Source organism: Kogia breviceps, chromosome 15, assembly GCF_026419965.1.
Source record: "Kogia breviceps isolate mKogBre1 chromosome 15, mKogBre1 haplotype 1, whole genome shotgun sequence".
In the NCBI taxonomy this organism is placed as follows: Eukaryota; Metazoa; Chordata; class Mammalia; order Artiodactyla; family Physeteridae; genus Kogia; species Kogia breviceps.
In genome coordinates, this window is record NC_081324.1 from 26,189,127 (window position 1) to 26,692,266 (window position 503,140).

General features: G+C 47.4%; 5 protein-coding genes and 1 long non-coding RNA gene across 18 annotated transcripts; 4 read left to right on the top strand and 2 right to left on the bottom strand.

The window, feature by feature from the left end:
* Window positions 1-21,191: 21,191 nt before the first annotated feature.
* LOC131742783 (uncharacterized) lies at window positions 21,192-31,535 on the bottom strand. Of its 6 annotated transcripts, none has more exons than XR_010836945.1 (7): window positions 31,070-31,535; window positions 25,653-25,773; window positions 24,565-24,744; window positions 23,841-24,129; window positions 23,554-23,746; window positions 22,740-22,938; window positions 21,192-22,184 (listed from the first exon to the last, which is right to left on the bottom strand). It is a non-coding gene; the product is annotated as an uncharacterized lncRNA (long non-coding RNA). The 6 variants fall into 6 exon arrangements; XR_010836942.1 differs by having other exon boundaries at window positions 24,582-24,744; window positions 31,070-31,533; XR_010836943.1 differs by lacking the exon at window positions 31,070-31,535 and adding an exon at window positions 27,031-27,107 and having other exon boundaries at window positions 24,582-24,744.
* ST8SIA5 (ST8 alpha-N-acetyl-neuraminide alpha-2,8-sialyltransferase 5) lies at window positions 29,026-107,668 on the top strand. 3 transcript variants are annotated; one of them, XM_059041003.2, is made up of 8 exons: window positions 29,026-31,755; window positions 59,959-60,066; window positions 76,528-76,620; window positions 86,410-86,496; window positions 89,888-90,032; window positions 93,972-94,084; window positions 94,871-94,963; window positions 96,094-107,668. In XM_059041003.2, exons 1-8 carry the CDS (start codon window positions 31,625-31,627, stop codon window positions 96,560-96,562), a joined length of 1,239 nt encoding a protein of 412 aa, XP_058896986.1. In that variant the 5' UTR covers window positions 29,026-31,624; the 3' UTR covers window positions 96,563-107,668. The 3 variants fall into 3 exon arrangements, with proteins under 3 accessions (XP_058896986.1, XP_058896988.1, XP_058896990.1); XM_059041005.2 differs by lacking the exon at window positions 59,959-60,066; XM_059041007.2 differs by lacking the exons at window positions 59,959-60,066; window positions 76,528-76,620.
* Window positions 107,669-122,780: 15,112 nt separating this feature from the next.
* Window positions 122,781-249,264, top strand: LOC136791960 (lipoxygenase homology domain-containing protein 1-like). Its single transcript, XM_067014662.1, has 22 exons — window positions 122,781-122,907; window positions 125,031-125,101; window positions 125,259-125,400; window positions 129,089-129,203; window positions 136,003-136,083; window positions 145,605-145,789; window positions 166,825-166,923; window positions 173,092-173,240; window positions 182,203-182,326; window positions 184,703-184,953; window positions 196,501-196,636; window positions 197,161-197,321; window positions 198,336-198,422; window positions 198,852-198,987; window positions 228,480-228,689; window positions 232,491-232,669; window positions 234,990-235,455; window positions 235,908-236,062; window positions 238,190-238,323; window positions 247,880-248,043; window positions 248,793-248,897; window positions 249,236-249,264. The coding sequence occupies exons 1-22, from the start codon at window positions 122,781-122,783 to the stop codon at window positions 249,262-249,264; spliced, it is 3,306 nt and encodes a 1,101-aa protein (XP_066870763.1).
* On the top strand, window positions 199,192-226,630 carry LOC136792735 (lipoxygenase homology domain-containing protein 1-like). Its single transcript, XM_067015690.1, has 6 exons — window positions 199,192-199,195; window positions 210,781-210,935; window positions 212,353-212,513; window positions 223,587-223,663; window positions 225,876-226,072; window positions 226,607-226,630. The coding sequence occupies exons 1-6, from the start codon at window positions 199,192-199,194 to the stop codon at window positions 226,628-226,630; spliced, it is 618 nt and encodes a 205-aa protein (XP_066871791.1).
* Window positions 238,247-332,999, top strand: LOC131742774 (lipoxygenase homology domain-containing protein 1). Its single transcript, XM_067016124.1, has 19 exons — window positions 238,247-238,323; window positions 252,688-252,816; window positions 253,954-254,118; window positions 255,171-255,352; window positions 259,496-259,612; window positions 260,348-260,510; window positions 264,078-264,232; window positions 266,629-266,838; window positions 266,962-267,097; window positions 288,864-289,072; window positions 289,936-290,121; window positions 292,854-292,981; window positions 300,262-300,379; window positions 301,287-301,461; window positions 303,011-303,196; window positions 318,787-318,957; window positions 325,241-325,373; window positions 326,735-326,893; window positions 332,171-332,999. The coding sequence occupies exons 2-19, from the start codon at window positions 252,690-252,692 to the stop codon at window positions 332,649-332,651; spliced, it is 3,201 nt and encodes a 1,066-aa protein (XP_066872225.1). The 5' UTR covers window positions 238,247-238,323; window positions 252,688-252,689; the 3' UTR covers window positions 332,652-332,999.
* Window positions 333,000-342,154: 9,155 nt separating this feature from the next.
* Window positions 342,155-449,420, bottom strand: ARK2C (arkadia (RNF111) C-terminal like ring finger ubiquitin ligase 2C). Of its 6 annotated transcripts, none has more exons than XM_059041008.2 (8): window positions 449,294-449,420; window positions 360,246-360,561; window positions 358,476-358,586; window positions 353,789-353,918; window positions 351,813-351,917; window positions 351,409-351,504; window positions 346,748-346,854; window positions 342,155-346,266 (listed from the first exon to the last, which is right to left on the bottom strand). In XM_059041008.2, exons 1-8 carry the CDS (start codon window positions 449,352-449,354, stop codon window positions 346,149-346,151), a joined length of 1,044 nt encoding a protein of 347 aa, XP_058896991.1. In that variant the 5' UTR covers window positions 449,355-449,420; the 3' UTR covers window positions 342,155-346,148. The 6 variants fall into 6 exon arrangements, with proteins under 6 accessions (XP_058896991.1, XP_066871022.1, XP_066871019.1 ...); XM_067014921.1 differs by having other exon boundaries at window positions 353,789-354,027; window positions 449,294-449,408; XM_067014918.1 differs by having other exon boundaries at window positions 353,789-353,978; window positions 449,294-449,407.
* Between the last annotated feature and the right edge of the window lie 53,720 nt (window positions 449,421-503,140).

Here is a 503,140-nt window from a genome sequence, read left to right on the forward strand (position 1 = left end):
ACATCTGGCAAATAATCATATGTAAAGAAGCTTAATATCGTGTCATTATGAAATTGCAAATTAAAACAACTTATTAGAATGGCCAAAATCCAAAACATTGATACCACCAAATGCTGACAAGGATGTGGAGCAACACACTCATTGCTGGTACAGACACTTTGGAAGACAATCTGCTAGTTTCTCATAAAATTAAACATGCTCTTATTAGACCATTTAACAATCACATTTCTTGGTATTTACCCAAAGGAGTTGAAAACTAATGTCCACACAGAAACCTGCAGCTTTAGTAATAATTGCCAAAACTTGGAATTAACAAAGATATCCTTCAATAGAAGACAAGGAGAGTGGTACATCCAGACAATGGAATATTATTCAGTGCTGAACAGAAATGAGCCATCAAGCCATGAAGACATGGAGGAAACTTAGATGCATGTTGCTAAGTGAAAGAAGCCAATCTGAACAGGCTACATACTGTATGATTCCAACTCTATGACATTCTGGAAGAGGCAAAACTATGGAGACAGTAAAAACATCATCATTCGTCAAAGGACAGTGCAGAGGGAGGGATGAATAAGGCAGAGCACAGAGGATTTTTAGGGCAATAAAACTACTCTGTATGGTACTATAATCGTGGACACATGTCTTATACATTTGTCAAAACCTATAGAATGTATAACACCAGGAGTGAACCCTAATATGAACTATGGGCTTTGGGTGATAGTGACATGTCAATGTAAGTTCATCGGTCGTAGCACATGTACTGTTCTGGTGGAGAATGCTGAAGTGGGGGATGTTGTGCATGTGGGGAGAGGGTGGGCAGGGGGTATATGAGCACTCTGTACTTTCTGCTCAGTTTTGCTGTGATCCTAAAATTTCTTTGAAGAATAAAGCCTTTTTTTTTTTTTTGTAAAGGCAAGGTATACAAGCAAACAGTTTAAACGTTATTAGCTTAAAAAAATTGCATGGAAATACATCAACTGTCAATAGTTAGTTGCCTCTAAAACATGGAGAACATCTTTAAAATCTTGTGTTAGGCAAAGATTTCTTAAGCCAACACCATAAACATTCACTAAGAAATAAGATACATTGAGCTTCATCAGAATAAAGTTCTGGGTTTTTTTGCCTTTCTTTTGTTTAACTTTGTAATTGCATTTGTATCTCAATAATCCACGTAATTGTAGTGTTTAAGACTATTTACAAAAACAACATTCATGGGAGGTCTACGAATCAGTACTTCTCTGGATCTTTTCTGTCAGTTTGAAAACTAGGACAGACTTTGTTCTTTTTAAAAAAAAACAGCATGCATGTGTGATAAAAAATTCAAAGAGGACAATGTTAATGCCTAGTACACAGTGAGAGTGACAAGAAGTTAGTTGCTTTAAAACGAAGGAGATGCCCTTGCACCTTCAGGACAATTTGTTGCCCCATCCATAGAGAGGAATAAGCTTCCTGTTATGGCTGCAACTGCTAAGAAGCCGGCCTTGCTGTGATTTCTCCCAGACGTTTTTAGATACCGTGTGGCTGACAGGGTCTTGGTGCTCTGGCCGGGTGTCAGGCCTGAGCCTCTGAGGTGGGAGAGCTGAGTTCAGGACATTCATCCACCAGAGACCTCCCAGCTCCATGTAATATCCAACAGCAAAAGTTCTCCCAGAGATCTCCATCTCAATGCTAAGACCCAACTCCACTCAATGCCCAGCAAGCTACAGTGCTGGACAGCCTATGCCAAACAATTAGCAAGACAGGAATACACCCCACCCATTAGCAGAGAGGCTGCCAAAAATCATAATAAGGTCACAGACACCCCAAAACATACCACCAGGCACAGTTCTGCCCACCAGAAAGACAAGATCCAGCCTCATCCTCCAGAACACAGGCACCAGTCCCCTCCACCAGGAAGCCTACACTACCCACTGAACCAACTTTAGCCACTGGGGGCAGACACCAAAAACAATGGGAACAACGAACATGCAGCCTGCAAAAAGGAGACCCCAAACACAGTAAGTGAAGCAAAATGAGAAGACAGAGAAACACACAGCAGATGAAGGAGCAAGGTAAAAACCCACCAGACCTAACAAATGAAGAGGAACTAGGCAGTCTACCTGAAAAAGAATCCAGAGTAATGATAGGAAAGATGATCCACAATCTTGGAAATAGAATGGAGCAAATACAAGAAACATTTAACAAGGACCTAGAAGAACTAAAGAGCAAACAAACAATGATGAACAACACAATAAATGAAATTAAAAATTCTCTAGAAGGAATCAATAGCAGAATAACTGAGGCACAAGAATGAATAAGTGACCTGGAAGATAAAATAGTGGAAATAACAACTGCAGAGCAGAATAAAGAAAAAAGAATGAAAAGAATTGAGTACAGTCTTAGAGGCCTCTGGGACAACATTAAATGCACCAACATTCGAATTATAGGGGTCCCAGAAGAAGAGAAAAAGAAAGGGACTGAGAAAATATTTGAAGAGATTATAGTTGAAAACTTCCCTAGTATGGGAAAGGAAATAGTCAATCAAGTCCAGGAAGCACAGAGAGTCCCATACAGGATAAATCCAAGGAGAAATATGCCAAGACACATTAATCAAACTATCAAAAATTAAATACAAAGAAAAATTATTCAAAGCAGCAAGGGAAAAGCAACAAATAACATACAAGGGAATCCCCATAAGGTTAACAGCTTATCTTTCAGCAGAAACTCTGCAAGCCAGAAGGGAGTGGCAGGACATATTTAAAGTGATGAAAGGGAAAAACCTACAGCCAAGATTACTCTACCCAGCAAGGATCTCATTCAGATTCGATGGAGAAATTAAAACCTTTACAAACAAGCAAAAGCTAAGAGAATTCAGCACCACCAAACCAGCTTTACAACAAGTGCTAAGGAAACTTCTCTAGGCAGGAAACAAAAGAGAAGGAAAAGAACTACAATAACAAACCCAAAGCAATTAAGAAAATGGTAATAGGAACATACATATTAATAACTACCTTAAATGTAAATGGATTAAATGCTCCAACCAAAAGACACAGACTGGCTGAATGGATACAAAAGCAAGACCTGTATGTATGCTGTCTACAAGAGAACGACTTCAGACCTAGGGACACATACAGACTGAAAGTGAGGGGACGGAAAAACATATTTCATGCAAATGGAAATGAAAAGAAAGCTGGAGTAGCAATTCTCATATCAGACAAAATAGACTTGAAAATAAAGACTATTACAAGAGACAAAGAAGGACACTACATAATGATCAAGGGATGAATCCAAGAAGAAGATATAACAATTGTAAATATTTATGGACCCAACGTAGGAGTACCTCAATACATAAGGCAAATGTTAACAGGCATAAAAGGGGAAATCGACAGTGACACAATCATAGTAGGGACTTTAACACCCCACTTTCACCAATGGACAGATCATCCAAGATGAAAATAAATAAGGAAACACAAGCTTTGAATGATACATTAAACAAGATGGACTAAATTGATATTTATAAGACATTCCATCCCAAAACAACAGAATACACTTTCTTCTCAAGTGCTCATGGAACATTCTCCAGGAAAGATCATATCTTGGGTCACAAATCAAGCCTTGGTAAATTTAAGAAAATTGAAATCATATCAAGTATCTTTTCCGACCACCATGCTATGAGACTAGATATCAATTACAGGAAAAAAATCTGTAAGAAATACAAATACAAGGAGGCTAAAGAATATACTACTTAATAACCAAGAGATCACTGAAGAAATAGAAGAGGAAATCAAAAAATACCTAGAAACAAATGACAATGAAAACACGACGACCCAAAACCTACGGGATGCAGCAAAAGCAGTTCTAAGAGGGAAATTTATAGCAATATAATCGTACTTCAAGAAACATCTCAAATAAACAACCTAAACTGACACCTAAAGCAATTAGAGGAGAACAAAAAAACCCCAAAGTTAGCAGAAGGAAAGAAATCATAAAGATCTGATCAGAAATAAATGAAAAGGAAATGAAGAAAACGATAACAAAGATCAATAAAACTAAAAGCTGGTTCTTTGAGAAGATAAACAAAATTGAAACACCATTAGCCAGAATCATCAAGATGAAAAGGGAGAAGACTCAAATCAATAGAATTAGAAATGAAAAAGGAGAAGTAACAAGTGACACTGTAGAAATACAAAGGATCAGGAGAGATTATTACAAACAACTATATGCCAATAAAATGGACAACCTGGAAGAAATGGACACATTCTTAAAAAAGCACAACCTTCTGAGACTGAACCAGGAAGAAATAGAAAATATAAACAGACCAATCACAAGTACTGAAATTGAAACTGTGATTAAAAATCTTCCAACAAACAAAAGCCCAGGACCAGATGGCTTCACAGGTGAATTCTATCAAACATTTAGAGAAGAGCTAAAACCTATCCTTCTCAACCTCTTCCAAAATATTGCAGAGGGAGGAACACTCCAAAACTCATTCTACAAAGCCAAAATCACCCTGATACCAAAACCAGACAAAGATGTCACAAAGAAAGAAAACTACAGGCCAATATCACTGATGAACATAGATGCAAAAATCCTCAACAAAATACTAGCAAACAGAATCCAAAAGCACATTAAAAGGATCATACACCATGATCAAGTGGGGTTTATCTAAGGAATGCAAGGATGATTAAATATATGCAAATCAATCAATGTGATAAAACATTAACAAATTGAATGAGAAAAACCATATGATCATCTCAATAGACACAGAAAAAGCTTTCGACAAAATTCAACACCCATTTATGATAAATACTCTCCAGAAAGTAGGCATAGAGGGAACTTACCTCAACATAATAAAGGCCATATATGAAAACCCCACAGCCAACATTGTTCTCAATGGTAAAAACTGAAGCCATTTCCACAAGGCAAGACTCTCCACTCTCACCACTACTATTCAAAATAATTTTGGAAGTTTTAGCCACAGCAATCAGAGAAGAAAAAGAAATAAAAGGAATCCAAATCAAAAAAGAATAAGTAGGGCTTCCCTGGTGGTGCAGTGGTTGAGAGTCCGCCTGCCGATGCAGCGGAAATGGGTTCGTGCCCCGGTCCGGGAAGATCCCACATGCCGCAGAGCGGCTGGGCCCATGAGCCATGGCCGCTGGGCCTGCGCATCTGGAGCCTGTGCTCCGCAACGGGAGAAGCCACAACAGTGAGAGGCCCACGTACCGCAAAAAAAAAAAAAAAAAAAAAAAAAAAGAAGAAGAAGAAGTAAAGCTGTCACTGTTTGCAGATGACATGATACTATACATAGAGAGCCCTAAGGATGCTACCAGAAAACTACTAGAGCTAATCAATGAATTTGGTAAAGTAGCAGGATAAAAAATTAATGCACAGAAATATCTTGCATTCCTATACACTAATGATGAAAAACCTGAAAGAGAAATTAAGGAAACACTCTCATTTACCATTGCAACAAAAAGATTAAAATACCTAGGAATAAACCTACCTAAGGAGGCAAATGACCTGTACGTAGAAAACTATAAGACACTGATGAAAGAAATTAAAGATGATACCAACAGATGGAGAGATATACCATGTTCTTGGGTTGGAAGAATCAACATTGTGAAAGTGACTATAATACACAAAGCAATCTACGGATTCAATGCAATCCCTAACACTAGCATTTTTCACAGAACTAGAACAAAAAATTTCACAATTTGTATGGAAACACAAAAGACCCCTAATTCCAAAAGCAATCTTGAGAAAGAAAAATGTAGCTGGAGGAATCAGGCTCCTGGACTTCAGACTATACTACAAAGCTACAGTAATCAGGACAGTATGGTACTGACAGAAAAACAGAAATAGATCAATGGAACAGGATAGAAAGCCCAGAGATAAACCCATGCACATATGGTCACCTTGTTTTTTGATAAAGGAGGCAGGAATATACAATGGAGAAAAGACAACCTCTTCAATAAGTGGTGCTGGTATAACTGGACAGCTACATGTAAAAGAATGAAATTAGAACACTCCCTAACACCATACACAACAAAATGGATTAAAGACCTAAATGGAAGGCCAGACATTATCAAACTCTTAGAGGAAACCATAGGCAGAACACTCTATGACATAAATCACAGCAAGATCCTTTTTGACCCACCTCCTAGAGAAATGGAAATAAAACCAAAAATAAACAAATGGGACCTAATGAAACTTAAAAGCTTTTGCCCAGCAAAGGAAACCGTAAACAAGACGAAAAGACAACCCTCAGAATGGGAGAATATTCTTGCAAATGAAGCAACTGACAAATGTTTAATATCCAAAATTTACAAGCAGCTCATGCAGCTCAATATCATAAAAACAAACAACCCAATCCAAAAATGGGCTGAAAATCTAAATAGACATTTCTCCAAAGAAGACATACAGATTGCCAACAAACACATGAAAGAGTGCTCAACATCACTAATCATTAGATAATGCAAATCAAAAGTATAATGAGGTATCACATCACACCAGTCAGAATGGCCATCACCAAAAAATCTACAAACAGTATATTGTGGAGAGGGTGTGGAGAAAAGGGAAACCTCTTGCACTGTTGGTGGGAATGTAAATTGATACAGCCACTATGGAGAACAGTATGGAGGTTCCTTAAAAAACTAAAAATAGAACTACCATAGGACCCAGCAATCCCACTACTGGGCATATACCCTGCGAAAACCATAATTCAAAAAGAGTCAGGTACTACAATGTTCATTGCAGCTCTATTTAGAATAACCAAGACATGGAAGCAACCTAAGTGTCCATTGACAGATGAATAGGTAAAGAAGATGTGGCACATACATACAATGGAATATTACTCAGCCATAAAAGGAAACTAAACTGAGTTATTTGTAGTGAGGTGGATGGACCTAGAGTCTGTCATACAGAGTGAAGTAAGTCAGAAAGAGAAAAACAAATACCACATACTAACACATATATATGGAATCTAAAGAAAAAAATAATTGTTCTGAAGAACCTAGGGGCAGGACAGGAATAAAGACGCAGATGTAGAGAGTAGACTTGAGGACATGGGGAAGGGGAAGGGGAAGCTGGGACGAAGTGAGAGAGTGGCATGGACATATATAAAGTACCAAATGTAAAATACCTAGTGGGAAGCAGCCACATAGCACAGGGAGGTCAGCTTGGTGCTTTGTGACCACCTAGAGGGGTGGGATAGGGAGGGTGGGAGAGAGACGCAAGAGGGAGGAGACATGGGGATATATGTATATGTATAGCTGATTCACTTTGTTATAAAGCAGAAACTAACGCACCATTGTAAAGCAATTATACTGTAATAAAGATGTTAAAAAATTCAAAGAGAAAAGGTAGTTAGAAAAGAAAATGCATACAGGAAGATATTTCGTTCAAGATTTTTAAAAGCCGTCTAGCTGACATCAAAAGGCTGTAATCGATGAAAGAATGCCCTCTCTTCCCTAACACAAAATTTACAATAATACATTCAATATAAAGGTGACAATATAAAGGTGATTCCAACAACTGAATTTTCATCATGGGGTCTATAGCACTGTGAAATATCTGTCAAATGTAAGCAAGATAATTCCTGGGGACTAACTCAGGCTTTCTCCTGTTGGGTGTTAGCGTTGATCTCAGCAGCCCACCTGCTGATGACCAGTGTGACACGTTCCTGAGATGGGAAGTGCTAAAGTTCTGTGTTTTGAAACACACTGTTGAAAAGAGGAAAAGATGAGTTATAGACTGGGAGAAAATATTTGTGAAAAACATATCTATATCTCTCTATATAATATATATGTAAATCATCAAGAATAAGAAAACAACTCAATTATTAAGTGGGCAAAGTATTTGAACAGAAATTTCATCAAAGAACAGGTATAGATGGTAAGCAATCACATGAAAAGATGTTCAACATCATTAGTCAGTGGGCAAATGTAAATTAAAGCCATAGTGAGACATCATTATATACTTGTTAGCATAGAAAGAAAAAAAATGACGATACCAGTACTGGCAAGTTCAGCCCTCATACATTGCTGGGAGGAATGCAAAATGTTACAGCACTTTAGAAAACAGTTTGGAAGTTTCGTATGTTAAACATTCACTTACAGTATGACCCAGCAATTTCATTCCTAAGAGAAATGAATATTTATTCCCACCAAAACCACTATCTCCACTAAAACCTATACATAAATAGTTATAATATCATTTTTATTCATAATTGCTACAAACTGGAAACAACCCAAATGTCTTTCAACTGGGAAATGGATAGATATTAACTGTGGTACGTCTATACAATAGAATACTTAGCAATAAAAGGAAATACTGCTGATATACACAATAATATGGGTGACTCTCAAATGCATTGTTAAGTAAAAGAAGATAGACTCAGAAAATTACATAACAGGAGATGCCCTTTACGTGACATTCTGGAAAGGGCACGAAACAGATTAGTAGTTGCCCGCAGATGGGGGTGGCAGGGATATTGACTACAGAGAGTCATATGGAATTTGGAAGGGGGGATAGAACTGTTTTATTTATTTTAATTTTCATGGTGGTTACACAACTCTGCTTTTGTTAAATCTCCTAGAACTGCATAGTTTAAAGGGTGACTCTTAAGGTAGGTAAATGTGATGGTTAATTTTACGTGTCAACTTGACTGGGCTAAGGGATGCCCAGAGAGTGGTTTATGAGGAGGTTTCCAGAAGAGGTTAACATCTGTATTGATAGACTGAGTAAAGAAAGTTGCCCCCACCGGTGCACATGTGCATCATCCAGTCTGTTCTTGAGGGTGTAAATAGAACAAAAAGGCAGAGGAAGGGCGAATTTGCTTGCTTTTTTTTTTTTTTTCCTTGAGCTGGGACATCCATCTTCTCCTGCCCTCAGATATCTGCACTTCTGGTTCTTGGGCTTTTGGACTCAGACTGGGAATTATACCATTGGTCCTCCAGTTCACAGGTCTTTAGACTTGGACTTACATCATCTGCTCCCCTGGTTCTCAGGCCTTCAGACTCTGAATTACACCACCAGCTTTCCTGGTTCTCCAGCTCGCAGACAGAAGATCATGGGACTTCTTGGCCCCCATAATAACATGAGCCAATTCCTGTAATAAATGTCCTCTTATATCTATCTATCTATCTATCTATCTATCTATCTATCTATCTATCTATATCTATCTATCTATATCTATCTATCTATCTATCTATCTATCTATCTATCTATCTATCTATCTATCTACTATTGGTTCTGTTTCTCTGGAGAACGCTAATACACTAATTATATATCAATAAACCTGACCTTTGTAAATAAAAAATCCATATCAACAGAATAAAGAAGAATCATATAATCATCTCAATAGATGCAGAAAAATGTATTTGAAAAATTCATTAAAAACACTCATTCATGATAAACATTCTCAACAAACTAGGCATGAAAGGGAACTTCCTCAACTTAATAAAGGATATCAAAGAAAAACCTACAGATAATATAATTAATGGTGAGATACTGAACTATTTTCCTCTAAAATGGGAAAAAGGTAAGGATAGCCACTCTCTCATTTCTATTCAAAACTGTTCTGGGAGCCCTAACAAATACAGGAAGGCAAGAAAAAGAAATAATAGAGTTAAAAAGGAAAAAAATATTAACTTTGTGTGCACAGATATGATTGTATATATACAAAACCAAAGGAATCAATAAAGAAACTTCTAGAACTAATAAGTGCTTCGTACTATGGCGCACAAGATCAATGGTCAAAATTATTCCTATTTCTGTATACTAATGATAAACAATTGAAAAACAGGGTTTAAAAGATGCCATTTAAAAGCAACAACTCCTTAGTCAGACAGAGAAAAATACTGTATGATATTGCTTATACGTGGAATCTAAAAAATACAACAAACTAGTGAATATAACATAAAAGAAGCAGACTCAAAGATATAGAGAACAAACTAGTGGTTACCAGTGGTGAAGGGAGTGAGGGGGAGTGGGAGGTTCAAACTACTGGGTGTAGAATAGGCTCAAGGATGTATTGTATCATGTGGAGAATACAGCCAATGTTTTGTAATAACTGTAAATGGAAAGTGACCTTTAAAAATTGTATATATAAAAACAACAACAAGGGCTTCCCTGGTGGCGCAGTGGTTGAGAGTCCGCCTGCCGATGCAGGGGATACGGGTTCGTGCCCCGGTCCGGGAAGATCCCACATGCCGCGGAGCGGCTGGGCCCGTGAGCCATGGCCGCTGAGCCTGCGCGTCCGGAGCCTGCGCTCCGCAACGGGAGAGGCCACAGCAGTGAGAGGCCCACGTACAGAAAACAAACAAACAAAAACAACAACAACAACTCCTCAGTAGCGGTGAGCACATCTAGTGGCCAGATCTTTGTTTCTAAAACCATTCTCCAATGAACAGGAGCAGGGTCCTTGATGAAATGGCTGATTCTAGGACTGGGGCAGGAAATACACAGAATGAACCTGGAGCATCCTGCAGTGCCAGAGAGTAAGTGCTAAGAGTAAGTGCAAACAAACAAAATCAAAATCCACTTTGATAGGGATATGTCAAAGCAACACAGGAAACTGAAAGAGCTCCCAAAGGCTCAAAGCTGGCACAATTTGTACAACAAAATAAATAAAGTAGTAGTAGATTATAATCCAAAGTATGTAATAAATATCCATGAGTCGATACTCTTATAAGCAAATGACTGAATAAATAAATAAATGGGGAAGGAAAGATCACCCATGCAGAAGAATTCCAAATAATTTATGTTAGATATACTACTTCCACACTCCCAAAGTGTGACTGACCACATAGACTTCTTTCCAAAGAGTATGTATGGAGTATAGTATGGAGAGGGGGGAAAACGTAACTTTACAGGGGAGAAGCCTGACCAACACTGCCTCTCAGCCAGGTGATCAAGGAAGGTAAAATAAAGAGTGATTAGTCATGTTCCCTTGATTTGATATGATGAATGTGGCACTTTACCTCTGGTCCTCTTGCCAAAACCCCATACTCCAGTCTAGTCACAAGAAAAACGTCAGACAAACCCATCTGAGGGGCAGTCTACAAGATACCTGACCAGTACTCTTCAAAACTATCAAGGTGGGCTTCCCTGGTGGCGCAGGGAAGAGAATCTGACTGCCAATGCAGGGGACACGGGTTCTAGCCCTGGTCTGGGAGGATCCCACATGCTGTGGAGCAACTGGGCCCGTGAGCCACAACTACTGAGCCTGTGTGTCTGGAGCCTGTGCTCCGCAACAAGAGAGGCCGCGATACTGAGAGGCCCGCGCACCGCGATGAAGAGTGGCCACCGCTTGCCACAATTAGAGAAAGGCCTCGCACAGAAAAGAAGACCCAGCACAGCAAAAATAAATAAATTAATCAATAAACTCCTACCCCCAACATCTTCTTTAAAAAAAAAACACAACATAACTATCAAGGTCATCACAAATAAGGAACATCTGAGAAACTGTCACAGCCCAGAGGAGCCTAAGGAGACGATGACTAGATGTAATGTGGTGTCCTGGATGAGATCCTGGAAAAGAAAAAGGACTTTAGTTAAAGACTAAGGAAATCTGTAAAACTCAGACTTCACAGAAAGTGAGGGGAGATGAATCTGACTGTGGAATGTAGAATAGTGGTTACCAGGGACTGGGGGGAGGAGTGGGGAATGGGGAATTATTGCTCAATGGGAACAGAGTTTTAGTTTGACAAGATGAAAAAAGTTCCGTGGATGGATAGTGGTGATGGTTGCACAACAATGTGAATGTACCTAATGCCACTCATTAAACTGTACACTTAAAAATGAGTAAAATAGGGCTTCCCTGGTGGCGCAGTGGTTGGGAGTCCGCCTGCCGATGCAGGGGACGCGGGTTCGTGCCCCGGTCCGGGAGGATCCCACGTGCCGCGGAGCGGCTGGGCCCGTGAGCCATGGCCGCTGGGCCTGCGCGTCCGGAGCCTGTGCTTCGCAACGGGAGGGGCCACAACAGTGAGAGGCCCGCATATCACAAAAAAAAGAGTAAAATAGTAAATTTTATGTTGTATATATTTTATCAAAATAACAAAAATAAATTTTTAAAAATAAAAATAATTTTAAAAGGAGGCTCAATAGGATACTATTCCACAGAAGACTCAGATGAAGTGTGCAATGTTCACAGTCATCAAACCAAGTTGTAATAATGAGATGCCATGGCCAGTTTCGTATTTCTGATTTTTGACTCTCTATAAAAGGTTGCTTATAAAAGGTTGCTATCCCACCTAGAGCGGTGGGATAGGGAGGGTGGGAGGGAGGGAGACGCAAGAGGGAAGAGATATGGGGACATATGTATATGTATAACTGATTCACTTTGTTGTAAAGGAGAAACTAACACACCATTGTAAAACAGTTATACTCCAATAAAGATGTTAAAAAAAAAGTTGCATAGCAAAATGATGTTGTGTCCAATTTCAACTTAATAACTCTATTATTAATGAAATTTGTTTTCATATTGCAAAGACATGTCCTCATAAAAGAAATATAATTATCTAATGATACAATAAATATTTGTTTAAAAAATTGGGGGGCAAAACTAATAAAAGCAAACAAAACCTGTATCAATGTCTAACAAATTAAATATTCTTAGAAACCAAATTTTACAAATGTAAAACATTAAAAACTGAAGTCATTAAACCTTTTTTTTGTGTGTGTGGTACGCGGGCCTCTTACTGTTGTGGCCTCTCCTGTTGCGGAGCACAGGCTCCGGACGCGCAGGCTCAGCGGCCATGGCTCACGAGCCCAGCCGCTCCGCGGCATGTGGGATCCTCCCGGACCGGGGCACGAACCCGTGTACCCTGCATCGGCAGGCGGATTCTCAACCACTGCGCCACCAGGGAAGCCCTATTAAGCCTTCTTGATACAATCTATACAAAAAAGACTAAGGAAGTCTGAATAAACTCTGGACTCTACTTAATAACAGTGTATTAATATGGGTTGATTGATTGTTACAAATGCACCATACTAATAATGTAAGTTGTTGACAATAGGGGAAACTGAGTATGTGGGGTATATAAGAACTCTGAACTATTTCACAATTTTTCTTTAAAACTGTTCTAAAATTAGTTTATTTTAAAAATGCCACTCACGATAACATCACAAAACATAAAATACCTAGGAAGAAATTTAACAAAAGACATGGAAGCCCTCTATGCTAAAAACTACAAAATATTATTGAGAAAAACTCAATAAAATATGAACAAATGAAGATGTATTCTATGTTCAAAGATTGGAAGATAATATATTTCAGAAGTCATATTGTTAGGATGACATCCCATTTTTGTTTTGTTTTTTTTAAATTTGAATTTAAAAAATTAAAGTACAGTTGATTTACAATATAGTGTTATTTTCTGGTGTACAGCAATGATTCACATATATATGAATATATATATAATCATTTTCAGATTCTTTTCCATTATAGGTTATTACAAGATATTGAATATAGTTCCCCGTGCTACACAGTAAATCCTTGTTGTTTATCTAGTTTATATATAGTAATGTGTATCTGTTAATCCCATACTCCTAATTTATCTCTCCCAGCCCCTTTCCCCTTGGTAACCATAAGTTTGTTTTCTATGTCTGTGAGTCTGTTTCTGTTCTGTAAATAAGTTCATCTGCATTAGTTTCTTAGATTCTACATATAAGTATTATCATATATTCATCTTTGTCTGACTTACTTCACTTAGTATGATAATCTGTAGATCCATCCACATTGCTGCAAATGGCATTATTTCATTCTTTTTTGGGGCTGGGTGATAGTCCATTGTATATATAAACCACATCTTCTTCATGCATTCATCTGTTGATGGACACTTAGTTTGCTTCCATGTCTTGGCTACTGCAAATAATGCTGCTATGAACATTGGGGTGCATGTATCTTTTTTTTTTTTTTTTTTTTTTTTTTTTTTTTCTTTTTTTTTTTTTTTTTTTTTCGGTATGCGGGCCTCTCACCGTCGCGGCCTCTCCCGTTGCGGAGCACAGGCTCCGGACGCGCAGGCCCAGCGGCCATGGCTCACGGGCTTAGTCGCTCCGCGGCATGTGGGATCCTCCCGGACCAGGGCACGAACCCGTGTCCCCTGCATCGGCAGGCGGACTCTCAACCACTGCGCCACCAGGGAAGCCCAAGATAGAAAAAGTTGCTAATAAGCGTATGAAAAAGCTATCAATTTCTCTTCCTTTTCCTCCAACACCTTCTTTAGCCACAGGTGTCAGATAAGTGTGTGTGTGGGTGAGGGGAAAAGGAACCAATAGGGTGAGAGTGTGTGTGTGTGTGTGTGTGTGTGTGTGTGTGTGTGTGTGTGTGTGTGTGTGTGTTTAGAGAGAAAGAGAGAGAGATTAAGGAACTGGCTTTTGCGATTGTAGAGGTTGGGGAGTCTAAAATCTGCAGAGCAGGCTGGCAGACTGGAGACCCAGAGAAGAGCTGAAGTTGCAGCTCAATTCTGAAGGCCTACTGGAGACCGAATTCCCTTTTTCTCAGGGGAGGTCAGTCTTTTTTCTCTTAAAGCCTTTACTTGATTGGATGAGGCCCACCCACGCTATGAAGAATAATCCACTCTACTCAGAGTCTACTGATTTCAATGTTAATCTCAACTAAAACTTCTAGAATGGTGTTTGACCAAATATCTGGGTACTGTGGCCTAGCCCAGTTAACACGTAAAATTAACCATCACATTCAGCAAACACTGACTGGACGTAACATCCCTAGGTATGCCTATTGGTGATATAGTAATGAAGGAGAGAAAGGTTCCTGTCCTCAGCTCTCCACGGTCTGGCCAGGTAGGGCAGCTGCCCGCAGAGGAGGAAGCAAAGAGCTTAGCCGGCAGGTAGGCATGAAGGAGTGAAGGGAGGGAAGGTGACATTTGAACCAGCTCTTGAAGGTTTATTACTATATCCTGAGCTCCTAGAACAGTGCTTGGCACATAGCAGGTGCTCAACAAGTATTTGTGAATGATGCTGAAAGCCACAGACAGAGAGGTGGATTAAGATAGTGACAAGTCATCACATGCCTGGCTGAAGAGCTGAACACAATGGAGAGTGACGAATGGATTTTAAACAGCACATGAGATCAGCCTTGACAAGCAGTTGGTGGCCGTGAGGAGAACAGACTGTAGGGGCTGACAGGGGAGACTGGAAGAACCATCCAGAGTCTACTACACTAGACCAGGCATGACATAAATAGGAAGCTAGCTAGGGCATTGACAAGCCTAATTGGTAAGGGGTGAAGGGGAGACTTAGGAGGTGGGACTGAATGTTAGAGAGGCTCCAGGGATGCCCCCAGCACAGAAGGCCCTCATATACCCTTATCTTACAGATGGGGAATCTGAGACCCAGAGAGGGGAAGCAACTTGCATATGGCCACACAGCATGCTGACAGAGTATATTGGACGGCAACCCAGGTCCCATCTCTGGTCAGGTGTTCCTTCCATACCAGACAGTCTGTGTTCTGCTCTCTCTTGCTCTCTTAGCCAGCCTTGACCTCAGGAAAGTTTCCAAAGTCTTCCCAGCCTCTGAAGTGGGAGGGGAGTCCCCAGGCCTCCTTACTCAGCGCTGCCTCTGGCTGCTGAGAGGCCGGAGAGGCAGTGGGTACCGCGGTGGGCGAAGGTCACCTGAGGCTTCTCCCGGAGCAGCTGCCTGCTCTGCACAGCTATGAGGCTGACCCCCAGTGGCAGTTGTTATTTTAAGTAATTCATGCTGGAGGAGGAAGTGACTGAGGAAAATGTGAAAATGAGTAGCTATTGCAAGATGTGTGTGATAAATGAAGCAGGGAACATAAAGACAGACCAAGAGGTACATCTGTTATTTCTGTTCCTTTTTATAGCAACCTCTAAGTCAGACTTTTCACACCAAGTAGGAACCTTAGCTGCTGAGCGATTTCCTGACCCAAGTGCTCATGAGCCCGGATGAGAGGGGAGGAGGGAGGGTGCCGTCGGCGCCCTGGGAACAGTGTGTGAACCCTCAGCTCAGCACCCCAGGCCCAGGCGCCAGGCCCAGCCGGATCTGAGGCTCTGAGCAGGAGGGGCTGCAGGGCTTCGAAGGCCAGTGCCCCTCTCACTTCCCCTCCGTCTACTGAAGAGCAGGGCGGCGAGCTCAGTCAGGCCCTAAACCCAGGGATGTCTGCACCCACACTGCCCCTTACCAGCAGCCAAGAACGCAAGGGGGCCGTTTTCACAAGAATATGGACCCAGTACCCTGACCCTGGGGGAACCCTGGCTTTCTCTCTCGAGGCGCTTTCCCTCTGTTGAGAGGCAGAGGAAGTGTCCGGTGCCCACGTGCCAGTGGGGTCTGAGCCTGGGGATGGCGAGAGTGTCCGGGCGAAGGAAGCTGCAGGAGCCAGATTCCGAGCTTCCTGCAGGGGGACTCTCTCTATTCCGAGGCTCATCAGCGGCTCAGAGGAGGGGCTGAGGGGCTGCTGGGGGGAACCCTATCCCTGAGACGGCCCCGGTCAGGCTGCTCAGGGCCTCCTCTGGATGGAGCATCCCGGGAGCGTGTAGGGATTAAGCCCTTAGCCATGAGCGCCTTCGCTCTCATTGTCTGTTTCTGTTGACTGTGCGCTCGGCTCTGTGCTGCGCGCTACTGTGGGACTCAGGGAGAGAGGGCGTCTACCCTTGCCTGGGCACAGTCCCCTCCTGGTTGGAGCTGGAGCAGCTTCAGAGAAACAAGAGGGACAGATGAGCGGGAGGTCGGGAGGCAAGACCAAGGCTGGGAACAGGGGCGGGAAGAGGGTTTCAGGAAAATAATTGAATGCTTGGAAAAATTGCAACGAGGCATGCAAAAGAGAGGGACATGGCCTTGTTGAGGAGTGGGGCTGGAAGCCACACGTCCACAGACTTCCCTGTCAGCATGACTGGGTCGTTTTCTGCAGCAGTGGGGACAGCCTGGAAGCAGAAGTGGATGGTGAAGTCCTCACTGGCTGTGCATTGGCCGGGCAAGCACTGTACAGCAGGAGGACCATCCTCCCCGTCTCCCTTTTATTTGGAGCAGGAAGTAAGCAGCAACTAGGTGTGGCTATGTGATCGGGTTCTGGCCGATGAGAGGTAAGAGGAAGGCACTGGATGGGAAGGTTCCAGAGCAGGAGGGTAGACTGCTGGGGCTCTCCCTTTTGTTCTCCCCTCCTCTTCCTTCCTCCGTTATGCTGTCTGGAACATAGACACCATGGCTGGTGCTCACGCAGCCATCTTGGACTATGAGGCAACATGTGAACAGTAAGAGAAGAGCATGGGTCCCCCATCCACTTAGAGCCACCATCCCACCTCGGGGCTAACTACCTCTGGATTCCTTTCATGTGAGAGAAAAATAAACTCTGATGACCTTAAGAACTGCTATTTTGAGTTTTCTATTATACGCCACTGAACCTAATTCTAACAGACACAGATCAAGTATGAGGAAATTGTGGGTAATTATAAGGATGTCAGTAAAGTGATTGACCATGGGGTCTGAGCAAAGTAGGAAAGAAGCCAGGAGGTGGCTGGTACCCTGGGAATGGGGACTCCAGCACCCTTTGGGCACTAATGCAGCCAAGTAGCCTATTGGGGGCAGGAGATCTTTAAGAATGGAAAACAGGGCTTCCCTGGTGGCGCAGTGGTCGAGAATCCGCATGCCGATGCAGGGGACACGGGTTCATACCCCGGTCCGGGAAGATCCCACATGCCGCGGAGCGGCTGGGCCCGTGAGCCATGGTCGCTGAGCCTGCGCGTCCGGAGCCTGTGCTCCGCAACGGGAGGGGCCACACAGTGAGAGGCCCGTGTACCATTAAAAAAAAGGAATGGAAAACAGTAAGTTGTAGTTAGAAAGTGGAATTTCTGATTTTACGGTTTCAGAGTCTGCGTGACAAGGTTTCCTAAATACTTCCTGTGCAACCGGCTCCCTTTTAAGCAATTGGTATGCCTACTCTCACTCCTCACTATAATTCTGGAAGGTAGTTTCTTTTATTAGCCTATTTCATAAATAAAGAAACTGAGGCTCAGAGAGGTCAAGAATCTAATCTGAGGGGACAAAACTGGTGACTGGCTGGGTTGGCAGTAGAACCCAGGCGGTGTGACTCCAGCGCCCAAGCTCTCAGCCAGCCCTAGCTTCTGCCTTGCACGGCACTGGGGACCACCGGGCAGAGTGGGGAGAAGCGTGTGAGCCCAGCGGGGTGAAGGCCTGCGAGGCTGGCCAGAGGCTGGGTGTGCGAATCTTCCAGCACGGTGACAGGAGGTGAGGTGGAGGGGAGGCAGCGAGTCACAGCACCAAGCGCTGAGTCGACACACCCCTGCCCTGGGCCCTGGGGTTCTGAGGGCTTGGAAGACGACGCAGGGCTCTAGGGAGCCAGCACCCTGCAGCGTGAGTTAGATTTCGGCTGGAGCAGAAGAAAGGTAGGCTCTAGAACCAGATGGCCTAGGGTCAGATCCCATCTTCCTCACCGTGTCACCTTGGACAAGTCACTTAACCTTTTGTGCCTCCGTGCCCTCCTGTGTATGGGCATAATAATAGGTCCTACCTCATAAGACTATGCAGATAAAATGAGTTAACACCGGGGAAGCACTATGGACAGCGCTCACACACGGTGAGCACTCAGTACTCTTGCTGCTGCTGTTTCACAGAGCTTCGTGGAGAAGGGAAGGGGCAGGGACAGAGTGGATCAAGGTGAGGAGGGCAGACAGAGAGAGCATTCCGTGGAGGAACCACGGGGCCAAACCACCTCTCAGGGAAGCTTCTCCTCCTTGTCCTCTGCACGTCACTCTGGACGTGTCCCTGGGCCTCCTCTCCTGGGTTACTTGCTTGTCAGTCTCATGTTTATAATATGAGGAACGAGCTGACTCCTTCTAAATCAATGTCTGAGCATCTCAGGAAGGGTGAGGAGTTTTCCTCTGAAACTCCCATGGGTTTCTGAGCCCATGCCCGGGTATCACTAGGCACCTGTTTCATGTCCACATGGTGTTTGTTGGATGATGGCATGAGCTGCCCAGCTTTGCTCATGTGGCCAGTATCGGGCCTGACTTTGGTCCACTGCCCTCCTCATCCGGCCAGGTGACCGGTTTCCAGCCCCGCCCCTGCCCTGGCTGCAGACACTGCCTTGGCCCTGACTGTTTCACATTCCATCTGGTTCCAGAGGGTCCCACACACTATGCACGGCTAGTGATTTCCTCACTCATGTCTGCAGTTATTATTAGGCACTGTTGGAACGTAATCCTGCTGAGGGAACTGTTTTTATTAGCAAGTGTCATAAGGTTGGTATTTGTGCATCTGTTTAGGAAACATTCTGGTGAGGCTGAGACAAGTATTAGTGAGGAGGACAGCGAGTCTGGGAAAGAACCAGGCTTCCCCGGGGCCAAAAAAGCACCTGGTCGGCTACAGGACTGTGGGCAGTTCAGAATTCCCTCCCCGGTGTCACCATCCCCCCGCCAGGAGGGCTGCAGCTCCAGGCAGTGGCTGGCCCAGCCTCAGAGCCCAGGGTCTACGCCCGGGAAATGAGGAAAGCAGAAGAGAAGATGGGGCCAGGACAGAGCTGCAAAGAAAAAGGGAGAAAAGGGAAGGATTCCAGATGAGCAGATTGGATTGGGGGCAGCACAGGGAGGGCTCTGGGTGCTGGTGGTTTCTCTTTTTTTCTTAGTGGTAGTTACCTGGGTGTCTTCACTTTGTGATAATTTATGGAGCCGTACACCATGACTTTTACACTTTTCTGTACATATGTTACACTTTTTTAAAAGGTTAAAAAGAAAATAGGAACTCGGTAGCATACAGTTAGTACAAATGTATTTTGAAAGTTCATACTCATTATTACTTACGCAGATCTCATCTGAGTCTATTCTAATGACACTCAAAAATTCTGTTTAAGAATCTGAAGGTATCCAAGTAAAATTCCCAAGAGCCTGGGTCAGTGTTGAAATCCCAGAACTGAAATTCTGAGGATCATTGACCCTTCCCTGTGGCGGACCCACCAGCAGTCGTAGGTCATCCTTCCTTCTTCTCCCATCTAGAAGGTGATTTCCTCCAGCTTCCCTTTTATTTAGGTTGACTACAAAACTCAGGTTAGCTAATGAGATGTGAGCAGAAGTGTTATGTGAAACTTCAGAGAATGTCTTTTTTAAAAAATTTTTTACTGGAGTATAGATGATTTACAAAGTTATGTTAGTTTCAGGTGTAAAGCAAAGTGAATCTATTTACATATACATATATCCACTCTTTTTTGGATCCTTTTCCCATATAGGCCATTACAGATTATTGAGTAGAGTTCCCTGTGCTATACAGTAGGTCCTTATTGGTTATGTATTTTATATATTGTAGTGTCTATGTGTCAATCCCAATCTTCCCATTTATCCCTCCCTCCCTTACCCCCAGAGAATGTCTTTAAATGGAGAAAGACCTCCATTTCTTTATCCCTTTCCTCATCTTGTTAACTGGACCTTAGATCTGATGGCTGGAGCTCTGGTGTCTATTTTGGAAGATGAGGACCAGAGCTACTTCCTTGGAATATTAAAGTGATGAGCTAGAAGGAGCCTGGATCTTCAAAGACTTTTTTGAATGAAGCCATTCTCCTAGCCCTAGATTGCTGTTGGATGTCTGTTATATAATAGAAAAGAATGTATAACTTTATAGGATTTCTGTCCCTCAGTGCTGAACCTGATTCTAACTCATATTCCCCCCGTGAAAGACATGATGGCTTTTCCTTGTTCTCCTTGGGCCTCACCGTTAACCAAGGAGCTGTTGGGAAGCCAAATTGTCACTCACCAGCCTGAAAAATACCATTAACCACTTCAAAAGATTAGGCCCTACAGGAAAGCTGAATGGACGACCCACGTCGTATGATCACAGGGGATCCAGGGGGTCTCCCAACTAGCTCTTTCACACACATGGTGCCTGAAATTCTATCTTTATGTATTAATTCATAAGATTATACAGCTATGAGAATTCCTACTCAAATACAAATGATTCTAGTAGGGGTACTAATATATTATATTATATTATATCATACTATATTATATTATATTATATTACTTCTCACATTAGCATGAAGGCTTTTATCTTAGAAGTAGAGACTGAGTTAGAGAATTTTAAAGATGAATGGGACCTTGGGGAATCATTTAGCCCAGTGTTTTCAAACTATGCTTCAGTAAGCCCATGCCTTTCTATGAGGGTGCCTAGGGAATGCCATTTGGGCTGAGAAGGGGCGCAAGGGGATGGATGAAGAACACAGAACACCCTTTTGCTTTGAAGCCAGGATTTTAATGCTGGAAAAAGTTTTAAAAACCAGAGCTCTCTTTTCTTTTATAGGCACAAAGTCCAAGGTTGCCAACAGGCTAATCAAGCCTGAATTCAGACGGCCAGTTAATGGCAGAGCCAGACCTAGGATTCAGGTTTTTGATGCTTCGGATCATGCTCTTTCCATGATTCCATACTTCCTTGCGTCAGCTTCAGGTGTGTAGTGAGACACAAGACAGGTAATCTTTGGTGGGAGGAGAGTGAAGGGGGCAGATCGTGGTCTGGGGTCCAGTGGGGATGCTGGGGGGTGTGAGGGGTCAAGAGCTGATGGGGGAAGAGGAAAGCCTCCTGGGATTCCTGACCGCCTTCACAAATTCATTAAGACTCAACTCTCCCTCTATCTCCAGCCATAGTAAATACTGCTGTCTAGAGCTGTACAGATGTATAGTTTACAAAATGCTCTTACAGCTTTACATTTGATCTTCACAGACTCCTCCTTTGAGGGGTAGGTATTATATTTTCCGGTTTACATATGAGGATACCAGTGGGCTAGAGAAGGTAGCTGTCTCTCCTGAGCTCACAGAGCTGCGACCTAAAGCGTGTCACCTTCTGACTCCGCATCCCTAGATCTCTCCCACCATCCAACAGCACCCCCACACTCCAGGCCACTGTCAGCCACTCTCTCCCGCCTGGCAGGCTTTGCAGCCAAACACCAGAGCGTTCAGAAAACAAACATAATCTGCGTCCTCACTTGTAAGTTGGCCGACCTGTTGCCTGGCTTCTCTCTTTTCCTATGAGCTTGGTGACTGTAGTCATGGGTGTAGCACCAGTAAACCAGTAACATGTGTTGGGGGTTGGTGGGATGGACAGGAGACAGAGCCGTGGGTGATGCTATACATGGTTCTGAAATGGCATTTCTGGGATGTTGAAGGGGCACCGGTCCCTACTCTCTCATTTCTTTTTTCTCAGCACTACTTGGTCACAGCAACAGTGTCCTAGTAAAAAGAGGAAAAGGGAAACATAAGTGAAAAAAAAATGCTGCTCTTGGTGGACACGGGGATTGACTCTCCAACATTCATTCCATCTTCAACTCTGTAGCAGCAATGTGGTTTCTGGAATTGACCCCAGCTCTTGGGGAGGGTTCTTAGTAGACTAAGCCAACTATGATAACACCATTGCCTTGTCAGTGATTGGTTCAACGACCCAGATGTAAGCCAATCTTGTGCGTGGCACCCGTCCAGGGATTATTATGGGTCCCAGGTTGGAGGAGAGTGTCTTTCTCTTTCTTCCTCTCTCTCTCTTTCTCTCTCTGTCCTGCTAATGTCTCAATTATTGCTGACAGCCACTATATAACCATGAGGACAGCCATGCTTAGGAAGAAGCCTATACTTTACATGGCAGAGCTAAAGATAGAAAGAACCTGGGTTCTAGAAATACTGGTTAGCCAATTTTTGATCCCACCCCACCTCTAGTTTTTCTGTTATGTGGGAACATAAATTTCCCTATGGCTCCTGTTATTTTACTCAAAAGCTCTTAACTGGTGCACTGACCTTCAAGACACAAGATTTATTATCTCCAGAAGTGAGATGGAGTCTCATCAAGCAGCCCATATTCATGCTCAGTGGTTCCTGATGACCAGGGACATGTATTTATGGTACAGTTGGTCAAAGTTAGAGGGCATTCTATGCATGGGACTGTCATCCTGTGATCTCCAGGCTGCACTTCAAGGATAAATGAATCTGTGCTAACCTGTTGACAATGGATAATGGATTAACATGTTATAATCTATCAGGCCTTTGTAGACATAATGCCTGAACGCAGGGGAATGCCTTTTACAGTGACTCTTTATGTCAGTGGAGTAGGACTTTTACATAGGGCTCTGCCTATCACATGATATGGACCAGGGGCAGCCACCTACAGCCTGTGGGCCAACTCTGGTCATGCCTATTCATTTCTGTATTGGGCAACGGCAGAGCTGCCTGCAACAGCAGGGGTATGGCCCATGACGCCTACAGAATCTGGCCTTTCCAGTAAAAGCTTGCTGACCCCTCGTATACAGCACCATCTGCTTGGCCTGTAAGTAACAACGGTCTGGGCAAACCCACCACATAGCAAGGCCAGGCCATCCTACTGGTGACTATGCTTGTGGATGAGGCTCTGCTTTCAGGGTCTTCAGGCAGAATACATCAATCCTGTTGTTTTTCATATGAAAGTATTGACAAGAAAACATTACAAGAAGTTTCCTTTAAAGAATCCTGTTTCCACGAATTCCGATTATAACATCAGATCCATGTTCCTCCAGAAAACCACTCTCCATTAGACTGCATTGAAGACACAGGAGGATGTGGTCAAGGTGCTGCTCACCTGAAGGTTTCTTTCCAGTACTCCCTGTGCAGCTCTCCTGGGACTGGCCTTTGTTACAGGCACAGATGATACTTCACATTAAATTTCCTTCCATCAGGAGCACTGAAGGAAAGCTATCAGAGCCTTTCCCAAGAGCAGGGCTTTAAAAGGGAGGGAGAAGAGAGTGCTTTTGTACCAGGAACCGGAGGGAGCCCTGGAAAGTGAAAAAAAAAAAAAAAAAAAAAGTGTATCAGAGACAGGCTCTGAGCTGTCCCAGTGTACAGTGGACCTGCGCCGAGCATGCTTACCGATTTCCATGAATAGCAAACGAGCTGGATGGTGAAGCGCTGACTACCGTGACAGCTTTCATGAAGCAGTGAGCCTGTGCCTCTACTCCTTGCCTGCTCCCCTGGAAGGGGCAGAGAATGCCTTCTCAAGTTGGTACAGTAATGAGAGATCCATGGTGGGGCTGCCTGCCGATGGGGTGTGGGGCGCTGCAGCAGCGGGGAGGGGTCTGGTGTTGGCAGGGAGCAGGAAGGTAAGCTGTCACATCCGTGTCTGTGCAGGCATTTCTCCCTCAGACTGTTCTCCACCAACCTGCAGATGGATTTATCTAAAATGCAAATCTGAGCATATCATCCCCCTACTTAAAATCTTGCAATAGTTCCGTGGATGAAGTCCCAGCTCCCTGGGCTCCTGCCACCCCCCAGCCTCGTCTCCAGCCACACTGAGCCAGCTGTGCCACGTCGCTGCTGCCCACATGGCTCCTCTGCCCAGCACGCCTCGTCCCAGTGCTCTACCTGGCCAACCTCCTTAGCTGTCTCAATTCGTGTCAAACACCACCTCCTCTGGACATCTTCCTTGCCATTCGGCCCCTGCCCGCCTCCCCACCCCTGACACCCCGATTTGGGTTTACGGTCACACGTATCCTGCTCTAGGGTGCTCTGTGTCTGTCCTCACTGCGCTGTGAGCTCCTTTAAGGGCACAGACTATGACTTACTGATCTCGTTTCCCTGGCATGTCATACAATACCAAGAACGTGGGAGCACCTCCATCACGGCTACTGAACATCTGGAGCTTTTAGGACCCAGGACGGTGGGCAAATGACATGTGCTCTGCTGTGGCTGTGGCGTTAGGGCTGGGAACCTCCCCTGGTGCTTTAGAAATGGATGATCACAGGGCAGCAGTCATCCCTTTCCATTTCTCAGGTACCTAAGGAACATTAAACATTTCTAGGCAGCTACATTGATAGGCATGTTTTGAAATTCCAGCATTATACAGAACAGCAGCAAAATGTGACTCGGGGCCAGCCCTGGGTTGTAATGAAAAACATTCAGCTGAATTCGTCAGTGCTCTTCCTCAAAGGACAGGACCTGATCCCAATGTTTCTACCCCAGGACTCTGCCTTTAAGGTGAGCAAAGGAGATGCCAGGTCCCTTTTTGGCCACCATGTCATCTAAATGTGTCCGTTTTTTGGCTGCGCTGCAAGGCTTGTGGGATATTAGTTCCCCGAGCAGGGATTGAATCCGGGCCCTCGGCAGTGAAAGTGCAGAGTTCTAACCACTGGACCGCCAGGGAATTCCCTCTAAAAGTGTTCTGAGTGACCTTATTATAAACCGTGTAGCTGTTTCTATCTGTGGGAATATGACATGCCCGAGGTAGAAACGGATCTCTCTGCACTGCAATGCCCTGGATGCATAAACTATTATGGAATAATAATAACGTCTCTACCTTTTGAAGCAAACTGGATAAACTGGGACAAGTGCAGGAGAGGAGTACCTGTGTAAACAAAAAATGTTGCCCACCTTTCCAGTTCTACAAGGATAAAGCCATTAGCCACTGCAGTCACCCACCAACAGTGAGCCCTGAAGAAAATTCAAGATGGAAAAAACCAGGAAGCATTCTGTGCTTTGGATATACTGGCCCCTAGATAGTTAAGATGTGTATCTAAAGAAGATTTTCAAGTGATCCCAGATTCTTGCATCTTCCCAGACATAGAAAAGCACTAAAATCATTAACTTGAGATGTCTGTTCTTTGTGATTAGCAGTCATCTTTTGATGTTTGACTACATGTTTTTTCCAGCAAAAAAAAATTTCATGTATCCTGGCTCCTCCCTTACCTTTTTGGCGTAGTTCCTCAGCGCTGTCTGAGCTATAGTCCTCAGTAAGGTCCCCGAATAAAACTTAACTCACAACTTCATGTTGTGCATTTTTCTTTCAGTTGATACCTGGGAGGTGGTGCTGAGACAGAAGAAGGGTGTTTCTCAGGTTGGAGATGTGAAGGCCAAAAGGTGACTTCATATCCATGTTCAAGATTATTTCATAAATTATTTAGAACAAAATTCGTACTTCATGAGGGAACTGAACAAGGAGTTTAAGTTATAGTTACAGTCTATAATAATAATTTATTGAAAACAAGACTGATGGCACAGAGTCCAGCGTCTGAAGCTGCCCATGCAAGTGGCAAACCCTGGCTCTCTGGATTACGAGGCCATCCCTGGGCATTTCTAGTCAGTGGCCACAAGACACCCTCATCCCAGACACAGTGTGCCCAAACCACAAATCTGCCTTGTTCATACAAATATAAAGATGCACAAGAACGGCATGTTCTTATCACCAACTCCTTGAACACATGGGTGGAATGCCACTTACATAATCTGGCAGGCTGCAGTTGTGCCGTTTGTTATAAAACCCAGCTTTCTTTTTCATTTTTTTCATCAAAATTAAAAACCTTTTGTTTTAAAGGAAAAATAAATCAAGAGAGTAAAAAGACAACCCATACAACAGGAGGAAAGTTTTGCAAATTATATATCTGATAAGGGACTTTTTTTTTTATAGTGGATGTATTTTTTTAAATTTTTTATTGGAGTAGAGTTGCTTTACAATGCTGTGTTACTTTCTACTGTACAGAAAAGCGAATCAGCTATATGTATACATATGTCCCCCCCTTTTTGGATTCCCTTCCCATTTAGGTCACCGCAGAGCACGGAGTAGAGTTCCCTGAGCTATACAGTAGGTTCTCATTAGTATCTATCTTATACATAGTATCAATAGTCTGTATATGTCAATCCCAATCTCCCAATTCATCCCACGCCCCCCTTTCCCCCTTGGTAAACCCAGCTTTCCTAAACCAGTAGAAACCTCTAAGATCTTTTCAAAATAGGAATCTTTCCATTTTCTATTGGAGACAATGCTCACAGCATGAGTAATGCCCATCAGTTATCAGTTATTTAGCAGATTGTGCCAGTGTTGACATTTATTCTTGGCTTAATTGTGCATGAGTGTGTGTTTTAAACAATGATGCAGCTGTCCCCATTCCCGGCAATTAGGATATAAAAATGGTGTTCGCTGAATCTGGCAAAGGGACCCGTTCTCCATGTGTTTACTCTTTTGTTTGCAAGGCCTTCTGAGTACTTGCTGCAATTCTACAATCAGAATATCAATTTGGCTTAAAATAGAACCATGTTTCCATTAATAGAAACAACAGGGACTGCAGACCTCCATGTTTCAAGATCTTCAGCCTCTGACTCCATCACAGATGCTTGCGATTGTGTGTATGTGAAAGACACTTCTTTTTTTTTTTTTGTTTTTTTTTTTAAGTTTTCTACCTATTTTTTTTTTTTTTTTAACATCTTTATTGGAGTATAATTGTTTTACAATAGTGTGTTAGTTTTCCCTCTACAACAAACTAAATCAGTTATACATACACACATGCTCCCACATCTCCTCCCTCTTGCATCACCCTCTCTCCCACCCTCCCTATCCCACCCCCCCAGGCGGTCACACAGCACAGAGGTGATCTCCCTGAAAGACACTTCTTTGACTTCCTGTGGAGACAGGTTTAAAATGCCATTAGGATCAGAAAAGCAGTGTCAGCAGAGATCTGGACTATTGCTAATCGTCTGCAGAGTATCAAGCGATCCAAATACCTCCCATATATAAGTCCCAGGGCCCCAGTGGACAGCAAAATCCACCAGTGCTCAAGTCCCTTACATAAAATAGCATAGTATTTGCATAAAACCTATGCACATCTCTAGATTGCTTATATTACCTACTACAATGTAAATGCTATGTAAACAGTTGTAAATACAGTTTAAATGCTATGTAAATAATTGCCGGTACACAGCAAATTCAAAGTTTGCTTTTTGGAACTTTCTGAAGTTTGGATTTTTTTCCAAATATTTTCAATCCCTGGTGGGTTGAATCTGAGGATGTGGAACCTGTGGATATGGAGGGCCCACTCTACTGCCACGAGATTCTATCTATGGCTAATGCCAGCATCAATATTCTTCGCTGCTGATTCATGCAGGTGACCAGGCCATTGAGGAGAGACAGTATCCAGGGTTTAAAGCTGTTATTTTCTCTTGACTATTTTGGCTCTTGGCTTGGTGGGCTTTTTGCTATTAGATTAGCTAGTTAGTATCAGCTAGGATGGGACCAGGTCCTTACTAGGTCATGGCAAGTCTGAATAAATTGCCTATGAAAAAATAACTTATCCCTTTGGAAACTGTTTAGCAGTAGTCACTAAAGCTGAGCATAAGTACTCCATGCCCCAGCAATCTCACTTCTAAACCCTGATGGCCAACAGATACGCACGCATATATTCACGAAAAGACATGCACCGGAACGTTCATGGCTGCAGCTACGCGGACGTCTGTCAACAGGAGAATGGATAAACATGTTGCACTACAGTCCAACAATGGCATACTATAAACTAAACTCTAACACACAAGGCATTAGTTTGCTGTTGCTGTGAAACAAATTGCCGCAAACCTAGCAGCTGAAATCAACACACACTTACCAGCTCACAGCTGTGCTAGTCTGAAATCTGGGCCCGGTGTAGCTGCGTTTTCTGCTGAGGGCCTCACAGGCTGAAGTTAAGGTGCTGAAGCTCAGGATCCTCTTCCAAGTTCATTTGGGCTGTTGGCAGCATTCGGGCCCTTTTTTTGTGACTGGAGGACTGAGGTCCCTATTTCCTTGCTGCCTGTCACCAGGAGCCAATGTCAGCTCCTAGAGGCCGTCTGTATCCATGTGGACCCCTCGATCTTCAAACCCAACAATGAAGAATTTCCCTTGTGTCAATTCCTCTCATACTTCATTTCCCTTTCACCAGAAAAAGCCCCATCCTTTTTCAGGGCTTGATCAGGCCCACTGAGAACAATCTCCATACCTTAAAGCCAACTGATTTGGGTCTTAATTACATCTGCAAAATGCCTTTACAGCAGCACCTAGATTAATGTTCAGTTGAATAACTGGGAGAGGCTGCGAGTACAAGAGAGGATGAGGAATCTTGGGGGCCATCTTAGAATTCTGCCTACCACACAACAGGGATGAATCTCACAGTCAATGGTGGGCAAAGGCAGCCAGACATGAAAGAACATAAAATATATGATGCCGTTTCCATCTTCCATAAAATGCAAGAAAAGGAAACACTGATCTTTGGTGTTAGAAGTCAAATGGTGGTTATTCTTTTTTTTTTTTTTTTTTTTAAGCGGGGGCCACTCTTCATCGCGGTGCGCGGGCCTCTCACTATTGTGGCCTCTCCCGTTGCGGAGCGCAGGCTCCAGACGAGCAGGCTCAGTAGTTGTGGCTCACGGGCCCAGCCGCTCCGCGGCATGTGGGATCCTCCCAGACCAGGGCTCGAACCCATGTCTCCTGCATCGGCAGGCGGACCCTCAACCGCTGTGCCACCAGGGAAGCCCGGTGGTTATTCTTGAGTGTGTAGTAACTATAAAGCTGCAGGAGATTCTGGGGGACTGATAATGTTTTTGTTTCTGGATCTGTGTGCGCTGATTACATGGTGTATTTAACTTGTGAAAACTCAGCAAGCTGTACATTTTTAGAATAATTTGGATTTATTATTTTAAAATAGACTCGTTTGGTTTTTCCAGGGAAGCGTGCATCCAAAGACAGCTATAAGTGTTGGTACCTGATGTGAGTGGAGAATAAGCAGGAAAGGAAAGGAAACAAGAGAGTGCCTTGCCTGGCGTGATGGTGATATACCTTATGCACACTGCGGGCAAGGGCTAACTAAGTGAAGAGCTAGGACTCTGTTGACTTGAGCCTGTGTGCTGGACCTGCTACATAATTTATGTGGCCCATTGCAAAGTGAGGTACTGGGCCTCTTTGTTCAAAAATTGAGAATTTGGAGACAGTAAGAGTGAAACGTTAAGCCAAGGCTGAGGGTGTGGGTCACGGCACTGGTCCCACTCCCTGGAAGCCAACCCTGCCTGTGGGTGTGGGAGAAAGAGCTACCTCTTGGGTTCCATTCCAGTCTTTGAGCTTTGAACCTATTGACTGTAGACTGGGTTAGCCGGAGCCTAGGAGGTGCTAACTCATTAGTACATGTAAAAGCAAGCACTTTGATGTGCAAGACACCAATCAAATGTGGGGATTATAATAATAATGGACCATCTAAATGTTTATGTATTATTTCTTTCGTTGGCTAAAACGCCTACTGGCAACCTCATGGATAATATGCATTTGATACATAGATAGCACAGGGTCCACTTTAGCACGAATTCCAAGACATTGGTGGAACCCTAATCATGAGATTTAACCATGTGTTCTTTGGTCTTTTCAGTTCAAAGAGCAAACTATTAAATGCCGAGACCAGAATATTGGAGTCTGGGCACTTCACCGTCAAAGTTCTTTTTCTTGCTGAGAGATTCGCGTTCCAGTCAAGTTCCAAGCTGAAGCCCCGACCTGACTCTAGAACCTCCCCGACTGGCTGGAGGGCCCTGGGAAGGGGCGCCCTAGAATCATCCAGTGAGGGCTACGTGGTGACCGCCGGGGGCACGTGACTCCCAGGCGGTGGAGACTCGCAGGGCCAGGCTGCCAGGGCTGTGGCTGGGCGTGCGGGGTGGGGTGCGGGGGCAGGGGAGGAGCGGGGAGCACAGTTCGGGGTTAGGATCTCTGATGCGGTACGGCTTTGGCATTGCATTTTTGTTTATTTTTCCCTGGTGTGCACTCTTGAAGCACAGACCTTTCTAGACAGTGACTTACTAAAGCTTTGGGGGACAGTGGCTCCCGAAGGCGGCCAGCTGCCTGACCTAAGATTTACGAGTGGTTCCAAGGATGAGACAAGGTCCCAGTGTGTCGGTGACAATGAGGTCTTTGACGAACAGGCGGGAGCTGCGGCTGGGGAGTGGGTGGAGGCCTGTGGCCCTGGCGGAGAGCCCCTGAATCTCTTCCCTGCTGGAGTGGGGCGCCCGGGACGCGGGCGGGCGATCCCGCAGGCCATCAGCATGCAGGAGCCGCGCGCTCCGTCCTTGAAGGGCTACCCGGCTGACCTTGCTCCGCTTTCTCCGGAGAAATCTCCCCGAGAGCGCGAGGACGCGGCCGCGGCGGTGACTCGGTGCCTTGCGCGCCGCATGCAAATGCTCCCCTCCAGCCCGCTCAGCTCCGCAGCGGCGGTTTCCCTTCCTGCCTCCTTTTTAAATTCCACGATTCAAACCCGGCATTTTCCGCTCCACGCCTCCCCCTTTCCATCACCCGCCTGTCTTCACCCAGACTGTCCGGGTGTTTTGTCCCCTACCTCCCATCTGCAGAACTGAAGGCCGACCTTCGCGCTCCCTCGCTGCGGGCCCGGGGATTGGACGTGGCCCGTCAGGGCCGGGCACTGCGCTCGAAGACCGATCCGGAGCCCGCCCGGAGGGGGCGGTGTGCGGCGCTCTCGGGCGCACAGGCGGACCTTGCCCGTGTCCCGCTCCCCATTGGCCGCCACCTCGGCAGGAGGGGCCGCCCGCGCTCAGGGCACCTGGCGTCGCCCCTCCGCAGGGAAATCGGAGGCTGCCGGGCGCGGACGCCGGGAGGGAAAGGCATCCGGAGGGAAGGCCCGGGGCCGCTGTCGAGTTCCCAGAGGCCTGCCCTGTTCTGCCAGCCGCCCCGCCGCGGGCGATGCTCGCATGCCCCTGCTCCGTCTTCGCCAGCCGGAAACTTTGCCTGGAGAAGTCCCCCACCCTCCTGACCGCGCGGAGAGGCGCCTGGTGGGCCGCGCGCCCCCGGGGGCCCCGCAGCCCCGCGCGTGATTGCGGGGGCCCCCAGGCGCCTGGCGCACGCCGCGCCCCGCCGTGCGCGAGCGGCCGCCAGGATGCGCTACGCGGACCCCTCGGCGAGCCGGGATTTGTTGGGGAACCGAACTTTGCTCTTCATCTTCATCTGCGCCTTCGCCTTGGTGACCTTGCTGCAACAGATCTTGTATGGCAGGAACTACATCAAGAGGTAAGAAAGTCCGAGCGCGGGTCGGGGTGCGCGGAGCCCGCGGGAGAGTCCCCAGGTGGCGGCCGCAGCATCCGCCTCGGCGTCCCCGGGGTGAGCGACCGTGGGGTCTGTATTTAGCCTCGAGCACCGCCGCGTTAGGTTCGGGTCACCGCGCTCCGAAGCGCATCTCTCCTCCCAGCTAGAGGAGAACGCCTGCCCAACGCTGGCCGGAGGCACCCAACAACTTTGTTCTGTTGTGAAAAATGGGGGACAGGTTGGAGTTCGGAGCGGCGAAGCTGACGATTAATCCATGTGAATGCCCTGAGCGGCCGCAGGGGTCAGATCGGTGTCCCCAAATCTACAGCGCCATGGCCATTTAGTTGGAGGGGAGGCTGCCGGGTGTGGAGGGCCCCAAATCGGATAGGGTTACCACTCGAGTCCTGAACTTTTGTGGGGGCCCTTAGGGGAAAAAACATATTGTTCCCCGCAGGAGTGCCGGGTTAGGTTGGGGGGATAATGGGCTAGGACGATGCGAAAGAGATAGTGAATCCTTATAAACCAGTAACCACTGGATCTGTGAAACTCACAACCTGATCGCTCTGAAACAGATGGTTCTTTCTCTTCCTTACGCAGAAGGTCAGAACTGCAGCAGAAGTTAACCCTGCCCTCCTGGGCTCTCCTCCTACCCCACCTCATCCACGGGCAAACTCCATTAAGAGTTAGAGCAGTAGGGGGTTCACTCAGAAACTCGGGCCCTCAGTCCCTGTGTGCGCGGAAAATATACGGAAATGCCAACCGTTTTCTTCTGCCTGCCCTGCTGGCTGAGGGGAACAGCTTCGGGTTACTGTGCCTGGTTTCAGGGCTTGGGGAGAGGGCTGCCCCAGGATCCTCCCATTTCAGAGCCTCTTGGAAAGAACCCACCTCTCTTTTCTGCTGGAGGTTTTTCCTTTGCTGTCAGCTGTCTTCCTAATCTCGCTGCCCCTGCCCGGGGAGGCTGATAGAAAACAAAATGCCTGGCTAGCTATATAAACATACCGTCTTCTCTAAACTTCTAAATAATAAAACAGTTGTTCTCTTTTCATCCTTTGGATTCCACATCAGTCCCTTGTGCCCCTAGTCTGGGCGGCACTCAGGGATGGGGGAGTGACATTGCTGCTGGGCCCTGGCTCACAGTAGGAAAGCCAAGCAGTTAGGCTATTTTCCGCTCCATGTCCCAGAGCCGGGTAGGATGAGGCCCCTTGGCCAGGACATTTGTTTCCAACCAGCCACTGCTCCTGACCTTCCCAGAGAGCGTTTTTCTCTGGTTGAGGGCAGCTGATGAGCTCTGCCTGGTGCTGGTATCCATAAAGGACATTTTCAGAGAGTCTCCCGGCTTGCTGGAGCCCATTGGGCCTGCTGCCCCCCAGAGATGATCCTGCTTCTCCCCAAATGGCCTGCCTGCTGCATTTGCTCCTCAGCAGGATGGCTGTGGGTTCCTACCCCCTGCTGGCACCTACCCAGAGCTGCCGGGGCTGCCGGGATCGTTGCCGCCTCATCAACAGTGGGAGAATATCTGTGCCCACGGCAAATGGCAGCTCAGCTTCTAAGTGCTTGCCCCGGCAGGCCCTGCCTGATCTTGGGTGGATGCACCGGCCTCCCGGAGCTCAGCGGGCATACGGGTTGCACCCCATCCTCTCACACGGAGACCCTGAGCCCCTCAGTCTCAGAGGCCGCCTCACAGGCCTCACTCCAGGGACTGGATGAATCCAATCCAGCAAGCAAAAGTTGCATGCATTCAATCCTGGAAGGGCACCATGGGGCCTTTAAAGAAGATGATGTGGCCCTGGTGTTCAGGGGGCTTGATGTCTACTTGGGGAAACACAGTGGCCACAAATGAGATAGGAATGAGTGTCGAAATGTTTAAGGCGGGAGGCACCCCTGGGTGGAGCTGTTAGGGAAGGCTGCCCGGAGAAGGCTTGACCTGAGTGGGCCCGTGAAGGAAGGAGAAGCTTTGGGCAGGTGAGAGGAAGTACACATCAGGAACCGAAGAGGGCAGGAGCAAAGGTGCGGAGATGTGGCACCGCCTCCCCGCACCCCTCCCAGGCTGACCCTACCTGGGCTGTCGTACTCGGCTTAACCTTTGGTTATAGATGCTCCTGGAGGCTGTCCTGACCCTGAACCAGCTTGCGGCTGCCACATTGGAACAGGAATAGCGAGCGCCTGCTCCCCTATCTTGTTTCCTACACATCTCATCACTGTAATGAATCGACTTGATGGGATCATTGGTCTGTCCCCTGTGTAGAAACACTTGAGTGTTCCTCTAGCAGATGTCCTGGAACAGCCTGCATCAGAGTCACCTGCATGACCATTGAAATGCAGATTCCCAGGCCCCTCTCTGGGGGTGGGATCCAGTAACCTGCTTTTTTAACAAGCTCCTCAGATGATTTGTAACAAGTCCTCTCTGCTGCTCTAGGCCCGTGGTTCTCAATAGAGGGCAGTGTTGTTCCCCAGGCAACGCCTGGAGACACTTTTGGTTGTCACAGTGGGGAGAGGAGAGCATCTGGCATCTCGCAGGCTGAGGCCAGGGATAGGGCTAAAGATGCTGCAATGCATGGCCTGTCCACCACAAAAGACTTATCCAGCCCCAAATGTCAGCAGTGCTGAGGGGGAGAAACCCTACTCTAGATGAAAATTCCATGAAGTAGGGGTTCAGTCTGTTTTGTCCCCAGCTGTACCCTGAGCGCCAAATATATGGTGCCTGGCACATAGTAGGTTCTCAAAATATTGGGTAATGAAGAAACGATTGAAAGTGGTGTGTGCGTGCCCACGGGCAGGGGTAGTGATCGCAGGGACACAGTGAAGACGTGTCTCCCCCTGGCGTAAGGCGGAGTGTAGGGAAGGAGGGGACAGACGTCATATTGGGTCAGCTGCTTCAGTGAAGTGCTTTGAGGATTGGGAAGGACAGTTGGAACTTGGTTCATTAGGCCATAGGGAGCCACATGTTGTCCTTGAGTAGAGTAGGGATGTGATTGAAGCCTTCTAAGGAAGGGGTAGAGAAAGGGAGAGAAGGAGAGGCTGTTGTCGCAGCCTGGTCAGAAGTGAGGAGAACGTGGTGCTGGGGGCAGATCTACTTTGGAGCCAGGGATTCATTTGTCCATTCTTTGCTTCTGTGCTGAGCTGTGTGGATGCATTTGGCAGAGCCTGCATTGTTTGATGTGACACAAAGAGCTCAGGGGCACAAAGAGGGCCAGCTGTTCCAGTGAGAATCAGGGACAGGTTACACCCGAAGGAAGTGGGGGTGTGAGTCAGTCTGCATTCTTTCCTTGGGCCCCTCTGGCTTCTCCCTGCGCTGTACAGGGGACACTTCCGGGAAAGGGAGTGGAGGGGAGATGGAGGGAAGGAGGAGGGGGGAGGAGAGGAGGAAGGTGGGGCAGCGCAGGTGGTTTAGTGGGCTCAGGGTCTCTACAGGAGAAGGTGCACTGTATGTGGATTAGGAGGGAAAGGCAAGAAACAAGAGCTGTGAAATTTGCCCTTGTTGCTTCTTGGCTCCACATCTGTTCTTCATTGAACAAATCCTTAACGAAGATGTCCTACACGCTAAACACCACAGTGCTGTGCAAGACAGACACAGCCCAGGGTTCTCGGGAGCTCACAGTCTATGGGGAAGACAGAAGGACACGTAACACATACACAAGCCACACTGGAGGTGTGGACAAGGAACTCTAAGGATGTGGAGGGAGCCATAGTGAATCAGGGTGTCTTCAAGGTGCAGGGAGACATTTGAAGGAAGTCTTAAGGAAAGGGGAATGACCCATAAGAACATGGGAATGTGGAAGGATGGAGGAAGGTTCCCTGGTTGAACAACGGTAGAAAGGTGCAGGGGAGACTTGAGTAATTCTTCATACCTCCTATATAGCTGGGGGGCAGGGTGGGTCAGGGTGAGGCAGGCAGGGCCGGGTTATGGAGAACTAAGTGGGAAATATGTGAGAAGGAGCTTGTCTGGAGCAAAGAGGGTGACAAGTTCGAATCTAGATCTGCTCAGACCCTGCAAGGCAGTCCACTTGGAACTCTCCAGCAGCTCATTGGAAAGGAGCTCGGGAACTGTGGGTGGACAAGAGCTAGACTAACAATGGAGATTTGGGAGTCTCCAAGCATCAAAATCAGCATTTTTCCAACTTTTATGATTGTTATCCACAGTTAAGAAATATGTTATACCCAGGGATCCAGGACACATTCACATACACATCCATCTGAAACAAGCATTTTGTGAAAGACTCTTTGGCCTTATTATGAGAAATTCACTTTAATATTTTCTATTCTACTTGATTAAAAAATTCTGTTTCACTTCCTTTAAAACATAAATTCAGCCTTAAAAAGGAAATTCTTTTTTTTTTATTGTGGTATAGTTGTTTTACAAAGTGTGTTAGTTTCTACTGTACAAAAAGGAAATTCTGATGCATGCTACAGCATGGACGAACCTTGAAGATGTTATGCTAAGTGAAATAAGCCAGTCACAAAAGGATTAATATTGTATTGTTCCACTTATATGAGTAGTCAAATTTATAGAGACAGAAAGCAGAATGGTTGCCAAGGGCTGCAGGGTGGAGGAATAGGGAGTAAGTGTTTAAGGAGTACAGAGTTTCAGTTTGGGAAGATGAAAAAGTTTTGGAGATAGAAGATGATGACGGTTGCACAACAATGGGTTGTGCTTAATATCGCTGGACTGTACACTTAAAACAGTTAAAATGGTAAATTTTATGTTATGTATATTTTACTGCAATAATTTTTTTTTTAATTCTGGGGGCAAACCACTGAATTGATTTTATAATCTGTTGGTTGAAACCCTGAGTTAGAAAAACACTGGCCAGTGTGATGGAATTGGATGAAATCACCCAAGAGAGAGCAGAGTGAAAGGTGAAGATGGGCAGGGGCACAGAGGAGAGCCTCGAGGGGTACCTGCACCTAAGGGCTTGAGAGAGGAGAGCTGGCCGGAATGTGTTAATATGTGATATTATGTGTTAATGTGTGATATTTGTTTTTATGTGATATTTGTTAATATCACATAAATGGTTAATATGATATTTGTTTTTCTTTTTCTGACTTACTTCGCTCTGTATGACAGTCTCTAGGTCCATCTACCTCACTAGAAATAACTCAATTTCATTTCCTTTTATGGCTGAGTAATATTCCATTATATATATGTACCACATCTTCTTTATCCATTCCTCTGTTGATGGACATTTAGGTTGCTTCCATGTCCTGGCTATTGTAAATAGTGCTGCTATGAACATTAGGGTGCATGTGTCTTTTTGAATATGGTATATGTCCAGTAGTGGGACTGCTGGGTCATATGGTAGTTTTATTTTTAGTTTTTTAAGGAACCTCTGTACTGTTTTCCATAGTGGCTGCACCAATTTACATTCCCACCAACAGTATAACAGGGTTCCGTTTTCTCCACACCCTCTCCAGCATTTATTGTTTGTAGATTTTTTTTTTTTTTTTTTTTTTTCCTGTACGCAGGCCTCTCACTGTTGTGGCCTCTCCCGTTGCGGAGCACAGGCTCCGGATGAGCAGGCTCAGCGGCCATGGCTCATAGTCCCAGACGTTCTGAGGCATGTGGGATCTTTCCAGACCTGGGCACAAACCCGTATCCCCTGCATCGGCAGGCGGGCTCTCAACCACTGCGACCCCAGCGAAGCCCTGTTTGTAGATTTTTTGATGATGGCCGTGCTGACTGGTGTGAGGTGATACCTCATTGCAGTTTTGATTTGCATTTCTCTAATAATTAGTGATGTTGACCATCTTTTCATGTGTTTCTTGGCCATCTGTATGTCTTCTTTGGAGAAATGTCTATTTAGGTCTCCTGCCCGTTATTTGATTGGGTTTTTTGTGTTTTTTTTGATATTGAGCTGCATGAGCTATTTGTATATTTTGGAGATTAATCCTTTGTCCGTTGCTTCGTTTGCAAATACTTTTTCCCATTCTGAGTGTTGTCTTTTCATCTTGTTTATAGTTTCCTTTGCTGTGCAAAAACTTTTAAATTTAATTAGGTCCCATTTGTTAGCTTTTATTTTCATTACTCTAGGAAGTGGGTCAAAAAAGATCCTGCTGCGATTTACGTCAAAGAGTGTTCTGCCTATGTTTTCTCCTAAGAGGTTTTATAGTGTCTGACCTTACATTCAGGTCTTTTATCCATTTTGAGTTTATTTTTGTGTATGGTTTTAGGGAGTGAAGTAAAACTGTCACTGTTTGCAGATGACATGATACTATACATAGAAATCCTGAAGATGCCACCAGAAAACTCTTAGAGCTAATCAAGGAATTTAGTAAAGTCACAGAATACAAAATTAATACACAGAAGTCTCTTGCATTCCTATACACTAACAATGAAAGATCAAAAAGAGAAATTAAGGAAATAATCCCATTTACCACTGCAACAAAAAGAATAAAATACCTAGGAATAAACCTACCTAAGGAGGCAAAAGACCTGTACGCAGAAAACTATAAGACGCTGACAAAGGAAATCAAAGATGACACAAACACAAGGAGAGATATACCATGTTCTTGGATTGGAAGAATCAATATTGTGAAAATGGCTATACTACCCAAAGCAATCTACAGATTCAAAGCAATCCCTATGAAATTACCAATGACATTTTTCACAGAACTAGAACACAAAATTTTACAATTTGTATGGAAATACAAAAGACCCTGAATAGCCAAAGCAATCTTAAGAAAGAAAAATGGAGCTGGAGGAATCAGGATCCCTGACTTCAGACTATATTGCAAAGCTACAGTAATCAAGACAGTATGGTACTGGCAAAAAAACAGAAATATAGACCAATGGAGCAGGATAGAAAGCCCAGAGATAAACCCACGCACATATGGTCATCTAGTCTATGACAAAGGAGGCAAGAATGTACAGTGGAGAAAAGACAGCCTCTTCAATAAGTGTTGCTGGGAAAACTGGACAGCTACATGTAAAAGAATGAAATTACAACACTTATACCTTAATTTACTTTTCTTATCTTACTGTGCTGATTAGGACCTTTGATATCATGTTCAATAAAAATGTCATAGTGAATATCCTGGCCTTAATTCTGATTTTTTCCTTAAAATTTTTTTTAAAAAAGAATAGCTATATTGAAACATACTCATAAATCCACCCATCTATAAATTCATAAAATTCACCCATTTGAAGTATACAATTAAATGGCTCTTAGCATATTCACACAGTTATGCATCCCTCACCACAATCAATTTTAGAACATTTTCCTTACCCTGCAAAAGAAACCCTGTACCCCTTAGCCATCATCCCCTAGTACCCCTCTATCTCCCAGCTCTAGAAATGAATAAATACACTAATCTGTCTCTATGGATTTGTTTATTCTGGACATTTCATATAAGTGGAAACATACAATATGTGGTCCTGTGTGACTGGCATATTTCACTAAGCATATTTTCAAGGTTCATCCATGTTGTAGCATGTGTCAGTTCTTCATTTCTTCTTTTTTTAATTTTTATTTTACATTGGAGTATAGTTGATTAACAATGTTGTGTTAGTTTCAGGTGTACAGCAAAGTGATTCAATTATACATATACATGTATCTATTCTTTTTCAAGTTCTTTTGCCATTTAGGTTATTACAGAATATTGAGCAGAATTTTCCATGCTATACAGTAGGTCCCTGTTGGTTATCTATTTTAAATATAGCAGTGTGTATATGTCAGTCCCAAGTTAGTACTTCACTTCTGTTTATTGATGAGTAATATTCAATTTATGGATATACCATATTTTATTTATCCATTAATGATAGAATTTTTGGGTTCTTTCCACATTTTTGCTGTTATGAATAAGACTGCTATGAGCATTTTGTGTACAAGTTTTTCTGTGGACATGCGTTTTCATTTCTCTTAGGTATATACCTACAAGTGGAATTGTTGGGTCATATGGTAACTCTATGTTTTACCATTTGAGTAATTGCCAGGCTGTTTTCTGAAGTGGTTATACCATTTTACACTCCCTCCAGCAGTGTATGAGGATTCCAAGTTCACCACATCCTTGGAAACACTCATTATTTATCTGTTCTTTTAATCAGTTATCTTAGTGGTTTTGAAGTGGTATTTCATTGTGGGTTTGATTTTGTGTATCCCTGATGGCTGGGGATGTGGAGCATTCTTTCATGTGCTTATTATTGGCCATTTGTATATATTCTTTGGAGAAATGCCTATTCATATTCTTTGCCCATTTTTAAATTGGATGATTTGTCTTTTCATTATTGAGTTTTAAGTGTTCTTTATAGATTTCAAATTTAAGTCTTGTCAGATATATGATTTGAAAAACATTTCTCTCATTTTATGGGTTGCCTTTAACTTTCTTGATGATGTCCTTTACGGCATGAAAGTTTTAATTCTGATGAATTCCAATTCATCTACTGTTTTCATTAGTTGCTTGTGCTTTAGGTGTCATATCTAAGAAACCATTGCCTGTGTACAATATCCAGTGTCACAAAGATTTACACCTATGTTTTCTTCTAAGAGTTTTTATAGTTTTAGCTCTTATGTTGAGGCCTTTGATCCATTTTGAATTAATTTTTGTATATGGTGTCATTAATCCTGATTTTAAGGGAAATGGTGGTAAAGTGTCACCATTGAGTCTGTGTGCTTAGTTTTGTTTTGTTTGTCATTGGTTTGTAGATATCCTCTAGTAGGGTAAAGAAGGTTTCCTTGTGGAGTATGCTAAAAAGTTTTGTTGTTTTACTGTGTTTGGATACTAATTTTAATCAGATGCTTTTTCTACATCTACTGGACAATATGGACTTTTTCTCCTTTACTCTTTTGATGTGGTAAATTGTACTAATAGATGTTAAACTTATAATTTAAGAGATAAACCCATATTGTTCATGGTACATTATTTGTTTTATATGATGTGAGATTTTATTGACTAATATTTTTATTTAGGATATTGTATCTCGTGTTCTTGAATGATATTGGCATGTAATTTTTTAAATGCTATCTTTGTCTAGTTTTACAACCAGTCTTGTAAAATGAGTTGGGAATGTTTCCTCTCTATCTGGAATGATTTATGGAGGTTTGACATTTATTTTTTGAAAGCTTCGTAGAATTCACCTGTATAGCCACCAGCACCTAATGATTTCCTTGTTAAATTTACTAGAATTTTAGAATTAAATTACTAATTATTAAAATTAAATAATTAATTCTGTTTCTTTAATGGCTCAAGACTGTTCAGGTTTTTATATTTCTTCAATCATTTTTTGGCAAATTATATTTTTACAGAAAATTTTCAAAAGATTTCAGATTTATTCATACAAAGTTCATAATACTCTGTTACATCTGAGTTTTGACCACTATTTTTATACCTAACATTGTTTTTGTTTCTTTTTCTATTTTTTTACTGTTTATTTATTTATTTATTTATTTGCATTATGCGGGCCTTTTACTGTTGTGGGCTCTCCCATTGTGGAGCACAGGCTCCGGACGCGCGCGGGCTCAGCAGCCATGGCTCACGGATCCAGCCGCTCTGCGGCATGTGGGATCTTCCCAAACCAGGGCATGAACCCGTGTCCTCTGCATTGGCAGGCAGACTCTCAACCACTGCGCCACCAGGGAAAACCCTGATGTTTATTAAATGGCCAGCTTCGGGCTTCGTTGATTTCTCTTTTGTATCTTTACTTTCTGTTTCATTAATTGTTATGCTTTGGTTTTATTCTAGTATTATTTTTCTAACTTCTTAATTTGGATGGTTATCTCTTTAATTTTCAGTCTTTAGTATTTTCCATTGTAAACTTCTAAGGTTATAAAATTTCCTCTAAATAATTCTTTAGTTAAAGCCCGATGTTTTGGGATGATGATGATGATAACAGCAATTTGGTGTTATATTGCATTTACCATATGCCAGGTACCAGCCCAAGTGGTTTATATATTACCATACTGAATTCTAACAATAAGTAATAGATGCAATTACTATTCTCATTTTATAGGTGAGGAAACAGAGGCACAGTGAAGTTAAGTAATTTGTTCAAGGTCATACAGCTTGTAACTACCAGAAGTATTTTCATTGTCTTAAACTTTTTATTTATTTATATATTAAAAAGAATTTTGGCTGCATTTGGTCTTTGTTGCTGTGTACGGGCTTTCTCTAGTTTCGGTGAGTGGGGGCTACTCTTCATTGTGGTGTGTGGGCATCTCATTTTGGTAGCTTCTCTTGTTGTGGAGCAAGGGCTCTAGGCACGTGGGCTTCAGTAGTTGTGGTGCGTGGGCTCAGTAGTTGTGGCTCACAGGCTCAGTAGTTGTGGCACATGGGCCTAGTAGCTCCGCGGCATGTGGGATCTTCCCTGACCAGGTATCAAACCCCTGTCCCCTGCATTGGCAGGCGGATTCTTAACCACTGCGACACCAGGGAAGCCCCTTTCATTGTCTTGAATTCCAAATATTTTCTAATTTCTCTCATGATTTATTTATTTTTGCTCATAAATTTAGAAATGTTTAAAAATTTCTAACTACTTTATTTATCTTTTTGAATTTTTAACCCAAATTAATTGTGATAATAAGAAAATATGGTATATATATATATATATTTATTTATTATTGCGATACGTGGGCCTCTCACTGTTGTGGCCTCTCCCATTGTGGAGCACAGTCTCCAGACGCGCAGGCTCAACGGCCATGGCTCACAGGCCTAGCTGCTCCACAGCATGTGGGATCTTCCTGGACTGAGGCACGAACCCATGTCCCCTGCATTGGCAGGCGGACTCTCAACCACTGTGCCACCAGGGAAGCCGAGAATATGGTATTTATAATGCTGATTCTTTGAGATTTGTTGAGATTTTCTTTGTGATCTTGTATGTGGTTGATTTTCATAAACATTAGGTGTGTAGTTGAAAAAAATGTGATTCTCTCATTGTTAGGTGCAGTATTCTTACTTGTCTTTTCTATCAAGTTGTTTTTCAGTCTTCTGTATCCTTATTTTTTTTGTTTTTTGGCTCACTTGTTCTGTCAATTTCTAAAAGATGTGTATAGAAATCTTCCTCTGTGATAGTGAATTTATCAGTTTCTCCTTATCAACTTACCAACTTTTACCTTATACATATTGAAGTGATGTTATTGAATGCATACTAGTTTAGACAAATTGTCTTTCTAGTGAACTGAATCTTTTATTAAAGTGTAGTGAGTTTATTTTTAGTAATATTGATACATTGAATCTTAAAGTTGACATTGTCTAATATTAATATAGTGAAACAGCTCTCATTTGTCTAGTATTTGCTTGTCATGACTATCTCTATCCTTTTTTTCAACATTTCCATGTCTTTCATTCCATGTCTATGTAACCAGCATATAGTTACAGTTTTTATATCTAGTCTGACAATATTTATCTTTTACCTGGAAAGCTTAGTGTATCTACATTTATTGTGCTTACTGATGAATACCATATGATATTAGAATATTATTTCTACCATCATATTTTGTGTTTTTTATGTATTCTGCTTTGCTTTTTTTTCTGTCTTACCTTTGGATTATTTGTGTTTTCCTGGCTGTAGGAAGAGGTTTCTAATGAGAATCTTCATCTTGGGTAGGACTTGTTGCCATTGCAAGGGAAGCATGAATCATGGGGATTGAGCGATGCCCCTAGGACAGCCGTTGGCTTTAGAACTCATCTACTACTTCTTTCCTTGCCATATTATTCATCCATTTAAGAAGGAGTTTTACACATATTATGTGTATTTTAGTTGTATTTTAGTGTTTTGTAGTGGGAGATGTTACAGATCGGGTTCCCTGGAAAGCAGACTCTTTGCCAGAGACTAGAATGCAGAAGGTCGATTAAGATGTGCTCTTGGGGGCTTCCCTGGTGGCGCAGTGGTTGAGAATCCACCTGCCGATGCAGGAGACACGGGTTCGTGCCCTGGTCCGGGAAGATCCCACATGCCGTGGAGCGACTAAGCCCGTGAGCCATGGCCGCTGAGCCTGCGCGTCCGGAGCCTGTGCTCCGCAATGGGAGAGGCCACAACAGTGAGAGGCCCGCATACTGAAAAAAAAAAAAGAAAAAAGAAAAAAGATGTGCTCTTGGGATCAACACCTGAAGAAGGGAGAAGGAATAAGATTGAGCAGGGGGAGAAACTGAGCTGCAGTGTAGTCCCAGAGAAGGCCTTAGCCTCCCTGTAGGCTTCCCTAAGTTGAGACTTCCTCAGGGTGAGGAGGCTGGGCCTTTGTACCTCTGGGTTGAATTTTCAGTCATTGGATGCAGTTGCCTCTGGAAGAGGGTGGTCTTGACCAAGTTGGCTCTCCTTACATGAGGCAATTCCCAGAGGGAACTGAGAGCTGGGGGCTGTCAACTCTGGGCACCCCCAGAAGGTGGGGAAGAGATCCTTCATTCCTGAAGGGGCACCTGCCACAGAGGGTTTTTCAGTCTGCCATTTTTCCAGAAATAGAAGTCCTCAAATGTCTCCGTCCCCTATGCCCTCCCCAAACAAAAGTCTTACCCCCATGATCAGCCTGTGCCTGAAGCCCCACTATTTTTTTTGGAAGAACAGAGTTCTCAAAGCTTTATTAAAGTGACTTTTCCAAAAACTTGAAGAGCCCACTATACCTCAACCCTTTAGTGAAGATGGAACAACCCACCTTGCAAGCCCCAAAAGGATCACCTGAAGCCCTACTCCTAAAGGAGAACATCACTCCCGCCAGCCAAGTGTCTTTTATACATATCACATCTGTCCTGACTCTGTGCCTTCACCCACACTGTGTTCCCACCTGCTATGCACCCCCGACTGCCTCTCTGCCAGTCCAAATCCTGCTTCTCCTTTTGTTCTCAGCCCACAGTGCACTTCCCCTGCTCTGAATTCATAGCGCTTGTGCTGTGTGTACTTAGCACAGGCTGCCCAGCACTGCCCTGTTGCCTTCTGTGTGACCGCACAGCAGGCAGGAGCCCAGGCTGGGCCTGCCTTGTCCTGCCTGGTGTAGACAGAACTCCTCTATACTCTGTCTTCCCTCCAGCCTTCCTCTTTCCTGTGCCTCAAGGGGGCAGATCTGGGCTGCCTGCATGTGGCTGGTGCAGGCCTGAAGCTTGAGGATATGAAACTGGGTCAAGGAAAAGTACAGCCTGACTTCGTGCTGTATCTCAAGTGCACATTCGAAGGCTCTCACCGCTGATCCAACTCTCCCCCTACCGAGGGGCAAAGCCCTCTGTTTGACTGCCTGGAGAAACAGGCACGACCCCAGGAGGTGGGGATCACAGGGACTGGAGGATCTACTGGGGGGTGGCTCTGGAGGGGGACGGTGCCTAGCGGGGACAGGGTGGATGGAGGGCACCCTAGAGAGGAGGAAGGGACTGAGCTGACCACCTCCTGGGGTCTGTGCTTCACTGGCAGAACCGCTAGTTTTGCTGGTCAGAGCAAGTTTTGATGGGGCACCTGCTGTAGGGCTGGGACTGGGGGGAGGCAAGCAAGGCACCCAGGGGACAAAGTTTAAGGAGGCTCCCTCTCAGGTGTCGACCCTGTGCTTGCACAAGGTGGAGGGTGGGGCCGCCCTCGATTTTGTACCCTGGGTGCCTTGCTTGCCTCCCTCTAGTCCTGGCCCTGGGCTCTCTGTGCCCAGCTTGCACTAGGTGGTGGGTATTAATCAGCTTCCTGTCCCTTCCCCAGATGTCCCTCAGGGATGCAGAGCTAGCCTCTCACTCCTCGCCTTTGCCCACCTCTCTCTCTAGTTTTTTTCTTTTTGATATTTATACTTTCCAGGCAAATTTTACCTCTTAGAGGATCTGGTTTCTCCCCTTTGACTTATCCAGGCCTATTCACGTCTCATCTAATAGGCTCTCATCCAATAATTCTCAAATTTAGCTCTTAACCCTATGTGTAGGGACCCCCCCCTCCACATGCATACACCTACAGGTGATGGATTCATCAGGTAATTACATGAATTATTAATATTCATTAAGAGTTCATGAGCCAGACTCTAACCTAAGCAGATAATCCTAAATGAGGATTTTCTCATTTAATCTTCACCATAGTCCCGTTAAATAGATACAATCCTCCTCATTTTATACTCAGAGAGGATGAGTAACTTCTGTAAGTCCGCACAGCTTGTAAAACCCTTGTAAAAGATATTTGATTCATCTCTGAATTCCCAGGACCTAGCACAGAGCCAGACATTAATTGTTGAATGAATGGTGCGTACAAAGAGAATACCCCAAGTTTTTCCCTACAGTCAATGAATGTCCATTAAACACTCATTCAGCTTTGTGCTGGGTGAGAAGGGGTGTTACTCAAGAATTATTAAGTATGCTACATGACCTTAAGGAACTTACAGGACCCTGAAAGAGACAAACATGAAAAATAGGTAAGATGGTATATAAATACATTTGGAATTGTGCGACAAAGACTATAAATCTTGTAGGTTTCAGAGGAGACAGCAATCAGGATGGTGAGTAGGGAAGTGGGACTTGATGTGGGCTTTGGAGAACTAGCGGGTTGCAGAGACCGGGGTTGGAGATACTCTGGGGGACAGGCTGGGGTGCTGAGGCTGGAGGAGCAGGTGATGGAAGTCACTGAAGGTTTTTACATTTCTCTTTGTTCCCTGGCGCTCTGAGGCCAATGGCCTCTCTGGTCTCGGTTTAGTCTTAGGTAGTATGAGTGGGTGGCCTAGTTGCTTTTGTCACAGGTCAGGCTTTGCCAGACCTTTTGAGGGGGCCCACAGGTCCTGCCGAGGCCCTGGACTGTGGAGGGATGGAAGTGGAGCAGGTAAGCCAGGAGGTGTGTGTGTGATGCCATGCATAGAGGGGGCTGGGGTTATTGGGAGAAACGAATGCCCACATCCACAGACACTCAGCTTCCTTACCGTCAGCCCTCTGTATCTGCGGATTCCACATTCATGGCTTCAACCAGCCATGGACTTGGAACCTGCCAATGCGAAGGGCCGACTATACCACAGTCTGGGGGCTTAAACAACAGAATGTTATTGTCATACAGTTCTGGAAGCTGAAGTTTAAGATCAAGGTGTCTGCAGGGGAGTTCCTTCTGAGGGCTGAGAGGAGGAAGGAACCCCATGCCTCTCCCCTAGATTCTGGCGCTTTGCTGGTAATTTTGGTCATTTTTTGGCTTGTAGATCTCTGCCTGCATCTTAACACAGGTTTTCTCCCTGTGCACGTGTCTGTGTCCAAATTTCCCTTTCTTTATAAGAGCACCGGTCATATTGGATTAGGGGTCCACCGTACTCCAGTGCGACCTCATCTTAATTTAACTAATTACATCTGCAACAACCCTATTTCCAAATAAGGTCACCCTGGGCTTAGGACTTCAACATATGATTTTTTTTTGGCGAGGGCAGGGAGACATAATTCAACCCATAACAGCCAAAGGAGCTAAGAGGAGGCAAGGCTGGGGCAGGAATGAAATGATTGGAGAAGTTTAGCTGGACTGGGTTCCACAGGTCTGGACAACAGTGTGAGGTGTTAACCTCGGAGACACCTGCACATGTAGAATCTGGGGGCTGCCATAGGATGGAGAAAATAGAATTAGTGGGTGCTCTTGACAGAGAGAGTAGTTGGAATGAACGCTTAGATGAGTGTTTGAGGGAACCCCCTCCCCCATGTCCACATCACTCCACTGCTGTCCAAGGAGGGAGGGGGTCCCCCCTCTGCTCTCTGTGGTGTGCTGTTTGCGGCCTGAGTCCCCGAAGAAGATGGAGGGCTCCTGAACGTGGCCCCCTCCTTGAAATAAATGGTGAGCAAAGATTTGACAAAGAGTAGTTGGAAGGGCTGTAACAGTTTTGGATGGCCTAGGGTACCCACTCTTTGGGTCTGGCCCTGACAGTAGAGGTCTGGAATGCTAGGCAGGGGGGCAGGACTGTTTGGAGGTTGGCCGGGGGGAGCCCAGCTTCTCTGTGATGCAGAGGCTGGGGTGGGGCGAGGTTGCCCCAGAGCTGTGCCTGGAGCTCATCTGGTTTCTCTCTCTGGACCCCTCCTATGGCTGGTGCCCCCGTGTGCACCCTCCCCTCCCTGCACCTTGGCACTGGCTGTACTTGGACTCCCCGCGGGCCACTGCTTAGCCAGAGGCTTCCGCAGAACCATGGATGGCCTTGGCATCCGGGAGGCTCACCGGCACCAAGGGCCTTTCAAGGAGGTCAGCCCTTTGCCACCCGCCCACAGACCCCCACCCATGCCAGTGCCTACCATTGGCACCACAGCCTTCTTTCCCCTCTGGGGGTAGAGAGCATGGGGGGGGGGGTCAGCCTGGGGAGAGCCCTCCCATTCCTGTCCTCAGGATGCTTCACCTGCAGCATCTTTTCTGTTGCCCCCAATGAAAGGCTCCACAGGCAAACCGTGGGGAATGAACGCACTTCCCTTTCCCCCTGAGGTTCTTCTTGGGGGGAATGTTACCGTCAGGGAAATAAAGTGAGTCCCTAGTGAGTCAGGATGGAGACCAGGTGAGGGAGTATGTGGAACCTGCTAATTATGCCCATTAATCCCCCTGCAAAGGCTTCCCAGCTGGCAGGTGCTTCCTCTCTGAGCTGCGTGGGGAGGGCCTGCACCTTCTTCTGCGAGAGGGCCTTCCTGAGCACCCACCCCAGCTCCTTCTGTGGACCTGGGGACAGCAGAGGAGTGTGGGAGGGGAGGAGGGCAGTCTGCAAGCCCCGGGGGGAGGCCGAACCCCCAGACTCCTGGGGCCCCAGCTGAGTTCTTTGCTCAGAAGACGACATTGGTCACCTCCCTCCTAGATGGCTTTGGGGGGGGGCCGCAGAAAGGTGGCGCTGCTTCCCCTGCCACCTGCCCTGGACCCCTTGCCGGCCCCAGAACGAGCCACTGTATTCACGCCTCAGGCCACTGCAGGCGCCGGTCCCCTTCTGGACCATTCTTTTCCCGATCCACCCGTTTCCTCATCACCGACTTCATATCCTGCTCAGATGTCACCTTCTCAGGGAGAAGACCACCCTATGTGGAGTATCTCCTCACCCCAAACTCCTTCTCCCCCCTTGCCACCCTTTATTTTTTCCACAACACTTTTTACCATTTGACACATTATGTGTTATGTCTCCTATTAGTTTATCTGTCTCCCTCTGGTCAAAATTAAGTGTCACTGGGGCAGGGCCTTTGCTAGTTTGTTCACTGTTGAACCCCAGCCTGGCATGGCTATTCAACAAATATAGAATAATAAAATAATATATGTATATGTATGTATATATATATATACACATGCACACACACACACGTATACGTATATAATGAAATAAAAATAGCATGAATGGATAAAGGAAAGATATCACGTCAGCTGTGAGGTACAACATAAGTGCTTTGCTGATTAGTTATAGAAGAGTGGTTATACATTTTATTTGACAAGCTTGGTGTGAAAGAAATGGCTCATTTCCTAATTTTCTTTTAATTAAAAAAAAAAAGACGAAACTGTATCCACCAGCTGGTGGGAAACTTAGTCTATCATTATTGAGGTGCCTTCCCTCCACCCCCGACAGGGTAGTGTGAAGGTCCTGGAGGCTTGTGCAGAACAGAACAGCTGGGGGGCTCCCCGGGCCATCCCGGTCTCAGCCAGTCCACTTCTGCTCCCTGGAGGCTTCTGGAACCCTGGGTCAAGCCTCCCAAAGTGCCCCAAGCAGCAGTCCTTTTGAGGCCCTGCTGTCCATTTAGAAGGGGACAGTGGAGAGGAACTCCAGTCGACCATCGTGGGCTTTCTGGACTTGAGGAACCTCCTGCTGAGCCATGGTCCCACCCACCCATCCCCAGGCCTGAAGGGCCTCCTGCTGCCTTCCAGGTTGGCCTTGCACAGGTTCTCCGGTGAGCCGGGAAGCTTTCAGCCTCCACAACCCACATGGTCCTAAAGTAAGAGGGTGAAAAAGCCAAGCTACCTGCTTGCAATGGAGGAGGGGAAATACAGATGAATAATTCAATAGGTTAGCCTCCCACGAGAGTGAAGTACTGATGTTTTGTGAATGATTTTCTTCTTTTATTATTCTTTTCGAATAGAGCCGCCTCAAGGTTATCTTGTCATAACAGCAGCTCAGTAATTTGCATTCCTAATATATGCTTTGTCCAGTGGGAGGGAAAGGGCGGTTGCAGGCAGGGCTCGGGAGCTGCACAGCCCTGGGCTTCCTCGGTGGGTGCCTTCTGTGATGATGAGGTTGTGCAGGAGGCAAAGGCTGAGGGTCGCTGACCCGGCCCCCCAAGATTTCCACACCCCAGGGTGTGCTGACTCCTGGCATAAGATCCAGCACTTTGGTGGCTGAACTGGGAGGCCAGACTCCTGAATTCCAGGCCTAGCTTTGCCTCCAGCTGGCTGAGAGGTAACTCCCACTCTCTGCCTCAGTCGCCTCAATTGGAAAGGATGAGGCACACTCCGTCTCCCTCCTCGGACGAGAGGGCAGCATCGAATCAAAGGATATAAGTCAGGGGCTGTCAGCGGGGGTCCCCAGGCTGCGAGCAGCCCTCATCAGGGGGTATTTGGTCTGCACAGCATTTAAATTGGGAAATTAAAAATAAAAGTCTGGGTTTCCAGCATCTCTTGGAAGAATGAACAAAACGGCAACACAGGGCCTATCTTCTCATATGGCAGCAGCGGGTTGGGGCTCAGGACACACACCCGGGCAGGAGTAGCATAAGAATCCCAGCTCCTGCTGCCTTTGCTTCACTCATTCACTTCATTCACTGTCTGCCTCCCGGGAGACTTGACCGCTGCTCACTGGTGGAAGTGAAGCACTTTGTGGGAACGTAAAGTATTGATGTACAGTTGGATTTTTTTTTTTTTTTTTTTGCGGTACGCGGGCCTCTCACTGTTGTGGCCCCTCCCGTCGCGGAGCACAGGCTCCGGACGCGCAGGCTCAGCGGCCATGGCTCACGGGCCCAGCCGCTCCGCGGCACGTGGGATCCTCCCGGACCGGGGCACGAACCCGCGTCCCCTGCATCGGCAGGCGGACTCTCAACCACTGCGCCACCAGGGAAACCCTACAGTTGGATTTTTATTGGATGTTTTATCCAAGGTGTGATACAGGTGAAATGGCCCAAGGAGAGTGAAGATGATGATTGGTTAAGGGAGAGTAAGGGCATTATGGGACCATCCCCCACTTTAGAGATCAATGTCAGGGAATGAGAGTGGCCCTTCTGACCAGCACGGGGTCCCTCAGGGGGCTAAGGGCACCATGTTCTTGGTGGCCCACCAGCTTGAGACTAAGTTGACTCAAGGAAAAGAGGTGGATTTGGTTCTGTTCTTGGTCAAGACCTGAGTCAAGAAGGGCTTTTAGCTCAACCGCTGCAGCCACTTCCGGCTGCTGATCCCTAGGTCCCCATCCTCATAGGGACCTGGGCTCTCCTGATGGCGCAGGGGGAGGACAAGGGGCCACAGTCTGGGTGACCCACACAGCAAGTCACTGGCCCCTGAGGGGCTTGGGTGGCAGCAGTTACTCAGGAGAAAGGCATAAGACTCTCTGGAGCAGCTCCTCCTCTCAAATCTCAGCATGAAAAATCTTCCCCTGCTTGGCTTTCCCCATTTTTCTTTTCTGTGTGAACACCAGCTGTCCTCATCACCATCCCTCCTGTTTGTGCAACATGAAAGAGTTGCCAGAAGGCTTTTGCATCTGCTTTTTCTTACTTGAGAAAGTCCAAGCGTCATTTACTAAGGACCTACTAAGTGCCTCCAAAGGTCTATAAAGTTGTCTGCGATTATTGTTATTTATTATTATTATCATTATTATTGTATTGCTCTGAGTTTGCATTGTTTCTACCTTTTTTTTTTTTTTTTTTTTTTGCGGTATGCGGGCCTCTCACTGTTGTGGCCTCTCCCGTTGCGGAGCACAGGCTCCGGACGCGCTGGCTCAGCGGCCATGGCTCACGGGCTTAGTTGCTCCGCGGCATGTGGGATCTTCCCGGACCAGGGCACGAACCCGTGTCTCCTGCATCGGCAGGCGGATTCTCAACCACTGCGCCACCAGGGAAGCCCTCTACCTTTTTAATGTGATTATAAAAATAATACATGTTTGTTTTAGAGCTTACGGAAAGGACAGAAAAGTATAAATAAGCAGGGAAAAAATCCCTCATTATACCACATTCAGAGACATATTAGCTTTAGGGAATGTTTTCTCCTAGGCTTTCCTCTGAGCGTTTGTTTTAAAGAAAAGAGATCATAGTGAACTTACACATATATTCTATTTATTTATTTATTTTTTACTTAAAGTTAATGACTTCCCTGCGCTGTTTAAAATGACTTTATAGATATGATGTTTTGGGGGCCACATGGCCACCTGTCATTTAGCACCACAGTTCCTTACTTAGCCTTTCCCCAATGTTGGGTATTTAGGATGTTTCCTGATTAATGAAAGATTCCAGACAACTGTGTGTCTGGTTCAAAGCCCTCTGATCTGTCGACGAAAATTCAATTAACTATCAAGTTAAGAAGAAAAAAAGGGGAATTTTATTCGAGCCAAACTGAAGATGATAACCAGGGAAGCAGATTCTCAGAAAGCTCTGAGAACTGTTCCACCTGTTAGAAGTCGAAGGAACAGTCATATACGTTTTTGAGACAAAGGATTGTACATGAAAATGACACACTGATATTTTACATCAAATTCACCAAGGATACATAGTCCACGTAAACACATACAAAGCAAACAGCAAGTCACCATGACCCCCTACAGAAGTGGGAAAGAAAACGATTCTTTTAAGAAGTTACAATCCTAGCTTCAGCAGAGAGAAAAAATAAATGATCTTTATGGTTGAGCAGGCACTCCCATCTTTGAGGAGCTCTGCACATTAGGGAGGGAGAAGGCCCAAACAAACACAGAGAGCTAATTTTATGTTTAATTTTTCTTGTCCTGCCTTAAAATATAAATTTTATTTCATCAGATCAAAGTTCGATCATTTCCTGAGGATCCTGGAAGGGTTATCATTGGGACTGAAGGTATAAACATTCTAATACCCTCTGATACATGTTCCCCAATTCTCTTCCTGAAAGGCGCTTGACACCAATGACCAGCCCTAGGTATTAGCATTACATGTATTTTGTCAACTTGATAGGTTAAAAAAAAAAGAATTGCATAACTTTCATTTGCATGTCTTTGGTTACTAGTGAGATTAAACCCACACCACAATTTACCTTGATTTTGCATGTGTAAGATTCAAAGAGCACAAAAGAGTGTGGATGTGGAAAGTAAGACTCCTTCTCACCTGGTCCTCCAACAGCTTTCTTGACTTCTCTGGAAGGGAACACTGAGTTACATGCATTCAAGTTGTATGTTATTAGATTTAAGCTCTTACACGTTTGTTAGAATATATATATCTGCTTTTGTGGACTGTTTATATCCTTAGGTTGAGGATTATTTCTCCCCTTTGGCAGGCGAGGAAACGGAGGCTTCAAGAGGTGAAATGCCAGGAGTCACATAGTTAGCAAAAGGAGGTGAGCTCCGGGGGTATCTCTATCCGGGAATCGTTGGAGGCAGGAATGAGGCAGCTGCAGGCACGTGTGACTGGGAGGGAACGCCTTCTCACCCAGGAATGTCTCCCTTGTCAAACTGCTGCCGCTGCCCGATATCCCACCAAAGGCTGGCCCGCAGTTGGGCCATTCCAGTGTCTGAGAACTGGGAACTGGCGGTTTCTGAGGTGGGCACTGCACGTGGAACGTGGCTGAGCCCTGGCCCTGCCTCCTCTGCTCTGCTTTTCTGGTCCCCTCACACCCCACCCCAGGCCAGTTCAGGCCCCTAGCCGGTTGCCCTTCAAATCCAGCCTCTCCCTGCCTGGGAGGGTGAGAGTTTAGAAACACCTCTGTGTCTACAACCCCTCTACCCACCCCAGGAGGGCTGGACCCAGTGAGCCATGTGGAGTGTGTCCCCCCACCCCACCTTGTTTCTTCCTCTTTCCTGGGACGTGAAAACCTCCTGCTCTAATTTTCCTCAAGAGGGACCCTGGAGAGGGTGGGATTCAGGATCCTGGAGTTCTAGAACCTAAAGGTACCGAGTCGGCCCCTTTTCCCCACTCTGCTTGCTTAAGGGATCTTGGGTAAGACAATTTTACATCAGGTTTATATACACGTCTCTTCTCTAGAAAGGACTACAGGCATATGTAGGGACGACATACAGAGAGGCAGGCAGAGGGGACCAGTGACTCAGGGCCGAATGTGTGGTGCCGAAAGGCTTATGAGAGAGTGCTGACTGGGCCAGGGGGCTCAGGGAGGAGAAGACACTTCAGCTGGACTTTGAAGTTTGGGTGGGACTCAAGTAAGTGGGGGATGGGCTGAGGGTGAGTGGGAATGCCAAGGGCAAAGGCGTGAGAGTTGAAATGCCATATGGTGGATCACGAGGCTGCAGGCAAAGCTGCAGGCAGCTGCCGGAAGGGCCCCTGAGTTGAGGGTTTGGAACTTGTCCTTTGGCGATGGGGATTCTTGGAAGGTTCTGGAACAGAGGAGGAGTGCTGCTGGCATGGTTCTCAGGGAGCCAGCTCTGAGGGAGCGTAGGAGTGCATGAAGACTGGAGATGAGGCTCGGAGGTTGGTGCCTTCCCATCCTCTACTGGCCTGGGGAATGTAGAAATGACAGTGGCTTCAGTCTCCCCCTGCAGAGCCCGAGGAGGCACGGCCTTCCTTGGAGGTGGCTTGTGAGGACAGGATGCGGATGCTATTTCATCCGCAGGCACTCGGCCAGCCTTTGCGTGATCTGGGCTGCAGGCCCAGTGCCCCACTGGGTTGGGCACCCAGCGCCTGGAGTCCTGGGCTCTGGCATCAGGGGTGCGATTTCCCAAGGAAACCCAAGTGTCCACAATGCCCAGTGCCCTGCACCCCACGGATTCAGCCTGTTTTGGCTCAATGTTCCTGGTGATTCCGACATCTGAGGGGGCATTTCCTGACACTTGGCCCCAGGGCCTGCTGTATGCAAAGGCAGGTGGTGCAGTTACCCACACACTGTGAATGGAGCGCTATGGATGCAACACCCCCCCCCCCCATAAGCCATGTCCACTGGCCTCCTCCAGTGCTGAAGTCCCAGGTTAGAAGTCTGTGACGCTGGATCTCCCATCAAAATGGGGGAGGATCTCAGAGAATATTTAAGCAAGCTCCTTCAGTTTACTATAGTCTATGGTTTGTTTTACATAAAAATATTATCACTAAATGATGGACGGCAAAGGCAGCAGCTCTAATACTTAAAATAATAATAGTAATATAAATTTATAAATAGTTAAAAACATTGGATAATGACAGATACCGTATGATATCACTTATGTGTGGAAGCTAAAAAATAAAACAAACTGGTGAATATAACAAAACAAAAATAGACTCACAGATATAGAGGACAAACTAGTGGTTACCAGTGGGGAGGGGAGGAGAGGAGAGGCAAGATAGGGGTAGGGGATTAAGAGGTACAAACTATTATGTATAAAATAAGCTACAAGGGTATATTGTACAACACAGGGAACACAGCCAATATTTTATAATAATTGTAAATGGAATATAACCTTTAAAAATGGTGAATCACTATGTTGTACGCCTGAAACTTATATAACATTGTACATCAACTATACTTCAGTAAAATCTTTTTGTAGAATATTGGATATTAGAAAAGTCGTGTGTGTGTGTGTGTCTGTGTGTGTGTGTGTGTGTGTGTGTGTGTGTGTGTGTGTGTGTGTGTGTGTGTAAAGCATGGGGACAAAAGGGGAGGAGGAAGCAAGGGCCTTGGGATCAGACATGGACTTGAATACTTTCTCTGCTCCTTCTAGGTTCTGGGCAGATTATGTATCTAATCTATGAGCCTCAATTTCCTCATTTGTGAAATGGGGGGATAATAATACCTATCTCCAAGCTGTTGGGAGGATTCAAAATAAGAAAAACCTATCACGGTGCCTGGACCATATATATATATTTATTTTTTGCTGTGCTCTGCAGCTTGTGGGATCTTAGTTCCCCGACCAGGGATCGAACCCAGGGCCCCAGCCGTGAAAGCGCAAAGTCCTAACCACTCGACTGCCAGGAATTCCCTGGAACATAATATTTTTTAACTCACTGCCATACATCTTAGTAACCCTTCATAATTTTGGAGGATATTATCAATGGAGGTAATGCCACTCTCATGGGCACTTCTGTCTGTTTTTAAATTACTTCTCCAATGTATGATTTTGTCTTTTGCCCTGAAACTCCCCCTGGTAGTTGACTCTGGGAAGCCTGGGCTGCTTTTGCTACCCTCTGACGGCTGCAGGAATTACTGCCATGAGAGTCAGGGGTTAACAGACATGACTGTGGGTTACACAGCAGGAGACCTAGCTAAGCTGGGCTGTTGTCAGTGACAACAGAGTAAAGCTGAGCCTCAGTGAGCCTATCACAGATTTCATAATCAGAAAATCTAGACCGGAGCTATTTGAATTTTAACAGTCACAGAACTTTTAAGTAAGTACAAGGTGTGAAGTGGCACCCTAAGCTTTTCAGTGCTCAGGCCCTTAAAATACCTGAATCTAGTCTTGAATAACTCAGTTTAAATAATTCTTTACATGTCGCATTTCCCCAGGTTTAAGGCAACGTTTCATGGTAGTTTCACCAGCAAGGTGCAAAGATTTCTCGAGGCTGCCGCCGCCCAGGCGGTTCCCTGCACCGACTCCAAGTCCTGTTAGTAATTTCAGTTCTGCACTTTGCTTTTTTTTTTTTTTTTTTTTTTTTGCGGTACGCGGGCCTCTCACTATCGTGGCCTCTCCCGTGGCGGAGCACAGGCTCCGGACGCGCAGGCTCAGCGGCCATGGCTCACGGGCCCAGCCGCTCCGCAGCATGTGGGATCTTCCCGGACCGGGGCACGAACCCGTGTCTCCTGCATCGGCAGGCGGACTCTCAACCACTGCGCCACCAGGGAAGCCCCTGCACTTTGCTTTTAAAAAATTATTTTAACCCATTTTTATCATGAACGAATTGAGAAGAAGATGGAGAACAATGTGACAATCAACCACGTGGTCACCACTGTGACTTATCAATGTTAACACATGTTAACATTCTGCCCTACGTATTTCAAATCTTTTCCTCTCTTTTAAAATAAATTAGACATAAAAAACAGAGCACCCTTTGTAGCACTTGATTGCTAATATTTTTTATCTTGTTTGCTGATTATTTTCATGTGTGTTTGTGTAATCACCGGAGCTGTAGGGTAAGCATTGAGAAAACATGAGTTTGTTCACCTTGGGGTCCTGACCCAGGCCCCGGCACAGTTGCTGGCACAGAGTAGATGCTCAATAAATTTTTGTTGAATGAATGAGTGAATAAAGCTTCTTTTTCCTTTGTTATCCTCCTTCATATCTCCACGTACCTTTTCCTCACTGGTGTTTCGTTGGCTAATAATGGACAATTCTTACACTTAGCTCAGGAATAGAATTCAAGGTACTGTGTAAAATATATTGGGCTTGAAAATTACACAATCAGGTTTTTTGGAGATAAATTAGAAAATGTTGCTAAACTGAAAGAAGGAATAAACCTGAATCCTCTCTTTCAAAGATAACCAGCTTTATGGTTTAAAACCCTACAAAAATGGGATCATTAATGCCTATCCCCTTTTATAACTTGCATTTTTCACTGAATTTATTATGCACACCTTTCTGTGTCATAGTTCCTGCTAAATATTGTAATAATTGATATCTTCATAGTAGTCTGTCACTTCTACAAACCTGGGAGGACTGTCTTGTGAAGGGACACCCGGGTCTCACAGGGACCAGTTTGGGTGGGAGAGTGAGAGTGCTTCTGGCTGACCCCTCGTGCACTTGGTGGACACAAGTCTCGCTGGCCGTACTGTCTCTAAGGAGCCTGTGAGTTTCCTAGCTGAGAGCTAGGCTGGGAATTGCTTGAATATGCTTGTGAACCAGCTAATTTTCAAAATCGCAGGTGGAAATACTACTGTTTTCTTGGCCTATAGACAGTCTGGTACAAGCTTTTAGGAGTAAAGGTTTTTACAGTCAGAAAGCCAGAAAGTGCTGGGTTTAAACCTTAGGTTGGCCACTTGTTAGCCTTGTGGCCTTGGGCAAGTTACTAAACCTCTCTGAGCTGCACATGTCATCACCTATAAGTGCAAAAAATGGGACTCACCACATTAGCCTGTTGTTGGAATAGAGATGATGTATGTGAAGGGCCTGGTTCACTGTAGGGGCTCAGTAAATGTTTCCCTTCCTGGTAAACCAAACCCAATTTCTCTCTAAGAAATACCTTGCAATATTACCTCGAAATATCTCTTTGAAAGGAAACATAACAGATAAATAAATAAAGGTATTTATATTATAGATGTTTACAATATATTTATAAATGCATATAAGATAGATTTAGATATTAAACATATATACTATTTATATTATGAATAGATAAATATATAAAGAACTTGAGCCAGAACCAAGTGGAACGCTGCTGTTCCCTGAACACTAAGAACTGGACGGGCATTTTGCTGTGGCTTCGGGCTCTGTCCTGTGAGTTGTACCTATTCCTCTCCCAGGCCAGCTCCGCTCTGCTGAGGAGGCTGAAGAGTGTGAGAAGAGAATCGGAGTCACTTGGCAAAAGCATCGATTGAGCACCTCATGTGTGCAGCCGTCTGATTCCGGGACCCCAAGGGCGTCCTCCGCCCAACGTCTGGCTGGAAGTGGGGCAGCCTCGCAGGCGGGAGGTGACCTGGTCTTGCCATTGAGGTCACAGCTCAGCCCTGTAAAACTTTCGGTCAAGGACTTTGGAGACATCGGGACAGTTCTCCCAGCTTGAAAGATGGGAATAGAAGCCTAGAGAGATGTAGAGACTTCACTGAGGTCACTCAGCTCATTAGTGGCTGATCCGGGTGGACCAGAGCCCAGCTCCAACCACTGTCGCCGCCCCATTTCCCTTAGTGTAGAGACTTTATTAGAGGGCTTTATTTTTAGGGGGTTAACTGTTTTATTTTTGTTTGCTTTACTCTCTACTTAAAGGTTAAAGTTTACCCCACGTACCAGGGTCTTTAACGGGACTTTAAAATTCACATTTAAGGGCCAGCCAGTCTCTAGAAGGTGCACTGGAGCTCCGTGTTGTGGGCAGTGGTTCTTAATGGGGTCGATTGTCTCAGCAGGGGACACTTGGCGATGTCTGGAGACAGTTTTGGTCATCACAGCAGGAGGGTGGAGGATGAGGACCTGCTGGCCTCAGAGAGTAGAGACCAGGGGTGCTGCTCCCCAGAGGATCACAGGACAGCCCCACAGCAAGGACTGTGCAGCCCCAAAGGTCAGCAGTGTCAGACTGATGGGGCGGCAGCAGCCCTTTCCTCTGTAGCCTTCCTTCTCTTTTGACTTGGTCAGGTTCCCTCCGGGAAACCCACCCATGCCCAGACCTTTGGGTGCAGGGTGGCTGGGACGGGGTGTGCTCAGTAAGCTGACTTCCAGGTCAGCCCAGCTGTTTTTAGCCTAGTATCTCAGTATACGAAGAGTGCCGTCTGCAGGGTGGGCAGGCAGAAGGCCCGGACTGCTTGGGCTTAAGGCAGGGGACTTGGGTGTATGGAGGTGGGGATTGTTTAACGCTCCTTATAAACCTGAAGCAGCTCTACTGCCCGGGGCTCCGTTCCGCAAGCCCACCTTCAGTGGCCCCGGCGCGCCTGTGAATTCCCGAGCCTTCCTGCGTCCTGCGCGGAGAATAGATTTACTTCTTACAGGCGGTCAGGGCTCCACTGTCTCTGGCCTAAGAATTACTCATCTGCTTTGCATCTTCCAAAATGTCGTCACTGCCCCCCCACCCCCCCGCTACTCCTCTCCATCCATGCTCACGCCTTTGTTATGCCTTTGCTGTCTTTTCAATCAGGCTGGGGGAGGGAGCGAAGAGAACCATGTGTGTTGAGTCCATCATCTTCAACCGGGAGGCATGTCCTTATGAGTTGGAAAACTAGATTTCATTAAACGCTTTGCCGTGTGTGGGACCTCTGGGGAAGGCAAAGAGCTGGCGAGCTGGAGCTCTTCTGGTGTGAGTCTCTAGAGGTGGAATTGAAGGCTGCACCAGAAGGGGTAGGGGAGCTCTGCGACCTTGATCTCGCTAAGCCTCAGGTTCCCTGCGTGTACAATGTGTAACCCTACCCTGCCCGTAAAGGTGAAGTAAGGGCACGGATGTAGACGAGCAGAGAACACTGTAAAGGGCTGATTTATTACCGTCATCCTCCTGGGTGAACATCCCTCTCGTCTCCACAAGGCGCGGTCAAGGCGAGGTGTCGCGTGGCACACGCCAGAAGGTGACTCTCTGGTGATGGGCTTACCCAACACGTGAACATGACTGCCGACTGCCTCGTTCTCTTGCCAGAGGTCTCCAGTTTGGTTGGCAGAATGGTGACCAGCTGGCCAATTGGACGGGGCTCTTTAATGTCATGGATGACCCAGAAGTGCAGAGTGGCAGTGACTCCAGCTCCAGGTACAGACCCCGGCGAACGACCAGGGAAGGGGAAAGCTCATCCCGGGGTGACTCTGCACCCCCTGCCCCATGGCCTACCCCCCAGGGCTGCCCTCAGGCAAGAAGCAGTCTCAGCACAGTGGCTCAGAGCTCACTTTGAGATCCTGCCTTGTCTGCTTGGACAGGAGGGGTGAGGGCTAGGACCCAGCCAGAACAAAGCAGGGACTTCTGGGCCCCTCTCTTTTGGGGTGGGGGCTGGGATGGGGGCTGGAGAGGGAGTCTGGGTCTCCATCCTCCATTTGAGATGGGGGCAACGTTCCACCCCTGCTGCAAGGCTTCCGGATACCAGGCCACAGGTGTGTGTAGGTTTGTGGGGGGTGAAATCAGGGTGGGTGAGGGTCGTGGTCTCCTTGTTCCTCTGAAATCCCACTGCACAGGCCAACCCTACTTTGCCCACCTGTGAGGCTGACCTTGGCTGGGGAAGAACGTTTTTATCAAGATACGATGCTGAGGGCTTCCCTGGTGGAGGAATGGTTAAGAATTCGCCTGCCCATGCAGGGGACATGGGTTGGAGCCCTGGTCCGGGAAGATCCCACATGCCGCGGAGCAACTAAGCCCGCGCGCCACAACTACTGAGCCTGTGTGCTGCAACTACTGAAGCCCACGTGCCTAGAGCCCGTGCTCCGCAAAAAGAGAAGCCACCACAATGAGTAGCCCGTGCACTGCAACGAAGAGTAGCCCCGGCTCCCTGCAACTAGAGAAAGCCCGCACGCAACAACGAAAACCCAACTCAGCCAAAAATAAATACATAAATTAATTTTTTTAAAAAGATACGATGCTGAGAATTGACATTCATACCATCCCTTGGGTATTTCTTCTTGATCGGCTGTAGTGTTTGGAGTTAAATAAGTAATTAAGGGCACTCTGTATTCAGGAGTAGGAATTCAGGAACTATTTGTAGAATGAATGAAAATGGAATATTCTCAGGTGGGGCACACTCATTGCGGTGGGGGAGGGGTGCAGGGGGGAGCATTGTGGGGAATTTTTCTGATAAGACCGGATGCTCTCTCTGCGTGGAGCGGGGTGTGGCTGCAACTTCCCAGCTAAGGGTTTCCTGGGGCTAAGTTGTTCTTTTCCTTAATTTTTGCATTTATAAGTATGCGCTAACTTTCAGATCAATTTCCCCGGGAAAGAGGCCTGAGTTTTCATTGCTGTTAATTTTGACACCAAAACATCAAATCGACCCTGCAGAGGAGAAGTAGTATGTTTTTCAGGGACCTCAATACATATGATTTTGTTCGATGCTTTGAAAAAGAAAAGATGTGGCTCCAGTGTCAGAAGCTGTTTGGGGAGGTGTCCATAGACAGGCCTTGGGGTGTGGTGGGCGGCCTCGGGCCGTGGCCTGGGATCAGGGTCCTATTCTGGCCTTTTAGGAGCCCAGTTCTTTCCACATATGCGTGGTGGGAGCCCTGGCCAGCCGCTTGGCCCCTGGGATGTCACCCAGTGAGACTGACAAGTCCAGAGTTGTCCATTCCATATGTCGAGCCTCCAATGTTGGTCCTTCTGCTGTGTGACCCGCCCACACAGATGGGGGGTGGTCTAGATAAGTCTTCAGGTGTCTCCCTGGGAAGGACTCCTTGAAGGGCTCACCGCGAGGTTTTGGCTAGAAGGCGCTAACAAACTGAGCAAGACAGAGCAGGCCCCTGGGAGCCATTCTGGGCAGATGTCCTGGGCAGGGGCTGCACGAATTCTAACTTTTCCTCCTGCCTAACTTTTCCCCTAGTTCTTTCTGCCCTTTTCCTGCAATCTTGTCTCTAATTTCTCTGCCTATCTCACCCCACCTAGTCTCTCCTCTCCCTTTCTTCCTGTCGCCCTTTCTTTGTCCACTTTTCTTTCTCAGTCCCTGTGTTCTGCCTCTCTCCTCCTCCCTCTCATCTCCCGTCCCCTTTATCCTCTCTCCCTCTATCAGCAACTCAGGCCAGCCTTCCCTTCCCTGTCTCCTGGGGTCCCTCAGGGCCAGAGACACCTCTGGCATCTGTCAGGTGCCCTTTATTCAACATTGTTACCAATTGAGTTGATTTCCTTCCAGAGAGCCGCCATTTGACCAAGAGCTTCCTTAGCCACTGAATAAATGTGATGGCCACACATTTCAAGTTCTTCTGGGACACTCCCAACTCATATCCCAATTTCCAGTTGACCCTCAAACTCTCCACATATGTGAGAAAACACAGTAATGTATTTCACACGTGTAGAAAATACTGGTTAACGTAATTCGAACTGACCTGTACGTTGGTGATTCTTTGGTGTGGGAGCAGCTTCTGCCTTCTTTAAAATGGGCAGGACAGCTCCTGGCAGCAGACGTGCAGGGCTTGGGGGAGGACCTAATGACACTGTGAAAAGGGCTCTGCAGAGTGAAAGTGCATCATCCCAGCGGACAGCTCTCTGTGCCTGGAATATGGGATGAGCTTTGTGGTATTGTTCCCCTACTGAATAATTCAGCGTATGCCGTATTTTGCTATCCGTAGCTGTGTGGTATGTTGAAGAGTGGGACACCTGATGTCATTTTTTATTCACACTGTTGGAAGGGAAGTCAGGAGGTGCCATTTATAACAGAGGATAAAGAGGGGCAAAAAAAGCAATGACTCATAAATTGAATACTCAACCAGGAGCCAGAAGGAGAAGGAGCGGGTCCAAATGATCGGTCTGGAACACACCAAACAGGACCGCAAAGGAAATCCAGGCCAGATGGTGCTCATAAAGGCTGTGGCCGTGTCCTCACTTTGGACATGAGCTGGGGGAAGTCCAGACCCAACTGGAAAGTGTATGAGTTACAAAATATACATTGACATATAGCTTTATGGATTTCAAGTCTAGATCTGAAAGCGTCCAATAAGCATCCCTAGGAGAACTGCTTTAGTGAACAGATAGGAATAACTGTTAATCAGCCAAGGCTTCTATTTAAGTGGGTGCTTTGAACAAGCAGGAAGGTCTTTGAAGACAGTTCTCATCGTGTTCCAATTATGTGTTTATGTTTCTGTCTCCCCATCTAGACAGTGATTGTGCTTCTCCATCTTTGAATGTTTAGCACCCAGTATGGCAATGGCTCAATAAATGTTAATTGAATAAAAGAATGCATTAAGCAAGAACATAGTAAAGACTATTGTTAAGAACGCAAACTTCGATGTCTGTGTCCTGGAATTCTTCCTTAGAGATTTATTCCTTTGGATTAAACCTTGTCTTCTGGCACTGTCTTTGAAGATTAATCCCTGGGAAAGGGAAACACTTTGGAATCATAAACTCATTCACAGTTTGGAATGACCAGAGAACTTTTTCTCTTGAGAAAAGCAGGTAGTAAGGAAGTCTGAGAGTTCTGGGTGGCAGGGTGGGAAAGGGGAAACTGATCATGGGGGAGGGGTATGTAGAAAAATAGAAGGCAATGAAGGCAGATGATGTACTTTTGCAATAACTGACTGAGAACTACATCCCCCCCGAACCACCCCCACCACGGCGCATGGTGATTCTGGAAAGGGTAGATAGGGGAGGGGATGGGGAGGGAGGGCACTTTTCCTGTCAGCTCACTGCTTTGACCTCGCCAGCCTGGCCAGCTGCCTGAAAGACCAGTGACCGCCTGGAGGGCAGGGGAGGCACAGCACCCGTCTGTCCTGCAAAGTGGATAGGCAGCGTTGCCTCCGCTGCCTCAGGACATCCCAAGGAGAGGTCCCCCAGGCACAAGGGCCGAGGGCAGCTGAGGCAGGAGTCCCCTAGGTGCTGACTCTCAGCCTGGCTTGTAGCCACAGCTCAAAAGGCTTCACTCAACTTCTGCCAAATGGGTCCTGCTCCATATCCCAGTCCTTGTCCTCCTGCCAGGATCCACCTCCCACTAGGCCTCCTCCTTGAAGCCTTCCCTGATAGCCCCTTTCACTCTATGTTCACTCTAAGATGTGTCTGCACAGAGGGCTATTTCTATCATTACGCAGGCAGAGAACTCTCCAGCAAGTGCACACGAACCACTCTGTGTTTGCTCGGGCGTTCCCCAAACCTCGAGGAGCCTCCTACCCTGGGGAACGGGGCTGGACTGCCTGTGCATGCAACTTCAGGGCCCTCCCGACACGATAGCTTCAGACACAGCCCACAGGCGGCCTGGCTGGCTGGCTTCATCAGCCCCTCCCCCCAGGGTGCACGCAGCCTTGGCCCCCTGGTCCGAGACGGATGGCAGGAGAAGGCTTGCAAAGACAGCTCAAGGAACACTTCTCTCTGAGGTCTAGGGCAGAGCTGGCTCAGACTGCTGCCTACCCAAGCTGTCTGTTCCCGGGACAGCATTTTCCCTGTGCTGCTGGGCTTCTGACTGGGGTGCTGGGGACTTTCTACAGAGGAAGGTAGCACCAGCCACAGGAGTAAAGGGCAGTCCCCAAACTGGTGACACAAGAGCCTCTTTGCTCCGCAGAACAGCAGGCCAAGTAAGTGTCAAGGCTAGTGCTTTTCTCTCTGGGTCAAGGTCTGTGTTGTGCCTAATCGTCATATTTCAGAGCTGGAAGGAACTAGACTGAATTCAATTTAGCACTTTATGATGCTATATTGAATTGCTCCCTAATTGTTTCAAGACAGTGTATAATTAAGGAATAAATTGTGCGATACAAGTGCTCCAGGAGCCTAGTGTAGAAGTCAGAGGCGCTTCCATGGAGGGGCTAGACTTGGCTTGGATGTGGATGGGTGATGCCTGTGGCCGAGTGCTGCTGGGGGCTGGCTGTGTGCCAGGCATGGTGCTGGGCGCCTGATATGTATTATTGCAGTTAATCCTCACGCTCAGAGCTTTGAGGTGGGTACTGTCATTGCCCCCATGTTACAGAGGAGGAACTGAGTCCCCACTTCCAGGTGTGGTGGGTGGAGCAGCTGGAACACACCCCATGCAGTGTGACTCTGAGTCCTAGCACTAGTGGGCCATGCACGACGGAGGGATTCTTCTTTCTGGGCTGTGGACAGACATCCAAGGTTGGGTTGGGTTGGGTCCCCTCGTTTCTCCTTGCCGAGTCCTCTCAGACCGCCTGTTCCTACCCTCAGCTCCTGGCTGTTAGACCGGAGTAAAATGGCCATATTGATCTAAGTAGGTGATTACGCGCATATCTTCTTCGAGTATTGTCGTTAGCGCTAGAGGCAAGACCATCTTTAGGGTCTTTCATCCCTTCCTCTCCTGTTTCCCACTTTTTATATTCTGTGTCCACCCACCCTCCACCCCCAGCCTCTGTGCTTCACGTTTTCTTGATTGTTATCCCTGAAAAATGCTTCTTTCCATCTGCCCCTGGGGGTCCTGGATTTCAAAGAGGAGCCCTTGGTGGCAGGGTTAGCCCAAGGGAAAGACTTCTCCATGGTGGACTTACAGGTGTGGTGACAGCTGTGAGGGGTGGGGTCTGCACGCTTGCATTGTGGGTGCAGGCTGGGTTAGCATAAGCCTTTCTGGTCAATTTTCACTTCTGCAGAAAAGGACATAAATAAATAAATAGCCGGAACTCTTGGGCTCCATCCAAGATGGCGCTGCTTCCTCCTTTCCTCCCACACACCCAATGTGGGCCTCTGGCGGCACACAGACAGAAGAAGCTGACTGTGAAGGTGCCCTGAGACTCCTCGGGTGGTGCCGTTCCATGAGCTTTGAGGCCCTTAGTTTAGTCTGAATTGAGTGTCCTGGGCAAATAACCACTTACATGATCCTTCCTGTGCCTCAGTTTCCTCCTCTGTGAAACTACCACCTCGAAGTCACTGGTGGAGTCCCCTGGGTGGGCTCACAGCTGGCAGGAGGTGCTCCCTCTCGGGGCCTGGTTTCCACATCAGGTGATTGCGGCCTCACCCCTTCCTCACCCCACGCCAGCTCCTCAAACCCTCTGTTCCTCGCTTCTGTGGCCTGTTCTCCCTCCTCTCCTTCTTCACAGCTCCGTGCTTCCTGCCTCCTGGACCGTCATCAGGAATTTTATACCAGTCACTTAGCACAGACAGGAGGCCGCAGAAAGGAGTGAGAATGGAAAGGACAAGGGATCTGGGGTCTGGCCGAGAGGACCAGCATCCACCTGGTGATCAGTTTAGGGGATGCTCAGAAGGTAAGACACCAGGGTCGTCCAGCTGTCAACTCTGTGTAGCCATGCATAGCCCACACCACCTTCTTCAATGGCCATGAGGTCTGTGGGACAGTGGGCAATGGGGCTCCCAGAGCCTCGCAAAGAGGCTGTCTTCCACCGCAGGCTTCCCTGGGTGGACTGAAAACCTTCCCTCCCTCACGCTCAGCTGGAGCTCCTAGGTTTACCTTTTGAAGCCTCACAGAACACTTCAGTGTATTCTTCTTCATGCGGCTTTTCCTTCACACTTCAGGGAATCCCAGTCTCTCCACCTTACCCACGGCCATCTCTGCATATGCTCACTATCTTAGTCAGTGCAGGCTGCTATAATGAAATACCACAGGCCAGGAGGCTCATAAACAGAGATTTATTTTTCACAGTTCTGGAGGCTGGAAGTCTGAGCCTGCATGGGCACCAGCATGGTCCGGTTCTGGTGAGGCCCCTCTTCTGGGTGTCAGACTGTCATCTTCTTGTTCTGTCCTCACATGGTAGAAGGGGCTAGAGAGCTCTCTGGAGCCCCTTTTATAAGGGCACTAATCCCATTCATGGGGGCTCCACCCTCGTGACCTCATTACCTCCCAAAGGCCCCACCTCCTGATACCATCACCTTGGGCGTTAGGATTCAGCATATGAATTTTGGGGGGAGACACATTCAGCTCACTGCATACACTCACTCCTTCACGTTGAGCCTCCACAGTCTCCGCCTCCAGCTTCTCCTACTTCTGGCCTTGTATCAACCCACACCAGTGGGGCTTTTGCCTCCCTGCTCCCCCAAATCTGTTCTTCTCAAGGTCACTGATGACCTCCTAGTTGCTAGATCAGTGGGGCCTTCTCCATGCCCCTCTTCCTTAACCTCTGTTAGCGTTGGATGGAGCTGACCTGTTTGTCCTAGAAATGCTCTCTGCTCTGTGCGTCCACGTCATCGGGCTCTCCCGGTTTTCCTTCGTCCCACAGGACTTACTTTTCGGTCTCCTTTGCTGGCTCTTTCTCCCCTGCCACCAGCTGAATGTCAGAGCTGACCGCAGGCCCATCCTCTGCCTTCTTCTCTCTTATGTTTGCTCTCTGTCCTGGAGATCTTATTGAGTTCTTTGTCCCTTGACCCTGGGATGTGTATCTCCAGCCTGACCTCCTCACTGGGCAGCAGACGTGTGTATCTGACTGCCTACCCGATCTCCTCTTGGGTGTATGAGAGTCATTGCAAGCTTAACATGGCCCAGGAACCTTTGATTGACACCCAAACCTATTTGTCTCCATCATTCCCACCTTCTTCAATGGCTCTGTGATCCAACTAGCTGTCCAAGCTAAAATTCTGGGATTTACTGTTGATTTTTCTCTTTCTCTTTCCCTTTCTAAAAGTTGCCTTCAGAATGTCCTACTGGTTCTTCCCCTAACCTCTTTCCTGGTCTGTCTCCTCCCCACCTCCTCTGCAACCCACCATCTTCTCATGCTGCAATCATTTCCTGTCTCCATGTTACTTCTCTCTCTTTACAGGCCATTCTCTCTACAGCAGCTGGAGGGGAACTTTTAAATCAGACCATGATATTCCCCTGCTTGGATGCTCTGCTGTGCTGGGTGGCCCATGAGGCCAACTTGACCTGTCTTTGCTCACCTCTTTGACCTCGAGTCCTCTCACTTCCCACCAGCCCCTCTACCCCGGCCACACTGCTGCTGCTGTCCTGCAGCCTTCTTTGGCCTCCCATAACGCTTCCAGGCACCCTCCCATCCCCTGTCCTGCTTTACTTTTATAGAGCTCATCACTACTTGGCCCTATGCTGAATTAATATTTTGTCTTTTCTGACGGAAGTCCACGAGGGTGGGGCTTTTGTCTGGTTTGGTCATCGCTGTATCCTGGCCTCAAACAGTACCTGGCGCATGGTAGTGGATCGGTAAGTCTTTGGTGAGTGAAAGAGGGGAAAAGCTGTCCATGGAGGGGTACAGACAGGCAACAGAAGAGTTGCACGTAATCTGGTATAACAGGATTGGGCTGGAGGTGTGCCCAGGGGTTGTAGGCACAGGGGAGGGAGGGCAGGGAAGGCTGCCAAAGGAAGCTGACACCTGGGCTGACCTCTGATGGATGGGCAGGTTGTAACTAAGAACATGCAGCGAGGAAGAGTATTCCAGCCAGAGAGGAAAGACTGACTCACGTCCCTGTCCCTGGGAGAGAGAAGAGGACTCCTAAGGAAGGAGGAGTGGCGAGACTGGTGGGGAGATGAAGTGGGTGGGGGCTACCAGGGAGCAGCTCTTGGCTTGGGCACTTGGGGATGGTAGTCAAAGCCACCAAGAGCTGTGTGACAATATGTGCATAGAAGATTGACCAGAGCTACTTTAGACCCATGATGGCTCCAGGCTGCTGAGCCGAATTTTACAAAGAGGAGCTTTTTAGGGCTCCCTGGTCTGGCCCAGAAAATAAGGCTGCCATGTATGTACTCTTGCAGGGAATGTGCTAGATACTGGATCTGGGGCCCTGCAGAGCTGCTGGTTGGGGAGGAGGAGTGTCAGCATGAGGCTTTGCCCCTGACCCTCCCCCTAACCCGTGCCAGGAATAACACTCCACTGAGGTTCACAATGGAAGCAGATTAATCACAATACAATCCAGGGTTGCGCTCAGAGCTTCAGGCTATGTAGCTTTCAGTTCTGATTTCTCAAAATAGCTCTGGGGATTCCTGTGGACAAAGGAAGAGACACTGGTCCAGAGAGGGCCCTGGTCCACGCAGGGGTCTGAGTCAGGTCCCCCCACCACCCAGGAGGGGCAGTGTGTCCTGGCAGCTGTGACCTGCTATTGTTAACAGCCAAGCCCTTCTTGCCTCTCCCTGCACCCATCTGAGAAGACATTCCAGTCCTTTGTGTGTCAGGCTGTAATTTTCAGACTTTGATTGCTGTGTGTTTGCCCTCACGGTTAGTATGGTATCTCAAGATGGCAGCTGTTCTGCTCTAAAATAGCACTGAGCTCACTGAAGGGCTGTTGGCCTTGGGAAGGGGAGGGGGCTGCTTACTGAGAAGCTCTCAAATGACCGTGGCTTATACCAGTCAGGGAGACGGGCTGCACTGAGGTGACTAAGGACATGGGTTCTGGGCTCTTGAAAGTGTGAGGTTCCTTTTTTTAGTGCCTCCATCCACTGGCTGAAGAACCCTGGGCAAGTTACTTTACCTCTTGTAGCCTGAGTCTCTGGTGTAAACCGGGGCAGTGATGCCTGCCTTTTAGGGCTGTTGGGAGGACTAAGGGAGGCCAAGTTAAGGATCTAGTATCAGGCTACCACATACAGTTGTGCAAGGTGGGCACTGCACAAAAGTATCTAGCCAAGTGGAGTTGAAATCCAGCTCACTCTCATTTGACAAGCCATGTGCCTGGCATGTGGAGAAAAAGGTGCTTTTTCCTAATTCACACAGAGGTGCCATAGCCACACTGTTCCTACCCAGTGTGGAATAAATAAACCACTCTGTGGTTCTCTGAGACTCTGCACCAGGCTTGACAGGGGCCCAGGGTTTCAGATTGCTGAGCTGGGGCAGCTTCCCTACTCCTGGGGCTGGTGGAGGTCCAACAGGTGTGCTCTTGCATGACACAAGGACTGCCCTGGGTTCCTGTTTTCTTGAATAGCATTAGTATCTGGGGATGAAGCGGCATATTAGATAGAAAGCTGAATGCATGGGGTTCATCTTGTACCAGCCAGTGGCTTCTGGGTCTCAAAGTATTATGGCCCCTCAGGAAGATCCCACGGTCCCGAAGGAGCTCTGGAGGTGGGATCAGGTGAACAGAGGAGCCCTCTGTGGGGCAGGCTCATGTGGAGGGGCTGGGAGGAATGACAGAGCCAGACTCTGTACACGGGATCCTGGGCATGCTGAAACGCGGCCTCCTCAGCCTTCCAAGCGGGAGCCCAAGCCTGCGTGGGAGGAGGGGAACCAATATTCAGAACCGTTGCCGTCACGTCTTCATTTGTCTTCTCGCTTAGTAGGGGCTCTCGCCTGCTGATCAGGCAGCCAGCGCTGCCCAGCTATGCCCCCCACACTCCTGAGGGCACAGAGACGGGGGCAGGATGGATGCAGCCTGGCACCAGCATTGGACTTGGCTGCCCGAAGCCAAGTGGCATCTGAGATGAGCTGGGCTCCTCATCTGAGCGGCTGGGACTATTTATACCTGTGAGGTGCCCGAATGTGGTGTCAGTGTCCCCTCCCCTTTGAGGTGGGTAGAGATCAACTTTCCAGAATTGAAAGAAGAGACAGTGACAAACTCACCTTGAGAGGCTAATGGAGTTGAGGAAGTTGGAGAAACTGCTGCTCTCAGTCTTCTAGCAGCTCAAGGGAAAGCTTGAGCTATTTAGAGAGAGATCCATGACTTAAAGGAGCATTTGTTAGTGGTTTCCAATAGTAAGAGAAAACTTATAAAAATATAGAAAAGTGTTTTTTGAATCATTCATAATCCCATTACTCAGAGAAACCAACTATTTTTTAAAAAAAATCTTTATTGGAGTATAATTGCTTTACAATGATGTGTTAGTTTCTGCTTTATAACAAAGTGAATCAGTTATATGTATACATATATCCCCTATCTCCTCCCTCTTGCGTCTCCCTCCCACCCTCCCTGTCCCACCCCTCTAGGTGGTCACAGAGCACAGAGCTGATCTCCCTGTGCTATGCGGCTGCTTCCCACTAGCTATTTTACACTTGGTAGTATATATTAGTCCATGCCACTCTCTCACTTTGTCCCAGCTTACCCTTCCCCCTGCCTGTGTCCTCAAGTCCATTCTCTACATCTGTGTCTTTATTCCTGTCCTGCCCCTAGGTTCTTCATAACCATTTTTTTAAAGATTCCATATATATGCGTTAGCATACGGTATTTGTTTTTCTCCTTCTGACTTACTTCACTCTGTATGACAGACTCCAGGTCCATCCACCTCACTACAAATAACTCAGTTTCATTTCTTTTTATGGCTGAGTAATATTCCACTGTATATATGAGCCACAGCTTCTTTATCCATTCATCTGTTGATGGACACTTAGGTTGCTTCCATGTCCTGGCTATTGTAAACAGAGCTGCAATGAACATTGTGGTACATGATTCTTTTTGAATTATGGGAGAAACCTACTATTAATATCTTGTTACAGTCCTTCCCTTTTCCCATGTGTTCACATATGTATATATAGCTCTTTTTGGAGATCATACTTTTGTAACTTGCTTTTTGCACTCCACATTATCATGAGCATCTTCCCATTACACACAAAAATTTAAGCATCATTTTTGATGTCTGCATCATGGTCAGTATCCAGACCAAAAAGGGATTTCTATGGCTTCCTCCAGAATGCCGTCCTTGGGCCCCCTGTCAGAAGCAGAATCGAGGGGGGACCCGTGTGGCAATGCTTCTTGCAGTCTTATTTCCTCCAGTCGTTCGTCTTTAAAGACTGAGATGGAGTAGCACAGCCTCCCAAAAGCAAAGCCCAGACATGCTGGAGAAAGAAGCAAGGGCTATTAGCTCCATTTTTCAGATGGAGCGCTAGGCTTTAGACCCAGGCCTGGAGTGATTTTGATGGCGTGGCTGAGGTACCACATGGAGTGTTTTCAGAGTACCTGGGATTTGTTATCCTCACGTGTGGTAAGACACACAGACGTGGAACTGACTGTCACGAAGGAAGAGGTTTTTATATTTACAGGAAGCACACCATGCCATGTAGGACCACCCAGGAGGCACCAGAGTCAGTCAAGAAACAGGAGGAGTGAAGGGGAGACGTGGGCAAGAGCCATCTAGGCAAAGCCTAGACGGAAGGAATGGGTGCGGCAGGGTCAGCAGACTTAGGATTGGCTAGTGTGGATAATTTCAGTGAGCTCTGGGGCAGAGGGCTGTCTCTAGTTGTTTGGCAGCTGGCCTTGGGGTGATTAGGACAGGAGGATAAGTGGCCCTAAGTGTGAGAGAAGGAGGAGGCGGTGGTGGTGGTGGAGAATGAGCTCTGGATTGCTTGGTTTGCATATGAAAGGTGTGCTCGTGGGGTTTGCCATCTCTAGGAATTGACTAGTTCTAGGAGAGGCAGTCTCTCCAGGGCCAGCAAGGCCCCAGATGTCAAAGCATCAGAAACACGTAGTTAATCTATGGAGTCTGCAGCAGAAATGGGTGATGAGGGACATCCCCACATCCAAGCAGAATTCAACGTGGGCTTTGTCCTCAGGGTGGTAGGGGAGAGGTTTACTAATAGCAGCAAAAGGACGATGGCAGCCAATCCAGATGGTGGAGAACTTCCTGAGTTCTTCATCTCTGACTCAGCTCCGCCATCAACTAGCTGAGGGACTCTAAGCATGTCTCTGACTCCCTGGGCATCCACTGGCAGCTCTTGCCCTTTAAGGGCAGGAGAAAGGGAAAGAAGGGAAATGGACATGCCTTGGGCACTTCCTGTGTGCCCGGCACTGTACTAGTGCTTTCTCTGAAATTCTCATCAATATCTTCTCTCAGCCCTGTCACAAGTGTAGTGCATTTTTAATGCTGACTTTGCAAATGAAGAAACTAAGGCTCAGGAAAGTGATGGGCCTAAGGTGGCTAATAAGGGGCAAAGAAGGATGTGAACCTTATTCCGAAATCCTTTCCACCTAATAGCCACTAAACACACCACACAAGACCATTTGGAATCATTGAACTGCCTACTGATGTGATATGAGTGATGTTGGGGATTCAGGAAAAAGGAAGACTGAGTGGAGGCTGGCAGAGGTAAGGCCAGGACGGCCTTGTGAAGGCAATGGAGGGGCTGGCTGATCAAAGGGAGGTGCTGCTGCTTGGTTTTAACTTCCTTTGACGGTTTCTTTCTCCTGTTTGTGGATCATTAATTCATAGTATTGTTCTGGCTTGGTTAGTAAGTGGGAAAAACTGAGGGAACCTTAGGGATTGTATTTAAGTGCTGGGTGGGACTTTAGATACCACCTCGTTCAGATTATTTTTAGGAGGAGAAAAAAGAGGCCCAGAGAGGGGAAGTGATTTACCCAGAGCCACACAGCTGGTTTAGAGGCATATCCTAGATGTGTCTGCAAGTGTCCCTCCTGTCCCTGAGAACGCTAGGATAAGCCTCCTCTTAATAATCTTCAGCATCATTATAATCTGGAGCTTTTCTTAGTAGCATCCTGAGATCATGGCTTCAGATGACCCAGTGGATTCCAAAGGGCTTCGTGTCACTGGCTCTGGTTGCAAATGATGATCTTTGTGATAAGACACCAGACCTCACTTACTGTTATGTGACTGGAAAAACGACATGAGTTGGAGCCAAGGTCATGGGCTTTTTTGTAGCCCCAGGCTGACACCTTGTTCTTAGTTGCAGATAACAGAATCCATTTTAGCTAAAGCAGAAAGGGATTTATTAAGGGTAGAGATAGCACAGAATCATTGGGAAAGCTGAAGAAAGACTCTAGGCTAGCTTCCAGGAATGTCTCTGCAGACTGCCTTGTGAAATTGGGCCACCGTGGAAGCTGCTGCCTCTGATATAATCGCAAAGGTGCTGCCACCACTACAATTTCCAAGAGCCATGCCACCTCTGCCACATTCTGCACCAGCAAAACAATACCTTGAGCTTTGTCATTCTTCTAGAACATGACTCTGACTCAGTCTCATGCTACAGATTGTTGAACCTAAATTGCTTCAAGGACCCTAGCTACAAGGGAGGCTGAGAATTGTAGTTTTTAGCTTTCTTGTCTCTGTAGTACAAAAGATGCAGAGATACCAAAGACAAATTCCCTGTGTTTGAGATACTCCTCATTTGGAAGGGGAAATAGATAAATAAACAGACTATTATGATACAATGGTATCTGCTCTAATTAGGGGCAAATGTATAGAGGGACCCTGAGAGTGAGCATTAGAAAAGGCTTCCCAGAAGTGGGGGCATTTGAGCTGGGTTCTGAAGGATCAATATGAGTTTGCCAGGTGAGAAAGACAGAGAAAGGAGTTGTAAAACACAAGGGAAACAGAAAAAGGAGAGTGTGATATTTTGGGGATCCTCAGTGCCTAGTTCTTATGAAATCTGCTTAAATTCTTTTAAGACATGAGAGAAAGGAGAGGATTTATTTTGTATAAATAGGAGCCAATTTGTTGTATAAAATATTTTAATATTCTAAAATATTATTTAAAATTTCTTAAATATATAATTATAATATTTTAAAAATTAACTTAAATCACATTAAAATGATAAAGAACAAATATTTACAAATATAATAGTTTTAAAGTGTTAAATTATATTTTTAAATTATTTAAAATACCGATACTTTAAAAAGAAGCCAATTTATTGGATAAACGTCTCAATATTTCTAAAGCAGCACAGACATAAGTTTGTCTACATAAGTTAGTGTGAATATAAGTGAAATAGCTGCTGCCACATTTTCGGAGGTTTGTGGGAAATGCTCAAGGACTGACTTTATTTTAAATCCTTGGTTGTGGCTTGCAGTGCCCTGCAGCAGTCCTGGGGCTCCATCCCCACCTCCTGTTCTCCAGGGCTACCTGTTGAGAGGCCACTGCCCCAAGTTTAGAGAGGCTGACCCTGCAGGCTTCTTGATTCTGGGCTGTCACGGGATCCCACCCTCCCAGCTTAATCTGCCCAAGCATCTTCTGAAAGAGAGGCCGTGAGGAAAGGGTGCACCTGGCCTCTGCCCTGGAGGCCCCTTCTGCCTCTGTGGCCAAGTCCAGCAGTGAACTACTGTGTTTTACCTTGGTGGGAACCCTCCCCCTGACCCCCCCCCCCCCGCCTCCGACTCCCCCACCGCCCAGGCAGGCGGATGTTCCCTGGGCTGGTGCAAACTGTCAGGTGTGGCTATGGGAGGCCAGAGGGCACTTTCCAGGGGATACCAGCTGGCCTCGTAAGTGGGTGGACAAGAGCAGTCTTGACTGTACCCACTGGTTCACAACACAGCTTTGCCACCTGCCACCCACACGACTCTGGCAAGTGAGTTAACTCCCAGAGCCTGCTTGTGATGACCGCTTTCCTGGTGGGCTAGTAATAAAGATTGAAAGGGAATATGATGCTTAATGAAACAAGTCAGACAGAGAAAGACAAGTGCTCTATGGTATCACTTATATGTGGAATCTAAAAAATAATACAAATGATTGTACCTGCAAAACAGAAACAGACTCACAGACTTAGAAAACAAACTTGTGGTTGCCAAAGGGGAGAGGGAAGGGGGGAGGGATAAATTAAGAATATAAGATTAACAGATACTAAGTACTATATAGAAAATAGATAAGCAAGAAGGATATACTGTATAGCACAGGGGATTATACCCATTATCTTGTAATAACTTATAACAGAATATAATCTGTAGAATACTGAATCACCATGCCGTATACCTGAAATTAACATAATACTGTAAACAACTATACTTCAATTAAAAAGAAAGAAAAGTGAATGCTTCCACGTAGAGTGCCGCACCCTGAACGTGGCCCATGACAAGGGCTCAGCAGTATTGGCTGAAATTGCTGTTGTTATTCCGCGTGAAGCTGCAGAAGGTACTGCAAGGTGACTCTGACATGCCTGGAGCCAGCTGGTGTGGGAGTGGGCTCGGGCCCCACCTGGAGTGCCACCTGTTTAGCCTCAGTTTTCTCAGCTGCCAAATGGGGAGAAAGAGTCTCACCTAGTCACAGCGCGACCATGGGCATCAGTGAGCTAATGGAAACAAATGCTTTTATTTTTATTTTTTTTTGCGGCACGCGGGCCTCTCACTGTTGTGGCCTCTCCCGCTGCGGAACACAGGCTCCGGACGTGCAGGCTCAGCGGCCATGACTCGCGGGCCCAGCCGCTCCACAGCACGTGGGATCTTCCCGGACCAGGGCACAAACCCGCATCTCCAGCATCGGCAGGCGGACTCTCAACCGCTGCGCCACCAGGGAAGCCCAACAAATGCTTTTTATAGTAGAAAAAGCAGCTTGTGTTTTTTCAGCTATGCTTGTGGCTGTCGTGTGACACTTCTCCCAAGAGGAGGAGAAAGGAGAAAAGAACAGGAAAGGGCAGGACCAGCTGAAGGCCTGTAGCCTCACTGCCCCGGCTCCCAGGGCTGCCTCCATTAATGACTGGTCAGAGGAAGACCGCAAATGAGAACATGCCCAGAGCATCCTCTTTCTCCTTCGAAGCCACCACGTGGAACCAAACCTGCTTCTAAATGTCATGATTTACTGAAATGGGTTCACGCTTATACTTCCAGGTTGATGGGGGTGCTGAGAATAATCAGCCGCCAAGTGATCAGGCCAGAGGCCCCCAGCAGTCCTGGACACAGATCCTCATCAGGTCGTCTGCTGGGGTGGGCTGGTTTGCTCTATTAATATGGCCAGATACCCCCCTATGCCCCCCACCCCCCGACAACAAGAGCCCCGACAGGTCCCTGAAAGTCTGGCCGCTTCTCTGCGTGGTAACCTCTGTCCCTATTGGTCCCCAGGTACTTTGAATTTTACGAGGGCCCCTTTGAGTATAACTCCACGAGATGCCTGGAGCTGAGGCACGAGATCTTGGAAGTGAAGGTGCTTTCCATGTGAGTGTGGCCGGGTGGGTGGTGGGTGCAGGGCGGTGCACGTGGGGACGGGCAAGGCAGGGTGGGGTGGGGGGGTGAGGGATTGGCCCAAGGAAACTTGAAACTTGGTGCATCACTACTCAGAAAGAATTAGGGTGCTTCCCCGGGGCCTCTGGCGTTCGGAGAGCTCTGGAGGGCTCGACGCAGGGATGACTGTTCGTGTTTTATGAAAAATGCCAAGTTTGCAAGGTTACCTCTGGTGACTGGGCGTTCCAGTCCCCGGCTCAATTACCAGAGTCCATGGTTATCGTCACTGGGCTCCTCTTGGATAGAAATCGAAGAGGACACAGGAGCATCTTATCTGAAATTCAGTACTTTGTGGCTGAAGCATTGCCCTCTTGCTATTCATTAAATTTTTAAAAATTACTTAAAGGATACAACATTCAAGTGGTACAAAAAGATATACAGTGAGAAATCCCCTTCCCACAGCTACCCCCCTCCAGTCTGCTCCTCAGAGGCCACCCATGTATCCTCGTGCATCCTTCCAGAGAGTCTGCATAAACCAGCACCCATGGGTGGATGTCTTTTACCTTTTTTTTTTTTTTTAAATACAAATAGCTAGAGAACGGTGCTCCCCACTCCCCACCAACAGTGTATCACCTGTGGCTCTTTTGCAACCTGTGTGAGGGAAAACGCATCACATGCTGGACTCACTAGTGTATATGTGGCTCCCTCACGGCACTGCCACGAATTGAGAGGCATTCGTGTCATGTTAATCATGGTAGGATGTATGTTTATTTGAAAACAGTTAACACTGACCCTTGAACAACATGGATTTGAACTGCGCAGGTGCACTTGTATGCAGACATTTTTTGAGAGTAGATACTGCAGTGCTGCTTGGTCCGATGTTGGTTGGATCTGCGGATGCCAAGGAGCTGTGGTCAGGGAGGGCTGCCTACAAGCCCTGTGCTGTTCAAGGGACAACTGTGCATCCGATGTGGGAGAAGTACAGTTGATTTGGAGCCAGGCAGTGCTGGATGCTTATGTGGACTCATGGGCCCTGACACGATCCCAGGACTTCCATCCATGGCCCACAGGCAGGAGCCACTGCTCCTTTAGCCACTTGACATGATTTCCGGGTCATGTGGGTCATTGAAAGAGCTTGGAGCTTGGGGATCCAAAGCTCACTCTGGGCCTTAGAAGCTCTGCATCTTTATACAAATTACTTAACCTCTTTGAGTCTTTCCCTACCTATAAAAATGGGGACACAATTACCTACTTTTAAGGGTTGCTAGTAAAGACTAGCTGAAGTAACATGTGAAATAGATAGCCCAACAGTGCACATCTACAGCAGCACACGTAATAGGTGCTCAATAAATGTTAATGTGCCCTCTCTCTCTCTTCCCTCCCCTTTCTTTCCGTTTTGGAACCAGCAGCAGCTTTTCTGGGCTGACATTCACAGACTCCATCAGCTTAGTAGTGCAGGAAAGCTCCGGGGATAAGGCCAAACGTCCGGCTGGGATCAGCTGCGTTGTTCACGGTCCTTGTTCTGATTGAGGGTCTGTATAGCTTCTAGAGGGACCCCAGGAGGCAGCTCACCCTCTGTCCATCCCACCCAACCCTGAGCGGAGCACACCATGGAGGGCGCTAGGAGTTAACTGGGCCAAGAGGAGTCTAGACTGAGGGGACAGTTTGTGCCAAGGCCTGTGTCAGGAGGGGCCCACTGTGTCCCAGGCTCTGAGAGCTGGCCTGAGGGGGGGACAGGAGCTATGTCACTGGAGGAGCAGGCCGGGCTGGACCTTGTGGAGCCTTGCAATGTGGACTGGGATTTAGATTTTATCCTTTTCTTAGGTCCATGGGCACCCATGGGAAAGGTTTTAAATAAGTGGGGGCGGGGGAGGATAATGTGATTGGTGTTTGATACGCTCTGCCGAGGAGCTGTGACTTAGTGACGAAGACGTCTGTCCGGCCCGCAGTCAGGAACCAAAGGTATAAGCAGAGAGCCTTATCTTTTCTCAGAACTCAAAGATCTTGGCCCCTTAAATGTCTCACTGCGGAAAGCTGGAACACTCTCGCTGAGAGCATACCTTAGAGTTTTCAAAGGGTAAATAATTAATCTTTTAAATTATAAAATGCAGACAGTTTCTTCATGGTTACTTCAAGATCTAGATGGGAAGTCTGAGAGACCCTATAAATGTCACATCCCATCCCTTTACCCATATATTGTCTCTATATTAGTATAAGTCCTTGTTTTGGTTTGCTATGGCTCCCATAACAAAGTACCACAGACTGGGGGGCTTAAACAACAGAACCTTATCTTCTCACAGTCTGGAGGCTGGAGGTCTGAGATCAAGGTGTCGGCAGGCTTAGTTTCTCCCGAGGCCTCTCTCTTTGGCTGATACATCGCCATCTTCTCTTTCTGTCTTCCCTCCATACCTGTGTCCCAACTTCCTCTTCTTATAAGGACATCAGTCATATTGGATTAGGGCCCAGCCTGGTGATCTCATTTTAGCTTAACCACCTCTTAAAGACCTTACCTTCAGATAGAGTCACATTCTGAGATATTGGGGTTTAGGGCTCAACATACGAATTTTGAGGGAGATATTATTCAGCCCATAATAATCCTTATCACAGTTTCCATTTAGGGACCATATTAGAAGTTACAGGGACCTTTGTTTCAAGCCTAAGTCTTGAACATTGCGGGGTGTGATGGGAACCTCATTTCCCCCCACGATCTGTGGCCACCCTTTGTCCCTTGTCAGGGACTTGTGTTGGTGACAAAAGGTCCTCTGTGTGTTTGGCTCTACTTCTTGTCTCTGCCTTTGGGGCACCCTCTCTGGTCTCCTGAGCTGAGCGGCCACCCCAGCTGGTGACCTGTGAGCTTTTACCCCATCTGTCTCTCCCATGGCAACTGCCCTCCATGTGGTCCCCTGGCCCTGGAGTCTCGGCGCTGGTGGTACTGGGGGTCTGAGAGGAGAGAGGCCGGGCTGTTCACGGGGGCATGTGAGGCTGCTGGGTCATCAGGGAGCAGTGATACCAGTGACTCCTTTCCTGAGTCCTCAAGCTGAAGTCAGTGGGCTCCCCCAGGGCTGGAATCGGAGAAGCCAGAGGCTGGTCTCTAATCTGGGTGTTTCTGATGCTACCTGGGCCCCTGTGGGCTTCACTGTGCTCCAGCCCAGAGCCAGGAGTGCTGCTCACGGGGGAGACCCTGATTCATCCAGAAAAGGTTAAATCTCCATCTGTGAATGGAAGGGGCTGGACGGCTGTGCCCAGAGGCCCTTCCGGTATACGAACGTCAGCTGGCATTCCATCTGAGGAGACAGTGGGGTGTGTGATTCATCTGGGAATCATTCTGATCCAAAATTGCTCCAATCAATGGTAAAAACCAGTCAGCTGGAAAATTCCCATATGGCAAAGGCCTCGTTCCCAGACCATGTCCAATACAATGAGGATTTACTCTGTGATGACTTGTTATGAAATCACGTTGTCCCTAATACTTGTAAAAATTATTTATGCTGACTTTTAGTCATTCTAGGGCCTCTTTATTTTTAAATAAAGAGGTTGCTGCCTGCTCACACACTGTTGGGGGCCATGCCTGGGACCTCACCCTTGGTGTCTCCTGCCACCGCTTCCCCATCTCTCTGGGCTGGGGAACCCTGCACAGAGCCCTGTACTGAGACCAGGAGAAAGTCTGGGAGCAGGGCTGGCTGGGCAGAGCTTTCAGGGCTGGATGTCCCTTTGTGCCCACACTTTTCTGAGTCTCGTTGCCTGACCCCACCCAGGCTCAGGACGTGTCTGTTAACTGAATGAGAAAGTGGACGAAACCTAGGTGGGAACAGAAGAGGCCATGGCGGGAAAGGGGGAGAACGAAGAGGGAGAACGAGATGATGGTGATCATCTCCTGCACACGACTAGAAAAATCAGGGAGAATACAGAAGTTTACAATAATAAAAAGCAAAGGTCCCGTTCCCCACACCCTCTCCCCCAAGCCTGCTACTTGGCTGTTTCTTCTGGGAATTACCTTGTACCTCTCAGTCCTATGCGTGCTATGTATGGCGTCCTGCTTTGGTGGGTGAGGATTCAGCTCCCTTACCCAGCCCAAACCATCCCCCCACTTTTCCCAGTTGAGGGGTACTGCTCTTTTTAGTTCTTCTATCTATAGATTGCCTAAGTAACCTATTTCTTGTTCTACCAAATATTGGCAGTATCTCTTGATCCTGTACTTTGTAAGATGAGGCTATTAAAATTACCCCAACTTTTTAGTTCCAGCCTCTGGCTTCAGTCATCCGTGAGTTTACCTTTAGAATGTCAAGGCCGATAACATTTACATTCTATTTGTAACCATAGCAAGCCTCTTTTGGGGCTGCTATGGGCAGACTCTAAAATTTGAAGATCAGAAAACAGTGATTCTCATCTCTTTTTCTGTTCATTTTTTTCCCTTTTTTTTTCTGGAGCTTCTAGTCATCTTTTCCCTTTTGAACACTTTGTCTCTATCATGCCCCCCCCCCTTTTTCCTGCCTGTCCATCGACCAGGCACTTCCCCAGGGTTTCCCCTCATCCTCTTTCTCCATCCTGGACAGGCTGCTCTCTTGGTGGGTCACACACTGTTCTCACTTCCCTTCTCTGCCTCCGTAGGTTAGATTCACCTGGAGCTGATTCTTTCTTGGTTTACTCCTTCATTTTGCTTCCACCCATCTTCAAGTAAATTCCCCCCAAATGGTGGGTGGAAGGTAAGGGTTTGAGCCCTTCTGTGTCTCAATGACCTAATTCTTCTCTTAATTTTTGGTTTGGTGGGATTGATATTTTAGGTGAAAATCATTCACCCACAGAAGACCTTCTGAAGACCTTCTCCATCATCTTCTTGTATCCGGCGCTGTATGAGCACGGTACTAATTGTTCCTTTGGAGGTGACCTGTTTTCTTCTGTCCGGAGTCTTTACAGATCATGACAGTTCTGGAATATCCTGATGGTGGACCTCAGGATACATGCTCATGGAGACCTCTTAATCTGGAGTTCACTCCAAACCCTTGAACTTTCTCTTGGATTTCTTCATATTTCCTCCTCTCCAATTTTCTCCACTTCTTTCTGGTACCTCTAAGAATGGTATTCTTCTGGATTGCTCCTCGAATATCTTTTAATCTCATCTTTTCTATCTCTTTGCCCTTTGCTTCTATTTTCTGAGAAATTCCTTGACTTTACCTTCCAACTTTTCTAATGAATTTTTTTCCCCCAAGAGCCCTTTCTTTTTAGATTGTTCTCAGAGCAATCTAGTCTTTTTTTGTCCCTCTTCTGGAATATTAGTCATGTCTTGGGAGAAAGGAGGTAAGTGGCTGACTCAACCCTTCATCTTAAAGTAAAGGTGATCTCTGCATTTGTAAAGCAATTTATACAATTTTTTATACATACTGTCTCGTCTGATCTTTCTGACAACCTTTGAGATCAGCAGAGCAGAGGTTATTATATCTGTCTTACAGATAAAGGGGCTGAGTCTCAGAGAGATTAAATGACTTGTCTGAGGTCATATTGCCAGTTAGGGATCGAACCAGGATTCCAGGCTGGGTATCCAGGCCCCGACCTTGGTCCAGTGTGAGACAAGGACATTGGAGGCACAGAGGATGGGGCCTGGACACTGGTAACAGTAGAACTTGGCACCCTGGCCTTCAGTGTTGCCACGGTTGTGTTTCTGGAGGCATTAGAGGCATTGGCTGTGCAGGGTGCTGCCCTAGGTGCCTGTGGGTTGCAGGGAGTGAGGGAGGGCAGCAGTGGGTGAGCAAGGGTGCCGTTGTGTAATGGCACCTCTCCTCCAATGTCACGTGAGCTAAGGAAGCAACAGCTGCTGTGGGAGGTTTGGGAAAGCTGGAAGGAAGGCATCAGGATGAGAGGAGGGACTCCTTCTAGCTCTTTAAAGCTGTCAGGCAGATTCCTGCCCCAGGGCCTTTGCACTCACTCTTCTCTCTGCCTGTAATACTCTTTCCCCAGATATTTGTGTGGCTCACTCATGCATCATTTCAGTTCTTTGTGCAAGGTTCCCCTCTTCAGGGAAGGCTTCCCTGATCAACCCATCTGAAATAGTCACTTTTTGACCCTTGATTCATTTTTCTTTTTTTATTATTTCTTTTCTTAAAAATTGAAGTATAGCTGGTGTACTATATTATATAAGTTAGAGGTATACAATATAGTGATACACAGTTTTTAAAGGTTATACTCCATTTATAGTTATTATAAAATATTGACTACATTCCCTGTGCTGTACAATATATCCTTAGAGCTTCTTGCTTCATTTTTCTTTTTTTCTTTTTTAAAAATGGATTAACTTGATTTTTTGTTTGTTTTCTGGGCTGCACCGGGCGGCTTGTGGGATCTTAGTTCCCCAATGAGGGATTGAACCCAGGCCCTCGGTAATGAAAGCGTGGAGTCCTAACCAGTGGACCACCAGGGAAGTCCCTTGCTTCATTTTTCTTTGTAGCACTCACCACTCCCTAACATGGCATTAAATATCTGGGTTTGTTTTTTTTCTGGTTATGGTAAGAATACTTAACATGAGATCTACCCTCTTAAAATTTGTCAGTGTCCAATACAGTATTGTCAACTGTAGACATTAAGTTTTACAGCAAATCTCTAGAACTTATTGGTCTTACATAACTGAAAATTTATAGCAACTCTTCATTTCTCCTTCCCCAAACCCCTGGTATCTATCATTCTACTCTGTTTCTATAAGACTGACTATTTTAGATACCTCATATGAGTAGAATCATGCAGTATTTGTCCTTCGGTGACTAGCTTGTTTCACTTAAGATAATGTCCTCCAGATTCATCCAAGTTATCACATATGGAAAGATTTCCTTTTTTTTTCCCCTAAGGCTGCATAATATTCCATTGTATGTATATAATACATTTTCTTTATCCATTCATTCATCAGTGAACATGTAGGTTGTTTCCATATCCTGGTTATTGTGAATAATGCTGCAGTGCACGTGGGGGTGCAAGTATTTCTTCAAGATTCTGATTTCAATTCCTTTGGACATATACCCAGAAGTGGGATTGCTGGACCATATGATAGTTCTATGTTTAATTTTTTGAGGAATCTCCATACTGTGTTCCACTGTAGCCACACCATTTTGCATTCCCACCAACAGTGTATGAAGGTTCCCTTTTCTCTGTATCCTCGCCAGTACTTGTCATCTTTTGTTTTATTGATAATAGCCATTCTAACACGTATGATGTAGTATCTCATTGTGGTTTTGATTTGCATTTCCCTGATGATTAGTGGTGCTGAGCACTTTTCATGCACCCGTTGACCATTTGTATGTTTTCTTTGTAGAAATGTCTTTTCAAGTCTTTTGCCCATTTTAAAATCAGGTTCTTTCTTCTTTTGCTATTGCATTGTAGGAGTTCCTGTGTATTTTGCATGTTCACCCCTTATCAGATATATGGTTTGCAAATATTTTCTCCTGTTCGGTAGGGTTGTCTGTTTACTCTGCTGATTATTTCCTTTACTGTGCAGAAGGTTTTTAGTTGGATGGAGTCCCACTTGTCCATTTTTGCTTTTATTGCTTGTGCTTTTGGTGTCGTAGCCCTGTATATTTCCTTCCCATTTGTAAGGTCTGTGTGGGCAGGGCGTTTTTTTGTTCGCCACAGTGTCTCCAGTTCCTGCCATATCGAGGAATTCAATAAATAGTTATCGAAGTTATTGGAACTCAGACTTATTGATGCGTTCATTAATTATTGATATACTCAACAAATATTTACCACTCATCTGCTGTGTGCCTTAGCACTGGAGTCACAGTCAGGCACGATCCCTGCCCCAGGGTATTTCTATTTAGTGGGAAATATCAGGCATAGGTAATGACAGGTTATGAGTTTTACAGAAGGGGAAAGTACAGGGGGCTGTGAGTCAGCATTGTCAAGACAGCTTAGTTTAACAGTAATAATAACTTACACCTGTAGGGCACTTTCCGCATGCCAGACACCATTCTTAGTCATTTATTGCATCGTCTTATTTAGTAGTATTAACAAATCTGGGTGGGTGAGCAAATAATCTAGTATTATGCCCATTTTCTAGGCAAGAAAACTGAGGCTCAGAACAGTCACATAGCCTGCCTGAGGTCCCATAGTTAGGAAGTGCCTAAAGTGGGTCTGAGGCCCAACTCCCCTTCTGGTTCCAAAATCTATGTACTTAGTCACTATCTTGTACGACTTTTCCTGCAATCACCCCTCCCCGCACCAGTCACATACCCTCTCCGTAAGAGAGGCTTTTGCCTAGTTTGGGAACAACTGTTTCCCCCTCCAGTTAAACAGGGGGACACAGCTCTGCAGAATGAACCTGTTTTTCTACTTGACAGTTAAGTATTTGCCTTTTTTTGAAATCATGCACCCTTTTTGGAAGCTGATGAAAGCTTCAGATTTTCCCTAAGATGTGCACGTGGGTGGACAGACAGGGGATTTTGACTGTAATTCAGAGGGTTCATAGGTTTCCTTAAGACCTTTGGTGGACCTCAAAGTAAGAACCACAATTAACGGTGGTTTTTTGATAACACTCAGCTCCTGGGGGCTTGTCACTTTCCCATTCATGACCAAACCAGAATGACCTTTAAAGGGCTCCCCTTGCACCAGTGTCCAAGACCAGCCAGCATCTGAACCGGGCCACAGCCAGGTAACCCTGGACAACTGTATAATGCCTAACTGAGGGACGGGGAATGTGGGAGGTCAGGAGACAAAAGTCATGACTCTGCCTTTGGGGAACTTATGGTCTGTCCAGCATCTCCCAGCATTCCTGAGAACTCCAGTCAGAGGCACCGCTCAATGGGAAAAGGGTTCCATGATCCAATTCTTTTTGCTGGTTTCAGTCAAAGGAAGAATCCTACATGATTTAGACATTCCCTTTCCAGGGAGAGCTTTGGGATGTCACAATGCTGAGAGGTCTAAACCCAACTGGCATAAAGCCTTGCAGATGGTGGTTCAGACAAAAGGCTTCTCATCTCTTCCTCCCTGTCGCTGGAAATTGTGATCCGCCCTTGAGAAAAGAGAAAGAGAAGGGCATTGTGCCCTTGCGATGAGCCCTACTGTGTGCTGAGCACAGTGTGGGGTGATCTACAGACCTTAGGGAAGTGGTCTTACACCCTCTATAGACAGATGTTCCTGGGAGAACTGTGAAGGCCCTTGGGGGTGGGCCTGTGAGGAAGGTGTTTTAAAATGTGCCGGGATTTGTTTTGATCACATATGGTAAGACACACAGACACGCAAAAGGCTATTGTGAAGGAAGACGTTCTTATGCTCACAGATCCCTAGAGACAGGAGGCATGACACACCATGCAGGGACACATGGGGAAGCACCAGGGTTGGTGAGGAGGCAAAGGGATGAGGGGAAAGCAGAGGTGAGACCCTTTATTGTGGTTTTTGCGGAAAGGAATGGACAAGGCAGGATAAAAACGTTCACGATTGGCTAGTTTGAATAATTTCAGTGGGCTCTGGGGCATAAGGACTGCCCCTGGTTGTCTGATCTCTAGCTCTGGGCTGACGAGGGCAGGGACTAGTGGCTCTGTTCATAAAGGAGGTGGTTGAAGGTGTGGGCTCTGGACTAGCTGAGGTGTGTAGGGGAGGCATGCTTGCAGGAGAGTGGTTTGCTATCTCTAGCAATTCACAAGGCCCCAGATGCCTGAGAATCAAGAGTCTGGCAAATGAGAAAATACAGTTAATACAAAGGACCAGCCCAGGATTTGGCATAAGGGGGAACAGGAAAGGCACATGTTCGGGGATGATGGCATTGTCCAGCCTGGCCCTTTCATGCACTCTCTGTCCTCCACTCCCAAGGGTGAAGCAGTTGGAGCTGTTCGACAGGTGGAAGAGCCTCCAGATGTGCAAATGGGCGATGAACATCTCTGAAGCCAACCAGTTCAAGTATCTATGACTCGTCTGTGCTCCCCAGCCCATATGGTCCTCCTGGCCACCTCTTCAGATGTCCCTCGTCCTGCAAGGCCAGCCCCCAGGGACGTCTTCCCCAGAGCTGGCTCTGATTGGGCTTTGGAATCTGGGAGTGGGGAGGTTCTGACTCAGCACGCAGGCTGAGGCTGGCGTCTTGCTGGGTGTTGTCCGCCATGGTCCCTGCCCTTAGTCCTGGCAGCAGCCCTGTGTGGTCAGTGCTGTTGTCTCCAGTACAGCCCCTGACTGTGAGGTGAGGTGCTTGAGGTCTCCAGTAGGCCCGTGCGTTCAGGTACATTAAGCATCTTCCATGGCCTCACCCCGTTCCCCATCCCTGCTCCTCGGGCAGCTGCTCTAACTTAGCAGTCCTCTCCTTCTCAGAGCACTTGGGCTTCTATAGCCCAGACCAGCCATTTGAGCCCTGCTGTAGCTTATTCCCCACTGCTCTCTAACCGCAGCTGACAGGTTATAAGCTCCCAGGAGGCAAGAGCTGTATCTTAATGTTCTCCTGTCTTTGAGAGCCTAGCAGATGTCCAGACAGTCTCTGTGATTAGTGGTGAGCTATAGGGGCCTCTCCACTCTAACATTCTAGGAGTTAATGGTATGTTTTTAGTGCAGGGTAGACCTCATTGAATGGAATTGACAGAATCCTGGGGATGTGTGTATAAATTGGATTTTAGCAACTCAGGCTGTAGTTTGAATGTGCTGAAGAGCCATCTGCATGAAGGAATCCTACACGGGAAGCTGTGAAAAGCAAATAACACTAAGTATTTTGTATTTTCCGTATAAGTCATTTGTTCCAGTTTGTTGCAATTCTGGGCCAAGTTGAGAGGCAGTTTTAAGCGGCACGTTTTAGGAACGTGCTGCAGGTGCCAGCAGCCCCCAACCAGATGCCTCTAGGAGACTGCAGAAACCCAGCTAAGGCCCGGCAGTAGTTTGCAGAGACCCACGTATCATAGACTAGAATGTGGGCAACAGGTCCAAGGTCTGTGCTGTAAATGCAGTCCCAGTTCCGCCTTTAGAGCGAGGCGATACTGCGGGTGGTGCACGACGGGGAGGCCCAGGCACACTGAGGGCACACTGATAAGCACTCGGCGTGGACGAGGTCAGTGACATGCCAAAGGATGTTGCCCAGGCTGAGAGCTGGACAGAAGCCTCGCCAGTGGGATTCACACACCTAAGGAAATAACGTAGCAACGGGAAGATGATGTGGCAAGAGAAAAACCAGGATCCGCGGGGGAGCCTTTGGCAGGGATCAGCCAGCACGATCCGGGGAGAGGCTCTGGGGAAGCTGAGACCTTTCTGACCGTGGGGGAAAGAGAAGTGACATCCAGTCTTGCTATGCTCTAAATGGGACAAGCTTCGAGGCCAGTTGGTCGTCCCCCTTTGCTCTCATTACAAGCTCATTGAATGATGATGAGATTCTTAATTTAGGTGCAAGAACCTGGTGCAGTGAAGTGGGGTGGGATGGGGGGGGGCGCGTGCTAGAACACAGGCATGAGCATTCCAGTGACAGGAAAGGAATCCTGTAACAGAGGCCCTCCCCGCCCTACTGCTTACAAATGGACACACTGGCATTCTGGTTTATATATCAGTCACTCGTGAGTTTGGTTAGTTTGAGTCAGTCTCCCTCACTTGGGTACTCGCCAGTGGGCTGACAAGCTGGAGTTTCTGGACCAGCCAGATGCTGGTTTGTCATGCTGACCTACGGCTCCTGCCTGGTCAGGCCTCTGGCCTTGCCCCTGGGAAGACTCAGTCACATTTTAAAACCCAACCCTCCCCAGGAAAGACCTCTCTCCATGGCCAGCAGCCAACTGAACCCCCCAGTGAAGTCCCTGCAAGAGATAAAGTCACAAAAAATCATGGGTGCAGCCTTCCTGGCTTTGGCAATCTGGAGTCACAGGATTACAGAGGGTCAGAAGGGCAAGCCCTGCATTCTACAGTTGAGGAAACGGAGGCTCAGAGAGGGGAAGAGACCTGCCCGAAGCCCCACAGCTGGTGGGGGCAGAGCAGAAACTAGAAGCCAGGCCTCTTGACACCAGGTTGGCGGCTCAAGTTTCCATCCCACACCTCCGGTGTGGATTTTCCAGAAAGCTCGTCCTCAAGTTTAGTTAGTGGTCATCATCCAGACTCCATGGAGATGGTGTTCCATTCCTCCCAGGGCTGCCCAGAGGCTGGATGTAACTGTGCCCAGAGCCAGTGTTGGGGGACGGAGGCCAGTGTGTACTGGCCCCCTGCTGCTGTGTGTGGAGAAAGTGGGTCCTCGTGGGCTCACAGCCCCCTGGGAGAGGGTGGCATTTTGCATCCTTTGTCAAATCCAGCCCCTCTGCAGCCAGGGTGGGGCTTTGGGTCCCCAGGCTAGGGGAGCAGGATGTGCCTCAGATCTCACCCCATCACCAAGCCTTGCAGGCACCCTGGGATAATATACTGCCGGGCGGAACTCCAGCTGCAGAGAAGAGAAAATCAGGATTCTCTGGCCTGGCTAGCTCCCAGGCCTGCCTCACAGCCCCACTCTCCCTCAAGGGGCTGCTTTTTTTAAGCCTGCTTGCATCGTCTGAGCTTTAAACTTTCTGCAGCTCATGTTTGAGTGTTTTTGTCAGTGAAAACCACAGTGATTTTTTTTTTTTTTAATAATGAACTCCTTAAAATTTTTGGAAGCCAGGTTCCACTTTCTGCAGGCAGTCAGCCAGTATCAACCCACCATCCCAATTTCTGACCCTCCCCTCTTCCTAAGACAGTTTGTAAATCACCGAAATGGCACATTTCTGTTGACTGTGTATGTCTTGCTTTTTGACCCCATCAGACAGGGTTAGACTTGTCTAGAGTCAGCTATGGGGGCCAACAACCAAGGAAGAGCTCTCATGCCTGTGTTTTCCTTTAGAGCTGGATAAGGAAGCGTTTCTGGGAAGCAGTAAAAGGCTTAGCGGCTCTTGTGAAATCTCACGTGGGGAACGCTTCAGCCCGCAGTTGGCAGGACTTGGTGGTTGACCCCCACGTGTCTGACATCGTGCAGGATCCAGAGAGCCAGGGCCCCTGCCACGCAGGGGCTTTCATTCAAGCGGAGAGGGAGTTGACAGACGATGAAGCGAGCGATGCCCAGTCTGTGCTCTGGGCCTTTAGAGGCCAATGCGGCCAGTGGGGACAGGGCAGCTGGGAGCTCACAGAGGGAGACCAGGCTGGACCCTGAAAGGCTTGAGCATTGGGAGGAGTATTGAAGCAGAGGTGTGGGGGCAGGGGAAGGGGCGGGTGGGAAAGTATGGTGCTCCCTGGCCTCCCCAAGGGACCTCAGTTCCATGACCCCTCTGTTCTCTGAGAGGCTCTGCTCTGCCCTGTGTCACTGGTCTCTCTCCGTCTATCTCCTGCCCGGCAGGTCCACTCTGTCTAGGTGCTGCAATGCCCCCTCCTTCCTCTTCACCACCCAGAAGAACACGCCTCTGGGGACGAAACTCAAGTATGAGGTGGACACCAGCGGCATCTACCACATCAACCAGGAGATCTTCCACATGTTTCCCAAGGTGCTGCTTTGGGCAGGGCGGTCCGGGTGGGACAGTGGAGCTGACCCAGTAGGGCCCTCTGTGGCCATGCCCGTGTGGCGTGGCATCACTTAGCTGTGCCCCGCACCCAGCTGTCCTGGTCCTGGCTTGCCATTCTCTTAGGCTCAGTAGACCATCCCCCGGGACTCCTGGGGTTCCTGTCTGAGCACAAAGAATGCCAACTGGCTGTTATTTGAATGATTTTTGGCAAGAAAGTGGTTGTGAGGTTTTGGTTATTGCCTTGCTTGCAAAGAACATCCCGAAGCTATCTGGGAGCAGGATTAAGCATTTGTCCCCAACCCAAGGGAGGCACAAGAGCAAAAATGTACATGCAAAGGCTGTGTGCACAAGAAGCCACAAGCCATCTGAAGTAAAGCACTGAAAGATTGATCTCATATTGGCTGACCTTGGGCAGTCCTTTTTGTCTTTGAAGGCTTCAGTCTCACTGTCTGTAACACTGGGGTTTGGACTAGGAATAGGTTTGGCTGCTTAGAACCGAAGATCTAAAATATCAGAGACTGAAACAAGAGAGGTGTTTATTACTATTTTTTCCTTCACATATGAGAAGCCTGGAGGGAGGCTGTTCATTCAGGGCCAGCACGAGGCTCCTCGGCCAGGGGGACCACAGAATGAGTGGCCCACGTGAGCAAAGTGCTCAGATCACAGAACCCAGGCGCAGGCAGGCGCTTCTGGCCTGATCGTTGCACCAGACCCTTGGAGAAGGGACCCTGGAGCCTTTATGTTCAGCGGATGAGGATGGCTACCACCTGAAGAGGAAGGTTCCATGCAAAGTGTTTATAGGCACCCCCTGGAGAGTGCCAGCCCAGGGCAGGGTTTAGTGGGTCCAGTTTGTAGAACTGCTGGCGTTCTAGCAAACTAGGGGTCAGGGCGGGTTCAGTTCTTGCTCGATGGAATGTGAGGGGCTGGGCTGCCCTGCTCCGGGGAGTGCTAATGAAGCAAAGCCCAGGGGTTCCCTGCATTCTTGCTTGAGCACCAGAGTGCACCAGTATGACTGGGCCTGGTGGGGAGGGGAGCAATGGGGAGGAGCTGGAGGTGGACCGGCGTCAAACATACCCTCCCACAGCAGCGCTGGAGGATGATGGGGTGTGAGTCGTCTTTACGAGGTGGGTCTTTCAAGGCCTGGAACGTGAGACTGGTGACAGCGGGTGAACTTGTAGGTAATGCCAGTGGGTGACGCACAGCTCGGGTATAACATATGGATCCAAGGAGGGCCATGGGGATGGGCCACTGAGGACCAGAGAAGTGGAACAGGGGTTTCCAAATGCTCAGGCCATATGGTCTCTGTCACAGCTACTCACCTTTATCGTTCTAGCATGAAGCAGCCACAGACACGAGTAAGCAACAGAGTGTGGCTGGGTCCCAATAACGCTTTAGTTCCCATTAGACATTGAAATTTGAATTTTATATGTTTTACACATCACAAAGTATTCTTTTTTCCCACCCTTAGAAAAATTTAAAATCTATTCTTAGCTTCCTGGCTGTACAGAAATAGGTGGTGGGTCAGATGTGGCCCACAGGCCATAATTTACCACCCCCGAATTAGAGCATGTGATGTAGAAGTGTTTCCCAAACTTCCCTAAGGTGAGTTTTTTTTTTTTTGGGGGGGGGTGTTGAAAAATATGCAGCTTCTTGGGCTCCTACTCCAACCTTGAAGATTCTGATTCTGTGGTTCTGGGATGGAGCTAAGAATGTATGTTTTCAGAAAGTACCCAGGTAGTTTTTGATTTACAGAAGCGTGAGAAACACTGACATAGAACATAAAAAGCCCTTGATGATCTCTCCAAAAAGGACTTTGTTTTCATTCTTTCTCTGGTCAAAGTCAAACAGTACAGTTCCCCCCACTGGCCATGAGACGCCCTTGTTTTCCCCGTCCTGGTTCCCGGAGCCTGTCCCTCCAGGGAAAATGTGCCATGAAGAAGGACAGTCTCCCACAGACAGGTGCAGCATCTCTTTGGATTTAGCCTAATTGCTGATGATCCCATTGTAGTGGGATTTTCCGTGATGCTTGTCTGGCAGTTGGTTCCACCGTAAGCCCCAGGTGCTGACCAGGGCCACTGTCACGCAGGGCTGGCCAGCTGGTGTGAGATAGGAGGAAAGCTGCCCAGCAGCCTCTGGGTGACAGAGATGGAGGGTAACTTCAGGTCCATCCCATAATAACCACCTGGTCCCCTTGCAGAGACACCTCTGCACCAAGCACTGCAGTGGGTAGGCTTTTCGTCTACTCCAGTGGTTCTCAACGTGGGGGCCAGGGAGGTGGAGACATTTGGCAACGTCTGGAGATGCTTTTGCTTGTCATGACGGGGCTGGGTACTCCTGGCATCTAGTGGGAAGAGGCCAGAGATGCTGCTACACATTCTACAGTGCACAGCCAGCCCCCGCAACAAGGAATGATCTGCTCCGAAGTATCAGTAGTGCCAAGTTGAGAAGCTCTGCTTTACATCATCTCAAATTTAGAGTCACAGGAAATACACGTTACTATTCTTATTTTACAAATTACAAAGTTTAATTTGTAATAAATTTTACAAAATTTACAAAACCAAGTCACCGAGAGCTCAGAAAACTTGTCCGTGGTTTCCTCACCTCATTGTGGGGCAAAACCAGGATTGAACTGGGTCCGTTGACTAGGGTGCCCAATCCTGGTTTGACCAAATATAAGTCCTGCATCTCAAGCAAAGTGCCCTAGTCCTGGGCCAACTGGGCTGGTTGGTCACCCTACCCTAGACTCCGGGTCTACACTTGTGCCCTGAGCCTGCCTGGTCCCACCTGCCTCAGAATGCCCAAAAGGCCTAGAATGGGGACGTGGCCTAGAACCAGGTCTCCTAATCAGGCCAGTACTTGCTTTTTCCTGCCTACTTGCCTGTGGTCCCCTGGAAAGCATGCCCAGGGAGTCTTTGTGGGCAGCCAGTGCCCAGACCAAGGTAACACCACCAGCCAAGGCATGAGCAGGTTGGAGTGCTGGGCGATGCTCCCTCCCAGGGCCCCCGTGGGTGCCATCATTACTAGAGCGAGTCCTGGGCCCCCTGTGCTCAATGCTTTTTCCTGACAGAGATCTCAGTGTCCCTGCCTCTCACTGCTCCCCTGGTGTGGCCTAGCTTGCCCACCCCTTGTTGCTTGTCTCTGCTGCTACCCAGTCCTGGCATCTGTCCCAGTCTATATGACCTTTCTATCCCAGGCCTGTGCCCTCCCCATGCAGCACAGGGAAGGTCTGTACCTTACCCTGAGCTGAAAAGGGTGAGGGCTAGGTTTAGGGCCCTGGTCCCTGGTGGCTCTGCCACATCTCTGCTGCTCTCATCTCCCAGAAGGTCTGCATTAACCATTAAAATATGTGGACTAGAAGTAAAAGAAGCTGAGTTTCCACTGGGAAAACCAAAGGCAAGCAGGGTTAGCCATAACTTGTACTTTCGTCTTTTTGGAAACCAGAGGCATCCCAGGGCTTATTGAAAAAGGCTGTGGGGCTTCCCTGGTGGCGCAGTGGTTGAGAATCCGCCTGCCGATGCAGGGGACGCGGGTTCGTGCCCCGGTCCGGGAAGATCCCACGTGCCGCGGAGCGGCTGGGCCCGTGAGCCATGGCCGCTGCGCCTGCGCGTCCAGAGCCTGTGCTCCGCAACGGGAGAGGCCACAACAGTGAGAGGCCCACGTACCGAAAAAAAAAAAAAAAAAAAGGCTGTGGAGATCTGGCTTCCAGTTCTAGCTCATTCCTAATTGCCTGTGGAACTGAGAACGAAGCTTTTGACCTCTCTTTTCATCTGCAAAGTGGAATAACCACTTTTCTCCCACATTTACTACAAGGCTGTCTTGTGAGGCTACGAGGAGTGGAGGTGGACGTGGGCGCAGAGGGGAGAGCACCACATGAAGGCAGGGGTGGCACTGCCTCTGACAGCTGTGCCCCTGTCTCCCCAGGACATGCCCTACTACCGGTCCCAATTTAAGAAATGTGCCGTGGTGGGCAATGGGGGCATCCTAAAGAACAGCCGCTGCGGGAGGGAGATCAACAGCGCCGACTTTGTCTTCCGGTAAGAATTGCCCCGGGTCTGCACCTGCTGCTTCTACCCCCATGGCCCTCCCGCTCCATGCCTGCCCCCTTTCTGGTTCCCCAGCCTGCTAACGCTGCCATTTATGTGATTAATCCCCACTCCCCACCCCTGCAGACCTCATGCTCTGGGTTGTCCCTTCCCCCTTTAGCTCTGTCCCTTGCAAGGGGTTGAATCTCTCAGGTCCTCAGTCTCCACATCTGCAGAATGGGAGCAAATGGCATAATAGATGTGAAGACACTGAGGACTCCCAGGGGTCATGCAGATCTGTTGGTGAGGTCGTCTGGGCAGCCACCTCTCTGGCTGGGTTCCACCCTTCTGGAAGCACTGCTCGGAACCAGGGTAGTCTTGTGGCTGACACCAATATGAGCTTCACCCTGGCCTTACCTAAGCTAGACACTTGTTCTTGTATTTCTTCTTCCTTATGTAGAAGCCCTTCTTATCTCTTTGGGGAACCTCACTTCCCTCTTTAGCCTGGGTGAAGAAGATAGGTTGAAAATGAGAGCTTAAAGCAAAGAGACTTGGGTTGAGGCTGCAGTGGGATCTCATGGGTCGTGGATCTACAACCACTGGGTCACCCAGGGCTGGTGAGGGAAGGGGTTGAACTTGCGCTTCCATGCTCAGGCACGAAGATTCCACCCAGCTGCTTTCCTCTGTGTCCCCCTGACCACATGATCACCAGCCCTTTCTTCGCCACACACCCCAGCTCCCCAGCTCCAGCTAGAACGACATACCACATGCAGTCGGGCTGCCTCATCTCTTCTGCAGGTGCAACCTACCCCCCATCTCGGAGAAGTACACCATGGATGTAGGGGTGAAGACAGATGTGGTCACGGTGAACCCCAGCATCATCACAGAGAGGTCAGTGGCCCTCTTTCTAAACTTGTGCTGTCCAATATGATAGCCATTCATCATGTGCGGCCACTGGGCACCGTCCAGATTGAGATGTGCCATCTGTAAGTGCAAAACACACCCGTGATTTTAAAAAACTTAATATGAAAAAGGGGATGGGCCGTACCTCATTAAAGTTTTATATTGATTACATATTAAAATGATAGTATTGGGGGTATATATCAGGTTAAATAAAATCTATTGTAAAAATTAATTTCACCTACTTCTTTCTACTTCTCTAAATCTGCTTCCTAGAACATTTAAAATTACATTTGTGGCCTGCATTATATTTCTTTTGGACAGCACTGGTCTAGACTCTCTTCCCCTAGAGAGGGGCCAGAGAGCTTTCTAGTGTGTGACGGGGGCAGGCAGCTCCCTACACAGTGTGTCCGCCCGGGCAGTGGGGAGAAGCGTCATGCAAAGAGCTCAAGCCCCCTCCTGACTCCCCTCCTGGGGTCTGTCTGGGAGGCCTGGGGGAGGGGCTAATGGGGTTAAAACTCCAACTGGGGCATAGTCACACTTCCAGGTCAGATGAAGGGTAACAGGAGGGGGAGTTGTTAAATCCGGTCAGATGCCCGGGCACATTTACAAGGAGTCAGCCGAGTGAGGGAGCATTCAGAGAGGTGCGCAGTGAGCCAGCTGGGAGGGCTGGTCAGTGTAAAGAGAAGGGTGAGCGAGGGGCTGCGGTGGAGGAAGGGCTCAGAGGACAGGCGGCTGGTTTGGTGTTCTTCACTGGGGGGAGGCAGTGACAGGTGAGTCCCGAGGGCTCCAGGGAAAGCCTCCACTCCCTCGCCCCTTCCCCTCTGAGCCCGTCCCGGGCACTCTCCTCCATACGGGTTAAGTATTACCCCCCCCCCCCCTGCAACCACACACTAGATATTTGTCCCTTGGGGTCCAGATTGCCCTCTCCGGCACTCACTTACAAAAATATAACTGTCCCGGAGGAAGGCGGACATTCATCTGCTAAGTGACTGAGCCGAAAGAAGGCCGGGGTGGGGGGTGCTTTGAGATGCTCCTACGTCCTTTGAAAAGACCCCAGGGTGCAGGGGTGGGGCAAGCGGAGGGTCCTGGGCACCCGTCTCACCCTGCGCCCCCGCCAGGTTCCACAAGCTGGAGAAGTGGCGGCGGCCCTTCTACCGGGTGCTGCAGGTGTACGAGAACGCGTCCGTGCTGCTGCCTGCATTCTACAACACGCGCAACACCGATGTGTCCATCCGCGTCAAGTACGTGCTGGACGACTTCGAGTCGCCGCAGGCCGTGTACTACTTCCACCCGCAGTACCTGGTCAACGTGTCGCGCTACTGGCTCAGCCTCGGGGTGCGCGCCAAGCGCATCAGCACCGGCCTCATCCTGGCCACGGCGGCGCTGGAACTGTGCGAGGAGGTGCACCTGTTCGGCTTCTGGGCCTTCCCCATGAACCCCTCGGGCCTCTACATCACCCACCACTACTACGACAACGTCAAGCCCCGCCCGGGCTTCCACGCCATGCCCTCCGAGATCTTCAACTTCCTGCACCTGCACAGCCGCGGCATCCTGCGCGTGCACACGGGCACCTGCAACTGCTGCTGAGGGCGGCACAGGCTGCCCGCCAGCCCGGCACACGGAACCTCGCTCCTCCTCGCCCGCCCGCCCGCAGGGCACGGCGAAGGCCTGGCGCTGAGGCTGGCACGCCCTCGGACGCTCGGCTTCGGGCTTGGGTCCTGTGGGCTGGGAGGCTGGGCTGGGGGCTAGGCAGAGTCAGCTCCGTGCCGAGCGCCCCCCACCTGTGCACGGGTAGCGCGCTGCTGGGCCGCACCTCAAGGTTGTGGCCCTGGGGACAGCAAGTGAATCAAGCACATTTCCACTCACTTTTAGCAACCAGGAGAGCACAAACTGTATGACCTCTTTGCAGCTAAAGGAAGGCCCCAGCGGGAACGGAAAAGAGGGAGACAGGACATGTGAGCATGGTTAAGGTTTAACTCAGGATTTTGGGTTCCTGAGTCTTATACCCAGGTCTCAGCCCTGAATTTTTCTTATAGAGAACCTCAGAGCTTAGAGGCCAACCCAGCGGCCAGACCTTCCTGTGGGGACAATGGCTCAAAGAGGTCCAGGGATTACCAACCAAGGTTCCACCAACCGAGTCCATCAAGCGGCACTGTGAGATCTGATGCAAGGCCTGTGTTACGATCTTCGATCTTCGCCAAGACACCGTCAGCCAAGCAGAGCCACACCCTTCAAATGCATCCTCAGGCACACACATAAGTCTTGGTGCCTCCAAGTTCAATCCTGCGTTTTATCTTTTGATGAGAAGGAAATAAACCAGACCAGCCATTCGCACTAAGATTTCCAAGCCAATGTCATCGACTCAATAAGTGCTTAGCGACTTGCTTCCTCTTCCGTCTTCAGCTCTGTTTTAACCAGGAGTTATTTATAAGATCCGTCCCTCTATGTGTTCCTGAATACTGCAGAATCCTGCTGTATAATGTTCCTGAATTGGAACCGTAAGGCTCCAGACTGGAAAGCGCTGACATGTGACTGGTGAGCTTAGCGATGGAAGTGAGCCATGGTCTCTGACACCAGCGTCACTGAGGTTCTACTGTAAAGGCGGGACCTCCCACAGCACTCAGCCTGGTGACCTTCACACGCCTGGATCCACAGGTCCTCTGCTTTGGGAAGTCAGCTGTACCTAGGCTAAAAGGGGTTCACATGTCATTTCACATCCCTTTGCTTCCCCCGTGGTATTTTGCCTTAGAATTTTGCGTGGTATGAATTGCCTTAGAATTTAGCTTTGTGGAATCGTAGAATATTAGTCCTGAAAGACCTTCAGCTCCCTCCCCCATCCCTTCTTTGCTCTCACCCTTCTTCCCTTCCTCCTTTCTCCCCTCCTTCCCATAAATATTTCCAGAAGCCTATTCTGCTTTGGTTTGAGGCTGGGCTTGGGAAGACATGGTGACACATAAAAGCAGTATCTCTGTCTTCTAGGAGTGGAGGGCAGACCATAGACAAATTCTGGCCCCGCCCACTGGGTGTTCGGAGGGAACGGGACCTTTCATCTGATCACCTTGGTTTACAGGCAGAGCAATAGGCCCAGCTGGTGAGAGACAGGAGGGCACAGGCCTTGTCCCGGGACCCCAGCCTCCCCATCCAGGGCAGAACCCCTTCCTCTTGCCTGGATTTCATGTCGGTGGGCCAATATGGAGCAAGTGCTCTGTGCACGACACTGTTCTTCTAGATGCTGGCCTTGGTTCTGAGCTCTGGTCCTCACTGGGAAAACCTGGGGCTGCTCTGAGCCCGTCTGCTTGTCTGCAAAGCAAGGAAGTAGCCGATGAGGTAAATTAGGCCCAAGCACTTGGCCACCAGGAAACCCTCCTGAGGACAGTGGATGGTTATGCTTCCTGTGCTCTGCCTGTTTCTCCCAAGGAAGGAACATCTGGAAAGATTCCAGTGAACTGAGGTTTCCAGCCACTTGTTTGTGGTTAATTGAGCCCCTTTCTTGAAACTACAGAATGTCAGAACTCGAAGGCTCTTAAAGACCATTTTGTCCCACATAAGGAAACAGGCCCAGAACAGGGAGGTGACCTGGGTCAAGTCATGCCAGGGGCTCTGTTGAGTGCCTGCTGAGGATAGAACCCTCTGCCAGAAGCCCTCTGTGTATGTTCCAGATGGAGCAGTGTTTGGAGGCAAGAGCCTCGGTGAGTCAAATACCACGGTTCTCACAGCCAAAGGTGTCATGGGCTGGTATCTGCCCCAGCCAGGTCCCTTGTAGGGGCTGGGCTTCCCATCCTGTGAAGGAGCTGGACTCCTTGCTCTCGGTCCTATTTAAGTCTCTGGGTCTTAGGGCAAGTCCCTTCCCCTCCCTTAGGGTCTCCGTTTCCTCATCTCTACAACTAAAGGCTTAAAAAATATCCCTAGGGTCTCTGTAATCTTTAATTTTATTTAAGTTTTTGGAAGTACTCATGATGTATGGATCTAAGCCATAAATAATATTTATTACTATAATAGCTAAGATTTACTGCACGTTCATCCTGTGTCAGGCCCTACACTGGGCAATTTCTTTGCACTGTCTCCTGTGATCATCACAACACCCCCTTGGGTAAGAAGGCTCCAGTGGACAGGTGGGGAAACTGAGGCTCAGAGCCATTCAGTGTCTTGCTGATGGCCAAGCACCCGGTGGAGGAAACCGCACCCACGTCTGTAGAACCCCAAAGCCTGTGCTCCAAACCTGTCTTAGCTGCTTCCTAGCCAGCGTCACCAAGGCTGGAACAAGAGGGATCCTGACTGAGAGGCCACTTAGGGTGGTGCTGGGCCCCGCTCTAGGGACAGTGCTCTGGGAGGCTGTTATGGGTCCAGGAGGGAGGCTGCTTGTAGGTGTTCCCCCACTCACCCAGCCCTGGCCCTGGCAGCAGTACAGATGCACCCACAGTGCAATGCAAGCAGGGGAGCTGAGGCCATTGCCACATTTTGCAGAAGGGGTACATGTTAAAAGATAGATGTTGGGGGACTTGCCCAAGGCCACGTGGCCGGCTAGTGACTCAACTGGGACTCAGCCTCCTGACTTCAAGGCTACACTTTTCTCCTGCGGCCAGTGTTTGGAGGCAATGCACCTTTTCAAAGGCTCGAAGAGACCTGGGCATTGACTCAGGAAGCCCCACCCCACCACTTTCCTCTCAACTCCACCCCCATCCCACCATACAGACTACCAGTGACACTCTTGTATAAGGGAAATCAATTCCCCGAAACAAAACAACCATGTGTCTTCCTTTGTGCTTAAGCCCACTGCCCCAGGCTTGAAAGGCAGCAAAAACAAGTAAACGACTCAGGTGCTCAGCCAAGCAAAAAGGAAGGTGGCTCAAGGTCAGATGTGGCCTCTGAGACCGTTTCAGCAATGCTGCTGCAGCAACTCTGCCCACTAATCACCTGGTGCTGCAGAGAGCAGGGAGCCCATTGCCCTTGACTCTGCTGAGTATGGGGGGGGGGGAAGTAGTGGCAGCACCTCCTGACAACTGAAGGACAGCACAGAGCTGGCTTCAGCTGGGCATTCAACACATTGTTACTGAGCGCTCATTTTGTGCTGGGCACCGTGCGAGGGGCCGTTGAACTAGTGATGAGCAGAACGTAGCCTCAGCCCTCTTGGAGCTTATGGTCCGGTGCGCATGTCCAGATGCTGAACTGAGTCCCCCAGGCACACGTAGGAGCTGAGCTGAGCGCTAGCAAGTCTGGGCTCAGGGACAGTTAGCACGAGAGGAACACCAGGCCGTGCCGGGGTCAGTCCTGAATTCTGAATGTTGGCAGAATGATTGTAATTGTCAGAGCAGTGGATCCATGTCAGGCCTCATCCTCAACATCCATGTGACGTGTGACAGGGTGGCCACACTGGTCTTTTGAGTCCTCTCTTCCTTTTTATTTTTTTATAAGGAACCACTTTCCCCCGACTTTCCTCCTGCCTCTCTGAACGCTCCTGCTCAGGCTTCTTTGTTAACTCATCTTCTGTGAAGCTTCCTCAGGGTTCTTTTCTCTTTCTAGGAGCATTTCTGCAGAAATCACATCTGTTCACAGCCTCAAATCTCTCCTGTCCTTGCACCTTACACCCCTCTCCTGGAGGCCATTTCTCCCTTGGAGCATCAGGAACACGCTTGCCGTGGCCGTCTGAATGTCTGTACCTGCTCAGCATCTCAGACCTCAACATGTCCTCAGCTGGTACCGTTAAAAGGGCAATCTGGATTCAAAGTCATGTGCCCTTACTTACTAGTGACCTTGGGGGAGCTACCAAAGCCCCTGGAGGCTCTGATTCATCATCTGAGGTTGAGGCCAGGACACCAGCCTCACCAGCTGTGGAATAGAGTTGCATGATGCCTAGCACAGTGCCAGCACAAACTAGACACCCAGAGAACAGTTTCCCTCTTCCTCCTTTCTTCCCCTGCTGAAAGGCTCTACCACATCACTGGCCCTTCAACCCCAAACCTGGGTCACTCTTGGCTCTTCCTTCTCCTTCACTTTCTATGTCTATTTGTTCACCAAATTTTATCAATTCTGATTCATAAGTATCCCTTGAATTCATTCCCTACCTGCATTCCTTCAGCCACTGCCCTAACTCCCTAACTCAGACCCTTTTGACTGCCCATTCTGCTTCTAGAGAATTAACTTCCAGAAACACCTTTGGTGGAGCCCATTGCCATCTTATACCATATAGTCCAGATCCCTTACCCAGATGTGCAGAGCATGTCCCAAGCTGACTCACTCACCTTTCCAGAGACCTTCCTGCCAGCACCATCCCTCTAATACTCCTGTAGGTGCTGTGCCTCTGCACAAGCTATTGGAAATGCCTGGATTGGCCCCACATTCCAACCTCCTCCCTCCTCCCGTTTACTCCACCACTTTTGCAGATAATGTCAGGTGATGGTCCCCGCCTCTTCCCCTCTGTGAAGCTGGGCTGGGCACTCTCTGTGCTTCTGCAGCAACCATCACTGACTTCTGTTAGGATGTCCTCACAGCATACTACATGTGTCCTTGGCCGAGTGTCTGTCCTTTCCCTAGGAGAATGCATTGTATCTGGCTCATCTTGGTGCCTTCAGCACTGGCACAGAGCCATGTGTTAACTATAGCAGTGGGGTCTCTGATTAGCTGGTGGGTTCCAGTGGTTCAGGAGACCCCATTAATAAACCGAGTAACACCGTGGGGTAATAGTCAGCTTAAGAGAGTACTCTGCTGATTATTTTTTTGCCTGGTACCTTCTATGTGGGAAGCACTGAGCTATACAAAGACTTGCCCACCTGCCCTTGGGGAGTTTGGGACGCAAGAGGCTGAAATGTCCCTGTTGCAGTTGCTTGCCGGTTCCGTCACCCCGTCTCCGCTACCTTCTTTTTGCCTCCTCCCGTTATAATCTTGCTCATCTGCTTCTTGCCTGTTCTTCAACCCTCTTTCTCTAGTTTAAACAAAAGAGGGAAAGATTTTCTTTTTTCCTTTCCCTCCTTCAGAACCATAGAGATTTGTCAGGATCTGAAATCACTGTGCTGAGGTACAGGCTGGGTAACAGTATACGAGGGACTCATCAATGATGGCTCAAGAACAAGTGGAAAGTGCTTTATTTATTGGCTGGGAAACAGATGAGCTGAGCTTTGCAAAATGTCCACTCCAGTTGCCCAGTGGAAGGCAGGAGCTTGGGGGTCTCCCTGTGGGGAGGGGATGGTGCTGCTCTGAGTTCAACACACACCCTGGCCTCTCTCCCTGCAACCAGGGCACCCTTCTAGGAGGAGGCTGGCTGTGGCTTACAGCCAGGTGAGGCCAGGCTCAGGGTGTGCCGATACCCAGGATGTGCCCTGTTCTCTTGTTCTTTGTAGGACTGGTCAAGCCAGGCCAGTCTGAGGTTGATTACATCCTACAAGGCGTCCTGATAAAGCAGTGTGTTCTTCAGAGGGTAGACTGTAGATCACCTGTATCAGAATCCCGTGAGTGTTTGTTAAAACCCCTGCCTCTGGACTCAGAACCTGGGGGAGGGGTGGTGATGCTGAGCGATCAGCACTGTGACATCTCCCGGTGGGTGGTCTTGGAGCCCATGTCCTCTGGAGAACTGGGCTCTGCACCGCTTGTGGGTCAGTGGTTACTGCCAGGTGAGTGGTGATGTCTGGCTTGATATTCAGACTGGAGTCTTAAGTGATAAAAGAGCAAAACCAAGAATCTGGCACATAACTTCAGTGAGTTCTGGAAATATGAATATAAACTATAGTCCACTATTAAATTAGCAACAAAAATTAACTGCTCAGGAATCTATAACATTTATGAAATCTGTTTTGGCCTCGACACTATCAGAGATTTTTTTTTTTTTCTATTTTTCAACTGTGGTAAAATATACATGAGATTTACCATCCTAGCCGTTTTTAAGTGTACAGTTCAGTAGTGTTAAGTTGTGCAGCCAATCTCGAGTTCTTTTTTAGTTGCAAAACTCAAACTCTATACCCATGAAAGGACAATTCCCCATCTCCCCTCCTCCCAGCTCCTGGCAACCACCCCTCCGCTTTCTGTTTCTTTGAATTTGACCACTCTAGGGACCTCGTATAAATGGAATTGTACAGTATCTGACTTTTTGCGACTGGCTTATTTCATATAGAATCATTCAGATATAAGCTGTTCTCAAATGACCCGAACTGTTTTTAGTGTCCCTATAATAGGATTATGATTTTGATTTTTGCCTGGAGCAGTTGTCCTGGGCCCTTGGTTGGTCCCTAGCTTCTGGCAACCTCAGCATCCTTTGCTGAGGGTCAGAACAGACCTGGTCATGCTTTGCTAGCTTGGCTCAGCTGTGCTGGCCAGCCAGTGTCCTAAGAGTCAACAGCACAGCTTCTGTAAGTGTTTAGATATTTCCCCTGCATGATCTCTTCAGTGAACCTTCTTTTTTTTCACTAGAGAGAGAGAGAGAGAGAGAGAGAGAGACACATACATACATACATACATATATTACCGTGACTTAGCTCTTGGCACAAAAGCCAGAAATCAGTGACTGTCTCTCTTTCCAGTAGGGGGATGGTTCCCTTGGCAACCAAGTAACTCATTTTTTTCAACTAAATGACTTGCTCAGCTTTGAGGTAAAAGTTTTATTTCCTCTAGAATCATGGTTCTCAACCTTATATGCACATTGGATTCACCTGGGGATCTTCATAAAACCACCCCCATGCCAGATCCTCATCTTCCCAGAGAATCTGATTCACTTGGTCTGGGGATGGGACCCCATATTCTTATTTTTTAAAATCTCCTTGAGTGACTCTGTTGTGCAGTGGTTGAGGCTCATTGTCTTGAGGCAGAAGGTCTCTGCCTTGGCGGCACATCGGGGTCATCTGAAGAGCTTTAAGAACCACTCGTGCCTGAACTTTGCCCCCAGAAGTTCTGACCCAGTTGGTCTGAGGTGTGACCTGAGTATGAGGGCTTTTCTGACTCTCCAGATAATTCTACTATGCAGCCGAGGTTGAGAACTGTTGTTCTAGGTCAGCAGTTCCTGTGTCAGAATCACCTGGAGAGCTCATTGGTTCCTGGGCCCCTCCCTGGAGTCTGATTTGGCGAGCCTGATGTGGAGCTTCCTTGCTGGTTCCTGAGCGGTGCTGAGGCTGGTCCTGGGACTACGCGTTGAGGAGCCCTGCTCTATATGATATTGTCATAAGCTCAGCCCTGCTCTGCTGCATTTGTTTCCTGGTTAGGGGTTGGGAGCATCGATTCACGCTTGAGATTTCTGACAGGTACCAAACAGCTCTTTTTCTGAACATTTTCAACATTTAAATAAACATTATGAAATCTTTTTAAAGCAAAGTTACATAGATTTCTTCTCCCAGGTTTAGTAGGCTCAGGGTGTACCTGAATTAAGAATTCGTCTGTGCCCAGGATCAGGATGCATTTTGGGATCAGAGCTAAGGGGTAGGGTCTCTGGAGCTTGGAACCAGCCTGTGACCAGCTGAGGGTCACGCTGTAACTGATGTTGAGGTGAGATCAGCACACAAAAATGCTTTAACACAAAGCTGGACCAGGCCCTCTGCCTACCATGCCCATGGAAAACAGAAAAGGAAGGTGGTGATGAGGAAACATCTCAACAGAAATGGGCTGATGTGACCCAGGGTTCACACCTGCGTTACGTTCCTCCTTCCTTTCCCACCTTCTGCTGGAAAAGGCTCCAGTTGCAACCAGCGAGCTAGTGCCTGGATCCTGCCTCAATCTTTTCTGTCTCCAACTGGAGGCAAGTCCCCTGCCCCTTCCATCTGAAGATGCCCCCAGCAGTGTAGTACCAGCGAGCACTTTATCCCCATGGCAGCTCACAATTCCTCATTCAGCCGCAAAAATTTGTTAAGGGAGGAAATAGTTACTGTGTTATTGAAACAAGGTCAAAGCACACCTCACTTCCCAGGGCCACTTACCCAGAAAGTTCACTCAGCCCCAGGCAGCTGTGGACTCAGGTAAAGGAAAATTAATTTTAAGCCCCCAAAGTAGCTGCTATAAAGCTCTGTATCAAAGACCAAATATTTTGCTAACAGCAAATCCCTCATGGCATTCACTTTAATTTAATTTAATTTAATTTAATTTATTTTTTATTTTTTATTGTTTTATTTTTGCAGTACGCGGGCCTCTCACTGTTGTGGCCTCTCCCGCTGCGGAGCACAGGCTCCGGACACGCCGGCTCAGCGGCCATGGCTCACGGGCCCAGCCGCTCCGCGGCATGTGGGATCTTCCCGGACCGGGACACGAACCTGTGTCCGCTGCACCGGCAGGCAGACTCTCAACCACTGCGCCACCAGGGAAGCCCCACTTTAATTTTAAATTCAAATCTAGTGAACTTGATTCTGGTTTCTAATAATAAAGCAAATTAAGAGAATGATAACAGGTGCTAGATTTAGTTAGCAAGAAGTGGCAGCTAATAGACTAATAATAATGGCATTAAAAAGACCAAATCTATACATTTCAGAAAATACCAAGTGATCTGAGGCTATTTAGTGGAGGGGCAAGTAGTTTAGTGGAGGGCCCAATATGTAGTAATAACCCCAAGGGCAACAAATGACCCCTCAGAGCAGCCCATCCTGCGGAATCCACAACCACGTAGAGGTACGAAAACGCTCAATGTTCGGTAGACTGTGTTTAAGAAGGCAGAGAAGCGTTTTATCCACTTGGAATTATTTGCATCCCCAAACACTTAAAATGCATGCATAGATGTCTTGGTGCTTAAAGGATTAGCCCTTAGTTATCTTGAAGTTCAGGTAGGAGAACTAGTTCATTATCTGATAATATAGGATTCATGAGATGGATAAACTCACTGTTTAAGACTTAGTTTCCCTCTGACATTTGCTGCCCTCCCCCAAGGAGGAGGGAGAAGGGCATCCCCTTCTACCTCCCTTCTTAAAGGGGACGTGCAGCGGGGCTGGTTGTGGTGGTCGGGGTGTCTTCTTCCTGCACCTCTGCTTCTACCTGTGGTGTCTCTATTGCACGTGGGAGGGGGAGGGGGATCTCAGCCGGGGCCAGGGCAGGCTCTGCAGTTGACTCGGCCTGGATTTATTTGTGAATTTAAGAATATGACTATTTTTTTCACATTCTTATGAAAGTGAACACTTCTACTTTCTACCCATCTTCATCATCCAATTTCTCACCAGCCCTCGCTGTGTTCCTAGGAGGAGGGAGGGTAAGGCAGGTGGTGGCATCCCGACTGGACTGAGGCCCAGGAAGGTGACAGAGGCGTGCCCCGGGTCTCATGGAATGGTGGTGAGCTCCGGTTGGGTGCCCAAGCTCCCCAAGGGGCAGGGAGAGGCAGCCATGTCTTGCTCTCACCCCTGAAGCCCTTGTGTTTTCTTCCCTCTGGGTTGTCAGGCTGACTGCAGTGTGGTTCAGGCCTGGGCTTTACCCCTGGCCTCATGCCTTGACCAGCGTCGGTGACTAGGGGCCTTTTGGGGCTCCGTTCTCCTCCGGGCCCCAAGCATGGGGGCTGTAACTGGTGGGGGGAGGGTGGCAGCTGCCCTTGGAGGAGAGTCACCCAAGGCCGCGGCAAAGCAGGAGTGTGGAGGCTGTTGGCAGCAGACACAGTGATGCAGCCCCCTGGTGCTGTGGCCATTTGCGGGGAGGCTGCTGGGATCCCAAGTGACAGCTCCTGCCGGCCCTCCTGCACCTCCGGCAGGACCCTCGGCCCCCGCTGTGGCAGGCTTCTGAGCCAGACCCTCTTCCCAAGGTTTGGGGGGACAGCTGGCCCTCCCTGAGGCTTCCACTCTCTGCACACATGTTTTAGGGGTGCAGCAGGGTCTTGGTGGCCTGCAAATTCCCTTTCTGGACCCAACTGACCTCCCTTCAGAAAGCCATAACTCTTCTTCAAAGCCGTATTGTTTGAACTGTGAAATATATGTAAATGCGTATGTATTTTTTAAACTAACACTTGAACTCAACGAGCGTACAACTGTTCAGTGCTACAGTTTGGATTCACAAACCCCTGCCACCTTGCTCCCCAAATGAAGCCAGGACAGATGATAGCAGACCACAGGGGAGCTGCGGACACCTCGTCCCTGCGGCCGTGTGCTCCCCGCCCTGCGCCTGCACGTGCCGTCCGTCAGCCAGGCTTGATGGCAATTTCCAGGAGCGCATGTGAAGGCAGCCAGTGGAGTCCCTCCGAGGGGCTGGTGGCACGGACTCATCCCTAAGTGGCCCCCCGTGTGTGAAGACAAAGTGGCCATGCGGACGTGACATCCATTTGCTCTTCAGCCCCATCCCTCCCTTGCTTTCCTCTCTCAAGAGCCGCATCACATGGCACTGTGTTCTGTAGAGCCTTTCCCATTGGAGAAGAAAAGGGAGACTGAGATGTTGTTTGCTGGGATGTAGAGAAACTCGATCTGGGCGTGGAGCTGGAGCATTGCTTAAAAATAAAAATCCCTCCCTTCCTCTGGTTGATTTGCTCCCTCTATTTGCCCTGGAGAGAAACACTCTGTGCCATTCCAAAGCGTCGGGGGGATGGGGCTGCAGCCGTTATCTTATTTTCATGCAAATTTTGTTGAGGAGCGGGGGTTTATACCAACTCCTGCAGCATAATTCTAACTTGTATGTATGTGGCTGTCCTCGAGTGATCCTGAAGTGGTGACTGTGACTTATGCCTAAGAACATAATCAGGGATTAATTTGTATCTGTCACTGTGTTTGAAAAGCGCTCAATTTCCATCCAGTAAAACCAGTCAAATGGTTCATTTAGCAAAGACTCTCTGGCTGTGGCCATGTGTGTGTCTGTGTTTGGGGATGAGGCTGGACTAGGCTGATGCAGCACAGCCCAATGTGGGGAGGCTCCCAGCTCTTGTGAAGAAGGCATGGCCACTTGGGGCCCATCTTTGGGCAGCGTTGGCCTGTCTGTGTCTGGCAAGAGTTGCAATGTAAGCATAGGGGCTCACAGGAAGGGCTCAGAAACCAGATCTAGACTAATTTGGGTGGAGTGCTGAATTGACAGTATACAGGGAGCAGGAGGACATGGAGGACTACAGGCTTCCACTAAGGAAGGAGGGTCCCTGAGGGCTGGAGGGCTAGAGCAGATGGGATCTGAGATGTGCTCACACCCTGGAAACAGACCCATTAGCTACAAAGACTTGTCTCTCTCTAAGCAAACTAGCTCTATCAAGGTCCGGAGTCACAGCAAAGGAACCTGAACACTAATTACCCTCTTATTTAAAAAAAAAAAAAAAGTTCTTTCAATGCCAATATCCATGAGTGTGTTTAAAATAGGATTATATTAAATAAATTAAAAAAATATTCATCCACAAACTGCCTGGCTGGATCTGGCCTGCCCTATGAGATGTAGATAAAATTGCTTGGATTCCACAAATCTGCATTTGGGGAAGTCTGAAGCCTTTCCTATGATTTCTGCAAGCTCCCAGAGGCTAACATTTCCATGATCCTTCGGCCTTCAGACTTTTGAGCTTTTGAGCATGTTTCTGTTTTATAACCCTTAACCACCTAGATTAGATGCAGACATTTCCTTGACATCAGTGATCATATAATGCATTCCAGAGTGATGTGGGAAGAGATGGGAAAGGGATGGAAAACATTCCAAACGAGCAATCTCAAATGTAATGTTGGGTGTCCTCTGGCTAACCCACTGGCCAACCTCCCCATGGGGAGACTTCACGTGGCCCCAGCCTCAGTCCATCTATCTGGCTCCTCCTCTCCTCCCCTTTCTTTGTCTTCCTGTTCTTACTCCCAAACTCCCTCTCAATGGAGAACACATTTCTGCTATTTCTCTTTGGAGCTGTTTAAACATTCCCTGTGTGCTTGGTTTCCTGCAGAGCCTAGATCTCAGCTCCCCTTTTACCTTCCCCCTAACAAGAATTTCCATGCCAGCTGCAAGATTTTTAAACTTTCCTTATTACCATTGTAAAATGCCAAACACTCAAGCAAGCAACTGTGGAACCTAATGATACTGTTTGAAGGTTATCCCTGAGACCTGGGCACTGTCTATTATAGGAAGAAAAAGAGCTGAGGGTCAGGGAAATAGGACTTCAATGTATTTTTGAATAAATGAATGAATGAACCAATGAACTGGGGAAAGAAATTGAATGTAGTTCATTTATTTAATAAATAGATGCATACTATTTGTCACTTCATTCATTCATTCAACAAGCATTTCTTGAAACCTTACTTTGGGCCAGGCAACTTTAGGATTTGGGAATGCAAAGGTGAGCAAACACATGCCATCTCTGCATTTACAGGACATAGAGTCCGGCCAGAGCAATCAAAACATTCCACAGCTCAAAGTTTAATTATAGACAGTGCTTCAAACGAGCATGCGGTGCTGCAGGATGCTGGGCAAACCTCCCTGACCTGAGGTTGAGCACAAAGAGCACTCTGCTGGAGAAGGGACAATTGAGATGAGAGCTGGAGAGTGAGGAAGGGTTAACCAGGTGAAAGGTAAGGGTGGAGTTGTGTGGGAAGTAAGTCCAGCTAGAGGGCCCTGGATGGGAAGGGAGCTTGGGACCTTGGAAGAAGGATTTTGCAAGGGTAGGGAGGGGGTACATGGCAAGAGATAAGTCTGGAGGGCTGGATGGAGGCAAGACTCTGTGGGGAAGAGGTGGGTCATGTTAATGATTCTGATTTTGATTCTAAGAGAATCAAGTAGCCCTTGAAGGATTTTGAGGAAGAGGACATAGTCAGATTTACACTGAAAACATTCCTGACAGGTGTGGCCAAGGTCGCAAGTAGGAAGACCCTGAGCTCACCTCCTCCCATGGGCACACCGAAATTACAATTATTTACAGAGCAACTATCTATGAGTATGATCTAAAGACTGGCAGAAAAGATTTTCCAAAACTAAATATATAAAAAAGGAACAATGACATGGGTATGAGGGGCAGAGATGAGGTATAGTCAATACCTACATCCCTGGGTAGGTGACCCACAAATAGGGGGAAGATAATCACAGTTGCTGAGGTTCTCCTCAAGGAGTGAGGGGTCCAAGTCCCCAAATGGGCTCCCAGCCCAATCCTGCACTGGGAAAACAAACCCCCAGAATGGCTGACTTTGAGGGCCACCAGGGCTTGCATAGGGGAGAGCCAGAGAACTGTAGGAAACAGAGACTCCACTCTTAAAGAGTGCACACAAAATCTCACACAATCTGAGTCCCAGCACAGAGGCAGTAATTTGAAAGGAACCTGGGGAAGACCTACTAGCTGATCTTAGAGAGCCTCTTGGAGAGGCAGGAGGCAATTGGATTTCCCCTGGGGATGGGAATGATAGCAGCAGCCATTTTTGTGAGTTTGTCCTACTGCGAAAACACTGGCACTCACAAGCGCCATTTTGGAGTTCTCTACCTAGCCTATAAGTGCTGGGAGCTCACCCACCCACCAGCAGGACAAGGCCCCATCCACTAGGGGACTGGCAACAACCCCAAGATGCTCCTGGGTCATACAGCCAGCTGCCCCAGGACCTGGCCCTCCCCACCAGTGGGCTGGTAGCCACCATGCAAGGCAAGGCCTGGCAGCCAACTGGGCCAGAGTCCAGCCCAGCCTACCAGTATGCTCACAGTGGTCGACCCCACCACAAAGAAGCGCCCACACAACCCACATGGGGGTGTCCCTAGAGCATATAGCTCTGGTGACCAGAGGGGAGAATGCTGCTGGGCCTCATAGGACATCTCCTACATAAAGCTACTTCTCCAAGATTGGGAAACGAAAATTATGAAAGGAAAAATCTCATTGGTAAAAGCAAACATACAGTAAATGTAGTAAATCAATCACTTATAAAGCTAGTAGGAAGATTAAAAGACAAAAGTAGTAGAATAATCTATATCCATAATAAGTAGTTAAGGGAAACATAAAACAAAAAGAAGTAAAACATGACATCAAAATAATTAAACATGGAGGGGAGTAGTAAAAGTAAGGTTGTTAGAATGTGTTCAAACTTAAGAAGTCATTAACTGAAAATAATTATATATATATGATATATATTTATATCTATCTCTTTTATCTAGCTAACTAATTATGTTGTTATATATGAGCCACAAACTATGATAACCACAAACCAAAAACCTAAAATAGATGCACAAAAAAGAGAAAGGAATCCAAACATAACAATAAAGATAGTCATCAAATTACAAGGGAAGAGAACAAAATAAGAAGGAAAAAAAGAATTATAAAAACAACCCCCAAACAATTAACAAAATAAGTACATATCTATTAATAATTACTTTAAATGTAAATGGACCAAATGCTCCAATCAAAAGACATAGAGTGGCTGAACGGATACAAAACAATCTTACATATATATATATGCTGCTTACAGAAGACTCACTTCAGATCTAAAGACACACATAGATTGCAAGTGAGGGGATGGAAAAGGTATTTTATGCAAATGGAAATGTCAAGAAAGCTGGCTAACAATACTTATATCAGACAAAATATACTTTAAAACAAAGACTGTAGCAAGAGACAAAGAAGGATATTACATAATGATCAAGGGATCAATCAACTGTAAATGTATATGCACCCAACATAGGAGCACGTAAATACATGAAGTAAATATTAATAGACATAAAGGGAGAAACTGACAGTACTACAATAATATAGGGGACTTTAACACCCCACTTACATCAATGAACAGATCACCCAGACAGAAAACTGATAAGGAAACACTGGCCTTAAATAACACCTTAGACCAGATGGATGTGATAGATATATATAGACCATTCCATCCAAAAGCAATGGGATACATGTTCTTTTCAAGTGCACATGGAACATTCTCCAAGATAGGTTACATGCTAGGCCACAAAACAAATCTCAGTAAATGAAAGAATATTGAAATCATATCAGGCATCTTGTCCAACCACAACACTATGAGACTAGGAATCAATTACAAGGGGAAAAAAAAGGCAAAAGCCACAAAAACACGGAGGATAAAAATATGCTACTAAAGAACAAATGGGTCACTGAAGAAAGCAAATAAGAAATCAGAAAATACCTGGAGACAAATGAAAATGAAAATACAACGATCCAAAATTTATGGGATGCAGCAAAAGGGAAGTTCTAAGAGGGAAGTTTATAGGAATACAAGCCTACATCAGGAAACAAGAAAAATCTCAAAGAACCTAACCTTACACCTAATGGAATTAGAAATAGAACAAACAAAACCCAAACTTAGTAGAAGGAAAGAAGTCATAAACATCAGAGTAGAAATTAATGATATGGAGACCAAAAAAAAAAAGAAAGCAAAGAAAAGATCAATGAAACTAAGGGCTGGTTCTTTGAAAAGATAAGCCAAATGAATGACCATTTAGCCAGACTCATCAAGAAAAAAAGAGAGAGGGCATAAATCAATAAAATTAGAAATGAAAAAGGAGAAGTTACAACTGACACCACAGAAATACAAAGGATCATAAGAGGTAACTACAAATAATTATATGACAATAAACAACCTAGAAGAAATGGACAAATTCCTAGAAATGTACAATCTCCCAAGACTGAAACAGGAAGAAATAGAAATTATGAACAGACCAATTACAATGAATGAAATTGAATCAGTAAGAAACAAAACAAAGCAAAACTTCCAACAATCAAAAGTCCAGGACCAGATGGCTTCACAGATGCATTCTACCAAACATTTAGAAGAGAGTTAACACCTATCCTTCTCAAACTATTCCAAAAAGTTGCAGAGGAAGAAACACTTCTGAACTCATTCTGTGACGCCAGCATCACCTTGATCTCCAAACCAGACAAAGATACCACAAAAAATAGAAAATTACAGACCAATATCAGTGATGAACATAGATGTAAAAATTCTCAACAGAATATTAGCAAAACAATTCAACAGTATATGGAAAGGATCATACATCACAATCAAGTGGTATGCAAGGAGGGTTCAGTATCTGTAATTCAATCAATGTGATATACAATATTAACAAACTAAAGACTAAAAATCACATGATCATCTCAATAGTTGCAGAAAAAGCTTTGACAAAATTCAACATCCATTTATGATAAAAACCCTCAACAAAATGGATGTAGGGGGAGCATACTTCAACATAATAAAGGCCATAGATGACAAACCTATGGCCAACATCATGCTCAATGGTCAAAAGCTGAAAGCTTTTCTTCTAAGATCAGGAACCACTCTTGTCAGTTTTATTCAACTGACAATTTAGTATTGGAAGTCCTAGTCACAGCAGTCAGACAAGAAAAAGAAATAAAAGGAATCCAAATTAGAAAAGAAGTAAAACTGTCACAGTTTATGGATGACATGATACTATATATCAAAAGTCATAAAGACATCCCCAATAAACTATTAGAACTAGTAAATGAGTTCAATAACATTGCAGGATACAGATCTTTTACATTTTTATACACTAAAAATAAACTATCAAAAAGAGAAATTAAGAAGACAATCCCATCTACAATTGCATCAAAAAGAATAAAATACCTAGGAATAAATCTAACCAAAAAGGTAAAAGACATGTACTCAGAAAACTATAAGACATTGATGAGAGAAATTGAAGATGAGACAAACAAATGGAAAGATACACTGTGCTCATGGATTGGAAGAATTAATATTGTTAAAACGACCATACTATTCAAGGCAATCTACAGATTCAAGGCAATCTACAGATCAAAGCAATCCTTATCCAAGTAACTGTAGCATTTTTCACTGAACTAGAACAAATAACTCTAAAATTTGTATGGAACCACAAAAGACCATGAATAGCCAAAACAATTTTGAGAATGAAGGACAAAGCTGTAGGTATTAGGCTTATGTATACAAATTATAGTGATCAAAAAGTATAGTAATGACCCAAAACCAGACACATAGATAAATGGAGCAGAATAGAAATCCCAGAAATAAACCCACAGTTATATGATCAATTAATTTGACAAAGGAGGCAAGAATATGCAGTGGGGAAAAGACAGCCTCTTCAATAAATGGTGTTAGGAAATAGGACAGCTATATGCAAAAGAATCAAACTGGACTTCTTTCTCACACCATGAATAAAAATAAACTCAAAATGCATTAATGACTTATATGTAGGTACCTGAAACCATAATACTTCTAGAAGAAAACAGTCAGTATGCTCTTTGATAGCAATCTTAGCAAAATTTTTTGGATCTGTTTCCTCAGGCAAGGGAAACAAAAGCACAATTTTAAACAATTGTGCTTGATGGGACTACATCAAACTAAAAAGCTTTTGCACAACAAAGGAATCTATCAACAAAATGAAAAGGCAGCCTACTGAATAAAGGAAGATATCTGATAAGTGGTTAATACTCAAGGTATACAAAGAGCTCTTATAATTTAATAACAAAAAATGAACAACCCGATTAAAAAATGGCCTCAGGACCTGAATAGATATTTTCCCAAAGAAGAAATACAGATGGCCAAAAGACACATTAAAAGATGCTCAACATCACTAATCATCAGGTAAATGTAAATCAAAAACCACAATGAGATACCACTCATATCTGTCGGATAGCTATCATAAAGAAAAAAATAACAAATAACAAGTGTTGGCGAGGATGTGGAGAAAAGAGAATCCTTGTGTGCTGTTGGTAAGAATGGAATATGGGGCAGCCACTATGGAAAACAGTATGGGGTTTTCTCAAAAAAATGAAAACTAAAACTTCCATATGATCCAGCAGTTCTGAGTATTTACCAGAAGAAAAAAACCCACTAATTCAAAAATACATATGCACCCCCATATTTATTGCAGCATTATTTACAATAGCTTAGATATGGAAGCAATCTAAATGTCCATTGATAGATGAGTGGATAAAGAAGATTATAGATATAGATAAATAATGGAATACTACGCAGTCATAAAAAATAAAATCTTGCCATTTGTGACAACATGGATGGATCTAGAGGGTATTATGCTAAGTGAAATGTCAGTCAGAGAAAGATAAATACTGCATGATCTCAGTAACATGTGAAATCTAAAAAATAAAACAAACAAACAAAACAAAATGAAAACAGACTCACAGATATGGAGAACAAACAGGTGGTTGCCAGAAGGGAGGGGGTGGGGAGATGGGTAAAATAGGTGAAGGGGATTAATAGGGACAAACCTCCAGTTATATAACAAATAAGTTATGGGGATGTAATATACAGCATAAGAAATATGCTCAATAATATTATCATAACTTTGTATGGGGACAGATTGTTATTAGACTTATCACGGTGATCACTTCAAAATGTCTACAAATGTCAAATCACTATATAGTACACCTGAAACAAACATAATATGCACGACTATATTTCAATTAAAAAATATTGTTAAACAAAGGAAAAAAAGAAAAATTTCCCTTCTGTGATGTGGAGTGTGGAATTGCTGGGGACCAGTTAGGAGGCTACTGATGGTGATGAGGACTAGGGTAGAGCAAAGAGGCAGAGCTGAGAGCTCCTGAGGAGATAAACAGAGTAAGCAGACCATGAAACAGGTTCAGAGATGTATTGGATGGGGGTGGGGGAGGGGAAGTGAGGTGTCAAGGATGACACTTTCTCAGCAGAGACACAGAAGTCTGAGACACCAGCTCTGCCCTGAGTATGGGATTGCCCAGTGGAGGAGAGAGATCAGCAAGGGTGACAAAGTCACCAAACCGGAAGTTTCAACCGAGGCACCAACCAACAATGGATGCCACTTCCCTAGGAGGTGCTTGGACCATGTACACAATTTTTAGACAAAGTAGCTCAAAACTAGTTAAACTGTTCTTGGCCCCTTCATGCAGACTGAAGATTATAAAAGAGGTGGCAGAGTTGATAGAATAGTTGGTTTTTGAGAAGGATTTCCAATGTAGAGACTGGTGACACTCCTCTCAAGATAAAGTGGTGGGGTGGGGGTCAATGCTACCTCTTAACCCCAGGCTTAGCGAGAGGGGCTTCCATGGGACCACCAGGGTAGCATGTCATGGATTCCCTGCACCTGGAATGCAGGGCACTGGAGCCCCACTCTTGCCTGGGGAAGGTAAAGTGGCCCAGGGCAGCATGGTCCAGCGAGTGGGGAAAGTTCCGATAGAGTCCTGGAAGAGATGTGCAGCAGAGAGGTCAGCCAGAGGTCATTTGACAGGGAATTTCTGTGGAAGAGGGTAGCCTGCCAGGGCGAGGGACCCTTGGCACTGGGGGGTTGTGGGGGTGCACTGCTGGGGCAGAAGCTGAGGTGGGATTAGGAACTGTCCATCCAAAAGAGGGGCAGGGAGCTGAGTTGGAAGGAGTCCTGGAAGCAAACACACAAAGTTTCCCTAGGAAGAGTTGTCCTTAAATATCCAAGGGGCCCAACCCTGCAGTGGGGTGGGGGTGGGGTGGGGTGCAGGGGCCTGGGACTGGGCTGGAGTGGTAGACAGCACCAGATTTGGGGTCCTAGTCAGCGGAGCTAAGGAGTGGGTACTTTGTTTTCTAGGAGATGGGGCAACAAGGGAATAATGTGTCCGCATCAATTTTCTGGAAAAGCAACCTGGCAGGAGTGCAGTGAGGAGGAAGGAGATTTGCTGGGCATCCAGCTAGGGGACCTGGTCCCAGTGAGAGAGGAGGAAGGTGGGGACTAAGAAGGTGGCACAGGGGACAGAGAGGAGGGGTCGACTGCAAAGACGTGCTCTAAGGGTTTTTGCCCTTGACAATGGGTGAGTGTGTGTGCGTGCACTTTTTTTGATTGGGACAGGAAGAGGAGTGGGTGGAAACGGGGGTGGGGGGTTGGAGCCAGCATGGCCGGAGCATGGGGGGGTGGATAGGGAGGGATGAGGAGATGAGAGCCTACAGGCCTTGAGGAGGGATCAGGACTTTACTCTAAGGGCATGAGAAGCCTTTGGAACATATACGCTGGGGAGTGACATGATCTGATTTATTTTAAAGTAAAATCCCTCGGGCTGCTCTGAGCAGAGTGGATAGGAGGGAAGGGGGCAGAAGTGGTTGAACATGTGCTTTCCTGATACACCAGGTAGCAGGAACAGGGACAGGGTTTGCCTAAAATGTCTGTGAGAACAAACATTTCAGTGAAACAGGAAAACCACCAATCCCACATCACTGCATCACCTGTCCTACTCCCAGAATAAGAGGTGGTTCATTTTGAGATACCAGACCGGCTGGTACCTTGAATGAGAAATTAGGGACACGAGGTTGTTAGGGAGCCACGGGAGGGAGCCAGAGCTGCCAGGTCGAGCACTCCTGTTCTCTGCACTTGTATTTGCTCTGTAGGCACCCCCAACACACATACCTGTAATTCACTCATTCACTCATCATTGCTTGAGTCACACTCACACTCTGCTAGGCACTGGGGATACACAGGACTTCCTGGGAAGGAGCTGTGTCTGGTGGAAGAGAGAAGTCATTGGGGAAGATTGAGTTTTTGCCCTCGTTCTCACCCCTCACCGTGTCCACACCCTTTGCTATGTACATTTACAGCCCTTGACACTGGGCTCAGACATGTGCATTGCTTTGCTTGGTTGAGGATGTTAGCAGATGGATGAAAGTGCTTGCCTTGTCCGGATGGCCCTCCTTGCCCTTCGACCATGGCCATGAGAAGAGCTTTCTCTGGGTGGCTGAACCCATTAGCACAGGCCTGCCCTAGCCACAGCCAGCTGGTCCTGTAGCTGGATGCAGAGCAGTTGAGCCCAGTGTAGATGTCACCCCAGCTGAGCCCCAGACATGTGAGAAATAATGCTTATGCCACTGAGATTTCTGTGCTGGTTGTGTCACAAGAGCTGGCTGGTACGGAGATGCACACTCTAGCTCCAATGTCAGAGTGGACCAGGGCTCTCACAAGGAAAGCACCAGGTATGTTTAGAAAACAGAACTTCTTCAGTTTAATTGCAGTGTGGGTTTCCTAAGGGGGAGGCTGGGTCAGATTACAGGACCTCCAACGCCTAGGAATTCTATTAGTGCTGGGGATATTTGTTCTTTTTTTGGCAACCCAACATCTGAATGCCCTTCTAAAGTTTGAGGAGAGCACAGGTCCCAGGGTAAGAGCTGAAAATGCCAAATCCTCACTTTCCCAGCCTCCTTTCCAGCAAGGTGTGGGCACACCACTTAGACTCAACCAATCAGATGAACAAGCCCCAGAATCTGAATTGGCACAAGGCAGCAGAGTCCATTCTGGTGGCAATTCTGGTGGCCATTCTGGTGGCAATCGGTGGCAGCGGGGTCCTTACCCAACCACATGACCTCAGGAATCTTTCCAGGGTACAGCCCCTAAGCATGGTTCTTAGCCCTCTGGAAATCCTGAAACCCCTTTTCCTCCCATTAACTTTTAAATTAATAATTTTTCTACTTAAACTAGCCAGTGTTAATTTCTGTTGCTTGCAATCCAGAATCCTGGCTGATAAAATTTGTCTGTACTGAGGTGTAACTGAAGGTGTTTGAATTGGAGAGTGACATGACCATAGTCAAGCTTTAGGAGAATTTAGGAGATTTAACTACATCCCAGCAGGGGGATGTAGTTAAAGGGGAAGGAGACTGGGGCAATGAGATTGTTTTGTGTGTGTGAGAGAGCATCTGCGTGCAAGTATGCATTTGTGCACACGTGCCAGTGGTCAATGGGATAAACAGGCCCCTCTTTAAGCAGAAGTTTGGGGTCCCAATAATTATCCTGTCTGCTCTTTGTGTCAGCATTATCAGAGTGCAGACGTGTATGTCCATGTTCAGGGCCTCATGGTAAGCCTAGGTTGGACAACATGGCTGACACAGACCTCGCTCTGCCTGGGATGGAAGGTAGGTCTGCAAATCATGCCCTGAGCACCTTTTCCCAAGTCAAACATGTGCAGGGTCCTCACACCAAAGAGCCTGGGATGGGGATCGGGTCAGCAGCCAAGACTGCACCGGGGGCCTGGCCCAGATAAGCTTTCATAGTGGAAGACAGCAGATGAGGCAGGCCGGTGAGAGACAGGGCAGAGCCTGAGGCCCAGTACTGCCCTTGCACGCTCCCTTCCAGTCAATCCCCTCCCCACGTGCCCCTACAACCACCAGGCTAGTTTCGCCACTTCTAGAATGTCAAATACATGTGATCAGACAGCATGTGGTTTATTCTGACTGGTTTCTTTTGCTATGAATAATGCTTTCGAGACTCATCCGTGTTTTGGCATGTATCACCTCTTCTTCCCTTTTTTATGGCTGAATAGTCTTGGCCAGTCAATGGGCATCTGAGTTGTTTCTAGTGTGTGGCTATTATGAATAAAGCTTCTATGAACATTCAAATGCAGGTTTTGTGTGGACATATATTTTCACTTCTCTTAGGTAGATACCCAGGAGTGGAAATTATGGGTTGTGTGGGAAGGGTCTTTACAAGAAAGTGCCAAACTCTTTTGCAAAGTGGTGCTACCATTTTACACTGCCACCAGCGGTGTGAGAGTTCTAGTTGCTCCACGTCCCCGTCAACACTTGGTATTGTTTCAGACTCTGCTCTCTTAATCATTGTGTTCTAAGGCCATGGGATTCTCTAAAAATATTTTGATTTCAGTTTTTTGAAAAAATTCCAATAAAAAGTTAAATTATTTTTTTCTCTGAATGGGTCCTCATGTAAAATGAACACTTTATTTCATTTTTTTTCTCTGAATGGATCCTCATGAAAAATGATATTTCCCTAGTGATTTCCCAGTAATCTTTAAGGTCTCCATCCTGAAGAGCCGAATGCATAATTAACAACGGAGGTCAAACCATATGGTGCCAGCAGGGGGCGTGCGTCACCCACACTTAAACTCCACTCCTATTCCTCAGTCAGTCTCTGAGGGGACCCTACACCATCCCTCAGCAGAAGAGAGGCGGTGGTAAAGTTGATCTTTCCTGAGTGATGACGTTTAGGGCCAGAAATGCCTTCCCCTGGTAGGGACTTGGGTGGATCCAAAACACAAAGCTGCCCCAGACTCTGGGGAGGCATGTGAGTGCTGACTGCTGCTTGGACGTCCTGCATCACCCAGGAGCTTTGAAAACTGCCCCAGTTTTCACTGTTCAGGCTGCCCCAGACTGAGTAAATCAAGATCTCTGGGACAACTCAGGCATCAGCATTTAAAAACTCTCCAGGTGGCTCTGATGCGCAGTCGGGGCTGTGCACCCCGGGACGGAAGCTTGTTAATCCTCCCCCATGGTCCCGGTGAGCTGATCAAGTGAGTGAGTTCACCTGGGACATACAGGTCACCGTGGCTCCAAATTTCAGTACATAGGAAAAACCCCTGGGAGGAGAGGGGGGGTGTTGAAAATGTAGATTCCAAGTTTCCCTCTCAGAGATTTTGATTCAGTGGTTGGGGGTAAGGGATCCGAAATTGGCATTTTGATGAGCTCTTCCGCAGAGTCTAATCCAGAGTCCTGGAATCCCACCTTAGGAAAAATTGACCTTGACAGCATCTCAGAGGGTAGGAGACTTGAGCACAGAGAAGGGGAGGTGGTGCCAGGGGCTCCTGGGTGCTGCGGCTCGGGGCTAAGGGTACTGTGGGTGGGCTCAGCTCCGGGCAGAGAGGTTGTGAGCCACAGAGATGACAGAGAGGAGCCGTGAAGGTCTTGTGGCTGTTGCAGACCAGCTCCCTCCTTCTCTCTGCATCCCACCTCAGGCTGGGGGGCCAGGCATGGCGGGCAGAGGCCCTCCTTCCCTCCTCAGTCCCCGGTGGTCTTGGGACAGAGTCCCCTCTGTCTGATCTAGGTTCTGCAGCAGAGCCTGGAGCTGGCGCATCACGGTGGCCACTAGCTGGGTGACCTGTCATGGTTCCTCAATGTCCACCTGCACCTGCCACTCAGTGTCATAGAATGTCCCAGCTCCCCGATGGAGAGTCTGCCAGGTCCAAATCCACAGAGGCCCCTGGAGCGCCCCCTGCTGTAGGCAGACAAGCAATGCTATCCAGCCCTCATACCTCTTGTGACACTGTCACCCCAGGCAGTGCTCCCGTCCTTCTTCCTGGATTGAGCTGAAACCTGCCTTTCTGTAATCACCACCTGCGGGTGTAAGATTGCCCTTTCAGCCTTAGTCTAGACAATCATTCACACTTGTAGACCCTTGAAATGTCCTCTTCTCCAGGCCAAATGTGCTCAGAACGATATTGACTCTGGAACACTTTACCAACCTATCGTGTAAAGTGTGTTTGCTTTTCAGCCCATTCTGTTTTCCTTGTAGCGGCTTTAGAGCTCTGCTGCAATTTGTTCATTCGTGCATCCATTCATTCACTGAACAAAGGGGTACTGAAGACCACAGTGTGACAGGCATCTTATAGGAACTGGGAACCTAACAGTGAGCAAGAGGGCACCAGCCCTGCCCTCACAGAGCTCACGGCTGGGAGAGGCGGGAGATGGGTAACAAGTAAGGAGGGCCTTATAAGACAGTCCTCCCAGGAAACTGGATTTTTCATCTGTTCACTAGTGTCTCTGATGTGTTAGTGTGGGTCGGGACCCACAGAGGAAGGAGGACACCGGCGGTTGGCCCTTGCCTACGGAACCCGAGGGAGGGCTTCTGGGACAATCTGAGATGATAACGAATCATCACACACAACCCACCACCCCCGCCCCCGCCATACAAAATAAGAAAGAGAGAAATCCTCAGTCATGAACATTTATTAAGCTTCTACTGTCTTCCAGAGGCTTCTGCTTACTGAGTCTTTTCTCCAAGTGCTCAATATGCTTTAGTGAGTCATTCTCCCCCTTTTATAGGCGGGGAGACAGGCTTACCCAGGCTGCACAGCCAGGAGGTGGTGGGCAGACCAGTTTTGTCTGATGACCTCACGCTGCCAGGACAGAGGAATGAGAGTTCCAAGTGGATTGAAAATTTCTAGCTTTCAGGATTTACGCAGAAATCTTAAATTCGGGTTGTAAGAAATCTTAATAAAATAAAATAAGCAAGGAAGAGGAGTCCAGTGGCCCTAAGGGAAACTTTCTTGCTGATCAGGGGGAGAGAGGGGCCTCTGGTTCTCTCTCTCTGACTCAGAATCCCCATGTGGGGCTGCAGGGAAGGTAAAGGCTGAGTGGGGTGAGCACACAGGTGAGCTCTCAGGGTTTCTATTATCTCCTTGCAAGCGCAGAGGGCAATATGGGTAAATGGAGAGCTCTTGTTAGAACAGATGCTGGTTAATCTTGCCGGCCTGTCGGGGCACTTTGGGGGTCACCTAGGACTCGATGGGCTTTGCCAGCGCCCTTGGCTCTGGCTGCAACACCAGGAACTCACGACTCAGAAAACACTTTGTGCGCCGTCTGAGTGCTCATCAGAGCAGCAGGTCTCTCCTGGCTGAACGGCCACTCTTGCAGAGCCAGCAGCCTTGAGGAGATGGAAGCAGAGAGGTGGAGAAGGATCCAGTAAAAACATTGCCTGCCCCGTAAGATGAGCAGAGGTCATGAATAATAGAGAGAAATGGAGTCCTCTGAGTCCTGGGGGCCCGGCTTGTTTGCGGCCCTGCCCTCCTCAGAAAGGCCTCAGGCCCTGGGGGCATCTTTCACTGGCCCTTGGGGCTGTGAGGCTGGGGCATCTTTATGGGAGGGGCCCCACCTGCCCCTGCGGGGGCCCTGCTGTGAGGCCAGGTAGGAAACAGATGCCAAGGGCTTGATGTCACCTGATTCTCCATGAAAGGGGGAGGGGGGCGGGTGGGGAAGGGAGAGGTAAGGAGGATAACCTGTCCTCAGTCCCCATGAATAAGTCATGAGACCCAAAGAGAACCCCACGGCAGGTGCAGAGGAAGGGGCCAGAGACAAGAAGGGCAGAGATAAAGCACCGAGGTTCTGCTCAGGGGCCAGCGAGGAGAGGGCAGCAGGACAGCTCTGTGGGCATGTGTGGGCTCTGGCCCACCCAGGCGGGTGCACGGGAGCCCCAGGTGAGAGGGACAGGGGTCCAAGGAGGTGCAAAGGTGTGGGCCCCTTGAGCCAGCGAGTGGCAGGAAGGGAGAGCTGGCAAAATGATGCCCCAGAAGAAAAAGAGAAAGAAGGACATCGACTTTCTAGCCCTGTATGAGCAGGAGCTGCTGAACTACGCCTCAGAAGATGACGAAGAGGAACTGGAGCACGATTACTACAAGGCCAGAGGTGTGCGGGGTCCTGGCCCGCGGGCTGGGGGGCACAGGCAGGGGCGGTGTGGCCCCTACCATCCTGTCCCTGGTTTTGAGGGAGGGATTTTAGGTTCCAACCCAACCCCTTTCTCGTGGATTATCCTGTTGGGTCTATACTACATCCCCCTTGGGGTACCCTGGGGCCTCCACTGTACCAAGGGTCACAGAGTCTTATTGGCACAGAATAGACTAGAACCGAAGCGTCCACACTCTCCAGGTCCTCCACGTCCCAGAAGCCATGTTCCCGCCTGGTCTCTGAGGTGTGGCCTGCGTCAGGCTGTGCAGAGACCTGTGGGAAGAGACCTGGTCACTCAGCAGGTGCCGAGCAGGGGCTGGGGGCCGCTGCCCACTGAGGCCAATGGAGGTGAGGGCCTGGGGCTTTGCAAGGTGATGGCCCTGGCCCACATGGGGAGGGCAGTTGGTGCTTTGGACCCAGGGCCCAGTCCTTCTAATCTCACCTTCCTCTGGGGTGTATGGGAGCTGCTTAGAAATGCTCTACCTGCTTGTCAGGTAAACCAGAGAAGGGGTGAACTGGGGACCCAGGAGCCAGTGTTGGTTTGCAGACAGCTTTTTTTTTTGCTTTGTTGTTTTTGTTGGTGTTGTTTTACTTTTACAGTTAAAAAAAAATATATGATTGACTGTGAATGCCCATAGGCAGCGGACTTTATAACTCATAGGTCTGTTTTACTCCTCAATGCTGCCTGCCTGGTCCCTGAAGGCATTTAAATTCTCGGCGCTTCCTCTAAACTGGCTTACTACTCCCTGTAAGCACCAGACTCCCCCATTCATTCGCCAGATAAGTATTGAATGCTTGCTCTGTGCCTGCCATGGGCTTGTTTGCCCTCCTTAATTCCTGTCTGCTGGGAGTTCCTTGATTATATCCGATTCTGTTGGGCTTGTGACCTCAGCCATCCTGACCTCTGTGCGGGGGAGTGGGGGGCCCTCCTTTATTTGTCCTGACTCCCAACCCAGCTCCCAGCACAGACCCAGGCTCAGAGAAGGTGATCGCTGCTATGGCACTATGAGGCTGTGACTCTGCTGAGGCCCCTTTCCTGGCGTGGTGTCCTGGGCCCCTTCTGGGGGTAGAGGTGGGTATTGTGGGGAGGAAAGAAGGACCTAGAACAAGTGAGGTATTACTGCCTTTTCTCAGCACGTGGGCTCCAAGCTCTGTCTGGTGGGGCTAGGGGCATTGAGGCTACATGTGCGGGCAGCACCCATAACAAATACTCTCAGCGTTGGGGTGATTTGCCCCAGCCAACAAGACGGCTGGTGAGAGCACTCGAAAACCTCTCATAGCCGCCATCCCGTCCACTTCTGTTCATGGGTTCTGCCTGCCTTAGTGTGACTCTGCGATCCTTCACAGCTTCCCTCTTCTTTTTACTCTTCTCAAAGCCTTTTCACTTGCATTCTCACTTTGAATCCTCAAGATCCCCTAGAACAGTCAAGGCAGGTGTGATTAGTCTCAGGTTAAGGACTGAGGCTCTGAGAACTGACGTGATTTCAACAAGGTCACAAGCGGGAGGCACAAGAACTTCAACGGTTCCCCAGTCCCCGCTTCAGGTCACGATGCTGTTCAGTAGAGCACGCTGAGCACTGTACCCATGTGGATCGGTTGAATCTTCACAACAACCCAACAAGGTGGGTTGGGTTCGTAAAACCTGCTTTTCCAGCTGAGGAAACTGAGGCACAGTGAAGTTAAGTAACATGCCTAAGATCACAAAGCTAGCAAGTAACAGACTTAGGATTTGAATCTTGCTGTTCTGGCTGGTCCTTACTCTTGTACTGTCCAATCTTGACTCTGCTAAAAATAGCTGGAGAAGAGCAAGCCAGGGTGGGTGCCATGCTGACATTTCTAAGAGACACAGACCCACTGACTCCGCAGTCAGCTACGGGACTGGGCGATAAATGTGTATGAGTCTGACAGTAGTCACTTGCTGAACTTTACCTGCACCGTCATTGTTACGCTCTCTGTTCTAGAACGATGTGTCGCCTACTCCCTCTGAGCACTGGGTTCTTGCATTATGTGGAGAATCTTGATCAGTGCCATGGGGAAGAAGAAGGAAGAGGAGAAAGGCCTAGGTTTCCTTCTCTGTTCCTCAGGTCACCTCCAGGCTACACTGGAGTTTACCAACAGCCGGAGGAAGGAGAGCAGCTCCCTCCATGCTCTGAGGGTAGGCTGAGGCTGGTGCACTGGTCTACCTCCTGACTAACACAGGGCCCGTGAGGGGAAGAGAGTGACTCCTACCAGAATCTGGGATCCGAAGGGACCTCAGAGGTCATCCTGCACAAACTCCTAGCCCTGGGGCCCCTTTCTCTCCTGTATCCCAGACAGGGGGCTACCCAGCGTCTGTTGGAATACAGTTTCTCAAGGCAGCCTTCCTTCTTGGGGATGTTGTTAATGGAGATGATGGTAGTGCTGTTGAAGATGATATTGATGTTGATGATGACAGCAATGGAGATGATGATGCTGGTGATGCTGGTGATGTGATGATGGTAACAGTTTACCACTTATGGAATGTATACCTTTCATCCAACTGCAAAGGAGTGTCTGTAAGATAAATTCCCAGAAGTGGAAATATGCTAGGTCAATGAGTATGAAAGTTGAAAACTTTGTTTTATTTGATTTAATCCTTATGATAATCCTTCAAGGAAGACATTCTCTCTCTTTCGGTGATGAGGAAAATGAATCTCAGAAAGAAATTTGGTTGAAATCATACAGCCAGTATGGTAGAATTGAGATTTACATACTGGTCAATTTACTTCCATAGTCCACATTCATTTCATTGATTGTTTCATTCATTCATTTGTTTTTTCATTCATTCATCCATGTAATTATTTATCGAGTGTCTCCTATTTGTCATGCTCTGTGCTAGGAGCAGCCCTAGTTGCTGTTGACAGTTCTTCTTTGTGCTGACCAGGGGATGTTACTAGTTGGGACCCTCCTCACTGGACCAAACAGAGTTTTGTGTCTTCCATGAGATATTTGTCTTCTCTAAGATAGTTCTTCCACTGTCTGAACTTTTTAAATTAAAAATTTTAAATTGAAGAATAATATACATATTATATATATGTATATACAGCACATTATAGAATATATATAATATGTATGTGCACATATATATTATATATGTAACATATATATATAGCACAAAACTCAAAAAGGAACAGCTGATGAATTTTTACACATGTGCATGCTTGTGTAACCACCATTCAGAACAGGACACAGAACATTTCTAACCTCCTGAAAGCTCCTTTACTCTTCTTCTCAGAGGTAATGGCCCTCCTGATTCTATCACATACGTTAGTTTTTTGCTCTTGAGCTTCATATAAATGGAATCACACAGTACACACTTTTTTGTGTGTCTAGCTTCTCTTTCACTCAACATTATATCCAAGAGATTTATCCATGTTGTGACTCGTTATATAGTTTGTTCCTTTTTATTATTTGTGTACTACTGCATTTTATAAATATATCACTATTTGTTTAACCATTCTATTGTTGATGGAATTGGGGGTTAGTTCCAGTTTTTAGCTATTATGGATAAAGCTGCTACAGATCTTGTACATATTTTTGGATGGACACATGCACTCATTTCTCTTGGATTTATAATTGGAAGTAGAATCACTGAGTCATAGGGCGGGCTTATGTTTAGTTACCAGGGCTTGTACCAATTTATACTCCCACCAGCAATGTATGAGAGTGCCAATGGCTCCACATTCTTGACAATGCTTAGTATTTGTCCATCTTTTTAATTTTAGCCATTCTGGTGGGTATATGTAGTGTCTCATGATAATTTTAATTTGCATTTCCCTTGTGAATAATGACGCTGAGCCCTTTTCCCTATGTTTATTGGCCATTTGGATATCCTCTTTTATGACATGCCTATTTAAGTCTTTTGCCCATTTTTCAACTTTATTGAAATATAATTAACAATAAAATGAATCTACTTTAAACGTGCCATTTGATGGGTATTGATAAATGTATACATCTATGTAACCACTAGCACCATTTATATATAGGGCATTTAAATTATCCCTCAAAAGTTCCACGTGCCCCTTCCCAGGCAACTCCCCCTAACTTCAACCCTAGGCAACCATGCTCTGCTTTCTGTTATAATAGATTAAAGTTCACATAGCTGGCATTACATGTCATGTAGTGCTTTGTGTTTGACATCTTTTGCTCCACATCGTGTGCTGGAGATTCATCCGTATTGCATATGTCAGTTGTTCATTCCTTTTTATCACTGAGTAGGATTCCACTGTATGGATATACCACACTTTAAAAAATTCATTCACTTGTTGATGCATTTAGGTTGTTTTTCCAGTTTAGAGCTATTATGAATACAGCCGCTGTGAAAGTTTGTGTGCAGATCTTTGTGTGGACATGTTCTTATTTCTCTTGGGTAAATACCTAAAAGGGGGATTTCTGGGTCTTATGGTAGGTGTATGTTTATCTTTAAAACAAAATATTGCCCATTAAAGCAATTGTGTGGTCTTTCTTTTTCTTACTGATTTGTGTGAATTCTTTACATTTTCAGAGTATGAGTCCTTTTTTTGGCGACAGGCAGACCCCAGAGATATTGTGGATTCGGTTCCAGAGCCCAGCAATGAAGCAAATATCACAATAAAGCGAGCCAATTTTTTGGTTTCCCAGTGCATATGAAAGTTATGTTTCACAGCATACTGTAGTCTATTAAGTGTACAATAGCATTATGTCTAAAAAATGTACATACCTTAATTTAGAAATATATTATTGCTAAAAAAATATGCTAACCATCGTCTGAGCCTTCGGCAAGTCAATCTTTTTGCAATAGTAACATCAAAGATTACTGATCAGAGATCATCATAACAAATGTAATAATAATGAAAAAGTTTGAAATATTGCGAGAATTACCAAAACGTGATACAGAGACAGGAGTGAGCAAATGCTGTTGGAAAAATGGCACCGATAGACTTGCTTGACACGGGGTTGCCACCAACCCTCCATTTGTTAAGAAACACGATATCTGTAAAGCACAATAAAGGGAATTGTGATAAAACAAGGTATTATGGTGGGATGCCTGTGTGTGCATTCCAAATATCTTCTAGTCTGTGGCTTGCCTTTTCATTCTCTTGATGGTCTTAATTTTAACTGTCTAATTTATCATTTTTTAATGGTTAGTGTCCTATATGAGAAGTAGCTCTGTACGCTTGGGGCAGCTATGGAGGTAGTTTCTTTATCCCCCTCCCATAGCCCAGACTCCTTTCTCTAAACCAGGCATCTCCAGGCCTATATGTCTTCTCTCATGTGATGTGGGTCTAGAATTTCCACCATGCTGGTTATTTTCCTATGAACACTCAGTTTGGAAACATCCTTGTGTATGTGCAAACCACATGGGCAACACTTCAGGTCCTGGAGTTATCTCAACGGGGGGCTCTAGGAGTTGTTTGCCCATCAGGAATCCCTGTGATGTAGACTGTGAGGAATGAAGGCTTTGGTTATCACAAGAGACAGGGAGTCACACAAATGTACTGCTTCCTTTCTCCCCCTCACGGGGAACTTCATCAGAACCAGGGACATCAAAAGAAAAGACATCGACAGCAAACAGAACAAGCTTCAAGGGGACAAAGAGAGGGGAAATCAGTGCCCCTGCCTACAGGGACTCACTGGCAAAGTTCTGCATCCCCCCCACTAAGATGTGTTATCCTGAGATTGCCGTGGCAACACCCAGGAGTTCACAGGAATTGAGGCCTGCAAGGCAGCCTTGTGTAGAGGGCAGAGAGAAAGGTGAGAGCCAGGGGTGGGCTCTGAAGAAGGTCTTGGCTAGGATGGCACCCATGTGCTGTGCTGGAAAGATCACAGACATGCACTGGGAGGCCTTGGGCTGGGCTCTGGTGTTGACATTGTGTATTGTGTGACCTGGGCTTGTGCCCTTGCCTGCAGTTTCCTTATCTGTAAAATGAATGTGCAGCATTAAGTGGGAGATTGTGGTCTCACAGCAGGGGTTGGTGTGGGTCTGACCCTGGCTCAGAGGCTCGCGGGTTGCAGCAGGGGTCCAGAGCGTGCTCTGTGGCTGGGCATCTCCCTGTGGATCTGGCAGGAGCTATGGCTTCTCTGAGCCCACGTAGGATTCTGGGCTTTCTTCTGAGCCTGCGGTCTGTCTTCTTTCCTCCTCCAGTGTACGAGGTGGTCACAGCCACGGGGGATGTTCGTGGTGCAGGGACCGATGCCAATGTCTTCATCACCATTTTTGGAGAGAATGGGCTCTCTCCCAAGCTCCATCTTACCAGCAAGTGAGTACCAACTCAGCCTTGGTGGGGTCCCGGGCTGTTAGTGGGGGTTGATAAAGTTCTGGAACCCATGAGAGAAGACAAGTGTGTCCACAGGTGTATTAAGTGGTGTGGGCCTTGCTAACAACCAAGCACGTGCCAGCCAGGCCTCTCCCAGTGATTTCCTTAGCTCCTCTCTTGATTTTTTTGTGTATAGTAATGCTTACTTTGGATCTCAGAATTCCCAAGAATTCATAGTAGCTGTCCTTTGATGTGGGAGAATAAGCTCTCAGGATCAAGAAACCTGGTCTAGGCCCAGCTTTACCATTTTGTTGCCATATAACTTTGGTCAAATCTCTTGGCATCCAAAGCCTTGGCTTCCTCATATGTCATCTGGAAGTGATAATCCTCATTTTACCAAACTCATAGGACTTTTGGGAAGAGGGGACAAGGTCATGCATGTGAGGGAGCCATGAGCTTAAATGCTCTGCCCCTACGTCTCACCTGGGACCAGCATCAAACTGAACCTGCTTGCCCGCTAACGCACACTCAAGTCAGTGCGTGTGTTTGCGTAGATGCGCACGCGCGTGTGTGTATGTGCACACTTGTGCCCTCCATTTCATTGTGTCCCATTGAGAGCAGAGGCTGCTGTCTCTTCCTTTCCATCCCCCCCCCCACCACACATGTGCACACACAGTTACTACACCTGGCAACATTCTAGCGGAATCATGGAATTCCAGAGATGGCCAGGGACCTCACTGGTGGCCTGGGCAGCTGTTTTTCACCCTGTGCTGAGTGGAAAAGGGGATTGGTCCGTTCGTTTTGGGGCTCCCAATTCCCTAGCATTCCTCCCCCTGGAGCAGCTTGACTTATGCTTATCATATCCACCGAGTTTCTCAGTCAGATTCTCTATGCACCATGGGCTCTGTAGCCAAGAAAAATTTGAAGGCAACTAAATCTATTCCAACCCGCTCACGGGGAATCTGGGGCCTAGAGGGGAAAGGTGAGCAGCTCTGAGTCATGGAGCTTTTGATGGTAAAGCTGGTCCTCAAACCCCAAGGTCTTGATGCAGACTTTTCCTCAAGTACATGACTCCGTGGCCCTAGAAGGTGTGTGGGAGACTCCCCTGCAGGCCTCCTGGGGCTCCAGGGTGTGACCTCTGGGGTTTATAGCTTGGCACCTCCAGGGGCGGCAGGCGAAGCAGTAGAAAGGTGGGTCCACAGGCCAGGAGATCCACAAACTCTGTGCTTAGCAGACTGACCAGACCCAGTGGAACACATTTACCCTGAAGGCAGCCTCTGGTGTAAATGCGGCAGCGTTGAGGCAGGCATAACATCCTATTTTGTCCATTTCCGCAGAACAGGGTACCTGCCTTCTTGTACTGCTTACACTGCGGAGTGACTCGCTTGTGGAAGCCCTTTTCTCCAGTGCTGTGGGCACGGTAAAGAGAATACATGAAATGTCCATCCTCTCTGCCATGTGTTCTCCCCGGGGTGCACCCCTCTAGGGAGAAGACACTAGACTCTGGGGAGTTGGCCAGCTTTGTTTCTGGAGTCCCCAGCCTGTCTTTTTTTTTAAACAAAAAGAGTCATTTCCCCTCTTGTGGTGGTTCCTCACTGGCTTTCCTCCTTTCATGCACCTGGATCCTCGGACTCTCCCCCCTCACCTTTTTCCTCTGTCAAAACACCTTCTCAGGAAGGTCCCCAGAGTCAACTTTTATAACCTCATGGGAAGCTCTGTCACTGTGACCCCTCTCCCTGGGAGTCTGAGTTCCAGCCTTCCTTCTCAATGGGAAGGAAAGCTGCATCATGGTAGAAGGGTCTCAGGCATGACTGAGCTGGCAGGGCTCCGGGTGGTTCTGAAACCACACAAAGGCAGCCAGATCCTCTGAGATAGCCTGCATGTAGGAATCAACTTGCCCCCAATTACTCCATGGGTCTGGTGGTGGGGGTCTCTCCTGTATCGGTGTCCTGCTCCAAGCTGGGCATCAGGGGGCACAGATTAGGCCAGGATCCCAATCCAGCTGGTCCAGAGGGTTCTTCAGGAGCCCGCAGGAAATGGGTAGTTTCAGGGATACAGGCACGTTTGCAGCATCAGCTGTGTGTCCTTGGAGAGGCTGGAGAGGTGATGCATAGGTAGAGCCAGAGGATGATGGGAGGTCTGTTTTGTGCCTGCAGCACCTATCCCAGTTCTTTGCAAATAGAGCTCACTAAATGATTTGGTATCGATGTGGCTAGAATAGGACTCTACAGGGAAGGATATGTGATCTGGACCTCGACAGGTGAAAAGGACTCATAGAGGAGGAGCAGAAAGAGGGTATTTTAGATGAGGGGGAACAGCTTGAAAAAGTATGGAGGCCACAAGGGACATTGCAGACCAATGGGGGCTGGATGGGGACTTACTGGCTGCACGGAGGGGCAGAGAGGAGGGAGGTGGGAAAGGCAGGGGAGGACCAGACTGGAGAAGGCCTTGTGGAGACTTGACGTACTGTGCAGACAAGAGGGTTAATCTGACCGCGGTGAGCAGGATAAACGGGGAAAGAGGAGACCAGAGTCTGGCTGCTGCAAGACCCGAGAAATTGCCTATAAAGAGAATCACATAGACACAATCCTCACCATCTGAGACCCTTCCAATTCAAGATGGAGATCTCGAGTCTGGGAGGGGAGCACTGCTTTCCGAGGAAGTCCAGGTTGCTGTGTAACCAACATGCAGACGGCCACGGAGGTCACCGAGCTCTGTGAGATTTAGATGCAGTTAGCCCAGCCCAGCCCTCACCCTCAGCAGTCCCTGGGGTCTGGCTCACAATGCCCACGGGTCTCGAAATCTCCTCTCCTCTCATTGTCTGCTGCTGTTCCCTCCTTGCCACACTGTGCCACCCCAAACCCACACCCACACCCCTGTGTCAACTGGAACTGAGCTCCTTTTCTTAGTTTTACGACCACAAACACACACACATACATCCACGCAAGCACACACACACACACGCGCACACCTACACACATGCACACACGTACACACACAAACTACAAGGCATTTTGGGGTGCATCAGACTTCACTGATAACTCGGGGTGCCAGAGTTCACATGGAAGCAACACAGACAACTTAAAATGGAATACTAGATAGACCCCCCGCCTGCTCACACCAAGGTCTTAAAGTTAAGCCACCACCCTTCCAGCAAGTTCTCCCCAACCCCTTTCTCTGCAGCCTCTGGCCGTGTCTCTCACCCCACCTTTCTCTCCTGCCTCCCCCTCATCCTCTTTCTTCTCTCTCCCATCAATTCCACTCTTTCTTGTGGCCTTTCTCCTCTGCCCCAGGCCTTTACCTTCTACTCCCGGGTGGCTTATTAGGATTTTTTATTCTCCAATACAAAACAATTCCTGCTGCAAGAAGAACCTCGGTGCCTGATGTTAATGCTGATTGTTCCCACCCTCATGGTCTGGGGTCTGAATTCCTCGGCACACATTGGACCCTCTCTTAGGCAGCAAAGAGTGGGACACGTTCACTTCTATTCCCCTGCTAGCTGACCTCTGCCCTGACCTCCACACTAGCGAAGTGCCAACAGCTCTGGATCCCAGAGGAAGCCCCCTTCTCCAGGACCACCCCCAACAATGAGTCACATGTTTAGGATATGGCAAGAGGATGGCATCTCATGTATCTTCTGGAACACGGTTCTCCTGTTGAGAATTCGCCAACTGCGAGTGTGGTAGAATCCTGGCATTTTAGCCTGCTGGCTCTGCCCAGGGGGTAGCTAAAATGCCCTGTGCTGCCTGGAAAGGGTGGGATCCCTGTGGAACGGCAGGCACGGGCAGGGAGCTGTGTCCTGCATTTGAGGATTGACCAGGAGCCGTGGAAAACCTGCCATCTCCCACAGGAAATGTGAAGAAGTGTCTATTTCTGATGTTTCTTTGGCCAGGCACCTCTGTCATTTGCTATTTCCACACCGCCTTCAGTCAGTTTTCTGAAACCCACCAGCATTTGCATTCTGACTTATTGGAAGGGAGGATTTCGGAGTCTGACCCCGAGTGGGCTGGGGTTGGAGCTCATCTGGGATTGTTTTGGCCCCTTCCTGAGAGGAGGGAGTCTGTAGAGCCCTGTCTCTGCAGTCCTTTGCTTTCCCTTCTCTGAAGAGAGACCCCTGCAGTGCAGAAGGTTTTGCTCTTGTCCGCCAGGATATTGGTCTCCATGTTGTAAACACTGTGGATGATTGCGTCACATCCTGTGATGCCCTGGATGCTCCAGTGTGGTCCTGAGACAGCGTGGAGCACACCTTCTGCCCATCCTGGAGAACCTTTCCTCCTCGTTTCCCTTCTTCCACCTCGCTTTTTTTTTTTTTTTTGTGCGGCACGCGGGCCTCTCACTGTTGTGGCCTCTCCCATTGCAGAGCACAGGCTCCGGACGCGCAGGCTCAGCGGCTACGGCTCACGGGCCCAGCCGCCCCATGGCATGTGGGATCTTCCCGGACCGGGGCACGAACCCGTGTCCCCTGCATCGGCAGGTGGACTCTCAACCACTGCGCCACCAGGGAAGCCGCACCTCGCTTTTTAAAATTTCTTTTCTGAGTGACTGTAAAGCAGCATGGTCGATTATTTAACAAACACGCTGGAAAGTGCCAATCCACATTCCACCTGGTCGCATGCACAGGGCCTTTTTGAAGGTGTGGAACTCCCCTTGCTGGATACAGCTGCTGGAGCTGGAACTCTTATGAGAAGCACCCTAAAAAGTCAGCTGCTTTCCTTCCAAATCACACCTTGTCTTTTCCTTTCCAAATCACCCTCCTCTTCCCCTACTCATTGGCATTGGTTGTTTCCCAAATTCCATGCACCCTCAGCAGATGAAGCCCAGCGAGCCTCAAATTCATTCTGAAGAATTCACCACAAGCAGCTGTGGGCCAGATGGAGCGGGAGTTTCTGAAACAGGGGATTGTGCTTTTTTCATAATTACGAAAACAAGATGTGCTCCCTTCAGAAAACTGAAAAAAATGAACACAAGAATAAATAACCAGCACTTCATAATAGTCTTATTATGTAGATATGATGTTTTTGTATACATCCTCCCCCTCTTTATTGTTTTTAAGTGAACTTGGTGTCCTTTTTGTATTGGTTGTTTTTTATACATTCTATTTTTAACCTGCTTTTTCTTTTAAGCCTATTTTATAAACTGTTTCTGTTGTATTAAATACTCTTTCACAATAGGATTTTTAATGGCTGCATAATATTCCATCATAGAGCTTCCCAGGGTGACTGCTTTGTAGGGTATTTATATGATATAGAGACTCCCGTCTATTCTAAAAATTGATTTCCTTGTCTTGTATACTGAAACAGAAAATACCTCTTATTCATTTCCTTGTTTCCCATTCACACAGTCCTGATGCACATAATCGATGTTCATGTGTTTTGCAAGTCATTTAACAACTGCTTTGACTCTGCAACAGAATACAGGCCATGTTGTCACTCACCCTTGGAAGTGAGATTCTGACAGGTCCATGTCGCCAGCCTGGGGACAGACCTTTTCACTCCAGCAGAACCCGGAAGTTCCCGCCACTCTCTCCTCCCACTCTGTTCCCTGGGCTACACCACTAGGGGCTCTTCTCCCTGACAAGGCGACCTCGGTGCACATTTTCACCTGATTTTGTGAGCTCTGCACTGCTTTAGGAGGGCCCTGGGCCCCATGTCTCATGACATGCCCACCATAAGGAAATATCTCCCCAGACCAGACCGTTTGCCAGAGTGGGTCTGTTTGCAGAATCACAGCTTCTGGGTCTCTAGAACCTTAAAAGCCTGTTACTGAGAGAGTCTGAGCCTTTGCTGCCTTGGGGAGAAGGCCTTTCACCACTCTCTTTATTTTGAAACACGTGATGGCTAATAAACAGACATATCTTCTGCGTTTTTCTTTTCCCACGGGCTGTGTGCTGGTGCTGAAAGCCCTGGCCGGGAGCACTGAGGGAGGAGCCACAGCTCTCAGCCCTGTGAGGCCTTCACTGTGGGAGCAGGAAGAGCCACAAGCAGGCCTGGGCTCAAGCGGCAGGCGTCCTGGCCTACACAGAGGACAGAGCAGATGTCCACGTGAGATTCAGGCTTCCACTCCCAGAGGCCTCGGTGCTCCAGCCTTCCTGTGTCTAAGCTGATGGATGCTAGGACGCTCCCGAGTCTGGACTTGCTTGGGCTTCTCATTGAGGAACATCTCAGGTGCACTTGCTTCTGTTTGCACCGTCTGTGGGATGCCAGATATTCATTCCCTTACTGCCCCCACTTCCCTGGTCGCTGGTTTGGGTTGAGTGTTTCCTTCCTTGGAATGGCAGGACCATGGCCCACCACCCAAGGTTTGCATCCACTTGGGGCTGCCATTGCAACTCTTCCCAGCAAGAGCAAGGCAGGTGAGGAGGAGAGGCCAGGAGGCCTGCAGACCCAAGAGCACCATGGCATTTATCACACCTTCCTTCCTCCTCCACTCTCCCAACCCAGACCAACCACAGAGCATTGGATCATGACTTTGGACATCCAGGTTCTGGTCTCAGCTCTGCTACCAACTAGCAATTTACTTGCTTGTAAAATGGGGCTAATGTTGCCCACCATACTTGCCTTAATGACACATAGCAAGGATCCCATAAGAACCTGGGCATGAAAGCAAGGAATGAATACTAACCATCCTTGCTCTCCACCTCTCCAAACCATGTCAGAAAGGAATCTCAGAATGGGATTGGCTGCCAGTAGCACTTCCTGGAGTGGGATGGTGGAGGAAGTAGGGGGATGCCAGCCTTTGGCTCTCCTCCAGGGCCTGTGAGCCAAGTGCTGGTCTGTGCTAACTGTGCATACCTTCATTGCAGGAGCGAATCTGCCTTTGAGAAAGCCAACATCGATGTGTTCCGGGTGAGAACCAATAATGTGGGCCTCATCTACAAAATCAGGTGAGAACCTGGCCCCTGACCAGGTTAGGTGAGAGGAAGGCGAGTAGAATAGGAACTGATTTCACTACTGACACTTTTGGGTATTGATGGCTCTCCTGACGTCATCTGAGGGGTGACCAAAGGCCCAAATCTTTCCCTCCCACTCTGAGTCATTGTGCCCTAAATTTACCCATTAGAGTTTCACTTCTTTGGGTTAAGACAACTTGAGACAATTTTTCACACACTTGGGAAATATGCTCTGAAAAACCCTAGCAAAGTGATTAGTAGACTCAGTCTAGATTGCCTTCATTCAAATTTCTGCCCTGCCATTTACAAGTTGTGGGACTTTGGGAAGGTTTCCTCTCCAAGCCTCAGTTTCCTTGTCTGTAATAATGGTGCCCAGCTCCTAGGGCACCACTAGAGTTAGTGAGAACTCAATGAGTCAGTGTCTAGAATTTTTTTTTTTTAAACATCTTTATTGGAGTATAACTGTTTTACAATAGTGTGTTAGTTTTTCCTTTACAACAAAGTGAATCAGTTATACATATACATATGTTCCCATATCTCTTCCCTCTTGCATCACCCTCTCTCCCACCCTCCCTATCCCACCCCTCTAGGTGGTCACAAAGCACAGAGGTGATCTCCCTGTGCTATGTGGCAGCTTCCCACTAGCTATCTAATTTACATTTGGTAGTGTATATATGTCCCTGCCACTCTCCCACTTCATCACAGCCCACCCTTCCCCCTCCCCATATCCTCAAGTCCATGCTCTAGTAAGTCTGTGTTTTATTCCTGTCCTACCACTAATCTCTTCATGACATGTTTTTCCCTTAGAGTCCATATATATGTGTCAGCATACGGTATTTGTTTTTCTCCTTCTGACTTACTTCACTCTATATGACAGACTCCAGGTCCATCCACCTCATTATAAATAACTCAGTTTCATTTCTTTTTATGCTGAGTAATATTGCATTGTATATATGTGCCACATCTTCTTTATCCATTCATCTGTTGATGGACACTTAGGTTGCTTCCATGTCCTGGCTATTGTAAATAGAGCTGCAATGAACATTTTGGTACATGACTCTTTTTGAATTATGGTTTTCTCAGGGTATATGCCCAGTAGTGGGATTGCTGGGTCGTATGGTAGTTCTATTTGTAGTTTTTTAAGGAACCTCCATACTGTTCTCCATAGTGGCTGTATCAACTTACATTCCCACCAGCAGTGCAAGAGGGTTGCCTTTTCTCCACAACCTCTCCAGCATTTATTGTTTCTAGAGTTTTTGATGATGGCCAATCTGACCGGTGTGAAATGATATCTCATTGTAGTTTTGATTTGCATTTCTCTAATGATTAATGATGTTGAGCATTCTTTCATGTGTTTGTTAGCAATCTGTATATCTTCTTTGGAGAAATGTCTATTTAGTTCTTCTGCCCATTTTTGGATTGGGTTGTTTGTTTTTTTGTTATTGAGCTGCCTGAGTTGCTTATAAATTTTGGATATTAATCCTTTGTCAGTTTCTTCATTTGCAAATATTTTTTCCCATTCTGAGGGTTGTCTTTTGGTCTTGTTTATAGTATCTTTTGCTGTGCAAAAGCTTTTAAGTTTTATTAGGTCCCATTTGTTTATTTTTGTTTTGATTTCCATTTCTCTAGGAGATGGGTCAAAAAGGATCTTGCTGTGATTTATGTCGTAGAGTGTTCTGCCTATGTTTTCCTCTAAAAGTTTGATAGTGTCTGGCCTTACATTTAGGTCTTTAACCCATTTTGAGTTTATTTTTGTGTGTGGTGTTAGGGATTGTTCTAATTTCATACTTTTACATGTAGCTGTCCAGTTTTCCCAGCACCACTTATTGAAGAGGCTGTCTTTTCTCCACTGTATATCCTTCCCTCCTTTATCAAAGATAAGGTGACCATATGTGTGTGGGTTTATCTCTGGGCTGTCTATCCTGTTCCATTGATCTATATTTCTGTTTTTGTGCCAGTACCATACTGTCTTGATTACTGTAGCCTTGTAGTAGAGTCTGAAGTCAGGGAGCCTGATTCCTCCAGCTCCATTTTTCATTCTCAAGATTGCTTTGGCTATTCGGGGTCTTCTGTGTTTCCATACAAACTGTGAAATGTTTTGTTCTAGTTCTGTAAAAAATGCCAGTGGTAATTTGATAGGGATAGCATTGAATCTGTAGATTGCTTTGGGTAGTAGAGTCATTTTCACAATGTTGATTCTTCCAATCCAAGAACATGGTATATTTCTCCACCTATTTGTATCATCTTTAATTTCTTTCATCAGTGTCTTATAGTTTTCTGCATACAAGTCTTTTGTCTCCTTAGGTAGGTTTATTCCTAGATATTTTATTCTTTTTGTTGCAATGGTAAATGGGAGTGTTTTCTTAATTTCACTCTCAGATTTCTCATCATTAGTGTATAAGAATGCCAGAGATTTCTGTGCATTAATTTTGTATCCTGCAACTTTACCAAATTCATTGATTAGCTCTAGTAGTTTTCTGGTAGCATCCTTAGGATTCTCTATGTATAGTATCATGTCATCTGCAAACAGTGACAGCTTTACTTCTTCTTTTCCTATTTGGATTCCTTTTATTTCTTTTTCTTCTCTGATTGCTGTGGCTAGAACTTCCAAAACTATGTTGAATAAGAGTGGTGAGAGTGGGCAACCTTGTCTTGTTCCTGATCTTAGTGGAAATGGTTTCAGTTTTTCACCATTGAGAACGATGCTAGCTGTGGGTTTGTCATATATGGCCTTTATTATGTTGAGGAAAGTTCCCTGTATGCCTACTTTCTGCAGGGTTTTTATCATAAATGAGTGTTGAATTTTGTCAAAAGCTTTCTCTGCATCTATTGAGATGATCATATGGTTTTTCTCCTTCAGTTTGTTGATATGGTGTATCACGTTGATTGATTTGCGTATATTGAAGAATCCTTGCATTCCTGGAATAAACCCCACTTGATCATGGTGTATGATCCTTTTAATGTGCTGTTGGATTCTGTTTGCTACTATTTTGTTGAGGATTTTTGCATCTATGTTCATCAGTGATATTGGCCTGTAGTTTTCTTTCTTTGTGACGTCTTTTTCTGGTTTTGGTATAAGGGTGATGGTGGCCTCATGGAATGAGTTTGGGAGTGTTCCTCCCTCTGCTATCTTTTGGAAGAGTTTGAGAAGGATAGGTGTTAGCTCTTCTCTAAATGTTTGATAGAATTCGCCTGTGAAGCCATCTGGTCCTGGGCTTTTGTTTGTTGGAAGATTTTTAATCACAGTTTCAATTTCAGTGCTTGTGATTGGTCTGTTCATATTTTCTATTTCTTCCTGGTTCAGTCTCGGCAGGTTGTGCATTTCTAAGAATTTGTCCATTTCTTCCAGGTTGTCCATTTTATTGCCATACAGTTGCTTGTAGTAACCTCTAATAATCTTTTGTATTTCTGCAGTGTCAGTTGTTACATCTCATTTTTCATTTCTAATTCTATTGATTTGAGTCTTCTCCCTTTTATTCTTGATGAGTCTGGCTAATGGTTTATCAATTTTATTTATCTTCTCAAAGAACCAGCTTTTAGTTTTATTGATCTTTGCTATTGTTTCCTTCACTTCTTTTTCATTTATTTCTGATCTGATCTTTATGATTTCTTTCCTTCTGCTAAATTTGGGGTTTTTTTGTTCTTCTTTCTCTAATTGCTTTAAGTGTAAAGTTAGGTTGTTTATTAGAGATGTTTCCTGTTTCTTAGGGTATGATTGTATTGCTATAAACTTCCCTCTTAGAACTGCTTTTGCTGTATCCCATAGGTTTTGGGTCGTCGTGTCTCCATTGTCATTTGTTTCTAAGTATTTTTTGATTTCCTCTTTGATTTCTTCAGTGATCACTTCGTTATTAAGTAGTGTATTGTTTAGCCTCCATGTGTTTGTATTTTTTACAGATCTTTTCCTGTAATTGATATCTAGTCTCATAGCATTGTGGTCGGAAAAGATATTTGATACGATTTCAATTTTCTTAAATTTGCCAAGGCTAGATTTGTGACCCAAGATATGATTGATCCTGGAGAATGTTCCATGGGCACTTGAGAAAAATGTGTATTCTGTTGTTTTTGGATGGAATGTCCTATAAATATCAATTAAGTCCATCTTGTGTAATGTATCATTTAAAGCTTGTGTTTCCTTATTTATTTTCATTTTGGATGATCTGTCCATTGGTGAAAGTGGGGTGTTAAAGTCCCCTACTATAATTGTGTTACTGTTGATTTCCCCTTTTATGGCTGTTAGTATTTGCCTTATGTATTGAGGTGCTCCTATGTTGGGTGCATAAATATTTACAATTGTTATATTTTCTTCATTGATCGATCCCTTGATCATTATGTAGTATCCTTCTTTGTCTCTTGTAATAGACTTTATTTTAAAGTCTATTTTGTCTGATATGAGAATTGCTACTCCAGCTTTCTTCTGATTTCCATTTGCATGGAATATCTTTTTCCATCCCCTTACTTTCAGTCTGTATGTGTCCCTAGGTTTGAAGTGGGTCTCTTGTAGACAGCATATATATGGGTCTTGTTTTTGTATCCATTCAGCCAGTCTGTGTCTTTTGGTGGGAGCATTTAATCCATTTACATTTAAGGTAATTATCGATATGTATGTTCCTATTACCATTTACTTAATTGTTTCAGGTTGTTCTTGTAGGTCTTTTCCTTCTCTTGTGTTTCTTGTCTAGAGAAGTTCCTTTAGGATTTGTTGTAGAGTTGGTTTGGTGGTGCTGAACTCTCTCAGCTTTTGCTTGTCTGTAAAGGTTTTAATTTCTCCATCAAATCTGAATGAGATCCTTGCTGGGTAGAGTAATCTTGGTTGTAGGTTTTTTTCCTTCATCACTTTAAATATGTCCTGCCACTCCCTTCTGGCTTGTAGAGTTTCTGCTGAAAGATCAGATGTTAACCTTATGGGGATTCCCTTGTGTGTTATTTGTTGTTTTTCCCTTGCTGCTTTTAATATGTTTTCTTTGTATTTAATTTTTGACAGTTTGATTATTATGTGTCTTGGCGTGTTTCTCTTTGGGTTTATCCTGTATGGGACTCTCTGTGCTTCCTGGACTTGATTGACTATTTCCTTTCCTATATTAGGGAAGTTTTCAACTATAATCTCTTCAAATATTTTCTCAGTCCCTTTCTTTTTCTCTTCTTCTTCTGGGACCCCTATAATTCGAATGCTGGTGCGTTTAATGTTGTCCCAGAGGTCTCTGAGACTGTCCTCAGTTCTTTTCATTCCTTTTTCTTTCTTCTGCTCTGCATTAGTTATTTCCACTATTTTATCTTCCAGGTCACTTATCCGTCCTTCTGCCTCAGTTATTCTGCTATTGATCCCATCTAGAGTATTTTTCATTTCATTTATTGTGTTGCTCATCGTTGCTTGCTTCCTCTTTATTTCTTCTAGGTCCTTGTTAACTGTTTCTTGCAATTTGTCTATTCTATTTCCAAGATTTTGAATCATCTTTACTATCATTATTCTGAATTCTTTTTCAGGTAGACTGCCTATTTCCTCTTCATTTGTTAGGTCTGGTGTCTTTTCATCTTGCTCCTTCATCTGTTGTGTGTTTTTCTGTCTTCTCATTTCGCTTATCTTACTGTGTTTGGGGTCTCCTTTTTGCAGGCTGCAGGTTCGTCGTTCCCTCTGTTTTTGGTGGGTGTCCCCAGTGGCTAAGGTTGGTTCAGTGGGTTGAGTAGGTTCTCTGGTTGGGGGTCTAGTGCCTCTGTTCTGGTGGATGAGGCTGGATCTTGTCTTTCTGGTGGGCAGGTCCACGTCTGCTGGTGTGTTTGGGGATGTTGGTAGCCTTATTATGATTTTAGGCAGCCTCTCTGCTAATGGATGGGGCTGTAGACCTGTCTTGCTCTTTGTTGGGAATAGGGTGTCCAGCACTGTTCGTTGCTGGTCCTTGAGTGAAGCTGGGTCTTGGTGTTGAGATGGAGATCTCTGGGAGATTTTCGCTGTCTGATATTACGTGGAGCTGGGAGGTCTCTTGTGGATTAGTGTCTTGAGGTTGGTTCTCCCACCTCAGAGACACAGGCCTGGTGCCTGGTTGGGGCGCCAAGAGCCTTTAATCCACACGGCTCAAAATAAAAGGGAGAAAAAATAGAAAGGAAAGAAAAGGAAGGAAGGAAGGAAGGAGGGAGGGAGGGAAGGAAGGAAGAAAGGAAGGAAGAAATGAAGGATGAAAGCAAGAAAGGAAGGAAGGAAGGTGGAGAGGAGGAAAGGGAGGAAGGAAGAGAGGAAGGGAGGAAGGGGGAAGGAAGGAAGAAGGGAGGGAAGGAGGGAAGAAAGGAAGGAAGAAAGGAAGAAAGAAAGGGAGAAGACAAAGTAGAATAAAGTATAGTTATTAAAATAAAAAATAATTATTAAGAAGAAAAATTTATATTAAAAAAAAAAAACAGGGCTTCCCTGGTGGTGCAGTGGTTGAGAGTCTGCCTGCCGATGCAGGGGACACAGGTTCGTGCCCCGGTCCGGGAAGATCCCACATGCCACGGAGCGGCTGGGCCCATGAGCCATGGCCGCTGAGCCTGCGCGTCCGGAGCCTGCGCTCCGCAGTGGGAGAGGCCACAACAGTGAGAGGCCCGCGTACCACACACACACACAAACAAACAGAAAAACGGGTCAGTCTAACCCTAGGACAAATGGTGAAAGCAAAGCTATACAGACAAAATCTCACACAGCAGCACACACATACACACTCACAAAAAGAAAAAAAAGGGGAAAATAATAGTATATCTTGCTCCCAAAGTCCACCTCCTCAACTTGGGATGATTCGCTGTCTATTCAGGTTTTCCACAGATGCAGGGCACTTCAAGTTGATTGTGGAGCTTTAATCCGCCGCTTCTGAGGCTGCTGGGAGAGACCTCCCCCTCTCCTCTCTGTTCGCACAGCTCCTGGGGTTCAGCTTTGGACTTGGTCCCGTCTCTGCGTGTAGGTCGTCTGAGGGCCTCTGCCCTTTGCTCAGACAGGACGGGGTTAAAGGAGCAGCTGATTGGGGGGCTCCGGCTCACTCAGGCGGGGGGGGAAGGGAGTGGCACGGGGGCGGGGCGAGTCCGCGGCGGCAGAGGCCGGCGTGACGCTGCACCCGCCTGAGGCGCGAGGCGCACCGCGCGTTCTCCCGGGGAAGCAGTCCCTGGATCCCGGGACCCCGGCAGTGGCGGGCTGCACGGGCTCCCGGGAGGGCCGGTGTGGAGAGTGACCTGTGCTCGCACACAGGCCTCTTGGTGGCGGCAGCAGCAACCTTAGCGTCCCACACCCGTCTCTACTGTCTGTGCCGACAGCCGCGGCTCGCGCCCGTTTCTGGAGCTCCTTTACGCGGTGCTCTTAATCCTCTCTCGTCGCGCCCGAGGAAGCAAAGAGGCAAGAAAAAGTATCTTGTCTCTTCGGCAGCTCAGCGCCCGTTTCTGGGGCTCCTTTAAGCGGCGCGCTTAATCCCCTCTCCTGGCGCCCAGGAATCAAAGAGGGAAGAAAAAGTCACTTGCCTCTTCGGCAGCTTCAGACTTTTTCCCGGACTCCCTCCCGGCCAGCCGTGGCGCACTACACCTTCAGGCTGTTTTCACTCTGCCAACTCCAGACCTTTCCCTGGGATCCGACCGAGGCTCAGTTCCCAGCCCCGCCTGCCGCGGCGGGTGAGCAGACAAGCCTCTCAGGCTGGTGAGTGCTGATCGGCACCGACCCTCCGTGCGGGAATCTCTCCGCTTTGCCCTCCGCACCCTGTGGCCGAGCTGTCCTCCGCGGCTCCGGAGCTTCCCCACTCCGCCACCCGCAGTCTCCGCCCGCGAAGGGGCTTCTAGTGTGTGGGAACCTTTCCTCCTTTACGGCTCCCTCCCACTGGTGCAGGTCCCGTCCCTATTCTTTTGTCTCTGTTTATTCTTTTTTCTTTTGCCCTACCCAGGTACGTGGGGAGTTTCTTGCCTTTTGGGAGGTCTGAGCGTCTTCTGTCAGCGTTCGGTGGGTGTTCTATAGGAGAAGTTCCACGTGTAGATGTATTTCTGATGTATCTGTGAGGAGGAAGGTGATCTCCGCATCTTACTCTTCCGCCATCTTTAAGCCGTCTCCCCAGTGTCTAGAATATTAACTGGCCTACAGTGAGAGTTAGAGAAGCCAGGTCACATTGCAGGAGGCCTTTTGAGAGAGATCTCCCCTAATCTTGCTCTCTCTGGTGGAGTTTTTGTGAATGTGTGGGGAGGGATAACTCTGCCAGCCTGGTTGCTGAGGAGCAGTCTTCAATTGCCCCTTTTGGCCCCCCTCCACCTACTACCACCCCCAATCAAGTCATGCCCATTTGCCAGCGTGTCGAGATCACTTATGGTCTGACTGTACCCAGACTAGAGGGCCTGGACAGAAGGGAAATGCTGCCTCCATTCAGTCCTTGTTTTTTTTTTTTCCCTCCCACTAGAAAATATAGGGCCATGAACTCTCTTTACTGGGAAAATAAGGGACTTATGAGGGCCCTGGCACCGGTTGTGTGGGGAAAGGGGGTTATGAACACGGAAGGGGCTCTTATGGGGGAGGGTAGGGGAGAAGGTGTCAGTGTGTGGGAAAGGCAACCACTAAGCTGAGGTCCACTATGTGCCAGGCTCCATGCCAGGCAAAGACATGCATCCTTGCGTATATCATGTGTGTCATCCGTGTGTGCCGTCTTGGACTGTGGTTGTCCCGTTAAGACCTGCAAGTTGTAAGGCCTCACTGTGATGGGATGCTTGGTGCAAAATGAGGTCGCCCAAGGGTCAAGCTCTGGGGAAGAAACTGGGCCTCAAAGAGAAAACTGGACCACCAAGGTTGAAGAGGACTACAGGAAGTGGCAGAAGATAATGGGGGCCAGATTTTGAAGAGTCTGGATCTCTGCTGCCCAGCACAGTAGCCCCTGGCCCCACAGGGCTATTGATCACTCCAATGGGTCTCTAGCCCAAACCAGATGCACCGTGTGTGCAAAAACACACCAGGTCTTTGAAAAACTAATATGAAGTAAAGGAAGTAAGATAGCTCATTAATAAATGTTCACATGGTTACCCACTGAAATGATAAATGGATTAAACAAAATATATTATTAAAATTAGTTTCACCAGTGTCTTTCTTTTTCAGTGTGGCTACTAGAAAATCTAAAATTACCTATCTGGCTCACACATGAAGCTCATGTGATACTTCCATGGGGCAACACCAGTCTATGTGGCCATGGGGGATCCTCTGGGTGGTGGGACTGAGTATCTGGGGTGGGGGGGGTGGGTCTGGGAGTCAGGGAGAGAGGGGAAGCTCAAGATGGTCCCACTGCAAGCCTTAGCAATCCTGGATTTTCCATGGAAGGCAATATTTCCTTGTGGGCAATGTAACGATTCATTCATAAGCTCATCCACCTTGCAAGGAGTCCCCACTTTGTAGATAAGGAAGCTGAGGTCGGATAGGTAAAGTAACAATACCATCAAAATGATTAAACCTCTCTTTGGAACAAACATTGGGGTATTTCAGTATTGAAGGGGCGTCGTTTCTGTTCTGCCAGTGACGGAGTGGGTGTCTGTTTCTGCACCAGGATCGAGCATGACAACACAGGCTTGAACGCCAGCTGGTACCTGGACCGTGTGATTGTGACCGACATGAAGCGGCCTCACCTCCGTTACTACTTCAACTGCAACAACTGGCTGAGCAAGGTGGAGGGTGACCGCCAGTGGTGTCGCGACCTGTTGGCCAGCTTCAACCCCATGGACGTGCCCAGAGGTCAGTGGCCAGGCTGGCTTTGCCCGCCATCCCTCCTTGCCTGCACTGGGCTCACCCAGGCCTCTGCCTTGTTCTGGGCAGCCCCATCACCCCTTGCCACCTCTTCCTGTTGTCTAGGGCCCAGGGGAAGCCCCAGCTTTTCCTTGGGTCCCTCCCAAGAGCAAGTTCTGGGGGCTCATGGAAGTGGGAGATGCAGGAGGTCCTGGAGCCGTGATGGAGGAATGGGCACAGCCCTGAGTGTACCCTATGTTTTCAACAGCTCTTGTTGATGAGTATGTATCTACGGAGTGTTCCCTCTGAGTTCAAAGGCAGTTTTCCCTGTCTTCCTGTTCCCTAGCTTTTCTTCTGATGACCAAGGAAGGTGAGTTCCAGCCAGTGGGGCATGGTGGATGTGAATTGCAATCTACAGCTTCCAGAGTTCCATCGTGCTGCCCCCAGCTCCTCCTGATTTTATGAGGAGTAAAACAACTTATTTCAAGTACATTTCTGGCCCAAATCCTTAAATTCAGTCATTTTTAGCTCTACAGGAAAAATGGGAGGCAGGGGATCAAAGCATGTAAAAATATACATTGTATCTCATGTCCTATTTTATCACTCCTTTGTCACCTAAAGTCCTGACCTCACCTCACCCCATTATTGAACATATTTGTCTTTTCAAATAAGGGGACTTCACATGTGGGTACCATCATCATAATAGCCTGCCTGCACAGAGTCATGGGCCATCGGAGGGGAAAGGAACTTGGTGGCCAGGAGAAGAGAAGTGACTTTCTCAAGGTCACCCAGTGCAACACATTTCGCCTCCCAGCATGTACCCAGTGGTCTCCAAGTGCCACTGGCTCTTGCACCCCAGCTGAGCACATAAACATATCCTCTCTTCCAATGGACTTCAGCTCTCAGTTTCTCTGTCTACCTCTTATCTCCCACCTCCCTGTTGACCTTGAACACTTGCCCCATTCCTCTGTTGTCCCCATCACAATAACCTGCAACTTCACTGATTCTTTTTTTAAAGATATGTTATCCATCTTTTACTACAAAAGCCAAATTTGATCATTGCAGAAAATTTAGAAAGTATGGAAACACAATTATATAAGAAGAATAGCTGTAATCACATCACCTGGAAAAACATCATTGGTGAAATTTTTGTGCACTTATTTCTAGTCTTTTCTATGAATATATAGTTTGAAAGGATGAGCTGTTACAACATCTCCTGGTTTAGAGCATGTATATTTCTAAGCCATTAAATGTCACTCAACACCCCTACTTGTAAAGGCTCTGTAGCATTCTGGTGTAGGGCGATACCACCATTTATTCATTGAATCCTTTATAGCTGGACATTTATACTGTGTTCCCCCTCTAAATTTTTTGTTATTATAAATAATACTGTTATGAACAATACACCTAAATCTTTGCACAGATAAATGATTCTTTCCTTAAGATAAATTCCTAAGCGGAATTTCTAGGTCAGATAGAATCCACAGGGTTAAGGCTTTTAATGGGTATTCCCAAAGTGTGCTAGAAAGGACCCATCAGTGCACAGTCCCACCAGCTGTGCAAGAGCACCCACTCCACTCGGCCTTGCCAACAGCTGGTAGTATTGTTTAATTTCCCAACTGGACGGGAACAGGGACTTTTATTATTTTTTTTAAATTAATTTTTAATTGGAGAATAGTTGACTTACAATGTTGTATTACTTTCAGGTGTACAGCAAAGTGAATCAGTTATATGTATACATATATCCATTCTTTTTAAGATTCTTTCCCCATATAGGCCATTACAGAGTATTGAGTAGAGTTCCCTGTGCTATACAGTAGGTCTTTATTAATTATCTATTTCATATATAGTAGTGTGTATATGTCAATCCCAATCTCCCAATTTATCCCTCCCCCCACTTACCCTCTGGTAACTGTAAGTTTGTTTTCTACATCTGTAACTCTATTTCAGTTTTGTAGACAAGTCTATTTGTACCCCTTTTTTTAGATTCCACATCTAAGCAATGTCATATGATATTTGTCTTTCTCTGTCTGACTTACTTCACTCAGTATGACAATCTCTAGGTCCATCCATGTTGCTGCAAATGGCATTATTTCGTTCTTTTTTATAGTTCAGTAATATCCCATTGTATATATGTACCACATCTTCTTTATCCATTCCTCTGTTGATATACATTGAGGCTGCTTCCATGTCCTGGCTATTGCAAATAGTGCTGCAATGAACATAGGGTTGCATGTATCTTTTCGAATTATGGTTTTCTCCAGTTATAGTCCCAGGAGTGGGATTGCTGGATCATATGGTAACTGTGTTTTTAGTTTTTTAAGGAACCTCCTCACTGTTCTCCATAGTGGCTGTACCAGTTTACATTCCCACCTATAGTGTAGGAGGGTTCACTTTTCTCCACACCCTCTCCAGCATTTATTGTTTGTAGGTTTTTTGGTGATGGCCATTCTGGAAAAGGAGCTTTTCAATGTTCTCTCTTTGATTACTGGTGAGGTTGAACATTTTCATATGTTTATTGGCCATGTGGTGTGTGTGTGTGTGTGTGTGTGTGTGTGTGTGTGTGTGTGTGTGTGTGTGTGTGTGTGTGTGAATTGTCTGCCCATGCCCCCTGTGCCTGTCTTTTCTATTGGGGTGAATTTCACCAATTCTCCTACAGATCTTAAGCACTTTAATCCTTGATCAAGTCTCTTTATCAGGTTCAATCCTTAGCAAGTTGTCAAGCTTGCCATCTTTCTCTTTTGTTCTCTTAGTTTCCCCTTTCTTGGCCTTTTCCCTCCTTTTAGCTCCTTATCCAACCTTCTGCTTCGGTCACATGAAAATCCATTGCTCCACTGTTAGGAGAAGAGCTTCTGAAAATCACCATTGAGAAAGAATGAATGTAGCTCAGTGGTTCCCCAACTTTCCACAATAACTGTCCAGGGTAGTGTTTACTTAAAGTCTCTGAATCAGGCTGCCTCACTGGGCTCCCTGCTCCTTTATGGGCTGGGGGGCATTGGGTTTTTAGTATTTCCAGGCTAGATTCTGGGAGAGGGAATGAAAAACATGATCTTCAAATATTCAGGGACTTGCACTGGTAAACAAAAGGTTAAGTTTCTTTTCTTTTCACCTGGAATTATACTAATTTGGTGTTCGGAGGTCTTTGATCATCAAAATGGGAAAGATAATTATTTCTTTATTTGGAGTTTGACAGGTAAAAATATTTCAAAATGTGGGATGTGGGCCACTATAGAAGGAGGAGAGAGGAAAGGGGGCATTTTCAGTGTGTATTCCATACCCTCCTCCCCTTGTTTCCCTCTCCCCAGATTGCACCCCCAGGTTCCTCAGCCTCTCCTCTTGTGGCTCATCCCCAGCCTGGCTCCTGAGCAGCCCTGGTTTATCATTGCCCCTCAAGAACGTGCCTCCCAAGCTAGAACTCTGTGTTTCAGATGGGGCCTCATCAGAACAGCGTGCAGGGGGCCTCCCTGACTCCATTGCCTGCTTCTTTAAAAAAATTATTGTGGAAAAATTACATACTATTTACCATCTTAACTATTTTCAAATGGACCATTCAATGGCACTAAGTACATTCACATTGTTGTGAAACCATCACCACAATCCATCTCCAGAATTCTTTCATCTTCCCCAACTGAAATGTGTACCTATTAAAGAATAACTCCATATTCCCATCCACCTCCCCCCACCCCTGGTAACCTCTATTCTTCTTCCTGTCTCTTTGAAAATGACTACTTAGGAACCTCATATAAGTGGAATCATAGAATATTAGTCCTTTTGTGACTGCTTATTTCCCTTAGCATAGTATCTTCAAGGTTCATCCACATTGTAGCATGTGTCAGAATTTCCTTTCTTTGTAAGGCTGAATAATATTCCATTGTATGTATAGACAGCGTTTTATTTATCCATTTGTCTGTCAATGGACCTTTGGGTTGTTTCCACCTTTTGACTGTTGTGAATAATGTTGCTGTAAACATTGGTGTACGAATATCTGTTCGAGTTCCTGCCTTCAGTTCTTTTGGATATATACCCAGAAGTGGAATTACTGGATCATATGGTTATTCTATGTTTAACTTTTTGAGGAACTGCCACGCTCCTTTCCGCAGCAGCTGCACCATTTTGCATTCCTACCAGCAATTCCAATTTTTCCACACACTCATCAATACTTGTTATTTTCTGGGGTTTTTATTTGTTTATATTTGATAATAATCATCTTAATGGTTGTGAGGTGGTATCTCAACTGTGGTTTCGATTTGCATTTCCTGGGGATAAGTGATGTTGAGCATCTCTTCATGTGCTTATTGGGCATTTGTATATCTTTTTGGAGAAATGTCCATTCAAGTCCTTTGCCCATTTTTTAATCAGGTTGTTTGTTTTTTTGTGGAGTTGTAAGAGTCTATCCAGAATATATTTCTGGATATAAACCCTTTATCAAACATGATTTACAAATATTTTCTCCCATTCCATGGGCTGCCTTTTGTGCTGTTTGTGTCTGCTGGTGCATAAAAGTTTTTAATTTTTATGAAGTCTAATTTATCTAGTTTTTCTTTTGTTGCTTATGTTTCTGGTGTCATATCCGAAGTCACTGCCAAATCCTATGTCATGAAGCTTTTGTCCCATGTTTTCTTCTAAGAGTGGTATAGACTTAGCTCTTACATTTTGGTTGTTGATCTATTTTGAATTAAATTTTGTGTATGGTGAAAGGTAAGGTTTCCAACTTCATTCTTTTGTATGTGGATATTCAGTTTTCTCAGCCCTATTTGTGGAAAAGACTGTGCTAAGACCATTCCTCATTGAATGGTCTTAGCACCCTTGTTGAAAATCATTTGGCCATATATATGAGGATTTATTTCTGGGCTCTCTGTTATATTCGATTGGTCTAAATGTCTGTCCTTATGCTAGTACCACACCACTTTGATTACTGTAATTTTGTAGGAGCTTTGAAATCAGGATGTGTGAGACCTCCAAATTTGTTCTTCTTTTTATTTTATTATTTTATTTTATTTTTTAGATTTTTTGATGTGGACCATTTTTAAAGGCTTTATTGAATTTGTTACAATATTGCTTCTGTTTTATGTTTTGGTTTTTTGGCCCTGAGGCATGTGGGATCTTAGCTCCCTGACCAGGGATCAAACTTGCACCCCCTGCACTGGAAGGCGAAGTCTTAACCACTGGAGCTCCAGGGAAGTCCCTGTTATTCTTTTTAAAGATTGTTTTGGCTATTTAGTGTCCCCTGATGTCCTGCTTCTTTTTTTCTACTTTTTTTGTTAACAGCTTTATTGGGATATACTTCACATACCATATAATTCACCCTTAAAGTGTACATTCAATGGTTTTTTGTATATTTGTGAAGTTGTGCAACCATCACTACAATCAAATTTAGAACATTTTTATCATTCCAAAAGAAGTCCTATACCCTTTAGCAGTCACTCACAACACACCCCTCCCAATACTCCCTAGCTCTAGGCAACCATTAATTTACTTTCTATCTTTATAGTTTGTCTATTCTAGACATTTCATATACACAGAATCATATAATATGGGGCCTTTTGTGACTTGTTTCTTTCATACAGCATGTTTTCAAGGTTTATTCATGTTATAGCATATATCAGTACTTCATTTCTTTTTCTTTTTGCGGTACGCGGGCCTCTCACTGTTGTGGCCTCTCCCGTTGTGGAGCACAGGCTCCGGGCACGCAGGCTCAGCGGCCATGGCTCACGGGCCCAGCCGCTCCGCGGCATGTGGGATCTTCCCGGACCGGGGCACGACCCCGCGTCCCCTGCATCGGGAAGGCGGACTCTCAACCACTGTGCCACCAGGGAAGCCCTCATTTCTTTTTATGGCCTAATAATATTCCTTTTTATATTTATACTACATTTTATTTATCCATTCATTGATTAATGGACATTTGGTTTATGTCCTGCTTCTTTTAATGCACCCTGAATTCTCATTAACTATTTTTAACAGTGACACTACACCATAATCACCTGGAAGAAAAGATGAAAATGCTGTCTCCACCCAAGTCCTCAGTCCTTGCCCAGGACTTAAGAGGCTGCTGGAGAAACCTTTGGATTCTCCTGACTCATCCCCACGTGAATCAGCAGGTGTGGGTGTCCCAATCTTGGCTGGCTCTCCACCACATCTCAACAAAAAAATGATCCAGGCAGACATCACACTTCCTAATTAAGCATCTCAGATATATATGCAGCCTGAACAGGGAGTTTGCAGCCACCTCTATGCTCACTTCCTTCTTAGAATGGGTGTCAGGGGTCCTGGCACCTTCTGGTGCCTGGGGAAGGTTGGCAGCTGCTTTTTCAGCATATCTGTGTTGATTATACCTGGAAACACAGTTTTGACTATCGAATTGTTCCAGAAGCATTGCAAATTTTCCCTCCTGCCACCTGCTTCTTTGCATTCCCCCACCTCCATTGACATGGACACCTGATTCCCTTCCTGGAGGATTTATTTCATCCGGAATCATTCACCCTTTTGACACCCAGAACCCAGAGGGGCATTGACATTTACACACTGATGAAAGCCCTTGGCCAGGATCTAAGGACAGTCTCCCAGACCTCGAACTGAAGCCTCATCATTAGCAACTGCCATTGGTGATGCCTCCCTGAGCTGCTCTTAGATTCTGGGTCAGGGTAAAAACATGGTCTTTTCCATCAAGGTGCTCACAGTCCAAGAGAGGAGAGACATTGCCATAGTACAAGGTATTCACAAAAAGGGTGGAGGGCATGATGGTTCAGAGCTCCCGTCTCAAGTCACAGAGTCCTAGGTTCAAACCCCAATGCCACCTACTAGCTATGGACAAAATCCTTCTTCAGACTGTGTCTTCGTGTGCATATACCTCACAGTTAGTATCTTATTTAAAATTCATAACACCCTGAGGAAGTATGGTCTATTATTATCTCCGCTTTGCACCTACAACGAAGGTCAAGGTGAACCTCCATGACCCTGAGTAGTCTCCTCCTCTGTTTCTTGATCTCAGGCCAGCCACTCCCCTTTCTCAACCTGTTTGCTCAGACTGTGTTGGCTCTAGTGTCTGGCAGGCAGTGCTCTGAAAGCTGTTCTCTCCAGCACTAATAAACCATGAAGAGGTTTCAAGGGACCCATGGGAAATGGGGTTGAAGCCTGAGGGACAGGATGAAACACCCTCTCCCCACCTACTCCCAGATTGTGGAGTGGAAGCCAGACTACTGAGAGCAGTTTCTGGGGTTCAGGCCCCACCTCAGCTACCCCATAAAGGACTGAATAGGACTGCTCTCACCAGAGCCCCAGGGCCTGCCTACCTGCCTGCTGCCTTGGGGGCTCCTCCTTTCTCCCAGACATCTGTCACAAGTCAGTTAGAGAGAAAATTGTGGATCGCCCACTAAAATATATACCAGGGTCAGAGGAAACACCAGGGCCTGTGCCTCTTTCCCCTCACCGGCTATCTTTCACCCTTTCCTTCAGTTTTCTCCATGCCACCCAAACCCCATTGGGTCTAAAGCCCCAGCCTCTCTGGAAAGCATCACCTGTGCCCTTGCCTTGGGTTTTTCTCTCCCTGCAAACTCTGGAGAATTTGAAGTCTATGCCTTCCACTGTAGTGCAGTGATTCTCAGCATAGTCCCCCCACCCCAAAGGCAGTTAGGGGACGTGTAAGGAATCTCATGGGCAGAGAGGAGGAACTTTTGCACCTGCTCCCTGATGTTCAGGTACATTCTGGCTGAATCAGCTACAGCCAGAACGAGCCACTCTGGCTGATGGGGGTGTGCTGTAGCCCTCAGGAGTTTTGAGATGGATAAATGGCTGAGAAACACCGTATCTCGGGGACCACTATTTGCCTCTTTGGGCTCTAACTCCTTAATATGTGTCCATCTGGTGTCTCCAGCTAAGCTCATGTTTCTCTGAGGGTAACACTTTCACTTGTGCCCGCACAGCTGGTCAGTGGGGCTTGGGTGAAGATCTATAGGACGTGGGCTCGTGTGTGCATGGGTTGTGTGCAGACACACCCACTCATGAAGACCAGCAGCAGAGATGGGTGGAAAGAGCTCTCCTGGGGCACAGAGAGCTGACTTCTAGACTTGGCCCTCTGTAATTGTGCCCCTTAGGCAAGCTACTTGTCCTCTGGGCTGCCTCCTCATCTTACCAGAAATCCCGGATGTTGTCCAAGGTCCCTTGAGGCGCTAGCTTCCTCTGGTACTCTGCTAGCTAAGCATCTCTCGGCCCTTTCACCTGGCTTCATGTTTCTTCCGCCCAGTGATCCCCTTGAGGCTGGGTCACCTTTAGTGTGACATTCATGGGGCACAGCACCCACATGCGGTTGATAAGCACACCGCAGACTTACACAGGCTGAAAACGCAGGGCTACCCATGCCTTTCTGGCCCCAGGGAGGCTCAGGGCACATCCCTGAAGCTGGAGGTGGGATGGGGGTGGCATTGAAAGATCAGGGGTGGGGACGTGGAGGTAGACAGGCAGGATAAGATGGAGTAGATTTGGGGTGACCCAGTGTTGGGGCTCGAAGGAACGTAAGCCAGGGGCTCTCACCGGTAGGGAGGCACGGGCAAGACCTGTTTAGGGCAGACATGGCCTTCTCACTGCCAATATGACATCATTTCCTGCCTGCTGGCCAAGTAATTGTCCCCATCCTGGTGCCAACCCACAAACCCTCCCACCCTGAAAAGCACTGAGTTGATCACGTGGCTTAAATCAGTACCGAGCCCACATTGCAACAGGAGAGCCTGCCAGCTTGGCAGTGAGACAGGCCTCTGAAGCCAGGAGCTGAGTTCCAGCTGGCCTGGGGGCTGTGCACACCCCAGGGCTGTCAGAGCCCAGGCACAACAGCTCATCAGGGTTCAGACCAGGCCTCACAGACAGCCGAGAGGGCCCTTGCATTCAGAAGGGCCTGGAGTGAGGTGGGTCCAGCCACCACCCCTGCTCCCAGCTGGGACCTGTTCATTAGGGACAAGCCTTCTTCTAAGGAGTGTTTAGTCTTCTTTGGTGGATTACTAATAAATACAACTGCAACCAGTTTTGTGTTGTGCTCCAAAGAGACTGAGGGGCTGGTAGTTGGAGGAAAGGGAGCCCACAAGGAGGAGTGACAGCTTGGGCAGGTGGGCTGCAGTGTGCAGGCGGCAGGGAGGCAGATGATGTTCTCATTGCTTCCCAGTCTGGAGCAAATGGATTTGCTTTTTCTTTTTTCTTTTTTTTTTTGGCTCTACCAAATGAGACAGCCAGTGCTGGGGGCCCAAAGCTGCCCAGAGCTGGGGACCAGGTAAAAAGGATATTGTGTTCCTCTGGCACAATCACTGTTTCCACTCCTGTTTATTTCATCAGGTAACTGGGTTATAATTTCCAGCCCAGGCCATGCTACACAATGATTATCACGCAGCTCCAGGTGTGCACCAGGTCTTGGCAAGACCGTGTTGGGCACAGTGCCCAGAGTGCATTTGACCAAAGGACAGCACAAGAAAGGGATCTTGATTAACGTCTTAGGGGCATGTGCGGATTGTGCTGACCTGCAGTGGATTACGGACCAGCCAGAGAACTGCATGGTACAGGAGCAAATGCAAACAGCCTGGGTGACTGATGCAAAAGACACCCATTGTGAGAGCCCTGTCAAATAAACTGGCAGCCCTGACCTACTCCCAGATTCTACTGGATGATATCATAGAGTAGTTAGATCATTAATTTAAAAATATAGCTCTCTGGGTCAGAAAGCACATGGGCTGTGCACCCTGAGTTCTAGTTCTGGCTTTGTCCCCAGCAGGGATGGGACATGGGGCAGAGCTCAGTTCCTCTCCTGTCCTCAGTTTCTTCCTCTGTGGAGTAGGGGCACTAGATGGCCTCTTGGGTCTTTTCAATACTAGTAGAGTGTTTATTTTCACAAGCCAACAAAGGATTGTCTGGGGCCAGCCTTCCTCTACAGAGGCAGGAGGGGATTGGCTTTTGGCCCCTCCCCTTCTGCAGTGGATGCTTCTTCCCCATTTCATCCCCAACCCCTACTTTCTATTCTTTTGCACATGCCCATCTCCCCACCAAGAGCTTTGTCTCTGAACCCCCAATCTCTGTGGTCAAAACCTGGCTCTGGGGCTTCCCTGGTGGCGCAGTGATTGAGAGTCCGCCTGCTGATTCAGGGGATACAGGTTCGTGCCCCGGTCCAGGAAGATCCCACATGCCGCAGAGCGGCTGGGGCCATGAGCCATGGCCACTGAGCCTGTGCTCCGCAAAGGGAGAGGCCACAACAGTGAGAGGCCTGCGTACCGCAAAAAAAAAAACCCTGGCTCTGCCTTTCTACCAGTGAAGCATGAACAGATGCCTTAATCTCTCTACCTCTATTTCCTCATCTGTAAAGTGGGGATAATATTAATTCCCACTTCAGAAAGTGCTTGAGCTGGTTAATTAGGGGAGTGAACGTTAAAGGACTTAGTGCAGTGCAGAACATAGAATAAATGCTCAGTACATGAGGCAAGTCTGGTTGTCGCTGTTGTTACAAAGCCAGTGTTTCTCCCCCTGCTGCTTCTTCCACATCTAGGCTTGCGCTGACACTGAGACGCACAGACTCAAGATTCTGGCCTCTCAGACTCAGAAAGGACTTTGGAGGCACTAAGTGCCAGGATCCCCTCTAGAATCTGGCAGGCTCATCTAGACAACTGGGGATAGGCTCATGACCTTGACGGCAGCCAAAGCTTGCGAGGGGCACCACTCTTCCCAAACCCCTTCCCTCTCCCTGACATTTCCCCTGAACCCAGCTCAAATGTTACTCAGGGTCCCCTAGCTCTATTTGCTGTGGCTGCTGCATGGGTATCATGATTCCTTGGAACCCTACAGAGGTGGTCCTGGGCCCGTGGACTCACAGCCACGAGGGCTTCGGGGTGGGGAGAGCAGGACCAGCCTCGCAGCACTCTCCTCCTCTGAACTTCACAGCAGCTTCCCACCCACCCCATCTGCTGCCACCTAGCATTGCAGAAAGTCATCTCCGGAAAGAGTGGGAAGAAGAGAACTGCTTTGAATGAGGCCCCAGTGAAGAGTACCAGATAATTTCAGAACCAAAACGACCTTATCTACCCTCCTCTGTGTTACAGAGAAGAGATCAGAAGCCCAGGGAAGTTGAGCAAGCTGCTCTTGGTCACCCAGTGTAACTATAGGCAGAGCTAGAGCCTTGGGCTCAAGAGGCCAGCTCATTCTCCTCCAGCGTCATTCAGTGATTCAGTGGGCAGTGCGCATTTATTGGGAATCTTCTGTGCACCAGATCCTGGGCTCAGGGTAAATATGTAAGGCCTTTTCCCTGTAGGAGCTTAGAGTCTAGAGGGGAGAGGGTCAGGCCAGTAAATAATCACAGAACAAAGGGATAGAATGTTGTAGGTGGGGGATGACCCAGGCCAATGGAAGCACAGAGGAAGGAGGAATTAGGAGGGCTTTATGGAGGAGGTGATGCTCAACCTGTGACTTCATGGGTGAGGAGTTCGTCAGGCTTTCAAACAGAATGAGGGCACTTTAGGAACTGATGGGTCTTGGTGGCACAGTGTCTCATTCACAAAGCTGGAGACAGACCCTCAAATTCGCAGCTTCACTGTGGCCTCAGGTTCCCTGGGACCACTGCCAGCAACATTTTCTTTCAACCAACCAGCCAGAACCTTTGGGGGAATGCATGGAATTGTATATTTGCCCCATACTTGGTTACTTTGGTTTTCAAATAGGTGTTTATAATAACCTTTGTTTCTATTTTTGGAAATTGCCCTTTCGCAGAGCTGTATTATGTAATCATGAAAATGTGAATTTATGATACAGATATTGCCTTGGCCTGTGGGTGTCCATTCCAGCCACCAATGGTTTCCTACTTGACCCCTTTCCTGAGCATCAAGTGTTTTTCAGATTCTTTTCCATTATAGGTTATTACAAGATATTGAATATAGTTCCCTGTGCTAGACTGTAGGTCCTTGTTGTTTATCTAGTTTATATATAGTAGTTTGTATCTGTTAATCCCAAATTTATCCCTCCCCTGCTTTCCCCTTTGGTAACCATTAGTTTGTTTTCTATGTCTTTAAGTCTATTTCTGTTTCATAAATAAGTTCATTTGTACCATTTTTTTAGATTCCACATATAAGTGATATCATATGATATTTGTCTTTGTCTGTCTTACTTCACTTAATGTGATAATCTCTGGGTCCATCCATGTTGTTGCAAATAGCATTATTTCATTCTTTTTTTTGGCTGAGTAATAGCCCATTGTATATATGTGCCACATCTTCATTATCCATTCATCTGTTGATGGACATTAAGGTTGCTTCCATGTCTTGGCTATTGTAAATAGTGCTCTGTGAACATTGGGGTGCATGTATCTTTTACAATTAGAGTTTTTGTCTTTTCTAGATATATGCCCAGGAGTGGGATTGCTGGGTCATATGGTAACTGTATTTTTAGTTTTTTAAGGAACCTCCATGCTTTTCTTTGTAGTGGATGTACCAATTTACATTCCCACCAACAGTGTAGGAGAGTTCCCTTTTCTCCACACCCTCTCCAGCATTTGTTATTTGTAGACTTTTTGATGATGGCCATGTTGACTGGAATGAGGTGTTACCTCACTGTAGTTTTGATTTGCATTTCTCTAATAATTAACAATGTTGAGCAACTTTTCATGTGCTTGTTGGCCTTATGTACCTATATGTCTTCTTTGGAAAAATGTCTATTTAGGTCTTCTGCCCATTTTTTGATTGGTTTCTTTGTTTTCTTTTCTTTTTTTAAAAAAATTAAGCTGTATAAGCTGTTTGTATGTTTCGGACATAGGGAGGTATTATCACATCCCCATTTTGCAGATGAAGGAAACGAAGGCACAAAAAGGTTAAGTAATTTGTTTATAAGTGATGGAGCCAAAAGTGAACCCAGAGACTTGAACTTAATCACTGTGTAGGGCAGGCCTACAGACACCTCTGTTAACATTTTGGTGAATTTCTTTTCTGTTCTTTTTTTGTGCATGAATGTATTAGACACTATATATTGATGAAAAATGGTATTGTATTATAGTCAGATTTATAACCAGTTTTTTTCACTTAATAACATTGACTAATCTTCTAAACTATTATTCTAAATGCCTGCACGGTATTCCATGAATGAGTGAATACTATAATTCACCCCCAACAATCCCTCATTTTGGGTATTTTTAAGTTGTTCTCAATTTCTTGTTATTACTAACAGTGCTGTGATAGACATCTTTTTAGGTAATCTATGAACACAATTATTTCCTAGCATAAACTAATTGTTATGCACAGGGATTGAACTGTTGGCTCAAGGGGTTCGCAGAATGATAAGTCTTTTGACACATATTACTCATGTCGGGCAGCAACTGAGCAGTGCTGGCTTCCCAGCGCTGTGGGAGGATAAACTCCAGCAATGAAGTGGAATCTGGGTTGGAAAGAGAAATGCAGCCACAGTTGCTGAGTGTGCATGTGGAAGGGAAGGACCTTCGGCAGCGCAGCAGGAGTGGGGCAGGCGAGCAATGGGGCTGTGTGTGGAAATAGCTCCGTGGAGCTTGGCAGTGAGGGAGGTGAGCACGAAGAGGAGTAAAAGCTTATCTACTCAATACTGTTCAAACCCCTGATAGCATTAGGCTGACATCACAGTTTCCTAGGAAATATATGAGCTGTATATTTATTTGGGGGTGGGGGGGATGAAAAGAGCAGAGTATTTTTTCTTGATTACCACCCAAGAGCGACTATTCATGACTGAGTGATGTTTTAATGTTGTGTAACCAGGCTCAGCTGAGTTCAACCCATGGCCTGTGTTCTAGCAAGTGTTAAGTGCCAAATAGGTGATGCAGACCCCAGAAGTTCTGGAGTGCACTTAGGGCTTGGGAGGTAGGGCCCTTCAGAGAGAATCTGGGGTTTAAGCTACAGCCAGTAGGGTGGGTGGAATGACAGCTAAGGAGAGAGCCTTCTTGTCTGGATCACTGAGTCCAGGTCTGGGCTTCAATCTTTTCCAACTGTGAAAACTTAAGTGTCTCAACCTCCCGCTTCCATCCATTGCCTCATCAGTAGATGGTGACAATAGTCGTTGTGAAGATTGCAGGAGATAATAGGTGTGTTGGCCCACACTACTTCTCAGTAAGCCCTGGAGGCTCTCATTATCTTGATTAATGGGTGTGTCTGCAAGGGCAGTGAGCTCGAGGGCCTTATAGAGAAAGCCGAGGTGTTCCAGTCCTGTTCAAAGAACAGGATGAATCTGGGTGAGAGATTTGGGTCTCTGGACCCGAGGGAAGAAGGAGGAAACTGTCTGGGGACAGCACTGGGGGAGGGAGAATTCGAGCCCATGGGCCTGGGAGGGCATTCACTGATCAATGGCCATGACCTAGCTCTCAGCATGGAGCCTTGCCACCCGTCCTTGGGTTCTGCAGACCACATGCTCTCCATACCCATGCGGGCTTGAGTAGTTAGGGGCATTCCCTGGCTGGGGGGGGGTGGGGGAGAACGTTCCCCCTCGGCTCCCACCCCCAGGGCAGCCCCCGCTGAATCTCTCTGCCTGCCATTTTCATCTCCTCCCGCGCAGCGCCTGTGAGATCTCACGTCTGTGTGTTGGCGTCCTGGCTCTGGGTGAGCGGAAGTGCCGGGTGTCAGGGTGTGAACCTGGCAGATGCGGTTGGGGGTGGGGTAAAATCAAGACCCATCATCCTCCTTCCAACCCTCCTCCACAGTCTCACCTGCCAAAATAAATAAAGCCACGTTCTAATTAAACAGGATCTGGGGATGGGCGAAAGGCAGGGAAAGAAACTCAGTCAGCTCATCATCAGCTCATTCATGATTCTCTGCTTCCTGAAAAAGCCTGGACCACGTGAGCTTCTCGGAGGCTCAAACCACGTTGGGCATGGGGTGGTCTCTTCCTTGGCAAGTGGGACAGAGGCTTAGTTATGGGGTCTTTGCTAGGCTTCTGCTGTTGGGCACACGATGAGCAGCTCAGCTGGCTCACTTGTGCACGCGGCACCAGGACTTGGGGCTTCCAGCCCCCTCAGGGCTCTGCCTCCTCCTGCTACCCAGGGTTGCTCTCTGGAGATGTGTCCCGTCACTGCTGTGTGCTGACTGTTCCAGACAGCGTGCTGGGGAGGCTGTGGGAGCCGCTGGCGTACCCGGCGGTGCAGGAGGCATCTGGGGCCTGCCAGTGCCTGCCTTTTCTGGAAGCCCGCACAGGCAGCTTCCGGCTGGTCCGCAGGGGACAGATTTCCTGTTTGGAAGGAGTAGCCTTGTGCCTCTGCAATGGGGCGTGCAGAAGCAAAAAAGGACAAGGGCAAGGCTGGACTTGGGTATCCCCTGGGCAGGGCAAGAAGGACACAGACAACCCAATGATGTGGCCTTGAGGTAGCAATCTGTCTTTAAGCTGTAAACGATACTATCTGTACAGGACCCCTGCTCAACGCTGTTTGGCTCTGGAAGGCACCAGGTGATCGGCACCGTGATCTGTATCTGTTGTACGTTGTTCAGATGAACGTTTCAATTGGTTTGTCCACTCTGAGCTCCCGCTGACCTTTAGTGCAAGGAGGCTACTACCTGAAAGGTAGGGTTGCTGGGTTCAGATGTATAGGCTACGCACTGCACAAGTGCAACTATGTAAGGAGACTGCTTTCACGTCATAGAGCTTGTAGATTTATGCATTTATTATGACAGTTATCCAACAGATGGCAGTAACGTGTCTTGAGGAAGGGATCCCTTTATCTAATTTGCCCAAAGGCACCGTTTGGGCTAAGAGTAACCCTGCTGAAAGGCCAGAGAGAATTCAGTTCTAGGGAGAATTTTATAATGGATAATATGCCAAATGGGTAAACCACAGGCCAATTCTAGGGCTGGGGTGGCCCATCTCTAGTCTGTAGTCCATGGGTCCCAACTCTCCAGGTTCAAGGGAATCTTCCTACAGCTAAAAACATGCATGGGAAACACAGAGGATGGTACATCGTGTGATCGGGAAAGGTTTCTAAAGCGCACCTCATTTTTCATCTCCTGGTGCTCGGGTTCGCCACTCCAGCCGCTTTACTAACAATCGCCCCACTTGGAGAATCGGCACCTTTAACCTCCTGTTTTGCACAGTTTGCAAATTGTCTGGAGGATGAACGGGAAGAGGGGCAACCAATGAGAGACCAACTGTAGGTGTTTGGACAGGCACATGTCACTCTAATTTCCCATCAGGAAGAAGAATTAACCAAAGGCTCAGCCTGCCGCCCTGGAACCAGAATAGGGCCTGAAGCAATCCTGTTTCTCCCATACTCACACCTTGTTAGCTCCTCCTCCAACCCGACCTTCCCCTCTCTTCCCATCTCTGCTCCTTGCTCGTTCACAGCCAGGCAATGAGCTGAAAGGCATAACGCCTAAGGTTGCAGAACTGGACCTGCCGTCGTCCTCACCTTCAGAAAAGCCCAGACCAGACCCCCTTTTACTGGACTCAAGGGAACATCAGGCTCAGCCTAGTCACACAGCATTGTAAGGGCAGGAAAAGCGGAGCACAGGACCTGCTTCTTCTCCCCGCTTCCACCCCGACAGAGAAAGGGCAATAGTTCCCCCACCTTCAGAGCCCTGAGCTGCTTAGCTAGTGGTTAGGATGTGCTGTGATTATCCTGCAACCGGCAGCTGACTCCCCTGCGCCGGGCAGCTCCGTTCCTATCCAGGCAGCAGAGCTGCCTGCGGTCCTCTGCCAGAAACACACAGGACAGTGCCTGAGAGCACAAGAGAACACAGGGCAGGGGGTGGCCAAACCCAGCCTTCTACCTGTCTTTGTGTGGACCGTGAGCCTAGAAAGGCTTTTACATATTTAAAGGGTTGAAAAGAAATCAAAACAAAAATAATATCCCATGACACAGGAAAGTTCTGTGAAGTTCAAGTGTCCATATCCATAAATAAAGTTTTCTTAGAAAAAAAAACTTTCTTTTTTTTTCCCCCAAGAAAACTGGGCCCATTTGCTTATGCAGTATTTACATAGGATTGTATCCAGCTGCTTTGGTGCTACAGCACCAGAGCTGAGTAGTTGCAACAGAGACCAAGTGGCCTGCAAGCCCTAGAATATTTATTATCTGGCACTTACAGAAAAATGTTGCTGACCTCTGGCCAAGAGCATGAGAACCCACGAGGTATTCTGGAAACAGCCCTGGATTTGGAGACAAGGGACATGGCTTTGAGCCCTGCTGGCAACATCTAGTAGCTGTGTGTCCTCAGCTAAGCCACCTTGCTCTCTGAGCCCCAGTACCTCATCTGAGAGTAAGAATGTCCACTGTACCTGCCCTCCTCATGTGGCCCTTGCATGGATCAGACTCCATCAAGGGCACCAAGTGCCTTGTGAACTACAACCCCTGTGTGAAGGTTTAGTATTATTTCCAGGGAAGGTGAGTCATTCCAGGCCTCTTCTTTCTACCTTTCCACTCATCATCTTTCTCCAGACTGCCATGCTCCCTTGGCCTCTGGGGAAGGGATTTTTCCTGGCCCTTCCCCTTTCCCCCTGGCCAAACCACCCACTGTACCAGAAAGGCAAGTTTGCGTTTGTTGAAACTCTCATCATGGGAAATTGAGGGGCTCTCACGTGACCACTTAAGAGGAAGCCTTGCTGTACTGTGCTGGCTGTTTGCCAATGGTGAGGGGATGGAGCCCTGCTTTTATTCTTTCATCAATCTATGCACTTTCATCACAACTTAGAATGGGCGCTGGGCCCTAGGGCTTGCTTGGAAAATGGCAAATCAGATATTATGGGGTTCTGCCTGAAGAGGAAATATGGGAAAAAGGAGAGAGAACAGTAATAAAAGAAGCTTCTTTGTCTGTCTGTGGGGCCTTTTAAAGAGCAGATTTTTTTTTTTTTTTTTTTTTTTTTGCGTTACGCGGGCCTCTCCCGTTGCAGAGCACAGGCTCCGGACGCGCAGGCTCAGTGGCCATGGCTCACGGGCCCAGCCGCTCCGCGGCATGTGGGATCTTCCCAGACCGGGGCACGAACCCGTGTCCCCTGCATCGACAGGTGGATTCTCAACCACTGCGCCACCAGGGATGCCTCTAAAGAGCACATTTAAAGCAGTTCTTGGCCGCTCCTCAGTGTGATCAAGGGTCATCTTCTATCCATCCAGCCAGCTACATGGGGACCCAGCACCTCATCTTGCTGTAGAAAGTTCCACAGAGTTTAGAAGACAGTCTAGCCTTGTTCCAGAATCGACTTCCTCCTGCATTCTGTTAATCTGGCTTCCTGATCCCTGGGCACAGGCCCCTGATAGCCTCACCTGGCAAGGCCTGGAAGCTTTCTCTGGCCTATTGGCCCCCGACCCTTGGCTCATCACCCTGCTGCCTCACTTTGGCCCGGGTACTCTGCTTCTCTGGTCTTTCCAAGGATGAGGATGTGTGTTCCCGAAGCCCTTCGTGGGGGCTTCCCTGGTGGCGCAGTGGTTGAGAATCCGCCTGCCGATGCAGGGGACACGGGTTCGTGCCCCGGTCCGGGAAGATCCCACATGCCGCGGAGCGGCTAGGCCCGTGAGCCATGGCCGCTGAGCCTGTGCTCTGCAACGGGAGAGGCCACGACAGTGAGAGGCCCGCATACCACAAAAAAAAAAAAAAAAAAAAAAAAAAAACCAAAGCCCTTCGTGGGCTCCTGCTTCCTGGGCCTCGTCTGCATGGGCCTCGGGTACCTCTCCCATCCTCTGAGATGCTTCCTTGTTCTCCTGGCTTCCCTCCATAGTCTGCAAGGCTGCCTTTCCTGGTCAAATGTCTTGGAATTGCAGATTGAAGTGTTCTCACATCCCTCACCTCTGCCATTTTCTCCACAGCATCCCTGACAGGTGGCTCCCCACCAATGTGCTTGGCATAGAGTGACTGCTTAGGTGTCTCTGGGATTGGGAAACTCACTTCCCCCGAGGGCATCCCAGTCCTTTGTTGGATAGCCCTAGATACTAGAAAATGTTTCTTTTGGTGAGCTAAAATATTCCTCATTATAATTCAACCCACTAATTCAAATTCCGCCTTCTGGAATGATTCAGAGTGTCTGCTACTCCTTCCACAAATATTCCGCAGCCCCCTCATCCTTTCTCCTGCTTCACTGTGCCCAGTTCCCTTTGGGGTCCTGTTGCCCCTCTGGCAGATGCTCAGCAGTGGCCTTCAGAGCCTCTCCCAGTCCCCACGCCACCCTGGCCCCACCGGCCCTGCAGAGGGGTTTTGCCTCTGTGTGAAGAGAGCCCTGGACTGCACCTGAGAAAGGACTTGAACCAAAGTGAGTGGCTCTCAGAGGCCCTGCCAGCCAGAGGAGGAAAGAACCCCTGCAGGAGGCCTGTGCACCTTGGAGGATGACCAAGAACAGGATCCGCTGGATGAACCCCCTGATGAAGGGTGCCTGGAAGGCAACCTGGAAATCTTCCTTGTTAACAAGCTCCCCTGGGAGCCTGAATGTGGCCCAAGTTTCAAGTCACCGAGCAGGGGTTTGCCTGTCTGGACTCTTCTGAAGGCCCTGGCTCCGTGTCCCATCTCAGAAGGGTCTTAGTGGTGAAGCAAGAAGGGGTGGGAATCTGCGAACAACTGTCCTACTGAAGCCTTCATTTGGAGACAAAGATTGGAGGGTCTTCCCTCTGCCTGGATGGGTTGCACCAAGTAAAGATTGAGGAGAGAAAGAGAAGACTTTGCTCCTTCTTGGCTCAATGTCCTCAGCAGGTCAAAGGCCAGCCTTCAGGGCTGTGTGGGTGGAGTGTCCTCCGTGGGTCCCCTGCAGGATTCTGCACTGTGTCATCTCTAGAGGGCAGCCCTGTACTGCTGGACAGGATTCGAGATGGGAAGGGATGAAATTAGTTTCCTTCTCACCTCCCCATCTCAGTCCTTTGCTCTGAGCAACTTCACGGTTTGAAATTTAGGAAATTCAATTCCATTAGCTTTTCAAGGTACTCAGTGAGACTCTAATATGTGCCCAGCACTGTGCTAGGGGCTGTGAGAGAAGCCATCTGAGAGAAGGAAGTCCTGCTCCCAGAGCTCTTTTAAGTTCTTGAGGAGCATAGAATTCTCACCTGCAGGAAACAACAAACAGCACAAGGAGGAGATGGTGAAACTTGGAAATCATTGACACAGACAACATGGCAGAACCAAGAAGCACAGAGGAGCAAGACATGTGGGGGCTGGGACATGAAGGAAGGCTCTAGGGAGGAGGTGAGCAGAGGTGCTCTGATTTGGGCCTCAATTAAAACAGCTCTAATTTTTATCAGCTTCCTATATTAGGCACAAGACATCTAAAAAAAAAGATTCTGGTACATGAAAAATAGAAAGCTATTGTAGGAAGGGGAAAGGGAAGTGAAAGTTGCTTCAGCCCTTAGAATTGTTGGCACCCAAAGAAAACCTAGAGGAATTTCCATTTTACACCACATAGCCACCCTTGGCTTTTGCTACCCCACCCTAAGGCAGGCTCTGGTTGGGGAGACCCAGGCAGGACTCAACACGTTGTCAAGTTTACCTTGAGCTCCACCACCCTCTGACTTGAGGCCATGGCCAAGGCTGAAACATTTTGGGGTTACAGAGAATGGATTTCTGTTCAATAAATGGAGCAAAGATACAGGAAGCTGATACAGGTCTTTAAATGAGGTAATGCCTGAACATGCATTTGCTAGTTATTATTGGTTCCTCGGGTCTTTGCATTGGTTATGGCCTTGACAACTTACATATAAATTCGATTTTTATTTGCATAATCAGTTTTCCCCCATGAATTTTTATACTGTGATGCAGCATAGAGAACAGATTGGAGAAGACAGAGTAGAGGCTGGGGACCCAGTGGGAGTCATTTCAGTATCCAGGGGAGAAATGCTGGTGGTGGGTTGGTTGTATTGGGGTTGATTCATGCATCCCAAGGCAACAAGTTAGTAGATGAAATCAGAAGTCCCCTCCACCTCTGATTTCTGCTCTGCACGCAGTTCAGCCATGACAATTTAGAGCCAACATCAGGCGACTTGTGTCTTGCTTGGTTATTGAAAGTAATGGTGACAATTCATGCATTGCTGGAGGGAAGAGTGGATGGTTGGTAGCTACTTTGGCCTCTGTTCTTCTCTACTCAGGACCTGAATGAGCTGAGACTTTCTCTGTCTTCATTTCCAGGTAACAAGTATGAAGTCAAGGTGTACACTGGTGATGTCATTGGTGCAGGGACTGATGCTGACATCTTCATCAATATCTTTGGAGAGTATGGAGACACAGGTAATGGGTTTGAAATTTTTTCTTCAAAAGCCATGCCCAGAACTACTTCTTAAGTGGGCTGTTTTCCACCCTCCTGAGAGAGGAAGGCAACTGCAGTCTCCTCTAGGCTCTCCTGTTGAGACTCTCTCTTCTTCTTGTGACGTGGTTTGTCATGGCCTTCCTTGGGCAGCATGGTGTCCATCTTGTCAAGTTTGTGTGTGTGATGTGTTTTCAAAATAAGTTGTGCTTGGTTTTTTGGTTGATTTAAAATCATCCTGCATCCTAGAACAGACCCAGGCTCCACATCTCCAGGGGACTCATCCTCACTTACTCTCTATCTATCTCCCTAGGCTCCATGCCCATCTTGAATTATATTTTGGGATGTGACTGGGCCTGGCCTGATTCATTGCAGTGATTTGGGGCAGACAAGAATGGGGCCAGGGGATAGAATTACACTTGGCCTCATAGGTGCAGCAGGAACTGAGGGCACAGACACAGCTGCCGGTGTTGGAAGGAAGTTCAGGCCAGCAGAACTGAGACAGGTGGTCTTGTCCTGCTACTGCCAGTTTAAGGGAATACTATAGGAGTCAGAAAGCTACAAAGACATGAATTTTGGACACAGTATATTAAATAATTAAAAATTCATTGCTGGGATTTTAAGAAAAAAGAGCAATCTCCAGGTGTCAGAAATGAAGAGAGAACTTAAACCAAAGTATCAGCTATGAATTGATGCTGTGGATCTTGGAATCAGGGAGGCTTTATGTTCAACAGTCTACAGGATAGATTTCCATACACATTTGGGGTCAGAAAATGATATTTTGGCTCTGTATGAGGGAAAATATACAAAAAATTAGAACCACACTTAAAGCCAGGATCCCTGAAGTTCACAGGAACATCTTCAGTGAAAAAATAGACTAGGAAAAATATTGCTCATCAGTATAGCAAACTTATCTCTGTAAGAACTCTAGATTAAAAAGACAGTTGATGGGAAATTGATATCTTAGGCTTACACACATGTGGGCTTGAGGTCTGATTTTACACAACAAGTGTGATTTGGGAACCCTCCCCCTCAGGTACAGAAAATTCATTCCATGCCAGTAATACCCTTTGGTGCTTGGCAGAAGAACTTGCAAGACTTCATGAGATGCCCACAGATAAAGTACTGGAGATGAGTTCACTTTCCAAAGCTACAAAACACTCAAGGACACAATCTACCATGACTAACCATCAATAGACACGACAGACAATAAGATTAAATTCTCCAGAATTTCAGGTAATAGAGCAATCTGAGAAAGGCTATAACTTAAGTATGTTTAAACTGTCTATAGACATGAAAGAAAACAGTTAAGGAAAACAACAAGGCACTATGAAAAATATAGCAAACAGAAATACAGTAAATGAAAATATAGTTACTAAATATAAAGGCTTAATGGGTGGGTTAAACAACAAAATTAGAAACTGTTGAATAGAGAATTATTGAACTGTAAGAGAAATATAAACAAAATATGCAGATGTGGCAGAGACATAAAGGGTTGGAAAATATCAATGAGAGGTCATGAGATGTGGAGGAGAGAATAAGTTCTGACATGTTGAACAGGAGTTTCAGAAACAGAATATATAGAATAGGTGAGAGGAAATATTTGAATAGATAAATGGCTGATCACGTTTTTTCAGAATTAAGCAAAGATATGAATCTTCAGATTAACGTAACAAAAGACACATGATAAATAAAAACAGATCCACACTTAGATTCATTGTAGTGAATCCAAAGGCCAAGGAAAGATTTTAAAAGTAACCAGATTTGGTGGATTTAGATTGGTAGCAAATTCCTATCAGCAAGCTATAGAGGATATAAGTTTATGGAATAATATCTTTAATCTTCTGGGAATTCCCTGGTGGTCCAGTTGTCGTGGAACTAAGATCCCATAAGCTGTGTGGTACGGCCAAAAAAAAAAAAGCAAAAACAAAACCAAAAAACCCAAACTTCAATCTTCTGAGCAAGGACATTTATCAACCTAGAATTCTGTACTCAACTAGTTTATCATTCCAGAGTGAGGGCAAAATTAATGGATTTCCAAGCAAACGAAGAGAAATAGGACTGACCACTCACTCACAGACCCACGCTTAAACAACCACTGAAGGATATACTTTAAGAAAAAGAAAATTGTACCCAGAAGAAAAGTGTGAGATGCAAGAAACAAAGGTGAGCCCCCAAAATGATAAGTATATAACAAATTTAAGCAAACGTTGACTATACAAAATGATACTAATAACAACTATTATCAAGATATGAGAAAATGTGGACCCTAAACACTAAAAGATAGTGATCTTTGAGAAAGAAAGGAGATAATGAGAGTTAAAACATAACTTGGTCGTAGCCCATTCCCCTACCCTAGGAAAGCAGAGAAGTTGATTAACTTTAGACTTTAATACGTCAAGTATGCATATTAAAATTGTAAAAGTAACCACCCCCAAATAGAAATGTATAATTTCTAAACCAATGGAGGGAATAAAAGGGAATAAAGACTCAGTCAACCAAATCGAAGTCAGGAAATGAAGAAAAAAAAGCATGGCTACTAGCAAAAAGTAAGATAAGTGTGTATATAATACAATAAATAGAAATAAACTACACTCATCAATTAAAGAATAGGTATTCTCATATTAAATTAAAAGACATAAAATCCAGCTTAAATATATGATACATAAATGTCTGAGAACGTATACAATGGAATAAAGTATACCAGGAACATATCAACTACAAGAAAGAAGCTGGTGCTGCTATATTAATATCCATCAAATTAAACTTTCAGACAAAACACTTCATTAGAAATAAGTATATTATACAATGACAAAAAGAGCAATTAGCCTGGGAGATATGATAATTCTGAACTTGTACAGTTCTAACAACATATTTTCAAACTATGTGAAGCAAAAAATAATAAAATTCTTGGAGAAACTTGACAAGTACATAGTCATAGTGGAAGATTTTAATACAACACTCTCAGTAACTTTAAGTCAAATGGATAAAAATTTAGTATGGGTGCAGATTTTAACAACACAGTTAATAGCCTTGATCTAGTGAAAGTATGTAGATTCCTAAATCCAACTGGTAGAGAATACACATTCTTTTCAAGTGCATAATGACAAACACAAGTGAATCAATAACATAGAGACAACATTCTTTGATCACAAGTCAATAAAATTAAAAGAAACTTCAACCTCTGGCCCCATTTAGAAATAAAATTTAATTTTCATAAAAACTAATGATCATCTATAAGATCATTAGAACTTAAAAATCATTAGAACCAATGAGAAAGTTTAATAAAGGTGTTGGATACAAGATTAATACACAAATATTAACATAAACAGCAAGCAAATATTTAATTTAAAAATATATGATTTACAATAACAATTATATGTCTAAGAAAAACTAGCAAAAGCACATTCTGTAAAAAAATAAAGGTTTCTACTTAAAGATACACAAGAATAACTAAATATATGGAAAAATATATTATGTTCATGGATGAGAAAAGACTTAAGTTCAGTAAGATATCCAAATTTCTCAGATTATTCTATAAATGCAATGCAATTTCAGTCAAATTCCCAAAAGACAATATCCCACAGCTAAGCTGCTATTAAAATTCATGTCCACAAAGGGCTAAGTATTGCCAAGATAACTCTGAATAATGAAAATAATATTGACAATATTAATAATATGAGGATATTTACCCTGCCAAATATTAAAACATTCAGATCTCTAAAAACTAAAACAGTGAGATATGGATAGAAGGATAAACAAATAAACGAATAGAATAAAGAGTCTAGAAACACACAGAAAGTGGTATAAATCAGAGGGAAGAGGATGAAATATTCAATTACTGATGTTTAAACAATTGTCTAACCATATGAGAAAAGATAAAAGTAGATCTTTTTACCTTTCCTCATACACAAAAATAGGTTCCAAATGGGCTAGAGACTTAAATGTGAAAAAGCAAACTATGAAATTTTTAGAAGAAACTTCGAGTGTCTTTTTAAAAATCTCAATTTAGGATGGAGTTTCTTGAACAATTCACTAAAAGCACAAACAACAAAGGGAAATATTGATAAAGTCCACTAAAACAAGAAAAATGTCTATATGCTAAAAGCCATAGACAATGGAAAGACAATAGAAAAATATGATAAAGTACATGAACAGGAAAATTATGGAAGAGCAAGGTCTATATGGCCAATATATATATATGAACGAATCTCTCAAATGTATGTATTGAATATATATATGAATGTCTTTCCAAATAATCTTTTAACCTTTTCAAATAATCAAGGGAATGCAAATTAAAACCATAATTAGATGCCATTGTACACACACTGAAACAAAATTTTAAATATATGTGTTAATAATGATTATGGGGAATGGAAACCCTCATGCACTGCTGGTGGTAATTGATGTAGTACAACCATTTTGGAAGGTAATTTTGCAATACCTAATACATTGAAGATGAATACACCTCAGGACCCAGCAACTCTATAGGTGTTTATTCAGATCAGTTCTTACAAATGGGCAGCAGAAGGTAAGTAGAAGAGAGTCCAATTGAGTGCTATTTACAATAGCAATCAACTAGAAACAATCAAATGTACGTTGGTGAAAGAATGCACACATAATAGTGTTTTCTTCATTCAATGACTATTTTACAGAAGTTGGACGACTTCTGTTACTAGCATCAACCGAATAATCTCAAAAGCATGATATTAACTTGAAAAAAAGTCAGTTGCACAAGGGTGTGTGATGATAGGACGATGGTAACAGGAGCAATAGCAACGGCCCCGTCCCTTATACAGCACCTACCATCTCCAGGCGCTGCCCTAAGGGCTTTGCACACATCCATTCAGTTAATTCTCACAGCAGCCCCAATGAGGTGGAGCCCTTATCAACCCTATTGTACAGACAAGGAACTTATCTTAAGACAGAGCAATGTGCACGATTATGTTATTTATGTAAAATTCTAAAACATGCAAAAATAATATATTTTCTTTATGGATACATATACGTACAAGCAAAAATTCATGGGAACAATGGATACCAGTTGACTATAGTGTTTGTGGGAGGGTGTGGTGGGGGGAAGGGATGGACCATGAGACTTTAGACCTACCCGTCATGTTGAATTTCCTTTAAAAAAGAGAAAGGCCTAAGTTAATTACACAAAATGTTAATATCTGTCATACCTCTTACATCTGGGCGGTGGCTACACCACCAGACTATTGGATGACTATTATTATTATCTATATGTTTGAGTTGTGGCAATTTAAAATTTAGAAAAATTTAAAGAATCAAATTTTAGAAAAGAAAGAAAACAGAATGACATAAGCAAAAGGATGGTGCTTAGGTGGGGTTGTAAGGGTTAATATGACTGGTAGACCTCGGAGGGTAATAACGGAAAATTGCAAAGTAGAAGGAACAGGTTAGATCAAGTCCTAACTATGTGCTCAATACCTGTGTGACTTTGGGCCAGTTGTTTAACGTCTCCAAGTCTCAGTTTCTTCATCTGCAAAACAGAGTTGATAATACTTCCCTCCTAGATTGTGCCGTGGAATAAGTGAGGGAAGAAACCGTGTTAAACACCCAGCAGTGTCTGATGATAATTATCATTGCTGTTTTCCAGAGAAGGAGTCAGGCCTAAGGAAGCCTGCTGGCTGATGTCAGGGTCCCAGCCACAGCCCCTAGACCAACGACCATGGTTGTGCTTCTAGTTCAGGACCAGTAGCTGGTAAACAAGGCAGGGCCTCAGGTCCAGGGAAGGGGGTGCAAATCAGTTTACTAGGGTGGGGACTCTGGGCTAAGGCAGAATTCGGAAGCCCAGTTGTGGGTCCTGGGCACAAGCCACACACAAGGCAAGCCTCGGCCTTAACTGGTGGCTGGAGAGATTTAAGGAGCCTGTAGATCTCGGGGTGAAGCTACCCTTTTCTCTTAAATTAATAAACTTTATTTTTTAGAGCAGTTTTAGGTTCACAGAAAAATCGAGTGGAAGTACAGAAAAATCGAGAGTGTCCACATATCGCCTGTCACCACCCTCAACCTCCCACCGTGGTGACTTTTGAAACCATCCTTCAGTGGGCAGCCCATTAAAGTCTGGAGCTGTTTCTCTGTCCTCCTCTGGTCTCCTTTGTAACTTTCTCATGTGTCTGTGCATACAGGTGAGCGTAGGCTGGAGAATGCAAAGGACAACTTTGAAAAGGGAGCGGAAGACAAGTTCACAGTGGATGCCCCGGATCTGGGGCAGCTCATGAAGATCAATGTTGGCCACAATAACAAGGGGGTGTCTGCAGGCTGGTTCCTGTCCAAGGTGAGTTCAGCTGACTATCTGTCGTCCCTTGGCCTGGGAGGCAGGAATTCTGGCTCTTCAGAAGTTATGTTTCAGCCTTAACTTCCCTCTTTAGATCTGTCTCCACTCTTCTGCCTAAGTCCACTGGCCAACCATGCTGCCCTCCCAGTAGCCTCCAAGGCTTTGCCTGTGTTATCACCTTCCTAGAAGGACCACTTCTGTCATCTGAACCCAGCCAGGGTCTGATCATCCTTCAGGGCTCTGCCATAAAGTGTTTCCCCTCTGGCCATCAGAACGTCTCCCTCCCATGAATGTCTATAAACCCGCCGGCTTGTAGCATTCATTTCACCTTAATCATAAGCTACATTGTGACTTATCTTGGCCTGTTGCTTTGTACCTCAAACTTCTGGATCTCAGGTCCTCATAATTTCACCTACCCAGAACAAAGAAGAATCAAGAAGAAAGCAAAAAAGCTTCTGAGAAGCTAAGACATATCTGGCTCAAAGTTCATGAGGAGAGCTCATGTCCCTGGCATTACCTTGCCCTGCCCTGATTTTGAAGGCAAGACCCCTCAGATTCTAACTCAGTGCTTGCTTATAATCCCTTCTAGCAAACTTGCTACCTGTAATTTTAAACCTATAGCAGAAAATTAGAAGAAAAAAGAGACACTGTAATTGGTAGGGTTATTGAGAACTGTAATGGGGAGTCAGAGAAGATATAAAAAGCCAAAAGAATATTGAAAAATTATGGAAGTCTGAGGTCATTTAGAAAATGGACTATGTATTTTCCTTAGTCATGAGTTCTCCATATATTTCAGCTCATCACAGAATGATAGGAAAAGATTGATGTGTAACATATTTTGGAAAATATTTTGAAAAGGTCGTATGGCCTAAAAACAGAAAACCCTCAGATTATAACAATTTGACTATTTAGAATGAAGCTATCTGATAGTTTAGGTTTTGTTATTCCTTAATTTATCATCTTGTGTCAGTTAGGAACATATTTGGCTGCAAGTATCAGAAAATTGAAGTGCAGTGTTAACCAGTCAGGGGCTTATTTTTCTCATCTCACATGAGATACAGATATGGTCAGCTCAGGGTTGGTGCACCTGCTTTCTAAGACACCTGGTCTCTTGCTGTGTCACCATCCTCAGCACTGTGGCTTTCATCCTACAGCTTGTTGTCTCATGATCACGTGGTGGCTGCTGAACCTCTCTGCATCTTATCTGTGTTCTAGGCAGGAAGAAAAAAGAAGACCAAAGGGGAAAGACATTTTTCTGGCAAGTCTTGCTTTATTTTGAGAGAAATAAAGCTCTCCTTGGAACTTTTGCCTGTGTCACATGGCCACCCTAGCTACATTGGAAACTGGGACTTCAAGTAGGTTTTCCAGCCCTCATAGTAGAAGTAGGCTAAGAAGGTGATTGGAAAGGATGTTGAGTAAGCATCCTTGAGTGTCTGCCACACGTCTCTCCATAACTAGCCTCAAAGTTCCTTGAGAGCACCTCCCAGCTCTTGGCATGGGACAAGGTGCTGAATCAGTGAAGCAAGGAATGGCCAAGTTTCCTTTGGAAAGAGGGGGCTGGCCTGGCCCTAAGAGCAGCCAGCCTAATTCTGAACAGGGTTCCAGGAGGCTAAGTGGAACTGCTGCTTGGACTGGAGAAGAAATGAGGCAGGAGTCTAGATCCCAAATAGCCAATGCACGGGCAGAGGTGTGTCTTCAGGGCAGACAAGGGAGAGGAGGCAGGTGTGTTTTAGGACTTCAGCCAGGATGGGGGCACAGAGCAGGTACCTTGCAGCCCAGTTCCTTCATCCTGGGAAGGAAGACTGAATGAAAACACAGGTGTAGTGGAAGGAGTTGAAAAGTGCACCCAAGGTCCTGAGGGAGGCCTTGACGTAGTCGTTGCAGCTGTACTTTGTGAAGGCAGCTTCCTTCTTGATCACCTGGGCCCTCACCCCCTATACTCTCTGAAGCTATGTGAAGGAGGCAGGTTTGCACACCGAAACAGATCCTTTTGTCATCTTCATGCTCAAAGGACAGGGCAGCTTGGCAAGATGTGAAATATATGGGTGAGAACACTTTTTTCCTTTAAAACATTATAAATCTTGTTCCATTACCTTCTGAAATTTGACATAGAAGCCAAGAAGCCTTTTATTTCTTTCTGGACAAACTGTTTTGTGGTTTTTTGTTTTCTGTTTTTCAGCCAGGATGCTTATGGGATTTTTTTCTTTTTATTTATAATTTAAGTCTTGCCAGATAATGTCTAGAAGTAGGGTCTTTGGTAGTTCATTCATCTCCCCTCCTCTCCCCTCCTCTCCCTTCTCCTTTCCTCCCCTCCTCTCCCATTTCCACCCTTTGTCCCTTCCTCCATCCCTCCCTCCCTCCTTTCCTTCCTTCCTTCCTTCCTTCCTTCCTTCTTTCTTTCCCTCCTTTCTTCCCTTGTTTTTAACTTCTCTGGAACAAGATGAATCTTTTCCATGATGCCTAGGATTATTTGTTTGTTTATAGCTCAGAAAAAAGATTTCCTATTATATACTAGATTCTTGCTTGGATGGCTTTTCTCGGGTCTCTTCTTCAGGAGCACCAGTTATCCATTTATTGGATCTCCACTCTGTCTTCCAAAGATCTCGGCTTCCCTTTTATTCCTTTCATCTCTATTTTCTTTGCATTCCATAAGAACTTGTCAAATTCTCCCCCACCTCATTATTGATTTGCTTTTTCACACTACCAGTTGCATTTCTTTCTCCTATTAATATGCATTTTAATTCTGAATGTTTCTTCTAATTATTTTTTTTCTTCTTACAAAAGTAATATATATTTATTGTAAAAAGTTTAGGAAATACAAGTAAGCAAAAATAAAATAATCTGAACCACCATAATTTCACCACCCAGAAATTATGTATCCTCCAGACATTTTTCTGTGAATGAATACACATATGTCATTTTTAATAATGGGTTCATACTAAGCACAATGTTTTCAAACTGCTTTGTTTTTACTTTCAAGTGTAACATGCCTGTTTCCCCATGCTACTGAAATAGAATAACATTGATATTTCACAATGTATTTTTTTTATTTCATTGCCCAGATATACCATGAATTATTAAACCAGTTCCCCTTTGTTGAACATTTCAATTTTTTTCTCAAAATCATTGATACTATAAATTGTGCTGCAACAAACATTCTTGTAGCTTATCTTTATACACATCTATGATTATTTCCTACAATTAATTCCTAGGAGATGGTTAAAGGGCATGCAGAATTGTAAGAACTTTGATGTATTTGCTGCTGTATTGTATTGCTTTCCTGGATACCTTTACCATGTAATCTAGCTCTCTTTTCATATCATTTTGTTGCCTTTTCACTGCAGCCCTTTCTATTTAAAGATGTTTACTCCTGTTCATAAAGACCATATCTTCTTATATTCTGTTAAGCATACCCGTTTCTTGAATTCTTTTTCTGTATCCTTTATCCAGTCCTTTCCAGAGTTCTGCTCTTCTTCTGATTCTTCAGAATGATGTTTCCTCCCTCCCTCCCTCCCTCCTACTCTCCCACCTTCCTTTTCTTCTTTTCCTCTTCTTACTGGTTGCTAGTCAGACCCTATTTTAAACCAGAAGCCCAAGCAGGCTACTTTCAGTGTGAGATTGGTTATTCTCTTTGGAGCCAGTATTATGTGTAGGGGCAAGTTCAGGGCCTGGTTGTCAGGTCCCCACCTGTCCCCCGAGTGCCAAGGTGGGTGTCCCTCCAAAGGTTCACTGGCTTCTGAAGAACTCCTAACAGTCTGTTCCTTTTACTTAAGCCAAACCAAAATGCTCCTTGGGGATAAGACATAAAATTAATTCAAGAATTTTGCAAGTCAAAACACCTGGATTTACTAGATATTTTCCTGAAGGAAGAATTATGATGAGAGAGGAGGAAGGATGGTTTTAGGTCCCAGGCAGGGTGGGCTCAAGCTGAAAACCAGAGGCTAGGGGAAACCCTGGGCCACCTCTCATCACTTTGTGACTACACAATGCATAGCCAGCCCTAACCTCCTGCCTTCCCTCTTGACTGGGTCTCCATGCTGCCCCTCCTCACCTAACCTCCACAGAGACACCAATTAAAATGCTGTTAAATTGTCTGCATTTCCATATTTGACACTTGCACAGCAAGTGTTCCCATCGTCGAAGTTGCCCGGTTGGTTGCCTTGAACATCACATGACAACTGCTCCTTTGGTATTTATGTGTGAAGGCTTGGTGGGATAAATCTGAAAGCCAATATAATTAACCCCTGCATAAGTCATCTCCCTCCTCTTCTTCCTTAGTCAATTGCCCATGTGTGTTCCTCGGCCCCCTGTTCTTTATCCCGTCTCCAGGGCTGGCATCCTCCCTCCCCCAGGCTTTGCACATGGCTTGGGTCCCCGTGTCTGCTTAGTCCAACAATTGTGACTGACTCCGTGATCAGTTCAGCTCAATGACCACCACAAAAGAGCAAGAGTCACAGGATGGAACATTATGCTGCCAGTGGGCCTTGCCCTTGGCCCATCTGCTTCAGTAGAGGACTTGCTTGAGGCCCCACAGCTCTTCAGTGGCAGTACCGGGACCTGCGCCAGGTCCTCTGGACTCTGAGTCTGGACTCTCTCCACTGTGCCATGCATTAGAAAATCCAGAATTGGATGGATCGCCTGCCGCATGCCTTAGGGAGCGTAAGTTCAACCAGTACCATTGGCTCTAACAGGAAGAGGAGACAGAGGCTAATGAACAGATTTCAGGGACCTCAGGAAACCCAACATGGCCTCAGTTTACCAATTTATACTCAACATTCAACAAACATTTACTGATTGATTATTATATCCTAGGCCCTGAGCTAGCAACTGCAGCTGTTGCAGTGAACATGGTTCTGCTTCTAAAAGAGACAAGACGAGTTCCTGAATACTTCCTTACTGTAAGGCAGGTTACCTACTTTAATCTTATATTCCAAAACTTCAGGGAAAGTCCAGCTTTCAGTGAACAAACATTCTGTCCTAAGTGTCCCACATGTGATGATCAAACCAAATTTCCCAGTTTCAAAGTCAGAAAACAGAATCACCCCAACTTTAATACGAAGCAGGATGAGATGAGTCTTACGTGAGGTACAAAAAAAACGTCGGGTGAGTTGTGCCTGATTGGGCAACAGAGAAGGCTTCAGGGAGGGTCCGTTGGAGCTGAGCCATGAAGATGGGCAGGGCTTTGCCAGGAGGAGCAGGGAGGAGGACTCCTTTGGGCAGAGGGGATGACAGATGAGTAGCAGCTGGAAGGTGGCACAGGGGTACTAAATAACTGGACCAGGGCACAGGGCTCAGAGAACTGAGAAATAATGTCAGGGAGAAGGTGAGGGCAGGACCACCGCAGGCGCTGATCAGAATAAGCCATCAAAGGTCTTTACTGAATGAGGCAGCGAGGCAGTAATGAAGGAGTGGGTGTGTGGGCGGGCTCAGAGGGGAGGGATGAAGTGTAGAGAAAAGGGCGAGAGCATTGTGGGTGTCACCATTCAAATGCTGTCATTTACCGTTACTCAGGTTTGTGGTATGTTACACAGTAATTGACACAGTATTGCAGTGTGATGAGCAAGGTGCAGAGCGTGTGGGGAAGGAGGAGGACACTAACCCCCCTTCCTTTGCTGAGCTTTGTTCCCCCCATAGAACATTCCCTTGTTCTTCCATGACACCAGGTCTCCCCTGCTAACCCCTGGATGCCAAGATTTTTTCCAAGTAGGTTCGTAAACTCCAAAGTCTTCCTCTTTTATTTTCTCCTGTGTCAAAACCTATCTGTCCCTTGCCCTATGATCTAAGAACTCCAAATGTAAACCACAGTTCAGTAGTGGTTCCTGGAATGTGGCGATGACTGCTTATGAGTCAAGCAAGGGCTGCCTTTACTGGATAACAGATATGCATTTTCAAAGGGATGATTGGAAACAGGGATAGGTCTTACATTCATTTCCTGCCCCGTGGCTGGTACAGAGAGGGAACACTGTGAATCACCCAGACTGTCTGCATCTCAGGCACCTCGGCACGTGGGCGGGAAGGAGGAGACCCTTCAGCTTCTCCAGATTGCCCTATGCGTATGGGGTTTGTTTCTTCTGCCCAGAATGGGTCCCCGCTCCAATCAGGTTATGGAAAGTTGGTGGAAATTATTCCCATATGGAGGAGGGAGAGCTGCTGTGAGTCATGGTTGACTCTCTACATTGATCTGCCAGGTATCGACTCCAAGACAAAACCCATGTGCTCACGCAGACATGTTTACCCTGTGCGGGAGGAAATGCAGGCCCCCGTCTCCTGGACTGTTTGGGTGTGTCTGTGAACCATCTGGAGAGAACAAGAAAGAAAGAACCCCTGCTTGGCAGCTTCATCTTTTCCTCCTCTTTTTCACGGTTGGATTATCCTTCTTGGCTTTTCGTGATGGTGGTCTCGCCTCGTAACTGCTGTGTCCCTGTTGCTGCAGGACAGAGCGGGCTCCACCGTGGACAGGCCCCCTTGTCTGGCTGCCATCTCGCCTCCCAAGGCCTCATGTCTCCTGGTTTCCCTCTTGCTTCTTAGAAGGTCAGCCCAGCCTGTAGGCTTGTCTGCAGGTGAGAATATTCCTCCAGGAGATAACAGCTCTTGTCTTCCATTAGGTTATTGCTTCTGTCTGTCTCTCTCACACACACACTCCAGGTGTGTGCTTCTGTCATTCATGATAAAGGCCACTCTGTCTTTCCAGTCTTATTTTACAGTTGTCTCTGCCAGAACAACAGACTGTGAAACTGTGGTCTGGAGGGAGAACCACCATCTCATTCTGTTAGCAAAAACCTTTCCTGAGCTGTCTTGAATTCTTAAAATGAACTTTATGAAAACTCAGGGATGTCTGGGCAGCTTGTGAACACAAATGGAAAAGCTGCTTGTTTTCCCCCAGAGGGGCCCTTACTAATATCCTTTAAGCAACAGGGGTCATGGGTCCCAAGCAACAGGTCCCATATCTGCAGAGGCCAGAATGCCTTTGGGAGAGCCTTCTGCCACGTCCCCCCTGGACAATCTTCCTGTGCTGACGTAGGCTCCTTCCACGTCTCACTTCTCTGCTCCTTCCTACCGCACCCACAATTTGTTACTAGATGTGTTCCAAAATGTTGCACCCTCTGGGAGCCAGCTTCCTCCAGCCTCATCCTGCAGACCTTGGGACTAACAGATGTCATTGATAATTGTTTATACATTTCAATACTCATTTGGAAAATTTCCAGAACTGTTCCTGGACTTTTATACTTTTTATATCAGTGCTTAAGTGTTGATGTCTCAGCCTTTCTTTGTGATTTGGTATTTTGGAATGTCTAATTTTTGGAATCTTGGTGGTTATTCAAATATTCATTCATATATTTTCTCTTCCCTTTGTGGTTCAACTGTGCAAGCTAGTTTTGTCCTACAGAGTTATTTAATGGCAACACATTCTATTTTTCAGATTAGCTGAACTTCTTAAGCCAGGAATGTCCATCAGCTATCAGGCCAGGAGAAGGCCCTTTATTGATGACATCTTTGTGAACTGTGAGGGTGGTTTGTCATTTGCTCTTGGAATTATGGCTGGCACACCAGTCTGTGAACATTTAAAGACAGAAATGGTGAATCTGTCAATTAGTAGACTTGACAGCTTATCTGATAAACTAAGTCTTTTCTTTCTTCACCTTGCTTTTCCAACCCTGTGAGAGTAAAGGAGGCCAGGAGGTATAGCCCAGATCCTTGGTTCCCCAATCTCCCCACAGCCTCAACCCTGGGAGAGGAAAGACAGAGAAAAGTGCAGATAGGTGAATTGGGAGAGGCTGGACTTCCTTTCAAGGCAGAACCCCTTCTGGACAGGCCACAGAGGTCTCCAGGCACTCAGCTCTGAAAGTACAGACACTCGATAAAAATCAGCAAGCTCTGAAGGCTGACTCACACCAACCAAACTTACAAGGGACTGATTTATAAACCAGAGCTTAAATGCTGATGTATCTGGAGAGAGAACCCTGGTGGGACGGCTGGTTCTGGCCACTGGCTCAGGCCACTGACCCCTCTCTGGTGGGTGGTATACTCAGGAGTTCAGCTCTCAGCCCAGAAGATTCCTTGATGAGCATTGCATTAGAACAAGGTGAGATGGCTTTAGGCAGACAAAGACATGCCCTGTTTCCACACTACAGACACTTTGATCTGAGGAAGTGAGTCTTTCACTGAAAATCGGAGCCCCACTCTGTAAGGCAGTCCTGGGAGTACCTGGGCAGATATTTTTACTTTCCAGCTCACCCTGTCTGTCACCAGATGCATCTGCCTTCCCATTATGACTGGAGGACTTGGTCTGGTTATTGATGATCACACTTATCTTAGAGTGAGTTTTCAGTTGGATGTTCCTGGGACATTTTAGGAGGGCCCCTCAGCTCCTTGGTGAGCTCTAGAAGACACATTTATCTCAGTCTCGCTAACCTAGCTCACATGTGAGTCCCCGTGGCCGCTTCATGGATGCTCAGTTCTCCTAACTTCACTGTCAGTGGCTGACCTTTTCCAACCTGGTCACCAGATACTGGGATTCTGTGTGCCAGATTCAAGGCTTGTAGTTCCCTTTGTGTGGACTCTGCTTCTCAGCAAGAAGGTCAGAATCCCAACCTTCAGCAGGTGAGGAAGATGGTGGTCTTGATGCTGTCTGTAAATCCAGGCTTCCAGTTCTAGCACTCCAGTCTCACAGGATACATCCTGCTAAGTTTCTTGCATAGCGTTTTTTTTTAATGAGCCTTAGCAGAGGAGGGAACAAGGCTCAGTAATTCAAGGAGTTAATTGTCAGTCATCCCTGTTTGACTCTCAGTGCTTTGCAAGGTTTTCCTGACAACAGGTGTGTCCTTGTGATAAGCTTTCCTTGGGTCACGAGGAAGATGAGAAAGTATATTTGGGGTTCACTCAAGTGATGGAGGAATGGATTCGGTCACCAGGTGTGAGCTCAATGACACTTAACCTTCCTTCCCTCTCTTCTCCTTCCCAGATTGTCATTGAAGATGTTGGGAACAAAAGAAAATATGATTTCCCTCTTAACCGCTGGCTGGCCTTGGATGAAGATGATGGCAAAATTCAGAGGGATATCTTAGTGGGCGGAGCTGAGACCACAGGTAGAACGGAAGGAAGGGGAGGCCCAATTGGCTAATATTTCACTTTCTGCCTGAGGGTCAGTGTTCTCATCCGTGGGTCTGGAGGCCTGCAATCAAGTGGGAAGCAGCCATGTCTTTAGACAACATTCTTCCTGCCCTTGAAAGTGTTCTGTCCCCCCGAGCTGGAGTCTGGGGCTTTGCTGATACCAGAGGTGATGGGGAGGTGCCCCAGAGCAGACACTGACTTCCCAGGGCGGGAGAAGTTATCCACAGGATGGAGCCAGGATGTGAACTCCCGACACCTCTGGATATTGATGAGGATGTTGACCGACTCTTACTACCTCCTCCTACTATTGAGTGCTTCCTATATGGCAGACTCTCTCTAGGCACCTGACTCATGTCATCTCCTCTAATACTCACAACAACCCTATAGTATGGGAATGGTTACTGTTCCCATTTCACAGTAGAGGAAACTGAGTCACAAGTTAAGAGACCAGTTCAAGGTCACACAGCTGATAAGTGACAAATCCAGGATTTGGTCTGCCTCCTAAATCTCTACCCTGTGTGAGTTCCATGGAAAACCTGAAGCTCCCAGCATGGAAGTTCATAGATGTTCCAGAATATCAATGTTGGTGAACGCGCACAGCTGAGAACACGCTCTGGGACAGACCCTCCCACGGCTCCCACTGCACAGAGAATGAGTCCAAGTTCTGGGATATATGATAAAATTGCTCCACGACTGGGCTCCAATTGACCATTTCAGCAGCAACTTTCAACATCTTCTACTACCACTTCCACACACACTCCCTCTCCCTCCCCCGGTCTGCACACCTTTCACTCTTTCCCACACTTACCCCCTCTCCCTGTTCCCCCCACCTCACCCACATGCCTTCCCTCTCCCCTCCCCTTAGCTGCTGGCCTTACTCTTTCTCTTCCTTTCTCTTCGGAATATGCTTTCTCCTCAGCCTGTGATGCCATTTCTCTCCTTTCTGCTTCACAAATTCTTGCTTCCAGTCACTTCCTCTGAAACTTCCCCTACCCCCTCTAGACAGGGCCATCTCTCCCTTCTCTTGCTCCAGACATTTTGGGAAGCATGTGATTGCTATTGTTTAGGAAACCAAATGCTCCTCTGCTCCAGTGCTTTTCAACCATGGCATTATGGCGCCTTGGCCTGGCTGAAGGGCTCCACATTATTGGGAATGTCACGACTTTGTATTCCATAGTTTGCAAATTATTTACTTGAAACCTCCACTAGAGCAGATTTAATATGCCCCCTTTAACTGCGTTACTATTACTTGCTTCCAGTGGTAGACGAGGAGAAATGACAGTGAGAGGCTGGAATTGCTGACAGCCTAGGCTATGGCAGTATGTCTAGTGTGAGAACACCATCTGTCCATGTGTTGTGAAGTAAAGCTGGACACCCACTCTTTGAGGGCAGTGGCTATTCCTTTTTATCTTCATAGTCTCCCAAGGCCTGTCATAGAGTAAGCACTCAGTAAATGTTTGTTGAGTAAGGGAAGGTGCGAATGTATGAATGAATAACACGTCCATGTAGTTGCATGTGCCCTCTCCCAAAGACATTTTATGTCTCTGAGATCAGGGGATGGGGGTAGGATGAAAGGGAGGTGGGGGACTAACAAGGCTTAAAGTTCCACTTGCCTTAGACTCTGGGACAGTGTGAAAAAAGGCAGACCACACCTTAGTCGAATTTCCTATAGTTTCCTGTTCAAATGTTTGTCTTTGGTGTTTTCCTTTAGTCTGTCTCATCTCAGAGTTTAATCACCTCTTGCGGGCTCTTCCCCAGAACTCCATGTCCTCACACTGTCTTCTGGCTGACCCAAACCCCAAATGGCCCAACCCACAATGTCCTCTCCCTCCCTCAATCTTCCACATCCCACCCCCTCAGGTGGTAAAGGAGGACATTAGTGCCCTCTATTAAGAGTTATGTTTTTAAGTTATGTGCAAAAGAGCAAGCTCCATGAATCAGATAGTCCTGAATATAAATCTCTCTTAATCGAGTTGACTATTATAATTAAATGAGACATAATAGAATTCATCTGGCAGCTATTAATAATATGCACATGGTAATTAGCATTAATAATAAGTACTATTCTTAATCAACCCAAGCTCTTCCTTCTCTCTGTTAGTTTCTTGGAACGGAGGCTGGCAGCTTCCTGTAACCTGCAGTTTGTTCCTAAACTCAGATGCACTGACACGCCAAGTCCAAAAAAGATAAAGTGAAGTGGAAAGGGGCACTGGATGTCGTCTGGGGGAGGAGGACTTAGGGGGATAGGGATATACAGCAGAGGGAGGGCCTAGGAGGTGTGGTCAGGTGGGTAGGATATTGTTGTCAGCTTGCACTGAACCCTCTCCTTCCCCCTGTTGTTTCCATACCAGCCATCTCATATATTGTCTCCGTCTTCACTGGGGATGTCCGGGGTGCTGGGACCAAATCCAAAATCTACCTGGTCATGTACGGGGCCAGAGGGAATAAGAACAGCGGGAAAATCTTCCTGGAGGGCGGTGTGTTTGACCGTGGCCGCACAGACATCTTCAACATCGAGCTGGCTGTCCTTCTCAGCCCATTGAGCCGGGTCTCCATCGGACATGGCAATGTGGGAGTCAATAGAGGCTGGTACTGTGAGAAGGTAAGGGAGGCCGGGGAGGACCCTGCCCTGATTCAACCCTTCTCTTTAACTTGCAAATACAAACTCTAATCTGAATCCTACTTCCTACTGCCTTTGCCCCACTTAACAAAGTACATGAGAAATCCCTCTCAAGGGCCATTAAAAAAAAAAATTCAAACAGAAAGTCACAAAAATTATAATCATCCTTATCAGTTCACTCAGTCCCATGTAATTAATTTTTTAAATCTTGATCTTTTGTTAGCACTTTTATGAATTCATCAGTTTTCCATTAGAGTTCTGAAAATGCTTATTCATTCAATTCAGCAGTATAGTCAGTTACCAGAGACCTGTACTTGTCAGAGTCTTTTCCATGAATTCCTTAAAGATGAAACCCTTTTATAGGAACATTTTTGCAAAAGCATCAGAGTACACCCAGAACTGTCTGCAAATGACAAAAGACTTAAAAATGACCACCATTAAAGATTTGATGAAAGTTCATAATAATGCAATTGACAAGGACATTTAGTTATTTCTGAGATATACATTTTAAAGTAATAACTAGAATTATGACTTATAACATTATACCAGAACATATAAGAGTTTTAGAAATTTCATGTAATGTCTGAAACATTTATATTAACATATTTCCTTACAAATAACCCAAAGAAAGTTCAGTATTAGTTGTTTTTTGCTTGTTTGTTTGTTTTTTATACTGCAGGCTCTTACTAGTCATCAATTTTATACACATCAGTGTATACATGTCAATCCCAATCGCCCAATTCAGCACACCACAATCCCCACCCCACCATGGTTTTCCCTCCTTGGTGTCCATACGTTTGTTCTCTACATATGGGTCTCAACTCCTGCCCTGCAAACCAGTTCATCTGTATCATTTTTCTAGGTTCCACATACATGCGTTAATAAATGATATTTGTTTTTCTCTTTCTGACTTACTTCACTCTGTATGACAGTCTCTAGATCCATCCACGTCTCAATAAATGACTCAATTTTGTTCCTTTTTATGGCGGAGTAATATTCCATTGTATATATGTACCACATTTTCTTTATCCATTCATCTGTTGATGGGCATTTAGGTTGCTTCCATGACCTGGCTATTGTAAATAGTGCTGCAATGAACATTGTGGTGCATGTGTCTTTTTAAATTATGGTTTCTCTGGGTATATGTCCAGTAGTGGGATTGCTGGATCATATGGTAATTCTATTTTTAGTTTTGTTTTTTTTTTGCAGTACACGGGCCTCTCACCGTTGTGGCCTCTCCCACTGCGGAGCACAGGCCCCGGACGCACAGGCCCAGCGGCCATGGCCCACGGGCCCAGTCATTCCGTGGCACGCAGGATCCTCCTGGACCAGGGCACGAACCCGCGTCCCCTGAATCGGCAGGTGGACTCTCAACCACTGCCCCACCAGGGAAGCCCATATTTTTAGTTTTTTAAGGAACCTCCATACTGTTCTCCATAGTGGCTGTATCAATTTACATCCCCACGAACAGTGCAAGAGCGTTCCCTTTTCTCCACACCCTCTCCAGCATTTGCTGTTTGTAGATTTTCTGATGATGCCCATTTTAACTGGTGTGCGGTGACACCTCATTGTAGTTTTGATTTGCATTTCTCTAATAATTAGTGAAGTTGAGCAGCTTTTCATGTGCTTCTTGGCCATCTGTATGTCTTCTTTGGAGAAATGTTTATTTAGGTTTTCTGCCCATTTTTTTGATTGGGTTGTTTGGTTTTTTTTTTTTAATATTGACCTGCATGAGCTGTTTATATATTTTGGAGATTAATACTTTGTCCATTGATTCGTTTGCAATATTTTCTCCCATTCTGAGGGTTGTCTTTTCATCTTGTTTGTAGTTTCCTTTGCTTTGCAAAAGCTCAAAGCTTATATTTAAAATGTTTTCTTTTCTTATTTGACCACATAAACAAGAACCTACAGCACAATGCTGAGTAGAAGGGTTAATAGTGGGCATCTTTGTTTTGTTTTAAATGAACTGCTTCTAATGTTTTATTTAGTTAATTATGTTTCTTGAGAGGTTTTGATAGAATCTTAGATTAGATTAGGGAAATTCTATTTTTATATTGTTAAGAGTTTTTTATCCTGAATTGGTGTGCTCTAATTTCATTCTTTTACCTGTATCTGTCCAGTTTTCCCAGCACCACTTATTGAACAGGCTGATTTTTCTCCATTGTATATTCTTGCCTCCTTTATCAAAAATAAGGTTACCCTATGTGTGTGGGTATATCTCTGGGCTTTCTATCCTGTTCCATTGATCTATATTTCTGTATTTGTGCCAGTACAATACTGTCTTGATTACTGTAGCTTTGTAGTATAGTCTGAAGTCAGGGAGCATGATTCCTCCAGCTCTGTTTTTCTTTCTCAAGATTGCTTTGGCTATTCGGGGTCTTTTGTGTTTCCATACAAATTGGGAAATTTTTTGTTCTATTTCTGTGAAAGATGTCACTGGTAGTTTGATAGGAATTGCATTGAATCTGTAGATTGCTTTGGGTAGTATAGTCATTTTCACAATGTTGATTCTTCCAATCCAAGACATGGTATATCTCTCCATCTCTTAGTATCATTTAAATTTATTTCATCAGTGTCTTATAGTTTTCTGCATATAGGTCTTTTGTCTCCTTAGGTAGGTTTATTCCTAGGTATTTTATTCTTTTTGTTGCAATGGTAAATGGGAGTGTTTCCTTAATTTCTCTGTCAGATTTTTCATCATTAGTGTACAGCAATGCAAGAGATTTCTGTGCATTAACTTTGTATCCTGCTACTTAACCAAATTCATTTATTGGCTCTAGTAGTTTTCTGTAGCGTCTTTCGGATTCTCTATATATAGTATCATGTCATCTGCAAACAGTGACAGTTTTACTTCTTCTTTTCCAATTTGTATTCCTTTTATTTCTTTTTCTTCTCTGATTGCCATGGCTAGGGCTTCCAAAACTATGTTGAATAATAATGGTGAGAGTGGACATCCTTGTCTTGTTCCTGGTCTTAGAGGAAATGCTTTCAGCTTTTCACCATTGACAATGGTGTTTGCTTTGGGTTTGTCATATATGGCCTTTATTACATTGAAGTAGTTTCCCTCTATGCCCACTTTCTGGAGAGTTTTTATCTTAAATTGGTGTTGAATTTTGTCAAAAGCTTTTTCTGCATCTATTGAGGTGGTCATATGGTTTTTATCCTTCAATTTGTTAATATGATGTATCACATTTATTAATTTGCATATATTGAAGAATCCTTGCCTCCCTGGGATAAATCCCACTTGATCATGGTGTATGATCCTTTTAATGTGCAGTTTGATTCTGTTTGCTAGTATATCATTGAGGATTTTTGCATCTATGTTCATCAGTGATATTGACCTGTAGTTTTCCTTTTTTGTTACATCTTTATCTGGTTTTGGTATCAGCATGATGGTGGCCTTGTAGAATGAGTTTGGGAGTGTTCCTCCATTTGCTATATTTTGGAAGAGTTTGAGGATAAGTGTTAGCTGTTCTCTAAATGTTTGATAGAATTCGCCTGTGAAGCCATCTGGTCCTGGGCTTTTTTTGGTTGGAAGATTTTTAATCAGTTTCAACTGCTTTACTTGTGATTGGTCTGTTTATATTTTCTGTTTCTTCCTGGTTCAGTTTCAGAAGGTTGTGCCTTTCTAAGATTTTGTCCATTTCTCTCAGGTTGTCTATTTTATTGGCATATAATTGCTTGTAGTAATCTCTCATGATCCCTTGTATTTCTGCAGTGTCAGTTGTTACTTCTCCTCTTTCATTTCTAATTCTATTGATCTGAGCCTTCTCCCTTTTTTTCTTGGTGAGTCTGGCTAATGGGTTATCAAATTTGTTTATCTTCTCAAAGAACCAACTTTTAGTTTTATTGATCTTTGCTATTGTTTCATTCATTTCATTTTCATTTATTTCTGATCTGATCTGTATGATTTCTTTCATTCTGCTAAATTTGGGGCTTTTTTGTTCTTCTCTCTCTATTTGCTTTAGGTGTAAGTTAGGTTGTTTTTTGAGATGTTTCTTGTTTCTTGAGGTAGGATTGTATTGCTATGAACTTCCCTCTTAGAACTGCTTTTGCTGCACCCCATAGGTTCTGGGTCATCGTGTTTTCATTGTTATTTTTTTCTAGGTATTTTTTTTATTTCTTCTTTGATTTCTTCAGTGATCTCTTGGTTGTTTAGTAGCATATTGTTTAACCTCCATGTGTTTGTATATTTTACAGTTTTTTTCATGTAATTGATATCTAGTTTCATAACATTGTTGTTGGGAAAGGTACTTGATATGATTTCAATTTTCTTAAATTTACCAAGGCTTGCTTTGTGACCCAAGGTATGATCTGTCCTGGAGAATGTTCCATGCACACTTGAGAGGAAAATGTATTCTGTTGTTTTTGGATGGAATGTCCTAAAAATATCAGTTAAGTCCATCTTGTTTAATGTGTCATTTAAAGCTTGTGTTTCCTTATTTATTTTCATTTTGGATGACCTGTCCATTGGTAAAAGTGGGGTGTTATTAAAGTCCCGTACCATGATTATGTTACTGTCAAATTCCCCTTATACGGATGTTAGCATTTGCCTTTTGTATTGAAGTACTCCTACGTTGGTGCATAAATATTTACAATTCCTATATCTTCTTCTTGGATTGATCCCTTTATCATTATGTAGTGTCCTTCTTTGTCTCCTGTAATAGTCTTTATTTTAACATCTATTTTGTCTTATATGAGAATTACTACTCCAGTTTTCTTTTGATTTCCATTTGCATGGGATATCTTTTTCCATCCCCTCACTTTCAATCTGTATGTGTCCCTATGTCTGAAGGGGTTGCTTGTAGAAAGGATATATATGGGTCCTGTTTTTGTATTCATTCAACCAGTCTATGTCTTTTGGTTGGAGCATTTAATCCATTTACATTTAAAGTAGTTATCAATATGTATGTTCCTATTACCATTTTCTTAATTGTTTTGGGTTTGTTATTGTAGGTCTTTTCCTTCTCTTGTGTTTCCTGCCAAGAGAAGTTCCTTTAGCATTTGTTGTAAACCTGGTTTGATGGTGCTGAATTCTCTTAACTTTTTCTTGTCTGTAAAAGTTTAAATTTCTCCATTGAATCTGAATGAGATCCTTGCCGGGTAGAGTAATCTTGGTTGTAAGTTTTACCCTTTCATCACTTTAAGTATGTCCTGCCACTCCCTTCTGGCTTGTAGAGTTTCTGCTGAAAGATCAGCTGTTAACCTTATGGGGATTCCCTTTTATTTTATTTGTGTTTTCCCCTTGCTGCTTTTAATATTTTTTCATTGTATTTAATTTTTGATAGTTTGATTAACATGTTTCTTGGCATGTTTCTTCTTGGATTTATCCTGTATGGGACTCTCTGTGCTTTCTGGACTTGATTGACTATTTCCTTTCCCATATTAGGGAAGTTTTCAACTATAATCTCTTCAAATATTTTCTCAGTCCCTTTCTTTTTCTATTCTTCTTCTGGGACCCCTATAATTCAAATGTTGGTGCATTTAATGTTGTCCCAGAAGCCTCTGAGACTGTCCTCAATTCTTTTCATTCTTTTTTCTTTATTCTGCTCTGTGGTAGTTATTTCCACTATTTTATCTTCCAGGTCACCTATCCGTTCTTCTACCTCAGTTATTCTGCTATTGATTCCTTCTAGAGAATTTTAAGTTTCATTTATTGTGTCGTTCATCATTGTTTGTTTGCTCTTTAGTTCTTCTAGGTCCTTGTTAAATGTTTCTTTTATTTTCTCCATTCTATTTCCAAGATTTTGGATCATCTTTACTATCATTACTCTGAATTCTTTTTCAGGTAGACTGCCTATTTCTTCTTCATTTGTTTGGTCTGGTGGATTTTTCCCTTGCTCCTTCATCTGCTGGGTATTTCTCTGTCTTCTCATTTTGCTTAACTTATTGTGTTTGGGGTCTTCTTTTTGCAGCCTGCAAGTTCATCGTTCCCGTTGTTTTTTGTGTCTGCCCCCAGTGGGTAAGGTTGGTTCAGTGGATTGTGTAGGCTTCCTTGTGGAGGGGACTGGTTGCCTGTGTTTTGGTGGATGAGGGTGGATCTTGTCTTTCTTGTGAGCAGGACCATGTCCAGTAGTGTGTTTGAGGATGTCTGTGAACTTATTATGATTTTAGGCAGCCTCTTTGCTAATGGGTGGGGTTGTGTTCCTGTCTTTCTAGTTGTTTGGCATGGGGTGTCCAGCACTGGAGCTTGCTCATCATTGAGTGGAGCTGGGTCTTAGTGTTGAGATGGAGATCTCTGGGTGAACTCCCGCTGATTGATATTATGTGGGGCTGGGAGGTCTCTGGTGGTCTAATTTCCTGAACTCGGCTCTCCCACCTCAGGGGCACAGGCCTGACACCCGGCCAGAGCACCAATACCCTGTCAGCCACATAGCTCAGAAGAAAAGGGAGAAAAAAAAGAAGGAAAGAAAAATAAAATAAAATAAATATAAATTTTTAAATAAAAAATTATTAAAATAAAAATATTTTTAAAGAAATTTTTTTAAAAAGAAGAGAGCAACAAAGCTAATAAACAGATCCACCAATGATAACAAGTGCTAAAAACCATACTAAGTTAAACATAAAAATCAGAAACTAGCTCTCAGGTAGACTGGCTCATTGCAACCGAGGCAGAGCCTGTAGCAGCTCAGAGCTAGCAATTATCCAGCTATCATTGAAGGAGAGGGGTCTGGGTGCCAAAATTCCACGTCTACCAAATTCAGTTATGTGGTACTTAATCATGATACAGTCTTAGGAATAATATTTATTTACTAAACTAAAATAGTTGAAGATGAAATTGGTAGGCAGTATTTCTTGTGTAAATAAAATTTAATCCAATAAATTCCAAAAATGTCTATCAGCTATGGTTGTATATTTTATAATCCGTTTTACTATATTTTGTAATCAGAAAAAAATACAATAACTTAAAAAATAAAAAGTAAATTTGGGGTGGAAATAGTCAAAGTACAGACCTCCAGCTATAAAATAAATGTCCTGGGCATGTAATGTACAACATGTTGACTATAGTTTAAAATACTGTATAGCATATTTGAAAGTTGCTAAGATTGTAGATCTTAAAAGTTCTCATCACACACGAAAAATTGTAACTGCGTGTGGTGATGGATGTTAAGTAGATTGTGGTGATCACTTCATCATGTACACAAATACCAAATCATTATGTTGTACCCCTGAAACTAATATAAGGTTACATGTCCATTATATATCAGTAAAAAATAGCAAAAAGAAAAGTAAATTTGATTTATATACCATGATTTTTCTTTCCTGGTTAAAGCTCATATATCATCAGACTTAGGCGTATGGGAGTTAGACTGCCTGGTTGTGAATGCTAAGTCCACCATTTAGGATTTGTGTGATTTTGGGCAAATTCCTCTGTCTCCTAATCTGTAAAATGGAAATAGTAATAGTACCCATTCAGGGTATGTCTTGAGAATTAAATGAGGTAATACATCTGTATGTTCAGTGTAGTGCTTGGGTATTTTCATTAAGTAGCTCCTCCATGTTATTGTCACTGTTTATTAACACATTTCTTGGCTTCTATTCAAGTTCTTTAAATTATCTGGCTTCTTCTCTACCTCTCTGCTTTCCCATATTGCTATTACCTGTTACCCTTCCCGTACTCTAGCCATTTTAACTCCTTTTAATTCCATAAGTGTACTCTACTTTTTCTCACATTTTTTCCCCTTTGTACCTGCCACTTCTTATATCAGAGAAGGCCTTGGGTGTGTCTCTCTCCTTCCACCCAAGCTAGCCAACCCTATTCACTCTGACTCCGTAACAAATTCCTTCTTGTGTTATAGATTTAAGTCATCTACTTTTTTGGTAGAGTATGGAAATTATTTCTCACGTAGCACCCCAGAGTTCCTCTTACCCCCAGTTTTTATAAATATAACATATTTAAGAATTTTTTGTAACCCCAGAATTTAGTTGTAATTTTTACTTCGTGTAACACCCCATATTGTGCTATGCACACACTCTCATTTCATTCATTCATTCATTCTTTCCTTCTTTTATTAATAATTTATTAATATATAGATACCTATGGACACTCAAAGAACTAATACTTTATTAATAACTTACAACTAGCTCTGCATTCCTCCACTCTCTTCCCTGCTCCCTCTTGGAGGTCATCACTCTCCTTATTTTGGCTTTTCTTTTCCTTTTAACAAATATAGTTTAACAGATGTTATAAAAAAAAAAATCAGAAACTAGTCAGTCTCATACAGCAAACCCGAAGTCCACAGTTGCTCCCAAAGTCCACCACCTCAATTTTGGGGTGATTCATTGTCTAATCAGGTATTCCACAGATGCAGGGTACATCGATTGATTGTGAAGATTTAATCTGCTGTTCCTGAGGCTGCACAGAGACATTTCCCTTTCTCTTCTTTGTCCTCACAGCTCCTGGGTTTCAGCTTTGGATTTGTCCCTGCCTCTGCATGTAGGTCGCACTCTGGCATCTGTTCTTCACCCACACAGGAGGGGGTTAAAGGAGGGCTGATTAGGGGTCTCTGGCTCACTCACGCCAGGGGAGAGAGGGGTACAGAATGTGGCACGAGCCTGCGGCAGCAAAGGCCAATGTGACATTGCAGCAGACTGAGGGGCACCATGTGCTCTCCTGAGGAAGTTGTTCCTGGATCATGGGACCCCGGCAGTGGCGGGCTGCACAGGCTCCCGGGAGGGGAGGTGTGGAGAGTGACCTGTGCTCGCACACAGGCTTCTTGGTGGCTGCAGCTGCAGTCTTAGCATTTCATGCCTGTCTCTGGTGTCCCCGCTGATAGCCGTGGCTCACACCTGTCTCTGAAGCTCTTCTAGGCAGTGCTCTGAATCTCCTCTCCTCGTGCACCCCGAAACAACAGTCTCCTGACTCTTAGGAAGTTCCAGACTTTTTCCCGGACTCCCTCCTGGTTAGCTGTGGTTCACTAGCCTCCTTCTGGTTGTGTTCACGCAGCCAACCCTTGTCCTCTCCCTGGGATCTGACCTCCGAAGCCTGAGCCTCAGCTCCCAGCCCCCAACCGCCCTGGGGAGTGAGCAGACACCCTCTCAGGCTGGTGAGTGCTGGTTGGCCCCGATCCTCTTTACGGGAATCTCTCCGCTTTGCCCTCTGCAGCCTTATTGCTGCACTCTCTTCCATGGCTCCAAAGCTTCCCCCAAGCCCACTTCTGTCTCCACCAGTGAAGGGGCTTCCTCGTGTGTGGACACTTTTCCTCCTTCACAGCTCCCTCCCAGAGGTGTAGGTGCCGTCCCTATTTTTTTGTCTCTGTTTTTTCTTTTTTCTTTTTCCCTACCCAGCTATGTGGGGAGTTTCTTGTCTTTTGAGAAGCCTGAGGTCTTCTGCCGGCATTCAGTAGGTGTTCTTTAGGAGTTGCTGCACATTTAGATGTATTTTTGATGTATTTGTGGGGAGGAAGGAGATCTCCACGTCTTACTCCTCTGCCATCTTGAAGGTCCTCTCAACGGTGGATGCCATTTAAAAATTTTTTGACGTTTACTTTACAATGTGCTTCGATTTATGTATAAGTTCCAAGAGTTGAATTTAAGATTTTGATTTTATTTATTAAATTCAGTTTGTTACTTTTGTTTTTGAATCTTCTATCTCCTTAATAACATTTTGTCTGTTTGATCTATTAACTATGAAGAAAGATGTGTTGAAATTTCCAATGTCGGTGGTAGATATTTAAATTTCTTACTGTAGAACTAACAATTTGTGCTGTATATAGTTTTAGGCTACGTTGTGAGATGTAGACTTAGTATAACCTTCTGGTTAATTGAATCTGTATCACAATCCTATCTGATACTATCTAGCTTTTTGCTGATAAATTTAGTCATTTATGTTTATTATAACTATTAACATGTCTGTTTGTCCTGCTTTTACTATGTCTTTCTTTTTTCCTTTTTTTTTTTTTTGATTAACTGATTGGTTGTAGGATTTTTTTTCTTGATAGTGATTTGGAAATTATACACTCTTTCTGGTTTTTTTAGTGGTTACTATTGAAATTTTAGCATACGTACTTACCGTGACAAGACCTAAATTTAACCAACATCTCTAATTCCCTCTTAGACAAATCAAGAACTTTAGAAATTTCTAATGGTAATAATCCTGCATCTAGGTTGCATGTCAATTTTTTTTTTTTTTTGCGGTACGCGGGCCTCTCACTGCTGTGGCCCCTCCCATTGCGGAGCACAGGCTCCGGACACGCAGGCTCAGCGGCCATGGCCCATGGGCCAGCCGTTCCGCGGGATGTGGGATCCTCCCGGGCCGGGGCACGAACCCGCGTCCCCTTCATCAGCAGGCGGACTCTCAACCACTGCGCCACCAGGGGAGCCCCTGCATGCCAATTTTGAAAGTAGAGTATTTTAGCTCTACTTTGAATTATTTTTAAATTCACATTTTATATGTTGTTGTTTTGCAGAGTCACATTTGTTCAGATTTACCTACCTGTTTGCCAGTGTGTTTGCTTGACAATTCTTCTTGCATCAAAGACCTCTTTCCTGGTGTCAATTTTCTTCTTCCTCCTGAAGTACTATGCTTTAGAAGTTCCTTTGGTTAAGTAAGGTCTATTGGTGGTAAACTCTGTTTTTCTTAATTTGAAAATTATTTATTTCATTTTCATTCTTGAAAGAAATTTCAGGATACAGAATTCTAGATTGAGTTCTAATGCCCCCAGCCCCCAATATCCTCTTGCTTCTGTTAGTCCACTTGCCATCATCTGTCTTTTCTCTCTTGAAGCTCTTAAGATCTCTGTCTTTGGCATTCTGATGCTTCTCTTCAAAACGTCTAGGTGTGTCTGGGTTAGACAGAATGCCATGTTCTAAACGCATAAGTTCAGAATGTGGGTAGAGATGGAGAAGGTGTAGGAGAGAAAGTTAGAATGCCATGTTCTAAACCCACAAGTTCAGAATGTGGGTCGAGATGGAGAAGATGTAGGAGAGAAGGTTAAATAAGGATCAGGTCCTGAAGAGGGTAGTTAGTTTTTGTATTAAATTATAGATATTAATTACCTTTTATGTGATTGACCTTTTTTCCACAAGACAAATATAGGGTATTAATTTAGTATTCTAGTTAATTTGGTTCAGGTGGAGATTTTACATTGTGCATAAGGAAATATGGTATTCAAAAAGGGTATGTGTATAGAGAAGAATGTTTGAGGTTTGGGCTAGTAAATTGATTGACCTTTTTTCCACAAGACAAATATAGGGTATTAATTTAGTATTCTAGTTAATTTGGTTCAGATGGAGATTTTACATTGTGCATAAGGAAATATGGTATTCAAAAAGGGTATGTGTATAGAGAAGAATGTTTGAGGTTTGGGCTAGTAAATTGGAATATGGATGATACCTACTTGGGAAGATTTCTTAGAGGAGGTATTTTTTGATCTAAGATTTAATGAGATAGGCAGTGGGAAGAAAAGTGACATTCCTTGAGGGTAGTAATGCAGACGACCCTAAATGTGGGGCTAAGGAGGCTGTTGAACATTACAAAGCAGTCCCAACCAGGGGACCTACTGTAGGAGGTGTGATCTGCTCCCCCAGGTGGTGATTTTGTGCCCCTTCACTGGCATCCAGCAGACCTTCCCTTGCAGCAACTGGCTGGATGAGAAGAAGGTAGATGGGTTGATCGAGAGGCAGCTCTACGAGATGGTGTCTCTCAGGAAGAAGAGGCTGAAAAGTAAGTGGAGGGGCCCAGAGCCAGCAAAGGCCAGGATGTCAAACCACTGGGCACTCCTTCTTCTCAATTCTCCTCTGGAAAGGAAGGGAAAGGGTCCCCCAGGGACCTCAGTTCTCCAAGGTACAGACCACACAGAGTTACAGACATGGCACCAAGGCTGATACTCCAGCAGCCCCAAATCGTTAAGCTGCTGTGATGGGCTAGTTGTTAAACTGAATGGTTGAACACAGTGCACTCTGAAGGTACTGGCCACAGGGTGGGTGGAGTCAACTCTTCCCCCTATTTAAAACATACTAATAGACTCTCACCATTAAAAGGAACATTAAGGCACACTCTCAAATAGCAAGGAATCCTTGGCTTCCCAAATTTAGTATCTGTAATAATGGGTTTCTGAGAGTAGGACACACCTGTATACAACCTGCGCTTCAGTCCTGATCACCTTTGATTTGCTTGTCTTCCCCACTGGTAGCTTGAAAATCTCTTCACTTTTGAAGTTTATGGTACAACTTGACCTGTCTCTGCAGGATTCCCATGGTCCCTGTGGGTCTGGACGACCGACTTGAAGAAAGCTGGTACCAACTCTCCTATCTTCATCCAGATTTATGGGCAGAAGGGGCGGACGGATGAGATTCTCCTGAATCCCAACAACAAGTGGTTCAAACCTGGAATAATTGAGAAATTTAGGGTAGGAAGTGTGACAGAGTGGGAGGGAAGAAGGAGGAAGGGGTGTAAGAAGCATTTGTCATGGAATTCTGGTTTTCTAAGCCAGGTTTGGATCAAGTTTGAAGACAAAAAGGTAAAATAGAGACCCTAGGCCCCTGCAAGGAATGCCACATTTAATGTACGGGCAATGTACTGATGGGGTGCAGTTTAGATCTGGCCCTTCATCTGAATCAAACAGTCCAGAACCAAGCATGGGAGAAGAAGCAAGTATGTAATGGCTTTGGACATTCAGGAGCCTGGTGACTTGAGGAATCATTGTAGAACAGAGACCCTGAGCACAGTTAGTGTCAAACCGCCCGGTGTAGACTGAATTAGAGAGTGAGGAACAAATTTAAAGGAAAGTATACATTTTTGGAACATTTAAAAAGAAATTCAGCTTTAAATTTTCAGTATGTATATAAGCAGAGCAAGGCTTGTTTTGTCAACGGAAGTGCTGCTCTGACCTTTAGGTAAGAATAATTTGTAATTTGCAGCTCTCTTCTCAGAGCACCCCGTTGGCGCTTCTATTATACCCTCAGTTCATTGCTCTTTATGTATTTGTCTTCCTGGCTAGACTTTGAGCCCCTAGGGAAAGGGCATGACCACTGTATTGATCTTTTTGTCTGTTTCAGTGCCCAGCAGAGTCCTGGGGCTGTGGGCCTGTGCTAATTTGCAGGGCTGCCATATGGATTTTGTAATTGAAAGCTTATTGCTTGGAAGATTTTATTTAGTCTGGATCCTACTGTGGGTCAGTTATTTTTGTTCAGTTTCACCAGCCCGGATTGAACCTTAGCTCTACATGGCTGTCTCTCCCTCATGTGCCATTGGTTAAAAGAGCACAAGAAGATAGAATATATGAGGGTGGTTTGAAGCAAACCCACCCTTGATGCTGAAGAAACAGCTCAAAGTGGGTACCCTCCTGGCAGGGGGTCAGCTAGGAGGGTAAACACATTTCACTTGGTTCTGTCCACTCAGGCCTTGTTATTTCTCACCATAGATTGAGCTCCCAGACCTCGGCAGGTTTTATAAGATTCGGGCATGGCACGATAAAAGGAGTCCTGGTTCTGGATGGCATTTAGAAAGGGTGAGATGTACCAACTTGGGGGTTAGAAGGTGGTTGGGAGAGGAACCAAAATGGTCTCTTTCTAATGACCTTGTCTTGTTAGTTTGCCTTTATCTGTTGGGGGTGTGGGTGGGGAAGGGTTGTAGTGAGACCTAAATTTGGACACATGACACATGGACTTCCTGACGGGGACAGGACTTCCAAAGTAGACTAAGAAGTTGCTTAGGTTTCAGCAGACTTGCACTGTGTCCTAATCACCTGGCTGCTAGGCAACTGTGGGTCTCCGGGGGACCAGAGGGATGAATAATGATCTGGCACTCCATCTTCCACAAGAGTCATCCCTAGGAGACGGCTTTGTCCTCCTTGAGATGAACTAGCAGAGTGGGAACCTCAAGGCATGGATGAATATCTCTGGTACACCCACCTGCTCACTCCAGGACTTCATTTCAGATGACCCTGATGAACACTCTGACCAAGGACAAGTATAACTTCAACTGCAATCGCTGGCTGGATGCCAATGAGGATGACAATGAGATCGTTAGGGAAATGACTGCTGAGGGTCCAACAGTACGGAGGATAATGGGCAGTAAGTATTGACTGGCTCTCATCCTGGGGGAGGTAATGAAACTCTTACTTGGTGTGCCAATGGGTGTCTAGCCCATGAGCTGGTAGTCTTATATCCACTATGCATCATCAGGCTCCCTCTGAATGAGGAATGGGTTTAGGAGGTCCTAGACTCAAGACTGGCTTGTAGGAGCCATCTCCATGATGCTAAGGCTTTATGATGGGCATGGGTGAGAATGGGGAGATTTCTGGGTCTTCAGGTTAGCTATGAGGGGATGAGAAGAATCCACACTGAGCAATATTTCTCCACACACTCCCTGAAATTAAAGGAGACATCCTCTTCAAATTATGCGTAAGATGGTCCTCAAAAAGGAAGGCTGGATCTGGGTTCTTATAGCCACACTTGACTGCTCCCTTATGAATCCTCTATTTCTTTTTGCGGCTAGTACAAGAGAGCTGAGCTTTTAAATAAATAAATAAATAAATAAATAAATTTATTTATTTATTTTTGGCTGTGTTGGGTCTTCGTTTCTGTGCGAGGGTTTTCTCTAGTTGTGGCAAGTGGGGGCCACTCTTCATCGCGGTGCGCAGGCCTCTCACTGTCACGGCCTCTCTTGTTCCGGAGAACAGGCTCCAGACGCGCAGGCTCAGTAGTTGTGGCTCACAGGCCCAGTTGCTCTGTGGCATGTGGGATCTCCCCAGACCAGGGCTTGAACCCGTGTCCCCTGCATTGGCAGGCAGATTCTCAACCACTGCGCCACCAGGGTAGCCTGAGAGCTGAGCTTTTAATCTGGAGTCTAGCATCCACATTCAAAGAGGGAAAAGGAGATCATTTTGCCTCTAGGTTATACCACCAGAGTGCTGGCAAATACACGGCACATGTCCTATCCTTTTCTCTTGGCAGACATTACTGAATAATCACAGCATTCTCTCCCATTTAGTCTGAAATGAGCTTCATAGCCCTCAATATAGCACTGCAAGCAAACATTAGAAATTGATCAGAATTGGCACTTAATATAATTAACCTATTTTCTATCCTTGTGGCTGTGCTTAATTTTTTTTAAATAGTAAAATAACATTGCAAAATTACAAAAAGTATATTACAATGTCACCCATAGTTCCAGTAGACCTTCTAAGTATTTGGATAGTGTCATTTCTCAGGCATTTGTACACCCAGTAGAAGCTCTGTATATATATTTTTAAACAATTTGAACAGAGTTAAATACACAAAAACATAGAAACCCCAAACAGCAAATATCTAAAAAGGGATCACCCTGTTAGTCTAATTAGGCAATGCTTGCAATTAGTACTATTTTATGATTCTTCTTCATTTTTAATTAAAATGGACTATGGAATTAATTAAAATGGACTATGGAATATTTGTGTTCAAAGGTCCTTAAAATAGATTGATGCAGGTAAGGAAACTGAGGAAGTTCTTGCCCTGATTATACAGTTAGAGACAGAGTGACACCTAGAACAAGATCTCCTGCCTCCTAGGTCAGCAAACTATACTCTGCCTTTTCACATTCAGCAGTATTTTCTTTGGCAACAAGGCTATTATCTCCCTGTAAATATGATAAATAACATATGATTCCTGCCCACCCGCTAATTAGGACTCTATATAACATGTATCCCACCAAGGCAGAAACACACCGCTGTTACCTGATCTGCCCTCTTTATGTGCCAGAATTGAGCCTGCAGATATGAACAACTGAGGAGATGGTCTTGGGATCTAACTGCTTTCTAAATCCTTCTAACCAGTTCTCATAATTTTAGCTCCTCACTCCCTATTTCTAAAGTTACCTGGTGCTGTCATTCCTGAGACTTTTTACAACCTTACTTCTCAAATTTCACAGCTGATAGCTCTGATCAATACTCTCTGGTCTGTTAAGTCAGGGGACCTCAAACTTCAGCATTGTCACCTGAAGGACTTCTTAAAACACAGATTGCTGGGGCCCACCCACAGATTTTCTAATTCAGTAGGTCTGGGGTGGGGGGGCTCAGGAATTTGTCCAACAAATTTCTAGGGGCTGTCAGTGCTCCTGGTGAGGACCCACTGTGCTAAGGCACTGTGAAAAGCACACTTTTCTAACTGTGCTCCAGCTTCTGAAATTTGGTTGCTGTTGTCTATATTCATTCCTTTCCCTGAGCCTTATTGGTGAAAATTTTTTGTTTGGTTAAATCTTTAAAATACCTGTATTGCTATCGTTTTAGTGAGATTTTTTTTCAGAGAGAAAGCTGCCATTTTTACTTATATGTCCAGGATGTTCTTTTTTACCTCCATCTCCTCCATACCTTGACCGAAGCATGGCTCCCCTCCCCCCAAAACCCAGTTTGCCATCCTCACAACTGTGGGGATAGCGGGAGGGGGCATTCTCCTGACTCCCATTTTTGCCCTTTCGGCCTTGAGGCTCACACCACCCACAATGTGGCCTCTGCCCCAGCTCATTTCCATCTTCTGTTCACTCTGGACATGTTCCTCTTTTGCAAGGTGCCCCCTGGTCATTCTCTAGACCCGTCAACTCCTACCATTGTTCTAGGACAGTGAACTAGTCTGCTTGGGCTGCCATAACAAAATACCACAGACTGGGGGGCTGAAACAACATAAATTTATTTTCTCACAGTTCTGGAGGCTAGAAGCCCAAGATCAAGGCGTTGGCAGGTTGGCTTTCTCCTGAGACCTCTCTCCTTGCCTTGAAAATGACCATCTTCTCTCTGTGTCCTCACATGATCTTTCCCCTGTGTGTGTGCTCATGTCTATGTCCTAATCTCTTCTTATAAGGACATCAGTAATATTGGATTAGGGCCCACACGTACAACCTCATTTTACTTTATTTACTTCTTTAAAGATTCTACTTCCAGGGCTTCCCTGGTGGCGCAGTGGTTGAGAGTCCACCTGCCGATGCAGGGGACGTGGGTTCGTGCCCCGGTCTGGGAGGATCCCACATGACGCGGAGTGGCTGGGCCAGTGAGCCATGGCCGCTGAGCCTGCACGTCCAAGGCCCACGTACAGGGGAAAAAAAAAAAAAAAAAAAAGATCCTACTTCCAAATACATTCTGAGATACTGGGGGGTTATGACTTCAACATATGGATTTGGGGTGGGGGACACAATTCAGCCCATACAGATAGTGTCTCTGAAAGTATGCTCAAGGTCCCATTTATATAAAAATTGCTTAGAGTGTTTGTTAAAATGAGGATCCCTGGGCCCAATCCCAGATATACTGACTAGGCTCTCTGAGGGCTATGCCTGGTAATCGGTATTTTTATCAAGCACACCAAGTAATTTTTCACATATCAAAACCTGAGAACTTGTGTTCCACTTCCATCAATGTTCATGTGGAAAGCCCATTCATCCACATGCTGGTCCTCGTCCTCTTTGCTCACCTCCACCTCCCTCCCATGCAACCAGCCACTCCTCAGTGCCTCACTTGGGCTCATCCCACAAAGCTGCCCCTCTGAACTCTGACTCAGTCCCCACCTCTGACGCAGGCTTCTGCCCTCCCAGGCCTCTCATGACCTTGATGACACTCACACCACCCTTGAACTTGAACTCCATCCAGTTCCTTCCTCCCCACATTTCTCCTGCTCTGTCAAGGACTTGTGGGTGTGAGGAGGATGTATTTTAGGGACAAGCCATTAAGAAATCATCCAGGGAAAAGAAAAAGTGGTCCTGAAATTGTGCAGGGTTCAGGTAGACTGTGGAGGAGGACATAAATTCAAGAAATACTCTGAAGGTGGAACTGGTAGGAGTTGAATGAATGCTGTAGACACAGGGAGGTAAACTTCCTGCTGAGGAAGATGGGAGAAACTTTGTTCAGGGCTTTGAGCTAAGTCTTCCACGGTAGGGATTTGATAGATAAGGAGAGATCACGGTGGGAGGGCCAGGGAGGAAGAGCATTTCTATAGGTTACAGACAAAAACACCCTTGAAATATTTTAAACAGTGTATAAGATATGGGGCTATCATAGCTGTCTTTTGTTTGTTTTTGCCTTCTGTGATACTATTAAAGAACAACTGCAACTTAAAAAAAATCTCTAATGACTAGTATTGGATCGAAGGGAGATAAGCTGGGACCTGGCACCATTTACTGGAGTGTTTGAACCTCTAGCAACAGAATACAAAGAAACTATAAGGGACTAAAAATAACTGTACACATAACTGCAGTTGGGGGCAATTATAAGATACAAAAAGACCACAAACCAACTGCCATTGCTGAGGTACCGGGAGCAAAAGCATAATCCCTGCACACAGCACCACCAAGGGTGTGGACAGACACCTAAGCCTCCCCTCCAGCCTGACCCACCATTCCGCCCCCACCCTCACCCCATTTAAGGGACCAGCTTGCCCTCCTCAGAGAGCAAGCAGGGCACCTGCTACTTGTTCTCACTCCCTCGTGCTGCGGCACGAGTCCCAGTAAGCCTTGCCTGAATTTCTCTTCTGGCCTCTTATCAATTGATTAAAGAGTTCAAGGACCCGAATCAGTGACAGAAGGGCTGTCTGTCCTGGCTATAAGGGCAGTTTAATGCCTTCTGGGGGTCCTTGGCAGTACTTTGGAGCCCATATCAACTCGAATTTCTTTTCCCCAACTGTTCTTTCTGGCCCACATAAATTCCTCTTGTTCTTGGAACACTCCCATGTCCTCACTCACCTCTACAGGAACTCAAATCTCCTTTTTCTGGTCTGGATGCTTCTTTGTAACAGTAAATAGAGCTGGTGGCAACATCTCACTTCCCCAGTTGGTACCAAGGTATACCAAGGTATAATGTGCAGGGCTTCCTGAAAATCCCTTCAGTGGAGAGTCTTGGACTCATGTAAAATGAGTAAATACCAATTTAAAACCAATTCTCTACGTTCGAAATTGTGTACTCCTAGTTTACTTAAAAAATAAGGGCCAGTCAAATAAGCAATTAACACCACGTCTGAGAGCCAAGATGCCTTCCAGGGTGATTGCACTGATTAACACAGACCAGGAGACACACACAAAACACTCACCAGCCCACAATTTATCTCCACCTTGCCTTTCCCTCAGGAGCTATGTGAGATAGTAAAACCAATGAGATGTGCGTTCTCCACTGCATGCCCAGAAGAAGGGATTACATACCACTGATGAGCTGGCAAGAGACCACTGGACTCAAGTGCTGAAAACTGTAGCTTCTTGCTACTCAGGCTGAGCTGTAATTTAAAAATGAAAGTACAAGAGGCTCTAGTACTTACCTATCTGTTTAAAGTCTTTCACTGCTGATGGCTAATATAATTATTTTTAATTGTCCACAGACTTCTTGCCAGGGAGGTGCTTAGAACCTCGGTGGCAGGTGGGCTGGGAGTGGCCCCTAGAGAGAATTGGGACCCCTGACAATGTCCAGCCAATAGGACCTTTGAGCTCCTGAACAAAGGGGACTGGAATTCCCAGGCATAGAGATTTCTAAATTCCCTCATCAGCTTGCCTCTGGGAATGGCCTAATAGATACAGCCCCACAAGGCAAAACCAACCTTCATCAAAAGTCAGGATGAAGTGAGACTGGTGCCCTCCCTTCCCTTTTGTGCTTCCACATTTCAGTACTCACTTCAGTTAATGCTCTTTGTTCCTCTTACTGTTAACACAGCCTATCATTGGGAGCTTAACACAAAAGCATCAGCTTCATTTATGCGAAGGCTAAAAGTTGAAAACATTTATCTTTTGCATTTTAAGGGTTGACTGGAGAGGCAGCAGTGGTTGAATTTCAGGTGCTGTCCCTCTGAAGAGGCAGTGTTGGGGGCAGGAGACCTTTCCCCACTCTTGACTTCAGTGGCTGCCTTTGCCAGCCCCACTCAGGCACGTCCGTGGATAAGCAGTTATCCTTGACCTTTTCTTCTAACAAATGCTTTTGCTATAGACACTATATATTCAGACCCCACATATTTAAAGGTCAAATTTAATTTTCAGATGTCTTCATATCTCCAAATAAAAATGGGTATATTACTGAAAAATTAAACTTACTGGTGATTTGTCTCATTCCTCATGTACTTTATCTTCATTTTAGATGCACCACAAATGAGTAGTGTCCATTTTTTAAAACAGCTTTATTGAGGTATTCATTTTCCATACAATTCATTTATTTAAAGTATTCAGTGGCTTTTAGTATATTGATAGAATCATGTATCCGTGACTACTATCAAATTCCAGAACGTTTTCATTGCATACCCATACCCGTTAGCAGTCACACCCATTCCCCCACCTCACTCTTTATCTCTGTACTTACCCATCTGTTTAAACCAATAATCTATTTTTTTGTCTCTATAGATTTACTTGTTCTGGACATTTCATATAAATGGAATCATTTAATATATGACTTTTTGTATCTCTTTCTTTCACTTAGCATAATAATTTTTTTTTTAAATTTATTTATTTATTTTTTTTGCGTTACGCGGGCCTCTCACTGTTGTGGCCTCTCCCGTTGCGGAGCACAGGCTCCGGACGCGCAGGCTCAGCGGCCATGGCTCACGGGCCCAGCCGCTCTGCGGCATGTGGGATCTTCCCGGACCAGGGCACGAACCCGTGTCCCCTGCATCGGCAGGCAGACTCGCAACCACTGCGCCACCAGGGAAGCCCCGAACATAATGTTTTTAATGTCCATTCACCTTGTAGCATGCATCTGTATTTCATTTCTTTTAAATGCTGAATAATATTTCACTGTAAGGATATACCACATTCAACTGTTAATGGACATTTGGGTTGTTGCTACTTTTTGGCTATTATGAATAATGTGGCTATGAATATTCATGTAAAGTTTTTGTGTGGACATACGTTTTCAGTTTTCTTGGGTATATACCTATGAGCTGAATTGCTGGCTGTATGGTAATTCTGTTTTCAGTTTTGAGAAACTATCATACTATTTTTCAAACAGCTGCACCATTTTGCATTTCCATCAGCAATGTATGAGAGTTCCAATTTCTCTACATCCTTGCCAACACTTGTTATTCTTCTTTATTATTCCTTTTTGCTATTGTTTTGGCTATTCTGGGTTCCTTGAAATTCCATATGTATTTTAGAGGTGGGTTGTCTATTTCTACAAAGAAATCATTTAAGATTGTGATAGAGATTGCATTTTATCTGTAGATCAGTTTGGGAAGTATTGCCATCTTAACAATATTAAGTCTTCCAATCTGTGAACATCTTTAATTTCTTTCAACCATTTTTTAGTTTTCAGAGCTTAAGTTTTTCACTTTTTTCTTTTTTATTGAGGTATAATTGACTTACAATGTTATATTTAGTTTCAGGGTACAACATGATGATTCAATATTTCTATATATTGCAAAGTGATCATCACAGTAAGTCTAGTTAACATCCATCACAACACGTTGTTACATAATTTTTTTCTTGTGATGAGAACTTTTAAGATCTACTGTATTAGCAATTTCAAATATGCAATATGGTATTATTAACCATAGTTGCCTTGCTGTACATTACATCTCCATGACTTATTAATTGGTTTTCACTTGCTTTTAAAAATTTATTCATAACTATTTTATTCTTTTTGATGCTATTTTGAATGGAAATGTTTTCTTAATTTTATTTTCAGATTGTTCATTGCATGGTAATAGAAATACAGTTGATTTTTGCTATATTGATCTTGTACTCCACAAATTTGCTGAACTCTCATTAGTTCTAATAGTTTTTAGTGAATTCCTTATGATTTTCAATATACAAGATCATGTCATCCATGAATAGAGATAGTTTTACTTCTTTCCAATCTGGATACCTAGTTGCCTTGGCTAAAACCTCCAATACTGTGTTGAAGAGAAGTGATAGGAGCAGAGATCCTTGTCTTGTTCCTGATCTTAGGGGGAAAGCATCCACTCTTTCACCATTAAATATGATGTCAGCTGTGAGTATTTCATAGATGACTTTTATGGGTTGATGAATTTCCCTTTTTAGTTTGTTGATTTTTCATCATGAAAGAGTGTTGAATTTTGTCAAATGCTTTTTCTGAGTCTATTGAGATGATCATGTGATTTTTGTTCTTTTATTCTATTGATATGATATATTACATTACTTGATTTTCAGAAATTTAACTTGTATCACTGGGATAGATTCTATCTTACCATGGTGTATAGTTCTTTTTTATGGGGCTGGACTTGTTTTGCTAATATTTTTTTGAGGATTTTTGCATCTGTATTCATAACATTTGTCTGTAGTTTTCTTGTGGTATTTTTGTCTGGTTTTGGAGCAGGGATATGCTAGCCTCACAAAATGAGTTTGGAAGCATTTCCTTCTACTTTATTTGAGAAGAATTGGTATTAATTCTTTACATGTTTGGTAAAATTGAGTAGTGAAGACATCTAGGCCTGGGCTTTTCTTCATGTGTAGCTTTCTGAATTCTGATTCAATCTTTTACTTGTTATAAATTGATTCATATTGTCTATTTCTTCTTGAGCCATCCTTTTACTCTCAACCTATTTGTGTCTGAGTCTAAAGTGTGTCTCTTCCATATATCAGATAGTTAGAAGCATCATTTATTCTGCCAATCTCTGTGTAATAAGGAGTATGACTTCTTTTTCATATTTGACTGCTGACAGCTTTCCAGGTACATCAGTAGCTTTCTGCCTCATGTCTGGGCAATTTGGTAAGAAAGCCTGGATGCTCCCTTCCTTCACACTTGTGGAAAGTTCAAGCCATACAAGGACCCATGTGAAGAAACTCTCACCCCTTAACCACCATAAAATGTCAAACCGGTCATCCCTCTCTGCTGTCTCCAGCCATTTTTGGACCTGCTTGAGGGCCTATCATGCTCTCCCCAGAACTGCTCATTATGTGAATAATCATTTTATATTCACTTTTGGTACATGTGTGGTATCATCAGCCTTGATAGCTGAGCAAATTTGGAGTAGAGAGACCCATCCTGTCTTTGAAGGATTACCACCATATTTTGCCTTTTGATTGAAATATTTAGTCCATTTACATTTAATGTAACTAATAAGGCAGGATTTATGTCTGCCATTTTGCTATTTGCTTTCTATATATCTTGTCTTTTTTGTCGTTTCTTTATTCTTCCTTCTTTTGTGGTAAATAGATATTTTCTAGAATGCCATTTTAGTTCCCTTGTTTCTTTTAATATATATACATATACATATATGTATATATAGCGAGAGTTATTTTCTTAGTAGGAAGAATTACACTTAGGGAGTTATACCAGGGAATTACAATTAACATCTTAACCTATAACATTCTAGTTCACATTAATACCAACTTAATTTCAATAATATACAAAAACTCTGCTCCAGTGTAGGTTTGTTTCTTTTCACCTCCTTTGTGCTATATTGCCATACAGATTATATCTTTGTACATTATAAACCCACCAATGCAGTTTTATATTTATTGCTTTATGCAATTGTCTTTTATATAAGATTTGAGAGGAAAAGAGTTACAAACAAAATTTAAAGTATACTGTCTATATATTTACCTAAGTCATTGCTTTTCCTGGTTCTCTTTATGTCTTTGGGTGTGTTCAAGTTACTGTCTAATGTCCAATGTGAAGGACTCCCTTTAGTGTTTCTTGTAGAGCAGGTCTGATGGTGGTGAATTCTTTTAGCTTTTATTTATCTGGGAATGCCTTAATATTCCCTTCATTTTAAAAAAATAAACTTTTGGGCTTCTCTGGTGGCGCAGTGGTTGAGAATCCGCCTGCAGATGCAGGGGACATGGGTTCGTGCCCTGGTCCAGGAAGATCCCACGTGCCGCGGAGTGGCTGGGCCCGTGAGCCATGGCCGCTGGGCCTGCCCGTCCGGAGCCTGTGCTCACAACGGGAGAGGCCACAACAGTGAGAGGCCCGTGTACCACCAAAATAAATAAATAAATTAAATAAATAAATAAATAAATAAATAAACTTTTTAGAGCAGTTTTAGGTTCAGAGCAAAATCCCTCTGTTTCACTGACTGCTGCTTCTCATCTGAGTTGCTAGCTTCTCCTGGGCTTGACCTCTAATGTTGGTATCCCTCTATAGTCCTTGTCTGCATCCTCTCCATAGGGGATCTCATCTGGTTTTGTGACTTTCAATGGAATCTATATGCCTATGATGACCAAAGTCAGGTCAACACTCCTGACCCTCCACACACATATTCAACTGCCATCTTGACCTCTTTTTATGATTATCTAATAAACATCTCAAATTTATAATGAACAAACAACTATTGATTTTTATCTCCAAACCCATCATTCTCCCCAAGTGTCCCTACATCTTGTTGCCAACACTATTCACTAGTTGCCCAAGCCAGAAACCCAGGAATCTTCCCTGGTTCCTCTTTTTCCCTCAATTACCTATCCAGTCCATCACCAAGTACTGTTGTTTCTACCTCAAAAATATATCTCTAATCTACCGACTTCTCTCCATCTCCACTGCACCCCCAGTCTTAGGCATCCTCCTCTCTTTTCTAGACTACTGTAATTATTCCACTAACTGGCCTCTCTGATTCACTCTTTCTTCCCCTACAATCAGTTATCCACATGGCAGCCAAATGCTCTTTAAAACATAGATCAGACTAAGTTACTTCCTTGCCTAAAGCCCCATAAAGGCTTCCTGTTGTGTTAAAAACAAAAACACAAAGGAAGCCACAAGTCTTACCTTGACCTGTCACACATCACGGGTCTTAACCCTGTCCACCTCTGGGCCTCATCTCATCCCCTCCTTCTCCCTCCACTCCAGCCATATTGGCCTTCTCTCTGCTCCTGAAACATAGCTGCTCATCTCCACATTGGGGCTTCACACTTACCAGCACCGTCTTCTCTCACCACACCTGTGGCTGGCTCCTATCACCAACATTTTAGTCCAAGCCTTGCCTCCTTGTAGCAAACTTTTCTGCATCTCTAAATCATCTTCACCCCCTTACTGCACACCTCCCTACTTCCATCACACCCTGTGGCATCACTCCATTATACTATCTTTGTTACAGATACAACTCAGACATTTTCCTGTTCATGATTTATGATTTTACTGTCCATCTCTCCTCTCCACCTTCCATTCTCAACTTTGAGCAGGAGTCTGTTTGTCTTGCTCACTGCTGAATCCCTGCACCTATGATAATGCCTGCCACTTACTAGGCTTCAGTAAACAGATATTGAGCAAAGGAATGAATGAATGAATGAATGAATTTCACTTTTAGCTTAGGAAGTAAGGCCTTATGTGCCAGATGCAGGTTTGCCTGCTCCACTGTACATTTTCAACATGGGAAGAAGGTGCTGCCCTTCCCACAGCAGCTGCACTTTGTGCCTTTCTCTCTGCTTCTCTTTCTGGCATGTCCGTAGCACTGGGGAGTTCTGAAGAGAAGGGAAGGCTCAGTTCTGGTTCAAAAGAAAAGTTATCTTACTTTTCTTAAGAAGACAGGACTCATGAATTGGAGGACAACCTAAGGCAAAAAGTCTACTGGGTTGGATAGAATCAAGTGCCATAATTTTTGAATTAGACCTGTGGTCCCCAAACACTGCCAACTCCACCAGAGTCCCCTGGGGGAGCTTGTAAATAATGCAGTTTTAGGGGTCCTGCTCTGGAAACTAAGATTTGGGAAGTCTGAGGTGGTGCTCAGGAATCTGAATTCTTATAAAAGTTTCCCATGGGATTCTGACAATTAGCCAGGATTGGGAACATCTAGTCTGTCTGCAACAAGGGATTTGCAGATGAGCTGGCCCTTGACTGGTGTGAGGCAGCTGGTGGAATGAGCAAGGTCAGCCCAGATGAGAGCCGGGGGGAGAGGGGGAGGCAGTGCTCAGAGGTGGGGAACAGCAGGGCCAGTGCTGGGAGCAGGGGGCTGCCAGCCAGTTGTGTCCCTCTCTCTGCCTGCCAGTGGCCCGGTACCGCGTGACAGTGTGCACTGGGGAAATTGAAGGTGCGGGAACGGATGCCAATGTCTACCTCTGCCTTTTTGGTGACGTGGGGGACACAGGGGAGCGGCTGCTCTACAACTGCAGGAATAACACCGAACTGTTTGTGAAGGGCAACGTAAGTTCCAGCAGTGCACCTCCCTCAGCCCCGCCCCACCCCTTCCCATTCCCTTGTCTTCCCTGCTCTAAGTAGAGCTGATCACTGTACTGGTGCCTCGGCCATCAGAGAGGCTGTCTCTGGGTGCGCGAACAGGGAACTACATGCATGACAGCCACCAGGCTCCTAAGACTGGGAGCTGGCCCACACCTAAGCTTTGAGAAGAGGGCAGAGCAGGAAGACACTTGGGGTGGGCAGGGAAGGAAGCTGGGCACCTTATGTGTGGACTGAAGGTCCCAGGCATGCAGGAAGCTGGGACACCTGAAGGAACATTGCTTCTCCACTAAGCATGACCACTGGAGGCAACTTGTTCGTTTCCTTTTTGAAAGAAAAATCAGGAAAGACGCTAAACATGGAAGTGGGAGAATTGAGTTCTATTCCTAGCCTCATTACAAACGTGCTGGGTGTTCCCATTGGTTTCCCCACCCATCACCTGGATTTACTGGGGAGGCTGTGTGAAACAATGGGGAAAGAGTCAGGAGGATTGGGGCCAGACCCTCCATTCTCTGAGCCTCAGTTTCCTTGCGTCTGAAATGGGGGAAAGGATGCCTACCTGTGGCTGGCTGTTGTGAGGATTAGGGATGACAGATATACTGCCTGCCAGCAGACCTGACCCTCAGCACACAGTAGGTGCTCAGTTAAGAGTCATAGATCAATAATGTGAGACCCAAGGTTGCTCATCAGGTGAAGAGATTTGGTAAGCCTTGGTCCTCTCCTTCCTCTGCCACCTCTTCCTTAGCAAGGGCAGGGCAAGTCCTCAAATTCAAGTGGAGGTCTTTCTCCACCCTTTCCTACTCTTTTCTTTCTACATCTTCTGATTCCTTCCTTCATGAATCCCACCCTCGAGTTCCTGTTTCCAGAGAGCCCCAGGTACACTTGTGTAGACTTGGCAACTCTGCATCCCCTGCTGCATTCCTGCTGCTTCACTGGCAGGCAAAACTGTGAAATTAATAAGACCACTGGTCCCCCTAATCATTCCCTTTCTCAAAAGGGAGCCAGTGTCCTTCTGTAGCAAGGAGCCAGAGGAGATTAACCAAGGAATTAATTCATGATAAATGGTTAGTGACTGATAACAGCTTAATATATTAATCCTCCTAGGGTATTTGCCTTTTAAAAGGAGATCACAGGGAATGGCCATCGTTTATCCAAAAACACAGATCTCAGTTGTTGGGAACTTGACATCGAACATAGTCCAGTGGGAGAAATTGAGGGAGAGGTGCAATCTGTTCTTTATGGGTGGCCCCTGGCCCACCTGTGAAAGACCCATAACCCAACCCATTGGCTATGGCTTTTAGGATTTCCGGGCCTGTGTCTTCCCTTGGTGTTTGGGTCCCAGGGGAGCCACCATCTAACTGGCCTTGCTGTCTTCCCCACAAAGGCCGATGAGTTCACCATTGAGTCCGTCACCATGCGGAAGGTAAGGCGGGTGAGGATCAGACACGACGGCAAAGGCAGCAGCAGTGGCTGGTTCCTGGACCGGGTGCTGGTGAGAGAGGAGGGGCAGCCCGAGAGTGACAACGTTGAGTTCCCTTGTCTCAGGTACATGAGTCCTGTCTGTTTTGATTTTCTCCAGCTTAGGTTATGGGCCTTAGTTTTGGGAAGACTCAGCCTATTCCAGGTGTAGGGAGCAAAATAGTAGCTTAAGGATATAGTTGGTCCAGAAAAAGAGGTGGCCCTGCTGGTGGCACTTAGACCTGGGTCTCATATCCCCACCACCCCCAACACACACAGGTGATGGATTGGGTGTCCCCGTGTGGAGCTACTAAGTCTATTGATTACCAAAATGTTGGCATTTTTCAATGATAAAATATGACAACTTCAGACTTTAACTGAGAGTTACCTCAGAGGCTTTGTGACATGCTGAACTAAACTTTTGAATTAAAGGTGGTTTTTTTTTCCCCATTTGGATGGCCTTCTACCACATCTTTTCCTTTTTAATATCTTGTCAAGATATTTTACTTTGTTTTCATTTCCTTACCCCAGCTTACTAGTGAGGTAAAGTTTCTTTTCTCTTTTGTCTTAAGCATCTGGATTTCTTTCACAGCCAGTTTGGGCTCTGTCAAACGTTCCTGATAGAGACATTTCTATAATAAGGAGCAATACCAGCGTTTTTTGTGCTGTCTGGTTGGCCATTCCCATTCACCCGTAGCAATGTCTGGGAGGTGCACGCTTAACTGGAGCTTTGGATCAACTAGGCCCTGCAAATCCCAGGCCCAAGCTGAGTCTTGCACCTATGGACGAGGTGCTGCGTGTGTGTCCAGGGCTGGCCCAGGCTTCTCGCCTAACAGCCCAGCAGCGAATGCATTGCTCTTTCTCTACCAGGCACACAGACGCACTCGTGCACACATGTACATGCAGACACATTTGCTACAGCTGATTTGCTTACCACCACACCAGCCCAGGAAGAGCAGTTTCCCAGCTATGGAGGGCCACTGGGGCAATCCCAGGGCACAATGATTGTGAAATGTTTTTGTCCATGACAAAGGCAATCTACAGTCTTCAAAGTATGGCCACTGTTAGTATTAAGAGGATTACATTGGAAAGATAGGTAACGATGCAGGCAGTTCCAAGTCAGTGGCACTAATAGACAGAAAGAGGCTCTGAGTGAGGGTTGGGGAGCCAGGGAAGGCTTCCCAAGAGAGGCAGAACAGGACCTGGGCCTGGAAGGAAGATCGGAGAGTGAATGGATGGTGAAGAGAAGGGAGGGTGGGTCATCCAGGCTGGAGAAGTGGTGAGAGGCATGGGACTGAGGAGGTGGTTCGCAGAGGTTGGTGAGGGCTGCCTGGCACGTGGTGAAGGAGCACGAAGAAGGAAGGGGTGGGAGAGTTCTGGTCTCTCTTCAACACTGACCCGTTTGCTCCCTGCTGGACCCAGAGGCTGCCTGGCTGGAATGCTGGATGGAGCAGGCTTCCTTGTTTTATTCCCAGCCACTCAAAAGATATTTATGAAGCATTTATATATGCTTGCTCCCTGTCCTCATGAAGTTTGTTGTTTGGAGGGGAGCTAAACAATAAGCAAACGAATACACTAAGAAAGCCACAATTTCTAGCTTTGAGGAGTGGGCTGGAGGAAACGCACAGCGGTGGCAGCAGTTGCTGGAGAGACCACACTGAGATGGAGAGGGTGGGTCAGAGATGGAGAAGGTGGATGGGTCTGTCTTCATGGGGACAGTTAGGCTGACTTCTTGCAGGATGCAAAGGAGAGTGCCAGGGGAGAGAGCTTGAGGGTTCCAGAACTCCAATGAGACCAAAGCAGGTGGACAAAGGAGAAAGCTACCCCATGGGGTCAGAGGTGGGCAGAGGCCCATATCAGGAGGGCTTGGTGGGGCTCTTCCATTTTAGGTAGTTCCCTCTGGTTTCTGCATGGAGGACAGGTGGCAGGGAGTCCAGAGAGGAAACAGAATGGCAGGAGGTGTTGTGGGGTCCATGACGGTATGTATTAGTTTGCTAGGGCTGCTGTAACAACGTACCACAAAATGAGTGGCTTAAACAACAGAATTTTGCCTCGCAGTTCTGGAGGCCAGAAGTCCAAACTCAAGGTGTCGGCAGGACCATGCTCCCCCAAAGGAGCTCTGAACAGGGTCTGCTCCATGCCTCTCAGCTTGTGGTAACCGCAGGTGTTCCTGGGCTTGTAGATGGCCATCTTCTCCCTCTGTCTTCACATTGTCTTCCCTCTGTATGTGTCTGTCTCTGTGTCCAGATTTCCACTTTTTATAAGGATATCAGTCATTTTAGATGAGGGCCCACCTTAATGACCTCATTTTAACTCAATTACCTCTGTGAGGACACTATTTCCAAATAAAGTCACATTCTGAGGTACTAAGGTTAAGGCTTCAACCGATCTTTCCTTGGCGGGGGGACACAATTCAGCCCGTAACTTGGCAGCCTGGCCCCAGGTGGTGGCAGCAAAGGTGGGGGGAAGGGCTACACCACTGGTGGATCCTGGAGGTGGAGTTCATAGGACCTGCCACTAAGAGAGAGAATTGGAGACCCCAGGTCTCTGCCTTCAGTAGGTGAGCAGAGGTCACCCTCTCTACCGAAATGGGAAGGCTGGGGAGCAAGGGCCGAGGGTTGGGGATGGGTGGACTCTGCAGGTCCAGTGGGGCCATGTTAGTTTTGAGATGCTTGTGCATCAAGTAGGCAGAGTCAGGCCTTGAGAAATAAATTCAGGAAATGAGAGCATAGAGATGGAATTTAAAGTCAGGGGAATGGAGGGGATCCTTTAGGGAGAGTGTGGATAAAGAAAATGAGGACTGAGCCCTGGGACAGGTGAGGAAGAAGAGGGGGAATGTGAAAAGGGGATGAGGAAGAAGTCTGAGTGTCCACACTGGCTGAATTGCCATGAGCATGGTGCAAGGGCCAGGAATCTGGCCACCTACCTGCTATGTGACTTTGGGCAAAGCTCTTAACTTCTCTGGTCTTCTGTGCCTTCCCAACCAGAAAGTGTCTTAGGGTGATTATGAGGGTGAAATCCGGTTGCACTTGGAAAGGAGCCAAGTCTGCTTATGACACAGGCGATGCTGTTGCTGCTGATGATTGTAGGGCTGACTAGGAGCTGAAGCCTCTGACATACATACCCCAGGGCTCTCCATGCCCCCAAACACTTAAGAGTTCACACATTTTTTAGAAAATGGATTCTTTTTTTTCCCCCTGATCTATACAGTAGGTCTTTGTTGGTTATCCTTTTTAAATACAGCAGCGTGTACATTTCAATCCCAAACTCCCTAACTATCCCTTCCCTCCACCCTTCCTCTCCGGTAACCATAAATTCATTCTCTAAGTCTGTGAGTCTGTTTCTGTTTTGTAAATACATTCATTTGTATCATTTCTTTTAAGATTTCTCATATAAGCGATATCATACAATATTTCTCTTTCTCTGTCTGACTTACTTCATTCAGTATGACAATCTCTAAGTCATCCATGTTGCTACAAATGTCACTATTTCATTCTTTTTCATGGCTGAGTAATATTCCATTGTATATATGTGCCACATCTTCTTTATCCATTCATCTATCGATGGACATTTAGGTTGCTTCTGTGTCTTGGCTATTGTAAATAGTGCTGCAATGAACATTGGGGTGCATGTATCTTTTCGGACCATGTTTTTCTCCAGATAAATGCCCAGGAGTGGGATTGCAGGGTCATATGGTAGTTCTATTTTTAGTTTTTTAAGGAAACTCCATACTCTTCTCCAGAGTGGCTGTACCAATTTACATTCCCACCAACAGTGTAGGAGGGTTCCTTTCTCTCCATACCCTCTCCAGCATTTATTTGTGGATTTTTTGAGGATGGCCATTCTGACCAGTGTGAGGTGATACCTCATTGTAGTTTTGACTTGCATTTCTCTAATAATTAGTGATGTTGAGCAGCTTTTCATGTGCCTCTTGGCCATCCATATGTCTTCTTTGGAAAAATGTCTATTTAGGTCTTCTGCTCATATTTTGATTGGGTTGTTTGTTTTGATTATATTAAGCAGCATGAGCTGTTTGTAAATATTGAAGACTAATCCCATGTCAGTCCCATCATTTGAAAATATTTTCTTCCAGTCTGTGGGTTGTCTTTTCATTTTGTTTATGGTTTCCTTTGCTGTGCAAAAACTTTTGAATTTAATTCGGTCCCATTTTTTAATTTTTGTTTTTATTTCCATTACTCTGGGAGACGGATTGGAAAAGATATTGCTGCAATTTATGTCAGAGAGTGTTCTGCCTATGTTTTCCTCTAGGAGTATTAGAGTGTCCAGTCTCACATTTAAGTCTTTAATCCATTTTGAGCTAATTTTTGTGTATGGTGTTAAATAATGATCTAATTTCTTTTTTTTTTTTTTTTTTTTTTTTTGTGGTACACGGGCCTCTCACTGTTGTGGCCTCTCCTGTTGTGGAGCACAGGCTCCGGACGTGCAGGCTCAGTGGCCATGGCTCACGGACCCAGCCACTACACGGCATGTGGGATCTTCCCAGACCGGGGCACGAACCCATGTCCCCTGCATCAGCAGGCAGACTCTTAACCACTGCGCCATCAGGGAAGCCCTAATTTCATTTTTTTACATGTAGCTGTCCAGTTTTCCCAGTACCATTTGTTGAAAAGACTTTCTTTCCACCATTGTATAGTCTTGCCTCCTTTGTCATGGATTAATTGGCCATAGGTGTGTGGGTTTATTACTGGGCTTTCTATCCTGTTCCATTGATCTATAGGTCTATTTTTGTGCCAGTACCATACTGTTTTGATGATTATAGCTTTGTAGTATAGTCTGAAGTCAGGAAGCCTGCCTCCTCCAGTTCCATTTTTCTTTCTTAAGGTTGCTTTGGCTATTCGGGGTCTTTTGTGTCTCCATACAAATTTTAGGGTTTTTTGTTCTAGTTCTGTGAAAAATGCCATTGGTAATTTGATAGGGATTGTATTGAATCTATAGATTGCCTTGGGTAGTATAGTCATTTTCACAATATTTAATCTTCCAATCCAAGAGCATGGTATATCTTTCTATCCGTTTATGTCTTCTTCTTCATTTTCTTTCATCAGCATCTTATAGTTTTTGGAGTACAGGTCTTTTGTCTCCTTAGGTAGGTTTATTCCTTAGGTCTTTTGTCTCCTTAGGTATTTTATTCTTTTTTTTATGCAATGGTAAATGGGATTGTTTCTTGACTTTCTCTTTCTGATCTTTCATTGTTAGTGTATAGAAATGCAACAGATTTCTGTGTATTAATTTAGTAGCCTGCAACTTTCCCAAATTTATTGATGAGCTCCAGCAGTTTTCTGATAGCATCTTTAGGCTTTTCTATGTATAATATCATGTCATCTGCAAACAGTCACTGTTTAACTTCTTTTCTAATTTGGATTCCTTTTATTTCTTTTTCTTCTCTGACTGCTGTAGCTAGGGCTTCCAAAACTATGTTGAATAAAAGTGGTGAGAGTGGGCATTCTTGTCTTATTCCTGATCTTAGAGGAAATGCTTTCAGCTTTTCACCATTGAGTATGATGCTAGCTGTAGGTTTGTTGTATATGGCCTTTATTACATTGAGGTAGGTTCCTTCTATGCCCACTTTCTGGAGAGTTTTTATCATAAATGGGTGTTGAATTTTGTCAAAAGCTTTTTCTGTATCTTTTGAGGTGATCATATGGTTTTTATTCTTCAATTTGTGGATGTGGTGTATCACATTGATTGATTTGTGGATATTGAAGAATCCTTGCACCCCTGGGATAAATCCCATTCAATCATGGTGTATGAGTCTTTTTAATGTATTTTTGGATTTGAATTGCTAGTATTTTGTTGAGGATTTTTGCATCTATGTTCATCAGTGATATTGGCCTGTAAATTTCTTTTTCAGTGGTAGCTTTGTCTGGTTTTGGTATCAGCGTTATTGTGGCCTCATAGAATGAGTTTGGGAGTCTTCCTTCCTCTGCAATTTTTTGTAAAAGTTTCAGAAGGATAGGTGTTAGCTCTTCTCTAAATGTTTGATAGAATTCTCCTGTGAAGCCATCAGATCCTGGACTTTTGCTTGTTGGGAGTTTTAAAATTATAGTTTCAATTTCAATGTTTGTGATTGGTCTGTTCATATTTTCTAATTCTTCCTGGTTCAGTCTTACGAGACTGTACCTCTCTAAGAATTTGTCCATTTCTTCCAGGTTGTCCATTTTACTGGCATACAGTTGCATGTAGTAGTCTCTTCTTGTGATCCTTTGTATTTCTGTAGTGTCAGTTGTAACTTCTCCTTTTTCATTTCTAATTTTATTGATTTGAGTCCTCTTCCTTTTGTCCTTGATGAGTCTGGCTAAAGAGTTATCAATTTTATTTATCTTTTCAAAGAACCAGCTTTTTGTTTCATTGATCTTTGCTATTGTCTTCCTTGTCTCTATTTCATTTATTTCTGCTCTGATCTTTATGAGTTCATTCTTTCTACTGACTTTCGGTTTTGTTTGTTTTTCTTTCTCTAGTTGCTTTGGGTGTAAGATTAGCTTGTTTATTTGAGATTTTTCTTGTTTCCTGAGGTAAGATTGTATTGCTATAAACTTTCCTCTTAGAACTGCTTTTGTTGTATCCCATAGTTTTTGGTTGGTTGTGCTTTCATTTTCATTTGTCTCTAGGTATTTTTTGATTTCCTCTTTGATTTCTTCAGTGATCCGTTGGTTGTTAAGTAGCAAATTGTTTAGCAGCAAATTGTTTAGCCTCCACATGTTTGTGTTTTTTATAGTTTTTTTTCTTGTAGTTCATTTCTAATCTCATAGCACTGTGGTCGGAAAAGATGCTTGATATGATTTCAATTTTCTTAAATTTACCGAGGCTTGCTTTGTGGCCCAGGATGTGGTCAATCCTGGAGAATGTTCCATGTGCACTTGAGAAGAAAGTGTAATCTGCTGTTTTTGGATGGAATGTCCTATAAATAACAATTAAGTTTATCTGGTCTATTTTGTCATTTAAAGCTTGTGTTTCCCTATTAATTTTCTGTCTGGATGATCTGTCCATTGACAAAAATGGGGTGTTAACATCCCCCACTATTATTGTGTTACTGTCAATTTCTCCCTTTACGGCTATTAGTATTTGTCTTATATATTGAGGTGCTCCTATGTTGGGTGCATACATGTTTACAATTGTTATATCTTCTTCTTGGATTGATCCCTTGATTGTTATGTAGTGTCCTTCTTTGTCTCTTATAACAGTCTTTATTGTTAAGTCTATTTTGTCTGATATGAGTATTCTACTCCAGCTTTCTTTTGATTTCCATTTGCATGGAAGACCTTCTTCCATCTCTTCACTTTCAGTCTGTATGTGTCCCTAGGTCTGCAGTGGGTCTCCTGTAGACAGCATATATATAGGTCTTGTTTTCATATCCATTCAGCCAGTCTATGTTTTTTGGTTGGTGCATTTAATTCATTCACATTTAAGGTAGTTATCAATATGTATGTTCCTACTGCCATTTCCTTAATTGTTTTGGGTTTGTTTTTGTAGGTCTTTTTTCTTTCCTTCCTCTTTTGTTCTCTTCTCTTGTGGTTTGATGACCATCTTTAGTGTTGTGTTTCTGTTGCTTTTTCTTTTGTATGTGTGTATCTATTGTAGTTTTGGGTTTGCTGTTCCCATGATGCTTTGATATAGCAGTCTATATATGTACAAGGTTGTTTTAAGTTGCAAGTCTCTTTCCCACCTAGAGGAGTTCCTTTAGCATTTGTTGCAAAGCTGGTCTGGTGGTGCTGAATTCTCTTAGCTTTTGCTTGTCTGTAAAGCTTTTGATTTCTCTGACGAATCTGAATGAGATCCTTGCTGGGTAGAGTAGGCTTGGTTGTAGGTTCTTCCCTTTCATCACTTTAAGTATATCATGCCACTCCCTTCTGGCTTGTAGAGTTTCTGCTGAGCAACCAACTGTTAAACTTATGGGAGTTCCCTTGTATGTTATTTGTCATTTTTCCCTTGTTGCTTTTAATAATTTTTCTTTGTCTTTAATTTTTGTCAGTTTGATTACTATGTGTCTCAGTGTGTTTCTCCTTGGGTTTATCCTGCCTGGGACTCTCTGCACTTCCTGGACTTGGGTGGCTATTTCCTTTCCCATGGTAGAGAAGTTTTCGAGTATAATCTCTTCAAATATTTTCTCAGGTCCTTTCTCTCTCTCTTCTCCTTCTGGGACCACTGTAATGTGAATGTTGTTACATTTAATGTTGTCCCAGAGGTCTCTTAGGCTGTCTTCATTTCTTTTCATTCTTTTTTCTTATTCTGTTCCATGGCAGTGATTTCCACCATTCTGTCTTCCAGGCCACTTATCCGTTCTTCTGCCTCAGGTATTCTGCTATGGATTGCTTCTAGTGTATTTTTCATTTCAGTTATTGTATTGTTCATCTCTGTTTGTTTGTTCCTTAATTCTTCGAGGTTTTTGTTAAACATTTCTTGCGTCTTCTCGCTCTTTGCCTTCATTCTTTTTCCGAGGTCCTGGATCATCTTCACTATCATTATTCTGAATTCTTTTTCTGGAAGGTTGCCTATCTCCACTTTATTTAGTTGTTTTTATGGTGTTTTATCTTGTACCTTCATCTGGGACATAATCCTCTGCTTTTTCATTTTGTCTATCTTTCTGTAATTGTGGTTTTCATTCTGCAGGCTGCAGGATTGTAGTTCTTCTTGCTTCAGCTGTCTGCCCTCTGGTGGATGAGGCTATCTAAGAGGCTTAGAAAATGGATTCTGATAGCTTGCTGAGGTGTGTGGTAATGGCATTTGCTGCTTCAGGACCTAGGAGGACTCTGAAGAACCTGTAGGTAGAACCTGGGCTCACAGACTGCTTCTTTTTTCACCTGAGCTATTATTTTACTCCCTGGGAGAGGAGAACAAACCAGGCCTATTTATCAGAACTTCTCTGCCAGGACCAGGGAGCAGTGAGCATCTTAGCTATGGTAGCTGTGTGTGTGTTTATGTGTGTGTGTGTGTGTGTGCCTATGTGTGTACATGTGTGTTTAGGTGCATGTTTTTATGTGTGTGTGCATGTGTTTATGTGTGTGCATGTGTTTATGTGTGTGTGTTTATGTATGTACGTGTGTGTGCACATGTGTGCATACTTGCACATTTTTGTGAGCCCAGGGAAAGAGTAATAAAATCTCCAGCAGACTGGCTTATCCATTTAGCAACATCTCACTCTGAAACTGGGCTGAAGTGTTTGAAGCTGAAAGAAAATGACTATATTTGGAAATATCTATTAATATCCTGCAAGTATTTAGGTGGAAACTGAAATGATAAGTCATGATTTCCTCTGCTGCTGGGGAGGGCCTGGGGATGGAGAAGTGGTGGAGAGAAAGAAGGGAGAGCAGATGGGATTTTGCGATGGCCAGTGGCCTGCTGACTATCCACCCTCCCTGGCCCTGTGAGCACACTGACAGGGCCACATCACTGCCTCCTCCTCCATGGTCTCCAAGTCTGTGGGAGATGCTGCAGTGACCTCAGCAGGACAATCAGAGGTTGATTGAGGAGCTCTAGCCAGCACTCCCTTGCTCCCCCAAATCTCTTCCTTACCCTGTCATCAAAGCCATGAGTTTGTACCTTCATGTCTTATAATCTCAAATGGTTTTTGGTGTTCTAGATTCACAGCATGAAAGCTCATGGGAAGCATAACAACTTAATTGTCAGCTAGTATTTTTTTTAAATTGAAGTATAGTTGATTTACAATATTGTCTTAGTCTCAGGTGGTGATTCAATTATATTTTTCAGATTACTTTCCATTATAGGCTATTACAGGATATCGAACATAGCTCCCCGTGTTATACAGTCGATCCTTTTGCTTATCTATTTTATGTGTAGTAGTCAATGGTAGCTAACAGCCAGCTGACAGCAAGATCCCATGGGAATGTAAGATCATGTGCTTGGGGGGGGGAGGGCAAGAGCGAAGAGATGGGAGAGACAACAGTGTTGCCTGAATTGACCCTGGGGAGGGGGGCAGTATATTAGCAGAGAGGACTGTGGTTTAGAGAATCCTGAGCTCCATGTTGGGAGCGCTGCGGAGGAGACAGTGCTTTGACTTCCTTTGATAGGTTCTGTGGCCCAGGAATTGCCTCCCTCTAGGGAGAATAATAGGAATGGACTGCAAAGACAAGCACCAAAATGTAGACAAATGGTCAAGAAGCAAGTACCTTGGTTTCCCCATTGCCCTGGAGAACACTGAGGGTGTCTCTTCTCTTGCCATCAGCCCATATCACAGACTGTCTTAAGTGTTGGGGTCTGGATAACTCATGCTTGCACGATTGTCTGATTTCCCAGCCTGGGTCTCTGTGCTCTGTGGGAGCAGTGCTTTTCAAGCAAATTGGTCCAATGTCTTTTCTGCTGGCAGATACCACAGCCCACACCGACATATTGATGAGTCATAGCCATCAAATCCCAGCCCTGCAGGGTCCAGACCCAGCTTCTCCTTGTTGGCAAATCTCATTCATCTTTGAGCACTCAGATCAGTGGCCCTTCACCATGAGCCCTTCTCACTTCTCTTCACTTCTGTTGCACTTACTTTGGTTTAACATCCATCCTTGTCTTGGTCTCTGGTACCTCAGCCAGTCTGTCCTGCCTTCTTAACTAGACTGCATGTCCTCTAGGGGCTGGGCTGTGTCTTATTCATCATAGTGCATCTTCTCTGCCTTCTCCCCACCCCAGAGCTCTCATCACAGTGCCACGCACATGATGGACTCTTAAAAAAAGAGGTGGGGTTTGTTTTTATGATAATGATGACACAGGTGTTCATGGCTTTTAGGACAGACTCTTTACCATGATTATTGAGGTTCCACATCAAGTGACCCTGCCACCTCTCCAGCCTCATGTGCCAGCACTGCATCGTTCACTCGTTTCATTCCATCCACACTGGCTATCCGTCTGCTCCTGGAGGCTCCACTCCGTCCTAGCATGTTGTTCACTCCGAATGCACCTCCCTCCTCTCCTGGTTAACTCCTTGTCATCCTGACAGTCTCAGCCAGATATCACCTCCCCAGGGCAGCCCTCCTTCCCCAGTCTGGGTTGGGATCCTTTGTTCTGAGCTCTGGTAGAACCATTTCCCTTTGCTGAGCTCAAAGCTTTGACCTCCTGGTGACTCTGCATGAATTGTGTGATGGTTGGTTGTCGGGCTGCCCCACTCAAAGAGCTAACAGCCCCTCATTTGCCCAGCAGGTGGTTGGACAAGGATAAGGATGATGGGCAGTTGGTCCGAGAGTTGCTGCCCAGCGACAGCAACGCGACACTGAAGAGTAAGTCATCCTGAGGACACGTGGTAGGTGTGCCCTGGGCAGGACAGACGCCCTCCCTTGGCTGCTTAGAAGGCAGCTGGAGAAAGTACATTCCCTTTACTCCACAGAGGCAGCACTGGGCAGGGTGGAGAGGAAGAGGCTCTGAGGGAGGATCTAGAAATCTGTCTGTCTGCGCTGTGCACACAGCTGCTTTATGGCCCTCGGTGTGGGGCCCTGACACATGTGGGCCTCTGTCAATGAGAGTAACAAGAGCAGTAACACAGGCTAATGTTGGCCATTGCTGGGGGTACCTATCATTCAGGACCTGGAGAGGATAAACACGTTTGGAAGGGGCTGTACAATGAAAACATTGTTTTCAATGCCAAGAATTATCCTAGAGGGCTTACAGCTTTCCTTAATGGTGTAATTTATTCAAGTGCCTTGGTCTGATCATGAGCATTAGACAAAGTTTAAAAGAAACATATCCAGAATCCTCAGTAATACCAACAACTCATTTCTTTTACAAGACCTCATATTTATCATTTCTTATCTCATGTGAGCCCTGTGATAACCCCATAAGGTAGGCAGAGCTGATGTTGTTACGCCCATTTGTCAGATGGGGACACATCTGGCGGAGCTAAATATCTTTGTAAGGTCAGATAGAAAACTGACGAGTTGGAATTCTACATTCTCTGAATGCAGAATTACAGAATTTAAGAGCTGGGATGATCCTTAAGAGATGAACTAATGCCCCCATTGGACACATGACCCACGCCTGTGGCAAGGGGATCCCCTAGTACAGCCAGGTATGCACCCAGCAGTGGAGCTGGTACCAGTGCCCAGGAGTCTGTGTCTTCCTGCCTTGCCCTTCCCACTCCAGCAAGCCCTGCTTTACCACATGGATAGGACCCTTCAGGCTCTGCACTTCCAAGTCAGAGCTTTTGAAAGGATTTAGATGGAAAATGGTGTAAAGAAGAGGTCTTTTTTTTTTTCTCAGTTCCTGCTATATCTTTACAGCAAGAAGGAAAAAACCTACTTCCTTGGTGCCCTCAGGTGTCCCTGGAGGAGCTGATCTGGGCCATACCCACAGGTCTGGCCTCTACCAGGGCCTGGCGGGTCTGTAGGTCTGCCCACCCGCCCCCGCAGCAGCTGTGCTCAGCTGCCTTCCTCTGAGTCTTTTTTGCCAGTGCTGGAAGGCCCTGAGACAGCCATGCACAGCGGGCCTTGGAACTAGCATCACTTGCCTTCTCAGTGCTTCCCTCCGCATTCCCAAGACCCATACCCTGCAACAAACCTATAGGACTTGGGGCCATGTCTCAGGTTATCCCAGGACTTACTTGCCTTTTACCAGGCATTTGTATCCTCCTTTGTGGATAGACGATGAAGACCTTTCAAGGTCATAAGATGGAGTAACATCAGCATGGCATTTCATTTCAGTTGAGAACGGGGCCAAACGGGGTCCATGTTAGGGTTTCACTCATAGCTGACTCCTTCTTCTTTTTTTAAATATCTCCAACTATTCTACTTTAATATATAAACCTCAATACATAATAGTTCAAAGAAAGTAGTTGTGATTATTTCAGTATCATGACAGAGAGTTTATTTGATAAAACTCAGCTTCCATTTCTCAATTTTCTCAATTTTTAAAAAATGAATACAAGGTTACTTTCTTACATGATTGTGTAAAACGCAACTCTCAGATATGCTTAATGATGAATGCCTAGTGTTTAATGCTATGCTGGCTCCTTCTTAACTGTTGCCATCTTGAGCCAAATACATCATCTTCTGAAGCTCAGATTCCTCACCTGTAAAACCGAGGTCAGAACACTCAGCACTAACACCGTGTAAACGTGCTACACACTGTCTGCAGGGAGGTAGATGCTCTCTTTGCCTCAGTTTCTTCATCCATCAGACAAGAAATTGCATGAGGTGTTTGCTTTAAATCCTTGTCTCTTACATTTTAGTATTCTTTGCAAGCCTTTCTGTTCCCAGTGCATTCACACCCCGTGCAGCAGGCCAAGCAGGTATTAGAATTCTGATTTTGAGATGAGGGGGGCTGGCGGGAGCCATCCCCAGTCTCAGGGCTACGTAAAGAGAGCATGACCTTGGGCTCCCAACCCCCAACTGAGCGCCCCAGCCCTGGAGGAGCGGCCTCCTGCCCTACGCTCCCTCCCACTCACCCTGCACTAAACCCTCCCTTCCTGCCTCCTGCCTCCTGCCTCGGTCTGTTCAGACTTCCGCTATCACATCAGCCTGAGGACTGGGGACCTCCCTGGGGCCAGCACAGATTCCAGAGTCCACATCAAGCTCTACGGGGACAAATCTGACACCATCAAGCAAGTTCTTCTTGTCTCTGACAACAACTTGAAAGACTATTTTGAACGTGGCCAGGTGGATGAATTCACCCTGGAGACCCTGAACATTGGACCCGTAAGTCTTCTTCCTGAGACCACGTGATGGCATCTTACCCGTTCACCTGCGTGTATCAGCACATGGGTGCACACACACACACACACACACACACACACACACACTCGCAGACACACAGATGAACCCATTTGGAAGGGAAAAAGTGCCCAGGGGCACGGGTAGTGAAGTACATTGTTTTCCAGTTATGACCTAGAGCAGCAGAAGACATGTGAACAGTGGTCCAGCTTCCAGAATCTCTCTGGGGCTTGAAGATGTATTCTTAGTGGCTGTAATCCCAACATTTCCTTTACCTCCATAGCCAGGACTGATGGACCCGGGTCCCAAACACTGGAGAAGGGGACAGTGGTGTGCAGGGAAGGAAGAGAGGAGGAAAAGCTGTCAAGAGGGGCTGAAAATACTTCCCAATTCCACACTAGAGCGTGTATCAGAGTGCTGCTCGGGAAGCCTGTTTCAGTGTTTACTCCCGGGCCACACCTGGGAGACTCTGCCTTAGAGGATGGGGCCCCCGAGAGTCTCCCTCCATCATGTCTCCAGGTGGCCCTGCTGCTAGGGGTCTGAGCACTTCACCTGGAGCAGTGTGGGTCTGACTGCCTGCACTCAAGTGTTGGAGACTTTTCTAGAAATGTCTGAGTTGGGCTCCATGTTGTCACCTGCCCGCCTCAGGCGGTGGCTTGTGGAAACTGAGAGGGTTACAACCTCCCCTTTGCTAACCCCTTCCCCTCTTGGCGAGCCTCACCTTATTTCAGGTGCTCTGGGGAATGATCTCATGTCAGTCGTTTATATCTTGAAGGTAATGAGCTTACATCAAGATTTTCCTTGATCAAAATGTATTTACATTTTAAGCTGAATTAATAATTGTAGACTGAAATGCTGTTTGCATTACTAAGGATTTCTGGCAACAGCCAACAGATAAATGAGATATCTGAGGGATGGGGGAGGGCGTCTGGGCCCTTCTTGTGTTTCTGAAACCCCCTCAACAAACTGTGTGGCCAAGAGGGTGGGAACGTGGTTTCAGGCTGGGTCTGCCTGGGTCTGAAGCCCAGTGTTTCCACGTACCTGCCGCGTGCAAGTTACTTCATCTCTGTTTGCCTCAGTTTCCTCATTACTATCAAAAGGGATCCTGATGGGGTTGTTATAGCATTAACTATGTTAGTAACACCCACATGCAGTGGTGTGTTCAATAAACACTAACTGTTATTGACTGAACCATTGCTCACGTCCGGTGCTGGTCGTTGTGGAACTGACAGGCAGTCCCTGCCGTTAAGGTGCTTTCTGTCACATCATGTAGAAAATACCTGTCCCAGTCTTTGCTCTGTCACAGTCCCAGCACCACAGAAAGACAACGAAGCTCTCCCAGTGCCCCTTGGCACACACCCCAAAGGCTCTCAGGCTGTGTCTGTAGATATAGTTGGTCTCCTTCCCACAATTCCAGGGGATCGGGCTACATGCACTCAGCTGCGATAGTGTTTCCGTTACCAGCAGCAAAGTTGCACTTAGTATGCATAAGAGTGAGAGCAAGGCTTACAGGGACAAATTTCTAAATCTAGCCTTTGGGCACCAGACTCACGGCAAGCGTCAGTCCTCCAAACCACCACAAAGAGAATCTAGGGGGTGCTGGAAGGGATCTCAAAGGCCATCTGATGTTAGAATTGCCCTGTATACAGCATGTCAAAAAAAACGTAAAAGTCATTTGAATGTTGAAGAGCTAGGTACATTTAAGGACGGTAACGTGATCATTTATGCGCTCATCTATGTTACTTGTGGGCAAAGGTTAACTAACATAAAACATCAAATAGTGAAGCAACTGAACTATGGAGTATTATAGGGAAAAATGCACTTCAGTTCTAAGAGTGAGAGGTGGAATTGGACACAGAATGACAGAGCCCTAAGAGATTGTCTGCATATTCTGTCGCCTATAGGATGGGTGTGTCGAAGAAGACATGCAAAAATACGTCCAATAGTGTATGGCTTAAAACAAAACAAAGCCAAATCACCAACGTGGCTATCAGAAGCTGATGGCTAATATTTCGAACGTTTGCTTTCTTGTGCATTCACCACAATCTTAGGAAGTCCACCACCTAACTTTCAGTACATACTAGAGCTTTCAAAGCTCCTGCCACACCTGTTCCCCCACTTGTTTCTCACAACGTACCCAGGAGGTGAGCTGGACTAAAGACTTGAGGACAGAGGCTCCAGGCAGGAGAGGTGGTGCCCTGATCCCCTGGCTGGCTGCTGGCAGGCAAGCCTGGGACCCAGCCTCCTCCTGCTAAGCCTGCGTCTCCCAAGGAACTGAAGACCGGGTTGAGGAGGGCCATTTGTGCTGGTGTTTGGGGGTGGGTAGGGATGGAGGGATGAAGGTTTCTACACAGTGGCTCCTTGCTCACCTGCACCCTGGGTTTCCTTCCAGATCAACCGGCTGGTGATCGGGCACGACAGCACGGGCCTGAACCCCAGCTGGTTCCTGGGCAGCATCCGGATCCATGTGCCCCGCCAAGGCAAGCAGTACATCTTCCCTGCCAACCGCTGGCTGGACAAGAACAAGGCCGATGGGCGCCTGGAGATGGAGCTGTACCCCAGCGATGTCGTGGACATCCAGAAACGTACGGAGGTGGCCATGGTGGGACCGTCAACAATGTTCCCTGTTGGGTGGGGCAGCGGGGAAGGAGGAGGAACTGTGGGCGACTTGGGTCTTGTCTCAAGGGGGGGAAGCTTCCAGTTGTCCCTGGTACCAGGGTTCTGGGAGGGAAACGGGGCTCCTTTTACAGATGGGGAAACTGAGGACTCAATGGATAAAACATTGTTTTCGGGGATAAAGGCAACAAATGACTTTATTAAGAAATATACTTTCTGGGAATTCCCTGGAGGTCCAGTGGTTAGGACTCTGTGCTTCCACTGCAAGGGACATGGGTCCCATCCCAGGTCAGGGAGCTAAGATCCCACATGCTTCATGGCGGGGCCAAAAAAAGAAATATAGCTTGTCAGCCCTGTGTACAAGAGGAGTTTGAGAAATAGTCTTCCCCCTGGTAAGACTGGTGAGGATATAAGCTGTTTATTCATTTACTTATTCAATAAATATACGTTGAATGTTTCTCTGTGCCAGCGCTGCCCTAGGCTTTGCAGAGGCAGCCATGAGCAAAACAGACCAAACCCTTGTCCTCATGGACTTTACATTCCATCAGAGGAGACAAACAATAAATACATAATATAATGCCAAGAAAGAGCTAGAAGAAAAGGAAGCAGGATAAAGGGTTAGCAATGGCAGGGGGTGAGGGACCTTTTTGGACAGGGTGGTGACATCTTTGAATGAAGGTGAAGTTCAAGGCGATCTGGCCACCATTGCACATGATGTGAGAGCCATAGATTAGGTAGGGGTCAGAGAAACAAGAGGTTATCTAGAGGGTCAGGAAGACCATGGGACCAACCCTGGTACAGACAGTGTCCCTTCCCTCACCTCTGCGTTTCCGCACCTACCCTGAAAGCAGCCATCCAAGGCTCACTCCCACAGGAAGCTTCTCTGAGAAGGAACCCCACTAGAAACTCAGCTATTCCTCTTCCAGAGCACCTTGTGTCTTTTCATTGTGTGTATTTTCTCTCCCCAACTAACCTGTAAATTCCTCTAGGGCTGTGTCACATATACATGCTTTGTAATGGTACCTGCCAGCATGAAGAATTAACTCCTTCCCTCTTTTTATGAGTTAAAACTTGATTTCCATCATAGTAATACAGGTACTAGTTAACAAGATAAAGATAAAAAAGCAGGAGTTCCCTTACCTACCTCTTCCCTCAACCCATCCCCTTTCTTCACAGGTAACAGCTTTTTAATTACTTTAGCTTTTTCCTCTGAAATGTGTCTCCATATTTTCAATAATATGCTTACCAATTTCTTGATTTTTCAGTCCTAGACATTAATTATTGACTTCTTACTATGGAAGAGGAGGATTTAGCTTTTTTTAGCACAGGCTCATGTGCATGCATGTACACAGGCACGCACACACACAATCCCCTCCTTCCAGCCTTCAATAATCAATATTTGATTTGTACATTATTATAACCATGTAAATATTCTTCACTACTGACACCTACTTATAACAATTATATTTAATTTTTATACAACTTTTTGTTTTTTCTGGAGTTAATAATAGCCTCATTTATTCACTAGCAGAGTTTTCGATATAACCATCTATATTTCTATATACCCATCTGTATACCCACCTATCTGCATTAGTGTGCTAGGGCTACCTTAAAAAATATCACAGACTAGGTGGCTTAAGCAACAAAAATGTGTTTTCTCCCGGTTCTGGAGGCTGGAAGTCCAAGATCAAGGTGTCAGCAGGTTGGGTTTTCTCTGTGGTCTCTGTCCTGGGCTTGCAGATGGCCACCTTCTCACTGTCTCTCACGGGGTCTTCTTGTGTGCATGTGCATGTCTGTGTCCCAATCTCTTCTTACAAGGACACCAGTCATCGGATTGGGACCAACCTTAATGGCCTCATTTTAACTTAATCACCTTTATGAAGGCCCTGTCTCCAAATACAGTCACATTCTGAGATACTAACGGTTAGAGTATCAACATATCAATTTTGGGGGTACACAATTCTGCCATTACACCAGCTTATCTCCATCTTCCCAATAGAACTAAAATTCTTTTCATATGTTCAAACCCAATAGGAATTCTGTTGGTTTCCTCTCTGCACTCTTCTCCCCCACTCCCTGTCTCAAGGGAAACTCTGTCCTGTTCTCTAGACTGCCATGAAGCTGTCCTTTTGAGACTTCCTTTCTACTATCTTTTGGACATTCCATTCTTCTCTCATCTGGGTAAAATCTCCTGTTTCCTGGATTTCATGCCTTCCTCTGCTTTGGTTTCTTCCCTCATTTTAGAGGGAACACATTCTCCACTGCAATGGAAAATCTGAATGTCTGCAAATGTCTTTGGTCTACTCTCACCATTGATCCATAATTTGGCTTGTTAGAGAATTCTGAGTTAGAACTCAGAGTTTAGAAGGAATTATTCTACCATCTTCTAGCTCCCAGGGCTGTATTTGGGAAGTCTGATGCCATTCTGTTACCCAACACTTTGGATTTTTTTCTCTCTAAAAGCCTATAGGATCCTATTTTTATCCCTAGCATTCTGAAATTTCATGACGTCCTCACTGTCTTTTGTGATTTTAGTTTCATCCAGTCTTCTGGGAACTCACAGGCTCCTTCAGTCTAGAAGCATTTTTTAGTTTGGGGACCCTTTTTTGTATTTATTTCTTTGACAATTTCCCCCTCTCTATTTCCTCTGTTTTCTTTAGAACTGAACTTTTAGTGAGATGTTGGACTTCCTCTGATTTTCTTTCATTTGTTCTTGGGAAATTTCCTTTTTGTTCTTCAGAACTGTCCTTGACTTCACCCTTGCTTTGGAATATTTTATTTCAGCTATCACATTCATTTCCAATAGCTGGCTCTCTTCTCTGAATACTCATTTTTATCTATGCTAATTTTGTATAACCCTGGCTGCTATTGTTCTAAGAACCGAGAGAGGGAACTGGGTTCAGGGTTCTCTCCATTCAGAATGCCGGCTTTTCCTGAGTCCCCCTGTTGTCCATCTGCTATAGCCCACCCTCACTCCCAGCTGAGGCCAATATCTCTAGTTCAACTTCTTCAGGCTCTCAGCTAGTCCTCTTGTTTGCAGCCCCCAATTTCTCACATTGCTATGATAGTGGGAGATCCCTCATCTTGTTGAAAATAATAGTCAACTTGAAAAAAATTCTGATTTTGTCTTATAGCATTGCTGAGAGGGCAAGTCTTGTAATAGTCACTTTGAATAAATATGGTCCCATAGTTCTGGGAGACGTTTTGCTCTCCTATGGGAAGTGCCCTCTAGGGGTAAATACCTATAACACATTTCCACCCTCTACCAGCTTGATAAAGTATGACTACTTCAAAATACAGACAGTTCTCTGTGTAGCTGTATCTGTTGATATCATCTAAAAGGTGCATATATTTAAATGAAATTTATCATTTCAACCCCTCCTCCTTTACTGAAAATAAGGAAAAGAAACAGACACACAGCCTTTTACTTCTTTCTGCACTGTGGTGTCTGCCCAGGGGTAGGCACACAGCAGAGGGTGCCAGCTGGTGTACTGGCTACTCTTCGGCCCTGGTTCCAGAGGACGTGTGTGACACAGAGGATAACTGAGCTTTGGAGTCTGATGGCTTGGGTTTGCCATTTCCACCACCTACTCAACTCTTCGAAGCCTCAGTTTGGCCATCTTCAAAATGGAAATAATGGGGTTTATGATATTGATGGAAGGGTTGGATAAGATAGTGCCTAAGGAGCACCAGACACATGGTACAGGCTTGTGAAACATTTGTTTTGTAATGATTATTACGACTGTTATTACTAAATGTCCCATTTCTGCCCTATGTGCCCACCCAGTGATCCACTACGAGGTTGAGATTTGGACAGGGGATGTGGGCGGTGCAAGCACCACTGCCCGAGTCTACATGCAGATCTACGGCGAGGAAGGCAAGACAGAAGTGCTCTTCCTCTCCAGCCGCTCGAAAGTGTTTGAGCGGGCGTCCAAGGACACATTCCAGGTGTGTGGGGGCAAAGCGGTGGGGTTGTCAACAGAGGGCCCCGCAGATGTCTGAAAGTGGAAGGATTGGTTCTCAGCCCTGGCTTCTTATTAGAATCACCTGGGGAGCTTTAGGGAAAAAAAAAAAAAAAAAAAAAAAAGTGGGGCTGCCTGGTCTACACCTGCATCAGTTAAATCAGAACCTTTATGGTGGGATGTGTTTTCTGGGAATGTTTCTGAATGCTTTACCAGAGATACTAATGTGCTGCCAATTCTGAGACCTGCTGGAGCAGGTGATTCTAATTTAGCAAAATAGGGCACGAGACCCTTGGTTACTACATTCATTCCCAGCCTTGGCCTCCGATTCTACCACTCACTCAGCCTGAGGGCGGGGCCGTGCCTCCCAAACAGGAAACTGGGAGGCTTGGGGTCTCCCAGCTGTGTTCTGAGGGCCCTAAGGCCTCCTCACTTCCCTTCGAGTAGAGGAGAAAAAGAGATGAGAGTGCGAGCATGTTGTTGGCAGGAGAGGAGGGAGGATGCAAGGGTGGTGCCCCTTGGGGCGGCACATGAATGTTTTATGTGGGACGCGAGTGCGTGTGTGCATGTGTGGGTCTGCTGACCTGTGTGTGCATGAAGCGTATTCATGCTGGCTGGTCTATGAGTGTCTGTGTGCCACAAGCAGCTTGGCCCTCAGCAAAGAGTCCTAACCCAGTGCCCAGCAGAGAGGGTCCTAGCTGAGCTGGGCCAGTGTCACAGGTGTCTGGAATGTTAGCACTGAAGGGGGCCTCCTGGAGTCCAACCCCTCATTACACTGCTGAGGATGCAGAGGCCCGAGCGGTTCACCTCTCTGAGCCTCAGCTTCTTTACCAGCTCAAATCTAGCTTCATAATACCTGCCTGGCCTGCTTCACAGCCCCTGGAAAGATCAAAACAGTCAAAGTCAGGGAAAGTACTTGGGAAATCAAGTCATGGAGATGTAAGAGCGGGGCATCTTCTTGTTGTGAACAGACTGCATGGCTGGATATGGTGGTGGCTGCATTCACGGCTGGGCAGACAGATGGGGGGAGAGGAGACAGCAAGTGAGCTGGCTTGCAAGGATGCTGTGACCTGGAAAGCACTAGAGAGGAGATGGAATGTGCTGAAGAAGGGACTTACCGTATCCAGAGTCCATCCCCTACGTAGCTGAGAATAATACATTCCTCTTCCTGGGGACCCTGGGCTCCATTCTGGCTAATAATTTTCTCACAAAGGTGGTTTTGGCTGCATTGTGGCTTCATGAACCGGGAGTCAGAAGGCCCGAGTTCTCATCTACACCTGGGCTCCAATTATGCGACAGTGAACAACTCATAGGACAGCCCTGGGCCTCAGTTTCCCCAGCACACAAGCAGAGAACTGGTGGGACAGGGCTTTGAGGATTGTCAAACACCCAGGCAAGGGCCCATCAGCACAGGGAGCCCTAAGAGTGGCCCGACCGGCAGGGACTCCATGTGAGCTGTCCCCTGAGCTCTGCGGGGGTCAGACCTCCCCTCAGTATGAGGCTCAGAACAGAGTGGCAGATCGAAGGTCCAGGACCTGACCTGACCTTCTTTGCTTCCTCTGAAGGAAAGCTAAATCCACGGACACTGCCCTTTGAGCCAGCCACGTGCTGGCTGTGGGAGAGAAAAGCAAGAACGAACAGTCCCTGCTCTCAGGAATTCCCACTTAATGTGCAGACACCAGAGCACATGGGCAAAGAGGGCATCCAGGCAGGGCCAAGCTCTGGGCCCCCTCTCCTCTGAGCTCCCAGGGAGAGGAGAAGCTGGTGTGCGGGAGGGGCCTGGGGGAGACTTCCATTGTTTGAAAAATAACACTTATTTTTTTGCTTCTTGCAAAATTTATATATAATTAATGCTGAAAAAAAATGTTCGGAAGGAGAACACAGAAAAGCACAAACTAAAAAAAAAAAAAAGTAATAATAAAGCTCAGGAATTAGAATGAATAGGTTTTAGAGGTAGAGGAAGGAATGAAGGCATTCTGCGTGAGGGAACAAAGATGAAGACATGGAATTAAAAAAAATAGGAATGAGTGTGATGTGCGTGGCGTGTGTGTGGGGGTGGGGTGTAAAGGGGGGAAAGAGAGAGAGAGAGGGAGGGAGACCACCTTTACCCTCTGTACAGGGGTTTAGAAGGACACCCGCTTGCGGGGAGGGGGAGGCAGGAAGGGAAACCAGGCTTGCGTGCACAGAGAGGAGCGGTGGCAACTTTGAGCTCAGAGGTCCCAGCCTCTTTATCCCACGCTCCTGGCACAAGAGGCGCCAGCCTTCTAAGGGGGCGGGGCGGATGCCACCCCCGACCCCCAGCCACTGCCCCGCGCTTTGAGCAGCTGGAGGCGGCGGACGTGGGCCAGGTCTTCAAGATCCGGCTCGGCCACACGGGCGAGGGCTTCGGACCCAGCTGGTTCGTGGACACCGTGTGGCTGCGGCACCCGGCCGTGCGGGAGGAGGAGCTCACGCCCGAGGAGGAGGCGCGGAGGAAGAAGGAGAAGGACAAGTTGCGGCAGCTGCTCAAAAAGGAGCGTCTGAAGGCCAAGCTGCAGAGGAAGAAGAAGAAGAAGAAGGGCAGCGATGAGGAGGACGAGGGGGAAGAGGAGGAAGAGTCCTCGTCGGAGGAGTCCTCGTCGGAGGAGGAGGAGGAGGAGACCGAGGAGGAGGAGGAGGAGGAATTCGGACCCGGGATGCAGGAGGTGATCGAGGAGTACAAGTTCGACGCTCACCGCTGGCTGGCCCGGGGCAAGGAGGACAATGAACTTGTCGTGGAGCTGGTGCCCGCAGGCCGAGAGGGTCCTGAGCGTAAGCCTGAGGAGGTGTCAGCCGGTCCCCTGGCGGGGGGGAGGCAGGGAGGGGGAGGGTGCCCAGCTCTCCTCTCACGTGGGGGGCCCATGGCTCTCCTCACCTGCCCTCTCCTGAAATGCCTCCACTGGCAGTTCTTTGCTGGGGTTGGCATTGCCCTTGTCCTGAGGCTCTTGGAAGGTGCCCTGGTACAACTCGCTGTAACTCAACGTGGGGGACATCAGTAGGAGGGTTGCTGACTGAGTTTCGCCAGGACTCTCAGCCTCTTGGGCTTCACGGCAAAGGGAAGTCTTGGGTAGGGAGGAGGGACGGGTTCAATTCTAGGTTAGTGTAGATGTGGGTGTACCCCGAGGTCCTTCCTACTCCCACCATCTGGCCGGATCAGAGGGGTTGAGCCTCAGGTCCACCCCAAGGCCCAGGTGTCCTCAACACTGTGTCTTTTGTGTCCCCAGCCAACACCTACGAGGTCCAGGTGATCACAGGGAGTGTGCCGAAGGCCGGCACCGATGCCAATGTCTTCCTGACCATCTACGGGGAGGAATATGGGGACACGGGAGAGCGGGCCCTAAAGAAGTCGGACAAGTCCAACAAGTTTGAGCAGGGGCAGGTAGGGCTCGGGCTCTCTGACCCCAAGGCGGTGGGTGGGACCCAGATGGAGAGAGCCCTCTGGTGATTCCTGGGGCAGCTCCACCCAGCACGGCACTACTGTGTCCATCGGTGTGCTCTGTTCAATCCAGCCAGGTGGAATGCAAGTGCCTCTTCTGTAAGCCCCGGCGCTCTGTGGTGGGGACGTAAGAAAGGCACAGGTGGGGGTCAGTGCCAGGAAGCCCACAGCAACTAACTGGAAATAGTATGGGTAGCAGATGCTCAGGTGCTGAGTGAGTGGGGCAGGGGTTTAAGGAGGCAGTGCTGACCATAAGATGGTGCTTTGGGGGAAACTTAGTGAGAAGGAGGGATGTGAGGCCATGGTGGGTGACTATGGTGTCCATGTCTAAAGATGACAGTGAGAGGTGTTCTCTGGAGATGTGACCACATGACAAAGACGTGGGGGTGGAAGTGTGGAAGGCCAGTTGGAGGACAGTGGGTATTCTTGCCGTGCTGTGGTTAATGCCAAGCCATGGTGGGCGCTGCCTCTGGGAAGCTTGACAGGACCAGTTTAAGGGGTGAGGGCATGAGAGCCTTGAAGGACAGTCTGAGAAGCCTGGCCTGCATCCTGAGGCAGTAACGCCACAAAGGCTTTTGAGCATTTAGAGAAATGCATACCTCTCCCTCTTCTAGGTATAGTAGGAAAAGCGTGGAAAAAATACATCTGTCATTCTTGTCCTTTGAGATTTTACTACATCCTCTGGCTAGACTGTCTCTCATCTCACCTTTCCCATTTCTGCCCCCATCCCAAAGCCAGATTCCCTTATCAACACAGAGGAAAACCAGAAATAAGTCAAATCCATTAAAAATACTTCTGGGCTCATTGCTTGATTTGTTTCCTTGCTTTTTCCTTCAACACTGCCTTCCCATGACTTGAGAATCAGGATTTATTTCTGTGTTTCAGTACTTTCCTTTAAAAATTATAGCCACTATGATGGTTGGAATTGGAAGAAAATTGCTATAGAGGGTGTAACTGGTACAGTTGATGACATTTGAATAAGGACTGTATGTTAGATAATAGTGTGTTGACTTTAAGTTTCCTGAATTTGGTAATTGTACCCTGATTATATGAGAATGTCCTTGTTCTTAGAAAATCTATGTTGAAGAATTTGAGTGGAGGATCATGATATCTGCCATATACTTTCAAATGATTCAGAAAAAAAAATAGAGAAAGAGCAAGAGAGTGTGGGAGAGAAAGCAAATGTTGCAAAATCTAAGTGAAGGGTATACAGAATTTCAATGGGTCCTGGTATCATCTGCTTCCTCCAGTGTGTATGTGTATACTTGTATCGTACACAGTCTCTCTTCTCACCTGAATGGTGAGCAATCCAAGTCTTAACACTCCAAATTCTGTCAGTCACTTTAGATTTGCACTTTGGCTTATAGTAGGTACTTAATTAAAAGTTATGGTTGAAGGAGTTTATGCACGTATCTGCACACACAGCACGTGGTCTCAGCACACACCCAAGCAACAGGTCGTACACACACACACACACACACACACACACACACACACACACACTCCCCATAACACAACTGGGAGCACCCAGCCAACTGTTTTCTCCTCTACTCCTCTCTTATCGTCACCTTCGTCACCCTCCTACCCCTCCCTCCACCGTGCAGGACACAGTGAAAGTGAGACCTCCCGGGCAGGGGCAGGTGTAAAGACAATAGTGCAATAGATGAAGGGAATTAAGAGTTGCAAACTTCCAGCTATAAAATAAGTAAGTCACAGGAATGGAATGTACACATAAGGAATAGAGTCAATAATGTTGTACAATGATGTACAACATTACATTGTACCATGTACAATGGTCTTTAAGTGGTGATCATTCCATAATGTATAAAAACATTATGTGTACACCTGAAACTAATATAATATTATATATTAATGAAAACTCAATAAACAAAAACAAAAACCAATAGAGTAGACCAAACACCAGACAACTGACAGCATTTTCCATTCCCCCTTCCCCCTGATGCTTTGGGTCTTACAGCCGGTCTCAGGCTGCCCCAGGTCCTGGGAAGGTGAAGCTGATGGCGAGGTGGGGAGGGCTGCCCCTCAGTGTGCTACTCTGACCCTTCCCAGACAGACACCTTCACCATCTATGCCATTGACCTTGGCCCCCTGACCAAGATTCGGATTCGCCATGACAACTCGGGCAACAGACCAGGCTGGTTCCTGGACAGAATAGACATCACTGACATGAACAACGAGATCACGTGAGTGGGACTGGAGGGGAGGGAGGGAAGGCCATGCCTGCCACTAAGTAGTCATGGAAAAAAGGGTTGGGGTGGGGTGGCTGTGATGGGTGAGGATGGGGGTGGGGTGGCTGTGGTGGGTGAGGGTGGGGGTGGAGTGGCTGTGATGGGTGAGGGTGGGATGGGGTGGCTGTGTGGGTGAGGGTGGGGGTGGGGTGGCTGTGATGGGTGAGGGGGGGATGGGGTGGCTGTGGTGGGTGAGGGTGGGGATGGGGTGGCTGTGGTGGGTGAGGGTGGGGGTGGGGTGGCTGTGGTGGGTGAGGGTGGGGGTGGGGTGGCTAGGATGTGGGTTTGGCCCATGGAGCTGGCTGGGTGGGCATTGCCTCCCTCCATTCCCTCTCCTTGAGCAGCCCCTCAGCTGCTTTCCCTGTCAGGTGACAGACTGGTAGGACATCCAATCCAGTTCTTGACTCCATCGTTTCAGAAAGTCAGGTTTTCTGTCCTTGCCATGGCCCAATCTCCATGGACAGACTTAGAACCTATAAGTCTCTCCATGTACAAAGTGACTTCCAGGACATTGTTTTAATGTTCTAGACTAGGAATAAGCAAACTTATTCTGTAAAGGCCAGAGAGCAAATATTTTAGGTTTTCAGGGCCATTTGGTCTCTGTTACAACTGCTCGACTTTGCCTTTGCTGCAGAAAAGCAGCCACAGATGATGCTAAGTGAATGGATGTGGCTGTGTTTCACTAAAACTTCATTTATAGAGACTGAAACTTGAATTCCAAGTAATTCTCACATTTCACAAAATATTATTGTTTTTAGATTTTTTTCAACCATTTAAAGATGTAAAATCTCTGCTTAGTTTGTGGGATGTACATAAGCAGGTGGGCCAAATTTGGCCCACAGTCCATAGTTTGCTGGCCCCTGCTTCAGATTCACAACTAGCCCCAGGAGCCAGGCTGGGAAGGGTGAAGAAACCACACCCCAGGAAGGGCAGGCTGCAGCCCCAGCAGCAATTGTGCCAGAGCCAGAACCAGATCTCCAGACCATCAAAGATGAATCTGGTGTGTTTCCACCACTAGGCCACATTGCCTTTTGGGCAAGAGAGGCCAAAGGGCAATAGACAGGAAAAAAGCCTGGAGCTGTGGTGGGGAGGAGTGGAGGGAGGCGGGGAGGAAAGCAGACAAGATCTTGAGGGGGTTGTGGAGCTGCCGAGGGCCCACCAGTGCCTGGAACATAGCAGGCACTTAAGTACATATTTGTTGAATTAAGCAGCTTCTTGGCCTGCAGCCTGGTGTCTCTTGAAACATGCCCTCTTCTTGAACTGCTCCCCTCTGTGCAGGGCAGGGACTGATGGAGCTCACCCCATCTCCCACCTCCACCTTGCCCCACCAGCCCAAGAGATTACTCCAGACAGGGACAGCTCACACACAACCTGAGGTCATGGATTTCCATGAGGTCATCATGGCGGCACAGAAGGGTTGTGGGACTAGCCCGTGGCTGGGAACCAGGGTCCTGACCTGGGGTAGGTTCTCTGCCAGAAACTCACCAGGTCACCCTGGAGAAGTTGCTCCATCTTTATGAGCTTTCATTTGCCCTTCTGATAAATGGGCTTAAAGATGCCAGCCCAACTTCTCAAGATGTTCTCAAAAATCTAAGTCATTTAAGCTTGACAAGGATAAAGTGCTGCAAAAAAAGTAAGGACAGGGACAAACTGTGAACATTCCGGCTTCCCCTTGCAGCCTGGTTAGGATCAGTGAACTCTGTTTGGTTGATTTGGCATTTCTAGGCCAGCCCAACAATTTTTAAATTATTGTAGCTTTATAATCTATTTTAATATCTGTCAGTACTTGTCTTCTTTCATTATTCTTGAAGAATATTAGCTGTTCTTACCTTTTACAATCAAAACATTAAGTGATTTTTAAAAAAATACCCTGTTGGAATTTTGTTTTGCTGTTAAATATATGTGTGGAGAATTGCATATTTAGAATGGTGAAGTACTTCCCTGAGCACACATTTCCATCTATTCAAGTGTTTCTTTGAGGTACCTCAGTAGTGCCATTTTCTACACATTTTCTGCCACTTGCTACACATAGGCTACATGTTCTTGTTACATTTATGCTCATGTGTCTTATATTTTTATCACTCTTGTGAATGGAACCATCCCTTTACTCCTCTCTCCTCTTCCCCTCTCTTTCTCTTTTTCCTTCCTCCACTCCTCGCTCCCCTCATCTCCTCCTCTTCCCTTGCCATCCTTTCTCATTGGTGTTGTACAGTTTCTTTTCTTTGTTTCCTTGGTATTGAAGCAGCAGTAAGGGCTCTGTGCTGAGCCAGCTCCAACCACTTGCAAGTGGAGAGAGCAACTCTGAGCAAAGCCTGCCCTGGGAGATAGATGTAAAATCATGGGAGACTGGTTCAAGATGGTGGAGTAGAAGGACGTGCACTCACTCCCTCTTGCAAGAATCACAACTAACTGCTGAACAATCATCGACAGGAAGACACTGGAACTCACCAAAAAAGATACCCCACATCCAAAGACAAAGGCAAAGCCTCAATGAAAGGGTAGGAGCAGTGCAATCACAATAAAATCAAATCCCATAACTTCTGGGTGAGTGACTCATGAACTGGAGAACAATTATACCACAGAAGTCCACCAACTGGAGTGAAGGTTCTGAGCCCCACATCAGGCTTCCCAACCTTGGGGTCTGGCAATGGGAGGAGGAATTCCCAGAGAATCAGACTTTGAAGCCTAGCAGGATTTGATTGCAGGACTTCGACAGGACTGGGGGAAACAGAGACTCAACTCTTGGAGGGCACACACAAAGTAGTGTGTGCAGCAGGACCCAGGGAGAAGGAGCAGTGACCCCATAGGAGACTGAACCAGACCTACCTGCTTGTATTGGACGTTCTTCTGCAGAGGAGGGGGGCAGCTGTAGCTCACCACAAGGATAAGGACACTGGCAGCAGAAGTTCTGAGAAGTACTCCTTGGCATGAGCCTTCCCGTAGTCCACCATTAGCCCCACCAAAGAGCCTGTAGGATCCAGTGCTGGGTCACCTCAGGCCAAACAACCAACAGGGAGGGAACTCAGCCCCACCCACCAGCACACAAGCATATTAAAGTTTTACTGAACTCTGCCCACCAGAGCAACACCCAGCTCTACCCACCACCAGTCCCTCCCATCAGGAAGCTTGCACAAGCCTCTTAGGGAGCCTCATCCACCAGAGGGCAAACAGCAGAAGCAAGAATAACTACAGTCTTGCAGCCTGTGGAACAAAAACCACATTCACAGAAAGACAGACAAAATGAAAAGTCAGAGGACTATGTATCAGATGAAGGAACAAGATAAAACACCATAAAAACAACTAAATAAAGTGGAGATAGGCAACCTTCCAGAAAAAGAATTCAGAATAATGATAGTGAAGATGATCCAGGACCTCAGAAAAAGAATGAAGGCAAAGAGCGAGAAGACGCAAGAAATGTTTAACAAAAACCTCGAAGAATTAAGGAACAAACAAACAGAGATGAACAATACAATAACTGAAATGAAAAATACACTAGAAGCAATCCATAGCAGAATACCTGAGGCAGAAGAACGGATAAGTGGCCTGGAAGATAGAATGGTGGAAATCACTGCCATGGAACAGAATAAGAAAAAAGAATGAAAAGAAATGAAGACAGCCTAAGAGACCTCTGGGACAACATTAAATGTAACAACATTCACATTACAGTGGTCCCAGAAGGAGAAGAGAGAGAGAAAGGACCTGAGAAAATATTTGAAGAGATTATACTCGAAAACTTCTCTACCATGGGAAAGGAAATAGCCACCCAAGTCCAGGAAGTGCAGAGAGTGCAGGAAGTGCAGGATAAACCCAAGGAGAAACACACTGAGACACATAGTAATCAAACTGACAAAAATTAAAGACAAAGAAAAATTATTAAAAGCAACAAGGGAAAAATGACAAATAACTTACAAGGGAACTCCCATAAGTTTAACAGCTGATTTCTCAGCAGAAACTCTACAAGCCAGAAGGGAGTGGCATGATATACTTAAAGTGATGAAAGGGAAGAACCTACAACCAAACCTACTCTACACGGCAAGGATCTCATTCAGGTTTGACAGAGAAATCTAAAGCTTTACAGACAAGCAAAAGTTAAGAGAATTCAGCACCACCAAACCAGCTCTACAGCAAATGCTAAAAGAACTTCTCTAAGTGGGAAACACAAGAGAAGAAAAAGACCTACAAAAACAAACCCAAAACAATTAAGAAAATGGTCATAGGAACATACATATCAATAATTACTTTATATGTGAATGGATTAAATGCTCCAACCAAAAGACACAGGCTCGCTGAATGGATACAAAAACAAGACTCACATAGATGCTGTCTAAAAGAGACCCATTTCAGACCTAGGGACACATACGGACTGAAAGTGAGGGGATGGAAAAAGATATTCCATGCAAATAGAAATCAAAAGAAAGCTGGAGTAGCTATACTCATATCAGATAAAATAGACTTTAAAATAAAGAATGTTACAAGAGACAAGGAAGGACACTATGTAATGATCAAGGGATCAATCCAAGAAGAAGATATAACAATTATATGTTTGCACCCAACATAGGAGCACCTCAATACATAAGACAACTGCTAACATCTCTAAAAGAGGAAATCGACAGTAACACAATAATAGTGGGGGACTTTAACACCTCACTTACACCAATGGACAGATCATCCAGACAGAACAGAACTGGAACAAAAAATCCTAAAATTTGTATGGAGACATGAAAGACCCTGAATAGCCAAAGCGATCTTGAGGGAAAAAAACAGAGCTGGAGGAATCAGATTCCCTGACTTCAGACTATACTACAAAGCTACAGTAGTCAAGACAATATGGTACTGGAACAAAAACAGAAGTATAGATCAATGGAACAGGATAGAAAACCCAGAGATAAACCCACACACCTATGGTCAACTAATCTATGACAAAGGAGGCAAGGATATACAGTGGAGAAAAGACTGTCTCTTCAATAAGTGGTGCTGGGGACTTCCCTGGTGGCACAGTGGTTAAGAATCCTCCTGCCAATGCAGGGGACACGGGTTTGAGCCCTGGTCCGGGAAGATCCCACATGCCACAGGGCAACTAAGCCCATGCACCACAACTACTGAGCCTGCTCTCTAGAGCCCATGAGCCACAAATACTGAGCCTGTGTGCCACAACTAACTGAAGCCCATGTGTCTAGAGCCTGTGCTCTGCGACAAGAGAAGCCACTGCCATGAGAAGCCCGTGCACTGCAACGAAGTGTAGCCCCCACTCCCCACAACTAGAGAAAAGCCACGCGCAGCAATGAAGACCCAACACAGCCAAAAATAAATAAATAAATAATAAAATTTTTTAAAATGATGCTGGGAAAACTGGACGGCTACATGTAAAAGAATGAAATTGGAAAATGCCCTAACACCATACACAAAAATAAACTCCAAATGGATTAAATACCTAAATGTAAGACCCCGGACACTATAAAACTCCTAGAGGAAAACATAGGAAGAACACTCCTTGACATAAATCACAACAAGATCTTTTTGACCCCCCTCCTAGAGTAATGGAAATAAAAACAAAATAAACAACTGGGACCCAATGAAACTTAAAAGCTTTTGCATAGCAAAGGAAACTATGAACAAGACAAAAAGACAACCCTCAGAATAGGAGAAAATATTTGCAAATGAATCAACAAAGGATTAATCTCCAAAATATATAAACAGCTCATGCAGCTCAATATTAAAAAAAACTAAACAACCCAATCAAAAAATGGTCAGAAGACCTAAATAGACATTTCTCCAAAGAAGACATATAGATGGCCAAGAGGCACATGAAAAGCTGCTCAACATCACTAATTATTAGAGAAATGCAAATCAAAACTACAATGAGGTATCACCTCACTCCAGTTAGAATGGGCATCATCAGAAAATCTACAAACAATAAATGCTGGAGAGGGTGTGGAGAAAAGGGAACCCTCCTGCACTGTTGGTGGGAATGTAAATTGATACAGCCACTGTGGAGAACAGTATAGATGTTCCTTAAAAAACTAAAATTAGAATTACCGTATGACCCAGCAATCCCACTACTGGGCATATACCCTGAGAAAACCATAATTCAAAAAGACACATGCACCACAATGTTCATTGCAGCACTATTTACAATAGCCAGGTCATGGAAGCAACCTAAATGCCCATCGACAGACAAATGGATAAAGAAGATGTGGTACATATATACAATGGAATGTTATTCAGCCATAAAAAGGAACGAAATTGGGTGGGTCATTTGTAGAGACATGGATGGACCTAGAGATTGTCATAGAGAGTGAAGTAAGTCAGAAAGAGAAAAACAAATATCATATATTAACACATATGTGGAATCTAGAAAAATGGTACAGATGAACCAGTTTGCAAGGCAGATATAGAGACACAGATGTAGAGAACAAACATCTGGACACCAAGGGGGGAAAGCAGGGAGGGGGTGGGGTGGGCTGGTGGTGGTGGAATGAACTGGGAGATTGGGACTGACATGTATACACTAATACGTATAAAATAGATAACTAATAAGAACCTGCTATATAAAAAATAAATAAATAAAATAAAACTCAAATTAAAAATAAAATCATGGCCGTTCAGAGGAAGCAAAATTAGAGCAGCGAATCTGCGCTCTCTCTCTCGGAGAGACGCCGTCTTCCCCGACAGTACCTGTGGCCTCCCATGACCTTTATTAGCTCAGGAATAAGGGCTTTGCAGCCAGAAGGATAAATGAACACTGACCTCATCCCTCAGCTGCCCCTGGACCCAGTCACATATCTCCATGCAGACTGACTCCACCCTGACTCCTCTTTGCCGCTCATGCCCCACCCCCAATCCATCGCCACTGTGTCAGAAAAGCTCAGCCAGACCCCCTCTCCCCATCTTCAGCACCCCCTGGTCAGAGCCTCCTGGCTGGTGCCTCTGCTTCCCCAGGCCCTCCTAGTGTCTACAGCCATCCAGCTCTTAGGCCACGTCCCTCCTCTGCTTGCACCCCGCAGAGGCCTTCTTGGTGAAACTCGGGGCCCAGCAGCTGCACAGAGTGTAAGGGGAAGAGCAGGGGCACAAACCCAGAGTTCTGGAATTCCACACCCACTCTGTTGCCATGCTGCTCTTCCAGTACCTCCAGTTGACATACTTGGTGTGCTCCAGCCTTTATGCACAAAATGGGAAAGGCCACACGTTAAATACATTTTACAGCGTTCAGTTTTGCAATCCACCCATTCCAGTTTAAGTTTCAAGTGAAACTCGTACTTTTAGTGGCCCCGAGCTTTGTTCCAATGCTCAGTTTAAACCTCCTGCTGACCCAACCCCTGGCTCTTCCTTCCATTGCCCTTGCTTAAGTGGAGTGGTGGGCATACCTGGCCAGAACACCTGTATGCCTCTCTTCCCCTTTGCTCCTGAAAAATTCCTACCTACTCCCCTCCGCAGACCTGCTTGAGCAGGATTTACTCCTGTGGGAGGAAGGGGAGGGGGCCAGTAGGCCCAGTCCTCCACTAGACCTCCTGGAGTGCTTGTTGTTGCTGTGGGGATAGAGGCTAAATGTCCAGCGCTCAGGCCCATCCTGGCTCCGGCTCTGGTTCTCCTGCCTGCGGAGGCTGCAGCCATGGGCGTGCTAAGGACCTTTAACTTCATGGTGCAGGTATCTCAGGGACCACAGGGGTGGTGCCAAGAAGCCAGGCTCTGATTCCCCGCGTGTGCGCTCTTCATGGGTGTGGGAGGGCTTGTGCCTTCCCCTCTTACTGACGTTTTTCTCTCCCAGCATCAGTCTCCCTCAGCTCTTTCTTTATGCGTCTCTCTCCCTCTGTCCCTGTCCTCCTCCAGCTTCCCATACTCTCATTACTCCACCTCGGCCCCAACCCCACTCTTTTCTTTATTTCTGTCTCTCTCTCTTAATCGGCCGTAATTTAGAACTAAAGCCTATTATTCATAAATTAGTAAAAGTTTAACTTTCCCACTCATATATTTGAAAGGCAGAGAAGTGGAATGATATACATCTTTTACTTAAACACTAATTTCATAGCAATTTAGTTTATCTCTCCCAAGGTTGAGCTCCTCCCACCCTTTAAATCCACATCTCTCAATACACAGTTGCCCCTCTGTGCCCCATCCGAGCCCCTGGGCCGAGGTGACATCCTCTGGTGCTGCCCCTCTACCATGCTGGGAAGAAGTAAGGACTGTAGGAGGATATGGGGCTCAGACACAGGGACAAGACCCTTGGCCTACACTGCTCTCACCTCTCTAGACTTTGACCAGACCCTGAATGCATCTTATGTACCTGGACAGTGTCAGGGAAGGGGTGCAGATGGGGCTGTAGAGATGGGCTGCATCCCCAAACCCTCTGGGCTGTTCTGGAAGCTCAGGGGCCCAGTGGGAACTGTCCAGCCCACAATCTCCAGAGATCCCAGGCATGGACTGAAGAGGAAGAAAGGAAGCGTAAGAAGAATCATCACTATCATTTCACAATAGTTTTAGCAAATTCCTAACCAAGAGCATACTGAGAGCCAGGCATTTTTTTTAAGAACTTTAAAATGTTTGAGTCATGAAATTCTCGCAACCACCTATGAAATAGGCACTATCATCCTCATTCTACAGAGGGTTGCCTGATAAAATGCAGAATGGCCAATTAAATTTGAAAGTCAGATAAGCAAAGGATAATGTTTTAGTATAGGTATGTCCCCAATACTAGATAGGACATACTTGTATTGAAACATTGTTACTTGCTTATCTACAATTCCAATTTAACTGGGAGTCCTGTGATTTTATTGGCTAAATCTGGCAAACTTTGCACAAAGAGGTAAAGAAACTTGTTCAAGCTCACATGACTGTAGGCGGCAGAGCCAGGGTTCACCCCCAGTCTGGCTCTAGAGGCGAGTCCTCAGTTCCCGCGCCCTGCTGCCTCTCTCTGCCCCCATCCTTCTTTCCCTTCTGTCCAGGCGCCTGCCTTGCTCTGGGTTCAGCCTCTCCACTGAGGAGTCTACCTTGGACCTCCCTCCCCTGGGTGGCGCCTGCTGTCTGCTGTGCCAGCTCCTTAGCTATACTCTTTGCACCTTCCAGAAGCATAATTGGGTCATTCCATTAAAATCCACTAATTCAGCCCTTGGGTATGAAGCCCCTCCTATGTGTACAACATTCTCTGCCAAAGTGGCTCTGGCTAACAGGTTGATTCTAGAAAAGGCTGGAACAGTCCCCAGAAGCCCCTTTTCCTCTAGATTCCTTCAACAGGACCCTGATTGAGGGTCTGCTGTGCTCCAGGCACTGTTGCCCAACCATTTTCAGTGGGGTTGTATAGAAACCATATCCCATGTTTGTTGTCTACTCCAGCCAAGTGACAAATGGGGTGACTCCCAGGCTAGGTAGGATGGGAGGGCAATGCTGGGGGTGTGGGGGAAGACAGGGGAGCATTTGGCCTCCATGATGGCCTCTCGTTCCTCAGCCCATGACTACTGTTTCATGAGACCTTTCCAAAGAGACATTCTCCAATTCTCCTCACCCCCTGTCCCCACAGGTACTACTTTCCATGCCAGCGCTGGCTGGCAGTGGAGGAGGATGATGGCCAGCTGTCCAGGGAGCTGTTGCCAGTGGATGAGTCCTATGTGCTGCCACCAAGCGAGGATGAGGAGGGTGGGGGAGATGAAAACCCCCTCGACCGCCTGGCTCTGGAGCAGAAAGGTTTCCTAACCTAGAGCTGATTTCTCCCCTCAAGAGTACCCCTTTCCTCTGTCTCTCCCCCACTAGGTCTCCATCTTCCCTTCCCCTGTGGGCTCTGGGCACTTTCTTCCCTGGGAATCTATCTGTTCTCTCATTCCTCCATGGCAAGAATGGGGAGGTGAAGGGGGTGTATTCTCACATTTCTAGCATACGGCTGGGTATAAAGTACATGGCCTAGCATGGAGTTATTGTCAGGAATAGAATGGAATGGAATGGAATGGAATAGAATAGAATAGAATAGTTATAGCTGATTCTGACTTAGTCTGTGTCTTCCCCTCCAGGCACATTATAGACTCTCAATATGAATATTTTTGTCAAGGGAAAGAATAAACTTTCAAGTGTTCTATGATGCTGTGCTCCCTTCCTTGAAACATGCATCCCTAAAACTTCCCAACCTGCAGGAGTCAGACCAGGTCTCGTGGCTGATGAGCCTCCGAACCCCACAGTCACCCCAAGTCTTCCCCAAGCATCCTACAACTTTACTGATTGAAGGTTTCCTGTGTGAGCTGGATGTGGGGTGGGGAGACCTCATCTCTGCCTTCAGGAAGTTTCCAGACTAAAGGCAACTACAGAAGAACACATGCTACAAGTAAAGTGATTCATAAAAACAGCCAACACAAGCAGAGAAACATGCTCAGTACGTTTTCTTCCTCCTCCCTTCATGGGAGGTGCAATCTACCACTCACTTCTCCACACTCTTCTCCTGGCAGATAAATCTACCACATTCTCAATAACCATAAAGACCGGGGACAAGAAGAACGCGGGCACCGATGCCAATGTCTTCATCACGCTCTTTGGCACTCAGGATGACACTGGTAAGAGAGCAACGCAGGGCTGAGGTTCTCCCACATTCCTCTCCAGGGAGACTGGGAGATTCAGTGGAATTTTCCAAGGAAATACTGGACATGCCTCTCCCTCTTTCTCTCTCTCTTTTTTTTTAAGAAACCATATTTTAAAATTCTCTTTATTATTTTATTTTATTTTATGAGAATACTTAACATGCAATCAATTTTCTTACCAAATTTTAATGTACGATACATGGTCATTGACTATAGGTATATGGTGTACAGCAGATCTCTAGAGCTTATTAAACTTACTAAACTGAAATTTTATGCCTGTTGATTATTAAACCCCCATTTCCTCCTATCCCCAGCTCCTGATAACTACCATTTCCATCTTTGATTTTATGAATTTGATTTTGATACCTCATTTAAATGGAGTCATGCTGTATTCATTCTTTTGTGTCTGGCTAATTTCACTTAGCATGATATCCTCAAGAACCATCCACATTGTTGCATATTGGAGAATCTCCTTTTACAAGGCTGTATAATATTCCACTGTATGTATATACCATATTTTCTTTATCCGTTCATCTGTCAGTGGACATTTAGGATTTTTTCCATTCTTACCTATTGTGAATAGTGCTGCAATGAAATGAGTGCTAATACTTTTCAAGAATCTGATTTCAATTCTTTTGGATATATACCCAGAATTGGGATTGTGGGTTCATATGGTAGTTCTCTTTTTAACTTTTTTAGGAACTTTCATACTATTATCCATAGCAACTGCATCATTTTTCATTCCCACCGACTGTGTGCAGGGGTTCCAATTTCTCTACATCCTCACCAACACTTGTTGTCTTTTGGTTTGTTTGGTTTTTTAAAAATTTATTTATTTTTGGCTGCATCAGGTCTTACTTGCAGCACATAGGATCTTTCATTGTGGTGCCTGGGCTCTTTGTTGCAGTGCAAGGGCTTTTCTCTAGTTGTGGCACATGGGCTTTGTAGTTGTGGCACACAGACTTACTTGCCCCGTGGCATGTGGGATCTTAGTTCCTGACCAGAGATTGAACCCACGTCCCCTGCATTGAAATGAAAGGCAGATTCTTAACCACTGGACCACCAGGGAAGTCCCCTTCTGTTTTTTTTGATAGTAACCATCCTGACAGGTGTGAGATATCTCATTGTGTTTTTGATTTGCATTTCCTTCATGGTTAGTGACAATGAGCGTTTTTTCTTATACTGTTGACCATTTTTATGTCTTCTCTGGAGAAATGTCTATTTAAGTCCTTAGCCCATTTTTAATTGGGTTCTTAGTCTTTTTGTTATTGAGTTGTAAGATTACTTTATATATTTTGGTGATTAACCCCTTATAGATATATAGTTTGTAAATATGTTCTCCCATTCTGTATGTTGCCTTTTCACTCTGTTGTTTCCTTTGTTGTGCAGAAACTTTTTAGTTTAATGTAGTCCCTCTTGTTAATTTTATTTTTTGTTGCTGTGCTTTTGGTGTCATATTCATGAAATCATTGCCAAGACCAATGTCAAAAAGTGTTTCTTTTATGCTTTGTTCTAGGGGTTTTACAGTTTCAGTCCTTCCGTTTAAATCTGTAATTCATTTTGAGTTGATTTTTATGTACGGTATGAGATAAGGGTCCAAATTAAGTATTTTACATGTAGACATCCATTTCCACCATTTATTGGAGAGGCTATCCTTTCCCCATTGTGTATTCTTGCATGCCTCTGACTCTTGAAAGATTTCATGCAACTAGCCCCAACAGAGAAAGGCAATTCCTTTTTTCTTAAAAATCTCCCTGTGAGATGACTTGTCTGCCTGGGTTGTGAATGCCAGTTCTTTTAAAATTCTTTATAAATCTTACTAAGTCAGGCCTACTGCACTCTGGGGGCAGAGAGCCCCCTGCCCTCTCTTGGTCCTCACTGCTGCCTCTACCACCCTACTAGTGTTTGAAAGCCATGTGAATCATCTTCCCTTCGGTATCCTTTCCCCAAGTAATGGTGCCCGAATTTTTGTCCAGGCCTTTCTGAAAGTTTTTACCATTTCCTGTGCCGTTCCTTGAGGTGTCACTCTGTTTGCCTTTCAAAACTGTAGCAAAGGGGCTCCTCAGTCCAAACAGTGAGTGATCTCTTCTCTGTGTCTTTTGCCAGCTTTCCCCTTCTGTTCTAAAGGCAGAGGTAGCGCTAACTCTATCTCTACTTCAATAACAACCTAGGAACCAGTGGCTCTTCCCAACCTCCAGTGAGATTCAGCCAATGGGTTCCATGTTACTCTCCGTATAAGATGCTCAAGGAGTCTTGGGGTCATTCTGGAGCCTCTGTCAAGGCAATCAGAGAAGGTGGAATATAGTGCTGGAGTCAGCCATCCACTTGGACCACGTGTCCAGCCATTCTGTCTGAGTTCAGAGAGGAACCAGTCCCTCAAATATGTAATCATCACACATTTGCTCAAAACCCTGTGGGTCCAGAGCTCTATGGCAAGAATTGCTGAAGAATGAAGGAGCTTAATCCATGACTTTGGGGTGCTCATATTCGAATTCAGCACTGTGGTGATATAGAGCATGGACTCAGGCTTGACTGACTGGTTTAAACTTCTGCTCTACCACTTATTAGCTGTGTGACCTTGGGCAAATTCCTTAATCTCTCTGTGCTTTAGTTTCTCCCATTTGTAAAATGGAGATTGTACTAGTATATGCCTCATAGAGTTGTATATTTAGTGAAATTGAACATGGAAAATATTTTTGACAAAATGACACTCAATAAAACATTTATTATTATTTACTATGTCAGGTAATGCAGATATAATGAATGAATCAGGCCAAAACTTATAAATGTATGTCCTTGCAATAGTTACTGAGCCATGGTCAATGAAATTGAGGGGCCCTAACAACTGCTTTTATTTGCCAAGGGATTGCTATGTGTTAGGCACATTCTTGAAGATGCAAGTCATCATCTTATTAAATACTCACAACAACTCTATGGGGAAGACCATCCCTTTGACATTCGAGGAAACCAGTTTCAGAGAATTTAGTAATTTGTCCAAGGCCACCCAGATGCTAAGTGTCAAAAGCAGGCATCTAACCAAGGTCTGTCTGACTCTTTGTGTGCTGAAACCAGTCTGCAGTGAGTCTAGATTATCACAAGACTTCCTACATGAGGTGGGACTTACAGGGTTAAGGAGACTTGAAAGCTGAGGCAGGAGGAGATGGTGATGATCCTGAAACCACCTTAAATTTCAGACTGACATGCAGCCAGAGTCCCAGGACAGATAATGTATGTGAGATGGCTGCTCAGGAGCATATGAAGCCAACCCTCCTTCTGTCATCCAGAGAAGAGTCTCCAGAGAATTCCCACATGCCCCATCCCTGCAGGGGAGGCCCTGTTTCCCCAGGGAGCGTGGGAGGGTGGCTTTGTCATTGGCTCCCTCCCCGCCATGGAGAAACGTGGGGATTGTGAAAGGGGAGCACACATTGACTTAGGGCCCCACCACTTCCTCCTGGATGACCTTGGATAAGGCACTTAATTTCTGGGTGTGTCTCCTTTTCTTTAGATGCAAACTGGAAATAAAAATATATATGTCAAAAGATTATTGTAGAGCTTAATAAAAGGACATACACACACACACACACACACACACACACACACACACACACAAAATGCCAAAGATGCCTAGTGGATGGTAATTGTACAGTCTAAGTTTGATGAAAGTTCAGAAATTTGGTCATTATGAGGAGAGATGAAAAAAAGGTGGGCAGACTAGGTTGGAAGGTCTCAGGCCCAGCCAGTCATGTTGGGGTCATTTGGTTGGCAGGAATGACCCTCCTGAAATCCTCCAAGACAAACAGTGACAAGTTTGAAAGGGACAGCATCGAAATCTTCACAGTGGAGACCCTGGACCTGGGAGATCTGTGGAAAGTGAGGATCGGCCATGACAACACAGGTGTCTGCCTTCCCTCCCTCTTTACCTGGCTAAGAACGTGAGGACCATGGGCAGGTCCCCGTGGGTGTCTAGGCAAGAATCTGCGGTAGACTTGGATGTCATCTGCCTTCCATAATGACACAGCTTCCTCAGTCCCTTCAGTCTGGTAGAGTCCTGGCTGCACACAGAGATTCTGGTCTAATTGATCAGGGAGGGGCCAGGACGCTGATGATGTTTAAAGCTTTCCCCAAAACCGCACTCTCTGAAATTTCAGTGGCAGCCAGATTTGAGAATCCCTGATCAGTGGTTCCCAAATTTGAATGTGTATCAGAGCCACCGCTGGGGGGCTTGTTAAAACACAGAGTTCTGGGCCCAACCCACAGCCTTTGGTTGGAGTAGGTCTGGGGTGGGACCCAAGAGTTTATGTTTCTCACCGGTAATGCTGAGGCTGCTAGTCCGGGGGCTCCACTTTGAGAACCACTGATGGAGCCAGTTCTTCCCAGAATCCACTGACACTGCAGCCAGACAAAAACTGTGCCCAAGTGTGTTCTCTCTCAGTAAAGCAGACTCATTTTCTTGGTCTTCAAACCATATCTTCTAAGCCTGAGGAAAGAGGCCTTCCTCCTTCCCTCTGGGACTGAGGGACAGGGTCTCTGCCTGACTTCCATGTCTTTCTTTAAGCCTGAGCACTCATTTTCCCAGGGAGGAGCATCAATCCTTCGCTAGTTTCCCTTGCCTTCATGCATCACAAACTGAGGCCAGGGAGCCCAGTGTTTCACCCCGTCACTGGGTGAAACTATGGAGTCCTCGTTAACACAGGCTCTCTCTGGCATCTCTGGGCTCCCTCTCTGGAGCACCTTCCACCTTGGACAGTGTCCTTGCTTCCCTCCCCTCAGACTCTCCGCCTCCTGTCATCTCCTCCCCATGCTCCTTTGCTCTTGCTAATTTCACTGACAGCAGCCTGGAGTGTGATCCACCTTCAGCTGGGTGCCGGGGAATCAGTTCAGTAATGCTGTAAGCAAAAGGGATGGCATGTTCACGGTGGAGCTCTAAGCACCAGCCGTCAAGTAGGGAAGGATGTTTGGAGTCCCTGAAGTTGTTCACAGGAAACCATCTGTGTAGAGGTCCTTGATGAGTTCTGTGTCTCCTTCCCTCCAGGCAAGGCTCCAGGCTGGTTTGTAGACTGGGTAGAGGTGGACGCCCCATCCCTTGGAAAGTGCATGACATTCCCCTGTGGCCACTGGTTGGCCAAGAATGAAGAAGATGGTGCCATCGTCAGGGACCTCTTCCACGCGGAACTTCAGACAAGGCTGTATACACCATGTAGGAATCTTGCACAGCAAGGCTGGGCCTCCTCCTGCACCCCATTGCTCACCACCCCAACTCAGTCCCACTCCATCATCCAGTGTTGACCCTTGGCCAGGCGCACCTTGGAAATGCCTCTGGCCCTGTGCTGGCTGTGGACAGAGCCCTGGACCCAGGGAAAGGAAATAAGGGATGTATTCCACACTGTACCCCAAACTAGCTGGTGACAACAGGCAGAGAGCCTGACTTCTCTGGAGTTCAGTTTTCTTGTCTACAAAATAGAGATAATAATGTAGAATAGTTGTAAGACCCGAAAGGAAGAAAAGATAAAGGTCTAACAGTGAAGGATCATTATAAACCCCTTCACCAATCCTCCCTCCAGTCATTAACACGCCAAAGAAATCACCATTATAAGATTTTATCCTGACTGGGGGGAAAAAGAACTTTAAAAGAAGGTAAATGTAATTCCTTTACCAGCTAAGGGAAAGGGGGAAGTGGAACTAGTAGGTGAAGTTTTGACACTTCCCTTTCTCTAACATCATCAGAAAGTCTGTGCTGAGGGGTTGAGGGGCAGGCCAGCTGGAGCCAGTAGATGAGTTGCAAGGGGTGGGAAGAGAAGAGAAAGGACTCTCACCACTGTAGACTGGCTGATCCAGTTGGCTATTGTCCCCTGAAACATAATGCTCCTGTGTATAGAGTGTCTAGAGCCAAGGACCGCATTGAGGACACATTACAAATGAGGAAACCAAGGCTTCTAGGTGAGTCGTCCAGGTCACACAGATAGTCAGGCTAGAGCCTCTGCTTTCAGCCAGGCTGTTGTACTAGCTCTGTGATGGGAGAGGCACGGAGACCCTGGTCTGAGGTGACAGGAGCTTTCTGTGGGCACTAGGCATGACAAAACACCTCCCCTCACCCTGTGGTTGCTAGGCAACCATGTGAAGGTTCAGGTCACTGGGTAGCAGCTCCCAGTGAAGGGACCATCTGGGGCGGTGGTGCTCGTGAAGAACTTGACCTGCCTGTGTCCTGTTTTCACCTCCCCTCTGACTTTGTCCTCTGTCCCCCACCCTTAGTTGTCCCTTACGAGATCACCCTCTACACCAGTGATGTCTTTGCTGCTGGGACAAACGCCAACATCTTCATCATCATCTATGGCTGCGATGCCGTGTGCACCCAACAGAAGTACCTATGCACCAACAAGAGAGAGCAGAAGCTGTTCTTTGAGAGGAAGTCTGCCTCCCGCTTCATAATGGAGGTACCTGGGTCTGGCAGGCTGCCGGGGGAGCCAGGCCTGGGGGCGGGATGGGCCAGAAGACGAGGAGAAGGAACCCTTTGTCCAGAGTCTGACGTGTGCCTTCCCTCTGATGCACTGCTGTGAGTGAGGGAGACAGGCAGTTCAGCCAACCTCTCTGAGCCTCAGTACATCTGAGTAGCCAGGAGGACAGTGAACCTGCCCTTCCAGGACCAGTGTCTGAATCAAAGGTGATCATGAGTGGATAGGGCTTAGGGAGTTAAAAGCACAATTCCAGTTCCATTGGGGCCATCTCCAGTGCTACCAACAACAGAGACCCGTGGAGAGAGCCGGCTTCCAGACTTTCTCATCATATAATTGTCTCCCGTTCGTCTGCTAAGCTATGGCCAATCCTCTCATATACAAAAGAGCATCCGTATATTCCTCGGTTCCCCCTCAACTCCGGCCTGAGAGTTGTTCGACAGTTACTGTGGTAACGTGCCAGGTGGGGTGGGAGAGACAGGGGAAGAAGAGGACCCAGACTATGCCTGCAAAGAGCTTGCAGGCCAGCTGGGGAATTCCAGATCTCACATGGGGCTAATGAGAGAGTCTGGCGATCATCCTAGAAACTGATCCTGGGGGTAAGAAGGCACCGTCATAGGGCTTTACCCATATTAACTCACTTAACCCTCATAGCAACTCTGCACTTTAATTATCCCTGCTTAAATATGGGGAAACTGAGGCACAGAGAGTTTAGTAGCTTAGATGAAATCACACAACCAAGGCACAGTGGAAGCAGGATTCAAAGCCAGGAGGACTGGCTCAGAATATGTGCTCTTAGCCGCTGTAGTAGACTAGTCTATGGTGATAAGGGCAAACAGTGGGGCTGGCTGAGCATGCTATAGGTGTTCAGAGATGGGAGAGGGCTCCCTGGAAGTGGTGGTTTTGAGCTGGACCTGAAAGTGGACATAAGCGGGAACAAGGAGGGAAGGCATTCCTAGCAAGGGGAACATCATGGCCAGAGGTGGAAGTAAACAGCAAGTGGTTTGAGGTTTGGCCAGAGGGGATAGGAGGAGAGTGATGTGACTTGGGTAGAGGATGAGATGGAGCGGGACTTAAAGGGGATGTGACTCTGAAGGATGAGAGACGGGAGCCTGGGCTCTCCAGGTAGTGGGGAACCTTTGCAGATGTGCCCCTTATTTTTCTGGTGGGAAATAAAGTCCAGAGCCCCTTCCTTCTTCCTCGGGCTGTGTCTGCCCCGGGGGACTCCCTTTCCCCTCCCCACCTCCTCTGGGAGCAGTCAGCACTTGTGGGAAGTTTGCCACCTTGGTGGAGTTTTTTAACAAGAAAATTTCAAGGGTGATTCATCTATGCACACAGAGCAACACCTCACCCACCCGAGATGTCATGGCATGTGCGTCATCCAAGCCTGATGCCGTCAGGGGCCCGAGCTGTGATTACACTTCAGCATGGCTTCCGGGGAGTTTTATCAATGAAGTCCACCTGATGGGAAGCTGTAATTTGCCAGCAATTTGTTGCTATCTTATTTCTTTTTTCTTTTCAAATCTATCTGGGAGCTGGGTATATGAGAGCTTCGAAACAAGTGAGATCGCTTTGTGTCTCTGTCTCTCCACTTCTCTTTTCCAGTTGCTCTTCAGATAAGAGGTGGAGCACTGGATTGCGAGCCCTTAACCCTGGGTTCTGGGTCTGCTTGGCCTCTAACTCATGAGCAAGCCCCATCCTCTCTTTGTGGCCTCGTCCTCAGACACACGGATTGGCTGGGAAAATACAACGATAGCTAATATTTACTGAGCACTTCCCATGTGCCAACCTTGTCCTCAGCACTTGGTGTGTGTCAACTCATCACCATTCCAAGAGTTAGGCTGGTAAATTATTCCATTTGCCAGCTACCTGGCAGCTCAGTGTCCTTGAGTGCAGATTCTGTGAGCCACGATCTCACCCGTAGCTTCCTGTTTCTCCTGTTGTCAAAGGATAAGGCCCTGTGAAATCACTGGTCTCTGTTTAATGATTCAGAAAGCCCAGGGACTCGTGGGGGACACCACTTCTCTGATGAAGCATGGGTGAGCTGGCCAGCGGGGAGTTGGAGCGGAGCTGCAGGGCAGCAGAAGCAATGACAGTTATAGCATCTTGGTAACTCAGGGCGTCTCCAGCAATGTGGCGCCATATTGGTCACTTGGAAGGAGAGAATCGTTGACAAAAAGAAGCACGTCTGCAATCTTAGATGTAGGAGTGACCTCGAGAGTTGCTCTGCCCATGCCTCTGCCTTCAGCTGAGCAATCTTCCTATTTGATAGATGAGGCAATTGAGGCCTGGAAGGTCAAGTGCCTTGTCTAGATCACACAGCTCATAGGGCTGCAGCTGGGAAGGATGGAGGTGGGGTGGGAGGGAATAGGGGGAGGTTTCTCAAGCAGTGCTGATGGGCCTCCGCATGGCTGCCAACTGTGGGTGGGTGTGTGCGGAGGGTATGCAGTGGTGGGAGCTGTTCTAGTTCATTCCCAGGTCACATCTGTCTAGGGTTATAGAGGCTTTGCATTTGATGAATGACTCAGTCACTCATTCAGATGCCATTCACTCATTGGGAGCTCTCATCCATCCTGGAGCCATCTCTTTGTAGCACTGAGACCTTGATGGAGCAGGCCAAGCAGGTAGCTTTGCACAGTTGCTACCAGGAAACTCAAGTCTGCACACCCTCTTTAACCCTCAACTGTCAAAGCAAAAGGCATGAATTCCATGGGCCAACCATGAGCCAGGGCACCTGGGTATCACCATACTTCCCTACCCTCTTTTCCCTTTACCCCGACTTCCTTGTTTATATCCACCTGTGATTGCCCAGATCCCCATAGGGCTGAGGCAGGGTGTGAACTGATACATACAGCACCATTTCAGAAGAGAATATGACACATGAGAACTTGGGAGAGGCCCTGGAGTGGGACCTGGGGGGATGATGGAGGGCAGCCTGGCAGAGAGAGAGCTGGAGAGGCAGGTGCCAGCTGAGTGGCTGCCTTGCCTGTGTCTGGCCACCTCCCTGCTTCCTTAGAGGGCTCCGAGGGAAGAATCTGGGGATCAGTCACTCCTGGCTGAGTTCCTCCCTTGCACCTTATGCCCATAGGCTCCAGGCAGGAGAGACGGGAGATCACAGCTCCTGAATTTCAGGGACTCACTGTGGCACGCACGTAATCAGCGTTGTCATTCAAGGGGACGTTCATACATACCTTGGTGGTTAAGGTTCAGCACTGAATGTGAGAGAACACAGCTGACTTTGTCACACCCATTTTTCAAATGAGGAAACAATCATTCTTTCATCCTTCCAGCCGACAGTTATTGAGAACCTAGGTTCTGGGCTTTGGGGATGCAGTGATGAGCAAAACAGATGTGATGCCTGCCCTTGTGGCTTTCAGTTGTAGAGAAGAAGGTATCACACCTTCTTTATCACACAGGTAAAGGCAAACTTCTAACTGAGAACTGCTGTAGGGGGTGGTTATAGGGGGCTGTCAGACCCTATCATGAAGAGATTTGACTTTCTTAAGGTGGTCAAGGGGGTTCCCTGAAGAAGTGATCCTTGAGCTGAGACCTGAATGATGAGGTTGAACAAACACTGGTTTAGGTAAAGAAGAGAAAAGGGAAGGGGCAGGGGAAGCTTGTGCAAAGGCCCTATGACAAGAGAATGTAGAGTTTGAGGGACTGGAATTTGAGAGATATAGAAGAGGAGTGGCTGGAGATGAAGGGGGCTCTTGGGGGCCAAGGAGAAGGTAAGGGTGGCAAGAGAGGGCATGGGAAGAACTAGAACTCATCTTCTGATACCCCCCAGTCAGTTCTTAAGCCACTGCTAGAACAATAAGTAATAGAAGACAAAGGGCTGGGCTCCACCAAGAAAGGGGGGGGGCAGCCTCCCAGAGCTTGAGTGAACTGAGTTCTGAAGTCTAGGCTGATGTTAAGCTTGGGGGGAGGAAGGGAGGTATGAGCACAGCCTATGTAGGGGAGGGCGGGGGCTGGCTTGACTGGACAGGAGGGACATACTGGGAGAAAGTGACCCCAGGAAGTTCAAAGGGACGCAAGGGTGGATGCCCTGGGGAGGCAGGGTTTTGCTGAAGTTGTACTTTCCAGGACCTTTCAGCCAACATCTGGTACATTTTCTCCTTTCCAAAGTTAGAAGACGTGGGAGAAATCATTGAAAAAATTCGGATTGGCCATGATAATACGGGCATAAATCCTGGTTGGCACTGCTCCCACGTGGACATCCGCAGGCTCCTCCCAGATAAAGATGTGAGTTTCTGACTGATCTGTCCTGCTGTTTCTTTTGTCCCTTTTCAGAAGAGATTAAAGACAGATTCTTTACAAGAACCTGCAGCCTTTTTAAGTTGAGATAAAATCATCTAAGGAAAATTCAACCAGTTCACTCCGAGTGCAGGAACTAACTCAGGTCCAAGGCAGAATCTTTTAGAACCTGGTTTATGGGTCAAGAAGGAGGGTCTGGGCAACTATGTCTCTGCTCCCCACCCCCAAAGCCGTACTACCAGTGAGTGACCAAGTGTGCCCTTCCTGCAACTCAAGGTCAACTCAGAGAAAGTAACCCACCTAACCAACTTGGACAACATTCCAAAACCACGAAATTCTAAACCTAGGAAGCAGCTGTCAGTCATGGCTGTGGTATGAGCTGGGAGCTGGGAGCAGTTTAAAAAAAAAAACAGAGCTTCCTCCCCTTGCCTGCTGAGTCTGAGTCTCTGGGATGGGGTTCAGATATCTATTTTTAAGTGACTCGGGGAACTCCACCTTCAAGAGCCTACCCCTGACATGGTGTGGAAAGTGCTTTAAGTAAGATTGGATCTGCTGGAATTGGGGCAGGACAGGGGGGGAGCTCCTCTGTGGCTTTTGTATTATCAGTGGGGCTCCAACACCCTTGTCCTTGGTTGGTCCCATGAGTGTTGACATGGTGATGAATGACTGAAGTTGGCAGTTTCCACATTAAGGGCTCAGTTTCCTCCTTCCTCCTCACCCCAGGGCACAGAGACCTTGACCTTCCCTTGTGATCGATGGCTTGCCACCTCAGAGGATGACAAGAAGACCATTCGAGAACTGGTCCCTTATGATATCTTCACTGAGAAATACATGAAAGATGGGTCTTTAAGGCAAGTCTACAAGGAAGTGGAAGAGCCTCTGGACAGTAAGTGTGGTGTGATCGCCCCCATCACTGTCAGCAGAGCTGTCCCTTGTAGGGCACCTGCCCTGTGCTGGGCGGAGCCTTTGCACCCAAGAGGTAGAGTCTATAATTATCTTCACTCCATAGAGAGGGCAACTGAGGCTCACAGAGGTTACATAACCTGCCGAAGTTCACTCAGCTAATAAATGGCAGGGCTATTCTTCAAACGTACTCAGCTATCTCACTCCGAGGTCTGTGCTCAAACCCTTTCCTTGTCTGACAGTGTGATCATACATCCAAATATGTGCTCTCCTGTGCCTGGACTATGCTGGTCCTTGTTCTCTCCCTTGCTTAGTTAATTTGGCTACTAATCTGCAGGGCGCGGTCCTCTCTGCTCTTGCTGGATCCAGCTGTCCCAACCGAGTATGAATCAAATAGCATCCTGGCTTTGTAGAGAACTGGAGCTGTGGTGTGTTTGTTCTCAGGGGCTAGGTGCAGCTTCAGTGTCCAAGGTCATGGGTTTCTTTTCTGTATGTGCCAGTTTGCTTGTTCTCATTCCTTTGCTTTTGAACTACCATTTTCTGGTTCTCTTCTTACCTCTCTGGCTGGCCCCTGAGTGCCGTTCTCCCTTCTCTTGCCGGGTGGTATTGCTCCAGGCTCAGCCCTCAGCCTCAGCTGAGCCTCTCCTAGAGCTCTCACATTTTCTTTAGTCTGAGTTGTCATTTGCTTAAGAGATAAAAACAAGGGTTGCCTCAATACCTTGCCTTTCCCTACCCATATCCCTTTCTCCAAATTTGCTTTGCTATTGAATCTGGCGGATAATTCCCTTTTCTACTTGGATCCCAGAGGATGCCCAGGAAAGCTGGACCGGTGGCACACTTGGCTGTTCTGTATTAATAACATGCCACAAACCCACTCTGTGCTGGGTGGTGTTTCTAGGGAAACATCTTTCCACGGAGAGCTGTGTGGCCTTGGTGGGACAGGGAGGGAGGAGGATCCAGAAATAGGATTTGACTGCATGACCACATTGCTCAGCACCCAGAAGCTGAATCGGTTTTCCTAATTCCCAAAGCACTGGAGAGAGTGGCGGGGGGTCGGGGGTGGGGAGAAAGGGGCAGGAAGACCATTTAATCACAGCCCTGGGGACACAGCACCCCACTCTGGGACGAGGGCTCCTAGAAGAGGTCCCGCCCAGGCGTGAAGTAGGGCTGAATGCACAGCCAGCAAATGGATGGGGAGAGAAAATGAGGGGGATGGGGACAGTCGACTGTCGTGTCTACACTGTGGCAAGATTCCTAATGTTACCTCATGTCAGTATTAGCCAGACAGGCGTGGGTGATGTTGACTCTTTTCGACGCGAGAGGATTTTTTTAATGCACACGTGAAATGCTGGCCAGATTCTGAGCTGAGCCGAGCAAGGTGGGGGCGCTGGTTCTTGTCCTTGAGGGGGACGGGCCTCTGAGAGCAGTTCTCCCAGTGCACCAAGGAGGTTTAGCCAGCAGAGTGCTGGGTGGGGCAGCAGAGAAGGGAGGGTGGAAAAGGGGACGTAGCGAGGGGGCGGAGTTCAGGGTTGGATGTGAGTTTGTGCTCTGTGGTCTAGTCAAGGTGGACATGAGGGTGTGGGTCCAGAGCACAGGAGGGAACTGGGCTGGAGAGATGCAGCCTCGGGGAACTCACAGAAGTCAACACCCGGAGCATGCAGGGTAAGAGCTGCGGGAAGTGGACTGACCTGGGAGACGTGGGCATCCGAGGGGTAGGCAGACGATCAGGAACCTATAAAGCTGCTCAGGGAGCAGCCAGAGAGCCAGAAGGAAAGCAGGAAAGAATAATGCTGTGGAATCCAAGGGAAAATGAGGATAATAATAGGAACCGTGTTGTGGGCGTGAGTGTGTTCCATACCAACGGGTAAGAGCAGCTCACATCACCTCACTCTCCTACATTTACTTACACGTGGTTTTGAGCCCACTTGCAAGGGTTGGTAAGAAAGTCCATCTCAGTCACTGCAGGGAGAGGTCATCCCCTTTTCTAGGGTCTTGTAAAAATCCTGAGGCTCACATCAGAGGCCTGGCCCTTAGTCCAGGTGGGAACAACCTACACCTGTAGCCTCCTGCCTCTCGGTGACACTGCTGCTACTTGCTCCCCGCCGACATGCGGGTTTCATCTCTCTGGATGGCCAGCAATGCTTCTCCATGGACCCTGGTTTTGTCAAAAGACCCTCTCTCTCTTTTTTTTTTTTTAAATAAATTTATTTATTTATTTATTTTTGGTTGCTTTGGGTCTCTGTTGCTGTGCGCAGGCTTTCTCTAGTTGCGGTGAGCGGGGGCTACTCTTCATTGCGGTGCGCAGGCTTCTCATTGCAGTGGCTTGTCTTTGCTGCAGAGCACGGGCTCTAGGCGCGCGGGCTTCAGTGGTTGTGGCTTTCAGGCTCTAGAGCGCAGACTCAGTAGTTGTTGCTCCATGGCATGTGGGATCTTCCCGGACCAGGGCTCAAACCCGTGTCCCCTGCATTGACAGGAGGATTCTTAACCACTGCACCACCAGGGAAGCCCAAAAGACCCTCTCTTCAGCCTGGAGGCCTCCTTGCTTCAAGTCCCCAGATAAGCCAGGCAGCTGTCTCCTTATTGGGTCCCTTTGTGCAGGTGAGGGTTTCCTACCACCCATAGGGACTCTCGAACCCTCACCTGCTCCCAGGCTGGGGAAACTGACCTTCTTCCCAGTTGGACCGTTTCTGCCTTCACCTCAAAGCCACGACTTTCATCCTTCCCCTTGGGGATAATCCAGCTAAGTCCCCTCTTCCCTGGCCTGAAACTCCAAAGCTCCTAGGATAAAGGAATATGGAGAGGAGACAAAGAATGCTCAGCCTTCCTAAAAACAAAGACTTGCCTTTCCCTCCTGGGATGGGGATTGGGAAAGGGGCTACTTTGTTCTTCCATGATGAATGTATAGCAGCAAAACAAAACAAGACAGTGTTTAGTTTCATTTTCCTGAATAACTTTTAATAACAGTCACACCAGTATTTATTGAGCCCTTTCCAAAGGCCATAGGAGATAAAGGAGTGGGTGGCAGTGACTGTGGCTTTGGTGAGGAGGGTTTCCCTGGAGTGCTGGGGGCAGGCTGGTTGAAGAGTAAATGAAAATATGAAAGACACTGAGGGGAAACTATTCTTTCAAAAATATTTGATTTTCTCCATAAACCGTTTAGAAGGATCTGGCATTGATACCGGTCACCCTCACATGGGAAGGCACCTTACTGTCAGTGTGTCACGGTAGATAGATTTAGTGACCACGGTGTGCATGTGTGTCAGGCAGTTTCCCGAGTCTTTCCCCCGGAAGCTGTAAGCAGCTGGAGGGGTGGATGGTTTGAAGGGGCTGGAAAAGTCTCCATCCCTTGGGTCTCTTAGAGGTAAACTTCCCACTGGTGAATCCACTCCGACCTGTAGCAGAAATGTGCGTAAGGGAACAGACCAAAGGAAGACACTGAGTTCTCCTGGAGTCCTGGGCCACAAGCTGAATACCGCCTACAAATCCAGTTCCCCCAAACCTAAACAATGCCATCCCTTTCTTCCCTTTGTCTGTCTGGCTGCCCACCCAGTTGTGCTGTACTCGGTGCAGATCTTCACAGGAAACGTTCCCGGGGCAGGGACAGACGCCAAGGTCTACATCACCATCTATGGAGACCTCGGGGACACGGGAGAGCGGTACCTCGGCAAGTCAGAGAACCGCACCAACAAATTCGAGAGAGGAACGGTAGGCGGAGCCCGCCGAGTTACCCCGCCCCTCTCCTCCCTGTCCCGTTATCATTATGGGGGGTGGGGATGAAAGGGGCCAGCTCTTCTTGTCTTGGAACTTTGCGGGATGTCATGCACCCTTATGTGGGCATTTGCGCCCCCACGGAGTCTGCTCCTCTTCTCTCAGCCTACGCAGGGTCCTGCACGTGGAGTAGGGGTGGGACTTGAGCAAGCAAGAGGCCATTTGAGCCCCAGGTTGCTGGCTGTAAGGAGCTAGGTTGTCTTCAAAGAATCCAGCTCACTGCAGTGGGTCATGAGCGCGGAGTGGTGAGCGCCTGCCGAGTGGCGGTGTTGCCCGGACAGCAGCTTGAACTAGGGGTCTGGAGGCCTCGTTCTGCCATCCACTCCTTACATGGCTGAGCAGCTCTGGCCTCAGTTTCCTCGTCTGCGAAATAAGGAGGCTGTTGTGAATCAGCTCAACTGTGTTGTGCAGAGTCCTGGGTAGCACCGAGGCCCACGGGGGCCACAGAAGGGTAGGGGCAGCAGACAGGCACCCACTCCTCCCGCACGGGTCCACTCTGACCTGGCCTATCTATTGGAGTGCCAAGCAAGCCCTCTATTAAGCAAGGGGCTCTGTGGCTACAGAAAAGGCTTGAAAACCACACCACTGCATGGTGTGCAGCTTTGTCAGCACTCAGCCCTTCCTTATTGCACCTTGCTTAGTGAAGCAGTCTGGTCTCCCTGCTCCAGGCCCCTGAAATCCAATCCAGCCTCCAGCTTTCCCCAATTAACCCATCCAAAGGTGGCCGAGTCACTCCCTCACTTCAACCTGTCAAGCTCCCCACTGATCCCAGATCTGGTCCGAGCCTTTCATGGGATTCACAAACCTTCACTGCCTGCCCAGCCAGCCTGCGTAGAATGTCCCCCTGGGCCCCGGTTTCCAGAATGCTCCACACTTTCTCCTGTCTCCAAGTTTTTCCAAGCCTTTTCTCTGCATCTGTGCACATACGCACATAGGAAATACACAGTGCCGCTCTGTGGTTTTAACTTTTTACATAAAAGGCACCATCCTATACGCGTGCTTCTTGCAGGCAATGGGGTTTCGTCGAAATCTATCTGTCAGGATAGTCAAACACAGATGTTGTTGTCTTGTTCTTTGTAACCACTGCACACATAACATTCCACACATGACATTGCCATGGTTATTTACCATTCCCTAAGCACTGTGGACACCGAGGTGGGTCCCGATTTTCCACCGTAAAATTTATCCTGCAATAAGTATCCTTGTGCACATGTGAAGGTGTCCCCCCAGGACAGATGCAAAGTGGAATTGCTGTGTCGTAAGGTGTACCCATTTTTGCTCTAATGGACTCAGCCACTTGCCAGTGCCCCAAGGCCTGCACAGGCCCACACCCGCCATCAGCATCACACCATTCACCTGCACTTTCCTCAGCCCGCAGCCTGACCTGCCCTGGCTGCCTAGAAGGCCCAGCCCCCCAACTTCAGCCTAATGCCTCCACCTGGCAAGTCTTGCCAACCCTGCCCCTAGTCCTCACGCAGGTGGTTGTTCCCACCACCTGGGCTGTCCTGAGGAGGAGCACAGGGTGTCCTATCGTCCCTGGGTTCCCAGCACTCAGCACAGTGACTTAGCATACCTTTCAGAAGGGAAGTGGGTGTCATTCAGGGTCACCTCTCCCTCTTCCCCCTCCCAAGGCTCCTGCCACGCTGTGTTCTGACCCCACTTCACCCAAAGCCTAGAGCTCCATATCTCACTGAGCAATCCTAAGAGAACGCAAGCACCCAAGAGTGCAATGTCATATCACTAAAGATATAATCAGGGACGCAGAGAAGGGCCAGTGTCACACCCCTGACAAAGTCCCTCATGAACCCACAGTCCAGGTGATATGCCCTGTGCTCTCCCCAGCCTGGCCTGGCCTCCACCACAGCCTCTCCCCCCTCTCTGCCTGCACTCCTGCAGCCTGACCTGGCTCCTCCAGCTGCCAGCTTCCCCTGGGAATTTCAAGGCCCCTCTCGTTATTCAGAAAGATGTCACCTCTTCCATAGCTCTTACCATCCAGCCTCCCACCTGACCTCAAGCCAACACTCAGCATAACTAAGGATGTCCAGGTACCAGGCTGAGCACCCCACTCACACAGCTCGTCAGGGTCCATGTGGCAAACCCCCACAGGGCTTATCCCAAGAGGAGCTAGACTGCAAAACGGGGCCACTGTGGAAGCGAGGCCTTGGAATACCAAACTCTCTGTGTTAGGGATTTGGGCCTGGAAGGCTCCTGGCTAGGAAGGGTCTGTTCAGCCCAACCATTGAGGGGGATGGAAGGTACCAGATGGATGGGGTTGGAGTGGGTGGAGGTGGGGAGCACCCTGCCACCCAAGTCCACACATCTGGACTCCCCAGGCCGACACCTTCATCATCGAGGCTGCTGACCTGGGTGTCATCTACAAGATCAAGCTCCGCCACGACAACACCAAATGGTGTGCAGACTGGTACGTGGAGAAGGTGGAGATCTGGAACGACACCAACGAGGACGAGTTCCTGTTCCTGTGCGGGCGCTGGCTGTCCCTGAAGAAGGAGGACGGGCGGCTCGAGAGGCTCTTTTATGAGAAGGTGCGTGAAAGGCAGCCGGGGGGCTTGGTTCAGCCATGGCCTGTCATCCTCATACCCGGGGTGGCTCAGTGGAACACAGGGTGCCAGAGGTGTAACGGGCCTGGGTTGTGCCCCTCCGGACAGGAGTACACTGGGGACCGGAGCAGCAACTGCAGCAGCCCCGCTGACTTCTGGGAGATTGCCATGAGCTCCAAGATGGCCGACATCGACATCGCCACAGTGACAGGCCCCATGGCTGACTACGTTCAGGAGGGCCCAGGTAAGTCAAGCAGAGAACTCCTCAGGGGAGGGGCAGGCACGTGGATGTGTTTCAACTGTTCTTGGACAGGCCATGTGTTAACGCCACCATCATTTGACCTACATTTAACACTTTGTAATTTATACACAGTTTCCTCACATGTTGTCTATTTCCATCCCCACAATAGCCCTGTGAACTGAGAGGTGTTGACCTAAAACAAATAGATTGCCAGTCATTTCTCCAGTGAAAATAGGTTTATTCAGGATCAGCGGAGAATTGCAACTCGGAGTCTGCAACCGGGGCAAGCTACATGGAATTCCCCATAGAGCAGGGAAGGAGAACTCTTTTATAGAGGAGAAAATGAAGTTGGGAAGGCTGTAGTAAACAAAGAGCCTGTGGCTTTTCACTGGCTGAGTTGTTGCCAGGAGAGAAGAGGAGTCTTTCTTCTTCATGTTGGGCTCTGCCTGTTGTCTCGGGGCATGAGAGATCTCCCTCTGGTCTCCTGACTCTATTTAATTGAGGTTTCTATTTATTAATTTTTTACATTTTCTCCTCTGGATCAAGACCTTTCTTTGAAAGTATCGCTGATCAAGAGTCAGGTCTTCTGGTTTCAGCAGCTTTTTGTCCCTTAATGTCAGGAAGGGCCTTTCCTGGGTATAGTGTCCCATGTTGGAGAGAAAGTGCACAGATTGGAATCCTAATGAGATCACATGTGAGTAACAAGGAGGGGTAGGAGAGAGGCCTCTCGAGCATTTTTTTAATCCAAAGTCTATGTTACAAAGACAATAGACTCTGGAGATTATCTGAAGTGTTATGTCATCATCAAAGGTTTGGAAAGAAACTTCTGACAGACCTGATCTGGATATCTTGGGAAAGTTGTCTCATCAAATATTGTATGCTTCAATTCCAGGAAATATTATCTTTCATGTCACTAGATGATGTGCAAGTCCAATCAGGATTTGGTTGCCTCCTTTGTCACATGTATCCAAGAGTCTCTTCCCTGGAGTTTGGCAGCACAAGTGTTGGTTAGCAGTACTTGATAGGGGCCTCTCCAGCAAGACTGAAGATAGTCTTCCTGGAGATATCTTTTCCAATAGACAAAATATCCAGGTTGTAAGGTGTGATGCTTCAAGTCTTTGTCCCCAGAGAGCACACTGTGAAAAGATTGCTCTACAAAAAAACATGATTATTTTTAACAAAAGCAGTATTAGAGTATCTCTCCTTTTATTTGCTGTGGATCAGAAAATGCAGAAGCCAAGAGCTTTGGGTGTCCTGTGACTATCTCAAAGGGCGAGTGTTTGTGAGTTCCAAAAGGAGTGGATCTAAGATTTAGAAGGATCAATGGCAAAGCTTTTGGACAAGGTACTTGGAGGGTTTCTACAAATGTTGCCATTGGGTCTTAATAATGCAGTTAGTGCACTTGACAAAACCAGAGCATTGAGGGTGATAAGCACACTGAAGTAAAACCAGCCAAACAGTGCAGAATTGTCAAAGTACCTGACTAGCAAAATGAATGCCTCAATCACTATGAAGTTTGAGAGGAGTTCCTCAGGTAGGGATAATCTTTTCCAAAAGGACTTTAGCCACAGAAGAGGCAGTAGCCTGTCTGCAAAGGAAGGCTTTAGTCCAGTGTGAAACATACAGACCATGACTGAAAGATATTTATCTCCATGAGACAGAGGAAGTTGTATGAAATCCATTTACCAGACCTCAAATGGTCCATTAGGAAGTTTAAAATGTCCAGGAGCAGAGTACAAACAGGCTTCCCTGACTTGTACTTCAGATAAGTGGAATAGTGAGGTAGGCACTTTTTGTGGCCTTGTTAATGTTTCCTCACTAATATTGATTCATGGGTGCTATCTTTTTGCCAGTAGACCAATGGTTTAATGCATGTACAATGGTGGTTAGTGGGAATTTCAGATCTCTGGTAGGACTGGGTTGTTATTTGGTCCAAATCAGAGCTTTCTCTTTTTATCAAACCAACAACTGTTGAATTTTCAATCTTGTTTTTCTTTTTTCTGAGGCCAATTGTTGGGCTTCTCTAGCCAGTTTCGCTATGTTATCATTTGGGGAACTATCCCTTTGGACCATGACAGAGGTTTGACTGCTTTCAGTTCCTTTAAGGTCAGCATTCCTTGCAGAAATGTCAGCAAGGTGACTTCCCTCAACTTCCAAAGAGTCAAGTTTAGAATGCCTCAGAATCTTATCAATAGCTAAAACATTGCATCCAATAATTCCTGAACATAGGGATCATTTTAAATTTTATTTCCACTGGAAGTAAAGAAGCCATGCTCTCCCCACAACATTCCAAAATCACAAGCTATTCCAAAAGCATATCTACTATCAGTATGAATATTGACAGTTTTGTCCTTGGCTAAATTATGAGCTCGTGTGAGATTGTAACCTATTGAGATCACTTTTGAGTAACCATATGAACCACAGGGCTGAAGTAGCCATAGGTAACAACATCAAAAGGAGTTGCAATAGCATACCCGGCACAATATTTGTTATTGTCACCTTCTGAATAAGAACTATCAATGAACCATGATAAGTCAACATTACACAAAAGAATTTCCTGAAGATCATCAGGAGGAGTCAGGAGGTGACCCATCAGCATTAAGCAGTGGTGAGGGACTTCATCACAGAGGGAGAGGAGAAGAGTAGCCAGGTTAAGGTTATTATAACGTAAAAGAGTTACGTGGGGACTTCCCTGGGGGCACAGTGGTTAAGAATCTGCCTGCCGATGCAGGGGACACAGGTTTGAGCCCTGGTCCGGGAAGATACCACATGCCACGGAGCAACTAAACCCATGCGCCACAACTACAGAGCCTGTGCACACTGTGAATTTTTGCCAGTATTGGTTGGAGGTTTTGCCCTTAAGGAAGCTGGTAGCTGATTCAATAGGGACAAATCATCAGTGTTTCCAGAATCATCTCTAGTACTGTCAGAGGTGGAACAAATAAAAAATGTCAAAGGGTCATTTAACTCATCTGGTTGGCTGCTTTGATGACTACTGTCAAGTTCTAGAATTATTTCCCCTTTGGGGGAGAATTCCAACATGATACTTCTCTAAGAAGTCTTGGCCTAATAAATGGGAGTGGAGGAACAAAGGAGAAAAGGGTGTGTATTTCTCAAAGGGCCTAAACAAAAGGGAATAGGTTCAGAGATAGGAACCCCTTGAGGTTCATTAGAGATCCCCACTATCTGAAGTATTTTAGTACTCTGGGGCAGTGGCTGCTTGAGTAGGGGGGTTGAGCATTGGGAGTGTGTGGCTCCATGACAGGACTGGGAGAGAGATTCATTCCCAGCCTGGAGAAATGTTTCTCCAAGCTGATTAAGAGGGAGGGTTGGGAAGAGCTCCTGTGTTTTCTGTGAGCCCTGTCACTGAGAACTGGGAGGACGTTGGAGGGCTGAAGGTGCCTGAAGCACTTAAATCTGTAGCAATCTCTTTACCAATGTCCTGTATGTGTGCAATGATAGCAGAAACTAAAGGGTTTAGGTTTTGTTTAGGGGCCTTCAATTGTTGGAGATGAAGAATAAGAATTTTGGTGGTCCTCCTTTTAAGTGGCTCATCTAGAGTGCGAGGGAGCTGGTGTGCCAAGTTAACTAACCTGGAGTGGACATAGTTTACCATTCCGTCCTGGTCCTTTTTTGCTAGAAGGGAAAGTTTCCTGTTTAGCTATTAATAAACACAGAGTTAAAAGCTACTCGGGTGGAATCAATAATCTGAAGTCAATTATAATAGTTATGAACAGGTTCATCAGATTTTTGTGTGTAAGCCTGAATTTCGTTGCAATCAACAGGCTTTGGAAAAGCCTTAGGAATTGCCCAATGAAGTCACCTAGTGATTGCCTGAGCCTGATCATATACCTTGTTTTATTGCACTTTGCTTTATTGTGCTTTATAGATGTTGCATTTTTTACAAATTGAGGGTTCGTGGCATCCCAGTGTAGAGCAAGTCTATCAGCGCCATTTTCCCAACAGTATTTGCTCATTTCCTTGTCTTTGTGTCACATTTTGGTAATTCTTGCAATATGTCAAACTTTTTCATTATTATTATATTTGTTCTGGTGATCTGTGATGAGTGATCTTTGATGGTACTATTCTACTTGTTTTGGTGTGCTACAAACCTATATAAGATAGGTGAAACAATATAAGATAGTGAACTTAATCAATAAATGTTGTGCATGTTCTGACTGCTCTACCAACCAGCCATTCCCTGTCTCCCTCTCCTGTGGCCTCCCTGTTCCCAGAGACAACAATATTGAAATTAGGCCAGTTAATGCCTACAATGGCCTCCTGAGTGGTCAAATGAAAGGAAGTTGCGAATCTCTCACTTTAAGTCAAAAGCGTAAAATGACTAGGCTTAGTTAGGAGGGTATATTGAAAGCCAGGACAGTCTGAAAGCTAGGCCTCTTGCACCAAAGAGTTGTGAATGCAAAGAAAAAGTTCTTGAAGGAAATTATTATAAACGTGCTACTCCAGTGAACACACAAATGATAAGAAAGTGAAACAGCCTTATTGCAAATATGGAGAAAGTTTTCATGGTCTGGCTAGAAGATCAAACCAGCCACAACAGTCCCTTAAGACAAAGCCTAATCCAGAGCAAGCCTTTAACTCTTCAATTCTATGAAGGCTGAGAGAGGTAAGGAAGCTGCAGAAGAAAAGTTTGAAATCAGCAGAGGTTGGTTCATGAGGTTTAAGGAAAGGAGCTGTCTCTATAACATCAGAGCGCAAGGTGAAGTAGCAAGTGCTGATGCAGAAGCTGCAGCAAGTTATCCAGAAGATCTAGCTAAGGTAATGAAGGCAGCTACACTAAACAACAGATTTTCAATGTAGGCAAAACAGCCTTAGATTGGAAGAAGATGCCATCTAGGACTTTTATAGCTAGAGAGAAGTCAATACCTGGCTTCAAAGCTTTCAAGAACAGCTGACTCTCTTGTTAGGGGCTAATGTAGCCAGTGATTTTAACTTGAAGCCAGGGTTTCCCTGGTGGCGCAATGGTTGAGAGTCTACCTGCCGATGCAGGGGACACGGGTTCGTGCCCCGGTCTGGGAGGATCCCACATGCCGCGGAGCGGCTGGGCCCGTGAGCCATGGCCGCTGGGCCTGCGCGTCCGGAGCCTGTGCTCCGCAATGGAAGAGGCCACAGCAGTGAGAGGCCCGCGTACCACAAAAAAAAAAAAAAATTGAATTTTTTATTGAATCATTCACCATTCTAAAAATCCTAGGGCCCTTAAGCATTATGTTCAATCTACTTTGTCTATGCTCTATAAATGAAACAACAAAGCCTGGATGACAGAAGATCGCTTTACAGCATAATTTACTGAATATTTTAAGCCCACTGTTGAGACATACTGCTCAGAAAAAAAACAAAAAAAAGATTCTTTTCAAAATATTACTACTCATTGACAATGCACCTGGTCACCCAAGAGCTCTGATGGAGATGTACAGTGAGATTAATGTTGTTTTCATGCTTGCTAACACAACATCCATTCTGCAGCCCATGGATCAAGGGGTCAGTATGACTTTCAAGTTTTTTTCTTTAATAAATACATTTTATAAGGCTATAGCTGGCATAGATAGTGATTCCTTTATTAGATCTGGACAAAGTGAATTGAAAGCCTCTGGAAAGAATTCTGGATGCCACTGAAAATATCTGTGATTCATGAGAAGAGGTCAAAATATCAGCATTAGCAGGAGTTTGAAAGAAGTTGACTCCAGCCCTCATGGATGACTTCGAGGGGTTCAAGACTTCAGTGGAGGAAGTAACTGCAGGTGTGGTGGAAACAGCAAGAGGGCCAGAATTAGAGGTGGAACCTGAAAATGTGACTGAATTGCTGCAATCTCATGATAAAACATTAGCAGATGTGAAGTTGCTTCTTATGGATGAGCAAAGAAAGTGGTTTCTTGAAAAGGAATCTACTCCTGGGGAAGATACTGTGAAGATTGTTGAAATGACAATATAAGATTTAGAATATTACTTAAACTTAGCTGATAAAGCAGTAACAGGGTTTGAGAAAACTGACTCCAATTTTGAAAGAAGTTCTACTGTGGGTAAAATGCTATCAGAGACCATTGCACACTACAGAGAAACTGTTCATGAAAGGAAGAGTCAATCAATGTAGCCAACTTCACTGTGGTCTTATTTTAAGAAATTGCCCCAGCCTTCAGCACCACCACCCTGACCAGTCAGCAGCCACCAACACCGAAGCAAGAGCCTCCCCCAGCACTGAAGGCTCAGATGGTGGTTAGCATTTTTTGGCGATAAAGTATTTTTAAATTAAGTTATGTCTCTTTTTTTTAGCTATAATGCTATTGCACACTTAATAGATTACAGTCTAGCATAAGCATAACTTTTATATCCACTGGGAAACCAAAAAATTTATGTGACTCACTTTATTGCAATATTTGCCTTATGGCAGTGGTCTGAAGCTGAACCTGCAATGTCCTCAAGGTATTTCTATAGTGAGATAGCAGGATGGCTTCCCAGTTGTGAGTCTAGACACCTTTCAGGATTTCCCCAATTAACAGTTTTCTTTTTTAATAAATTTATTTATTTATGGCTGCGTTGGGTCTTTGTTGCTGCGCACAGGCTTTCTCTAGTTGCAGCGAGCGGGGGCTACTCTTCGGTGCAGTGCGTAGGCTTCTCATTGCAGTGGAGCACGGACTCTAGGTATGCAGGCTTCAGAAGTTGTGGCTTGTGGGCTCTAGAGCGCAGGCTCAGTAGTCGTGGCACACAGACTTAAGTTGCTCCGCGGCATGTGGGATCTTCACGGATCAGGGATCGAACCCGTGTCCCCTGCATTGGCAGGCGGTTCTCAACCACTGTGCCACCAGGGAAACCCCAATTAACAGTTTTCATTCAGTGCTGGGCCTGGCCTTCACCACCAAGCATATTCACTGAACTGAATATCACCACTAGCTGATATGTCAGAGAAACCAGGTTGATGAGTTTGAATGACTCTATTAAATTCCTCCTCAAATCTGTAAGGATCATTGGTTACTTTGGGAAAATCTTTGACTCTGGCTCAAAGTTCAGCTTTATTCCAGGGAATATAAGAAATTAAGGACTTAGGAGGGAGGAGATCAAGATGGTGGAGTAGGAGGAGACCAAGCTCAACTCCTGCTATGAACACATCAAAAATCCATCTACATGAATGTAAATGTATTTACATCTACATCAAAAATACATCTACATGAATGAAAAATACATCTACATGAATTTTATTTTCTCACTGAAAATAAACTGGAGGGTGTCAGAAAGACACTTATCAACCAAGGCTGTAAAGAAAGAGCCACGTGGAAGTCAGGAAGGGAAGAGAATCGATCAGGTCAGGACCTGTGCCCTAGGAGGGGACACGGAAGAGGAGGGGACGATTACACAGGCTCGGAGATCCTCCTTGGGGAGTGAGCAGTTCAAGTCACAGACTGGACACCCCTGCCCTGGGGTCTGACACCAAGGAGACAACTTCCCTTAACTGGCTTGAAAAACCAGTGGGACTAACAGGAGTCTGTAAGAAACCGAGACTCTGCACATAGGCTTGCTTACTCCCAGGAACAAGCCAGAGGTAGCAGATTGACACTTCCCAGGACTCCAGTCTGTTTCCCACACCGAGCACCCTCTCCACCCCTCTAGCTCCAGTGCAGCTCCACTAAGGTGAAGGCTGTCATTCCCGAGGAGAGTGTGCCATTTTGGGGGGGACAGAGCCAGCTTGGACCTGGCACTTCATCTGAATAGGGTGAACGTGGCCATTACTGGCACTCGCAGAGATGGTGGAAGATCACACTGGAGCTCTGACTGATGTACCAGGACCAGCCAGTGCATGCCCTGGCCCACACTGGGTGCCCACTCTGACCTCTCTTGCTCCAACAGTACTCCCCTCTTGGACAAAGGTGCTAATGCTGGGAGGGGGGAGAACCCACTTAGAAGGAATGGAACCAGTTTGGACCTGACCCTCAGGACTTCTGCCTCAGCACCCTGGGACCTGACCCCAACCCCAAGAGGGTGGTGTTGGCCACTGAGCATAGCAGAAGCCCTGGCTCATAACCGGCTCTGGCTCTAGCCTATCTCCAGCCCCACTTCCCACCAAGGTGACAGCTGCCAGCACACCCCAGGGAAAGACATGACTTGTGCTGACTTCAGATCCAGCTCTCTCACCAAAGCCATTGGGCACACACAGACTGCATAGGATTGCTCCCACACAAGGACACCCCTTCAAGACTGGGATAGGTAACTGTTTTACCCAATTTCATAGACACAGAGAAAGTTAAGCAAAATGCGAAGACAGAGGAATGTGTTTCAAATGAAAGAACAAGACAGAAACTCTGAAAAAACAACTAATAAAACAGAGGTAAATAATTTACCAGATGAAGAGTTCAAAGCATTAGTAATAAGAACGCTAACTGAACTAAGGGGAAAAATGGATGAACACAGTGAGAATTTTAACAAGGAACTAGAAAATATAAAAAAAGAACCAATTAGAGCTGAAGAATACAATAACTGAAATGAAAAACACACTAGAAGGAATTAAAAGCAGACTAGGTGATACAGAAGAATGCATAAGTGATCTGGGAGATAAAATAATGGAAATCATCCAATGAAAACAGCAAAAAAAATTCAAATTTAAAAAAATGAGAAGAGTTTAAGGGACCTCTGAGAGAACATCAAGCACACTAATACTTGCATTATAAGGATCCCAGAAGGAGAAGGGAGAGAAAAAGATCAAAAATGTATTTAATGAAAGTATGGCTGAAAATTTACTGAACCTGATAAATGAAACAGATATCCAGAAACAGGAAACCCTGAAAGCCCCAAACAAGATGAACCCAAAGAGACCCACAGCAAGACATATAATTACAATGGCAAAAGTTAAAGGCAAAGAGAGAATTCTAAAAGCAGCAAGAGAAAAACAGAGTCACATATTGTAAATCAACTATACTTTAATTTTTTTAAAAAAGTACCAGACACTGGGGAAAAAAAGAGTCACATACAAAGGAACCCCCATAAGGCTATCAGCTGATTTTTCTGCAGACACTTTGTAGACCAGAAGGGAGTGTCATGATATATTTGAAATGCTGAAAGGGAAAAACCTACAGCATAGGACACTCTACCAAGCAAGATTATCATTCTTGCTGGAGAGATAAAGAACTTCTCAGACAAACAAAAATTAAAAGTTCACAAATACTAAACCGGCCCTAAAAGAAATGTTAAAGGGTCTTCTCTAAGTGGAAAAGAAAAGGCTGTGGAGACTTCAAGATGGTGGAGGAGTAAGACATGGAGATCACCTTCCTCCCCAGAAATACATCAGAAATACATCTACATGTGGAACAACTCCTACAGAACACCTACTCAACGCTGGCAGAAGACTTCAGACCTCCCAAAAGGCAAGAAACTCCCCACGTACCTGGGTAGGGCAAAAGAAAAAAGAATAAACAGAGACAAAAGAATAGGGACGCGACCTGCACCAGTGGGAGGGAGCTGTGAAGGAGGAAAGGTTTCCACACACTAGAAGCCCCTTCACGGGCGGAGACTGTGGGTGGCAGTGGCGGGGGAGCTTCGGAGCCACGGAGTAACAGGAGTGCAGTAACAGGGTGTGGAGGGCAAAGTGGAGAGATTCCCGCACAGGGGATCGGTGCCGACCAGCACTCACCAGCCCAAGAGGCTTGTCTGCTCACACGCCGGGGCGGGCGGGGGCTGGGAGCTGAGGCTCAGGCTTCGGAGGTCAGATCGCAGGGAGAGGACTGGGGTTGGCGGCGTGAACACAGCCTGAAGGTCTAGTGCGCCATGGCTAGCCGGGAGGGAGTCCGGGAGAAGTCTGGAGCTGCCAAAGAGGCAAGAGACCATTGTTTTGGGGTGCGTGAGGAGAGGGGATTAAGAGCACCACCTAAATGAGCTCCAGAGACTGGCGTGAGCCACGGCTATCAGCATGGACCCCAGAGACGGGCATGGAATGCTAAGGCGGCTGCTGCTGCCACCAAGAAGCCTGTGTGCGAGCACAGGTCACTCTCCACACCTCCCCTCCTGGGAGCCCGTGCAGCCCGCCACTGCTAGGGTCTCGTGATCCAGGGACAACGTCCGCGTGAGAACGCACGGTGCACCTCAGTCTGGTGCAATGTCACACTGGCCTCTGCTGCTGCAGGCTTGCTCTGCATTCCCGTACGTACCCTCCTCCCCTGACCTGAGTGAGCCAGAGCCCCCTAATCAGCTGCTACTTTAACCCCGTCCTGTCTGAGCCAAGAACAGACGCCCTCAGGCGACCTACACGCAGAGGCAGGGCCAGATCCAAAGCTGAACTCCGGGAACTGCGTGAACAAAGAAGAGAAAGGGAAATCCCTCCCAGCAGCCTCAGGAGGAGTGGATTAAATCCCCACAATCAACTTGATGTACCCTGCGTCTCTGGAATAACTGAATAGACAATGAATCATCCCAAAATTGAGGCGATGGATTTTGGGAGAAACTGTAGACTTGGGGTTTACTTTCTGCAAATAATTTGTTTCTGGTTTTATGTTTATCTTAGTTTAGTATTTAGAATTTATTATCATTGGAAGATTTGTTTATTGATTTGGTTGCACTCTTCCTTTTTTAAATATATAGACATGTATATATATCTTTTTCCTTTTTCTCTTTTTGTGAGTGCGTATGTGTATGCTTCTTTGTGTGAATTTGTCTGAATAGCTTTGCTTTTATGATTTGTCCTAGGGTTCTGTCTGTCCTTTTTTTTTAGTATAGTTATTAGCACTTGTTATCATTGGTGGATTTGTTTTTTGGTTTTGTTGCTCTCTTCTTTCTTTCTTTTTTAAATTACTTTTTAATTATTTAATTTTAATAATTTTTTATTTTAATAATTTTATTTATTTTATTTTATTTTTCTTTCTTTCTTTTTTCTCCCTTTTCTTCTGAACCATGTGGCTGACAGGGTCTTGGTGCTCCAGCCAGGTGTCAGGCCTGTGCCTCTGTGGTGGGAGAGCTGAGTTCAGGACATTGGTCCACCAGAGACCTCCCAGCTACCTGTGATATCAAACAGTGAAAGTTCTCCCAGAGATCTCCATCGCAACGCTAACACCCAGCTCTATTCAATGACCAGCAAGCTACAGTGCTAGACACCCTATACCAAACAACTTGCAAGACATGAACACACCCCACACATTAGCAGAGAGGCTGCCTAAAATCATAATAAGGTCACAGACACCCCAAAACACACCACCAGACGTGGAACTGCCCTCCATTTACATTTAAGGTAGATCGTGGAGCTGGGAGGCCTCTGGTGGACCAATGTCCTGAACTTGGTTCTCCCACCTCAGAGGCACAGCCCTCATGCCTGGGTGGAGCACCAAGAGCCTGTCATCCACACGCCTCAGACTAAAAGGGAGAAAAAAAGAAAGAAAGAATGAAAAAGATGAAATAAAATAATTTTTTAAAAAAATTTTTTAAGTAATAAAAAAGAAAGAAAGAAAGAAGAGAGCAAACAAACCAAAAAACAAATCCACCAATGATAATAAGCGCTAAAAACTATACTAAAAAAAAGGAAAAAAAAATTTAAAACGGACAGACAGAACCCTAGGACAAATGGTAAAAGCAAAGCTATACAGACGAAATCACACACAGAAGCATACACGTACACATTCACAAAAAAAGAAAAAGGGAAAAAATATATATATCATTGCTCCCAAAGTCCACCTCCTCAAGTGTCCATAGACAGATGAATGGATAAAGAAGATGTGGCACATATAAACAATAGAATATTACTCAGCCATAAAAAGAAACGAAATTGAGTTATTTGTAGTGAGGTGGATGGACCTAGAGTCTGTCATACAGAGTGAAGTAAGTCAGAAAGAGAAAAACAAATACCATATGCTAACACATATATATGGAATCTAAAAACAAAAAAGGTCATGAAGAACCTAGGGGCAAGATGGGAATAAAGACGCAGACCTACTAGAGCATGGACTTGAGGACATGGGGAGGGGGAAGGGTAAGCTGGGACAAAGTGAGAGAGTGGCATGGACATATATACACTACCAAAAGTAAAATAGATAGCTAGTGCGAAGCAGCCACATAGCACAGGGAGATCAGCTCAGTGCTTTGTGACCACCTAGAGGGGTGGGATAGGGAAGGTGGGAGAGAGGGAGATGCAAGAGGGAAGAGATATGGGAACATATGTATATGTACAACTGATTCACTTTGTTATAAAGCAGAAACTAACACACCATTGTAAAGCAATTATACTCCAATAAAGATGTTTTAAAAAATGTAAATGGATTAAATGCTCCAACCAAAAGACATAGACTGGCTGAATGGATACAAAAACAAGACCTGTATATATGCTGTCTCCAAGAGACCCACTTCAGATCTAGGGAACATACAGACTGAAAGTGAGGGAATGGAAAATGATATTCTATGCAAACAGAAATCAAAAGAAAGCTGGAGAAGCAATTCTCATATCAGACAAAATAGACTTTACAATAAAGACTATTATGAGAGACAAAGAAAGACACTACATAATGATCAAGGGATCAGTCAAGAAGAACACATAACAATTGTAAATATTTATGCACCCGACATAGGAGCACCTCAGTACATAAGGCAAATGCTAACAGCAATTAAAGGGGAAATCGACAGTAACACAATCATAGTAGGGGACTTTAACAACTCACTTTCACCAATGGACAGATTATCCAAAATGAAAATAGATAAGGAAACACAAGCTTTAAATGATACATTAAACGAGATGGACTTAATTGATATTTATAGGACATTCCATCTAAAAACAACAGAATACACTTTCTTCTCAAGTGCTCATGGAACATTCTCTAGGATAGATCATATCTTGGGTCACAAATCAAGCCTTGGTAAATTTAAGAAAATTGAGAGCAGAAGGAAGAAGAACTACAATCCTGCAGCCTGTGGAACAAAAACCACATTCACAGAAGGATAGACAAGATGAAAAGGCAGAGGGCTATGTACCACATGAAGGAACAAGATAAAACCTCAGAAAAAAAACTAAATGAAATGGAGATAGGCAATCTTCCAGAAAAATAATTCAGAATAATGATAGTGAAGGTGATCCAGGACCTCAGAAAAAGGATAGAGGCAAAGACCAAGAAGATGCAAGAAGTATTTAACAAAGAACTAGAAGAATTAAAGAATAAATAAACAGAGATGAACAATACAATAATTGAAATGAAAAATACACTAGAAGGAATCAATAGCAGAATACCTGAGGCAGAAGAAAGGATAAGTGACCTGGAAGACAGAATGGTGGAATTCATTGCTGCGGAGCAGAATAATGAAAAAAGAATGAAAAGAAATGAAGACAGACTAAGAGACCTCTGGGACAATATTAAATGCAACAACATTTGCATTATAGGAGTCCCAGAAGGAGAAGAGAGAGAGAAAGGACCCGAGAAAATATTTGAAGAGATTATAGTAAAAAACTTCCCTAACATGGGAAAGGAAATAGCCACCCACGTCCAGGAAGCACATAGAGTCCCATACAGGATAAAACCAAGGAGAAACATGTCGAGATACATAGTAATCAAATAGGCAAAAATTAAAGACAAAGAAAAATTATTGAAAGAAGGAAGGGAAAAATGACAGATAACATACAAGGGAACTCCCAGAAGCTGATTTCTCAGCAGAAACTACACAAGCCAGAAGGGAGTGGCATGATATACTTAAAGTGATGAAAGGGAAGAACCTACAACCAAGATGACTCTACCCAGCAAGGATCTCATTCAGATTCGATGGAGAAATCAAAACCTTTACAGACAAGCAAAAGCTAAGAGAATTCAGCACCATCAAACCAGCTCTACAACAAATGCTAAAGGAAATTCTCTAAGTGGGAAACACAAGAGAAGAAAAGGACCTACAAAAACAAACCCAATGGGCTTCCCTGGTGGTGCAGTGGTTGAGAGTCTGCCTGCCGATGCAGGGGACACAGGTTCGTGTGCCGGTCTGGGAAGATCCCACATGCCGCAGAGCGGCTGGGCCTGTGAGCCATGGCCACTGAGCCTGCGCGTCCAGAGCCTGTACTCCACAGCGGGAGAGGCCACAGCAGTGAGAGGCCTGCGTACCTCAAAAAAAAAAAAAAAACACACAATTAAGAAAATGGTAATAGGAATATACATATTGATAATTACCTTAACGTGAAGGGATTAAATGCTCCAACCAAAAGACACAGGCTTGCTAAATGGATACAAAAACAAGACCCACATATATGCTGTCTACAAGAGACCCACTTCAGACCTAGGGACACATACGGACTGAAAGTGAGGGGATGGAAAAAGATATTCCATGCAAATAGAAATCAAAAGAAAGCTGGAGTAGCTATACTCATATCAGATAAAGTAGACTTTAAAATAAAGAATGTTACAAGAGACAAGGAAGGACACTATGTAATGATCAAGGGATCAATCCAAGAAGAAGATATAACAATTATATGTTTGCACCCAACATAGGAGCACCTCAATACATAAGACAACTGCTAACATCTCTAAAAGAGGAAATCGACAGTAACACAATAATAGTGGGGAACTTTAACACCTCACTTACACCAATGGACAGATCATCCAAACAGAAAATTAATAAGGAGACACAAGTTTAAATGACACAACAGATCAGATAGATTTAATTGATATTTATAGGACGTTCCACCCAAAAACAGTGGATTACACTTTCTTCTCAAGTGCGCACAGAACATTCTCCAGGATAAATCACACCTTGGTTCACAAATCAAGCCTCAGTAAATTTAAGAAAATTGAAATCATATCAAGCATCTTTTCTGACCACAGTGCTATGAGATAAGCAATCAATTACAGGGAAAAAAATGTAAAAAACACAAACACATGGAGGCTAAACAATATGTTACTAAATAATCAAGAGATCACTGAGGAAATCAAAAAATACCTAGAGACAAATGACAATGAAAACACGATGATCCATAACCTATGGGATGCAGCAAAAGCAGTTCTAAGAGGGAAGTTTATAGCTATACAAGCCTACCTCAAGAAACAAGAAAAGTCTCATAAACAATCTAACGTTACACCTAAAGGAACTAGAGAAAGAAGAACAAACAAAACCCAAAGTTAGCAGAAGGAAAGAAATAATAAAGATCAGAGCAGAAATAAATGAAGTAGAAACAAAGAAAACAGTAGCAAAGATCAATAAAACTAAAAGCTGGTTCTTTGAGAAGATAAACAGAATTGATAAACCATTAGCCAGACTCATCAAGAAAAAGAGGGAGAGGACTCAAATCAATAAAATTAGAAATGAAAAAGGAGAAGTTACAACAGACACCGCAGAAATACAAAGCATCCTGAGAGACTACCACAAGCAATTCTATACTAATAAAATGGACAACCGGGAAGAAATGGACAAATTCTTGGAAAGGGATAACCTTCCAAGACTGAACCAGGAAGAAAGAGAAAATATGAACAGACCAATCACAAGTAAAGCAATTGAAACTGTGATTAAAAATCGTCCAGCAAACAAAAGTCCAGGACCAGATGGCTTCACAGGTGAATTCCATCAAACATTTAGACAAGAGCTAACACCCATCCTTCTCAAACTCTTCCAAAAAATTGCAGAGGAAGGAAAACTGCTAAACTCATTCTATGAGGCCAGCATCACCCTGATACCAAAACCATACAAAGATACTACAAAAAAAGAAAAGTACAGACCAATATCACTGATGAATATAGATGCAAAAATCCTTAACAAAATACTAGCAAACAGAATCCAAAAACACATTAAAAGGATCATACACCATGACCAAGTGGGATTTATCCCAGGGATGCAAGGATTCTTCAATATATGCAAATCAATCAATGTGATACACCATATAAACAAATTGAAGAATAAAAACCATATGATCATCTCAATAGACGCAGAAAAAGCTTTTGACAAAATTCAACACCGATTTATGTTAAAAACTCTCCAGAAAGTGGGCATAGAGAGAACCTACCTCAACATAATAAAGGCCATATACTACAAACCCACAGCAAACATCATTCTCAATGGTGAAAAACTGAAAGCATTTCCTCTAAGATCAGGAACAAGACAAGGATGTCCACTCTCACCACTATCATTCAACATAGTTTTGGAAGTCCTAGCCATGGCAATCAGAGAATAAAAGGAAATAAAAGGAATACAAATTGGAAAAGAAGAAGTAAAATTGTCACTGTTTGCAGATGACTTGATACTATACATAGAGAATCCTAAAGATGCCACCAGAAAACTACTAGAGCTAATCAATGAATTTGGTAAAGTTTCAGTACACAAAATTAATGCACAGAAATCTCTTGCATTTCTATACACTAATGATGAAAAATCTGAAAGAGAAATTAAGGAAACACTCCCATTTACCATTGCAACAAAAAGAATAAAATACCTAGGAATAAACCTACCTAGGGAGACAAAAGACCTGTACACAGAAAACTATAAGACACCGATGAAAGAAATTAAAGATGATACCAACAGATGGAGAGATATACCATGTTCCTGGATTGGAAGAATCAATATTGTGAAAATGACTATACTACCCAAAGCAATCTACAGATTCAGTGCAATCCCTATCAAATTACCAATGGCATTTTTTACAGAAGTAGAACAAAAAAATCTTAAAATTTGTATGGAGACACAAAAGACCCCGAATAGCCAAAGCAGTCCTGAGGGAAAAAAGGAGAGCTGGAGGAATCAGACTCTCTGACTTCAGACTATACTACAAAGCTACAGTAATCAAGACAATATGGTACTGGCACAAAAACAGAAATATAGATCAATGGAACAGGATAGAAAGCTCAGAGATAAACCCACACTCCTATGGTCAACTAATCTATGACAAAGGAGGCAAGGATATACAATGGAGAAAAGACATTCTCTTCAATAAATGGTGCTGGGAAAACTGGAAAGCTACATGTAAAAGAATGAAATTAGAACACTCCATAACACCGTACACAAAAATAAACTCAAAATGGATTCAAGACCTAAATTTAAGACCAGACACTATAAAACTCTTAGAGGAAAACATAGGAAGAACACTCTTTGACATAAATCACAACAAGATCTTTTTTGATCCACCTCCCAGAGTAATGGAAATAAAAACAAAAATAAACAAATGGGACCTAATGAAAGTTAAAAGCTTTTGCACAGCAAAGGAAACCATAAACAAGATGAAAAGACAGCCCTCAGAGTGCGAGAAAATATTTGCACATGAATCAGCAGACAAAGGATTAATCTCCAAAATATATAAACAGCTCATGCAGCTCAATATTAAAGAAACAAACAACCCAATCCAAAAATGGGCAGAAGACCTAAATAGACATTTCTCCAAAGAAAACATACAGATGGCCAGGAAGCACATGAAAGGATGCTCAACATCACTAATTATTAGAGAAATGCAAATCAAAACTACAATGAGGTATCACCTCACACCAGTTAAAATGGGCATCATCAGAAAATCTACAAAAAACAAATGCTGGAGGATGTGTGGAGGAAAGGGAACCCTTTTGCATTGTTGGTGGGAATGTAAATTGATACAGCCACTATGGAGAACAGTTTGAAGGTTCCTTAAAAAACTAAAAATAGAACTACCATAGGACCCAGCAATCCCACTACTGGGCACATACCCTGAGGAAAATCATAATTCAAAATGAGTCATGTACCACAATGCTCATAGCAGCTCTATTTACAAAAGCCAGGACATGGAAGCAAACTAAGTATTCATCGACAGATGAATGGGTAAAGAAGATGTGGCACATATATACAATGGAATATTACTCAGCCATAAAAAGAAACGAAACTGAGTTATTTGCAGTGAGGTGGATGGACCTAGAGTCTGTCATACAGAGTGAAGTAAGTCAGAAAGAGAAAAACAAATAACATATGCTAACACATATATATGGAATCTAAAAAAAAATTTCTGAAGACTTATGTGCAGGACAGGAATAAAGAGGCAGATGTAGAGAATGGACTTGAGGACATGAGGAAGGGGAAGCATAAGCTGGGACGAAGTGAGAGAGTGGCATGGACATATATACACTACCAAATGTAAAATCAATAGCTAGTTGGAAGCAGCCACATAGCACAGGGAGAGGAGCCCAGTGCTTTGTGACCACCTAGAGTGGTGGGATAGGGAGGGTAAGAGGGAGACATGAGAGGGAGATCCAAGAGAGAGGAAGTATGGGGATATATGTATACGTATAGCTGATTCACTTTGTTATAAAGTAGAAACTAGCACACCATTGTAGAGCAATTATAGTCCAATAATGATGTTTTTAAAAAAAGCTGCAACAAGAAGTAAGAACTTCTAGGAAAGGAAAAATCCCACTAGAAAAGGCAAATAAATACTATAATAGCTAAAAGATAGACATGAAGATATAAAATATGACATCAAAAACACAAAACATGGGGGAGGGGAGTAAAAAAATGTAGATCTTTTAGGCAGTATTTGAACTTAAATGACTACCAGTTTAAAACAAAGTAGATATAGTTATGGCTCAACATATACAAACCCCAAGATAACCACAAATCAAAAACCTACAATAGATACACAAAAAACTAGAGAGAAAGAAACACAAGTAAATCATCAAACCAAAAGGGAAGAAACTGAAAAGAAGAAGAAAAGAACAAAGAACTACAAAAAAACAGAAAAAAAGTATCAGAATGACATAGCTATGGATAATCACTTTAAATGTCAATGGATTAAATGCACCAATCAAAAGACATAGGGTGGCTGACTGGATTAATAACAACAAGACCCATCTATACTGCTACTTACAAAAGACTCACTTGCAGAGAGGCAATTTTAGGCTTATTATAATGTTTGGAAGCCTCAAAGTACCAATCTAAATACACATTCCATTCAGTTCTAGAAATTTTAGCACTATTGTATTCCAATTTGGTTTTTAAAAAATTCAGTTTGGGGATTTCAGAAGTTCCATTTGGCCACTGATATTCTAAATTGCCTTTGGTCAGGTAGATCATTTAGTTAGAAATGTGTATGAGGAAGGACTGAGGTTTTTACACATAAAATTGACAAGATATCCTGTAGGATGGGTGCCCTAAAAATATTTAGATAACTGGAATCCTATTTATCAGAGGTTTTTCTATAGAGTAAAAGAATAATTTTAAAACAGCTTAAAAAACTCAACCCTCTTACATTTTAAACAACTCAATTCAATAGCTTAAACAGTTCAAATATCTCAAATAGCTTGCAGAGGAACTGCAGGCCTAATACTAGCCAGTTCTAAGGGAACAGGTTGGTCCTGGAGGAGCCAGGCCAAAGGCTTCTCAGCCCACTCCTCATAGAACAACCCCTACTCCAAAGGAATGGGTCAAAGGCTGAAATGGCACAGTTGCAATGAAACAGCCCCGGTTCCAAAGGGAACAGGTTGAAACCTAACCAGTTTCAGTTGAAAGAGTCTGATCTCAAAATCTGACCAACGTGGCAAATGAGTACTTGTATTCAGAACAAGGCCTTAACCAGAAAGGACAAAACTTTAAAACGGATCCCAGATAAAGCCTGGAAAGCTTCAAATGCAAAGAGAGTATGAGCTCAGATCGAGGAAAAAGACATACCTTCAAACTCCAGGGTTGACAAGAAAAGCAGGGGGCACAAGGGGCTCAATTGTTGGTGTCTCACCTCTTTGCTCACCAGCCCCAGACCTGTTGGGGCTCTTCTCTGGATCCCTGTATGGGCCATCAAAATGTTGACCTGAAACAAATAGACTACTAGTTATTTCTCTAGCAAAATGGGTTTTTTGGAATCAGCAGAGAATAGCAATTCGGAGTCTGCAACCCTGGCAAACTACATGCAAGTCCCCACACAGCAAGGGAGGAGAACTCTTGGAAAAGGCAGCTGGGAGAGCTGTAGTAAACAGAGTCCAGGACTTTTCATTGACTGAGTTGTTGCCAGGAAAGAAGTGGAGTCTTCCTTTTTCCTGTTGGATACTCTGCCATCATCATAGGGAGTGAGAGCTCCCCCTTCAGGTCTCCAGACTCTATTTAATTGACGTTTTTGTTTATTAATTTTGTTTACAGAGGGCAGCAATTAGCCTCCTTTACAGATGGGGAAACAAAGGCTAAGAGAAGTTAGGATGATGATATCCTTAATCTGCTGATCTACCACCAGGAGGGTATCATCCTAAACTCTGCCCTCACCCAGACTCCTAAGAAATCGTTTCAGCCCAGAGAGCCTAGGACAATTCTCATGAGACAGAAATCAAGAGCAGCAATGAGAATTCCTTGTATGTTGTTTAGGACTCAGCCATGCAAATTTTAGTGGGAAGAAGAAGTCCTGAACTGGTTTTTTGGAGATTTAAGTTCCATTTCTGGCTCTGACAAGAAAACATGCGGCCTTGGACAAGTCACTCTTTTAGCTTCAGTTTTTTCCTGCTCCTTAAAACAATATTGCAATCCCCCGAGTTCATTTTTTCCAACCAGATTTTTGAGATAAGGCAGTTGTATATTTTTCTGTTAGACATTTAAATCCACTGCCTTTCTGTTCAGTTCTTTTAGATATAAGAGCATGTCAACCACTATATTTTTCTCCAGAAGACCACATGGAGGGTCTGTGGGGTTGGGCAGAGAGCCAGTCTTTTTATACTCTACCTTCTTAGACAGGACCCACAAGAAAGGGCTTCTCCTTAATTAAGCACGATGATCAACTGTGGAAAGGCCAGTGGGGCTCTCCTTGTAAAGATTAAATGCAGCCATGGGCAGAAAACAATGCAGGTAATTCCAGCCAGAAAGGTTTAGTCTGGAAATTTTTCAAAGGGCTACAGATTGCATAACCTAACATCTACTACCCCAGGGCAGTGTCTCCCAAGCTGTTGAGGAAGATGAGCCAGGAGAAGGTTTTCCAACCTGTTTCAGTTAGTAACTGCGAGTAACAAGAGACCTAAAAGATAGTGGCTTAAATGAACAAGGACTTTTTCTTTTCTTACACATAAAAATTCAAAGAGAAGCAGTTGGGAATGATATAGCAGCCCCAGTGAATTCAGGGACCTAGGCTCTTTCAACCTGACCACTCTGGCAATCTTACAAGTGGCTTCCATCCTAAAGGTTGCCCATGGTTCCAAGATGACTTGGAGCTGGAGCTCCAGATATCACATCCACATTCCAAGCAGAATGAATGGAAGGGTAAGGGGCAAAAAGGTGCTCCTCCCAGTTGAGTCAGACCCTTTAAAAGAAATTTCCCAACATCTTATATATCATGACCACCCCTAGCTGCAAGGAGAATGGAAACTGGCTGGGCAGCTAGAACTCTATGCCATACTACCTGAGCAAGTTTTTAATGCTGCTTAATCTGGTTTGTTTTGGAAATGAGTGCCTTCTAGAACTTTCATTTACCAGGTTGCATATATAAATACTATTTTATTATCCTCCCTAAATTCCTACTTTCCGTGAGACCTTGCTTTTGCCAACCTCATTTTTGCTGTGATAAGCTTTTCTTATCTATGATAAGCTTTTCAGGCATCTAACCCCTGTACTTGGCTAGCCATTATCGTTCTCACCCCACTTCACATGGGAGTGCTAGGTGCAACTAAGATAATTGGTCAACAGGGCTTTTAGATGTGGCGACGATGCTCTCTTTGATCTTCTCTTGGGAGTTACTAGCTCCCTCAGTCCTTGGAGGGTAGATACTTGCCAGTCTGAAAAGCTCTGTTGTACTTTGTCTCAGAGGCAGGGAGCTGAGATCAGTGCCTCCAGAGGTCATTTCCAATGTCTGAGCCCACCCTGGTCCACGTGGCCCGTGATGAGGCTGGGCTCCCATGATCTCTTGCAGTTATTCCCTACTATGTGTCTGTCACCACGGGGAAACAGAAGGACGCAGCCACCGACAGCCGGGCCTTCATCTTCCTCATAGGAGAGGATGACGAGCGCAGTAACCGCATCTGGCTGGACTATCCCCGAGGGAAGAAGGGCTTCAGCTGCGGCTCAGTGGAGGAGTTCTATGTTGCAGGCTTGGATGTGGGCATTATCAAGAAAATAGAGGTGCTGGGCCCTAGGGCCTCGGGATGGTGACCACCCCTGGGGAAGGAAGGAAGGAACTGACCAGTACACAGGTGGGAGGGTGAGTGGGCCCGACCTGAGCCCCACTCAGAACAGGCAGCAGAGGAAGAGCTCCTGGTCCCTGCCATCAACTAGCTGGGTGACCTTGGTTGCAACACCTGCCCCTCCAGGTCCATTTTCCACCCACCCAATGGGGATTCCTGTGTATTCGTTTTTTATTGCTGTGTAACAAATTACTACCAACTTAATAACTTAAGGCCACACACATGTATTATCTCACAGTGTCCTGAGTCAGAAGTCCAGGTCTGAGTTAGCTGGGCCCTCTTCTCAAGGTCTCACTGGGCTGAAATCAAGTTGCTGCCACGGCTGGGGTCTCATCGGAGACTTGGGGTCCTGTCCCAAGCTCAACGGTTGTTGGAGGAATCTGTTCCCTTGTAGCTGGAGGACCAAGGCCAGAGGCTTCCTGCATTCCCTGCCATGTGACCCTCTCCAAAACGAGGCAGTTTGTTTCTTCAAAGCCATTCAGAGAAGATCTCTTCTGCTTCAAATCTCTCTGACTTCCTCTGTCTCTGATGTCTAGACCCTCTTTTAAAGGGCTCACCTAATGAGGTCAGGCCCACCTAGAATAGTCTTTTGATTAATTCAAAGTCACCTGATTAGAGACTTTAATTACATCTGCAAAATCTCTCCACCTTCACGGGAGGGACTCTAGTCAGTGAGTGTGAAGCACATTGGGAGGCAGCGCTGAGGGAAGAGGCAGGAGAGTGGGGAAGTGGGCGCTGAGCAGGGAGGGCTCCTTTCCCACTTGTGCCCTGTCCTCATGGCCCTTGTGTGTCCCCTCCTAGCTGGGCCACGACGGGGCCTCCCCTGAGAGCTGCTGGCTGGTGGAGGAGCTATGCTTGTCTGTGCCCACTCAGGGAACCAAGTACACGTTGCGCTGCAATTGCTGGCTCGCCAAGGACCGAGGAGATGGATTCACCTCCCGTGTCTTTGACCTCCTGGATGCCATGGTGGTGAACATCGGGGTGAAGGTATAGAGGGCACCTGTGTGTGTGCATTGTGTGGCTAAGGGCAGGGCAGGCTGAGGTGGGCGAGCAGCAAGGGAAATGGAAGTGAGGGAGGCAGCAGACTCACCCCTGGGACATTGGCAGGGGCTGCAGTCCTATATACCAGCCAGACCCACTTTGCTAGGAGCCAAGAGAATCAAGTCTCTTCTTATCTGCAGCTCTGTAACCTTGCACAAGTCATCTGGCCTCTCCGGGCCTTGGTTTTCTCATACAGCACATGGAAATAATGCTTCCTATCCTGTTCCATGTAAGACCATGAACAGCCCAGAAAAGCCTTGCATGCTCTACACAGACATGCAGAGTCATTATTCTCCAAAGGATGCTGCAACAGCACCAGTAGGCCAGTCATGAGGACAGATGGCATTTGGGAGATTGTGAGCCTCTAGGTCTCATAGTGTAGTGAGTGCTGTCTGCACAAGACCCCCTTAAGGGGAAAAAGCTGGAAAGCAGGTGCTCTAAGCTCCTGTCCCATCTCCACCTCTAACTAGCCAAATGACCTGGGACAAGTTGTATAAAGTCACAGGTAGGTGTCAGGCAGGAAGCAGGATGCCTGGGTGCTGGGGCCCAAGGAAACGTGGCCAGCGGGTGGCACAGAGGCCTCTGTGTCACATGACCCTGCAGGTTCCCTTTCTCTCTGAAAAGCTGTGGGGTAAACGGAAGGTCCCAGCCCTCATCTCTATTCCTGAATCCAAACCAACATGCTACTAGATTTAGGTCAGAAGCCTTCACACAACGGTAAGGAGAAATCGCTCTGGGCCCGAGCATGCCCTGCCTATACAGTATATGGAAACAGAACGAGGAGCTGAGTTATGGGCTCTAAAACTCTTGCCAGGCAGGAGAGGCAGGAGTGTGGATGCCTGCCCATCCCCTGCTTGAGAGCCAGAGAGCAGAACTTTCTACGGCATCGATACCCTCCTCATTTGCTCAGCCATCTCCATCTGTGGCCAGACGGTCAGTGTAGGAGAGCACACAATTCATCCAGGGACCTCCGTCCTGACCCAATTCCCAGCACGCACGTGGGCGTGCGTGTGTACCACTCCCAGCGCATACGCACACCCCACTCGGTACAGCTGCATCTCCCTCTGAGCTCTTTAGTCTGTGGAAACCCACACCCCAGTTATTCATGTTACAAAAGAACACACGTTTGTCACTTTACAAAGAACTGTAGGGCTCTTTGGACTGGCCACCTCCCCAGGACATCTGATATCAGACTGGAATTACAAAAGCCCTGTTTCTGTGTCTCTTTCTGGAAACACACCTATGACATAAAAAGAGATGTGTCTGCATAAAGGAGGGAAAGATGGACACAGAGAACACAGGAGTCTGGAGAGATCAGCCTTAAAGGGGCGGTCTCCATGGGGCCACCGAGCACTCACTTTGATCATTCTGTTTCTATGTCTGCTGGATTAGAGCAAAATAGTGTCAGGCTTCTGCTTTCATTTCTGATAGCTCCGTGCCCATCACAAATGCCCTGGTTAGGTGGTCTAAGAGGATTTTCCTGGCGAAGCAAGGTGCTATTCAGTGACTCCCTTGGCAAACGTGTCCTCCTGGCCAGGCCTGAAATACTACTTTGAACCTTGCAGTAGCGTGGTGAAGATTCTAGATGCTGCTTGAAAAGGCACAACATCAGGGGCATGATCACTGCCATGAATAACTTGGGTTATGAGTCTGAAAGCATCTGGGTGATGGGGACCTAGCGCCTGCACGAGTCACAGCAGCCACTGGGGAAGGGAAGGGCCGGGTACAGGTATATGCAGAGGAGGTGCTCAGCTTGGCACGTCCTTGGCCATGTGTGCAAGCCTCTCCTGAACCTTCGAGACCTAATTGCTAGTCCTTGGGCACCCGGTGAGAGGCGTGGAGTAAGAAGCCAGGACCAGAGAACCTTCCAGGTCAGGGGTGAAGATGGCCCCTCTTGACACGAGGCTGCTTCTTGGAGGAAGAACCAAGGCAGGGGCCTGGGTGAGGGCACCGTCCTCGGAGGAGTAGGCTGCTCCCTCCCCCTCCAGCAGAGACAAAGGGAATATGTCCTCTTTGGAGCAAACCTCAGGCAAAAGGGCAGAATTCCAATCTAAGGTGAAAACCACATACAATAGGCGGCTGTCCCACTTCACAAGTGAATGGAGCCAGAAGTCCCTGAACCATCAGACTGGGCGCGTTTCCCACTCACAGACGTGCAGGGTGTGTGCTGGCTGCAGCAGGAAGGAGGCAGTCCCCCAGAGCTCTACAAAGTGCTTATCCCTATTTTATGGGGGAGGAAGCAGAGGCTGGAGAAGGTGGGGCCTCTGCCCAGGTCAACAGCTAGCCTGGGATGGATCTGGGACCAAATGGCGCCCTGCGTGGCTCCAAAAGCCACTGTCTGGCCAACGCATGCTGCTGGGATGAGCAGACTTAGGTTGCGATTCGACTGGCAAAGAAATCGGTTAACGCTGGGGCTTTTGGTCATATTCCTACTGCACACGTGTTCTCTATCAGAAACTGAACTCCTCTCCAGCACTGAACTGGACACAGCCAGGGACACAGACAGTAACAAGGCCTAGCTCTTGCTCTCCAGACATTTACAGTTGGTTAGTGGGGAGGTCTCCTTTCAGAGCCATGGAGCTTGGAGGGCATGTTGTCTTGCCCCAGTGAGAGTGAGGCAAATCCGTGGGGTTAACGGTGGAGACCAATGCCCAGGACCCACATCCCTCTCGTGGCAGGTGCTCTATGAAATGACGGTGTGGACGGGTGACGTGGTTGGTGGTGGCACCGACTCCAACATCTTTATGACCCTCTACGGCATCAACGGCAGCACAGAGGAAGTGCAACTGGACAAAAAGAAGGCCAGGTATCTGGAGGTGGCCTGTGCCCCTTGCCCCTTTGCCCCTCCACACACCCAATCCTCCACCATCCAGCCCCATCCTGCCTTTAAATAGACTGCTCCCCTCTCTCTCCCCTCATCCCCTGGGGCCTCCATGCCTCTGTGTGATTTCTCCCTCCTGGAATGCTCTTCATCCACTCTCTGTGTCTCAAGACCCTTCTGTTTCAAGGGCTAGCTCAAATCCACCTCCTCCAGGAAGCCTTCCTTGATCACCTCAGCCCATAACACTCCTTCCTTCCTACCTTCCAACTTTCCTTCCTTCACTCTGTCACTCAAAAATGTTTACTGTAAGGTCTGTGTTAGTTGATAGCGTTGTGTCATTGTGAATCTCCTGCTTTCATTCTTTGTATGGTAGTAATGTAACCTGTTCACATTAGGGGAAGCTGGGTGAAGGGAACACAGAAACACTGTTCTATTTTGCAACTTGCCTGCAAGTTCAAAATGATTACAAAAAGGCTAAAATAATTTTTTAAATATTAAAAAACAATTGAACACCTATGTCAGACACTGTCTCAGACACTGGAGAAGCAGTACAACCAGGAAGAGAAGATTCTCAAACTCACAAAACTTAACACCTGAGGGAACCACAGCAACAGCATGGACACTGATATGGGCTTATTTTGTGCTGGACATTTTTCTAAGCCCTTTGAATGTATTGATACACCTAGTCCTCCCTACAACTCTATGAGGACCGTTATTATCATCCCCGTTCTATAGGTAAGGAAACTGAGGCACAGCAGGGTCAAGTCATGTGGCTCAAGGTTCCAGAGCCAGTAAGCTATGGCACTGGGCACTGCACCCAGGTGGCCCCAGTCTTAAGCATTAGGTTCTACTGCCTCTTAAGATAGTTATTAGTAATGGCAATAAAGGTGAACCTCTTGTACTGCTTCCTGTCTGCGCCTTCCATCAAATCCTCAGCTTGGTCCTGGGTTTCTTTCGGTTTTCTATGTTCAGCCATTGTCCCCCAAACCATCCCTGACCCCTGATATCTTAAGCATCAGAGGCGAGAGACTCAGAGCCCAAGCCTAGGATTTCTAAAACCCATCCACAGCCACTCACCCCTGAGGCCACACTGCTGCCTCCCCAGGCTGGAGGGCAGGATTCAGAGAAGACTCCTTTCTGAGTCCTCACAGCTCCTGACTCTGGCCTTGCATGTAGCAGGCTTCAGTAAGTACTTCTGGATGGTGGCAGTGGCGAGGATGGTGAGGACGGTGCTGAGGATGGGGATGGCGACGCGGAAGTTTTGGGAGCCAGGCACAGGTTTCTTCCCGCGGACAGAGCAGCTCGCGAGAGCGGGAACTCTGCTCATCTTATGCAGCTCGTGCCTGGGGGGTCTGATGAGAACAGTTTTTGCCTGTCTTCTCTTAGCACTTCTACACTCTCATTATGCAACTCCTGTTTCCTCCTGGGATTCTCCCCTGACCAATTCTCCCCTGATGATAATTGTAACGTGGCTAACATTCAATGAGTACCTGCTCCCTTCCAGGCACCATTGTAAGTGCTTTTTAAATATATATTAACTCACAACCAATAAGGTGCCTGAGACACAGAAAGGTGAAGTAATTCCTCAAGGTCACTCAGGTAGTAAGCAGGCAAGCTGAGGTTCGAACTCCTGAAATTGTGGAAATAAACGAAGGCCGAATGAGAACAGAGGCTATTTCTTTAGAGCTTGTTATATAGCAAGGGTGTGAGCCACCATCACCTTGTCTGGCAGAGGCTAAGGCCGTCAGGAGTCTGGCAAAGCTTCAGAGTGTAGCATTACTGGAGGCATGGCAAAGCTGGAGGGGAGCTACCTAGAATCGGGCATCTGATGTGATTGGATTGGGGAACGTATCTGGGTTTCTCTGATTGTCTTGAGTTGGGAGAGGGGGCAGATCAGGAAAGCTGGCAGTCATTCCCCACATCCTGACCATCAGGGGCCCACTGCTGGTGAGGCTGCAGTCTGGCTGCCTGGGATGGCTGCTGCTGCAGAGGTGGTGGGTCAGAGTTCTGTTATCATCTCTGGTCTAGCCAGTGTCTGTTTGTATCTTCAGTCTCTCACAATCTTTACTGCTATACTTTGACCCTAATCTCCACCCCGACCCCAGATTCCTGGAATTTCTCAGATTAATTATCCCACTCCTACATTCCACCTTATTTTATAGACACACGCAGACACAGTTGCTGGTGGGAAAGATAGATACCTCCTTTCTGGTAGTATCTAAATTCCAAAAATGTTGCATGAAAGTCACACCATATTGTAAATGCTTCGAGGCACCTTGTTAAAGAATTTTGGTTTTCCAAATTAAGATTTATTCTTTGAAGAGAGCCATCATTTCTTTTTTTTTTTTTTTTTTTGCGGTACGCGGGCCTCTCACTGTTGTGGCCTCTCCCGCCGCTGAGCACTAGCTCCGGACGCGCAGGCTCAGCGGCCATGGCTCACGGGCCCAGCGGCTCCGCGGTATGTGGGATCCTCCCGGACCGGGGCACGAACCCGTGTCCCGTGCATCGGCAGGCGGACTCTCAACCACTGCGCCACCAGGGAAGCCCGCCATCATTTCTTAATTATTCTGGAGGGCAAGCTCAGGGCTCTTACCCAAGACATATTTTGCTTCGTTGCATTTGCAAGTGGCCCGAAGTTTGGCCTGTGTCTTGGAATCCTCGTTATAGGGGTCAGCATCTTGACTCAGGGACTTGGATTGTAAGACCCACTGAGCTTGTGTCATGCACACAGCTTAGTGGTGTGCAAGGGAGCCTTTCCCAAGAAATGGCGTGTGACCAGAATGGAGGCAGAAACGTGCATGTGTCACACAGAAAGCATTGTGTAGGTTTGCCTGCTGCAGTGCCCCTGTTGTAAAATGCTATACCCAGAGACCAAATTTGATAGCAGTTCCCTCAACCCCACTCCCCAGCTAAAGTCCCCAACTTGTCACCTTGCCACTTTGGGGGAAACGGTTCTGGTAAATTAATTCACAGTGAGATGGTCGTGAATGGATGTGGCATTCAAAAAAATGATGCCCTCAGAAGGTAATGCTTAAACCCAAGGAATGACTGTCTAACAGTGGAATTTGAGACAATTAGTTTCTAATGGATGTAGGGGCTATTTTTAGACAAATAGATGTTGTTTTTCTCTAGAGGGAAGTAAGTAACTGTAAGGAATCATTCCTAGGCCCAGTGGAGACCCCATGAACTGGGAAATTCTTTGGTCTGGAAGCAAACCAGATTCTCAGAGTTCTGTTGGGTTTGCCCTTCTCGATGGCCCCCTGGCTTCCACTAACCCTTAGTGCAAAGAAGATGAGAAGAGACTCAGCTCAAAAGAACGCAAACGGAGGGCAGAGCCCAGATGGCTTTCCAGTTGCCGTTTCAGGAGGCATTTGGGAGCCACCAGAGACGGTGGCCTGGGCTTAGCTTGTAATAGCTTGTAAGTTTTGAATCTTTCCTTCATATCTTTCTCACTTAGATCTCACACTGCCTGGTTAGTGATAAAGCCCTGAGAATGGAAAGGGCCCATCTTTGGGGACTTCATGGGCTGGGGAGCTGGTGGGGAGGCTCCTGGAGTTGGTCAGGCTTGGAGGGAGGTCTCAGGGCTGAGTGGGAAAGGTGGTAGTCTGAGAGAAGAGGCAAGCGGGCTGAGTTCCAGGGATGGGTGCCTTTAAAAGATCAGGCAGTTGGAAAGTCCTAGCACCCACTGCTGGGTGACCCCTCTTGACACATCATCTTCAACTCAGAGGCTGCCCTTTAAAAGGACACTGGAAGATTCGAACATGTGCTGGGCCTGATCACGGCATTTGAGGATGGTAGAGATTTAGGATCTGATCTACTCTCAAACCAGGGCAAGGATGCTCATGGGACATGGATGCAGACGGGTTGATGCAGCTCCCTGCTGGGCAGCAAGTTCAATGATCTTATTGGTCCCTGAGGAGCCTGGTTCAGAGGAGCCAGGGCCTGTGGGCTCTACCTTTTACCCCTCAGTGACATCAGCACCTGTGGACACCTACACCACCTACACCTACTACTCACCAATGCCTGGAGTTCTCTCTGTGCTGGGTCTCTCATCTGCCCCCCTACAGTCCCGAAGTGCACAGTCTTGCCACTTGGGTCTGTATTCGTTTCCCGAGGTTATGATAAAAATTTACCAGAAACCTAGTGGCTTAAAACAATGCAAACTTATTCTCTAACATTGTGCTGATGAGCACTTCGGGCCTGGAGAAGAGAGGTCTGGTGGCTACTGCAAGGGCCTGGGGAGGGGAGACAGTAGAGGCACTGAACTTGGCCAAACTGTTGACAATTAAACAATTGGCTCCTGGGGCAGAGCTGGGGTCGACTTATTAAGGGTTGGCCAATGCTGTCTTTAGAGGGACAGAGCTGCCCCCAGGTGCTGTGGGATGGAGCATGGACTAGATGGCCACTGGTACTGGAAAGAGTTGGGTCTAACATGAAGCTACGTGAGCCTCTGATCCCAGCCAGCTCCGGGAGGCCCAGCCCTGCCTCTAAGGTGCACAGAGGCAAAGTGCCTGAGCAGCTGCCCCAGGGAGGCTGGCTTTGAACCCCATAACCTTCTTCCCTATCTTCCAGCCACCCCCTCCCCAGGCTCCCTACCCATAAATCTTCCCCAGCTTCTTAACACTGTCTAAAACTTTTCCATTAAATACTGGCCCTTCCAGCCTAAGTCTTCCGGTTTGGTTAGCCTTAGGCTGTCCTCCGTCACAGAGACTGGTGAGTGAGTGGGCGCTGGGCCCTTTCCCAAGGACAGCCTGTGATGGGGTGGAGAACAAAAGGAAGGGCTAACAGGAAGGGAGTGAGGGGCAACTAAAGCTGCTGAGCTCCTTCAGGTGGATGAGCAGGGCAAAACCCGGGCCACTTCAGCAGCCCCGTCCTTCTGAACCAGAGGCAAGGGGACCTGACTCAGAGGCTGACCACTTCTCCAGCGGGGGCCCCTCAACGTGGCGGCTCTCCCTCGCGTCAACTGGGATGTCTTGAGGGGCTGTGGAACAGCAGGAAAAATGTGGCTGGTGAGCTGTGGAGGAATGAAAGGCCAATGAGGGGCTTTCCTTTCGGATGCAGGCCTTTTACCCTGAGGAGAGGGGTCTATCGAGGTGTAATCGGGGTTTAGCCTTTAATGGAGGGTGAGGGGGGCAACTGTAACCCAGTCTTCGGTTTTCTAAAAAAAAAAGCTTATTTCTCTCTCCCTTTTTCCTTACACCTGCCCCACCATAACATCTCCATAAAAGGGAGATATTTGGCTAAATTCAAAGGGCGAAAATTAAAAAAAAAAATACAAAGCACAGATTTCTAAAGTTCCTTTGTTCTGAAAAATTATACACCTGGCAAGAGTAAGGAATCAATGAGTTGAAAGATTATTTGAGAGAATCTCCACTACGTGAGATGAGCTTGACAGGGGAATTTGTGAGCACCGTCTTCCAGTTCCCACGTGACCAGAGGGACAGACAGTTCAAACTAGAGCAGGAGGGATTTAGGGCAGACTTCTGGGAGAGTGTTTTTACTTCTAATAATCATAAAGTGCACATAAGCAAGTTTTCAAAGGGATTAGGCCTCTGTTCCACTGCTGTCCTGAAGACGAGGGGTAGTTAGTTCTCAGTCTGCAGCATTTGCAGTCCCAGCTCCCACTGGCTGTGGCCTCTGTTTTTAAAAGTATGTTTTGGGGGCTTCCCTGGTGGCGCAGTGGTTGAGAGTCCGCCTGCCGATGCAGGGAACACGGGTTCGTGCCCTGGTCCGGGAAGATCCCACGTGCCGCGGAGTGGCTGGGCCTGTGAGCCATGGCCGCTGAGCCTGCGCGTCCAGAGCCTGTGCTCCCCAACGGGAGAGGCCACAGCAGTGAGAGGCCCACGTACCACAAAAATTTAAATAAATAAATAAATAAATAAATAAATAAAAGTATGTTTTGTTCAGGGAAGCATAAAATTGCCATGCAGTGTCATATCTTCAGTGATACCTGCGTTACCCCCAGGGGCTTATCAGCAGCAGAATCTGGAATCAGTGAGCAGTCAAGCAATGTCAGCACTGGAGGTCACATTTTGCATGTAGCACTGTGGGAAGAGCAGTAAGAAATAAAGATAGAGCGTCTCTGAGATGATGTGGTCATTCGGTAGAAAAATAGTAATAGCAACTGTCGCTGCCAGCACGACTGAGGGCTCGAATTCAGGCGGCAAGGGGATGAGGAAAAAGTTTAAGAGGAAAGAGTGAGGACGGGAGGGACACCAGGAGCCATTGCAAACAAGTGTCAATTTTATTGTTTATATGCACAGCTTTTATAAAATGCAGTTACAGGGAGTTCAGGGAGTTAAAGCATACTAGGTTCTGTTTAAGATTAGGTTAGTTTCTTTCTCGTGGGAACAGTTTGTCCTTCATCCTGCTAGCTTCTTGATAACAATATTTCTACCGTCTGTGTTTGCACCCAAAGTTTCTGCTATGACTGGGCATATTGTTCTTGACCTTGTGATAAACATTAGCAAAAAGGGGGGTTTTCATCTGTCCATAATGAGCTTCATTTGCACCTGTCATGCACTGATCACCTCGGGGGGAAACGTGGGTTGGAGAAGTCCCAAGAGCGTTGGCTCAACCTTACTGAGGCATGCATGAATGCCTGCCTCTATTTTGGGAGCCTGTGCTCGATTGGTCATTTTCCTCCAGGCCAAATACCCCTAACGGGCATGGCGCTCTCCACAGCAACAAAAGCAATGTTAACTGCCATTTTACAGTTATTAGTAGTATTACCCAACCTAGGGCCACTGCCTTCAGTTATGCATATTCTGTACAGAAAAATGTGAACAGCACTACCTAGAGTTGTGCAGTGCACAACTTGGCCCACCATCCGTGGCAGCCATGTCACTCATAGAGTCTCATTTAAAGTTTTGCAGGTATGGAATTCTTTTCACATTTTAAGTTGATTTCACATCCATTTGGTCCTCATGACAGTTTTATGAGATTGCCGGGCCAGTGTTATTTTCCCTGGACTACAGGTGAGGAAACCAAGTCCCAGAGAGGAGCTGGGACTGTTCCATGTGGTTAGCAGAATGAGATTAGGACCCAGAACTGGTACCTCTTGATTCAGGACCATATCTACCAGCAACTCACTTAACCCAGTCTTTTGCGAACACATCTGGGGTGCAAGAGACAGGCTAGTGGGGAGTCACTGGGAGCTGAGAGGCCTCTTCTTGTCTCCTTACCCTGAGTCTGGTCTGTGGCACGGCCTTGCCCTCTCACCACGGCCAGCCCCCCTTCTTCACGCCCCTCCCCTCCACCCCCAGATTTGAACGGGAGCAGAACGACACCTTCCTCATGGAGATTCTGGACATCGCCCCGTTCACCAAGATGCGGATCCGAATTGATGGCCTGGGCAGCCGGCCCGAGTGGTTCCTGGAGCGGGTAACATGGCTGGACCCTCACCCTCCCTCCCACCCGCTGCCCACCCCTTCTTCCTGCTCCTTTGGGCTGTCAGTGGGCCTCGTTACAGTGCAAATGTCACCTTAAAGGGTTGTCATGCGGACCCGGCCCAGATAATCAATCCGCCCTTTGGTGTGAATTGATCAGAGGACGTAGTTTTATTTTTTTGAGTCTAGTCAAAACTGGATCAGCTGCCAGGGAATACAGCCTGCCCTGCCAGTGCAGTGTGGACAGAGACAGGGTGTGGGCTTCCTGGAGGAAGCACATTGGGAGGGGTGAGAGGGAAGCAGCAGGAACTGGGGCGGCAAGCCTGCAGACGGCAAGGAGGCTTCCGGTGCCCCTGTGATCACGGCTAGCTGGCTGCCTCTTCTTCCTTCTTGGGCCAGTGCTACCTTCTGAGTCATCTTCTCATCCCTCTTCCATCAAAGGCCATCTGTCCCAAGTCCCCTCAGGCTCTGCCCCCCTGTCCAGCCTTCAGCAGATAACAGTATGGTGCTCCCACCAAGGACAGTCTGGCGAACTTGGGTACACGGTTCCAGGGGTCTATGGCTGACAGTGGTTTGGTTGGTCTGTTTTTCTGTCATTCATTCAGCAAACATTTCTCACGCACAGTGACGGGCACCTCTCGGAAATATATTTAGACGAATTGCCCATTTCCACCTCCCCAAGTGAGGTTAGTCATGGCAGGGGCTTCAGACCCTGTGCCAGGCCCGCGGGGCAGGGTCTTTTCCTGGAGAGGACCCTTTCCTCATGCCTCGAGTCTAAATCAGAAGAACTTGTCTCAGGCCTGGGATCATGGGTCCCGAGGGTTCGGATGAGGGGGCTGCATAGCGGGTGGGCAGCTGGCAGAGGTGAGGGAGGTATACCCACACTGGCCCCTCTCCCCCAGATCCTCCTGAAGAACATGAACACTGGAGACCTGACCATGTTCTACTACGGAGACTGGCTGTCTCAGCGGAAGGGCAAGAAGACCCTGGTGTGTGAGATGTGTGCCGTCATTGACGGGGAGGAGATGATCGAGTCGACTTCCTATACCGTCTCAGTGAAGACCAGTGACATCCTGGGTGAGTCAGTGGGTCCCTCGCTTCTCCTATACCCACCTGCCACTAACCCTGCCCCTCCTTAAATTCTGGCTCAGGTCCTGGGCTCAGGTCAAGACATTTTTCTCTGGATGGTCTTCCGAAAGTCAGGCCAGCTCCTTTCCAGTGTGCCACCTTCTACGCGAACAAAATATTCCTCCCAGTGACTGACTTGGCTCTGTCCTTCCTGCCTCAGGGAGGTGAGGGAGAACATTATCAGGCCGCATCATCAGCACTTTTGAAAACGGTGCAGGAGCTTGGCTCAGAGGCCCTCTGTCCTCCTGCTGCCTCCTGACACCCCTCACCCAGGTGCCATGCATCTTGGATGCCCTTGGGTTCCTTCCCACATCCCTGTGCTTGGCCGCCATCTGCTGTGTGCCAGCTTTGGCCTGGGGTCTTAGGATGGGATAAGTCCCTGAGCCCGTGTGTGACTGACATTCGAGTGCAGCAACGACAGTGAGGCCGTGACAGAAGTTGGCACAGGTGCTGGGAACCCAGAGGAGGGCACCTTACCTAGCCTAAGACGGGAGGCAAGGGTCATAGAGAGCTTCCCAGAGGTGGTGTGGCCCAGAAACACAAACAGAAGCCGGTGAGGCAGAGGAGGGGCCTTCCAAGCAAAAGTACGAGCATGCTCAAAGTACGAGCATGCAGCTGAGAGGAAAGCAATGCCTCCTGCCTCCCCTCCCCTATACCAAGCCTGTTCCCCAACAGCTGGTGCAAGGAATCTGGCAAACTCACTCACACTACTTATAAATGGCTAGTGAGAGAGCCCCTTGTTGGTCCTGGTAGCTTACATTTTCAACAGAGAAGCATTCAGCCAAAGAAATGAAGCATCTCCGGCATACGTGATGGGTCAGGACAGCTGGCAAAGTTTTTTTTGGCACCTCCCTGCTTCCTTTCCTCCTCAGAGTGAAGCCTTCGCTGTCTTTGCTTAAAGTTCCAAATGTTCACGGTTTTCGAGTCCCACATCCCTTCATGATGTGCTCTCAGAAAACAATAACTTCATTTGTAACCACAGGGTGTGTGTCAGAAAATCTTCAAGGAGTGACCTCTCCCAGAAGCCTTTTCTTTTCAACTGGGGTCAATACCTCTATTTGGCTGAAGCAAATGATGTGAAGCTCTAGTGTAGAATGTCAACCAGAGGCAGATTTGGGAACAAGGAACTTTCACATTGTACAGGAGGGAGTTTATTTCTAAACTGTAAAGCCAGTCTACATGGCACATGTTTAACTATGGCTGTATGTTCCCCAAACTAGATGAGTTCTTGTATCAAACCATTGACACTTGCTAACCAGGATCCCAGTTAGCCCAACAGCATTTACAAGCCACAGAGGTGAGATGAAGGATAGAGTTGTAGACCTGGGAGCCCTATGACACTGACCAGGCCCTTTCTGACCTCACCCCTGGCCTCGATGACTCTGAACTTGCCCATGTGCCCCCCTGGCTCCTCCCAGGATCCCGAGAGTGAGGCCAGAACAAGAGAGCTATGATTCACAAAGTCCAGCACCCAGAGCCCTTGTCTTGTGCACCCCAGGAGCGGGCACTGATGCCAATGTGTTCATCATCATCTTTGGGGAGAATGGGGACAGCGGGACCCTGGCCCTGAAGCAGTCTGCCAACTGGAACAAGTTCGAGCGGAACAGCACCGACACATTCAACTTTTCCGACATGCTGAGCCTGGGCCACCTCTGCAAGCTGAGGGTCTGGCACGACAACAAAGGTAGCTCAGGCTCAAGGTCAGGGTGGGAGGGAGGGCAGGCCTCAGCTCTCCACCTGAGCCCCACCCCGTCTCCCGGGCAGCACGTGGACCCTTCTACCCCAGGGTGACAGGGAACCGAAAGCAGTTGATTGCCACCATTATTTTTTCATTTATTTATTCATTTATTTATTTTTGGCTGCGTTGGGTCTTTGTCGCTGAGCGCAGGCTTTCTCTAGTTGTGGCGAGTAGGGGCTACTCTTCATTTTAGTGCGCAGGCTTCTCATTGCGGTGGCTTATCTTGTTGCGGAGCACAGGCTCTAGGCACACGGGCTCAGTAGCTGTGGCTTGCAGGCTCTAGAGCGCCGGATCAGTAGTTGTGGCGCACGGGCTTAGTTGCTCCGCGGCATATGGGATCTTCCTGGACCGGGGCTTGAACCCGTTTCCCCTGCACTGACAGGCTGATTCTTAACCACTGCGCCACCAGGGAGGCCCGATTGCCACCATTTTAACTGTTCCATCAGTTAGAACAGCCAATGTTTCTGGGCAAATTTTAGTTCCTCCTGCTCCCTCCTGCCCCCTGGGGTGTTGAGTAGCTCTTAATTTTCTGTTATGTTGGGGCATTAATTCTACTTAGTTCAGATATAAAAATTAAGAAAAGAAGGGCTACATCACCAAATTCACTTCCCATGGATTTTCTATGAAGGATTATGCTTGTTTATTTATAATAGCTAGTCAAAAATTAGTCAAATTCACTTATAAATATGAATGAGGGGATAGAATATAAGCCAAGCAAGAAATTTATTTTTAACTTCAAAATACCTAAGGAATACTTTGTCATATCTGTAATTGTGCTGAAGTTCATGTTCGGTGTTTTTTCATTATTCTTTTGTTGTCTTCAGGCCACTCAGAACATTTTTTCTGGCTTTGGGTCTTTACGTTATGCATTATATAATTAGAAAAGAGTTGTTAAATACTAAATTTCACCTCCTTGAAACACATTACTTTCTTAATTTATGTGTCCTAACTCACCCTCTTGTCTTCCATTGAAACTGGCCTCAACAAAGCTATTCACTCAAATCCTTCTCCAGTCTTTCCTGAGTTTCCCCCATGAGCGGCCCAGAGGTGTCCTGGGTTTTGCATTTGTCCTTACTTCTTCCAAATCCTGACAGAGGACCAATATGTCTGTCATGGTATCTGATGAAGCCCAACTTGGTAGCTTTAACATGGGTTAAACAGTAAAATTTTTTCAATAACATGGTATAAGCTCTGATTCAGCACAGAGAAAGTACTCAGTCTTCAGAGCAATAATCTAATGAAGATTTGCACAGCCCTCAGTTTTCAAATCTCAGTGTACCCATTCAGTCATTCACTGAGCGAACATTTACAGCATTCACTATGGGCCTCGTGCTCTGTTATATAGGAAAGATACAAACATTTGACCCTTGCAACAATCTTGTGAACTCCTGCAATAAAAGCACTGAATTATCTCTTTTTTCTACAACCAAGGAATATTGAGGCCCTGTGAAGTTTGAACAACTTACTCAGAATCACACAGCAAGAAAGAGACACAGCCAAAACTCAAATCCAGGTCTTCTGATGCCTGTTCTGGGATACCAGCCCATCCTGCCAGTTCCATTCTGCACCCTCACCAGCCACTGTGCCAACAGGTCAAAAAAGAAGATGAGGAGATGAGGACAGCTTCTTCTACCTCTCTTCACTATGTCCCCCATACATGTTTATTTTCAGGGTATAGGGGGAGGATGACTTCTCCAGAAAAGTGGAAGGGGGTGCTTATTCCTCTCCTGTTCATTCAGTGTCATTATAAGTCTATGGAAAGAAACATACTTGCAGAATATTCTCAAAATGTCCCTAATGAATCTCTACTCTTTCCCAATAAGGAAACAACACAAAGATCCCTGAATTCTTTCTCACTCTCTCATCATCCATTATGATTGTTTTAGAACTAGTAGAAGGTTGGCCGGTGGTCAAAAGTCTGGCTTAACAACAAGAGCCAAATTATTAAGATCGTCTCCTGCCCCAGACAGTTCATAAGATCAAGATGAGCCGCCGCCCATGACACTCTACAAATGCATCACTCAGTCAAGACAATCACTTCAGTGTTTGAACAAGATGCCAGGGGCTCAGTAAAACCACTGAGCCCCACTGTGTGTGTCACTACAAGCCTAATTAGAGTGTTTTGACAGGCCAGATTGATGCGAGTGGGTGGAGATCGGGTTTGTCTACCCTAATATCCATGCATACAATTTCCTGTTGCAGTGTCCACGCCAGAGGCAAACCATAGTTTAGGAAGTATATTCCTGGGAAGTGTGCCCCTGTCCTAATCAGAAAGAAGCACATTTTATCTCTGGACTGCCAACACACCCTGGCAATGCATTACTGTTGAGAGCAGGGGCCATGGCTCATTCATATTTGTTTCCATAACTGCCTACAAAGGTGCCTGTGGCACAGTGGAGACTCACGGAAGCTTAGCTTAGTTGAGACTCCACCCCCTCCCCCACTCCCAGGAGACAGCTGAGAAATACCAGGGCCTTTCATTCTGTTCTTCCACAGCCCCTACCTCAGAAGCAACAGAGAAGCAAAGGGACAAGAACGTTGAGAAGGAAGAAATATTATCCCCAACCAGTCTGAACAATCCCCTTAGGGTTCAACCACATGATGGGATCAGAGGTCAAGGGGCTCCCTGATCACCTCCTGGTCAGATCAGAGAACTGGGCAGGGAAGAACTTCATGTAGACCATGATGACCTCCATCCCTTTTCCAAGAAGGGAAGACAGTGTCAGGGTCATTTTTAATATGAAGGTTTCACTCACAGGGCTGTGAGGGTGGAGGGCATGACCAGAAAGACTGAGGATGCCCGTGTTAAAGACCACAGTTCTGGGTAAACGCGCTATAGCCTTTGGAGCTGTGTAGCTGTCCAGGGTGCTGACTTCTCTCTGGCTTCTCTCAATTCTGGACTCTGCCACGTGTTTCTAGGGTTCCCACCTTTGAGGCTGACTATTTTCAGCCTGGACTGTTATAGACTTCCCTCAGCTTGCCAAAATGGTTCAACTTACCATACATCTCATCCTCCATTCACAGCAATAAAAGGCAGATAATTGCTGATCCAAGATCAGAGTTCATCTCCGCTTCCTGCCTTCAAAGGCTGCGATCCTCAACTCCATCTTATGTAACTCCACCTGACTAAATATCTGAAGCCCTACTGGTTCTTTGTTCCTTGGATGACTTCTCCTGTTGCTACCACACCTTCAAAGACTGCCTTCTCCTTCCATCCCCATCTGTTTCTCATCACAGACTTTCCAGAGTCCTCTTAGGCATTCCTGCTCCATGTGGTATCCCTCCTTCCAAACTATCTAGGAAAGCAAAGGCACACATATTTGAGAAAAATGTTCCAGAAAGTCAAGCAGTAACATTCCAGGAGTCAGGGATAGTGTTTGCCTGTAGTGATGCCTATGTTTCCCCCTTTCTTGTTTTTCTCCTCCTATCTGACATGTCCTCTTCCCAGACAACATGAGCCTTTCAGTTCCTCTATTACTGAAGTCCTAATGACTCCTAACAAGTCTTAACAAGCTTTTATATTGATTTCAGTCAATAAATCAAATATAACCAATTCTCATTATCCACAATAGTTTTGAACTCTAAAGTTGCTGCAAACCCTGAACCACTGCTCCTAGGGAAAATACAAGGTTAGGTTCCTGCAGGCCTCTGGTCACAGCATTTTCATCAACCAGTCAATACATAACTTTGTTTTATGTGTGTTCCTGTTTAAAGACACCTCATCTAATATATATTCTTGATTTATTAATATTTTTAAACATCTTTATTGGAGTATAATTGCTTTACAATGATGTGTTAGTTTCTGCTTTATAACAAAGTGAATCAGCTATACATATACATATGTTCCCATATCTCTTCCCTCTTGCATCTCCCTCCCTCCCACCCTCCCTATGCCACCCCTCTAGGTGGTCACAAACCACCTAGCTGATCTCCCTGTGCTATGCGGCTGCTTCCCACTAGCTATCTATTTTACATTTGATAGTGTACATATGTCCATGCCACTCTCTCACTTTGTCACAGCTTACACTTCCCCCTCCCCATATCCTCAAGTCCATGCTCTAGTAGGTCTGCGTCTTTATTCCCATCTTACCCCTAGGTTCTTCATGACATTTTATTTCTTAGATTCCATATATTTGTATTAGCGTACGGTATTTGTTTTTCTCCTTCTGACTTACTTCACTCTGTATGACAGACTCCAGGTCTATCCACCTCATTAAAAATAACTCAGTTTCATTTCTTTTTATGGCTGAGTAATATTCCATTGTATATATGTGCCACATCTTCTTTATCCATTCATCTGTTGATGGACACTTAGGTTGCTTCCATGTCCTGGCTATTGTAAATAGAGCTGCAATGAACATTTTGGTACATGACTCTTTTTGAATTATGGTTTTCTCAGGGTATATATGCCCAGTAGTGAGATTGCTGGGTCCTATGGTAGTTCTATTTGTAGTTTTTTAAGGAACCTCCATACTGTTCTCCATAGTGGCTGTATCAATTTACATTCCCACCAACAGTGCAAGAGTGTTCCCTTTTCTCCACACCCTCTCCAGCATTTATTGTTTCTAGATTTTTTTGATGATGGCCATTCTGACTGGTGTGAGATGATATCTCATTGTAGTTTTGATTTGCATTTCTCTAATGATTAATGATGTTGAGCATTCTTTCATGTGTTTGTTGGCAATCTGTATATCTTCTTTGGAGAAATGTCTATTTAGGTCTTCTGCACATTTTTGGATTGGGTTGTTTGTTTTTTTGTTATTGAGCTGCATGTGCTGCTTGTAAATTTTGGAGATTAACCCTTTGTCAGTTGCTTCATTTGCAACTATTTTCTCCCATTCTGAGGGTTGTCTTTTGGTCTTGTTTATGGTTCACTTTGCTGTGCAAAAGCTTTTAAGTTTCATTAGGTCTCATTTGTTTATTTTTGTTTTTATTTCCATTTTTCTAGGAGTTCTTTTTTTTAACATCTTTATTGGAGTATAATTGCTTTACAATGGTGTCTTAGTTTCTGCTTTACAACAAAGTGAATCAGTTATACATATACATATGTTCCCATATCTCTTCCCTCTTGCATCTCCCTCCCTCCCACCCTCCCTATCCCACCCCCTAGGTGGTCACAAGCCACCTAGCTGATCTCCCTGTGCCATGCGACAGCTTCTCTAGGAGTTCTTGATTTATTAACAGTGAACTCATGGTCACCAATACTATAACTCATGCCTAAAGGAACATTAGGTGACAAATCTATTTTCTCTGTAAGGCACATCACAGCCTTGTTGCACTTAGAAACACTAGACAGCTCTCTAGCACTATGCTTAGGGGGCATTTAAAGCAGCAAAATTACCAACAAAAAGCATAAAAATGTAAAAAGAAAAAACCACAGCACTAACTAGACCACACAAAGGACACTTATTCATAGTGTGAGACCTGAAACAAGGAGGCAGAGCACTGTCTTGTTTAACCTCAGCTGGGAACATGTGCATCAGACAGCTCAACTTTTTTGCGCCTCTGCACATGTCCATGAATAACTGTGAAAGCACTGTGAGTATTGACTTTAGGGTTACAAATAAATTTTAGCAAGCAGGTTAATTTGTAAATATGGATAATACACAAATAATAAGGTTCAACTGGATCTATCTTTGAAAGGTGATATTTAAGCTAAGCCCTGAAGTATTGATAGGAATAGACATTTGGTGAGGTGTGGTGTTTACCAAAAATGAAGTATATTTGAGGCAGAGTGAATAGAAAACATAAAAGCCCTGAAATATAAAAAATATTGATATGTTCCAGATGAAAGAAGAGTTCAGAATGACTACAAGATAGGGAACGGGGTTAGGAGCTAGAAAGTAGACTGGAATCAGGCTGTGCAAGGTATTATAAGCCATGTCAAGGATTGGGTCTTTATCCTAATTGTCCTGAGAAGCCATCAGAGGATCTCAGAACAGTAGTCACATGGGGAAGATTATCATAGTATCTGTGGGGGATAGGTTAAATGGAAAAGAAAACAAACTTCTGGGCTTCCCTGGTGGCGCAGTGGTTGAGAGTCCACCTGCCGATGCAGGAGACGTGGGTTCGTGCCCCGGTCCGGGAAGATCCCACATGCCGAGGAGCGGCTGGGCCCGTGAGCCATGGCCGCTGAGCCTGCGCGTCCGGAGCCTGTGCTCCGCGGCGGGAGAGGCCGCAGCAGTGAGAGGCCCACGTACCAAAAAAAAAAAAAGAAAAAAAGAAAAAAGAAAAGAAAAGAAAACGAACTTCAAAAGACTGGCTAAGAGATGATGGGAGATAATGAATGATGCTTTGCACAATGATGGGGAATGGAGAAAATGTAGAAAGATTTGAGAAATATTTAAGGCAGAAAGCTTATTAAAGGTTTGGCTGAGAAGGAAAGTTGAGCAAGAATGGTGAGGATGCTTGAGGAGTTTCTTCATCTTGATATGTTTAAGTTAAAGGTCTGGAAGACATCTAAGAGGGGATAGCTAGTAACAGTGGGGTCTGGAGCTCAGGAGGAAAACTAGTTGGGAGATATTGATCTGAGATATTGATCTAAGAGTTGTTAGTGCAGAGACATTACTGAAGCCATGAGAGTGATAAGAGCATTTGTGGAGGAAGTGCAGCTTGAGAAAAACAAAAGTGGCCGAGAGCAGCTTCCTGAGAATTCTAACCTTTGAGGTTAGATCATAGAAGGGAAGGAAGAGGAGAAGGAGGAAGAAAAGAGGAGGAAAATGGATTGCCTCCACATTTTTTACTTCCAAAGGGGAATGTGTCTGGGGCACTATGTCATGCTGAGGATCGCTCACTGGCCATGAAATCCCAAGAAGTGGTGTGTTGGTTCATCCTGGGCATAAATTTAATAAAGGAAATATGAAACCACGTTTGTTTTCAAATAGAAAAGCAATTTAAATTCTTTAAAATGTCTATTTCTCCCTAGCAAATTCCCAGAATCCCTTGATGAGAAATATTTTTATGCAGACAAACATTTAAATCACTGTAACAATGGAAAAGGGGGGGAACATAGAGAGCCTTCTGTCATTTATGGATTCATGTTTATAAGACAAAAATGTTCGTCATTGCCTCCTAAGTACTCCTCCCCCCCCCCATACACACACACACAAATTGTCAGGGAAACTTTCTCACCTAGCTTCACCCTCTCTGTTTTCTTGTCCTTTTTGTAATGTGGAATTGCCTTTTTAATCCTGACTGTTCCAGTCCATCCAGTGAATGTTGTGGTACGTATGAAGTTGCAACAATGAGAAATCTGTAAGATGAACTTCCATTAAAAAGGTTTTCTCTTCTCTTCACTCTCTTCTCTTTCCTAGCTCTCTGAACTTCGAGGCCAGCCCTTGTTTAAATTTTATGTGGCATGAAATAACTTACATCTTTGGCCAAGCTAACAGTTATTCATAAACAGATACCTAAGAGATGAGTTTTCACCTGAAATTCTCTTCCCCTGATAAATTCTAATGCATCCTTCAAACTCCAGATTAACTACCACTTTTTACATGAAATGAAATTAGATGCTCCTTACTCGATACTCCAAAACTGTTCTGTTTATATCTCTATTCATAGTGCTTACTGTGCTGAATTGTAATTGTCTTGCCAATTACAACTGGCAGATTTTGAGTCTCTAAACACTAGGTCTCTAACTTGTTTGATTCAACTTTGAATTCTCACTGCCTTGCACTTAGTAGCTATTTAATAATTATGTGAACAAATGACTAAATTCATGTCAAACATCAGCTTGTAGCACCTTCTTAAGCCTAAATGGATGACTCCAAATGCCATCCTTTTCTGGACTCCCAGGGAAATCTCTTTCTCCTCTCTAAGTGTTTGAGAAGCCTCCAGATGTAACACATCCTATCAGACACTCCTTCAAAGCATTTGTAATTCTCCAAAGGCAGATTTAGTGGGTCGAATGTTTCCCCTGAATTCTTGGCCACCTAGAACCTCAGAATGTGACCTTAATTGCAAATAGGGCCTTTATTAGTTAAGGATTTTGAGATGAAATCATCCTGGATTTAAATCCAATGACTTCTGTCCCTATAAGAAGATGAGAGGACACAAAGAGACATATGGAGAAGAAGTCCATGTGAAGATAAAGGCAGAGACTGGAAATAGAGAACACAGCTCAAAGACATTGAATGCCAGGGATTGCCAGGAGCTACCCCGAGCTAGGAAGAGGCCAGGAGCATTCTTTCTTGGAGTCTTCAGAAGGATCATGGCCCCACTGACACCTTGTTTTCAGACTTGTAGCCTCCAGGGAGGTGAGAGAATAAGTTTCTTTTTTTTTTTAAGCCACCAAGTTTGTGGTAACTTGTTACAGCAGCCCTAAGAATTGAACACAGTAAGGAAGAGGCCCTTCCAGGGAATAGTGTAGACTTCCTGAGGGCTCCAATTCAATCACCTCTCTGCAGCAAAATATCTGCCTCAGGATTTGCTGCGGGATAGAAAAATATTCAATGTCATTGGGCCAAGATAAAATGCACCAAATCAGAGTGAAGTCCCATCAGAGAGCCTGAAGTCAGCAAGGTTAAACTGCAGCAGCTTAAAGTACAGTGAGGTGGTCCAGAGCTATAATTCTCAAGGTGGTGTCAAGTTGGGATCTGCTTGACAAACTCATTGCTCTTAATTTTTGCAGCTGGGGTCTCCATAGCCCTGCAGGCAGTTCAGTGCTAACTGGGGCTCAGAAACCAACTATTCTTCTAAGCAGGAAAAAGAGAAAGGATCTAGAACCAAAAAGCATCAGACTAGCTTCTGTTTCTACTATGTGCTTGACATTTAATTCCAGCCCCTGAGACTTCTGCCTTGTGACCTAACTCCAAACATTCACCCTGCCATGATTACATCTCCCTGTTTATGATTAACAAACTCTCTTATGTACTAACCTCCTCACTGTAAGTTCTTCCTATTGCCTTACCTTACTTAAACCGTCCCCCAGAATAGTCATTATATTTGTAACTACATGCTTAGTCTCTGTCTCCCTTACTTATCAGCTCCATGAGTACCATTGTCATATTCATTGCTCTTTCCCTAATGCCTATCACACTGCCTGTAATATAGTAGGAACTTAATACAGAATTTATTTATACCTCTGTTTCAGTCCCTCTGATCATTCCTGTCTTTTTATGCCTCCACCACAGGGAGCCCACATTTCTCCCAAATCAGAATTTTTCCTTGTGTCTTAGTACTTTCAAAAATTGAGTACTGGCCATGAACCTCAGGGTCATCACTAGGTCCTCTAATAATGGCTGTCCCCACTCCTTAGAGACTATGCACATATCTAGACTTTCTCAGTTTTCTCAAGAAAAAACACCTGCATTTTTCTTCTATGCAGAAACTCTGCATTCAAATCTGTCTCATCACTGTCAAAACCTTGAAAGAGAAAGGAGGCAGTTCAGCACCTTGGACAGCTCTAAGCCATCCTAACGATTGTTTCCTGCTACTACTTTGGCTCTTCAAAGAACTTGATGCCTCCCTTGGATAGCCCAAGACTGATTGCCTTTGGCCCCATAATGGCTCTTGAACTTAAAGAAATCCCAGGTCATTGATGTTAACCTCTTCCCTTTGTAAGCAGAGAAGTGGCCTTCTCCTCTCCAACCAGACTTTGGATCTGAAAGCGATCCTGTCATCGGCAGGGAAAGAAAGATTTTTGTGTCTTCACTGAGCCCAAGTGGTTGGGATACTAGGGTCAGGAGAGGAACAAGGTTCTGTGCCAACTTCTTCTTTATAGTAGCTTTCTCTTCCAGAGATGAAAGTTTAAATATTAACATAAGTCAAGACAGCTAGATATGTATAATGAACTTCCACATACCCATCACATGGATTCAACACATGATTTGTCATACCTGCTTTACCCTTTTAACAGTTTTCTTCTTTTTTGGCTTCTTTTTGGTTGCTGAAAGATATAAAATCAAATCCTAAACCTCATGTAATTTCGCCCAAACATATTTAGTATGCTTCTCTTTTAAAAGTAGATATTTTCTCAATGCCATTATCACACTTAACAATGATTTACTTATGTCATCCAATTTCCACTCCATATGCAAATTTCCTTAATAACATAAAAAATGTCTTTGTACTTTCGGTTTTCTGTGAATCAGGATGCAAACAAGGTCCACACAGAATATTTAGTTGTTGCTTCTTTAGCCCCCTTTAATGAAGAGCCATACCTAATCCCTTTATTTTTTCATGCCATTGACTGTTGAAGGAAATGGGTCCAATGATCTATAAAATTTCCACACTCCAGACCTGCCTGTTTGCTTCTTCTCGGTATCATTGTTTCCATATTCCCCGTATTTCCTACAATCTGGAGGTCAGCTCTAAAGGCTTGATTAGCTTCAGGTTCAAGATTCTTTGGCAAGAATGCCTTATAGGCGGTATCAAGGCTACTTTAAAATTGGACTTGTGTCCTTCATATTACATCGCAGCTGTCTCAGTCTTACTGAGGCTCACATCTAATGGTGGATCCAGGGGTTGTCTACTTGATTCCTCCATTGTAAAGTTCCCCCCATCACTCTTCATCTAATGGCTTCTCCCAGTGATGATCAATTAGGGTTACAAATGATTTCCTAATTGTTATTTCTTATCCATTTATTAGCTAGAATTCTTCTGTAAAAAATTGTCCCTCAGGCTATTTGATTACCATGAAATATAGTTCATAGATGAAAATCAAGATAAATGATTAATTTTTCCCCTTAATTCCAATCACCCAGATAGCTTTTACAACACTGAACAAATTATAACAGTGTTTATTTTCTAATTCATCTTGTTCTTCTTGCTTACTTCCTCTGAAAACTCTGATGAAATGAAGAATTTTTTAATCACAGAATGAATTTATATATTTTCTTTTGAATAATATAAATTCATAGAAATATAAAGCACCACAGAAATCACATATTTTAACCCAGTCACATGGCTTAAGTAAGGAAACTGAGGCATGGAGATATTGTTAATACGTTCAGTATGGTAGGTATGCTGAGAATGCAGTCCAGATTTGCCAAATCCATGTGTGTCATTCTGGTCATCCTAGTTTGGATGATGTACATGTGAAAGTGTTTGTGGAAGAATAATAGCTAGATTCTTGTATTCTTTAATAGCTAGGACTGTGATGGTTCCATAACTCATTTCAAACCATCTATTTATCTTGTTTAAGAAATTTTGTTTACCCACATGGACCTTAGCTTGACAAAAAAAACACAACAAACCTGAGAGTTCACTATAGAAAGTAAATATAATTTATCAATTCTATGTGTATTGAGAATTAAGTCAATATCCCTGTGATGCAATCAAGAAGTCATAAGACATGATTCCCATACCTTAAAATCTAACTGGAGAAGTCAGACATACAACATAAAATCACCATAAAAGAGTTAGTTCATGTTCTTGATCTCAATAGCAAAGATTTCTCAAGCCATCTGTGTTCATAGCCAAGTGAGTGGACAGATGATGGATGCTATGGGACTGGGGAGTTTGGAGGGTTTCATGGAGGAGGTGGGGCCTAAGTTGTCCAGAGGATAGGTGGGAATTTAGGGCAGGGAAATAGCTTTGAACCTTAATGAAGAGGAAGGAAATGCTAAAGTGGTGCTGAATAAATCTATCTAACTAGGGTGGAGGATTTGCATTAGGGGTCTTCCTTATTGAGGTAAGGAATGAAGTGTATGGAGACAGGGTGAAGAAAGCCCTACATATGAAAACACAGAACTGGGCCCTTTTTTCCCATCAGGCATGGAAGGCCACTGAGGTATCGCAGGTAGTAGATGGCATGATGAAATCCAGGAAGCATGTAGCAGTCAGTCTCGCTCCCATTCAGAATCTGCCCTCTCTTGGCTGGAAAGATTGGGACCCCATGCTCATTCTGTTTTTAAGCTTTTTTCTTATAGTAAACCTTAGGACATTTGGGATAAAATAATCAATTCTACTAGGGCAGGTCACTGCTCCCTGGTGGGGCTTTGAGTTATTTTCCCCCTCCACTCACAGAATGTTACCACCAGTGTCCTTCTTCCTTGTTCTTCCCTATTCACTAATAGTGCACACTCATGCATTCAATAAACATTTGTTGAATAATGTGCTAAGCATTGCTCTAGGCACTAAAATATAGTGGTGGATATATCAGGCAAGACCCCTGCTTTCATGGGGCTTACAACCTAGTAAAAGACAGACAATATATAGACAATGTGCAAGGAAATAAAAACAAAATAATTTCAGATTGTGAAATGGGTATATGTTGATGTGATGGCAAGTAATTGAGGATGAGGAAACCTCTGCAAATAGTGTGGTTAGGAAAGGTCTTCCCAAAGACAGGACATTTGATCTGACGCCTCAGTGATGAAACACTATGGGCATTCAGAGCCTGGGGTATATTGTTCCAGGCAGACAAAAACGTATATGCAAAGTTTCCAAGGCAAGACTGGATTTCATATATTAAGGTACTAAAAGGCCAGTGTAAGTGAAATATAGTAAGTAAAATTGCAAGTAGTGTGAAATTAAATCAGAATGGAAAGGGACAAAGTCATGTCGATTCTTAGTGTTGTTGGTGAGCTGTTTGTATTTTATTCTGAGAGTGCTGGGAAGCCACTGAAGGGCTTTCTATGGAGAAGTCACGAAATCCGATTTATGATTTTAAAAGATCACTATGATGCATGTAGAAGGATAGTAATTATACCATTGCATATAGAACTCAGTCTGGTTAAACCAGCAACTAATTATCCATCAATAAGAACAAAGTAGAAAATGTCTTTTGTGTGCATACAATGGAATACCATGCAACTGTGAAAAAGAACGGGCAGATATTTATGTACTGATATAGATTGTGAGTGAAAAGGTAAGATGTCAGGCAGTGTGGGGTGTTTGCTATATTTGTGTAAAAAAATAAAGTAGAACTCTAAAAGAGGAGACTTTGTAAAGAAATGGATTCTCTAATGGTGCGATTCAGATGGTTCCCTATTGGTCAATGGTGGAGACCATCCAGGTAGTGCTGGCCACACAACTAGCCATGCTATAACTGTGGGTCTGTCAACTTCTCTGGTGCCTTCCCCAGCAGAACCCAGCCACATGGCATCAGCCTGCCCAGGGCTGCCTGTTCCCATGTTTGATAGGTTATTCGTCTAGAAAGTTGTTGTAGGATCCCTGTTAATCACATCCAACATTTCCAAAACAAGGCAACTAAATAAGCAGTGAGCATGAAGCTGAGAATGAAGCTTCTTTATGGTTGGGGTTAGCCTGCTATTTACCATGGAAGAAGTTTCTTTGCAGAATCAAACTTGAAAAGAGAACGGCGGATGGGTTGAGACAATGCCATGCTTTCAGAGAGAGGAAAGGGGGATGCAGAGGGAAGGGAGCAACCTGCCAAGAAGCACCAGGGCAACCCGGGCCAGGTAGGCTCCTCCTCTGGTTCTCTTCAGCCACACACTGGGGCACTGAATTGCCTGTGGATAAAGTCAAAGCCAGCCCAGAATATACCCTTCCCATCAGCCCACTGCTTTCCTCTGTCACCACCCTGCCTGGAGCTCAAGAAGTGTAATTCAGGAGTGAAATCTGCTCAGGACGTACAGCAGGGTGAAGAGTGCATTCCAGCAATAGAAGTGATCTCATGATGACCCACCTCTCCGGTTAATGTCATCCCCCTCCACTAACACTCACACACACTCATGCACACACTAACACAAAATTCTCATTGATTCCCATTGATCATTATTGCCGTGATATCATAGAGAGACCATCATCCTGGAGGAGAAGAGATGACTCTGATACATTAAGCCAAGGTGTGGCTCTGGGACCAGCAGAACCAGGAGCGCCTGAGAACTGGTTAGAGAAAGAAATTCTTGGACCCCACTACAAACCTACTAAATCAGAATCTCTGGGGGTGGGGCCCAGTTATCTGTTTTAACAAAGCCCTCCAGGTAATTGCCATGCAGGCTCAAGTTCTCAGCCTTGGCTACACATTGGAATCACCTGGGAAGCTTTAAAGACTGTTGATGCCTGGGTCACACTCCAGAGATCCTGTTGTAGTTGATTTGGGTAAGGCCTGGACAGGGAAACACCTCATTCATATTCTGTCTCTCTCTCTCTGTCTCTCTCTCTGTCTCTCTCTGTCTCTCTCTCTCTCTCTCTCTCTCTCTCTCTCTCACACACACACACACACACACACACACACACACACACACACACGGTAGGGGATTGGGGGAGCACAAAGAATGTCTTCCACTGGGACATCTTCCAACAGGACCAACGATTTGTCTTCTCTTCCTCTGCCTCCCTCTTCACTCCCTCTTCTTTCCTATGTTCCACTCTGGAAGCCTGTTAGGACTGCTTCCATGGGTCTGACATGCACCATCTCTAGACTGAATACTTTGAACCTTATTAAGCAGTTTAATTAGTGTATGATAGTATCAGGAATCATCTCAGAAAGCAACCAATTTACAAACTTACAGATGGAACTGGCCCTAATGCAGGAAAGTAAATATATTTATTGAGTTTTTAAAAGTTTATCATAAATACTGACATTTTAAAATAAAGCACCTTAAGTGTATCTAATAGAATGTAAACACTCGAACAGTTTGAAGCCCACATTTATCCACTGAAACGAATACCCAGACTGTTGCTACTCAAATATTTTGCATCATTTCTTAATCTTTTTGAACTTATATTTTATGTAATTCTGAGAAGATGAGGAACAGGGAGGTGAAGTAACTTGCCCAAGGTCACATAGCATGTATATGGCAGCTCTGGGTATGAATCCAGATATCTTGCTTCGGATTCTGTTATTTCCATTTATTACTAACCATTTGTTGTTTACATTTTGAAATTAAATAAAACTTAAAATATGCATGCCAAAGAAATTTTGTTGATAAAATAACTCACCACTTTTTAACTCGACAGAACTATTTTAAAATTTAACTTGTTTTAGGACTCACTGTTTTCCACTTTCAGTAAAGATCTATGTTTTAAAACATATGAAGTACTTTTCACACTGGGAATGAAGCTACACTAGGACTGCCAGTATGTATACTCTGTCCATGAGCCTTAATATCTACTCCCTGCGGACTGGGTGACTGGAAGTGTGTGTCCACCTTTGTGTGTCTCTTTGTGTTTATAACCCTTGAAACCAATGGCAAGATCTAGAGTTGTTGCTTTGAGCAGTGTCTGATCCTAGAGAATGGCTTTTTGGTGGGGACAGTGGGACTGCCCCCACGGCCCCAAGTGGCATGAGAAGGCAAGATGTGAGACTAGAATATATACATGCTTTCCTTGTAGGGTTGCCTTGTGGACATACTATGGAAATATACATATTAAAGGATATACACAGACCCTCTAAGAGTTCATGAACCCAAGTTAAGGATTTTGCAAAGAGAATTATAGCCTCTGGGCTGGAAGTGTCTCAGAGATAATCTAACCCAACCCTTCATTTCATCAACAAGGAGACAAAGGCCCAGGAGGACAGAGAACTTGTCCGGGGCCACACAGCCAGCAGGCAGGGAGAGTGGAAGTCTGATAGGGGAGCGAGAGAACGTTCAGCTCCCAGTACCCATGTCTCTTTCCTACAGGGATATTTCCTGGCTGGCACCTGAGCTATGTCGACGTGAAGGACAATTCCCGCGATGAGACCTTCCGTTTCCAATGTGACTGCTGGCTCTCCAAGAATGAGGGCGACAGGCAGACAGTCCGTGACTTTGCCTGTGCCAACAATGAGATCCACGATGAGCTGGAGGAGACCAGTACGTGGGGAGACCGGTGGGCCCTGCTTCGATTCAGCCTGGGCTGAATCTTCAGTTAAACGAGAGTTAGCTCAGGAGGGAGGTGGGAACAGTGTTGGAAAATCTAAAGAAGGAACTCGTACAGCTGCAGGGGAATCAATGCCCAATGAAGGAAATAATATTGGAGAGGTGCATAATTAAGTGCCCTAAATGTTGTTTCGTGGACCTGGAACAGCCAAGATACTGGCACCAGCTCATGGCCCCAAATCACAGGGACTAATTAGGTAGAGGAAAACCCACAGGGGACAAGCTTACTCTGCTCTGAGGGCTGGGCTGGGCAGTTTGATGTGATGCTCTCTCTGGTTTACTTTTTTGTCATGGACTCTCTCCAACTGATGTCTATGACAACAGCCACCGAATCAAGCCTTCCTGGAAACAGAATGTGCAGGGCAGCCAGCTTCTCCACCAACCACTTTCTCTTTGGTTCCTTCCTCTGGGGATGTTTAAAGGGAAAGAGTAATTGGTCCCTAAGGTGGACGGCCATCCAGGACCAGGGAAATGTTTCTTTAATACAGATGCTAGTATCTGCATCCAACAGATTTGACAAAGGCTTATCAATTGCAGAGCCTGATGTGAAGAAAGGATTTTCCAACCTTAGTTATTAAGGTAACACTAGCTGCATGAAGACATAAACCCGCAAATCTCAATGGCTAAATACAACAAAATTGGTTTCTCACTCACGTAATAAACTGTCCAGTGCGAGTGTTTGGCAAGAGGCCTTCCACACTGTGATTCAGGGACCCAAGCTCTTCTCATCTGTCTGCCATTTTCAACACATGACTCCCACATTTCTTGCAGAGGGAAAAGAGAGCGTGGAGAAGGCACGCTCCCCTACCTTCTTAACATATTAACACATTCTGTTAGTCATGCAGCTCCACCTAGGTGTAAAGGCATCTGGGTAATGCCATACCTGGCTGGACAGTCACTCCCTGGCAAGCACTGTACACCACGTGGCAAGGGAAGCATGGATCCTTGGTGGAAAGTCACTCAGCCTTCTCCACCATGCCATCCAAACTACCCAATGATGTACTTAGCTACTTCGAGAGGTAGTGAACACTGATGTCCCTGGGAGCATTCAAACAAGGGCCAACTACTCATCTATCAGCTTTACTGCATGGGGATTCCTGCCCTAATTCAGAGGGTGAACTCTCAGCTTCTGTAATTGCACTTACTGGGCAGTTACTGGGGGCCCTGTTTTATTTTATATGCTAAGTGCTATGCACACTGCTTTGTGATTTCTAATTTATTTGTATTGACCTTTGTCCATGTGTAGTTCTCCCTACACAACTGTAAGCTCCCAAAGATCAAGGACAAAACCACTCATGTTTGTAGCCCTCTGCAGCTCTCTAGGCTTTGGGACTTAGTAGGTACACAAGTCGTTAGTGCTCAGCAAATGGAAGAAGATGCAGTCAGTCGTTTTCCTTAGAGCCTCACAATCTCATTAGAGGGAGAGGCTAATATATAAAGGCCAGCACAAGCAATAGAGGCTCCTTGGGCCATTGGTGTTCAGGGGAGAAGAGATTCGTGAGGCTGGGAGAATAACCACTGAGCTTCCTTCCCAGATTTCCTGCCAAACAGCTGCTAAGACCTACGGGATTTGGGTTGGCAGGGAGATTGGCAGAGGGGAAGCGGCACTTGCATTATTTCCAGAAGGATGTGTGTGGGCTAGAGATGGGAGGGCAGGGACACGGAGCCCAGGAGATGGCCTGGATCAGTCCGTCTTTACTAGGAGCCTGCAGAGGGCAGAGTGGCACCCTCTAGACTGCCCACAGGGGGAGAGACAGTGACACCCATGTCCTAAGATGGAGGCTTATCCTGGGGAGAGCCAGGGACGCAGTTCAAGCCAATCATTTCAACCCTCAGCTAATTTTATTTAACCACTTGGCAAACATTTATTGAAAACTTACTAAGTGCCACGGCCTAGTGTGGGTTCTGGGGACACACTAATGAATAAAGCAGAGACCCTGCCCTCGTGGCATTTACATTCTGTGTCTGTGTCCCCAGGGGCATCTCTGGGCACTTGGCTTGTGAGAATAAACACGCTCTCATACTTGAACAGAGCTTCACGTGTGTGAAAGCATTCCACACATCCCCTGCTCTCACCGGGTCCTCGCCACCCCACTCCCGCCCTATGAGCTAGATAGGGGGCAAATTCACCCCTCTATATCATAGGTAAGGAAAACCAGAAAGGTGAAGTGACATGTCTAAGGCCTAGCCATAGCTATTAGGACTCATATATCCTGATTCCTAGACCAGGACTCATCGCACCACCGCAGCCATATTGGGCCTGGCTGGTACTCCAGACTGATCCATTGCCCCACCTTGTTTAGCCCCCTGTTTTCTGCCTTCACCTCCAACTCTTGTTAGCAGTTCCTAAAGCTGCTCCCCATCCTCTGCAAGCATCTGCCTCTGCAGGTGATTCCAATGTGCAGGCAAAGCTGAAAACCATTGGCAACCTGCAAATAATACTGATGTCTGAGCCTCACCCCAGAGATTTTGTTGTAATCAATCCAGGCTAAGTCCTGAACAGTAGAATTCACATGCTCATATGTGCATACACATGCACACACACATACATGCACACCCTGATGCATGCACACACACACGCATGCATACATACATGCACACCTGGGAGGACAAAAACATCTCTTTCTCTGGAACATCCTCCAACAAGACCAATGTCTCCCTCTTTACAGCCCTTCTCCTTCTTATCCACCCACACTTGAAGCCTTTTAGGGCTGCTCAGTCAGCCTTAATCTGCAACATTTCCAGCCCAAATGCTGTCCAACTTGATGGCCAACTCCCCAAGGATGGAAGACTCTGCTCCACAAGGCAGCTCTGTTTTTAAAAAATTCATCTTTATATTTATGTGCTTGAAATTTCTATCCTTTGGCAGACCCAATGGGATGGGGTCAAACAGAAAATTTCAGAAGTGGTCAGGACCCTTGCTTGTACATGCCTGAACCCCACCCCTAAGCTGGCTCCAGCAAAAAGGGAGCATATTGGTTCCCAGAACTTGGAAGTTTCAGGTGGAGCTGGCTGGGACTTGGCTGTCTCCAGAGGCTACAATGGTTTTAGTATGTCTTTGTCCCCCTTTTCCTCTTAACTGTTTCTTTCTCTACATCATGAGAAGATGGCAATTGGTACCCACAACCCCACAGCCTTCTAACTTCACAGCTTCGGTGGAAGGGAAGAGAGCGTCTCTTAGGGAATAAGTGTGACTCGCCAGGCCCGGGACTCTCAGCCCCATGCAAACCACATGGTAGGAGCTCGCCAGAGAAGGGTCCTGACAATGTGAGGTGGGGAAGGCGACGTGGAGGAGTAAGGTCCTGACACCCACCAGGTGCCAAGGCATCCTCTGGGCTCCTGCATGGAATCACGTGCCCCTGAAGTCCTGGACACAAGGCAAACACCTGTCTGTTCGGGAGCTGCTCACCTGATGGGATGTTGGATCCTCTCGGTGCATCCTGGGTTGCTGCTGGTTCATCTCCCTCTGAGGGTGCCACACCCAGAGTCCAGGCAAGATGTCAGGGGTGGCCAGATCTCCTCTCTCCTCTCCTGCCACCTGAACCACATTCACTGGCTTTGCTGGTGGCCCCTTCATGTGGGTGACTCACACGGTGGCTGCTGAGCCGCTTTCTCCAGCCAGGCTGGTCCTGTGTGGGTGCTGGCCCCGGGGCGAGCCTCATAGGGACCCCTCCTAGGCTGGGCTCCTACCGACCCCACTCTTTCAGGTCCCTGGTCCCCCTCTGTCCTTTCTTCCCAGCAACCTATAAACAAAACTGAGAGTCATGCCTTCCACATTTTCATCAAGCCGTTGATGAAATGACTTTCCAAGGTGGACATACGCTGATTGAAAGACCGTTGATGCAGCTGGCCACATTTGTTTCTAATCTGTCTAAGTGTCCTCACTTACACACTTTCCTTCTCTACCTTCTCCCCGGGGCCATGAGGAGAGGATTGCTTATGATCCACATGCACTGCTTCTCAAATGTTCCACTTGAGTTGATCGTAGAGAGCAAGTAGGTTCCTAGCGCTCCCTGCCTCCTCTCCTGGGCGCTGACAAGCCATTTCCTCTACCATGCCCAGGATCCACTTTGAATTCACAGGTGTCCGGTTTGCAGAAATACTTTACTGGCTGCTGGGAAAGCAGAATGGCAGTGGGGCCACCCCCTCCCTGCAATGGCTTCAAGCCGTGGGCAGTGGCTCAGCCATTTTACGTCCCTGGGCTGTGAACGGTCGGGCCTGCCGAGCCCCGCTCTTCTTCCAGGGCTTGTCCTGTGGATCTCTTCCCCTATCGTGGGCATTTTTGCCCTGATTCATTCTACCTGTGACTTGAGAGAAGTCACAAAGGCAACAGTTTGCTGAGACGCCGGGATTGTTGTTACATTGAGCTGTAGGCACAGCCATCCCTTCTAATTATCTTTATCACATCTCTGAGATGAAAGCACAGAGATCAAACTATCCCTTTGGATCCAGAATGCTGAATCCTCAATGATTCACTTACTGCGGCAAGAGCTGTATGCACAGGGAAACCTCCAGACAAACCTTGTGTCCTCCTGTGTGCCAGCTCCATCCCAGCCTGGTCCCTGGGGAGTGGGGCTGGATCATGTAGATTTCAAGCCCCTCTCACGCCCCTCAGTATCTTTCCTTATGCTGTTCCCTCCTCCTAGAGCATCCCTCCGTTTTCTGCTGATCATAATCATGGCTCTTTTTCAAGGCCAAGCTCATACACCATCTTCTTCATGAAGCTTACTGCAATTAGCCCAATCATTCATTGTTCACTCAACAAATATTTATTGAGTGCCTATGTGCCAGGCACTATTCTGGGCTCTTGGGATCTATAAGTGAGCAAACGAAGACCCCTGCCCTCATGGAGCTTACATTCAAGTGGGAGGGGGGAACACAATAAACAATAAAATAATAAGTAAACTCCTTAGCATGTTAGAAGGTACTAGGTGATAAGAGAAGATAATAGAGCTCAGTAGGGCAGGCGCTGGGGAAATCAGGCAGGAAGTGTGGTTCGGGTGGTCTGGCAGGCTCTGTGAGAAGGTGACATCTGAGTAGGGAGGAAGGAGGGGAGGGAGTGAGCCAAGCCAACATGGGTGGGGGTGGGGAGGGAAAGGGGACATGCTCAAGGCAGAGCTCTAAGGCCGGAGTGTGCCTCCTGTTCTGGAACGGCACGGAGGCTGAGCGGAGCGAGCAAGGGAGAAAGTACTGGAAGGTGAGGTTTGAGAGGTAACGGGAACCTGCTTTACCCTCCCTCCCATGCTATTTTGGCCCTTCGTTTAAGGTTATTCTGTCCTGTGGTGCAGTCGGTGTTTCTGTCTGGGGCTAGAGATGAGTTCTAGTGTTGCCCAGAGTCTAGCCCAGTCCTGACACTTGGCAAATGCTGACATGCTTGTGGGAACTGCCGGGGAGGGAGGTCATGATGCTGAGCAGGACACCAGAGTGAGAGCTGAGACAAGACAGGGAATGAGACTGCTTGCTACAGAAAGTTCAAGGCAACTGGATCTTCCCCTCCCCTTTCTGTAGCTGGGCCCCGCCTCTCCTCCCTTCTCTTTACACACCCTCTCCACTTTGCATCTCACAGACTCTTTTTTTTTTTTTTAACATCTTTATTTGAGTATAACTGTTTTACAATAGTGTGTTAGTTTCTCCTTTACAACAAAGTGAATCAGTTATACATATACATATGTTCCCATAACTCTTCCCTCTTTTGTCACCCTCCCTCCCACCCTCCCTATCCCACCCCTCTAGGTGGTCACAAAGCACAGAGGTGAACTCCCTGTGCTATGCTGCAGCTTCCCACTAGCTATCTAATTTACATTTGGTAGTGTGTATATGTATGTCCCTGCCACTCTCTCACATCGTCACAGCTTACCGACTCTTCCATCCCTGAGAACCAGGCCCCACCGTCTCTCCGAAAACTCACCCCCACCTCATGGATCCTGGAGGCAGATGCGTTTGGCCCTTCACTCCCAGTGGCTCCCATGCTTGCCAGGCAAAGAGACTGCTACTATAAATAAAATGAGGACACCACTCTAGACCCCAAATTGAGGCAGGTTCTATTTCTAGCACCTCAGTTGTAGCGATTTTAACTTACGCCCCACCCCAACCCCCTTAAGGCTGTGATCTAAGACCAGATAGATGTAGGACCTGCAAGGAGGGGCCAGTTTGCTCCTGCTCTGATGGTGGGTGCTGCTTCCCCTCTGCTGACCCTCTCCCACCTTCTCCACCACAGCCTATGAGATCGTCATAGAAACCGGCAACGGAGGCGAAACCAGGGAGAACGTCTGGCTCATCCTGGAGGGCAGGAAGAACCGATCCAAAGAGTTTCTCGTGGAAAATTCTTCTAGACAGCGGGCCTTTAGGAAGTAAGAAGAGGGGTGCCCACAGGGGAATGAGGATGGGTGGGGTGGGTAAGAGAGGGGCCCCAAGAACCAACCCTTTTAGTGGGGGCCATAAATATACAAATGGGCCTAACCAGCAAGAATTTACTGAGTGCCTACTGTGTGCCAACCCCATTCGAGCTCCAAGGCATGAAACAAGGAGATTTAGAAGAGGGAAGAGAGGGGACTGTCATTTAAAGAGAGCCCCCTGTAAGAGACTAGAATCTATATTATTCCAACTACTAGAAAGAAAGGATAATTATGTAATATGATAGAAGTGCTAATTATGGCTACAATGGCAATCACAGTACAATATATAAATGTTTCCAAGTAACATGCTGTACACCTTAAATTTACACAAACACAATAGTATATGTCAAATGTATTTCAATTTTTAAAGAGTTAATGGAAAAACTACAACAAAAATCAGTTAATAAATTAATTAAAGCAAGCCCACTCTGCAGCAGGACCGGGAATCACACAGACATTATCCTGTGTCCGTGCAGATGAGGAGCTCACAGTCTAGTTGAAAAGGGAGACATTCACCCATAAGAATGCAAAAAGATCATATAAGACAGCGTAGACTTTTAGGAGGGAGGGAGGGGAGAGCCTCTAAGATGCTTTATAGGAAAATCAAAATTGGGTCTCATGTAACAGGTACCTCCGCTCAGCACTCCCGGCTGCCTGCCACACACCAAAGACTCTCACCTCCTCCTGCACGTCTGAGCCACCTCTGAACTGCTCAGCAGCCCCCTTCATCTCCCCACTCCCTCCAGAATTGCCTACAGAAAGTCTTCCCCTGCAATAACCCCACTGTACCTTCTATTCAAACCCCCTCTGAGTGGGGATGGTCGGAGCTGACACCCCCCGCAGACTGCACTTCCCCCTTCTTTTCCACTGCCCTTTCCCTCACTGAACCCAGCCAAGTCAGCACTCCCCCTAGAAATGTCTGCACCTCCAATCCCACTGTTCCCATCCCTTGACTTTGCCAAGTCAGATCTACATCAGAGGACTCTTCCCTTCCCCCGCCTCTGCTCTCTGAATCTCATCACCCTCTTCAACCCAATGCCCAAGGCCCAGGACCTCACCCACCTCCAACACCATCTGATATTACCAATCATTGATTCCGGGACCAAGTAGCCGGAAGGGCTTTTTAATGGTTATGTTTGTCTTGTTCCAAAACTAGACTGAACCCTGAAGCAGTAGAGACCTGACATCAGGTCTTGCTTGCTATTCTATCTCTGTTCTTCAGAACAGTGCTTAGGATACAGTTGGCACTCAATAAATGCTTACTTCTTTCAGTGGGCATGAGCAGTTCTCACTGGCCATATCTTTGCATCCTGCAGGGGGACCACAGACATATTTGAGTTTGACAGCGTCTATTTGGGAGACGTTGTCTCCCTCTGCGTGGGCCACCTCGCCAGGGGGGACCGATTCATCCCCAAGAGAGAGCTGGTCTGGCACGTCAAGACCATCACCATCACCGAGATGGAGTACGGCAACGTGTATGTCCTGGGCCTCTGCCCTCTTCCCCAGGAAGTGCCACGCCCTCAGCGGGGAGGGCCTGTGGCCAGACCAGATGGCAGGGTGTGAGGCTGAGGTCACCTCACTCAGGAGGTATATGAGGCAGGAAGGGAAGAAGCAGCTACACTGGTTCTTGAGCTTTCTGAACCAGACTTACCCCAGAGGCAGGGGACTAGACTGGATGACCTTGGGTGCTCCAGTGATGCTTCTTTGGAAGGAAAGAAGAGCCAGTCAGACAGGGCCAGACAGCTGAGTCTTTCCTTCCCTTCCCCCATTATCACTGTATAATGATAAAGAGATACAGCTTTGTAGCCTGCTGCTCCACAGTCAGAGTGAAAGCCCGTCATTTTGTGGGCCCAGTAGAGACCAGCTGGGGTAATCCCATGGCCCACAGGCCCTGAGGACCCCAGATAAGGAGATTTACATTTCCCCCATGGAAGCCTTCTGGGGACTCGGGCATTTCTGGAGGATTAAGGGTCTTAGTTACCTGGGTAACAGTTCACAGCCATCAGTTTTTCTAATTAAAACCACTTGGTAACCACCGTTGGCAGACAGAAAGAGCCCTGAGGCTCTGGAAGGCAGGAAAGACACTAAGAAGGAACCAGGAGATGAGGAAGGGGAGGCCAAGGGCAGTGCATGCCTCGGGGAGGGTAGGCCCAAAGAGCAACTAAGGCAGTTGGACATCCCCCCAGAACCACTGCCGGCCCCTCCGAGCTCCCCTCGTGCCCCTTCCGGCCTGGCCCTGCTCCTGGCAATGCCTTTCACAAGAAGCACATGGGACAGAAGCAGCAGCCCTGCCTGACCAGGCAGGTCCCAGCTTCAGGCTCCAGCCTTCAGGAGCCCAGCTTCTCAGAGAAATGTCTGTCCACATTCGACCTGCCACCTGCAGGCTCCCTGGAATTGGCTGCCTCTGACCAAGCTTCCACTTTGGGAATTAAGCAGGAAAGGTTCTCACATTTGAACTTCTGTCTTAGCCATCTCAGGCTGCCATAACTGAATCTACAGACTGGGTGGCTCAAACAACAGGCATTCTTTTCTCACAGTTCTGGAGGCTGGTAGTCAGAAATCAGGGTGTCAGCAGGGTTGGGTTCTTATGAGGCCTCTCTTCCTAGCTCACTGTGTACTCGCATGGCAGAGGAAGAGAGAAGGAGATCTAGCGTCTCTTCCTCTTCTTATAAGGGCACTAATCCCATCATGGGACCCCACCCTCAGGACCTCATCAAAATCTGATTACCTCCCAAAGCCCCCATCTCCAAATACCATCACTTTGGGGGTTAGGGGCCTCAACATGTGAATTTGGGAGGAGAGGACTCAGTTCATAGCAGCTTCCCTCTCAGGCTGCAATGTTATTTATTGCTCTTTTTGAGAAAAGAACAACAGTAAATCCTGTAGGAGTCACTGGGTGTGGCTGCTAGGAGCAATACTGACGAGGACTTGAGAGCTGGGATACAGGGGCCTGCGCCTCTGCAAATGCCCAAAATAAACAAAACAATACAATACAATAATAAGTCACCACCTGATTTAGCTTTAAACCCACAGTGTTGGCTGTGAGAGAGAGAGCCAAAGATCTCAGCACCACTCAGCACCTTCTAGTGTCAGGAGGAAGGGGGTAAAGAACTTCCCATCCCACAGTCCTGGGGCCGTTATAGGATTTTTCATCCAGTGGAAAGAATCTGCCACTTCCAGCGAAGCATCTTTTCCTACATTCTCAAGAGTGTGGCCTTTTGTCAGCATGGTGCTTGGGCTGGAAGGGGAGGGAGGGATGTCCATGGAGTGGGGATCTTCCCAAAGGGAAGTGGGTGCAGGGAGTGCAGACACCCAGATGCTAGAGCCCTCACGGATCAGCCATGTAGCCTCAGGCCATAACCCAGCACCTCTCAGGGAAGAGAGCTGGATGCTCTCTAGAGTCTGGTGGGAGGGGAAGGATGGCAAGGGTTCCAGCCTGGAGGGCTCTCAGAAGTCATACTCCAGCCTACCTACCTGCGCTGGTCTCAAGCCTGTGATTCCTGGTGTATGAGAACCTCCCCCCAACAAAATATCACATCTATACAGAGAGGGGACATTACAGGGGTGTTCCATCATTGTGGCTATTTACATGTCACCATTCTAGTACACATTTAAATTCTGCCATGTAAAGACCACTTAAATAGCACTGTATATGGATCCACAGTTCCTTTCTAACCAGCATGTTGGACCATAATATTTGGATTTCCATGAAATACAAATTAATTTAATCTCAATCTCATAAACACAACAATCTCAAATTTTTATGTTCCAACCGATTCCAGTCCTGACTCCTATTCTTCAGCGTTTCTGACCAGCTCTTTTTCATCACTAATATCCTCAGGACGTCGATGGAAGGACACCCAGAGAGGCTTTTGTTTCTTTTTTTAAAACCCAAAGTGGAATCGTTGTTTTATCCCGTTATCCTATATAATACATACTCATTTTAAAATTCAAATAAGGCAAAAAAAAAAAAGTGTGTAAAACAAAGTAAAAATTCTCTAAAGCCCTACCCATCAGAGATGGCCATCTTGAGCATTTGGTGACCCTGTTCTCTCTGGCGTATTTCTAATGTCTCACACACACACACACACACTGTTCACAGAAGTGTGATCATATTCTACTTGTTTTTTTTAACAGGTTCATATTTTTTGTTTGTTATTCTCTGCCTTGCCTTTATTCTCGCCCATGACCCTACCCCCATTGCCAGTGGCAACAGCCTGGAATGCTCTTCTGCAGCTGGAGTCTTAACTCCACAAAGCCCTGAGGTCCCACATTTTGGTGATCTTATAATTACGTCTATTAGGAAACATTTCCTTATATCTACACCCATGAATATTTTTCAGCCATTACAAACAACAAATTAGGTTTCCCTGGTGGCGCAGTGGTTAAGAATCTGCCTGCCAATGCAGGGGACACAGGTTCGAGCCCTGGTCCAGGAAGATCCCACATGCCGCAGAGCAACTAAGCCTGTGCGCCACAACTACTGAGCCTGCGCTCTAGAGACCGTGTGCCGCAACTGCCAAAGCCCACGTGCCTAGAGCCCATGCTCCTCAACGAGAAGCCACTGCAGTGAGAAGCCCGTGCACCGCGATGAAGCGTAGCCCCCACTCACTGCAACTAGAGAAAGCCCGAGCGCAGCAACGAAGACCCAACACAGCCAAAAATAAATAAATACATTTATTTCCAAAAAAAAAAAAGAATTAAATATGTACCAGAAGACTTGGAGCAATTCCCAGGAAGTATTGTTGAGTGAGAAAAGTAAGATATGGGAAAGAATGCATTATATGTTGCCATTTTGTAAAGGGAACACTGATGTCCCGAATGTGTCTGTGTCTATGTGGGTCTGTGCAGGGTTGGGTGAAATGGAGGGAAATTTGGCAAGATACATCTACAGCTGTTACATGGGTTATCTGAGGTAAAGGCGAGATGCAGGAAGGGTACGGAAAGAGAAAAAGGAGATAGAGCCAAGCAAAAAGGAAAAGAAAAAGAATGCATTTAGAAGAACACCCATATGATCACAGGATTTTTGCATTTATATAGAATTATGTATATTAGTGGGCATTTGCATAAAGAAATACATTTTAAGTGAATGTTTAAGCAAAGAATGCGATTATATCTCCCTCTTAGAAAGTATAGTATGTAACAACAATCTAGATTTATCAAGTGACAAGTTGGGGACAGAGAGATCTCAAGACAGAGTAATGATTTCTTGTGAAGTGTCTTTAAATGGCTGGCTCGTCAGGTGGCCAAGCAGGCTGTCTCTGGACCCCAGCTCTGTGTCACCTTGTGCAGTGACTTCTCTTCTCCAAGCCTTCATTTCCTTTCTGTGAAATGGGAAGACGAAGTCTACGTATGACTCAGGGTTGTTGTGGGAGTTGAGATGCACGAATGCAAAGCCCAGGCATTTCGTGAGCATGCAGAAAACCAAGTTCTTTTTGCTGTTATGTATTTTCATCTAAAAATTGATTTTGCACCACTGGGCATGCCCTTTCAGGGCTGCGTTCCTGAAATCATTAGCCAGTGCCAGGATTGCTTATTTCCAAAGCTGTTAAAATATTAGCAATTTGGATGGGGAAAAAAACATGGCAGTTATTCAGTCCAAACCTCTAGCACTGCCAATGGGAAAATCAAAGTCACATAGGTAGTAGGTGGCAGGGCTGGGGCAGACCCCAGGCCCCCTTACACCCTATGCAGTGTTTTCTCACCGAGCCCTCTGACTTCTTCCTTGGTAATTATTGGACTCACTGTCATTACCCAGAGGCTAACATCGGGAGTGAGGGATAGAGAAGGGACTCTTTGGTCCAAGACCATTTCTCTGGGCCCCGGACTTGCTTCTGCTTGTGGTAGCTTCTTCAGTACTTTGTACTGAAGTACTTTGCACCCCTTTGTACTATGTTGTCCATGAGCATACGCGTGTGTGTGTATGCACACGCAACACACACACAACAGTCATAGTTCAACTCGGCCAAGTGCGAGGGATTTGGGAGCATACATTTCATAGCTACTTTTCCACTTGGCTTTGCCTGAGATTTTTGTTCTGGATCCCATAGCTCCTCAGAAGGTGACCACAGTGGGTAAAATCATTCATCAGTTCCTTTGAAGGGGCAAAAGGGGATCAGCCTAGTTGGCGTGGAGTGAGCTTAGAGAAAGGCAGACAACAAGTCAGAAAGGGAAACGCTGGGAGGAGGGTCAGATCGTGTAAGGTCTTGCAGGCCTTTGTAAGGTGGTGATTTTTATTTATTCTGGGAAGCCAGTGGAGGGTTCTGCGCAGGAGGATGACATTCTTGGGCTTTTACATCTGCCCAGGATCACTTGGATGCTGTGGAGAGGATTCACGATAGGTAGTGAGAAGCAGGCAGACCATTTAGGAAGCTGACACGTTCCAGGTCAAAGATGGTGGTGACTTAGATGAGAGGGGCAGCAGGGCGGACAGTGAGATAGCGCATACTTTTTCAAGTGGGCTGATTCTGGACCTATTGTGAAGATGGGGTCAATGGGAATTGCTGGTGGATCGGATGTGGAGTGTGAGGGGAAAAAGAAAAGGAAAATCAAGGAGCAACTAAAAATATGGAGATGTCACTGACTGTCAATTTTCACATAAGCGAGACCCATCTTCACATTTTAATGCAGACATTTCCCACCCTAAGAGCCTGTCACCTGGGGAAGGAATCACTTGTGGATGCCCAGGGTCCTGGGGGAGGGCGTGAGCCTTGGCTGGTGCGCTCTAACCTCCCCGCCTCCCCCCCTTCCAGGTACTTCTTCAACTGCGACTGCCTCATCCCCCTCAAGAGGAAGAGGAAGTACTTCAAGGTTTTTGAGGTCACCAAGACTACGGAGAGCTTTGCCAGCAAGGTCCAGAGCCTGGTGCTGGTCAAGTACGAGGTCATCGTGACAACGGGCTATGAGCCAGGGGCGGGCACCGACGCCAATGTCTTCGTCACCATCTTTGGGGCCAACGGCGACACGGGCAAGCGGGAGCTGAAGCAGAAGATGCGCAACCTGTTCGAGAGGGGCAGCACCGACCACTTCTTCCTGGAGACGCTGGAGCTGGGCGAGCTGCGCAAGGTGCGGCTGGAGCACGACAGCAAGGGCTCCGCCTCCGGCTGGCTGGTGGAGAAGGTGGAGGTCACCAACACCAGCACCGGTGTGGCCACCATCTTCACCTGTGGCAGGTGGCTGGACGAGAAGCGGGGCGACAGGCTCACCTGGAGAGACCTCTTCCCTTCCGTCTGAGAGCTAGAGGCCCTCGCTCCTCCTTCTCACCAACTTGTCCCGAACACACCCGCTACCCCCCGCCTTGGCTTTCAGCAGTCCTTTCCCGAAAGCCTCCTGGAGCTGGGACTGGGGGCCAGAGCTCCATGGTCCTTCAGAGGCCATTGTGGGGAACGGCTTGTGGGGTCCTACACCCTCTCGGGTCTCCTGGATCCAGATGAATTCATCAACCTGTGTCATAATCCATTGCTGCACAAAAATAACTTTTTGCATTTTCTTTTTCAATAATAGCAGTGACCAGGCTGAGGCTTGCTGCCAGGCGTGGATGGGAAATTGGGGCTTCACCCAGGGGATAGAAGTGGGGAAGAAGAGGCCATCAAGATGATGTATTTTAAGCAAAAACTAATTAAAACTTTTTTCCCAGAAAAGCTGGGCTAATTAAATTATTATCAACCACACCCAGCAAAAGACTCATCTGGGCATCTGCTCACTTAGATATGCATCCTTTTTCCCAGTTTCAATAAATCCAGTGGCAAACAGAGAAAAACATCAGGAGGAAGAATTTTAGCTAGAAGGATTTATGACCCTGTGAACAGGTACATGATTCTTTCTGTCACTTTACAAAGGACACATTGCCAAGTGCCGGCTGGCTGCCCCAGCCGGTGATAACACAGTTGAGACCCGGAGACCTGAGCAGGTGGTAGGGTGCGGGGAATAGGGGGAAGAAGGTGCCTGGAACAGTGCCTAGAACTGCCTGGTCCCTGCTGCACCCGGGCTTGGAGGGGAGGAGGGCATCGGTGGTGTTTAGCACTGTGGTTCGCTGTGGGCAATGCGGACTGAAAGATGAGAAGGGATTGGAACATAATAAACATGTGGTCTCTGCCCTCAAGGGGGATGTGACCCTGATGGAGAGGCAGCAAGAGAACCATATATTCATGTGCGTGCACAGATGTGCACACACACACACACACACACATACCCTGATCAACAATCACAGCTGGAGTGCAATACAACTCAGCCCCTGACTTCTGATTTTCCCACGGAGGCAGGGGTGGGATTGAGCAGAAAGGTGCATCAGGCCAGGAAGTCTTCCTGTAGGAGGTACCCAGTACCAGGATTTCTGCCGTGTCACCATGGACCCTCTAGCCCAGACAGGTGTCAACTTGGTGAGGCTTCATGGCTCTGAGCTCTCAGAGACCCTTGGAGAGAGGTCGTGGCAGTAAGCACAGGCCTGGAGGCAGCGAGAAGCAGTCTTGAGTCCCAGTTCTTCCTTTTCCCTGCTGGGAGAGCTTGAGTGCATTGCCTCATCTCTCAGCCCTCAGCTTCCTCATCTGTCAAATAGGAAGAATGATGATACCGACCTTGTAGGCTACTATGAGGACTACGTGAGCTAAAACGCAGACTTAATTCAGAGCCTGCACTGAAGGGTTTGTCCATCGTGTTAAACAAGCAGGACTGGGGCTTCCCTGGTGGCGCAGTGGTTGAGAATCCGCCTGCCGATGCAGGAGACACGGGTTCGTGCCCCGGTCCGGGAAGATCCCACATGTCGCGGAGCGGCTGGGCCCGTGAGCCATGGCCGCTGAGCCTGCGCGTCTGGAGCCTGTGCTCCGCAATGGGAGAGGCCACAGTAGTGAGAGGCCCGCATACCGATAAAAAAAAAAAAAAAAAAAAAACAAGCAGGACTTAAGGGGACTGGGGTGGGGTGGGAGAGAAGTCATCATTAAATAGCTTTATTTGTATCTTTCTCTGGGGCAGATTCTTCCCTTGTCCCTGGATGAAAATTAAGGCAAGCTTCATAACTCTTCTGGACTCTCATAGGTAATAAAACGTCCAACAACCACTTTAAAGTCACAAAGTCCATCTCAGTTCTGTAATTTAAATGTGTGGCTCCAATACAAAGGCCAAAACATTCCACTCAGATCTGAGTCTCCTCCCATCCCCCAGTTCAGTCCTAGCACAAGTGGTAACGACAGTGCGTGAAGAGCGAGCGTGCAGGTGTGTCAGTGTGCACACGTGTGTGTACGTGTGTGTATGCGTGTGGGGTCAGCCGCACCTCTCGCCCCCACCTTGCCCTTTTACTCCTGCTCCCCGCTCTAGCTGACCCCGGTTTCCCACCCCTGGGGGGGAGGGAGGAGAGGTGACGAGGACAGCTTCCTGTTGGGGGCGCTACTGTGGTCAGTGTCCTTCCTGGACTGGCAGCTGTTTGGAGGCTTCGTCTCATGAGCACTTGTGTGGGTTCTATCTCAGGCCCTTCACCACCCCCCGACTCCGTCTTGCTTAGGATCTAAGACACCCAGTAGGATGTCTTCTGGCATCCTTCACTCTGACAAACTCTGGGCATTCAGGCCACTTGTCTCTGCCGTCAGTGGCTGGTCAGCCCATCCCTCATCCCCACGATTTCTCTGGACACATTCCTCTCTCCAAATAGCCCCACTGAGACCCCAGTCACTAGCCTGGGGCAAAGGGCAGCCAATGCCACTCAGTCTCACTATGGAATGTATCATCTGTTGTCTTGTTGAACCAGCCAAGATTGGATGGGACAAGCCCCTTGTTTTGTCAGTTGCTGATGTGCTCAATAATGTTGGCTCACTCTTACTGGGAGAGGGCAGCTCTGGTTTGGGGACATCCCCCAGGACCTGAGTCAACTTTCTTTCCATCCCTTACCTTCCCTGCCTCCTCTGCTTCCTCGCAGGGGGCTTGTTAAGATCAGATGAAACCACTGCTGTGAAAGCCCCTTCGAAACTGTTATGCCTTCCGTTCATACGGGTGCACTTCATCTCACACACGGCACCCCCCACCTGCCTTGTTCCCCAAGGTCTTGGGACCTGGTCCGCTTGCCCACAGCTCCGCGTCCAGCATGTTACCCTCCAGCAAGGCCGCACCCACCGTCCCCTCTGCTGTGCCTCCTCTGGGGCTGTTCCTGTGCTCTTCAGTCTCCTCACCACCGTCCACCCCTCCCTCCCACCCTGTTCTGAGGCCCCAGGCTTGGAGGGTATAATGGTCAGTAAAAAAAAGTCAGACAGAGAAAACAAACGTGGTATGTCATCACTTAGGTGTGGAATCTAAAGCAAACAAACAAACTGTTGAATACAACAACGACAAAAAACAGACTAGACCAGACTAGCCTCCCTGCTTTGTAGGGGCGGGAACTGAGGACCAGAGCAGGCCTCTGACTCACCAAGGGTCCCACAGGGGCAAAGCTGCACTTGCACTCGTCTATCTGACGCCCCTCACACTCTGCGGAGGAGGTGGGGGAGACGTGCACATCTGTGGAACGGGGAGTCTTGCAGAATCCACGCGTCAGGTCCCATCCCCACAGCCCTGCGTCTTTGCGCTGGCACTGCCTTTCCCTTGGGGCCCTACACTTCTCCTTCCTCCACCCAGGCTGCAGGCAAAGGTTGAGGGAGACCCACTTACCTGGGTGTTGGGAAGAAGGGTGGAGAAAGGAGGATCCCCTGCTGCCCTCTGCTCCCAGCTGCTGCTGCCCCTGAGCCTGCCCTCTGCCCTGAGCAAGGGGTGCCAGACACCCATGAGAAGCCCCCAGGGGAGGGCTCGCTCAAAATCTCACCCCATCTGTCTCTGGGCTGGGCTTTACCTCTCAATTCCTGCCTCTTCCTTGCAAGCTGGCACAGGAATCCCCCTTTTGGCAGGGCAGAAAGGAAAGCTGCGATTGGGAGAAACAAGCAGGCAGCCCAGGGTGCAAACTTGAGGGAGGCGCTAGACCTCAGGCTTGTGCAAAGACAGAGCTGGCACCCGAAGCTGGGGCTTCCTTAAACATTGCACCCAGGGCGTCTCTCTTGCCTCACCCTCAGCCCTGGCCCTAGAAGAAAGACAATCTTCTACCCAAAGCCCCCACAAAGCTCTGTACCCCAACAGTCCAAATTCCAAGGCTGAGACCCAGCAACCAGCCATGGGGAAGATGGTGACATACCCTTCTCTTGGGAAGGTCCCTCCTGAACCCCTCTCACCCTAAGGACCCTGCTGCCGACCTGGCCCCTGGTCATCACTGGGGTGGTCAACCATGGTAGGTGGCCCTGGGTGCCACCTCTCCTCCAGCCAAGACCAAAACCCTCACCAGGGCTCTGGGTGAAGAAAACAAAATATTTTTTTTATAAGGGTGGCTTCTTGAGTGCCCAGGTTTTATATCAGTGTGACCTTTCCTCACTTGATTTAGAGATAAGTCGGCATTAAAGAATATTTGCAGAGAACCTTAAATGTAATACTACAAATACAAAGTACTTCCAAATAAATATCCCGGGGGTCCACATTAAAGAAAAAAGACTCATTCGCGGTTAGCACAAGCTACTTACACAGGAACTGTTGCACCAAAGTCTGAGAAACACTTGCTCTTAAGCAGGTTAAACAAAAGCCTTCCATCTTATTTTCTCAGCTCTTTGGCTGAACGACACTTTTCTTCCAAGATTTTGATATAAGTACACTCAGCCCAGTTCAGATACACCCCTTCTTGAATTCTGATTGTGTGGGCTCCAATGGCATGAGGTCAGAAGTCCTATGGGTGCCCCAGTTCCTGAGGACCCTTGGTGCTGTGTGTCTGTCCTGAACAGGTACCCCCATTAGTCCCAGCCCCTTGACAGAGCTCGGCACCAGGCATCACTCACCCACAGACACCCAAATGCCCTGAGTGAGGGCAAGATAAAGCTTCCAGGGACAGGTGGGGGACCTCAGCCCTGGACAAAGGGAGTAGTGGAGCCTAGAGGAAAGGCGATTTGACATGATAGGCCTGAGTGAATGACTTTTTAAGGGAGGAAAGAACAATTTACCCTAAATTTAAAAGGGGAACTTTGGGCCCTGGGATGGTGGAGGTGGGGGAGGCAGTGTTGCTAATGAGCTGGAGGGAAGATGCTTCCAGCCTTGAGGCCTCAATGTGGCTTTTCTTCTAGAATCTCCAGCTGAATGTGGAAAAGACTTTTAATGAAGCAGTGATTCCTGGTGTCTTGGTGTTGAGGCCTCAGCCACCAGCCCTCCTACTGAATAGACAATTACTAGTGGCTGACCATGGCGTGGAATGGCCAGAGGGGAAGAGCAGGGGGGCCTGGGAAACTCTCCAGGAAAAGGAGACGGAGAGAGGGATAAGAGGAGAGATACTATGGAAGGCAGGGATTTAACAAAAAACAAAACATCACCATCATCATCTTCTACATGGCTAATATTTAGAGTGCTGACTATATTCCAGTCAGTGCCTTACACACGTGAGCTCTTTAAATCCTCAGAAAGACCTATGAGGCAGGTGCTATTGTTATCCCCACTTCATAGATGAAGAAACGGAAGCACAGAGAGTGTAAGTAACTTGCCCAAAGTCACACAGCTAACAGGTGCCACAGGAAGGCCAAGGGCAGGGGTTCTCCTCAAATGAAATGTTAGCTGGAAGCTCGAGGTATGTAAAGGCGGAAGAACTTCAGCTGTGGCTGGTTGGGGGCAGGGAGGTTTCTGGGACAGAAAGCGCTCAGGAAGTGCAGGTCCCGTGGGAAGGAATGTTGCTTGCAGGTGAGGCTATATGCAGGGCAAAGGGGAGTGCGGAAAGGACAGTGCCTGGCGGGGAAGGCTCTGGTTTTCTGCCTCCAGGTAATGGAGAGTGTGGGGAAGAAGCCAGGGCCAGAGGCCAGGTGTCATCTTGGGGCCACGCAGTGTCTGCTGGGGTGCAGCAGCTGGGGAGGCCTGGAAGTGAGGCGAGGACAGGGTGCAGGTTAACTTGCTGGGTCACCTTGACTGGCCACGGGGCGCCCAGATTAAACATGATTTCTGGGTGTGTCTGTGAGGCTGTTTCAGATGAGATGAGCATTTGAACTGGTGGACTCAGTAAAGTAACCGCCCTCCCCTGTGTGCATGGGCCTCATCCAATACCTGGAGGGTCTGGATAGAGCCAAAAGCAGAGGAATGGTGAATGTATCCCCTTCCTTCCTGCCTGCTTGAGCTGGTTGTCGGTCTCCTCCTACCAGCGGGACTGGGATTTTCCCCATCGTTCCCTAGCTCTCAGGCCTTCTGGACTCAGACTGAATTATACTGTTTGCTGTACTGGGTCTCCAGCTTGCAGAGGGCAGATCATGAGACAGCTCAGCCTCCAGAATCATGTGAGTCAATTTTTCCTCAAAATAAATCTCCACATATATAATATACATATGATATATTATATCATATTATATATGATATAATATATCATACTATATATGATATATTATATATATCATATCAATCCCATTGTTTCTGTTTTCCCCTGACAATCACAGCTGGACTCTGTCCTCCTTAACCTCCTGGAGGTGGGAGAGGGGTGGAGATTCGCAAGGCTGCCCATTGGCCCATATGTTGGGTAGGCAAAAAAATCCGAGGAAAGAGAGCCACTCCCCCAACCCCAGAAGGTCATGACCCAACAGAGGTTAAGTAGACAAAGACAGCAGGGGTAGTCCAGGGAGATGTTGGGGGAGGGAGCCTGGTCTGCCATCCACGTGCTTACAGTTGGCAAACCAGGGACGGGGAGTGTCCACATGGCTGCCTAGTGGCCAGGCAAGGACTAAGAAGCTATGGTTCCCGAAGGAAGAGACACAGATGGAACTGCGTGGAAAACAACAGACAGCATTTTGTATCATCTCACTGGAAGGAGAACTGGGGATTCTGAACATTCATTAACCTAATGAAAACCATGGACTTTAGTTAATAATAATGTATCGATATTGGCCCCTCCACTCTAGCAAATGCACCTAACCAAGGCAAGATGTTAATTACAGGGGAAACTGGGTGGCCTTGAGAGAACATATGGGAACTCTCTTTATTTTCAATTTTCTGTACACCTAAAACTGTTCTGAAAAATAAAGTCTCTGACTTTAAAAAAAAAGAGTTCATTAATATGGGTTCTGCTTGCAGTTTATGAGAGAAAGCCATCTTCCAGTTCACTGACCCACACCTTTCTGAGAATAGACTCTAGACACCGCAAAGAGTGTCTGACTTTGGGCTCTTAGGAAGGAATAAAAAATCCACTCCAACTTTCAAAAGCCAAATTCCTTCTCTCCCATGGAGAAACTGAGGAGCCTCCAGTTCAAAACACAAGAGGTTACATTTGAAATTGATCAAAAATGGGAACTTTCAGCTTTAGGATCCATAAAGTTCAGGAAACAGGTTAATGAGATGATTCTTCACAGAATAGAACAGATTCTTTAAGAGATAAAGAGGTAAAAGAAAATAATAGATAAGAGAGGAGGAGGAGGAGGGAGAGGAAGGGAGTTGGGAGGGGGAGAAGTGGGGAGGCTGAAGCCGGGGGAGGGGAGCAGGGAGAAGGGAAACAGGTAAAGGACAGGGAGAGGATGAGGAGACAACAGACACTGCCACGTGTCCTGGATGAACACAGGTCTGTGAGTGGCTTTCTCTGGATGTTTCCTGAGTGTGCACAGAAATAAGCACCCTCCACGAGTGAGGTGTAGTTAGCAATGCAGTTCATTTTTATTAGTTATAAATAAAGTACAAAAAATCCACCAAAAGTGAATCTAAGCATTTACACAATTCCTAATGTCTCCGCCTTTTCATTGATGCACTATTGCTTTAATATTCATAATAAATATTCTTCTAGCTTTCTGCTATAAAATAGTCTATGTAGCAAAATGTTGCACAGCACAACAGAACAGAACAGCAGGAGGATTACAAAAAAGGACAATCAACACTGAGGATAATCCTTTCACTTACCAGGGGCAACCAAATTACCCCCTCGAGGGCCTGGTGTCACTGGCTCCATAGCTGAGAAATGAGCCACTGCCAAGGCCAGGGGTGGGGCTGGGGAAGGGGAAGGCTGGGGTGAGGAAGGGTGGGGGACAGGCCAGCCAGGGCAAAGGGCACTTCCCACTCCGACCCCACAGAGCAGCATAAGGCATGTCTGTCCAGGAGCCCTGCCAAAGGGCAGCATCCACCAGGCCCGGCAGTGTGGTGGTTATGCCCCAGTGGGCAACTCCACAGGCTGCCTTCACAGAAAGCAGGTAAGCACGGCTCCAGGGTGGAGGCAGAGGGGAAGCTGGGCAGGCAGCAGGCCGGAAGCCCAGGGAATGGGACCCACAGACCAGCCAGAGCAAAGTTGGGGCTTAGGCACCCTGCACGGCCCAGCCACTCTTACAAGCCTGGCCGGGAAGCGTGGTGAATCTGGGCCTCCGCTCCCTTCCCAATCAGCACCATCCCAGGGGCCTCATGTGGAGGGTGGATTTCTCCACCACGCAAAGGCAGTGATGTCAAGAGGCAAGAGGGAAGGATGATCTGGAAAGAAACGGGAGGAGGCGAGGCGGGAGGAGGCTGACATGCAGAGTGGAGCAGCTCAGAGGCTGCCCCCTGGGGACGGGGACCTCCTCTTTCCTTTTGGCTCAAAAACTGCTGGGCTCACCGCTGTGCCAGGCTTTGAAGCTACCGCTTCCTCAAACTCTCCCCTCCCACTCCTCCTGGGGGGGCAGTGAGACTGGAGGCCCACACCCATTCTCCACAGCAGTCCCTCCTGCCCACAGCCCCCTTGGAGCAATGGCAGAGGGTGAAGGAGATGCTGGGAGGAGGGACCATGGGTCCAAAACCTGTGCCCCAATCTGCTGTCAAGGGCGATGACTCCACAACTAAGCCTCCTGGAGAGGGCAGGATGGGGGTGCCAATCCCAAACGCCATAGTCTGGGGCTTAAAGTCTGCCAACCCCGTCCCCATATCTAACAAGACACGGATTTCAGCTCACTCTCCAAATGACCACTAAACCTTGTGAAAGCACATGTCCAGGGGTGTGTCCACCCATCTTGCTGCATGTAAAAGGACAGACATCCTTCCAGGTTTCTCCTTGGAGCAAATCCGCTGGAAAAATTCTCAGTCCACTCTCTTCCTCTCCTCACCTCTCCTTCCCTGCACCCTCCCTTTCTTCTCTACTAAGAGGATGAGGGAGCACAGGGTGGTGGGCTCCCACCAGCTCTGTGTCATATTCTATCCAAGTCTGAGGGACCCTAGAGAAACCCTCCAGTTCACCTTCCTCACCCCAGCCCAGAAAACTGAGACTCAGGGAGGCCAAGTGACTTGCTCAAGGTCACGGGGAAGTTTGCAGAAGAGCTGCTGAAAACCCAAGCCTCCTGACTCCGGGTTCAGAGCTCATTCTAATAAATCAGGCTTTTGGCTCTCAGACGCTCCTGCTGGAATGTCCAAAGGGCCCAGTTCTGGAACCAGAGAGATTTGCAGTCCAGGTAGAGAGAGGGCCCCCCGGACCTTCCTCAGAGGATGGGGGCAGGGTGGCCTGAGGTGTGGAAACAGGGAGAAGGAGAAGAAAAACAGGTTAATGATGGGGGGTTGGGGAGAACGGGCAAGGATAGCAAGTGAAAGGCTTACCTCAGTCTGCTGACCAGTGCAAATTATATTTATATATGTGCTAAATACAGTCACTATATTGGAGTTTTTCACTAGGATCACAGCATACAGAATCAAAGGTTTGCATTTCGTATGGAATGTATCCAAAGAGGCCAGCACCACAGTAGGACAGCTTGCAATCACACACCCTGATAGTCTGGACGAAATAAAGTTCGCGGAATTTTATTTAAGATTTTTTTTTTGTATTCGTAGTTGTCATCGTACCAACGCATGCAAAGCATTCCACTCCCAGAAACAACGCCAAAATGAGGTAATAGGAGTAATAAAAAAAATTAGTATCCTTTCTAAATAAATAAATTATAATTAAAAATGCAAAACAACTATAAAAATAATTAAATAAGAACCCACGATATCTACAAGTTAGTCATAAATTATGATTGTTAAATATAAGGCATTTAAACTCACAAAACCCTGTAAACTAGCAACGTGCCATGTTTTTTGTTTTTTGTGTTTTTTTTTTTTTTCATTTTTGTTTTTCTATCAGCTGAAATCGCTCTAGCATTTGCTCTACGCGCGCGCAGGAGATGAAACACGAGGGGGGGACCTGACAGACGTTGCTACAGCCCCACGCGGGGAGTGTCTGTCCCGCCGGTAGGCGGGGGCTTGGGGGATTTCTTCAGGAAAAAAAAAAATCTGGTGCTTTTTCTTCACCGTTGAAAAAACTGTGCTTGTTCATTAGGCGTAAAGAGTTAAGAATACTTGCACGGAGGCTGGAAACATTTGCAGAAGAGGAGCTTGAGTCCCGCCACGGTTAGGGGGCGAGGGCTGGGCCGGGGGCCCAGCTGGAGGAGGAGCCCAGGCTCCGCCCCCGCCGCGCCAGGTGGCCTGGGTTTGTGGGTTTCGAAGATTGGCGTCCTTGGCGACCCGCTGCGGCCAGGGCTGCAATGCGGCTTGGAGGCCCAACTGGAATCCTGGGGCACCTCTCGCCCCAGAAGGCACTCATGCGTCTCAGTCAAGAAGGGGTCTGAGTCCCTTGAGTTGAGTAGCAGGAGGACGACAGGGGACTGAGGCCAAAGCCTGCCTCTTCTCCAGTCTTCCCAGGCTCCCGGACAGACGCCGAGGGAGGGGAAGCACACACCCCTCTCCTCTCTTCCTGCCCCGCCTGGCTGCAGGCTGAGGAAGCCGGGGGCTGGGAGGTGTCCACCTTCAAGGTAGGAGGGCCCCAGAGAGATGGGCAATGGGGGGGGCTCCAGGATCTACCCCCAAAGTCAGAGCTGACCTCTCCCCTCTGGGTGACCTTCACCCCAGTCACTGGCTAACGTTAGCCTGGGGCACTCAGGGAGCCTGCAGAGAACTGGGGGGAGGAGGGGGCCCATCCCACTCCCAGCCTATGATACAGGTGTTAGTGCCTTCGGGAAGGTTGTTGTCAACAGCTTGGTGGGCACACAGCTCCCCCACCTTGAAAAACATGTTGATGTTAGGGAGGATCAGAGAATGTGATTGGTGGGAGGAAATTTAGCAAGCATCCAATCCAACCTCTTTGTGTGCAGCTCAGGAAACCGAGGCCCAGAGAGCAGGAGGCAGGTTCTAGAGCTGCCCACTTTGTCAGTCAAGAGCCAAGACTGAAGCCAGACACCAGCTCCCGTTCCCTCCGGCCTCCCCACCAACCCACCACCTGCTGGCGTTCCAAGCCAGCCTGGGAGAGGAGAACAAAGGACTGAGACTAAGTGGGGAGTGACCTTCCCTGGACCGCCCTGCCTACCTCTGGGTCAAAGCAGGGTAGGGAGAGTTCCCAACTTCCTGGGGCTGCTAGTAACTAGTTCTCTCCAAAATCCTGACAAGTACTTTCCCACTCATGGGCTCTCCAGCCATTGGCCCTGGAGACACTGTTCGCCCACCGGAACCATTGAATGGGACAGTATAATGCTCGTGCCATTAACCTTGGATCAGACCAGTCACCCTTTGCACACTATCGCCTTCGCTCCTCAACTGGACTGTAAGCTCCTGGAGGCCGGGGATGTTGTCTCCCTGGCTGTTGCCTCCTCCAGCACCTGCACTGGCAGGTACTCGGTACAGATGGTCTTGGGCTGAGTGAGATCCTTGAGTAACCCTCCTTCCAGAAGCCATGACCCCCACTCTCTGCCTGCAGGTGTCCAGAGCAGCCATCCCTCCACCTGACAGCTCCACATGTGCTAGAAGGTTCTACCTCAAGCCAAAATCTGCCTCCCCAACATTTTTACCCATTGGTCCTGGTTTTACCCTTTGTAAGCAACAATGCAGACTCAACTCTTCTTAACCTTATGGAATTTCTTCATATCTGTGATAAGTATCCTGTTCCCCTTTAGTCTTCTCTGATTGGTATAAAGGCATTGAGACTGGGGCAAGGGGTGAGGGGAGGGGGAGGCTTTGAGGGCAGTGCAAATGAGAGAGAGAAGGAGTGGGCAGGAGGGGCAAAGGAAGAGAGCAGAATTCTAGCTGAGCTGGTGTTTTCCACAGATGGACAAAGAAAGTTGGGTTGGGGTTGGAATTTGGTGGACTTTCACATCTCCATTCTCTTGTCCTCCCATCTCTCTGCTCCCTTTGAGATTCAGAAAAATTATGGAGTGGGTCAGAAAAACACACTGTATGGTGTCACTTGGAACTTCCAGGTCTTGTCTCCCACCACTCCCATCCCTAAACCCCAAGGAGGTTCCCAGGAGAGAGCACAGAATGCGTTGGGCAGAGAGCGTTAATCCTCACAACATCTAGGTGAGGTAGAAGAGGTGGAAATGGGGATGCACGGTTGTTTCTCCCCACTGTAAGAAGGAAACTGAGGCACAGGGAAAGAAAGGGACTTCCCCAAGGTTATCAAAGAGTCAGAGAAAGAGCCAGAGGCTAGGAACACAGGGCCTCCCAAACCCAGCCAAGGTAGTCTCTGGGCCAGGGCCATCTCTGAGGGACTCCATCAGGATTTGAGACATTCCAAAGGAAGCTCAAGGTCCTCCTCGAGGTCCACGGTGTTTGACCTCAGCCCTTGCGTGCTAGCTGAGAGCACTTTGGCCAAGACCAGGTGTCCATCACCTATGCTACTTGATCTTTAGCATCTGGTTAATTTTTTGCATTAGAGAGGCAGTGGCCAAATTGCCTCTTTGTGACAGGGCATAAGCACAGCCGAAAGGAAGAAGCTGGCGTGAGCAGGGGGTATCCTGGCTCCGAGGAACCTGGGGCAGCTCTAGCTGAAAGCTGACGCCTCCTGGTTCAGTGTGGAACTGGGGGATGGTTGGAGCTAAGTAGATGGGCCCTGGAAGTGGGGAGCCCTCCTTCAAGACAGACTCCTCCCCTTCGCCTACTCAAATGCTGCCTTCCCAGCCCCGGCTGAGCCCCTCAGAGGCCCATGTAAGTCCCCATCTGCTCCTTTTCCAGTCCTCCTCTTTCCTGGACGCCCCTCCACGCTCCGTGCACTGTAAACATGAGAAAAACAAAAGCCGAGAGAAAACAAAAACAAAAACAAAACGAGAACCGCCCCCTCCCGCCTCCCAAGCTGGGTGAAAAAAAATCATCCTTTTTCACCGTAAACAGGATTTGGCTTTTTTCTTCACCTTTGATTCCTTTTTCCTTTTCTCTCGTAAAGACGGGAAGATTCGGGCTGTCGTTGGTTGGTTCAGTCAGGCACCAAAACAAGAAACTCAATGAGAACTATTTGGTGCGGATTCGGTAACAGCGACATGTCCACCACAGATGACTAGAGCACCACACACGACATTTTTCTTAAGCTAACATGCTCTGGCTGCCATCCACAGAATTAGCTAGAGACCCCTACATGGTTTCTACGTGGTCAAGAGGTATATATACAATCCTTCAAAGGACAGGATTGAGGGGCCGGGCTATCAGCTAGGACCTGCGGGATCACATCTAGATTCTCAGCAGCATGGGCCCCCCCTTCCCACCCCTGCTCCGGGCACTGCCAGCTCCCTCCCTCCCGCAAAGCAGGCGGATGGACATGGATGGACGGACGGGGCAGTCACCACTCTGGACAGGTGGGCCTCCCCCACCCCCTCGTTTCCTCAGACACGGATACCACCAACTCCTCTTTCCACAAAATGTGCTTGCAGGCTTTTCCTCTACATCAAATGGCTCAGAAGGCAAAGTTTGGCTGCAAGGGCTATGGCCGTGGGGGGACCTGGTGAAGGAAAATGGGGTGTCCACTGGCTAATTCTTCCCTCAGCTGTCAGCTCCCAGTTGTGTCTCAATGTCCACTCGGCAGATGGGGCATTTCTTGCTCATGGCGAGCCACTGGTCCACACACAGTTGGTGAAAGAGATGCATACAGGGTAGGCGCCTGGAAGAGAGGAGGGTAAGTCGGAGGAATGGTCAAGGAGAAGGGTCCCGGGCTGTGCCAGGAGCCAAGGGACACTGACTACTCGGGGAACCAGGAGACTCACACCCAGGACCGCTGGGGGACTGGCCAAAGGAGGTTCTGGGGGCTCTGCCATGGAGTAAGGCTATGGCTAGGATGGGAATTCATGACAGGAAGGAAAGCCCCAAGGCCCTCCTCCTCCTGGTCCTCCAGATCAACCTGAAATGAAGCCAGGACTTTGTCTGAGATCCATTCGGGCAAAATGTCTCTCTGTTCTCCTAGCTTTGTGTCCGGGAGTCCACACCATGGGCACCACACATCTAGAATGTTCCACACCCCACCTTCCTAGGACAACCACAGAGCACACTGTGCACAGGCAAACAAGCACCCCTGACACACGGTGCAGGACTGATCACCAGTCCCCATGAAGGAGGAGGGGGGACTCAAAAGGAGGGGCTCCTACCTCACATCTTCTCCATCTTCCAGCAGAGACAGACAGATTGTGCATTTCTCATCTGTGTCTGACTCCTCCCCCTCTTCCTTCTTGCCCTTGCCATCCTGGGGTCTTCGCTGTGTGAAGCAGAGGAAGAGCACCGACTCACCTGGTGACCCCTGTCTTTCATCCACAGCCTCCCCCTCCCTTTCAACCTCCTTTCCCTGTGAGTCAGTCACTTTTTAAGTTCCGAAGTAACACCCAGACTTCTGTGCGCTTCCCAGACCCTTGTCCCTGCCTCCTCCCCATGCCCCCTCCTTGCTTCAGGATACAGAGTACAGGAGAGAGGCAGCGGAGGAGGCCAAGCAGTTTTTGTTGTTCCAGGCCATTTATGTCCCAGGTATAAACTTTATACTGTCCTAGAGGCATAGAGTTTGGAAAGGAATTGAGTACCTAATGAACCAATCTTTGGAAGACTATGGCTTGTGCATAAACAGCTTCCTCTTTTCTAGTCCCCTCATGCTGTCCACTCCTCCTTACATCCATTCCAACCTATATCCTTGCCTCCAGACTTCTCCTTCCACTTTCAGGTTCAGCGTGCTTCATCTATCCATCCATCCATCCTTCCATCCATCCATTCACTCTTCTTTCCCTTCCTCCCTCCCTCCCTTCCTTCCTTCCTCTCTTTCTCTCAACTAATGTCTGTTCACTTTTTCATTCATTACTAGATGAAGGCAGATTTCCTCAACTGAGCATTACCTCCTAGAATTTGTACCACACTTACTCTATGTTGTTTGATCTCTCTGCCTGTCCAGAAAGTTCCTTTAAAATAGGCACTAGTTCCACTGTACACTGGAAACTAACACAACATTGTAAATCAATTATACTTCAATTTTTTTGAAAAGGTATTAATTTTTTAAAAAGGTAAGCACTAGTTCTAATACCATGTTAGACATCATGCAAGCACTCTGTTTATACTTGTTGACTTTAATTGCCCTGTTTAAAATTCTTTGCTAATTATTTGAAGATAGTTAACTACTATGTAGAAAGTTCCAAGTTCTTGGATGGTGTGGACCACGGCTCACCCTTCTTTAGATACTGCCCCACACTTGGTCAAGTACAAGGCACATCACTGGTGCTTAAAAAAATATTCTGGGGAGGAGGGAATCTAATTAGTGAATGGAATCAGCCCACTTTCTTGTTCCCATCTCCATGCTATGCAGTGAAACATTCTGATAATACCCACCGGAAGAAAACTAAACCTTTTCTCCCCTCTCCAGGGATAAGCAGACTTAAAGGTCATTTTGCCAAGAGAAATCTGAAGAGTCACAAGATAAAGATCACCCAGAGAGTGACTATGACCTTGGGGCCAGGCCTAAATGCCAGGTCTCCCCAGTCTGGTCCCTGGTCCTCAGCTCCGGAGTCTGAAGTAGTCTGGGGAATTGTGTAACCTTACTAGAACATACAAGAAAATCTATACCTTCTGCTCTCCGCCTCCCTGTGCCCTACACACCCTACTGCAATAAGTTTACCTTTAACCAGAAAATCAGAATTACATCCATAGTCCCATATAATTGTCATGGGTTTGGAGTATGAAGGGAGTCGTGATGATCTGCCTGCCTAAGAACCCAGCTGTGTTTGCTGGTGGAGTGGCCTTCTTTTAGTTGGCCCTTTGAGAAAAGGGAGTTCCATAAAAAATACCATTGAGACTATTTTCTATTGTTTTCTCCCATCATTATTCAGGATTTCCTTTTTATAGTTAATCATTTTAACTTAATAGTCCTACCTTGTTTTACTGCATCTAATCTATATTTCTTTAAACTATATTGTCTCTTTTCAAATCTTATCCTATTTCTTCCTTTGTATTTTTAATCTTTTAGGTCTTCCAGTTTTTGTCTTCTCTTTTCATTATCTATGTAACTTTTATTTTAACTATACGTTTCTTCAGCATTTTTAATTTAATATGTATCTTAAAGGTTCCCACACAGAACCTTATGTGGGAACTGTCCCTTTTGCCCTTACTTTCTCATTTTCATTAACCTTCTGTTTTCACTTTGATGTTATTGACATTAATTTTGTATGTAATTTTCATCTTTTCCTAATTCTTGTTTTTTAATATTTTCTTTTTGACTATATTTTTATTTATTCTTATCATATCATTGTTATTTTAAAATATCCTTTTTGGTTTTATATTATTTTACTTTCAGTTTTTTAATATTTTTTATATTTTGGGGGATCTTAAATGCTATCATTTTGCATTTTTAAATCTTCTTATTCCTGTTTTTATAATATTTTATTCCCCTGAGTCTCCTTTTATTCCCATAATTGTTTTAGCTCAACTCTTTATGTCATTGGTTCAGTCCATTTTCCCTTTTTATTCCTAGCATTAGTTCTCTTCCTTATCTCCTCTCGGCCTGTTGAAGTAATGACAGCTGAAGTGTGCATCTCTAGCAGGAGTGAGCCCACCCTGGTCAGGAAGGTAGAAGTTGTTCCCAGGCTCCTGAACGCACCTCACTCCCTTCCACGTCCTTCTCCAGAAGCTTCGAGTTCTCCCTCCAGAGAACGATCATTTTCTCCATGCAGATGACACGCTTAATTACTGAAATACTGTTGTTTCCTCTATTAACATACTATCCATGACTGACACATAATAGATGTGTCAGTAAATGTTGATTGGAATCACTTACGGATAAATCCAGTGCCTCCATGAGGAGCTGCACAGACCAAGGTTCATGGTCTTTGATGTTGACACCATGGGTACCTGGGCAAGCCTAGAATCAAGGTGAGAGCAGCTCCCTACTCCTGAGGACTCACCAGGTACTGGGCACTGTGCTAAGCCGTATATACACACTGTCCCACTGAATCCCCAGAGTCCCCCTATGGCAGCCACTAACATATCTTTCCCATTTTGCATGAAAAAGGGCAAGGGAAGGGCCAGAAAAGCCAAGTTAAGTTGTCCGGAGTTAAACAGCTATAAGTGGTGGTTAGGGACTGAGTGTTTGTCCCCCTCCCCCAAATTCATATGTTGAAGCCCTAATCACCCCTCCCAATGTGATGGAGATGGGGCCTCTGGGGGGTAATTAGGTCTAGGTGAGGTCATGAAGGTAGGTCCCCCATGATGGGATTGGTGCCCTTATAAGAAGGGAAAAAGACACCAGAGCTTCCTCTCTGCCATGTGAGGACACAGCAAGAAGTCAGCCGTCTGCCAGCCTGGAAGAGAGCCCTCACCAAGAACCAAATCTGCCAGTGCCTTGGTCTTGGACTTCCCAGCCTCCAAAACTGTCAGAAATAAATGTCTGTCGTTTAAGCCACCAAGTAGAAGGTATTTTGGTATAGCAGCCCAAAGACAGGAGTAAAACTGGAATTCAAAACTGGGCCCGTCTGTTTCCAACACCGAGTGCTCACAACCACTGCAGCCTATGGCCTGCCGAGGGGGTAAAGATGGGCTCTGGCTTGACCACCATGAGCATTTTCCTGCTCCAAGTTTCTCAGTGCTTGTCAAGCTTTTCATTCCTAAATTTTAAAAAGTATTTATTTACCTGTTTTCATTGCAGACTTTATTTCATAGAGCAGTGTTAGTTTATTCGAAAACTGAGCAGAATATACAGCGTGTTCCCTCCCTTCCCCCTCTCAAAACTCACAGTTTGCCCTGTTAATATCTTGCACTAGTGTGGTACATTCGTTACAACTGATGCACCAAGAGTGATACATCATTATTAATAAAATCCATTAATTTACATTAGGGTTCTAAGGGTTTAACAAATGCATAATGTCATGTCGTATCCACCATTACAGTAGCATAAAAAATAGTTTCACTGCCCTAAAAGTCCCCTATCATCCACCTATTCATTTGCCTATCCCTCTCCTAAAGCCCTGGCAACAATGGATCTTTTTACTGTCTACTTTTACCTTTTCTAGAATGCTGTGTATTTGGAATCATACAGTATGCAGCCTTTTCAAGTCAGCTTCTTTCACTTAGTAAAATGCATTTAATACATATTTTCTGCATCACATCTATTCATGGCTTAATAGCTTATTTTTTTAAATCATGGAATAATATTCCATTGTATGGATCTACCAAAGTTTACTTACCCATTTACTTATTGAAAGACAGATTGGTGCCTTCCAAATTTCTTACTTATTTGAATATTTTTTTAAATTTAACTCCAATTCCTGGGCTCCAATCCTACTCCAGAGTCTTGAGCAATAACCCTGGAGAGTCTTCCTCCACAGGCTTAGGGTAGAGCCTGGGAGTCTGTGGCTTTAAAAGCAGCCCACGTGAACCTGACGCTCACCGAGGACTGGAAAGCTACGCTCTGAAGCCTTAGCGGCCTGTTAGTCCACATGTGAGATTGGACTTGGAATCTTTTCTAAGGCCAATCTTAGCCTTCAGTGCAGGTGCTCCCTTGGCCCTCCTCGTTCAGATACAAACATTCATCTGCCTGTACACCCACCCACTACACCCACTCACAAGTCCACACGCACACACACATAGCCAGCTCCCCTCCTGGTCACACCTGGCAGAAGCAAGGGAGAAGACCCTGGGAAGGTAGCAGAGCTTCAGAGCATCTAGCCAGAGCAAAAGCTTCTAGATTTCGGACCGTGCCCCTCGGTGGAAAGCTGGGCCGGGGTCAACTAGATCGTCCCCACCCCAACCCCAGCTATGCAGGCTGACCCGCTGGCTTGCTCACCTTCTTGTACTTGTGGGGGAAGGTGAACCTCTCAATGGTGTTCTGTACAGCTCCCCGAGTCACATTTCCCAACCTGTCCTCGAGCTGCAGCAGCTCCTACAAAGAGAGAACATGTGGATGTGTGCATTCTGTGTGTGCAAACACGCGCATTCACTCATGATAAGGGGGAGGGGCACTGAGAGACTTCTGCAGAGCGTTCACGTCGTCGGGAAGAACTTGTCAGATGCTCAAAGACTGCGAGATCTCTACTCTTTTTCTCTCACCGACTCTCAACCCTGAGGCTATGCCTACCACCCATGCCCTCCCCACCCGCCGGGGAGGGAGAGGGGACAGTGGCATCTCCACTAAGCCAGCGGGGGAGCCAGGCTGACGGGAGGGTCCCCAGACAGAGGGGCGGGGCGTACCTCGTAGCTCTCCCGCACAGCGGAGGTGTGTCTGCTGGCATTCAGTCCCTGGAGAGCAAGGAAGTGAAGCTGAGGGTAAGGGTAGTTTCGGATTTCATGGACGACCTGTTGGGGAGAAAATGCCTCAGACAGGATTCCAGGCTCCAAAGAGCTCAGCTTCTGACTCCCCTTCCCGTAGCCAATCAGCGCACCCCTGAGATGTTGCGGTGTTCAGAAGCGCTGTCCTTCCTCCTCCTGTGTCCCCCTCTCCTCATCAAGAACCAAGCCTGGGCCGAACCAGCCCCAGAAAGAATAACAAAATCAGTTAAGTAACAACTAACCTGACTGGGCATTTATTTCATGGCAGGAACTGTTAAGCCCTTCAAAGGATTAATTGAATAATCTCACCTGATCTGTAACCTGGGTGCAATTACTATTCCCATTTTGCTGATAGGGTAAGTGAGATACAAACGGATGAAGTAAGTGACAGAACCATGGTTTCAAACCCAGGCAGTCGGATGGCAAAGTTCACTCCCTTCCCCTCCGCTCTGTACTGCCCAGAACAGGGTGCGGCAAGTGAGGGCACAAAATTTAAGGAGGCACCGAATGACTCAGTAACCAAGATAAATAATACTTTAATGTAGTATTTTATTTTATTTTACTTTTTGCGGTACGCGGGCCTCTCACTGCTGTGGCCTCTCCCGCTGCGGAGCACAGGCTCCGGACGCGCAGGCTCAGCGGCCACGGCTCACGGGCCCAGCCGCTCCACGGCACGTGGGATCCTCCCGGACCGGGGCACAAACCCGCGTCCCCTGAATCGGCAGGCGGACTCTCAACCACTGCGCCACCAGGGAAGCCCTAATGTAGTATTTTAAAATCAAAATTAATGCAAAGAATCCATAATGAACAAACTATCAAAATTTTAAATAAAAACAGGATCTGATCCTATCCTTGCACGGCCCTGCCTCACTCACCTCACCCTGACCCTCACCCTGTCTCCAGCTGTGAGTCAGAGCTCCTCAGCTTACTCCTGCGCGATCCTGGGCTTAATCTTTCTATGCCTCAGTTTGCCAATCTGTAAAACAGGGATAAAACCTTTCGTGTGGTGTTTTTGAACAGTGCCTGGTATGCAGTGAGTGCTCAGTAACCACTAGCTTTTATTCTTAGGAGATGGTGCTTCATAAGGCGAACCTGAGAACTTCCGAGCTGACAAGGCTTCTGGGATTATTCATCCAAGCCTTTCATTTTACGAATGAGGAGACTGAGGTGCTGAGTGGTCAAAGGGCAAAGGCAAGGGCTGGAAGGGCCGAATTATGCTCTAGGGCAGCAGCATGAAGAAGCTGTCTGGAAATAAGATTTTCAATCAGCCTTTCTCTGCTTTAGTGGACTATCTTCACCTTCATTCCACACAGCTCGGGATGCCAGGTATGCAAAGGCCCCAAACCCAACCAGATCCTCCCACAGTCGCCAAACCCTGCAGCGCTGAAGGCTGGCCCTCTGCACAAGGCAGCACCAGATCAGCAGGCAGCCCCAGGGGCCACTTCTGGGGTCTCTTGTGTTCCCCACACCAGGCATCTTCCTCCCATTTCACGGATAAGTAAAACCAAAACCCCGGGAGAAGCTGACCCAATAAATTAACTAAATGAGGTCACATGGGGTCCAGGGACTACACTGCTTGCTCTTAGCCCTGAGCCTTCCCCCCAACCCTCCCTCACTCCACCGCCCACCCCCCCAACACCGGGGCCTGCCACAGGGCCCCTTGCCCCACCCCCAGTGCCCCACCTCCTTTCAGCAGTGCTGGCTTCTGGTCCAGCAGCTTTGCTTTCTTTCCCCTTCAAGCCCAGTTGGGAATAGGAGCTGGGAGGGGAGGGGAGCGGCTGGCCCGCCTGTGTTCAGGACACAGCCGGGCAGGACACAAGGGAGCCACAGGCCTCAGCCCACCATTGGTACCAACAGGCAGCAAGGGAGTCAATTTCCTGGCAGAGCCTCTCACTCACCATCTGCGTGGAGGAGGAGTTTCGGGGAAAGTGGTGCATTCGAGGAGTCGCTAGGTAATGCTGATAGTGCTGAGGCATGGGCCGCACCTGGAACTGAGCGGGACTCAAGCCGGTGTCCACACTGAGATCCCTGCAGGGACACAGCCACGGTGAAGCACAGGTGATCCGGCCATCGGGTTGCAGAAGGGACCTCAGACATCAAGCCCGTCGAGTAGAGTCAGAGTCACAAACTGCCAGAGCTGCAAGGGATTCAGTCTCGCCTAGCCCTGCCCCTCTCTTTATGGTGAAGGGAACCGAGACTCAGAGAAGGAAGGGCTCTGCTAGATCGAAGGAACTAGAATAGTCTGGGCCTCATACTACTTGAGACTAGTGCACCAAAGCCCATCCCTGAGAGAAATGCTGAAAGAGGAATCCAAATAAGCCGGTCACCGATACAGAGCAAAGGAAAGACAGCTCCAGATAAAGTGGAGGTGGGCAAAGGCCATACTTTTACCACTTTGAGAAAATAATAGGAGAGGGACCTGCAGCTGTGAGGCAGGAAAGCTCTCCTGGACCAGGGCCCCTGCTCCTCACCATACAGGAAACTCATTTCACTTAAAAATCAATCAACTGAAAAGGATCCAGTGTTCCTTGGAAAATGGCTAAGTTCCGGTCTGAGACAGAAAAAAAAAAAAAAATTGTGCAACATGAGATTGAAACATCTTGTCATAACTAAAAGCAAGGAAGTTATCAAGGTCAAGTCAAAAGGATTCGGGAACCATCCTGGAGAGGCTCCCACTGGCAGAGTTTGGGCATTTTGTATCAATGAGTGTAACTGCAATAGACTGAAATACATCAACTAGGTTCAAATCCATGAGAATGAAATGATGCTAAAGAAAACGGGTCCCCTTTGAAGGATCCAGAAGGATGCCCCAAAGCTTCATTTTGAAAACTAATAAATAAAGGGGAAGAACCAAACATTTATCCTGCCTGTCCTCTGTTAACTGTACTTCAGGGTAACCAAATCGTGGATGAAGGAAAATTGCTCTTTTTTTTTTTTTTTTTTTTTTTTTTTTTTTTTTGCGGTACGCAGGCCTCTCACTGCTGTGGCCTCTCCCGTTGCGGAGCACAGGCTCCGGACGTGCAGGCTCAGCGGCCATGGCTCACGGGCCCAGCCGCTCCGCGGCATGTGGGATCTTCCCAGACCAGGGCACGAACCCGTGTCCCCTGCATCGGCAGGCGGACTCTCAACCACTGCGCCACCAGGGAAGCCCGAAAATTGCTCTTTATGAAAGTTTTCTAGCTAATAAATGAATAAGGAATGATTGAATTATTTGTCACCTTCTTTCATCCCCTAAAGAAATAAAGGATCCGGGCAAAGATTATCAATTGCTACGAACATCACACAGGAGAGACAAACAGCTATCTGCTGGAAGAATACAGCACCTCGTGTGAAGGATTTTTTGCCAGAAAATGCAAGTTGAAGCTGAATCTGCTCAAGTCGCAACCTGGGTGCCAGTGTATAGTGAGTTTAGCAAACCAAGGGGCGTCTGGGGTGACACCTCCAGAGCATAACCAGCAAAATCCAGATGAGGGGAAGTGACAGGAAAAAAAGGCTGATTCAACAAATACATTTTTTTTTTAATATGAGGAGCATTAAAGGAATTTCTGCTTCCAGCTGTGATGTCTATACAGTATGACATATATATATATGCCTACATTTCCTCTATATATTAGCCCACATCCCTGGGACAACTCCTGATTGAGTCTGTCACTTGGGACATGAGGTAACTCTTGGAGCCAGTTGGAAGCAAACTTATAAATTCCCTTAGTCCAGCCCCTCACTTTCGCAGGCCCAGCAGAGGCCTGAAGAAGGCCAGTGCCTTATCCATGGCCCCAGGCTAGCCAGTTAGGGGCTCCAGGGTTTCCCATCCTGGCCTGGGCTCACCCCATGACCTGCCTCGGGGAAAGGAGTTCCCCGGGGCACCTCACATGGCAGAAACTCTGACTCTTAACACCTGCCCAGCAGTCCCAGGGAATCCAACAGATTCAAAGTAGCAGAGAGATGTTCAGGGAATTCTACCTAAAGCAAAGTCCCAAGGAACAGGGAACAGAATCCCTCCAATTCTAGGAATGCTGAGTGGAGAAGCAAAAGTCACCTCAGCCCTCAGATGAGAGGGGTGATCTGCCCAGGTTGGGTCTGAGTGGGCTCTGGGATCCCCTTTTATCATCTCATCAAAAATCCCTTCCCAAACGCAGGATCCTCGAACAGGGCTCCTTTGCTGAGGCCGAGCTGCTTGCAGGGGAAGGAGGGTAGGAAGCCCTCACCCCTGCCCCCCCTCTCCCTGGTGCCCAGGCAGGGCTAGGGCTGCGTGGCCGCACGGGCTTCTGTCTGCACTGGGGTCAGAGTCAGAACTGTGAACCCAGGACTGAGTCAGAGGAGCACGATGAGGACGGAGACACTGGAGCAGAGCTCAAGGTCAGGGTCAAGTTATCGGGCCCAGGCCAGAAAGGGGGGATGGGGGGGATTTAACCCCCAAGGCCTGCTGCTCCCACACATTCACAGGCCAGGATGCTCAGTGAGAGCAGCTGCTTGGGTAGGGCTAGAATCTCCTAAAGTAAGGGGGGGAGGGCCAGGCAGCCTCAGGCCTGGGGCTGGACGAGAGCTATTGGGACATGCCAATTCCTGGAATGACTAGGGCAGATGTCGGTGGTTTCTGCTGATTCTCTAAAGGAAAGGGGGTGTGCGCAAACACACTCCCCACCTCCTCCCTCCCAGGGATCCTTGCAGAGGGTGAGCGCAGCCCCTCCTATAATGCATTTCCTGTCATCTAATTTCCAGACCTCACATCTCCTGGCAGAAGAGGCCTCCCTGGAAAAGAGGGGTGGAATGAAAAGCCCCTCGTCACCACTTGGCTGGCCCTTGCTGGAGCAGAGCTAATTACAGGGGGGAGAACCTCCTACTTGGGAAGTGGGGACAGGACAGGCAGAAAGGGCCCCAGGTGGACCCGGGCAGGACTCAGCCCAGGGGCCTCCCAGCGTCCCCTGCTGGGGCACAGGCCAGCCTCTCAGAGCCCCAGCCTCTCTGTTTCTGCAGGCAAGCAGAGGTCAGGAATGCAGAGCGACAGAAATGAGTGAGGAACACAGGAGATTTGGCCAAATAAAGCAGGCCGGCGGCCTAACCCGCACCGCTCCTCCAGCATCTCAGCAGCACCCGCCTCACCGCGTCTCCCATCCCCTCCCACCTGCCACGCTGGACCTTGTTCAGATCCCTCAGCGGTACACAAGGACACCAGGTGCTCTGTGTGCCGAAGAGAATTAAACTGGATTGACTTGCCTGCTGAGGGACAGGATTTCATCCAAACAACAATTAAATCTTCCTAACTTGAATCTGCTAATTAGAAAAAGGCTGGGCTGAAGCTGGCCGTGGTGCAATCTATGTTTTAAGAGAGAGTTAAATCTAACAGAGAAAACCTGAGAACTACCAAAGGCTGGAGACACGGAACCTGTTAAAGCAACCATTTCCTGCACCTAGAAGCACCTTTAGCATCCAGTCAACCAGAACTACCCTTTTGAACCATTCCTGGGTGTCCGGTCCTAGGCTGCTTCCAAAGCAACCCTTGCCCACACCAGTTTGCTTGACTAAATGGCTGAGTGATGACACTGATGCACGTCTGTTTTTTAAATAGCCCATCCCTTTCCGTTGAGGTTTTTTGTTTGTTTTTACATTCTTTAAAACACACAAACACACACACACACACACACACACACACACACACAAACACACACACTTTTTTACCTCAAAGTCGCAAAAAATTCCTGGATACTCTTCACTCAGATTCCCCAAGTGTTAAAATTTTACTACCTTACTGCATTTCTATTTCCTTCTCTCTCTCCATGTATACATCCCTCCATACAAACACACACACAGAGTTCTCCGTGGATTTTTTTGCCTAAACTACTTAAAAATAAGTTGCAGGCGTGATGCTCTTTATCTCTAAATACTTTCGTGAACTACACATCTTTTTCAAGTGTTCAGGTGTTTAGATCCAGCCCTAGTTTAGGTCAGCCCTCCCCTGAGCTAGAACCTGTGAGTAGGGTGGGACCAAGTATCCAAAACAAAGCAATACTGCATCCCAGGGCAACAAAGACCTCTGCCCTGAGCGCAGGAGACTGTGGGAAGACTTCACAGGGGCCCGCTGCCTACAAAGACACCACAACCAAGCCCTCAACCTCTCCCCAGCCAATCTCCCCAGTCCTTGCCTCCAACCCAGCTGGCTCTATCTCCATGAGCCTGTTTTGCCTGGCTGGCATGCCCTGGCACTTCTCTCTGGACTCCTCAAGGCCCATCCCCTCCAGGAAGCCTTCCCTGACCATGCTAGCTCCTGAGATTCTCCTTTCCGCCCCCCTCCCAGGGACCACTGGTTCACAGCACTCCCTGAGCTTGGGAAATGCTTTGCATTCCTGTCCCCTCCTCCCCTGCAGTACCATGAGCACTGAGCCCAAGGCTGAGCACATGATGGCACCTAGCCACATCTGAGCTCATTGCTGGAACCAGGACCTTGGGGGGACATCTGGCCCTGAGGGTGGACAGGGCAAAAGCTGGGGCTTGAAGACTAGGACTCCGGCATCATTGAAGTGAAGGAAACAGGAACTCCGTGGATCAGACAAGACCCTCCTCCCTCCCTCCCCCAGGGACCCCACTCACCAGTCAGTGCCCTCAGCCAAATACCTGGGCTGAGGTGTCTGTAGTTGGTGGCCGAAGTCGAAGCTGGGGTGGAGGCGGTGAGGGTGGACAGACACTCGCTCCTGACTCCTCCTGCACCGGAAGGGAAGGAGGAATCCAGGCATCAGGGCTGCCCAGGGCCAGCCCAGCTCCCAGGAGTGCTCAGCAGCCCCAGCCCACAGCCTACGTGTGGAGCAGTGGCCTTCAGCCCTCTTCCCCAACTCCAAGGAAGCTTCCTGGGCAGCAGCCAATAACTCAGAAATTCCCGCTGTCTCTGGGCTGCCCACTATACTGAGCCTCTGCCTGGGTGTGACTACTGCAGGTCAGCTGTCTCACCCGGTCTCTCTAGCTTCTCTGCTCCTTCTCCTACTTCTCCCCCCTGTCCTTGGTGGGATGTATTCAGGACACACAGACCGGCCTCCTGTAGGCTCTTCCACCTCTGTGCACCCCCTCTGCTCCCACCATGCTCTTCTCCTCTCCTCCACCCTCTCCACACTCTTCCCAGCTTTCATGGCCCAGGGCAAAGCCACCTCCTCCAGGAAGGCCTCCCTGAACACTCCAGATCATGGTGATCTCTCCTTCCTCTGACCTCCTACAGCACTCACCTTCTGTCCCAGGCACCCCAACCTCTACAGACATGGACGCTTGGGGCCTTAAAGATCATCAAGTCCAGAGGTGCTTAAAGTGTGCTCCAAGCACCCCTGGCAGTCCCTGAGACCCCTTCATGGGGTTTGTGAGGTCAAAATGATTTTCATAATAATACTATCATGTTATTTGCTTTTTCACTCTCATTCCCTCACAAGTGAACAGTGGAATTTTCTAGAAACTATATGACATGTGATTCTGCCACATTTGAGTGCAGAAGAAGACTTGAGAACACACCCATCTTCCATTAAGCCAGGCATGAAAAAGACTTGTAAATTTGTATTTTTAAAAAGTCACTCTTTTCACTGATTTAGATGCAAAAAATACAGCTATTTTTTGAAAAACGTATTATTGGTGTTAACATATAACTTTGTTATTGTTATTTTTAAATGAATTAATAAGTATTTTTAAATTTCTGTTTTAATTTCTAATAGGGTAAGTATCAATAGTCATAAGCCACATAAACAGAAGCTTGCTGTAATCCTCAGTAACTTTTAAGAGTGTAAAAAGGGTCCTGAGACAAAAATGTTTGAGAACCACTTAACTTGTACAGCTCCTTCTCTTTAACAATTGAGGCTCAGAGAGGTGAGGTGACTTGCCCAGGATCCCACAGCTACTTCAGCCCCATTTGATTAGTATTGTCTCATTTTACTCTGCACTTGTTTCATAGCTGGTCTCTCCAACCAGACGGTGGGCTCTCTGAGGGCACGGCTGACCCAGCCCTGTCCTGAGGTATCCCTTAGGGACCTCCAATGTTACAATCTGGTGACCATGAAGTTTGAGGGGACCTGAGGGGTGCCCTAGTCTAGTCTCCCACAGCGTTGAAAAGTCCACTGTGAGCATCCTAGCCCACCACTTACCCAGCTCCTGACCGGTTACCTGGGCGCTGTGACAAGGACACACATGAGCAACAGAGGGAACCCGTATCAGGTTAAGGCAGCGCTCACTGCCTGAAACAAATGCCTCTAAGTGGAACAAAAGCTGCCTCCTACACAGAGACTCATTTGGTGACTGACTGCTGGCCAAGCCTGGCTGGGTAGAAGCCAGGGGTCCAGCACTGGGCCCTGCCCCCGCCCCGCCCCGCCCCCGCCCAGCTAGCACACACACCTGGGGTGCGAGAGGAGCCTGCGGTGCTGGGCTTCCAGGAGCTGCTGCTGCAGGAGGTATTGCTGGTGCAGGGCCTGAGGTAGGAAGGAGGGACCTGTGACGTCCTGGAACTGCAGGGTGGGCAGCGGTGTCAGCGACTGGTGCAGGGCGCCGCTGTGCTGGTGGGCCGGGGCCATGTGGGCGCTGAGGCCCGGCTGCGACTGCACCGGGTGGGCCAGGGGGAAGTCGGGAGCGAGCTGCTGCGGCTGCGGGGGGCCCAGATGGAAGTGGCGGCAGGAGGTAGCGTGAGGATGCTGAGACCTTTGAAAGGGGGCACCTGGAGAAGCAATGACAAAGACTCCATGAGGACCAGCCCTGCTCCCCTCTCCCACAGACCCCGTCTCCCCCTACCCCCAACCTGCAGCTGGTGAAACTCAAGACCTTCATTAGAACACAATGGTGTCATCACTTTTGCATACAAATGATCATCCGATGCTCCCTAGTAAAGGCTCTGTGCACTATGTGTTGGGGGAGGGGAGTATTTTGTTTAATAAATAGATAAGCATCCTCTTTTAAATTAACATACTTGTTAAAGGAATTTTAAGGTCCTTGGAGGCAGTTTGGCTTTCTTGAATTTCTCCCATGCGACCTTATTGACCCTACTACCTTTTTAAATAGATGCCTAGAGAAAATTTAGTCCAGCCTAGTTAAGCTCTAAACTTTACTGAAGACTTGGCTAGCCAGGACCCAGCCGACAGGGAGCCCAAATTTCCAAAGAGAAAAAACCAGAAGTTGTTTTCCATGCAATTTTAAGAAAAATAAAAAAACTAATCCCACAAAATTTTTAAGCAATAATGAAATAATTTGTTATAATATTATAATTTATTTAAAAGCAAAGATTTCCAGCAATAAGCTGGGCTCATGCTGCATTTAATCTAGTCTCCACTGCCTTCTAAATAACATTGACCTTCATGATGACAAAGCCTTACAAATTTTCCATAAGCAAAGATCCAGCTCTCAGCGCTGGAGTCCTTTAATAAGGAAGGAAGTGGACTTGGCACCTCAGGAAGCTTTACAGAGGCTTCCTGCTAAACATGGCAGGTTCAACATATATCTGCTCCTTTCCAAACCCCACTGAAATGAGAGCAAAGGCATAAAGAGAAAATAAACAGACAAGGACAGAGAGAACAGGAGAGGTGACATCAGCAGGCAACAAATGTCAACAGATTTTTGGAGGGCGGAAAGCAAATGGAGGAATTAGCAGAGCTGGGGAATTGGAAACCAAGCACCTAATGAAGGCGCAGTCAGGGAGAAGCGGACAGATCTTGCCACACGTGCTGGAAGGGTCAGGACAACTCCTGTGTTGGCTGGAGAGATGGCGGCGCTGAGAACGGGGAGGCTGGTGGCCAGTCTGTATGAGGAGCAATTCTGCTCAGGGCATCTCCCCTCTCCCATGCAGGGCAGTGACTGCTGCTCCCTCGCCCTGGCATTTTGCAGGGAAACTGAGCCCGAAAGGCTCCAGTAGAGAAGGACAGGGGTGCAGCACCGTGCTCAAACGGGGGTGGTTAGGCGAAAGTCTTACACATGGAACTTTGGAAACCCCTGCTCCCTTCTGCCACTTGGTTCAGAGGGTGCTGCCACTCAGGTGCCCCTCCCCTGCACACCCCACAGCCCCAGGTTGGAAACTGGCCCCAGAAATAGCTCTACAGTTCCTTCTGGTTGGGAGTACCCCGTAAAATGGTTGAGCCCCCAACTGGCGACTCCATAATAAAGCCCGTAATTTGAAAGGTCCATAGCCATACACACACACACACACACACACACACACACACACACACACACACACAGAGAGATTCTGGAAGTTATTAGTGACCTACTCTTCAATATGAACAGACAGCCAAGGATGACCTGTCTCCTGAAGAAGAGTACAAAGTGAAAAGAGAGAAAGAATATACTAAGTTAAAAAAAAAAAAAAAGAAAAGAAACTCAGAGGAACAGAAGTAATGCAAGGATCCCCCCAAAATAAACTTCAAAACACTTTAATTAATATCCTCAGAAAAATGATGTCGGGTCCATGAGACAACAAGCTCCTTTCAAAGGAGCGATGAAAAAACAAGAGAGCTCTTGGAAATTAAACATATAAGAGGTGAAATCTGAAATTCAGCAGAAGGGTTGGAAGAGAACGCTGGGGAGATTTCCCAGGAAGCAGAACAAGAAAATAAGGAGTTGAAGAAAAAGATGCCAACGTTGAAGGATGCAGCCAGAAGATTCCACAGTTTTCTAGTAAGAGAAAGAATAGAGAAAATTATGGAAAAAAATTATTTAAAGTATTTCCTAGAACTGACGGTCAGTTTCTAGATAGAAAAGGCCCTCTGAGTGCCCAGCAAAATGGGAGGAGGGAGGACAAGAACCACACACCAAGGCATCTCCCTGGGAAATGTCCAAGCAGTGGGGCAGAGAGATGATTCTGACACCTTCCAGAGAGAAGGCAAACTGGTCCCATTCGAAGAGTCTGGAAGGAGGATAGCACCAGATTTTTCAAGAGCAACGTTGGAAGCTTGAAAACAGTAGAGCAACTGCTTTCAAGGTGTCAAAGGGGTGTCAGGGGAAGATTTTCAATCTAGAATTCTGTGCCTAGCCAAACTATTAATCAGGGGAGAGAGTAGAATAAGGCCATTTTCAACCACGGAGGGCCTCAAAAAACTTAATATTTTCTCACACCCTTTCTCAAAGAACTACTGATGCAAACCAAAGGAAAGGAGCAAAGAAATAGGGGGTGACACCTGGAAGAGAGGGCTTTCCCAAGCACATGGCTGTACAGGGCCTCCAGCAATCATTTCAAGGTGGGGAGGAGGGAGGGCACTCTGAGGGGTAGCTGGGGGGTGGATCAAAAATATAACATTACCATCAGATTTGGCCACATGAAAATAGTATTTGAGGGAATTTTCCAATTTTGTAGAGCATTTGGTAAGAATTTGTAAAAATGTCACAGAAAGCAGGCAGTTATTACATCTAGGAAGAGAAAAAATTGTTCAGAAAGTGTAATTATTACATACTACTTGGTTCAGCAGTGAACAATATTTATATATTAATAATACAACAGCACTAATAAACTATTTTAGAACAGAAAAGGACATTTCTTCCATAATAAGAAAATAGATAATGTCAAAATTGAAAAATCAACAAAGAGCAGTAAAAGAATTTATTTAGAAATTGACTTAGTAATTTGTGTATTTCAGGAAGTAAATACTCGAAGAAGCATTGGAAATGTTGAGCTTCTAGTGGTGGGACTAGGGTGGGGAGGGCAAGGGGCAGACAATTGCTGTTTTACTAAATGTGTCTTATATTGGAGCTATCTGAGTTTGTAAATGACAGGCAGGCCATTAATATATTTTTTAAAATCTTTTAAAAATAAATATTTGCAAAACAAAATGGAAATAAAATGCATTTCTGGCTCACTTGCAGTGAGCCAGAAAAGAATGATCTAGAACCTTAATTCCCACAAGCATTCCAGATCAGTAGGGCCTCCTCTGCCTGCTGAATGCTGGCTTCCATGAGTCCAGGGGCTGTAGCTTGAGCAAGCAGGCTCTGGATTCCCCCTTCTCCCTCACCACCATCTATCATACCATAAAAAGGGAGGAGAAGGTCTACATGACCAAAGGAAGGAGGACAAGAAGGGAAAGGAGAGCTGTCGAAAGCTAACAAAGTGAAAGACACGCATGACTGCAGAAGAAGGGAATGGGGTTTTAAAAAAAAGGATATTGTAAAGACTCCAATCCAGCATTGTCTATTAAATTACAATGTGAGCCTCATATGTAATTGTAAATTTTCTAGTAGCCACCTTTAAAGAAGTAAAAAGAGACAGGTGAATTTAATTGTAATAGTATATGTTACATAACTCAGTATATCCAAAATATTGTTTCAACATGTACTCAATATAAAAAAATTATTGTGGGCTTCCCTGGTGGCGTAGTCGTTGAGAATCCGCCTGCCGATGCAGGGGACACGGGTTCGTGCCCCGGTCCGGGATGATCCCACGTGCCGCGGATCGGCTGGGCCCGCGAGCCATGGCCGCTGAGCCTGTGCGTCCGGAGCCTGTGCTCTGCAGCGGGAGAGGCCACAGCAGTGAGAGGCCCGCGTACCGAATTATTGAGATATTTTACATTGGGTTTTTTTTTTTCATATTAAGTCTTCAAAATCCAGTGTACATCTGGCACTTACAACACACCTTAGTTCGTATAGCCACTTGTGGTTAGTGGCTTCCGTGTTGGACAATGCAGCTCCAAAAGCAAAAGACCAACTCCATGCACAGAGCAAAGAATTTTAGCCAAGTTTGCTAAGTGGTCTGCCTTCAGAGGGGGAGTCTCCATTGCTTACTGGTGAGACGCACACCCCTTCGCCTGATCCTCAAGCTCCATCCCCCTGATCCCCACTGCCCAAGCCCTCCCCGACATCAAATCTCCAGACAGTCCACGCACATTCCCACCCCAGGACCTTTGCTCATGCTGGTCACTGCCTTCCCTGTCTTTAAAGGGCATCTCTCAGCAACTCAAAACATGCCTCCCCTGCCTGCCAGCCCCCAGGGACGCCTTCCTCCTCTGCATTCCTGTAGAAGGCCCTGTCACTACCACTCATTTGGCACCTGGCAGTAGCTACCTTGAGCTGTTTCTTCACACTCACCGCCCCCAGCTGGCTGAGCTTCCTGTCTTGCTGTTTCTGGATCCCCACGCACCTCCCTGGAGCTGGCACGCAGTAAATACCTGGTTGGCTCACTGCTGGAGGGACTGAGGGAAAAGCAGTGGCTCAAGGGGACTGATGCACTGGGGCTGATTGAAGGCAAACGGATTTGAAATCGAGAGGGAAAGAGAGTGGCAAGTCGGCCCGGGTGAGCTCCGGGTCTTAAAGCTGCAGTGCACAGGGACCGGGCAGGCAGAGCAGGCCAGCGTCCTCCCCCTCAGGGGCTGGTAAAGCCTCTCCCACCACCAGGAACAGCAGCTGCCTCCCTCCCACAAGCCCCTCCTGCCAGGAGGGCGCCCACCCTGTGAGGGGGGCCCTTCCGGTTTCTATGGAGGCCCATTAGGGAGAGGACCGACCACCACCCTGGAGAGGTCTCCACTCTCCTGTAACCCGTGCCCTCCAACTCACGCAACTGGCCAGTGAGAGCAGCTGCCCTCTCTCCTGGATGGGCAGCAAGAGAAAAGTGAACAGAAGTATCTATATGTCTCATAATGTTTCAGGCAATTTCTACCTGCAAAAGTCCTTTGACTTCTGTTCTGGGACTTTGTGCCCCTCTCCCCTGTCATCTCCATCCCCAGAGGCTTCTCAGTCTCATCAGCTCGGCTCAGAAGGACATTAAAGGCCGGAGACATCCATGCTGGGGCCCCTGACTCACCCCAACCCTGTGTGCTGTAGGGTCTGTGAAAGTAGCAGCTGCTGTATTCGGTCTCTAAGACCAGAGGAGTGAAGTTCTTAGGGTAGACTAGTCGGGCCCATGACAAGCCAGTGACCAGTGACAGCTGAGTAATACATCCCAAAATGCCCCCATCAACAACCTACAATTTTTCCCATTAGAGTTACACCTTTGGGTTAAAAAAATAATCTCCAGGTGTCCTTGAATATATTATCCATTTATCTTATTTCCCCAGGACTGAAATGCCATCAATTGGAGGATTCATCATGAACTAAATAACATTTTTAGGGAGTGAGGAGAAAGAGGGGTTACATTTTTTAAAAAAAAACACCACATTAAAGAAACACAGCAAGTGTAAGACACAAATTAGTTTCAGAAATGTGTAGAAAAACATGTGCACCTTAGAATTCTGGAAACGGATGCTATAGGACCCCCCTGAGAGCTAGCTGGGAGGACCCCCTGAGAGCTAGCTGGGAGGACCCCCTGAGAGCTAGCTGGCAGCACCTTCAAGCAGGGGTGCTCCCCTGGGGCCTGAGCAAGGCAAGGCAGGGCTGGGGCAGGGGGAGGCCACTGTGCGGAGGCTTGCCTGATGGCCACCTGGCACACGCAGGCGCTCCACAAGAGCGGGTGGCTGATTCGTGCCTCACGGGCAGCGAGCCAAAGAGGCTGGCAGCTGGAGAGGGGGCGGAACAGCAGAAACCACACAGCCCCATGAGGAAGGGAAGGTAAAAGAGAAGCGGAGGACGTGGGGGCCAAAGGCTGTGGGCAAGGTGGGTGCAGATGACAGTGACAGAGGTCTCGAGTCTCTGGAAGGTTCATTGACACTCATCTGGTAAATGATGGAGCAGAGATTTGAACTGAGGTCTTTCCTGAAAGCCAATTGTCAATGGGAGGGAGGGGCAGAGCCAGGGAACTAGAAGGCTTGATAAAGTGAGGGGCCCTGCTGAGGAGCAGAGCAGGGCAGAAACGGGGCCTGGACACCCAGAGGACATGCTGGGCCGGTCCAGGTTTCCTGGGGACCATGGAGATGGAGACAAGGGGGCCAGAGGAGCTTCAGAGATGGGTCTAGGTGGGAGTTGAGAAGAGCCAGGCCAACAAGTCAGAAAGCCAGAAACGTCGGTGGAGACAGCAGATCCATGTGGCCTGATAGGCTTCTCCGGAGCAGGCAGCATTCTGATCTGGAGGAATGTTCTAGCTGTATTCTAATCTGTAACTGCCTCCTGCCAGCGGGGGCCTCAGGGACAAGGTTGCAGACCCACGGGCCAACCAGGCTGAACGTCCCCCACTCCTCCCAGGGTTGCAGGACCCTGGGAGAATAGGATGGGAACGAACCAAGCCTTCCCGCCTCTCCAGGGAAGCCGGCAGGTCCCATCCTCCCCAGGCCAGTTCTCAGCCTTCAGATTCCCGCTGTTCTCAGGTCATTGACCCGCATCTCTCTCCCTTAGAGGTGGGGGCAGAACAGGAGGGCGGGGCCCACAGCAGAGTCACAAGGGTGGGGAGGGCCAAAGCGAGTCCCTCCCAAAGGCCCCCGGGATGGAGGGCAGCCAGCCAGCAGGGGCAGGAGGCTGATAACTTGTCTCTGCTGAGCACTCCCTTGAAGCCGGGCTGGAGTCAGAGTCTACTCCTCTCTGAAAAGCCAGTTCTCAAGCAGCAAAGAAAACCAGTTTTTTGAAAGCAGATTTCTGCCCACAGGAGGCCAGGGAGGAAGGCCTCTGCTACCAAAGAGGCTTTCAGAGCCAGGCAGAGTCACCCGGTGTAAGGGCTCCGTCTCAGAGGCCTGGGTGCCTCCCCTCGCTGTCAGACCAGGCGGGACACTGGACTTCTCTGGGCCTCAGTTTCCGAGACCGTGACCCACAATGATGCTACACACCTGCTAACATCTCTCCGCTGAAGGGGCCACAGGCATCCTCTGGCCTGGCCTCTTCTCTTGCTGGCGGGAAAGCCAAGTAAGAAGCCCAGGAAGACCTTGCGCACTGAGTGAGTGTTGTGACTGCCCCCGGAGTCCCCCAGCAGGCCAGGCCAGACCCAGGTCTCCTGCCCCACCTCCTGTTGGGACAAGCCTATATGTTCTGTCCCATGTCCAGCACCGGAACTGAGCTCAAAGCAGGGAGAGGCAGAGTAGACAAGTGCTGAACTTCTAAATCCATCTTCCAGTGGCTGCCACTCATCCTAAAGCCGGTTCTGAGTGTTCCATCCCTTGCGAACACCCCTCTGGCCTCTCTCTCTCTCACTGCCCCCTGTGACCTTTCCTCTCACCTCTCCTGGACCCCCAGGGGTCTTACCTGCCCCCTGGCCCCATACCCTACCTCCCAGGGCTGTGGCATTCTGTCCAACCTCGACCACCCAGGGCAGATGTTAACTCTGGGATGGAATCTCCCAGCGGATGAAACTCTTCTCTCCATCAGATTTGTGGCATTTGCCTATTATACTTGGCATTTTATTTCTGGACAAATTTTATCTCCAATAATCAGCTGTTGGGCTTCCCTGGTGGCGCAGTGGTTGAGAATCCACCTGCTGATGCAGGGGACACGAGTTCGTGCCCCGGTCTGGGAAGATCCCACATGCCGCGGAGCAGCTGGGCCCGTTAGCCATGGCCGCTGAGCCTGTGCATCCGGAGCCTGTGCTCCGCAACGGGAGAGGCCACAACAGTGAGAGGCCCGCGTACTGAAAAAAAAAAAAAAAAAAAAAAAAAAAAAAAAAAATCAGCTGTAAAGTGAATGATTTCAGGACAAATACCATGCAGTAAATGTCCTTTGTTCTTAGAAGGATTAAAGAAACTTCCAAGAAGGAAGGGAGAGAGAATGCAAGAAAGTGAGAGAATGGAAGAGGGAAGGAAAGAGAAGGAGGCAGGAAGGCACAAAGAAGAGAGGGAAGAAAGGAAGAAGGAAGGAAAAAAGAGAAAAAAGACCTTCGTTATCTTAGAAAAGTTAAGTATTAGATTATTAGCTAGCAAGGAAATACAGTTCTTCATGGAATCGTCGAATATTCAAGCTAAATGAGGCTGAGAGATCATACAGCCTTTGATCTACAGGATGAGAACCCCGAGGAGGCTGGAAAATGGGGGATGGCTTGTCCAAGGGCTCGCGGGTGGTTATGGCCGAGTTGGGACCGGAGTCAAGGCCTCCTGAGTTCCAGTGCTGTGTGCTCCACCCTGTGGTGCTGCATTTCAGAGTCCCCCTACCCAGCACCCAGCTCCTCACATGCCCACACCCATGCACACATGCTAGCCCAGAGAGGAACCCACCTGCCCAGGCCCTGGTGGTCCCCCCTCCCCCATCCATGCCCATCCCCATCCCAAGCTCACCCAGGAGGAAGCCTTCCCTTCCTAGTAACCATGGGATAACAAGGGACCAGCTGCTGGTGCCCATGGGGAAGCAGTCTGAATCTCTGCTGTGAGAGATGCTGGGAAATGGCCATGGTGGCTGACATCGCATAGGTTCAGCCCAGTCCACATTGACCAGCAGCCCCCGGCCTCTTCCCTGGCCTAAGAAAATGCCAAGGACAAGCCCCAACTTTAATGGAGTAGATCAAGGTCTTTCCAGCCCATTGGGTGCTCCTGTCACAGGCAACTCCTGCAGGGTCCCTGGAAATCCTGTGACAAGCTTTAGGTCCTACAATTCATAGGGTTTAACTGATAAAGTGGGATGGAGGAAAATTCTGGGGTCTTGGCACAAATTCTGGGCACCTTGGACAGGGATAAACTGGAGGCTGATGAGGAGACCAGGGTTGGGAGGGGACTTGAGTTGTCTAAGAGGAGGAACAGCTGAAGAATCTGGGTGTGAGCAGCCAAGAGGAGACTCGGGGTCAGGTAATGGCTGCAGGCAAAGGAATTAGCTCTTTCTGGTAGGTCTGGGTCAACATGAGGAAGACATTTCTTAGAATTCACTTTGTCCTCCAAAGTTCCTCATCACTGGTCGTGTCCGTGCAGAGGCTGGCTAGCTGCCAGCAGAGAAGTGTGAACACTGGACGGGGAGATGGCCTGGGTCCTCCAGGGTCCCTTCTGTGCCCACCACAAGATGATGCAAATTCACTGCAACATCTACCCCCTGCCTGAACATAGTTAGGCCAAATTGGTCTTTGAAAGCACAGAAAGGCTGGTCTGGGTGATGGGGAAAGGAGGAAGGAACATGGCAGCAAGCAGAGAGCACACCCAAGTGCTCAGGGCCCAAGCCTGCAGATGCAAGGAGGAGAAGCAACCCACAGGCAGGCGTCCAAAGACAGACTCCCTCTTCTACCCAGCATGGCCCCAGGAGCCTTCCCTTCCGTCTGCACTGATACAGCTCAGAACTTTGTTTCCTGCATGTTCTGAGCCTCCCAGTGGCCCCCACCAACTTCTCCAGCGTGGGACACGTTCCAGTTTCATGTTGCTAGGTAATGTATCCTTCGTGAACCACTCAGCTGCAGGATGGTTGGAGAGGTGATACAGGAGAGATGGAGGAGGGGGCAAATTGTGGGATGTCTGAATGGCAGGACCAGGGCTGGTGTGTACCTCGTGAACTAACTACTTGAGTGCGAGCCAGAGAAATCAGAGATGAAGAATATGGAAAGTGGGTCATCTGCCCAGAACCCAGCTTCTTAGACTGTTCTTTCTGGCTTCCTTCCTTACTCCAGGTAAATCGAATTAACCTCTTTTGCTCCAGTTGAACACCCCAAAGAAGCCTATTCCCTGGCTCAGTTTCTTGGCTGCCAGAGGTCTGCTTTCCTCCCTCTGCATAGTTTGGTTCCCTGACCAATGGGAACAAACGGCCTAGAAAGAAAGTGATATGACCAGAGGGATTCTTTACAGCTGCTTTGTGAATGCTTCCCCGAGCCAACCTTTGATCTCTAACGAAAAGCTCAGCTTCTTCGGAGGAACTGAATTCCTGGCTCTCAAAGCACTGTTGAGAGGGAACTTTCCATCCTAAGGAAGCCTACTTGCTCATGGGCATGAGACAAGTAAACGGCAAACTTCCAGCAAGCAGCAAAGGACCAGTTCTCCACTTGTGGTTGCAAACCAGGGATAAGGGAAGGGAGCCCAGGAACGGGGGGTCAGCTAGAGACAGGATGCAATTACAGAAGAGGAAAGCGCCTGTAGGTAATAGGTCAGTCTTCTGGGCATCTTCCATCCCAGAAGATCCTTTTTTCCATCAAATGCCAAGGAGCTCTATGAAAACATTCCCACTATAGTCATAAAAGGGCATTTTGAAGAGGGTATCTATGGTCAGAAGACCTCACCCCATGAGGGCAGGACCTGGCTCTATCTCATGCACCTGTATTCCTAGTGCTTGGCACAGATCTTAATACGTAGTAAGAACTCATGGAAGGAACAAAGGAAGAAAAGAAGGAAGGAAGGAAGGGGGGAGGGAGGGAGGGAGGGAAGGAGGGAAATGAACTGTTGAACATGTAGGAAGTAGCATCTTGCTAAAAGCCTTGGGAGTGTGCAGAACAGCTGCCTCCCAGCATTTCAGCACTGGGGGGGTTCATGGTAGCAGAGGAACAAACGTGACTCAAGGAGGTAAAGTGTAACGTAGAAAGACTGATGTGGGAGATGCTGCACACAGAAAGACTGGGAATTCTTTCAACGCGTCTAGGGATCCAGTTGCAAATCCAACGTGGACTGGGGTGGCCCAGCACACCAGGTGGTTAGTGTGAATTACCACCAACGAACCCAGAAGAAGTGCTTTCAAACCCAGAACAGAAAGCCTCCTGCCATTCCTGGCCAAGGAAGGAGGGGTCTGCACTGCTTACGGCACTGGTTAGATTTCTTGTAAACCATATGCAGTTCGTCCTAGGTCATGAGTTTAGATAATCTTCTAATATTCTTGATAACAACTCAAGTAAATTAAAAAAAAAAAAAACCAAGCCTCAACAACTTTCAAGAAGTGTCAGGGCGGCTACCTGGGCCCATCTCACATTAGCATTGCCTGGTATCCAGAATAGTCAGACCAAGTTCAGAAAGTCACTTCGACTAGTACTCTATTGAGATTTGCAGCACACAGGTTACACCCACACAAAGGCCCAGCCCTAGGAATATTGTGGGCAGGACTGAGGGTAACATCATTCCTCGGCCTCCCGTTTCCCCAGGGAGGGTTCTGTTCCTTCTGACTCCGTGTTCTCCTATGCCTCCTCCGCCCTGCTGCCGGCCTGGCTCTCAGGCCCGCTCACTGTGATGGGCAATGACAGACGTGCCACGATGGCTTTCCCCAGGAGCAGTTATGTTTTAGCAAGGTCACATCATGAAGTCCTAATGGTGGGATTTCAGACGGCAGCCAGTGAGTCTAGGCACAGGGTGTGGGGGGCTCCCGGCCTCCCCACGTGCTGCAATTAAATTCCGCCAGCGGGTGGCGTGTACCTGCCTTCAGAGGGAGCCAGAGGCAATTAAATTAGATTCCCAACTGTTACTGCCCATGGGCACCTCGGTCTGGCACCCTGGGATGTGGGGTGTGTGCGCGCGTGTGTGTGTGACAGAGAGAGAGGGGGGAGGATGGAGTGAGGGAGGATGTTGGTTGAAATATATGAGAGAGGAGAAAGGAAGGCAGGAGAGTGGCTGTAGGAGAGAACAGGAGGGGGGACATCTGAAGGATGAGAGGGAAGAGAGAGAAGCGCGGGAGGGAGACGATGCCTGGAAAAGACTGCGCTGTCACCATCTCAGAACTAGCAGGCCCCAGATGCCCAAAACAGCAAAGGCCCCTCTCGGGTCACCTCAGGGGACTCTGTTGGCCCTGGCTTGGCCTGTGATGGCCTCTGCTTCCACCAGCATGACCGCCCCCCACCCCAGGCAGGCCATGTCAGGCTGTGCCCATGTCCACTCGGCTCACTGCCTGGTGTCCTGCGTAGGTATCACCCCAGGCCAATGTCCCTTTGGCCAGGTCCCCCCAGTTGGACCAAGAGTCCCCAGAGGCCAAGACTGTGCCTCAGGAGAGCAGCTGAGGCACTTTACTTCCTAGCTCTTCACTGAGCTTTCTGATATGCAAAATGAGTGCATAGTGGCTCACCTGGCCACCTGACAGGGTGACTATAAGATGCCAGCTGTGAAAGTGCCTTACAGAAGACAAGTGCTTCTCACCCTCCACTGGGCTGGCTGCAGAGAAGAGGCTCAGGGAAGACCTACTTCTTCCAAGTCCCCCCTCTCCCCATCAAACCCCAAGCACGGTCTACAGTGAAATGGCAGGCAGAGGACAGTGGCCAGGGCACCCAGCAACCAACCACCACCCAAGACCTCCCTATCAAAGGAAACACCCTGGCTGGCCTCCTGCTCCTGGGGTGAACTTAGGACACGAGAGATAGTCATGGGCCAGTAACAACATTCCCACTGGAGGCAAAACTTCTCCAGGAGGGAGTCATTGCTTTGGATTAAGCATTACTCTCTCTCACTCCTGCTTTTAAGATACAAACGTCCCCAAGAGGGTAGCACATTAAGTCCTTAATGTTGGATGTGGATGAACTTGCAAGGCTTTCTCTCTGTCCAGAAAGAATGGAAAAATCATGGAGATGCTGAGTAAGGTGGCAAGGCTGGGAGAGAAAGACTGACTTTATCTCCTTCACAGCTCTGCCCCTGCAGCCCTAAGGATGAAGCCAGCCAGACAACAGGTCTTCTCTGGGTCTAATGCCGTCTGGCCACATGCATTTGATTGGCCAATTGCATTTGACTTTAAACGTCACTTATCCACTCACCAAATATTTACTGCATGCCTATTACTTGCCAGGCACTGTTCTAATGCTGGGATTAGCCGTGAATAACAGTCAAAAACGTGTGCCCTCATGGGACTGTGATCTAGTCCTGCACTGCCCTGTGTGGCCACCACGTGAAATGTGGCTAGTCCAAATTGATAAAGGCTGTCAGTGTAAAATAAGCACCAGACTTCAAAGGTTTAGTACCAACAGAAAAATGTAAAACATACTAAAAACTTTGCAAATCACTTATATGTTGAAATGATAAGTTGGGGATATATTGAATTAAATAATGTATATGATTAAAATAAATTCCATACTTTTTAAAATGTAACAGAAAGTTTTAAATTTTATATTTCTTACATTGTATTTCCATTGGACAGTGCTGGTCTAGACAGTAAGTAGTTATATAAGAAAATATGTCATTTATGGATGATGATAAGAGCTAAGGAGGAAACCAACAGGGAAGGAGGATGAGTAGGCAGGGGGTTAATTTTTAGATAGGATGGCCAGATGAGCCTTCACGGAGAAGGTGACTTTGCCAGCTGAAGGAGCATGAAGATATCAGGAGAAGAGTTTTCCAGGCAGACAGAACTGCAAGTGCAAAGGCCCTGTGGTGAGAGTGTGCCTGGCATTTTGAGGAACATCAGGAGGCCAGTGTGGTTGAAGCAGAGTGAGATAGGGGAGAGTGGTAGGAGTTTAGGTGAGATAAATTTGGGGAGCTCAGTAAATATTGAGATCATGCAGGACCTCACTGGCCATTATAGGATGTTGGCTTTTACTCTGAGTGAGATTAGAAGCCAAAGGAGGGTGTCTGAGCAGAGAAGTGGAAAAAAATGGACTCCCTCTGGCCACCATATTGAGAACAGGCTACAGGGACAAAAGGGCAGAAGCAGAGACCAAGAAAGAAATGATCGTTCCTTGGACAAGGGTGGGAATGGGGCAGAGAGAAAAAGAGGCAGTCAGATCCAAAACATATGTCAAGGGTCGAGGTGACCAGATTTGGATGGACTGGACATGGAACATGAGAGACAGAGGACAAGGACTCCAGATCTTTTGTCCTGAGCAACTAGAAGGATGGTGTGTTAACAGTTTGCAAAAGTGGCCCCAATCCTTCCCTCCTGGTATGCACACCCCTCGCAAGGTGACTTTGTAGCCCCTCCCACCAACAGGCGGAATCTATTTCCCCACCTCTTGAATCTGGGCTTCACCATATGACTGGACTGATTTTGACCGATGTAGTGGAAGCGGTACCATGCGAGTTCTGAGCCTGGGCCTCAAAAGACCTTGCCGTTTCCACTCTCATTCAGACTCCCATATGACCAAGCCCAGGCTAAGCCACTGGAGGATGAGCGACCATGTGAAGCAGAGATAAGTTCCCAGCTGAGGCCAACCCAAATTATCAACCCACTAAACTGTGAGCTGAATAGATGGGTGTTGTCTTAACGCCAAGCTTTGGAATGGTTATCGTGCAGAAAAAATGCAAACTTGATACAGATGATGTTGCCATTTATTGAGGTGGAGACTCAATTTTTTTTATTATGCTGTGATTGTTTTGAATGAGTCTGGATGCTTACAGAGCAAAAGCCTTGCCTTCTCTCCCTGCAACACTCAGAGCGCCCTCAGGAAAGGGCTAGATGGAATCTGAGTGCTCAGTGCACACTTGGTGAATGGATGGATGGATGGATAGATGGATGGATGGATGGATGGATGGATGGATGGATGGATGGATTCATTCGATAGATGACTTATTAATCGGCTCCCTAAGCACCAGCCAGGTCCCCGATTTACCCTTCTCCTGACAAAGCCAGAAGAGCTTTAAATGCCTCTCCTCCTCCCCGCCACCCGCCTTCTACTCTGTCCAGAGTTTGCAGTTGAACCTCGATTTCCTAGAGCTTTCATCAGCGATAGCAACAGAGAAGTGAAACCCACACATCCCTGCGTTTCCTTGAGAAGGTGAAGCATTGATTTCTAGCCTGTTTTGACCTCCCACACCCAGCCTTTTCCCAGATGTGCTAGCAAATAACAAATCAATTGTTTTGAGTTCTTCTTTCTCTCCACCCCCATGACATGTTAATTAGCAGGGGAAATGCCAACAGCAAAGTCAAAAGGGCTGAGGACAATCCCCAGCCCTGAGTAGCCAGCTGGTGCAGCACTGGGCATCCTGACTTTCCACCCAGGGCTGGTGTCCTTTTCCAGGGCTTCGGGCACTGTTTTCTGCTCCCCTGCTTGTCTTTCTTCCACCCCAGGTGCTCCAGGTCCCTCAGGAACCCCACACGGGTGCCTCCATGATGATGCGCTGTATAATGTCGGTGCATCATGTCACCTCTTATAAAGCATTTCCCCAATGCAGCCAGCCCCACAAACATCCAGCTCAGTGAATTATGACACTATCCCCACTTTAGAGATGAAGGAACTGAGGCTCAGAGGGTTAGGTAGACTCACCCCACATCATCTGGCCCAGCGCTGGGAGTTTGGAGCCTGGTTTTCTGATTCCAAACCTGTCTTTCTTTCACTGTCAGCACCATCAAAGTATGTTCTCAATAAAGGGCCAAATACACTGAGGAGGCGGGGAGGGGGGCTCCTTAGGCAAATTGCTGGTAATTTTAGGTTAGGTCTCCCGTGGGCATTGAACCGATGTCAATCTCTGGCCGAGGTCATCCAGGCCTGGGGTGGGGGCACTTTGAAGAGACACAGGGACTCTCCCAGGCCCTGAAACTGCACCAGCCTGCATCTCTGGGGCTCCAGTCCTCTGAAGCTGTCCTCTGAAGCTAGCGGGGTATCCAAGAGCCAAGAATAAAGGCCAGTCGCCAGGTTCTTTAGAGGCCTCATGGGACTTGTAGCTCCAGTCAAGCCCTGATCCCATCCTAAGTCCTCATTTGCAAGGCTGTGGTGGATGAAATGAAGATGTTTATTGGAGGCAAGCTGGCCCCCACCAAACCTAACATGGCCTTTCAAGAGACCCTCCCCAGCTACCAATGTACCTCTCCCTCTCCGCCAGGGCAAGGGACTCCACATGCTGTGTGCCTTTCCCGAGTCTGGGGGGAGGCGTGTGGGTGTTGAGTGTATGTGAGTGTACACGTGTATCCACAACCTGCCCCGTGGCCTGCTGGGATTACTCAGGCCTGCCTGTTGGCTGTGCCTACACACAGTCCAGGTTTAACAGGTCAATTATTTTTTGTTAAGTACCTGCTCTATACCCAACACAATATGGGGGGGTGAAGTATTTTCCCTCGAGGGAAAGGCAAGTTGCATTTAAATGGGTCTTACTCACTCGCTGTGTGGCCTTAGGCAAGTAGCCTAGCCTCTCTGAATCTCCACTTCCCAACCTGCAAAATGGGCATAAGGATATTGCCATCTCTACCTCCAGGACTGTCCTGGATTCATTTGAGATACGCTGGGGTTAAAACACCTTGAAAATTGTAAAGTGACTTACACGTAATGAGGTCTAGTATCAAAGATGTTACAAGAAGCACATAGATGGGAAGAACCTGAGGATGCTGTAACAGTTTGAATTACATTGTGTGGTTTAGATTTCAGCACATGTGCAGCAGAAGCAAATACGCAGATGATTTCTGGAAGGATCCATGAGGCCTGGCAATGGTGGTTCCCCACGAGGAGAAACCTTGGGTGGCTGGGGGCAGAAGAGGGAGGGGAATGGGGTTTTATCTGTTTGTATACATCATTTTGTGCCCTATAACCTCTGTACCACGTGTATATATTTTGTGGTTGTTAAAATACAGAGTCGTTTTAAAAATAAAATAATAAAACACGTCCATATAGCAAAATAGGAAAGGTGGTCAACCTTCAAGGCTGTTCTGCCCCGCCTTTCTCATCCTCCCTCCTTCATCCCAGGTTCCCAGGACCTCCCACAACTGTTTGCCACTCCTCTCCCCAAATATCAACTCTTTGTCTCTCCCCACTTAAAAGACAAGCAGGCTGAAGTGCAAAGAAAGTAAACACCTTGCTGTCACACGTCCCAGGTGGCAGGGCTAACTCAAGGTGCATTTGGGCTCAGTTCTGTAGAGCTTCTCTGTTCCACAGGGCGTCCACCACCCCCAATCTGAAACCATAACTCCGATCTGCTGAGAAAGCGTGGGGAGGCCCTACAGCCATGACTTCAGGCCTGTCTGACATCCACAGCAGGCGTACTCTGCGGTGGAAAGGGTCTTTCCAGGGCCCCTCGGATGTCACCACATATCTACTTCAGGATAAGGCTGGGTTCCAGTGACGGTGCTTGGGGTGTGAACTTGGGAATCAGGGTCAGGCAGCTGCCTTATTCTAATTCTACTCAGGAGAGAAGAGGACTTGGCAGGTTTCCCAGCTTGCAATGTTTTAACCAAACAATTTTGAAAACTGAGTTCAAGACCTGTCACCCGAAGCAGCAAGCTTTAGCAGAGTGCCAAGGAGCCTAGCTCCCCCTGGCTAAGGTGGGAAGGCCAGAAACACCTCCAGCTTCTGAAAGAGAGGGAGGTATTGAACGTGAGGCATCCCTCATGTGAAGCAGCCCAAGGCCTCAGGAATTCTGTGGGGGGTGGGGGAGTTGAGAATACTTGTCAGGGACAGGGAGGACCTGCCAGTGACCTTGGCCAGGGGCTACACTTTGGGCTTCTGTGGTCTCATCTGTAACAGGGCACAGTGACACCTAGCCCACAGCTGTGACGTCTGGAGCACGGAAGGCGTGCACTCCATGTCGGTTGCTGGCGGTGTCTCCACTTCCACGACAGCTCCTGCAGAGGTGGCCTGTCCCCCTCCGAGAGTGCAAGAGTGCGGGGTGGTCAGGCCTTTCGGCAATTGCCATTCCTGTCTGCCCTGCATGCCCTGGAGGGGGAACATTTCACAGCCAACATGTGTCTCAGAGCCCCCCGCTGCTGGGGGAGCTGGGGAGAGGAGCGCCGCGAGCAAGAAGCAGCAGACAAATGAGGCAGCCTCCGGGCAGCATGACTGAGCGCCGGCTGCCGGGGAGCCCTCGCCACACCGTGAGCTGCATGCAGGACAGGGCTCAGCTCCCAGAGGGAGGTTTGGCAGGAGGGTGCCTGCTCTCTGCTCTGACTCCCGCTGTCTTCAGAGCCTGACAGGCAGCTATGAGCTGCTCTGAGAGTCAAAGACAGTGGCAGACAGGCAGGGACATATTTACCAGCAAGCTTAGTGGTGAGTCTCTGAGGCTGCCAGGCAACCATGAGACCAGGGTTGCTGGCTTGTCTCCTGCCCGTTGAACAGTCAGCCCAAACCAGGATGTGTCTCCACAACCCTGAGGCCCCTGGAGTCCACACTTTCCCCAACCAGGACACACGGTCGGTCGGTCGGTCGGTCGGTCGTGGCAGGGCTCAGGGACAGTTGCCCAGCGTGAGATCTGATTTTGAAGAATGGGGGTGGGGAGACTCAAGCTTGGGGGCAGGGACTGTGCTTTGATTACCAAGGCTCTGAGATGAGATGAGCCGTTCTCTCCTGCTGAGCTTGAGATCTGCACTTGGGGAAGAGAGGGCGTTTAAAAATAGCATGACTGACTTGAATACCTCTGCTTCCTGCCTGCTGCAAGTCAGATCCAATTACTCTGCTGACAAGAGGCTTTTAGCCCAGGGAGCCTGGCATCCTGGATGCCACTCCAGGGTGCTGGACACCATGGTGCCCTAGACCCTCCCCTCCCAAAGGGCATCCAAGGGTCCAGGAGAAAGGGACCAAGGAGAGGCAAAGGTCACATACACACACAGCCCAGCCCAAGGTCATCATCGGGGCACATCCAGCTACTTGATTGAATCTGGTTTCCTTGAACACCCTCCAACTTTTGTTCACATTGGGTGAACAGTCCTAAATATCTGACCCATGCCTGAGCTTCCACCAGTAGAGCTCCACCCCTCCGGAATCCCTCAAGAAGATACAAGCGACCCTCCCCGGGATAGGTACTTGCTCAGAGTTGAAGACACACATAGAATGTCAACTCCACGAGGCAAGGCTTCCACGGTCTAGTTCACTTCTGACACACAGTCGGTACTTAACAAAGGTGTGTTGAAATGAATGGATCAGTAGCAAAGGGGATTTGGCAGGAAAATGCAAATGACTCCATGCAACCTCTCTTACTGCAAGAGTGAGAAATAATCAACTGACCCAGAAATACATGTCCCACTAATCACGGCCGCATGGCATCATCTCATCAGCAAAGGCCTGATACAGGGGCCTCTAGGAAATGTGTCTCTTTCCTTTCTCCAGCCAATGTCACTACATCTTTCAAACTCACCCAGCCCAAAGCAACTTGCCAGTTGACCCTGTTAAACCAGCAAATGCTAGAGCTGCGGCTCTCTCCTGCCAGGCCTCAGCCCGCCTTCTTCATGGAGCGGTCCTCTCCTTTCTACTCTGGTTCTCTCCCTTCCTTAAACTCTCGAAATTATTGGATGCTTGGGGAAGGCAAAGTAAGAGAGCTGCCACCAAGTAGGGGAGGAGGGTGCCTGGAACCATCAGGCATGTGTTGCATGTCTTGACTATGACACTTGTCACTTTCCACCCCATGTTTGTCACAAGGAGCCTTGTCTTAGCAACTTCCCCAGGGTAGAGGCAGGGTCTTGGTCATCTGCCACCTACACACAGCCAGCACCTGGCACACACTGGTGCCCAGGAGATGTTTAATTAATGAGTGTGTATGGAGGGGACCCCGGGGGGGTCCTGTAAACATTACAAAGGCACGTGTAGAAAATCAAGGGATTACTTGCTGACCACGTTTATTAGCCTGAACAATTGAAGAAAGGATGCAGAAAGCGAATTCACCACGTGCCACTTCAATGATGAAAACTGGGGGACAGTGGCACTTCCACTCTCTGGGTCTGTTTACACTTCCTCTGTGATGGATTTCCACTCGTTTGTCTGTCAGGGAGGCCCTCCCTCGCTCGAGCTAAGCCCATGGGCGGTTATGGGTGACAGCTTTGAGTGTTTCCAGGCAGGGCTCCAGGTCACAAGCAAGATGTAGGCCCCAACACCTCCCTAGGGTAAAATTCCACCAAGAATCAGGAGTCTCGTGAAGCTAATGAATGATGACCCCAATCCTGAAGGCAGTATGCAGAACTCTGGACTGTGAGTTTGCCCTTCAGTCTCACGGCCTAAGGGGCTCTGACCTTCACCATAACACACACAGCTGGCTGGCTGGCTCCTCCTCCACCTCCACCCCGACTGTGGAGAGCCAGGTGTGTGGACACAGAAGTTGGAATGACGACAGTTGCTGGCTTATCACAGGTGAGACACTGAGCACCTAGAACTCTCTCTCATTCAATCATTCTCATTCTCTCTCTTTCACTGGGACCAGCTGGAGAGCAGAAAAGCATGGTGCAAGGAGAGGAGCATGAAGCCAAGCCCAGCTAAGCATCTGGTGGCTTAAGAAATGGAGCAGAAGCAGAGCAGGACCCTGACATGTAATCTTAGAGGTGGAAGGTGTATTGGAGAGATCATCAAGACCTCCCCCACCAGCCTCGCCAAATCAGTGAAATGGCAGGGCCCACAACTTGGCAGTAGGATTCTAATTTGGTGCAACCTCTATGGAGAGTTATTTGGCAATGGCCATGAAAATCACAAATGCACAAGCCTTGTCAGCAGGCGACTCCACCTGGTATCCTACAGGTAAATGCATACATATAAAGGTATGTGCACAAAATGTGCACCATTTCTCATAAGAAGTGCAAAAGGCTGAAACAACCAAATGCCCATCAATAGTGAACCATGTGTTCAGGGAACACTGTACAGTCATGAGAAAGAATGACCGTGATCTCCAAGATGCCTTGAAGTGAAGAAAGCAAAGACTCTAAAAGGCCCTCCAAATCCTTCATTTATAAATGGGAAGGCTAAGACGCAGGGTGAGGAATGAGTTGCAGAAAGCCACCCCTGGGCTACTAGAAGCAGTTCTGTGCTGGGACCCAGGCCACCTGACGGCCAGTACAGAAGTCCCGCCACTGCACCACAATTTCCACCCTACTCAGATGTGGCCAGGAGTCCACAGCCTCTTAGCCTCCCCACCCTGATACTTAACGACCCAGAGTCAAACTAGCCTTTCTCTATGAAATCCAAACTTGTAGTGGCGGTGCTCTGGTACCTTCCCTCCTGTTCTGTCCTTGACTAAACCAAGGAAGAGTGTGTCACCACTTTTCCCTGTAGATGTGCCCCAAACCTCAAAGCATCCTTTGATCCCCTGCCTTCCCGCCTTCTCGGAAGATGACACCAGTCAAAGAAGATTGTTTATTCTAGATTGTGGTGGCTGCTCCCTAGAACACCATCCTGTTTTTTCCCCCCTTAAGTGGAAAAACACCTTGCAGACTATCTTTTCTTTTGCGGCAGTGGAGCCATCAACATTCTTTTTCTCAATCTCAAAGGCTTGTGGTTATAACGATGGCTCATATTTATATTGGACCCACTGTGTGCCAGGTTCTGCCAGATGCTTTACACATATTGATGCCTACAATGCTGAGGACTCCATGGTGTAGCTACTGTTATTATCCCCTCTTACTCAATGAGGAAACCTAGGTAGAGCAAGGGCACATAACATGCCCACAGACAAACTTGAAGTAGGAAATGGCCCTGAGGGCATCTAGGCAGTAAGTAGAGAACTGAGACTTGAAACAGAAACCACAATTTGCAAAAAGGCCTGTGCAGTGACTCATAAAACAGTTAAATGGCACAGCACAGACTATCTAAGCTCAAATTCTTTTGACAGCAGCTCATTCACACCCATATGTTCCAAGATAAGACCACAGACAAACTGATCTGACAGCAGTTCCAACTAGGCTTGTGTGTTCTAAAGATATGACTTCTGACTGTTCCAGCAAGGCCCTAGTTTAGCAACTCTGACCAAGACCGTGCTATAATTAACTCCAGCCACCAAACTCCATAAGCGCCCCTTCCTTAATGCCTCCTTTTGAGGTGCCCCGCAGTTTCCCATGGTATGTGCTCTCCCTTGCTGCATCAGGCTAATACGCCTGACTTTGTTTGGCTACGGGTGTATTCTTGGTGGTCTTGGTTGGTGGGCTTTAATGGGATAGACCTGGAATTTGAACCTAGGAAGTCGGTCTGTGTGCTGAGTGTTCCACATCTATAGGCGTTCTACACTCCAGGCTGGCATTATAGATGCCAGTCAAATTGGCCCAAGATCAGCTCTGGCTCTGGGTAGGAGGGAGGTTGGGCCAGGGATGGCAAGGCAAGGCTGCTCCTTGGCAGATCCCCCCTCCATCTCCTGCGGCCTCTTCACTGTTCCTTAAAGCAGACCTGAGATTCCTCCTGCCTACCGTCCCCTGAATCAGCAGCTTCTGTGGCAGCATCTTTATCAGGCACCTCCATGGTTCCCTACTCCTCCCAGGGCAGATGCTACCCTTCACATCTGCCTCCAGCCTACTACCCCTGCCTGCCCAGCTACTTCCAGGCCTCCAGACATGCTGGAGCTTTCTTACCTCCAAACATCTCCCCAGGCTGTTTCCCCAGTCTGAGATACAACCCCTCCCCGAACATCCATCTGCGAAGACTTCAAAGCTCAGCCACAACCCCACCTCTTCCAGAAGGGCTTCTCTGCCCACCCCACTGGGCCTTCACCACCTTGGATTCCTGAAGACACCATCAATCTCTGTGCTTCTCAGTAGGCAAGGCTCTCCCAAGCAGCCTGTGACATTTGTGATGACACAATACCTGTGTTGTCACCCAACTTTTCCCCCCTGCACGGATCTTATCACTTCAAGTGGAAAGTATGCTCCTTCCAGGCAGAAATTACCTGACATGCTACAAGGCATCAAGCCCAGTGCCAGCTCCCAGCAAGTGCTTCCCAGCTCTTAATTTTAAAAATCCAGCTATGATAGCAGCTGTGATTCATTTTTTTTGCCCCATGTAAGCCACGGCTAGAGCCGCAGGTCTGGAAATGGCATCTGCAATATAAGGGATTAACCTTCAACTTAAAAAACAAAACTAAACTAAACAAGACCTCATCTGCCCAGAGAGAAAATCTAGAGGGAAGTGCCAACAGGTTGGTTATGGTCCTGTTGAATGACGGGATTAGGAATGACATTTTCCAAATTTATTGTTACATGATTTTATAACGGCAGAAGAAATAAAGCCATATAATAATAATAAAGACAATATGTACTAAAGAGGAAGCACAGGTGAGCAAAGCAAGAAAGAGCTAATCCCCAAAAGCCAGCTGTCGGCAGCAGAGCTTGGGGGGATGTCAGGAGACTGGTTGGGGTGGGGGGGTGCAGGGGCTTGTACCTCCAAAGGGCTGGGTGGGTCTGCCGCCGATGTCTGGGCCAGAGCTGGTCTCCCACCCTGTGGGGTGAAGGTCGCATGTGCCCTGGAAAGAGAGGCAGCAGCCCTTGTCACCTATCCCCGTACTTCAAATAGATCTCAAGCACAGGGGAATTCGAGCAAATCAAAGGAAGCCCAACTGTATGCGGTAGGATGCAATTTATAGTATGCATGTCCCCCCAAGAGGTGGCAGAGGCAGGGGCAAAAGAAAAGTTCTAGAAGGTTTTAGATAACTCTTAAATAAGAGCTCCATAAATAGTCATTTTTAAAGGGAAACTAGGCTGTTCGGGGACAGAACGAGGATATGATGTCAGGAAAGACAGCCATGCTCTGCCTACCCTACCCCCGGGTGTCCCCCTCAGCATCAGGGTTCCGGGCTGGGCAAGCCAGCGCCTGGAGCTGTCCAGGCCCGGGAGCCAGCCATACCCTGCCCCAGGGACGCAACTCCCGTGGGACAGGACGGGAGCATAAGGGCCCCCGACATGTGACCTCATTGCCGAGCGGGGGCCCTGTGGCCAACCTCAGAACTTGGGCTCACCTCTGATCCTTCTCTGGTCCCCCTTGTCAGCCAGGGCGCACTGAGAGCCCCCTGCCCCAGATCTTGGCGCTCTAGTCCCTAACCTGCCACCAAGGGCGGGGTGACCCGGGTAAGTCAGGTTTCTCATGTCCAGTGAGCCAGACAAGAGGCTCACGAGGAACTCTCGTTCCGAGCCTTCATTCCACTCCAAGGACACCCTCTCTCGTGTTTCCTGGAAGCCTGGAATTAGGAAGGACAGAAGGGCTGCAAGTCCCTCAGAGGATCGGCCTCAGTCAGCCAGCCCCAGCCAGCGCCCTAGCCAAGAGCCTGCGGGCTTGGCGGCAGTTAGGGGTTGGGAGCCCCCCCAAGTGGGGCCCCTTGACTGTGGAGTCCGGCACTCAGTGTCCTGATGGCAGCCACCCCCAGGAGGACGAGGAGGGGCCGGAGTAACGCAGCAGGAGCAGCTCGTGGGTGGGGGTGGGGGTGAGTAAGGGCAGCCGTGCGCCAGTGAGTGTATGAATGTGGGCAAGTGAATGAGTGAGGGTGAGTGTGTCAGGATGATGGGCGTGTAAATGGATTGCAGGAGCGCATGAGTGGGTGAGGGTGTACACAATATGTGTGTGTGCTCGTGTGTGTGCAATGGGAGCATGTAAGTGTGTCTGAGAGGAAAGTGGGTGTGGATGTGTGCAAGGGTGTATATTGTGTGTGTGGATGTGTGAGAAAAGTGCGGGCTGAGTGTGTAAAGAGGCACAAATGTGTGTGTGTGTGAGTGTGTGAGGGCGTACGGCTATGTACACATAAGTGAGCGCATGTGTTCTGTGTGTGGATGCGTGTACAAGGGTGCACATGTGTCACAGCCCCAGGGAGCAGCTCACCTGGGAGGGAGGAAGGGAACATCGGTTCTGCAGGGAAGTTTATTGCAGGGAAGGTCGTACACACAAATAACTGTACGAAACATCCGCCCTCAAAACAGTAAACCCAGAATCTCTCCCACCAGTCCCGACTGTAAGAAGTTCTTTGTCTGGGTGTCCCATGTACACTTCAGACTCAATTCATCCAAATCAAATTATTTTCCCTTCCTTCCCACCTGTTCCTCTGCCCTGGGGGTGTACAGAACTCACCGGGACCCATGACTGGGTCCTGGGAACCTTCCAATGGTTTCTCCCTGACTCTCTCTCCTCCACCCTTTCTGTCCACTCCCTCACCCACTTCTGTGGTTCCCGTCACCTCTACAACTACTGGCGCCCTCCCACCGCCTCAGCTGTGTCTGCTGCTCTAGTTGTCCCCGTTGTCCCCACCTGGACCACTACTCTGGCCCTCGCTGGCCCATCTGCCCCTCGGGCCTCCACTGCCATGCACACTCCAGCCAGGCCGCCTTCCAGGAGTCAGCCCATCGGCTTGCAGAGCTCCGTGCCTCCCAGCAGCTGCTCCGACTACGTCCCTAGCCACAGGCGCTCTACTGCTGGGGAGCCTCAGAGCTGAAGGCTAGCTCACCTCTCAGATAAAAATTCCATCACGCGGGCTTCCCTGGTGGCGCAGTGGTTGAGAGTCCGCCTGCCGATGCAGGGGACACGGGTTCGTGCCCCGGTCCGGGAAGATCCCACATGCCGCGGAGCGGCTGGGCCCGTGAGCCATGGCCGCTGAGCCTGCGCGTCCGGAGCCTGTGCTCCGCAACGGGAGAGGCCACAGCGGTGAGAGGCCCGCGTACCACAAAAAAAAAAAAAAAAAATTCCGTCACGGGACACTCAACAAGTCACTCAATTTCTAGCAACCCAGTCCACCATACTATACACAGTAGATGAGTTCCAAAACAACAAACTCATTTGATGAATCAGCTCTTACATCAGAAGAAATTCTATGATAAACCTCATCCCCCCCAAAAAAAATGGGTTTTGCCATATTAGACTTAAAGTAAAGCTTAGCTCTGCAGGACAGTAGAAGGAACACAGACTTTGAAGCTAAACAAAGCCAGATGTGAATTCTGCATGTATCACATAGCCATCCCAGCTGTGTGACCTTGAGCACCTCCCTTAACGTCTCTGAACTTCTCAGCCTCAGTTTCTTCAACTCAAAACTGGAGCTTTACTTCAAGTTTGGTGAGAGTAAAATGATATAATGAATACTGAATGCATTGCATGTCTGACACAAAATAAGTGTTTAATATCTGTTACTCTCCTTCCACCACCTTTTCTCCTGTCCTTGACCTACATCCATCAAATTAGTGAGAATTCATTGGATTAAGTTCAAAAGAGTAAGGGAGCCACTCAGCCCATTCACTGAACTACATCTTCCAACTACATTAAATTACAGCGCCGCACAAACAAGGAACTTGCCAATGGGACCCCAGAACTACTGTGCAATTTCTGAGGAAACAAGAATCGCAGCAGAGGGGCAGACGTTTCAGACTGTAAATTGTGTTTAAATTTTCCCACAAGGAAAAAAGATGAAAGGCAGAAATTTTAAATTAGAATATAAAACACCTTGACAAATTTTTAATGGATTTTAAAATGGTTTGTGATGACTTAAAAAGGGAAGGAGGAGCAAGAGGGGACTGATAATCACCAGGGACCAGCAAGTTCCCTAAAGAATGAGCTTTGGTGATGGGGTCACCTGGGCTGGGAGATGAAAAACACAAGAGTGTAATGGATGTGATTTTCACCAGGCATCTGACAGATTGCACAAGGAAGCATGCAATAAGTATCCACTGAAATGAATGAGTGAGAAAATTGAATTAGACTGTTATGAAATGTTTGTAGATAAAAATAGGAAATGTCATGTGGGTAATAGATACTACACTCAGATGAGTTGGTCCAATGAGCGTTATTGTCAACCTACAGGCAGGGAAGAGGGGAGGAGGAGGGGGCGGGACGGCTCTCTCCAGGACACTCCTTGGGCATCTGTGCTTAGGCTTGGCCTGTCCACATTTCCACCAGTTACTTGACTGAAGATCTACTGTCAGATTTATCAGGTTTGAAGATATCCTAACCTGGGAGGGATGGACCTTTTGCTAGGTGACAGACTCTGGCTTCCATGAGATTCCAATGGCCTAGAAGCATGAATAAACCAACAAGATGAAATCTCATCGGCATAGATGGAGAAGCCAAGGCTCTGTTCAAAACCTCTGCCGGAGGGCTGGAGGGGAGGCCTGCCTGATGGCACCAAAGTGAACGTGAGCCATGAGTTTTTGAGTGTGACGAGCTCAACAGGAGCCATGGGACTTGACTGGAAAAGGGTCACACAATCTTAATATCAATAATTAGACTCATGGCACTGAGACCAGAGCAAGCGCTCTCCAGTGCTTTGAACACCAGGAAGGTTCAAAGCACGTGGAGCCCTGGGAGCCATCTTCAAACACCAGAAGGTCTGTCCCAGGACAGAGGACACGTGACTTCTATACAGCTCAAGTGGGTAGAGCTTAGGGTTGCCAGTTAGCAAACAAAAATACAGGCTACTCAGTTAAATCAGAATTTCAGATAAACAATGAATGATTTTTTAGTATAAGAATGCAATATTGGGGACATATTGATTTAAAACTCCATTCGTTGTTTGCCTGTGATTCTAATTTAACTGAACATCTTGTATTTTATCTGGCAACCCTAGTGAAGCTGGGGTTGGAGAGTAGAATTTAGAGGAAGCCAGGTTCTAACTGAATGTTAAATTGTTTAACAGCCCATAGTATATAGTACATGCTCAGTAAGTACCTGATCTAATAAATGAATTACTAAGTGATCAAGAAGAGCTAACCAACAGGGAAGAGATGATTTCACAGGTATATACATATGTCCAAACCTATCCCATTGTACAGTTTAAATATGTTCAGTGTATTGTCTTTTTTTTAAAATGGAAAAGGGAAGACTGGATTGCCTCACACGCGATGTGGGAGACCTTTCCGAGACAAAGTTCAGCCCAAAGCCTCTCGTTGGGTAGCAAGAAGAGGTTTTCTGAGTTTGCATCAGATTTATGGTTTCCGACTTCTTTTCTGTGTAAATAGATCTTCCTGAGAGCCTCCCCCCACCCCCGCCCAGCATAGAGTAAATAAAAGCAGATGGCTGTTCCCACAGTGTAAAGCCCCCAACTTTGGCAGGAGATGCTTGTCATCAGCTGGACGCCTGGACCCTGCATGGGTCTTCCTGCCCTATTTGAGGACCATAGGAGGCAACACCTCCACGGCCTCCTCAACTCTAAGGTCCCGGGTGCCAGGAAGCTCCACTAGCCTGATGCCATGATTTGTCACTTAAAGGGCAGCCCTGCTGGTGGCTGACATTTGTTAAAGAGGGTTTAGTGGGAAGATCAGAGGACGAGGTGAGACCCAGTTCCCTTCACGTGTGCCTTCACTGTCGTCTGACCCAGGAGTGGGCCAGGCCCTGCTGCACCGCGTAACACGGTGACCCCAGGCGAGTCACTTTCCCATTCAGAAGGGCATGAGGCACTTGCTTAGGTCCTTTTTGCTCTCATGCTCTTGGATCCATTATAGAATTTAAATACAAAGAACCTTCATTCCTAATTAAGGGACACTGAGATCTGGAAAATTCCACAATAAGGAAAAAATGTCCTTGAGTGACCCCCGGTGGTTGGAGAAGTGGCGGCGGGGGAGGAACGCTGTTTCGCGGCGGCCTTGGACCACCTCGGCTGGAATCTGCTGATCTGCTGAGTTTTGTGTGACCTATAGAGCAAATGGGAGGCCCCAGGCCAGGCCTGGGCTGCTGTGGCTGCTGAAGTGGCCCCCTGGGAAATGGACCCACTTCCCGGGTCCTGGCTCTCAGACAGGGCCTGGTAGCAGGCTTTGCCCTCGCCTCTGAGCAGGCCTGAGCAGGCCCCTGGGGGCCTAGGCCCAGCCTTCCTGCACCCTTGCCTTCCCCTGGGTTCTAGGCTCATGTCCCATGGCACTGGGACTCTCAGCCTACACAGTACGCCCCTCCTTGCCTTGTGGGGATGTCTGACCTTGCAGCATTTCCAGTACAAGGCTTAGCTTTGATGGTGACGATCTTTGCCTCTAATGGCTTCAGCCTCCCTGTAGCCCATCCCCCCGACACACACACACCTTCCACCTCTGCCCATCCAAAAGCCGCTCTCCCCAGTAATCCCGGGGCGGGGTGGGGATCGTAAATGCCTCCAAGCCTAATCCTGAGCCCCTAACCAGCATATTTTGTTCAACAGAAGACCAAGGAGGGAAAAATGCAAAGGGTGGAAGGGCGGGATTTAGCCTCACAAGCATAGTGGCAGGGCTGCTGACAAGCTGGCACAATCTAGGCCGTGTCCCGACCCAGGGAGACGACAGAGCAGCCCTGGCAGACTCAGGCCACCGCACTAACAGACACAGGGATGTTCCGTACAGCTGGGGACCACGCGGATAGGGGCTGCCTAGAAACAGCACTATACAGGCCATGTTTTTCCCTATTTCTGTGGGTCACCCAATCTAACAAATTGCCCAGCAACAGACCGAAGGTCCCCATTTGATCTGAGTCAGAGAGGGATGGAGGCCGTACAAGCACTCCTTTAGCAGGCCAGGAAGAAGCTGGCAGAGTCCTTAATAAAGTCAGAGCTATTTGCCAGGAACCTGCTGGGTGGCCCATCGCTCTTCTGAGGGACCCAGAGAAGTGAGCAATCACGTCTCTGCCCTCCATGCGGACACTGGCCAAGCCCAAGTACAAAGACGTGGTCAGAGTAAAAGGCTCAGAGGAGAGAAGCTGATGAGAGGGGAGAAATATCCGGCCCATTCTCAAAAGTCAGGCCAGGACATCCAAGCACCAGAAATGAAGCCAGTGGAGGGTAAAGCAGTGGGATGAGGGCCGCACCTGAGCTTGGGGGTGCCCTGTCTAAGAGCAAGAGTGCCCAGCATTCCAGGGGCCTGACGACCAGAACACGGAGTCTGGGCCTGTATCTGCTCCTCACTAACCCTATAAGCCTCAGTTTCTTTATATGTAAAACGGAGTGAGGTCGCTTGTCCCAGTAACCTTCCAAGAAGGTGTACACAAAAGTGCTTTGGAAAAGCCAAACACAGTGTAGAACGTGAGGGGTCAGTATCAGGGAATTCGAGAGAAAATGAGAGTAACAGTCAGAGCCCGGTGAGAAGAATAAGAGTGGGGCCTGGACAGGAAGGAAGAAAGCACCCCAACGCTGGATGGGCGGCTGTTAAATCTGAAACACAGAATCGGAGCATGTGTCCTGAGATGTCGTTAACCAGGGCATGGCCTCGGGTGAGTTAATTCCCTGCTCCGCATCTCCACATCCTCACCTATAAAATGAGATGCCTTCCTTTTGAACAGTCTACGACTCCAGGGACTCTGGTGGCCCTCCTGGAGGTAAGAGAGGAAGAAGCCAATACCTGCCTCCAGGACAGGCCGCAGGCCACACTGGACACTGTCATTGTCAACTGACCCTGCCTTTTATTGCTGGCCCCTTCTCTTCCTTCCTATCAACGCCTACCCATCCACATTAGTTAATCAGATAAAATAGGTCTCCCCAGGGAGTCACATGCCTTCCCTTCCCTGCCCACCGCACCCCCCCAACCCCTGTTCAAGTGTACACACTCCCAGAAGGCCTCACTGCCTGATCCAGTCTAGCGGGGGTGTTTGATGGAAAAGTGCACCCGAGTTCCACTACCTACTTACTGCCTGTGTGACACTGGGCAGTGCTTCTCCTCTCAGGCTCCACTGTTCCCATCCAGAAAATGGGCACAGGTATCCCTACTCAACCAACCCCATAGGGCAGCAGAGAATTCTAGGAAAAGCCTGTAGTTGAAGGTATTGCACAATCATAAAACACCGAAGCAGTTTCTCAGGTCCTCCTGGGGACGTTGTTAAATGCAGGTTCCCAGGCCCCGTGGCAGGTTTGCTGAGCCAGCATCTCTGGAGCCATTCCCAGGAGCCCACACCTCAACAAGAACTCCCTGGAGCTGCTTTAGCACGTGCCGTTTCAGGACCACTGCCTTACATGCGTGTCCTGTGCAGGTACTAGATGTTGGTGACATGTCTCGTGTGAGATGGGGATCCAAGGAGGAAGGACAGAAGCCAGAGAGAGAAAGGACAGTGGGCAGCCACCCACCCAGGAGCGCTGAGTGGAGGAGGAAGGAGTCACAGCATTCAGGATATTCGGCCTCTCCTGTCTCAGGCAGCAGACCCTGATGGCAGCAGCTTTAAGGCCACTAGTCTCCATAGAGCCCCTGGGGGCTGGACTGTGGGCTCTCAGTTCAACAGCAGGTGGACGCCCTGCAATTCAAGGCCCACCAAGCGCACAGCACCAATGCAGCCCAAACCATCCTCTTCCTCAGACTTTCCCTGACATACCTCCTCTGTGTCCCTCCTACCCCGAAGTCCTGGCCACACCATCTGGCACTTCGTGGGACACTGTCCATCATGGCTGGCCAGTGGTCTCTCCTATGCCAGATTCATGGCCTCAACAGTGATGGGCACCTTGGGGGCAGGAGGCTGGGTTTATTCTGCAGGACCATCCACAGCTTCTAGCAAAGGCTCAGGTCACCAGATAGGCACTTAACAAATGATACCGGGTCTCCTACCTGCCTCCTTCCTCCCCACCCGACCTCCTCCCTATGACACATACACACACACACACACACACACACACACACACACACACACACGCACGCACACACACTCCACACACACTGCTTCCACCACATGACCACACACACACTGCCTCCTCCTATGACCAGACACACAAACACTCCACACACACTGCCTCCTCCCCATAACCACACAAACAAACCCACTCCACACCCAGGGCCTCCTCCCCATGACCACATACACACACACTCCACACACGCTGCTTCCTCCCCATGACCGCCACACACATACATACACTGCCTCTGCCCCATGACCACACACACACACTACCTCCTGCCCTTGACAACACACACACACACATCCACACACACTGCGTCCTCCCAGTGACCACACATACACACACACACACTCTTCCTCCTCTCCATGACCCACCCCACGCACAAACTGCCTCTTCCCTATGACCAAAGACACACACACACACACACACACACACACACACACACACACACACTGCCATGTCCCCATGACCCCCCCACACACAAACACTGCCACCTCCCTCTAACCATACACACACACACCCTCCTCCATGTGACCACACACACACTGCCTCCTACCTTTGACAACACACATACACACACATCCACACACATTGCATCTTCCCAATGACCACAAATACACACACACACACACACACACTTCCTCCTCCCATAACCACACACAAACACACACTCTACACACAGTGCATTCTACCCATGACCCCCCCAACACACAACCTCCTCCCCGTGACACACACACACACACACAAACACTCCACACACACGGCCTCCTTCCCAGGACCCACAAACACATACTACACACACACAAGGTCAGTCCCCATGACTACACACACACACACACACACACACACACACACACACACACACACACTCCACACACACTACCACCTCCCCATGACCACATGCACACACACACTCACACTGCCTCCTCCCCATGACCACACACTCACACATACTACCTCCTCGCCATGACAACACAAACACACACACACATTGCTTCCTCCACATGACCACACACACACACACACACACACACACACACAAACACACTCCAAATATACTGTCTCCACCCCATGTCCACACACACAGACACACAGACACAAACACTGCCTCATTCCCATGACCACACATGCACACACACCCTGCCTCATCCCCATGGCGACACACATACACACACACACTCACACACTGACTCTGACTCCTCCCCATGACCACAGACACACACATACACACACACACCCTCCTCCCGTTGACACACACACACACGTCCACACACACATCCACACACTTTGCGTCCTCACCCTGACACCACACACACACACACACACACACACACACACACACACACACACACTGCCTCCTCCACTTGTCACACACACACAAACTGCTTGCTCCCCATGAACACTCACACACACACTGCCTCCTTCCTAGGACCACACACACATGTGCCTCCTCCCCATGACCACACACACACACGCATGTGCGCGCGCACACACACACTGCCCCCATATCATGACCACACAAACATACACACACCCATTGCCTCCTTCACATGACCCACATACATGTACACACACTCTGCCTCATTCCAATCACCACACACACACACTGCCTCCTCCCCATAACCACACACAAACACGCAATCCACGCACAGTGCCTTTTCCTCATGACCCCCCTACCACACACACACACCCTGATCCCCATGACACACACACACACCACCACACTCCACACACACTGCTCCTCCCCAGGACCCAAAAACACACAGTTCACACACACAAGGCCTCATCCACATGACCACACACACACATGCACGCCACACAAACTGCCTCCTCCCCGTGACCACACACACACACTCCACACACAATGCCTCCTCCCCATGTCCACACAGACACACACCCACACACACTGCCTTCTCCCCATGATGGCGCACACATACCCTGCCTCATCTCCACGGTCGCACACACACAGATATACACATTGCCTTCTCCCCATGACCACACACATACACACACTACACAAACACTGCCTCCTCCCATGACCACACACACACACACACACACACTCCACACACACTGCCAATTGTCCATGACCACACACACATACATGCTCCACACACACTGCCACCTCCCCATGACCACATACACACACACACTCCACACACACTGCCTTCACCCCATGACCACACACACACACACACACACACGCACACGCACACACACTGCCTCCTCCCCATGACCACACACACACACACGCACACGCACACACACACACTGCCTCCTCCCCATGACCACACATGCACACACACACACACACACACACACTCTGCCTCATGCCCTCCCACACACACACACTGCCTCCTCCACATGACCACACACTCACAGACACACACACACTCTCTTCCCCATGAACCCCAGAAACACACACACTCCACACACACTGCCTCCTCCCAATGACCCACAGATACAACACAACACACAAACACACTCCACACACACAAGGCCTGTCTTGATGACCACACACACAGACACAACTTCCACCCATGACCACACACACACTCACACACACACACACACACACACACACACTCCTCCTCATGACCACACACACACACTCACAGACACAGACACACACATACACTCTCCTCCCCATGAACCCCACAAACTCACACATTCCACACACAGTGCCTCCTCCCCATGACCCAAAGACAACAAACCCACACACTCCACACACATAAGGCCTTGTCCCCATAACCACACACACACACACACACACTTCACACACACTGCCTCCTCCTGATAACAACACACATACACACACACACTCCACACACAGTGCCACCTCCCCATAACCACACACACACACACACACAAAACTGCCTCTTCCCCAGGATCACACACACACACACACACACACACACACACACACTGCCTCGTCACCATGACCCCACACACACACAAACACTAACTCCTCCTCATGACTACACACTCACACACACACTCCACACACACTGCCTCCTCCCCATGACCACACACACACACACAGACACACTGCACACACTGCCTCCTCCCCATCACACACACACACACACGCACACACTCCATACACACACACTCCACACACACCTCCCTAAGTCTGACATGGTGATCTCTGCTCTTGGTCACCACTGAGAAACCACACACACTGGTCTGATTATTCTCTGATCTGGAAGAAGTCCCACTTGACCTCCCACCCACAGGCCCCACTCCTGACCTTGGGAAAGGCTGAAGGTAGAGATGAGGGAGAGGTATGACCTCTAATTAATGTCCGTTCCTTCCTCTTCCAAGCTGGAGGGCAGGAAGGAAGGACACCTCTGAGGCGAACCTCCGAGACTCCTGGCAGAAGGCAGCTTCCTGTTTCTAATAACCTGGTGTTTTGAAAGACTTCTCCTCTCCCAGCCAGCCTTACACAGACAGCATTGCAGGGAATCTCAATTACAGTCTCAGATTTCCCTCCCAGAGCTCTCAGGCTTTGAAAGGAAAAGGGAAGCCAGCAGGCTGCTGAGACACCTGTTGGATTTGACTAAACTGAGCCTTTTGGAAAAGCAGCAGAAAATCCACCCGATCCACATGGTGCCAAGACTGGGAAGAGCTTCCAGAGCCCCTAGCAACCACCACACCCTTCCTTGGATGGCTCAGGCCATCACAAGGGTGCAGTTTGCAAAGGCAGCACTTCTAAGGCTGTCTGGATCCCTCCTCTGGATCCCCCATCAATCAGGCCGACCTTTGGTCATGGTCCTAATGGCCAGGCTGAGAACTGGATAGCCTCTGACTCTCTTGGATTAAGTCGGGTTGAGCTCAACAGGTACTAGGTACTTAATAAAGACCAGTGAAATCAAGTTATGTTGAATTGAGTTGAGGAAAAGTCACTGAATTAATTTCATATTTAACAACTATTAGATGAGAACCTACTGTGTGCCAGGTACATGCTAGATTCTTAGAACTCCGGGGTGAACAAAGTCCATATCCCCAAGGAGCTCACCATCCTGAGAAGTGCATCCAGGCAGCTAGAATCTCTGCAGAAGCCTGAACCTGCCAGCATTCCCCTCCCGCTCTCACTAATGGGCCTGGGCCTGCAGAGACTGAGCCGGATGCCAGCCGGAAGCCAGCCAGATGCCAGCTGAACACCAGGAGAAGAGGAAGACAAAGACGGCCTCAGCTGCCCTTCCCCATCTCCACTCCCTCACAGTGTGACATTGCAGCCACTCCCAATAAGAGGAAATTCTAGATTTCCTCATTCTAGAATCTGGGCTGTCTTTGTGACTTTTTTTGGCCAACAGAAGGCGGCAAAATTGGCTGTTCCAGTTCCAAGCTTGGGCCTCAGAGAACCTTGCACGTTTCCTCTCTGTGTCTCTCTCTCGCAGAAGCTTGCGAGCCTGAGCTAACCTGCTGGATGATGAGATGGCATAGAACAAAGCCGAGACAACCCAACCCAAGAGCAGAAAACCACACATGCATGAGCCCCGCTGAGCTGCCACGAGGCCAGGCGAACTATTCAGGTGTCCTGGAGAATGGTGATCTACAATAAATGATTATGTTCTCAGCCACTGGGTGTTGGGTGACAGTATACAACAGACTGTGACTCTAGATATCAGTACAAACCCCTCCAGCCAACCTGTTGCAGACGGAAGGCAGGTTTACCTCCCAGCTACTTCCCGTCCCCACCTGGCCCCGGACGGCCTCTGATGTCAGAGAATTCAAGGCTGGGACCCTTGTATTGAGTGCTGCCTTCTAGCTCACTTCTCTGAAAACCCCAGCTTGGGCATGTCCCCAGGTGAACACCAGGTGAGATCCAGGGCTCCTTGGAGCTTCAGTGTGTGACCTACATGTCCTCCTCTGTGGCAGGAATCAGGGTAAAATCATGGACTTTGGTGTCAGACAGACTCGGGTTTGAGACCCTGCTCTGCCATTTACTAACTGCAGATAAGTTACGTAACTCACTCAGCCTCGGAGAATTCACCTGTAAAGTGGGGGTGATGATAAAGTTGGCTCCTCTAAGGATTACATGAGATGACCCGTGTAAAGCGGCAGTTCTCAAGTGGGGGCGACTTAGCCCCTCAGGGGACATTCAGCAATATCGGGAGGTAGTTTTGATTGTCACGTAGTGGGGCGGGGCGGGGAGGGGGCGTGGGGCGGACAGGTGCTGCTACTGACATCTAGTGGAGAGAGGCCAGGATGGCCCCCACAGTAAAGAATTATCCAGACCCAAATGTCAAGAGTGCCAAAGTGGAGAAACCCCGGGCACAGGGCAAGCCGTCAGCAGTGGAGATCGTCACACAGACCTCTGGAGAAGTGGGGCTCCAGGACCCCTGCACCCTTCCTGGGAGGTTCAGGTAAAAGCAATAGCAAACTGGGTGTTGATAGTAGCCAGCTCACCTCCCATCTCTGAGCCCATCTGCCCTAAAGGTCTGTAAAATGGGAGTCTAGCTAGTCTTGACCATGTTAAGTGTCAGCTTGAGTTCCAACAGGGGAAATGACATTTCTGAGTTTCTGGTAGTTAAGATACTATGGCCCGAAGGTAGCCATCTCTACAAGGTACGGGAGGCTTTGCATGGGATTTGTAGCACATTTGGCGCAAAGCCACACATATATGGAAGTTCATGTTCATTGAATGTTGCACGTTCACAAAGTTACCCTGCATCCTCTACTAGGGGCTTGTTTTCAAAGAACTAGCCTATAATAAAATACACTGGAATCTTCCATTGTTGATTCAGAGGCCTTTGGTCCTGCAGAAACAACCATGGGGCCATTTATTAGGACCCATGGTTGTCCGTGTGCAGCACCGGGGACGTGAAGGGACAGCTCTGCCTCCTTGGATTCTTGTTTATTTGGATTTAGGGTAGGTTGTGGCGAGGCCTATTAAACCCAAATTAGAAGTAAGTAGGAAAAACCCACCAAGGTAGTTAGCTTGTTATGAATACACTTCAAACCAGCTGAAACTGCATTCCATTTGATCAATATGAGTCTCACAGAAACCTCCTCCACTACCCACAGAATCAAAGGCCTTGGAGGATCACTTGGGTATCAGTCAGCAGACTATCTGGGAGGGAGGGGGAGAGGCATGGCCTTCCCAGGAGTGAACAATCCAATGTCAGGAACACCTGGAAGGCTGGGAGGAGAGCTGTCTCAGTCTTGGGTTGTGAGCTAGTGTAGGGGCTGGGACACAACTTCGATAGCCAGGCCGGGGCTCTAGCAGGTGCCCCAGACAGATTGTGCTTCCACAGTGAAAGCAGGCATGAACTTGATCACTTTAGGTTCATGTTTTCACCCTGCTTAAATTCTGTTCTCTGTAGGAGGGCCCCCATCTGTCACACCACCCCTAGTCATTTGCACCTTTCTGGAGGAAGGAAATCAGTGAGGGTCTGGTTTGTAGCAGGGAGTATACCCCACCTCCCCGGGGAGCAGGAAGCCAAAGAGGAAGGTTGGGGCTCCTGAGACAAGCTCTCCCTGCTTCCCAGCAGCCAGCCCCACTGGAGCCACCTGGATCCCTGCCAGGCAGTGGGCACCTGATCTCTTCCAAGCCTCATATCAACCAAGATTTAGAGGGGTTAAGTAACTACACAGCTAGTAAGAAGCAAAGACAGGCTTTGAACACTGGTCTGCAGACTCCAGAGCTCGTGTGGGCAAGTTCTCATGACTTCCAGGCTCCCCACACCATGACTCCACGGTCCTTTCTACTTACTGGACCATCTGTCTCTCTACTGACCTGTGCACAGTAGCTAATGCCCCTGGGGATTGGGACATGGCTTCTCCGGGTAGAAGGTTCTAGAACCTGGAGGATACATCAAGGTTTAAGAAGCATTGGGAGTGAAGAGACAACAGGTCTGAGACCTCACACTTTGATGAGTTAAACCCTAGGGTCCAGGTCTAGTCCTGCCTGGAGGGCAGAGGAGGGGGCCCGGCCCAGGCAGAGCATGAGGCTGCGGAGGAAAGAGGAGAAAGCCTCCCAGCACTGAAGACTGGGTTTCTAAAACCCTGGGAGGGAGGGAGAAAGGGAGGGATAACAGTGCAGCCTGGGGTCCACCCTCCGGAAGACCCCGTTTAGGCAGCTGTTAACAAGGAGGAGGATGTTATCTGGTCAGATGCAGCCTGGTCAACTTCCCAGGCCATGGCCCAGCCCTGCCCTCCACCACCCAGAATAAGAGCTGGGAGAATTCATACAGAGAAGCTCTCTCAAACTTAAGCAGATGTTGTCAGGATGATACCATGGGCATATCCTCTAGACAAGTACCAGAATTCATAACCCAGTGCCCTTTCTTGGTGCCATGTCCACCTTGAAGTGAGAGAGTGCAGGAGCCAGGCTCTGTGCTCCTCCTTGAGCCGCGATGTCCTTCCCACTGATGGACCGCAGACACGCTGCAAGTTCATGACGGCACTGCCTCAAGACTAAACAAGACAATTTGTGTGAATACAACCCCCGAGGAAGCGCTTGTGGAGTAAACTGGAAAAAATGAACAGAGAAGCGGTGGCCCCCATTTAGGGAACCTTGACTGGCACCGTTTTGTCCTCAGCCCTGTGAGCTAGGAGCCCCCATGGGCAGCCACCAGCTGGTGAAAGCTGAGCTCGATTCAAACCCAGTCCAGCACACTTTCAGACCATTATGAAACGTGAAGTATTTCCATCGTGCTCATTGCTTTCAAGAGTTTCAGTGACGCTTTCAAAAACAGTGGCGGTTCAAGTCAATGAAGATCCCCCTTTAGTAGAAAAATGCCTCCCGTTCACTGAAGGCTTCCTAAATGATTTACATTCATTGTCTCCGTTGATTCTGTGGCCCTGTGAGGCATCCATGTCCCCCTCCTACAGGTGAGGGAAATTAACTACCAAGCCCCAGGGCTCCCAGCTCAGAAGTGGAGCGACAGGCCAGTCTGCAATTCCGAGCTCCGCTCTCCCCGTGTTCCCTTTGTTCCTCCTTAGTCTTCAATTCCACGCGCCATCAGCGCCCATGGATGGTGCAGATGGACTCGTTGTCCTGTACGGGGGGTGGGGTGGGGGGAAGAAGAGAAGAAACTGGCGTATTTCCATCACTCACAGAAGGGTCAGTGTTCGTTTCACAGAAAGCTTGAGGTCCACATGCTTTACATTCGAGTTCCACTGAAAATAGGATATACGTGCCAGAGCTTCTATGAAACCAGCCACACCTCCTGAGGACACAGAGGCAGTGACCCATCTCCAACCGCTGTCATCTGCTGTCGGATGAGTGACGGCTGATGCAGTCGTTTCCCGGAGAGACCCCCGAAGCCCCACAAGGCCCCATCCCTGTGCCAGCTCCACCCGGGGGAGGTGAGGGTGGGGCAGGAAAAGGAGAGTGAGTCACGGGGTCCGGAGATGCGAGGGAAGGCTGAGAGAGACAGGGGAGCCTCAGACCGTTCCTGCCTCCAGCAACTGAGCACCTCTGACTGGGTGGCTCCCTGCCCCCCGCTTCTGTGCCTGCAAAACAAAGGGCTTGGGCTTCCCTGGTGGCGCGGTGGTTGAGAGTCCGCCTGCCGATGCAGGGGACACGGGTTCGTGCCCCGGTCCGGGAGGATCCCACATGCCGCGGAGCGGCTGGGCCCGTGAGCCATGGCCGCTGAGCCTGCGCGTCCGGAGCCTGTGCTCCGCAACGGGAGAGGCCCCGGCAGTGAGAGGCCCGCGTACGGAAAAAAAAACAAAACAAACAAAAAAAAACCACAAAGGGCTTGATCCCGATGACTCCGACATGCTTTGTTTCTTATAACATACGATGTGTCTGTCTCTTAATGTGACCCGTAGGAATTGATCTAGAGTGTTTAGAACTTTCAGTGATGTTTCATTTATCAGCCTTGTTGAGAAAGATTCACATAAGTGAATTTTCCCCGTAACAGAAACTTATCCATTAAATCCCCGTCATTTAGTACGGAAACCTTTCCTAAATGCTCACACACTTAGCTTTCCCAGCTCCTGAAGCAGTGACTAAACACAGTGCACCCCTCCCTATTTCCTTGGGGTCAGAATCACCTAACGGTGAGTAATACGGGACGGGGTGACTCTGTCCCCATTCCTTCCCTGAGCCTGTCTTCCCTCTTTCCCATTGGCTGTTTCCAATCCACTGTGGACTATAAACTATATAAACTACGAAAGAAATCCAAGAAACTGGGCCCCAGAGTTAAGTACATGAGCTCCATGATAGCTGTTTCAGTGTTCTGTGTCCTTTTCTTTTTTTTCGCCCCTGTGTTCAGAGATCTGTTTTAGACCACCCTGCATGGGATGTTAAATTTTCACTCATACCTACCTCTCCACACAAACATGTCTCTTGGAGTTCTCTAGGTTTACTCCTCACTCCGGGAAATGGAACTTTCTTTCTTCCCCTAAAACCACCTCCCGAAAGAGCTGCTTTTTCTTGTTGGCTAGGATTTGATAGGCTCGTTCACGCCCCCGCCACGCCCCCCCCCCCCCCACTCCCCACCTGAGAGGCCTAAATCACCAGAGTGAAAAGAAGCCATGAAGGCCAAGGACCACACAGACCCCGACCAAGGGCAGCTTTGCGTAGCACACAACCCCTGCTTTCCATGCCCTCCATCACGGCTGAGGCAGACCCCGAAAGCTGAGTGCGGGCGTCTCGCCGCCTCATCTCTTTCTGCTCATCCTGCAGGTCCCAAAGTGTGTTTCAGAAACAAACTGTTCTGCAGGACTGAGCGGTTTCTATGGCACAAAAGGGTCCCAGGACTAAATGCCTCCAGTAAGCAGTGGGTTTAAAAAGGTCCAAGCCTGTAATATTAACAGAGAGTGGTAAATTGTGATGGGATACACATAGGATATGTCAAACTTACCAAGCCAGGACCCAAGCACCCCTCAGCAAGGCCACCTTGCTATGCGGCTACCTCCTTTCACCTCCCAGCAATAATTCTATTAACCACTGAGCAGGCCTCTCTCCCTCCCCCGGCTGCATGTTCTTCATGTGTCAAGTGGGGGACTTAATCTAGATGGAGAATGGCAAAGAGGCTTGTATGGAACTCACATGCCAGCTAGGATCTTAGAATGTCCTGGCCTGCAGTGCTGGGTTAAGAAGAATTCTGACGCTGCCTCCAGGCTCGGGGGGAAAGCTGCCATGGTCAATTAAGATATCTGCCCCCTGTCCTGGAGACAGGCTGACACCCTGCGTGCTCCACATTGGCTGTCCCTGTAATTAGACAACACCTAAGGTCACCTTCGGCTTCAAGAGTCTGCTTTGGGGGCCCTGAGCCTGGGGTTTCAGAAGTCCTCGATAGGAGGACTGGAGAGTGGAAGGCTCTCCCTCAGCCTTGGCTGCCTCAGTGGAAGTTGCCTGGGTTTCTGTCTGCTCCCACTGGTGGGCCCTTGCACGTCCCATCGACCCACTTGCTCGGCTCCGGACCACCCCCGGTTCTGTGATGCTGTCCTCACTGCCCACCTTCTAGACCTGCACTCGAGTGGAATTGGAAGCAAGGAGATTCCACGTTTTATACAGCCTCAAGGGGACTTTGGCACTGAAATTTGGACAAATTTCTCCCCTACAAGTCCTGGAATCCTGCAAGTTCTGTACAGATTCCCTGTCCCAGAGCTAACTGCTGTTTTCATACTGGATTCACTTCCAAAGATGTCGACTGTCCTGAGGAAAGCTGTCTTCCCATCCCCAAGTGGCCCGGGAATGCTGCACTGGAAGCATGTCATTGGGGTCAGGGGAGTGGCTTATTTTAACACAGGGGCTTGTGTTAACCTCTCACGCCCACCATGGGACTGCCTAGAGATGGCGCCTGGTTATCTGTCTTTTTTCACATGTGCCTCGGCTGTACACTGAAGGTGAGAACCATAGGGCATCAGGAAATTTGTCTGCTGAGCTGGCCAGACCGGGACCCTATGCTAACAAGGCAGGATATCACTGCAGGAGACCACCAGGTACCACTGTCTCCCTGACTGGTCCACTCTCAAGGAGGTGGTGAGAAATGAGCTGTGTTTGCAGAGTGCCTGGTCCGTGCCAGCGCCCAGTGGTGCCCATAAACATCAGTGTCTTTCTTCCTCTCTGTTAGCGTTTAGCTGCTCCTCTACCACCCAAACCCTGCTCACCTGCCAAAGGTTCTAGAAATCAGAAGCTGGAGGGCTCCCAAAGTGACCTAAATCCAATCTGGATCTTTCTATCTACAGAGAAGAGAATCTACACTTAACTGGCAGCAACTAGGGGCAGGGAGCAGGTCTGTTTTTGTTTACTACTCTACCACTACTACATGCTTGGCATGAAATGGGCTTTTTGTAATTATCTATTGAGTGGATGGATGGATGGATGGATGGATGGTTAGGTGGCTGGCTGGCTGGCTGGCTGGATGGATGGATGGAAGTTGGATGGATCTGAGATCAAGATAAAAGATACCACAGAAAGATGCTAACACATATATATGGAATCTAAGGGGGAAAAAAAAAAAGGTCATGAAGAACCCAGGGGTAAGAAGGGAATAAAGACACAGACCTACTAGAGAATGGACTTGAGGATACGGGGAGGGGGAAGGGTAAGCTGGGACAAAGTGAGAGAGTGGCATGGACATATATACACTACCAAACGTAAAATAGATAGCTAGTGCGAAGCAGCCACATAGCACAGGGAGATCAGCTCCGTGGTTTGTGACCACCTAGAGGGGTGGGATAGGCAGGGTGGGAGGGAGGGAGATGCAAGAGGGGAGAGATAGAGGCACATATGTATATATATAACTGATTCACTTTGTTATAAAGCATAAACTAACACATCATTGTGAAGCAATTATTCTCCAATAAAGATGTTAAAAAAAACAAAAACAAAAAAAACGATGCCATAGAAAGAGACCTGAATTCTAGTGCAGGCCCCAGTACTGACTGGCCCTAGAAGAAAACTGATATTAACCTCTCTGAGCTACTGCTTCCTATTAAACAATGATGGTTACATCTGCCACAACGTCATCCTAGTGGGAGTTTGTGCCTCTAATAGGATGACTACATATGTGGCGCTACTTGTAGACTATCAGATTACACAAATGCCAGAGGTGATGGTGATTATGAAGATAAGGCTCACCAATACTTTAAAGAGTAGCTAGGGTGTCAGAGTCTCCAGATCCTCCTACAAGGATAGGAAAGCCTTTTATTTCAGCTGTCCAGTGTGGGCACTGAGGCAGCCAGGAGAAGAAGGAAAAACCCTGGCACCGTGGTTACGCATTTCCTTCTCACCCATGAGAACTTTCCCCCTTAACTGATGGGCCAAGACATTTACTGCCAAGGCCCCACAAGGCTGTGGGTAGACCCCAACACCTCTTTTTGGCAAAACAACTGAGAGGCAGGCCCAGAGGGCAGGGAAGCTCCCTCTTGTGAGAAAGGGGGGTCCAGTGAGCCAGAGTGTCGGAGCTCTGACCACCACCACGAGGTCATCTAGCCCCATCCGCTCATGTTATAGAGACAATATTACAGTCTCCTTGGTACGTGTTAATAACAGCAACTCCTCCAGCCCCAGACCCCTCGCTGCGATCAGCTGAAACACTTATTACTTACAGAGGGGGGGAAAAAATCACTTTTCCAAAAGGAAAGCAAACACTGATTTATTCATTAATTACCTCCAGGAGGTCCTGCCAAAACTGCAAGAGTGGAGCGAGAGACTGGGGGCTGGGTGGCAGCAGAGAAGCTCTCGGAGGAGGTGATGGGTGCTGGACTCACTCGCCAGAGGGTGAGAGCTGACACGTTCCCCTGAGGGGCTGTGGGACTTGTACTTAGATTTTCTCTCTGTGCATTTTAAAATAAGGCTCGTCTTCCTTCCAGCCATAATCAGAGAGGAGCTGTTCTCTAAATCTGGGGATCTACAGGCTCTAGGGGCAGTAGGGTTCAGTAGGGTCAGCAGAGCCAACTTGGAAAAATCCGTCTCAGTCTCAATGTCCTTGTACAGCACTTCCTCTGCAGACCCCTCCCTGAACACACACACGCACACGCACACGCACACGCACAGAATCCTCTCAGAGCCCTCCAGACCAGACGGTTTGTCAGCAGTCATTTACACCCAGTTGTGAAGATACGTCACTTCTTTCATCTCCCAAGGAAACACACCATGTTACTCTCATTTCTGTGCAATTTAACTTAGAGTTCAGGAAGAAGCTGTAATTGGTGGGGTAGGATGGGCTCTCCTGGTCCCTGACATCACATCACCCGGGAAACCAAAGTCTCCAGCCTAAGAGGACAGAGCTGGCACCAGCGTGGTGAGAGGATCTCAGGGAACATATGCCAGTGTGGGTTGGATGACTTAACTACTTACTATTGGTGGTCTAATCACTGTAAAGTTAGACATTATCATTAGGAACCTGATATGGGTGCAAATGATTTTCATCCCACGGAGAATACCAGTTTTATCTCTCATTTAGAGATATTATTTCAGCCTTCTTTTTTCTCCCATTAACTTGTGTGTGTATATGTTATGTGTGTGTGTATATCATCCTGCTGGTTCCCTCATTAATGACTTGAATAAATCTTTGGCTCCTGCTCACTATATATTTGTAGGAGAATAATGTTTTTAACATTTTGGATATTTGATTTTGACACTATCTTGGGCTGACCCTCTGTCCTCAGCCTCCAACACCAACTGCCTCCCAAAGCTGGACCGTGTCTCCCTCTTGGGCAGTCATCATCCAGCCCGAGTCTGTCTCACCCACCACTCCTATCCCAGCCTGGCCTGATCCTGGCCCAGCACAGTGAGAGGAAGGAGGGCACGGGTTGTGTCCCCTGCCCCGGCCAAGCTGGCCCAGCAGGTAGGAGTGTGCGTGAGTTTCCAGACCTGGGGCAGGGAGAGTGAGATATTTCAGGCTCTGCCCGGGTCCGCTGGCCAGCACTGAAGCTCCATGAGCCTCTTCCTTTCCCAGCACACAGAGGATATCATACCTCCCAGGACTGTGGTGGCATCAGAGGAGATGGACTATAGATGGATGGTTGTTGGAAACGCTGGAAACTTAAGATATGCAATGTCCACAAAGCCCGCCCAGATTCACGGGTGGGTAGGATCTTACCTTCAGCAGTAGGCGAAATAAACAATGGGGAAAACAAGAGACTGACACTAGGTGAATGTATTAATTTTAAAACATTAAATGACATACAAGGGGTGGAATTCCTCTTTGAAAAAAAAAGAAATTCTCATCTCATCTTGAAAAGCCACAGCTTTGCAGACACCCAGCCCCAGCAGGGGCCCAGCCCAGGGCTCTGAGCTGTGCAGTAAATCTGAAGCCAGACAGAGCCTGACTGCAGCATCTGACTTCCTCTCCAGCTGTGGCCTGAGGGACCTCTGCCTCCCTGGGGCCTGCCCCTCCCAGGAGGAGGGGAAGATAGCGGTCCAGGAAGGATCCGTGATGCCAGGGACCCGATTGCTCAGATGCCAAAACTTGCCTTTGAAATCCTCGCAGCCTCTTATTTCAAAACCAACCCTTCCAGAGCCGGCCGGCTGCACAGACTGAGGCTGCGCTGAGGCCTGCACGGTCCCTACAGCTGCTTCCCGGGGCCTCTGAAGCTGGGCTACAGGGCTCTTCGGGAGCACCTCAGCCACGAGGCCTGAGAAAAGGCGAGGCACTGCTGGAGCCTGAGCTGAACCCTGCGGCTGAGCCGGAGAAAAGTGCATTTCTCCAAAAACTCCTTCTCACCGGTGGTGCCTGAAATCCACCACAAGAGTTTTGTTCCTGGGAGACTTAAAGGATATTTTTCCCCTCCAGGAGGCCTCTCTGGAGCTGGGAGGACGCTGAGAGGGGCCACACCTTGATGCAGTCAGAGCCCAGGGAGCTCTGGGCGAGGGACAGCCTGGGGAAGGAGGGCGGGGCAGAGAAGCACAGCATTGCCTGACACAGGTCACTGGTTCCAGGGGCTGGCCCTGCCCTTGTAGCCTGAGATGGGAGAGCCAGGCTCCTCAGAGACAAGAGCCAGAGCAGCCAAGTGTGGCTGGAAACCCGGCAGCAGCAGTGGATGGCAGAGCACATGCCTGGCCTGGCAGTGACTGCTGACCAGCTTGGCCTCCCTTCCCACATTCTACGGGCAGGGCAGAGTGATAGTACTGTGCCCTTTTTACAGACGGGGAGACTGAGACCCAGTGACGTGTCAAGCCCAAGGCTTCACCACACTCCCACACATGGCCAGAGAAACCCAAGAGTCAAAGATGTTCTCTATGAGTTGTTTCAGAGAGAGAGAAATCCAAGCTGGCTGGGTTATGTCCTGTGTAAATCTCACTCTGTCCGTTTTCTTCCTTCTCCACCAAGGGCCTGGCTCTGGGCTTTCTCTGATTCTTTGGGGAGGAGGGCTGGAGGGAGTGTGCTGGGAGCCTGACCCAGCTCTGCCTTCCGGCCTCTGTTTCCCCTTAGCTAGTGGGCACCACTCACAAGCACTAGCCCCAGGTACCAGGCAGGGTTCAGAGCTCCAGGACCCCAGATACTTGGAGTGGGGGACCTCAGAAGTCACCAGCTCCCACCCACAGGAGATTCGCCAGCACCCAGCAATGGGCAGCACGTTCAGAAGCATCCGGCCCAAGGAATGACAGTCCCCTGCGGCCAGAGTTCACACTGGTAAAGCTCTGAGAACGGTTCCTGGCAGGTGTACACTCCACGCAGCACCCATTATCAGGATGACACTGATACTGGTCGTGATGTGTGGCTGTCACCGCCATCACCACGTTTACTTCCCGAGGCAAGGTCTTTGGGGCCTCACCCAGTGGATGTCCCTGCTCACCCCTACCCTTGGTCAGCAGGGGAAGAAGGAAGGCTTCCCAGGGGACATGCTCCTCTGGGGCCCACCTCCAGTCCCATCCCTGGCAGCGCCAGGTTGGCCACAGTTTGGTCAGGAGGGCAGCCCTGAGACTGCAGCCCCGCCCAAAGGCCGCCATACTTCTGATGATGGCATCTTCATCTCCTTGGGAGTCACTGAGTGAGGGACTGGTAGAGCTGAACGCAGTGGAGACGCCCTCCAGCCTCACTCTTCTATTTTACAGGGGAGGAACCTGAGGCCCAGAAGTGTGGGGTGGAGAGAGAGGCGAGGTTCAAGGCTCTTCCACTCTGCCCCCTGCAGGGAAGGGGTGGCTGGCAGTGAGCTATTTTTAAAAAGCTGTAGCAAGCACAGATCCTGGATGAAGAGAATTGGAGATCAGTGGTCAGGAGGAATTTCAGGGTGGGGGGTGGCCTTTGCCTTTGGACCCTTATCTCTTCTTCCCTCACATTCCAGTTCCATTTGAGACTTAGAGGTGAAACCAAGCAGGACCCTGTGGGGTTCCTGGGCATGGAAGCCTTTCTGTCCCCCGTTTCTTGTTTGTAGGGAACAGACTCCAGCCTCCATGATCTTCCCTGAGTTCCAAAGGGCAGGTTCAAACAGTTGCTGATCAGGGAAGGGAGGGGATGCAGAGACAAGGGAGGAACAGCCAAGAAACAATAGTGCAGCCTTGGAGCAGGGTCCTGGTTCCCCCTAAAGAGATACACATAACAATATCTTTAAGCTCTTTACAGAACTAAAACCCCCAACAAATGGAAGATGTCAGCATTCTTCATTCCAGAGAAGACCATCTGAGGCCAGATTAAAGGAACCAGAGAAGCTCATCAAAAGATTACCAGATTAAAGGAGTGCAGGCCCTTCACACACCCTAATTTTATCAGCAACCCCACCCTTGAACTATTGTTATAAAACTCCTCCCCAAATCTTCCTGGGCTGGGACACAGTTTTCGAGGGCAGGAGTCCACAGTGTCCCCCTTAGCCTGGCAAAAAGCAATAAAGCTACCTTTTTCTACTTCACCCAAAACTCTGTCGCCAATATTCAACTTGGCATTAGTGCACAGAAACTGAGGTTTTGGCGTCAGTGGCAGGAACGTCCCCGCGGGCCGAGGACCCCTGGGGCAGAACAGCCCCTTCTGCAGTTTGCTCAGTAGCTACTCACAGGGCACCATCTTGAAGCAACCCTGAAACAGACCCTTTGCATCAAGCTCCTCCTCCCCTTCTGTGTCCTGAGTTATATCCTGTAGGTTCAGAAGGCTCATTAGCTCCCCAGGGTGGCTGCTCAAACTGTGGCCACCCCTAGAAAGGCCAGACCTTTGCAGTTAACAGGGAGGACACTGGGCAAGGAGAAGAATCTGGAAGGTGGCCTAAAGGAGGAACCTTGCCCTGGGGGCCTGGTGAAAAGAGACAGCTCAGGAGAAGATGAAGACCAGTGCTGTTGTCCAGGCCCAGAGGCCAAATTACTGTGTGACCTCAGGCAGGTCACTCAACCTCTCTAGTTTCATTCCCTCACATGTAAAATGGATTATTGTGGCGGGGGGAGGGGTGTTATGGGAGATAAATAGGAAGAGGCCTCTCAGAATCTGGAGGGACGAGGTATCAGCCCTGAAAAGAAACCAGCACTTTGTCCTATGAAACTGATGTGTTCTTTCAAATTTCAAGTTAAGTTTCAAGGAGAGGGTATTGTGTTTGTCAAAGTGGAGACAAGTGGGGTCAACAAGCTTAAAATCATCTGGACTAGATGCCCCCCAAAAGGAAGATAAGAGGGTTTTCCTTGGCCAAGTGACTCGCCAGGGCCTTTGCATTTCCAGGTCCCCCTTATCACAGGGTAGGGCGGGGGGACTAGGCTTCCAGCAGAGATGTGAGGCCCCAAAGCCTCCTCTTTCCTTCACCGCCTCCACTACGCCCATGGGTCCTGGGGACCAGATGCTGCTGCTACCCTTTGGTGCCCCACTCCCCTCCCCACTCCAGTCCTGATGAGGAGCAAGTGGCCTCGTACAGGCACCAGGGTCCCTCTGAAGCAGGACGGAAGGAGGCAGGGCACAACCTTTGAAAGAATGATGTAGCCTGAGGACATGACATAAATTGATTAGAACCAAATGGGTCCAAGATGGCGGACAAGTTGACTTCCACTAGACCTTGAGGTCTAGTGGACTTCCACTAGACCTTGAGCCTCAGTATACACTCACTGTAACACATCAGCAAGCTAAATGGCACACCCACAGGCACCATGACAGTTCCAAGGCCAACCATAAGGATCAAAAAGTGGGCGGTGGCCCAGTTCCTGGAAATCCCCGCCCCGTCCTGAAATAGCTGGAATACTCCTCCCACTCATTAGCCTATGAAATTACCCACCCCTATAAAAACTGACAACCCCATACTGTGGTGCCTTTCTCACCTTCTGAGATGGCCCACACTGTCTGTGGAGTGTGTTTCTCTCTAAATAAATCCACTTCTTACCCATCACTTTGTCTCTCACTGAATTCTTTCTGTGATGAGACATCAAGAACCTGAGCTTCATTAAGTCCTGAAACCAGGTGTGTGATCTCAGTTGGAAGACTGTGGGTTTAGGCTGGGTTCGAGTCCCAGCCGTGTGGGTTCAAGTCCCAATCTGAGGTGCATGGTGTCATCTCCACTTGACATATGGTTAGTTTCAGCTGTTTATCCACCTGAGCAGTGTTAGGGGAAGGGAATGGGGAGGGAAGTTAGACACCCGGCAACAAAGACACCTCAGAGCTTCCCCCCAGCCTCCCTGAAGCCTTTCCAGTCTGGGTGGTGATTTAGAGAAAGAGGTGCAAAAGGCCACAATTTTCACCCTACCCCTCCCACAGAACGTGTTCAGAGGGACGAATGTTCTACAGGGTGTGCCCCAGGAGGCTGACTGCTAGGCCTGGCGCCGACCCTAACTGCTATGTGGCCTTCTGCAGACACCCAGCCTCAGTTTTCTCATCTGTAGTATGGGCAAAGGGAGAAGCTATTGTGTGGTACTGTGTAGACTAGAGCTAGGTGGCCCAGGGGAGTGTGTGGAGCCCTCATCTCACTTTCAAACACCGCACCCTCAAACTTGCTCCCTCAATACTAATTGATAAATAAATGGCTGGGGGCCCCTTGGAGCATTAATGAAGTCTGCACTGGGATCTGGGAAAGCAGTTAGCTAAAATGAAACCCCAAGGCCATCTCCCACTGGCCTCATCTCTCAACTACTGAGATCCATCAGCTGCCAAGACCCACCACCCTCTCCCCAAAAGCCTCTTGAACCCACTGTGCCTCTCCATTCATTCCCGTGCCACCTCCCTAATGGAGCCCACCATCACCTACTAGCAGTCCTCCTGCCCCAGATCTTCCTCACAGAGGCCTGATCATGACAAGTCTCACCTTCTTGTACCTTTTGCCCTAGACACGGTGTCCTGAGCATCACAACCTAAATATACCATTCATTGTGTGTCTAGCATAGAGCAAGTGCCAATAAATACCTGTTGAAGGGAGGGAGGGAGGGAAAGAGAGAAGGAAGGAGAGAGGGAAGGAGGGAGGGAGGGATGACATTAACTAAAAGTCAAATTTCCATTCTCAGTTTTATGAAACATCCTTCTTTTCATTAAAATTTATCTACTAAAGATGTAATCAAATGTGATACAGCCTATATCTTCTTAAGATCGTCCCTATAAACATATCCACAGTTGAAAATAATCCATTGTCAGACCACATGCTGACTTGAACTTCGGATGCAATGGCCACACTTGGACTTCTCTTAGTGCACATCCAGTGTCCTGCCACCTCCTCCCGGTAGCTTAGACGCTCGTAGGGGCAGGAGTAGGTTTGTGCCTCTTTGAGTCTCTCCCAATCCCTGCACTTAAAAGATTCTTCACTGGTGCTTGCTGAATTACTTCAGATGAACTGGATTGAAGCCTCAAAAGAAATTCCTTTGCAAGTCACAGGGCCATGATTTTGCAACATTCCACAAAATTCTGGTCTAATATTCCAGTGCACAGGTGAGGTCCCCCAACTGGGAAGCTTCAAAAGCCGCCCCCCCGCCCCCCCGCAAGGGGCTGCATCTACTGTTTCCTTCATGCCTGTGCCCCTCCTCTTCACCTGCCAGGAACCAAGTTCAATACTGGGCAGGCTGGGCCTGACTGTGGCCTCTACCGCGTCCTGACCACGCTGTCCTGGGTATGCTCAGAGCCACCCCGAACCTCGGTATCCTTGTCGCTACGGTCGGCATGCTAATGCTTGCCTCACAGAGATTCTGACACCGAGAAGGTACCCAGCTAATACCAGTTCCATCCCTGTTGTATGTTCATTTTAGAAAGGACAAAGTGCATAGGAAGCACAGGTGACAGCTTTGCTGTTTGAAACCAGGGGCCTAACCGCAGTACATACAGGAGCCAGTAGTCCCCTCAGCCACAGGCGAGGGTAATACTCAGAGTGACCACGGCTGTGACAGACCGTGCCCGTCCCTCCAAAGCGCTCCGCATGCCCCATCTCACTTAAACCCCGTACAACCCTAGGAGAGATCACCACCCCATTTTACAGATACGGAAACAGAAGCCAAAGGAAGTGGAGTAACTTGCCCCAAACCACACTCTCATTGAGGGCAGAGTGTAAGCCTGTTTGGCTGTTACCCCCGCACTTAGCCCAGGACCTAGAGTGTAGTAGGTGATCCACACACAGCCGTACGCGGTAGCCGAGTCACTGGTCGCCCTGCTGGATTTCGGGATGTCCAGAACGTATTCATTCTACTCCACGTGCCGCTTCTATCCCCAAACACTGCCCCCACCTTGCCTCTCGTGGGGTCTGAAATTCTGTGTGCTCTGGACCTCACATAAACCTGCAGGGAACCAGAAGTCCTCTGAGAAATGTAGAACTCCCCAGAGCGCTTAAACTCATGCAGCAACTAATATTGCAGTTAATACTGCAGTTAATTCATACTCACGAGATGCTAAGGAAATGGAACTCAGGACACGTAATATTTGGGGAAACGGAAAGGAACTGTCTAGAGCCAATATATAGATGGCCAGTCGGACCAGAACAGAATGGGGCCGCGGCAGCCTGCAAGGAGCTCCAAGACTCTGAGGGCAGGGAGAAATGGGAAGATACGAGAGGTGAGTGGGGGTCGGAGGGGAGGGGAGGCAGGGGGCTTCCACCAGGTCCCGGAAGAGACTCAGACAGCCCGGGGAGGTTTGCAAGAAGAAACTCCAAATCCCCCAGGCAAACAAGGTCTTTAACGTTCTCTGGTTCTTCACTGGTGTTGGAAGAGTCCTGGGGTCCCCGCTGGGGCCCAGAGACATGAAGAGGCAGTTAGGAGGAAAGCAGAGGAGGCAGGAGGGAGTCCAGGTCCCCAGTGCCAGCACGTGGGCCCACCGTCAATCAAACTGTCACCCCATGTCTGGGACATGCAGGTCCAGCAGGGGCAGAAGCCCTGTGGTGTGCCCGGGAGCTCCCGGAAAGGATCTTCAGGGATGCCAAGGTCAGGCTGTAAGGTCCCCTGTTCTCCCTCCTTGTTCAGCCAGAGCACCTCTGTTTTGGGTGCCTTACTTACTAGGTCTCCAGGTAAGATTTTGTTTGGGAAAGAAAATAGCTGGAGGAAGATTCCATTGCTTTGTTTCTTTGTTTGTTTAAAAACCAAAGAATTAGAGCAAAAGAAAAGGCATAAAACTTCCTTTTCCTGTCTGGGGAAGGAAATTCTGACACATGGTAAAACATGGAATAAACCTGAAGACATTAAGTGAAAGAAGCCAGTCACAAAAAGACAAATACTGTATGATTCCACTTATGTGGGGTTCCTCAGTAGACAGACTCATAGAGACAGAAAGTAGAATAGAGGTAGCTAGAGCTGGGGGAGAAGCAGCTGGGAGTTAGTGTTTATTGGGAAGAGTTTTGGTTTGGGAAGATGAAACACTTCTGGAGACGGATGTGGTGATGGTTGCACAACAACGTGAATACTTAATGCCACTGAACTGTGCACTTAAAATGGTTAAGATGGTAAATTTTATATTATGTGTATTTTACCACAATGAAAATAATTAATTAGCTAATTAATTAATTAAAACACAACAATTTTTTAAAAGCTGCCTGGCTGGTGCACAAGCTGCCTGGGCCCCAGTTTTCTTCTTTGTGAGAAGGGCTCCATTCGGGGACACTAGGTGGGGAGGGGAGGAGGGGGGACCAGGGTGACAAAAATGCCCCAGCCTGGCCATGCTCACACGGAGGGGAGAAAAGCACACCAGGAGTAATCAGAAACATGAGGGGCCTGAGTTTGCCATGAGAACCACAGCACGGACACCACACATCCCTTTTGTGGGAGCAAATGTCCGTCTGCTTCAGGAAAGCAGGCAGCTGCCAGGGGCGCTCTAGGCCATGGGGCTGGGGGCTGAGGCCGCTCTGAGCCCAGCTTCCCACATGCGTGATGCAGATAACAGCTCCTCCTACAGCCCGGATCCCGAGGAGGGTCCAGTCCGTGGAAGAACCCAGAGGGCTGGGTACACAGGTGGCTGCTCAGGCGGTCACTGCAGGCGGTCCTGGAGCCCATGAGCCACTGCAGGAGTGCTCAGCCCCATCTTCGGCATCAGCAGTGGTTTATTAAGCCCTCCGTGTCCCCGGCACTGTGCTCTCTTTGGCCACGTCACTGTCAACTGAGTCATCAACAGCAAGAAGCAACACTGCAGTGACAAGATCTGTGGCATGCACCCAGTTCGGCCCGTCCTCCCAGCCACGACACGAGGGGCCGCTGGGGAGTCAGGAGGCCTGGACAGAGCCCTCCACTGGCCACGCCCCAGGGTCCCTCAGACCCCCTGGGCCTCACTTTCCTCAACTGCCTAGTGGGCCAGCCGTCTTCACAGGTGCTGGTCAGGATGAAAGAGTAATAATGGAAGCTTAGAAAGCTCGGCTGAAGCTCTGAGGAAATGTGAGCTGTTATTATCCCCAGGCTCTGGCTGGCTTCCCCATCCCCCAGGACCAAGCACTAGCCACACCAGACCCAGAGCCTTGGCATCCGGCTCACGGCCCTGGAGGCGCCTAGAGGAGCCCACAGCCTCCTCGCAGGGCCCAAGTGAGTGGTCGAGGGCTCTTGTGATCGATCAGTCTGGTGTTTGTAATGAGAAGGGATAGCCTCCTACACACACGCGCACGCGCACATGTGCATACGCGCACGCGCACACACACACAGACACAGAAGAGCCGGTGGAGCAGTTGGGAGGCTATGGGAAAAGAAGGGAGAGGTGGAGGGTGCAGAGGTGAGAAATCTCCCCTTTCCTCTGTGCCCCAAGTCTTCCTGGACACCACGCAGTCCTTACATAACAGCACTGCAGTGTAGTTAGAATAGAGGAAACACGCAGATTTTGTCCCTTTCAGGTTTTAACAAGTATGGATAAAACAGCTCAGCCAGAGGCAGCAGAGCCCTTTGGTTCCTATAGCCAGAGCAAGAGATGGCTTGCTCCCCAGCCCTGTCTCCCCTCCACCAAGTCCTAACAGGAGACCCCCTAAACCCTCAAGCCAGCCCCTGCCAAGGCTCTGTCTTCCTGTTGCCATGGTGACATGGGCTAGTTCAATCGCTGGTGGCCCTCTCCTCCAGGACAAGACAAGCTAGAATGTGGGGTGAGAGAGAGTGAGCTCACACAAGTGGCCCACACAGGGATGGTGGAGATGACGATACTCTCGATGTCAAAGAGCATGCTTTCTAGTATAGTGTCCTGTGCACTAGTTTTCTGGGTCCCCACATGGGCTTCTGGAAGGGACAGTGGCCGGCTTATGGCTCCCAGCACTGAGGCATGAAGAAATGAAGTGACTTGCCTAGGGATACACAGCAAGTGAGTAGTGGGGTCAGCATTAAACTTACCTCCCCATTCTCCAGCCAGACTCCCTCCAGTAAACTATGCAGTCACCCTGATCAGCATGCTCTGAAGGACCCCATGCAAGACCTGGTGGGTTCTAGAGCACCCCTGGACATGGCAGACCGTCCAGCCTGTGAGGACCTGCCAGCCAACTCCCAGCCCTCCAGCACTGCCCCCACGGCGCACTCCTGCGTAGACACTCCCTTGTTCTGCCCTAAAAAAGCTCTATCTATTCCCCAGGACACCTCCTGACATGGCCTGTCCAGGGCTCTGTACCCAGTTCTCAGAAATGACAAGTGGCCAAGTCCAGCTCACTGTGAGTAGGTATTTAATAAACAGCTATTGGTTGAATGGATATGAGTAAACAAACATGAGGACATGGAGGTTCAAAGAGGTTCAGTGACTTGCCCAAGGTCATTCGGCTGGTGAACAGCAGAGCTGGGGTTTGAACCCAAGCATTCTTTCTCCAGACTCTGCTAGACTCTCAGCAGAGGCTGACTGCTTCTTTATTCATAGCCAGGCCTTGGTCCATGGTTAGCGCTTCATGACCCCTGTGTGCCCGAAAAGACTCAGCTCCGTGGAGTTGTCCTGAAGGGAACAGGACTGCAGACCCAAGTCACCTCAGGAGAAGGTCAGCTGTCTTCTCCTGGACAGCCGAGGATACCAGGGACAAAGCTCGCGCCAAACTGTGACCAAGGTGACCTGGGTCCCCCTGTCCCCCAAGGAAGCTGGGGACACTCATGGGCTTCTCCCTGCTCCTCTATCCCATGACTAGGTCCTGTCCCAAAAGTTTCAGTTTTCCCACCCAGTGACCCTGGGGTTTAGGTGGTGATTTGGGCAGGATATGGGGGAGAAAGAAGGCAGGCTGGGGAGAGCGAATGATCTAACCAACATTATCTATTCTCTGTTCAGGACCTCATGCCCCAAATCAGTCTCAGCCAACACCAGACAGGCATAACCTACATCTCCAGGGATGAACCCTCAGTGAACTTCCAATAAACTTCAGCTGGGAAGGATTTCTTTGCACGAGCACAAGGGTGCGTAGAGGTCCAGGGGAGCAGACAGGGCCTGGCACAGTGGTTCTCCACCATTTGTGCATCTGAATTACCATGTAGATTCTCGTTCAGTAGCTCTGGGGAGGGGGCCCGGGAACCTGCACGTTCAACGTGCTCCCCTGGTGAGAGCACTGCTGAGGGGACCACAGCTGGAGACTTGCCGGCCCGAAGTTCTCAACACTACCCAGGCATCAAAATCAAGTAGGGAGTTGGTTAAAATATACAGATGGCTGCCCCGCCCAGACCAGCTGCAATAGATACCAAGAGAGCCCAGCAGTCTGCTTTGTTTAAAGCACTGAAGACAAGCTGATGCTCAAGAAGGCTTGAGAAGCCTACCTCCAATCTGCTATTCAGTGGAGCTGGGGTCTGGTAATGACTGAAGCACAAAGTCACAGGCTGCTGGTGGGGGAAAAACCAAGGCCAGTTGGGTAGAGTGTGACGCCAGAGGTTGTACAAACACATCTTGCTCCATGCTGGAAGGTTTATGCAATGTAAGTTTTGAGGCCCAGTTTGGGGGCCACATTTTCATTGAAATTGCCAAATTATGGGTCCAGTAGACCCATCTGTCATTCAAGAACCAAGTCTAGGGCTTCCCCGGTGGCGCAGTGGTTGAGAGTCCACCTGCCGATGCAGGGGACGCGGGTTCGTGCCCCGGTCCGGGAGGATCCCACATGCCGCGGAGCGGCTGGGCCCGTGAGCCACGGCCGCTGAGCCTGCGCATCTGGAGCCTGTGCTCCGCAGCAGGAGAAGCCGCAGCAGTGAGAGGCCAGCGTACCGCAAAAAATAAAAAACAAAAAAAATCAAAAAGAACGACGTCTACCCTGCCTCAAATAAGATCACCATAAGGCTTTGACTCAGATGCCTGGAACAGAGAGCCACTTTTCTTCTAAGCAGGAGCCCACTTCCTTCCCAGGTCACTACTCTGGACAAGTTGTTCCCCACCACCCAAGCTGAACATTAATACAATTCTCCAATTGGAGCTCAGATCCTGAAAATCCCCGAACTGCTGAATTTTAAAGCAGATGGAGACGTCAGGGGTCATCTGGCCTAGCGTACATCTGGAGAGGGTTGAATCAGTTGAATAGGAAGCTAAATCCCAAAAGGTCCTTGGAAAATCCCCAAAACTCAGCATCTGTAAGGAGAGATTCTACATCCCCCAGCAGGGCAGCCTGGAAGGAGTCTTTCATCCACCCAACCCCAGTGTCTTCCTGTTGTGTTTGCTTTATAAGGCCCACAGTGTTGTTTTGCTTGGTGATTTATTTCCTTTTTCTTGGAAATTAAGTATATGATGAATTTCCTCTTGGTGTGAATCCCAGAAGCCCAACAGGAGGACTGGGCCCTAAGCCAGTTCCAGCAAATCCATTCTCTCCAGCAGGACACAGAAAGCCTTCTGCTAGACTTGCATTTTCACTCTCCAAGACGGCTTTGTTTGCTCTTGTTTCCCTAGCCCTTAGCACAGTGCCTGACAGATAGTGGACAATCCATGTGTGTGTAAGTAAATGAATACATGAGTGAATGAATGAATCTGACCTAATCTCAGGACTAGGAAAGGTAGAGAACAGTCTCAAGGCAGAGCTGCACTTTAGCCCTTGCAGAAAGAAATACCTTTCTCCCAGTCTAGAAGTTTTTCAGAAATCTGACTCTTCTTCTCAGTCAGGACTCCAGGGTTTAGTAACCATTGTGCTGTCAACGTATCATTGATATCAATGATATCACTGTGCTATCAAGTTTTCCCCCAGAAGGCATTGCTGGGCACTCCATTTACTCAGAGCGTAAGGAAACCAGGTAGCAACTCTCCATCACCCACACCAAGCTCTCAGGGGCTTCTCATAAAATGAACTACAGCATCTGAGGGGCACTTGGGAAGAACCGGATGTCCTCCGGGCTGGGCTGGGCCTGGGGAGCAGGAGGTGATAACACTGTCAGTTGTTCCCAGCTCATCCCCCCATATCTTCCAGAGGGCTTAAGTCTTTGTCACAAGAATTATCTCTTAGTTAGACCCCAATGTGTACTGATCCCCCTTTGTTTGGTCACAAGGTATGACATTTCCTTTGCAAGTGATCTTGACTTCCTTCAGGGTGACCCCCTTGCTTTATATCTCTTTTGCCATTGTTTCTATCCCTTGCCCACACCCTGCGCTCAGGACAATCTAGCCACGGAGTTAGACCTCCCCATTACTGAATGAGGTTGTGGAAGCCCAGGGTGAAGTGAGATGTCCGAGGTCACAGAAGAGAAGTTATCCAGCCAGATTTTAAGCTTGGAGCCCTGCATATCAAGGGTCCACATCCTTGTGAAGAGACAACTACATGTGTTCACTTAGCATAGAAAAGTCTACTCCAGAGATTTCTGGAGACAGACATCGGTCATCCCAAAACAGAACCCCTGGACTCTTGACCCTACATGACCCTGACTCAGGGGTGTGGGGTGGGTAACAGAGACAGGAGACGGGTTCTGGAAGAGTCCACATTGGAGCCACAAGGCCTAGGCTCAGTCCACCTGTTATCCAAGTCCCTTCCCCTCTCACCCAGGTCTGGCTCCAAAGAGAAATTCCCCTCCCTCTCCTCTTACAAGAAGGCAGGAAACTGCCTGGAGAGAACACGGCAGGAGAAGCAGGGGAAGGTGATAAGGCAGGAGTACCTGGAAGAAGTAGAGACTTGCAGGGCATTAGAAGCAAGGGGAGTCCCAGAGACCCCCGACTCAGCCACCCTTCTCTTGTCAGAGACAGAAACAGACCCCCCAAGAGCCTGGGAGGGAAGTAGCAGGGACCAGAGGGCCCAGCTCTCCTGAATCCTGGACCAGGGCTCTTTCTCACCTCCTGAAGCACCCTGAAGGCCCAGGAAACCAATGAGCCTCCTGAGCCTCCAGCCTGCAGCCCAGTGAGGAGGTGCAGAGAGGGACCAATTGGCCTTTGTTCTCCTGGTGTTTCTATGCTCTGGGGGCCCCCAGCCAGCTCAGGTTGTCAGGGGGAGCCAAGTGCAACCTTTTGAAACCACCAGAGGAGACTCCATGGTACCTCCAGCCTCTCCTTTGGCCTATTCTGAAGAAAACAAAATCCAATTGTAAACCAATCCTAAAATCTAGGCACCAAGCAGTAGATGGAGGAGGACATCTTACAATGAGGGGTGGAGATGACCTGAAATCACAGGCCTGGGTGGTCACCTCACCTATACGTGAGGGGGCATTCCCAAGGGCCCTCTAGGGACCCCAGAAAGTGAGCTCCCCTGAGGTCACGTTAGAGTGTGTATTCTATGTCCTTGCAGCTTTTTTTCTGAAGCTTTGCTAGACCACGCCAAAACACACTTTGGGTCATTCTTGAGGATTTTTGACCAAACAAACTTCTGGTTGGGGAAGAAGTTCATGGGTTCAGGGTGGAGAGCACAGGAAGGTCCTAAAAGATCTCTTGTCCTTAGGGAAGTGGTTCATGGAGAAGAGCCTGGGCTTCAGGCCCTCTGAGAGGTGAGTCTAGAGGTCACCCCTCTCACTGGTGGCCTCAGCTACTTCATGTGACCTCTTCAACTCCACTCAGAAAGTCCAAGGAGACCCAAGACACAGAGGCATGTTCCCTGCCCTCAAGGTCAGCTCATCGTGGCAATGAAAGGCATAACTCCTTGACCCGCCCACCCCCAAAGAGGGCTGGGCTTCGACTTAACCACTTGGTCTCCCCACATGAAACAGGGACCCAGAGAGCAAAGGTGAACCCTGATTCATGGGTACCTCAAGTCAGGGAGCAGCTAAGGCGCTGAGAGAAGCCAGGCAAAGACACCACTTCGGGGCTGGCACGGTTCCTGTGTAAACTTTGCAAAGAGAAGATCTGGCTGGGGGACTGCTGCAGTGTGTTCCTTTCAATCTTTATAACACCTAGAAAAGAGCCACCTTTTCTGCTAGGATAGAAGACTTGGCCTTTGCTTCCTCTGTGGCCAAAGGAGATAGAAGAATTAAGAGTGCTCATCTTCGGGGCCACATTCAAAGCCCAGAGGATGAGGGAAAAAGCCACATCTATTTAAACCCTTCTGATGTAGACTGTGTTGTAATTCCTATTTATTTGGTCGCCGAATACTTATTGAGCACTAGCCCTATGTCAGCCCTGGGCCAGCCACTGGGGATACAATGAACAACTGGGCAAAGCCCAGGTCCTCGTGACCCCCATCCTGGGTGCAGTAGAGGCCGACTTCGGTTTAACTCTGCGCTCTTTCTGCAAGTGTGGCAAGATCTCTGTGGGCTCCGCGCAAGAGCCCTGGGGTCTGGCTTGCCCTTTGCTACTTATCTCATCCTGTGATTTTCCCCTTCGAGACTCAGTCTCCACCTCTGTGAAATGCAGGAGCTGAGCAAAAACCGCTCTGAAGTCCTTTGGGCTCTGATGTGCTGAGCTTCGGTAATTTAAGGAAAAAGACCAGAGGGGGACTATTGGAAAGAAAAACTTGTCAAGCACTTCGAAGACACCAACTTATGTACCACTGAACTTGGTGTAGTTATCACAGATCCCTGTTATTTGTTCACCGAAGCAAGTTCCCAAAGTTTCATTGGTCAAGGCCACGTGACCCTGTGTCTGTGAGTAGCAAAGCTTTGAGGCTCTCCCTGGTTCACAAGAGTGAGGCGTGGCTGTACCACCACTACTTGGGCTGCTTCTGGGCTGCATTCAGGGTTTTCAAGAAGAGAACACGAGTCACAAGGAAGAGACAGAGGACGGAGCCGCAGGCAGTCCTAGTGAGTGGGCTAAGCCCCTGGAGCCAGAGCGACCCTCCACTCACACCAGCCCCCACCCACTCCTGGAAGGCAAGCTTCGTGGGAAAATTCTGTTACTCCTTTTAGGAGCGCCCTAAGGGACTCGCCCAACTGGCTCTAAGTTAAGAAAACCCAGGCCTAAAAAATTGTGGGTAGAAACCCACAAATTTTGTGAAATTTTTTTCACAAAAACTTGACGGGAAAACCTGGCCTCCTCGAGAATCCATCCCAAGGGCTTACAGAGTGCACTGCCCGGCCTGGTGGAGAAAAGAATGGCCTTGGAGGAGAAGCCACTGCCCACTGACCCCCTTGTCACCTTGGACCGAGAGCCTGGGGTCTCCCCTCCACTCCCCCATTTCCAAGCGGGGAGAGGGTGGGAGCGGGGCCAAGGGCAGGCCAACCACAGCTGAACTTGAGCGGCATTTTGCTCACACACTGTAAACCCCTTTGAAACCCTTCGGAGCCATAAATGAGCTATTATCTTCAATGCTGCCCTATTTCTGAATTTCTTTAAGTGGGGAAACGGGGCATGAAGTAGATAATAGGATCGCGGAAATTTGAGCTAAAAAGGACCTTCAAGAGCATCTCATCCAACCCCCTCATTCACCGGTGAGGTCTGGGGAAGGTCAGAAATTGGTTCCCCCACGAGCCAGCTGGGGCGGAGGACAGCGGCCTCCAGAGCCTCCCAGCTCGCACCTGCAGAGGCTCAGGCCTGGCACCCAGGCCGCCGCTCTACCCTCTACCGTGGGGCATCAGCGAGTGACGTGGATGTCGGGCGAGTCGCTGTCCTCTTCCTGCCCTGTTCCCATCAGCTGCTCGCTGCGCGGCCGGCCAGAGTCCAACGTTCTCTAGTTACAGAGACCTTCCTTCAAACGGAATGTCTGTGGGAGCCCACTTTGAAAGCTGATGGGAAGTCGCCTGCTGCAGGGCCGGAGCCCAGCCCCTGAGCTCCTCCACAGCCCTCCTCTACAGCTCCACAGTCCCCAGGGGTCCCCAAGCGCAGCTTGAACACCCCGAGGCTGGACAGCATTCAGCTCCCTCCCAGCCTGAGTGCTCCCGTGCCTGGCCCTGCCTGGAACCACCCCACGCGGAATTCCACACCCCGCCTCGTGTGTCTAAGAGAGGCAGCCCAGTGGGCAGGGCAGTCTTCTCCCACCCCATCCCCTCCTCCTGTCCCCCAGGGGAGCCCTGACAACTTTCCTGACGCAGGGACCTTTTGCCTGCTGCTGCCTGGAGCTTTGGTCCCAAAAGAGAGAAGAGGAAGGCCAGGCTGGAGAGCAGGGATTGCCATGGAAATGTCTTCGAGAAAAGGACACAAGCCACCTGGTCTCAAGAGTTTGTAAACAAGTTGTTTGGAACTCCACCTGTATTTTCCCAAGGAACCCCGGGCTCCCACCGAAGCAGGAAGACCATTTTTCCAGTTGGGCCTGACCACCAACCTAGTCCACTGTCTGTAGAACAGCTTCTGTTCCTCCAGGGCTAGTCACAAACACACGGTCCTTCCTCCTCCCATTCTTTTCTTTTTTTTTTTTTTTTTTTTTCTTCGGTACACAGGCCTCTCACTGCTGCGGCCTCTCCCCGTTGTGGAGCACAGGCTCCGGACGCGCAGGCCCAGCGGCCATGGCTCACGGGCCCAGCCGCTCCAGGGCGTGTGGGATCCTCCCGGACCAGGGCACGAACCCGTGTCCCCTGCATCGGCAGGCAGACTCTCAACCGCTGCGCCACCAGGGAAGCCCCTCCTCCCGTTCTTGCAGCAGTGAAGACTTCCCACAGCCTCAGCACCCGCAGTGGAGAGCGCAGCCCATGGAGGAGAGGAGGATCTCTCTGATGAACCACGTTGGTGGGAGGGAGGAAGGCTCTATTTGGAGGAGTGAGTGGAAGCCCCTCAGTGGAGCCAGCACATGGATTCATGATGCATCTTGTGATATTCTGGACCTAGAGTGCCCTCATCAACTGAAATACTAAACATGGTGACTATGGTGGAGGCCATGAGTTATCCCCAATATCCAACTTCCTCTCTTTCTGTAACAGTAGAGGCCCCCTCCTTAGCTGGCGCATGGCTGTCTGGAATAAAGACACTTGCCCAGTTTCCCTTGAGGCTAAGTGTGACTACATGACTAAAATCTGTCCAATAGGATTTAAATGGAAATGGCACGTGCAACTTCTAGGAAGTGCCTTAATTTGAGAAAGCATCCCCATCCCTTCCTCCTTAGTATTTGCTGTAATGCAGACACAAAGGCTGGAGCTTTAGCAGCTGTCTTGGGCTATGAGTGACTTTGGGAATGGAAGTCAAGAATGGCAGAGCAATTAGTAAGAGCCTGGGTCCCTGACACTATGGGGAACCACACCAGCCCTGGATTATTCCTGCCAGATTTCTTCTAGACAAGTGAGAGAAATAAATAAACTGTATATACTAAACCAAATAGAATGCTAACTAATACAATGGCCCTTCCACTGGAGCCCATCTGGTCTCTCTGGCCTCAGTTCTCACATACCTTTTGCTCTCTTTGTTCCAACCACACCAGACTGCTCTCTATTTCTAGGACAGGCCGTGAGCTCTAGCTTTCAAGACGCTATTCCCTCTGCTGAGAATTCTTCTCCCCCTCTCTGCCTGGCTAACTCCTCTTCATAGGCCACCTCCTCAGAAGGATTCCACTGACCCTTGAGCCAGCTGAAATGCTAGTCATGCCTTCTCAGAGCTCCCTGCACCACACCCCCTTGTAGTGTTTCTCATTTTGTGAACTCCTTACACAAGATCCATCCCCTCCTCAGGCAGGGTGCAGCCTGCCTGGTCCACCCTGCATTACCCAGCCTGGCGTAGGGCTCAGATTACGAAGCAGGAGTGCAGATGGTCGGGCTGAAATAAATGGCTCAATTCTAGCTTCGTGACAGCTATTCACATGTAAGCCCTGTGAAGTGGGTACTACCACCTCCATACTACAAGGAGGCCCAGGAAGGGGAGGTGCCTCTCCCAAGCATCAGCTCAGCTCAGTGGCCGTTGTAGGACCTGGGTGCAGTCCTCCTGACACAGCAGTGTGTGTGAAGGGCTGGGGGAGTCGGGTCTCTGCAGGGACAAGATCTAAGTGTGTGACTATCAGGATGCTCTCATCTCATTGTGGTTTTTCTTTAAGTCAAAGAATATCTCTTGCATATGTGCTCTGAGCAGACCCTCTCTAGACACTGGGGATACAATGACAATAGGGTGGGGGGTCATCCCACACACAGGTTTCTCCCTCAGTGTGAGAATAAAAGGGATGGAGGACTTCCCTTGTGGCGCAATGGTTAAGAATCCACCTGCCAAAGCAGGGGAAACGGGTTCAATCCCTGGTCTGGGAAGATCCCACATGCCACGGAGCAACTAAGCCTGTGTGCCACAACTACTGAGCCTGCGCTCTGGAGCCCATGAGCCACAACTACTGAGCCCACGTACCACAGCTACTGAAGCCTGCGCGCCTAGAGCCTGTGCTCCGCAGCAAGAGAAGCCACCGCAATGAGAAGCACACGCACTGAAACAAAGAGTAGCCCCCGGCTCGCTGCAACTAGAGAAAGCCCGCACGCTGCAACAAAGACCCAATGCAGCCAAAGATAAATAAATAAAATAAAATAATTTTTTTTTAAAAAGAAAAGAAAAGGGATGGAAAAAGAAGCTGGTCGGTGTGGGCATAAGAATAGGAGGAACGGACAGTCTTGGGTGTTTGGAACGTGTCATCAAGGGCCAGAGGCTATGAGCTTTGCGGACACGTGTTAGCTCATCCCAGGAGACCAGGTGGCAGTCACTCCTCTTTCTGCAGCCACCGCACCTGAAAGCCAGAGCCAGGGGGAAGGAAGGTCACAGAGGAAGGCTGAGAACACCCAGGGCTCCCATCACTTCCTGTAGGGGAGAAACAAATGGCTTCCCTTTAGGATGAACTGAAGACTTCATAGCTGGTGGCCTCATTTTACTGAACTCACAGTTCTAGAAGGCAGCTCTGAGCAGATCCTGGGAGCTTCTTCCCTATGGCTGTGTGTGCTTTGTGCATTCCTGACTCTGCAGTCTTTTACCCATTCACTTGCTCATTTTCAGTCCTCTTCCCCATGTACCTGGACCCTCAAACCCTGGAGACCTTTCCTGAATCCTTGCAGCCCTCACAGGCTGTCCCGCTCCCTGGGCCTACGCGTCTCATCCTTGGTGTGGATTGAGTTGTGTCCCGCAAAAAAAATACATTGACGTCCCAACCCCCGGCACCTTATTTGGAAATACGGTCTTCGCAGATGTGACCCAGTTAAGATGAGGTCCTCCTGGATTAGTGTGGGTCCTAATCCAATGACTGATGTCCTTATGAAAAGGCCACATGGAGACAGAGAGACACACAGGAAGAGCACCACGTGATGACAGAGGCAGAGATTAGAGTGATGGGTCTGCAAGGCAAGGATTGCAAGCAACCACCGGAAGCTGGAAAGGAAAGATCTTTCCCCAGAGCCTTCAGAGGAAGCAAGGCCCTGCCAACACCTTGATTTCAGTCTCTCAGCCTCCAGATCTGTGAGGCAATAAATCTCTGTTGTCTCAAGCCCCCCATTTATGTGTCACGACCACCTTAGGAAACCAATACAATCCTTATCACGGGTGATGTCCTGTCTCCCTAACGGGATGGTGACTCCCAAATGTCGGGAGGGGTCTCGCTCCTCTCTGTACCCCAGACATCAAGTGAGAAGTGAGTGGAGAGGGTCCTGAGAGCCTCCCTGACTCCCTCGGTCCCGCCCTGGCCAGTCCCACAGAGGGTTCCTTCAGAATCACCTGAGATTCTGGACAGGAGATAGGGAAGCCTCATTCCGTCCCACCACCTCCTCCAGCACAAGCCACCAACATGAGGTTGCTCCTGCTATTCTGCCCCCAACACCCCATTCTGACCATGCCTGGTCCTTGTCACACTGCATGATTATGCATGTATTTGTGGGTCATTTGTTTATTCCTAGTCGCCTCCACTAGACCATAAAGCTCCACGAAGGCAGGGACATACGGGTCTGTTCAACACAGTACACGGGTGCATGTGTGACGTCTAGTGCAGCGCTTGCTACTATATCAAAGGTGAGCATTTCAGTCATTGCCTCTGGGGAGGGGCCCGGGGGCAAAGGCGAGGTCCGGGAACAGGAGATCAGCGATGAGCCTTCCACGCTGCTTACACTTTCCCCACATGCGTGTCTTTCTTCTTTAATGGCAAAACAACCAGCTTGTATTCCGCTTGTATTTAAAATTCACAAATCTGTATTTTTATAGATGTAGATTCCTATTTCAGAAAGTTAGCTCTGCCTTGGGGGCTGGGAATATGGCTCTTTGCAAGCTCCCCAGGTAACCCTAATGACAGATAGGAGAACTACTCAAAGTCAACACTGCAGCTCAAAGGCAAACAATGTTGCCTTTCCGACCGGCTCCATCTGGCTCTGAAGGAGCCTTCTAATCTTTGGGGGTCTCAGTTTTCCCTGAATGTAAAACCTCAGACACCTGCACCATGACTGGATGTGACCAAGGTGTAGAACAGAGACAGGGAGTCAGGGGGCGGAGAGCTGACACAGTGAGAAGAGCTGATGGCAATGCCATGGAGTGCGGCAATGCCTGGGGCGTGGCAGAGCCCTGGAAGGGGTTGCTGAGACCCCGGGTGCCCTCTCAACCCTCAACTGCCCGTGTCTCGGATCTGATTCATGGGAGTCCTTGGTGGAATCCGAATATACACACATGTGCACACGCGTGCACACACCTTCATACACAGAATGCGTGCGCGCTGATACACACACGTGCCCACACATGCACACAAAGACGCGTGCACGCACATCCACGCACACACCTTGTCCTCAGAGATGGTCCCCAGAATATGGACAGACCCATCGTGCTTCCACCTCCTCCCACCCCCCACCATGGCCCTGCCATGAGCCCTGAAGCTTCCGGGCAAAGAAATCAGACAAAAGGAGGAGAACGAGGGAGAGGAGAGTCCTTGAACCTCTTTGGTCATTAATTAGTATACGGTTTGAGCAAGTCAGTTCCCGTCTCTGGGCCTCAGTTTCCTCACGTGTAAGAGCCACAGCAAGACGTGCGCTGAGAAAGGTTTGGAACGCCATGCCGGGTGCCACACCCGCCAGTCAGCACCCCTGCCAAGGGATGAGGGTGGGGGAGGCAGCCGTCTGGCCCCAGGGCTCAGAGAACCACTGGGCCCAGGGGTGGAACACAGACATACAGAGGTCAGTGTAGCAGAATAGTCATAGCTCAGACTCTGGGGTCCCCTGCCTGGGTCTGAATCCTGGCTCCACCCTTACCAGCTGTGTTACCTTGGGTGACCTCTCTTTGCCTCAGCTTCCCCATCTATAAAATGGGGGTAATGACAGTCTCTACCTCCCAGGGGTGAGGACTGTGCTGCTAGGGTGCCTGGTACAGAGCAGGTACCAGCAGTGTGGGCACCCTGTCCTGATCAGGAGGCAGGAAGCAGCCAGGCCCACCCATAACAAGGGAGGCAAGATTCACCCCGTTACATCCTCTGGGTTCCCTCTCTCACTGCCCTCAAGTTTCGGGTTTTGGTAAGCATGGCACCGACAACAGGGTTCTTCCTGAGTGTGGACATAAAGTGAGCACCTCCTGCCTCTCCCTCACCCCCGCCCCAGCATCACTGGCCCCCTTACCCTGTGCTATTTTGCACCCTAGCCCCTGTCACCTCCTACATGCTGTCTGTTTACCTGCTTAACGTATTTGCTGTCTGCCGTCGTCCCCCACAAGAATGTAAGCTCCCTAAATCCAGAGGAGGGGTCCTGACTGTCTTGTTCACTGTGGTGTCCTCAGTGCCTGGAACATACCTGGAACAGTGTGGGCCATTCAATCAACATTTGTGGGATGAGTGAATGAATAAACAAACAAATGAAAGGAAGGAAGATAAAGCAATTTTTTTCAACTTCGGCACAGACTCTGGGGTCCCCTGCCTGGGTCTGAATCCTGGCTCAACAGTTCCTGGCACAGAGTAGGGGCTTAATAAATATTTAAGTAATAGATAAAGGAGAGAATGAGAGAGGAATGGTAGAGATTTGGACCTGCATTGAGCCAACCTCACCCTGGCCTAGAGCCAAGGACCATGAAAACCCTGCCAAGGACCAGCCCGTGGCCTTGACTCAGCAGCCCCTTTCACCTGGCCATGCCTCCACCAACATAGAGGTCCTTCTGTGTCATCCTCGTCACGTCCTTATCATCCATGGCAGTCAGATACCCCCATGCGGTGGGGCTGTACTGGGCATTTAGGTACAGGGGTCCTGCAGGAACAGTGGGTCCATGCAAGGCTTTGGATCATGTGTACAAAGCTGGGCTCAGGGAAGGTCTTGAAGGGATAGCTGAGTACACTGGGTGGGGGTGGGGAGGAGAGAGGGAGGGGGGAGGCCAGGCAGGCACTGAATGCAAGGGCAGCAGAGGCCGTAGGAAGGGACATCCCAGGGTACTGGGAGACTGCAGCTGCTGCAGGAGTGGGAGAAGGAGAGGTCAGCATTCCAGAAGGGTCACCTGTGTGTCTAGAAAATTGGTGGTCCTTGGATAGGCACAGGAAGAAGGCTTGGACAGCTGGTTTGGGGAGAGAGGGAAGGTTAAGGAAGTTAGCATTTTTTTCTAGAATATTAACTCTAGGGCACGTCTGTCCTTTGCAAAGCTTTTTAGACAGGAAGTTTCCCTGAGGTCCTCACCAGTCCCTGAAGAGTGAAGCAGAAAGGATGCTCTTCCCCTTGGACCAGCAAGGAGCCCAAGGCCCCCAGAGAGCTTAACAAAGCTCAGAGAGGTCCCAGGACTCCTATCTCCAGATTCGCTGCCTTCTGGTCCTCCGGGATGTGTTTATCCTCCTGAGTCCTTGGATGTGAGGGGTCGTGAAATGTTAAAAACAAGATAAAAGGGGATGTTTGCGGTGAGAAAGAAACCGAGATCTCATGAATCACAAACTTGGCACTGAAGTTTGCCTTTGAGGGTTTTACAGACTTAGCTGTGGCCCCCAAAGCTTTGTGAATGGGAAGCATTAAAAAGAATGCTAAATTTCAATTCTAAGAGGCCATCAATTGCACAGTGCACCATCACTTTATGAACCCCCAAAAGATTTTTAAAAGGCAATTAAACTGGGACGCACGGGCATCCAGAAAAATCACATCCCAATTTCAGAGACGGGAAATGTACAAATGCACCTTAGAGCTTACTGACTGATTGTAGTGGTGTGTTCTGTGAAACCCTGAAGCGTCAGGCAAACGGCCTGGAAATATCGTAACCAATTATTGAGATGCTTGTAGAGATTTCTCCTGTTTGGCCTCTAAGATATAAGTAGACCCTGTATTGTCAATAGCACTGTTGGATTTGGATGCCTACAATCCCTCATCAGCCCTTCCCGTCCTGTGCTTTGTGTATGAGAACCTCATCTTTTCAGCCTGAGTGAACGGAACCTCGCATCTGAATGGCCCCACATAGTCTACGAACTTATGTGGGTTAATCTCCACCCTAACCCTGGGAGCGGGTCCCATTTGCCCACTCTCGCCTTCAGCGCACACCAGTGAGCCTCGGGACTGCCATCAGAGCCCAAGCCCCATCCCTGACCCTGCGAAGCTCCCTCCACGTCGCAGCTGCTCCCTTAAGAGATCGACCCTGGCCCCTGCAGGTGCCTCTGCTAACATGCCTGACCCTCCCTGGCCTCCCACAGACTGGACAGGAGGACTGCACTGGGAAGAAATGACATGATTCATAACTGGGGACAGAAGGGAGAGAAGAGAAAGAAAGTGGGAAACATGGAGCTTTGTGGCCCCTGCCCTCCTTGTCCAGGAGTGGGGGGGCGGGGGGGCATGGGTCTCCACCCTGGCTGAGTGCCCTTGGCCACGTAACCTCCTCTCTCTGGGTATCTGTTTTTGCAAAATGGGGCTGGTTGGAAGGGGTGGATATCTCTGGGGTCCCTTCCAGCCCTGCCTTTCCAGGCTTCCAGTAAAAACCCTGAGAGCTGGGTCTTGGTGGACAGGGTCCAGCCAGGCCCCCAGGTCTGTGGGCCCTCGACATGGGATATCCGTGTCTGGTTGCTGCTTCTGGAGAGCAAACCTCCTTTCCCTCACCCTCCCTCAGGGAGGACCTGAGGTAGGAGCCTGGGGCGGTGGGCACCACCCTGGCCTGAGGGGCCAGAGTCCTGGCTCTCTGCCTGCCAGCAGCTCGTGTCTCCTCGGCCACTCACTTCTGCTCTGATTCTCAGAGTCCTCCCCCTGCCTCCACCCACCATCTGGGGAGGGATGGGGTGACACCCCTTGCCCATGGCAGCAGGGAAGAGGGCAGGGAGGAAACTAGCATTCACGGAGTGCCCACCCCTTGCCAGGTGCTGCACTAACGCTGTCCGTACCCCACATAATCCTCACGAAAACAACCTCTCCAGAGAGTACTAAGCCTCACTCGCTCCCGGCAACCTGACCTGGAGCCTATGCTCTTGACCCCCAGGCCACCCCGCTGCTGTGGCAGCTTCCATTCCTGCTCCAGACATTGCACCGGTGCTGCCTGTGGACTCTCACTGAATCTCGCCCACAACCAAGGGCGGGTCATGGTTACATCCCCATTTCTCAGATGAGAAAACAAAGTTCCAAGAGGTTACATACCTTGCCTGAGGACACACAGCTTCTGTTGAGGGTCTGTACACAACAACCTTGGCTGGGCACTCACAGTTATGATCTCCTTCTTAGCTCACACATTCTACTGTATTCTTGTGGACAAGATGGAAAATGCAACCTAGTCACCAGGACAATGAGGAGAATTTGTAAATAAATGAATGAGCACATCCTATCAACACAGGTCAGTGGTTTGACACCAGCCTGGACAGTGGCTTCTCACTTCCTGCCTTGGTGTCTGGTCCTTGCCTGTTAGGTGACGCCATGGCGGGCATGTTAGCCCCATCCACCACAACACTAAACTGAGAGGAGTGGACACAGACAATCTCTTTTTAATTTCCATAGGCAAGGAGTTTGCTTGTGAGACCACAAGTTTCTCTCATAGGACAGTCTTTAAATAGGATCAATGTAAGGCTTCATCTGTGGGTACTAAGAACCAACTGAGACAGAGATGATGAGCTGTCTCCCAATATCTGTTTTCTCCTTCTATGGTAATAGAATCCTCAAATTTAGCTGGGCACATGGCCTTCCAGAATAAAAACTACATTTTCCAGCATCCTTTGCAGCCATGTGTGGTCATGAGACCAAGTTCTGGCCAATGGGATACAAATGGAGGTGCCAGGCAGCAATATATCATGCTCTTCCTGCCTTTTCTCTTCTTCCTCCATCCTGCTGCTTAGAAAGTGGACATGGGGTGAACTGTCTTGGACACGCAGAAAAGGGCCATACCCCAGGGAGGGTGGAGCAAGAAGAGAAGAGATGCCCGCGTCCCTGACATCAGCACCTGCCCAGGACCACTAACTCCAGGCTGATTGAGATAGTTGGTACCCCCTTTAAGCCACCCTTATTTTGAGTCTCTGGCACCAGAGCCAAACTAAACCCTACCCAATAAACCGACTCCACTAGGTGAAGACATAAGTGTCTCCAAACAGGTGTTATCAGATTCAAGAGTTCAGGTCTGCATGAATTAAGCTCAATAATAGGGTGACAATGTACTCAAAACATGTGATGCAAACTTAGGCTACGTTAATGGAAGCACAGATTTTTCAACGAAGGGAGGGCGTCTGATGGAGTCCATACTGGCTTCCTTCTCATTTTATGGACTTCGACCAGCTGGAGTTCATCAAAGTCAGCATCCGGATGGAACCAAAGGCACTGGAGGAACCAGGGATGCTTGGCCTGAAGGAGTCTCAAAAGTGCCTAGCAGAGCCCTGCAAAGGCTGCCAAGAGGAGAGTCAGTGGTGGGAAGGAAAGGCCAGGGCCTGGGAGGCAGAGGACGTAGGCTGGCATCCTGGGACAGGCCGAGGAAATGCAAGGAAAAAGGCAAGGGGCAAGGTCGCTGCCTATGGGCCACCCACTTCCATCAAGGCAAGTCAGGGGCCACGTGTGTGAGTCAGGCCCTCCTGCCCCACAGCCATGTCCCCCACCGACCTGCAGTGAGAGGGTCTCTGCCAGGCCACGAGTGGAGAAAAATCTGTTGCACTGGGCCCAGGGGGCCCAAGGAATATAGCCCTCATCGGAGAGGAAGACGGCTCAGGAGCGGGGGCACCTCTTCAACACCTCGAGTTCTCATGGACCCTGTCCCCACACACCCCGTAGGTTCACTGTCTGCCGAGGGATGCAAAGTCTGGTGTGTGCAGCCCTGCCCCCGGGGTAGGAATACGGCCTTGGGTCATAGAAGGGACCAGGTATCCCAGCTGCACTGAAACACCAGCCTCAGTTTCTAGGCCATGAAATTTAAAACCACCTCTTACCTTGCCTCGGTTTTCTCATCTCTCAATGGGGTTTAATAAAAGGTAACCCAAAGATCAACATAAGAAGACAGAGAGATGGTGCCTGTAAGCCCCAGCATGATGTTCATGAGCTGATGCTTCTCTCCTGCCCAGCAGGAGGGGCTCACAGCTGAGGCGTGACAGCGCTGGGGGCTCCAGGGGAGGAAGGAGACAGCCTTTGCCGACTTCACCGTTCTGCTCAAGACCCAACGTCTTAGCTCTCCACTCAGGGCCTACTTTTTGCCAGCCCTTCTCCTGTGTCTTTCTCTTCAGACACCCAGGGAAGGGAAGCCACGCCTGGAGCAGGGGCAACCTGGAGGGGCCACTTAGCCTGTCCACAGGCCAAGGCCTCCCGAGGCAGGACTGTACCAGGCAGGTCTCCTCCGAGAAAACTCCAGACTTGGGAAAGTCAAAAGCCCCACCCCCCCAGAGGTGGTGACTCTGTAGGGCTGGAAAAAGCTGTGTTTTAACAAAGTTCCAGATGATTCTTACTTGGTGTAGACGCTAGAGTTTGAAGGCTCCTTGGCCAGGTGATGCCCCAGATCTCTCTCGCAGCACGGATGGTGTGCGTCCCGCCAGGCTCCATGGGTCTACAGACCCACCCACCTGCCGGGACATCCCTCTCCAGCACTTGGCCCGATTGGGCAGCTCCCGGGCCTCTGGGCTCAGCGCTGCTGGTGCCTTCCGTGATTTATGGCGAGACTCCCACACACACTCCAGGAACAGGAGAACCCAGCACACCATTCACCAATTAAACTCAGCCCTCCTCTCCTCCCAGGTAGTGGGCCCATCTGATGATAGAAGAGCTTATAATCAGCTGTCGTCAAATTAATCTCAATGTCAGAGAAATAATAGCAGCCGTAAATAAGACCGAGTGTGCCCGGCTCGCCAGCTTGTTAGGGCACTTTATAAAACAGGGCAGCGCCATTCATACCACACGGTCTGTTTAATTCCCCCAGCCACACGCGCAGAGGCTGAGCACCGGCTGGGGAGTCTCCCAGGCGTCAGGACCAGCACCCAGGGTGGCAGGTGGAAACCCCAGCCGAGCAGGGCTGCTGGCCGTTTCCTGGCCCCATTGCTTCTTCTTCCACCTCTGCCCAAACTGTCCTCATAACCGCTGCCAGGCTTCTCAGGGTTGAGGGGCCACCAGCCATGCTCAGTCCTCTCCGCGCCCCTCACGCGGCCTCCCACCTGGGTGCCCTCCCCTTTCTCACCTCTTACTGACAGAGACCTCAGCCTTCAACGCCAGCTCTAGGCCCACCTCCTCCACAAAGCCCCCCAGGCCACATAGCATCCCAAAGGAGCTGGGCGATATTTGTCTCATGCATCACCAGGCAGCTATAGCAGAGACCACGGCAAATCAGGGGTGCCCCCCTCAGTGGGCCACCGCCCCTCCCAGGCTGCAACAAGGGCTCATGGAGACAGTGGAGCCCTGAGGGAGGACGGTGACACCTGGGGGCCACAGGCTCTGCTGGGGCACGTGGCCATGCACAAGCCCGGTGGCGTCATCCTGGCTCAAGGCTTGTTGGAATATCCTGTGAATCCAGTGATGGTGTCCACCTCGTGGGGTTCAGGAGACACGTCAGCGGAAAGAAGGGGAAGCAGACATTTGAGTTGTATCTCCAGAGATAACGTGCGTGGGTGTCATGGTGTCGCTGTGTATACTCACATGTGTGAGCAGCAAGTGGCTGTGTGCATCTACTGTCACCTGTGCACGCGACTGTGTAATGTTCTGTGGGTACAGATATGTATGAGTGTCGATGAGGGGACTGCTGACGTCACGCAGGGGTGTGGCCTGTGTGCGAGTGTGCAGATGTGTATGACTCGGGGACTGTGTACAGATGGGCATGTGTCAGGCTGAGCATCCGGGTGCGCTATTATGTGCACGTCACGTGCTAGACGGGTCGAGTGCAGTGTGTCAGACGCAGCTGTGGGTTCAGGGGAACAGGGGCTCACAGGTGGGTAGGGAGAAAGCCCAACCCGAGGAACCTGGGCAAGGTCATAAATATAAGAAGGTGGGAGGAAGTCCTGAGCAGAGTGGGGTACAAGTCCCTCCAGTGGCCAGGAGCTCCCTCCAGGGCCACCTCGGCTCCCTGGCTGCTGGCAGAGATTCCCCGGCTGGCCTGCAAGGGTGGCACTTGGAGTGAGTGACCGGCTCTCCACTGCCCTTCTGATCTTAGAGAATTCTCTCGAGTAGGTAAGGATGGCACTCCTGGGAGGAAGACTGCGCTGGAGGGGGTGGGTACTTTAAGACAATCTGATGAGCCATCTTTTGCAGCCTTTTTCTCAGTCTCCATTTCCCCTCAGGATAAGGAGTTGCTTTTAGCCAGTCTTGAGCTAGATGACCTGGCTCCCAGGCCGGCATTTGCCAAACTGTGCTCCATGTTCAAGACGTATTTCTAGGAGTCTCACACACACACACACACAGAGTTCTGTGTTCAGGTAGTTTGGGGAAATGCTACTGAAGCAGAACCAAAAGGGTTTTCTTTATTACAGGACTTATCAGAGCCTTTAATAAGCTAATAGACATAAGACAGGGGTATAGTGTGTAGCATTTTTTCAAATTGTCGGAACACATAACCCTTTTTCATAAACAGCTTTTAACAGCTCAAGAGGTCCCAGCATTTGGTTGGACGGTGTGTTGGGAAATGCTGCCCCAGACCCCTGCTTCAAGGGTCAGCTTAATCCCCACATTTTCCAGGTCTCCCAGATACCACATTCCCCTCCCCTTCCCCTCCTCTGAACTGCTTCATCTCAGCAGTAGACCATGATCACATTATTACTATTATTATTATTATTATGCCCCATTATTATTATTCTGGGGGTCTGTCAGGATTCCAGCTTGTTTCCTAGACCTTCAAAGGCATCGCCCAGGTCTCACCCTCAGCCCTTATTTCATACCGGACATACCAGAGCTCCGCGTAGACTGTGTGCACTTCATTCTTGACAAAGGCCAATCAGCCACCAGCAATGCTGATTAGCAGGCAACACTGATATGTTGACAATTAGCAGTGACGAGGGCCCAGCTGCCCCACAGGGCACTAGCCTCCTCCCACGTCCCCTCTGCAGTACTCTGCTCTTCAGCCCACCCTATGCCTTGCAGTCCCTGTGCCCTGCAGCCCCTCTGCCTGCAACACCCTGCCCCCGCCTCTCCTCCTGGTCAGCCCCACGCATCTTTTAAGAAGACTCAGCTCAGCCTGAGCTCAGAGAGCACACAGCATGTATCTTGAACCATACTTTCTTGATTGTTCAAGTGTCTGTTTCCCATGGGACGACACCCCTAGGGCAGTTAAAGTGCTTAGGAGAGCGCCTGGCAAGGGCTCTGTGAGCATTTGCTGATGCTCACGTTATTGTTACCATCCTCACGCCTCCAGTGCCTGGCAGGGCACCTGGTCGAATGCCGACACAAGGTACACATCTGTGTGGTCAGCTGAACAAATCCGAGATCAAATCTGAGCCTCATTATAACCCTGTTGCAGGGGTTACCAGGATTGTCCCAATTTTACAGATGAGAACACTGAGGCTCAGAGAAGTTTTCCCCCTACCCTTTGTTCCCCTTACCAAATTCAAGGTGCCTCCTAGGAGCAGTCAGGGGATCCTGTACGTGGCAACCCCCTAGCAGGTAGCCACGTGTAACAATAAGCGTAGCCCCGTGCTCTGTGCCAGGTGTCATGGTGGGTGCTCTCTATCCACCGTCTCATTTGACTCTCACTCAGCCTGGCAGGTAAGAATAGTACCCGATTCTGCAGGGAGAAGAACCAGTGCCTGAGAGGGTTGCCCACTTCAGAGGAGGTCACAAACCCTCAGCTCCTCCCAGGCAGCATCCCACCCTGTGTGGCCCTCCCGGGGAGGGGGGCACGTTGGCCCATAGGAGCACTCAGGCAGTCCAGCAAGACAGAGGGGTGGGAGGAGGCAGGGGATTACAGGGGAAATGGCTGGGGCTGGGAGACAGCAGGGAAGAAGGGGACTAGTGTGTGGGCGGGATAACAATGAAATGAGAGGGCCCGATGCTCCAGAAAAGAAAAAGAAAAATCAGACAAGGTAACAGCCACAGGACTCTGAACATTCACCTCTTGGATCAGATCTGGGCCTATGTGGGAGAGGGGCAGGGGGCAGGCAGACCTGATAGCTCCCCCAGGCAGCAAGCTGCAGATCACTCCCTCCTCGGGGAGCAGCTCCAGTTCTGTCTTCTCCAGGAGGCCCTCCTGACTTACCAGGCCTCAGTGACTTCCCATCCCGGGCACCAACCCTGGCCAGCTGCTCCAGGCTGGGCCACACTTTCCAGCCAGCATGACCATAGGCCTGGCCCTCAGTGTAGCCCAACCTGCATTCTCCACCCCACTCCAGGGGTGCTCGGGGGTCTCCCCAGCTAGGCTGTGGGCCAGACGCTATCTGTGCCTCGGCCGCTCACAGCCCAAAGTAGATTCTCAGTAACTGCTTACCCAGTGAAGCTGAAGCATGCCGGGTCTTGTCTGTTCCCTTGGCACTCCCTATGGACCCCTTAGACTGTTCCGGACCCAAACAAACAGGGATGTGTGTTCAGAGGGGATGGGGTGAGTGAGGAGCTGAGGATGACCATCTTGTGCTCAGCACTTCCCAGAGGTTCGTGTGCTTGTGCTTCAAATGCATCATAACTCTCTTTCACCCTCCCCTCCCCATGACACTAGTATTAATAGCAATTATCTCCATTTTTTTCTGATGAAGAGACTGAGGCTCAGAGAGGTCCAAAGTCACCCAAAGTAGGTGGCTAGACCAGGCTTGAACCCTCCCTGAGGCCCCAAACCTGTGCTTTCCTTGCTACCACTTAATCTCCCCCACCGTCCTGGAGGGCGCCAGCAAGCATAGCTTGGCCCTGAGTGGGAACAGGCCTCAAGGTCAAGGCGGCCCTGTGTTTCTGTCGAGGGTAATGAAAAAGTTTTGGAAGTAGAGAGTGGTAATGGTGGCACAATATGATGAATGCACTCAATGTCACTGAAGTGGACACTATAAAATGGTTAAAATGGCAAATTTTACGCTATGCATATTTTATCACTGTAAAAAAAAAAAAAAAAAAAAGAGTCCGTACAGTACCACGGACAGCCCTCTGCTGAGTGTCATGGGGTGGTCTCCTCAGCTGCCCTCTCCTCTCAGCCCGTGGCTCCCAGTCCTGGCCTCGGCTCTGCAGACTAGGAATATATGTGAATCGGCCATCATGCTGAAATGCCACCCTTCTCTCTCTGCCCAGTTAAACCCCATGCTGTCTGCAGCCTTGCCCAGTCCTGTCCCCCACAAAATGCCCCTTGACCATCCTGCTGGAGTTACTGGAGCTTGGGCCGCCTCCAGCTGGCCTAGAGTCGAGACCCAAGAAGGGCGCTGGCCCTCGGGGTGAAGCGGCCCGGGGCCCAGTCCTGACCAGGCCCCTTGGGAGCTGGCTTAGCTACTCCAGCCTCTGGACAGGCTTGGCTTCCCACTTCTGCAAAGAGGAGGCCTTGGATAACCCAGGAGCGCCCCTCACACTCTCCCCCAGGAGGGCCCAAATGTCAGGGGGGTGTGAAACGACCCCAGCTCCCCAGCCATAGGGGTATGGACTGGCCTGGAGTGTGTGAATGAAATATGTCATTAAAGTCCTATGTTTTCACTCAAAAGTCCATGCAAAATTTGTAACTGGTGGCATAAGAGTTCCTTGCTTAGTTTAATATAAAAATCTCCTTTTATCCAAATTTAGGAAGAAAACTGAAAACCACACTGTGTTTATTCTGTGGTGTGGCAAGGCCCTTTTTTTGACCCAAGTCAAGGGTTCCGCCCTTTGTCTGTTGCACACCTGTCCAGTCTCCCGTCTAGTCTGGTGGGCAAGCCAGGCCCACCCCCACCAGGCGAACACAAGGCAGGACTCTGCAGGCACCGGCACAGACTTAGTAAGTACCCGAGAGATGGGTGCTTCCTGCTGAGCAGTGAGGCTCCGTGACGAGACAGTGCATCTCTAACTTCCTCCTCCTCCCCTCTATCCTTCTCACTCCTTCTTTCCTCCACCTCTCTCCTGCGGGAAGCTTGGGCTGGTGGGCACCCTTCAGGATGGGCTGGGCCAGCACCCTCCCAGGTTCATGTCTGGGCTCCTCCTCCGCCTACGCTATCACACTCCCAGCTCACCTGCTCAGGTTGGGGCTGATGGCTGTCGCTCCCTTTACGCCCACGTGGCCTCTCTTCCCCTCATGCCTCCTGCAGCCCCATTCCTCCCGGTGGGGAGAAGGCTGGATTCCTCAGGTGCCAGAGGGCCCAAGCTCCCTCTCGGGGCCTCTTGCTACCTCCCTTCCCCTTCCCCTCCAACTCCGGCTGTGGCTCTGTGGCCACCCTGCTTCCTGGCACCACTGCCTGGGAGCCTCAGTTTCCCCTCAGCCAAAAGCAGCCAGGCAGGAACCGCCTCCAAGGCCCAGCTTCCCTGTGGACCAGCTGACTGAACTCCTCTTCATGCCTGACTCCCTCCTATGCCCCAAGGGACATGAGGCCACCAAAGGGGAAGCCGAGGTTGGGCCTACCCACCCTGCTGTCCAAGAGGGGCTCTGGCCACCATCAACTGAACCAGGGCCAAAGTCCTGTCCAGCCACCTCTTCTGGCTCCCTCCCTCAGTACCAAGTGAGGCATACAGGCCGCTGGGCCAGGGGTGACCACCAGTTAGGGGAGCCTCGAAGGAGGAAACCGGCCCATGGACCCAGGTCTCTCCATCACCGCCTCACCATCCCCAGAATTGGACCCCTCAGCTCTGGTCGGCAGGGCCGCGCTGGCGGAGCAGTAGGCCTGCCCTTCCAGGGAGTGCCAGGGAGACCGAGGGCCCCGTGGAAAGGGCCACCCCTTGGCTTAGGCAAGCCCGGCGCCCCATTCACCCATGAGCACCCTCCGAGTAATTGTTCTAGGAGGCAGCGTGATGGTCTTGGGGGCAGGCAGCACGGTGGGGCCCCTGAGCAATGGGGAGGCGGTGGCCTGGAGGCCCTGGCAGGTGCGGGGAGGAACGCTGGAGCCAAGCACAAAGGCTGTGGGGGGAGGGGAGCCTTGAGCGGGCCTCCACCCCCTTCTCTCCCACTCGCAGCCCCAGAGAAGAAGCAGCAGCTGTTCCAAGCTTCCTGCCCTTCCTTGAGACAGGTGTTGGCTGAATTCTCACTTCCTCGCAGCCTGGGAGAGCTCCTCCGCCCCCTCTCCACCCGCAGGCTGGTGCTGAGTCAGCAGCCGCCACTTCCTCTCTTCCACTCCACTGCATCCCCACCACCTAGGAGGAGCGCTGAGCCCTTCCACGTGGGTGACTTCCTGGAGGGCTGACTCCCCTGCTGCCCCCAAGCGGCACACCTCAGGGGGAGGTTTAAAGGAAAGGATGGCAAGAGGAAGCAATGATGCCCCAGGGAAGTTCTTGCTCAGAGGCCGAACAACAGCAGCTGCACCAGGAAGCAGGATGGGCCCCAGGCTCAGGACTCCCAGGGGGAGTGCTCACCGCTGTGGCAGGGCCGCCAGGAGTCCCTGCTGCTCCCCTGTCCCTCCAAGGGCGGCCCGCGGAAGGGCCGGCGCCCGTCTACTGAGCGCCAAAGTGCATGGCTGCTGCCCAGTGAAAAGGCCAAAAGACAATGGAAATGTAAGTTATTCTCATCAAGAGGAAATCACAGTTTTTTAGAGCAGGAAGGGGCAATTATCTCCCTTGGCAGATAGGAGGTACAGACCCACAGCAGTCAGGCTCGCCAGCATGTCACATGGGGGGGTTATTGGCAGAGCAGCCTCAAAGCAGGGCTGCGCCCACCGTCCTGCACAGCCTGCCTGAGCGCTCTACCCCCTGAATAATGGGCCATTATTGTTACTGTTGTCTCTGGCTGGCTTCTTACTTCTTTTCATGTGTATCACTTCATGTGACAAGTCCTGGAAGGCAGAAACAATGGACCCATCGTCCCCATTTGACCGATGGGGGAACTGAGATCCCATGAAGGAAGCTGACTTGCTCAAGATCACAGTGGACGTTTGTAGCAGAACAAAGACCAGAACCCAGATCTCAGAAGAATTTATCCAAATCTGCCTTCCCCACACCCTGTTTCCTGCCCTTCCTCCCCCCTCTTTGGGCCCATTGATGGAAGGGCAGAGAGGTCTGGAAGCTGTCAGATTCCACTAACCCCCTACCCTCCCGTGGCCAAACAGCGGCCCGCGGGAGGTCACAGGCAGACCAGCAGGAGTGGCCCGTGACCCAGGGCCATCGGGTGCCTCACAAACCGCCAAGCCCGAATGCAGAGCCACCATTCAAGTGGAATATGGTGAAGCCATTCAAAGTGATGCTGGTAAAAACAGCTTAGCAAAACACGAAAAGGCTCTCGATATGTTAAATTTGAAAAAGTGGAGAATGCAGAAGTGTATATCACCGTTTACAGCTCAACAAAAAAGACGTATATGAGTATGAACACAAATGTGGAAGGCCTTTCACTAAAGTGATCAGAGAGGTGGACTCCTCAGAGGTTTTTTTCCTTTTGGTCTATTTACCAAACTTTCCAAAATGTGATTCTTCTACTTGATGATACAACATAGACAGAATCTGCGAAGGCGTCACAATGACCTGAGGAAGCTTGGGAAATGTGCTCATGACTCGGAAGCCAAAGTCCTCAAAGGGCGACACCTGGTTATTTAGGTGGCAATCAGAGCAGAGTGCCCCCCAGTTAGGCCGGCCGGGCCTCCTCCGAGCCAGAGTCTGCAGGCTGAAGGACTCACCACGGGGTTCCAGCCCCTGCTCATTTCCTACCCAGTGGTCTCTCTGGTCCACTGTGCACCTTCCCTGGCTCTCTCCCTTCCAGGAGGAGAGCTCGAGGTTGGGGACTTGACCTGCCTCACAGCATGGCCGTCCGCGAGCTGGACAGAGGCCTCTCCCAATGCGGACAAATTGATGCCCCCAGACATGGAGGAAAAGCAGGGATTCCTTTCCAATGCTTGTCTTGGTCTCAAGAGGGCTCCTAACAGTGTACAGGCCATGGAGGCAGTGCAGGGAACCACAGCCGGCCAGCTAGTCACCTGGCATCCACTTCTGCCTCAGCCATTTCCTAGCTGGGGGCAGGCAGGGATGGACTTTCCCCACCCTTGGCCTCAGTTGCCTCCTCTGGCCCCCAATTACCTCCTCCCAGGCTGCGTTGGGGAGGAAATAAGATAACAGAAGAGAAAGAGCTTTGAGTTAGGGAAAATCCACTCTATGCAGACAGGACGAATCCTGAAGTCGGAGCCCGGGCCCCCCCTCTCACGCCCTGCCCTTGTCCCCAGCTGCCAAACCCCTCTCCCTTCCTTCTCCCCGACTCTGCTATCCTCCTCATGTGGGGAGGGCTGACCTTTTCTGCAAAACTGTGGAGGCAGTGATCCTGCCACCTGCCGGCCTTGGGGTTCTCTCTTCTCAAGAAGGGTGAAGTTTGATAAAAGTTGTTCAAACTGAGATATGGGGGCACAGCTCCCTGAGGGGGTCAGTGTCGGCAGAGAGGTTGCTGCAAGTGTGACCTGCATAACTAAAGATGCATCTCTATAACCAAGTAAGGCACGGAGGGAGAGTTTTTTGAGGGTGTGTCATGTAAATGTGATACATTTTTATCATCAAAATTAATTTTCTACTCCATCCGGGTACTAGAAGTCTCAAATCCCAGGACATTGCCATGGTCCCCTTCTCTCTGCCACCTTCTGCACCTCAAATTCTATTTATCCGCACGCTGAACTAACCTATCCCCCAAATTGACTGTTTCTCCCATCTTCCCCGTTTGTCTTCATGGTCTTACATTTTCCCACGCACGCCCAGACCTCCCGCCCCTAAGCCCCTCCCCACTGACTCAGTTCTGCTCACTTCCTCCTATGGGAAGGCCCCTCTTGCAAGCCCTCCTCCCCCGGAGCCCTGGTTTGGGCTTCCAACAGCCCTGGATGCCCACCACGGCCTCCTCCCCGGCTCAGCCCCCTGGGCTCACCCCCTGTCATCAGTTGCCAGAATAAGAAGCTGTTGAAGCACCACTCTCCCCAGACAGCCTCCAGTGGCTAAAGGAGCAAGTCCAAACTCTGCCAGAACTTCCAAAGGTCTTCAGAAACTGACTTCAAAATATCTTCCAGCCTTTTCTCCATTATTCTCCCAACCTCATGTTGCTTATCCCCTGGAGTTGTGCTCTCAGGAGAACCATTCAAAGACAGGACAATGGTCCCGATGCCTCCCAAAGATGTGCAAGGCAACAGGTCTGCACACATACCCCGAGACACACACACACACACACACACACACACACACACACACACACACACCCCTCCTCATAAGCACTCTCTGTTCTTGGCAAATCAGCAGATCCACTTGGCCCTGGCCAAAGTCTCACTCCATTCCGGTCCCCACCTGGGGCTCTTACTCCTCTTCCTCCTGTATACATACCAACCTTTGAGGCACATCTCAACCCCACTTCCTCAGCAAGTCATCCCTGACTTTATTTGATCCCTTGGCCAGGAAATCCCTACAGGTGTGGGGGATGGGGGCAGCCACCTAGCATGCCCAAGGCACCTGCTCTGCGCCAGGTGCCTTTGAAAAGTCTGCACACCACACACCCTATCAGGTAGGTATAATGATAGTCATTGTTTAGATGATACTCAGAGCAGTGGCCTAAGTTCACCCTTCCCAGTCAAGACTGGCGTAGGACTCAACGGCTGGACTGCTCCAAGCTCTTCCCACCTCAAGTCAGGATGTTCTTGCTGTTTGGGTGCTGTGGCACAGAACATCTCAGCGTCTGGTTTCCTAAGCATTCATCTTCCAGCCTCAGCATAAGCCTCAGGAGGGCAGGCACCCAGGTCCTACACTGCTTCACTTGGCTCCAAGTAGGAATTCAATGAACACTCATTAACTAAATGAACAAACAAGTGAGTCAGTGAATGAATGAATGACTGAATACATGAAAACACAGGCATTGCAAGTGGTTCGGCTGTGGGGTTCTGAATGTTTGCTTTTAGTTTGTAAATCATCCAGAAAATCTGAGCCTCTCTAAGGTACGCTTTCCCCTCTGATTCTCTTAGAAATATATTGGTTCATCTGTGGCCAAGCCATACCATACTAATAAAAACTAATTCACATTCATATTATGTTAAGCCAGGAATTTTTAAAGAGCTAGTTAGATTCAAAGAGAAACCAAGGCACAAGTGTCTTGCACATTTGAGCAACCGTGGTCAGCTAGGACTGAGACATCCAAAGTCACTCCCTGAGTCGGAGTCAAGGGCCTGTGTCTCCTGGCCAGGAAAGGGGTTTCACTTGCACTTGGATCCAGCACAGAGCTGTTGCTTCCCTAGCCCAGAAAAGCATTAAGGTTTCCAATGGACACCACAGGCTGCTTATTTAAAGATGGGAAGGACACAGTGGGTAGGGCAGGAAGTGAGCAAACTAGGAAAGGAAGAGAGGTGAGAGGTGGCCCAGTCTCTGTTATCAGCATCTTAGGGCATGGAGACTCTTGGTGGTCTTTTCCCCTAACCTTGAGTGACTAATAGTATTTGCTGATTTATGAGAACTATTATTCAAGTCAGCTCCTCAATTAGGTGGACCTTATCTGATGCTAGTTTCAGGAAAGAAGTTCTCTTATTCAAAAGAAAAAGCCATAAACAAGAACTATGTTCCATCGTATTACAAAGTTCAGCGTAGGATCTGTGGAGCAGGAGTCTTTTCCAAAATCTTTTAGAGTTAAACTTTATTAAAACAGGTACACATCTGTTGGCTGAGAGAGTAGATATAAAGTGCAATGGCTTTGTAATGACTGGATCATCCAGTCAGAGGAAAAGCCTCCTTCAGATAAATAATGTTTATTCTGGCTATCTGGATGAAAACATAGTATGCATTTGATAAATTGCTAAAACATGACTTCCCATTAACCCACTAACTGTCCTTGTTGTTACTAGGTTACTAAACCATCCTCAAAAGATATTGACCAAATAATTCCAACATACATAACATTCACTTAAAGAAATAAAATCTTAAGAGTTGCTTAATAGCAATCTAATGAACTACTGCTCTCTAGGACAGAAATGACGGCAATCACCTGAGTTGGGATAGTTTTCCTTACTGTTGAGGTTGGTTGGAAGATGGCTTATTTTGCTTTCTCAAACTGGGAACGAAAGTAAACATTTCATGAAAACCAAAATAAAATGAGAAGGAGAGGAGAAGAAGGAGGGGGAGAAACAAAATCCTTGAAGACCTGCATATCCCTTCTTACAAAAACTACAGCATGAGCCTCTGCTGGGAACTTGCATGTGTGTCCATGTGTCACAGTAAATCAGCTCAGCTTTCCCTTCTGGGCTGGAGAGAGCATGAGAACAAAGGGCCAGAGGAGAAAGGGCAGCCATGGGGGGAGAGGAGAGCCGCACCAAGCCACAAAGAAGGCAAGGAAGCGCTGTGGTCAGGCAGGGGTGCGCCTGCCTGGGAAAGGAACGCTGGCAGGGGGCGGAGGCGGGCCAGGAGACAGCCCACAGGAGCGCCGAGGAAGCACGTTGGCCCAAGGAAGAGCGCTCCAGAACGATGACCCTTTGAAGGAACCATGAATTTCTTTAATCAACTAATTTCCGGGGTGACTAAAACGCCTCATTTGTCAAGGCTTGTTCTGGACTGAAATTGAATAGGTGTAATTGACAAATGCTTGAATTTGGGTTCTACTCTGGGGAAAAAAAATTACCTCTCCACTGGCTCCTCAAATATAATTATGGAAAAAAGACAAATTTTTAAGGGCTCTTCTTCCAATTCAATTTGGGGTAAGGTCATGACTTCCCTCCTGATCCCCCCAACACACTTTGACAATGGCAGAGATCTGGCTTTCTTTCTCAAGAGGGCCACTATGGCCACAGATGAGGCAGCTGTCAGGAAACGGCTGTAATCAGCTTTAACTGGCTCACAGCCTGCAGAGGGCACAGACCCTCTTATTCCTACAGTAACAGGTCAGGCTGCTGGTCCTGGGATGAATGTGGGAGTGGTCTGAGTTGGTTTCTGTTTCAAACATCTTCCTTATGCAGGATCTCAATGCAAAACTTGTATCACAGGTCCCAACAATTTAAATATGCACACAGAAGAGGGTACTTTAAAATTCCAGATCATGGCTTCAACTGCATGTAACATGTCACCCCCAGCATGACTTATAAGGACGGTAAATCAATAAAACAGTAAAAAGAAAAGTTAAAACACAACTGAAAATGGGTTTTTCAGGCGAGTCTGAAATGCTACAAGATTGCTAGTTAAGAACAGTATCCCTTTTCTCAACCTAAGTGTTACAGCCCCATCTCTTCACCAGCATCAAAAACTGAATGCCCATGTAACTTGGAAACTGAGATGAAATGTGGAGGCTATTGGGTGGGTACACAGGTAGCCAAAGATAGGAGCTCCTTCTATGCAGCAGAGCTATTTTGGTGTGACAGGACAACTGACCCACCCCCGCATTGCCCCAGACATCTACCCTAGAAAGATATGGACTAGATGAGATTAAAGTCACCATATCTGTACCACAAAACAAAAGAAAACAAAAAAGTTAAAAAAAAAAAATCCAGAAAAGGCATTCACTCAAATCTTACAATGGGAGGTGGGAGTGGTGGGTGGGTGGGTGAGGGTGGGGATAGAAAAGCAAGGGGGAAAATCTAAACAGCAGGATACGACAATAAATGGGAAAACAGCAAGAGAAAAAGCACACTAGGTTAATATAGGAAACTAGTTCTTTATTGAGAGATTGTATATTAGTATTAGTGGATTCTGTGTGTAACAATGTCGTCATGCACACGATACAAAAAAAAAAAAAGGCTGGGCCCACCATGCTTCGGAAGGGCAACAGAACAAAAGCAGCGTACAATGAGCAGATGGCCCGGGCTACACGAGCACAGTACGTTTCAGCAGGGTAACATCTCTAACCGAGCGCTGTACATTGTCAACTGGGGGATGTAAAAAAATACAGATCATGCTTTAGTTTTAGTACAAGAAAAGGTGAAAAAGATACACAACCGAAAGGATATTTGATACAGAAAAAATTACCCACAAAATAAGAACAGGAAGTAATTCAGCACAGCAGAACACGCTATCCCTGTTTAATGGAAAACCATTTTGCTGGGGATCCTTTTTCTTTTCTTTTCTTTTTTCTCTTCTCTTTCTTTTCAGATTGCCAAATGGCAATCTGGGGAGGCCCCTTGGGACTTTATTTTGGAAGGGCCCTCGAAGTAGGGGCCTTATTCTTTATTGCTGCTGTTTTGTTTCAGTTTTCAAGCAGGTCTGGCTAGCGAGGCAGCAGAAGGGGGCCGGCTGTTAAAGGGGCAGCTCTGAGGGCCAGGGCGGATGTACAAAGATGCTCTTGACATTGTACAATTAAACAATTAAGATGCCACGGCTACGGCTCCCCCTTAAGTCAAGGACCTTTTTGCTACACCACATTTTCAGAGTAGCAGCAACTGTCATTTCATCAAAATTTTTCATATCTATATTTATTATTTCTTGCCTCTGACTAAACGTCATCTCTTCACTTATGCCTGGGTGCTACCAGGAAGCTAGCTGATGGCCACCCAGATAAGTGGGAAATGGGGTGCTACAGCCTCCAAGCCAAGGCAAAAGGAATCCACTTAACAGGGATTTACAGTGCAATGTACTCGGCTAAACAAGATGAGATACAAAAATGGTTATTTCTCTACATCTATTCTGAAATGGCCTACATCCTATACTACTACAATGGAAACTAAAAGGAACAGATTTAAGCTGGCAAGCTATCTAATAGTTTTACAAGAAGATTGTGGTTTAGGACCTTGTTGAGTTAAGCATTAGTATCCTCTATCGGAAGGTCATGAATTCTTATCACATTGTGCTAAATTTTACTCACAGCCCAATTAACCCTCAGCCCTTGAATTTCCTATGGGCGTGTTTGCCATGAAAGTAAACTTTGACTGACTGGCAGAATTTGTTTTCTTGGGTGTTTTTGGTTTTTTTTTTTTTGAGGGGGGGGTGTATCAAAAATAAAATTTAAAGGCAGCTGAGCAATTTGAATTTCAAAACATGGAATCAGCATCCTGCAATGGTATTTAGAGATTGGTGGTATTAATGAGGATGATAATGATTTAATCAGGATAATTATACTTTCAGGCTCAACATCCTTCTTAATCATTTTTGAATTTCTGCCTAGTGTAATGTTCCACACCCGTTTTAAGAGGAAATGCCAAGTAATAAGATATAATTGTGTATTGGGGGAGGGGTTGGCATTTCAAGGGAGATCTCACCCAGCACCCCCCCATTCCTATTCTTCACACACCCACTCCACCACCGCCCCCCGCTGCTAGGCTGGCCTGAGATAGGGGATACTGCCGCTTAAATAGCAATGCCTTCCTCAGATGGAGACAGGAGATGGTTAAGAGGGGTGTCACAATACAGCTAAATGCGGAGGCAGAAGGGTCACAGCGCACACAGCAGCGAGTTGACCATTCACTGAGCTACACAATGAAGAAAAAAAAAGATTTGATAAATGCAGAATGTCATCATTCTATCATCACACGAAAAAACTGTGGTTCAAACAGGCCTAAGGGGGCCAACCTTGCCTTTTAGGTTCTGGGGAGAGGCTGGGTCTGGGGACAGCTGGGCTGAAAGAAGGAGGGCCGGGCTTTCATTCTCTTGCCCAGTCGGGCCCCTGGGGCGCACTAAAGCGCCGGCTTGCGACGCCACCCCCCACTCTGACTTGGTGGAGCAGCCCTGGCCGCAAAGGGAAGACATCATTCTGAGCTTGAGGGAGGGGGAGTGGGGGAGGGCCTCAGCCAGCAGGGATTTAAGCAGACGTGGAGTGGGAGAGGATAGCAGAAACATTTCCAAGAAGAGAAATGTGAGTCCAGAGGCAGAGTACAAAAAGAAAAAAATAATAATAATGAATCTAAATGCATCTCGGATTTGCTTTGGGAGGTGGGAGTTTCTGATTAAAAGAAAATGGAAGAAATGTGAAGGGAGGAGAAGAGGGGAAAATCAAGCTATTGTTGTAGCAGAATGTAAGGGAAAGGGGATGTGGGGCAGGGGACCGTGCAAACACACCCCATATATCACAGTTAAAAACAAAGCCGGCGCCGGCCTGCTGCTTTGTCAACGCCTGCCCGGGGCAAAGGCCTGGCTTGGGGGCAGCGTCCCACCTCATCCTCACACACAGCGCAACAGCCAAGGGCCGGCACCCCGCTCCGGCCCGGCCCAGGGGTGCACAGCAGTGCACGTCTGACTCTCCGAGGCGCGCACACACTTGCACACACTCGCATACACACACACACACACACACAAGCATCTTGAACCCATAAATGCAACTGTCATACAAAGACCATGGGGTGGGAGGGGTAGCACAAGGGCGATACACAAAAAGGGTTAAAGGGGAGGAAAAGATGGGATGGGAAATCGTGCAAGTGCCCACGAGAATGCGGGGGCTGGGGCATGGCATAGGGCAGATGGGAGATGCAGATGCCAGGTCCCAGCTAACCAGCCATTGGTATCAACGACCAGATGATGGAGAAACACAAACAAAAATGACACGAAACACACACACACCTCAAAAAAAAAAAAAAAAAATCACAGGAAGCCAAGTACGCTTACACACACAAACACACGCGCGCGCGCACACACGCAGTCCTGTATCTCTCTCCGTCCTTCGATCACACAGGGCTAGGTATCGGGGGAAGGGTCTATGATTTGGGGGAACCGCGTCCGCCGCAAAGAATAAATAGTGGGGCTGGGAAGGGAGGGAGGGAGGGACTCGAATCGCCAAATCCTAACTTCACTGCAAAAGCTCCCACGAGGGCAGCCACCTCCACACTGGGGGTCCCCCCAAAAGGGAGAGGGGAGAAGCCACCGCTCGCCCCGCGTCCTCGCGGGTGTGCCCTGAGCCCTCCGTCGCCCTCGGCACCCGCCCCCACCCCGGTGCCCGCGGCGATCCACGCTCCGAAGCGGACCCCGAAAGGAAAAAGCGATACCTCTGTTTCGCACAGAGCCAAACACTGGAAGCACGAAATAGCCGACGTGGACCAGGACCATCCTGGCTCCTCGCGCGGCGGCGGCGGCGGCGGCGGCTGCGCGCGGGCCCTTTGTGGCGCGGCTCCGGGGCGCGGGCGCGGGCGGCGGCGGGGCTGCGGGAGCCGCCGGGGCGGGAGGCGGAGCGCGGGGCGCGGGCGGCGGTGGGGCGGCGGCTGGCGGGGAGACAGATGGCCCATGGAAAGGCTCCCTTCCCGGCCCCTCTCGACATTCAAAGGCGCTGGGGCCGCAGCTGCCGCCACACAAAGGCGCGCGCAGCCAATGGGAGCGGAGCGCAGCGCGGCGCGGCCTCGCCGGAACCGCGGGGGACAGCGGGGACCGCGGGAGCGCGGGTGGCGGGGGGGAGGGAGGGGTGACGGCTGAGAGGCAGCGGGCGGCCAATCGCGGTGGCCCGTGGCCGGGCGCGGGAAGGGGGTCAGCCCCGCGGGGCGCGTGGAGCCCCGCGCGGGTCCCTGGTCGCCCGCAGGCCGGAACGCGCGCGAGTGGAGCGCCCAGCACACAGGCGGCGTGCACACACCGAGAGCGACGTGCACCCAGACATGTGAAGGTGCCTTCGTGCATCAGGAGAGACAGGCTCGAGCGCTCCGAGTGCACACGACCCGGAGGTCCTTGCACAGCGCTCCCGGGTCACTCGGGGACGTGCGCATGGAGGCTGGCCCACGTGCAGAGCCCGACTGCAGGCACAAGTGGAGCTGGAAAGAGAGCAAGCGCGGCACACGGGACCCAGGCACTGCCACACAGACCTGCACACACCGAAAGCCTTGTTAACCAAACACGTGCCAAGAACGCATTCCCAAAGACACACAGAGAGGACACACAATGCAGATATGTACACTCCCAGGCTCCTTGCCTTCGCACCGCTTTGTTGCTTCTGCAGAGCACAAAGCTCACAACATTTATTTGCCGAATTGAAAACCACTCGTACATTGAGGCATGTGCACACGGTCTACAGAGGCACGCTCACGCAGAAAACCATTCGACCACCATTCTCCCCACTGGGACACAGGCACAACCAGCCATGTGCACAGACACACCCACTTCCACAGCCCACAGGCACATATATGACATCAGGGCTAGGAGGCTCCTCAGATTCACACGTGGAGGCACAGTCACAGTGTCTCGCGTGGCCTGTGACTGGCCTGCCGGGTACAAGCAAGACAGAAGCAAAGAGCCTTCACCCCTCAGCCCAGTTGTCAGGTAGACGGCTGAGACCTAGTTCCTACACACTTAGCCCACCTGCTGTGAAAATCCCAGCACAACCCTCAGAGCAGGCTCACAGTCCTCAGCAAGACCAGAGGCTGCTTGTCATCCACACGCAGAAAGACAGAGGACATTTCCTACACCAAGACTTGTCTTCAGTGGCTCCTTTATTTAATGACTCTGGGAAAACTAGATGGTAAAACTGCAGTATGTGGAGCTGGAAAAAATCAAATCAACCAAACCTGCCTCCATTGTTGAGCTAAGGAAAAGGAGGCTCTATTCAGTGAATAGACCTTGTGTTGTGTTTGAGGCCCCAAAGCTTGCAGCCCAGAGGGGCCTCAGAAATGGAAGAGATGGGTATCAGTGTAGGGTGCCGGGAAAGGGGACAGCTAGGAGAAGCACCTAGCTGAGTAGGTGGGAGGTAGGGAGGGCAGTAGGAGGTGACTCCAGAAAAGTGATTTTTTTTTTTTTTTTTTTTTTTTTTTTTTTTTTGCGGTATGCGGGCCTCTCACTGCTGTGGCCTCTCCCGTTGCGGAGCACAGGCTCCGGACACGCAGGCTCAGTGGCCATGGCTCACGGGCCCAGCCGCTCCGTGGCATGTAGGATCTTCCTGGACCGGGGCACAAACCCGCGTCCCCTGCATCGGCAGGCGGACTCTCAACCACCGTGCCACCCGGGAAGCCCCCAGAAAAGTGACTTTTAAGTGCAACTTGAAGAATGAAGAATGGGAGAAGTGAGGTCAGGGGAAGAAGACAGCAAAGGGAACACTGCAGATTGGCTTTGCCAAGACACCTACCATATTCCCAGTGAGCACAGCAGGGCAGGATCCCAGTGCACACATGTCCCTCAGACCTCTTCCCCACCCCGAACACCTCTGCTGCCCTCAGAGAACTCAGGGCTGAAGGCAACTGGCAGAACACACCAACAGTTCCAGGCCCCACTTTTGACAATCCTGTCAACCCACTCCTGCCCAGTTCTTTCCTTTCTTCACTATCTATCGAATAAACATCATGCCACCACTAATGAAAAATGTTTTAAATGAAAGGAACTTAAGAATCACCTAACTACTAGAGTTTTTTCCTGTTCTGTTTCAGGCTTTGCCAGTATGCTTATATATGGGTTTTGTCATCATAATCTGCATATTTTTTACCCTGCTTTTTAAACTTAATGTTTTATCAGAAACATTTTCCCATCCTTCTACATAATTGTCTTCCTAATTTTCATTTTAAATGTTTTCATAGTATTCCAACAAGTGAATGTCCTGTGAAATTACTTAATCATACTCTGTTCTTGGGCACTTCATTTGCTCCCAGTTTTCCATTATTGCAAATCATACAATGAACTTTCTCATGCCTCTAGCTTGTTGCTTTTGTGAACTATAACTTTGAATAAACCTCTAGGATTGGCTGGCATTCTTTTTTTTTTTTTTTTTTTCTTTTTTGCGGTACGCGGGCCTCTCACTGTTGTGGCCTCTCCCGTTGCAGAGCACAGGCTCCGGACGCGCAGGCTCAGCGGTCCACGGGCCCAGCCGCTCCGCGTCATGTGGGATCCTCCCGGACCGGGGCACGAACCCGTGTCCCCTGCATCGGCAGGCGGACTCCCAACCACTGCGCCACCAGGGAAGCCCGGCTGGCATTCTTAAATAGACAAGTGTGGAAAACTTTATTTTGCCTCTGCCACACATTTTTAAAGCTTATAAAACTCATTGTCAATGCTACCAGCAATATATAGTGTGCCAATTCCTCTGCAACCTGGCTAGCTTTGGGTGGGCATTCTTTTTTTTTCAACATTTAGTTTTGGCTGCGTCGGGTCTTAGTTGTGGCATGCGGGATCTTCATTGTAACATGCAGGATCTTTCCTTGCAGAGCGCAGGCTTCTCTGTCTCTCTAGTTGTGGAGTGCGGGTTTTCTCTCTCTAGTTGATGCGTGTGGGCTTAGTTGCCCCGCGGCATGTGGGATCTTAGTTCCCTGACCAGGGATCGAACCTGTGTCCCCTGCATTGGAAGGAGGATTCTCTACCATTGGACCTCCGGGGAAGTCCCTGGGTGGACGTTCTTTTTTTTTTTTTTTGAATTTTATTTTATTTATTTTTTATACAGCAGGTCCTTATTAGTTATCTATTTTATACATATTAGTGTATATACGTCAATCCCAATCTCCCTGGGTGGGCATTCTTTATCTTACTTTATACCAGAGTAGCTCACAAAAGCTATGACTGCCCAATCTGAACTTGACAGCAGAGTAGTTCGGGTACACACTCCAAAATCAGATTGCCTGGCTTCACATTCTGGCTCTGCCACTTACTAGCTTAGATAAGTTATTTAACTTCTCCAGGCCTTAGTTTCAATAGCTGTAAAATGAGCATGGATTATAGCTACCTTCCTCATAGGATTGATGTGAGGACCAAGTAAGTTAATACTTGTAGAGAACATAGAATGGTGCCTAGCTCTTCAACCCTTAGTTCTTTCCCCTTTACTTGTCCATCTCCCCTTGCCCACTACCTCTTGCCCTCCTGTTGTTATTTATGAGTGCCTAGTTAATGTGTTCAGTGGACATTGTACCATAACATGGAACATCCATCAGACGAAAGCAATCATCAAGGAACAGACCATCACTATAACTAGGGAAATCCACCTACTAACCATACCCTTCATACCTGCATATTCACACATCAGAGAAACATAACAGTCAGATGCCAACATTCACCAATATACCAACATTCCCTCACAGGCCTACGCCTCCTGCTAAGAAGGAATCACCGTGCGTCAGGAAGACAAGCTTCATTTGTATGAAACCTACCATCTCTCAGCCTCAATGCACCCATCTGTCTAATATGGGTAATAATAACCTGCATTAAAGGTTTATTGTGAGGATCAAATGAGAAGATAGGTATGGATTCTGTAAATAATACAGAGAATTCTAGAAGCACAGATAGAGTAGTGTCTCCAAGAATGAAACTTGATTATTGTCTTGCCCATCTCCTTGTTATACAGATGAGGAAACTGAGGCTCAGAAATGGGCTTATGAACAAGGTCAGAACAATTCAAGGCTGAGTTACAAACAGAATCCATTTTTCCCAGCATACAGCCTAGTACTGTCCTACTTCCCATTTTCTTCCCATTATGCTGGGATGACTGTTTTCACTCCCCCTCCCATTACATAAAGTCCACAGAAGTACAATAAAGCAGGTTCCTAAGAACAGAAAGATTTATAGAAATATTTCATTCATTGTGCTTTTTTCTTTCTATATTCTTCCCACCCACTGCCAAAATCAATACCTAGAGCATGTTTGCAGGCTTAGCATGTAAGACTCAAGAAGAAATATTAAAAATGAAAGGTGAAGGTCAGTCTATAATTCCTGATCCAAAATGGAGAAACTTGACTCCATAAAGTAGAAATAGCACTGTCCCTTTGAACCTTGACCCACACTTTGATTCCTCACTCTCTTGTTTCCACTCTGGCCACCTGCAGAAAGGGTTCTATAGAGCATCATGTTTCTGGAGCCCAGAAGCATCTGTTTCAAGAACTACTCCTTTGAAGCCCAATATCAGATCTGGGTTATGACCACCACTGCCGTTTAGTCAACAAATGAAAACAAATCCACCTCTTCAGTCACGTAGACCTCAAAAATTTTCCAAGACTGATGGCCAGATTCCTGCTCTTCTCCAGGTTGTGTTGGCAACAGGTAGACACAGCTTTCAGAATCTGTGCACAACAGCAGTGCCTCAATCAATGCACCCCCATGATTGGTGTCACAACAGCTCCTGTGCTGAACAAGGCAGGAGGTCTAGCTAGATGCAGCCTGCTGGGGACAGAGGCATGGCCCCAGGCACTGACAATCACTGAGGGGGGGGGGGAGATCTGGGCATAAACACAAGAAAAGAAAGGGATCCAAGAGGGGCTTAACCAGGCTTGACGGTGAGTGAGATGGAAGTCAGGGTGGGCTTGCGTACTCAAGGAATCCTTTAGGATAGAGCAGGGAAGGAGAGGACCCTAAAGTCTGGGTCCATTTCCAACAGGCTGAGAAAACTGGGGAGGCATTGAGTCAAGGAGGTAAAACAGGAACAAAAGTGGAGATGGGGGAAGGGGAGGGAAACAGAAGGTGAGAAGAAGGAGGAGGAGGAGGAGACGGGGAGGGAAGGAAGAAGAAGAAGAGAGGGAGGGGAAGGAAAGGGAAAGGGACAGCAGTAGCAGGAGGAGCTTGGGATGAGTGAGGCTGTAGGAGACAGCTCAGGGCCTGGCTGAATGGGAAATAGGGTGGTGGGACAGATAGGACCAGTGACGACTGAACCTGTCACTCCTGTGCTCCTTGCGTACTCACTAAGTGCCAAGAGCATGTCTCAGCCCTCACACAGGTGGAGCCAACAGGAAACACAGCCAGGTACCCAGGGTTCACAACCCCCCTGTCCATTATAACAAGGAAATTGTCTGAGCACCTGGCTGTCCAGGTTAAATGCTGAAGATCCCAGACCACCTGGCAGGGAGGTGGGGTCCTGTGACTCTACCCAGGGGAAAGGGTTGGAAGCAGGGATGGCTTTCTTAGAAAACAGAGCTGGTTTTGAGAATGCTAGGAAACCATTAAAAAAACAAACAAACAAATAACTGATAAACAGAAAGAATCAAGCATCTATCCTACCTTTTCTTCTATGAACTCCATTTCAGGATAATGAAAAATTGGATGAGGCAAGCTTCTCTTTTTAGAAGTATTGACTAATAAATAAAGAAGTGATATAATGAGAGTACCACCTTAATGAAACAATAGTTCTAAACAATGACCATCAACAGCTGTTAAAATCACCGAAAGAGAGACATGGGCCATGATTTGCCTCCTGATAAAAGAACAGACCACCACTCATAAAGTAGTCCTTCCAGAAAATGGAACCTGAGCCTACTCAAACCTCTAGGTCTAATTTCCAATTGATATGATGCACTGGAAACAGAGAAACATATTAAAAGATACTATAAGTGTACACTTAGCAAAATCCAGATCATGGAAACTCTATGGGACATTGTGTTCAAAAAAAAAATTGTAAAGGGAGAAAAGGAGATGGAGGGGGGCCCTATAGAGGCATAAGGGATATATCAACCAAATGCAACATTTAGACTTGCATGAGATGTGATGAACAAATAAGCTATAAAAATAATTGGGGGGCTTCCCTGGTGGCGCAGTGATTGGGAGTCCGCCTGCCGATTCAGGGGACGCGGGTTCGTGCCCCGGTCCGGGAGGATCCCACATGTCATGGAGAGGCTGGGCCCGTGAGCCATGGCCGCTGAGCCTGCGCGTCCGGAGCCTGTGCTCTGCAACGGGAGGGGCCACAACGGTGAGAGGGCTGCATACCACAAAAACAAATAATAATAATTGAGGAAATGCAAACACTAGATACTAATGATATTAGGGAATTATTGGGTTTTTAGATGGAATAATAGTATTGTGGTTGTGTTTACACAACGAATCCTTATTTTCAGATGCTTTACAGATAAAGATGTATCCCAGGGAGAGGGGTATAGATGAAACTAGATTGGCATTGAGTTGATAATTGTTGGAATTAGATGAAGGATACATGAGGGTTCATTATATTTTTCTCTTTACTTTTGTTTATGTGATGGTTAATTTTATGTGAGGACTTGACTGGGCTAAGGGATGTCCAGGTAGCTGGACATTATCTCTGGATGTATCTGTGAGGGTGTCTCTGGAAGAGATTGGCATTTGAATGGGTAGACTGAGTAAAGGAGATCACCCTCACCAATGTGGGTGGGCATCACCCAGTCCCCAGAGGGCCCCCATAGAACGAGAAGACAGGTGAAGGGCGAATTGCTCTCTGCTTAGCTGGGACATTCATCTTCTCCTGTCCTGGGACATCAGACATTGTGCTCCTGGTTCTCTGGCCTGTGGACTCAGGCTGGGAGCCACACCATTGGCTCCCCTAGTCCTCAGGCCTTGGGGTTTGGACTAGAACTACATCCACTGGCTTTCCTGGGCCTCCAGCTCACGGACAGCGGACTGTGGGACTTTTCAGTCTCCATGATTGTGTGAGCCAATCGTTATTGAAAAATCTCCTTCTATATATCTACATCTTATTTGTTCCATTTCTCTGGAGAGCCCTGACTAATACAGTTTATATTTGAGTTTTTTTAAAGTAAGAAATACACAAAAAGACAGCAGGCACACATCCCTCACTGTGCGGGCACACAAAAAGATGTTTCTTCGGGTTGGGCAAAGTGGAAAACGGCTCTTCTTCCTCATATGCCTCAGAGCCCTAGGCCAGGAGCTCGGGCTGAATTTCAGTTCACACAGCTATGGCAGCTGTGGACAGTTTACCTACTTCACAACCATCGTATGAGAGAGAAAGAAACTCCTGTCTTGTTGAAACCACTGTTCCTCTGGGTTGTGTTCACATCCAAACCTAATTCTTGCTGAAGGTAGAAGTGATTCATACGAGAGGCACCGAAAATACTGCAGGGGTTCAGATGAGGAGAGAGATATCTAGTCAGGTGGATGGGCTAGCTATTGCTATGATAATATTACATGACAAATACTTATAAAATTGCAGTGGCAGACAACAATAAGCATTTATTCTCGCATACGTGCGGGCTCACTGGGGATCGGCCTCACTGGCCAGCTCTGCCTGTGCGACGAGGCAGCTGCAGTGATGCTGCTGGTCTGTGGGCTGCTGGGAGCTCTGTTCCACGTGTGTCTGTCTCATGCTGCCTCAGCCAGCCGGGACCTGGTCTTCTCCGGCAGTGGCAGGGGGAAACACAAAGCCTCTTAAGGTATACCAGCTATGAGAGCAGCTTACGTGGAGGCCAGAGAAGCCAAGACACTGGGTTAGTTAAGGAAACAGCCAGAGGGTTTATTTGATAGGAACAGAGTCGCGGAGGGGGTGTGCACACCTGGTGAAGAAATTAGGAGTTTATTTGGTAGGCAGCGGGGAGCACTGGAGGTTTCTGAGCAGAGGTGTGAGCTAATCAGGAAGAGGAATCTGTGTGCAAAATGAAGAGGTGTGGGTAGATTGGGACTGGGAAATCAGTTAGGGAGATAAATCATGGGGTGGGGTCGAAAGTCAGACTTAAGAATGGCACACTGATCCAGAAGTGTAACGGAGGAACAGGGGACATGCCTGAAATTTTTAACCAGGAAAAAGAATGTTCTATAGGCACTCCCTCCTTTATGAGGATGTAAGATTCCAAAGGTGGTTCCCGAGCCCAATTGTTCCTAAATCCAAAGTGATGCCACTCAAGGAATCTCATATACTCATCTCTGAAAAGTTCCGCTTTACTCTCATTCCCTTTGTAATTATCTGATTCTAACTCTTACTATCTGTTCCACATTTTCTCCAAGTTTGCTCTTATTTGCATGAGGCAGTCATATATATTCATAAATCAACTCAATGTAAGGACGACCACAGCAAACATGCCTCAGAGTGAGGAGGATTACAATGGTGCTGCAGAGTGCTAGGTGCCCCCATTGTCTGTGTGACTACGTTCTGACCAGTGAGATATAAGCAGAAGTTCACGTATGATTTCCAGAAGGTGTCAAGGCGAGGAGGTGTGCCTTTCTCCTCTCCTTTATTATTTGCACTAACTGGAAGATGATGTAAGGGCAGGAGCTGCAGCAGCCATGTAAGACCATAAAGTGGAAAGTACATAGTGAATCTCATGCAGATGGTGTAGAAGCAAGTTTGAAAGAGCCTGGACACTAGATTGTTTCATAAACCCACCCTACCAGCTAAAGATGGCCTCTCTGTGACTTCTTTAAAATAGGAAAGAATTAAATTTCTATATCATTGAAGCCATTGTTATTTTGCAACTTTCCCTCACTTCCTCCCACATGCAGCCAGGTGTAAAATCACCACGTGACCAGTGATTCCTGTCTACATGGGTACAGACAGAGGTGAGATGTTTCTCCTGGGATGCAAGAATCTGTTCAGGCTTCTGGACACGTGTAAGCTCTAAGTTCCTAAGTAGAGGCACTACTTCCATGCACGTCAAGACGCAGAGAAGAAGGGAAGGAAATGTCCAACGTAGTCAACGAATGTTAGGGCAGATGGAACAAATTGAGTGTGAGGGGATGAAAGATTTAGCCTGCCCTTGAGGCAACGGGGGTGTTAGGACTTTTCTTAGTTCCTTGGTTTCCTCATTCTCCCTCCGCAGTGTCCACCTTGGTTGGTGGGGTGAGCGAAGGGTGGAAATCCATGTAGCGGGTGGAGGCCAGTCCCTAGAGTCACCATCCGTAGGGGCTGTTTCTTACACTTCAGTGTGAGTAAGAATCATATGGAGATGTCTTAAAAGGTAGATACCCACGTCCCAGTCCCTGAGATTCTCAGGAGGCCCCAGAGCCGGGCCCAGGAAACTGCATTTTAGCCAGCCCCACACCCCCTTCCCTGGTACATCTCCTGCAGATGGTGAGGGGGCATTTGGGAAAAATCCAGATGCGAGACTTAGACCACCCGCCCCCGAGGGCTGGCCTGCGCTGTGTCTGCCTTGCTCTCCTCCGTGTGCCCAGCAACCAGCACTCTGCAGGCACCAGGGGCTGCGCCATGCTGTTGACAATGGGGAACCACGAAGTGATCTTGGGCAAGAGAGTGACTTTAAAATCACTTCCTCTTCTCCTGACTCTGCTTCTCTGAGCCTGCTTCGAGAGAACAAAAGAAATTTTTAATCCAACCGGAATTGAGGATTTTCTTTTTTAAAAGAATCAGACTCTCAGGCCAGCATTTTGATCTTCAACCTACTTTCTACTTTGCAGCCGTTGTGTGATCGGCCCATAAGGAACTCTGGTTAGAATGAGGTGATCCAGCCTTTAAGAGACTGGAAGCAGAGCTGCGGAGGTGAGGAAGAGCTGGGACCCTGAGGCCTTCCACTTGCACAGCCTGCCTTCTCTGTCCTCACAACTTCTCACACTCGCTCCTCTTCCCTCCCTGCAAAGGACGGGGTGGCTCAGCTTGTCCTCATTTCACGGCTGAGGACACTGAGGCTCCCAGAGGCCAGGTCTTTTTATCCAGGTCAAGGGCACAGTATTCACACCCAGGTGTGCCACCTACCCCTGCTGCTCCCCTCCACCATGGGATATTCTGCTCTAGTTGTCATCATGTCACTCTTGGTCCCAGCCCCAAGAAGCCAGGCTGGCCCTACACCTCATTAGAGCCATTGGCCTCCCTTTTCAGAGGGACTTCAGGAGCCCAGAATTCCCACCCATCCTCTCAACACTTCTCCCCACAGCTGGCACAGAGCCTTAAAATGCCACCATCCCTCATTGCTTGGGCTTAAGGCATTGTCCCTGCTGAAAACCTTTCCTGCCTTGGAAAAAAAGCAGTAAATGTTCAAGTAAATATATGCACCAGCCCCCTCTGACCTGCCGCCTTCTAGAATTTGAGTCTTCCCACAGCTCAGGAAACACTGCTCAACCCTCCTTAGCATATCTACCATGGGAGCTGAATTTCCCTCCAGAGCCTTTGCCTCCCTGTCCCCTCTCCTGGGGCTCCTGTCCCCACTTCTCTAGGTAGTCATATCCTCAGATTCCAGAGATGGACTTTCCTTTTGGCCTGGCAGAGAGGTGGATTTGAGGCCTTGGAGGCTGATCCTGAGGATGTGGAAGGCAGAGGGAAAGGTTAGGGCAGGGGCCCAGCCTCTACCCCCTAACTGGGCCTGGAGGGAAGTGGGAAGAGGTCAGAGGCCAGCCAGACCTCCCGGGGCTGTCCCCCTGCAAGGCAGTTGTGGTCCAGGCTTCGCCCCACATGTGTTCAGGTTGCATCATTAGGGCTAAATTGATGGTTGATTACCAATAATAACTGCTCCAAAGAAAAGCCAGATGGGGAGTGTTCAAATTGAATGAGCAAGGAAATGAGCTGCCATCCACAGGGAGAAGGGCTTCGTGGGGGGCCTTGGATCAGGAACTCTCAGAACCAGAAGGGATGGTTTACAAAGTCCAATCCATCCACCAACTCAGAAGGAGACTCATTGTAGCATCACCCACGAGCGGTCACTCAGCCTTTGCAAGAATAATTCTAGTGACAAGAGACTCCCACTTCACATTTCTGTCCTTCTGGGTCCCATCTTTGCATCTGTACCTCAAGGGGTTCATTCAGATGCTCTGCAGTGTCCCCGCCTCCTCCAGCGCTCTCTGGCCCTCAGATTCTTAACCCCTTTTAGGTTTCTGACCCAAAGGACTTGCCCTTATGCCAGCTTATAGCAGTCGTGGCTGAACGGAGAATCTCCAGTGTGGAGCCAGGGTCTGCAGCATTTTCATCCTAGATGCTTCCGACCGACCATGAGACACCTGGACACTACCCAAGGTGATAGCACAAGGGACCCTCAGCCATTTCCTGGCAGGTCACAATCTGGCAGCCACACAATGTTCAGGGCAGCAGATGTGGGGGCTTTGGTGGGTGATTGTTTAGCCAGCAGAGCCTTGGCTGTGTTAGGTTTTTATTGCAAACCTCCTCACTCTACCACATAAGCTCACTCCCTATGGTTTTACTCCCTACCCAGCCTCACACGTCTCATTTCATTATCTTCCCCCCCTGCCGAAGGCGTTTGAATTTTCCATTCCTGGTCCATCTCTGCCAGGATAACCTCCTAGATAAACACCTCCCACAGCTGGCCCTCCCCTGCCCCCAGCATGAGGCTAAGCCCACCTTGGGTTATTATTTTGCATGTGTTCTTGAATCCCTTCCTTGCCCTGCTTCTTCTAGGCCCAGGCCTCTCTGTATCATTTTTATTTCTCTGCCTAAATCAGTGCCTGGCACATAGTAGGCACTCAATAAATATTGAATGAATAAATTGCTAGTTTATCTTCAGTTACCATGAGGCATAGCTTTTGTTACAAACTCACAGTTTGTGTCCCGCTAAAATTCATATGTGGAAACCCAACTCCCCCGCTTAGTGTGATGGTACTAGGAAGTGGAACCTTTAAAATGTAATTATGATTAGATGAGGTCATGAAGGTGGGGCCTTTGTGAATGGGATTTGTGCCCTTTAGAAGAGTTGCTAGAGAGCTTGCTTTTGCTCTCTACCACCATGAGGATACACGGAGAAGATGACAGTGTGCAACCTGGAAGAAGGCCCTCACCAGAACTTGACTATGCTGGCATCCTGACCTCAGACTTCTAGCTTCCAGGACTCTGAGGAATAAATTTCTGTTGTTTACAAGCCACCTAGTCTGTGGTACTATGTTATAGCAGCCCAAACTGACTTTTTTTCCAGGCACCAGAAGAATCTAAGACCAGAAACATGGTCTGTGAGTGTTAATAGTCAGGCTTCTTTTAACAGTAATGAGCAGAAAACCTTATTTATGGAGGCTCAAACCATGAGTTCATTTATTGTTTTTGTTTGTTTTTTAAATAAACTTATGTATTTATTTGTGGCTGAGTTTGGTCTTCGTTGCTATCTGCGGGCTTTCTCTAGTTGCAGTGAACAGGGGCTACTCTTAGTTGCAGTGCACGGGCTTCTCATTGCAGTGGCTTCTCTTGTTGCAGAGCACGGGCTCTAGGCTTGCAGGCTCAGTAGCTGTGGCTAGGAGGCTCTAGAGTGCAGGTTCAGTAGTTGTAGGACACAGGCTTAGTTGCTCCGTGGCATGTGGGATCTTCCCGGACCAGGGCTCGAACCCGTGTCCCCTGCATTGACAGGCGGGTTTTTAACCACTGCGCCACCAGGGAAGTCCCCATTTATTGTTGACTTGGCAAGTCCCCTGGTGGGAGTAAATGTGGTATCAGGATGGGTTCAGAGGCTCAACAATGTAATCAAGGTCCCATACTCTTTCTACTTGTGAGTCCACTAACCACAGTGTACAAGATTTACTTTTCTGGGTTCATTGCCTCATGGTTGTAAAATGGCTGCCTAGCTCAGGCATCATATCCTCACATGATAGAGTTCAAAACAAGAAGGAAAGAGGAGAAAGGCTTCATCTCTGGGTAACTCTTTTTTATCAAAAAGGAAAAATTTTCTCAGAAATTACACCACACACTACACCATCCCCTAGCCTAGCCCAGACACATAGTCCATTGGCCAGAACTGAGTGGCATACCCACCCCTGGAAGTCAAGACACAGGGTAATGGGATTACTATGACTGGCATTGACCCCTCATGATCCACCCTTGGCATGACCCCAGCCGTACCAATGAATATTCTGTTAGGCAGGAAGACAGGCTGCAGCTGTTAGGTGGGCAACAGCAGTGTCCCATGAATTACACTGCAGACTCCAGAGCAAGAGCTGCCAATATATGGGAGGCTATCATCACCAGGAAGGAGTTATCCTAACAAGCAAGAGTCGGCCCCAGTTCTGAACAGTGAACAGAAGGAGCCTGGATGCCCAAAATGATCAGGCTTCAGAAGGCAAGCATTTGAATGAAGACCGGAAAGAGCAATGTCAGTGTCTTTCCAGTGTGTGATCCATCCTCTCTGCCATCCACAGCATCCAGCCATGTGGACCTGAAGGCAACTGTGCTGCCCACCCAGGCTATTGGGTTGGGTTGTCTTTGGCCACGCCTGGCTAGACTCTACCCCTCTCACAAAAGTAGTCACCAATGGCCAGGGCATCCCTCCCTCCCTCTCAGCTCTCTGTGAAGGAGCTGCAGGTCTGTGGGGCTCTGAGACGTCTAGACAGGTTGGGGCTCTGTCTCTAGGGAACTTGTCTCCGCCTCCCAGCTGCAGCAATTTGAGAAGCAGCCCATGGGGGCCTGGCCTAACTGCCAGGTGACAGACAGATGAAGTCAGCAGGACTGAGACTTCTAAAAGGATCTGATCACTTGGTAGGATAATTAGAACATAGTGAGAGAGAAGGCAAAAAAAAGCAGATTGAACACATACCCTGAAATTCACTCCCTTCCAAAATTCACTAAAACTAATAAAAAGATTTGTTTAAAGACATAAACCTACAAGGACAGGGAAGACAGAAAAAGAGATTTCAGCAAAAAATTTGAGAGGCTGGAAAGCAAATGGACAAATGGTAACTGGAATGGGCAGGCCTAAGGGAGCTGAATACGAAACAAATGGGGAAAAAACTGAGAAAGGATCCAATTCCACTGAAGAGTTCTCAAAGGGCTCAAGAGCTGACCTCAGTGGTACCCTTGGAATTGGGAATGAGGGACTGACAAAAATTAGGAGATTTGAGAAGTGGCCAGATTCCCCAGGTCCCATTCCCCACTCTACAGTGCTGGGGATCTACCCACTTCTCCATTGTGACAGGGGGTCTGGGTGTTTATTCTCTGAAGAAGATAAAGCAGAGTCTTTATCTCTGCTTTAGGGGAGTTAATTAATGTTCCCACACCTCCTCCCCCTCAAGTTCTCCTCCTCATAACAGCATCCACAACACTGGCAGCAGACCTTTACCCTCCAGACAGGAGATCAGAAGAGAAGTCTCCGGGCATCCAAGAGGAAAGATCTTCTCTCAGCAAAGGGCTAACCAAGATCACCCCGCAATGAAGCTCAAAGTCAAAGAGCCCCAATCATCGTTCAGAGTTTCCAATCAGTATTTTGGTTCCTCCCTGCCCACCACTGCACTTAATCATAAGCAGACAACCAAAGGTTACTGAACTTCCCATTAAAACCTCCAGTAAGGAATATAGAGACTAAACAAACTGGAGGCAGCAGAAACTATGCAGGAAGAAGAAAAAAAGATTTTTAAAGATAATTAATATCCCCAGAGAAATAAGAGAAGTTGCTGCATACCAAGAACGGAACGCTATTTTTTTTTTTTTTTTTTTTTTTGCGGTTCACGGGCCTCTCACTGTCGTGGCCTCTCCCGCTGTGGAGCACAGGCTCCGGACGCACAGACTCAGCGGCCATGGCTCACGGGCCCAGCCGCTCCGCGGCATGTGGGATCCCCCCGGACCGGGGCACGAACCCGTGTCCCCTGCATCGGCAGGCGGACTCTCAACCACTGCGCCACCGGGGAAGCCCAGAATGCTATTTTTAAAAGAATATTTAGAGAACATAAAAAGAGTTCTTGGAAATCAAAAACATGAGAGCAGACACGTGAAACTCAGTAGAAAGTTTGGAAGATCAACTTGAGGAAATCTCCCAGAAAGGAGAACAGAGACACACAAAAAAACTGGAATTCCAGCGTCAGCATAATAGGGGAGGGAGAGAGGGAAAGAGATGGAGAAAAAGAGACAGAGAACACAGAGAAAATAGAGATAATGAAATCATTCTCAAAATAATTCAAGAGTATTTTCCTATCCAGAAGAACCTGAGTTACAGAGCTATGGTAAAAATGGGTCCTTCAGGGTTTCACCTCTGACCTGTGCCAGGCTTCAAGGAGAATTTCACAGCATTTCTCAGTAAGTGGTAAGGAATAGTCTTTATTGGGAAAGAGAAAGCCACAAGCCCAGGGTCTGTAAGAAGAGACAGGAAGACAAGGGGTGGCAATCCCTGAATCTCCCATTATTTCACAGGGAGGTTTGTTGGGGCCATGGTGCTGCTTGGATGCAGTGTGGGTCTGGTTCCAGTGGAGGGACCCCATCCTCACTGTGGGTCTCCCTTGACAAGACTGATTTCCTAAAGTTGCCTACAAAAGGGAGACCCAAAGTGAAAAAGCTTTTAGGGAAAGGTTTTTTAAAAAAGGGTGATGGAAAGGGTAGTGAGGTGTGTGATCAGCTTGTGGATATTCTTTTGATTGGTTGGTGGTGAGGTAACCAGGAGTCAACATCATCAACCTTCTGGTTCCATCTTGTCTGGGGTTTATGTGCTTGTGTTCAACATATAGGTAACTTCTTCTACCTGGTGGGGGTTTCAGTATCTACAAAACAGCTCAAAGGACGTGGCTCAGAATATTATCTATAGCCTTTGAGGAGGAACTAAAAAGGTCCTTGACTTTGTCTACTGGCTAAACTATTATTATTTTGTCTTGCTTGACTTTTCCTTTGTTTCTGCATCTTCTCACTTCTCTGATTAAATTTATTCTTTGGAACTTGACGAAGGCTTAGGATGCTAAAGTTTTTCGACACACAAGAAGCAGGTGGAAGACATGAGAGTGGAGTGTGGGTGTCTGTCCCGGGAAGGTCTTGTGTAGTTACAGCTATGCTTAGACATAGATCCTCCTACCAGGAGATAGGGATCCTGGAGCCAAGGTGGCTTATGTCTAGGCAACCTAGAGTAGGTTCCAGGATCTTTTAAATCATTCTGCACCATGAAGTCTGAATAGCCCACTGAGCTGCCAGCATAGCAGCTGAAAATAGTCCCACTCTAATGCATGACAATAGGAATTTTCAGAACGCTGAGGATAAGGAGAAAGTCCTACAAACTTCCAAGAAGAAAAGCACTGGTCACATATGAGGGGTCAGTGATCTCAAAGGATTTGAACCTCTCAGCGTCCAAACTGGCAGAGAAGACAATGCAGGAAGCCCCTCAACATTCTAAAGGAACATGATTTCCACCCCAGAATTCTATACCTAGACAAATTATTAAGCAGGTGGGAGAGTGATATTTTTCAGCCATGCAGTCTGCAGAAAGCACCACTCCAAACTCTTTCTCAAGAAGCTACTAGAACTTGTTCACCACTAAAACCAAGAAAGAGGGACACAGGAAACAGGAGATCCAACCAACAGCCAAAGGAATTTCCTGGAGGATATTGGAGGGAGACCCTGGAGAGCAGTCAGTCCAGACTGGAGCAGTACTTATCAAGCCCTTTGCTGCTATACCACACAGTTCCCCTGATGATGTGCTTTATGAAAGCGAGGGAGTAAACCAAAGAAGAGAAAGCTGTGAGATGCAGGACATATAAGCACACACACACCCCAACTTAAGAGGAAAGCAAAGGAAATTTTAAGGATGACAGCAAAGAATGTCCCAGGATGATAACTGGATGGCAGGCCTAGAGGACAGCAAGTCTAGCCTGCAGAAAAATGAAAGTCTCCAGGAGGGACAACTCCAGGAAAAAAAAAAACTGGAAATGATAGATTACCTCCTACGATTGACCTAATGGAAAAGTGTACATTGGAGGAATATGCAATAGGTATAAAAAAAGTTAAGCAAATAAAAGCAACAAAGCAATTATTAATTTGGGGGGAAAACAAAAGCAAAAAAATAAGAAAGAAACAATAATATGCATTATAATGCTCAGCTGTGAATAATTTTTACATAGGCATAATAACAGAGCCTCTGAATGTTGTTTCAAGAAAAAATGTAAAATAACCATATTGGGAGGATGAAGAAGGGAAGGAGAGAGGATACTGGTGTAAGAGCACTAACCCTCATCTGTCATGATAAGAAATCAGTTGCATATAGTCAGAAGCAGCCGCATAGCACAGGGAGATCAGCTCAGTGCTTTGTGACCACATAGAGGGGTGGGATAGGGAGGGTGGGAGGGAGGGAGATGCAATAGGGAGGAGATATGGGGATATATGTATATGTATAGCTGATTCACTTTGTTATAAAGCAGAAACTAACACACCATTGTAAAGCAATTATACTCCAATAAAGATGTTAAAAAAAAAGAAATCAGTTGCATAAATATTTACAAATGTTATATCCTTTTGTTGAATTGAACATTGTATCATTATATAAATGCCCTTCTTTGTCTCTTATTACAATCTTTTTTTTAAAGTTGATTTTGTCTGACATAAGTATAGCTACCTCAGCTTTCTTGCATTTTCCATTTGTATGGAATATTTTTTCCATCCTTTTATGTTCAGTCTGTGTGTGTCTTTATAGCTAAAGTGAGTCTCTTGAGGCATCATATAGGTAGGACTTGTTTTTTCATCCACTCTATGCCTTTTGATCAGAGAATTTAATCCATTCACATTTAAAGTGGTTATCGAGGGACTTCCCTGGTGGCGCAGTGGTTAAGAATCCGCCTGCCAATGTAGGGGACATGAGTTTGAGCCCTGGTCCCGGAAGATCCCACATGCCACAGAGCAACTAAGCCTGTGCACCACAACTAGTGAGCCTGTGCTTCAGAGCCCACGAGCCACAACTACTGAGCCCGTGGGCCACAACTACTGAAGCCCACGCTCTGCAACAAGAGAAGCCACCACAACGAGAAGCCCGCACACCACAAAGAAGAGTTAACTCCTGCTTGCTGCAACTAGAGAAAGCCTACACGCAGCAATGAAGACCCAATACCAGTGAAGACCCAATGAAGACCCAATACCAGTGAAGACCCAACGAAGACCCAAAAGCCAAATAAATAAATAAATAAATAAATAAATAATTTTTTAAAAAAATAAAATAGTTATTGATAGGTATGTGCTTATTGTCATCTTGTTCATTCTTTTCTGGTTGTTTTTACAAATGCACTCTCAGAACAGAACTTATTTCTATGTAGGGGACTTACTATACATGGGCAGAAGATATAAATAGACATTTTTACAAAGAAGACATACGGATGACCAACAGGTACACGAAAATACGCTCAACTTCACTAATCACTGGGAAATGCAAATCAAAACCACAACGAGATATCACCTCACACCTGTTCAAATGGCTATTCTCAAAAAAGACAAGAAAATAACACGCGTTGGGCTTCCCTGGTGGCACAGTGGTTGAGAGTCCGCCTGCCGATGCAGGGGACACGGGTTCGTGCCCCGGTCTGGGAAGATCCCACATGCCGCGGAGCGGCTGGGCCCGTGAGCCATGGCCGCTGAGCCTGTGCGTCCGGAGCCTGTGCTCCGCAATGGGAGAGGCCACAACAGTGAGAGGCCCGCGTATCACAAAAAAAAAAAAAAAAAAAAAAAAAGAAAATAACACGCGTTGACGAAGTTGTAAAGAAAAGGGAATCCTCATGCACTGTTGATGGGAATGTAAACTGGTACAGCCACTATGGAAAACAGTATAGGGAATTCCTTGGGGGTCCAGTGGTTAGGATTCAGCACTTTCACTGCGGTGGTCCAGGTTCAATCCCTGGTTGGGGAACTAAGTTCCTGCAAGCTGTGCAGCACGGCCAAAAAAATAAAGAAGAAAACGGTATAGAGGTTCCTCAAAAAATTAAAAATAGAACTATCATATGCTCCAGCAATTCCACTCCAGGGTATTCACCCAAAGAAAACAAAAGCACTAGCAAAAATACATGCACCTCATGTTCATTGAGCATTATTCACAATAGCCAAGATATGGAAATGACCTAAGTGTTCATTGATAGATGAATGGATAAAGAAGATGTGGTGTGTGTATACACACACACACACACACACCCACACACACACACACAATGGAATACTACTCAGCCATACAAAAGAATGAAATCTTGCCATTTGCAACAACATGGGTGGACCTTGAGGGCATTATGCTAAGTGAAATAAGCCAAGACAGAGAAAGACAAATACCATATGATCTCACTTATGTGTAGAATCTAAAAACAAAAAGCCAAGCTCGTAGATACAGAGAACAGATTAGTGGTTGCCAGAGGTGGGGAGTGGAGGGTGAGCAAAATGAGTGAAAGGGGCCAAAAGGTACCAACTTCCAATTATAAAATAAATAAGTCAAGGGGCTGTAATGTACAGAATGGTGACTATAGTTAATAACACTGCATTGCACATTTGAAAGCTATTAAGAGAGTAGATCTTAAAAGTATTCATCACAAGAAAAAAAAAGAATCAATTGATAATGCCTTAATGTGACTTCAGCACTCTTCCCATCCAGGGGTGGAGCAATCTGCCCCGTGGATCTGACCAGCCTTGGGAGTTGTTTTGACCAATAAAATATGGTAGAAGTGGCATTGAGTGAGTTCCACAGCCTAAGCCTAAAGAAGTCCTGCAGCTCTGCCTGTGCCCTCTGGGAACACTGACTGGACCGCCTCACAGGAATCTGATTTATCCTACAGGAGGATGAGAGATCACAGGGAGGGAACTGAGGCACCCAGCCAGCACGAGCGTCCAGCTGAATGCAGATGCAGGAGGGAACCTAGGTGAGACCAGCAGGCCACAAGCCAACCCACAGAATCATGAGAAATAAAGAACCATTATTGTTTTACACCATGCAATTTTAGGATGGTTTATTTCACAGCAACAGATAACTCATATCAAGCGGGTTACCACTAAGGGCAACTGGAGCTCAACCCTGCTGGGGAGCCTGGGAGACGGTATGGAACATGGCTCAGAGTCATCTCAATTGAGGGAAGGGGTAGCTGGGATATTTATTTGCCAGCTTTCCATCTGTCATCGGTTGAGAGCTGCTTCCAAGGGCACGAACCTCCAGCACTTTCCTTTGCCCTGCAAACAGGCCAAGCATGTTCCCTGTGGCCAGAGATCTGTCCACTGTGGCACTAAGCAGTCTTCAGTGTGTGGCAGTGAATGCGGAGGACTGGGAAGGGCACTGACAGAACTCGCTAGAGTGTGTAATCCAGCGTGCTTTTCAGAAACTCCTTTTCTGTTTGATCGGCTAGTGTCTATGCCTGTTGCCTGCATCCTGAGCCCCTGACAGATGAGTGTGTGCCTCTAGTCCAGTCCTTCCCGCTGCCAGCTGACCTGCTCCTTCTCCATTCCACACTCCAAATTCTGGAGGCAGCCAAGTGGATCAACTCTGCACACCTACCTCACCCCCAACAAGCAGAGCTCTTCCCTCCACATGGTCACCAAATGGCCTGCACATGGGCTGCCTGCAATCAGGGGCCTACCTGGACTAGTCAGGGTTCAGCTACTTCTTTGAGCAGGGCCACTGAGTGCGTGCAGGCACCATGACTGCTCTGCTGCAACAAGGTGGGAGAGGCATTTGTGTCTGAATTCCTGTCCCTGCCCAATGTCACCGTGGGAACTTGGCCCATCGTTTCCTGATTCAGAACCTCTGGGGCATGAAGCCCTCTGTCCACTATGGGACAGAAGTAAGGAGTTTCTGGTACCCGAAATACTCACCCCATCCCCCGGTCTCCCTAAGGAGCCCCCAGCCCCCTGATGCCACCTAGAATTGAGATGCACGCCTGCACTCCAAATTGGAACCTAAAATGCATTTTCTCACATGAACCACACTATAAATGGTGACCAAGTGCAGTTAACATTGCACTGTTAATAATAAACTTTAGGAACATTATGAATTAAATAGAAGTTTGTGGACTGGCCTGAAAAACCAACCACCATTTATAACTTGGTTTCTCTGGGAAAATGCATTCTGAGTTCCAAACAACTGGCTCACACAGAGATTTCTGGAACACAGCCTGGTCACAACATTGGGAACTGTAGGTGGCTTCTCAGTATACCCAGTTAACATGGTCACTGTGGGTAGTTAATAGTGGGCTCTTGCTCTAGACTCAGAGAGCCCTGAAGAAAGGTGTGGGATACTCTGGGCAACCTTGAGGGGCAGCTCATCCCTTCCTTCTGGAAGCTGATGGGGACCACAGAGCCGATGGGGAGAGCACAGGACACCTAGTCCGGCACACTCCCCAGGGTAACACTCCTGACAGCCTCTGCTTATATGCTCGCAAGAGCAAGGAGCTCATTGCTTCACAAACAGAGATTTTTTTTTTTTTTTTTTGCGGTACGCGGGCCTCTCACTGTTGTGGCCTCTCCCGTTGCAAAGCACAGGCTCCGTAGCCATGGCTCACGGGCCCAGCCGCTCAGCGGCATGTGGGGTCTTCCCGGACCGGGGCACGAACCCGCATCCCCTGCATCCGCAGGCAGACTCTCAACCACTGCACCACCAGGGAAGCCCCAAACAGAGATTTTATAGGGCCAACTGTCACTGCTCAACAATTCTTTCCTATATTGAGCTGAAATCTGCCCTCCACTTCCTCCCACCCTGATTCCACCCCTGCAATTTCTACTCATCCTTCAAACCTTGCTTGAGTTTTAACTTCTCTATGAAACTTTCCCTAACCCCACCCTCCTCCATGTTAGAGTAATACTAGCTGCTGTAACAAATAAACTTCAAACGTTTCAGAATATGTCTCTACTTATCAAAAAGTGGGTGTCTTAGCTCAGGCTGCTGTAACAAAATACCATAGATTGGCAGCTTAAACAACAAACATTTCTCTCTCACTGTTCTGGAGGTTAGTTCATGGAAGTCCAATGATCTAGGGCTGGCAGATTTGGTGGCTGCTGAGAACCTGCTTCCTGGTTCATACACAGCTGTCTTCTCACTGTCTGCTCATATAGTAGAGAGAGATTGCCTCCCTGATGCCTCTTCTAGTAAGGGCACTAATCCCACTTGTGAGGGTTCCACCTTCACAACCTAATTAACTTCCAAAGGCCCCATCTTCACATATTATCACATTGGAGATTAGGGCTTCAACATATGAACTTGGGGTGGGGTGGGGGCATAGACATTCAATCCATAGCAGTGGGTGTTCCTGGCTGGCAGGCAGGCAGAATTTCCCATCTGGTGATTTAGGGTCCCAGGCTCCTACCAACCTGCCAACTTCCCCTCAGTAGGTGGGAAGGAAAGCAGGGAGAAGGCACACCTGCTTTTTAACTTCACTTCTTGCCTTGGAAGTGAGCCATCATTTCTACTCAGTGCCATTGGCAAGAGTTCATCACATGGCTCCACGCAGATGAAGGCAGTGTCCTCCATAGCTAGACAGGCTTTTCTAGTGACAAATGCAGACTAAGGAAGCAGACTGCAAAGTTTTGATGGACATCAGCTTGTCTTTTACCTATTGCACACACACACACTCACACACACTACAAGTCAGCTCCTGGCAGGTAGATTCCCGGCCAATCTGCAGGTACTAAGCTGTATGCTGAGCTCGGTCTTACTGAGGCAAAAGTTCAGGCAATCCCCCTGCTCTAAACTGATCCATGTGTCCCAAGGGTCACAGGATAACAGGAGGGGAAAAAACTCAATGCTCCAGGAAACCTTTGCTCTAGTTGGAGGCACAATGGCAACAAAAGACTAGAGCTGGATCTACCTGCAAATGCACAAGCTTGAGAGAGGCCCTGATCACTCCTTGTCCCTAAAACATTCCCTATTGGCAGAACATCAGCAATTCCACCATTAGAGCAGCGAGGCCGAGGCTTAAGGCACTGCACATGGATAATGGGCAAACTGTAATAATCTCTCCCATTTACTGAGCACTTACTATGTGCCAGCATTGTTCTGAGAACTTGATGCTATTAACTCAGTTAACCCTCTTCCACCCTATGACTGAGTTCTATTAGGCTGTACTTTACAGAAAGGGATGCTGAGGCACTGAGGTTAAGTCACGTGCCCAAGGTCACAGAACCAGGACGTGGTAGAGCGAGGCGACATCCCAAACCCTGGGGTACAGCCAGGAGTTAATCACTGGGCCATACTGCCCAGCGAGACGACAGGAGGCCCTCAGTCCTTGAGGACTTCTTTCTTTGTAAAGCCATCCTGGCCCCTTATACTGGGGGGAAGGCAGAGAGGGGAGGGAGCATGAAGACTCGAGCTCCTGACTCCACCTGGGTGCCTCCCTTCAGGGCGGGGAGAGAGCAGCATTCATGTGGATCAGGGATTCTGAGCCCTCCTCACCCCAGTCCCCTGCCCAGGCTCCCCAGTCAGCCACCTGTCACCTAAGCATCTCTGAGCAGCTGTGCCTGAAGGTCCCTCTGGCCCCTCGCAGTGAAGAGGCCCCGAGGCAGCAGAGGGGAGGCCAACCAGCCCTAATGGGCTTTTCTGCTGGGCTTGCAGCAAATCCTCCAGCCCAAGTTCACCAGGAGGTCGAGAGGTACTCCTCCCACCTCCATTGCCCCACCCCTAATCCCCGCAGCCTGGATGAGACCCACAGCTCCCGTGGCGGAGAGACCAGAGAGTGTGGGTCCCACTGTCCCAGGATGGGAGGTACCCCAAGCCACAGCCTGAGGATCAGAGATGGAGACCCCCAGTGGAGCTGCCTCCCAGAGAGGACCCCTCACACAGGTGGTAGTGGAGAAGCTCAGAACACTTGGATTCCAAACTCCTCTGTCAATGACTGGAAAACAGCTTAGAAGGCACACTAGCATTTGGGGGTCTCGTTTTTCTCATCTACTAAATGGGCTTCCTTCCCTCAGTTGAAGTCTCCTGGGGTTTCACACGATGCCAGATTCTTACTGACCTGGCGGCCCCACAACAACACCCTTAAACCCTTTGCCACTGTAGCGAAAGAGCAGAGCTTTTTGTGTATGACATTCTGCAGCCAAGAAAAACACTCCATATTATGCAGAAACGGATACTGTATATTGTTGAATGAAAATGACAGGTTACAAGGCAGTAGGTTCATATGATCCAAGTTTCATTAATCTAGATATGACATATAAACAAATATAAAACTTGGAGATAACTACATACAGATATATAGATACATAAACTTGGAGAGATATATGTATACCATAATGCTAACAGGGTGGCCTAATTATCGGGAAGTTTTAATTTTCTCTTTTGTGCTTTTCAGCTTTTTAAAGTGCATTTTCTACAGGTATTCGTTACCAGATTAAAAAAAAAAAAAATTCAGGTACCTAAAACTTTAATTTTGCCCTGTTCACTCCCCGCTCCCCAAAACACCAAGGCTCCTCCCAGTCCACATAATTAAGTTAGTGAGAGACCTTCCTTGCTGGAAGCATCTGAGGCTGTGATTTTTAACTCTTTGGGATCCACCCACCTCTTAGAGAATCAGATGGAAGTTCTGGGCCTCTCTCCAGAAAAATACACATAGATGCAAAACCTTATGTGATTTGGCAGGAGATTCTTGGACTCCATGAAGTCTGTCCATGAACTTCAGGTTAAAAGCTTCTGACCTGAGACTTCCCTGATGGTTCAGTGGTTAACAATCCGCCTGCCAATGCAGGGCACACGAGTTCGATCTCTGGTCTGGGAAGATCCCACGTGCCGCGGAGCAACTAAACCCACGCACCGCAACTTCTGGGCCTGCGTGCTCCAGCTACTGAAGCCTGTGCACCTAGAGCCCGTGCTCCGCAGCAAGAGAAGCCACCACAATGAGAAGCCCACGCACTGCCATGAAGAGTAGCCCCTGCTCGCGGCAACTAGAGAAAGCCGGCGCGTAGCAACAAAGACCCAATGCAAACAAATTAATTAATTAATTATTTTTTTTAAAAAGCTTCTGATCCAAGTAAATTTCAAGCCAGGAGAGAGAAAGCAACTTACTGAATGTTGCCAGCAGGCTAGTGGCATTCAGGTTCCTTGAAGGTTATCTACAGTCTGACCCCCATTAACCTTCCCACGTTTATCTCCCATTTTTGGCCTCCACTCAGCGCTCTTGGCCTTCTCCAGGCTTTTCCCAGCCATTGCTCTCCACCCTTCTGTTCAATGCCCTTTCTGCTGTCGACCTTCCAAATCCTCTTCATCAGTATCAAGGTTGGCTTCAGCTGCATGTAAGTGACCTCAATCCTCCCCCAGTAAGAGTGGCTCAAACACTCAAGGGTATATTCTATCTGGGTAAAGTCTAGAGGTGGGCGATCCAGGGCTGGTAGGGTAACTCCATAAATTTGTCAGGAAGCCAGGTTCCTTGTGCCTTTTTTGCTCTGCCATCCTCATTGTGCACAATCAATACCCAATGTTGCCTCAGGGACCAAGACATCTATCTGAAAGCAGAAAGAAGGAAGGCAGGAAGAACAATAAAGGCACACCTCCCTCAAGTTTTCCTTTAGAAGCTTTCCCAGAAGTCCCAGGCACCACAGAGGCTGTATCTCACCGTTAGAAGCTAAGCTCCTGGCCATGTCTAACCAAGTCTTTCCCACTGGGCACTGCGCTAGGGCTCTGTCTCTAGGGAAGAAGGGTGGGATGGATATGGTCCAGGCAGTCTTCAGCCTCTGCCGTGTCAGGTATAAAGCACGCCTCATTTGTGCAGCCTTGCTCACCCACTCCAACTGCCAGTGGTCTCAGCTTCCTGTGTGACCTTCTAGTCTGTGTCTAAGCCTTTTATTTTCCAATTCCCATCTCCAGCTATTATTTAAACATTTTATTGCTACCAAATTTGGAGGACTTGATACATTGTAAACACTATATACATTTGTAAGCTGAATGCAACACTTTTTTATAGTCTAAAATCTATGTTCCAAATTTGTAAATTGCTCCAGTGCTCTTCTTTTTTTTTTAACATCTTTACTGGAGTATAATTGCTTTACATTATTGTGTTAGTTTCTGTTTTATAACAAAGGGAATCAGCTATACGTATACATATATCCCCATATCTCCTCCCTCCTGCATCTCCCTCCCACTCTCCCTACCCCACCCCTCTAGGTGGTCACAAAGCACCGAGCTTATCTCCCCTTGCTATGTGGCTGCTTCCCACTAGCTATCTATTTCTTATTTCGTAGTGTATATATGTCTATGACACTCTCTCACTTTGTCCCAGCTTACCCTTCCCACTCCCCATGTCCTCAAGTCCATTCTCTACATCTGCGTCTTTATTCCTGTCCTGCCCCTAAGTTCTTCAGAACCATTTTTTTTTTTTTTAGATTCCATATATATGTGCTAGCATGCAGTATGTGTTTTTCTCTTTCTGACTTACTTCACTCTGTATGACAGACTCTAAGTCCATCCACCTCAGTACATATAACTCAATTTCATTTCTTTTTATGGTTGAGTAATATTCCATTGTATATATGTGCCACATCTTCTTTACCTATTCATCTGTTGATGGACACTTAGCTTGTCCATGTCCTGGCTATTGTAAATAGACCTGCAATGAACATTTTGGTACATTACTCTTTTTGAATTATGGTTTGCTCAGGGTATATGCCCAGTAGTGGGATTGCTGGGTCGTATGATAGTTCTATTTGTAGTTTTTTTAAGGAACCTCCATACTGTTCTCCATAGTGGCTGTATCAACTTACATTCCCACCAACAGTGCAAGAGGGTTCCCTTTCCTCCACACCCTCTCCAGCATTTATTGTTTGTAGATTTTTTGATGATGGCCATTCTGACTGGTGTGAGGTGATACATCATTGTAGTTTTGATTTGCATTTCTCTAATGATTAGTGATATTGAGCATCCTTTCATGTGTTTGTTGGCAATCTGTATATCTTCTTTGGAGAAATGTCTATTTAGGTCTTCTGCCCATTTTTGGACTGGGTTGTTTGTTTTTTGATATTGAGCTGCATGAGCTGTTTGTAAGCTTTGGAAATTAATCCTTTGTCAGTTGCTTCATTTGCAAATATTTTCTCCCATTCTGAGGGCTGTCTTTTCATCTTGTTTATGGTTTCCTGTGTTATGCAAAAGCTTTTAAGTTTCATTAGGTCCCATTCATTTATTTTGTTTTTATTTCCATTCCTCTAGGAGGTGGGTCAAAAAGGATCTTGCTGTGATTTATGTCATAGAGTGTTCTGCCTATGTTTTCCTTTAAGAGTTTTATAGTGTCTGGCCTTACATTTAGGTCTTTAATCCATTTTGAGTTTATTTTTGTGTATGGTATTAGGAAGTGTTCTAATTTCATTCTTTACATGTATCTGTCCAGTTTTCCCAACACCACTTAATGAAGAGGCTGATATTTCTCCATTGTATATTCTTGCTTCGTTTATCAAAAATAAGTTTACCTTATGTGCATGGGTATATCTCTGGGCTTTCTATCCTGTTCCATTGATCTATATTTCTGTTTGGGGGCCAGTACCATACTGTCTTCATTACTGCAGCTTTGTAGTATAGTCTGAAGTCCTGGAGCATGATTCCTCCAGCTCCATTTTTCTTTCTCAAGATTGCTTTGGCTATTCGGGATCTTTTGTGTTTCCATACAAACTGTGAAATTTTTTGTTCTAGTTCTTTGAAAAATGTCACTGGTAGTTTGATAGGAATTGCATTGAATCTGTAGATTGCTTTGGGTAGTATAGTCATTTTCACAATGTTGATTCTTCCAATCCAAGAACATGGTGTATCTCTTCATCTGTTTGTATCATCTTCAATTTCTTTCATCAGTGTCTTATAGTTTTCTGCATACAGGTCTTTTGTCTCCTTAGGTATTTTATTTTGTCTCCTAGGAATTTTATTCTTTTTGTTGCAGTGGTAAATGGGAGTGTTTCCTTAATTTCTTTTCAGATTTTTCATCATTAGTGTGTAGGAATGCAAGAGATTTCTGCACATTAATTTTGTATCCTGCTACTTTACCAAATTCATTGATTAGCTCCAGTAGTTTTCTGGTATCATCTTTAGGATTATCTATGTATAGTGTCATGTCATCTGCAAACAGTGACAGCTTTACTTCTTTTCCGATTTGTATTCCTTTTATTTCTTTTTCTTCTCTGACTGCTATGGCTAAAACTTCCAAAACTATGTTGAATAATAGTGGTGAGAGTGGAAAACCTTTTCTTTTTCCTGATCTTAAAGGAAATGGTTTCAGTTTTTCACCATAGAGAACGATGTTGGCTGTGGGTTTGTCATATATGGCCTTTGTTATGTTGAGGTAAGTTCCCTCTATGCCTACTTTCTGGGGGGTTTATATCATAAATTCATGTTGAATTTTGGTGAAGCTTTTTCTGCATCTATTGAGATGATCATATGGCTTTTTTAAATTCTTCAATTTGTTAATATGGTGTATCACACTGATTGATTCACATATATTGAAGAATCCTTGCATTCCTGGGATAAACCCCACTTGATCATGGTGTATGATCCTTTTAATGTGCTGTTGGATTCTGTTTGCTAGTATTTTGTTGAGTACTTTTGCATCTATGTTCATCAGTGATATTGGCCTGTAGTTTTCTTTCTTTGTGACATCTTTGTCTGGGTTTGGTATTAGGGTGATGGTGGCCTTGTAGAATGAGTTTGGGAGTGTTCCTCCCTCTGCTATATTTTGCAAGAGTTTGAGAAGGATAGGTGTTAGCTCTTCTCTAAATGTTTGATAGAATTTGCCTGTGAAGCCATCGAGTCCTGGGCTTTTGTTTGTTGGAAGATTTTTAATCACAGTCTCACTTTCAGTGTTTGTGACTGGTCTGTTCATATTTTCTATTTCTTCCTGGTTCAGTCTAAGAATTTGTCCATTTCTTCCAGGTTGTCCATTTTATTGGCATATAGTTGCTTGTAGTAGTCTCTCATGATCCTTTGTATTTCTGCAGTGTCAGTTGTTACTTCTCATTTTTCATTTCTAATTCTATTGATTTGAGTCTTCTCTCTTTTTTTCTTGATGAGTCTGGCTAAATGGTTTATCAATTTTGTTTATCTTCTCAAAGAGCCAACTTTTAGTTTTATTGATCTTTACTATTGTTTCCTTCATTTCTTTTTCATTTATTTCTGATCTGATCTGTATGATTTCTTTCCTTCTGCTAACTTTTTTTGTTCTTCTTTCTCTAATTGCCTTAGGTGTGAGGTTACGTTGTTTATTTGAGATGTTTCTTGGTTCCTGAGGTAGGATTGAATTGCTATAAACTTCCCTCTTAAAACTGGTTTTGCTGCATCCCATAGATTTGGGTCATTGTGGTTTCATTGTCATTTGTTTCTAGGTATTTTTTGATTTCCTCTTTGATTTCTTCAGTGATTTCTTGGTTATTTAGTAGTGTATTGGTTAGCCTCCATGTATTTGCATTTTTTACAGATTTTTTCCTGTAATTGATATGTAGTCTCATAGCGCTGTGGTTGGAAAAGGTACTTGATATGATTTCAATTTTCTTAAATTTACCAAGGCTTGATTTGTGACTCAAGATATGGTCTGTCCTGGAGAATGTTCCATGAGCACTTGAGAAGAAAGTGTTTTCTGTTCTTTTTGGATGGAATGTCCTATAAATATCAATTAAGTCCATCTTGTTTAATGTATCATTTAAAGCTTGTGTTTCCTTATTTATTTTCATTTTGGATGATCTGTCCATTGGTGAAAGTGAGGTGTTAAAATCCCCTACTATGATTGTGTTACTGTCAATTTCCCCTTTTATGGCTGCTAGCATTTGCCTTATGTATTGAGGTGCTCCTATGTTGGGGGCATAAATATTTAGAATTGTTATGTCTTCTTCTTGGATTGATCCCTTGATCATTATGTAGTGTCCTTCTTTGTCTCTTGTAATAGACTTTATTTTAAAGTCTATTTTCTCTGACATGAGAATTGCTACTCCAGCTTTCTTTTGATTTCCATTTGCATGGAATATCTTTGTCCATCCCCTCACTTTCAGTCTGTATGTGTCCCTAGGTCCTAAGTGTGTCTCTTGTAGACAGCATATATATGGGTCTTGTTTTTGTATCCCTTCAGCAAGCCTGTGTCTTTTGGTTGGAGCATTTAATCCATTCACGTTTAAGGTAATTATCAATATGTATGCTCCTATGACCATTTTCTTAATTGTTTTGGGTTTGTTTTTGTAGGTCCTTTTCTTTTCTTGTGTTTCCCATGTAGAGAAGTTCCTTTAGCCTTTGTTTTAGAACTGGTTTGGTGGTGCTGAATTCTCTTAGCTTTTGCTTGTCTGTAAAGGTTTTAATTTCTCTGTCGAATCAGAATGAGATCCTTGCTGGTTAGAGTAATCTTGGTTGTAGGTTTTTCCCTTTCATCACTTTAAATATGTCCTGCCACTCCCTTCTGGTTTGCAGATTTTCTGCTGAAACATCAGCTGTTAACCTTATGGAGATTCCCTTGTATTTTATTTGTTGTTTTTCCCTTGCTGCTTTTAATATTTTTTCTTTGTATTTAATTTTTGATAGTTTGATTAATATATGTGTTGGTGTGTTTCTCCTTGGATTTATCTTGTATGGGACTCTCTGTGCTTCCTGGACTTGATTGATGATTTCCTTTCCCATATTAGGGAAGTTTTCAACTATAATCTCATCAAACATTTTCTCAGTCCCTTTCTTTTTCTCTTCTTCTTCTGGGATCCCTATAATTCGAATGTTGGTGCATTTAATGTTGTCCAAGAGGTCTCTGAGAGTGTCCTCAAGTCTTTTCATTCTTTTCTCTTTATTCTGCTCTGCGGTAGTTATTTCCACTATTTTCTCTTCCAGGTCACTTATCCATTCTTCTCCCTCAGTTATTCTGCTGTTGATTCTTTCTAGAGAATTTTTAATTTTATTTATTGTGTTGTTCATCACAATAAATGATGCTCTTTAGTTGCTCTTTAGTTCTTCTAGGTCCTTGTTAAACGTTTCTTGTATTTGTTCCATTCTATTTCCAAGATTGTGAATCATCTTTACTATCATTACTCTGAATTCTTTTTCAGGTAGACTGCCTAGTTCCTCTTCATTTGTTTGGTCTGGCGGGCTTTTACCTTGCTCCTTCATCTGCTGTGTGTTTCTCTGTCTTCTCATTTTGCTTAACTTGCTGTGTTTGGGGTATCCTTTTCACAGGCTGCAGGTTCATAGTTCCCATTGTTTTTGGTGTCTGCCCCCACGTTGCTAAGTTTGGTTCAGTGGGTTGTGTAGGCTTCCTGGTGGAGGGGACAGGTGCCTGCGTTCTGAAAGATAAGGCTGGATCTTGTCTTTCTGGTGGGCAGGACTGTGTCCAGTGGTGTGTTTTGGGGTGTCTGTGACCTTATTATGATTTTAGGCAGCCTCTCTGCTAATGGGTGGGGTTGTGTTCCTGTCTTGCTAGTTGTTTGGCATAGGGTGTCTAGCACTGTAGCTTGCTGGTTGTTGAGTGGAGCTGGGTCCTAGTGTTGAGATGGGGATCTCTGGGAGAGCTTTCACCTTTTGATATTATGTGGACCTAGGAGGTCCCTGGTGGACCAATGTCCTGAACTCGCCTCTCCCACCTCAGAGGCACAGGCTGACACCGGCCAGAGCACCAAGACCCTGTCAGCCACACAGCTCAGAAGAAAAAGGAGAACAAAAAGAAAGAAAAATAATAGTAAAATAAAGTTATTAAAATTAAAAAATATATTATTAAAAATAAAAAAAATTTTAATTCATAAAAAAAGAAAGAAAGAAAGAAGAGAGCAACCAAACCAAGAAACAAATCCACCAATGATAACAAGCGTTAAAAACTATACTAAAAAAAAAAAAAAAAAAAAAAAAAGGACAGACAGAACCCTAGGACAAATGGTAAAAGCCAAGCTATACAGACAAAATCACCCAAAGAAGCATACACATACACACTCACAAAAAGAGAAAAAGGAAAAATATTTATATATCTGAGACAGTCATAGCTGTTTTTAGGATTCGAGACAGAGATTCGGGGAACAATACAAAGACGGTGTGCTCCACCCAAGACAATCTCCCCTTTGTCCTGAAGCCATCTGTAGAGAATTACTACACCCTGGTAACCGATACCCCTCTGGTGGTCGCCTTGGCATTGGTGTCATTGCTCTTCCTCTTCTTGGTGCTGGTGTTCTTTCCGGTGCAGCTGGGCAGGCCCCAGTGTTCTTTACACCACTACAAAAAGTAAGTTTAGTAAGAGATTAAGACATTTCTGGTTTTTTCTGTCTGTAGATTGAGGGACAAGCCACTGTGTTCAAAACTTATGTGGATTACTTTTTTTCTTTCAGTGTGTTTATTTATTTGAAATACAGTTGGATTCATATACTTCCATTTGAACTCAGTTTTACAGCTCCCTCCATCCTGGTTGATTTAATACTAGTTTTTTTTTAATATATAAAATATTAACATAATTCCCAAAGTCAAACTACATGAAAGGTACACTCAGAGAGGCATCACTCTCCTAAACTTCCCTCTGGCCTCCCTCCCCCACCACCCCTTTGTAGATAACCAGTTTCAGTAGTTTCTAGTTTATCTTTCCTTTGTGTCTTTTGAAAAAAAATAAGCAGATACCGTTATGTTTTCTTTTCCCTTCTTTTTTACATAAAAGGTAGTATACTGTTTGCTCTTTTTTGCATTTTGCTTTTGTCATTTAGTGCATCCTGAAAATCACTTCATATCAGTTCAAAGAGATCTTCCTCACTCATTTCACAGTTGCATGGATGTGGATCCACTGGATGGATGTTTCCGAGTTTATTCAACCAATCTCTCATGCTTTGACAGTTAGGTACTTTCCTATATTTTGCAGTCACAAATCATGCTGCTGTGAACCAAGTGTACTTACATATTTCCATGTGGTTGAGGTGTATGTTCAGGGTAAGTTCCCACAGTTCGGTTACTGGGTAGAGGGTAAAAGTGTACTTAGTTTTCTTCGGTGTGACAAATTCTCCTTCATGGGGTCTTGCGTCCTGCAATCCCACCAACAATGTCAAAAACCACCTATTTCTCCACAGCCTTGCCAACAGAACAGATTATCAAAAGACTGGATTTTTGCCTATCTGATGAGTGAGAAATGATATCCATATCTCAGTGTAGTTTTAATTTGCATTTCTCTTAATACTTTCACTTGTTTAAGGGCTATTGTTATATCATTTTGTGTGTGTTAATTGTCTGTTATATCTTTGGCACATTTTTCTACAGAGAAAAATCTTCAAGAATTCTTTTAAGATTAAAATTTTTTTTTAATTTTTTTTTCTTTCTGTTTTTATTCTTTATATATTAGGGATATCTCATTTTATTATTGCTGTGTAGCATCTACCTCCTCTGTGCCAGGCACCATACTAGGGACTAGGAATCCTACACCTGGATGGTCATGCTTTAAAATGAGAGAAGTATTTGACACAATGTCCTAAGAGTTATAATAGAGACATGAAAAAGGTGGGAGGAACTTCTGTGCCTGATGGAATCCAGGAAGGCTTCACAGAGGAGGTGAACTTTAGAAAAACCATCAAAATTCCAAAATGTAGAAGGCCAAACAGACACAGGTGGGGAAAGACGGGGGGAGAGGAAGGCATGGCCCAGGCTCCAGGGCCCTTTCCAGCACATTCTTACCCCCTAGGCTTGGAGGGTGAGCTCAGACCCCTCCCACCCAGCCCTCTTCCTGAGCCATCCCAGTGTCCCTTCATGAGTCATAGTTCTGCCAGCTGCCACAGCTACTCTTGTGTACCCAAGCTGGTTACACTAGCTGGGGTGGTGGGGAGGGTGGAATTTTGTTCTTTACCTCTTTGGACCCAACTGCTCAGCTGTTTCAGGCACAATTGGGCTTGTTGCCTTGTTTGTGGGCCTGAAGACATCTGTGTGTGTGTGTGTGTGTGTGTGTGTGTGTGTGTGTGTGTGTGTGTGAGAGAGAGAGAGAGAGAGAGAGAGAGACGGGGGGGGTGGGGCACATGCCCAGGAACACCCACAAGGAGTGTAATCTATTACCGAGAGGTCATGTTTCCTCCACATGCCTACAACCTGTGGGTTTGTAGCTAAAATTAGGACTCGCCTTCCCTCTGCTACCTGAGACTCCCGCCATCCCAAGCTGGGGAGGGTTCACATTCCTGTCTCCCCCGCCTCTCCACCCAGGAGAGGGAGGGGACTCATGGATTCGTTGGGCAGGGAGGGACAGTCTATCAGAGGCTTGACCTGAAATGGTCAGGGAAGGCTTGCAGGCAGACATGGGGTCTGAACTAGACTGTGAAAGACAAGTGGGATTTAGAGAAGCTGGAGAGGCAGTGGGGAGTGTGAACAACGCAAGGAAAAGACATGGATCCAGCGCCCAGCACAGAGTGCACAGTGAGGAAGGTCCATGGGAGCTATGGAGATGGAAGGTGAGACAGACACCAGCAGGTGCAAGCTGCTAAGGCTGGGAGGGCAGGTGGACTGCGGTTATAAACTGACCTGAGATGTGGAGGGGCTTGAACACACTAGAAATCCATTTCTCCGTCTCTCTCATCTCCTCTTGGTCCCACTGTCTTCTCCCTCTGTCTCCTCTGCACAGGGCACCTTTCTAGCAGATTTCGTATTTTTTACACATGTACCTTCTTGTTTGGGCCCCATATAATTTTAATGAATGCAAATGGGTTGTGTTACGGATCTCCCTCTCTGACTTTTTTCTCTCGGCTCTCTTTGAAGCTCCTCCATTTGGCTGTCTGTACATCCAATCTGTTACTTGTGACTGCCGCGTGCAGGGAGGCATCACACATATCTGAGGATAGAACAGGGAACCTGGTGGCCAGCACACAGGACCCGTGAGCACCCAGCGGAGGGGTGGGAGTGGTAAGTTATCTGAAAGGGCGCAGCCGGAAGCCTTTGGACATTAGATTTGTCTCATCTGATCTCCAGGAGGGTGCAGCTCCTTAGCCGCATTACCAAATGGCTGCTGTGGCTGCCATGTGCCCAAGTCCATCTAATTAAGCTTGGATTAATTTCAGAGGCGTTGGCCTTCTGACCCCAGGGTGTGGGGCAGAGAAGGCCTGGCGCTGGGTCCACGTCCAAGCATCCAGGAGGGCCTCACAGGCCAGGAGCTGCCTGGCAGGGTGCGCATAGAAGAAGGTCACGCCTCAGTCCCTAGTGCCCACCTGCCAAGGGCCCAACAGGAGTAGGGGACAGAGTACTGATCAAGTGCTGACTCTGCCCTGACTGGCTTCAGGAGGGGAGGGCGCGGAGTGGGCCTCACGGCTGAGGAGACCTTCCCTTGTAGAACTCGCTTCCTCAGCCCTAGGGGCCCCCAGAGGCACCACGGGGAGGTAGCCGGCCCTCCAGTCCCTCCCCAGTCTGAGCACTTGAGTGAGAGCGTTGGAAGAAAGGGTTCTGCTGCCATTTGAAAATCACTCCAAGGCATCGCCTGGTCTTAGATGAAATGCATCTGGGCCTCGACATCTTCAGGAAATGAGTTTGAGCCCCTTTCCTCCTGAGCGGGCACTTTGGTCGTGTGCAGACCTGAGCGCCGGGGGTGGGGCTGCCAGACAAGAGGGAAAAGGGGAGAAGGGGACGCCTGTGAAGAACTCTGCCTCCTTCACCGTTCCCCCCACCCCTCCCGCCCCAGCCCAGGTCGCTCCTCTGGTTCCAGTCTTCCCACCTGTTCCGGCTGACAAGGGAAGACTGTCTGTGGGCTCTCCCCACTCCTGGGACAGCCCCCAGCTGCCCCCAGAAGGGATGGGCATGGATGACACAGAGACTCATCCCCCAAACCCATCTCCCCAGCTTCAGACAACAGAGGGTGGTCCCAGCAGAGCTGAAAGGAGATTCCAGCTGGACTGGATTTCAGGATGAGCCTCTGGCCTCTGGCCTTTGGCATCTTGCCTCCTGCCTCCTCGATGTGAAGGAGAGAGAAGAGCCCGCCACGTACACCTTCCTCTTCACCCGTGGCTGATGTCAACGGAGGAAATTTATGTTAGCGCCGCTAACATTTTTGAGTGGTATGTGTCTAATTCTTTAGGTGCTAAGTGCTTTATGTGCATTATCACATTTAAGGTAAGGTGCTTCGATTATTTCCATTTTTTAGATAAGCAGGCAGATTCCAAGGTCAAGCGACTTGCCAGGGTCAAATGGCTAGCGAGGAGGTGGGTCAGCCGTTCACCCCAGGCGGTCTGGCTTTCAGCTCTACTCCGTGCTCCTCTAGGGGCGGGTGGCTCCATCCAGTGGAGAGCAGGTCTGGGCCCCCGCAGCCTCCCATTTACGAGTCCCTCAGGCCATGGTTCTCATCCGGAAAGTGGGTGGGTATCAGATTTGCCTGCGAACTTTTCCAAAATGTCCCTGTCCTCTCCCTTCTCCGGCTTGTATCAGGATAGGCTTGTGTGAGGTGCACAGCACATAAGTGGCAAAAGCTCCCCTAGTGATTCCAGTGCTGTCCCTGCCAATCCCCAGGCCTGCTGCCCGGGGACCTGTGCCCATCAGGCCCCTGGGAGAAGCAGCCTCAATCCCATCTCATGTTTTGAAAGAGCCCCAAGGCTGCTGCAGCTTCTTGCCCCTTTCCCATAGACCAGAGGTTCTGCCCACTTCCAAGCCGGGCAGAAGTGTGCAGATGTGACCACATAATCACACATGCCCAGCACCAAGAAGCATGGGGCAGGGGGTGCAGAGAAAGAGGATTCAGCCTGCAGAGATTTAACTTCTGGCCCCCATGCCTAGCCCAGCGCTCCCCTCACCTCACCAAGCCCAGCCCATGGACTGGAGTTATTCCACCTACTTGTGCGTAAATGTGAACATTTCCGTAACTAACAATTGGGTTTTATTCCGAATGGTTTGCAGTAAGGATCAGATGAAATACTGGATGTCATGTGCTTTGCCTGTGCAGGCATGAGGCCTGATGGCCGGATTATCTAGCTCATCTCTTAATTCTCCCTGGAAGAGTGTCTGGTGGAAGCTCAGGGCAACAACCCTCACTGGGAGGAAAGACACGGAGGCCCAACGAGAGTCACAAAGTCATGCATCTGTGGGGCAGGGACAGAGGGGCCTGAAGCTTACACAGGGTGGTTATTTTATTTGTTTGTACGTTTGTTTTGGTTGAAGGGGGGGCTCTGTAAGAAAAAGAATACAAAATAACAAAAGCACAATTAAAATGAGTACAAACCTGAAAATTTACCTAGAATGAGGAAAAAAGCATACTAAATTACAAATATTAAAAAGCCAAGAGGGGACTTCCCTGGCGATCCAGTGGTTAAGACTCCATGCTTCCACTGCAGGGGACATGGGTTCGATCCCTGGTTGGGGAACTAAGATCCCGCATGCCACACGGTGCAGCCAAAAAAGAAAAAGGAGGGCTTCCCTGGTGGCGCGGTGGTTGGGAGTCCGCCTGCCGATTCAGGGGACACGGGTTCGTGCCCCGGTCCGGGAGGATCCCACGTGCCGCGGAGCGGCTGGGCCCGTGAGCCGTGGCCGCTGAGCCTGCGCATCCGGAGCCTGTGCTCCGCAACGGGAGAGGCCACGACAGTGGCGTACCACAAAAAAAAAAAAAAAAAAAAAGGAAAAAAAAAAGCTGAGAAGTACCACAAACATCACAAAATCCAGAAAAATAACATAACATTTTAATTAATTTCCAGCCCAAACCACCTCTATTGTACTTTTTTTAAAAATTTACTTGGCTGCGCCAGGTCTTAGTTGTGGCACGCGGGATCTTTAGTTGCAGCATGTATGCAGGATCTAGTTCCCTGACCAGGGATTGAACCCGGGCCCCCCTGCATTGGGAACGAAGAGTCTTAACCACTGGACCACCAGGGAAGTCCCTCTACTGTACTTCTATCTTTTTTTGGCTGTATACTCTTTGAACACCTCTTCCTGAGACAATTCTGTAACTGTTTTGTTTTCCACAGAGAAAATGGAAACATAGCCTAGTCTTTCCTCTAACGTGGCTGATCCAAACTTGTTTTTTTTGGGGGGGTGTTTTTTTTTTTTTGTGGTACGCGGGCCTCTCACTGTTGTGGTCTCTCCCGTTGCGGAGCACAGGCTCCGGACGCGCAGGCTCAGCGGCCACGGCTCACGGGCCCAGCCGCTCCGCGGCATGTGGGATCTTCCCAGACCGGGGCACGAACCCGCGTCCCCTGCATCGGCAGGCGGACTCTCAACCACTGTGCCACCAGGGAAGCCCCAAACTTGTTTTTTGATTATGGATAGTTTAGAAAATGTTCACATTCACAAATTATTATTGGTATTGTCATGTAAATGTTGGGATTGTTGCTAAATTGGGGGAAAACCTCTATCAGTTTCTTTTGTATGCAAACTATAGGAATTCAGGGCATTTCAAGTTTTCTTGTTCAAATCAGCCAAAAAATTAAACACAAAAAATCTGATAAATTCTATTTCATGTGATTCCCATTTTGAAAAAGAGTGTGTATTACGTTAAAAAAAATCATTATTCATGAAACTTGTTAAAGATGGTAAGGAAGACTTTATTCAAGGGCGGCTGGCTACTACAATGGGGTTTGTAGAAGGGAGAGAGATCAGGCTCAACTCTGAATACAGCAAGGAAAGTGGGATTTTTAGCCAAGGAACAGAGCGGTGGTCAGTGGATGGACAATCACTAAGAGGAAGCATCAGGGGGAGGGGTTTCTCGCTGGAGGCAGGACAGGGTGATCAGACATCACTGGGGGATGCTGGAGGAGAAGGGTGATCAGATAAGGAGGGGCGGATTCTGGTTAAACTGACTGATGTAGTAGGATTCTTGTTAAAACTGGGCAATGCAGAGACAAACACAGAAGCCCAATAGTCAGGGCCCAGTTGATAAGGGAATTCAGAGGAGCCTGACTAGAGTTTGGTCAAGGAGAGAATCTTGATCAATTCTAGGATGGCACTTCCATTTTGAATAGGAGTTGATAAGAACAAAAGTTTTTGATTTTACGCATTTGAAGATCAGAAGAATGTTCCCCGGACTAGCTTCCGGCTTCATCATTTCAAAGTTTATTCCCCTACCGTGCCCACGTGTTCACAGCCCAGCCTCAGGGGACACACTTAGTGTGATACAATCTCTGGCCCTGCACCTTTCACAGTGAGCCATAGGAATATCCCCAGTAGCCATTTCTACACCAGCATGACTAGCAATGAGCTAACTACAGTCAGTCCTCCATATTCTCAGGCTCCACATCCTCAAATTCAACCAACTCCTGATCAAAATATTTGAAAAAAAATTTCCAGAGAGTTCCAAAAAGCAAACCTTGAATTTGCCACACACCTAGCAACTATTTAAATATATTTTATTTACAACTATTTACATAGCATTTAAATTGTATTAGGTATTATAAGTGATCTGGAGATGATTTAAAATATATGGGAGGGTGTTCGTAGGTTATATGCAGTTACTACACCATTTTATGTAAGAGATTTGAGCATCCCCCCGGATACAGAGGGACGACTGTATACATGAAGTGACTGCAAGCCCCTCTTCCACCACATTCTGATTTACTTACCACATGTTTGTTGAGCGGCTGCTGTGCACTCTGCCCTGTTCAAAGTGCTGAAAAAGACCCTTAGTGCAACTGCAAGGCAAGCAAAGACGACCTCTAAGTATCACTAGAATTTTGATTCTCACCACCCCAACTCCTGAGACTCAGAGCATCTCTCCTAGATTTGCAGGGACCATCTAATAGGACATTTAATCCCCATGTTATCTTCTAGTGTGTCCTGCACTCAGCTCTCAAAGGACCTAATTGCATCAGGCACATAGCACAGTGTCTGGCATACAGATAGGGCTTAATAAATGATACTCGACTGAATGAATGAATCAGCAAATGAGTATCACTCCCTTAAGGACTCCATAAGGCCTCCTACTGTGATAATGCTTTTCTGTGAGCTTTGCAGTTTCAGACACTGTATTCTGTCCTCTCATCCCCACAAATAGGCTGTTATCTGTCCAATTATCAGTCCTAGTTTGGCCCAGCAAGTAGTCCTTTGCTGACCTTGTCACTGCCATTGTAGTGACCATCAAACCCAAACAGTCTACCTGAGTTTCAAGGCCTTCTACAATCAACCCCTCCCTAAGTATTTATCTAGACTCTTCCCTCTTACCCCCTCCCTAGTTTACTGTTTCAGCAAAGAAAGTAGCCTCGGACTTCCCTGGCAGTCCAATGGTTAAGACTCCGTGCTACCAAAGTGAGGGGCACAGGTTTGATCCCTGGTCAGGGAGCTAAGATCTCACATGCTGCACAGTGCGGCCAAAAAATTAAGAAAAAAGAAAGTAGCCTCACGCATGTAAGAGACACATTTACTTTAACATGACATTGACTGTATTTTAAACAGGTCAATTGTAGAAAAGTTGGAAAACCAAAACAAACCAAAGCACAGTACAAACATTAATGTTCATTTGCTTGCCATCTCTTTTCAACGAACACATGCTTAACTTTGTGCTTTCAACGAAGTTGAGAGCACGGCATTCTGCAAACATGCTCTCTTCTCTCAGTGATAACACATTTCCTTCTGCCTCCATGTCTTCACCTCTAGATACACAAATCTGCGAGGCGAAAGGGACCAGAGCAGGGCAAGGGGTCTTCGTTAACATTCAGAGAAGAGAGTGCCTAAGAACCAGCTTCTGCTTAAATACCCCTGATGAGTGGGAACCTCTCCCTCCCAAGGCGGCCTGTCCACTGGGGGGGCGCCTCTTTGAAGCGCTTTCATTCTGGGTGCAGAGATGGGCCTCTGGGGGCCTCTGTGTTCCAGTTCTGCTCTCCAGAACACTACAGGAGAGCCTACACGCTCTTCCTGTTAGCCTGTCCACTCTTCAAAGACTGATACAGCATGAACCCTTTTCTAGGTTCAACAATCATGAACTCTCCTCATCTTAGGTGTCCCCTGAACTTCCATTCTCACCATCATTCTTCTTAGTCATACTATTAAACTATGCTATTCAGGGAAAATTACAGGTATCTTTTATGTACATCTTCCTGATCTTCTATAATTTCCACATTCTCTACCATGAGCTTATATTATCCCATTAGAAGAAAACATTTAACATAAAATGTGATTTCTCTGCTGTTCTGCTATTATTTTTTGCTCCTAATTAGCTGAATCCTGAAGTGTCACAATGACTCTACTGTGTCCTCCCTCGCACCACGTGTTCCTCTGGCTCTTCAGTGGCTGGACTAGAGCCCCGTGGCTGCCACCAGGGACAGAGCTCCAGGTTGACAGCCATCCACTGGTCCAGCTCTTGGGGCAAAACTGTTCATACTGTTACAGACCTCACCTCACTCTGCCTGACCTTGCTCACGTGTCTCTCTCATGGCCACACGGACAGCAAGGGAAGCTTCGCTCAGTGCTTGCCAAGATAACCTCTGCTTTTCCTAACATGCTAACAATAAATATGTTGAATGATTGAAAAAAAATCCTTTGGTAATGGAGATTTGGGTTTGACATGATTTAATGAATTAATTCTGGAATGAGTATGGTTCTCTGTAAAGATGCTCCCTGACCATCTGCTTAATAATTCTAGAATGCTGTTGAGTGACATTAAGCTTATGTCCCAGGAACCATATTATTCTCTTCTTGAAAATCAGGACATTTTGCTCCCTCTAGCTGGTTAGTCCTTCTTCCTTCTCTAACCCATCCTACAAGTCCTTGTCTCTTCAGGCCAATCAGGATCATTCAGTGGATTCACCCTTTCCTGAGCTCCTGTAATGACTCACAACTAGAAGGAAACAGCAGCAACAGCAATAGCTACCACTTATTAGAGCTTGTTCTGTGCCATACACTTGGCTAAAAGACTTTACATTCTTTATCATGTGTATCACTTAATCACTGTATCATACTGTTGAATATATAGAATTAAACTTTTAATCACCTGAATAACAGGTGCTATTATCACCCCCATTTAGCAGATGAGGTGCCTGTGCCGCTCAGTGTCCCTTAGCTGGTGAACAAGCTCAGGTTCGTCTGGGTCCAAAGTCTGAGCTCTCACTTCCTATCCCCCAGGTATTAGCATCTGTGTTACACAATTTAGCCCTTTACTTTGTACCATTCTCTTCTTGTTTCTGGAACTTTGGTCTTAATATTTCTGGCACCTCCTGGGCAGCACCGAACATGGCCTTAGGCACAGTCAGTGGGTCCTTAGCAGCTAACTGGTCTTTCTTGAACACTGCCCCTGGTTCTGTCCCTTGCTGGGAGCTGGCAGCATCCGTCACCTCCATGGTCAGCCGCTGGGAGAAGCTGCCTTGGAGGGGGCTGGGCAGGGATGCACCAAGGGCCCAGCTGTCTCCACCTCTCACTTCAGGATGAAGAAGGGACCACATCACAGAAACCAGAGGGATGTGTCCAGCCCCCTAAGACCCTAGGAGGATGACACTCTCAAGTTTCCACTTTCTGTTCTCTCCCACTGAGCCTCTAAGGGCCCGAGGCCTCAGCTGACAATTCTGATAATCTAATTCTCAACAAGGCCTTCCTGGCCAGTAATTGAATTCTGTGTTTTCCTCCCAACCCAGTCAGGGGGCCTTACCCGCATATCTGCTCGGCAAAACACTGGGCCAGTCTTGGTGGGACAGGCAGAGGGGTGCAGACCCTCCTCAGACTCCAAGTGCTTCTGTTTCAGGTGCCACAGGTGCAGGCCTGACAACAGGACTGAGTGGCACGTCTGGGGCGCCGTCCTTTGCAGGACGGTCACTGTGCTTAGAAGGGCTTCAAGGACACAAGCCCTGGAGTGTGTCTGTGGAGGAGGATGGACTGAAGGCAGGATTCTGCCAGGGAGGAGAGGGGGAGGCATGGGCCGAGGCCCGGGGGTGAGAACATGCATGACACATTCAGCGACAAGAAGTCAACCTGCCTGGACGGGCCTTCACGGCCTTCAGCCAATGAATGACTCTAAGATGCCCAAACCGTTGTCAGGAAGTACGTGTGTGGCGGGGTGGAGAGGTGGGGCGCCACGGTGTCCAAAGGCCCACTCTGACCATGCCTATCTCCAGCCCTCCATCTACAGAAGAAAGAGGAAACCTAGTGGTAGGGCTGGGTGTAGGGGGTTCCCCAACTCTGCACACAGACCACCCAGTTGGTCGAGCCCAGAAATGGGCCATTTCCTCACCTCCAAGTCTTGCCTATTTCACCATCTTGACTGGTCTTCTATCATCCCTCTGGCAGGCGGGCCACCGTCACATCTGACCTGTGTGGTGGTGACGGGCCCCCTCCCTGACCACTCTCCTCCAGGCACGTTGTTTTCTAGCACATTCTCCACACACATCTCCGCACGCCTCCCCCGCACTGACACTCTCCAGTGGCTTCCCAGGGCCTTCAGGTCAAGAGCACGGTGATAACGCCTTCTGCGGCTTTGTTCCCCCATCTCTCCAGTGTCACGTCTTGTCACACTAAGCTCCCAAGATATGGGGTCGCTGTGAGGATTAAGCACATACAAGAAACCTCACTTCTTACTGTTGGGATAACTTGCCTGAGGTCACACTAGCCAGTAAGAGTGCAGTGTGATTCACACCCAGATGGCTTGTCTCCAGAGCCCAGCGTCTTCAATCTAGATTACTGTCCCTTTGGAAACTTCTATGGGCACCAGGAACTCCCGTCAACCCTTCATCCCAAGTTTACACACAAGCCCCCACTTCATTGAAGGCTTCTGCCTACATGGCACCCCCTCCAGGAAGCTTTCTCAGATGCCCCACCCCATAGGTTTGGCTGGGGGCAGTGGTTGCCCTACTTTGCTACACATTGGAATCACCTGGAAATCTTTTTTAAAACTACTGATGCCGGGGCTTCCCTGGTGGCGCAGTGGTTGAGAGTCCGCCTGCCGATGCAGGGGACACGGGTTCGTGCCCCGGTCCGGGAAGATCCCACATGCCGCGGAGCGGCTGGGCCCGTGAGCCGTGGCCGCCGAGCCTGCGCGTCCGGAGCCTGTGCTCCGCGGCGGGAGAGGCCACGACAGTGAGAGGCCCGCGTACTGCAAAAAACAAAGAACAAAAACAAAAAAACTACTGATGCCTGACTCCCACTCCCGGATGTGATCAGATTGGTTCTGGGTGCCCCAAGATGACTCTCAGGTGCAGCAAAGTCGGGTAACTACTGGCAGTCGTTCCCAAATTGGAATATGCACCAGCATTGCCAGGAGGGCTTGTTAAACAGATAGCCAGGCCCACCCCCAGTTTCCGATTCCAAATACCTAAGTTAAGACCTGGGAAGGTGCATGTCTAACAAGTTCCTGAGCTCTGCTGCTGCCCCGGATCATGCTTGGAGAGGCCCTAAGCTAAGGAGTTCTCCAGATACCCACGTGTCCCCAGACTGCTCAGTACTCATCACCACCTCTGCACCCATCACGTCTGTTGTCATCGTCTGTGTGCTTCTTGGCCATCTTGCCAGGCCAGGAGCTTTCTCTTCCATTATCTTCAGTGACAGGTGTCAACACATGTTAAATCAATGAACCCACGACACACCGGGCAAGCTTCGACTGGCACTCTGCAGCCATCCTTGTTTCTGAGTGGGAAAGGAGCTGTTATTATAACCAGTGCTGTCTTTTACTGAGCACAGAGGGGTGGAGTAAGTCATTCAGGCCACAGACGGAGAAAAGGACAGAGCTGGGACCACACGTGGCAGCCCCAGGCCCACACCTTCAACGGCTGTACCGAGGGGTCCTTTCCTAGGTGACCCCGAATCTCCCCACCCCCCGCTGTCCCCACTCCCCCATCTTAGATTCCCAGTGAGTTTCAGAGTAGAGGTCTCCATCTATTGGTAGGTGTGAGCGGTTAGTTTTCAAATGATCTAATCCCGGGCAGAACTGAACAAACTAGATCAGAATGCACCCAGCTAGTAAGAGTAAGTATTGTTGAGCAAAATACACGTGCGCGCAGACCTATACTGGGCCGTGAGGTAAAATGCATGTCTGTGGATCAGGGTCCAAAAAGTGTGCAAAACCCTTTCTTAGAGGCAGAGTCTCCATCAAATCTCCGTCTGCGGCTCTCAGCCCGAGAAGAGCTAGGCCGGCCCCTGCTGGTCACTGCCAGTATTGCACCAGGAGCCTCCACCACCGTGAGCTTGGGGGTGGCCTGGCCCTGACTTGGTGGGGAAAGCAGCGCCAATTGCCTCATGGGAGTTCAAAATACAAAAAAAATTTTTCAACAAAAAATTTAATGAAATGTTATCAGTTCCACACTGTCTTCCCCGTGCTCTGACGGCTCTCATCTCCCCAGGGTGAGCAGAAGCTCTTGGGGGCATGCTGGGATCTTGCATCCCACCCGAGACACTGGTGAGGTGCGGTGCTCCACTCCCACTTGCTGACTGACCGGCCAGTACTGAAGAAGGAAGTTGTCTAGGGTCACCAAACACTTAGCTAATAATTCTGAGCACCCAGGTAAGAAATGGGTTGAAAAACCAGAGGGAGACATGGTATCTAGAACATATTAAGTAGCTACTATGAGGCAGATATTCATAGATCCTATTTCACCAAGTCTTTGTTCCTCCCTTATTATCCTCACTTTACAGACGAGAACACCGAGGCTTAAGATCACGAGGCTGAGGAGGAACAAGTTCCAGAAGCTGGGCCTGCTGAATTCTAGGCCAGCACTCTGGAGACAGAGGAGGAAAGTCAAGGTAATTGGGACCCTTTTCCCAGCCGGCCCTCTTCTTCGCCTCTAGCTTTGCTCCCAACTTCTCCCTGCACTGTCGCTGGAAGGGCTGATACTTTACAAGGTGACACAATAGTCTTGAAGAATGGGGCTTTCCCGGTTTAGAGTGAGTCACTGTCGTGGGTTTGGGCATAAATCCTAGAGGTCCCCAAACCCTCTAAGACTGAATTTGCAGTCTTACAGAAAGCACATTTTCACAATTTTAAGCCATAACCATTTTCTGCTGGAGGGTGAATCTGTCTAAGAGAAGCATTCTTGTCTACTGTGCACCAGGATGATTGGGGCTACACCTGTTTGGGAGCTCAGGCGGGCTGAGTATACAGTGGGAGAAGGATTTGGAGATGAGGGCAATTTGCAGGAGACAGATGAGGAGCCCGGAAGGGAAGAGGAAGAGCACGGCTCTTACCAAATGGCGCAGGTGTGGGCACTGCAAGAACCCAGACGCAGCCACACGCCCAAATGTTTGGTGTGGGGTGATTTCTGTAGAATGAGAGAAGGAGTTCATGTTCAAGCTTAAATCCACGGCAGAACAGGGCATGCACGTACAGACACAGGAACCAAGAGACAGAGGTGACCCCCCAAACCTAAAACCCAAGTCCGTAAACATCTTGAAGGGAACTTGGGATTTCCACAGGCATTCCACAGAGGACGGGCTCAGCTGACATCCTTGGGGAACCTGAGTATCCTCTATAGCCTTGTGCTCACCTTTGAAAACTACCAGGCAAGAAAACAGACAAACTCAAGGAGAGTTTTTTTTTTTTTTTGGCTGCACCATGCGGCATACGGGATCTTAGTTCCCTAGCAGAGATCAAACCTGTGCCCCCTGCAGAGACCTAACCACTGGACCGCCAGAGAAGTCCCCAAGGAGACTTTCGGGAGAGCAGAGCAGTACAAATCGCAATGCACTAAACGACCGTATATAATCAATCAACAAGTAGTTATTCATAGCCTGTTACCCCACTACCTCTCCCCTGCACATGGCCCTTTCCAAATCCCTACTTGTTCTTTATCATCAGCATCTACAGGGTGTTTGTCTTTCCAATATCTTCTTAAGCTCTTCCTCCACCCTATAGCTCCTTGTAGCTCATCCTGACACCCCTTCCAACGCTCCTGGAAAGGGTCTGTCCTTGTCTTCACTAACTGCCTTCCAGTCCTCCTTCCCTGACTCCAAACTGACCTCTGCCCCCATATTGCTGATGAAACTACATTAGTAAATGTCCTTGTTGCTAAACTAAACAGACAATGATCAGTTCCTACCTCTCCTGCCTCTCTGTAGCACTGACCTGCTGGCCCTTCTGGCTCTAGGAAACTCTGGCTTTCACAGCACTGCTCTCTCCTGGTTTTCTTCCTACCACAGCTCCTTTGCAATCTTCTTAGAACAGTTTCTTAACCTCAGCACTACTGACATTTGGGGTTGGACAATTCTTTGTTATGGAGATCTGACCTATGCATTGCAGGATGTTTAGCAGCTTCCCTGACCTCTACTCACTAGATGCCAGTAGTAGCATGGATCTCCCATCCCCCACCCCAACACTGCGGACAACAAAATGACCTCAGGCGTTGTCAAATGGCCCCTGGATGGGAACCACTGCCCTAGAAGGGTGCCTTTCTTCCACTGGCCTCTTACTTTTTTTTTTTTTTTTTTTGGAGGAGGGGAGGGGTCGCTGTGGTTTTTTTCTGCCACCTTATGCTGATATGTAAGTCTACATCTCCAAAAGTCATACGGCCGCTGCCTGATGCCTATTCCCACTGGATGTCTCTACAGCATGTCAAGTTCAGAGTGAACTCAGCCTCTTCCTCCCTGTCTTAGTTTAGATTCTCCCAGAAGCAGAGCCTGAGACAAGCACTCGGATGCAGGCAGTTTAATTAGGAGGTGGTCTCATGAAACAGGAGGGAGGAAGGGAGGAGGGAGAGCAAAGGAGGAAAAACCAATACAAGGTCCAACATCAAAGTCACTGCTGTGAGCAGTGGGGGCTCAGTTCCACTGGGCTCTCCTAAGAAGCATGCGGAATGCCTCCCAGAATTGTCTAACTGCCACCGCAAAAAATGGGAGGCTGGGCATTTATCCCCCAGCTAGGGAAGGTGAGGCAGGAGCATCCACCCACTGGCTCCCATCCTCCATGACAGAGGGTTGTTCCAGGGCCATTAGCTCCCCCAACTTCTGGGCTGTGTTTGAGCTCTGCAAGCCAAACAGACCCCTGTGGCTTTGAAGAAGGCTCTAGAATAGATATCAGAATGGTGTGCTCATGTGCGTAAATTCGGGGTGCTGTGAGCATGAGTCTAAACTCACTAAGAACTATCACGGCTGCAGCTTTAAAATCAGAGACTGATAAAGGGGATGCGATGCAGGGCACACCAAATAGTCTATTCAATCTGCCCTCTGCACCACTCGGACCCACTTATGACCCCACATTAAGTCTGTTCAGTCACCGAGGCCTCAAGGTAGTGGCCAGTCGTAATTGTTCCAATGAAAATGCTTTGTACAGGAGAGTTAGTGGGACAAGTTACAACCCAGCTCACAGCTGCAGCAGGTCTAGAGGCTGACACTGCTGATCATTATCTTCCTTCTCCACTACCTATTCCAGATTTTCCTCATTGTCAGCTGGTCTAGGTTGCTTGCCTGATGGGGTGACTCAGATCTACATCCCTGAGAGGGCTGAGACCTCAACGGACTTGGCCTTGTCAGGCCATCGTTGTTGCGAGGCCCTCTTCTTCTGATGTCACCAGGCATGGGAGCCCTGAGTTCTAGACATACTCCTGAGCAAATCTCCTGCGTTCCAGACATCCTCTCACCTGGTACAAGTGGACCACTGAGAGGGACGGGGACAGGGACCAAGGCTACACCCACCTTTGATCCCTGGACCTGTGTATTCTAGCAACTGGGGACACAGTGCCATAGATCAGCTCTATTCTGGATGACAGCACCTAACCCCAGTGTCATCCTCGAGCTGGGACATTAGCTGAGGTTTTTACAAACCATTCCATCATCCTGTTAGGTCCATGGCTTCCAGCGATTTGGTATATACCAGACCTGTGGATTCTGCGATCACGTACCCGTTGTCACACTTCCTTTGCTGTCAGATGGGGCTCTTAGTCAGATGTGATGTTATGAGGCATCATATGTAAATAAATCAGGTACTTTGTGAACCCTCAGATGGACGCTACCATAGGTATCAATCCCAGGAAGGTGGATTCGCTGCTCTTTCCAAGGTGGCAGGGGCCAAATGTAATGAACTGTCATCAAGTAGCTGGCTGGTCAAGGACTCAGGGCCTGTCTCTGTGCTGACAGATCAGTCGGCAATGGCAGTGACCAGAGCCACCGTGAGAGGGAGCTCAGGCTGTTGGGCCCATGCCTAGCCTCCATGCCTCGCCACGGCTACCCGATTCGTGGGTTCATCATGCAAGCCCCGGATGGCTGACCTCCACAGGGCATCATGCTGTTCAGCACCTCCTCTGTGCTGGGTGCTCTCTGACAAACATTAGCAGAAACATAATAAAGACCCACACGCTTTGTGCCCACTCCCATAGGGTCCCTCACATGCCCCTTCCCCAGACCTCCTTGTCTCTCTTCTCTTTTTCCTTTCAGGCCTGACCGACCAACCAAGCCCTTTGTCACTGCTCAAAATACATATCCTTATGGAATACAGACTTCTCCCTCTAGACCACACTGATGGACAGGTATACTTCTAGAAGTTCTGCCCACTGGGAGAGGTTCCACTAACCACTGTCCTTCGGGGCTACCCTGACTGGGGCTGTGGTGAAACCAGCAGTCTGTTTTTGGCTATAACACCAACACATTGAACCAGGCCTGGGATCTTTCCTCCTCCAGCCGCTGGTCACAAGAAAATGCTTGGTGTGAACTGTGGGAGAGTCATCTATACAACAGGGGGGTTGCCTTGGAGGTCTGAGGAAGAAGCCTGTGCAGCTAGCCTGTTTGTTCAGCTCACTTGTGCCCCTTGGCCTTTTGCCCAGTCCTAGATGTACTACTTTCATCTTAGATTGGACTGCCATTGGGCCTGCCTGGATTCATAATGTGAATGGTACCAAACCCAGCTCATGATGAGCAGTTGATGTTTTGGTCACTTGATGTTGCATGGTCAGGGCCCAAGAGCAAGCTGGGAGCTGCTTTTCAAATGGTGAATAGCTCGCTGCTGCAGAAGGCATAGCCTTGCTCCAAAGCCTGTAGGACCCATAATACACCCCTCCTATTGGGGCTTGCCAGAGACTCCACACTGTACTCTAATCCACCAGGAATGCCTCTAGCACCATTGGATTTGCTGTATCATAATGGTCCAAGCAGCAACACAGCTTGCATTGTAGCCTGGGTTTGCTGCAGAGCCCTTCCTTGCTCTAAGTCGCTCAATGAATGGGCGGGAACGGTACTTCCAAATATGGTATGTATTGTGCCCCAAAGCCCAAGAGGTCCACCAAGTGCTATGTCTCCTTCTTAAGGCAGAGAGTACGAAGTGCAATAACCTGTCCTCATCTTAGAGGTCTATGACATGGGACACCCCAAAACCTCTGCTACATCCTCCACACCTGATCCCTTTTCTGCATTCCTACTCAGTGGATGTAATAACCTGGGAGCCTCTCTTCCTGACTCCTTCTTCCTCACTCACATGCTGAATACCCCCAACACTGTGTAACCAAGTCCTCCAAAGTCAACCTCTTAAATTGATTTTTTTCATTCTGACCTCTCCTCCCTTTTCTCCTTCCCACCACCTGATACAGCCTTGTTCTCTTATCTGTTCAATTCCTGCAGAAGCTTCCTAATCATATTCCCCACTTCCAATTCCATTCTCCTCTAATTCACTCTCTATTTTACTGCCAGGAAGAGATGCTCTTATTCCTCCACCCAATACAATACTTTAGTGTTCCCATCATTTCAGAGGTACACCTCCAATTGCATGTATGTGTTTAGATGTTCATTTTCTGCCTCAAAATGCAGGCTTTTAGAGAGTAATATACATGTTCTATTAGTGGAGACCAACAGCTAGAGCACCTGTGAGATGTTAGTGAGGCATTCAAGGCCCTTTGCCTCATGGCTCCCAACTATATCTCCAGCTTACTCCCCACCATTCACCCCCTTTCCCCCAAAATGCTGTTCCTCTATGAGCCATGCTTTCTTTCTCACTTCCATGCTTTGCCTGAGCTTTGGAACAGCACCCACCCACACCCTCCACCTTCTACCTCCCCTGACCTCCTAGTTCCTACCCATCCTGCAAACTTAGCTCACCATCACCTTCTGCAGGAGCTCTTCCTCCGTTTGTTCACTCCACCCCAAAGCTGGCTCAGGGAGCCTTCTTTTTGTTCCCACTGCATTGAGCTCTGTCTCAGCACTTGTCAGGCTTTGTGACAATGGTTTGTTACACCAGACAAAGTTACTTGGGGGTGAAGACTGATTTCCAGTCACCTTTACGTCCCTGGAGTCTGGGCCAGTGCCTAGCACATAGCAAGTATTTAGTATTTGCTGAACCAGTGAAATTTGCATTGTACAGAGGCAGCAAACTGGCAGTCTGCAGGCTAAATCAGGCCTGCAGACAAGTTTTATTTGGCCCACACAGTCCCTGGCTGAGCTAGATCAAATAGGATTGATTTAGGTTACAGGGCTGGTGAGACTGATGACACGAAATTGGCCTCTATCCTCTTCAGCTGACTGTCTAGCCAACCAGAGAGATGTACTCAGGCAATACACGAGACCAAGGATGGGAAGTGACCACAGCTCCCTGAGGTATCCTCTGTCCCTTACAACAGAGATGCTCCTGGAGCTTGGAAGTCTCAGCAGCCTCTACAAAATAAGGGTCAGTTCACTGGACCACCCCGGGCTCGTCGCTTTTTATCCCATTCCTGAAGGACTGAGGGGAGGACTCCTGTACCAACAGTTCTATTCAAGCTGTATACTCAGGAGGTCTGACCATGGCCACACAAGAGTGTCTATAAATCAGAAATTTCACATATGCGTTTTTAAAATCCAGATGTCTTCTCTTGAAAAATCCACAGATCTGGCAACATCAAGCCTGTATTCTCTCATGACAAGTCACAGCTTTCCCCTTCGGACAAAGCGTACGTTCTCTCCAGTGGGCCACAGTCCCCCGCTTGTCTGGCCCAATGTATTAACTTCCATTACAGCCTTGCTTCCACAGTCATTTGGGTCTAAAACTTCTAAAGTGCTTTGAATCATCCTATACTATTCTATTACCTTATCTGATTGCCCCACCCCACCACAGTGGTAGGCCTGCAAGTGGCAGGCCCTTCAGAGATGAAGAAGTTGAGATCCAGAGAGGAGGATGACCTTGGTAGGTCACACAGCTTGTTAGCAGTTAAGGCAGACCTTGGGACATTTCATTTCACCACCCCATGCCAGTTATCACATAAACAAACTGTTGATTGCTTTCTCTGAAGTATTTCACGTCTGAAAAAAATGCTGTAAGGGTTTAACTTTGCTGCTGTAAGAGTGTTAGTAGCCTACAGTCAAGTTTAATTTGGTCTACACGCTTCCCGGCTGAGCTAGCCAAACAATGTTGACTGGTGCAAAGCTGGGCGAGACTGATGGCGTCGACTGATGGCCCCCATTCATTTACTCCTTATGACAATCCCATAAGGCAGGTACTCTCATCCTCACTTTATGAGTTAGGAACTCGAGGCACAGACAGGTTAGGTGAATGCAAGACTGACTCTCTGACAGTATACACTACTTTGGTTCTATCAGTTGTTAAAATCATGCCACATTTCAATCGCAGCTGGCAAAGAGCCCCTTCCCGGAGCTGCCTCGAGTGCCCTTCCCACCGCCCTGGTCGCTCCCCAGGATCTGCAGCCTGGCGATGAAAGGGTAAATCCCATACCTGAGACAGGAGCTTGTGCCAGCCCTACTTCCAGTGCTAATTCTGATTGGTTGGTGCCCGTGCTGAAGATTTTGCATATTTCACCGCTGAGTGAAAGGTTCACATTTTTAATGGTATACAGTTTTAATGTCACAACAAACGTATGTACTCTGCCAAGAGCCCAAAGAGCTCATCAGTAGAATTCAGCCATCTAGTTTGGGAAGTGGAAAATTACCAACTGGATGAAAGAGGGAGAGGTCCTGCCCAGCACTGCATAAAACTAAGGTCCTAACATGTTTTTCGCCTCAGCACCCCTGAAGGACACCACCAACCCTCAGCGGTGACAGTGACTCTTGGGAGCTGGCAACCAAGAGTGCCCGTGCGGGTAGTTCCAGCAGAGCCTCCCAGGGAGCGGGGGCATGGCTAGCGAGACACTGCCCCCACTCTAACCCCGTGTGGTTCACCGACCAAACGATGCAGTCAGGGCCACTCCAGCAGATGTCAGCTATCAGAAATGGTCTCTCAGGGTGGCTGTAAACTTTCTGGGCAAAATACCAGGGGCAGGTCCCAGGAGCTCACAGGAAATGGTGCTGCCCTTGCCTTGAGGGCAAGCACTTGCATTTCAGTGGGGAACGGGTTGTTTCTTTCTGAAAAATATTCACCCTCAGGAAGCCACACCTCTCTCCACGGAGGGGAGATCCCCTCCTAAAGTTGCATCTCAGGGTCAGGGCAGGCCACACCCAGTGAGCAAGCTGGTCGTGCCTGCCTTCAATTACTGTCATGTTGGTCTCCTGAGTCCCTTTTCACAGCTGGGTTGAAACTCCCTCATTATGCCCCAACTATCTAAATCCATTTTCTGCAGTGTGCCGGCACCCATTCATGCCAAGGTATTAGTAGCTTAAAGCATGGTACCCTCAGGTAATTGGTAATTTTTTTTTTTTAGTAACAGCTTTAGTTAGATGTAATTCACATACCATAAAATTCACCCTTTTAAAATGTGTAATTCGGAGTGCTGCGCCATCACCACTATGGAATTTTAGAATATTTTCTTCACCCCCCAGAAGAAACCTCTTACCCATTAGCAATCCCTCCCTCCCTCCTTTTATCTCCCCCCAGCCCCTGGCAATCATTATTCTTTGTTCCTATAGATTTATTCTGGACATTTTCTATAAACGAAATACGTGGTGGTCTTTTGTAACTGGCTTTTTTCATTTAACATGTTTTCAGGGTTCATCCACGCTGTAGCATAAAGCATCATCAGCTGATAGACATCTGGGTTGTTG

What these genes read in the sequence shown, in the direction of transcription:
- ST8SIA5 (XM_059041003.2), top strand. Translation starts at nt 31,625, where the DNA reads ATGCGCTACGCGGACCCCTCGGCGAGCCGGGATTTGTTGGGGAACCGA. An exon ending in TCTTCCACATGTTTCCCAAG is followed by an intron (nt 90,033 to 93,971) that starts GTGCTGCTTTGG and finishes CTGTCTCCCCAG; the next exon opens with GACATGCCCTACTACCGGTC. An exon ending in AGCGCCGACTTTGTCTTCCG is followed by an intron (nt 94,085 to 94,870) that starts GTAAGAATTGCC and finishes TCTCTTCTGCAG; the next exon opens with GTGCAACCTACCCCCCATCT.
- LOC136791960 (XM_067014662.1), top strand. Translation starts at nt 122,781, where the DNA reads ATGATGCCCCAGAAGAAAAAGAGAAAGAAGGACATCGACTTTCTAGCC. An exon ending in GGGCGGAGCTGAGACCACAG is followed by an intron (nt 182,327 to 184,702) that starts GTAGAACGGAAG and finishes TTTCCATACCAG; the next exon opens with CCATCTCATATATTGTCTCC. An exon ending in CTGGATGGCATTTAGAAAGG is followed by an intron (nt 198,423 to 198,851) that starts GTGAGATGTACC and finishes ACTTCATTTCAG; the next exon opens with ATGACCCTGATGAACACTCT.
- LOC136792735 (XM_067015690.1), top strand. An exon ending in AACTGTTTGTGAAGGGCAAC is followed by an intron (nt 210,936 to 212,352) that starts GTAAGTTCCAGC and finishes TTCCCCACAAAG; the next exon opens with GCCGATGAGTTCACCATTGA. An exon ending in CAGCAACGCGACACTGAAGA is followed by an intron (nt 223,664 to 225,875) that starts GTAAGTCATCCT and finishes CGGTCTGTTCAG; the next exon opens with ACTTCCGCTATCACATCAGC.
- LOC131742774 (XM_067016124.1), top strand. Translation starts at nt 252,690, where the DNA reads ATGACCCTCCTGAAATCCTCCAAGACAAACAGTGACAAGTTTGAAAGG. An exon ending in AGAGGCTCTTTTATGAGAAG is followed by an intron (nt 266,839 to 266,961) that starts GTGCGTGAAAGG and finishes CCCTCCGGACAG; the next exon opens with GAGTACACTGGGGACCGGAG. An exon ending in CTGGACAAAAAGAAGGCCAG is followed by an intron (nt 292,982 to 300,261) that starts GTATCTGGAGGT and finishes CTCCACCCCCAG; the next exon opens with ATTTGAACGGGAGCAGAACG.
- ARK2C (XM_067014918.1), bottom strand. Translation starts at nt 449,354, where the DNA reads ATGGTCCTGGTCCACGTCGGCTATTTCGTGCTTCCAGTGTTTGGCTCT. An exon ending in TTGGCTGAGGGCACTGACTG is followed by an intron (nt 353,979 to 358,475) that starts GTGAGTGGGGTC and finishes TTGATGTCTGAG; the next exon opens with GTCCCTTCTGCAACCCGATG. An exon ending in ACTCCTCCTCCACGCAGATG is followed by an intron (nt 351,918 to 353,788) that starts GTGAGTGAGAGG and finishes TCTCCCCAACAG; the next exon opens with GTCGTCCATGAAATCCGAAA.